The 576,716-nt window shown below is 38.5% G+C and overlaps 1 protein-coding gene, 4 long non-coding RNA genes, 3 other non-coding genes and 2 pseudogenes across 14 annotated transcripts, besides 7 other annotated features; 2 read left to right on the forward strand and 8 right to left on the reverse strand.

Moving 5' to 3' along the window:
• On the forward strand, positions 20,834–252,567 carry LOC105374690 (uncharacterized). The gene is made up of 9 exons (XR_940109.3): positions 20,834–20,921; positions 23,249–23,366; positions 26,869–27,249; positions 157,379–157,455; positions 193,068–193,181; positions 222,640–222,750; positions 230,271–230,351; positions 245,011–245,205; positions 252,235–252,567. It is a non-coding gene; the product is annotated as an uncharacterized LOC105374690 (long non-coding RNA).
• Positions 26,642–27,841: an enhancer, noted in NCBI's record as "CDK7 strongly-dependent group 2 enhancer chr2:56178767-56179966 (GRCh37/hg19 assembly coordinates)". NCBI's record gives its function as "activates an origin of replication core promoter dependent on BRD2, BRD4, P300/CBP, MED14 and CDK7 cofactors, with strong dependence on CDK7, by STARR-seq in HCT116 cells {active_cell/tissue: HCT116}" and the evidence as "EXISTENCE:reporter gene assay evidence [ECO:0000049][PMID:35650434]".
• RN7SKP208 (RN7SK pseudogene 208) lies at positions 26,789–27,024 on the reverse strand (annotated as a pseudogene).
• MIR217HG (MIR217 host gene) lies at positions 38,416–122,336 on the reverse strand. Its single transcript, NR_126406.1, has 3 exons — positions 122,232–122,336; positions 88,619–88,721; positions 38,416–38,892 (listed from the first exon to the last, which is right to left on the reverse strand). It is a non-coding gene; the product is annotated as an MIR217 host gene (long non-coding RNA).
• On the reverse strand, positions 57,977–58,086 carry MIR217 (microRNA 217). The gene has a single exon (NR_029630.1). It is a non-coding gene; the product is annotated as a microRNA 217 (primary transcript).
• Positions 60,370–60,429: an enhancer, noted in NCBI's record as "active region_15788". NCBI's record gives its function as "activates an Ori minimal core promoter by ATAC-STARR-seq in GM12878 lymphoblastoid cells {active_cell/tissue: GM12878}" and the evidence as "EXISTENCE:reporter gene assay evidence [ECO:0000049][PMID:35858748]".
• Positions 60,460–60,549: an enhancer, noted in NCBI's record as "active region_15789". NCBI's record gives its function as "activates an Ori minimal core promoter by ATAC-STARR-seq in GM12878 lymphoblastoid cells {active_cell/tissue: GM12878}" and the evidence as "EXISTENCE:reporter gene assay evidence [ECO:0000049][PMID:35858748]".
• Positions 63,960–64,069, reverse strand: MIR216A (microRNA 216a). Its single transcript, NR_029629.1, has one exon. It is a non-coding gene; the product is annotated as a microRNA 216a (primary transcript).
• MIR216B (microRNA 216b) lies at positions 75,724–75,805 on the reverse strand. The gene has a single exon (NR_030623.1). It is a non-coding gene; the product is annotated as a microRNA 216b (primary transcript).
• Positions 149,664–165,392, reverse strand: LINC01813 (long intergenic non-protein coding RNA 1813). Its single transcript, NR_135590.1, has 2 exons — positions 165,320–165,392; positions 149,664–153,065 (listed from the first exon to the last, which is right to left on the reverse strand). It is a non-coding gene; the product is annotated as a long intergenic non-protein coding RNA 1813 (long non-coding RNA).
• Positions 194,759–195,289: an enhancer, noted in NCBI's record as "H3K27ac-H3K4me1 hESC enhancer chr2:56346884-56347414 (GRCh37/hg19 assembly coordinates)". NCBI's record gives its function as "activates a minimal SCP1, AML or CMV promoter by ChIP-STARR-seq in naive H9 embryonic stem cells {active_cell/tissue: H9 hESC(naive)}" and the evidence as "EXISTENCE:reporter gene assay evidence [ECO:0000049][PMID:30033119]".
• Positions 194,924–195,218: a silencer, noted in NCBI's record as "tiled region #8616; K562 Repressive non-DNase unmatched - State 2:TssF". NCBI's record gives its function as "represses a minimal TATA promoter and a strong SV40 promoter by Sharpr-MPRA in K562 cells {active_cell/tissue: K562}" and the evidence as "EXISTENCE:reporter gene assay evidence [ECO:0000049][PMID:27701403]".
• LOC100129434 (uncharacterized) lies at positions 248,544–260,780 on the reverse strand. The gene is made up of 3 exons (NR_125368.1): positions 260,708–260,780; positions 252,573–252,745; positions 248,544–251,160 (listed from the first exon to the last, which is right to left on the reverse strand). It is a non-coding gene; the product is annotated as an uncharacterized LOC100129434 (long non-coding RNA).
• Positions 258,670–258,999: a silencer, noted in NCBI's record as "silent region_11502". NCBI's record gives its function as "represses an Ori minimal core promoter by ATAC-STARR-seq in GM12878 lymphoblastoid cells {active_cell/tissue: GM12878}" and the evidence as "EXISTENCE:reporter gene assay evidence [ECO:0000049][PMID:35858748]".
• CCDC85A (coiled-coil domain containing 85A) lies at positions 258,862–461,184 on the forward strand. 7 transcript variants are annotated; one of them, XM_024452642.2, is made up of 7 exons: positions 258,862–259,823; positions 267,487–268,450; positions 417,889–417,965; positions 447,354–447,488; positions 450,826–450,945; positions 454,760–454,858; positions 459,276–461,184. In XM_024452642.2, exons 1-7 carry the CDS (start codon positions 259,635–259,637, stop codon positions 459,363–459,365), a joined length of 1,674 nt encoding a protein of 557 aa, XP_024308410.1. In that variant the 5' UTR covers positions 258,862–259,634; the 3' UTR covers positions 459,366–461,184. The 7 variants fall into 7 exon arrangements, with proteins under 7 accessions (XP_024308410.1, NP_001073902.1, NP_001335441.1 ...); NM_001348512.1 differs by having other exon boundaries at positions 259,133–259,910; NM_001080433.2 differs by lacking the exon at positions 454,760–454,858 and having other exon boundaries at positions 259,000–259,910; positions 459,276–461,182.
• On the reverse strand, positions 310,227–310,340 carry RNA5SP93 (RNA, 5S ribosomal pseudogene 93; annotated as a pseudogene).
• Positions 362,622–363,821: an enhancer, noted in NCBI's record as "P300/CBP strongly-dependent group 1 enhancer chr2:56514747-56515946 (GRCh37/hg19 assembly coordinates)". NCBI's record gives its function as "activates an origin of replication core promoter dependent on BRD2, BRD4, P300/CBP, MED14 and CDK7 cofactors, with strong dependence on P300/CBP, by STARR-seq in HCT116 cells {active_cell/tissue: HCT116}" and the evidence as "EXISTENCE:reporter gene assay evidence [ECO:0000049][PMID:35650434]".
• Positions 461,185–576,716: the final 115,532 nt, after the last annotated feature.

Below are 576,716 nucleotides of genomic sequence, written 5' to 3' on the forward strand. Positions count from 1 at the left end.
ACTCCTAGACATTTAATGTTAGTGTACTATCAAGTAAGCCTAGACTGAGTTTAGCTTCACCACTTGGCTATGTAGCCCTAAGCAAGTTAGACACTCTCTTTGATCTTCAGTTCTACCATTAATAGAAGGAAGATGATGCCACTTACCTTACACATTGCTGCAAGGATCAAAGGAGATCGTGTCTCCACAGCGGGATACTCAAAAATAGTTATTATCTTGTCCTTTAACCATGAATTATTAGGCATACAAAATTTAAAAGAGAATAGTATTCCATTTTATGTGTCTGTGTGTATGTGTGGAATACTATTTAGCCTTAAAAAAGAAATTCTGTCATTTGTGACACCATGGATGGAAGTGGAAAACATTATGCACAGTGAAATAAGCCAAATGTAGAAACACAAATACCACATGTTCTCAAGTATCTGAAAGTAACTTAAAACAATTGAACTCATAGAAGCAGAGAGTAGAATGGTGGTTACCAGAGGCTAGGGTTGCAGGGAATGGAGAGATAACAGTCAAAGAGTGTAAGCCTCAATTAGATAGGATGAATAAGGGTTGGGTGCAGTGGCTCATGCCTGTAATCCCAGCACTTTGGGCAGCCAAGGTGGGCAGATCACCTGAGGTCAGGAGTTCAAGACCAGCCTGGCCAACATGGAGAAACCCCATCTCTACTAAAAATACAAAAATTAGACACGTGCCTGTAATCCCAGCTACTCGGGAGGCTGAGGCAGGATGATCGCTTGAACCCCGGAAGGCAGAGGTTGCAGTGAGCTGAGATCATCCCTCTGAGTGACAGAGTGAGACTCCATCTAAAAAAAAAAGAGAGGAAAAGTTTGATTTTTTTAAAGTTCAATTGCACGGTGTCGTGAATAAAGCTGATAATTGAGTACTGTATATTTCATTATCACTAAGAGAGTAAATTTCAAATGTTCTCATCACAAAAAATGTCAAATATTTGAGGTGATGGATATATTAATTAGCTTGGTTTAATTATTACACATTGTATTAAAAAATCATAACACCTTGTACCCTATTAATATATACAACTATAATTTGTCAATATATAATAAAAAGTCTCCCTTTTTATGGGTTTCTTTTTTCATCTATAGCTTCTCTTTTCTTCACTTATTGACTTAGTGAAATCTCCAATACTGCTCATTCAAAGTTGGGCATTTCACTTTCACCTTTCATAGTGGAATTTCAGGAATCTGGAGAGAAAAATCTTTTTTTCTGTTTTTATCAAATCATACCACACAAATTGCAGTTACCTCTGAAGGCTCCAACTCTAAAGTCATACTAATAGCTTGCTTCCAAGGCAGCTGTCTTCTAAGAAGCAAATGGCCAAATACAATTTCATGAATGAGAAAACTTACAAACTGAAGGGGTTAAAACTTTGACTCTGTCCTTGAGCAGGAGGCAGAGCTCAGGAGGAGAGGAAAAGCTCCTTTCCTTTCCTGCTGACTCAAGGTGGGAGGGTGGTAGCGACTGCAGGAGAGGGAGGTTATCAGGTGGAAGCTGCTCTCTTTATCTCTGGGGTATCCAGTGTGGGTTACCTAGACATTGCCAGTTTGGTAGCAAGCCACACAGTATTGGACAAGATCAGAGGGGAGGTGTACAACCCTCCCTAAACCTTACTTGAGTATACAGAGTTTTGGTAATTGTATCAAATATTTTTACTATCAAAATTCTAGTGTTTTCCCCCAAGTCATTAATGACCTCCAGATTTTTTTTAAATGGATCTTTACTTTTTGTACAGTAAGAAGATCTGTGCACATGGTTTTTCCTGTTTCTCTTAAACTCTTTCTACCTGTTCCCAGCCACTTTTCCAGAAAAATGGGGTGAAAACTCTCAAATTTATATCTCCAGCCTGGAACTGTTCCTATATATCCAGCTGCCAACTTGCTATCTTCATTTGGACATCTAATGGATGTTTCAAACTGAACACAACTGCTGTTATCATCCCCCAACCTACTCCACCCACCTTCACCATCTCAGTTAAAGCAGTTTCATCTTTCTATTTGCTCAGATTCAGGACCATGGAGTCATCCTTGATTTCTCTTTTTCTGAGATATCCTGCATTCTATCCTTCAGGAAATTCTGTTGGCTTCACCTTCATGATATATCCAGAATGGAACCACTTCTCATCACCTCTTTTGCAACCACTCTGGTCTAAGCCACCACCATTTTCCAACTGTATTATTGCAACATCCTCCTAATTGGTCTCCTTGTTTACAACCTTGTTCTCCTGCAGCCTTTTTGCAGTGGGAGTTCATATGAATGAAATCATAGAGTAAATACTCTTTCGGGTCTGACTTCCTTCACTCAGCATGTTGCTTGAGATGCATCCTTGTTATTAGGTGTATGAGAAACACATTCCTTTTTATTGCTGAGTAGTATTCCATTGTATGTATATACCCTGATTTGTTTGTTTACATCTTAATAGATACTTGGATTGTTTATGAATAAATCTGTTACGGACATTCACTTCTAAGTCTTTGCTGGGATATGTTTTCTTTTAGATAAACGCTTAGGAGTGAAATTGCTGTCATATGGTAGGGGTATGTTTAACAGTATAAGAAAGTGTCAAACTGTTTTATAAAGTGAGTGTGTTATTTTATGTTCTTACCAGCAATATGTGAGATTCAATTTGCCTGAAATCCTTGCCAACTTCTGGTATTGTCAGTAATTTACAATGTTAGCCATTCTGGTGGGTGTGTAAGTGGTATTTCACTGTGGTTTTATTTTACATTTCTCTGATGTCCAGTGATGTTGAATTTTGCTTTTCGTATGCTTATTGTCCATCAATATATTTTATTTCAAATTTGTGTTCATTTCTTTATTTTTTGGTCTTATTAGTTGTAAGAGTTTTTAAAAATAGTCTTCCTGCAAGTCCTCTTCAGATTTACATTTTTCGAACATTCTTTCTAGTCTTTGTCTTGTCTTTCCAATTTGTTAATGCTGTCTCTTGAGAGCAAACATTTTAAATTTTGATAATTTTTTTTTTTTTTTTTTGAAATGGAGTCTCCCTCTGTCACCCAGGCTGGAGTGCAGTGGCACTATCTTGGCTCAGTGCAACCTCCGCCTCCTGGGCTCAAGCAATTCTTCTGCCTCAGCCTCCTGAGTAGCTGGGAATACAGGCGCACACCACCACACCTGGCTAATTTTTGTATTTTTAGTGGAGACAGGATTTCACCATGTTGGGCAGGATGGTCTCGATCTCCTGACCTTGTGATCCACCTGCCTCGGCATCCCAAAGTGCTGGGATTACAGGCGGGAGCCACTGCACCCTGCTGGATGATTTATTTAATGGAGTCCAACTTTATGGATTCAAACTGGATGCATGGATTTAGCAGAATGCAAGTGGAAATTGCAGTAAATTCACCTTCCTAAAATTGCTCTGAGCTCAGAGGAATCTGAGATTTTAAAGATTTGGGCTGGGCACGGTGGTTCACACTTGTAATCCCAGCATTTTGGGAGGCTGAGGCAGGTGATTCACTTAAGGCCAGGAGTTCAAAACCAGCCTGGTCAACACAGCAAAACCCCTTCTCTACTAAAAATACAAAAATTAGCTGGGCATGGTGGTGCGCGCCTGTAATTCCAGCTACTCAGGAGGTTGCAGTGAGCCAAGATCACGCCACTGCACTCCAGCCTGGGTGACGGAGCAAGACTGTTTCAAAAAAAAAAAAGGAAGATTTGAAGATGTATGTGGTGACAAACTCATAATTTTAGAAGAGATTCACAGATGTTGATGATCACACACTGAGCACTATGATCTATGTCTCTGTATCCTTTGGAATGTGTGTCTTAATCAAACATGTACTATCAGTGTGGCTGAGTCTTAAGAGTGCTTAATCAAAGTGTAGAGTAACTGTGTTCAACGGGGACCCACAGTGGGCATCCCTGGCATGCTAGAGACCAAGATATGAATCACAGAATTAGCCCACAGTTTCTGGCCATGTATCCAAACCAGGCAACATTTGGGTCCACTTGATTTGTGAAAGTATATTCTCCTAGGAAACTGCTGAAGGAGAAGCCAAGGCTGGAACCAGAATTGATGGAAAAAACCCTCTCCTTCTTACAGAAAGAATTCATTTAAAAACACTAGTATTCTTACTGAATTGATAAAAATGGATCATTCACTACTGATAGCCCTATAATGGACTCTTGCAAGAATAATGTTGATTAAATTATTTATTTTCTTGGACTGCTTTCTTATTGATGCATAAAAATTCAGTATTTTTGAATAGCAGAATTTACATTATCCATGAAAATATTCCCATGATGAATACACATTTGGATTTCTGATATGCTTTATATTACTGAAACAAGTCTTTGAAAGAGATGGTTTTTAATTTTTTTTCTAGGGCTAAAATTCTTTGTTTCTATGTTGTCTTTTTGTCAATGATTTGGAGTTTGCATCAGGCCAAGAGAAGACATGAACTTAGGCAAGTCTTCAACAGATGCTAAGTCTTTTCTTTAAAAAATCCACATTACACATAAGCAATTTTAAATTTGTACATAGAAGATAATGTGTAGTTATTAAATTGATTGCTAAAATATGCCCCAAACATTCACTCATGTGACTGGTGGCCTGCGCATTAGAAGAGGACTCATTGAAATATATGGAGGTTGGATTGCAGCTTTGGCCTCAAAGAATATTGGCAAATTTGCATTTACGCAACATTAATTTGCCTCAAGTATGTCACTGGTGAGTTCTTTGTTTTAGTGAGTGCCAGATGTATTCTTCTTCAGAATATACTTGGTGAAACTCTCTTTCTGAATGCCAAACGGACATGAGAAAACTTTCAGTCATCTGGAGCTTGTAAATTGTTCTAAAATTTTTGGAATTTTATTGAAGGCTTGATTTCATCATAAAGCAGAGAATACCTTGGAAGAATAAAAAGCAAATCAATCAGAAATGATTGGAACCAGTAATTAGAATTTCCTTGGAGAGAGAAAAATGTATGATGTAAATCTACTGCCTTGCAAAAAAGATTGCTTTCTAACAAGTTATCAGATCTTACAGAGCAACTTCAGATGCGAACACAGATGTGAAGCTGTTTTTTTTTTAATTGTTGTTTTCAGCTACAAGTTCCCAACTCTCTCCTTTCAAACTTAGATATCCGGAAACTTCATTTGGCTAATCAAGGCTGATGGGGTTTCAGGATGATTGTATTATGGAGCATGAAATTAGAAATAATACCCATGAAAATTAGTAATTTTATTTCAATATGTAATTTAAAGAACTGGATCATCACTCCACTTTTGTCAATTTGGAACATTTTCATAATATTTTGTTGATTTTTAGAATTTTCTTTTTTCTACTTTCCAACTTTATTTTACCTTACTTGAATTATTTTTTCCTTCACTTAGTGGATGAAAAGTACAGAAATGCTCTTCATCTGTCTTTTTGTGAACAGTTAATCTTATATCTTGATGCTGATTACAGATAACAAAACAGATTTTAAAATATCTTTGAAAATATTTAAATTAATTTTTAGAGAACAATGGTTTAAACAAAATCATAGATATTTTGTATTTGCCGACATTTAGAATTAAAAAATATATAGCATTAATAAGACTGATTTGTTACTTTTTTTCTCTAGTATGTCATATCCTATACCAGTGGAACTGCTGAGACCAAAGCCTAAAAATGCAATGGATGTTATTATTTTCTCTCTGCTCTTCAAGGAACTTTAAAGCATAAATTATTTTGATAAACTAGCATTAACTTCTAACTTCTCTCACTGTAGAATGTGGAAAGGCTTAAAAAATAACCCACAAACTTTTCTGCTTGAAATTTATAATATGCTGCTAGCAGATAATTTATAAAAAATGGCATATTTGACTTTTATTGTTGACTAAATAGGGCAAATGTAGAAACTCTATTCAAGGTAAGAGGTTAAAAGTTTATATATCCACAGAGAGATATTGCAAGGAAATTGCTTGGATTTAAGTGTGTGTGTGTGTGTGTGTGTGTGTGTGTGTGTGTGTGTGTGTTTTGTAAAGAACTCTGTTCAAGAAGATGCTTCAATTATAGTTAATTTTTAAAAGGGCCAAGAGTTATAAAACACTTGAATTTGTTCAATTCATTTGGAAAAATGCTGGGATCAGAAAGAACTTTTCAATCTGATTTTAAAATTGGTGAATTTCGTTTTATGATTAAAAAGAAAAAGAACAAAAAGGAGATCTTGGCAGCCATTTTCTCCAACTCCCTCATGAAATTTAAAGCTTAGACGACTTATCCAAGTTAACACTAGTAAGTGGCAGAACCAAGAGTAGGACCACAAGTCTTAACTCCTCATTTTTGGAGCATTCCACTTCCCCACTTCCCTGCCCTATCTCTTTATTTACAGCCTCCTTTGTTGATTTGACATAATTAATCTTCATTATCATCATCCATCCATCCATCCAACTCACATTTGACTGAGGAATGTTTCCAGCCCTTAGGGAGCTGTTGGGTGGAGTAGACATGAATGAAATGGATGTTATCTCTCTCTTCTGCTAGGCTGTGATCTTTCGGAAGGCAGGGACTATGTTTGTCTACCTCCTTAGCAGCCCATATTACAGTATAGGCTCGACAAAGCTTCGTGCAGAATGCACTTTGCCTTGGGAAATTTCTCCACCTGACCCTGTACTATGAATCCTGTTGTCTGTTTTGATTTCTGTCCCATTGCTTCCTACTAGGAGTCTTCTTCTCATCTTATACCCCCTCTGTAAGACAATTCACTTGGCCAGCCTGGCTTTAATTCTGGCATCTCTCCTAGAGATGACCTTTTACATTATTGTCGCTCAGTTCTCTGCTCTGCAGACCTTGGGCTAGTGACCCTTATGTCTGCCCCTGCTGCAAACTTCCAGGACATTGGCCCCAGCCCTTACTAATGCCCAAGCCTCACCTGTCTGGGAGCTGAAATTGATAGTCTTATCTTTGTATTGCTGAGCAAAAGCATATGACCTGGCACTTGGTGGATACTCCCCAAATGTTTGTGAAAATAAATCATAAAGATACTTCATGGTGTCATATTTGTCGTCATCCTCCTCATTTTTTTTAATTGAACGTTTAGCTAGGAGAGACCATATTACATACCATGTGTGATATAAAATGGCTTATGGTTCAATTAGTCACACTCAGATTCATAAATAAAACTTAATATGAGTCTTAAAATTCCAGACAGTTGGTTTAAATAAAAATTGTAGGAATAACTGTTTTTATTTCCTCCTCTGTGTATTGTGAAGACTTAGTTGAATATAAATTTATGCTATATTAAGGAGTTATTTTCTCTCTAAGGAATTATGTAAATCAGTGAAGAAGATGAGGTTATACTAAACATACATGGTAAATTTCTATCACTTAGTCTTCTTTCAAACACTTCCAGAAATCCTGGGCTAGAGCTAATTAATAACTAATAACTACCAAATAAAAAAAAATGTTTGAATAAGCTATATTTTAGACAAAATAGTACTTCTTTTTCTTCTGAAGTATATTAAGCAAGTATAACAATAGGCTTAAAAATGACCACCTTGATTAAAAGTTTATTTTCCATGACTTGCCAACATTTAAAAATGAACTTATGTTTCTAAACATTCTGTAGCTTTCTTCTTCCTTTTGACTCATTAGCAATATTTGTTTTTTCCTGATTATAGAAGTAGCAAATGCTCAATGTAGACATTTTATAAAACATACAAAAGTATAAAGCTGTAAATTAAAATCATCCATAATAAAAATGGCTTAATACTATTAACCATTGTTAACATTGTTGTATATTTTCCAGACTTTCTATGTGTTTCCATTGGCTTTCTCCTTCTCTCTCTCTCTCCATACTTATTCTATGTATATATGTGACTTTTTCACATGGGCACCAAAGTGGCATTGCATTAGACGTCACTATTTACATAGTCAATAGCAGAAACACCTTCTTGAACCTAGAGGCTCATAAGCACCTTTCCTTAAGAACCATTGTGTGATGCTTTGGCCAGGGGAACAAATCCGGGTGATGATACTGCACTCAGTTCATGGTGCTACCTTCTTTTCCTCCTCCCCAACAGCTGTGTCTGTTATTGAATTAAGTGTGGGTTTTCCCGAGGTGGTTTCCAAGTCTCTCAATGAAAATCACTTTACAGCAGGCCCACACCACTGGTTCAATCAATTCAAACTCATATGTATGAATTATAATGGAAAACATGGTATAACTATCTTTATCAAATTATACTTGAGTTTGCAAAGTGACCTATTAGTTGGTGATAAAAAATAGGATTTTGAACTTTTATCACAGAGTGAAGAGCTTTTGAATATTTGTGAATTTTAGACTTCTGTTTAGATTATCTTTGAGAAGTTTTGCTGTTCTGGCCATATGCTGGCTCTTACTTGCTGTGCCTAATCACTATATCTTCCTTCTTTTCCTAGCATCGTCTATGTGTCTTTCCTTCCTAACATCTTTTATCCCCTCATTAATTTTTCTACTAGCTGTTGAGGAATGCCAGATTTCTGGGGTTTTTGTTTGTTTGTTTGTTTGTTTTGAGATGGTGTCTCGCTCTGTCTCCCAGGCTGGAGTGCAGTGGCTCGATCCTGGCTCACTGAAACATCCACCTCCTGGGTTCAAGCAATTCTCCTGCCTCAGCCTCCCAAGTAGCTGGGATTACAGGCCCATGCCACCATGCCCAGCTAATTTTTATACATTTTTAGTAGAGACGGGGTTTCACCATGTTGGACAGGCTGGTCTCAACCTCCTGACCTTGTGATCCACCTGCCTCAGGCTCCCAAAGTGCTGGGATTACAGGCATGAGCCACCGCCCTCGGCCTAAATGCCAGATTTCTTAAACCAACATCATTGTATCTACATGGGATAAGTAACAACTGGGTCACAGAAAATAAGGCTACCTTTGTTCCTTTTTTCTTCTTTCTCTACAAATAACCTTGAAACTAGAGTTGAACAACTTAATAATTAGTTTAAGTGAAATAAAACATTTCATAGTTGTGTAAAGGGAGCTGGTTTTCTGTCTCCTATATTTCAGCCTGAAGATCATTTTTCAGACCCCTCTTATTCCAATGTTCTCATATTTATCAAAGGCCTAGCAACATTAAACGGGCACTAGATCTTTAATTCTTTGTCCTCCTATGCCATTAGTATTCTTTTTATGATTTGACTTCAGAGCTGAAGGCTCTAATACCACTCCTCCATTGTATCGAATTTCTGAAACATAGGCAGACAGACAGACACATACCCACTCACATTTAATAGCAGAGCTGTGTCAGGAATCACGTTTTCTTGCTTCTTATCTCATATAATATTCATCCCTCCCTTCATTCTTGAGGGCTTTTTGAGTATCTCCATTGCTCCAGGCCCTCAGCTGAGTGTGAGGGATACAAAGAAGACCCAGTCTCTGGAAGGGGAGATGGACAATGCTTAATTCTGTTTGAGGAGTCAAAGGCTAGTAGAGCAAGTGATGCTTGATGTGGAGTTTCTCTCACTTAGTCTTCTTTCAAACACGTTCATAAATAGATTTCACAGGAAGATAGGGTTTTACCACACAAACCCTCTAGGGTTGGATGTTTTAGAAAGAGGAAACAGCATGTGCAAAAGCACAACGACATTGTAACATTCTTATGGGAACCATGAACACTTGGGTTTTGTTTCAATATAGGTGCAAGGTAGAGGGGGATGGTGGAAGATGAAGTTGAAGATCCAGGAAAGGGTGAACTAGTGGGTCCTGAGGAATGGCTTGGACTTTGTGGTTGATGGGCACCATTAAAGAGTTTAGAAAGGGTATTGATAACTCAGACTTAAATGTTATAAATATTACATTGCTGGTAGGGGGAGTGGTGGGTGAATTCTTGAGAAGAGGTGTGAAGTTAGAGGCAGTTGGAAACCTATCTGAAATTTTCAGGTGATGGATGGAGAGAAGATGTCAGAGCTGGGGTATGTTAAGGAAGCAGTCTGTTCAGGACATGAAGATAGTGAGAGGAAGAAAGTTCAGATGACTCTTGGGTTTCTTTCTCAGGAGAACAGGTGGACGGTGGTGTTATTAGCCACTAGACTAGAGGAAGAACCAGACAAGAAAAAGAGTTGGGAATGAAAGAGAAAGAGAGAAAAGCTGTTGAAGTCTCATGAGCACTGAGGACTGTTTGTTCTCCCAATTGGAAATGGGTCTAAAATACTGGCTTTAAGACACATAGGCTGCGTGCAGTGGTTCACAACTGTAATCCCAGCACTTTGGGAGGCTGAGGTGGGAGGATTACTTGAACTCAGGAGTTTGAGATCAGCCTGGGTAACATAGTGAGATTCTGTCTCTATAAAAAATAAAAATAAAAATAGCCCAGCATGATGGTGTGTATCTGTAGTCCCAGCTACTAGGGAGGCTGAAGCAGGAGGATTGCTTGAGCCCTGGATGTCAAGGCTGCAGTGAGCCATGATTGCACCACTGTACTCCAGCTTGGATGAGAGAGTGACACCCTGTCTCAAAAAAAAAAAAAAGACACATAATATACATTTGAAAGATAGTTATCCAGCCCTGAGGAACTGTTTATAATAACAGAGTAAAATGATAAAGGCACACTATTGGACTAAGAGTCAAGAGATTGTTTGATTTTTGCAGTAATAAGCTGCTGTCAGATATTCATTACATCTAAATCTAAACTCCGTGAATGCAAGGGCTGTTTCTGTCCTGTCTACTTCTGTGTCATTGCCATGAAATAGGTTCTCAACAAAAATTTATTGGATGAATTATTGAATGACTAGTTAGGTTTGTCTACTTAGCTAAGAAGCTGTGGTTTCATTGAAGAATCTCACAGAATGCACAACACAAGGATATTGTCAATAAAACTGCTTCCTTTATCCCATTCCCTTGTTAATTAACTTCAACAAATGCTTATCATCTTCCTTTTGTGACTCCAGTTTGGTACCATTTTCTTTGAAATATTGAAAAACCTGAAGAGACTGCTTGCTTAATGCTTAATGGATCTTGGAAGTGTGGTAGTGTTAATTTGTATATGTTTTAGTCTTTCCAATTAGATTTTTTTTTTTTTTAGTTGGAGTTTCACTCTTGTTGCCCAGGCTGGAGTGCAGTGGCGCAATCTTGGCTCACTGCAACCTCCGCCTCCCCAGTTCAAGTGATTCTCCTGCCTCAGCCTCCCAAGTAGCTAGGACTACAGGCACCTGCCACCATGCCTGGCTAACTTTTGAATTTTTAGTAGAGATGGGGTTTCACCATGTTGGTCATGCTGGTCTTGAACTCCTGACCTCAGGTGATTCGTCCACCTCAGCCTCCCAAAGTACTGGGATTACAGGTGTGGGCCACCATGCCCGGCCTAGTCTTTCCAATTAGATTTCTTAAAGTACACATTTCCAAATGTGTCTTATTCTTTTGAATCCCTATTTCCTTTGGACAATGGTGAGATTTTAAAACACATAGAATGTTTAAGACACGCCCATATGCAAAAGTCTTTTGCAAACTAAAATGAACGTGTATTTCTGATATTATTTGTAAGCAGTAATGCATTAAGTCTGACTAGCCTCCAATTTGTGGAAATAAGGTTTATATGAGAAAGCTCTGAGTCATAGATTTGAAACTGATTAATAGACTGTTCCTAGATTATAAAATCATTATAAAGCCAATGACTGTATGACCTTCAAGTAGCTTGTTAAGTCAGTAAATTCTGTGAAAAAGAAAACCTAATAGTCAAACTATTTATGGGCAGTCATGTAGATTAAACTATTGGTTTTACTGCTATGCAGAGATACCACTTTTAATTCGATAATCAGAATTAATTAGGTGATTATGTGCTGGCTAACTGCTAATGTATTTTATTTGAAATTGTTAAATATATTTTGGTTGTCGTAATTGAATTTTATGAGTAGAAATTAAAACTTAGTCAAATGTCTATGTAAAATCATCTGGATGATTTGTGTGTGTGTACTTGTGTTATTTACTTATACTTACAATTGTCTGTTTTTTAAAAATTTATTGAGCCTTTAGTTTTCCTACAGATATTTGGAAAACACAGGGTTTACCACCTTGTTATTAATGATATTACAGTCTGGAGGGGTTATCAAACATCTGAACAGGCAATTATAACTCAGTTTGATGGGGCTAACACAGAGAGTGCAAGGAAGAGGCAATCAACTCAACTTTGGGAGTCCAGGGAATGCTTGCTTCCCATAAGGAGGAACATCTAAGAGGAGTCCTAGGGGACAAGTTATCCAGGTGTATTAGTCAGAGTTCTCTAGAGGGATGGGACTAATAGGACAGATGTATACATGATAGGGAGTTCATTAAGAAGCATTGACTCACATGATCACAAGGTGAAGTCCCACAATAGGCCTTCTGCAAGCTGAAGAGCAAGGAAGCCAGTCCAAGTCTCAAAACCTCAAAAGTATGGAAGCTGACAGTGCAGCCTTCAGTCTGTGGCTGAAGGCCCAAGAGCCCCTGGCAAGCCACTGGTGTAGGTCCAAGAGTCCAAAACCTGAAGAACATGGCATCCAATGTTTGAGGGCAGGAAGCATCTAGCACGGGAGAAAGATGGAGGCCAGAAGACTTAGCCAGTCTAGTCCTTCCATGTTCCTTTGCCTGCTTTTATCCTAGCCATGATGGCAGCTGATTAGATGGTGCTGGCAGCTGATTGAGGGTGGGTCTGCCTCTCCTAGTCCACTGACTCAAATGTCAATCTCCTTTGGCAATACCCTCACCAACATACCCAGGAACAATATTTTGCATCCTTCAAGCCAATCAAGTTGACTCTCAATATTAACCATCAATCAGGCCAAGGGAGGAAATGGCTTCATGAAGATGCAGAGACCCTTCAGGAGATCCATAAGCAGTTCGTCGTGAATGGAGTAGAAATTAAGGAAGGGAAAATGGGAATTAAGGCCAGAGAAATAAACTGGGGTTGGTCATGAAGGCCCTTATTTGTTAAACTAGTCAACCTGGGCTGCATGGTTCTGTATAGGTGCTGTATTGGGTTTTGTTTAAATATAGGTGCAAGGTAAGGGGAATAGTGGAGGATGGAGTTGAAGATCCAGGAAAGGGTGATTTTGTGGGTTTCAAGGAGATTTTTTTTTTCAGTTGTATAGACTAGATTTAGAAACAGTGGTCACTGTTGACCTTGAAGAGAACAGTTTGTGTGTATGGAGGACTGGGAGTGGAAACCAGACTGTGTAGCAGGTTGAAGAGTGAATAAAAAATGATGGAGTAAAGACAGTGGTTGTTGTCAAGTCCAGAAGTTGTTTGATTTATGAAATATTTAAGGTTGGTATGTCATGAAATGTTCAGAATTAGGTATGGAACTATAGGTTGACTATAATAACAAATGATAGGTCTACCATCATACACAATAGTTTGTATTAGTTTCTTGTCATTTGTTAATTTTAATCGTTTTTCTAACTGCATGAGAATGGAGGATGCTGACCTGAAATAAATAAGCTCAGAGTCAGAGTTTATGGACCACTTCTGAAGAAGATGTAAATCTCTCTCTTAATGTATGCCACTTTTATTTTCCAAGACTATTATTTAAAAAATTAGGTGATAAAAATGTTTCTTCCAAAATCAAGTATCTTTTTATGATCAAGGCTAATGTCTTTTATTTAAGAATTATAATGCATATGAGATTAAATAAGTTTCCATGAAGTTCTGTCTCATAGTGACTAATTGAGGGAACTTAAAAGTAGATTATAGTCACAGCGATAAACAAAATAAGTCATAGAAATGTAACTGTTGAAAGTAGACTACTCATTTCATGCAAGAATTTTTGACATTATAAAAGATACTGGCTGTAGAATTTCTTTGGCTCTTTTATACATGTAAAATTATTTGATTAACAACAATTCCACTTTCATAATATTATGCAAAGCAGCCTACCTGTGCTGCAGGTTCTATGTTGTCTACCTTTCAATACAAATTATCTTTTTTCAGGTTATAAGCATTAAAAAATGCAACTAATAGATGATGCTTCTAATGTGAAAACTGCTGTTGGGGTGGATTTATCATGAAGTTAATGAAACTTCAAGGCCCCTTACTTGTATGTACCTAATTTTGTATTTCTAATTTCTAAGGCCTTGCACCTAATTTTGTATTTATAATCTCTTATTCTTTTTCTTAAAGAGGGCCTCCAGGCCGGGCGCGGTGGCTCACACCTGTAATCCCAGCACTTTGGGCGGCCGAGGTGGGTGGATCACGAGGTCAGGAGATCGAGAGCATCCTGGCTAACACAGTGAAACCCCGTCTCTACTAAAGATACAAAATATTAGCCAGGAGTGGTGGTGGGTGCCTGTAGTCCCAGCTACTCGGGAGGCTGAGGCAGAAGAATGGCGTGAACCTGGGAGGCAGAGCTTGCAGTGAGCCGAGATCGCGCCACTGCACTCCAGCCTGGGAGACAGAGCGAGACTCCGTCTCAAAAAAAACAAAAACAAAAACAAAACCAAAAAAAAAACAAAGAAAGAGGGCCTCCAAATTGCATATGCTTCAAACCCATAAAAACCTAGGTTTGCCCTGATTTCTTCATAACAGACAATGCCTAGAGAATCTCAGGTAATTATTTAATGCTTCTACTTTGAACTTTATTAAGAAAACAGACGTAGACTGCTGAAGGGAGAAACATATTTAAGTTTTCAACAGGTGCTAACCAGTAGAGAATATTCTTGAAAACCAAGAAAGGAAGAAATTCCTATAACTAATTTATTTTATTGTTGCATAGCTTTGTTATCTGGGAAGATCCCACAATTTTTGAGGCTCACTGTTTGCTAGGCATCAGTTAATCACAGCAATGCTATGAGGTGGGACCTTCTACTATCTGCACTATGCAGGCAAGGAAGCTGAGGCCTGTAGACTGAGACTCTGAGCCTGCCTGTTAAGAATGTGTTCAACTTTGCTGTGTACGATATTATTCAAATGGTCAATATACACTGTTAAAATGGTCAGCGTTGTCTGTTTGATACCTGAAGAAACTTAACTTCACGGAGACTGGACCTAAAGTCAAGTGCCTCTGGTCAGAGGGAACTATTAGAGGCCATGGCTGGCTCAGGGCACGTCCATGACCACACAGGAAAAGGGACTCCAGGCATACTTCTCTTTAAGAGTGAGCCATCTGTGGCATTATTGGCATATATGAATGACAATTTATTACCTTGGCACATTTTAGATTACTTTTTTGTACCAGAAGGTTTTTGTTGTTTTCCACCTAAGAGGGCATCAGACAACCCAAAAATCCACTGGTTGTCCATAATCAGAATCTTGTTAGTAGATTTGAATGATTACCAAGAAATGAACTTTTTAAGAAAGGAAGGGTCCAGACAAAATAAAATGAAAGAAATGGGGCCAAATTAACTATGGTAATGGGAAAAAGAAACATAAAACATTCAATAAAAATCCCCTTGAGTAGTTTTTTTATATGACCCAGCTACCTGTTGTCACACAAACAGCCTAAGACTGATTTTGTCACTGAAATACTCAGTGTGAGGAGGGCTTGTGGTAGACATAACCAGCATAGGAATCTCATTTATTCTAAAGCCATCCATGAGTAGCTGAAGAACCGCTCATCCCATTTTTTGCCTAGCCATCAAAGTGTTTATATTGCCTAAATGGAGTCGTGTTATTCTATAGAACCAAGGGTATGTTTAGTTGAATCCTCGTGTGGTGATTGTATTTTCAGGCTGGTCCCTGGTCTTCAGAATGCTTTCTAGAAGCCTGGAAAGGGTTTGTTGTTTGTTACAGGCCTTTTCCAGACTGCTAAACTACCTCCTCCCAGTTTCTCCCAGCAATAGTTTTATTTTTAAAGAGCACTCGATACTCCAAGTACAGTTCATTTTTACATTTCAAATTTGAGCTCTGATTTTTAGAAAAAAATAAAAAGTCAACATCCGGGGTCAGGCAAAATCTACTTAGTTTTAGTAAGATCTTTCTTTTAAGTAGGTTTAGTTGATTTTGTCTTTTTTCCTTTTCTTTTCTGATTATACAATTTTTTTGAGAAGTTTGGTAGGATATTGGTTTGAAACCAGTAAATTTTTGAGGGCACTCTATAATGTTATTCTATAATACTTTTTTAGGTCTTTGTATTTGGTAAATAACCAGAAAAAAAGTCTTCTGTTAGAAATTTACCAAATCATTTTATAGCTGAAAGAATGGCTTCTGAATGTTATATTTACCCTAAATAGCTGACAGATTTATCCCTCCAATAACCTCCCACTCCTGTCCCCTAATCCCCTACCTTCTAATTTTGCCTTAGCTAGTCATGGATAAATAACAGTTCGTGATGGCCCTTGGGAACTGTGGGATGCTCTCAGCTGGAATTTAAATTTCTACAAGCAATAATCTCAATTTGTCAGATTTTGGGATCCTAGCCATGTGTACTTCGCATTATTCAATCACCATTCAAAGTCATATCTGTAGGAAAGAACAGGTCTCAACCACATAAATTCAGTCTCTGAATAAAAAACCATACTCATACTCATCACTCATACTTACTCATATACATGGTTGGTCTGATTTCTATTTCATTAATTACTAGGTTGAATGCCTTTTCATATATTTACTTGTATAGCTGTAATTTTTAAGGATGATCTTTTTCAGTGTTTCGCCTATTTTCCTATTGAATCTATTTGTAGAATTTTCAAAAGTAACAACTCTTTATTAGACATTATATAAAAATTTTTCAGTTTTTCATTTGTCTTGATGTTTGTAATATTTTTATATACAGCTTAAACTTTTAACATTTACCTTAAAATTAAATATATCAATTATACAAAAGACTGTATAAATAACATACATATACTCTTTGAATAATAATAAAACAAGTAACCCTATACTCACTTCCCAGGTTAGGAGTCGTACATTTTCAAAACTTTGAAGCCTGTATGAACTCCTATTATATCACATTTCCTGTTCTCTCCAGAGATAATGGATGTTTTGAATTTTGTTCTTATTGTCTTTGTAGTTTTAGAAACCACATACAGATAATTCCTAAACAATGTATTATTTAATTTTATTCATTTTTGAACTATATGTAACTAGACTCATATCTTACAAATTCTTTTGCGACTTCTTTTTTTTTTTGGGAAATTCATTACCCTTTCAGTATCATCCATGTTGATGCATGCTTTTAATGCATGCACGTTATTATACTCTATGGTCATATCACTATTCATTCTGTTGTTTCCGTTTTTTTCCTATTACAAAAATGCAACAATAAACTTTCTTACACATATGTGCAAAAGATGTATTCCTGGATTAGAATTGCTGGCTCATAAGATATGCATATTTTCTTCTTTAAAAATAGCCAAATTGTTTTCCAAAGGGCTTGTATCATTTTATACTTACACCAACAGTTTTTAAGAGTTCTTGTTGTTTCACGTTATTGTTAATGTTTGATATTTTCAGACTTTAAAATCAGTGGTGGCTGTAAAATGGTGGTTTTACTTTGCATTCCTCTGATTACTGATTAGGCGAGCATCTTTTTCATCTATTTATTGGTCCTCTGAGAAATGCCTTTTCACGTCTTTGGACCGACCACTTTGTTATTGGGTTGTTTGTTTTTCCCTTTTCTTTTCTGATTCCAAGGTATTCTTCATAAATTCTGGATACTAATCCTAAGTCAGTTTTATGTGTGAAAAAGGCCGGGAGAGAGTCGCTCTCGGAGGCACTTCCTCCTTCTCTGCTGTGCTCCCAGGAGTTGGTTATTTCAGATGATTTACTGTAATATATCAGCAGTTAATATGAAAGCTCTATAGCTGGAGGTCTTAAATTACAGCATCTGTGATTATCAATTAAAGCGAGATTTGTATAAATTTGGTAAACCAGAAATGCCTCATTGGCATATAAACCCAGTCAATGACCATGGTCTAATATCATCTGGCCAGGCCTGGTGGCTCACACCTGTAATCCCAGCATTTTGGGAGACCAAAGTAGGAGGATCACTTGAGCCTAGGAGATTTAGACCAGTCTGGGCAACATAAAAATATCTCTACAAAAATTTGAAAATTAGCTGGGTGTGGTCCCTGCTACTCGGAAGGCTGAAGTTAGAGAATCACTTGAGCCTGGGAAGTTGAAGCTGCAATGAGCTGTGATCACTCCCACTGCACTTCAGACTGGGCAACAGAGCAAGACTCTCTCTCTCTCTCTCTCTGTCTCACACACACACACACACACACACACACACACACACACACACACACACACACCCCGCCCCCCCGCCACAGAAAATGCCATCTCTCAGTTTGTGACTTATTTTTTCCATTTCCTTTGATATCTTTTGATGTTGTTCTTTAATTTATCAAGCTTTACTTCATGAGTTGTGCTTTTGATTTCTTGTTTAAAGCCTTTTTCCACCCTGAGGATATAAAGATATTCTTCTGTTTATTCCTGAAAGATGTAAAATTTTGTCTTTCACATTTATTTATTTCATACTATTTAATTGCTGTTACACATCTGCAATTTTTGTACATGGTTTCACATGCTGTGGTAGCTGTATTATTGATCCCAATTTGTCACCCCTCCCTGTAACCATATCCTCTGGCATGCAGTTTCAAGTTTCTCCTGTAAAGTTAGATGATACTTCTCCAGCTCTTGGCTTTAGTCACATGGCTTTTTTTGGCCAAGAGAATGAGAAGAAAGACATGAGTTCTGAGCCTAGGCCTTAAGAGGCCTAGTGTGTTTCTGCTTCTTCCATTGCTCAGAGAAGAACATGTCTGAGCTAGTCCACTAGGCCCAAGAGGTGAGCTACACCAGCCACACAGCCTAAGCTGAGCCCAGTTGACTTCAACTGAATACCAGGTCACTTGTAGAGTTTTCTGTGATAATAAACCGTTGCTGCTTTAAACCACTGAGTTTGAGGTGGTTTGTTTTGTAACAATAGTTAACTGATACAGGTATTGATCCAATTTCATTTTTTCCTGTATAAAAACGAATTGTCTCTCTTATCATTATATAGCAATGACTTGAGTCTTTTGGTTTTCTTTTGGTTAGTATTTGTCTGATATGTTCTTTTTTAAAAAAATGTTTTATTTCCATAGGTTTTTGGGGGAACAGTTGGTATTTGGTTACAGGAGTAAGTTCTTTAGTGGTGATTTGTGAGATTTTGGTGCACCCATCACCGGAGCAGTATACACTGAACTTAATTTGTAGTCTTTTTTTTTTTTTTTTTTTTTTTTGAGATGGAGTCTTGCTCTGTCACCCAGGCTGGAGTGCAGTGGCACTATCTTGGCTCACTGCAAGTTCTGCCTCCTGGGTTCACGCCATTCTCCTGCCTCAGCCTCCCAAGTAGCTGAAACTACAGGCGCCCACCACCATGCCCGGCCAACTTTTTCTATTTTTTTAGTAGAGACAGGGTTTCACCGTGTTAGCCAGGATGGTCTCGATCTCCTGACCTTGTGATCTGCCTGCCTTGGCCTCCCAAAGTGCTGGGATTACAGGTGTGAGCCACTGCACCTGGCCAGTTTGTAGTCTTTTATTCCTCATGTCTGGTATGTTCTTTGAAGGAGAGTGTTCAGTCATTTTCATTTACAGTGATTATTGTTGCTTTTGAATTTATCGCTACCATCTTAATTTTCATTTTCTCTTTGCCTTATTTTTTTTCCTTCTTTCAGATTGGTTTGTTATTATGCTGTTTCTTCCATTCTACTTTTTCCTCTTCTAGTTTTTAGTTGTACCTACTGTTTCTATTAATTTTGTGGTTATCTTAAAAATTTTATTATGCATATTTAGCTTAAAAATCTTCAAAGGACATCGCTATCTTCAGGACCTTAGAACACTTTAACTTTGATAACCATTTCCTTTACTATTATTTTATATTTGTTCTATCTTTCTAAAATCCCACAATTTAGACATTGTTATCATTGCAGTGAATTTTTATTGACTTCATCCACATGTTTAGTATATTTTCTCTTGGTATTTCCTTCTGAATTTCATATCTTTCTTTGTTCTATAGTGTTTCCATTAGAAGTTCCTTTAGAAAGGATACGTGGGTGGTAAACTCCATTTTTGCTTGTCTGAAAATGTCTTCATGATGCTTATCTTGAAAGATACTTCTGTTGGGTATAAGATTCCAAATTGAGAGTTATTGTTATTTGGCATGTTGAAGGTGTTATTCCATAATCTTCTGGCTTTCATGGTTGCTCATGGATGTCAGCAATAATTTTATTAATAATCGTTCATTTGTAGATAATCTCTTTTTTCTCTCTGGCTTCTTTTAAGATCTCTTGAACTCAGGTGTGCTGTAATTTCTCATGATGTCTCTAGGTGCGGATTTATTTTCATTTTTCCTTCTTGGCATTGTTATAATTCTGAATCTGAAGATTTATGCCTTTCCACAATTCTAGCAACTTTCTTGCATCTCCTCATTTGCTTCGTTATCTTTGACTGTCCTATTAAATATGTCTCTCTCTTCTGACTCTCTTCTCCAATCTCTGACCTCTCTTTTATATGTAAATCTTTGATTCTTGTTGCTGCATATGGGTACTCAGATTTATCTGTTAACCCATGGGTTCTCTCTTCAGCTCTAACTTGAAGATTAGCTTGACAATTAGGTTTCTAATATTACGATAGTTTCCAGTTTAACGTTTTGTCTTTTTCACCACTGTCTATTTTTATACTCCCTTGTTTCTTCATCATTTTCAGTATTTTTTTCTGTAAACACATTAAACTCATGTATTTTTAAATATAATATCTGATAATTCTAATACCAGCAATTTTTGTGAGTCTGATTGAATTGCATAATTATTCTGCTGACTGTTGTTCATAGTGGCTTGTTTCCTTATTTGTTTTGTGATTTTTATTTGTGAGCTCATAATCATTGGAACTCTATCTGTGGGAAATCTGAGGCCTGGGTTAAAGTTATCTTCTATAGAGAGAATTTAAATTTGCTTCTGCAAGCCAACAGGGGAATGAAACCAAGAGCTACTTTAGTCTGTAATCTTTTTGTTTTCCTCTGCATAGATAATGTGAGTCCTGTTACCAAACCAAAGTGAAAGTTTGCCTGAGACTATGAGTTCTTAGGAATTCTCTTCTTTTTTTCCTTTATGCAGAAACCAGAATCCAGAACCCTTGCTTCGTGAGTCAGTGGGATAGTTTTGTTTCGTTTGTTTGTTTAGTTTACCTTTTTCATTGAGAATATCTCCTTTCATTATTTCAGCTTTGTGGAAATGTCTTGATCTTAATTTCTGTTTTAGGTTGGTCCTGTCTCCTATTCCTCATTAAAATCAATATCTCCAAACTGTAAGAAATCACAAATTTCTGCAAATGCCTCCAGGCAACTGTGCTGTTGAGTGCTTGGTTACCTTTTTGGATTCTAGCTTTTAAATCATTTTTGCTTCTGAAAATTCCTTTATTTTCTTGCCATCTAAGCTATGCTTCTAAAAAGGTTTTTAAAAATGTTTTGTTCAGAATTTTTAGGTATCCTGTACAGAAAAATTCCTTGGGATGCACCATATTGTTGGAATTATAAACCTAGAAGTTTAAAACTTTGAGGTAGTCAGGTGTATCAATATTTTCTTTCATGAATTTTGTTTTCGGTGTTAAGCTTGGGAGGTCCTGCTCCAGTTCAAGAATATCCAAATGTTCAAATACATTTTCTTATTGTAGTTGCATGGTTTTATGTTTTAAATGTTTAAATATTTATTTCATTTGGAGTTAATCTCGATGAAACATGAAAAGTAGGAATCTAATTTTATTTTTTTTCTCAGATAGTTAACTTGTTGTCCCAACATCTAGGTAATTTGTTAAAAAAAAGAAATATAAAATAATAATGGCTAAAGGTATAACTAGTAATGAAAAGGATTGTGTTTTAGTCGAAGTTACAAACATACTTGTTAGATGCATAATATGGAAAACCAATTGTGAAAATGAATAATTCTGTGTTTTTTAAAAGTATGTTGATTTCCTTTGTACTCTGTGAAAGAGGGTGGACTTTTAATTCCTTGGTTTATTCACCAGTTTCTCTAACAGAAATTTTTTTTCTAAAAAATGTCCAGGATACTATAAAATGGAGCATTAAAATAGGAGACTCTGGAGAGCAAAAGATTTTTTGCTGACTCCATGTTTTTTGTTTTTCTAAAATCAGAATCTTGTATATATTGAATTTACCCATTGTGACATAATTATTGATGATCTAGTAGAGAACTAGAAACAGATATGTATTAATTTGGATGGGGAAAATTGGACTTTCTTATTTTCCCAGGAATGACGGCTATGAAGATGGAGACAGAGGTGCATGGATAACCCCTATGGAATATTATTATGCCCTTCCTCATAGATTAAATTTGCGCTTTTTTGTCAAGTTTCCCTTTACCCATGGAATTATTTCCATGCAAACTAGAAAGTCACTGTGGTGAGAAGTAAAATTTAACTTCCAATTGAAACTTGTAGCTTACATTGCCACAGATCCATGTAAGAATAACATGGGTTTTGCATTATGGGCATAATCTCTATCATTCAGCAATTATTTGTTGATCCTTTGAAACTCCATGCTGGGCCTTGCATTGAATAGGAAGAGACTTCAATCCTCATTTATTTATAAGGTGGGAGAACGGGTTAGTTTTATTAATAGAACATATGAATGATTAATCACATAAAAAAGGTCAAAAAATAGAAATACATTTGAAATTAAAAGTGTATGGAAGAGACTTGACCCTCTTTGGCACTTCTGGATTTTATAGTATTTTCCACTTACAGTCAGAGAACTTTGACTGTTATTGCTTAGCCTGGTAATTATAGGTGAACAAGGCAGTTAGAGGTTGGATGGAAACAGGATTGCTTTTACAGACATATTAGAAGTTGCTTTATGGACTACGTTTCTGAAAGCTTGTTTGCTTGTTATTCTTTCCTCATTAAAGAGAATTCTAAGAATTCTGAGAATTCTAGAATTCTAAGCAACAGTTGCAACATCTTTCATATGCCCAGTGTCCAACACAGTGTTGGGAACATAGTAGGCATTCAATAAACACCTGCAAATTAACGGAAAAGGGAGCGTAGGAAAACACCACCCTGTTTATTTTAACTTTCTGGTTGATTGCATTCTAGATAAATGACAGTTTATTATAGAGAGAAAAACAGGATCTGATGGAATCTAGGAAAGATGTGGAAAGGGGAGTTTGTCCAGCAGGTCAGGAAATTTGAACCCGTTGTCAAGGGTTCTAAATGTTTTTCCTGTTCAATGTTACACATCATTCATTTTTGTTTGTTTTTATGTGAGCTTAAACTTTGGGTAATTTCTTGATTAGTGCCTTTTAACTTTTTAATTTAACATCAGGTTTGTTTTTTTTTACAACAGCTGCCCAAAATATCCCTGAAAAATGAGGGCTGTGTTCACCTTTAATACTTAAAAATCACTTGGAGGCAGTTCAATTGAGCATGAGTATGTGTTTGCAAGAAAGTAAAACACAACCAGAGTGAGTAACCTCTGTTCTCTGAGGCTTATTGCATATCATTTATGCTTGAAAAAACAGTGAATTTATTTGTTTTAATGCCCCAAACTTTGACTTAAGAGTTAAAAAAAGCTAGCTGACCAATATAGTAAAAATGGCAGCAAACTTACTTTTAACTGGGATGGTATTTAATCTTACATCTCTTTATCACAGAACATGTTGAAAACAGAAATAATTTTCTAATGTTGGAAGCACATTTAGAATGTTTTCTCTGGTAATATAAAATGTAGGCTGGCCAAATTCAGTGAATAACCAAAGTTCCCAAACCCACCCTGGAGATAAAGAAGAGTTATTTTTTTAGCTTAAATTATCCAAATAGCTTATCTTTATAATCCCATGACATTCAGTAATTGCTCAATCTTCATCTGGTCCCTGCTGCACTGTGAACTGAGCTATATTAATGAAATGAAAGGATTTAAGGAAATAGTATGCTAGGAATCAGCAATGAAAGGCTCATTTTACTTTAAAAATGTTGTTTTTAAATTAGAGATGATACATGATAATTTATTTAAACCTGAAGAAATCCTGATTCATCTTCTCAAATATCTATATTTTGTTGATTATTCCATGGAGATTTTACTCTCTTGTTTTATATTTTCTCTAAAGGAGTGGGTGGGTCTTAGCTTGATTTGATGTTTCTTCCCAGGCCACCAATAAAGGCAGGCTTGTTTCCCAAGTGATTTTTATTATCTTTCTAGAAAAATGCTGATGACAATAACTTTTTAAATTACCCTTTGTACTGAACTTCTTCATGCCTTCCTAATCAAATATGTTAACAGCCAATTATTTAAAATTTAAGAAGTAACTTTGAGTTAAACAAGGGCCTCTTCCTTAAAAATGGACCCTAGAAAGCATAACAGAGAATATAAGACATGTTTAGTTATTTTTTTAGATTCAGAGTTTGATTAGAGAGAAAGTGACATTGATAAAATGGCCTTTCAGTAATTAAGAACTTTTGTTTGGTCCTTGGCATTGTGCCATACACACTGTGGGGTATAAAAGCTTATGATGTGGTTACAGTCACCAACTTACAGTCTAGATAACATGAACTTACAGTCTAGATAACATAATCATATTTACACCTGAACTTCCAGCAATTAAACATACAACTAAATGCCAAAATGAGTAGTATAAATAGCAAATACTATAAGAGTTCTTAATGCAGGTTACCTATCAGTATAGGCCAGTTGACTTACACAGTGGAGTCACATCTTACTTAGGGGTTTGGTACTAAAGTCAATATACAATATGAAAATTATGCAAAGTCAATATCCTTGAAAGCCTATTAAACTGCTCATAAATTTTAGTATATCCCATCACAAATATGTGCTACATTAGATACTAACACACTCTCTCTCAGCAAGTGCTGTACAGTTAGTGTTTCCTTTGCTGTAGACACAGATCACTAAAGAAGTGGGCTTGGCTTTATCAGCATCTGGAGCTGCTTAGACTACAAGGGGCACGTGGGGAGTGAATGCTCCTTCAGTGGAATAGACGGCAGAACTGCCTACACTTTACAGTTCTTTTACTCACATCCTTTCCAATAATCATGTAGAGGCAAGTTTACATAAAGTGTGTACATGATGTGTTCCATTTTAGATAAATTACCTGCACTCTTGCCTTCTCTTTCTCTAGCTGTAGATGGTAAATGTTGATTTGTTTTTATTTGGCTGTATTTAAGATTCATGTAGCATACTTAAATCAGCATATTATTTTTCCATGCTTATTTTAAAAATAAGACCAAGGCTGTCCTAATTAGGACCTTTGTATTCTCCTCTATAATTTTCCTATGTTTTTCTTCCCCTCCTTTTAGTTTCATGGGAGAAAATATACTCTACCTATTCTATAGCCAAAACTACCACCTGTCCTGGAACTCACTCTTTCTCATTTTCTTTAGGACTCCACCCCCTCATCCCCAAACTGAATAACCAATTAGCAGATATTTACAGAGCATCTACTATGGTGCAAATTATTGGACTAAGTTTGGAAAAGAAACTTTGAAGTGCATCAAAAGGGAAGACTGGGACATTCAATTGCACAAAGTACCATGTTATAAGCACCAAGCTGGTGATACAGAGAGTCAGTACTGTGGTCATTTCAGAGAAGGGAGACACTCATAGCCTGGAGTGAGTGGCTGAGAAAGTCCAGGGAAGGGGCTCGGGACTGAGCCAGGCCTGGAACCTTGGGTAGGATTAAGACAAAGAGAGCAGGGTGCATTCATAATTCCATTCATTCAGACTGAGATACATGAGTGCTGCCTGGTACTGGTCCTCTGTGAGCTCCTGGTCTAGCGATGGAGACAGACAGTGAAAAAGATAAATTTCAACAATGTGGCAAATGTGATTATACAGGGATTTGAACAAAGTCTTGTAGGGGCACAGAGTGTGGAGGAACCCTGTTGGATTCTGATAAGAGGTAAGAAAGGACAGGTCATTTGGGCGGCACTTTAAAGGTAGGTAGGAGCTTCCCAGGGCACAGAAGGGAGAAAAGCCTCTTTGGATAAAAGAAAACACTGCTCCCAGGAATAAATCTGGAACGAATGAGAAGCCCACCATGGCAGAGATGAAGTGCTGGATGTGAAGGGTGCGGCACAGGGGGAAGCAGACTGTGAAACATCTTCCATGACTACGGGAGGATTTGCATTTCACCTTCTAGGAAAAAGAGAGTGAAAAGAGAATTGGAAGCCACAACATGCCATTATAAGATTTGTTTTCTGACAAGAAAATGCATTTAAGCCTAGTGGCAGGGAGACCAGATAAGAGGTTGAGGGCTACACAAGGGCAAGATTGTGTTGAATTCCTCTTGGTATGCCCAGCACCTAGCACATAGGTGTGCTATATTTTACTGAATTGAGCCTTTGTGTTGCCTATATAGTCTAAGGAAGGGCTGAGAGCAAACTAAGGCCTTAGCAATGGAAGTAGAAAGAAGAGGTCAAATTTGAGTGAGGTTTGTGAGATAGATTCCACAGGGACTATTTTTTTGATCAGATGTGGTGGGAGGGGATTAGGAAGAAGAGAAAGTTGAAGATAATGCTAATGCTTCTTAACTTGGGAGGCCAGATAGATTTGTTATGAAATAAAATAGAAAACACAGGAGCCATGATGGGATTTGGACTCTCTTTTGGAAGTGGCTGTTTTGTTTAAAGGGCCTGTGGATTTGTCCAGCGGGCAGTGGGAAGCATAGCTCTAAAGAGTGGCATTGAGCTTAAGGCCAGGGATACAGATTTCACAGTAACAAGCAGAGAATAGATGGACTGGGAGCAGATGAGACCACAGTGGAATGGCCACTCTCTGGGACTGGATGAGGACTGTACTGAGTTGAAGAGTCCCCTCCCTTCACCGCCCCGGGATTTCATGTCTACCCAGAACCTAAGATTCTTACCTTATTTGGGATTGTTTGGAGGTTCTAGCAGGGGAGTGCAGCTACTTGTATATCCTTGACCAAAGACTGGTCCTCCTCTATCCAGATGGTCACCTTCTTCCCCCGAGTGCGCAGCTTCTGGAGGGATGCACATGGAGCAGTGAGGGAGGAAGAGGACACCTGCCTAGCCAGCCAGATCAGCCGAATCAACCCTGGTGATCAATGGAGTGACAGATGTTGCAGCCATATCGCCCTCATATCCTGTCACCTTATTTGGAATTGGGTCTCTGCAGTTGTAATTAGTTAAGTTAAAATCAGGTCATATTGGATTAGGGTGGGCCCTAATCCAATGCCTAGTGTCCTTGTGAGAAGAGAAAACAGAGACACAGACACACAGTGGAGAAAGCCATGTGAAGACAGAAGCAGAGATTTGAGTAACGCATGTATAAACTAAGGAACACAAAGGATTTCCAGGACCTCCAAAAAGGTAAGAGAAGACAAGGAAGGACCCTCCTTATGGCCTTCCGAGACAGCATGGTTCTGCCAACCCTTGATTTTAGACTTTTAGCCTCCAGAATTGTGAGAGAATATGTCAATATGTCTGTTGTTTTAAGCCACCCGGGCTGTGGTATTTTGTTATGGCAGCCCTAGAAGATTAATACAAGGACCATGGATGAGCCCTGGAACCTGACAGTGAAGGGTAGCAGGAAATGAGAACGTGAGAAAGGGGCAGAGAAGGAACATTCCCAGAGGTAGAGAAGGCCATGTGAGTGCATGAGGGGAGTAGCACAAGAATGGCTTGATTAGGAGAGACGACTTGTGGTGAGGCATGGTTTAGAGATAAAGTCTCAAAGATGTTTAGAGCCAGCTGAGGTGCACTTCCGTGTCAGGAACAGCCATATATGGTACATGGGCAGCCTCTGATGGTCGGGGGCATGCAGGGGACAGGATGGTTCTGGGCTGTTTCCACATCTCCAATCTTCTGTCTCTTCCCTCCTCTTGCTTCCAAACTCATGCCTGTCTCCCCTATTCTGCAAAGGACAAAGCAAATGACCCTGGGTCTAATCTGCACCCACTGCCTCCAATTCCTCACCACTCACCCTCCAGGACTTGATTTCTAGCTTTAGTTTCCCAAGTAGTCTTTAACTTGTTAACTCCTGTGCCTTTTTGTTTCTCCTTGTTTTCCTTGACCTCAGTGCATCTCTGCAGTACTAATATTTCCGATCTTCTCTGCCTTGTCCGAAGTTTCTCTTCATATGACTTCTCTGCTGCTATATTATTTCAATTCTTAAATTACATTTCAGTCCCCCTAGGGTTCATTCTTCCTGCTGCTGCGTAATGTGGACTAGATGATTTTCTTGGGTTAGCAATGACTTCTATGATTCCCTCCCTCTCTCCCTCAGACAATTTATATAACTATTCATTGAATGAATTAATTATGAATTAATTCAGTAAACAGTAATGCCACAAAAATTTCTTCACATTTGCCCTCTCTCAGACCTAATATAATTTTGGTTAGGAATATTAAGCATCAGTTCTAATCCATGTCTGTTTAGAATTCCTCTTGTTTTATTCAAAATGTTTCCTTAAGGAGCTTATTGAAGAAAATTTAGAAAATACAGAAAAAGAAAGAAGAGAAAAAAGCATCCAATATTTCCTTTCATCTTTTTTTTTTACATGAAGGGTTTTCTTTCATTTTTATAAGCAAGCATTTTTATATATGTATGTGTATCTATAATATTGGCTTATTTTCTGTTTTTTAATATTATAAGCATTTTTATGTTATTACCAATGTTCATAGGTATTTCTCATGGCTACATAGTAATCTATTGAGAGATTATATAATTTTTTCCTTAATCATTTTCCTGCTGTTCAACATATATGCTGTTTCTGTTTTTCTATTAAAAATAATGCTGCAGTAAATATCTTTGTGCACAAAATTTTTCCTATTGTAATTGTATTTAAAATAATATCTCCCTCAAAGTGGAATTTTTGGATCTGGGGTATAACCATTTTACATCTTAATATATATTGTCAATTTGCTTATATGGGGTTCTATACCAAATTGCACATCAGCAGTTTGTAAGTACTTGTTTTACCACCGCCCTTAAATGCTTACTTTAATTTTCTGTTCTTTAAATACTTGCCTTTCTTCCTGCAAGAACATTGATGATGTAGGTGTTCTTAGTGACGAGACCTACAATTTGTATATTTTTATAATATATATCTCTCTATATATTACAAAATACATAAAATTATTATATATAGAGAGAGAGAGAGAGAGAAAGAGAGTTTCTGTTAGAAACTAAGTTGACAAGAATCTGGCTTTTACTAACAAAAGCATGTTTACTTGAAAGCAGAATCTTAAAGAAAAAAGAAAAGATCTGAAAAGAAAATTTATTATGGTTTAGAGGCAGTTTCTGAATCTGTGGGATAGCATTTCTCTGTGATTCCTCTGCAGAATAAGAAAACATTCTTAATTGCTTAATTTTAAGCAGAAAAACAATTCCAACAGAGAGAGAATAGTTTTCTTTATGGAGATACGATATTCACGTATCCTTATGGAAAATATCTTCCCAAGGGCATGTACAGATGAACATTTTCTGATATGCTTGTTATCTGCTGGCCACATGAAGTGACTCTTTAGCAAAGCTTACATGAGAGATTTGTGTATTGCCCTAATGTAGGCATGTGTAGCCTGTGGTGTGTAGGATTGGCTCAGAACATTAATTAAATTCTTCCTGCTATTTTATACAGAATGTACTGTCAGTTTATAGTGTCTGTAGAGTTCTTTCAAAGAGTCTAAGATCTACCATTTTATAGCAAACAGTCCATGTCAAGTCTGATTTCTGAATCACTTTCTCATAATTCACTGCGTTTCTGGTTAGTGATACTTGAAGAAAAGTTAGAGAAAAGATAGGTGCTTGATAATACATAACTGGTATGTTCTGTATTCCCAGGTTTTTGAAAAATCAAACCAGTGGTGATATGCTAAAAGCTAAATTTTGTAAAATGTTAAACATTCATGAAAGAAAAGCTAGGTTTCCTGCCAGCCTTGCGGTCAGCAGCAGTACTCTGGCCTGATTACTTAAGCCGATGTTTTTCCTAAATCAGTCATGAATCAGTAATTATCAAGTTTTGCAATACTAGGCAATTCTCTTGAGAACAGCAAATGATTTGTAATGTTAAGTTGATAGCTTTTTTAAAAAAAAAAACGAAATAATTTGGCTGCTCTTGATGGGTTTCCCTGGGCACTGGGCAGACCCCTATTGATTTAATGGGCTTTGTCTGTGGAAGCTTGGTAGATTTATCTTTCTTACACGATCAAATAGCACATATTTGTTTTCTTTCTCCACAAAAATAAGAATGCTGCTGGTGTGTAGTATATTGGTTTCGCTTCTATTCATTTGGCTTAACTACTTAAACCACAGTTTAGTCACAAAATGGAAAAAAATGAGAAGTCATAGAAACAAAATCAAAAATCAAGATTTTTTGCTTTATTTAGTTTCTTCCAGCATGTTTTGGAATGACCTGCTGGTAACTGTTTTCTTCTCCTATAACATGTTCTCTTTTGTGTATGGGGATTATAGATCCTAGAGTTGGATCTATAAGGGACTTATAGGGACTTTGTGAAAAAATTTTAATTCAGTCCCCTGATTTTTGAAGCCCATGGGAGTTTAAAACCTGTATCAGTTACAGAGCCCAGAATTGGTTTAATAGGGATCCAAACATGGGCTGTTTTTCTTACACAGTGGCATCGTTTCAGAGACAGGATACCCGGAGCTCAGCGAATGACATTGTTTGCAATTTGCTTTGAGGTACTGCGTGATGCTGGGATTTTTTTTTTTTTCAGTATACTTTAAGTTTTAGGGTACTTGTGCACAATGTGCAGGTTCGTTACATATGTATACATGTGCCATGTTGGTGTGCTGCACCCATTAACTCGTCATTTAACATTAGGTATGTCTCCTAATGCTATCCCTCCCCCCTCCCCCCATTCCACAACAGGCCCTGGTGTGTGATGTTCCCCTTCCTGTGTCCGTGTGTTCTCATGGTTCAGTTCCCACCTATGAGTGAGACCATTTTTTGTCCTTGCGATAGTTTGCTGAGAATGATGGTTTCCAGCTTCATCCATGTCCCTACAAAGGACGTGAACTCATCATTTTTTATGGCTGCATAGTATTCCATGGTGTATATGTGTCACATTTTCTTAATCCAGTCTATCATTTTTGGACATTTGGGTTGGTTCCAAGTCTTTGCTATTGTGAATAGTGCTGCAATAAACATACGTGTGCATGTGTCTTTATAGCAGCATGTTTTATAATCCTTTGGGTATATACCCAGTAATGGGATGGCTGGGTCAAATGGTATTTCTAGTTCTAGATCCCTGAGGAATCGCCACACTGACTTCCACAATGGTTGAACTAGTTTACAGTCCCACCAACAGTGTAAAAGTGTTCCTATTTCTCCACATCCTCTCCAGCACCTGTGGTTTCCTGATTTTTTAATGATCACCATTCTAACTGGTGTGAGATGGTATCTCATTGTGGTTTTGATTTGCATTTCTCTGATGGCCAGTGATGATGAGCATTTTTTCATGTGTCTTTTGGTTGCATAAATGTCTTCTTTTGAGAAATGTCTGTTCATATCCTTCACCCACTTTTTGATGGGATTGTTTGTTTTTTTCTAGGCAATACCTTTCAGGACATAGGCATGGGTAAGGACTTCATGTCTAAAACACCAAAAGCAATGGCAACAAAAGCCAAAATTGACAAATAGGATCTAATTAAACTAAAGAGCTTCTGCACAGCAAAAGAAACTACCATCAGAGTGAACAGGCAACCTACAGAATGGGAGAAAATTTTTGCCATCTACTCATCTGACAAAGGGCTAATATCCAGAATCAACAATGAACTCAAACAAATTTACAAGATGCCAGGATTTTAAACAACCAGTTTCTTGGTTGTCCGGGTCCCCTCAGGCTGTTACTCCTCTTCTGCATTCACCATCTCAGTCCTGTATACTTTACTCAGGAGACCTGTATAACTGTCTTGTCTATCTCCTGCTTGTTTACTTTTGGAGGCACTCTTCTTGGGCACATCTTTGACAACAGCTTTGCTTGGAGTTTCCCAAGAATCTGGATGTGCTAACATTCATGAGGGACCCTCAGGGGTCAGCATTGGAAGAGCCTTTCAAAATACTCTAGAATCCTACACATCTTGTCTTCAAGGGGCTTTTTTTTTTAGTTCTTTAGTTAGGACTTCATAATGGAGTGCCCTTGTCTAATAACTATGACCTTTTTTGAGCACTAATGAGTTTTGGCATTCTGAAGCTCTCCCCAGATACTGACTAGCACCCTGGGAGTTTGGTCAGGTTCTTGGTAGAAGTTCGACCTTCCCATTCTCTGTTTCCTCACCACCATTCAGAATAGGCTCTGGTACCCTGAATAAGCCTAACCCATGGCTAATCTTCAACATTGAAAACCTTGCAGTGTGGGTTCCCAGGTTTTATTGTGTTATCAAGGGGGAGCTGCAGAAATTCACACAATCACAGGACTGGAAGGGAGCCTACTGGTCATTGAATGCTTGCATCACCCCTACCAAATCACTGCCAAGTAATTATCTAGCTTGACGGGAAACTTATTACCTCCCAAGGCGGTTCATTTTAATTCAGACAGCTTCAACTGGTGGGAAATGCTTTTTCATACCTATTCAGTTTGATGTGTTTCTTGTATTGAGTAAACCAGAATTCCTATTAATTAAACTCCCCATAGTCTTTCCAGAGTTGACTTAACCTGTTACTTTTGGGAGGAAAACTTATTTACATTTATGGAACTTGGTGGATCCTGCCTTGTGAAATTCAGAATGCAGTCTTACATAATCAACAGACTTTTAGTGGGCATTTAATGTAAAACACTTTTTCAACTAAATTGAATTATTCTCTCCAGAAAGCAGTGATGGCTAGGACAGTAGTGCTTATAGAATGTGTCATTATTTTGGCAGCTACTGCCTTGGACTCTCAGTTATTTTATATGCACGGGTCTTGCCTGCATAGCCTGTTGCCTGTTTTGTTTGTTTGTTTGTTTGTTTTAAAAAGAGTCTCACTCTGACACCCAAGCTGGAGTGCAATGGCATGATCTCAGCTCTCTGCAACCTCTGCCTCCTGGGTTCAAGTGGTTCTCCCACCTCAGCCTCCTGAGTAGCTGGGCCTACAGGTGTGTGCCACCACATCTGGCTAATTTTTGGATTTTTAGTAGAGATGGGGTTTCACTATGTTGGCCGAGCTGCTCTCAAACTCCTGACCTCGTGATCCACCCGCCTCGGCCTCCCAAAGTGCTGGGATTACAAGTGTGAGCCACTGCACCTGGCCTAGCATAGCCTGTTGTTAAGCTCCTTGGAGTGTGGACCTGTCTTGTATGTGCAGTCCCCAAAAGGCCTTACTCATGACCTTGCATTCACAAGATCAGTTAGTGAAAGAAAGTGAAAGTGCAAGAATTGTTCCTCCTGACACTGAACTGCTTTTCTTGTTTGCCCAAGGTGATGAGTGGTGGTAGTGGCAGTGGGTACATATGTGTTGGCATAAGCCCAGGGCCAACTCTCTTTTATTGAGGGTTTTAGAGCTAATCTCCCAACAGAAACAAGTATTCCCAGGCTGGCCTACAAAAACCTATCCCATTTCTGTTTCTGACATAAGCCTGCAGCACTGGCGGAGCTACAGTTGGGGTTAAATTGACACTTGGGTGTTGGTCTGGCAACCTGACAACCACATACCAGGAACACCCTTCTCCACTCATCTGCCTGGTGCATGCTTCCTCATTCTTTAGGCCTCAGTGGAATGTCTCTTTGTGGAACCTTCCTGATCCGCCCAGGCAGAGGGCTCACCTCTTCTTTCTTGTTCTCACCGTACTGCGGATAGTCCTCTATTTTTCCAAATGCTGCCTTGCATATGTATCATTTCTATCACTGTCTCCTTTGTTCTTCTGTGAACTTCTGGAGGAACAAGGTTGTGTCTCACTTTCTCTTCTCCTGTGCCAAGAACTGTGCAAAGTAAGAAGATACTCAGTGAATGTGTTTGAAGGAATGACTACTGAAGTGTATGAGTTGTTGGTGTAGAGACATGCATTCCCAAGTGCTAGAGAATCTATTTGCAAGCATATTTTTGAAAGATAACATTTTTTGAAGTTGAATATTACTTGCACTGCTTTGTGTGCTGTCAGGGTTCTGCCATGGTAGCCAAGACTAAACAGCATCTTTCCAGTTAACCCAGTGAGGGTCCTGTGGTATGGCTAAGCCACGAGCTGGAACAGGAACCAAGTGAGGCAGGCCCTGAGGATATAGACCTGTTTTAGACCCTGAGAGAGAACAGTTGGCAAATAGAAGGTGGTATCCACTGGGTATGACAAGCAAGCATGGATCAGAAAAGCAGCTGGCTTTACAGAGTCTAATGGAATAAGTGAGAAGTCCTAAAGGTGGATGAATGTGGCAGTAGGAATCGAGGAAGATATCTTGTACTTCTGATGCTCTCAGGTGTAGGCTACTGATGGTCAGCCAGCATCAGGGAAGGCTGCCAGGAGTGAAGAGGTAGGGGATTAAAGGACGTACTGACAAGGACCTGGCAGAGCTCTAAACCAAGAGGGACACTGGTGTAAAGTCTTTTTGTCATTAATTTAGCAAATATTTATACCTACTGTGAAAATGCTTTCAAGAGGAGGCGAATTCTTGATCTGATTATCAGAAGGAGAAGAAAGAAGATGCCCAGTTACCAGCATTGAGGCATATGATCAGGGCTGGACTAACTAAGTACGGTGACATGATGTGAATTCCTCGTTACGGCGATAGAGCTCCCTTAGTGTCTTTTGTTTCCACTTAGGATTCATCCTAGAGGCAGGATGGGGCAGAGCTTCTGGGGTCAAATAAACCCAACAGCGGCAAGAAGAAGGCCTAGGGGTTAGAGTACCAAGAAGGGCCTGACAAACCATCACTTGACTGATAGAACTGGATCCAGCCTAGAATTGTTCATTAAACCATTAAATTGTTGACTGGCCACACCAAATGGTGGCATTACATAGCACAGTACAGGCAACATTGATTTTAATAACATCTTCTACTTGAAAAATAGTCCATACTTACCAAAATACTTTCACATTTCACTGGATTCCAAAGTTCTTTGATATAAACAGGGTGTTATATCCATTATTTTTTAGAGGACATCAAAGCACTAACAATTTAGATGGATGGTTTAACTCCTAGTTAGCTAGTGGCAGAGGCAGAACTAGAACCATGGGCTCCTTATTGATAGGTCACTACTCTTTCCTTTATCCCACTGCTTTGCTTGTGTGATGCTGTGACAACTTTTGGAGGCCACTTTTGCTGAGAATTCAGTCCAGGTCTGATTGACTTCTGGGAAACAGGACCTGCTGAGTCTAAGCATTCAAGAGTATACACTCAGCCATAATCATGAGCCCACGTATTGTTTCAGATACTTGCTTTAGGAAATATGCTTCAGTTCTGATAGTGGGCTATTATCTCTTTTTAGGAGGTCTCCTTAAATGTACTGAAGTAAATTAGCAATGCTAGAGATTTTAAAATATCAGTTTCTAGTAAAAATGCTTCAATTTTTGTGAATTTACCATGTTGCTGCATTATTGAGCTCCTCTGATGTGTCAGGCACTATTGTAAGATTTGAAGACATGGCAATAAACAAAATAGAAAAAATTCTGTCTTCGTCATAGGGCTTTTATTCTAGTTGGGGAGGGGTTATTTGTGAAGGAGACTAACAAAAACCAAGTAAAATATAAAGTATGTCAAATGTTGATAAGAGAAAAAATACAACAGGGAATGAGGACAGGATATGTGGGGATTGGGGGGACAGGGGTTGCAATTTTAAATAAGATGGTTAAGGGAAAGGCTTCACGGTAAATGTGAAGGAAATACATCGCTATGTACATCTTCAAAATCTACAAACATCAATAGTAAATTTCCAAACTACTTATATATAATTACTAGTGAAAAAACAAAAAAAATTAATGGGTATATACACACAGCCACACCTACACACAGATGCATGCACATATATACATATAAAATCTAGCACTTACTTTTCAAATTAACTCCCCACTCTTTATGCACCTAACAGATGAACTAAGTTTGAATTTATGTTTTTGTGCAACTATAAGAATATGGAATGTAGCTATTACTAATCTCTGCTTTTTTATTTGCAGACCTCCCACCGTTTAGCTCAGTGATAAAATTCCACAATAAATTTTGACTTGAAAGATTTTAGGATATCATGAAAATGGGAATGACGAATGAAGGCTGAGATGAGGCAAATATTTGGCAAATCCCGTGAAGCACTTAGAGCAAGCTTTATTAAGTGTGGTGGAATCAGATAATCATTACTGTTTTTATTTTTATCTGGGGTCAAACTTAATTAAAATAAAACATTTTCTGTGGGTTTTCTAATTAGCCTAACAATTTATTGGTCTCCAAAGATCTTTGTAGATGGTAACTTTGGCACAGAGTTCTAAAGCAGAGGACTCTGTAGATCTGGAAAGAAGTTGGAAAATAATTTCTTTAAAAACAAAACAAAAACCGTCCCAGGAAACACCATGAGAGAATGTTTTGTGACATATTGGGAATTCAGTTGAAAGGTATTATTAGGGAGTCTATGGCAAGCTGAGTCCCCAAATGCCCAGTTGATCGTAGTTCAGAACCCCAAAGACCTAGCAGGAAATGTTGTAGCTGCCCTCTTGTGGTCAAATGGAAAGTTTTGCCTCTTTGTCTTAATACTCATAAGAAACAATGATACATTTTTTCCCTGGAGTTATTCATTTAATAATCTAAGAGTAATGAAACATTTAACATTTTCAGATGGGCTCAAAAAAAAACACCTTCCCCCCAAAGCAAGATTCAGCAGATCAGTCAATACATATGTTTTAGTGGAACAAAACTCCTGGCTATTGGTAAATTATAATAAAATTGTGGTCCCTTCCACCACACCCCAAGTAAAGTCATCTGAGGCTTTTAAAGGAAATACCTAAGTCTACAAATACTTTCTGGTGGAGTTGGTGGGGGCTAACTGCAGAGGAATATGGAGGAAATAATATCGGGAAGTGCTTTGGTGCTTGTCAGCTGGGTGATCAAGGCTCAGTCACTTCACCCAAGAGCTTAGACTTTAGTTTTCTCACATGTAAAATGGGACTGTTCAAAGGCAACTTCTAATACCACTTTTAGCTCTGAAACGCTATAAATATGTGACCAGATGGACAAAACAAACGGCTTTTTGGTCTCTGGGATTTCTTTCCTTTCTGTCCGTGTGGCTTTATGATTAGTGAACCAAAAAGTTGTGAGGGGAATTGCGTGATGAAGCCTTTGAAAATTGCAGGGCTACAGGGAGATTAGTAGAACTGCCCCCAATGGTCTTGTGAGAATTTTTCAGTTTATTCATACAAGTATTGAATTTATTAAGTATCAACTATGTACTATGCATTATTCTTGGTGCTAGTACTACAAAATAAGTATAGAGGAGAATCCTTGTCTTTAAAGTGTTTGTAGTTTGAAAAAATTAAAATTCAATCATTTCTACGTAGCCTTACACAGTTTGCTTATATGTTCATATGGTTCTGGAAATATTAAGGGGAACTTACCTTAACTTTGTCTCCAAAGAGCTTTCAGGTGGGATCATCTTGAAGCTTAGCAAAACTCCCAGTGAACTTTGGCAAGAGCTGGGTCTGGACTCAAAACTCTGAGTTCAGGAGAAGTGTGCCCTTTGGTGAAGCTTCCAATGAAAGAGGTGTCTGACTATGCCCTGGTCATTCTGAAAACTGCTCTTCCATGGGCCATTTTTTAACATAAAAGGAAATCCTACTAAGTCCTATATCTTTTTGGAAAATGCCTTTTCTGTGTTCTGCTTTTACATTCATAACATACTATGAAATAGCTAATTTAACAAGATTGTGTTTTAAATGATTTATGAATTTATTCAAAATTTTTACTTTATCAGGCTAAGATTGTTTTCTTGGATTTGTTTATTCCTCAAGTCCTTGTGCATGTTCTGATGTCTAAAGTAGAGAAATAATCTTAAATTTGGCAACACTAATTGTTTTGGATGTGAGAAAACTTAAGCTATACATTATTAAAATGAAAGTTGATTTATGTTATTAGTTATACATATATACACATGTGTGCTATGATTAGGTTACAGGAGCTTGACAAAATTGATTATTCTAGATTACAAGAAGTTCTGGGAGGACCTCTTGATGACACAGATTTTTTTTCCCTGTTGCCTTGGTATTTTCGGAATATCTTACACATCATCTACTATATGTGGCTTTGTTGTAAGTTAGAGTTTGGTTAGATAGAACATTTGAACTCGATTCAACTTGGCAATGTGAAGAGCCTGGAGTCCAGTGATTCGTCTTAGGGAGGTGTTTGGGGAATAACAAAATATTTCAGAATCATTAAGGGTATTCCAACAGGGAATTTGGGAGTGGTTGAGATGCTTTGTGTGCTTCTAAGAAGGCAGGATGGGAGAGATTAGAAGAGGAAAATGGTTTTAAAATTTCACTCACAGATTTGTAAATATAGTCAGCATTGCTGCAGGTCCATAACACAATAAAATGATTACAAATTGGTAAAAAGATGATGGCTCTTTCTGGTCTCAGTTTAATGAAACTGAGATGTTAAAACAAAAAACAATTTACATGTTACAAAGGTAAGGTTATTAATGTGTGATATTAGAGCTCTTCCCTGGCCAAAACTCTGAAGACTTTTAGATGAAGCCTTTTAAATAAGTTTGTGATACCATTTTGATACAAATGGCGACACCACAGATCACTTCTTTATACAGATTTTCATGTAGAGATGCTCTGAGGAAGGTGCTGTGAAGTTTTGGAAAGAATAAAGACCTGGGTTCAGAATATGCTGGGTCAGTAATTTGCTGGCTGTGTGGTTGTAGGTAAGTTCTTTAGCCCCAGAATCCACACTTAATAAATTGAAGTGATTCTTCTTCTCTCATAGGCTTGTTCAGAAAAGGCTCCATGTTTTCTTCTTGCCACATCTTTCAGGTTTCTAGGAGAGTTTTGCTACATACCTGTTTTCCAAGATCATGTCAATCATTAAGGCCTAAAGAGCTAAAAAAAAAAAAGAGAGAGAAAAAAATATTGTTTGGGTTAAGTAGTACATGAAAATTTAAACTCCCTCTTTTAGCTATGCCAAAGAGGAACACATTTAACATTGAAGGCAAAAGAGTCTTTGCTCCATGGACTGTAAGGAAACTTGCATTTTCAGGTTTTTATTTAGGTGTGGAGATATGGAAAAGAGCAGGAGTTTACAATTTCTGCACATAGGGCTCAAAGGCTTATCCAGGCATTTTCTGCGTGGTTGTGTTTGAACCTGGTTGTTGATTGCTTTTCACGCAGACCTCTTTCCTACGTTCATTTTTTTCCTTCATTTAATTCAAACATTTTAACCATTGGGTGCACGTTATTGAACACGATTCTTGTGTCTTTACGGTTTAGCATCATTACCTAATTCTGGACGACAAGCTCAAATGTATGTGCAGGTCAAAAGTGAAGCCGGCCCTGTAATACGACTGTGAGTACTGGAGACTGGTGAACTGGGGACCTCAGTCCAGACAGCAGCCACCAGTCAAAGGCTTGTTGCCACATCAGTATGTGAGCTGCCTAGTGCCAGATCTTCCAACTTTTTTGAGAGCAGTCAGAAATATAGACTTGATTTTTAAAACACTGTGCAAATCAAACAGAGCTCATTGTCTGAGGACTGCTTGTTTTGTGTACTTGAGTTCCAGATACAGTTAGCACCTCTCTCACTATCTGTTTCCTAATAATGTGATAGTTAAGAGCTAGATAAACTGGGATCAAATCATAGCCGCATCACATACATTCTAACTGTGTGACTTCAGAAAGTTACCTGCTATCTCATTTATGAAGTAGAGATGATAATAGCTCTTATCTTATTGGGTTTTAGGGAAGACTTATATGAGCTGAAATACAGATGTGCTTAGAATAGTGCCTGGGATGTAGTAGGTGCTACTGAAGTGTTTAATATTGTTAGAGTCTCTTTTATATCATCTCACTAAGAGGCCACACTCCTCTTCTTGTGAGGTCTGGGAAGAGAGAAGGAAGAAGAAGGGAAACTACCCTTTATTGAGTATCTCCTGTTTGCCAGGAATTATGCCATGTGCTTTGTATAACATTTCCTCATTTAATCCTCATGTAGAGTCTTGAGTTAGATGTCATTTGCATTTTATAGTAGAGAGAACTGAGGCTCAATGAGATTCAGTGACTTGTCCAAGGCAGAAAAGGGATTTAGACTTAAGTAGATCTGATTCCAAACAGATCATTTTACTAGAAAGCTTACCACTCTTGATCCAGGGAGAGCTGTGAATTTGATGTTTGCTAGGAAATTGCCTTCTAAATGAATCCACTTGGTGTTATGAGAAAAACTTAGGACTGTAATGTTTCCTCCCCACCACCCACCCCCCAAACTGGGAAGGTATCAGGAGACCAAAATGTTTTGGACAAGTCCAGCTTGGTGAGTAGATGGGTTTATTAAGACTTACTTACAGAGCACTCCTGGGCAGCAGCAGGACAGCTCTAGAGATTCATCCCACTTCCCATCTCTCATTTAAGCTAATTATTTGGCTCTTTGCCTACTGTGCCTGTGTGATGGGACTGTTTTCCTTGGTATGTTTGTGTTCTCAGAGACACCTGCTCCTCGGCTGGGCACGACAGCCTTAGCTCACCACCTGGCCTTTAAGGTTCAGGCAGTGGACATATACCCTTAAGTAACCTGGTAGGGGACCCATCACACTACACTTGGAGCCAGATTAACTAGGGAGAGCTTTGCTCCTCATTAACCTACTGTCCCTGCTGGGCAAGCATCAGCTCCCTGAGGGGAGGGATAGGGTCCTTTTCTATCTGAAGCTCCCAACATATTCAGTGAACTCAAATGCTACAAAGATATGAAAGAGGGACTCAAAGTAGGCTCTCACAGTTTTGGAGAGTCTGGACATAGCATGCAATGATAGGTCTGGCCAGGCCAAGTATTAGCCTTTAATTCCTGCACTAAAAGCCCCTCAAATATTACAACACTTGTGCCTCCCTTTATAACAGTGTTCTTTATGGTATCAATTAATACAATCAGAGTAGATGGGAGGTGTGAAGGTGTGTGTGAAGGGAAGGAGGAAGGGAGCCAGAAAAGAAAGAAAGTGGGAAGCGTGTCTGTAGAGATAAGGAGAGCAGGGCTGTGAAAGGCAAAAGTCATTGGACAAACTTCCTGTCAGCTCCACAAAGTAATTTCAGCTTAGATGAACTTCCCAAATCAGGACAGAATCAAGAAGCACACGCAACAGTTTCCTTGGAAAGCCCTTTTCACCTCATTGGGCTCTGCTGAAAACAGCTTTTGTTTTTGGTAGGTGGAATAAAAGAGTATGAGAAGCTTACTCAGAATATCTATCTGCTGTTATAAATCACACAAAGTTTTTCCCAGTTAGGGCTTAAGTCACATCCATCTACAACTCTGAAGCAGAAAAACATGTGAGTCTTTCTGCTGGCCGGTGAAATGTTTTCAAAGGATTTTAATTCTTCTCCCATCTGAGAAGTTTGAACACACAACTTTCTAGTTTTTGCTTCATTGACTCAAATGTGTTGGGAGTCAGTGGAATTACCAGTCATGAACTAAATGATTAATAGGTCTGTTTTTAAGAATCAAGTGGAAAACAAATAGAGAAACGAGAACTACAGTTCCCACTCTGTCACTTTATCACTTTGCTCTCTGTCTCCCAGGAGACTGAGGGACAGTCAAGGCCACTGAGTCACCACCTTGCTGTTCCCTTTCAGTCTCTCCAGATGGAGTGCCAAGGCTGCAAAGGCTGCGCCGCCCCATCCCGGGGGTCAGGCAGGCTCACAGATGGACCTTTGGAAGTAATCCAGATGCAGAGCAACACTGAGCCCATCCATCCAGAGCCAAGTGTCAGTGTCTGAATCAATGTTCAGCAAGAGCTCTTTAATAAGCTTAATATCTAGAGTCCTGTACTTCCTGGCTGAAGGAGCTCTGGCAAGTTACTTACCCTCCCTGATTCTCATTTTCCTCATCTGTGAAATGGGAATAATCCCAAAAGCTACCTCACATGTGTGTGATGATTAAATGAGTTTTACCACGTGTAAAAAGGCTTTGTGCACATGTTCATTAATACTGTAAATATTAGTATAATGTTTTAGAGGTTTATTGATCACAAGAGCAGGTGACTATATTTGCACTGGAAATAACCCTTTTCAAAGTGCTTTTATTTTGCGAATGATTTTAAAAGGCACTTGGTGTGAGATCAGATACCTTCATTTACCACTCCAAAAATTAGAAATAGAAATCTCCATTTTATTATAAGCAGATTTTTATTCCTTTGTGTAAATTATCAAGATTGTATAAAGGGATATAATATGGTCTTGTTCCTTGGAGGGAGAAAATGGTGTAATTATACAGCGAAAACATGTAGATAAAGCAATGATCAATTAGATGGATTAAACATGATTAAAAACAGTCAAAGAGGGATAAAATTATTTTTTTTCTTTTTAAAAGAGGTAACTTTGTTCCATACTTACTGTTTCCGTATACTGGATTGTTTCTCATTTACACTAAATGGAACACAAAATTGTCCGGCCCAAATAAAAGTTTCACAAAGCTTGGTTTCTAGTTTGAACCAAAGGTGTTTCTTGGTTAGTATTAAGCAGCGTTATGAATTCTCAGGGATTATCCTTGGACATTTCCCTGTATCACATTTTTATAGGTAGGAGAACTGATCGGAATTACAGCAGCAAAGCAGAATTCAGAACTGGGCTCTGCAATCACAGATCTTCCCTTTGTAAAGCTGGGATGGAAGAAGTATAGTATAGCAGAAAGCCACAGGCTTTAGAACCAAACAGACCTGTATATGAATTCTGGATATACCACTTATTATCGAGTTTTGAAAGTACTAGTTATTTTAATAAATTTATAGAACAAACGAGTGGTTCTCAAAATTTATCATGGATCAGATTTACCTAGAAGGTATGTTAACACACAGATTGTGGACACCACCATAGAGTTCCTGATTAGGTAGGTCTGCTGTTTGGTCCCAAAATGTGCATTTCTAATTAGCTCCCAGGTAATGATGGGGGCCTCACTTTGATAAGCACTAGGATAAATTTTATGCAGTATGTTACGCTTAGATGGTAGGTTGTGAATAGCTGGTTAAGTATTTGGGGCTAGAGTTTCCATATCTACAACTCGGAAGAATAATGGGAAAAACTTGATTTCCCATAGAGAATAGAGATGTTGTATAGATACACCTGACACTTAGTGGGCAGTCAATAAATAGTAGATATTTTTCTCTTAGAGTCTGATACTCTTGGGTTCAAGTTCAAACTCTGCTGATTGCCAACAGAGTGAGCTGTTGTGAACTCCTTGTTCTCTTGAAACATCATTTATTTGTAAAGTGGATGCTATTAACTTAACTGTTCCTCCCTGACTCTCCCTGACAATTCATGAGTGGAAGCCCTAAAGCCTACTGTATTGGTATTTTGAAATGAGGCCTTTAGGAGATAATTGGGGTTAAATGAAGTCATGAGGATGGGGACCTCATGATGGGATTAGTGCCCTTATCAGAAGAAACACCTGAGAGCTCTGTCACTCTCCCTTTCGCCCTATCTCTCTCCGTACCACCCCCACCCCTCCACCATGTGAGGACACAGCGAGGAGGTGGTCGTTTGCAAGCCGGGAAGAGAACCCTTACCAGGAACCAAATCAGCTGGCACCTTGATCTCATACTTTCTGGCTTCCAAAACCATGAGAAATAAATTTCTGTTGTTTAAGCCACTCAGTCTATGGTATTTTTTTATGGCAATTCTAGCTGACTAATACAGTGGAGATAATTCTACCCTGTAAATTATGGATATAATGAGATGCTGTGCATACAGCACTCAGAACAGAACTGGCTACTTGTAGTGATGGTAGCTAATGAGTGTTAGTGTTGTTATTTAATAAGAACAATCGCCACTCTGTCGTTTCTTCCAATTTCTTTGCAGGATTTCTCCTCATGTAAACTTTGCTAAGTACTTTCCAAATATGATGGTCAACTATTGTGGGGCATGTGGATGAGATAAGAAGCGAGGGCTAATTTAAATCATTGCCTTTCAACTTTGTTGCTACAAATTAATTTCTGTCTCAGCATCTCATCTCAGGACCTCCCCATATTTATATAAGAACAAAATGGTATCAAACATTTTTATGTGTTCAGCCTATTCAATAGAGTAAGCCATCTTGTGTGGCTCATTTTTGTGACATTCCATTTTTCAGAGCACATTGGTCAGTTGTCTCCTGGGTGGTATCTTGCACATGTGTTTCCCATTAAAGTAGCAACTAAAGAGTGGCAACTGTGAATCTTTTCTGGCTGGTGTTCATGTTCCTTTTTCTTCTGTAATTAGCTTGGGGTGGACGTTTTTGGAGGAAGGGAGGGGGAGGCTTATTTATGAATTGAAAATTGGACTTGATACATGTGACACTGGGTTATATTGCTATGATGAAATTTTCTCCTAGTTCTCTCTGACTAAAATCTCTTCATGTATAAGTAGCTTCCTCAAGGCCTTATGCTTCTACGATGTTAAGCACCTAATTTTGTTTTAAAAATCACATTAAAATATGAAAGACTTAATTGAAGCTTTAAAAGTAAAAAGAAAGAAATGAAGTCAAATGCCTCTGATTATTTTAAGAACAATATTTTATCATGGTGAATAACTATCGGAATCCCCTCAACACAAGTAAACAAGCTGTCGGGGGTCATTTAATAGTTTTTATATTTTTACTTATCAAAAAGACATTATGTATAGCCACTCTGTAAAAAGTCTGGCAATTTCTTATAGACATACGTGTAGCATGTGACCCAGCAATCCCACTTCTAGGTATTTACCCAAGAGAATGAAAAGTTATGTTCACAACATAACTCATACATAAATGTTTACAGCAGCTCTATTTGTAATTGTTAAAAACTGAAAATAACTACGTGTCCTCCAAAGGGTGAATGGATAAACAAACTGTGGTATATCCATATAACAGAGTATCACCTAGCAATAAAAAGGAACAGATTATTGAGACATGGAGCAACTTAGATGAATCTCAAAGGCATTTTGCTGAGTGAAAAGTTACATGACAAAAGTTATGTGACATTCTTGACAAGACAAAACTATAGTGACAGAGGACAGACCAGTGGTTTGCTAGTGCTTAAAGTAGGAGAGGGACTGTAAAGTAGTAATAATGTTAGGCAATTTTGGGGGTGCTAGAATTATTACCCTGACTGCAGTGTTGGTTCCATGAATCTATACATGTAGTAAGATTCACAAAACTATACACCAAAATAAGTCAATTTTACTGTGTTAATTTAAAAAATAATTTATGACTTCAGGGTGAATAGAGAAAGACATTATGTCTCTTTCAGTAATTTGATGACATCCCAGTATGGTAGGCAGTGAGGTTTTAAATGTGTGTTGAGTTGAATCTATTATGGAATTTCTGTGCAGGTTGGAAATGTCAGGAAGACATTTATTTTTGCTTGCTGTGCATAATGAAGGAATGAAGGAAGGATGGGTTCAATTTTACCTATGGTTTCACATATAACAACCAGAAATCATAGGATAATATAATGAGTTAACAATACTCATAAATTTCTTTTTGAAATCTCTAAACCTCATCACTTATTAACTTTCTGATCTCCACTGCATTTCAGAAATGAATTGCATCTGAATTCTGAGTCTGAGATGCCCGAGATGGGAAGTGGTTGGGTCAAAAGTGGGAGTTCACCTTCCTTTATACAGCACATCAGCTCTTCATATCCTACCATCTGAAACTAATTTGTTGTACGTAATTTATTCCATAAAGTTGCTGGAATAAACAATGCATGCAAAGCTCCTTAGATATGTATTCAGCAGGGACTTACTTGGCTGTCTGTGATTTTCAGCTCTCTCAGTGCTTTCAGATGTACCATCCAGCACTTAGGATGTCATGTGGGTTCTCAGAGGGCCTATTATTTATAAACTAGGGTACTTGTGTGGGAGGTTTGCTATCTGTAATTGACATGACATGGGCCATGGTCCCCATTCCCAAGTTGTTCCTCCATCCAGTTCAGTGAGGCAGTAATGGGGAACAGACATGCCCATCCTGTGCCTCTGGTCCAGATGAACACAACAGTATTGGGATTCTTCGGTCAAACGTGTGAGAAATTACATTGTGGTTTGTCATTTGCCTCCCAGGAAATGAAATGCACCTCAGATGGTGCATTTTCCACTGTGGAAATTAGTTGCTGGGTGTAGCCCAGCTTTACTTCTGCGATGTGGATGCAAACACATTTTATAAAGTTCCTCAAATGCTTCCACCTCTCATCCTTAATGCTGTGAGCTTTGCTGAGTGATGGCATGATATAGAGAATAAGACACAGTTGTCCTCACAGCCCTCACAAATTTCTTTACAGTCCTTCCAACGCAGCACCCCGAAACTACACATTCCAAATTTCATTTTGCCTCTTTCAAAGAGGGGCTACACTAGAGTCAGTATGGGCCGCTTCTAGTGTTCTTTCTCTCAAAAATCCAAATTTTCATTTTGTGCCTATAATTAAGTCAAAGCAGCATGCTTAAATATTTCCCTTCTGAATCCTATTCCATCATTGTCACTTTAAGATAGAAAATACAGATAATTACAGAATATTTTAGAATAGTTGTCAGTTCTACACCTATCCTCTTGAGTTTCTCCTTGTAGCAAAAGAATTGTCCCCTCTGCAGGAATCATACTTGAAGGGCTCATACTTGAACTTTGGTACATGGTTTTCTCTTGCCTTATATTCTTGGAGGCCAGAAGTCCTTATGTTATTGAGAAATATTTTGTGAGCTTCTTCTATGTACCAGGAACTGTTCTAAGTACTGAAGAAATAAGACAAAGTCACAGGCTTTGTGGAGTGGGGGAAGAAAGGGGATAGACAAGGAAATAAAAAGATAATTTCAGAGCCTGTGAAATACTGGGAAGGAAATAAAATATGCAGCAAGATAATGATTGTAGGGATGGAGACAGTGCATTGTTTTAGATGACAGGTGGTCATGGAAGGCTACTTTGAAGAGATCATATTTGAGCTGAGTCTAGAAACAAACCAATGCAAAGATTGAGGAAAGAACATTATAGAGGAGGAGGCTGTTTATCCATCAGGCAATACAGGCAGTTTTCATGTTTGAGGGGTGGAGGTAGAAATTGCCTCTTTCACTATTATACCTAAGAATCATCATAACAATAAATACCTAATAATAATAATAAACAATTAATTAGCCATTCCCTCTCCTTAAAACCTTGGGATGGGTGGGTTTGGAGATCCTGTTGTCTAAGAGAGGATGACTTCTGCCAGGGAACATACGTCACAATTCTGTTAAATTGGGGGCTGCTGTAGTCCCTGCTTCTGTAGCTGGTCATATGTCCTATGTTGATAATCATTATGTTAATTCTGTGTTCCACCTATTCCATGTTCCCTTGCCCTCTGCCAGAACTTTGGCTGGTCAGAATTTTTTACTTGGTGGGGTTAATCGAACCTTATGCCTATGGGATACAAATTCTTAGTGATCTTATCTTTATTCGGTTACCATAATTTCCCACTGATCAGTATTTTTGGGCATAGGACTACTGAAGTGTGTACCACGAAATCCCTGGCTCCCAGACACAGTCTTCCTTGCCCCTACTATGTGCTGCAGCAACCTGATTTACCCTTGGTAACTGAGGTCAATGGCCTTGCCCAGTACACCTTGCCTGCTAGTGGTATTAGGAGCCCCAAGGAGTCTCAGCTTCCAATTGAACAGAACAATGTTTGGATATTAACTGTTTTCTTTCCTTCCCTTTTTCTGCTACTTCATATGAAAGGCACCGGTGGTGACTAACTTCATTTGCTGTGAAGAGATTTCTTTGATGAGAAGCAGTGCTATGTGGGATACCATGAGGGTGGATAAGGCATTCTGTAAGATGGTAGTTTTGATGGAAGCAATGCAGGCAGAGGAGGAAAATCCAGATCCAGAGTAAGTGATAACTGCAGTAAGGACCAAACACTGCTCATTCCATGAAGAAAGAGGTCCAGTGTAACCAACCTGCTACCAGGTAGCTGGCTGATTACTCGGGGAAAGGTGTCATATCGGGGAATCGGTGTTGGTCTCTGCTGGCAGATTGGGCACTTAGTAGTGACCACGGTTGGCTTGCCCTTGGGAAGTAGAAACCCTTGTTGCTGGGCCCGTGCATACCCCCATACTGCCATCATGGTCACTTTGTTCATGAGCCCACGGGGTGATGACAGGGGTGTTTGGGGAAAGAGGCTGACTGGTATCTGTAGAACAGGTCATCTTATCCACTTGATTATCAAAATCCTCTTCTGCTGAGGTCACCCTTTGATGAGCATTCATATGAGACACAAATATTTTTACACATTTTTGCCCATTGAGAGAGATCTATTCATATACCTCTCCCCAAATTTGTTACCAATTTTCTAATCATGTTCCTCTTAAGCTCTTGAGCATCCAGATAAACCATTAGCTACAGCCATTCACATTGTACATAGTTGTACATCTGGCCATGTTTCTTGCTAAGCAAAGTGCACAACCAGGTATTCTTCTTACTGGGCAGATTTCCCTTCACCACTGTCCTTCAGGGATATCTTACAAAAAGGCACTCAGTAAATAGTGAGAATAACACACCCAAATAAGAAATACATTGCCTCCAAAATCCAAAGAGGCCCAACAGGCATTATGCCTCTTTCTTGGTTGTAGGTGAGGTCAGATGCACCTTGGAAGGGACATCACAACATGCCCCACAACACTGGACCCCTAGAAATTTCACTGAGGTAGAAGGCCCCTGAATTTTTGTCAGATTTATTTTCTACCCTCTTATATGCAAATGTCTTATCAATAAGTGGTAGAGTAGTTGCTACTTCTTGCTCGCTAGGTCCAATCAGCATAATGGTATAATGTAATGAACTACTGTGATATTTACCTTTGAGGTAGAACAGTGAAGGTGTATTGCTATCCTTGCCAGTTGAAAGCAAACTGCTTCTGGGGGTCTTCACTAATAGGCATTGAGAAAAATCTGTTTGACAGATCAATAGCTGCATGAGAAATACCAGGGAATGTGTTACCTTGCTCAAGCAATAAAACCATATCTAGTACAACAGCTGCAGTTAGAGTCATCACTTGCTCAAGTTTATGATTATCCACTGTCATTCTCCAGGATCCATCTGTCTTCTGTACAGGACAAATAGGAAAAATGAATGGGGATGTGGTAGGAGTCATCACCTCCGCATCTTTCAAGTCCTTAATGGTGGTGCTAATCTCTGAAATCTCTCTAGGGATGTGGTATTGCTTTTGGCTTACTACTTTCCTAGGTATGGGTAGTTCTAGTGGCTTCTGTTTGGCCTTTTCCACCATAATAGCCCTTACTCCAGAGTTCAGGGAACTAATGTGGGGATTCTGCCAGTTGCTGAGTATGTCTATTCCAAATACGCATTCCAAAATGGAGAAAAACACCACAGGATGGCTTTGGGCACCCACTGGACACACTGTGAGATAGGCCTGAATTAAACTGATTTCTCCTAAGCCCCTAGCCTGACTAGTGGGCTACAGTGACTTTTGGATCTCCTGGAATTAATGTCAGTTCAGAGCCTATGTCTGGTAATTCCCGAAAGATCTGATTATTTCCTTTTCCCAAATTCACAGTTCCCTTGGTAAAAGGCCATGGATCCCTTTGGGGTAGGCTGAGAGAAATATTATTAATTTTTGGCAGTGTATCAAGGTCTTTCTTCAAGAGTACCTGGCTTCCCCTTCATTCAAGGGGTTCTGGGTCTGTAAACCAGTTAAGTCTGGGAATCAATTGAGTGGCTGTGACTCTTTTTATGGTTCAAGTTTGACTTTTATTCAGTTGACGTAGAACTTTTCTGCTTATACAGATCAAGTAAGAACTTAGTAGGCATCCTAACTATTTCACTTCTATAAACACCATGATCAAATAGCCAATGCCATAGGTCTGTGTGAGCCATGTTATTTTAACTGCTGCTTCGACTCTGCTGTTCATTCTGGTAATCATGCCTACCATGCCTTTGGGGGTTGAATGCTGCCACTTGGCCCCTCCCATCCCAGAATCGAATTATTCCCATTGCATTTAGGTTTCCCAGTTCAGTAACTGCAGTTCCCATTGTGAAATCTGGCCTATGGAAAAGAGCAATCACAGAGCTCTTCAAGGATGCTGGGGCTCCGTTCACAAACTTATTTCTTTTAATTGTGATGAAAGATATGTTTACTGGACCATTCTAGGATGGGTTAGTAGGTCTTAAATGAAAAATCCACTCCAACATTCCAATTTTCCTAAGCCTTTCAACCCCTTCCTCTACATTAAACTGAGGGATATGGGGCATTTCAAATTTGCTAATGGTGGGCTATCTTTTGATCCATGTTTCAGCCAACCAGTCAACCAACCAACCAGTCAAACAATTATAGCCCTTTCTAAGTCCCCAAGCTGAAACATTAAACACAGAATCTCTGGTTAGTGAGCCCATATCAACAAATTTGACCTGATCTTATTTCATGTTCCTTCCACCATTATTCCATACCCTTAATATTCCTTTCCACACATGTTCCATGGATTTCTGTCTGTGTAAGTTAGAAAACCTAAGTACTGTAGTTCTTTTGAAGTACAGCACACCTTGTCATGGGCCACACTTTGTACCTCATCTTTAGATGCCTGCTGGGACTTGAGTTTAATTATAGGTCTAGAAGCAAAGAGGAGTCGGGGTGGGGGGGTGGGGGGGTGGGGGGGGTGGGAAGAGGAGGGTGGGGGGTGAGTGGTGAGAAGACTCAGCATTGTCTTGCATGGCAACTGCCTCAGGGGAGGTCATTATACTTTTCTCAGGCACTGCAGGGTTAATCTCCTCAGATAAGAGTGGAGAGGACAAAAACTCACCAAAACTTAGAGGCTTAATGTCCCCAGCTTTATCACTGTCTTCTTACTTATGGCTATTGTAACATTCAGGATCCCCTTCCTTCTCAATCAGTCCAATCCAAGAACTGCATATATTGGTCTGGAGCACAAGGAATAGTCAGGCTAGAGATATAAATTTGTGATTCATTAACATATGGATAGTATTTAAAGATATGAAACTAAATACCCAATCCCTACTTTCCCTCAGAAGAGACTGTAGATGGAGAAAAGGCCTGAAGACCTAACTAGAAGGGTTTCTAAACTTTCATATTCAGATATATACTATTTCTCTGGAAAGGAGAATTAAAATGATGATTTTCAATACAAACCGCTTGTTTCTCACTAATCCACTTACTATCCAAATAATTTCTAGAGCCCACTATGTGCCAGGAAATGGTCTAGGTACTAGGGATAACATAGTGAACACTACATAGTTCCAGCTCTTAGGTACCTCTATTCTGGTAGAAATGACAGACAATAAAAAACTCCAAACAAACAAATATGTAACCAAATGTCAAGTAGTGATAGATACTATGAAGAAAAAGCCAGATAAGGGGATAGAAAGTGATGGATTGGAGGGGATATTTTAAATAGGGCAGTTGGAGAAGGTGTTTCTTAAAAAGTGTGGAGACAAAGTAAGAGCTAGCTACGTAAATGTCTAGAGAATGAAACAGAGTTGGGTATGGCAGGCAAGGAAGAATGGAAGGAACCGATAGAATGAAAAGCTAAGGGTCTGATCTGTAAGGGTGGGTAGGGAGAGAAAAAAGAGAGTGACGGAGAGAGGAAACTGGAGAGGTGGGAGGAAAGGAGGAAGAAAAGAGGTATAGATAAGCCAAACGGGCTGGGGCTTTTAAGGGTTAGAAAATAGACATTGAGCAGCTATGGGGGCATTAAGAACCAGAAGAGATTCCTAGAAGTAGTGCTGAAGGTTATAAATTGTTTTTTGCTTCTGCTCTTTTTCAGATATAAATAGAAGTGGAAACAATTTTTTGAATGACTTATGGCCATTGGCCTGTATTTCTTTTTAATGCAACACTCCACTGAAAGTGGGCCATATGGTTTATATTTGAGTTATATTTAAGAAACATTAAATTTATGTTTCACATTACCTGCAGGAAAGTGAATACAGATATCTTGCATAGTAGCCTTTTCTCCCTTCAGGGAACATATTCAGCTAAGTCCATAAAATAGATATACATAACATCTGTACAGTATATAGTGTGATAGTTGTCAGAATCAAAATGGAGTTGCTGTGCCAAAAAAAAAAACCCTCTGCCAAACTGAGCTGGGGAAGGACATGAAGAGAGGATTCTCATTCATAAATGCCAGAAAACAAAAACTATCGCAAAAGACTGCAAAAACTGCAACCTTGCACAAGCTTCTGCTAGGACCTCTGCTCAGCAGCTGCCTGTCCAACCTTGGACTGGTGTCACTCTTGTTATTAATCCTTGTAGCCAAAGATATTATCTCAAAACAATTAGGTAATCCTCATTTTTTCTTTAAAAATCTTTGTTTTCCTTTACCTTCTGAATATGCAATAGTTTACTATGGCACATGTATTCCCATTGGAATGCAATTACTTATTCCCAAATTCATATCATATTTTTAAGAAAGCTTCTCTCTGATTGCCATTTAAGTTGATATAAATGGCATCCAGAAGTGGGACCTGAGAAAGGATCACTATCAGAAGGAACAGGTGATTTCTGGGGCTGGTATGCCGTTCTCATTTGAGACCTTTGAGCTTTCTGCTTCCGTGGCTCACTTCTGCCCTGGTAAGTCTTTTCTCAGGCTGAGCTTCCCTCTTTTTGGTAGAAACTCTTGATTTTATTCAGGATTTGGTTTGGTTACAAGACCACCTTACATAAAAGATCTTACATGCCTCCTACAATAATAAGATATATATATATGTATTTCTGACAAGTCATTTTTGGTATAAAAGGCAAGTGTCCTTTTGTTTTGAGTAATCTTGTTTCTGTGGAGTTTACATTCTGTCTTTGAGGCACATCTTACCCAGTGAATTTACTTTTGGTTTTTCTGTATGCCTAATTGAATATTTTGTTTCATCTGCACACCTGGGTTAACATTTTTGTGAATACTTTTATCTTAATTTCATTTTAGCTTGGTTATGTGCATCTGTAAATTATTTCACTCCTTTCCCTTGCTTGCTTCTAAAAATCTTCGAAGAGCAAAAATAAACATCTTAAATGGTGTGTGCTGGATGGCTAATTAAAAGCCCCTAGTGAGTTGCCACCATCTAAAACATCAGTCCAATCCTATAACAGGATTTATAGGATGTTCTTTACTCATCAGAGATTGATAAGAAACAGAATGGGATCCTCAAACATTAAGGTATACGAGGTGTTCTGGGACCCCAGCCAGCTATATTATGGCCCATACTTAACGCACGTTTCTAAATGGCCTATACTTGTGCACATTTCTAAACTGATGAGCAAATTACATCAGGGAAGATTCAGAGCCCAAATGGTCATTGTTCAAACTGTCTAAAAACCTCTAGAACTATATGGTTAACACATAGAGCTTTCCAAGTTATCTTTCTCTATTTTTTTTCTGCCTATTTTGAATATGCTGACTTTTCTACAAGTGCTGAAATAAAACTTAGTGATTGTGGCATTCTAGACAACATTAAAAAAAAAAACCTTAGAGGGCTTTCAAATTAATGACTTTAAAAATTACAACAGCTTCATGGTAACCAACAGTCTAAACCTAAGAGCAATCCCTTTTAATGTACATTTAGGTGTGTCTGACTAACAATTGCTTAGGGCAGTGGAGCAGTTAATTGAAGGATTGATAGTCCGTAACTACATAAATGTATATAAAACGTAGGCTCTCAGATCAAACAGGTCAAAATCTCGAGCTCAGAGCAATAAAATAAGGTGTCTCCGTCTGGCATAAATATTTCATTGCCTGACATGCAGGGGCCAAAAAGAAAAAGCCAAAAAAAAAAAAAAACCTTGCTAAAATGCTTCTCCACCCACATTAACTAGTCAAGCAAACAAGAAGAGCAAATGAAAAGAGCGATTTGTTACTAAAAATTCAAGGCCACTTGGAGATCCGTTTTTCTCGTACAATTCAGCCAGTTCCAGCTAAAATGCAAACATTGAAAATTTAACCCTAAACTTATTTGAAACTAAAAAAGGGATAAAATTTTTTTTTTTTTAATAAATCAAACTACTACAGAAACTGCTTTACCCAAAATTTTGGTCCATAAACTTCATTAGATTACTTATCAGGAGAAATAATAGTTTTAGTTACATAAATGGGTTACATTTTGTCAGGAATGTAATATAGATCCAATTGTCTTTTATAAACCAGTGACTTTGTATGTTTCACTGTCTTGTGACTAAAATTCTAAAATGAAAGCTATAAGATCTTTGTGTATATATGTGTTTAGGTATGTTTATGCATATGTGTATATATCATGTTATATGTTGTGTCTATGTTTTAAAATCTAGTATGGTCAGACAGAAATCCCTTAGGAAATTCTATTCAGATTGGCTTAGATAAATGGAGCACTCATATAAAATATATGGTAATTAACCCAAATGCCTTTTAGTTCTTGTGACTTAAGCAAATCTTTAAATAAGCTAGTTTTAAAATCATTGGTAAAATAAAAATAAAAATGTCTTCAAAATTGTCTGTATACATTTTTCCCAGGGTCTACTGGTCAGACAGTTTCATATTTGTCTCTGCTAGATGTTTTAAGGTGTCAAGGTTTGACACAAAGGTTATAAGACTAAACCCAGCCTAAAACAGAATGATCTTTGTTTGTGTAATTGCTTGATAAGACTAATTTAATATTGTTGGCTTACTAAAAACAGCTGTATTTATCAGTAAAATATCCATATATTTAACTTTAAGATTCTTATTTAGGTGAGCACCTGATATTCACAGGCTAAACAATGGTTAACAGGAAAATAACTTGAAATGATGACTAGAGCTTTTCCTAATATCTCAGTTTTCATAAGTAATTTTCATAAAATTGTTAAAAATAAATAAATTAGGTAATTTGAAAGAGGTAAATGTTTATAAATAAATTTTCATATAATTTGAGATTTTAAAGTTATTTTATGTGGAATTAATAGACATAAATTACATGTCTGGATGAAAATTTCCAAATAAATTAAACCAATAAAAATCTGTTTTCTCTTTATAGCTGGCAACGTTAGTTATATTACCAAGGCTTTGACTGGAATATCATATTTGAAAATGCACATAGAATGCCTGGCTTCAAGGGTTTTCAGCATTAAAGTGAATAGATTAAAAATTTCACTTCCTGACAGGTCCAGGAACCTTAAGACTATAGATGAAATCTAAAGTCTGCTTTGGCTTGGCTTCCTAGCCTCAAGAGGTTTTTAAATCTGAGATTCCTAAGTGACCAATTTAGAAAGAAAACGTTATGTTTCCAAAGGAGAGTTATAATACACCTGTTATTAGATTGTAGCTCTGTGTATTATTTCAAGTCCTTGTTATCAACCTATAAACTAGACTAGATCATGAATTCTTCCAGATCCCTCCAATTCAACTTTTTTTCCCTTGAAATTATTAAAAACTGAACCTCTGTTCCTGAAGCTTCATAAGCTGAAACTAGATGAATTTCAAGAAACAAGTCTCATGCCTGATGTAAGGGTCCCAGAAAAAGTTCACCAAACTCTCCAATTCCTTAAACGGACATATTTAAACTGAAAACCAGGACAAGAGGTTGAAGTTTTTACACCATAGAGAACTTTTCCGAAGATGTCAGAACAAGATTCCATATTATGATGAGTCTCTTACCCCTCTTAATGTCTACCTTTTTCTTTCGGCAGGATAATGGTCATTTGATTTACTCGATTGGTTGCCTGTAAGCATAGGTTTCATGGCTTTAAACTACATGCAAACTGGGATTGTCATATTACTATTAATCTTACTTTGAATTTCCCTTTCTCGAATTTTGTATCTGTTACTCATTACATTTTTTCAGAAATACAACTTCTAACAGAATAATGCTGTCCCAGCACTTTGAAGTGACAGCCAAAGGCTACAAAACAGACAAAATTGAACTTAATAATGGACTCCTGGTAGACTTAGCCTGAGAGGCTCTCCCTTCAAACCTTCTTTGTTGCTCAAATGTGGCTTTAAAAGGGCTTTAACGCTGATTCCCAGCTGCCATTCACACCCTCCTATACGAGATCAGACCAGCAACCTGCACCAGATCCAGCCAGGCCAGGCACTGAGGGATGTCAAAATCTAAATATAGGATAATTGATCAGTGATGTTTTTGGAGAAAGATATTGATCAAAAAGGGGGAAATGTAAAAGTTGTCAGAATAAAAATAGAGTAACTCATGTTAAAAAAACAACCCTGACAAATAGAGCTGGGAAAAAAATAATGAAGAGAAGATTCTCATTCATAAATGCCTAATAACAAAAACTATCATGAAAGACTTTGCAAAAACCAGAACCTTGCACAAAAAAATAATTCTTTAAAGACATTTGCCGAATAAGTGCCTACCCAACCTTGGACTAGTGCCACCATTGTTATTGATCCTTGTAGCCAAGGATAATTATCTTAAAACAATTATCTAATCCTCCTCAATTTTCCTTTACAAACCTTTGTCTTCCTTTACCTCCCTGAATATGCACATAGTTTACAATGGCACATGTATTTCCATTGCAATGCTCTATTTCTGAATAAATATCATTTTCTTTCAGAGAGCCCTCCTGTTATGTAGGTAAACAATACTATATGGTAAGTATCCACACAATTTATATAATTACTTGTATCCAATAATGTTCAATCCATGTCAAAGCATATTTATTTCAAGACTGTTGCTCCTCTGAAAACTCTTGATTTTATGAAGAATAATATAAATTAAGTTTTTAGTTGTTTACTTCCTTTATTAGTGTGTAAAGTTCCTTAGGAAGTGACTTTGGTTTGTTTTCTTTTTGAGACAGAGTCTCACTCTGTTGCCCAGGTTGGAGTGTAGTGGCATGATCTCAGCTCACTGCAAACTCTACTTCCTGGGTTCAAGCAATTCTTGTGCCTCAGCCTTCCAAGTAGCTGAGATTACAGGCGTGCACCACCATGCCTGGCTAATTTTTATATTTTTAATAGAGACGGGGTTTCACCATGTTGGCCAGGGTGGTCTCAAAATCCCAACCTCAGGTGATCTGCCCGCCTCGGCCTCCCAAACGTGCTGGGATTACAGATGTGAGCCACTGTGCCTGTTTTGTTTTGCTCACTGCCTTATCGCAAGTGCTTAGAATAGTACCTAGCACATAATAGGTGTTCAATAAATTTTCAATAAATGAATTAGTGAGTGAAGTATAATGAACCTACTAGTCAAGCCACCTTGACCTTCCAACCAGAAAACTCTGGAAATATATGTGAATTTAGACTCATTGAAAGTAGAATTTAACATGTTATTATTACTATTTTTTAGAAACAGGGTCTCACTCTGTTGCCGAGGCTGGAGTGCAGTGGCATGATCATAGCTCACTGACACCTCTAACTCCTGGGCTTAAGCAATCCTCCCACCTCAGCCTCCCAAGTAGCTGGGACTATAGGCATGCACCACCATTCCTGGTTATTATTATGTTTTTAGAGATGAGTCTTGCTATGTTTCCCAGGCTGGTCTGGTCTCAAACTTCTGGGCTCAAGCAATCCTCCTGCCTTGGCCTTCTAAAGTCCTAGGATTACAGGAGTAAGCCACCATGCCCAGCTACTATGGTATTTTTTAATAGTAATTACTTTGTAGCACTTTTTCTTATAGTAACATTTATTTTAGTGCTACAAGTGGGAAATAATCCTTATTCCAATAGCAATACCTATTTAATCTCCATAAACACTTAGGTTAAAAAAATAGCAAAGATAAACCGACAAAAAAAGTATTCATTTTCCTCCCAAAACAGAAAAATGATCAGTAACTTTAGGTTGTTTTACTTAGTAATGTATTTAGCTAGGAAGGTACGAATGTATCATAGGCATAAACACGCAACTAGATTTGTACTTCTGGTTTCAGTGATAAATCCACAAGAACGGTGGTAAATGATAGGTGTTTTAGCATCTTGGGCTCACCTCTCTTGAAGAAACATTTCTCTTCAGGGTTAAATTAAGACTGTGTATTTTATTGGATGACCATGAACACATCACAGCAAATCTAACTTGAGGTATTTACTGGTGCTTGTTTAGATGCTGAAGGCAATGCATTAGGAACTGATGGTGACTGATTCTTATCCAATCAGTTCCTGATGCAGTATCTGCGACATCAAAAACTATGTAATAATTATACTAAATATCATTTATTTCCAAATGCAACAACTTTATTCTCTTTTGTTCCTTCATATGAAATTTGCAATTTAAAAAACTCTTTTTAATGTCACTTAATAAAGCAATCTAAAGTCATACTAACAAATAATTTTCCCAATTTACCAAGAGAGATATATTACAATATAACGTGTATGACTAACTTAGCACAGACATTTATTTCATGGCAAACTATTGTGCTAGTGTGAATAAGCATTTATAAAGGGTTTTTTAAAAATAGCTTTTTAAAATTCTATATCTAACCTACTAATCAAGCCACCTTAGCTTTTTTTTTTTTTTGAGATGGAGTCTTGCTGTGTTGCCCAGGCTGGAGTGCAATGGCACGATCTCCGCTCACTGCAACCTCTGCCTCCCGGGTTCAAGTAATTCTCCTGCCTCAGCCTTCCACATAGCTGGGATTACAGGTGCCTGCCACCATGCCCAGCTAATTTTTGTATTTTTAGTAGAGATGGGGTTTCACCATGTTGGCCAGGCTGGTCTTGAACTCCTGACCTCAAGTGATCCACCCACCTTGGCCTCCCAAAGTGTGGGAATTACAGGAGTGAGCCACTGTGCCGAGCCTAAAAATAGCTTTTCTTAAGCCACTCAGTCTTGTTTTTAAATGATAATTTAAAAAATATTAAAGCCCTCAAGTGGATTTGAATGAGAAAATTCTGATGAATTGTTTAATTTTAGATTCATTGATTAGGATAAACTGTATTTCATTTTCAAGATAAGTTTATTATGTTTTCCTCCCTGCCAGCTTTATTGAGGTATAATTGGTATACAGAATCTTCATGTATATAATCTGGTAAGTTTGGACATATATATATATATATATATATACACACTGATATTAGCATTATCACAATCAAGGTAATAAACATATTCATCACTTCCAAAAGTTTTCTTGTTTATTATATTACTTTAACCACACTAGAATTCTAGCTCACTGAAATGATAAAGTTAGATTTAGAATTAGTACATATGGGAGGCATGTAACAACTTGAAGAATGTGGTGGCCAAACCTATAATTCTGAGAGTGTTACAGGTTTTCTACCTTATTAATAATTTTGCTAGTCATCTTTTGGAGAATCTCTCATTAGAAAATTCTAGTTGATCCTCTAGAATGCCTCCAAATATAGAATGAATGAAGGACTCTAATATTACTTAGCAAATTCATCATTCTGTCCAGTGGGACTCCAGTTTACATGGGCTATTTTGGACATAAGGGGTAGGAAATAATTGGGTAGGGGATTCAGAAGTAGAATAGAGGTGGAGCTGAGAGGTGAAGATCATAGAAATGGAGACTGAAGAATCCACTTTTGGCTTTCTGTCTCATTTATCTGGATTCCAAATAGGCTTGAGAGTTAAGGTTAATCATATTTTCATTTTACAGATAGTGAAAATTTGGAGTACATTAAAGTATCTTAGGGACATAATTTCTAGCTTATTGTTTCTCTCTCTAGAGGTCTTATATGTGATCAAATACAGTATCTCAATTGTTTACCAGACATTTCCCTAAAATCTGTATATCTTTTCTAAAGGGTATTCAAATGAAGCCAAAGACTTGTAAGCAGAGTGGTCTTAGAAAACCTAAAGACTCCTTACTGGAGAAGGAACCCCAGGAGGAGCACCTGAGAAGCCAGTTCATCATGATGTTCCCCTCTAGTTAGTATTGTCTCTCTGTAGTTATAGTTTCTGAGTTTTGCAGCAAGATTTGACAGATTAGGGACTTGGGTTAACAACTCTTGTGGTGATTGGGAAACCAGTTTGTATTGTGTCATTTGTGTGCTGGGATGAATTGTGATAAGATAGTGAAAGTAGGTGAAGAATAGGCTTTCTTAAGATTTGATTGTTGCAAATATGCTCTATGTGATCTTCCTCAGGTAGTGTCATTAATTAAAAATAACAGGGCAGGAGTCTTGTCATAATTTTAGGCTTCTTTTGGCTATTATCTGGAGTGTCCAGCATAAGACTGCAAGTTTTAAAGTCCCAAGGACTGGGATACAGTTGGCTGGGATGACTGGATATTAAAATGTCATCTTTCCTTACAAACTACTGCAGGGAATCAGATGGGGAAGGAGAGATTCATCAAGGTGGGTGAAAAGGTCCTCTAGGCCAGTGGCTCTCAAAGTTGAGCAATAATCCACAGGCTTGTTAAAATATAGATTGCTGAGACCCACACCTAGAGTCTCTGATTTAGTAAATCTGGGATGGGGCCCAAGAATTGGCATTTTTAACAACTTCTCTAGTGATATGGTCCAGGGGCCATAATTTTAGAACCAGTGCCCTACCCTAGGCAGAGACTATTTGAGTTATTGGAAACAGGTGATCTCAAACAGGACCTTGGTAAGTGAATGTGATGATCTAGAAGGAAAAAGGCCAGAATTGAGCACCTATAGAAGTTCAAGTCCTAGTAATTATTGTAGTTCAAGAATGTTGCTTGTTGAATGTCACTATATTATTATAGGTCTTTAAGGAGTACATTTGTAACTTCCTGTTTTCATTTCCTTTCACCGCAGAGAAATCACAGAACAGAAACTCTGCTTTTCTCTGGCCAACTAATCACTACTTGAGTTTGGAAATATAACTAACATGCCTGTAGACAATGCAAAATGATAGTAAGCAATACAACTGAGATTGGCCACTATAAAACAGAATCCTAAAATTCAGGTCACAGTTTTGAGCAATCTTTAGAGCATTGTATATGCTGAAGAGTATTTCCCAGTAATTGAGGTGTGTATAATATAACTAAAAAGCAGAGGATCACCCTTTCCAGGGTATTTCAAGAGTTTTTCCAGAGAGATCCTCCTGGTATGTCCATGCCAGGTGACGAGCCCAAATTGGGTACCTTGCAGGGTTACGGATCCTGAGGGGACTTATCTGATACAGAATTAAGTCTGTAACCAGAAAAGCTCTTTCTGTCCTGCTCTACCTTAATGATAGACAGCTCTGGCTTGGATAAGACGGTTATAGAGACTCATCTATAGGAGTTTCATGGTGAATCTTGCAGTGATCATTAAAAACAGAAGCCATTTTTGTTTATTTTGTTTTGCTATTGTTTTGGTTGGGCTGAGGGCAGGCTGCCAAAGGAGGGAAAAGTGGGACTTTCTGGGCATTCAATAAGTGTTCATCATTTAGTGGTACAGCATGGGGGAGGGCCACAGAAAACTCTAATCTGGATTTCCACAGAAGACAAACATTTGGAGCCTGGGGCCATCTTTACCAGGCAGAAATATAATTCAGGTTTTCAACAAAAGCTCAGGATCACAGATTCAGCAGACATCTAAGGTCTAGTCCTGCGGACTGGCAGTAGGTTCTGCTTGTTTGCTCTGATTAAGAGGCCGGCTGCTTGCACCTTGACTTTCATAGTCTTCATGGTACAGGTGGAAAAGGGATAATAAGTGCCACGCTCTAGGTGCTGGTGAATGAGATGATGAGCTAGGAATGCTGAGGACTTAGTTCCCAGGAGCCCTAACAAGGTCTTCGGTCATCAGCAAGACAGAGCCTCTTTACTAAAAGGGTGGGAATCCTGTTGTACTCTATTTTTACTGAAGACTGGCATAAACCCAGTCTAACAAATGATATTTTGAATGTCTCATTGACAGAGATGCCAAATCCTTCACTTATTTTGATGCTAATTACTACCAGGATGTAATTCTAAAATTATTAAGCTTTAAAAGAAAAGTCAGAATCTATGTGTTGAAAGGATAAGTGATTTTCTTTTTTTCTTGAAACAGTGACTCAAGCTGTTGCCTAAAGGAGTTGGGGCTCCTGATTTCTGAGCTAATTTCCTTTTTGTTCTTTCATACTAGCTTTCCTCTTGGTTGGAATCTGCCTATCCTGTGGTCTTACATTCCTAAAGTTAAATGACAAGGAAGTTATTTGCAGTCCACAATAACTATTTTTCTTTAAAGTTTATACATGGTTAGATTCTAAGAAAAGTCTATTAAACTGTGTTACTGGTAAATAAGTCATGCCACTTCTTTAATTAAAACTCTCCAATTGCTTGTGGAGTCCCTCACACTAAAACCCCAAATTCTTACCATAGTCTACCTAGCTATACCCTCTAATCCTCTCCTTCCAGTTTTTCTCACTGCACTCCAACCACAGCTTCCCTGTTGAGCTCAAATACAGTGATTCTCACCTTTGGCTGCACATTACAATCCCCTGGGTGCCTCTTAAACAGAGATGCCCAGATCCCATCCCAGGCATTCTGATTTATCAGTGGCACAGCCCTTGATATTGACATTTTCAAAAGCTCCCTGTGCCTCTATGTGCAGAGAGCACTGGGAACATCTGGAGACTGCAAGAGTGCACTGAGTGTACACACAAGCAAGGCAACAAGCATGGTTCCTGATGCATCATATGTACTCAGCTCTTCAAAAAATATTTCCTGCTCTGTTTAATTACATTTATCTTCTTCCCTTTTTGAAAAATGGTCACCAAAAATTGGAATTGGGAATTTTTTCATGTTTGAAAAAATGATTATTTCAACTAGCAGGAGGATACAGACAACATTTAGAAAGTTTCAGCAGCAGCTTAAAAGAGCCCTTAATGAGTCCTGAAAATTAATACGAAGCCCTCTCCTTACCAGAGGTAAGTTATTTCCTGGCTTATGGTTCAGTATTTGTGCTATTAGTATGTGAATAACTAGTTCTCAAACTTACCTCCTACTGCTCAACATCAATTTCTGGCAAGGAAATCTAATAGGTCATACTAATGTGCCTTGATACAGAAATGTAATTTTTTTTTTTTTTTTTTTTGAGACAGAGTCTCGCTCTGTCGCCCAGGTTGGAGTGCAGTGGCGCAATCTTGGCTCACTGCAACCTCCGCCTCCTGAGTTCACTCCATTCTCCTGCCTTAGCCTCCTGAGTAGCTGGGACTACAGGTGCCCGCCACCATGCCCAGCTAATTTTTTGTATTTTTAGTAGAGACAGGGTTTCACCGTGTTAGCCACGATGGTCTCGATCCCCTGACCTCATGATCCGCCTGCCTCAGCCTCCCAAAGTGCTGGGATTACAGGCGTAAGCCACTGCGCCCGGCCCAGAAATGTAATTTAATCAAACTGAGATATACAGACTTCTCTTTCTGAGGATACCTGAGGGGATATGTGCCAGTCAAGACCTTGGAAATAGCATTTTAATAATTTTTGTTGTTAAAGTTATCCCACATTTAATTATAAATTTGGTTCATCTGATTTGTTTTGTGTTACTGGGTGAATGAGGAAGATAACTGGCCTTGATTTTTCACCCTGAAGAATTACATTTGTTCTTATTCTTTTTATGGAAAAGGATTATCTGTTTCCAGGGATCACCGAGAATTAGAGTTGGGTACAGCTCAAAAGTTTCATGGCAACCTCAGCCTAAGCCATAGTTGATTCTAAATTTCAATATTATTTAGGGCAGATGAATGTGAAACACTTACAGAAGGAATGAGGAAGGGCGATTAAATGTGATAATCTGGGGAGTTGAAGTTTGAGGAGGGCCTGGCAGGAGATCGTCCTCTTTTAGACTGTTTGGAATTTGATGGAGTAGCACCCACAAAGAGAGTGGGAGGAGCTTTCAGAGGGAAAATATTTTGGGTTCAGCTTCTAACACCCAAACTCCCTTGGCTGCAATTTTTTAAAAAACCAAGTAGCACTGAAGGAGCGCAGTAAGTAGCAAGCGAATCCAATAAAGGCAAATTAATTCCCAAGGCTGGTTTCCTTTCCAGCACAACAGCACTTTAGAAAAAGACTTTACTAAGATTAAAAGAGGTTGAGCATGAAACAGTAACCATCGAAACTTTTCCCCCCGTCTTGGTCATGAAATAGAAATTTGGTGTTTAATTTTGGTTGCCATGCAAGTCTTTTGATTCGTGAGGGCTAGGAAATTGCTCTGTTTAGCATAATCCCAGAGACCACTGTGAGGGATTGTATGAACATCTCACAGTTGCCAGCTGAGATTAAGCCAACTCACAGCCATCCGTGTTAGACCTGCAAGAGAAAGTGTATGAGCAGAGGCACGTGGCTGCCTCAGGTGGAAGCACATCTTCATACATCGAGTGCACCAGCAGAAGCCCTGATGTACCCCTCTGCATTTTTCTTGAGGCGACATTATCAAGCTACTCCTCTTGCTGAATTCACAGATTTCTGGCATATGCTATATTGCATGTAATGTCATAAAAGTATAATCTTTGCATTTAGAAAGGATTTACTCTAATCCATATATAGTAAGAAACAGCCAAGTAGGAGTACAGGTGAATGTAAAACCAATCACTAAAAATGATTTTTTAAACAAGCTTTATAGAGAACTTGGAAACATCAAAGCCAAACACTCTAAAATTTGTCCTCAGACAAGAAAACCAGCAATTACGTTGAAAAAGTAATGACCGTATACTCACCAAATGGCCAGATGTGTCAATAGCGGTGGCTATTACCTTTCATAGATGGTGGTATGTCCTCCCCTCTTGCCCACATCACTGTCATGGCTAAGTGAGACTGAGCCATGATCTAAGCCCCTCAGTCCACTGGGTGGGGCTAATCAATGGTAAGAATAATGATTAAGAACGGAAGGAAGAGGAAACGCCCTCAGAGTTTCCCCACCATCTGCCGTGGATGGCATCTCAACTTGAGTGAGTGTAAGAAGCACATAGGAAACTTGTTACAAATGTAGATCCCCAGGACCTACCTCTATATTTTGATTCAGTAGGTCTGGTTTTGGTGGCTGCGATTTGCACTTCGGTGGAGATTTTCCACTGCCTTTCTCCAGCTTCACTTCATACTAGACCATTTCTTCCTCTACATTGTAGACTCCAGCTCTAACAAGTTCTGAGAATCCAATGAGCTGTGTTTGCCCATACTTGGAATTATTTCTTCTTTCTCTCTCCCTCCTCTCTCTCTCTTTCACACACACACACACACACACACACACACACACCCCCTTGTGTGACAGTCACACATTGAAAACTATCACACACTGCCTTCTCTCCCCAGTCTCCCTTTTTTGGCACCTGTAATACACAATGGTGTTTTCTCACTCACATGCTTTCTCCTTCATTGACTGCAAACTTCCAAGTGTTGGCACTGTGCTTATTCATCTCTATATCCTCAACTATACTATTCTCAGTTTAGCATCTGATGTTTAATAAGTGCTCAAAAAAATTTTGTCAAACTAAATCAAATGTTTGTTGAAGCAAAGAATTATGGATTTCAGCTCATAACTTGTCCTTTAATAATTGAGACTTGACACAATTAAGAGAGTGGTAATTTACAGAGTTAGAAAAGTGGCTTTTCGTTTTAAAAGTCAGGTAAATATAAAGTTACAAAACAATTGAGAAAGAACAATTGAATATAATCTTGTGCCTCATATGGACTCCTAAGTACAAAGCTACTTTTGTAAAATAAGAATGTCTCATCATTAGGATTTAACTTTTTAAATATTGTTCTAAGTTTATTTTCTGGAGTCAAATTGCTCAGGATTAAAAATAAGCAGATTTTATCTTAATCAAAAAACAAGGGCTTCTCAGAGCAACATGAATGACGTTCAGTTTTTTCTTTTCTCTTAATCTTATATTTGATTTTCCTTTCTCTCTAGAAAGTTTAATAGTGAAAAGTTACCATAGAGAAGTGACAGGAGTATGTAGTTCTTCTTCCCTCTGCTAGAAAACATTAAGAAAAGATCATAAATGGGAACATCATATGCTGATGTGGAAGATGAGACAGCTTTTTATTAATCTTAAGTTGTCATGTCCACAACTGCACAGGGAGGTGGGCTCTCAATGGAAGCAAAGACATATACGTTTCTGCCTTGCCTACCTTAGTGGGTTGCTGTGATGGGCATTTAAAAAAGAAAAAGGAAGAAACTGATACAAAGTTGTTTTGGCAACAAAGCTATATTAATGTGGATAGATAGTCCACAGGCCAGATAAACTGAAATACAGTAGCAAAGTATCAAGGAGTAAGCTGTTTCTAACACTATCTATACATTCTGTTCAAGTATTCTGAGGATATTATCTAAGATGTCTCTATATGCATATTTTGGGTGCACCGCAATGTATGCATTTGTGATCTTAGTTCTGTTAGAGACTCTCTATAGATTTGTATTTGAGAGTAATAAATTTCAGTTTGGTCATTGGGTCTGTTCAGATGGTGGCAATTTTCCTATTTCCCTGAAGACTAGTGTTATTTATTCAAAGCTGTAATTATTTGGATATCTTCTGAAAACCTGGAGGACTACCCCTTCCTGCAGCTATCTTGGCTGTGGAATGGTGTGTGGGGTGTCGGGAAGCACATGAGCTTTGGAGTGAAGTGGACCTTGGTGTGACTCCTGGTTCTAATACTTAACTACCTGTGGGCTTTAAGGCAAATTGTTTTATTTCTTGGAGCCTCAGTTTCTGTGTTGGTAATACTTGTGCATGAGATTAAGAACTAAATGTGGTGTTTGTGAAAATGTCTAACTAGTACAGAATCTGATACACAGATTCTCCATAAATGCTAATTTTATTTTGTTTTAATTTTACTCCTATGTCCTTTGGTTAACTCAATTACTTTTTCTGTTAGTTTTACAAATCTTCCACCTCTAGAGTTTACAAATGTTATCCAAATCCCACTCATTTTTTATGCTTGTGTCTTTTTTGTTATTTTCCTCCTTCCTAGAATTTTTTCATATCCATTTCTGTATCTTGCTTGAATTACTGGTTTATTACCAATGTACTAGGGTAGTTAGTATATAGGTCAAGAGATGTCTCAATCTCTAAGTTGAAGGGCTTCTGAGTTTACATGATGTTATTGATTCCTCTGAACCTTATGGTATCTAGAGTTGATACAAGCTGTATTTGCAATTCAGTTTTCTCTTCTTTCTCTCCATCATCTGAGACATGTCCTCCCTCAAACTTCAGCCTTGAATTCTGAAACATCTCAGGTCTTTGGATACTCAAACTCAAGCTAGTGCTGAAGTAGTATTAATTTTGTTATATTTGAGTATCTTTTGCATCCTACTTTTTGGAAATTAACTCAAAACAAAGGTAGAAAATCTATATAAATCAACTGAAAAAGTGCTGGTAGATGAGAGGACCCATGAGAATCCACTCAATGTTACTCTCTTCTGTATCCTAATTTCCTAGCAGTTATGATAACTACCTGAAGTTTCCCTAAATGAACTTCTGCTCTTTGATTTCTGGTTGAGAGTCACTATCCAAGCAATAACTCTTTTCAAGTCTGCTTCCTTTCACCTTGTCTTTTTGTTATTTCTGGGACTGGGACTCTGTATCCTCCAAGGTTTGAAAAATAGCCAAACATTATTTATTATTTTTGCAGCCTTGTAGGCATTTGGAAAATGTTTGGCTTCAAATTGATTTCAATAAAATAGTTGGCTGGAGTTACAAATGAGCATTTTGGCTGGAATTGTGTTAAATACCAGTTTGAATTTTGGTAAAGCTGCCCTGAATACATCTATCTTTGTCAATGGATTTGTTTGTTTATTAAGTGCATACTTTCTGGATTTTTGTGGGAAAAGAAGGTCAGACAGAGGAACATGAGGATTAGAAGTGATTACGAACAGGGAAAGGGATTCATGGAGAGTGGTGTCTAGAGATAAGGCATTACGAGAAGGGAATTTGAGTCATAGTGTGCATAAGTGGGTGTCGAGTCCAAAGCCAAAGCCGGAACTGCCATTGAGCTGAGCTTCCCACTGGCATGTTTTCCACATTCTGAATGGTGGAGACATTCTTGAATAGGTAGTCACAATTAACAACAGAACATAAGTATTACTGATACAAAGGATGGTTCCCATAAAAAGGCTTTATCCTTCTCTAGTTCAAGCTTCTGCAAAGCCTTAAAAAGAAGCCAGCTCCACTTCAAGAGATATGGTGCATTCTACATCCCTGTGACCCAAGCGGATAAGTAATGTCCTCAGAGAAAGCCATTATTAGTAGGTTGGATAATGATAATAGTATGAGTAATTGGAGAGAAATAAAGTAGTTTCTGTTAGAATAGTCATTGGGGGCTGCCTATATGTAATTGGGTTGCAATCCTTAAGACTAAACTTATGCCAACTTCTCTTTCATAAAAAAAGAAAATTTTGGAGGTGCTCTTTCTGCAGACCAGAGACATAATAATAATTAACTTCAGTGACATGAGCCACTGATCTGCTCCATGGAATTGAAGTTGTAATGGCTGAATCAGCTTGGACCTACCTTCTCTGGTAGAGTACATCCACAGTAAAAGAAGGAGAAAAGTTTTTCCTGGAAATATTTAGGAGACAGTGTTTAGAATCCAGATCTCTGAAGATTCTTGCAACAGAGAAGAAATGTCAGTCTAAGTTCGTCAGAGTTTTCTTTTTTCTTTTTTTCTGGAGATGGAGTCTCGCTCTGTCACCCAGTCTGGAGTGCAGTGGCACGATCTCGGCTCACTGCAACCTCTGCCTCCCGGGTTCAAGCAATTCTCCTGCCTCAGCCTCCTGAGTAGCTGGGACTACAGGCACCCGCCACCATGCCTGGCTTATTTTTTTGTATTTTTAGTAGAGACAGGGTTTCACCGTGTTGCCCAGACTGGTTTCGAACTCCTGAGCTCAGGCAATCCACCTGCCTCAGCCTCCCAAAGTGCTAGGATTACAGGCGTGAGCCACCACGCCTGGCTGTTTGTCAGAGTTTTCTAAGAGGATACTTGGTTTGGGAAGATGGAAGTGATGCTAAAGGCAACAAACATGAAAGCATGGAAGATGATTAGATACTTGCAGCCTGTAAGCCTGTAAGTCTCCACGACAGAATGTTGGGCAAGAGTGCAAAAGGGTAGACTTACCCATTGTCAGCTTCTTGGAGGCAGGGGCCAAGTTTGAGATTTCTTCTGCAATTCTCGCAGTGCCTGACTGGAACTCAATGGCTTCTTTGAGGAGTTGAGTGCCATGCCACAATCTGGCAGGATTCACATCCTATAAGAAGGTGTTTATTCTAGAAGCAAATGCATCCCCATTGTCAATTTAACTGTCTAGTGACCCAGGAAAAAGGCATAACCCCTACAAAATCTCAGTTTTCTCACTAAAAAATAGGATCCCAGTATCTATCTCACAGGCTTGCTGGGAGTTTAAATAAAAATATTTACATAAAATGCCTAACAATGTCTGACATGGAACCATACAGTACTAATAACAGTGTCAAAAGCTGCTATTTAATTAGGGATGACCATGTTCTTAGCCTTCTACTAAGCATTTTATGTAGATTATCTCATTTAATCTTGACAATAACCCTTTCAGGAAGGCTGTTACAGAAATCAAACTGAAAATGGGAGAATAACCAATAGCAATACCTTTCCATGGAGTTACAAAGCAACATGGAACTCATTTTTCAGAAATATGAGTTCCAGCAATATAGTGAGAAAAGGAGACTGAAAGAGACAGATACCAGGAGGCAGCATCATTCTCTGATTTTAAGAGCTCCTTTTGAAGAGGACCCTAAGAAAGCCACCTAGGAAGCACCTGTAAAAGGACACCTGGATCTTTATAGGGCAACAGCAAGGGTGGCTAGACATAGTACTGTGAGGAAAAAGATGAATGAAACATTTTCTCAACTGCTTTGGAGATAGTAAGGGAAATTCAGGACCAATTAGAGAAGACAGGGGCTCAGTTTAGGGAAGAAAGCCCATAGGGGAAAAAGGCCAAGGGGATAATACCTGATGCCTAAGGCCTGAGGTCCTAAAAACAATCTTTTAGGATGGAGATTGAAGAATGCACGTCCCTCAGGCAGGGACAATACATACTCAACTATTCTGATTGGCTTGCATATGTTTGGGGAGCGAATGCCAGGAGTCTTCATAAATACTTACTTTTAAGTTACTATATTGAGGTAAATACACTTAGAGAAAAATGCTCAAATCATAAGTGTGCAATTTGATGAATTATCACAAGGTAAACACACCCACGTAACTACCACCCAGGTCAAGAAAGGGAACATTACCATCTTTATAAATATTTACTACTTAGAGTTTTCACATGCTTAGTTTCTTACATAAATTTGTGTCTTTCTAACATAGACATTTAAAGTAAAATGTGGCCAGTTAGGATGTTTTATGCATAAAGTGAGAAAAGTGGCTTGTTTGAAAAATGAGTTGGAGAAAACACTTGAAATCCATCCAATTCTATAAAAGCAATCTATTGAAATCTGCATAAATTATAACTAAAACCTGAAATAAGGGACAATTTTATACACCTTCCAAATCCAACAGGGTACTGAAAAATTGAGGTTCAAGGAGGAATCCCTGTTTTATCATTTTTTGTTTTAAAAGCACTATGCTGCTTAAAGCCTTCAAGAAATTACAGCTTTTGGCACTGTCCCAAGCACATTGTGTGCTTAGTAAATATTTCTTTATAATGACAATGGTGATGTTACCTTTTTTATATAGTACATGGTGATCTTTGGCCCCCTAAAGCAAAAATCTGTGCAAAGATATATGACTTTTAGTTCTCTGCAGTTGTTGCTTGGAGCCTCAGGAGAGACAATATTCTTTGTGTATTAGTGGTGTGTTTTATACACGGATTGAAATTATTTGCCCTTTACCTCTATCCTTCTCCACAACCAAACACAGGCTCTGGGTTTTGCAGATATCAATAAGGAAAGAAAATAAGCAGCAAAGCTGGGTGTAAGTCGCTCACATCTGTAATCCTTGCACTTTGGGAGGCTAAGATGGGAGGATAACTTGAGGCCTAGAGTTGTAGACAAGCTTGGGCAACATAGCAAGACCTCATCTCTACAAAAAATTTAACAAGTTAGCTGGGTGTGGTGGCACACGCTTGTAGTCCCAGCTACTTAGGAGGCAGGAGGATTGCTTGAGCTCAGGATTTTGAGGCTGCAGTGAGCTACGATCAATCACTGCACTCTAGCTTGGTCAACAGCAAGACCCTGTCTCAAAAGAGGAAAGAAGATGAACAGAAGTATCACAGAGGAAAACAAATTGTGAGTTAAAACCACGCCCTTTGCTTCAAGGAGTCAATATTACAACTTAGTATAGCAATTAACCACACCTTATATTAGATCAGATTCCATTATGTGCATACTTGTACTTTAGTGGATAGTCATTTGTGAACTGAAGAAGGTTCTCCATGGCAGCCACCATGGTGGGTGATGATAAGAAGAAAATAAAAAGACATTTGCTAAATAGGACAGTTATCTGACTTTTATAGACTATAATATCCTTAATGGATTCTTTAGTTGAAACTTTACAGGATACAGAGTTGACATGATATGTACATTTGATGATGAATAATGAATATGGTAACATTTACCTGTTTGTGAATGCAAACTCAAGCTCGGTCTTAGGAACTCCCCAAATGATCCCTGTTATGCTAATAATATATTAATTACTTGTTCTGCCTTGATTTTTAGGTTGGCAGTAACAATTAGGAAGAGATGAAGCATCTATTTCATAGGACTATGTGCATTTTATGTTGTTTTTGTGTTCTCAGCAACAGCATTTAGCATTTACCCACTGAGGTTAAAGTATAAATAGATGTCAAATTTATATAAATCTTTCTTCCTTGGCGTCTACTTTAGCCAATGGGTTATAATTTAGTAGCTTTGATTTTGAGTCAACCATTTGGCTTACATGAAAAATTGAGTAACTCTTTCAGGAACTTTTATTAGAATGTAGACTGTTCAAGTTAATTATTTAGGGATAAGTGTCATGTGGTAGAAAGTAAACTGGACTGTAGTTTCAGGTTTACCACTAACCAGCTATATGTCCTGGAGCCACTTAATTTTTGGGCCTCAAAATCAGCTAGTGGTTAAAATTGTGGGCTTTGGAGTCAAGCAGACCTGGTTCAAGGCCCTTATTAAGCCTCTAGGAGTTTCAGCTTTTTTTCATCTGCAAATTGAGACCAGTAATAGTCTCACTTCATATAACATTGTTATGGGGACTAAATGGGACTGTGTATGTCAAATGCCCAGTATACAGTCAGTGCTCAATATATAAGAGTGCTGGAATAAGTGGCCACTATTTTCCTTTCCAAATCCAAAGATTTGATTTCTGTGAATGGTGGAGCTTCTGAAATGTCTGTCAAGATTGTATCCAGAAAGGAATTTCAGGTCCTTGAGAGATGGCACATTGTAGCCAAGCTTTACTTCTGCATAGGCCATTGGGCATTGGTGTATTTTTGTTACACATTTATTGAAAACCCTGACATCCTTTGAAAGAAAAGAGAGGGAACCCTGTTACCCCATCAGAGGAAGAAAGACCATGTGGAGTCATCTAGCACAGTCCTTCAAGAGAAGCTGTTTGCTTGCCTTAATTAAGGGTTGTGTCTTTAGTATCACTAAGGCTAGGGCAAAGAGGCATGGCTGCGCCCAGGAAGGAAAATGATCAAAGATACATGGCCAGTGTCCTTAGGAGGGGCCGATTAGGAGGCAAAATAGTCCTCCCACCAGCATCCTCTCTCTTGCAGTTTCCACAGCAATGGGAGAAGACTGTGGTGGTGAGAAACAGCAGCAGGAGTCTAGGCTATCCTCAAAGCTTGCCCATTCACTCTAAGCATAATGACTACGTCCTACATCTTTCCAGTTCTTTATTATTAACAAATATTTTACCAGCCATGAGAAGTAAGCAGGAAAGTGAATAATTTGCCTGTTGTAAAGATCAGGAAAATCAGAGAGGCTTAATTTAAGTAGGGGAATCAGATACTGAAAACCTACATTTCCTCAGTAGACACTGGGGACCCCAAAAGGAGTGGGGAGGCAAGAGTTGAAAAACTACCTATTGGGTACTATGTTCACTATTTGGGTGATAGGGTCAACAGAAGCCCCAAACCTCAGCATTACACAATATATCCATGTAACAAACCTGGACATGTACCGCTGAATCTAAAATAATTTTTTAAAAAAGTAATAACAATCAAAAAGTAAACATGCATTTATCATATGACCCAACAATCACATCTCTTGACATTTATCCCAGAAAAATGAAAATTTATGCTCACACAATAATCTTAGACTATATTGTTTGTAGTAGTTTTGTTTGTAATACCAAGACACAGACACAAACTAAGTGTCCTTCAATGGGTGAATCATTAAACAAACTATGCTGCATCCATATCATGAAATACTACTCAACAGTAAAAAGGAACAAACTATTGATACATGCAACAGCTTGGATGGATGTCAAAAGAATTAAGCTGAGTAAAAAAATTCAATCTCAAAAGGTTACCTACTATATGATTAAATTTATAAACATTCTAAAAATGACAAAATTATAGAGATAGTAAACAGATTAGTGGTTGCCAGGAGTTAGGGATGGGGCATCAAGAGGGTAAAGAGATAGGTGTAACTAGAGAGGGGTAACACCGGGATATTTGTGGTGATGAAATAATTGTGTATCTTGACTATGGCAGTTGTTACACAAATCTACATGTGGCAAGTTGCACAGAACTATACACATGTACACACATGAGTGCTTGTACACTGGTGAAATCTGAATAAGATCTATGGGTTGTATAAATGTCAATTTCCTGGTTTAGATATTTTACTATAGTTATGTAAGATGTTCCGTTGGGGGAAATTGAGTGAAGGTACATAGAACCCCTGTATTATTATTTTTTAACTGCTTGTAAGTCTATACATTTTTCAAAATAAAAATTTGAAAAAACAAAAACAAACAACATAAAACCTAAGTTTCCTGACTTGTAGTTCCATGCTTGTTCCTCTGTGCTATTTTGTCTGAGATGTAGAATTATGCACATTTAGGTAATTTATTTCCTTCCAATTTATGTCTTTTTGAACTTCAATTTCTTTGTTAGGAGAAAAAAAGGACTATAAAATAGGAGTGCCAATAATACCTTCTTCACTGGGTTTGTGAGAAAACTAAGTTAAATAATATGTGTAGAGTGCTTCATGCAATAGTGACTATTGGTCGTTGTTATCAAATACTTAAAACACTCCTACTGCCTGGGAGGATGCTAAATTCCTAGCAATGTTTTTATTGTTTCCTTTAATGAAACCTCATGTTTTGAAATATTTTGTGTAACAAATTGCATATATGGTTAATAATTTTTTTCTTTTGTTACTATCAAAGGCATTTTAGACTGTTAGTTGGAGCTTCTGATTAGCAATTGCATCAATATTGAGTTGAATTAAATCCAATGAAAGCAAAGAAACCTGATATTTGGAGAGCCTTCTTATCCTCATCTAAGGAAATGTATTTCTTTCAGGTCACCTGAAGTGGTGAAGTGTCTAAAACATCTTGTTGATCTCCAGCACTGAGTTTACAGACTCTAGACATAGTTGGGCTCCACTTTTCAATGAACAAGCCAAACCTTATTATTATAATCTGAGTGAGTTGACATTTTGTGTGTGATCTAATTCAATTTTTGAATGTTACAATTTTTTCCATCACATCATGGGAAATTGGTGTGGTCCAGAAATAATCCAAATGAATTCACTAAGAATGAAACTGAAGATGAATTTTTAACATGCTACCAGAAGTTATTGATTAACAGGCATACCAATGTTTCAGATACTAACAGATACATAACATTATTATAAATATATAAAAATCAAATTATGGCTTTTATTCATTGTCATTGAAGACCAATTTCAATAATAATTTTTAATACTTTTTATTTTTTGTTTTACCTTTTAGTCATGACATTTTTATTATATTAGAGGAGAAGGGAAAATAATTTTTTTAGTATATAGAAATTGGATTGCTTACAGACAAATTAAACTTAGGAGGGAAAATTATAAAGGATGTTGAAAACTATAAATTTAAACAAACATCTCTTATTTTGACAGGATATGTTTCAGAGAGAACAAATCTTGAGTCTTTCAAATATTACTGGGCCAGACTAAAATAATTTCATTGTGAGAGCATTTTCCTTCTCTGTGTGCAGTCTAAGTGCATATTTTGTGCTCTTAGGAATAACTTTCCAAAGCTGTGCGAAGAATGTAGCAATAAAATCTAATAAGAATTATGGCTCATGACTTGAATGATGTCAGTACCCTTTTAATCCTCCCAAACATGAAAACGTTTTCTCCTCTTAAATAAGATTTCTTAACTCCTTATTTCTAAGGAAATAAGTACATCTGAGCAATTCTATTGGCAAAGTAAGAGTTAAATGAAAATGTTTCTTTCCATTATTATTAATGCTTATACTTATTAAGACCACTACTTTAGAAATGTATTCTAGACAATATTTTTATGAATACATATTATTTTGTCTGATTATTTTAGTGTTCCAGTTATAATCTTTTGCTCTCTCTAAGCCAGTGGTTCTCAAACTTGAGCATGAATCGGAATTACCTGGAAAGCTTGTTGAAACACAGATTGCAGGGCCCATTCTGAGTTTCTGATTCAGGAGGCCTCTAGTGGGGTGCAAGAATTTGCATTTCTAACAGGTTCCTAGGTGACGCTGCTGATGCTAGTCTGGGAATCAAACTTTGACAACAACTGCTTTAAGCCATGTTACAAACAACCTTCTTATTTTAAAATTTAATTTAGTGGGATTCAACCATCACGAGGCATGTAGTCACCTTGGTTTAGAAGAAGTTAAAGTTCAGTAAGTGGGCTATAGCTTGGCTTTTTGGCCATGCTAGATTTATTCCAGGCCAAAGAACTGCTTATAACAAAAGCATAGTTGATGAAATGGTTCGATGCTTGAAGATGTCAGACTGTAGAATCTCTACGGGTAAGTGTGTGATTTCCTCAGTGACATCACATTTGCCTGCAGAGATTTTCCAGTCTGCCACTTTGAAGTTGTACTTAAGATAGAAAAAAGTTGTCGTCATTCTACAGTGATCTTTCTGGTCTTGCTAAATTTTAAAACTATATTTATTCAAGATTAAAATTGATGGGAAGTAGGAGTTATAGCTGGGATTCAGATAGGTGCATAAATGAGAATGGATACTCTCTAATTTTGCCACACATCTCCATAGAGAATGAAGGAAAAGATGAAAAGTGAAGTTTCCCAAGCCACAACCAGTGGATGAGACTAGTATACCTTGGTCATGGAAGAAAGACGAGGCTTCTTATGCCATCATTCATTTTTTTTTCTCAAATTATGCTGTTTGTTTCATATGTGCTTATTTTACCAGTGTGTTAGTCACACCAAAAGCCTTATGGTCAATCCAGGTAAATATCCTTGCATTTCAAGCAATTTTATCTAACGTTAGACTTTGCAGTTGAGTTTCTTAGTCTTTTGTAATTTAGTTATGCCTAAGTAATAACAAGATTAGATGAGTAGAATGAGGAGATGTGCTTTTTACTTTTATTCTCTCCATCTTTCTTCTGCCTAATAATGGTCTTATGATAATACCATCACCTGCTGCTAATCTTTAAAGTGCTGGAATAATGCATGATATGCAATATTTACTTTAGAGCTCAAAAATCTAACTTGTGAATATTGTGATATTATTAACACTACAATGTCGGGTTTTGGGTCAATGTCAACTATAAATTTATTCCAACATTTTCCTAGAACAGGGACTTCATATATTTTGTTCTCTTCTATATCCCAGCACATGGAATAATTCCTGGCCTATAGGAGGTGCTCAGTAAACATTTATTAATGATTGGCTATTACTTAGGATGTTTTTTGCAAATACTTGTTTACCATTAGAAAGGAAATATATATATATATATTCACATATTTTATTGATATTACAGTGACATTTAATTTCAGACAAGATAAAATGAGAGAATATTTAAATATGTAAATCTTGGTAATAAAGAATCCTCCTACAATAAAATGCATTATAATACAATTTTTTGTAATACTTGGTTTAGGAGTAGATTAATAACTTCCTTAAAGTATAACAATGTTATATTATGTTTTTCAGGCATGTAGTTGAATTTCAGATGATGAGTTTTTTAGTCCGGGTTACGTCCAAATTTATGTAATAATGAATCACAAAATTAGGGTTGATTATGTTTACACTACACAACACAGTGTCTTGATTATCTGTTAATCTGCTATACACACATCCTTGGACCTCAAGATGACTTTAAAAGCGTCCTCTCAATTGCATTCTGACTTTCCTAAATAAACCATAAATAGAAACTTAACAGTAAATCTCTCATAAGTGTGCAGAGGATATAACAGGTGGCTCTGATCTGATGTAAGTGTAGCTAAAATAATGTGTTGAAATAATTGCAGCTTAGAAAGATAGAAAACATCTGGGCTTCAAGGGAGAACACTTCCATCCTTTTTGCTGCTTTTAAAAATAGAGAACTACATCATTCTGGGTTGCATAGAAAGAAGGGGCTGTGTTAGAAACTCTATGATCCTCAGTCTGTTCATCTAAAGCTCCAAAGGATGAGACTACTATACCTTGGTTGTGGAAGAAACACTAGACTTCTTAGGCCATCATTCATTTTCTTTTCTCAAATTATTATTTTTGTTTATTTGTGCTTGCAGGGCCTGATTAACAGTGTCACTTGTTCTCTTGAAGGAAAACTGAAGTTGTGAATGATGGAATTATAGTTGCCATTTCTCCAATTGTTGATATCTTGTTTGTTCCTTTGCTCCATGGGAAGGCATGGATGGAACAGAGCTTTGAGACAGAATCCTCATTTTAGTTGCCTCTATGAGTAGGCTGTTTAGAGGCTGCCAGCCTATAATATGGGGCTCTTGTTAGTTTAAGTACTTAGGTAGAAAAAGACCCTTCTATAAATGCAAATTTTTAATATCTAAGCATTATCTGCCACCAACATTAGTACAGATGAATTTATAAGATTATTTCTAGCAGACAGTAAAGACCTGAAAAAAAAATTGAACAGTACAGTTACATCTTAAAAGATCAGAGGTCAAGATCTACCCAGTGATTCTCAACGCTGGCTGTATATCAGAAACATTTTGGATTTATGGAGAAGACAGATTTCCAAGCCCCAACCAAGACCTACCTCCTGAACCTGAACTTACAAGATGTGGACTGGAGAAGTCTCTTTTTTAAGAAAAAAATTAGTAAACTTTATTTTTTAGGGCAGTTTTAGATTCACGCAAAATTGAGTGGAAAGTATAGAGAGTTCCTATATACCCTATCCCCATCCATGTACAATCTCCCCTGCTAACGACATCCCCCACCATAGTGATAACGTTTGTTATGATAGATGAACCTACATTGACACATCATTACCACCCTCAAATCCAGTTTACATTAGAGTTCATTCCTGGTGTTCTCTGTGTTTTGACAAATGTATAATGATATGTATCTACCACTGCAGTATCATGCAGAATAGCTTCAGTGCCCTAAAAATCCTCTGCCTATTCATCTCTTCCTCCCCTCTAACTCATGCCACCCACTGAGGTTTTTACTGTTTCCATAGTTTTTGCCTTCTCCTGAATATCATATTGTTGGAATCATACAGCATTTAGCCTTTCCAGATTGACTTCTTAACTTGGTAATATACATTTACATTTCCTCCATGTCTTTTCATGGCTTGCTGGCTCATTTCTTTTTAGTGCTGAATAATATTCCTTTGTCTGGATGTATCACAGTTTATTTATCCATTCACCTACTGAAAGACATTTTGGTTTCTTCCAAGTGTTGGCAATTATGAATTAAGCTGCTGTAAACATCCATGTGCAGGTTTTTGTGAGGACGTAAGTTTTCAGCTCCTTTGGGTAAATACCTAGGAGCGTGATTGCTGGATTGTAAGGTAAAAGTATGTTTAGTTTTTAAAGAAACTGATGAACGGTCTTCCAAAGTGGCTGTACCATTTTACATTCCCTTCAGCAATGACTGAGAGTTCCTGTTGTTCCACATCCTCATCAGCATTTGGTGCTGTCAGTGTTCTGGATTTTAGCCACTCTCTTAGGTGTTTAGTGGTACCTCATTTTAATTTTCAGTTCCCTAATGACATACAATATCAAAAATCTTTCATATGCTACTTATTATATCTTCTTTGGTGATATGTCTATTCAGGTATATTGCCCATTTTTAGATTGGGTTCATTTTATTATTGTTCAGTTTTAAGTGTTCTTTGTGTATTTTAGATAACAATTCTTTATCAGATTTTTTTTTGCAAATATTTTCTCCCAGTCTGTGGCTTATCTACTCACTATCTCTTAACATAATCTTTTGCAGAGCAGAAGTTTTACATTTTAATGAAGCCCACCTTATCAATTATTTCTTTCATAGGTCGTGCCTTTGGGGTTATATCTAAAAAGTCAATGTCATGCCGAAGGTCATCTAAGTTTTCTCTTGTGTTATCTTCCAGGAGTTTTATAGTTTTGCATTTTGTATTTAGGCCTATGAACCACTATGAGTAACTTTTGTGAAGGATATAAGATTTGTGTCGAGATTATTATTATTATTTTTTGCATGTGGATGTCCAGTTGCTCCAGCACTATTTCTTGAAAAGACTCTTTGCTCCATTGTATTGCCTTTGCTCCTTTGTCAAAGATCAGCTAACCATGCTTGTGTGGGTCTATATCTAGGCCTTCTATTATGTTCCATTAATCTATTCACCTATTCTTTCATCAGTACTACACTGGCTTGACTGCCGTAGTGATACAGTAAGTCTTGAAGTCAGGTTGTGTCAGTCCTCCAATTTTATTCTCCTTGAATAATGAGTTGGTATTCTGGATCTTTTACCTCTACACATAAACATTAGAATTGGTTTGTCAATATACACAAAATCACTTTCTGGGATTTTGATTGGGACTTCTTTGAATCTATAGTTCAAATTAAGAAGAACTGACATCTTGACAATATAGTTTTCTTACTCAGGAACATGGGCTATCTCTCTATTTATTTAGTTCTTCCTCCATATCTTTCATCAGGGTTTTGTAGTTTTTCATATAGATCTTGTACATCTTTTGTTAGATTTATAGTTAAGTATTTCATTTTTGGGGTGTTAATATAAATGGCAATGTGTTGTTAATTTCAAATTTCATTGTTCATTGCTGGTATATAGGAAAGTGATTGACTTTTATATATTAACCTTATATCTTGCAACCGTGCTATAATTGCTTATTTCCCGGAGTTTTTTTGTTGATTATTTTGGGCTTTCTATATATATGGTCATGTCATTTGCAAACAAAGACAGTTTTATTTCTTCTTTCCCAATCTGTATATTTTCTATTTTCTTTTCTTGTTCTATTGCATTAGCTGTAACTGCCAGTATGGTGTGAAAAATCAGTGGAGAGAAGAGACATTCTTGTCTTATTCTTGATCTTAGTGGGAAAGCTTTGAGTTTCTCACCATTAAGTATGATGTTTGCTGTAGTTTTTTTGGTAGATATTCTTTATAAGTTGAGGAAGTTCCTTTCTATTCCTAGTTTGCTGAGATTCTTTTTTTTTTTTTTACCATAAATAGGCATTGCTTTTGTCAAATACTTTTTCTGCATCCATTGATATGATAATGTGATTTTTCTTCTTTAGTTTTCTGATACGCTAGATTACATTAATTAATTTTCAAATGTTGAACCATCCTCGCATACCTGGGATAAATCACATTTAGTCATGGTGTATAATTCTTTTTATACATTGTTGAATTTGACTTGCTAATATTTTGTAGAGGATTTCTGCATCCTTTTTCATGAGAGGCATTGGTCTGAAGTCTTTTTTTGTAAAGCCTTTGTCTGACTTTGGTATTAGGGTAATGCTGGCCTCATGGAATGAGTGAGGAAGTATTCCCTCTGTTTTTATTTTCTAAAAGAGACTGTAGAAAACTAATATAATTTGTTCTTTAAATGTTTGGTAGAATTCATGGGCAAGCTTATCTGGGGCTTGTGCTTTCTGTGTTGGAAGGTTATTAATTATTGATCTAATTTAACTAATAGATATAGGCCATTCACATTGTCCATTTCTGTTTGTGTGACTTTTGGCAAGCTGTGTCTAGGAATTGGTCCATTTAATCCAGATTATCAAATCTGTGGGCATAGAGTTGTCCGTAATATTCCTTTATTATCCTTTTAATGCCCGTGGTATATGTATGATGTCCTCTACTTCATTTCTGATATTAGTGCTTATCATTGAGATATTAGTCTTATCTTTTTTTCTTATTTAACCTGGCTAGAGATTTATCACTTTTATTATCTTTTCAGAGAACCAGCATTTGGTTTTGTTGGATGTTTCTATTGATTTCCTGTTTTCAATTTCATTAATTTCTGCTTTAATTTTTATTTTTTTCTGCTTTCCTTGGATTTAATTTTTTTTCCTAGTTCCCTAAAGTGGAAGCTTAGGTTATTTATTTCAGATCTTTCTTCTTTCATAATATATGCATTCAATGCTATAAGCTTCCCTCTAAATGTTGCTTTCATTGCATTCCACAAATTTTGATAAACTGTATATTTTCAATTTCTCTTGAGATTTATTCTTCGACCCATATGTTATTTAAAAGTTTGTTAGTCTCTAAGTTTTTTGAGCTTTTCCAGTTGTCATTCTGTTATTGATATTTACTTTAATTCCATTACGTTCTAACAGCATACATTGTATGATTTCTATCCTTTTAAATATTTTAAGATGTGTTTTATGGCCCAGAAAGTATTCTATCCTGGCAAATGCTCCATGTGAGGTTGAGATGGATGTGTAATAAGTTGTTGGATGAAATAATCTATGGATGTCAATTATATCCCAATGATTGATGGTGTTGTTGAGTTCAACTATGTCTTTACTGATTTTCTGCCTAGTGGATCTGTCCATTTCTGATAGTGGTAAAGTCTCCAATTATAATAGTGGATTTATCTGTTCCTCCTTGCCTTTCTATCAGTTTTTGCTTCACATAGTTTGGTGCTCTGTTGGGTGCATACACGTTAAAAATTGTTATGTTGTTTTAGAGGACTGACCCCTCCATCATTATGGAATAGCTCTCTTTATCCCTCCTAACTTTCCTTGTTCTGAAGTTGGCTCTCTCTGAAATTAATATAGCTACTCCTGCTTTTTTAAAAACAGATTTTCTGCTTTCTTTCGATTAATATTACATGGTATTTTTTTCTTCATACCCTTACTTTTAAACTTTTTTTTTTTTGAGATGGAGTTTTGCTCTTGTTGCCCAGGCTGGAGTGCAATGGCGTGATCTCGGCTCACTGCAACCTCCACTTCCCTCGTTCAAGCAATTCTCCTGCCTTAGCCTCCCGAGTAGCTGGGATTACAGGTGCCCACCACCATGCCCAGCTAATTTTTTTGTATTTTTAGTAGAGATGGGGTTTCACCACGTTGGCCAGGCTGGTCTCAAACTCCTGACCTCAGGCGATCCACCCACCTCAGCCTCCCAAAGTGCTGGGATTACAGGTGTGAGCCACCGCGCCTGGCTTACTTTTAATCTTTATGTGTCTTTATATTTAAAGTGGGCTTCTTGTATACAACATGTAGTTGGGTCTTGTTTTTTAATCCAGTCTGACAATCTCTGTCAGTTAATAGGCATATATAGACCATTGAAGGTTAAAGTGATTATTATTATAGCTGGATTAATATGTAACATATTTGTTATTGTTTTCTATTTGTTCTTCTTGCTCTTCATTCCTATTTTGTCTTCTACACCTGTTCTGCTTTTGTAGTTTTAATTGACCATTTTATATGATTTCATTTTCTCTTCTTTCTTAGGACATAAGTCACATTAAAAAAAATTTAGTAGTTTTCCCCCAAAGTTTGCAATAGACATTTATAATGAATTCAAGTCCAATTAACAATATACTGCTTTATGAGCAGTGCAAGTACATTATAATAACAAAATATTCCTAACTCTTCTGTTCTCCCTTTTGTATCATTGCCATTATTCATTCACTTACATATAAGCATACATTAGCATACATATGTATGTTTATGTGTGTGCACATATATCTAAAACATATAAGTATACATAATTGAATATATCATTGCTGTTATTTTGAACAGTTTTGTGTTAAATCATTTAAGAATAAGAAAAATAAAAGTTTTATTTCACTTTCACTGATTGATTCTCCATTGCTCATTTCGTTACGTAGATCTGAGTTTCTAACCTATATAATTTTCTTTTGCTCTGAAGAACTTCTTTGAAGAATTTCTTGCAAGGCAGGACTACTGGCCAACAAATACTTTCAATTTTTGCCTGAGAAAGTCTTTATTTCTTCTTTACTTTTGAAGGATAATTTCACAGTGTATAGAGTTCTAGGCTGGTAGTTTCTATCTCAATAGTTTAAATATTTTACACCACTCTCTTCTTGCTTGCATGTTCTGAGGACCAGTCAGGTGTAATTCTTATTTTTGCTTCTCTATTGGTAACGTGTGTTAGACCACATGTCTGGGTCCTCCTGAGTTTTAATTCTTAAACTTGTCCACACTGATCTTCTAGCAATTGCAGTTCTGGTTTTCTAACCCTGGCACTGACTCCTGAGAAAGAGACTGCTCATAGACTTCTGCTCTAGTAAGTTGTGATTCTATTTGTCTGTCTGTCTCTCCAATTTGGGGGACAGTGATTTGTCCTGTGACCTCACTTCTCTGACAGATCTAAGAAGAGTTGCTGATTTTTCAGTTTGTTTGGCTTTTTTACTTGTTGTTAGAGTGGTGACTTCTTAACAGCCTAACATGCTGGACCTGAAACTAAAACTCTTGATGACTTTACTTTTTAAGATGAGTCTGATGATTGGATAGGTTGAGAGCTGGTTTTTAAACTTTAAAAAGTAACGCCATCTTTTTTCAAAAAATATATGAATTTATAAATTTATAAAAATAATAAAATTGATAAAGTGGGGCTATTCTGGTTGAATTGTGTGTGTTAGCGAGGGAGGGAACCAGGGTTTTGTCCTCTCAGCCCCTTTCCTCATGACAGGCCAGCCTCTTCAGAACTCCCCGTTTGCAAATCACACTGGTCTTTCCAGCATGGGAACTGCCAAATGATCTCTGACAGGTCTTGGAGGGTATGGTGTGAAAGCTCTTGGTACCTGGAGTGCCAGTTAGGTGAAGGAGGAACAGCACTCAAAGGAGCACAGACTTTAGATATCAGTCTTAAAATTGCCACTGGAAAGTGAAGGGGACAGGAGGGTGATGCATTTGGAATCAAAGTTAGAAATCTGTTTGCTGGCAAAAAGACCATTTTGCAACTTGCCTTTTTTAAATGACCTTACCCGTGTAGGGTGTTATTTAGTTAACCCAGCCTAAGAGGATGTTTTAAAGGTGGAGAATTGCCCTGGTGATGAACAAATATGAGAAATAAACTTCCAGTGGGGCTGGGTTGCCTGCTGACTGTGATTTCCTGATGATCTATAACAATGGTTATTCACTAACAGCTGGCGCATGTCTCCCCCGGACAAAGCCACTGGGAAGCACAGGCGCTCTGATTGGTGAACCAGAACCGTTTCCCTGGTAACAGTTAACTAGCACGTGTTTTATTGTTTCCAACTGCTTTTCCTGGGGTATTTGCAGGTGGTGGGAGATGCTTTCTTAAAGAGGGGTCATAACCTCGTGAACTTTCAGATGTTGCAACAAATTGGGGAACAAAACATTTTTCCTTTTTCAAATATATTAAGTAAATCTTATTACATAGCATTTTCAAGACAGATGCAGCCCAACAGTTTTTCCTTTTTGCCATTATTTCCAGATGTTATCAATTTTAAAGTCAGCATTCCATTTTAAGAACAGGATCTATAGGAAGGTGATATTAGTAATACGTATAGCAGCAGAGTATTATTTTGCCCTTTTTGGAGGTGTGTTCTGGTTTTACATTTTGCTATAAAATGTGAGATCAAACCGTAAAATGTGAGTGTATTTTTAATTGGCCTTTTAATCGTTTGTATATTTTGCCTTTTCATTAATTAACTCAATGTTTTTGCCTTTACTGGTCGTTTTCTTTGTCATTTTTAATGCACCAGAAAAATTATAGTATTTTTATAAAATACAAGACTAAATAAGACTTGATTATATTAGAATTTTCTTCTATATTTATTTGACATGTTTTTGAAAGGATTGGTTAATTTCCAGATGGATAGCTCCCTCTTCTGTCTGGTTTGCAGAATTCACATCTTTTGAAAGCAGTGATGGAAGATGAAGTATGTATCACATAATTCTTTATCTTGGCTGGAGGCTGAATGTAGTTACTATATGAAGAATAACAAATTCATGTATTGGAATATGGAAAGCGCTTCCATTGTAATAATTTGGTTTAAAATAAAATTGTCTATCTTGCCATAAATGCTGGCTAAAAGAAAATGAAAACATTCCCTTAAGTTAATATTGAACTTTATCTGCAGACATCCCTGAAAAAATGCAGACCTGATCAAATCACTTGACTGTACTCTACTTGAAACACTTGGACTTTGGTCAAATAAGCATTTGCCACTTGATTTGTACAGCATTACAACAAAAGTGCAACTCAAGTCTTCTCTTGAGCCTGATTTGCAAGGTTCTTTCTGGTAAGCGTTCTTCATGGGTTTGCAAACATGCACCTACTTATAAATTAGATCAGTGGCATTCAAATACTCTTCTCCAGGAACTCAGAATTTAAAAAAAAAAAATTTTAAACATTTATTTAAAAAATATTTTTCCTTTGTTTCCTTGGATCCAATTCAATCACTACACCCAGAATTAGGGTTATGCTCTGAAAGCGAACACAAAAAAATCATAACCTAAACTCATAACCATAGAACCAAAAGAGCTAGTAAAATTATTTATAATAAGGCTACTTATGTACAGTCCGTGCTTCTAGAGATACAATGAAGTGATGCATTTTTACTGTGAAGAGGAAAACATTAATTCAGGCTCACCCTTCTTGTTTCTCTTAGTGGCAGGGTGAAAGGGGAGGGGGTCACATAACCCTAATTATTTGAATATATATTAAAGAGCACTGTTTGCAACTCTCTACTTCGCTTTTGTTGAGGTAGGCATAGCTCAGGGACCTCTGAAGGAGAAACATTTTACCTCACACACTCCTGTTGGTACCATGTCATTGTATTCTTTCTTTTTAGATTCATTAGAGGAGTAAAAACGATATTTTTTATATCAAGGAATAATTTGAATACAATGAAATGAGAATCAGAAAATTAGTCATTATCAAAATTTGTAGACTTAAGCATATATTTGAAAATTTTAAATTATTTTCTTGTCTTGAAGTAGGTAAAATAACCAAGTCATAAAGTATTAGATAACAATTCACGTGGAATGAGGGATGCTGAACATAACAGGCCATAGAACACTCAATTCAGTCTCTCCTTTCACAGACGAAACATTAAGCCCAGAAGGGCAGTTGTCTTGTTCAAGGTCCTGCAGCTAGCAGGTGACAGAGCTGTTTTCTCTGGCTCTTATTCAAAAGTGCCCTTTTGCTCAGGTCATGCTCTGTGCAGTGGTCAAGGAGATCTTCCCTAAGGGTACTTGGCTGTGGCTCCATGAATACGGATTCTGTAATTTCTTTCCTCCTCCAAATGAATAAACTCTGGCCCCATTTCCCAGATTTGCATTCCAGTGACTTACTTGGTGAGTGACTTTGGACTAGTTAACCAACCTCTCTGTGCTTGTTTTCACTTCTACAAAATGAGGGTAATAATAGTGCATATCTCAGAAAGTTAAGATCAGTGCTGTGTGTGGCACAGTGCCCGGAACATAGAAAGCTCTCAATAAGTGTTATCTATTATTTTTATTATTGTAATTTTCTGCCTACTTTTCTGAAGTATTTTCTCCGGTATGTCTTAATTTACTCTGCAGCATGTAGTAATCACATTCTGAAACGACTGAAGGTTGTACACCCATGTGCATAGCAGCCTTATTGACAGCAGCCAAAAGGTAGACGCAATCCAAGTGTCAAATGACAGATGAATGGATAAGCAGAATGTGGTGCATATACATACAATGGAATATTACTCAGCCTTAAAAAGGAAGGAAATTCTGACACATGCTACATTAATGCACTTTGAAAACATTATGCTAAGTGAAATAAGCCAGCACAAAAAGACAGATACTGTAATGATTCCATTTATATGTAAGGTACCTAGACTACTCAAATTCATAAAGACAGAAAGTAGAATGGTGTTTCCCAAGGGCCTGGAAGAGACGGGAATGGGGGAGTGTTGTTTATGAGTACAGAGTTTTCATTTTGTAAGATCAAAACAGTTCTGGAGATTAGCTGCACAATAATGTGAATGTACTTAACACTACTGAACTGTACATTTAAAAATGATTAAGATGATAAATTTTATGTTATGTGTATTTTACTACAGTTAAAAACAACGACAAAATGATTGAAGGGCTTAGTGCACTTAGAACATATTAGTTATATTAGTTAGTCGTGGATATTTTGACTTCTGGGTCCCAGAGCTCTGGGCCAGTGCTGTGGATTAGAACCAGAAAGGATTTGGTTGGAGACTAAGTATGGTATGTGATCATAGTGCTCAAACATTGTATCTGTTTTAGTTCTGTTTCCTTCCTTCAGGATTGCTGATTTCCTGCCAGAGATGGACTTAATTTCCAGAGCCTTATAGTTTATGAACTTGGATGAAAATACAGAAGCACATTTTCCCTATAGACACATGAAGAAACCCCTCAGAGACTCTTCAAAAAATGCAAACACATAAAAAGCAAATTTGATTCAGCAAGTTTACCATTAACAAAACCTCCTTTGGGGGCAGGGATGGTGTAGTGATAGTATAGGCTGTTAGAAAGAAGCTTAGAAACTGCCCTATTGAACAAAGCAAGCTAAAGGCAGAGAGATAAAATGGGAGAAGAAAACTGCTTTTTAGTTTAGAATTTTTTTTGAAATTTCTGTTTAATTATCATTATTATCTACAGAGATGATTAAAAGCATCAAACATTTCCAGGATAAAACCCAAGCACAAATGGAAAAGGATTTATGCTAAATTGGCATTTGATAATTTCTTACAATAATCTGACGTAAAAGTTGTCTCCCTTTTATTTCAATTCAAGAATTCCTTTCATCTTTTACTCAATAGTCATTATCCTTTTTATTTCAATTCAATAACATTTACTGAATATCTAATATGTAGTATAGGCCCTGTGTCTCAGAAAAAACACTGGGTTAGGGTTTTTAAAATAAGTTTTAAAAGAAAGTAAATATTTTAAAGCCTAAATTTTTTTTAAGTTTAATGTTCAAAATACTGAACTGTACTAAAAATCACAATAAATCGCCATTCTTCCAAATAACGTTCCCTTTATGATTATGGGATTTATATAAACTAAATATTTGCAGAAGAAATTTCTTCAACTATATTGTAGGGAGAATGTCATCTTTTCAGATATGCTGGTTGGGAATAATCACTACACTAGTGGAAATGTTTGCACAAGCCAGCATTGAAAAGAGACGAGATTTCCCTTTATCAGCTTCTCAAAAATGACAACTAAAATTCTTAGTTTTGGGACAGGACAAAGGTCTAAGTCTGTCATTTTTTAAATGCCACATTTTTGAAATAACAATCAGGTGTTTCACTTTAAGTGTATTAAATTTAAGTGTATTAATATTTAATATAAATATTGAAATATAATTAGTTTATTCAGAAGCAAAACCCCAATCCTAATTTCAGCATATCTTAATAGAAAGCCTGGGTTTATGAATCCACAAGCTTTTTATTAAAATCCCAAGAGGTCAATAACAATCTTGTAATCACAAAATATGCATACAGGAGAACATCAGACTTACCAAGAAATATAGCTGTAACAGTGCATGACAAAAGGCACATTTTGGAGACATGATTCAATTTCCTGTTTTTCAGCATCAGGTACTTTATCTGACCATCTGAAGGCTTTAGAAATAGGTAAAAAAAAATGGGAGAGTTTTTAATATTAAGAGCTATGAAAGGTGAAAAACAGGCCCTGACAAACACATCTAAACAGATCCATGTATTTCATAACAGAAACAGTTCCATTTTCATTCTCAATATTTCTAGTTGAATAATTATCCACTATCCCAAGGATTCTTAATAAAAAAAATTTTACCCTTTTGAGAGGAAGACAGCAATGAGTTCATTTTGAAAGGTTCACATTTAGCTTTTAGCCAAAAGTGAACCTTTGGTGTCTTTTGAATCCTTTTTAAGTCTTGAAGCCTTAGAGAGAAACCAAAGAGAAAGAGATCAGATCGCGGCCTACCTCTTTCAGCCCTTGAGAATTCCCTTTCCAAGTAGTTTCTTAAATAGTGAGGCTGCATCAGAACCCCTAGTTCTTCTCCTTAGAAGTTATTAAATCAGCAGAAAGGCCGACAATAATGGCAAATGAAATCTAAGTTTTGTATAGGAAACAGACAGGCAGTCTACACTTTGTTATTCACTTGATAGACAGAGCCATTTTGACAGCCCTAACCTTGGAAACCACAGGTCCTGCTGAGCTCAGCAGGAGTCAAACGCTGAGTACCATCTGTCAAAGCTTTATTTTCCCCCCTCCTCATCCACGCCTTTACTATAAGATGCTAACAAGAGCCCTGAATGAAAGTAGCTAACTACAGTTAAACTCGTGTGCATTGTAACACTAATGTTGGGGTAAGAAACTCACTCCCAGAATCTACCAAATTTGAGTGAACAGAATTGCGTATTCTATGTCTTTTCTTAATGGTTATCAACGTTGAAAAAGTGTGGGTTGAGAAACTCCGTAACCACACTCCAAACAACTAATCCTCCAAAATAAGGAAATTGCACATCATCTTGTATGTTTTTGCCAATTCTGTAGCTAAAATAAATGGTTTGGAAAGTTCTCAACTCTAAGGCCTTTTTTTTTCTTAATGTAGTTTAATTAAACATGTGCAAGAACAACAAATTAATTTCTTTCTAAAAAATAGAGATTTTGATGAGTTGAACTTGTGCTTTATAAAATAAATCTCATTCAGAACAAACACTCTTTCCCTTTCTCCCTGGCATAAGCAATTCTAAAACATTAACAGGCCTGATAATAATAAAATCAATTAAATCAAGTGTGGTATAGCTCATGCGGCACTTGTGTAGAAGACAGTATATCAATTGAAACATGAAGGAGCTCACAAAGGCATTCCTTTCCACTACCAAAATGCTACATATTTTTTAAAGTACAAATTCATTTTGTTTGCATTTAAAAGTTATATATATTTAATGAAAAAATTTAGATACAATTTAAAAATCATTAATTTGGAATACCATTTTTAGCACACAGTTCCTTAAAAAATGTAGAGAACATTTCCATAAACACAAATTAAAAAAAGTAGCTTAGAATTAAAATGCTGAAAAAAGCTGAGATCTTTTTAGCAGAATTATTCCTAATTTTAATGTTTAGTTATTCTACTTGAAATAGTAATGTTTCTTTTTCCCAATTCTCCAAAATGCTGAAAATAGTTATAAAATATTGCTTCATGAGAATAATACTATATGTATGTACTAGATATACTGTATTATAGCAAGTAATGGTTTATCGTTTAGTAGTTAATTACATTGTCAAGAAGACACTGTGAAGAAGTATTATTAAATTAATTATTCATACGAGTGTGTACTTTTTTTTTACATTTTGCTGAATGTTCCATGTGTGCAGATTTTGCAGGGATTTGAGAGACCTTGTGTATAAACACCTGAAATGCTTTATGTGAAATAGTTTTTATAAATCGCACGTCCAGAAGGTGATTTTGCTATTTAAAGTGACCAGGTGCTGATTTATTTGCAATGTGAAAACTAGCTAACTCGTAAGTTACAGTTTCTAATATCACAAGGTTGAATTTTGTCCATCAGTTTTGCAAGACAACTTCAGCTGTATATATGCATGAATGCATCTGAAAGAGGTCTCAATAGGTACTATTTGAGTTGGGGCTTTGCTCCTTCTCCTAGTTTTCCTCATCTGCCCTTCAGCCCAGAAGCGGCTGAGGAAGGAAGCTGCCTTTGCTGGCAGACAGGGTCCCTGATTGGTAAACACTTCTTCCACCAGTGTGCTTATGCCCGAAATCCTTTCTTAAGGGGGCAGGACACAACTTTCACTGCATTGAGAGAAGATTCAAAGAAAGGCAAATGCCCCAGGGAGAGGGAACACGTGGATCTAAATTAATCTTGCTGACAGTTATTCTGAAAGCAAAGAGAAGCAAAGGAGAGCAGGAGGGGAGGCACCTCCAGATGGAGAAGGGGCGAAGACAGGGAGGCAAAGTTGGTCTTCCTTAAGGTTTTACCTAAGGAGGGCTGCTTGAAGTGTCCATGCATAGCCTTGCTTTGCATAATGCCTGTGTAGACTTTCTTGATTGTCATTGTTATGCTTTTGATTTTCACAATCTCAGAATCTCAGAGTTGGGGTAATGTTAAGGGTCAGTTAGTCCAACCCTTCCTTACAGAGATGAAGAAACAGACCCAGATAAGCCTACTCTGTGGTTTATCTAAATCCTGATTTTTTTTTAAGCCCCGTCTTTTTGTCTGTAAAATACAGGTGATGATATTACAGACAGCAGAGGATTTAATGAGCAATGTTGAAGCCTTTAGTACAAGTCCTGAGCATAGAGCAAGTGGTCAATAATTGTTCATTTTTGTTAACATCATCCATGGAGTTCAGAGCCAGATTTAGTGACAATTTATAGTAACTGTATTAGGTCTCATGGTTACTAATTTGTTTTCATTTCCTGTTCATAAATTTTTTCTTGTAAGGAGCTAATAGAAACAATTAACAACTACTGAAAATTTATAAAACAATTACCTATATTCTACTTATCTTGATAAAATATGATGCATTTTGCAAATATTTTTCTTTTTTTCTAGATACGTACCTTTGTTTACATAGTTGGAATCATAATGTACTACAATTTTATACCCTGCTTTTCCTTTTGACATCATACCAGAATTTTTCATGTGGCTACCAATTCTTGGTAAATATCATTTTAAATGATTAAATGTTCCATAATTTAATTAGCCATATCCTGATGACAGAGTTTGTTGGTTGCTTTCAGTTTTTCTGTTATAAATAATATTCTGGTGGCCATTTTAGTACATATAACATTTTCTTCTTTGGGCGTGTTTTTTTAGGTTACATTTTCAGAAATTAGATTACAAATTAGATTAGAACTTATATATTTTTGTAGTATTTGCTACTTACTGCTAAATCATGGCCCCACTTTTCTATTTTTATTTAATTAACCTTATTTTATAAATGTCCTTTAAAAAATTATTATTATTTTGTAGTTACAGGATCTGGCTATATAGACCAGGGTGGTCTCAAACTCTTCGCTTCAGGCAATTCTCCCGCCTCAGCCTCCCAAAGTGTTGGGATTATAGGCATGAGTTACAGTGTCTGGCCTAATGTCTTTGGGCTTCTAATCTGTTTTTTTATAGATGCGATTGTTTTCAAAGTCATAGGGATGAGTAATGGCAGACCCAAGACTTGAAGCCCTCTTTTTACTACACCATAATAATAATGCGAACGGGAAAAACTTCCCAACGTTAAGATGTGGAGGAATCATCCATTCCTCTGCATTCCTTTGCTGAGGTAGCAGAAACTGCAGAAGTCTAGGGTTGGGAGTTCTGAGTTCGAGTCCTGCTACCACTAATAATGAACTATAACATAGATTCATTGATTCTTGCCCATATTTCCTGGAGAGTCTGAGGTTTAAAGAAGGCACCAAAGTGCTCTTGAAACAGTGTAAATCTGCACTGGAGAAGGGCATTGTCTCACTCTCTGAATCCTGAGCACTGAGTTGCTCTAAGAAGCTGTAGCACAGAGCTTCTTAGACATGATCTTGTTACATTCTGGATCTCTTTAAATTCTGTTTCAATAGGTTTGGGGTGGGCCTGAGATGTTGCATTTTTAAAAAGCTCCCAAGTAATCCTGATGATGATGCTGGTACAGGGACCATGCTTTTAGAAGTAGCCACCCTGAGTATCAGTGGTTGTTGAGTTGCATGGATGACTGTCCCCATGGTACAGAGCACCCTTAATCACAGAGCAATTTTAATCAGTGGATAAAGGATGGGGATTAATAGTAGTCAGCCAGATGCTCCCAAAGTGGTGTCTATTATGCAGGAGTATACAAATATTGTGACCTGTTTGTGGAGGAAGTATTATGTGATCTGTTTCCTCTTTGATGCTAGAGATCCTCTGAACCTAGGAATGTCCCTTTTCCTGAGATGTGGGAGGAAGTGGAAAGCAGCCACCTGGAATAATAGAGTAATATGGAAAAGTACTGGCCTTTTATTATCATTTCCCTTATCTGAACACAAACCCAGGAGTGACTTTTTCCATTCTTATTTTATATTATCAGAGATTCCAACCAAGGTCCCTTAAAAGCTGACCAAGAAAATTTGGCAGAAGCACCTTAGAAGCCATAATGCTTTGTGGCAAATCTTTCCAAACATCTGCTGCATGAAAAGGAGCAAAAATCCTGCAATGGCGAAGGGCAAGAGGGCAACTTGGAAGTGGGCTATCTTGGCACAGCTCTGTGGAGGCCCTTTCTCTGAGCACAGGCGTACCCAGGAGGCCCCAGCACCTGTTCTTACATATTCCTGCTGGCTTCTGTTGTTTGCAATTGCCGTCAAAAGCGTCCCAGGAGACGGTCGGGACAAGCCTTGTCAGGGAACAAGAAAAGCTGGGAGTGTGGCGGTTGGTCTCACAAATGTGAGGATGTACACCATCCCAGTAGGGACTCTCATTTCCCCTTTCACATCACCACACACCTGATGGCAAAAGGAAATCTTTTGAGTTTAGGAACTGTGGCAGAGAACAGTCTTTTGAAACTCCGGTGACATCAATAGCCTAGTTTCATTATTCTAAAACTGAAATGCCACGAGTGGGATTTGGAACACAATCATTAGGTCCTCTGGAGTTATTGTCTAGAGAGGTGGATGGTACATTTTAAGAAAGAAAGAATCCTAGGTTAGTAGTAGAAGAAAAGTAGTTTATGTGTTAGGACTTAGCTTTGAAAGCCTAGCTTTCAAGGAAATAGTCAAAGAGAGAATGTGATAAATGTCCTTTAATTTTTGCTCTGAAGATATCCTTGATAGAGCTGCTGCATATAGTTACTTCAGCTTGATAGGACAAGTGGTTCTGTCCTTAATTGTCACCATAAGCTTGGATTTTAGGATGCTTGAACAGTTTTTAATATAACAAAGACATGGCTTTTAACATTTTTTTGTATTGTCTTATTATAAGCAGAAGAGAAGAAGGATTCTTTTGTCTCTTGTTTATTGGTCATCAAAGCCTCAGTTTAAAATTTAAAAGTCAGAAAATAGCTTCTGAAATACAGAGAACTACTTTTCAGGGAATGTTTAGCCTGCAGATCTTATGTGACTAAAACTTAATACAATAAAAGGTGCATTTGTAATATGCCAAAAAGATAGCGTTTGCAATTAAAAATCTCTGTCTTTCTTTAGCATGAACACTCCTTCTTCCTAACAGCTTTAGCACAAAATGAAATTACAGTCTGGGTTTCGGAATAAACTTATTTATCAAAGACATAATCACTATTCTGGTCCTGAGTTATCTTCACTCAAAAAATATTAATATTATTGACCAAATTGAGTTTTGATTGTGATAAAAAATGTCTGAGCCACTTTTTGAAGCTCTTAAAAATTTAAATTGCAGAAAAACAATAATCCAAGCTGTCTGTCTTTGAAATGGTCTTCCTCTTTTGACCAAGTATAATAATTAGGTTTTGTCTAAAATGATATTTATTATTTTAGTCCATTTAAGGTTCTTTGTATAGTATAACGTAGAATAATCTCTTCCGTAGATTTTTTTTTTTTTTTTAGAAAATGATAAAATGATGTTTTTAACATTAACTTCAGGTCATTTGGCTACCAAATAAATCATTATTTTCCTTTGTGGTTTTTAATTCTGTTGGATTCCTTATTACAATTATGGTCTTTTAATGTAAATTGCGAGTATATGATTTTACAATGGCTACTAATTGTTAAACTAAAGGAACAAGAGTTTAAAAAGTGTTTTTCAAAACATTATGCTTCACAAGTAAAGAAATCTGATTTTCAAAATGGCTAGTTTAAGCTGTTGTAGAATGTTGGAAAAGATCTATAATGCAAAATTCAGAAAAAGGATATCTGGTCACCTTCTCTCAACCAAGACAGCTGAAAATGCTTAGGATTAAAGCTGTCAACCTAAGGGCAGATGTATTTTCATTCACTTACACATAGAGGAATGCCTTCTGCCAGAGGAAATTCTACTAAGCGTTTTGTAAGCCCTCTTAATGAAGGACATTGCCTGCTTTGGCTATTTAGTGGGTAGACATCTTTGCAAGCTTGGTTCTTACTCTGATATTCTTACTCAGTAGTGAATGGGGGAACTCTCCAAGCTTAGGATGGTTAGAGGCATTGTCAGAGGAAAGGTAAAATTGCTGTTCTCATAAAGGGGACATAAATTGCAAGCTTTTCTTTCAACCCTTCAGTGTCCTACTCACCCTTTTCAAACTCAGTAGTGGGATACTGACTCCAAAGAGGAACACTATCACTTCAGGGAAGGAACTGGGGCTGTGGGATTGTGAACTATCCCCTTTTATCCAGTTTGTCCATATGTAGGAGCATCAGAGAGACTGCTAGATAGAAGCCCACCTCTAGGGGAGAGGTGCCTTTGGTGCTGAATGTTAGCAAAGAAACATCTCTACATGGATATCCAGACAACTTTCAAATGAGCTTTTAAATTCCATTTTGGAGGGGCTCTGAAAAGAAAGAAATCTTTCTCTGGAGAAAAAAATTGCCCAAAGATAAACTCCAGTGCAAACTGAACAAACCAAATTTAGTTTTTTTTAGGTAAAAGTAAAAATAACTGACCGGGCATGGTGGCTCACGCCTGTAATCCCAGCACTTTGGGAGGCCAAGGAGGGCGGATCACGAGGTCAGGAGATGGAAACCATCCTGGCTAACACGGTGAAACCCCGTGTCTACTAAAAATACAAGAAATTAGCCGGGCGTGGTGGCAGGCGTCTGTAGTCCCAGCTACTCGGAAGGCTGAGGCAGGAGAATGGCATGAACCCAGGAGGCGGAGCTTGCAGTGAGCCGAGATCGTGCCACTGCACTCCAGCCTGGGTGACAGAGCGAGACTCTGTCTCAAAAACAAAAAAAAAACACAAAAAAACAAAAGTAAAAATAACTGTAACATTGCATTTCATAAACTTGTAGTTTTTAACATTCTGAAAGCATACATATTCATTTGTAAGCTCATGTAGTAATTGACTTTACAGAAATCTTGAAACGTGTTCTGTCAGAGTAAAATGCTGTTTCATTGTATTTATTTAGCTTATAGAATGGACTTCTCTTACACTATATCCTTTCTGCATATTGTTTATTTGTATATGCTTTATGGGGTTAAGCACTTCTGGTACATTTTTCACGTCAGACAACCTACGGAAGCTAGTAGAAGTATGGCACGATTAAGTTTATAGGTCATGAGATAAATTTACACGGAGAGGCAAGTTTCCAGCTTCAAGCAAATGACTTATCTGTAATTTGATGCAAGTAAAATGACTGACCTTTCAAATGTTTGTTGGGCTTCAAGTGTCCAGAGCAATCGATATGTACATTATTGTTTATATTTTATGCTCCTGATCCCATTAATGTATGCCTATGGAATGCTGGGACACCATTAGTTTCTGATACTTCTGAAGTATTGGGTGGCATTTATCAAACAGAAAGGCAGCACATATTGACTCGTGACAGTTTTTGCATTTCTTGAGCTCAATGTTTCATGAGCTGCTTATTCAGTTTTGGTGAGCAAGGCTTTTATTGCTCCAAAGCCGCCTCAATTAAATAATAATGAACCAATTTGTTTAAAATGAATCTTTAACTTGCAGACTGATTAATTTCTCCATTGTGAGCATGAGAAGTTGTGTTCTTAGGCAGGAGAGATCAGAGAAGTGCGGTGGAGTGGAATAATTGCTGGGTGTGTGTAAATTGTAAGAATGACTGGCGCTGTCTGTAACTGTGTGACTACAGACAGGTCTCTAAGTATTCCTGAACCTCTGGTTCCTGGTTCCCCAGCTGTAAAAGGGGGTCAGGTGGACCAGATAGTCATCAAGATCCCTTTCAGCTTGGACAGTCAATGGATAATGGAATATCGATAGACAGACACACGAGCAACATGCAGCCCTACCAGTAAGTGCAAGACTGAGAAGTGGGGAAATCCTTTGGCCACTTTACCCCCCACTTCAGAGAAAGATTTAAGGGAAATTTGTATTCTTTCCTATTTGCCTAGAGTATATTGGACTTATTCTGGGTCTCTGGGAGAAAGATATTTGGGAAGTAGGCATGCGCACGCGCGCGCACACACACACACACACACACACACACACACACTACACATAGGCCACTCTCTTTCTCTACTTTACTCCTTCCCATTCCACACACCTAATCCTCATCCCACACAAAGGTGCTTAAATTAAAAAGTGCCACTTGTTATAGGGGTGGAACAGGAACTCAGTTCTTCACTGAAGAGACAGGAAACAGTTACTCACTTCTGTATTAATTAACTCTCCCTTTCTAGGGTTTTATTATTGGAGAGTCTAATGACTTAAAATTAATCATCCACGGTCCAATTAAAAATCATGAATTGATGAATTGCTTTCTAAATTCTCTGTTTTATTGACAAATTGCTGCATCATTGAAGCTATAAGACATGTCATCCATTATTAACTTTGATGGCATTAAAACAGATAAATTAAATCTTTTAAGCAGAAATGAGTTCTCACAAAGACTGCTCTTCCCAAGTGCACACGGTCTCAATTTTCTCTGAATTTCAGCCCACTTATTTGAGTCTATTCTTGTTTCACTTAGATTGTATTGATTGTTTAGTAAACATTAACTGATGATAGAGGCTTCTTAATATGAGCAGATAATAGATAATCAATGTGTAATGCAACTTAAGTGATAAAATACTTTTGCCAGGAATATACAATCTGCCATAAGGGCTGGAAATGCCTGCATTAAAAAAAATTAAAACATACAATGAAAATTTTAGAAAGGAAACCTGTCTCTTCAATGTATGAAAAGTTAAATTTACTCTCAAGACAATGACAATAGATAGCAAATATATAAAAAATGCTATTTCCAAGGCACATTAAAGATATAAACATATGTATTTAGAAATAAGTGTTCTTTAAACACTTATGGTTTGCATTAGGATAAGGGTAAAAGGCAATAATAAAAATATTATTAAAATACATTCAAAATTTGAACTCAATAATTGACTTATTACAGAGGCAAAACATTCTTACCTTGGCTTTTGCAAAATTCCTTATTCTTACTATTATTTACTTCTTCAACTGAAAACAACCTTTTGTTTCATAATCAGAATCTTATTTTTCTAACATCGTAAGTATGAATTTACTGTTTACAGCTTCAGTATCTGCTGTGTAACACATGGTATGCTGGGGGTAAAAAGGACTTACACAAGTTTTTAATAGTTCAAATTAGACCCGCCTTTTATCCCACAATCCCTTTTGTGTGTCTCATTATTGATCAGAGTTGTGCTGTTCTTTGAACCCTGGGAATTACCAGGATAGGGTTTTATTTGACTGTTTGTCTCTTTAGCAAAATTGTTGCCAACTTTGACCTTTCAAAAATGTTTGTGACAAGGTGTTTGCTGTTAATTGCACACAGGAAGGAGTGAAAAGCCTCCCAGTTGAATCTCATATTTACCAGAAGAGGAGATTTCTTTTTTGGTAAAATCTGAGTCTTAAGAGGAGACAGGTTTTGGTTGTTGTTTGTACTTTAACATAGCAATGTAGCTTGAGAAGGTTACTATTTTCTAATTAGCAGACCCATTAACAGGATAAAGAAAGAAAGGATATGGCTTTATATAAAGTATGTTGTAGCTCCACTGGCCTAGATCCATTTTTCACCTCTAGTGGAAATTCAGTTCAATAGAGATACAAAATTGCAGGATTGGAAAGGGCCTTAAAGATCATATAATCATATCAACAGATGCAGAAGAAGCTCTTAATTAATGCCAGACTCTGTTCTATACACGTATAGAAAGCACTTATTAATTCATTTAACCCTTAGAGCAACCTTATGAGGCATGTACATTTTATTATTATTTCAATTTCCCTTTCTTTCACAGACAAGGGAATTGAGGCACAAGGAGGTGATGCAATCACCTACAGCTAATTACTGTCAGAGTAAGGAAATGAACCCAGGTGGTCTGTCCCCAGTAGACAGTCTCCTTTTTCCTTCATAGTCTGCTTCCTGGTTACTGTGCCTATTTGATTTTCTTTGTAGCATTTTTTTGCTAGTTGAAATGATCCAACTCATTTTCTTCCCCTCACTTATTATCTGCCTATCTCCCCTCTGCCACATTAGACTCTAAGGTCCAGGAGAGCAGGGACTTTTGCTCACTGCCATTTCCACTCAGGTCTGGAGTAATGGTGCATGCAGTGGTTTCTTAATAAAAATTCAGTGAATGAATGAATGAATTTGAGAAAACGCAGTAGGGACAGTGAGAATGGAAGAGGCTGTTGGGTTGGAGGATGGCTCCCTAGTGAATGTGGTGGGAGAATCTTCTTACCAGCCTGACTGATGAGAGTGGGAATAAGGGAATGGGGGCATCAAGAGTGGGCTCAGTTTTCAAGAAGGTTGACAGTAAGGAAAGCAGGGGCAGGAGAAATAGCAATTAAGGTTTTATGCTTTCGTCAGAAAACCTAACAGGAACCTTCCTCTTTTGCAATGGAAGAATGCCCCCTTGCTCCTCTTTAACGATTATTATTATGTGAAGACCCATCTCTGGCTCATTTTCTCATCGATTTGATCTGCTTAAACACCGAAGTAATGGTTTGACCACAGAATTATCATCTGCCGTTATGCATTTCACCCGGGGTGCACTCCTGGGTAGTAATTTCCCAGGATCATCCTTGGGGGAGCAGGCCTTCCCTTGTCAATATCTGTGGAGTCAGAAAGCCTATAAAGTACCAGCAAATTGGCTTTGGATCCCAGGAAACACGTCCTCTGTCCTTTTCTACACAGTCTTTGAAGTTGCCTATAGCATTATAATTTCTTTTCCTGGACATTACACCAGGATAGAGAACATAGAAAGAAAGAGTGAGTGTGTCGACATGGGTGGCGCTGAACCACCCCATTGTGGTCTGTGTCCTGCGAGGCCAACCAGAAACATTTCCATGACATAGTTCTGGTTCTTGATGTGTGCAGTAAGCAGCCCCTCACATCCCAATAGCATTTCCTACCATCCAAAGGAAGGTAATACAGAAATTTCACATTTAAAAGTTAAACCCCTTTAAGGTGGTTTTGGTTAGCTCTCCCTACGGTTTCTCTAATTAGGTGCTTGTATGAAATCGCAGTGGAAGGAACATCTTGTTTTTACAGAGACTCTCTATTTTGAAGCCAGATACTGCTACTATTTCAAGGAAGAAAATACCGCCCTCTTTTAAAATATAGCAAAACATGTTGTCTCTTTCTCAGCATCAATTACAAATCAAGATTCTCTTCTGAATTCTTTTTGTAATCTGTGTTCTCTTGTTCATAATTTAGAAATGTTAATAATTCAAGTAGGACTCTACTTGAATTGATAATACTGACTAGTATTATCAACCAGACAATAAATATTAAGATTTAAAGTGCACGTTTTGTACCATGACATTACTTGGCCCAGTGTTTCTCAAAGGAGGTGCTTTAAGTATTTGGGGGACAGGCAAATCTTCCCTGTGAGGAGCTTTCCCAGACATTGCAGGATGTTGAGCTTCCTTGGTTCTGGGTCACAACTTCCAGTAGTACCTGCCAGTTATTGAATGACTCAAAGCATCCTCATGTGTTTGCAATAGACCTGTAAGGGAAGGTAGTATTTCCCTTGGCCGTGACCTGGCTCAGGGATCATAAACACAAATGCTTATGATGCCAGAGGCCAGCCAGATAACATAAATTTGTTAACCTGCCTCAGTGTAAGGGAATTCAGAATAGTATGCCCTATGCTTGCTGGAAAAATGTGCATGACTTGTTTGGAGGCATTGAAGATCAAAGTTGTAATAAACACTATGCTGGTCAGCAAAATTCTCCTTTCTGCCAAATTTGGCTCCCCAGCCATCAGGCTTCCACCCCAGACTAGCTCCTGTCTATCAGTCCAGCCCATCTATCCACTCTCCACTTTGTACACAAAGATTTAGCTACACTGACTCAGCACATAGGAGGCTTGACTTAAATACTAGTTGAATAAATGAATAAATGAAAATTATTCTAGGCCTTTAACCAACTTATGAGAAGTTTATAAGAGGAGCATTGATGATTAAAATTTCCCCCTAGGCCACACCTGCTGTGGGTTTTTAGGTGGCATCCTGGATTTCTTCTAAGTCCTCTCCTGGCATATGAATCGAGGCTTATCTTTTGTTTCCTGCATCTGTTCCATTTGTCCAATAGTGCACTGGTTTTGATGCATAATAGGTGTAATTTAAACCTCAGATTGTAAAAACTTACCTCACAAACTCTCCTCACTGTGCTTTGCCCAGTAGTGTGCTGCTTTCTCAGAAATGTCATGGAGCAGTGGCCTGAGATTCCTTTATACTAGCAATGTGCTCTACTTCTTCTAGTTCTTGGCAGGGGACAAGGAATTGCTCCCACCCCAGGCTGATCTGGCCTTATTGGTACTAGAAAGTGATTTTAGTGGAACTAAGAACTCCTCCCATTTCAAAGTAAAGACTTCTCCGAATATCCCCTAAATTCTTTCTCCCTTTCTTCCTTCTCTCTCTCAAGTATTTTAACCTATTCCCCTGGGTTGGAACTCTCCATGAAAAATACATTTTGCTGATTTTTCACCCTCTTCTTGTGATCTTATTTGGCCATATAACCCCCAAGCAGAGCAGGAAACATGGCATTCAAAGGTAACAGAGTAAACTTCTCCTCCGTACTCAGGGGCTTAAGCAACTCGGTTTCCAGAAGTTTATGTAGAAAATCTTTTTACTAATGGGTCAAAGATTCCCAGATGCTCACAACATACCATTTTTTCCCTTGATATTATTATTTCATGAGACTGTTTTAAACATAAAGAAATGTTGTTAATTCACACATCATTTTTTCTCCTTTCCCTTGCACAGTCTGCGTGTATTGGTTTGGTTGGTTTTGAAGCAGAACACACACTTGACCAGCCATTTGGTTTCCCACAGCCAATATGCACATGTCCAGGGTGTTCCCCTGTGATTTTCAAGGCCTGGTTTTCTTCTGATAAGGTCAGAAGCACACACAGCTTATCCACATCTGCTGTGTTCCTTGAGGTCAATCAGAATATTTTTCCTTCTGGGACTAATGGGAATCTCCCAGAGAGAAACAATTATTGCACGTGAAAAATCTATTGATTTACATTGCATGGTTCACCTATTATTTAGGGTTCAGGGACACTTTTTGAAACTGGGAGAGCAATTCAGGGGATTCAGAATGAGAAGATACTAGTGAATACATTCATGCCATACATTTCTGAGTATTTGCTGCTACTGCTATTAGAAGTGCAGAATGCTGAATTCAGTTGCCACAAGTTGTCAAGAATGTAAGTCATCCAGCATTACTGACTTCATTGGTTGAATTATAAATCCACGATAATAGTGTTGGGCACAATCACAGATTAAAAAACGGTGAACGGAATTGTGAGTGTTCCCATTTGTGTGATTTCCCACTTCTCTTTTTCTTTGCTTTAAATGTGAGGCCCATTTTCTATGGCTCCTGATGCTGATTTGGATGGAAACAAGGAGCAGATGACTCCATGTTGCAGAAGGCAAGAGCACTGGGTTTCCAGTTATAGGGATTTACTTCTCATGTGGTCCATGTTGAAATTTTCAAAAGAAATGTGGGACCATGACAATATACTATGTGTTGTCATCTGGATCCAGGAATCAAACAAATAGTTAAAAGCCTTCAATAAACTATCTACCCTTTGGCTCTTTGTTTCAATGTATTTTTGTCACAGAATATTTTTTCCACAGTTGCAAGCCAATTAACTGGACTCCTAGTCGCTTACCCTCCTTTAGGAATTAGACGACCTGCGTCTAAATCCCAGTCTCAACCCTTATCAGCTGTCTGTCTCTTTGTTCTGGGTTTATACCCATGGAATATGAAAGATACTAAGCATCTCATGATTATCTTGTGAAAAATAAATTAAACTCACAAAATATCTAGTATAATTGACACTCCACATTAAACAAACAGTCAAATTTGTATTTTTACATTCTGGAGAGTCTAATACGTAATGAAGTAACTTAAACACTGAATAAGATGCTGAATTATAATTTTCTTAGGAAAGTATTTGGATGCAATTTTTTTTTTTTTTTTTTAAGACGGAGTTTCGCTCTGTCGCCCAGGCTGGAGTGCAGTGGCACGATCTTGGCTCACTGCAAGCTCCACCTCCCGTGTTCATGCCATTCTCCTGCCTCAGCCTCCCGAGTACCTGGGACCACAGACGCCCGCCGCCATGCCCAGCTAATTTTTTTTTGTATTTTTTGGTAGAGATGGGGTTTCACTGTGTTAGCCAGAATGGTCTTGATCTCCTGACCTCGTGATCTGCCCGCCTCGGCCTCCCAAAGTGATGGGATTACAGGTGTGAGCCACCGTGCCCGGCCAGCTTTTTTAAAAATAGAGAGATTTTCTGCAGGCTTAAGAGATGGAAACTTGTAAGTTGTTATTCCTTTTGGGTATAGGACTAAGGCAATTCTCTAAAGATTTTGTACTGGGGTCTTTATTTCAGTGCCCTTATACTTTTACATCCACTGAGGCAGTCAATAGAAAATGCATTAATTGGTAGCCTTAGTCTTATCATCCGTGAAACTGGGTTAGTAATTGTGACGATATCATAGGATTTGGTGATGACTGGATGAGATAAAATATATAAGGAGCTTTGCATGGTGCCTGCCACAAACTAAGCATTCAATAAATAGTCAATTAATAATATTATCATTATTTATAAAGATCCTATCACAGAAGTTGCTACATTTCCATAGGGAGATTGTAAAGGATGGAACATATTATATCCAAGCTCATTCTAGCTATACTATATACACTTCTGTAATTTTGATAAATCTAAGATAGTAGAACAGTATTGAAGACTCCATTTTTGACTTGGATAATTCTGAATGGCATTTCTCATATAGGAAAATTCACATTTTAAAATCTCAAAATGGTAAAAAGCCCCAAGACAAACACTAAGTAGCATCCAGCTATTTCTCCTTTCAAATGGGTATAATTTTATGACAACATCTTTTTCAGCTGCAGAGACCTTCAAATCTGTTTTAGAGTTATTCTGTTTTTTCCCTAGAAAAATAATAAACACAAACGGTTATAAATGAATCAGTATGATTTTTTTCCTCCCGATTAGAGAGCATGATGGCCTCAGTTGCTTGCAAGGCAAAAGTGCTGATGCAGGAAGGCCTAATTGATTGGAACAATATACGGTCTGGCTTAATGCTTTAGGTCAAATCCTTGGAAAATTATACATTCTTTACGCAAAATTAATTGTGTTGCAAGCATCTTTCCCATCAAATGCCATTTTTTTTTCTTTTGCCCATTTGGCACCAACTTTGACTTGTAGGGATGAGTCATGGGTAGCATTGTCACATAGATTCAGATGCTGTTTGTGGGCAGGAATTAAGTTATGAGTATTATTCTCCTTGTTATTTTTACATTTTGTCAATGTCTCCTTTTGCCATTAGAACAGCTCACCATTTCTCTTTCTTCTGTTTTGGGAGTCTGCAGGTTGTGGTTTGGTCCTATTGTGGGATAGGTTTTTTCCTCTCTGGCTGACAGACATTCTCATCATGTGCTTGGGCTCCCTGGTGGATGGGTATTAGGCTTATGCTCAGCCTGGTCTTACAGTGCCATGGCCCTCAGAGAGGCTAGAGATACCTTCACTCGAAGTGGCATACTTCCCGTTATATGCTCTCCCCTGTAGTTTCTTGTCCTTGCACCTTACTGCCCTCGGTTGGGCTGTTTAGATGTGGCTGAGTGAGGAGCAGGCCCTTTGCGCCTCCCTTTTTCCTCTGAAGCGCTCAGAGTCTAGGCCAGTTCATTGTTGATGCGCTGGCAGGTGGGGGCTTTCTGGCCTAGAATTGACAAGTAGGTGGATGTGAGGATTGAGGGAGATGGGGGACTTTGAACATGACTCACAGGTTTATAGATTGGGCCAGTGGTTGGCTAGGGCTGGTGATAACTAAGATAAAGAATGGGAAGTAGTTTTGGTTGGATAAATGGTAAGTCTAGTTTTGGAGGTGAGTTGGCTCTGCCTTCAGAGCATCCTTCAGGTGGAGATGCACGTGTGGGCTTTTGTGAATGAGCATCTGCAGCTCAGCATCTGTCAGGCTTAGGAGAATGGAGGCTCAAAGGGAGGCTCTGCTCCTTAAAGCCACTTTTAAAATTGCAGTGCTGAATACATCTGGCTCCCCAAAACTGCTGATGTTGTTGAATATACCAGATGTCTCAGAATTTTGAAGAGCAGGAATCAGGGTAATGCATTCCTAAACTCAGCAGCACGTCTGCGTATTACAACCATATGTAGAAGAAAGGTGCCTGCAGGATGGAAGTCTCCGAAATGCAAAGCAGGGTAGGTGAGCCTGAGTCATTTCACGTATGGGGCTGGCATGAGGCACTCAGAGTGGTTTGTGCAATTCCCTTCAACCCCTTTCACTCAACTCAAGCTTAAATACAACACAATATATTAATATTAATTAAACTATAGAGTTAGTTATCCTAATTGCCATCAACATACATTTATCAGAATTCTCCTATTTTGGGGTTTACTCAGGTTTGTCACTATTCTCGGTTACCACCGAAGTCTAGTTGTGAAGGTTTAAGAGTGATTTTCTCTGAAAATCTCATTCCCTTACATCAAACATTGTGTGGCAAAGTGAATATTTTGCTGTTGGTTAGTGTGATAGCAAAAAATTTTGAAAGGAACTTTTAAAAACCAATTTTCCATATGTGTCTTTATTTTTAGCCTTCATCTTTAGGGCATGGACCTTGGGATTTTATTTTCTCTGTAAAACTTTCTACCATCCCTCTGGCTAAAAGAGGGAAAAGCTAAAACCCACATATTTAGAGGTGTGTACAGACTGGGTTAGGGGCTCTTGATCATGAGCCTGAGAATTGGGAACACTGCGGTGAACTCTCTGGGACATTCAAGAATAAGAGAAAAATGCTGAAGGAATCTAGCAATGCTGGCATTGCATAGAAAACATTTTTTGAAAACAAATGTGCTAGGAGGGGCTTTGAGAAATCCTCTTGGGGCTTCCTTTCTTTGGCAGCTGAAGCAGTATTGTCCTCATTGTACAGCCGAGGAACTGAATCCTGGAGAGCTTCAGAGAGAGCTTTGGTGACTTGGCTAACATGCAGCACGGAAAATGAAGTGGAGGCTAATGGAACACGAATGTTGGTCCACCGTTCTCACCACCACCTTACTCTGCCACCAATAGAAGGCCATTGTCAGCAAAAGGAGAACATGAGCTTCCTTAGCTCTCTCTAGAGTTTGAAACTCCTGGAGGTTGAGCACCCATGACATTTCAGAAGGACTTCATTTTTCGGACTTGTGGCCCCATATCAAGCCCAGCAGAGACACAGCAGTGGACACTGGTTAAGAACTCAGCACTGAGTCAGATAGTCCAGCGTTAAATGCCTCCTCTGCTACCTACCGGTTTTATGACCTTGGGCAAGATACTTAATGTCTCTAACACTCAGTTTATTTATCTGAAAAGTGGGGACAGTATGACTATTTGATTTTGTTGTCAAGATTAAATGTGTGATCATCCCTGTAAACCACACAGCCCATGACGTCTAGAAGCATCGACCACTGTGGTTGTTGTCAGCTCACCACCCAAGGGTGGTGAAAGTGAGTGCTTACTCACACTCATTTGACTTGTGTCTCACAATATTGAACACGCTCACGCACATCTCAGGCCTTTTTGCTCTGTGTTTTCCTTTACACATCCCAAGCCGTTGCTAACACTTTACACAATGTGAAGAAAGCAAAGCCCCTTTCCTTTGTCTCTTCACCTTCTATTTCTTTCACCTTCTCTGCCCCTCTTTGGAGACACTGAGTGAGGAGATCCTCGCATTCGCACTTGTGTCTCTGGCACTGCCCACTCTGCCTATTCAGGCTCCCACTCCCTGGACCCTTTACTTTCTTTTCAGCCAATCAAAATTTACCCTTTGCTGCCTTGTACCCAGAGCGTATAGATTCCTGGTCTGCAGGTTGCATCCAACCTCAGAAGTATTTTCTTTGACTGGCACAATGTTTAATTTTTTTAAAAAAATTATTAGTTACTTAGTTTTAAACATCAGGAAATTTCATACACACACACACTGAGAAATGGTGTGTGTCTTTGCGCCCTACCTTTCCTAATGGCAGCCACTAGCTGAATAGCAGCTGTCCTCTCCAGACGGGCATGTGCTGCTCCAGTTCACCATAATCCTCACCCATCACGCCTTGTACCAGGCTGCCATATTATTTGCATTCCTGTCTGGACCCTATAATCATTTACTTTTGTGACCTAACAAATTTAAATCCCAAAAGGTAGTAATTGGTGGAGTGGCTTAATGTAGCCTGTGACTTTCTCACATTCCCCATATATTAAGCATTAGCGTACATTAACTGCCTTTTTCATGCTGGGTTAAGGCGACGAACAGACATTTCAAGCCAACTCACAGTAGTACTGTTTGCCAGTGTAGACATGGGAGTATTACTATCTTTTCGTATGTCAGTATTTGGGTAATGTTTGAATCTGTATCTGACTTTTGCTTTTTCTACTTCAAATGTTATAAAAATGAATGGAGGTGAGAAAGGTGCTAATACCAGTGTTATAAAGTTTGATGTCACTCAATGCAATATTTGCTAGTCTCGTTCAGTCATTCACTGGGATTTAAGCTGGAAACTTAAAGAGTATGTGTCAAATGCAGGAAACAAATCATCAAAGGCCAGGTCCATAAGAGGAAGTGTATTTTCTAACATTTTAGCTTTCTCAGAATGGAACTGCTCTTAGAATGTATCAGCCTATCGTTCCATTTTTCCATCTTCAAATCTGATAAAGTTTTCAGGAATATTATATGCATATAAAATGTTCTGCCTGTATTTTTGTTGGCTTGTTTATTTTTCAGAGTACTCTTAGAGACACGAAGCCTTACCCAAAGAGAAGAGATTTCACTGGTAGATTTCATTAGGTCTGATGCAGGCCATTGGGGTAGATTATTGGGGAATATATCCTAAGCACCTAGCAGGTGTCAGGTTCTCTTGAGCTGTCACAGCGGTCCTGTGAAGTAGGTTTTGTCCCTGTTCAGTGAGGCAGCGTGGTGTCTCAGTCTGCCTAGGTCTGTTTTTTTGGCGTCTCTGCTGACTTGCTCTGGGGCCTTGGGCAGGTAACTTAACTTTTTTTTTTTTTGAGCCAGGGTCTCACTCTGTCGCCCAGGCTGGAGTGCAGTGACATGATCTTGGCTCACTACAACCTCCGCCTCCCAGGTTCAGGTGAATCTCATGCCTCAGCCTCCTAAGTAGCTGAGATTAAAAACGTGCACCACCATGTCTTGCTGATTTTTGTATTTTTAGTAGAGACAGGGTTTCCCCATGTTGGCCAGGCTGATCTCAAACTCCTGGCCTCATGTGATCTGCCCGCCTCGGCCTCCCAAAGTGCTGGGATTATGGGCGTGAGCCATCGCACCCCGCCGTAACTAAACTTTTATAAGCATTAGTTTTGTCATCTGTAAGATGGTTTATGGTAATACATAAAATAATAAGTGTTAGCAATTCCTGGCACAAAATAAGTACTCAGTATATGTTGGCTGTTGTTATTTAGAGTAAGGTCCTGAAATCCTTCCATTTCAGATAGCTGACTACTCTTCTTCCAGGCTTAGCCTACCAAAGGCAGAGGTGGTTACTCTCTGTTGTGGGTGGGGGGTGGGGGGACCTCCTCACTTCATAGATTAACTGTAGAAATTACTTGGAACTGGAGATCAGCTTTTTGCCACTCTGGTTCTGTCCTTGGTCCCTCCCTTTCTCACCTGACCTTTTGCACAGCTTGGCTTCCTGTCTACTGCTTCTTCCTTGCTTAAATGAAGTTAATATCCCCCTCTGATACCCTTCTCCACAGTAGCCTACATGTTATTTCCCCATAAAGCTCAAATGATTTCATTGAACTTTATGATGCCTGTGAAAGATGTGGATGATTATCCTCAGTCTGGCCAGCAGTTTTAATTAGAGGGACTGTGAAGTGTGCTGTTAATTAAACGAGTTATTTTTAGACATACGTGTTCATTAGTCCTCTGGAACACCTCTTCCTTCAGATTTTTAAAAATACAGGTTAATTTATGGTGTGGATAGGAGTCATTAACTCTTTAACTTCATCTTGTCTAGCAAAATCCCTCCTTTGGTTTCTCTGTTGCTAGAGAACCAGAGTGAAGGCAAGGTGGACGTGGCAGCTGGAGAGCAAAGCTGCCTTTCTTCCCGTTGTGCATGCTCTACAGTGACACCTCCCAAAGACAGTTTGAAGCTGCAGAGATTTGCTCCAAAATACTCTAATATTAACTACTTTTGAGCTTCAAGATGGAATTCAGCCCTAAGAGCTATTGAGTCCTTTTAAACACACAGAGCTATGCTGTCATCATGAAATGATTCACCCTTCAGTTTGCATTCTGGCAAACTTACCCCCGGGGCTGTCTCTAATGTCTTATAGATTGGATCAAATTGAACTTCAAACATTTTTATAAAATTTGAGGCAAGAATATACCAATTAAACATATGTATGTTATTGTATGTATATGAGCCATATGTATTCAAAAAATACATGAATCTTCAAAAGATACATGCTGTATGATTCCATTTTACATACTTCTTGATTCCATTTATAGAACATTCTCAAAATGACAAAATTATAGAAATGGAGACAAGATCAGTGGTTGTCAGGTGTTAGGGACATGGCGTGACTATAAAGGGGTAAACGGGTAATTATTTGTAGTGATGGGTCAGTTCTGTATCTTGATTGTGATAGCTACATGATAGGTACATGAATCTTTACATGTGACCAAATTTCACAGAACTAAACACAAACACACACAAAGAAAGACAGAAAGGAAAAGCAATCACAGCAAGATATTTATGTATTATGACATGTATTAGGTCAACTATGCATAAATACAGCAAACAAAATAGAAAGTAAATAATTGCATGTGGCTTTCCCTATGATCAAGACATAAAAATCTCAAGTTAACAAAGGGTTATTTTTGCATTAGAATGTAACGGGGCTTTAACACATGAATTTATAAATGCTCATTCTTATTGTGAACATTAGCCTCTGTGTGGTCAGTCATCAATAACGCAGAATTTATGGGAAGTATCTATCTCTTTTTCCTCTTTCCCTTTATCACCATCATCTTACTTCGATGTGACTATTGACTGTGATTGATTTTTAGGAGTGTGGCTGTAACTGAGAAGACCACCTTCTCTCTGTTGTTGACTCTCGATTTTCTTGGAAACATTAACTCCTTACACATGCCCAGTCTTGATAGATTGTGAGGGGTTTAAGCTTATCTTGTGGGATTTCAACCTTCTTTGTTTAATGGTCCCCAATCAGTGATCCTTCACACCAAATTCCTCATGCTTCATGGGGAAGGGGTACTATTTCCCATGGTGGAAAGTGATCTAACAGATAAATGATATGACAACATGTTAAATCATCTTGGGGTAATTCTTTTTTTTTGTTTGTTTTTGAGATGGAGTTTCGCTCTTGTTGCCCAGGCTGGAGTGCAATGACGTGATCTTGGCTTACCGCACCCTCTGTCTCCCCGGTTCAAGCGATCCTCCTGCCTCACCCTCCTGACTATCTGGGATTACAGGCATGCGCCACAATGCCCAGATAATTTTATACTTTTAGTAAAGACATTTCTTCATGTTGGGCAGCCTGGTCTAAAATTACTAGAAAAATAAAAGTAATCTATTATAGTAATTTATTTAAGTGATTCTTATATTTAAAATACCAGCAGTTAAATATGCCTAGGAAAATCTAAATAATGACCCATTGGTATTGGAAGGAAATTGGGGAAATGTTTAACCTAAAGGGATGACTTCCTAAAATTCAGTAGAATTTCAGTCACTGCGATACCTGGGAAGGGAAGGTAATTTTTTTGGGAGGTGCATGCAGTCGGCTTTTTTCATGCTGTTTGAGTTATAATAATCAAATAATTGTCTAAATCGAGCATGAAGGTTTTCTTACTTCTATATGTTCAATAATGTATTGAAATTTAAAAATTTATGTAAAGCAGAATTTAAGGAGTCTGTTTGCAAATCTTAGTATACCTAATAGATTTTAAGTTCTCTGACAGCAGGGGCTATGCGTTTTACAGCTTTATTTCTCAGTACTGTATAGTAGAAATTTTATATACTTACTTATATTTAATATCATTATTATATTTGATAGTAGATATTTAATAAATATTAGTAGATTGGATATGTTGATGCGTTTTTAAAATTTAGTTTGTTTTGAGGCAGAGTCTCACTCTGTTGCCCAGGCCAGAGTACATGGCATGATCATGGCTCACTGCAATCCCTGCCTCCTGGATTCAAGCGATTCTCGTGCCTCAGCCTCCCGAGTAGTTGGGATTACCGGCACGTGCCACCTTGGCATGGCTAATTTTTGTGTTTTTAGTAGAGACAGGGTTTTGCCATGTTGGCCAGGCTGGTCTCAAACTCCTGGCCTCAAGCAATCCACCCGCCTTGGCCTCCCAAAGTGCTGGGATTATGGGCGTGAGCCACAGCGCCTGGCCAGATATATTTTAAAAATTTATATATAAACATACTATCATATGGGTGAGAGCAATCACTAATTGCCATATTCATGTTCTCTGATTTCTGGTTCTCCTTAACTAATATCACATTCAGGCACCATATAGCACTAATTACATTTTTTGCCTTACTATTCTTTAAGAGGTCATTTGAGATATTAGTGTTTAATTTATATTCATGTATGAAAATTCTATTTTACATCCATTTCTTTCTTTTCTTTCCTTTTCTTTTTTTTGACAGAGTCTCGCTCTTGTCGCCCAGGCTGGAGTGCAGTGGCGCGATCTCGGCTCACTGCAAGCTCTGCCTCCCGGGTTCACGCCATTCTCCTGCCTCAGCCTCCCGAGTAGCTGGGACTACAGGCGCCTGCCACCATGCCCGGCTAATTTTTTTTGTATTTTTATTAGAGATGGGGTTTCACCGTGTTAGCCAGGATGGTCTCGATCTCCTGACCTCGTGATCCACCCACCTCAGCCTCCCAAATTGCTGGGATTACAGGTGTAAGCCACCGCGCCCGGCCTACGTCCATTTCTTGAATATGCTTCCTTACTTAAGAAAACTGTGCTTTGGAGAAATGCCAGCCTCTTCTATAATGAACATCCATAGTTATTGTTTGAAGAGAAAATTTAATATTACTTTTTAATAAAAATAGCAGATGGCCAATATAAAATCCATGTCATTATCAATAATGCTTTTACTACGTTTCTGAGTTTATATTTCCAAATTTCATTCCTAGGAGTAGAAAAACAAGTATATATTATTTTGCTCTAAAAATAATATTAAACTCTCAATTCTATCTAAGAAAACTCTGAAAACTGTAGAAGAAAAGGATTTTTTTGTTTTTTCTTTTTATTTATTTATTTTTTAAATCCATGTTACCAAAGTCAGAAAACTTTTTCTGTAAAGAGCCAGACAGTAATTATTTTTCATTTTGGCAATTCAAAAAGCCAGTTTTTGTTGCAACTACTCAGCACTACCCTTGTAGGGAAAACAGCCGGAGACAAATGGGCATGATTGGATCTAGCCTGCAGTTCTTAGATTCTTTCTCCAGTTACAGACACTATTAAGCTAGTGTTATGGAGGCACTATTGAAGTTTCAAAATGTTGGCAGTAATGAATGTGTGGGAGGAGATTGATGATAAATCTGTGGAATCTGCAGTGACTGAAACACAGCATTGGCACTAGCTTTAAGCAGAAAAACCAGGTCCTCTGGTGCCCAAGTGAAAGGAGAATACTTTGTTCTTCACTCTGTTTTAATGGTATCAGTTGGTAGATGTCCATTGGCCCTGTCACAAGGTGATATGTGTATAGCAGATGGTACCAGCACAAAAGCAAGTAGAAGTTTGTTTTTGATTGGTTACTCATTGCTTCCTCTTTGATACCAAACTGATAGCATGGGCGCTCAGTTTCTATACTAAATAAAGGAAAAAAAATTAGCAATCCATTATTCTTCCATTTAGACCAATCCAAATTGATTGTCCTCCTCATTTCCAATTTATGTTGCCACATGACTCTCTTAAACCATAACTTCAGGAGCAAAAGTATTTATATATTTTTGCTGAGTTCAAGGATTTAATGTGCTGAGCAACATATCATTCAAGGAGCTGACCTACCATTTTCTGATTGATAATGGAAATGTTAATGTATTGTTAGTCCTCTTATTTTTAGCCTAAAGTGAGCTAATAACTAGAATCATTATGTTGTGCCTATAAAGTGTTCAGGCAAAAGGGAAGGTGTAGAAGTTGAGGTCTATTTGTCAAGTTAATTATAATATTGGAAAAGCGAATTATATTGAAGGAAAAATCCAATATCATACCCTTTTGCTGGTAAAAGGGGCAATGGAATATCTAATTTCTGAACTCTTGTAATGCTATTCTTTGGATACGTTTATTGCTGAAAATTTTACCCATTAAATCCATGTCTTATAATAATTATTAGCTCAACATTTACTACTGTGAAACCTAATATTTCACTGCATGAAACACACCATTTCTCTGAGACTATTGTCAGTCTCTCTGCCCTGATCCTCTCATGTTGCCATGACATTCCATAGAGTAGCCACCTGCTCAACCTGGGCCTTCTAGCTCTGTGCTCTACAAGGTACAGGCTCCTACCAAATCTGAAGGGGAGTGAGAGAAAAGATGAAAAGAAACCCTGGGTGGTGGTCAGGAAGTGTCCTGTCAACCCTCTGGGTGGGCCTGCAACATGCATTCTTCATGAAGGGATATCGCCCCCCCCGCCCACCTCTGAGTAGGGAAGGGGTACAAATATCAGTGTTTGAGGAGCAAAAAAATCTGAGTCATGACAATGGCTTGTGGCCTTTCAAAGGGTCACAGTACATAAACAGATATATAAACAATGTATCTGTGGCATTACAACGTCAAGGGGGAGCAATTAGAAAAAAGGCTAAAAAGACTCCAAGGCAGGGGGGATGTAATTTTTAAAAAGTTGATGTATACTGCTGTGTGATGGAGAAGGAGGGCCGCTTTGCTTTTTTTCTTAACCATTCCAAAGCCCCCGATTTGGCCAAGTGAACAATGGACACCCTTGTGCTGGCAGATCACGTCTAAGTCCCAAAGGTGCCCGTGTTTGCCTTGTTGCAGGCAATGAGGGAGGCTTGGGCAACCCAGCTGTCTTCTCCACCAAGCCTAATCTCTAAAGCACTGGTTCATAGATGGCATCTTCTAGCTCCAGTTCTCCAGGTCCATATGCCTATTTGAAAAACACTCAGACACCAGTTGCATTGTTTCAAGCTACTTCACAGAGGGGTGTTCATGAAGAGTTATTGGTAAGGAGAAACTCCAAAAGACTTGAACATCCTGGGAGCATTTTCATGCTAACCAGTTTTGCTGTCTTTAGGGGAAAGGATTGGCATTTTTCTTTTCCACCAGAATAATTTAACCTTAAACTCTTTGTAAATGTCGAAATTCCAAATAACACTCCTCTAATATGTTAAAGTGGAAGGGGAAAAAGAAGAATGAAACACATCAGTTGGCCTTTCCTTGGTCTCTTGATCCCACACTCTCCCATGGTGAGGACCAGCAGAAGTGAAAATGGAGCTCTCTGGAAGAGTGAGGATTTTCCTAAGGCCGTCTCCTGTGCTTCCTCATCCCCAGCTCGCCACTTCTGGAGTAAAACAGCAGCTGTGCAGTGAGGACCCTGAGCAGATGAAGATCCAATTAACAGAGTCTCGGGCTGACGTGTTCACACTTGGAAACCTCTTTGGAGACAGGCTACATGGCAGTTACAGAAAGGATGTTCTCGCCTCTGGGATGAGCTCTGTCAGTCAGAAATTTATTTAAGACATTTACCCCCCCCACCTCCTGCAACAATTGGTGAAATTTGGGAAAGATGCTAGAGTCTAATGATCTCGTTTCTTTGCTATATATTCTCACAAAGTGAATCCTACAGAATAAAAGATTAATTGAAGATTAATTGAAGGTCAAGGAACTATTTATCAGTGCCAGGCACTGCTCTCAGCACGCCGAGGAGTAAAAAGCAGTCTGGGTATGAAGAAGCTGATGGGAAATAAGAAAGTATAAACCCAACAGCAGGAAAAAGCAGAACTTGAGCATGCCATGAGAAAGGCACAAGAAAGGTACTGTGAGTGATCAAAGAAAAACGTAGATAATGTCTGATTGGAAGGAGTAGGACACACTTCCTGGAAGAGGTGACGTGTGAGATAAATCTGTAAACAAGCATATGATTTGAAGGTAGGATGGTGGGAAGCCTGTTCTAGAGGGAGGGAAGTATGTGAGCAGAGGCTTGGGTGGGAAAGCACCAGGTGCATCCAGGGAACAAGCAGCTGGTTCTGGGAACCGGAAGTTACAGGTGATGTTTGAGAGAGCAGTTTTTTTTTTTTTTTTTTTTTCCAGTTCAGGGCAGAAGGCACCTGTAAGAGTGAAGGAAGGAGGAGGAAAAGAACTGGCAGAGGCTGCAAGGTCAGATGGCTCTTCAGAAGGCCTGAAATGGAGTTGAAAGACAGGGCAGCTCATTCTGCAGCAACCCCCATATATTTTCTTCTGAATTTTGAAGGGTTGTGTGAGCTGACTTCCTTAATATCAGGCCAGACATCTTGGTGTCCGTGTGAGAGGTTAGACTAGGGGGAAACAGAGGAGAACCTTAGAAGGGAAGGCTCCTTTCTCTGTCACACCTCAAAATTTAGTGAGTCTCTGCTGAGTCCAATAGGAAGTCCTAGGAAAAATGTGTGACTCAGGTTGGATGGACCCCAGACCACCAGCCTGCAGCTCTGATCTTACTGGAGAAGTAAGACTCATCTCTAGTTTTACTGAGTGACATAGTCAAGTCCTGACCAATCTGGGCCTCATTTTTCTGGTCTTGTGCATGGTGCTATTACCTTCCCTACATACACAAGATCCAATTACAATCTAAGGTGCTCATGTCTGTGAAAGCACTTGCAACATTTTTTTTTTTTGGTACTGGTGTAAGATGGTAGTGTGAGTCATAAGTTACAGGTTTTTTAATAAGCTCTTTGCTCCACTGGTCTAAAATATAGAATCTGAGACTCTAGGGGTTATTTTAAACTCATAGATCCATAGAATGTAAACACTGAAAGGGACTTTTTAGTACCATCTAAACTCCCCTTGGTGAAAGGCAGCACACCATCGTGGTTAAGAGTGTAGATGCTGAAATAGATTCAGTAGATGCAAATTTCATCTCCACTACTTAATAGTTACATGATTTTGAACAAGACTATTTTAACCTCTGTGTGCCTCAGTCTCCTCATTTATAAAGTGGGGGTGAAAAATGCTCTCTAGCTCATAGAATTGTTGTGAGCTTGAGTTTGTATGTGTAATGCCTTGAGAACAGCACCTGTGTGTAATAAGTACCATACGCACCGTGATAGCTAGTTCGACTGACTTGTTTTTCACATGAGGAAACAGAAATCTAGTGAGGTGAACTGACTTGCTCAAGGCACTTATTTGCCCAGTGGCAGGGCCAGGACATTAGAATGTGTTTCCTGACTCCCAGGTCAGTATCTTTCTATTTCCTCTCAGTGTTCTCTGTTGATTCAGTCAGCATAATTTGCTTTTGGTAAAAATGTTTAAATGAAGAAAATTATGCCAAAATCTTTCAGGTGTTTTCAATGGGGAAAAAAATCATGGAACTTCAGGGAGAAGGAAGGGTCTCTCAGAAGGACCTCTGTAAAATCTGTCCTTTGACTTGCACGTGGGCCACTGAGGAGAGAACGTCTGGTCTTTCACTGACAACATCTCTCAAATAGCCTTCATAGCATCCTAACTTCGAACAAATGTAGAGTTTCCAGATCACAGCTGGATAAAAAGCAATATTTCAAATAATAATACTCTTTGTAGTAGTCATTGGCTAAATTTATGTATTTTTATTTTTATATCTCATAACAATCGTGGAGGTTGGATGAATTATCTTTATTTAAAAATGAAGGCAAGGTAAGGTGGTTCACACCTATAATCCTAACACTTTGGGAGGCCGAGGCAGGAGGATCGCTTGAGGCCAGGAGTTTGAGACCAGCTTGGGCAAAGTAGTGAGGCCCTGTCTTGACAAAAAATTTTTAAAAATTAGCCAGGCATGGTGGCGTGTGCCTGTAGTCCCAGCTACTGACTCAACATCTCTAGTGGTGAGGTCAATAAATCTGTATTTCTTCTGCATGCAAAAATTTGAGCAGCACTGTGCTACAAGCCTTCTTCCCAAGTCCCATTCTGTGTTAGCCCTGGAAGAGCCCAAGCTTTAGGACAGAGATGCCAGGAACTGAGCACTTATCACTTATTTGGCACTGGGGCCTGATGCTGTGGGCCATGCCACTTCCCTACCATTTTCTGTAACCACTCAACAACTGCTAAAGAAGGTTCTCAGGCTCTTTAGGAAAGAGCCTTACATTCTGTATGCGAAGACAATGATCAGAAGGGATGACAACTCACATCTATTTCTGGAGTATGAGGAAGAATCAATTGTAATTGTGAAAATACCTCCATGTTAAACCTTCCAGTAACACTTTTACTACAAAATAGGAAAGAGAGAAGCTTACTGTGGACACAGAACTCAATGTCTCTGGATATCAAGGGAAAATAAAGGAGCTTTAAAAAACAGAAGCAGCCAAGGGCAAGTGGTCGAATCTCTTGCCTAAAGAGGAAGAATGTTTGTGTCCCCTTTGAAATGAGTGAAAATATACAACCTGTTGTGTTGCCAGATGCTTTGACCTAATACGTCCCAGGTACTATGCTTTTAATTTGTTGATGACTCAAAGAGCACTCATAGAGTGATCTGGCAGAATACAGGAAGATGATTTTTGCCATTGCTTTTAATGGCAAAAACAGCAATTACTTTTGCACAAATGTAATGTTAATAATTACTTCTAGATATCTCTGTCATTAAAATGCCTGAAATGCCATTGTTAGAGATGCATTACTTATGGCTAAATGCTTCATCCAGGCATCTTTCCTAGCAGATCTGGGGAAATATGGCCTATTGACATTAAAATCCCATTGTGAGATGGGACTCTGGAGAACTGGAGCATGTGGGGATATTGGGGTGGAGATTGGAAAGGGGGGAAGCTTTGCAGAAAGGAAAATAATAACTTTCTTAAGGTTTACCTTGTGTGAATCCATCACTCTTTCTAATACTTTGTGAAGCTCCAGCTAACCAGACCAGAGCCAACTTTTAGAGTTGACAGCCCTGCCTTCATCAAATGCCCCTGGTCAGAGAACCCTGAGCAGAGACACAGTTGGTCCCTTTGACTTTGGTCTGTGATTGAGGAAACGGCAATTTCTTTTACCAGTGGGCCATTGCTGCCAACCAGCTGTGGGCATTGCTAGATCTTCCTCTCTTCACCTGGTAATATGCAGCCAGGTCACATGCCAGACCCTGACGTATGCCTCCTTCAGTTTCTGATCTCCTTTTCCAAATATCTCCATCACCTACCATCCACATCTGTAATTGTACTCTATGAGTCTTGAAGACTTCAGAAATCACTTATAATATGAAATATAGCTGCATGTGATCATATTTTATTTTCTGTTATCTTCCTTAAACATGACTTAATAATTCAGCAGATACTAATAGATGGTCATTGAGAACAAAAAGGAGACAATTTGGGAATATTATGATACAATGATGCCAAAATATTTTGCTCACAGAGGACTTTGCAGAGCTGTAGAAAGGACAATAAAAAATAAAGTGAAAAAAAAATTACCAAAATGAATACTAAGTTATTCTTGTATGTAAAATATGTAAAAGAGTAGTGTTGTAAGAGGCCCCAGAATTTGTAAATGGGAATAACTTAAGGTATTGGGTTTTTTCTTTAAAGTTGCTATTTAATAGGATTCAGATACTTAGATGCATTTTCTATAGCTTCAGTGTATATATGTATATATGTTATATGTAACAGGTATATGACATATGTATATTTATTACATGTATTTATTTAATTTAGATATAGCAGAGGATAAAAATGGAGGAATTTCTGAAGGAACTGGATTGTAAACCAACCTTTCGAAGAAGCAGGTATTGAAAGAGAAAATTGCCATTTAGAGGGGATGGCATAAGCTCATGGAGGGGGAAATCACACACGAGGGGGCTACAGGCTGCTTGAACAAGGCACAGTGGCCAAAGGGGCGAGGCTGGGGGTGTGAAGTTCAAGCCAGGTGGAGGGAGCAGCTGATGAAGCAATCTGTAGGGGCAGCCTTGGTGTGGATATGGAGGGTTCCCAGTAAGCTCCTGGGCAGAAGGATGACTCCATATGAAGACTGTGAAATTGGCACTGGACAGACAGCTGGGTCAGGGCTGTTGAGGGAGACAGGGGACTGGAGGGAAATAAAGTGTCTGGTTGATCTCCAGCCATACACAGGTGAGTCTGACAAAGTGGGCAGAAATAATGTCTCCACCTCTTTCAGGGTGGGTGTGGAGGGTCTGCTCTCATTTCCCTCATCTAGGCAATTTCTTGGATAAAGATGAAGAGACTCGGAGGGATGGTTCCCTCTAGGTAAGGCTTTAGAGTGGGTCAGGTGGTCCTTTTCAGATGGCCCTTGCCCCTCCCTGCAGAAGGGGCTCAGGCTCCCTTCTGTGCATCTTTTTTTGAGATGAACTATTAGGAAACCCATCGTGTTCAGGGAGCTGTGTCTTTTGCCTTGTGGTAGAACAACGACACATGCATTCTGGCTGATGTCTGGCTCCATTTTTGGAACCCATAACAATTATTCCTTTAAAATTCCAGATTGAAATGGAGAACTGAAATCTGAAAGTGGCTCTTCAAATGAGTGGGGCAATGTGTTTTAAGCCTTTAATCTCGAAAGATTCCACTCACCTCCTCCAATTATTTTAGAGGCTGACTTTCTCTGAGAATAGAGAAGCAAAGAGAGGAAACTCATTTTAATCTAATGTACTCTTAGTCAGTTTAGGGGGCTAAGGCCACAATTGGTGTTTGAAGGGAAAAAAAAATAGACCCCCAAGTGTAGCCAGGAAGGCTTCCATTTTCTTCTCAGCCTTAACGCACCCTCAGGAAATGATTGAAGCCTGGGAAATTATGAATATCAGACTAATTGAACAGGAAAACCAGTGAACAGCTGCAATTTTCTATCATGGATTTTTTTTTTTTAAATTTAAGAGATAGGAAACCTTTTTATGCATTGGGTTTTCCAAATTGATTTCAAGAGTATATTACCCTAATATGTAGCAATTTTACACAATAAAAATTGGCTTTCTACTTGGAATTTTAGGCATGAGAGTTGCATCATGATTGTTATACTTATTCGTTCTCTGATGAAAGAAAAGAAGATTGAACATTAAAAGCTGAAGGTCATCCATACAGTTGTCCCAATAGCAATCTGTGTACCTTTAACCCTGAGGAGGAAAAGTAATTACCCTATGGCTTCTGGTGACCTCAACTAACCTTTGCTGAAGGGCCAGAGAAAATAAAAGCTGACCATCAGCCTGCCCTGGTTGCCCTGGGCTTAACCTGCTGTGTGAATGAAGAACAACCCAACAATAGGATGAGAGGATGTTGCCATGGAAATAGCCCTGGACGAAGGAGCAAAAATCAGAAATTTATCACAATTAATTGTTCTATTAAGAACCTCCCATCTTTTGGATTATTCCCTGGGGGTAGGGAGGGAAGATGTGTTCTCATTTAGATCTTATGAGAGAAAATTATGCTTGCATAAATGAGGCAGCCCATAAAGTAAAACCATTCTAAGTAGTGACGAGAATTGGACAGCTTTGTGAGAGACGGAAGGATCTATATCTCCTCATAATCTATAAAGATGCAAATGCAAACAGCCAGGACGAGGGCCAAAGAACCTCATTCTATCAGGGGAACCAGGTGAAGTGTGGGTCTGGACATACGTCTTTTTCATATTTTCAGTAGACTGTTGCCTGTGCTTTCATGCCTTGGCAAGGTCTGCAAAGTACAGGTAATGATATTTTAACAGTACAGAAATGTGTTGTCATATTTTATTCTGCTTATTTAGCCTTTCTGTTAAATAGAATCCAAGTTCTATGTATTTTTAACGTGAGCTTGTTTAGATCAGAAAATAGAAGCTTGCTATCCGATTATGTTCAGATTAAACTAGACTAATCCATGATGCTCTGGGTGCCATAGACTAATTGCAGAAAAAAGAAATGGAGTGAGAAATAGTTCCTTTATGGAGAACCTACAAGTTATCTCTTAGGTAGAAGCAGACGTATTTAAAAGTAATAATATTTTTATTTTTAACATGAGAATGTTTTCATTTTTATTCATCATACGAAGATGAAATTAGACTTTAAAAATGTGGATTTTTTTGATCAGTTCTTTCATTTATTTGTATTAAGTGGATTAATTAATTATTGAGCAACGGACTGTATGTCAACTTAACTTCTTTTTTGCATAACAGATAGCAATATGAAACACTATTTTCTGTATTTCCTAAATAGTGAGTTACTCATGTTAATCAGTTTTTAAAATAATTTGTGGTGCTAAAACAAAGCAGGTGGTTAAGCTCAGACATTGATTTTCTCTTTAAGGGGTACTTCATCAGTGAAATTTTAACCACCGATGAAGGAGAATATAAACCATAGTAGGCGTTCACTGAAGACTCTTCCTTACAATGAGAAGATATGTTTTTCTGTCACAGCATAAGATGCCAACATGAGTTTTATCCATGAATATATGAACCTATGAATTTTAACTCCAGATGTTGATAGGAAATTAATCTCATACTGGGAAGCATTATCAGCTTTCATTAGAACTTGGGAAGTTTACATTTAGTAGAAATAAACTTTTTAAATGAAGGGACATGTGTTGGAAATTCTGTTAACTAACAATGAAATCCAGCTCTTGGGCTTCTTGTTTACCCATCTGCTCTCTGCAGTTAGTTTATTACTCGTTTGGTGCGATTCTGGTATGGTTAGGGCCAGGATTCTGTTTGCTAACCCCCCAGGTACCTGTGGTTGGAAGGCCCATCTCAAATAATATAATAGACTTGGCCAGACTCATTCAACTCTCTTTGTGGCCTTTGGCAGGCTTTTAAGCTTTTTCTCTGCTATAGATAATAGTTTTTCTTAAGTGGCAGCAACATAGCTCTAAAAATACATCTACAGTAAGGTCCTAGTTGTACTTACCTTATAGTTCAGCAGCACCTTGCTGGTGGTGATCATGCTTCTTAATTTCCATTTGCTTTAGTTTGCTGGTAAGCACATACCTGCTTGTAGGGTGCTAAGAGTGTTCTTTCTGGCTGAGATGTTTGCAGCGTTGGCCTTCGTCTTTATAGTTCTCACTTTATTTGGAACCTCTCCAGGTTTTCTCTGTTTATTAACCCTCACCTGGATGGCTTGGCTGAGGCAGCGGAACCAAAAGTAAAGATGGTAATGGGTTTCTGTTGTTTTACCTGTTTGGGCCAATAGAAGAATGAAAGGGAGAATGATGATCAAGATCAAAATGTAAAAAACAGTGCTAATCTTTCCTTACATAGAGAGAGGCAGCAGATATCTACCTGGTCTCCCCCATTTAAAACGATTATGCATAATTTCTGCTGGTTTGGATAATCAGTTCTGTATTATAATTATGGAAAGATATTTAATTATGTACAGTTTACTTATGGACTACATTTTTATTGTTCTCAATTTTGTTCAGAGGAAAAAAATTATATATATTTAGTGAAGTTTACATAGAAATCTTGCCAAAATAATTTTGTAAGGAATAAGGTAGATCAAATCTCTCAATGACTAGACATTTAAGTGCAGACATGAGAGTATTTACTGATTTATAACTAATAAAGCTTCAACTTAACTGCTCTTTAATGACACCTATAAAAATGGTATTAAAGTGTGACGAGCAATTTAAAAGACAAGGACTACTGAGAAGAGTTTTTTATATTTTTGTAGCTATCTGCACTTTATTTTTAATCTTTTATTCTATGCGTGCAGACTTAACTATGAAATAAATCCACAAACTCTTCAATGTAAATGAGGAGCTAAATACAGAATGTAAGAATCACAAAAATAATTATGTCATAAATGAAAGTAAAAATTAGATGATAATATGTGTGTGGAAAAATGCCAAAAATTGCCAGCCACTACACTTTGAATGTACATATTAAAAAACCAACATGGCATTTTGTGAAGAGAGTTCAAGATAATTTTTATAGGGTTAACATTACATATTTTAAACAGCATGGTATTTTGTCAGTAGAGTTTAAGATAATTTATATAAGGTAAACATACAAAATTTTAAAATTGCATGGCATTTTGTCAAGAGAGTTTATGATAATATTGGGTTGAGTAGACACTTTCAACTGAAAGGGGAAAAACTATTTTAACAGTTTTTGGGTGTTAACACTACCAGCTCCAAATTAAGCAAACATTAACGACGTGACATTATTCTGACATACTCAGTCTTTAAAATATCTTTCCATGGATTATGTGTGGTGTAATGAATCATATATAGAATATAGGATATTTTAGCGGAATATCAAACTGTGGTGTTAGTACTGTGTCTGGGTTAAAGAATGTGAAAACATCATAAAAAATTATATGGCATCAGTGTTCCTCATCAAAGGACATAATTCAGTCTTGTTCAACAGACTGATGGAAATGATATGCTGTCAACCTTTCTACGTTTTCAAGCACAATGTATAAAGAAGGTAACTCATGAAAACAAATTTAGATCCATTTAAATACACCACAGAAAACAAAGATATTCCAAAGAAATAGTCAAATTTGCTTCTCATCAAGTCCTGCAAGGTTCATCCTGGGTTGAAGCAGGGAGTAGGAATTTTATAAACGATTATGTTATTTAATAAACATATATATATATATATCTCCATATATATTATGTCATCCTGAAGCAAACGATTAACCCAGTTTAAAGTCACAACTACTAGAATTCAATATACAATAGTACCAGGTATCCAGCTGTGAAGTAGCTGGGCTTAGGGCTTTCTACTTCCACCTCCCCACCACAAGCACATAACTACAGTTCATATCTAAGCTTTGAGTAAGAATATCAGCTACCCTAAAAGTTACCTTCAGGATGGAATACCTTTAAATGCTGCAGCGCCCTGGATTTCCAGTTAACCAAACTATATTTCCAGCAGAAACTCCTGGGGTATAGAGTAGTTCTCGTCTGTAAGCCCTTCCCGCTGGTCTTCTTAGGAAGCGTTGCTGGAGCGCTTTATTTATTTATTTTTAATCCTGTTGATAATTTGACTCTCTGTCAACTAATGCTTGCCGACTCATCACTAGCCTTTCTTAGGGTGGAGATGACTGGAAGGTTGAAGGACTGCAGGCCATACATCATTCTCCCCTTCTCAGTGCACCTTAATGTGAACATGGCATCATGACTCTGAGGAAAGGAGGGGAAAGCTGAGCCATCAGATATTCCATAAATTGCAGGCTTTCCCTGTGTCCTGTAGTGCCGGAAAGGGGGATTATTGCTGCAGAAAAAAAAAAAAATCTGGCCACACCGTAGAAATGATCACTGCAGTCGAGCTCCCTGCTATCTCCCCCTGTTTTTTTTCTCTCTCGTTCTCTCTCTGTGTCTCTTCCTCTCTCTTTTTCTTGCTCTCTGTACGAGGCCCCAGCTGATTCAGGCTGCATCCAACCATACATAAATCATTCCCCTTATTCTATTGGTTACATGGTACATGGCAAGTATTGATTTTTTCCGTTGCCTCATTGCTGGAGAACACTTGGTTTTTGTGAGACAGAAAAAGAAAAAACCAAACCAAACCAAAGCAAACAAAAAAACCCTCACCAGAGTTTTGTCTAGATAAGAAATAATCAGGTAGATGTGTACCATGCTGATGATAAGTGCATTCTAAAAAGAGCATACTTTTGGGAGGCCTTTTACTGTCTATTTGCATGTTCCCAATATCTCCTGTCTCAAAATTAAAAAAAATAAGAATTGCTTCTAGTGGTGGAGAGCTCTGGGCTAAGGAAGTAGGAAGGATACACACAGAGAGAGATCCTCTCTAATTGTTCAGGGTAAGGAGGCAACTAATTGATCACTGCTAACTCCAGGAAAAAAAGAAAGTTTAGTGAAAACACAACTCACTCACAAAACAGGAATAAAGAGGCAAACATGATGCCTCATGGCCAAATGACAACATACACGACAGGAAGAAAGAGATGTTTGCCTAGGTTTATTTTGTGTGGTGATAAAATGTTCAATTGCGCCTTGTTTGTGTGAAGTATAAATGTAAAACACTGTCAAAATACTGTGTCTTGTAATACTCAGGGGCGGGAAATAGCAAAAAAGCAAATGTGTCTTAGTTTAGGATTCTGACATTTAATTCTTCAGAACCTAAGTTAAAACACACAGGAGTCTTAATATTTGTCACCAAGAGCCATTTGTTTTAAAGTGATAGTGGCTCTTGGACTCTATCCAAAGAGGTTTTATTCCTGAAATATCAAAATGACTTCTTTATGAGGTAATGCTGTCCAAAGGAGCATCCCAATATATGAGGAAATTGTTATAACGAGGAGATCATTATAGGAAGGTGATAGTGCTAATATAAGATATGACAAGATGGTAAAAACCCACTTTCATTTTATGAGCCTATGTTACAACTGATTATTAATCTAAGAAAGGGCGAAGTTTAAGAACAAAACAATTCAGTGAGTTACACAGGTGGCAGGGTATTTGTGTTTTTTTCTTTTTTTTGAGAGGGAGTCTCACTCTGTTGACAGTCTGGAGTGCAGTGGCGCCATCTCGGCTCACTGCAACCTCCGCCTCCTGGGTTCACGCCATTCTCTTGCCTCAGCCTCTCGAGTAGCTGGGACCACAGGCATCCGCCACCACGCCTGGTTAATTTTGTTTTTGTATTTTTAGTAGAGACAGGGTTTCACTGTGTTAGCCAGGATGGTCTCAATCTCCTGACCTCGTGATCCGCCTGCCTCGGCCTCCCAAAGTGCTGGAATTACAGGCGTGAGCCACCGCACCCTGCCAATTTTTGTATTTTTGGTAGAGGCAGGATTTTACAGTGTTGGCCAGGATGGTCTCGATCTCTTGACCTCATGATCTGCCCGCTTCAGCCTCCGGTGGCAGGGTATTTTGTTTTGTGTTCTACTTAGAGCTGTCAACTAATAAATTTACCATGCAAGTGAGAAGTGTAATGGCTTCTTTAACCTACTTTATGAAGTTAAAACATTTCTTTTAAACAAGCCTTTACTCCTTACATAAACAGGGTCCATTAAAGTTAAACTGTCAGAAGCCTCACAAGTCAGACTATGATTTCTCCTTTTTTTTCTTCACAAAAGTTGTGCTGGAGGATTCTTTTTGTCTTTTTGGTCTGTGAGTTTACTTTGTGGCCCTTGGTCCTTAATCCATGTTTATGGTAAGTTCTGCCCAACAGAGGATTCTGTGGAGTTGAGCTGCGAGGGGCTCAACCTGCTAACGCAGGTTAGAGCTGTGGCCAGCCCTTTGAGTGTTTAGCCTCTCAATGCACGGAATACTACTCATCTCTCTTCTCTTTATCAATCTCTTTTATTGAAGCACCCAGAGCTTCTCTTTTTACATTTAAGTGCTGGTTTATCTAAATGTCCATTTCAAGGGAAACCATGAATTAAGATTTGGGAGAAGGCCTTAGGAAAACCTGCATGGAATTTTGTAGATATTAATGTTTCGTTGTTTTGTTTGTTATAGTTTGGGGCTCCAGACCACTGCTTATTTTCTCAATCATCTCATATCCATGTACTGGGGAGAGTAAGACTGCCTGTCAACTTACCTAGATGGCGAAAGAGTTCCTAAAGGACTTTGAGCACTTTGAATTTAAAAGGAAACGGACAAGAAAATGACAAAAACCATAGGCAACGCTTTGAACCTGACCTTTTTATTTTTTTCTTTTCTCTGCCTCATCCTTTCCTAAGTCAACAACTTGAACATCTTTCTTGACCATTAGTTGTTGCCAGTGGTTCGCTGGGCCGAGGGGAAGCTGCAGAGCTAAACACCCATGCCTCCTCCAAACGCAGTGGGCTCACTGGGCAAACATACAGGCATAAAAACTTCTGCGCAAGTAGAGGTGCATGTCACACACAGTATAGGTTTCTGCTGTGTAACTCTAGTACTCTCTATAGGTCTGTTTCTCTAGAAAAATCATATAAGAACCTTAAGTAATGAATACCAAAAGTGCTCTTCGTTTCAATGTTTTATTTTCATTCACTCTAACAAGATTTTAACTGACAAGCAGAGCCTTGCCCACAGTGGACACTAAACAGGCATTTGTTTGTTTAGTTTGGTACAGTGTGGGCTCCAAAGGAGAGGTAACTATAACCAAGGCTAGCAATTATTATGCACTTGGGGGGTCACATGTATTATTTCATAGCAACCCTGTTTTTAACCAACCTTATTTTTATGCCCATTTTAAAAAATGAGGGCATTGAGGCAGAGAGAGGCCAGGTAATTTGCTGAAGGCCACCTTGCAAATCAAAGGTGGAGTTGTGTTTCAGACCCTGTTGCTGTTAACCATCACCCAGTGAGGTGGGGCAGTGGCTGCCTGGCAGAGGCCCTTTTTGCCAGCTGGGAGTCTTGAGCAAGAGCTTCAGCAAGAGCATAGCTTCTGTGCTGGACTTGAAGCACATTGTATCCCATGATTTTCATATTCTGTGGGTATACGTTGGTTCACTATGAAAAAAAGAAATCTTTAAAATTTCCTAATGGCGATTGCCATTGAAAGGAATTTCTTTGTGAACGCTTTTGAACATGAGTATCATTTTTGGGAGGAAAATGTCTACCTGCTAACTATTTGGTGTGGTATAGCTAATGTGAGGCTCACGCATGGAAGAAGTGATGGTGGCAGGGCCCCAGCACATGAGAGTCCCAGATAGAACCCACACCCTGCTCTGAGGAACCGTGATTTTCCACAGAAAGTGGTAAGAATGCTCAGTTGAATTAATAGGTTTTTCCGAGAACCCAAACACCACTCTTTCTTTTATCTCTTCTACTGAAACACTGCCGGGGAAACAACATAGTGAGTGGGGCTTACCTTAGATGATCTCCTGTAACATCAGGTCATAATGGCTTCAAAATTTTAAGGTAGGAAGAAATGTAGTTGAGAAGCTGGTTGTTGATGTTGTCTGCAGCAAACTCCTTAGAGGAGGAAGATGGCTCAAACCTATTCTGAGGGGACTAAACTGAGGTTTTCCTGCCAGAGTCCCCTCTTACCCAGTGCTCTTGGTCTCTGTAACCGAACATTTATGCTTAAGTATTGAGGGCAAGTATGTATTTCAAAATGTAAACTAAATAATAATAATAATAAAGTTGGTAACTGACGTGGGCACACATCACCAGGCATCCATTTACCTTTCTTCTCATCACATTCCTGCCATTGTTTTTGCTCTTCTTTGTGCCCATCTGATGGATATATTGGCCAATTCCCAAACTAAGATCTGGAAGGGACATTATGACAGTGGCTACCTTAGAGCATATCCCAAGAAATACTGCTGCCCAGCCATTTGCTTACTCCTGGACTGCATTAGCAGTTGATAAGTCCCAGTAAACAGGGCTGTCCCAACTTATCGGCACTCATTTCATGGCCTGGGTAGAAAAACAAAAGAGGTGTGAATGGGCTGTGGGAGAAGACAATGTAACCAATACCCTGTGTTCTAAAACTGGACCAAAAAGAACCAGGGAAAGACATTTTACCTGAATTCATTGCTTAGCAACAAAGACATTACCTCCAGAGAATGCTGTCCTATAGCTTACCGAGTAACTGGCTGTGACAATTACCAAACAGCTGGCCTACTAATCTACATACCCTTTAACCCCAGCCAGCTGAAAAGGGACCATGGACAGTTCACAAACAATAGACACACGTCTAATGTTTTATTTAAGAGCTGACAGAAGTCACAGCTGTATGGGTCCTGCAGCCACTTGGCTTGAACTGTTGTAACTTGGATGTCCTGCCCTCCAGGGTCTGTGGCACGTGAAGAAACAGTTTCTACCAGAAGGCAACCTGGTGGAGCTTTAGGGAGGAAATACTTCTTGTAACTAACCCCAAAGTGCAAAATTTTGTTGAGGAGGAAGAACTGGATGCAAAGAGTCATTTAAAGGCAAAATAAAATCTGCTTTTTCCCAATTTCTAATTGATAAATACTGAGTTGGCCTGGCAATGGAATATCATATACAACAGATTAGAGACTTATGATATTGTTAGATATAAACAGTGCTTAGCACAATTTTGACTCTAGGAGGATTAGATTCAGATATTTTTACTCTAAAAGACCACATTATAAGCTGGGATTTCTTACTAAGTAATTTATTTTCTGGGACTCTGAGAAAAAACCATCAAACCAAGATACATTTGTCTGCATATATTATTTACATGCATATCTTGAGGATTTTTAATTCCTAACATCTGAAAGTACTTTCCTCTGTATCTGTGAACCCTCAAAATGTCTACTTGCAGGCTGACATGAAGGTCAATCTATTGCATGATGGACTGTCCAGAATAATTTAGAGGAGGCCTCCCTACAATCCCCTGCCCCACCTGCCTCCATAAGACCCACTGCCTCCATAAGAAATAGAGTCTCTCAGACTCTATTTCTAGTAAATGGAACTATAAAGTGCTGAAATTGGTCTTTAAAAATGAACATGCCAGAACCTCCAGCCTCCACCACTAAGTCATGAGTCGTCATTCTTGGAAGTTTTACTTCCATTTCAGTTGTGCTGGTATTAAGTGAGACATCTTAGGAACTCTTTGGAACTTGTTTACCATCACATAAGGAAGCCCATTATCTTACTTTATAGTCATGTTTCATTTTGGAGAAACAAGAAAAAAGGCCAATAAAAAAGGAAAAAATCTGACCCCGCTTACCGGAATGGCACAGTAGTAGTGCAGTTTGATGATCGGAGTTTTGTTTAAAATAATGTGTTTTAATGGATTAATGGCCTTTCAGCTTTAGAAGATAATCCGAAATGATGTGTTGAATGCTAAAATGTAGTCAGACAGCCCTTGTAGATCCTAGCATTTCTAGGATTTCACGTAATATTTTTAGCTCTGCACATTGTAGAGGTGCTAGCTTTTCTATACATCTATAAATATACTGGTTATTTTTGGTGATGAAGTTTTTTAAAATCATCTTTGGGAAGCAATTCAAATATCACACATTTTCTACAAGTACATGACTCTCTGGGTATTCCCTAGCTATTTCATCAATTAAGTTAGTAGGTCCAATATGAATAATAGCTGCCATGCATTAAGTGCCTACAGTGTACCAGTCACTTTACAGGCATACCTCAGAAATATTGTGGGTTTGGATCCAGATCACTATAAACAAGTGAGCCACACAAATTTTTTGTTTCCAATTGCATATAAAAGTAATGTTTATACTATACTTTAGTCTGTTAAGTGCATAATAGCATTATATTTTAAAAAATAATGACCATACCTTCAGTTAAAAATATTGCTGAAAAATGCTAATGATCATCTGAGCCTTCAATGAGTCATAATCTTTTTGCTGGTGGAGGGCCTGGCCTTGATGTTGATGGCTGCTGACTGATCAGTGTGATAGCTGCTGAAGATAAGACCACAAATAAGTTTGACACATAAATTGACTCTTCCTTTCATGAAAGATTCCTCTGTAGCATGGAATGCTATTAGATAGCATTTTACCCACAGTAGAATTCTTTCAAAGTTGGAGTCAATCATCTCTGACCCTGCTGCTGCTTTATTAACTAATTTTATGTAATAAAATAAGTTACATAATAGTCTAAATCCTTTGTCATTTCAACAATTTTTATAGCATCTTCACCAGGAGAAGATTCTATCAGAAGAAACCACTTTCTTTGTTCATCCATAAGGAGCAACTCCTCATCTGTGAAAATTTTATCACGAGCTTGCAGCAATTCAGTCACATCTTCAGGCTCCACTTCTAATTCTAATATTATTATTTCCACCACATCTGCAGTTTTTCCTGTAGTAAAATCTGGAACCTCTCCAACTCATCCATAAGGGTTGGGTCAACTTCTTCCAACTCCTGATAATGTTGATATGACTCCCTTTCATGAATCATGAATGTTCTTAATAGCATCTAAAATGGTGAATCCGTTCCATAGTTTTCAATGTACCTTGCCCAGATCTATCAGAGGAATTTCTATCTGTGGCAGCTAAAGCCTTACAAAATGAATTTCTTAAATAATAAAACTTGAGAGTTAAAATGACTTCTAGATCCCTGGGCTACAGAATAGATGTTGTGTGAGCAGGCATGAAAACAACATTCATTTCTTTGTATACCTCCATTACAGCTCTTGGATGACCAGTGCATTGTCAATGAGGAGTAATGTTTTGAAAGGAATCTTTTTTTTTTTTTCCTAGCGGTAGGTCTCAACAGTGGGCTTAAAATAGTCAGTGAACCATGCAGTAAACACATGTGTTGTCATCCAGGCTTTTTTTATTCCATTTATAGAGCACAGGCAGAGTAGATTTAACATAATTCCTAAGGGCTGTAGGGTTTTCTGAATGGCATATGATAATTGGCCTAAACTTAAAGTCACCAGCTGCATTACCCTCTAAAAAGAGAGTCCGTTCTTTGAAGGTTTGAAGCCAGGCATTGATTTCTCATCTCTAGCTATGAACATCCTACCTGTCACCTTCTTCCTAGAGAAGGCTGTTTTACCTATGTTGATAATCTGTTGTTTAGTGTAGCCATCATCATCAATCATCTTAGTTAGATTTTTCTGGAAAATTTGCTGCAGTTCCTATATCAGCACTTGCTGCTTCGCCTTGTACTTTATTTTATGGAGATGCTTCTTTCCTTAACTCTCATGAACTAACCTCTGCCACCTTCATACTTTTCTTCTGCACCTTCCTTACCTCTCTCGACCTTTACAGAATTGAAGAGAGTTAGTACCTTGCTCTGGATTAAGCTTTGGCTTGAAAGAGTGTTGTACCTGGTTTGATCTTCTATCCAGACCACTCAAGCTTTCTCCCTATCAGCAATAAGGCTGCTCTGCTCTCCTATTATTCGTGTGTTCACTGAAGAAGCACTTTTCATTTCCTTCAAGAACTTTTTTTTTCCATTCAGAACGAACTGTTTGTGCAAGATGCCTAGCTTTGGTCTATCTTGGCTTTCAGCAGGCTTTACTCACTAAACTTAATAATTTCTAGCTTTTGATTTAAAGTGAGGAACATGTGACTTTTCCTTTCACTTGAACAATTAGAGATCATTGAAGATTATTAATTGGCGTAATGTCAATATGGTTGTGTCTCACGGAATAGGGAGCCCAAAGAAAGAAAGAGAGACAGGGGCATGGCCAATTGGTGGAGCTATCAGAACACACACAGCATGTATTTATTAAGTTCTCCATCTTAATATGATGCACTTGATATGAGCACTGTTTGTGGCACCCCCAAAATTGTAATAGTAAAATCAAAGATTGCAGATCACACATCACCAAAGCAGACATCATCATAATAATAATACATTTGAAATATCGCAAGCATTACCGACATGTGACACGGAGACATGAAATGAGCAAATGCTATTGGAAAAATGGTGCCAATAGGCTTTCTCAATGCAAGGTTGCCCCAAACCTCTTTGTAAAAAACCTCTTTTTAAAAAACACAGTATCTGCAAAGTGCAATAAAGCAAAGAGCAATAAAATGAGTTTTGCCTGTATATATTTCACTTAAAATTCTTAAACCAGTTCTGCAAGATGTTGTCACCTGCATTAAAAAATTTGTTTTGATTTTTAGATCCCATAAATGAGAATATGTGACACATAATAATTGTACATATTTATAGAGTACATGTGATATTTTGATACCTATATACAATGTATAATGATCAAGTCAAGTTAATTGGTATATCCATCACCTCAAACATTTATTATTTCCCTGTGTTGGGAATATTCAAAATTCTTTCATCCAGATAATTTGAAATATACAGTAAATTATTGTTAACTACAGTCACCCTGCTGTGTTACAGAACATTAGAACTTATTCCTCCTACCTAATTGTAATTTTGTAGCTGTTAACCAATCTTTTCTTATCCCTCTCTCCTCTTTCCATTCTCAGTCTCTCGTAACCACTGTTCTACTTTCTGCCTCCATAAAATCCACTTTTTTAGCTCCCACATATGAGTGAGAATATGTGATATTTGTCTTTCTGGCTTATTTCACTAACACAGTGTCTGCCAGGGTCGTCTGTGTTTTTACAAATGACAGGATTTCATTCTTTTCCATGGCTGAATAATATTCCATTGTGTATATATACCACACTTTCTGTGTCCATTTATCCATTGATGGACACAGGTTTATTTCATATTTTGCCTGCTGTAAATAGTGCTGCAATAAGCAGGGGAGTGTAGGTAGCTCTGACATATTGATTTGCTTTCCTCTGGATATACCCCCAGTAATGGAATGACTGGATCATATTATATTTCTATTTTTAGTTTTTTGGCTAACAGCCATACTGTTTTCCATAATGGCTGTACTAATTCACATTCACATAAACAATCCATAGTAGTTCCCCTTTCTCCACATTCTTGCCAACATTTGAATTTTTTGTCTTTTTTATAATAGCCATTTTACTGGTAAGATGATATCTCATTGTGTTTTTGATTTGCGTTTCCCTCAACAAAAAATGTTGAGCATTTTTGTCATAGACCTGTTGGCCTCTTTTAAGAAAATGTGTATTTAGAGTGTTTGCTCATTTTTTAATTGGATTTTTTTGTCTTTGCTACTGATGTCTGAGTCTTTATATACACTAGATATTAATCCCTTGTTGGATCGACAGTTTGTAAATATTTTCTCCGAATCTTTAGGTTGTCTCTTCACTCTGTTGATTGTTTCCTTTGCTGTACAGAAGCTTTTTAGTTTGACATAATCCCATTTGCCTATTTTTGTTTTTGTTGCATGTGCTTTGAGATGAATCTAAGAAGTCTTTACCCGGACTAATGTTCTGAAGTATTTCCCCTATGCTTTTGTCTAGTAGTTTGATAGTTTTGGGACATATGTTTAAATCTTTAATGCCTTTTGAGTTGATTTTTGTACATGGTGGGAGGTAAGGGTCTAATTTCATTCTTTTGCATGTAGATATCCAGTTTTCTCAAAACAGTTTATTGAGGAGATTGTTCTTTCCCCAATTTTTGTTCTTGATGCCTTCATTGAAAATCAGTTGGCTGTAAATACATAGATTTATTTCTGGGTTCTCTATTCTGTTCCATTGGTCTGTGTATCTATTTTAGTGCCAGTACCATGCTGTTTGGTTACTATAGCTTTGTATTATATTTTAAAGTCAGGTAGTGGGATGTCTCCAGCTTTGTTCTTTTTGCCCAAGATTGCTTTGGCTATTTGGAGTCTTTTGTGATACTATACAAATTTTGGGATTGTTTTTTCTATTTCTGAGAGGAATGTCATTTGTATTTTTCTACAGATTGCATTGAATCTATAGATCACCTTGGGTATTATGGACTTTTTAACAGTATCAATTCTCCCAATCCATAAACATGGAATATCTTTTTATTTTTTGTGTGTGTCCTCTTCGATTATTTTTAAATCAATGTTTTACAGTTTTCATTGTAGAGATATTTTGCCTCTTTGGTTAAATTTATTCCTAGATGTTTTATCTTGTTTTTGTAGCTATTGTAAATTAGATTTCTTTCTTTTTTTTAAAAAATTATACTTTAAGTTCTGAGATACATGTGCAAAACAAGCAGATTTGTTACATAGGTATACATGTGCCATGGTGGTTTGTCGTACCCATCAACTCGTCATCTACACTAGGTATTTCTCCTAATGTTATCCATCACCTTACTCCCCACCCCCGTCAGGCGCCAGTGTATGATGTTCCCCTCCCTGTGCCCATATGTTCTCATTGTTCAACTCCCACTATGAGTGAGAACATGCGGTGTTTGGTTTTCTGTTCCTGTGTTAGTTTGCTGAGAATGATGGTTTCCAGCTTCATCCATGTCTCTGCAAGGAACATGAACTCATTCTTTTTTATGGCTGCATAGTATTCCATGGTGTATATGTGCCGCATTTTCTTTATCCAGTCTAACATTGATGGGCATTTGGGTTGGTTCCAAGTCTTTGCTATTGTGAATAGAGCTGCAATAAACATACGTTTGCATGTGTCTATATAGTAGAATGATTTATAATCCTTTGGGTATATATGCAGTAGTGGGATTGCTGGGTCAAATGGTATTTCTAGTTCTACATCCTTGAGGAATAGCCACACTGTCTTCCACAATGGTTGAAATAATTTACACTCCCACCAACAGTTAAAAGTGTTCCTATTTCTCCACATCCTCTCCAGCATCTTTTGTTTCCTGGCTTTTTAATGATCGCCATTCTAACTGGTATGAGATGGTATCTCATTGTGGTTTTGATTTGCATTTCTCTAATGACCAGTGATGATGAGCTTTTTTTCATATGTTTGAGTGTCCGTTCATATCCTTCACCCACTTTTTGATGGGGTTGTTTGTTTTTTCTTGTAAATTTGTTTAAGTTCTTTGTAGATTCTGGATATCAGCCCTTTGTCAGATGGATAAATTGCAAAAATTTTCTCCCGTTCTGTAGGTTGCTTGTTCACTCTGATGATAGTTTCTTTTGCTGTGCAGAAGCTCTTTAGTTTAATTATAACTCATTTGTCAATTTTGGCTTTTGTTGCAATTGCTTTTGGTGTTTTAGTCATGAAATCTTTGCCCATGCCTATGTCCTGAATGGTATTACCTAGGTTTTCTTCTAGAGTTTTTATGGTTTTAGGTCTTACATTTAAATCTTTAATGCGTCTTGACTTAATTTTGTATAAGGTGTAAGGAAGGGGTCCAGTTTCAGTTTTCTGCATATGGCTGGCCGGTTTTCCCAAAGGAGTCCTTTCCCCATTGCTTGTTTTTGTCAGATTTGTCAAAGATCAGATGGTTGTAGATGTGTGGTGTTATTTCTGAGGCCTTGGTTCTGTTCCACTGGTCTAAGTATCTGTTCTCGTACAAGTACCACGCTGTTTTGGTTACCATAGCCTTGTAGTATAATTTGAAGTAAGGTTGTATGATGCCTCCAGCTTTGTTCTTTTTGCTTAGAATTGACATGGCTCTATGGGCTCTTTTTTGGTTCCATATGAAATTTAAAGTAGTTTTTTCTAATTCTGTGAAGAAAATCAATGGTAGCTTGACAAGAGTAACATTGAATCTATAAATTACTTTGGGAAGTGTGGCCATTTTCATGATATTGATTCTTCCTATCCATGAGCATGGAATGTTTTTCCATTTGTTTGTGTCCTCTCTTATTTCTCTGAGCAGTTGTTTGCGGTTCTCCTTGAAGAGGTTCTTCACGTCCCTTTTAAGTTGTATTCCTAGGTATTTTTTTCTCTTTGTAGCAACTGTGAATGGGAGTTTGCTCATGATTTGACTCACTCTTTGTCTGTTACTGGTGTATAGGAATGCTTGTGATTTTCGCACATTGATTTTGTATCCTGAGAATTTGCTGAAGTTGCATATCAGCTTAAGGATGTTTTGGGCTGAGATGGGGTTTTCTAAATATACAATCATGTCATCTGCAAACAGAGACAGTTTGACTTCCTGTCTTCATATTTGAATGCCGTTTATTGCTTTCTCTTGCCTGACTGCCCTGGCCAGAACTTCCAGTACTATGTTGAATAGTAGTGATGAGAGAGGGCATCCTTGTCTTGTGCCAGTTTTCAAAGGGAATTCTTCCAGTTTTTGCCCATTCAGTATGATATTGGCTGTGGGTTTTTCATAAATAGCTCTTATTAATTTGAGGTATGTTCCATTGATACCTAGTTTATTGAGAGTTTTTAGCATGAAGAGGTTTTGAATTTTATTGAAGGCCTTTTCTGCATCTATTGAGATCATAAAGTGGTTTTTGTCATTGATTCTGTTTATGTAATGGATTACCTTTATTGATTTGTGTATGTTGAACCAGCCTTGCATGCCAGGGATGAAGGTAACTTGATCGTGGTGGATAAGCTTTTTGATGTGCTGCTGTATTCAGTTTGCCAGTATTTTATTGAGTATTTTTGCATCAATGTTCATTGGGGATATTGGCCTGAAATTTTCTTTTTTTTTTTTATGCCTCTGGCAGTTTTGGTGTCAGGGTGATGCTGGCCTCATAAAATGAGTTTGGGAGGATTCCCTCTTTCTCTATTGTTTGGAATAATTTCAGAAGTAATGGTACCGGCTCCTCTTTGTACCTCTGGTAGAATTTGGCTGTGAATCCGTCTGGACCTGGACTTTTTTTGGTTGGTAGTCTATTAATTACGGCCTCAATTTCAGAGCCTGTTATTGGTCTATTCTGGGATTCCACTTCTTCCTGATTTAGTCTTGGGAGGGTGTATGTGTCCAGGAATTTATTCATTTCTTCTAGATTTTCTAGTTTATTTGCATAGAGGTGTTTATAGTGTTCTCTGATGGTAGTTTGTATTTCTGTGGGATCAGTGGTGATATCCCCTATATCATTTTTTCTTGCATCTATTTGATTATTTTCTCTTTTCTTCTTTATTAGTCTGGCTAACGATCTATCTATTTTGTTGATTTTTTCAAGAAAGTAGCTCCTAGATTCATTGATTTTTTTTTGAAGGGTTTTTCATGTCTCTATCTCCTTCAGTTCTGCTCTGATCTTAGTTATTTCATGTCTTCTGCTAGCTTTTGAATTTGTTTGCTGTTGCTTCTCTAGTTCTTTTAATTGTGATGTTAGGGTGTCAATTTTAGATCTTTCCTGCTTTCTATTGTGGGCATTCAGTGCTATAAATTTCCCTCCACATACTGCTTTAAATGTGTCCCAAAGATTCTGGTACATTGTGTCTTTGTTCTCATTGGTTTCAAAGAGCATCTTTATTTCTGCCTTCATTTAGTTATTTACCCAGTAGTCATTCAGGAGGAGATTGTTTATTTGTATTTGTTTTATGTATTTGTCCAGTTTTCAGTGAGTTTCTTAATCCTGAGTTCTAATTTGATTGCACTGTGGTCTGAGAGACTGTTATGATTTCCATTCTTTTGCATTTGCTGAGGAGTGTTTTACTTCCAATTATGTGGTCAATTTTAGAATAAGTGTGATGAACTGCTGAGAAGAATGTATATTCTGTTGATTTGGGGTGGAGAATTTTGTAGAGCTCTATTAGGTCTTCTTGGTCCAGAGCTGACTTCAAGTCCTGAATAACTTTGTTAATTTTCTGTCTTGTTGATCTGTCTAATATTGACAGTGGGATGTTAAAGGATAGTTAGCTCTTCTTGTTGCATTGATCCTTTTACCATTATGTAATGCCCTTCTTTGTCTTTTTTGATCTCTGTTGGTTTAAAGTCTGTTTTATCAGGCAACCCCCCTTTTTTTTTGCTTTCCATTTGCTTGGTAAATCTTCCTCCATCCCTTTATTTTGAGCTTATGTGTGTCTTTGCATGTGAGATGGGTCTCCTGAATACAGCACACCAGTGGGTCTTGACTCCTTATCCAATAAGCCAGTCTGTGCCTTTTAATTGGGGTGTTTAGCCCATTTACATTTAAGGTTAATATTGTTATGTGTGAATTTGATACTGTCATTATGAAGCTAGCTGGTTATTTTGCCCATTAGTTGATGCAGTTTTTTCATAGTGTTGGTGGTCTTTACATTTGGGTTTGTTTTTGCAGTGGCTGGTAGCAGTTTTTCCTTTCCATGTTTAGTACATCCTCAGGAGCTCTTGTAAGGCAGGCCTGGTGGTGACAAAATCCCTCAGCATTTGCTTGTCTGTAAAGGATTTTATTTCTCCTTCACTTACGAAGCTTAGATTGGCCAGATATTAAATTCTGGGTTGAAAATTCTTTTCTTTAAGAATGTTAAATATTGGTCCCCACTCTCTTCTGGCTTGTAGGGTTTCTGCCTAGAGATCTGCTGTTAGTCTGATGGGCTTCTATTTGTGGGTAACCCGACCTTTATCTCTGGCTGCCCTTAACATTTTTTCCTTCATTTCAACCTTGGTGAATCTGACGGTTATGTGTCTTGGGGTTGCTCTTCTTGAGGAGTATCTTTATGGTGTTCTCTGTATTTCCTGAATTTGAATGTTGGCCTGTCTTGCTAGGTTGGGGAAGTTCTCCTGGATAATATCCTGAAGAGTGTTTTCCAACTTGGTTCCATTCTCCCCATCACTTTCAGGTATACCAATCAAATGTAGATTTGGTCTTTTCACATAGTCCCATATTTCTTGGAGGCTTAGTTCATTCCTTTTCATTCTTTTTTCTCTAATCTTGTCTTCATGGTTTATTTTATTAAGTTGATCTTCAATCTCTGATATCCTTTCTTCTAGTTGATTGATTCAGCTATTGATACTCGTGTATGCTTCACAAAGTTCCCATGCTGTGTTTTTCAGCTCCATCAGATCATTTATGTTCTTCTCTAAACTGGTTATTCTATTAGCAATTCCTCTAACCTTTTATCAAGGTTCTTAGCTTCCCTGCATTGGGTTAGAACATGCCCTTTCAGCTTGGAGGAGTTTGTTATTACCTATCTTCTGAAGCCTACGTCTGTCAATTTGTCAAACTCATTCTCCATACAATTTTGTTCCCTTGCTGACGAGGAGTTGTGATCCTTTGGAGGAGAAGAGGCATTCTTGTTTTGGGAATTTTCAGCTTTTTTGCACTGGTTTTTCCTCATCTTTGTGGATTTATCTACCTTTGGTCTTTGCTGTTGGTGACCTTCGGATGGAGTTTTTGCATGGTTGTCCTTCTGGTTGATGTTGATACTACTGCTTTCTGTTTGTTAGTTTTCCTTCTAACAGTCAGGACCCTCTTCTGCAGGTCTGCTGGAGTTTGCTGGGGTCCACTCCAGACCCTGTTTGCCTGGGTATCACCAGCAGAGGCTGCAGAACAGCAAAGATTGCTGCCTGCTCCTACCTCTGAAAGCTTCATCCCAAAGGGCACCTACCAGATGCCAGCTGTAGCTCTCATGTGTGAGGTGTCCATTGACCCCTGCTGGAGGTGTCTCCCCATCAGGAAGCATGGGGGTCAGAGACCCACTTGAGGAGGCAGTCTGTTCCTTAGCAGTGCTCGAGCGCTGTGCTGGGAGATCTGCTGCTCTCTTCAGGGCCAGCAGGCAGAGTGTTTAAGTCTGCTGAAGCTGCACCCACAGCCACCCCTTCCCCCAGGTGCTGTGTCTAAGGGAGTTGAGAGTTTTATTTATAAGCCCCTGACTGGGGCTGCTGCCTTTCTTTCAGAGATGCCGTGCCCAGAGAGGAGGAATCTACAGAGGCAGTGTGGCTAGAGAAGCTTTGCAGCACTGCGGTGGTCTCCACCCAGTCCGAACTTCCTGGAGGCTTTTACAGTGTGAGGGGAAAACCGCCTACTCAAGCCTCAGTAACTGCAGATGCCCCTTCCCCCACCAAACTTGAGTGTCCCAGGTCAACTTCACACTGCTGTGCTGGCAGCAAGCATTTCAAGCCAGTAGATCTTAGCTTGCTGGGCTCCATAGGCATGGGATCTGCTGAACTAGACCACTTGGCTCCCTGGCTTCAGCCCCCTTTCCAGTGGAGTGAACGGTTCTGTCTTGCTAGTGCTCCAGGTGCCACTGGGGTACGAAAAAAAAATTCTTGCAGCTAGCTCAGTGTCTGCCCAAACAGCTGCCCAGTTTTGTGCTTGAAACCCAGGGCCCTGGTGGTGTAGGCATCCGAGAAAGTGTCCTGGTCTGCAGGTTTTGAAGACTGTGGGAAAAGCATAGTATCTGGGCTCGATAACACCATCCGACATGGCATGGTCTCTCAGGGCTTCCCTTGGGTAGGGGAGGGAGTTCCACTATTCCTTGCATTTTCTGGGTGAGGCAACACCCCACTCTGCTTCTGTTTTCCCTCCATGAGCTGCACCCACTGTCTAACCATTCCCAGTGAGATGAACCAGGGACCTCTGTTGGAAACGCAGAAGTCACCTGCCTTCTGTGTTTGTCTTGCTGGGAGTTGCAGACTGGAGCTCTTCCTATTCGGCCATCTTGCCCGGGAATAGATTTCTCTCTTAATTTCTTTTTCAGATTGTCCACTATTGGCACATAGAAATGTGGACTGACTTTTGTATATTGATTTTGTTATCCTGCAATTTATTTTTTACTTTTAGTAGTTTTTTTTGTAGAGTCTTTAGGTTTTCTAAATATAAAATCATGTCATCTGCGAACAGAAACAGTTTTGACTATCACCTTCTCAATTTGAATGTCCTTTATTTCTTTCCCTTGCCTAATAGCTCTGTCTAGGACTTCCAGTACTATGTTGAATAAACATGGTGAAAGTAGATATCTTTGTCTTGTTTGGATCTTAGAAGAAAGGCTTTCACCTGTTCGCTCTTCATTATGATGTTAGCTGTGGATTCGTCATATATCGCCTCTATTGTTTTAAGGTTTGTTTCTTCTATCCCTAACTTGTTCCGGGATTTTATTGTGAAGGGATGTTGAATTTTATCAAATGCTTTTTCTACATCTATTGAGATGATCATATGGTTTTTGTCTTTCTTTCTGTTGATGTAATGTATCATATTTATTGATTCTGTATATGTTGATCCATGTTTGCATCCTTGGGATGAATCCACTCGATCTTTGTGTTTAATCTTTTTGATGTCCTGTTGAATTTGGTTTGCTGGTATTTTGTTAAGGATTTTTGCATCTATGTTCATCAGGGATATTGGCCTGTAGTTTTCATTTTTATTTGTGTTCTTGTTTAGTTTTGTTATCAGGGTAATACTGGCTTCATAGAATGTGTTTGGAAGAATTCCCCCTCCTTCAGTTTTTTGGAATAGATTGAGAAAAAATGGTATTAGTTCTTCTGTAAAAAGTTTGTAGAGTTAGACAGTGAAGACATCTGGTCCTGGAGTTTTCTTTCTTGGGGGAATTTTTATTACTGATTCAATCTCATTGCTGGTTATTGGCCTGTTCAGGCTTTCTATTTCTTCGTGGTTCAACCTTGGTAGATCATGTGTGTTCATGAATTTATTCATCTCTTCTAAGTTTTCCAATTTGTTGGCATATAATTGTTCATAGTAGTCTTTAATCATCCTTTTTATTTCTGTGGTATCAGTTGTAATGTCTCCTTTTTCATCTCTAATTTTATTTATTTCAGTAAAACAAATTTTTGTTTGTTAATCTTTTATATTTTCTTAGTCTTAATTTCATTTATTTCTGTTCTGATCTTCATTATTTTTTCTTCTGATTTTGAGTTTTGTTTGGTCTTGATTTTATAGTTCCTTCAGGTGCATCATTAAGTTGTTTATTTGAAATTTTTCTACTTTTTACATGTAGGCATTTATTGCTATAAACTTTTCTCTTACTACTACTTTTGCTGTATTACATAGGTTTTGGTATGTTGTGTCTCCGTTTTTTAATTTGTTTTAATAAATTTTATATTTTCTTCTTAATTTCTTCATTGACTCAACTCATTTGTTCTCCAAGAGCATGTTGTTTAGTTTCCGTATATTTGTACACTTTCCAAAGTTTATCTTGTTATTGATTTCTAGTTTTATTCCATTGTGTTCAGAAAAGATACTTGATATAATTTTAATTTTTAAAAATGTATTGAGACTTTCTCTGTGGCCTATTATGTGGTCTATCCTGAAGAATGTTCCATGTGCTGATGAGAAGAATGTGTATTCTGCATCTGTCAGATTAAATGTTCCATAAATGTCACTTAGTCCATTTATTCTAGAGTGTAGTTTAACTTTGATGTTTCTTTGTGGATTTTCTGCTAGATGATCTGTCTGTTTTTGAAAGTTGAATGTTGAAGTTCCCTACTATTGTTGTATTGCAGTCTATCTCTTCCTTTTGGTCTATTTATATTTGCTTTATAGAGTTGGGTGCTCCAGTGTTAGGTGCATATATATTTATAATTATTGTATACTTTTGCTGAATTGACCTCTTTATCATTATATGATGACCTTCTTTGTCTCATTTAACAGTCTTAGCCTGAAGGTCTATTTTCTCTAATATAAGTATAGGTACTCCTGCTCTCTTTGGTTTTCATTTGCATGGAATATCTTTTTCCATTCCTTTACTTTCAGTCTGTGTGTCCTTACAAAGTGAGACAAGTATCCTTGTAGGTAGCATATAGTTGAGTCTTCTTAAAAATTCATTTAGTCACTCTATCTCTTTTAAATGAGGAATTTAATACATTTATATTCAAGGTATTATTGATAGATAAAGACTTGCTCCTGCAATTTTGTTAATTGTTTTCAAATTGTTTGGTAGATCATTTGTTCCCTACCTCCTCTTTTGCTTGCTTTCTTTGTGATTTGATGACTTTCCATAGTGGTATGCTTTAGTTTTTTCTTTTTCTCTTTTGTGTATCTATCATAGGCTTTTGCTTTGCAGTTATCCTGAGGCTTACATAATACATCTTATATGTATAAATAGTTTATTTAGACTGATAGCAGCTTAATTTTTATTATATACACAAACTCTCCATTTTTACTCCCCCTTCTTCCACATTTTATGTTTTTGATGTCACACTTCACATCTTTTTGTAATATGTATCCCTTAGCAAATTATTGAAGCTTGCATTGTTTTTAGTAGTTTTGCCTTTTGACACTTATAATAGAGACATAATTGATTTGCCTATCACCATTACAGTATTAGGGTGTTTTGGATTTGACAGTGTATTTACTTTTACTAGTGAGTTGTATAATTTCATATGTTTTTATGATACTAATTAGCAGCCCTTCCTTCAGATTGAAGAACTTCCTTTAGCATTTTTTTTGTAATGCAGATCTAGTAGTGTTAAGCTCTCTCAGCTTTTGTTTGAGAAAGTCCTTATCACCTCTTGTTTTCCAAAAGACAGGATTGCTGGGTATATATTTTTTGTTGACAGTTCTTTTCTTTTAGGATTTTGAATATATCACCCCACTTCCTTCTGGCTTGCAAAATTTCTGCTGAGAAGTCTGCTGATAGTCTTATAGAGACTCCCCTGCATGTAACAATTTGTATAGAGACTCCCCTGTATGTGACAATTTGCTTTTACCTTTGCTGCTTTCAACACTCCCTCTTTGTCTTTAAGTTTTGACAGTTTATCCATGATGTGTCCTGGTGTGGGTCTCTTTGAGTTTATCTGATTTGGTGTGCTATGGGCTTTCTGCCTCTGGCTTTCTGATTCCCTCCCCAAACTTGGGAAAGTTTCTGCAATTATTATTTTGATTATGTTTTCGTTCCCTTTCTCTATTTATTTTCCTTCTGGCATGCCAATAATGCATACGTTGTTCTGCTTGATGGTGTCTTAGAAGTCTCTTAAGCTATATTTGCTCTTGTTCATTCTTTTTTTTTTCTTTCTGCTCTTTAGATTGGATGATTTCCAGTGATCTGTCTTCAAGTTTACTCATCCTTTCTTCTGCTTGATCTAGTCTCCTCTCGAACCCCTCTATTTACATTTTCAGTTCAGTTATAGCACTCTTTAGATCTATGATTTCCATTTGGTAATTATTTATACTTTCTGTCTCTTCTTGAAGTTTTCGGCTTGCTCTTTTATTGCTGTCTTGACCTTGTGAGTATCTTTATAACCATTATTTTGAATCCCTATTAGGCAAATCATAAAACTTCACTTCATTCAAGTTGGTTTCTGGAGATTTACTTTGTTCTTTTGTTTGAAATATATTCCTCTGTTTCTTCACTTCCTTGATTCTCTGTTTTTGTTTCTGAGCATTAGATAACTACCTCTCTCTTCATGTTATTAGACTGACTTTGTATATGAGTTTTCACCAATCTGTCTGGCCAGAGATTTTAAGGTGCCTCTCAAATCTTTGTGTTTGTCGAGACTGTTATCTCTGTTTTTGCTGGCTCACTGGAGCTTATGATGTACCACATCTTGATAGTAACCTGAGACTGGTATGATAGGACCCAAGTTATTAAGATGTAGCTGGAAAGTTTAGGGTGTTAGATGTGTACCCCAGTTCTTTGTATCTTCATGGTGTGACTGGGTGCAGGTACAGTAAGTTGAAGAGAGGATCTGCAGCAAATGTCTATTCTCACAGTCAGGATTTACCTTCTAATCCTAGAGGGATAGTTGCTAATATTGGGATAATTATACATCCACTTGTTTGTTTTCTGTGGTCTTGGGTCACTTAGGATTGCAAAGTCTGTAGCTAGGTCATTAAGGAGACAGTCCCTTGAGTGGGAGTTATGCAGGTTGTGGGCTGCCCACATGGCCAATTCTTTCCAGAAGGAAGGAATAGGCCTGGATTTGTCTCTGGAGTGAGCTAGAGGAAGGTCTTGTGAAGTACCGTGCTCTGGCTCTGGCTACCTAAAGGCCATTGCTTGTTTGCTCCATTAGCTCTCAATGCAAGTTGATTAGAAACCAAGTCCTCAAGGAGCTACTGAAAGTGTGTGCTATAAGCCCTTATTGAAGAGAAAGTGAGAGCTGTACATTCCTGCCCCTTTTGTGAACTGCTCCAAGAGGGTATAGCCCCTAGAAGTGTTTGAATGCCTGTTTAAAACCACCTCTTTGTTTCATGATCAAGGGAGACTCACATATGCATAGTCCCTTCTGTTGTCAGAGCTACTAGGTTTAGGATGGAGCCCTTTGGGAGATAGCTTTAAAAATTAGCTTTCAATATGTATCCTAAACCCCTTCTGGGGAGAAACAGGGAGTTTTATTATGTCTTAAGCCCCTTCTCTGCAAGGAGATGAAATCCCTGGAGATGCTTGCATACCCATTTAAAAACACAACTCTTTTCCTGTTGTTTAGAGCTACGTGTATATGCCAGTCTCTTCTGCTCCCAGAGCTAGGAGACTAAGGATGCAATCCCTTAGGTAGATGTTATAAGAGTTAGGGATGCTAGGCCAGGCACAGTGGCTCACGCCTATAATCCCCGCACTTTGGGAGGGTGAGGCTGGCAGATTGCATGAGTCCAGGAGTTTGAGACTCGCCTGGGCAACAAGGCGAAACCCCGTCTCTACAAAATATAGAAAAATTAGCCAGGTGTGATGGCAGGCACCTATTGTCCCAGCTACTTGGGGGGTTGAGGCAGGAGGATCTCTTGAGTCTGGGAGGCAGAAGTTGCAGTGAGCTGAGATTGCACCACTGCACTCTAGCCTGGGTGATGACCTGTCTCAAAAAAAAAAAAAAAAAAAAAAGTTAGGATACTTGGTGTGAATGCAGACTTATCCTAGGCTGGTGGTGGTTTAATAATTGACTGTCCCTTTAACTGCCCAATGTAAGCTAGTTAGAAACAGGGCCAACAGGTGGCTGCTGGAGGGATGTTTGAAGTCCCCGGAATTGGTGTGCACTTGCCTCTTTTTTTTTTTTTTTTTTAAGTCTAGAGGGATGTGTGTGTATAATCCACTCATCTCCCATAGTTGGCAAATTAAGAGTCAAACCATGGGAAAACTTACTGTTAGAGCCCTATTTTGGGGGTCCAGATCCTCCTCTCCACAGGGAGAGACTGGGTGTGGGGGATTCCTTTCCAAATTTTATGGTGCAGTGCCTGGGATGGGGTCCATGCCTGAGTGTGCCTCAGCTTCAGTGTAGATGTTTTCTCAGCTGTCAGTGGGTAGGAGCCTCTCTGTTGGTCTTGGACCTTCTCTTTCTTTCTTTCTTTTTTTTTTTTTTTTCGAGATGGAGTCTCAGTCTGTCACCCAGACTGGAGTACAGTTGCGCCATCCTGGCTCACTGAAACCTCTGCCTCCCAGGGTCAAACAATCCTCCTGCCTCAGCCTCCCAAGTAGCTGGGATTACAGGCGTGTGCCACAATGCCCGGCTAATATTTGTATTTTTAGTAGAGACGGGGTTTTACCATGCTGGCCAGGCTGGTTTCAAACTCCTAACCTTGTGATCCGCCTGCCTCAGCCTCCCAAAGTACTAGGATTATAGGTGTGAGCCACTGCGCCCAGCCAGACCTTTTGTTAAAGGGAATTGGTCTGTGGTAGATGTTTATTTGGTGCATCCATGGGCAGAGGGAGAGTCAGGAGCTTCCTTTTCTATCATATTTCTGTTGCCACTCTGTCACCTGCATTTTAAAGATGAGAAAATAGCTCAGAAAAGCTTAATTTACCCAACTAGTGAGTTGAGGTTGGGATTCGAAACTGATCTGCTGGGCTCTGAAGTCCATGATTTTTTCAGTATGCCACAAACTTATTTTTTTTTTTTTGGTAAAATGCTTTTTTAGTATAAGGACAATTTGAAATATCTGAAATACAGAAATAATTCCTTAAACTTTCAACATTTATTCAGCAAAACATTCATTGAGAACCTACTCTTGCTCATGTCCTGTGCTAGCTGCTTTATGAAGCAACATTCATATGACTGACTATCTCCCTAAAATCAGCTTCAACTATGTCTGGAAGGACAGAGGCATAAACAGCCAAGGAAGACTGGGCTGAGAGACACAGAGGAGAAGGAGTTGGGTTGGGGTAATGGCAGTTGAGGAAGGCTGACTTTCATTCGTGCCATGAGGGATGAGGAGCAGCCACTGAACAGAGAAAGCCTGGAAGGACATCTGGTCAACATGGCCACAAGAACGGTGGAGTGAGTGTTGGTGGGGTCTTCAGGGAAGTGTCTGTCATTAACTGAGTCTAGAGTCCAGCCATAAGTGTAGAGGGGAGTAATGGGATTGAAAGTTGCAACATGTCACAAAAAATGACCTGAGAACTCAACCTAAATTGTATATTTGGCACTTAGTTTTCACACTTTTGACTTTTCTTCCTCTGGCCTCTTACTTTATTTCTTTTCTGATTATCAGAGTTCTGCATGTTTGTGGTAAAAACTTTGGAAAGTACAAATGAATGCAATGCATCAGATTAACAAAAGTTACTCTTGTCTAGTATGGCTAGGATATCCATACCTCTCTCCCTCCACATATCAGAGAGAATTTTGACCATAAGACTTTACAGTAGGCTTTTCTTTCTTAACTTCTTATGATGAAGCTCCATGTGGACTTCATTATATTCCATGAAATGTGTAGTGTCTTTGCTCTCTGCTCCTCCTACATCCGTTCACTGAAGATGCTTTGCACCCAGACCTGCTGAGAAGCAGGTAGGCCTTACCAGTTCTATGTCCATAGGACAACCCCTTCCCCAGTGGTCACACCTAACTGAACCATATGTAAACACCTGACCCAAGTTGGGCCTATTATATTGTCTTCCCAGAAGTTTGGGACTAAGGCCCTGAAGAACTGTGTCAATAAGATGGTGCTGGGTTCTGGAGCCAGGTTTGGCACTAAAGCCAGTCAAAGCCACATGCAAACTAAAGTTGTAGAAGAGGATCAGGCATGGTTTTCTTTCCCTCCTCAGGAGAAAGAAAGAAGGAAGTGTGCTCAGGGCCAGAGAAAAGAGACCATGTGGACCAGTGAGGAATGGAGATGGAGACAGTAGCTGCCTAACCATTTTCCTGTTCTCATGAGATACAGCTATACTTCCTATACTTTGTCTCAGTCAGATTCTCCATAAGTTTTTCACAGGGAAATAATTTGAATAGATGCCTGCTCTTGGTAATCAAAACATTTCTTACTAGAGCAGTTTACTTAAATGGTTTTTTTTCCTTTAGTTTTTTCTTCCAATTTTTGCTTTGGTGTTTTTAAAATACACATATGTTTAAATTTTTTTGGTAGTTATAGCTCAAGTGTTTTTAAAATATACATATGTTTAAAATTTTTTGGTAGTTATAGCTCAGATCTTTTCTTTGTCATTACTTCCATTGCATTTAAACTTAAATATTTATCTAGTCAGAGAGCTTTAAAATTTTATATCTTTTTTGTAGGCTTCAAAAAAGATATAACATTTTACATTTAAATGTATAATACACACGCTCTAATCCATAGAATCCATGGATTCTAATCCACCTAAAAATTATTTTGACATATGTGTGAGATGAGGATCTAATTGAACTTTTTAAATAAAATGTAAATAGCTAATTAGCTGGCCCAGAATCATGCTTCATTTTCCCACTGATTCATGATCTCTCCTTGATTATATGTTAACTTTATATACACATGTTTCATATGGGTTCGTTACTGAGCTGTCTATTCTGTTTACTCAATTATTTAAAAAGAAAATGTTAAAGAAAATATTTCTAGTCTATGTATAATTATGACTCCTAGAGATATTGACTGGATTTAGAGAAGGATGGTGCTAAGTTAGAGAACTCTGGTTACCAAGTCATTTGATTCCTTTGATTTTTCCCTCCAGAACTCCAAATGACACGTTATTGTTTGTATTGGAATATATCCATCTTCTTCCTGGGGCAGCTTGAGTAGTCCTGACAAGTTTGCTAATTTTGGTAATTTCTTGAGTCTAAGGAGAGTTTTTATATTATAGAATTTCAACTTGTAAGACTGCTTTAATTTAAAAAATACAAAACTACTGAGAGTTTTAAAATGTGCTAGATTTGAGCACCTGACAAGGATAATAAGCACATACTGTCATTCTCTCTTTTTGCTTCCATAGTAAAGATTGTTAATTGATTAGGGTCTTCCTTACAACTATACGTGGACAACATCAGACTCCTTCTTAACATAGTGGTCCAAACAACCAGCTCTATTAGTGAAGCTCTAATATCAGCTTAATACCAGTTGGTATTGCCTGATAAGATGTAACCTATTTGCAGATTAATTCTAGCAAGCGATATAAATCCCAAGGTTAGAGGTAAAATAGTATAGCTTATATTATAGAAGTGGCTAGTATAGATTTAAGGCATTGTTTTAATTTTTTTTACTGCACCCCTTAATAATTAATACATTTTACATTTTCACATTTAGCTATATAAAGAAGAGTACAACTGGATAAAAGTTTGATGTGTTTTAGGGAATATATACTTTATGTTAATTCTGTAATGTTGGAATCAAAATAGGTTACCTTTAAAATAATTCTAATTTTTCAGAAATAAAACACTCTTATATTTACTCTTCTTAGTGATTGGTGTAATTAGATGGAATGATTTTTGTCCCAATCTCTTTGTGGTTTATATGAGGAAAAAAATCCATATTTTTATTTTCCTGAACTTAAGTACCCCATCAAGGCTTAGAATAAACCTCAGTAGAAATTTGCCAATATGTAGAAAAAAGTTTGTGGCATCATCAATTTTCAGGCCAGGCAATATTCATTAAGTTTGTAGTAGATTTTTAGGTTCGAGGATGATCATCTCCCTTATGCCTAATCATTATTTACTTAAGAAAACAACTGTGGGCTGGACTCTAATATTTGCAAGCTGTGTGACCTTACCCAAGGTACTTGAACTTCCTAGTTTGAAACCCTATGACAGCTTTGTATTACTTCAAAATTTATGCTCTTTTTTTTCTTACTATGGCAAACTTCAGCATCTTTTTCCTTTAAGCAGTTTTGATCATTTCAGCTGCAGTTTTCATTTTATTCATCTGTCAGTATTATGTGCTAAAGCAAGTAAGGTGACATGGTATGAAAACATGTTAAAGCAAGCAAAGTGAAGTGATCCTGGGGATATGTTGAACCAAGTAAGGTCAAGTGAAGCTAGGGGTGTGCTTGGAGGCTGGACGAAGACAGAGAGTGAAGGAAAAAATGGCAGCTTCATATCTCTGGAAGTGGAATGCATAGCATTATATTTTATCCTGTGGTTCTTCAGCATTTGGCTTTGCTATATAATTAGGCAGAGGGGATATTTATGGGATTTAATAACTGTTGTTTCCATCCTTGTCATTAGGATCCAGAAGTTTCTTAGATTATGAGTGCTCCAGAAGTGAAATTAATACCCTCTGCTAGAGCTGAAAGTTGAAAGTTCCTATTGTCAAGATTTCAGTTCTGTCAGCTTTTTCTTTTTTGATCATTAAAAGTGAGGCATTCTCGGACTTGAACAGCACACCTCATGAAGGAGATCTATGAGGGATTTATGATGCTTGGTTGTAAGAGAAGATGACATCCACAGAAAACTGGTAATCTTGGAAGGACAGGCAAGTAGGTAGTTGGAAATAGTTCAGAAACGTTTGCTTCTACAGTTCTGAAGGCAATATATGTCAGACTTGGAGAGCTCTAGAGAGGGGCCACTCACCTTAGAGTTGAAGACCATGGAAATTTAACCTGCTGTCAAGCTTTGATCATTACATACAGTCACTGCCTCATCGGTTGAGGATTAGAAAATCAAAAAGGTTCAAAACTTGGGATGTTATAATGTCAGCATGCTAATCAGAATTTCAGAAGTACATGCTCATGGAAATAAAATTTCAATAAAAAATAAGGGTGCCAGATGAAAAGTGTGTCTAGTTCCACTATCCATAGCCTGGTTCTCAAGAGGCTGCCACCCATGATGTTTTCTGTCTTTAGCTCTTCCAGGGATTATCACTATAACTCGAAGTATCTGTTTCATACAACATTAATATCTATTTCTTATCTTACCAACTTAAGCTTGTCTTTTAACTCTTTGCTGTAAAAGATTACTATTTCAGCTCATAGCAACTACTCTGCTTCGTTTTTCCCTGTATCTGCTCCCATTTTTTCTTTTTGTTCTTCTATTGTTTATACTTTAAATAATATTTTTGACTTTTATTTCTTGTTCTGTCAACTTCAGACATATCATGGTGTATGATATGGAGTCGGTCACTCCTACACGCTCTCCCATCTCTCCTTCCCACCTCTAACTCCTACTGTTCATCATTTCTACCACTACTTTTATATTGCCAAGGTTTAAAACATTTACATTCTGAATGGAAATTTTAATTAAGTATTCATCGCTTTGTCTATACATTGATTCAGAGAAGCAAAAATAGATAAACATCATTTATAATATTATGATATTGTTCAATATTATTCACTGCAGAACCAGAGTGCAGCTGTAGAGGAGATATAATTTATATTCTTAAATCAGATCTACTTAAAGTAGAATATTTCAAGTTCTAAGTCAAGATTTTCTTTTCTTAGACTCCATAAATTTCCTATAATAATGCTTCATATTTTCGTCATGAATTTTTGTACAGCATTTTCCTTTTCCTGGAATTTCTAGTTTCCCTTAATTTTTCTTATTGAAGTCGGAAACATAAACGTTCTTCATTATGCACCACCCAAAAGCCAGCCAACAGATTCTTTAGCCAGATGCATTATTAGTGTCTGCTCTCTTTCAGGTTCCCAATGCCAGGGGTCTCTTCATAGAGTAACAGATTCCACCTTCACTGCAGCTTCTCTTGCGGCTTCTCTTGTACTCTGAATAGTTATTTTTCTCTGTTCTATTTTATCTGTTAGTGTAATCCCATATGCCATGCATTTTTAAGAGAATTTCCTAATTATTTCACCTATTCATATCCTATCCTTTTGCATATCTTTACTATCATTTCAATGGGTTTAAGAGAGGGAAGTACAAATATTTGCTAGGTTCAATATGTTTAATCAGAGCCCTCAGAATTATTGGTTTACTATAGTCAGAAATTGGTATCCAAGAGGAAAACGTGCATCTAAAATTTACAGACTATGCCCCAGATCTTAACTTAGAGAGGAAGCATTTATGCTTATTGCATGAAAGTCCTGTTTTAAATTTGGAGTATCTTTTTCACGTATTTTATCTTGTAACCTACTTCGAATTAAGACGCCACCTGAAATTCATAGCACTGCAAAAATTGCTGATGTTGCATCATCTGTCCTCATACAGGTTTCATTATCTTAAGCACTTGGAATGAGACCTCACTTCATCATCGAAGGAGATTCAATGTCTATAACTCCATAGATGTCAAAGGACAAAGTACAGCTTCTGATAGGGTCTTAAATGCAAAAGGTGAATTTGCTGGATTCAGCAACCACCAGGTGGGGCCAAGGAGTTTCGCCTTTGTCAAATAGGAGCTTTTACTGGAAAAGCAGTATGTGTTGCTGCTGAGCAATTTCTAGAAGGAGTTTCAAACTTGTTGAGGTAGTTGTTTCCTCTAACATCATGTATCAAAATTGTCTTCTAAAAGAGACAATGTGGGAAGCATTTTCTAAAGTTAGGCTCCAGAAGGAGATGTAGTTGACTAAAATGATGCCTTGGGTGGTCAGGAGGCAAAGTTTGCATGTGGAGCCACTGGATTAGGAATATTCTTCATATTGTTCTTGAAAGAACTTTTCCATTTATGAATTCTGAAAATGGTTTGTGGTTCTGGAAAGAAATAGAAAGAATTGTTTATGAACTGTGGGCCCTGATAATTTTAGAGGATAATGGCACCAGAGGTGAAAGGAGGCTTTCTGATATCTGCCTGTCTTGCGGCTGGCCAGGTACAGAAGAACAAGTCTCTCTACAGATAGTGATGTTGTCCATGCCCTTGAAGATCTCAGAATCTTAACATTTATTAAATACTTAATTTGGGCTTACCCCAAACTGGGTGAAGAGATCACAAAACCAAAGAGATATAGTCCATGCCCTGAGGAGTGTTTGGTGCATGGGTGAGTGAGATAATAAGAGGACTGAGTATGGATAGTATCAAGAGACTCTTTATAATAGGTAAAATCCCAGAGGAAAGTGAGATGTGAATATAGAAAAATTCCAGATCAAAGGAACATCTCACAAGCACCTGAATTCTGACCAGATGTGAAACATGGCTGTTAAAATCTCCAATTTGTGGAGAAATGATCCCCCACATCATACCCAGTAGAAGCTTGTTTGAATCAGTGTACTATTCACCATTGTTAAATGGTGCCAAGGGTGTCACTTCTTTTTAGGAGTGAACTTTTACTTTAAGTTCAATATAAAGTGCTCAATGAATTTTTACAAAGTGAGTACACTCTGTACTTGACATTCAAATCTGGAAACTAATCATTTCCAACTCCCCCTTCTAGCCCTACTCATCACTCCTCCAAGTGAAAAAAATCCCGATTTTTTTTTTTTTTTTTTGAGAAGGTATATCGCTCTGTCTCCCAGGCTGGAGTTCAGTGGCCTCGGCTCACTGCAAGCTCTGCCTCCTGGGTTCATGACATTCTCCTGCCTCAGCCTCCCAAGTAGCTGGGACTGCAGGCACCCGCCACCACGCCTGGCTAATTTTTTGTATTTTTATTAGAGACAGGGTTTCACCGTGTTAGCTAGGATGTCTTGATCTCCTGACCTCGTGATCCGCCCGCCGCAGTGTCCCAAAGTGCTGGGATTACAGGTTGTGAGCCGCCGTGCCCAGCCAAAATAATTTTTTTAAACCTTTTTCTTTGTTAAGGATAGAGCTGTGGTCTATTTGTCCCTTCACTTTAAAAGAAAGAACATTTTGATCTGGAATTGAAACATTGATTTCTTAAGCCGTAGTTGATTCCTGGTATACAATTCCCATTTGTGTTTAAAATCTGGACTGGCAACAAGGTTAGTAATGATTTTGTTTATAGTGGCACTGTAAGAGGAACAGAGAGGGATGTTCTTAAAGAAAAGGGCATGCCAGTTGTTATCAGGATACCTCTATGCAAATAAACTAGAAAATCTAGAAGACAAGGATAAATTCCTGGATGATACAGCCTACCAAGACTAAATCAGGAAGAAGTTGAATCCCTGATTAAACCAATAACAAGCTCTGAAATTGAGGCAGTAATTAATAGCCTACCAACCAAAAAAAGCGTAGGATTAGATGGATTCACAGCTGAATTCTACCAGAAGTACAAAGAGGAGCTGGTACCATTCCTTCTGAAAATATTCCAAACAACCAAAAAGGAGGGACTCCTCCCTAACTCATTTTATGAAGCCAACATCACCCTGATACCAAAACTGGGAAGAGACAAAAAAAGACAACTTCAGGCCAATATCCCTGATTAATTGATGCGAAAATTCTCAGTAAAATACTGGAAAACTGAATCCAGCAGCACATCAAAAAACTTATCTACCGCGATCAAGTCAGCTTCATCCCTGGGATACAAGGCTGGTTCAACATACACAAATCAATAAATGTAATTCATCCCATAAACAGAACCAAAGACAAAAACCCCATGATGATCTCAATAGATGCAGAAAAGGCCTTTGACAAAATTCAACATCCCTTCATGTTAAAAGCACTCAATAAACTAGGTATTGTTGGAACATATCTCAAAATAATAAGAGCTATTTATGACAAACCCACAGTCAATATCATATTGAAAGGGCAAAAGCTGGAAGCATTCCCTTTGAAAGTTGGTACAAGACAAGGATGCCCTCTCTCACCACTCTTATTCAACACAGTATTGGAAGTTCTGGCCAGGGCAATCAGGCAAGAGAAAGCAATAAAGGGTATTCAAATAGGAAGAGAGGAAGTCAAGTTATCTCTGTTTGCAGGTGACATGACTGTATATATAGAAAACCCAATCATCTCAGCCCCAAAACCTCTTGAACTGATAAACAACTTCAGCAAAGTCTCAGGATACAAAATCAATGTACAAAAATCACAAGCATTCATTTACACCAACAACTGGCAAGCAGGGAGTCAAATCATGATGGAACTCCCATTCACAATCACTACAAAGTAAATAAAATACCTAGGAATACAGCTAACAAGGGATGTGAAGGACCTATTCAAGGAGAACTACACACCACTGCTCAATGAAATAAGAGAGGACACAAACAAATGGAAAAACAATCCACCCTCATGGATAGGAAGAATCAATATCATGAAAATGGCCATACTGCCCAAAGTAATTTATAGATTCAATGCTATTCCCATCAAATTACCATTGACGTTCTTCACAGAATTAGAAAAAACTATTTTAAATTTCATACGGAACCAAAAAAGAGCACGTATAGCCAAGACAATACTAAGCAAAAAGAACAAAGTTGGAGGCATCACACTACCTGACTTCAAACTATACTACGAGTTTACAGTAACCAAAACAGCATGGTACTTGTACCAAAACAGACATATAGACCAATGGAGCAGAACAGAGATGTCAGAAATAACACCACACATTTACAACCATCTGATCTTCGACAAACCTGACAAAAGCAAGCAATGGGGAAAGGATCTCCTATTCAGTAAATGGTGCTGGGAAGACTGGCTAGCCATATGCAGAAAACTGAAACTGGGCCCCTTCCTCACACCTTATTCAAAAATTAACTCAAGATGGATTAAAGACTTAAATGTAAAACCCCAACCATAAGAACCCTATAAGAAAACGTAGGTGATATTATTCAGAACATAGGCATGGGCAAAGACTTCATGACAAAAATGCCAAAAGCAATTGCAACAAAAGCCACGATTGACAAATGAGATCTAATTAAACTAAAGGGCTTCTGCACAGCAAAAGAAACTATCATCAGAGTGAACAGGCAATCTACAAAATGGGAGAAAATTTTTGTAATCTACTCATCTGTCAAAGGTCTAATATCCAGAATTTACAAGGAACCTAAACATATTTACAAGAAAAAAGAAAACAGCCCCATCAAAAATTGGGCCAAAGATATAAACAGGCACTTCTCAAAAGAAGACATTTAATTGGCCGACAAACATATGAAGAAAAGCTCAACATTACTGATCATCAGAGAAATGCAAATCAAAACCACAATGAGATACCATCTCACACCAGTCAGAATGGTGATTTTTAAAGTCAGGAAACAATAGATGCTGGCAAGGCTGTGGAGAAACAAGAATGCTTTTACACTGTTGGTGGGAATGTAAATTAGCTCAGCTATTGTGGAAAATAGTATGGTGATTCCTAGAACCGAAAATACCACTTGACCCAGCAATCCCATTACTGGGTATATACCCAAAGGAATATAAATCATTCTATTATAAAGACACCTGCACGTGTATGTTTATTGCAGCACTATTTACAATAGCAAAGACATGGAGCCAACCCAAATGCCTGTCAATGACAGAATGGAGGAAGAAAATGTGGTACATATACACCATGGAATACTATGCAGCCATAAAAAGGAATGAGATCATTTCCTTTGCAGGGATATTGATGAAGGTGGAAGCCATCATCCTCAGCAAACTAATACAGGAACAGAAAACCAAACAATGCATGATCTCACTCATAAGTGGGAGTTGAACGTTGAGAACACATGGACACAGATTGGGGGACAACACACACCGGGGCCTGTTGGGGGTGGGGGGTGAGGGGAGGGAACTTAGAGGATGGGTCAATAGGTGCAGTAAACCACCATGGCACATGTATGCCTATGTAACAAACCTGCACGTTCTGTACATGTATCCCTTTTTTTTTTAAAGAATAAGTAAAGAAAATAAATAAATAAAGTTTTACAAAGCGAAATATTAAATATATCTGTTTCTTATTTTCATATAATTACCCAGGAAACACTTACTCACTACCTACCGTTTTTCAGGGCTCGATATTGTGGGGAATATAAAAGTGAATCAGACATATACCATCCCTCTTTAAGTAGAAGAGTCAGAAATATCTGGCTCTGTAAGTAATTGTAAAATATAAAAGAGAAAGTAATAAGTTTCATAAGAGAGATGCAAGCAGATGAGAGTTTTCCATGTAATCCGAATCTTTTTTTCTTTTTTACAGGAAGTATGGTGTTGATGAGCTTGAGTGAGAAAAAAAATGGATTTGGGTTAGAAGACTTGGGATCTTGCACTTACCAGGTACGTGGCTTGAGGAGGCTACTTTACCTTTTCTACCCAGCTCTACCCTGTCTAACATGAGGACAGTAGTAGGTTTCCTACTTATGGAACATAGTTTTTGGGAAGCATATAACAGATAATAGACATAGTTTTATATAAGTAACTTATTCAAAATAGGTATTATTTCTTCCAGGGAATAGTCAAACATTTTGTTCTCTAGAACAAGGAATTAATTTATCTTCTTCTAACTTTAATAAGGTGCACCATGAGCCAGTCCTAGGAATAGCAACATGGATTCAATTTAAATTGCTAATAGGCGATACTCATGAGGTAGCAAAGAGCCTCTTTCTGACACATCCATCAAATCTCATTCTCTTACCAGCCTGGTGAGAGCCAGTTATTTTGACGTTGATGCTGACTGCTTTTGAAAGCACATGCTGTGCAGCACTTTGCCCAGGGTTTAGCTTTCCCACAGACCTGACATTTGTATGTTGTTTTGCTTTCCTTGATCTTCTCCCCTTCTTCCCTAGCGTCTACTGTTAGCTGAATGTAGCTAATACTGCAGATTGTAAATGGGCTAAAGTGGAAGAAAGAGTGTCTGACACAATGGTTCTGAGCCCTGCAAGCACGTTAGGATCATCTCAGGAGCTTTAGAGATACACTGATGGCCCGGCTCTGAGGCCTCATTCCCAGAGGAACTGCATCAAGAGACATAGGGTGGGACCCATGAATTTACTTTTAATACTTTTAACTAATCCTGATTAATTCTGAAGCAGATGATCTGGGCACCACACTTGGAGAAACTAGCTAGTATCAATATGATAGTAGCCATCTGGTGACTTCTTTGTTACATGGATGACAGGGGCCATCAGAGAGAGGTGTTTCTCAATCCTTGGAAACTTATTTATTCACAGTTTCTCAAACACCTCATGTTTGAGGCACTGCACTGGGGGCTGCAAGGGATATGATAGGTGAATCAAACATGAACGTGATACTGACTAAGAATAGGGCTGAATGTAAAACTATAATTCATACCGTATATAAAGGTTTACTTCTGAAGTTGGTGTATGTGGTAAAAATCATAACTAGTCAAAATTACCTTTGGAAAATGGCAGAGGAGGGTAGTATTTTGGAGAGCAATATGCTGCCTTCCAAACACCCAGCACTGGCTGTTTTCCTCTAACTTTGGGACTGAATCCTGACTCTGTTTGAGTCTCAAATGTGGCTGGCTTACATTTAGGGGTAATGCCTGAAGAAGGTATGTCTTTAAATACTGGAATCATATTTGGTTCCCAGGACATGGCAGATTCATGGCTCCCAACTCAAGTTCACTGAGGCATGCGATCTGTGAGTGGGACAGAGTTGAGGGTGGTTTGGGGGTAGGTCAGGGGGAGTCACCTGCACTATTTAAATAGGGTTCCCTTCTTGCTCATGCTGTCACTCTCTTCGTTGTTTATCTAAGTTTTCTCAAGGTAAATGGATTTCTAATAATACAAGACTCTCTTCTAATAATACAAGATGATAAGATTTGAAGACAGACACAGGCAGCCCCAATTGTTTAAAATAATTCTAAAAATTATCAAGGAGAGAACATTTACCAGATTTTAATAATTTATATTTTTTGAAGAATAACGTAAAATCTACGATTAAGATTGTTCTGGGAGACTGAAGAAGCAAAAAGATATGGCAAAAGATTTATAAAATATAAATAAAAAGTAAGACATTAATCTACAGATGAAAGATTAATGCATTTCTCTTTGAGGGCTCTGAAATGAAAACCAAAAATAGAACAGTCATGTTTCACCACAGCGTTATGAACACACTGCAGAGTCACATCCTTGAGACCATCCAGTCACATGCAGGCAGGGAATTTGCTGGGCAGAGCACGTTCAAGTCCCCATGACAACCAAGACATGGAAGCCACAGGCGGGGCCTCTAAACATGAAAAGTGTCATTGTTGTTTTGTATTCCTTGTACTTTCTGGAGCCCTTAAACACAGATACAAACAACATCCATCCAAACAGACCAGTCCTCCTAGGAACATTTGGCAAAGCTCAGTAGGTCTTTCTTGGATACTGACTTCATAGATGGTAACACTGATTCACCATGGCCTATGTGCTTGTGTGCTTCCACCTGAGACTAGGAGCTTTCAAAAAAACAAATAAACAAACAGAAACAAAGAAAAACAAAACAAAAACAGAGTCTTGACTTCAAGAGAAGGGAAGAGACTTATTTTCCTACTTTCCTTGTTGGCTTACTTTGGGGCTTCAATCACTTTATGTTAACTTTTGGTGACTCATACACTGGCCGCTCCTAACATTTCAGCAGCTGGGATGAGAGGACAAACAGAGGCCCACAAACCATATGTCTATACACATAAAGGTTCTAAATCAAGCTACCGATTTCAATAAAACATGTTCTGACTTTCCTCTTTGACAGATATACATTCCTAATGAAGAAATAAAAATAATGTGGGTGAAGCTATGGTTTTTATATAATAGAAAGTTGGAAAAACACTAAAGATGACTAAGTTTAATTATTATTTTTCATGCCTTGGTATTCTGTAGATAAGCCATTATTGTTTGCGTGAGTAATAAAAAACATGCATAGTTAGGCCGGGCACGGTGGCTCACGCCTGTAATCTCAGCACTTTGGGAGGTCGAGGTGGGTGGATCACCAGGTCAGGAGATCGAGACCATCCTGGCTAGCACGCTGAAACCCCGTCTCTACTAAAAATACAAAAAATTAGCTGGGCGTTGTGGCAGGCGTCTGTAGTCCCAGCTACGCGGGAGGCTGAGGCAGGAGAATAGCTTGAACCCGGGAGGTGGAGCTTGCAGTGAGCCGAGATCGCGCACTGCACTCCAGCCTGGGCGACAGAGCGAGAGTCCCTCCCAAAAAAAACAACAAAAACAAAAAACATGCATAGTTAATAAATTATTATGCATTATTCCATAAGATCTATTTTTTCTCTTTAGCAAAATCATTAATTTTGTTGTTATACTTAATATTTTTTATAATTTAATTGTTTATAGAAATGAGCTAAAGGATTAAAAATAAAATGTATCTGTATGCAAACTACACAATTTGATTATATTTTGTTAAAAAATAGAGTACATATAAATATGAAAAAATTATATACTATATGTCTTAAAAGTTATATTTCTCCTAAAATATCAAAGCATTATTAAAAATAATAGGCAAAATACAAATACAATAGGCATAATAAAATAATTGTTATGCTCATAAAATTTCTAGGTAAAACTGAAATTCGCCATTTATTTTGAAATTCTATTTTTATAAATATAAAAGTATTCACAGTTCTGACACTGAAAGTTCATCTGGTTGCCAATGTAAAAAACTTTTGTATTCTCCACGTATTTTATGTCTAGAGCTAAATAAAGATAAATTTAAGAGTAATATGAATTGTTTAACATTATGAAATATTCAACTTCCGAAACTGTTGTGAATATAGTACCAATTTGTGAGCACGTCTGGAATCACAGATTGGTACCTGCAGAGAAGCAATAACTCTTAGTTCTGTGAGAATCTATCACATTCATTCTATCCAGGAGGAAAAAGTTTGGTAAGGAAATTAATTTGTCTTTTCTCTTGCCTAAGTGCTTTTGCTACTCAACTTCTCCTCTGCTCTGTGGCAGTGTTTATCTTGACCTTTGCGGAGCTTCATAGCATTTGGACATGGTTTCTTTTTGTTTTGAGGACACAGGGCAAGATATCTGGAGATGCCTAAGCAGTGTTAGTCATGCACTGACAGTTTAGGGTTCTGGTCAGTTTAGGGTTCTGTGTGGCACCATGCTAGCACTGAGTGTCAGGTCCTGAGTGCTAGAGCGCTAGGGATACGTGTGTGTGTGTGTGTGTGTGCACGCGCGCGTGTGCGCATGTGTCCGTGTGTGTAGGCGGAGAGTATACTGGATCCTTTCAGGGACACAGATTCAGACCAGGATAAATTCAAAAATTCTATTCTGAAGCTCAGTCACTACCGAAGATCTGACCCAAGGGTAGTCTATCTCGAATGCAGGTTACAAATCTGAAACTGTCCTAAAAGGCCTCCTTATATCTCATTAGCTGAATTTCCATCACGTTTTCCCTTTCTTGCTCCTTGTACTAAGACAGCTTTTGTCCAGGGTTAATGCCCCGGAAAGAAAAAAGAACTAGAGCAACTGGTGGATCTTTCTGAATCCAGTTCAACGACCACTGCTCCCCCAAGTCCTTTCATAAGCCCCTGAAGAAATGGGACTTCAACAAGCTGAATCTGGATCACGGACTAGTAACCAGGCATGGGCAAAGGAGTAAGGAGCCTTGGATTTCATCATTTTTTCTGCCATTTATTAGCTGTATGACCTTGACTTACCTACTTGGGACTTCAGATTTCTTATCTGTGAAATTAGGGGATTTGTATAAGATTGTCAAGGTCACACACCTATTCTAAAATTATGTGGTTTTATTTTATAGAAAAACTGGGCAAAATATTTTCTAGGTTTTGCATATAATGATGAACTATGACAAGGATTTTGGGACTGTCTGGGGAGTACACAGCAGGTTGAACAGAGACTTCCAATGCTTATATAGTATACTGGCTCTGGCTAAGTGATATTTTGTTTATTGACTCATTAAGAACAAAGAAATTCTACTTGAAAATCATTTATTCACCACCTTCCACGTGCTAGGCTATTATTATGTGAGATGCTAAGGCTTCAGTGATGAGGAAGCCAGAGTAACTGCTCTCAGGAAGCTCAGGTAAGCATGCAAACTATTAATTTTAGTTGAATGTGGTAAGTAGTATTACTGACAGTTTTTCAAAGTGTGGGGGGAAGGTGCAAAGAACAAAGGGGTTCCTGGTGAAGAAAAGGGGGAAGAGAGTGTCAGGGAAGGTTCCCAGCTGAGAAGATTTTTGAGGGAAGTACTAGGAATATTTTAATCTTGAAGCTCCCTAGCAGTACAAGAACTATTTGGGCAGTAGCTTTATTTATTTATTTATTTTTTATTTTTTTATTTTTATTATACTTTATGTTTTAGGGTACATGTGCACAATGTGCAGGTTTGTTACATATGTATACAGGTGCCATGTTGGTGTGCTGGACCCATTAACTTGTCATTTAACATTAGGTATATCTCCTAATGCTATCCCTCCCCACTCCCCCCACCCCACAACAGGCCCTGGTGTGTGATGTTCCCCTTCCTGTGTCCATGTGTTCTCATTGTTCAATTCTCGCCTGTGAGTGAGAACATGCAGTGTTTGGTATTTTTGTCCTTGCAGCTTTTGATGACTCTACTCTTCAGCAAACCAATATGGCAACAGTGATTGGCCTTATGTGGAGGCTGAGCCAGCAAGCATTAGATTTTGCTGAGGGCCAGCTGCTTTTGATTCATGTATTTCTCTATGACAGTGGATGGTTCAGGTTTCAAATGGTGCATATTTTCCTGTAATGGGCCCAGGGGAGGACATACTGTTGAGCAGAGCTTTAGAGGTAGATTTATGGGCACAATGTTCAAGCCTTTAGATCACTTGTCTCTTTAGAAGTGGTGGGAATGGTTAGGGGTAGAGGAAGGAAGAGGCTCTTGGTATGCAAATGACTTCATAGTCAAAGTAAGGGCTCCCATTTCTACTTAGGAATCATTTCATCCAGGGAACATAGTACTGAGTATGCATATAGTGAGTTCTCCAGAAATATTTTACACATCAATAAATAGTTTCAGAATACTTAATATTTAATAGGTACTGTTGTAGGCATTTAATAAATATTTGTGGAATAAGTTAATTTATCATATTATCATATTGTTGGAATATTAATTCTAATGAGATTGATAATTCAGGATACTCATAAATGTAAGCCAAATGGGTAAGGGACTCTTTCCAAAATACGTCTTTTAATGGTTGGCCCCTCAGGCACCTGAAATGTTTGAATTTCCCAGTTCAGAGGCTTGAAGCTCATGAGGGCCAGACCATAAGAAGTTCCCCAAATCAAATGATTAGACCACCTGGGTCTCAGGCTGAAGTTCCTGTGCCTGAAATGGCATGACCATGCTGTTTCTTTTGGCTGACCCTGGCACCGACCTGAACAACTGGAATATTAAAAGGAAATTTTTGTTTCTGGAAGATTTGTGACTAGAAGAGTCACTGTGGTCTACACTGGGAGAGAGCTTAGCTAAGTCCAGTGATCAACATTCCATCCATCCGTGTCACTTGAGTGAACAAGTGCATCATTGGAATGTAAATGTACATTGGGCTATTTGGGGCTGTCGACCAGTCATCTCGATAATGTTAGCTGGAATCAGATCAATGCTTAGCTGAGGTAATTGAGACAGTGAAGTTTCAAATTGGGCAGGGAGGAGAAAACAGGGAAAAGAAGAGATAAATGCATAGGTTTTTGACATTAGTTACATTTTCTAAACAAACCAAAAACAATATGCTTATTCACACTGATAGATTTCATTTCCTTTTGATCTTTGGGAGTGATATTGAAATTTGGTTCAAATTTAGCTGCTAATCCTCAAGTACCATTGGTATTCAAATATATCATGATTTCTTTTCCAATCTCTCTTTATAAAGTCCAAAAATTATATGTTATCCCCAATTTCAACATGTTAAAACCTGCAAAGCCTGAGGCATAAAAAACAGCACTTGCAATTCCACTAACTTTGGTTTTTCCAGAAAGTGAAATTGTGATGCTTATTCAAAATAGCATAAATAAACTGGGCATGGTAGCATGTGCCTGTGGTCCCAGCTACTTGGGAGGCTGAAGTGTGAGGATTGCTTGAGCCTGGGAGGCCAAGGCTGCAGTGAGCTGTGATTGCCCTACTGCACTCCAGCCTGGGTGACCGAGTGAGATGTTGACTCAAAGAAAAATAGCAGAAATGAATGCAACCCGCATAGAACACAGAAGGGCATTTAAAAAACATACTAGCTAACTGATACAAACAAAACCTCAATAATAAATCCCTAGGGAAAATACAGAAAATAGTATTTCTTTTAGTTGTTATTTATTGCAATATCAAACTTTTATTGAGATGGGAACAGAGAGATGGAAACACAGAGAGACAGACTTATTTTTCTACCTCCTTGGATGTCTACTAGGCCTATAAAAGATACTTTTCACTCCCTAACAGGGGCCAATATTGGGAGGGAAACATCTGTCCTTCTCTCCTGGCTCCAAAGCTGACTGGTGGGATTGGGAAGAGGAGAGGAGCACTGAGACCTTCCTCTGTCTTATTTTCAGAACCACCTGAGCAAGCTATGTGTATGGTCTTCTTCTCTGCAGCGTGCAGTGAACTGTCCTGGATGGGGAATGGGATGAGGTGAGGCGGGAGCCTGTGGTTGTACAATTTTACCCCTAATTGGCCAATAACCTTAATTTGTAGGAAGGGGGCATTAGTTTCAAAATGTGGTCATAGATCTAGCCCAATTTTCCAGCCAGTCTTATGAACTGATACTGTGCTTTTCACTATTTGCCTCATGTCTTCTCTTAATGAATTCCAAATTCAGAGCAGATTTAAGGTGGTGAGCAGTTGTCACCCTAAATCTCTTTCAAGACACAGTGCTGCTGAGATTTCTCAAAGAAAGTGATTTTTTATTATTTCCTTTTATGATAGGGCTCTTTTTTTCCCCTGCTCTTTAGCTGGGTCCCTGAGTAAAGAGCAGAAGGGGTGTGAGAAGCTCATTATCTACTTTCCTCCTGTTCCACCACATCCTCACACATGATCCATTATTGCCACTTACATACAATCTGCCTTTCCGCCTCTATCCCCTCGCTTCCTTGATTTTGCATCACCGGGTACCCTGTGTTTATTTTTCACAGTCTTTACCCTTTTCTTAAATTCATTTCTTCCCTCTTAATCTTTACATATTTTCTGGCTTGCAAGATCTTACCTTAGCTAAGAGTGATATTTCTACCCCACCAAATGGGATCTATCAAACACTGCTTTGCAAGGTCTCCTGTATTGAATTGTCTTTTTGCATTGCAGTTGTTATTATTGTTGCATAACATCCTATTATTACATAACGAGGCCCAAAAATTCTATGGGGGAAATGTCTTAGATTTATACTTGTTTGTATGTCACAAAGAGCTTTGCAAATATTAGGTGCTTCATAAATATCAGCTCCTCATTTTACCTACTGGGCAGTCTTCGCAGTGTCATTTTAGTGTAGACATTTAAATGTGCTAGAGAAAGGTGGGAGCTCTGAAAAGTGATGACTCTATTTCAGCCAATAGTTTTAAAATGTGTAAACTCTTATTAGTTTCTGTCTCCATAAGTTGCTAATGGGGGTGACCAGAAAGGAGTAGTCTATTTTATTTTGGCTTAATAGAAACAAAAATGAACATTACCAAGTCTCTGCAGCACCACAGCCATCAAGCTAAGTGTGTTTTAGATATTTTCTCATTTAGTTATCAGAACTATAATATTGGTACTATCATTACCTTTGTTTCACCAGGGAAGCAGAGGCTCCAATATATTAACAGGTTTTAGGTATCAGAGCTGTGATTTGACCTTGAGGCTTCCTAACTCCAAACTTTTAGCCACAATGACACCTTGCCATAAAGCTTTTCCATAGCTATTCTCTATGGGGCTATTCAGGCATTCAGCAGGTGTTTGTGCTCTTCAGTTGTGATGAAAACCAGAGAAAGTATGTAGGGTGCTAGTATAAAGGTTGAGAATCCACTGGACCAGGGCTTAAATCTGATTCCCCTCATACAAATTCTGTCTGATTAGGAGTAGGTTCCTTAACCCTTCTTATCCTCAGTTCCATTATCTAAAATATTAGGATCATAATTCTGTTAAATGAGATATTGCTGACAAAACACTAAGCACAGCACCTGTACATGCTCAAGGAGTGTGAGCTGCCATTATTACAATTACATGCCGGCTTAACACTTCCACAGATGACATCAATGAAGGTAAATGAGGAAATTAGCCAATGGAGTCCTGTGTAAAAGGAATACTTGGAAAGACTGACAGAACTGCAGTCTCCATAGGAGGCGAGATATCTATAGCATATCAATATTTTCAAAACACATTATTCTTTTCTTTAGATATAAACGCAATAGCATGACACCTAACAGTTAGTCCCACAAAGCTGCAAGGACAATAAAGATGTATACATATGAACATGAAAGGATTGGGAATGAAGGACTCATGAGCAGGTTATGTGAGACACTCTCCCAACCCATGCACTATTTCGGGTCATCTGTAAGGGCTCTAGTAGAGCCCTCTGTGCTGCCTGCGGAGAACCCTGAGGCATTTGGACAGCATGCTGCCTATGGTGAAGGAGGTACAGGTCCCAAGTCAGGAGATAGAGGTTTCACTGCATTGGACTGGGAAATTGGAAATACTTGTTTAAAATCTTTTACTGTGTTTCTTCAGGTTCTCTGCTTTTTTGTTTTTTGATTTTTTTTTTTTTTTTTTTTTTTGCCAAATACATTTAGGGCTGTGATGGCTTTATATTTGAAAGGCTGGGGTATAAGAAAGAGTACTACCTTAGGGTGAGCAGACTGGCTTGGCATACTCACTCTCACTCCTTATTAGCATAAGGACCCTGAAGAAACCCCTTACGGGGCCGAGCCACTGCCATCTGCAAAGTGGAGACCATATCCATATGTATACTTCTTCCCATTAACTTCAAGGATTGCTACGAGGGCCAAGAAGGTAAAGATGTAAAGTACTAAGCTATGCAAATATTTTCCTGAAGAGCTGTCTGTCCTACCACTGCTCTGCGCCCTTGTCCCTCCCCAAATCCCTTTTTTTTTTTTTGCTTTCTAATGAACTCATAGAATGTACTGTCTTGCTCCACGTACTGTTTCCTCCAAACCTCCCCACCTAAATCTGTGAAAAGGAATAGGGGCTGGGCGTGGTGCCTCATGCCTGTAATTCCACCACTTTGGGAGGCCGAGGTGGGTGGATCACCTTAGGTTAGGAGTTCAAGACCAGCCTGACCAATATGGTGAAACCCCGTCTTTACTAAAAATACAAAAATTAGCCAGATGTGGTGGTATGTGCCTGTAGTCCCAGCTACTAGGGAGGCTGAGACAAGAGAATTACCTGAACCTGGGAGGCAGAGGTTGCAGTGAGCCGAGATGGTACCACTGCACTCCACCCTGGGCGACAGAGCGAGACTCTGTCTCAAAAAAAAAAAAGGGGGGAGGTTCCAAGATGGCCAATAAGGAACAGCTCCAGTCTACAGCTCCCAGCATGAGCAATGCAGAAGACAGGTGATTTCTGCATTTCCAACTGAGGTACTGGGTTCATCTCACTGGGGCTTGTCAGACAGTGGGTGCAGCCCACGAAGCAGGGAAGGGCATCGCCTCACCCAGGAAGAACAAGCAGTTGGGAAATTCCCTTTCCTAGCCAAGGGCAGCCATGACAGACGGTACCTGGAAAATTGGGAAACTCCAAACCTAATACTGCGCTTTTCCAATGTTCTTAGCAAATGGCACACCAGCAGATTATATCCTGTGCCTGGCTCAGAGGGTCCCACGCCCAAGGAGCCTCGCTCACTGCTAGCACAACAGTCTGAGATTGAACTGCAAGGTGGCAGCAAGGCTGGGGGAGGGGCGTCTGCCATTGCTGAGGCTTGAGTAGGTAAACAAAGCAGCCAGGAAGCTCGAACTGGCTGGAGCCCACCGCAGCTCAAGGAGGCCTGCCTGCCTCTGTAGACTCCACCTCTGGCAGCAGGGCATAGCTGAACAAAAGGCAGCAGAAACTTCTGCAGACTTAAACGTCCCTGTCTGACAGCTTTGAAGAGAGTAGTGGTTATCCCAGCACAGACTTTGAGATCTGAGAATAGACCGACTGCCTCCTCAAGTGGGTCCCTGACCCCTGAGTAGCCTAACTGGGAGACATCTCCCAGTAGGAGCTGAATGACACTTCATACAGCCGGGTGCCCCTCTGAGACGAACCTTCCAGAGGAAGGATCAGGCTATAACATGTGCTGTTCTGCAATATTTGCTGATCTGCAGCCTCTGCTGGTGATACCCAGAAAAACAGGGTCTGGAGTGGACCTCCAGTAAACTGCAGCAGACCTGCATCTGAGGGTCCTGACTGTGAGAAGGAAAACTAACAAACAGAAAGGACATCCACACCAAAACCCCATCTATATGTCACCATCATGAAAGACCAAACGTAGATAAAACCAAAAAGATGGGGAGAAACCAGAGCAGAAAAGCTGAAAATTCTAAAAATCAGGGAACCTCTTCTCCTCCAAAGGAATGCAGCTCCTCGCCAGCAATGGAACAAAGCTGAACAGATAATGACTTTGACGAGTTGAGAGAAGAAGGCTTCAAACGATTTGTAATAACAAACTTCTTCGAGCTAAAGGAGGATGTTCGAACCCATCACAAAGAAGCTAAAAACCTTGAAAAAAGATTAGATGAATGGCTAACTAGAATAAACAGTGTAGAAAAGACCTTAAATGAACTGATGGAGCTGAAAACCATGGCACGAGAACTACGTGATCCATGCACAAGCTTCAGTAGCTGATTTGATCAAGTGGAAGAAAGGGTGTCAGTGATTGAAGATCAAATGAATGAAAAGAAGCAAGAAGAGAAGTTTAGAAAGAAAAGAGTAAAAAGAAATGAACAAAGCCTCCAAGAAATATGGGACAATGTGAAAAGATCGAATCTATGTCTGATTGGTGTACCTGAAAGTGACGGGGAGAATGGAACCAAGTTGGAAAACACTCTTCAGGATATTATCCAGGAGAACTTCCCCAACCTAGCAAGGCAGGCCAACATTCAAATTCAGGAAATACAGAGAATGCCACAAAGACACTGCTTGAGAAGAGCAACTCCAAGACACATAATTGTCTGATTAACCAAAGTTGAAATGAAGGAAAAAATGTTAAGGGCAGCCAGAGAGAAAGGTCGGGTTACCCACAAAGGGAAGCCCATCAGACTAACAGCGGATCTCTCGGCAGAAATTCTATAGGCCAGAAGAGAGTGGGGGGCAATAGTCAACATTCTTAAAGAAAAGAATTTTCAAACCAGAATTTCATATCCAGCCAAACTAAGCTTCATAAGTGAAGGAGAAATAAAGTACTTTACAGACAAACAAATGCTGAGAGATTTTTGTCACCACCAGGCATGCCTTACAAGAGTTCCTGAAGGAAGCACTAAACATGGAAAGGAAAAACCAGTATCAGCCACTGCAAAAACATGCCAACTTGTAAAGACCAACGATGCTAGAAAGAAACTGCATCAACTAATGAGCAAAATAACCAGCTAACATCATAATGACAGGATCAAATTCACACATAACAATATTAACCTAAAATGTAAATGGGCTAAATGCTTCAGTTAAAAGACACAGACTGGGAAATTGGAGGGAGTCAAGACCCATCAGTGTGCTGTATTCGGGAGACCCATGTCACGTGCAGAGACACACATAGGCTCAAAATAAAGGGATGGAGGAAGATCTAATAAGCAAATGGAAAACAAAAAAAAGCAGGGGTTGCAATCCTAGTCTCTGATAAAACAGACTTTGAACCAACAAAGATCAAAAGAGACAAAGAAGGCCGTTACATAATGGTAACTGAATCAATTCACCAAGAAGAGCTAACTGTCCAAAATATATACGCACCCAATACAGGAGCACCCAGATTCATAAAGCAAGCCCTTAGAGACTTACAAAGAGACTTAGACTCCCACATAGTAATAATGGGAGACTTTAACACCCCACTGTCAACATTAGACAGATCAATAAGACAGAAAGTTAACAAGGATATCCAGGAATTGAAGTCAGCTCTGCATCAAGGGGACCTAATAGACATCTACAGAACTCTCCACCCCAAATCAACAGAATATACATTCTTCTCAGCACCACATCGCACTTATTCCAAAATTGACCACATAGCTGGAAGTAAAGCACTCCTCAGCAAATGTAAAATAACAGAAATTATAACAAACTGTCTCTCAGACCACAGTGCAATCAAACTAGGACTCAGGATTAAGAAACTCACTCAAAACCGCTCAACTACATGGAAACGGAACAACCTGCTCCTGAATGACTGCTGGGTACATAACGAAATGAAGACAGAAATAAAGATGTTCTTTGAAACCAACGAGAACAAAGATACAACATAGCAGAATGTCTGGCACACATTTAAAGCAGTGTGTAGAGGGAAATTTATAGCACTAAATGCCCACAAGAGAAAGCAGGAAAGATCTAAAATTGACACCCTAACATCACAATTAAAAGAACTATAGAAGCAAGAGCAAACACATTCAAAAGCTAGCAGAAGGCAAGAAATAACTAAGATCAGAGCAGAACAGAAGGAGATAGAGACACAAAAAACCTTCAAAAAAATCAATGAATCTAGGAGCTAGTTTTTTGAAAAGATCAGCAAAACTGATAGACCACTAGCAAGACTAATAAAGAAGAAAAGAGAGAAGAATCAAATAGATGCAATAAAAAATGATAAAGGGGATATCACCACCAATCCCACAGAAATACAAACTACCATCAGAGAATACTATAAACACCCCTATGCAAATAAACTAGAAAATCTAGAAGAAATAGATAAATTCCTTGACATAGACACCCTCCCAAGACTAAACCAGGAAGAAGCTGAATCCCTGAAGAGACCAATAACAGGCTCTGAAATTGAGCCAATAATTAATAGCCTACTAACCAAAAAAAGTCCAGGACCAGACGGATTCACAGCTGAATTCTACCACAGGTACAAAGACAAGCTGGTACCATTCCTTCTGAAACTATTCCAATCAATAGAAAAAGAGGGAATCCTCCCTAACTCATTTTATGAGACCAGCATCATCCTGATACCAAAGCCTGGCAGAGACACAACAAAAAAAGAGAATTTTAGACCAATATCCCTGATGAACATCGATGCAAAAGTCCTCAATAAAATTCTGGCAAACCGAATTCAGCAGCACGTCAAAAAGCTTATCCACCATGATCAAGTTGGCTTCATCCCTGGGATGCAAGGCTGGTTCAACATACGCAAATCAATAAACGTAATCCAGCATATAAACAGAACCAATGACAAAAAATCATATGATTATCTCAATAGATGCAGGAAAGGCCTTTGACAAAATTCAACAGCTCTTCATGCTAAAAACTCCCAATAAACTAGGCATTGATGGCAAATATCTCAAAATAATAAGAGCTATTAATGACAAACCCACAGCCAGTATCATACTGAATGGGCAAAAACTGGGAGCATTCCCTTTGAAAACTGGCACAAGAAAGGGATGCCCTCTCTCACCACTCCTATTCAACGTAGTGCTGGAAGTTCTGGTCACGGCAATCAGGCAGGAGAAAGAAATAAGGGGTAGTTAATTAGGAAAAGAGGAAGTCATTAATTGTCCCTGTTTGCAGATGACATGATTGTATATTTAGAAAACCCCACCGTCTCAGCCCAAAATCTCCTTAAGCTAATAAGCAACTTCAGCAAAGTCTCAGGATACAAAATCAATGTACAAAAATCACAAGCATTCTCATACACCAATAACAGACAGAGAACCAAATCATGAGTGAACTCCCATTCACAGTTGCTTCAAAGAGAATAAAACACCTAGGAATCCAACTTACAAGGGATGTGAAGGACCTCTTCAAGGAGAACTACAAACCACTGCTCAGTGAAATAAAAGAGGATACAAACAAATGGAAAAACATTCCATGCTCATGGACAGGAAGAATCAATATCGTGAAAATGGCCATACTGCCCAAGGTAATTTATAGATTCAGTGCCATCCCCATCAAGCTACCAATAACTTTCTTCACAGAATTGGAAAAAACTACTTTAAAGTTCATGTGGAACCAGAAAAGAGTCCACATTGCCAAGAAAATCCTAAGCCAAAAGAACAAAGCTGGAGGCATCACGCTACCTGACTTCAAACTGTACTACAAGGGTACAGTAACCAAAACAGCATGGTACTGGTACCAAAACAGATATAGACGAATGGAACAGAACATAGCCCTCAGAAATAATACCACACATCTACAGCCATCTGATCTTTGATAAACTTGACAAAACAAAACAAAAACAAGAAATGGGGAAAGGATTCCCTATTTAATAAATGGTGCTGGGAAAACTGGCTAGCCTTATGTAGAAAGCTGAAACTGGATCCCTTCCTTATATCTTATACAAAAATTAATTCAAGATGGATTAAAGACTTAAATGTTAGACCTAAAGCCATAAAAACCCTAGAAGAAAACCTAGCCATTACCATTCAGGACATAGGCATGGGCAAGGACTTCATGTCTAAAACACCAAAAGCAATGGCAACAAAAGCCAAAATTGACAAATGGGATCTAATTAAACTAAAGAGCTTCTGCACAGCAAAAGAAACTACCATCAGAGTGAACAGGCAACCTACAGAATGGGAGAAAATTTTTACAATCTACCCATCTGACAAAGGGCTAATATCCAGAATCTCCAAAGAACTCAAACAAACTTACAAGAAAAAAACAAACAACCCCATCAACAAGTGGGCAAAGGATATGAACAGACACTTCTCAAAAGAAGACGTTTATGCAGCCAACAGACACATGAAAAAATGCTCACCATCACTGGCCATCAGAGTAATGCAGATCAAAACCACAGTGAGATACCATCTCACACCAGTTAGAATGGCGATCATTAAAAAGTCAGGAAACAACAGGTGCTGGAGAGGATGTGGAGAAATACGAACACTTTTGCACTGTTGGTGGGACTGTAAACTAGTTCAATCATTGTGGAAGACAGTGTGGCGATTCCTCAGGGATCTAGAACTAGAAATACCATTTGACCCAGCCATCCCATTACTGGGTATATACCCAAAGGATTATAAATCATGCTGCTATAAAGACACATGCACACGTATGTTTATTGCAGCACTATTCACGATAGCAAAGATTTGGAACCAACCCAAACGTCTGTCAATGATAGATTGGATTAAGAAAATGTGGCACATATACACCATGGAATACTATGCAGCCATAAAAAATGATGAGTTCATGTCCTTTGTAGGGACATGGATGAAGCTGGAAACCATCATTCTCAGCAAACTATCGCAAGGACCGAAAACCAGACCCCGCATGTTCTCACTCATAGGTGGGAATTGAACAATGCAAACACTTGGACACAGGGTGGGGAACATCACACGCCGGGGCCTGTTGTGAGGTGGGGGAAAGGGGTAGGGATAGCATTAGGAGATATACCTAATGTGAATGTCATGTTAATGGGTGCAGCACACCACCATGGCACATGTATACATATGTAACAAAACTGCACGTTGTGCCCATGTACCCTAGAAGTTAAAGTATTAAAAAAAAAAGAATAGGAACGTTTGAGAATTGAAAAAAAAAATAACCAGCATATTTTTGCTGTTGGCCTTTATCTACCGAGGTTGAGCATCTTGGTCCAGCCATGGGTCAGCCACCGTTCTTTATCCACAGTTCTCTTGGAACCTCCTGTTGTGGCTGATTGGAAATGTAGCCCCACTCGGAACACCTCTGTGATTGTTTAGGTCGTGGTTCTCCTCATGCTCCGCAATCTAAATCCAAGGGTCTTCTCAGAGTAGTTTACTGAAGTCCTATCATCAGGCAGGTAACAATGTGTTATAGATGAGGCAGCAAGGTCTGGAAAAGAGAAGTGACTAACCTGAGGCTTCTAGGTGAGGGAGTAGGAAGTAGACCTTTTCATTACTCTGTGCTGTGCTTCCACTGAAAAATGGAAGAGAGCCAGGGTCAGAAGAGGGGAGAGTTGGAGGAATAGACAAAAACATAAAAAATGGAAGTGGCTACTACTTCCTTTTCTAGCAGTAAAGACATTTATACAAACATACCTACTATTATAATATATGCATGGTATAGTAGATATACAGCTATGCAAGCCTTCCCACTCCCTAGCTGCTCACTACAAAAATTCATCAACAACTACCTAGAATCAGGAAAGTCTGAGAAAAACTCCGTATCAGATACACCTGGTCCAGTTTTAACTCTTGCTTATTTTTAAGAAATTTAAAAAATTATGGAAAAGAATAAAGATGAAACTATAATAATCTCAATTTCCATTACTCAAAATGAACCATTATCAATATACTGGTATATTTGCTTCCAGTCTTTTTAAAAATAAAAATAGCTTATTATTATGTTTATAAAATTATAATTTTATACATTTCAAAATAAAGTGTATTAAATTTGATTTTACTTGAACTTGTAGAAGCAAGGCTAAAGGTATTATTAAATTTCAAATTCATATTGCTTTGTATCAAAAAATATTTTTTGTAAAAGTACTTTTTAACGTTAAGAGAACATGATAAACATTGGTGTTGGAATCAAGACTTTTAAAGGGCTGTATTTTAATTTTCAACATTTTAAATTTACTTCCTGCTATGAAAGAAAAAAGGCCATGGCCTTTTTTTCCACATCTTCACATTTTCTCTATCATCACCTCCAACTTTTGTAAGTTTTATTATTTTTTTACATTGTTTGGGTTTATAATATTGAATTTTGTTCTGTAATTACTGTTTTCATATGCTAAATAGGCAATATTTAAGTGGATTGAACCACTGGTTTTTTAAAAGACACATACCTTCTCTGTTTTAATTTTGATTAAAATGAATTGGCAAGTTTTTGTCATCTGTTTTGTTCAGACAAGCTCATGGTATTATGTTCCTTTAGTGCTCTCCTGGTTCATAATGCCTAATGCTTTTATACTTGATTGTCATCTTGGCTATGACATTATTGGGTCATGCTATTTTCACCTCAGAACAATTGTTCCATTGTCTTATAGCATTGGCTAATTCTGTGGAGAAGTCTAGGGCAGCATGATTTTAATCCCTTTTGGGTTATTTGTTTTTTCTGTCCAAATGCCTGAAATAATTTTATCCCTGAAATTCAAGAGCTTGGCTAGGATCTGTCTTGGTACAGAGAGTCCTGTATTAAATTTTCTCATTGCACATGTTCTTTTCCACTATATATAATTAAAAAATATTTCTTTTAATTCAGCTAAATTTTCTTGTATTATATTTTTGAATATATTAACTATTATTAATATATTAGAATATATTATCTATTAGGCTATTTCAAGTATATAAGTGTCTTGTATCTTTCATATCAATTCTCATTGATTTATCTTCTTAAATCTGCCTGTACCCTAAGTAGCTGAAACTTTTATTCTATTTGTAATTTCATTATCAGTGGTGCTTATTCGGTTCCTTGCTCTTCTAATTTATTTGCTATTTCTTTCATGATACTGCTTTGATTTTTTCAATATGTTTCCATAAATCTTCAGTTTTCTTTTTCATAACACTCTTTTTTCATCATTTTATTTTTGGCCCAATATTGAATTTGTATTCTTTTTAAGATGTTTTGTGTCAAGAAGTCAAGAAGGACTTGTGAGAAAAGTTTTTTCAAGTTTTAAAAAAAGTTAAAAGAATCTTTCAGACAGTATGCTTCCTTCTTCAATGATTATGAAAAAACAATCTTCCCAGTTGAATTGAAACAAAAAGCCCAGAATTATGTTGAGACACCTGCATGTTTTGATTGTGATTTCCTAGCTGACATTTCTGACAGAAGCCAAGACAGCAAAAGGGATTTGTAGATAATCAAGCTGGACACTGGCATCTACCCAGAAAGCTGACATCATTTCATCAAGTGTTTCTTTACTATGACTTGTAAGTTTTCTATTCCTACTCTGTTTCAATTCCTGAGCTTGTGGGCTTTCTGTGAAGTCACTGTTTCTAATTTTTGCAGGTTTAAGCCCATGCACTTGCACAGAGAAAGATTAAGAAACCTCCCTTTAGCCCATATCTTCTATGTTAACTAGAATACAAATACATGAGAAAATTTTAAATTAAAATTTAAATCATCACATGCTGGGAATTTTCTCTATAGATTAAAAAATTTACCGCATCCAACAATACTTCTTTTGACGTCAGAAGCTAAAAAAATAAAAAATAAAAAATTGAACTGGTTGAGAAGATTCAGTGCAAAGGAACAACGCAGAGTCAAATCTTTCTAAGACCAACAGCAACATATTCATAAGGAAGATGCAAAGACTTAAGACTTATATGGTATTTAAACTGTATTCAAGTAATAGCAAGATAATTGGTAAGAAAATTAACCAGCTTCATTTATGAGATCTCAATTTATCATAATACTCAATGTTTTTATAGTTTCTCCTCAATGCTCTCACAGTTAGATGGAGGTAATCCATTTCTATTACATGTGCTAAATTTAGTGGTCCTCTTAAATGATGCTCAGTAATGGGCTGTTTCAGCAAATATAATCAAGTTGTTTCACTTAACTTTAGCATGCAAATTCAAGCTCCCTAGAGTAGTTCAAAACAGAAAAACTTGCTGGCATGGCATATGCTGATGGTTTTGTTTGATTCTCCTTAGACTGAGAGTTGGAGTTAGCAAATAATGTGTTTGTAATTGTATATGGAAAACTTTATAACACCATGCAAATGTTTAACAGTATAGTGATTTTTGTTCAAAGTACATGTTCGCCAAAATCTCCTACTTTCTAGAAATATTTAACAAAGTATAAAATATAAATTTTATTAAACCTTGCTTAAGAGTCAATTCTAGACACACAGGAAGGGGGAAAATCCAACTTTTGTTTAGTTTCTAAAATGGGAGAAATGTAAAATTTAGAAAAACCTAGATATTATGAGCAATGTTTCTCTTTTCTGGTAGCTTATGATTTTCGGAGCCCTTCACTCACTAGAATCATTGTGAATATCTGGGTCCTCTAGGGATGTATTCTTAGGGTAAAAGATGCCCTAATTTCTTTTGTTGTCTTTTCTTATGTTTATCACACTTTGTATTGTCTTTTGAGGTAGGGGGCCAGCAGGAGTTGTTTTCTGGTCACAGCCCTGCTGACCAAAACAAGATCTGGTCCAGACAGGATAAAATGAAGAAACTGGCAGGAACCAGCAGATGGTGACAAAAGTGATCCCTAGCTTCCCTCATTGCTCATTAGCACAAGACACTCCCACCAGTGCCGTGACAGTTTACAAATGCCATGGCAAAGATCCAGAAGCTATCACCCCTTTCCATGGCAAGGACCTGAAAGTTACTGCCCCTTTCCTAGAAAGTTCTAAATAATCTGCCCCTCAATTTGCATTGGCCCACCCCTAAATTTGCTTGTAATTGAAAGTGGAGTTACCTGAGTATCAATACAGTTGCCAAGAGCCCCTTCATTGCTGACTCTGTGTGCGCTGCTTATGAGTTAGCACTGTTCCACTAGCAGCAATACTGTTCACTAATAGATTGCCGCTTAACACCATCAGCTCATCCTTAAATTCCTTCCTGGGTAAAGCCAAAAACGCTCCCAGGCTAAGCCCCAATTTGGGGGCTCACCTGTCCTGTAACACTGTCACTTGATGTCCTAGCTGCAGGCACATGTAATACCTAAAATATGTTTGTCTCAAAAAGCCAGCAGTGACAGAAAATGAATTTATTCACACAAAAGGAAATGGTGCCGGAGTTAAGATAGAAATGGTCATTTACCTCCACTTTAAAAAACAGAACAAATATTTGCTTGAGTATCTACTGAGATGGCCATTTTGCCAAATGGTATATGCAATACTTGCAATGAGCTTTGGGAGAAAAACAACTCCTTCCAGAATAATACAGGGCAATGAGCAGGGTTCCTTAGAATTGAGTCAGAGGGTGAGGTTCCACAGGAAATAGCAGTGGCTACTACTTCTCTCAGTTGTCCTTAAATAAGCAGTTGCTTTCTGGGACTGCCTGGTCAGACCTGGAAATCTATGAGTCTAGTCTTAGTGGCTACACAACAACAGTAACGGCACTAGATTATGTCTACAGAAGAGGAACTGGAATGCTTGACAGAAGGGAGGAAATCAAACTGATCCCTATGGATTAAAGGTCAATTTTTTTTTTTTGCTATGACTTCCAAATTTATCTCTGGTCATGTTTGTGAATTCCAGGCTCACAAATCCATCCATCTGTTTGACACCTCACAACTCACAGAATCACGAAACTAACGTGTTTGAAAATAGGACACTTGGTTCTCTGCTACCGCCTGCTTTGTGTCTTTCCTATCTTAATAATGATACCTCTGTATGTTGATCCAATTACTCCAAAGAGAAGCCCAGGAATCATTGGTGATAATTCTTTCCCTTATCCTACTCCATATATCCAATCTATCAGCAAGTCCTGTCAGTAATGTGTCTGGAATCTCTCTACTTCATTCCACTGGTCTAGGCCACCACCATCTCTCATTTAGATTAAAGCAACAGTGTCTGAATTTACAATCTGCCCTCCCAAACCCAACCCATTATCCGCCTGATGGGAAAGGTCACCTCTCAAAAGACATATCAGATTATGTTTCTGCCATGACTAAAATCTTTCAACAGCTTCTCAGCAAAAATAGAGTTTAAAATAAGATTCAAACTTCATATGATGGGCTACAAAGCTCTGCCTGATCTGGCCCCAGCCTCCTTTTCAACCCCACTCTCTGCCTCCTTGCTTCTCCTCCCTAACCCAGCTCATTAGGCCCTAGTCACCCCACTTGTCTCTCAGTGCCTCAGCATCTCATTCTGAGCTCTTTCTCACCTGAGAAGCTCTTGCTTGATGTAGATGACCTTCTCTCTAGCAGTCATCACCTCAGCCTCTTGTTTGTTTTCTCCATTACATCTATTTACACCTCACATTATACTGGAATTACTTTATTCATTTGCTTGCGTACCTGCTTCTTGTCTACCTTTGCCCACTAGTATGTAATGACTATGAGTCCAGAGACTGTCTTTGTAATTCTGCCTTTATCAGCAGCACATAGAGGGAACCCAGTAAATGTTTGTCAAATGAAGGAAGGAAGGAAGAGAAGAAAGGAAGGAAGGAAGGACTAGTGTGAAGGAGGCAAGACTGTGGCATACAGACACACTTCATGTTCTGCTGAGAGAAAAGCTGGAGCTAAGACATATGCTGAATTGATAATTAAGAACCAAAAGGAAAAGAGAAATGCAGCTTGGTCACCAAATCCCGAATCTCTTGGCTGGGGAGGTCACCTTGGCATTGCAGGGAAGCGATTTCAGAACAATAAACTTCTCACACTCATTAATTAGGAGGCAGTTTAGGAGGCTGTATAAATGAGTAGGAATGAATATCAAAAGGGCTTGGACAACTTTACGAATATTGGTGTCATATAAGGCTACCAAATGAGGAACGGGTGACGGCCTGAGGAAGAGCTACCATCCATTTTCTTTTTTGAGGGTCATAGCTCTTGTTGGTCTCTGTGTTGCATTCATTGTGCACAAAAGCAACCAGCACATTTTATCTTTAAACTGAGAGCTGTATGAAGTGCTTTATCCTCCCAACTCTTGTTTGGTGGACACTCCTGCTTTCCTAGTGAGAAGACAGAGTCTTGAGAAGCCGAGTGACCAGCTGCATGTCACATTTGGTGAAGCAAGAGCTGGGAAATGAAATGAAAGTGGTGCTGTCACCAGAGCCCCACTCCTGCCTTCTGTTCCCACCCTAATTAATATTCAGCATCCCAAGCCCTAGAGAAAATGACAAGATAGAGAAAATCGCATTTAGCATCTATTTCTCCATCCTTTACCCTGTTGGGTGGTCTCTACCCAGGCCCTCTAATCAGTTCTCAGAGCTCACCCCTGGTTGGAGTCCCTTTAGAAAGAATGAAAGCTGATAAGTCATTAACACTTTAGCATGAATTAGCTAATGACCCCACAGGGAAACCACTGACCTTTGTGAGGTGAAATATTTTGGCCGGAGGCCTTCCCCTCCCCCTCAAATCTCAGGCTGCTCCTCCTGGGTCCAAGCTGGCTAATGAGCATGTGTGGGCAGAAGAGTTCAATAAAGATTGACTGATTTATTGATCTATGGGAGCAAAGCTGAGCTTAATCTTCCCTTGCAGCTGCTCCTTTCCTTGCACATCTCTGGAGACTTGTGTTTGGCCCTGCCCAACATCACCATGCATAGCCTACCCTACTCCTTTGAACCAAGTCTTACTGGGAGTTTGATACGAAGTTAACCAGTGGCAGAGAAACATCTAGAGACCCTAAAGAGGGTCTCAAATCTGTAGCTCCAGGAGTTTCCATATCACATACAGGGAAAGCTAGCCAATGGTTTCCCACTGTCAGAGGGGCACAGAAGGAACAACACTAATCCCCCAGAGAAAGAACAAGTCAAAGCATCTCCAGGCCCCTGCCTCTATGTACAAAGCCATGAAGAGGCTGGGAGTGGCTCACAGACTGTGGCATGTGGGAGGAAAGGTGGTACTGGAGCTCTGGGTCCTCTTTGATCCCAAGCTGGTGTATTAGTCATTCTTGCTTTGCTATAAAGAAATATCTGAGACTGGGTAATTTGTAAAGAAAAGAGGTTTAATTGGCTCATGGTTCTGCAGGCAATACAGGAAGCATGGATGCATCTGTTTGGCTTCCAGGGAGGCCTCAGGAAACTTTCAATCATGGCAGAAGGTGAAAGGGAAGTGCATACGTCTTACACGGCCAGAGCAGGAAGAAGAGAGAGAGCAGGGGAGGTGCTACACACTTTTAAAATAACCAGATCTCATGAGAACTCACTCACTCTCACAACACAGTACCAAGGGGAAAATCTGCCCCATGATCCAATCACCTCCCACCAGGCTCCACCTCCAACACTGGGGATTACAATTTGACATGAGATTTGGGCAGGGACGCAGATCCAAACCATATCAGCTGGGAGAGGAGAAATGCCAGGGTGACTGCCCCAGCTAGTAGGTGGAGGAGGCGCAGCATCCAGCGTGGAGCAGAGCCCCCGAGTTGTCTTCTGAGCTGGGCCGCTGTGTGCAGAGCCTTATCTGGGCTGACACGCTCCTTGCCAACCAGTGCTGAAGGTGTGGTGTGGTTGTGGTGAAAGTGACGGTGGTGGTAGAGCCACCTTTAAGTGGGAATATTTGTCTTCAAGGTCCACACTGCACACCCCATGCTTAATTCTGGGGCTGCTCTTTGCAAAGGACACAAGAAACTACTCAATAACTGTCATATGAGCAAAGATGGAAGTAACTGGGGCTATTTATCCTAGACACAAAGGGACTTAGAGGTTACTTGAGAGCCTACTTCAAATACTGCTGGGATTGTCACACAGATGATGGCTCTGACTTGTTCTGTATCTCCCCAGAGGTTAGTATTAGAACCAATGGGTAGAAGATGGAGAGAAGATGAATCTCATCTAAAGAAGAGTTCTGTTATGACCAAAGGCATCTGAAGTGGAACAGGCATTCCCAGGAGCATGATGAGCTGCCCATCCCTAGGGACGTTCAAGAAGAGGCTGAGGGACTAGCTTGAATATTAAAATGCTCAAGCATTTGAGGAGAGATTAGGTTAGACTACTGAGGGCCCCTGCAACTCTGAGGTATAGGGTTCCAAGAAATCAAGAATATAGCAGCATCTGTCTATTTGGCTAAGAGCAGGATAGGTGAACATGCATCCATCTGTTTGGCTAAGAGCAGGATAGGTGAACATCCTTAGAACTCTCTACCTAAGCATAGGTAGCTGGGCACCAAATTGTTGGTTTTCCTGCGGAAAGAGAACATCACAGAAACTCTCAAAAGCAGCCTTTTAGCAATGGGGCTAAATCTGACTTCAGTGTTTCATTTTCAAATATGCCTAAACTCCAAAGCATGGAAAGATAGCATCTTAGTGAAGGGAACTTTCCTTTACTTCATACCTACCATGTTTTATGCCTTCACTGTCCCATATTTTAGCCACTATCTGCATGAGGCTGTTGAACACTTGGCATGTGCCTAGTCTGCATTGAGATGTGCCGTAAGTATAAAATACATATGATTTCAAAGATTTAGTATGACAAAAGGAATTTAAAATATCTCATTTATATTTTTATATTGGTGACATGTTAAAATAATATTTTGATATGTTGGGTTATAAAACATATAAATAAAATTAATGTCATCTGTTTCTTTTCCTTTTTAAAAAAGTGTAGCTAATAGAAATTTAAAATCACATATGTGGCTCACATTCTATATCTATTGAACAGTGCTATTCTAGATCCAGGATAAGTAGTTCTCTTCATTATCTTATTTAATCTTCACAACTATGACATGAAGTAGAAGACATTAGAATTTAGGGAGATTGAATAAATTGCCCAAGACCATGCAGCCAGTAAGTTGCCGCCTTGGGATTTGAACCCAGGCCCCATCGACTCTGTGACCACACTCTTCCACCACATGATGCCCCTATATTGATGTCCTCTTTAGGGAATTGCTGCTATGTTATAAAATGCTAAAGGAAGGAGGATGAGAAATGGTTGTGGAAATGCTGACAGCAGCTTAATTACATAATTAAAAATGCAGCAGGCTTCAGAAGTATGTGCATAGGCTCAGGAATGGACAGTGAACCTGGCTCCAAATTAATCCATGCCTGCAGGTAAAGGAGTCTGCAATCCTGGAACGTTGGAAATGCATGTCACTAGGGGAATTTTAAAGTATCAGAGATAGAGGGGGCATTCCAGGGATAGAGCTTCTGAGCTCTGTGGCCTGGGTTTAAGCAGAGGCAGGAACCCTGCACCACCACATGAAAAGCCTTAATGTGAACATTCTGCTGTGCTGGGTGTTGGGATCACTGATGGAACAGGGAGAAGATGGGAGTTTAGGGAGTGTCCTAGGGGAATTTAGTAGCCTCCTTGATTCTGACTCAACAAAACTTACTATCATAAATAACCATCCTGGCTGGGTACAGTGACTCATACCTGTAATCCTAGCATTTTGGGAGGCTGAGGCAGGAGAATTGTTTCAGGCCAGGAGTTCAAGACCAGCCTGGGCTACATAGAAAGACCCTAATCTCTACAAAAAGTAAAATAAATAAATAAATACATAAATAAATAAATAACCATCCTATATATGGAACTTCTGTATCTGACTCAAGGGGCACTTTCATATTTTTTTTCTTGTTAGTGTAGTGAGGCAGGCTTGGACCTTTTTGGAAGGGGTTTTCACATTTCCCCATACACACAAATCCCCCTATCTCCTGGCCCTGCCTGCAGTGCCTCCTTAGAAGAGAGAGTGCTGCTTCCTCTGGCCTTGTTGGATCATGGGGTCTCCAAGCCAGGCTATTGGTAGGCTAACGGCTACATGTTGGGGGGCCCTCGAGGCTGTGCCACATGAAGGTTTCTTCTGGGGATCATCTGTCCATGTACTCACAGTTAGAAAAACAGAAGGCAGCCCTAGGCTGTTGAAGGGAGGAAAATCAATGACGGGCCTTCTGCAGTTCTGAGTTAAATAAATAAGTAAAATCACTCCCAAATAATATTCAGTTGAGAAGATTCATAAGAAGCAAAGTAAATGGCCTGTACAAATGCCCGACTGAGGAGAGAAAGAAAGCATGGTAATGATTTTGCCAGCCCAAAGGGAAGTGGAAGCAGAATTAGAAGGAAGTGATTGACTTACAATTACACTGACTAGGGATCCTGGGGTTTGTGACCGCTGAAAATTACTCAGGTAGCCCTAGAGCAGCAACAAAGCCCCCAAAGCCCAATGCTCCAAAGTGATTGGCTACATATAGTCAATTCTAGGTCACTGAGGAGGATGTGGGGCATGTGGAAGGGGCAGTGGGATGCTGGCCAGCTCAGGAGGTTCTGGGCAAAGCTGCAGGTAGGTGGAGCTGTTTCAAGGACAACACCACCCAGGACCATGAAAGCGGGGTGTGGAGAGACAGGAGATCAGTTACAAAGAGAAGAATTTTCATGCACAAGCCATAGAGAAAATTTGAGTGCCCAATCCTCCCAGCTTCTGAGGGCTCCAGAATGGTGTAGCAGAGGCCAGCAGATAGGACAGACAAATAAATGACCCTCAGCTTAGACCTATAGTTCCTTCAGCTCTGCATTCTAAATGTGGGAGAGTCTTCCAGAATGAACTTAAGGAAATGCAGTCGTTTTCCCTGCATGGCAACCTCAGAAGGCTGGGGCTGTACCTGCGGACAAACTCTAACAGACCTGCCAACTGGGGATTTTTCCAACTTCGTGGGACCTGCTTTTATTTCTAGCTAGTTTGTACTAGTAGTACTATTAGCAGTAAGGGTGGTGATCAATCAGAGGTCAGAGTAGGGCAGAGAAGGTCAAGAGAGGCCCTCTTTTTGTCGAAGGTAGAACAAGGCTGGTGTACCTCTGAAGATAATCCTCAACTCCCATTAGCCCCAACAATTCCATCACAATTTTTATCAGGTCCTAAACAAGGAAGTAAATTAATAAATCTGTTTTCTGTTTATTTTCCCAGTCCACATAGTAAGTAATTAATGTACATGAAATAAATGCCTGAAAGCTATAAAGTGAGGCTTTGCAGTTATGTTTTTCCAAGGGTCATTTATTGTATTTCCTCTGAAGTCAGCACACAATGGTAAAAGGGAGACTTACTGAACTAACTGCTTTGCAGGTGCTCCTGCTCCATTCAGATTCTTCCCTCCATGGCATGACCAGTGAACATCCATTAAGCTATGTCAATCGGGCCAGAAAAATACACATCTTCCTTTTCTAATAAGGGGGGCACATTATTTTAGACTTCTAAGGTGAGCCTTCTAGACTTCCAGACAGGGGCTGAGCAAAGCTTGTCATTTGACAACAGCTCCGGTAGAAACAGTGAAATGATAGCAAGAATTTGAAAGCCCAGTATGAGATGCACAAATGGCACCTGGAGTTAAAAAGGGCTTAAAAATTAAAACTAGTTCAGCATCTTCCCTTGCCTCAACTGTTTCTCAGAGCAGTATAGAAAGCAAAACCCCCACAGATGCAGCTCTGCCACACAGTGTTAGCAAGTAAAGTGCAGAGCAGGTCACAGTATTTCTAATTCAGATTAATGACCCCATTCAGCACTGTCTCCTTAGCAGCAAATTAGAAAGTATAGGAAGGAGCAAATAGTGATTCATAATATGTGACTCTGAGTATTGGCAGTTGTGCTAGTTAAAAGCTAAGATATTGTTTTGATACAAAATAATTGAGTCTGACTTATTTATGGGATAAAGTGTTCCCCATAATAAGAGATTCTTTTTTTGTAAAGTTACATACCCATATATTTGAAAGACAGGAGAACTGACCTTTGCCCATTTTGTGTTTGCTGAAGCTCTGTTAGAAACAGTAATTTGGGGTAATAGGTTGGTAGGGTCTCATATGTTTCTGGTACTTTGCTGTTGATTCTATATCTTTTTTTTTTTTTTGGCCCCTCAACATCTCTCCCTACCAGGGCTTAGTCCTGGTCTTCCATTCTCCACTCTGCACACTTATTTTTCAGGGAACTTATTTAATTTAGGGGCTTCATTTGCCTCCTGTTTGCCTCCAGTCATGACCTTTTCCCCATGTCTTGCCATCTCACACTCTTCAACACACATACACACACACACACTTCAGTTAGATTCATATAGACTTATATATGAAACTCAACTCATTGTTGTCTCATGTATATTTCATTGTTTCTCTAAAAACCTGTTCATGGCCATGCATATCCATTCTTCTTTCCTTTGCCTTCCATATCTTTTTTTGTTGTTGCTGTTGTTTTAGATGGAGTCTCGCTCTGTTCCCAGGTTGGAGTGCAGTGGTGTGATCTCTGCTCACTGCAACCTCCACCTCCCAGGTTCAAATGATTCTCCTGCCTTATCCTCCAAGTAGCTGGGACTACAGGCACACACCACCATGCCTGGCTAATTTTTTGTATTTTTAGTAGAGATGGGGGTTTTGCCAGGTTGGCCAGTCTGGTCTTGAATTCCTGAACTCAGGTGATCCGCCCGCCTCTGCCTCCCAAAGTGCTGGGATCATAGGCGTGAGCCACCACGCCCGGCCTGCCTTCCATATCTCGTCTGTCACCAAGAGCTGCCCCTTCCTTTCTGGATTCAGCCTTTCTCATTCATTTCCTCACTCAATATATAAGCTTGGCTCAGTCTCTTTTGTTTAAGAGAGAGAAACAATTTCTTTGAGTAAGAGCCATGACAAGCCCAGTCTTTGGGCTTGTCCAATAAACTTTAACCTATGAGGATGCAGTCTTTGTTGTATGCTATAGGGATGTGTCCACTCACAGATCATACACCCAAATAGTGTTGATAAGAATTGAGAAGAGTTGGATGAGCTATAGAAATAAGAGCGTCTGAGATGTTATTCCCAGCCCCAAATCTAAATTGGAATCTCCTGGGGAGTTTTTTGAAAATGCAGATTACAGCCAGGCGTGGTGGCTCACGCCTATAATCCCACCACTTTGGGAGGCTGAGGTGGGTGGATCACCTGAAGTCAGGAGTTTGAGACCAGCCTGGCCAACATGATAAACCCCATCTCTACTAAAAATACAAAAAACTAGCCTGGTGTGGTCGTGGGTGCCTGTAATCCCAGCTACTCAGGAGGCTGAGGGAGGAGAATCACTTGAACCCTCAAGGTGGAGGTTGCAGTGAGCCAGGATCATGCCATTGCACTCCAGCCTGGGTAACAAGAGTGAAACTCTGTCTCAAAAGAAAAAAAAAAAGCAGATTACTCTTAAGTCTCAATCTCACCTCCCAGGAGGTGTCTTGCACACTCTCCTGCTACCAGTCTCCTTGCTTTTCCTGGAACGCAATGAGCATTTTTCCTTCCCAGGGCCTTTGCACTTGCTAATTCCTCTTTATAACTCTCTTCACCCAGATATCTGCATTGGCTTGCTCCATTACCCTGTTTAGGCCTCTGCTCCTCAGAGAGGTAATCACACTATCTAAAACAGCATCCTTCCATTTGCTCACTTTTATTCTGTCTTTCCTTAGATCTACATATTTATAATTTTTTGGCCTATCGCCCCTCCTAAATAGTGAGTTCTGTGGGGGCAAATGTTTTGTCTAGTTGGGTTACTGCTTTATTCTCAGAGTTAGTAAGAAGCTTCCCACATAGTAGGCACTCAAGCAATGTCTGTTGAATCAGTGAATGACAGATGGATCAGAGAGGCTGAGTTAATCAGGGAAGTCTAGTTCTAAAACAGTGGTTCTTAAAGCCTGGTCCTTGGATGAGCAGCTTTAGCATTGCTAGAGACATTGTTGGAAATGCACATTCTTGGGCTTCACCCCAGACCAGCTAAATCAGAAACTGGGAGGCAGCTATGTGTGCTTCAGCAAGCCTCCAGGTAACTCTGGTGCTTGCTAAAGCTTGAGAACCAATGCTCTAGATTGTTATTTTGGTGCCATGTTACCTCTTCCACCTATTCCTATTTGTCAAGACCATACAAAATATCTTATGGTGTTCATATTTGACACTCACAATGATCTTAGACTATTCTTTGATTGTTTCGGGTTTACTGGGTCAGGGAGCTGGCTTGTCCTGTGGTCCTCAGGCATCCAGGGATAACTCAGGATACATTTGTTGGTTACTTGATTTTGCTATATTCCTTATATATTCCTTTTTTTTTTTTTTTGGTTCTAAGTACCATAAGGAGAAAGGTTATACTCTTCCACTGAGAGTTAGTGCAAGTATATATTTTATTAGGATAGAGATGGGACATTGATTAAAAATACTTGTAGGTTGGTTAATTTTGACTGGTTGTTTTATTATGTGTTAGGAATGTAGTAAAGTAGTTAAGAGCATGGGCGTAGGAGTCAGATTTGGGCTGGACCAGCTTTTAATTGGGCAATAATGCCTGCCTCAGAGGGTTGATAGCACTGGTGTCCAATAGGCACTCAAAGTAGATGTTAATAACAGTAATATATTGGCATTTTTAGAACATAAAAAATTTGTTATGTTGGTGCACGCTTGAGTATATTTATTAAAGCAGAAAGATGACAGTGGTAAGTATATTTTAGGACAGTAGTTCTCACAAAGTAGTGTTCAGACTAGCAGGCTCAGCATCACCTGTAAATTGTCAGAAATGCAAATTCCCAGACCCCACTCAGATCTACTAAAACAGAATGTAACAGCAGATTTAGCAATCTATGGTTTAACAAACCCTCCAGGTGATTCAGATGCATACTCAAGTTGGGGAAGCCCTGCTTTAAAATAATGTACACACACTCTCCACACCACACACCCCTTGTATATGGTATGCTTATTTTGAGAAACAATCTATTAACAAATGAGAGGACCGTGGTAGCCAACAACTAGATAATTCCTGCTGAGGGATAAGTCAATAGGGTCCAGGTCATTCGAATTTGGGAAACAGACTCAATTCCTGGTTTCTGTATAAACTCATTCAGTGGACTAGCTTTCTGACAGGTCTTTGAAAAATGAGACCCCTGGTAACAGCCCTCTCTCTCAAATATTTCCCTGGCCTGCAGCAATTAAACAGCTGAGCAGGAAACTGGACCTGAAGTTCTGTTAACCCTTTGTCAGCTAAAGCACATGAGCAATCTGTCTTGCTGGAGAGATTTTATTTTCAACCTCTTTCCCTCTCACCACACTACAAAGGAAAACTGCCTCCTGAAACATCTCCTGGTGGAGCTGCGAGCTTCCGTGTCTGTGTGATTGAAAACAGCAAGGTCAGAGATCAACAGAAATGAATGGTCATTACAAACTAAATGCAGCTGCTGAATCTCCTTGTACTTCTCCTTGGTGTCATGAAGACAAATAGCATTAAAAAAAGTTTTCCCAGTGAAGCAGCTCTCATTTTCTCCTCTCTCATCCCCTTCCAAACATTTCTTAATGAACTACAAGTCCATCATCTATGAGCCTGATGGTTTTAAAGCTGAGCATTACCCAGCTAGAAACGATCAGAACTGAGTGGGTTAAGCCACTTTCTGAGTGCTTTCGTCCTTGTGTTGGTAAGTTGGGGCTTTTGTCTGTCCAAGTCCTTATTGTTACTATGTATGAAAACATCAAATCCATGGTAAAGTCAAGCCAGTTCTTCAGTGCCAGGCAAGACTTGAGTTGCTGAACAACGCTCCCTGTTTATTGATAATTGTGGTGTCTTTTCCTTTGTCTTTTCCATGCATTCATTTTTTTCCTTATTGTCCACATGTGCATTGTAGATTTTCGGCGCAAATGTTGAATTCTAGACCAGTATCTCCCATCATCTACTCAGAGGTTTATCAGGGAACTCAAGCTAATTTGAATGTGAGTTTACACAAAAAGCAATTGGGTTTATAATCTTATTTAATCCACATCTGTTAGAACCCAGTAATTCTTAGCTAGGCACAGTGGCTCACGACTGTAATCCCAGCACTTTGGAAGGCCCAGGTGGGCCGATCACTTAAGGTCAGGAGTTCGAGAGCAGCCAGACCAAAATGGTGAAACCCTGTCTCTACTAAAAATACAAAAATTAGCCGGGTGTGGTGGCATGTGCCTGTAATCCCAGCTACTCGGAGGCTGAGACAGGAGAATCGCTTGAACCCAGGTAGAAGTTGCAGTGAGCCGAGGTTGTGCCACTGTACTCGAGCCTGGGCAACAGAGTAAAACTGTGTCTTGAAAAAACAAAGAACCCAGTAACTCTTTATTGAGGAAGAACAGTTTCTGTTTCTAAAGTTGAGAAGTTTTGAATTTAGAAAATAGAATAGGCACCAACCAAAAGTGTCCAAGCAAATACCTCTTTAATAAGAATCTCCTGCATTGAAACCCAAACCAATTTTGATGAGGTCTTTGTGGTATTTAGCAAAATGCTTTGCTCACAGTAGATACTGAACACGTTTTTTTTAATTCAGTGTTACTTACAAATGTGAGTTTTAGCCACCAAAAGCATAAAAACCGGAATGACAATATAAGACATCTCATTTATAGTAAAATGAGAATTAATCAAATTTGAATTTGTACTCTGTTGGTACAGATGATGGAAGAAAGTGATGCAGGGCAGGTGAGCCCCAAAATGGGTTTAGCCCATGAGGGTTCTTGGCTTTGCCCAGGAAACAAATTCAAGGGCAAGCCAGAGATAGAAGAAAATAGCTTTATTGAAGCAGCAGTGTTACAGCTCTAGAAGTGTGATAGCTCCATGACTACTCCTGTAGAGCAGGCCTACCTAGTTGGCAGAGGGTAGCAGCTCAGGGCCGTTCTACAGTCATATTTATACCTACTTTTAATTACATGCAGATTTAGGGGCAGTTTATGCACAAATTTCTAGGGAAGGGGTTGTAACTTCTGGGTCTCAGGTCATTGCCATGGAAAGGGGCAGGAATTCCCAGTTGGCATGGCAATGGTAACCTGACATGGCACACTGGTGGGCCTATCTTACAGAAAGCTGCTTCTGCCCCATCTGTGTTTTAGCTAGTCCTCAATTTGGTCTGATGTCTGAGCCCCACCTCTGGAGTGGAATTTCCACCTCCTAGCTCAAAAGCATTGCATTCCTGGTTTTAAGTGAATAATCCTATGTAGAGCAGTCAATATGAGTCCACTGCTCCCACATAGGAAGTGTTTGATGGATATGACTTACCTTTTCCTCTACCCCTCAGGTGAATGATGGTGTGGAGGAAAAGTTTCAGAATTATCTGAAAAAGATTTCGAATCCATTTGTGCACTGAGTTTTATATATAGACAGATTAAACACTGTCTCTTACAGGGAGTTTCTACTATGGGTTTCCCAAATAAAAGTATACACACTATTGTGGTAAGTAAAATACACATTTATCTATAACCATTACAACATTCATTGCAGTTTTTTGCCATCCTATGTTTTCTCAACCACTGTCTGAGAAATTTATTTTTTATCTTTTATTTTAGGTTCAGGGTTACATGTGCAGGTTTGTTACATAGGTAAACTCATGTCGCAGGGGTTTGTTGTACAGATTATTTCATCACCCAGTTACCAAGCCTAGTACTCAATACTTATTTTTTTATCCTCTCCCCACTTTTATCTTCCACCCTCAAGTAGGCCGCCATGTCTGTTGTTCTCTTTGTGTCCATGAGTTCTCATCACTTAGCTCCCACTTATAAGTGAGAACATGTGATATTTAATTTTCTGTTCCTTTGTTAGTTTGCTAAGGATAACGGTCTCCAGCTCCATTCACATTCCCACAAAAAACATGATTTTGTTCTTTTTTTACGGCTGCATAGTATTCCGTGATGTATATGTACCACATTTTCTTTATCCAATCTGTCACTGATGGGCATTTAGATTGATTCCATGTCTTTGCTATTGTGAATACTGCTGCAATGAACATCATGAGCTTGTGTCTTTATGGCAGAATGATTTATATTCCTTTGGGTATATACCCAATAATGGGATTGTTGGGCCAAATTTTTTGAGTAGAAGAGGTTTCCTCCTACTGAAAAGCAGGAGGAATGGCTATTCTGTAACTTTGCCTAAGGCAGGGCTTCCCAGGTATAGTCTGAAACCCTGGTGTTTTCTTTTTAAAATGCAGATTACCCCACTCCATCTCTGACTCTTTGGATTAGAATCTCTCAGGTGGGGACCTAGTAATCTGCTTTTTAAAACACATTTCCTCATGTCAATTTTCTTGTGCATTGAAGTTTGAGAACTATTGGCTTAAGGGAATTAGAAAATACCTTCACACAATCAGGAGTCCTCTCCAGATGGATGAAGCTTTGTTTTTCAGGTTTTACTTGAAGATGGAATATCTCTTACCTTTTTAAATCTATACTGTCCAGAAGCTTGCTAGAATATCTATCAATCATGCCAGATATCTAGTGACAGTTTTAAAGCATTGTAGTCCTGCTGGAACTCTAAAACCAAAGAGAAATGGTTTTGGATCACCTACAGATGTGGCTTAGTCATATAACTATTTGTCTTCACTTGTGTACACTGAAATACCACGCAAAATTAGATTACAGTGGGGGAGGGAAGCCGGACCGCAGATCTGAAATCATTAGCAACTCCTGGGAGCATTCACCTGATTTGTGTATATTTACATATAATCTTCAGTAAAATTAGGAAACCCTTACCACCATCTGTGTTGCTATAGCAAAGTGCAGGGGCAGCAAATATCTGTTTTCTGTTTTGACACTCTTGTCTCTAGCAGCTAAACATTTCTAATCAATTCCAACAATCCTTCCCTTTGAGCCAGAATATTTATGTGTCAGAAGCTTGTGCTCTAGACAGCTGTTACTGGATGGGATGATTGGAAGATGAAATATATTTGCTATGTTTGGGGTGGTAAAGAGGATGGGTTTTGCCGTCAAATGGCTTAGAAGGTTCAAATCCCAGTCTTGCTCCTTATGAGTTATGGGATATAGAGCGAGAGTACCTTTTTGAGCTCATTACCACATCCTTCCAAGCTGTACTAAGAAAAACAACTAGAATTTTTTTTGGAGCCTTTTATTGCCAGGAATCCTAAACAATTTACATGCATTGTTTCTGTGTTTCTCAACAATCTTACGAGGGGCCATACGAGTTCCATAAGCAAGCATGGAGGAATTTACCGCAAAGTGCATCCTTGTTGCAGCCCCTTCTCTGGGATTATGGCTTTTATAGGCCACATTTATCGAGGGATTCATGAATGCAAGAGATCATTTTAATCACTTTATGAGGAGTAACCCATTTAATCCTCACAAGAATTCTAAGAGGTAGGCGTTCTTATCTCCAGTTTATATATGAGGTGCCTGAAGCTCAAAAAAAGGTTAAGTAACTCATAAGGGGTGGAGTTAGACCAGCGCTGCTCAAAATGAAGTCCTGGGCCAGCAGCAGCAGCACCAGGAATTTAGTAGGAAAAATGCAAATTTTCAAGCTCCTCTCCTGACCTCCTGAGTCAGAACTGTGGGTGGGGCCCAGAAATCCTGTGTTTTAACAGGCCCTCCAGGTGATTTTGAGGTACATTAAACTTTCAGAACCTGAAGCTTTCTGACAAAGGAGATTGGCAGGACAAAGAGAAGTATAAGGAGTGAGATTGTGACCTGAGGATGTTCGAAAACGGCTCATCCCTCCCTGGGAAGGAAGTACAAGTGAGTGCCTTTTTCTGCTTCCTTTCTGTATTTCCTTCTAGTATCTATCCTGGAATTCTGTATGTACTTTTTCCTGTTAATGAGGAAAATTGGTTGATTTTTTTCTTTTTCTTTTACTTTGTGTTACACGTTCCAGTAGAATAAACAAGAAGCAACAACCTAATCTCCTTTCAAATCCACACTGTCCTTAATTTATACGGCAATGTGAGTTCCTGCATTTCACTTCATGCAGGTTCTTTGCCTTCTCCTAGTCCTTCAATTCAGTTCAGCAAATTCTGACCATCTAGGAGGGTTTTGCACTCTATCTGTTATATGAATTTGGAAGTGCCTTGTTAGAGGACTGTGGCATGTAATAAAAATTACAATAAAAAGATGAATGTGGACAAAGCCCAGGTCTAAGGACTGCTTAGTCACTGCTTCACTGAATCCTCGTAACGATCTTATGTGGTAACTTATTATTGGCCCCATGCAAATGAGGATGCTTATCAAGCCCCACTAATGCTTACCAACCCTCCATTTTGAAAGTGACCTCATCTGCTGAGTGAGCTGCAGGGCCGGGATCCAACACCAGGTATGTCTGATGCCACTGCCAGCTGTCTTAGTAACGTGCTTTATGTGACAGAGGAAGGAGTGACAGAAATCTGAGGCCACTGACATCACTAAGGAGGTGAAGACAGAATCTGCTGCTTAGGGTTTTTGGAGAGAAATCGGAGGCTAGGATTTAGAGACTCTCCTTGGTTATTTCATCTTGATTTTCCTTCAGCTCAGGCACAAGATCAAGAACCCAGAAAGGCTCTTAAACTGTTCTTTGTTAACTGGATTCCATCGGACTGCTGTTGTTTAGCTTTCAGAAGGACAGAGAAAAGATTTCCTCTTAAGATGCTACACTGTTTAAGTGTTAAGCAGGAGACTTTTTAGTATTCAGAGACAGGGGAGGAATTAGCAGCCCTGTGCTGACTTGAAAATCAGATTGCAAGTCCCAGTGTCCCTGTGGGGTGTTCTTAGGGCTGCCCACCTCAAAACTCTATGGTGAGGCTTGGGGATGACAGAGGAATCATCCCAAAAAACCGCTTGTATTTTCCAAGGTGAAATTTGCTTTTGTGGGGGGAGGCGTAAAGAAGGAAAACAATTATTTATTTCTAATTCTAGAAAGTGCGGGTTACCTACATCTGCCGCCTTCCTGACATCTAACAGATTTGTTCTGCCTCTGCAAACATAAGCTAGTAACACATAAATACCCAGCCAGAGCAAGTTACAAAAAAAGCAAGACAACACCCAGCCCAGCATTGACCTGTGTCTTTGGAATGCGCACAGACTTTCTCTAGTTTTGGCCATTGGGGCTCTCCATAGTTTGCGTTTCATTCTCCAGCTCCAGCTCCCTTTGCTGTAGCACCTTAGCTTCCTATGTTCACTGCAGACTTCCCCATTTTTTTGTTTGAGACGGAGTCTTGCTCTGTCGCCCAGGCTGGAGTGATCTTGGCTTACTGCAAGCTCCGCCTCCTGGGTTCACGCCATTCTCATGCCTCAGCTTCCCGAGTAGCTGGGACTACAGGCGCCCGCCACCATGCCCGGCTAATTTTTTGTATTTTTAGTAGAGACGGGGTTTCACCGTGTTAGCCAGGATGGTCTCGGTCTCCTGACCTCGTGATCCACCCGCCTCGGTCTCCCAAAGTGCTGGGATTACAGGCGTGAGCCACCGCGCCCAGCCCAGACTTCCCTTTTCTAACAATCAGTTTTGGACCCTTGTCTCCAGGTCTTAGTTTTCCTGGGCATGCTTGTGAGATTTGCTTTGCGCCCACGCACCATCTGTAGTAGGGGATGTCCCTGCACTCTACCACTCTGACAGAGGAGTAACCCTTTCCAGAGGAGGAGGGAGTCAGTTGCCTAGTGTGATGGAAATTTCCCAGCTCCTAAAATCTGGGCAGTGGATCTCAAATTTCAGAGTACCTAAGAATCACCTGGGGCCTTTGTTAAACTTTAGATTGTCAGCTCCTGCTGACCCCTAATTCTGATTCAGTAGGTCTAAGAGCCCAGGATTGAATTCTAATAAGCAGCTGGGGAGTCCACATGTTTCACTTTGAGAATTAGTGATTTGGTTGTGGTATTAGAATGTTAGTGTCGCATCCAGCCTTTGGACGGCAGGAGTCGTGGGCAGGGGTGTGTGGGTGGTTACGTTGATGTCCAAACGGGGAGTGTCAGGCAGGGGTGCGGTAACAGTCTCAGGGGAACACATTACTCTTCCTTTCTTCCATCCCTTTCCCTCCTCCTTCCCTTCCAAAAGAAATTTTTTAAAGGACCTCTTACAAGGAACTTTGCTATGCTGGTTGGAGGTGAGGGGTCTGGAAAGCTTCAAGCTGATCCTCTTCTCCCCTTTATCCCTTGAGGAAGTTTCTAAGGCAGATTCATGGACACCGTTGGGTTCCTTCAGGAGTAGCTTGAAAATTAACTTGATCTAACTCCCATTTTACAGATGAAGAAACTGAGGTTTGGAGAAGGGACTGAAGAGAAGCTGGCCAGAGGCGTACCTGGACGATCACCCTGGCCTCCTCATTTTCAGGCCTTCGAGATTTTCCCAACTAGATTCTGTCAACAGCATGTCCAACATGAGGTCCACAGATGTTCTGGGGGAGAAAGGGGTGAGCTGTATAACCAAGGAAGTTTGGGTGTCACTAGATGAAGCCCGGGTAAGCAGGTTTCTTTACTGCAGGACTTCATAGACCTAGGAGATTGTAATGTGAACTGTGACTCTTCAATAAAAGTCATGGAGGCAGAGTTTTCCAAACTCGTTTAATAACAGACTCTTTTCCCCACTTTTTTTTTTTTTTTTTTTGAGATGGAGTCTGGCTCTGTCGCCCAGGCTGGAGTGCAGTGGCACGATCTCAGCTGACTGCAAGTTCTGCCTCCAGGGTTCAAGCGATTCTCCTGCCTCAGCCTCCCGAGTAGCTGGGACTACAGGCGCCCGCCACCACGCCCGGCTAATTTTTTGTATTTTTAGTAGAGATGGGGTTTCACCGTATTAGCCAGGATGGTCGTGATCTCCTGACCTCGTGATCCACCTGCCTCGGCCTCCCAAAGTGCTGGGATTACAGCCGCGAGCCACCGTGCCCAGCTAACTTTTCCCCACTTTTTAACATACTAGCATCCCAACAGACACTACTGTTGTAAGGAAAACTGTTTGGGGATTGTACACTCTGCTTCCCCGAAACAAGCCAGAGAGAGTTCATAGTCACCGAAGACGAGAATTCATAGGTTTTAAATTTACGTAGGCTTCTCCGGACTGGCCAACTCTGACACCCAGACACCCAGATGGCCACACCTAGGATCTAGATGGACTGACAAGTTCCCATGAGAAGGAAGCTGCAGGCCGGAAACAACTGGGCCCACTGAGCAGGCTGGCAGAGTGGGTGTCAGCCCCACTCCACCTTGGATGCAGAGGTTCTATTCTCAGGGTTGCTTAGCTTAAGGGACACCACTGAGTGTGTCAGGGAGGCACAGTTAGCTTGGTGTTCAGTTGAAGACACTGAGGATTGCTGTTGTCAAGGATGGAACAAGGGAGGAGGCAGTTACTGTGGATCACTTACCCGCCACCTGCTATTGGAGAAGACACATTACAGGGAACTTGACAGAGCCAGGAGGTGCTGGGGCATTTGTCAGGGTATAGTCTTGAGTTCAGAAGGCAGGGAGGATCTGAGCTGCCGGTCAACTTTGCCTTGTTTTCTGCTCATTTTTTAAGCTGTGGCTGTGATTTGTGCACCTTCACAGCCCATCCTTAGAAGGCTACTTAAAAGTGAGCATTGTAGGTTCTGCCTCTAGGTAAACCAGAGACTTGGTAGCAAGATGGGGATGGAAAAAAGTCAGAGTCTTGGAAAATAGGAAGATTAGGTCAAACCAACAGTGGTTGGGTCCCTTTCTTACAGACCTGGTTCTGAGGCAGAACACCCAGCAAGTGTACCCAGGGTGGGCATGAGCTGAACTACCATGAAATGAAAGAGGGTGCCTCTTCTGGTTAGGGACAATGACTGCAGGGCAGTGTGTCCTTGAAGGCACTGGCTAGCGGGAGGATGAACAGCCTCACAGTCCAGATTAACCTTTTATGGTGGACAAAGGGCCAGCCCAAGAGGCTCCCATGTCCTGCTGAATAACCATACATGGAAGAAAATTTGGTTTTGGGTTTGATTTTATTTTAATCATTAATTTGTTGTCTGATTAAAAAATAAGTCCATGTCCATTTATTTGTGAAAAGTACTAGAGTGTATTGTTATGAGCAAGGTATTTGGAGATTGAGTTTGAACCCAGAACTCATAAGCTGTGTGACTTTGCACAAGTCATTTACTATTTCCTCTTCTGTAAAATGGAGAAAAATAATCATAGCTACCCCCAAGTGATTGTTCTGAGGATTTAATGAGAGAACTTACTTAATGTCCTTAGTGCCTGAATGCAGTAAGCACTTAGATTTTAGCTATTATTATCATAACTGTTATAGTCTCACCAACCTAGATGATCTATTAATGCTTTCATATATTCTCTTTTTTAATTATGCATTTATGTTTTAAAATAGGCAGTATCATATTAGGCATATGCAATTTTGTGTCCTACTTCTTTTCAATTAATACTATATCCTGTGTGTGGAGCTTCTAATGGAACACAGGTAAGAGCATTGGCTTAGGAATAAGCAGACCTCAGTTAGAATTTAACTTTACAACTTACATACCCAGGTGTGTGGCTTTGGGAAAGGCTACTTAACCCTTCGGAGACTCAGTTTCTCAACTGAGTTGGTGTGATAATTGCTACTTACAAGGCTGTGAGGAGAATTAATAAGAAGGAAGGTTAAAGATCTAGGTCGAGACCTGGCAAGTTGTAAGTACTGAACACTTGTTGGTTCCCTTATCAAAGGAAAAGTATAGTAATGTTTCTGAGCTTCCAGAGTTAGAGTCTGTTGTATGTCTCTGCTGACTGAAAAATCTTAACATTTCCATCGATAGATCAATGCCATGCTGGAATGTCCATTTTATGTGTGACAGACAAGTATGTTAAATGTTCTCTTGTGCCTTGCCCCAGCTCTTGGCCAAGTTGCCGCTGAATAAACTTACAGATCACTGGACCTTGGGTCATGAACTTTCTTTTAGCTTTTCTTTTTTTCCTTGGCTCACTGCAACCTCTGCCTCCTGGGTTCAAGCGATTCTCATGCCTCACCCTACCGAGTAGCTGGGATTACCAGCGCATGCCACCATGCCCAGCTAGTTTTTGCATTTTTTAGTAGAGATGGGGTTTCACCATGTTGGCCAGGCTGGTCTCGAACTCCTGACCTTAGGTGATCCACCCACCTCAGCCTCCCAAAGTGTTGGGATTACAGGCGTCAGCCACCGTGCCCAATCTTCTCTAAGCTTTTTCCTCACACATTTTCTGTGATTCCTGAGAGTAAGATGAAAGTACGTCAGTCAGAGACATGGTATGAACACAGCTCCCCAGGGATTGGTGCTGGAACAATGCCCTACCCACCACCCAGTGGTGCTTCTACCTAAGGATTTATCAGGACTCTTCCTGCAAGGAGTTGGTAGTTATCTCCTGAACCACAAAGCAGAGATGTCTAAATATTATTGTTAGTTCACAGTTGCCTTAGTCAGTTAAGGCTGTTAAGTAACCAGAGACTGGTGGCTTATAAGCAACAAAAATTTATTTCTCACAGTTCTGGAGGCTGGGAATCCAGGATCAGGGTGCCAACATGATCAGGTTGTAGTGAGGACCCTCTTCCAGGTTGCAGACAGCCATCTTCTCACTGTGTCCTCACAAGGCACAGGGGTTTCAGGGAGTTCTCTGGAGTCTCTAAACTCATTCATGAGAGCCTCATCCTCATGACATAAGTACTTTCCAAAGGCCCTGTTGTGGGTGAGCAGTGACTATCTTAAGCTGGTATCATGAGGGCGGTAAGAAGAATTTACCAAGCCGTTGTAGACAAAGGCAAATTTATTAGAGAAAGTATGAAAATACATTGCAAGGAAGCAACGGGCAAGTTAGCAAGAGAGGAGCTAACTGCAAAGAGACAAAGGCTTGCTGGGGATTTTATAGAATGGTGCTTGTGCTATGTGCTAAAGAGGGCTTTGTGAAGTCCTGATAATGTCAAGATTGCGGTGAGCTAACTTGCATTTGTCTATCAGTGAAGGCTCTGGTGATAGCTGGGCGCAGGAAGATTGTGTTATTTGCGCAGGAGGGCTATGTGTTCTGGACCATGAAGAAAGGCAGACTCACAGCTTACCTGCTTTTTCTTTTCACTTTCTCCTGCTCCCACCAGCCTGACTTCCTTTCCCTAATTAGGACTCCACCCCTCTGCTGAACTACCATATAACTAATTAATTCTTTAATATAGCTACATAATATCCATAGTATGGATATGCCAAAATTTATCCAACCATTTCCTACCAATAGGTGTTCAGATTAGTTCCATTATTTATTTTTTTGGTTTGCTTTGTTTTACTATTACAAATAATATAGCAACAAACATTTTTGTACATATATCCTTAGCTACTGGTGACTTTATTCCCAGATATAAGATGGCTAGATCAAAGGATATGTACATTTAAAATTTTGACATTACTGAATTTCTTTATTAAAAAGTCTTAATTCACATTGTTCAAGTAATGATTAATAGTGCTTTTTTCTCCATATGCCTGTCAGCACTGAGTATTGTCACTCTGTAAGTGTTTACATTTTACATAGTTCTTTTTTTTTTTTTTTTTTTTTTTTTTTTTTTGAGATAGCGTCTCGCTCTGTCGCCCAGGCTGGAGTGCAGTGGTGCAATCTGAGCTCACTGCAAGCTCCGCCTCCCAGGTTCACACCATTCTCCTGCCTCAGCCTCCCGAGTAGCTGGGACTACAGGCGCCCACCACCATGCCCGGCTAAATTTTTGTATTTTTAGTAGAGACGAGGTTTCACTGTGTTAGCCAGGATGGTCTTGATCTCCTGACCTCGTGATCTGCCCACCTCGGCCTCCCAAAGTGCTGGGATTATAGGCATGAAGCACCACGCCCAGCCCTTTAAATAATTCTTTATAATGGATATGTTTATGATGGGCACAATCAGTTTTCCACTGTTACTTTCATTGGCATTTCCTTCACTGCTAGTAAGGCTGAGCATACCTTCACTGCAATGGCAATTTTGAGTTCTTTTTTTGTGAATTGTCAATTCACAGCCTTTGCTCATTCTTGTATTGGGTTGTCTTTTTAAAGGTAGTTTTGTTAGGACCACTTCTGTATTGTAGATACTTTTTTTTTCTGTAGAGGTTCATTTGATTCAAAAACTTATGTAAACATTAAAAAGGATAGTTGAGAACAAACACAGTATATAGTGAACTATTTGGACTTTATACTGCTTATTAAATCTCTAATATAAGTACATGATAAATGTTATGGACTAAATGTCTTTGTCCCCCGAAAATTCATATGTGGAAACTTAACTTTCAGAAGCCCCAGGGGTTCCAGGGATGTTACCCGAGGGGCCAGCAAATGAGACAGGGCTGAGTTCCCATGTCTGTGTCTGCCCCTCTACTCTTCATAACCTCCAGCTCTCAGCTGTCAATAGAACCACTCACTTTTATCCATTTTATGTATTGGAATTTTACATACAATTTATTTGAGGAAAGTCCTGGTGCTTAAAATCAAATTTGAACACCATTGTTTTAAGGAATGTTGCCTTAGCAGGGATAATTCTGATATGAATATTCCACACATTATATTTTGAGGGAGTTCAATAGCCACGTGTAAGAAACATGATAAGAATAATTCCTGATTCCTACTTTCTTGTTACTAATGCTGGAAATTTCTCAGACCTACTAATCTGGGCAGAGGCATTTTAATCTGTGTAGTGGACTGTTATTATAACCATAGTTATGTTTGTCCAGCATGTCCCTTAATCTTCCTTCTCCTAGTCATACAACCCCTGTTTCAGCAGGGAGCCCATCCCATGTGTTTTAGGGTAGATATATGACCCAAGGCTAACTAATTAGAATACACAGTCCACCTGGGTATAGCAAATGTTTCAGAGAGGATACATGATTAAGTTAGGCCAACCGGAGCCTGCCCTGAGATTTTTATTGGAATTATTGGGAAAATGGATCTGCTTGTTTCACTAGAACCACAAGCTGTAAGGATTAGGTAAACCTAGAGCTGCTGGTGGTTCTCTTTGCCATCACATAGGAAGAGTGTACCTTAAAATGAAGCCGAGACCAGAAAGGCAGAGCTGAGAAATTGAGGGATTTCTGAAGACACCGTTAAGCCCCTGGATCCAGCTATTCCTGGAGTTGGTTTGCCTCTTCAACTTCTCATTTATGCAAATTCCTTTTGCATTTGAGTTGAGTTTCTATCTCTTATAGCTCAGAGCCACAGCCTGCTCTCTGCATGATTCTTGCTGGTGGATGTCCTGAGCCAGGTTGTTGGGGAAAGAGAAAAGAATGAGCCCCTTCATGGGGAAGCAAACAATATTGAGAGGGGCTGCAGAATTGTGTAGAAAGTTGGAAGATATTGAACCCCCAATGAGGGACAGGCAGGGTAGAACATGAAAGAGAGGGGAGGTGAGATCAAAATTGCTGTGTTGCCCATGGTTCCCCTGAGATGTGAATACCTGTACTTTGAATTCCTCACTCCTGGGGATCTAAACCCTTGGGGGCATTTTGCCTCCATTTCCATGCATATCACTGAAGGCCTTTCTAATAGCGTGTTATCAGAAGACCTTGCACGAGTCAGTGTTCTGGACTGTGAGCAACAACTCAGGCAGGGAGTGGAGAAGGGCAGGACCATGAGATGGACTGGAGGAGCAGGAGGGTAAGCTGACAAGAGGGTGCTCTGTCAATGTTACCTGAGGCAGGACTGATTGTAGGAGAGCAATGGAGCTTAGAGGAAACTGCAGATGCAAGCACTGTGATGATATTCTTGGATCCATCAGAGACAATTTCCAGGGGAAGCAAAAGATCCAAGGAAGCAATGTCACAAAAAGGCAGATGTCTCTGCATTGTGATCCATGCCAGGGTCTCAGACCTTGCTGGTTGATTACATCATCCCTGTGATAAAGCAGTCAAGCAAATGTGTAGTCACCAGAATTCAGCATTTAAATGTTATTGCTATTTTTAAGGCTTACAGGTTGACATAGATTCAGTTCTGACTTGTGCACCCTGCGTTTATTAAAACAATTAAGTCTGTCTTACCTCCCCAACTCTGTCCTTCTATCCTTCTGTGTTTGTTTTATTTTTTCAAGAGGGCAATATTACGCACCCAGTTCACACACATCAGCCAGAAATTTTCATTCACCTACTGCCATTTTGCAGTCTCAAGTGAAAGCAATGGTAATCAAGTTATGGGCTGGAAATGTGATTCCTCTGTGGGTAACCAGGATGTTCCTGAGTAGCTGCTTCAGAGAGGGGCCAGGATGGGGCATACATCATCTGAACAGTGGGCCAGGTCTGGCAGCTGGTTCTTCACTGAAGCTATCACTTATTGCCATGGTTCCCAGTGGCAGCGTCAATAAGATCTCAGGGAAGGATAAACGGGAATGTAATAAATGGTGCAGCTGAAATAAATGCAAATGGAAAATCTGCAGGATCATCTGCCCAGGAGCAGCAGGTGAAAGCAAAGATAGAAACTCGATGCTTTCAATTAATAGACTGGCTAGCTGTAGGCGGGTAATTCCATTGTTAGAAACTGCCTGTTGTCACAATCCTGATACAGTAATGACTTCTTTTATTCCCTATAAAGCTGAAGATGTCAGAAACTAAAAATTTCCATAGCATAAATCATGCCTTTTTCAGCTTGTGACAGCCACTGTCTCAAACTCAATTAGTCATTGTGCACAAGGAAAGCCGAGATCATCACAGATTCACACATGCTTAATGGATAAAGCATGACTGGGGAGAGATTTCCTCTGTTTAATTTCTGCTGTTCGTGTTCATTGGTAGATCACATGGCTATTAAAATAAATAGGGCAGTGGAAGTTTCTTTTGGGCAGGGTTAAGCAGATGTTCTTTATTTAAAAAGATTGAATGCATTTTATCCTAGAGAGAAAATTTGGGAGGCAGAGGAAATGAAAGAGGCATCAGAGGGTATAAAGAGTGTTTATTTAGAAAGCTTGTCTCATTGCTTGAATGCAGACCCTTCCCATTGGGATACCTATCTCTGAACCTCAGAATGTGAGCACCAGAACAAAGCCAGACCTCTGGAGGACCAAAGGGCTGACTCAGATGCTTCTGGGGAAAATGCTGAGCAAGAGACGAGGATTGTTTTTACTGATACTAGAAAACTGGAATTGCCTGGACTTCTTTCGCAATTTCTTACACAGTGATGTCTCCGCTACCTGTGTCTCTTGGAGTACCAATCATCATCATTTAAAAAAATACCAAATGATGGGTTTTTTTTTGTGTGTGTGTGTGTGTGGTTTCTTAATGCTGTAGCACTGGTTGGGTCTAGACTAGAGTTGTGAATACAACTGAAGTCTGGGAAGCAGTTTTAAAAAGTACTTCTTCTTCTTCTTTTTTTTTTTAAATAGCTCAAACTATTTATCTAAATCTTTCTAATTGCTTTGCTTGTCTGTGTTAGCATTGTCTGCTTTTTGTCTTTTTTTTTTTTTTTTTTTTGAGATGGAATCTCATTCAGTTACCTGGGCCGGAGGGCAGTGGTGCAATTTCAGCTCCCTGCAACCTCCATCTCTCGGGTTCAAGCAATTTTCGTGCGTCAGCCTCCCAAGTAGCTGGGATCACAGGTGTGCACCACCACGCCCAGCTAATTTTTGAATTTTTAGTAGAGACAGAGTTTCACCATGTTGTTTAGGCTGGTCTCAAATTTCTGACCTCAGATGATCTGCCCACCTTGGCCTCCCAAAGTGCTGGGATTACAGGCGTGAGCTACCATGCCTGGCTTTTTTTTTTTTTTCTTTTAAGACAGAGTTTCGTTCTTGTTGCCCAGGCTGGAGTGCAGTGGCGTGATCTCGGCTCACTGCAACCTCTGCCTCTTGGGTTCAAGCGATTATCCTGGCTCAGCCTCCTGAGTAGCTGGGATTACAGGTGCCTGCCACCACGCCCGGCTACCTTTTTGTATTTTCAGTAGATACGGGGTTTCATCATTTTGGCCAGGCTGGTTTCGAACTGCTGACCTCAGGTGATCCACCCACCTCAGCCTCCCAAAATGCAGGGATTGCAGGTGTGAGCCACCATGCCCGGCCTTGTTTTTAAATTTTAAATTTTAAAATTAAATTTAAAACATTTTAAATTAAATATTTAAAATTTAAAATTTGAAACCATGGGGCCTATTTTTAAACACAGTCAAGGGCAATGTTGTATAGAAAGAGGTTCTTAGGATCACAGCAGTCTTCCTCATGGGTTTATGAAAATGTTTTGAGGAGTCCAAATATCTAGGAGGTGGTTAAGGGCAGGGATTACTCCTATTTTAATCTGCAAAAACTGAGGCTCATGGGGCTGAACAGTTAGTACCAAGTTCTAGATCTCCTAAATCTCAGGCCTGACTCCTTATAGGAGAGGCCAATGTTGCCCAGATAAATAACTGGGGAGTGGATTAGGTGTGGGGTCAAGGCTAAGGCTGAATACCTTCCTATCATTAGCACTGAAAGTCCTATGGCCTGGGAAACCCCTCAATCATAGGCAAACTGGGACAGTGGGTCACCCTACTGCAAGATCGCAGTTGGCCTATCTCAGATGTCACGTACATCTCTAGATCCTTTCTCTTCTGTAATCTTAAGTGTGTTTGGAAGCTGGCTCTTAACCATGTGTTACCAATTAAACTCCTAAAAGTTCAGATTTGAGATTTCTGTGTGATTCTGGGTTATATTTTTCTGACAGGTCTAACAATCCTCTTGGGTGCTTTATCTCCTGAAAAAAATAACAAACATGTCTGGGCCGCTGAAGTCACCCTGATTCCTCTCTATGGGCCCAACAGGCTCATTTGATTCACAAACTTGTGTAGATGAATCTGAGAGATGAATATCTGTTGTTCTCTCTGGCTTGGAGCATATGAGATGCCATATGACAATCTTTTCTTCTAAAGAATGGGGATAATAATTATCAACCTCATAGAGTTGTTTTAAGTATTAAGGTAATATAAGAAAGGTGCTTAGAATAGGGACAAGCACATAGTAAATATTCAATAAGTATTAGGAAAAAGAAAAACTTAAATAGTACTATAGAAATATAGGCTATTGACTGAATTGTCATTGTCATTGTATTCGGCAAATTCTCATGATAGAGGATTTTCAGTCTGTGGAGAAAACATATTAGAGGTTAAGATTAAAGTCTTTCAGAGTAAGTGAGGACTTCCCCAGGGAAACCCAACCTGGGAGTCAGATGGCATAGGTCCCCCACAATTAAAACATGCATTCTTATATATTCTTACGTGCTTGGGAAGCCACTAAGCTGTGCCTGTAAACTAGCCAAACTTCAGAGCTCTAGCTTTGTGTGGTGGCCTGTGGGTGAGGATTCTACCACCAGAGGGAGTTGAAGACCCAATTCAAACTGGATTAAGCAACTAGGAAATTAAATTGCTCATGTACCTGGAAGTCTAGAAGATCATGCAACTGATCTTCAGGGTTAATAGTGGCTTTAGAGTATAATGCCAAACTCATTGAAGTTCTCTACCATTCAAGATGTCAGCTGTGAGAAATGAGGGGATCAGAACCAAGTGTTAATCCTTTCTCCCAGCAGAGATCAGAGAGCTAGGAAAGGTGGGGATAGGGGCTGCGGAGGCCCGTCTCTTATCTGGAGAAGCCAGGGTACCCAAACTCAGAAGCGTATGGAATCTAGCGTCAGTGGGGAAGGAAGGTCACCATAGTAAGCAGGGCTTGAGGTAGATTTCAAGAGTGGGGGTATAAAGGTCATGGAACTCAACATGTGAGGAGATGAGAGCAGTCATGGACAGGTTAATTAGATTTGAGATGGGGACTACTGTTTGGGCTGGGTGCTGCATGTTTGTTCATTCCCTCAGTGCACTGTAGATGGAGGGTGTGCCGGTAATATTTAAAGAACAAGGGTGGATTCACCTGAGAAACAGTTCAGGGCAGGGCTTTCCTTCCAGTAGGGGAATAAGAATGCATTCACGTAGAGATTGGAGGGTGATTCTTTCTTGCTCCAAGGATCTCAGGTGGGTACTTCTTTCCCAGGAATGCTGCACCTGGGCTAAGGGCAGCAAGCCCAATCCTGGACCCTGTATAAGTAGGACTGGAGTTCCTAACTCACTGCCAGGCTTGAAGCAGGGGCTAGTTCTTCATGAGAGACTGGCAAGATATTTGCTCACCTTCTTACTTTTCTCAGAAGGTAAATTAAAATTTGTTAGGGCTCATAATTCCCAATGCTAGGGTCCTTTCCCATCTCAGTTACTGGTTTCTTTGCTTACCAGTGTACCAGAATTAATTTACCTGTAACACGGGGCATGTTCTACTCATCGTGGCAAAGGAAGCCAGCAGAGACAGAACACGTGGGCTGAAACTATGGTTATAAGTCACTGAGTTGTATTCTGTCCAAAATACTTAAAAGTAGATGGCCAAACTTCATTAAGTATAGAATGTTTGAAAATAGCCTTTCCAAGAAGGGAAAAATTTTCTTGAATGTAAGGATTATCAAGGAATTGGATGCTACAGAGGAGGAATTGTCAGAAAGGAGGCATCGAGACAGGTTTTGTCATATAAGCCAGAAATTGATCCTGGGAGTTTTTTCCAGAAAATGGTTTTCTAAATGTTTTTAAAAATAGCAATGTAAATGAATCAACTTGATCATCCATAATCTCAAACATTTGTCATTTTGAGGGGTAGCACTCAGGCTAACACATGGTAGTCTGACATGTTTGTATAAAAACATTCTAATTACTTTCTTATACCTTATTTTAGAACCTAATTTAAATTTAAATTTTCTAAACTTTATATTAGGCATGCATCAAAAATATGCATCAATTTTTCTAAAATTTAAACTAGAAAAATGTTTAAATTTAATTTAGATTTTTCTAAATTTTAATTTAAATTTTAAATTAGAGGTTTAAATTTTAAAAAAATAGATGCATATGTTAGGTGCCCAGTGTAAATTTTTGCTTATTTATCTGTTTTTGATGAACAAATACTCCCACATTCTCTTCAGTCTGCATTGATTTTCTGGGCTGGTTGCACTGAATTTGTAGTCAGAAAGTAATTGAAAGTTGTAATGGGGTGCCATCTACTGGGGAAATAGAACATAGATTAAAAAACAGAATTGATAGGCGTTCCCACTGCAAAAAAGAATGTGATGAAGATGATGTAAAAGAAAACATGAAAAAAGATGGGAAGTTTACATTTTGCATAAGACTAGAAAAATTTTATTTGAACTCAAATATGCTTCTTTGATATACTACTTTGTTTTAACACTAGCACAGACACTAGATATCAAAAGAAACCCTCTGTTTATACTTAAAATCCGAAAACTTTCAAATGGCTGAGATCTTTGAGACCAACCAGTTCAACACCCTCATGTTACAGATGAGAAACGGGCTCAGAGAGGAGAAGGGATTCATCAACTCTCTCCAGTTAGGTAATGCGGACATTTATATCCTCTCCTCACCAAGATGGTCCTCACTTAGATGAAGTAGCCATTTGGCAAAACATAATGATATAAAGGTCACCAAGAAGTTATCCAGGGCCAAACAGAACACCTCTCTGGCTGACTTGACAGATTGTTAGAAAGCCTCATAATTAGCGTTGCTCCTTTGCATGGGAAGTGATGTTTATTCATTTGTACTGTAAGTTCCCACAGACGCCTTCAGGACAATAGGATTTTCTCTGATTATTTGCTGTTTACCTGCTTATTTAGAAAGTAACCAGCAGAACTGCTGCTTTAGATCTAATTCTTTTTTTTTTTTTTGAGATGGAGTCTCCCACTGTTGCCCAGGCTGGAGTGCAGTGGCGCGATCTCGGCTCACTGCAACCTCCGCCTCCCAGATTCAAGCGATTCTCCAGCCTCAGCCTCCCAAGTAGCTGGGACTATAGGTGCATGTCACCACACCTAGCTAATTTTTTGTATTTTTTAGTAGAGACGGGGTTTCACCTTGTTAGCCAGGGTGATCTCGATCTCCTGACCTCGTGATCCGCCTGCCTCGGCCTCCAAAAGTGCTGGGATTACAGGCGTGAGCCACCAGGCCTGGCTTAGATCTAATTCTAACCAAGAGAGGGTGATGAGTGGGAAGAACATTATGAGAATTGATCATGGCTTCCCAAGGCAGTAATATCAGGGAAGAAAGATGGGACTGGTGAGGCATAGACCTGGGTTCTAGCATTCAGAGCAAAGTGGGCACTTAGAGGGAAGAGTGTGCGTGAAGGATGGGGAGCTCTCAAAACCACAGTGCTCTGACTCCACAACTGCAAATACACCCAATAAGGAGTGATACGGTTTGGATCTGTGTCCCTGCCAAACCTCAGGTTGAAATGTAATCCCAGTGTTGGAGGTGGGACCTGGTGGGAGGAGTTTGAATCATGGGGGTGTATCCCTCATGAATTGCTTAGTGCCATCCCCTTGGTGATGAGTGAGTTCGTATGAGATCCAGTTGTTTAAAAGTGTGAGCCTGGGTGACAGAGGGATACTGTCTCAATAAATAAATAATAAAATAAATAAAAAGTGTGTGGCACCTTCCACTCTCTCTCTCTTGCCCCTGCTCTCACCATGTGATATGTCGGCTCCTCCTTTGCCTTCTACCATAAGTGTAAGGTCCCTGAGGCCTCCTCAGAAGCCAAGCATCTGCCATGCTTCCTGTACAGTCTGCAGAATTGTGAGCCAATGAAACCTCTTTTCTTTATAAATTACCCAGTCTCCTGTGTTCCTTTATAGCAAAGCAAGAACGGCCTAACACAAGCAGTAATTAAATGGGTGCTTAGGGAAGCCAGGGCGGCTACACATGTTTTTCTCTGTTGAACTCTGATTTCCAGCGAATACTTAGAAAAGAAACAGGAAGGAGTGCTTGGCCAGTGATAAGAGGAAGGCTTATGAGAACAGTATTATATAGCCTCTCATTTCCATGAGCTTGTAAGAAATGCTCGGGGCAACAAAACTCAGAAAATTATTTTTAGAGTAATCCCCACAAGAGGGGGTAGGGAACGGGCCTGCTTCTTTGGAGAGATTCTTGCATGCTGACCAATAATATAAATGCGCTCCTTTACTTCTGTTCATCTTCATTTTTTGCAACAAAGAATGATTTTCGAATTGAAAGCATAGAACAAATGTTAATAAAAGGGAATGGAAGTTCAGACTGAAAAAAAGCCATGTCAGCTAGTAACAGCTACACATTAGAATGCTTCCTACATTCAATATTTTACATATATTATCTCATTTAATCTATACAGTAACTATGGTTTTAGGCACTATCTTATTTAGGTATTAGGAACCTCAGAGAGAGAGAGATGAAAGTATTTGTTTACGTTCCCTGTAATAAGGGGAAAGGAAGGCGGCACACAATTTATCCTCAGGCCATCTGATCTGGAGCTTGAGAGCAGAGCTGCTCAATTACTGGGCCTCCAGAGTTCCTTTGGGAGGTCAGTCCTCCTGGTGCAGATACAGAACACCCCAGCCTATGAGAGAACTTGCACTGTGAGCCATGGCAAGGGGCTGCAAATCCAGGAATGGGAAAATGTGTTTCTCTTTTGAAACTTTTCCTAAAAGAGAGAGCGAGAGCGAGACAGAATAAGGCATATTCTGCACATTGCAAGTTAGTGAGCTTGGTGTAGATGCTGGGTGAAATCCTAAGATAATAGGGTAATAGCCCTAAGTCTTAAAAGGTTATTGTATAATAAACACCTGGGAAAGGAAGCAACCAATCCAAGCACCCAGTGAGGGTTCGTAACTGTGCCATCATTTACTCATTCAGAAAATCCTGACGGCCTACTATGTGCCTGCTGCTGTGGTGGGCACCCTGGCATAATAAACAGGGCCTCCCCTCAACATAATCTCAACTAGTGGAGGGAAGACACGATCACTAATGATTGCAATGCTATGGAAACATCAGATAGGTATGGGTTCGTTAGTAGAGATAATGTGCCTCAGGGAGGCACACAAACTAGACTAAAGAGAAAGGAAGCAGAGAAGGTATCCCAAGGGCTGGGCTCCTTTTCCTTTCATTAAAAACATTTTTTTAAAGTCACTTTGTAAAAATTTTAGGCTGAACTATATGAACCATATGAAATTGCCATTTTTTAGGCCACAAATAAGCAAATATTGGCAATTTTATATGATCCAATCTAATCCAAAGTTTTCAAAGTCCAACAACACAACAGCACTACAAATAGGTTTTAATATGAAATGGGCAGGAGGTCCCTGCTTCGCATCTTCCCACCTCAGACTCCTTTTCCCCAAAGGCTGCCATTCTCAAGTCTTATAGATAGCTGTTTTTAGCTATTTCCTTCGCTACATATTGCCAAATAATATATGTTACTGTCATTTCTGGATTTTCCATTTTAACTATCTATTGAATTTCTGCTCTGAGGATGAGGATTTAACACTTATGCCACCCCTATCGTACATGCCTGCATTCTCTGCCCTATCTTACATTACTATATTATAATTTCTAGTGAGATCACGCTTCATATTTGCATCATTAATGTCAGGAGGGAACTCATGATATTTTCTTCCATGAGGTGGGATTTCTGCTAAACATTTCTGTGATCTCTCTGCGCCTTTACTCATTAATTCATTTGCTTCTCTTTAGGGAAGGAAGAGTGGCTTAATCTGGTTAGTGAATTTGGATCACCCCTTTTTCCTTCTGCTCTCTGGAAGCTATTTAATAGCAAGGGGAGAGTGTTCCTTGCTGCTCCATCTAGGCAGGGAAAGTCCAGCCTTGTCTTGGCTTGGGCAGGGAGTTTGGGGAGCAGTGGGAATCTGCCTAATTCTGAGATTCAAGGCTCATTTGGTTCTCATACCTAAACTACATTAGCCAAATAGGCCTTTTTCTTTTTAATAGACAACAGAAATTTATTTCTCACAGGTCTAGAGGTTGGGAAGTCCAAGATCAAGGCACTGGCAGATTTGGAGTTCTGGTGAGGGTCCACTTCCTAACAGACAGCCATCTTCTCACTCTAATCTCACATAGTGGAAGCTAGTGAAGCCTTTATCACTAGAGGGAAATAAGGGTGAGGTTTTGTCCTTCATCTAAATTTTCTGATTTATTTGCCAATTTGTTTAAAACTTGGGTGAGAAATAAGAAAATGATTTACCAGTTTCCTTGGAAGGACCCGACAATTATAATTACATACTTTTAAATTTACTCTCCTTTTCCTATAGTGTTCTTTGTTTTTTCCTAGAGCTATGAACTGTTTCTGTTTATTTGAATAGCCCATCTGTAAACTCCTGAAGGCTGAAAACACCCCTCTATAAGTTCAAGTAATCTCTTGCACTCCCCAACGCCAATGCCCCCGCCCGCCACCTTTGAGATGAACCTTTTGGAATCCTCCTACCTTGCTTGCAATCATTTCTGACCCTTCTCTGGCCCTGAAGCCTGGCTGTTACCCAGAGGCTCCCCTCACCGTCATCCTGGGAATTTGGTTCACTTCTGTGTTTTATCCCTGGCTTCTTGGATTACATGACTTCCTGTTTCTTGTCTATATTCTACCCTCACACTTGACTAATGATTTTGCTAAGTATAGAATTCTGTGTTCAACAGAATTTCCCTCAGAACCTTGAAGGAACTGTTTTCCAGAAGCCCAGTGAGTGTTATGAAATTTCACAATGATGGGCATTTTGCAGGACATCTGGTAGGTCCTTTCTATTTTAGAAACACATTCTTCTTTCTAAGTTCTGAGAAATTTTTTGCATAATTTCTTTTATAATAGTTTCCCTGCATGTTCTCTGATCTCATTTTCCACACCACCCCCTCCTTCCCTGGAACCCTTGCTGTCCTGATGTTTGACCATCAATCCTCCAATTTTCTTGATTTTTTGCTGTCTTATTTCCCACCTTTTTGTCATTTTGTTTTACTTTCTATGAGATTTCTTTTTCTTTTATTATTATAAGTTTTAGGGTACATGTGCACAACGTGCAGGTTTGTTACATATGTATACATGTGCCATGTTGGTGTGCTGCACCCATTAATTCGTCATTTAACATTAGGTATATCTCCTAATGCTATCCCTCCCCCACCCCCCTACAACAGGCCCTGGTGTGTGATGTTCCCCTTCCTGTGTCCATGTGTTCTCATTGTTCAATTCCCACCTATGAGTGAGAACATGTGGTGTTTGGTTTTTTGTCCTTGCGATAGTTTGCTGAGAATGATGGTTTCCAGCTTCATCCATGTCCCTACAAAGGACATGAACTCATCATTTTTTATGGCTGCATAGTATTCCATGGTGTATATGTGCCACATTTTCTTAATCCAGTCTATCATTGTTGGACATTTGGCTTGGTTCCAAGTCTTTGCTATTGTGAATAGTGCTGCAATAAACATACGTGTGCGTGTATCTTTATAGCAGCATGATTTATAATCTTTCGGGTATATGCCCAGTAATGGGATGGCTGGGTCAAATGGTATTTCTAGTTCTAGATCCCTGAGGAATGGCCACACTGACTTCCACAATGGTTGAACTAGTTTACAGTCCCACCAACAATGTAAAAGTGTTCTTATTTCTCCACATCCTCTCCAGCACCTGTTGTTTCCTGACTTTTTAATGATCACCATTCTAACTGGTGTGAGATGGTATTTCATTGCGATTTTGATTTGCATTTCTCTGATGGCCAGTGATGATAAGCATTTTTTCATGTGTCTTTTGGCTGCATAAATGTCTTCTTTTGAGAAGTGTCTGTTCATATCCTTCACCCACTTTTTGATGGGGTTGTTTGTTTTTTTCTTGTAAATTTGTTTGAGTTCTTTGTAGATTCTGGATATTAGCCCTTTGTCAGATGAGTAGATTGCAGAAATTTTCTCCCATTCTGTAGGTTGCGTGTTCACTCTGATGGTAGTTTCTTTTGCTGTGCAGAAGCTCTTTAGCTTAATTAGATCCCATTTGTCAATTTTGGCTTTTGTTGCCATTGCTTTTGGTGTTTTAGACATGAAGTCCTTGCCCATGCCTATGTCCTGAAATGGTATTGCCTAGGTTTTTTTCTAGGGTTTCTATGGTTTTAGGTTGGACATTTAATCCATCTTGAATTAATTTCTGTATAAGGTGTAAGGAAGGGAACCAGTTTCAGCTTTCTACATATGGCTAGCCAGTTTTCCCAGCACCATTTATTAAATAGGGAATCCTTTCCCCATTTCTTCTTTTTGTCAGGTTTGTCAAAGATCAGATAGTTGTAGATATGTGGCATTATTTCTGAGGGCTCTATTCTGTTCCATTGGTCTATATCTCTGTTTTGGTACCAGTACCATGCTGCTTTGGTTACTGTAGCTTTGTAGTATAGTTTGAAGTCAGGTAGCTTGATGCCTCCAGCTTTGTTCTTTTGGCTTAGGATTGACTTGGCAATGCAGGCTCTTTTTTGGTTCCATATGAACTTTAAGGTAGTTTTTTCCAATTCTGTGAAGAAAGTCATTGGCAGCTTGATGGGGATGGCATTGAATCTATAAATTACCTTGGGCAGTATGGCCATTTTCACAATATTGATTCTTCCTACCCATGAGCATGGAATGTTCTTTCATTTGTTGGTAGCCTCTTTTATTTCCTGGAGCAGTGGTTTGTAGTTCTCCTTGAAGAGGTCCTTTGCATCCCTTGTAAGTTGGATTCCTAGGTATTTTATTCTCTTTGAAGCAATTGTGAATGGGTGTTCACTCATGATTTGGATCTCTGTTTGTCTGTTATGGGTGTATAAGAATGCTCGTGATTTTTGCACATTGATTTTGTATCCTGAGGCTTTGCTGAAGTTGCTTATCAGCTTAAGGAGATTTTGGGCTGAGACGATGGGGTTTTCTAGATATACAGTCATGTCATCTGTAAACAGGGCAATTTGACTTCCTCTTTTCCTAATTGAATACCCTTTATTTCCTTCTCCTGCCTGATTGCCCTGGCCAGAAGTTCCAACACTATGTTGAATAGGAGTGGTGAGAGAGGGCATCCCTGTCTTGTGCCGGTTTTCAAAGGGAATGCTTCCAGTTTTTGCTCATTCAGTATGATATTGGCTGTGGGTTTGTCATAAATAGCTCTTATTATTTTGAGATACGTCCCATCAATACCTAATTTATTGAGAGTTTTTAGCATGAAGGGTTGTTGAATTTTGTCAAAGGCCTTTTCTGCATCTATTGAGATAATAATGTGGTTTTTGTCATTGGTTCTGTTTATATGCTGGATTACGTTTATTGATTTGCGTATGTTGAACCAGCCTTGCATCCCATGGATGAAGCCCACTTGATCATGGTGGATAAGGTTTTTGATGTGCTGCTGGATTCGGTTTGCCAGTACTTTATTGAGGATTTTTGCTTCGATGTTCATCAGGGATATTGGTCTAAAATTCTCTTTTTTGGTTGTGTCTCTGCCAGGCTTTGGTATCAGGATGATGCTGGCCTCATAAAATGAGTTAGGGAGGATTCCCTCTTTTTCTATTGATTGGAATAGTTTCAGAAGGAATGGTACCAGCTCCTCCTTGTACCTCTGGTAGAATTCAGCTGTGAATCAGTCTGGTCCTGGACTTTTTTTGGTTGGTAAGCTGTTAATTATTGCCTCAATTTCAGAGCCTGTTATTGGTCTCTTCAGGGATTCAGCTTCCTCCTGGTTTAGTCTTGGGAGGGTGTATATGTCGAGGAATTTATCCAGTTCTTCTAGATTTTCTAGTTTATTTGTGTAGAGGTGTTTATAGTATTCTCTGATGGTAGTTTGTATTTCTGTGGGATCGGTGGTGATATCCCCTTTATCATTTTTTATTGCATCTATTTGATTCTTCTCTCTTTTCTTCTTTATTAGTCTTGCTAGCGGTCTATCAATTTTGTTGATCTTTTCAAAAAACCAGCTCCTGGATTCATGGATTTTTTGAAGGGTTTTGTGTGTCTCTATCTCCTTCAGTTCTGCTCTGATCTTAGTTATTTCTTGCCTTCTGCTAGCTTTTGAATGTGTTTGCTCTTGCTTCTATAGTTCTTTTAATTGTGATGTTAAGGTGTCAATTTTAGATCTTTCCTGCTTTCTCTTGTGGGCATTTAGCGCTATAAATTTCCCTCTACACACTGCTATAAATGTGTCCCAGAGATTCTGGTATGTTGTGTCTTTGTTCTCGTTTGTTTCAAAGAACATCTTTATTTCTGCCTTCATTTCGTTATGTACCCAGTAGTCATTCAGGAGCAGGTTGTTCAGTTTCCATGTCGTTGAGCGGTTTTGGGTGAGTTTCTTAATCCTGAGTTCTAGTTTGATTGCACTGTGGTCTGAGAGACAGTTTGTTATAATTTCTGATCTTCTACATTTGCTGAGGAGTGCTTTACTTCCAACTATGTGGTCAATTTTGGAATAGGTTTGGGGTCATGGTGAGCAGAATGTATATTCTGTTGATTTGGGGTGGAGAGTTCTGTAGGTGTCTATTAGGTCCCCTTGGTGCAGAGCTGACTTCAATTCCTGGATATCCTTGTTAACTTTCTGTCTTATTGATCTGTCTAATGTTGACAGTGGGGTGTTAAAGTCTCCCATTATTATTGTGTGGGAGTCTAAGTCTCTTTGTAGGTGTCTAAGGACTTGCTTTATGAATCTGGGTGCTCCTGTATTGGGTGCATATATATTTAGGATAGTTAGCTTTTCTTGTTGAATTGATCCCTTTACCATTATGTAACGGCCTTCTTTGTCTCTTTTGATCTTTGTTGGTTTCAAGTCTGTTTTATCAGAGACTAGGATTGCAACCCCTGCCTTTTTTTGTTTTCCGTTTGCTTGTTAGATCTTGCTCCATGCCTTTATTTTGAGCCTATGTGTCTCTGCACGTGAGATGGGTTTCCTGAGTACATCACACTGATGGGTCTTGACTCTTTATCCAATTTGCCAGTCTGTGTCTTTGAACTGGAGCATTTAGCCCATTTACATTTAAGGTTAATATTGTTATGTGTAATTTTATCCTGTCATTATGATGTTAGCTGCTTATTTTGCTCATTAGTTGATGCAGTTTCTTCCTAGCCTCGATGGTCTTTACAATTTGGCATGTTTTTGCAGTGGCCAGTACTGGTTTTTCCTTTCCGTGTTTAGTGCTTCCTTTAGGAGCTCTTTTAGGGCAGGCCTGGTGGTGACAAAATCTCTCAGCATTTGCTTGTCTGTAAAGTATTTTATTTCTCCTTCACTTATGAAGCTTAGTTTGGCTGGATATGAAATTCTGGCTTGAAAATTCTTTTCTTTAAGAATGTTGAATATTGGCCCCTACTCTCTTCTGGCTTGTAGAGTTTCCACTGAGAGATGAGCTGTTAGTCTGATGGGCTTGCCTTTGTGAGTAACCCAACCTTTCTCTCTGGCTGCCCTTAACATTTTTTCCTTCATTTCAACTTTGGTGAATCGGACAATTATGTGTCTTGGAGTTGCTCTTCTCGAGGAGTATCTTTGTGGCTTTCTCTGTATTTCCTGAATTTGAATGTTGGCCTGCCTTGCTAGATTGGGGAAGTTCTCCTGGATAATATCCTGCAGAGTGTTTTCCAACTTGGTTCCATTCTCCCCGTCACTTTCAGATACACCAATCAGACATAGATATGGTCTTTTCACATAGTCCCATATTTCTTGGTGGCTTTGTTCATTTCTTTTTACTCTTTTTTCTCTAAACTTCTCTTCTCACTTCATTTCATTCCTTTGGTCTTCCATCACTGATACCCTTTCTTCTGGTTGATTGAATTGGCTACTGAGGCTTATGCATTCGTCACGTAGTTCTCGTGCCGTGGTTTTCAGCTCCATCAGGTCCTTTAAGGACTCCTCTGCATTGGTTATTCTAGTTAGCCATTCGTCTAATCTTTTTTCAAGGTTTTTAAGTTCTTTGCCATGGGTTCGAATTTACTCCTTTAGCTCAGAGAGAAGTTTGATTGTCTGAAGTCTTCTTCTCTCAACTCATCAAAGTCATTCTCTGTCCAGCTTTGTTCTGTTGCTGGTGAGGAGCTGCATTCCTTTGGAGGAGGAGAGGCACTCTGATTTTTAGAATTTCCAGTTTTTCTGCTCTGTTTTTCCCCCATATTTGTGGTTTTATGTACCTTTGTTCTTTGATGATGGTGACGTACAGGTGGGGTTTTGGTGTGGATGTCCTTTCTGTTTGTTAGTTTTCCTTCTAACAGTCAGGACCCTCAGCTGCAGGTCTGTTGTAATTTGCTGGAGGTCCACTGCAGACCCTGTTTGCCTGGGTATCAGCAGCGGTGGCTGCAGAACAGCGAATATTGGTGAACAGCAAATGTTGCTGCCTGATCGTTCCTCTGGAAGTTTTGTCTCAGAGGAGTACCCAGCCGTGTGAGGTATCAGTCTGCCCCTACTGGGGGGTGCCTCTCACTTAGGCTACTCTGGGTTCAGGGACCCACTTGAGGAGGCAGTCTGTCCGTTCTCAGATCTCAAGCTGGGTGCTGGGAGAACCACTACTCTCTTCAAAGCTGTCAGACAGGGACTTTTAAGTCTGCAGAGGTTTCTGCTGCCTTTTGTTCAGCTATGCCCTGCCCCCAGAGGTGGAGTCTACAGAGGCAGGCAGGCCTCCTTGAGCTGTGGTGGGCTCCACCCAGTTCGAGCTTCCTGGCTGCTTTGTTTACCTACCCAAGGCTCAGCAGTGGCGGACGCCCCTCCCCCAGCCTTGCTGCCGCCTTGCAGTTTTATCTCAGGCTGCTGTGCTAGCAGTGAGCGGGGCTCCGTGGGCGTAGGACCCTCTGAGCCATGCGCGAGATATAATCTCCTGGTGTGCCATTTGCTAAGACCATCGGAAAAGCGCAGTATTAGGGTGGGAGTGACCCGATTTTCCAGGTGCCGTCTGTCACCCCTTTCCTTGGCAGGAAAGGGAATTCCCTGACTGCTTGCACTTCCCAGGTGAGGCGATGCCTTGCCCTTCTTCGGCTCACACTCAGTGCACTGCACCCACTGTCCTGCACCCACTGTCTGACAATCCCCAGTGAGATGAACCTGGTACCTCAGTTGGAAATGCAGAAATCACTCATCGTCTCCATTGCTCACCCTGGGAGCTGTAGACTGGAGCTGTTCCTATTCGGCCATCTTGGCTTGGGCCCACCATCTATGAGATTTCTAATACTTTACCTTTCAATACATAGCATTTGATTCGATTTCCTTGTTTTCAGTTGAACATCTCACCTCTCCCTCATCTGTGCCTTTGGTGCCTGAATCCAGAGCCCAAGTCCTGAGCCCAGTCTGAGGCCTGGCTTCTGCAGAAAAGCACAAAAACAAAAAACAAAAAACAAACAAACAAAAAAACTACCTGTCTCTGGCTGAGGCAGTGGGGTGAGGGTGGAATGCATAATCCAGCTCCATGGGTTTAGAAGGGGTATTTAACTCCATCTCATGTAAACTTTGAACCAACACTTCTATTTTTAGCCTCATCCCATACCCTGGCCTTCAGAAGTAACTAATGCTTCTAATTTTGGAAACTTTCTGGAGCTTTTTGCAGTGCCATTAGGCCTCCCTCTTGTCATCCCCCACAGGCTTTAGCTTTCCCAGGTCAGTTAGGTCACTATGTTACTTACATATCTTCTTTCCAGCTTCCAAAATGGTGTTGACGTCTTCCCTTTGCCGTATTTGTAGTCTGTTCCTCTCTATTATTTGTACATGTTGGATTATGCCTTTTAAAAAATTTTTATCACCATTTTATTGAGATTTTCAAGAGATATAAATGAGTGGTTTAATTAATATTCCATATTTAAAGAGAATGATCTCTCTCCCTCTCTCTGTCATTTTTAGTAAGAACTTTATTAAGATGTAATTCATATATCATACAATTCACCCATTTACAATGTACAATTGTTTTTAGTTTATTCACATAGGTGTGCAATCATCATCACAATTTTAGAACATTTTTGTCAACTCCAAAAGAAACCTGATTCATTTGCCATCATTGCCCATTTCCCCCAACTTTCTCCAGCCCTAGGCAACCACCAATCTACTTTCTGTCTCTGTGGACTTGCCTAGTCTGGGCATCTTATATAAATGGAATCATACAGTATGTATAATACGTGGTCCTTTATGGCTGGCTTTTCTCACTTAGCATAAACTTTTTAAGGTTCATCAGTGTTGTATCATGTATCACTATTCCATTTCTTTCCTTTTTTTTTTTTTTTTTTTAAGAGACAAGGCTTAGCTGTCACCTGGGCTGGAATGCAGTGGCACAATCATAGCTCACTGTAACTTTGAACTCCTGGGCTCAAGCAGTCCTCCCACATCATCCTCCCGAATATCTGGGATAGGATTCCTGCTGTTTTTGTTTTTTTTTTTTTGGATAGAGATGGGGTTTTGCAATATTGCCCAGGCTGGTCTCAAACTTCTGGCCTCAAGCAAGCCTCCTGCCTTGGCCTTCAAAAGTGCTGGGATTACATGTGTGAGCCACTGCACCGACTCCCGCATTTCTTTGATTAATAAATAATATTCCTCTATCTGGACATATTAGTATTTATTCATCCATTGATAGGTATTTGGGTTGCTTTTGCTTTTAGGTTACTATGAACAATGTTGCTATAAACATTTATGTACATGTTTGAGTGTGGACATATGCTTTCATTTCTTATGAGTATATACCTAGGACTGGAACTGCTGGGTAATTTTATATTTAATCTTTTCAGGAACTGCCAGACTGTTTTCCAAAGTGATATTTGATATTCTCAACAGCAGTGTATGAGGATTCCAGATACTCCACATCTTCACCAATGCTTGTTATTGTCTGTCTTTTTGATATAGCCATCCTAGTGGGTATGAAGAAATATCTTATTTGTGGTTTTCATTTGCATTTTCCTGGTTGATAATGATATTGAGCATTTTTTTACAAGCCTGTTGTGCATTTGTATGTCTTCTTTGGGAAAATAGCTATTCAAATTCTGTGCTCATTTTTGAATTGGCTTACTTATCTTTTTATTACAATTTGTAAATATTTTCTCCCATTCTGTGTGTTGTCTTTTCACTTTCTTAATGGTATCCTCTGCAACACAAAAGATTTCCAGTTTATTTTTTTATTGCTTCTGCTTTTGGTCTTGTAGAATAATTTGGAAAGTGTTCTCTTCTATTCTTTGGAAGAGTTAGTATTAATGCTTCAAATGTTTCATAGAATTCACCAGTGAAGACATCTGGTCTTGAACTTTTCTTTGTGGGTAGTTTTAAAATAACTAAGTCCATCTATTTATTTATTTATTATAATAGTCTATTCAGATTTTTTATTTCTTTTTGAGTCAATTTTAGTAGTTTGTGTTTTTCTGGGAATTTTTCCATTTCATCTTCCTCCATCTTCGTGTTTGATTTTTACTTGAACAAGAGTCGAAAAATCACATGTGAAGAAAATATGGTGGTGTGTCTGGGTTTCAGACTGCTATATGAGATTGTGCAAGTTGGAGTTTATTTGAACTGTGTTCCTCTGAGTTAAGAGGTACACAACCTATGCAGATAAGCATGGTGGTCTTAAATAGAAGTATTAAGTGTATTGATTTTGGAGCCAGACCGTCTGGGTTTGACTCCTACCTCCCCACTATCTAGAGGTGTGTCCTTGGTCAAGTTACTTAATCTCCTTAAACTTCATTTTCCATCTGTATAAGCCATAGTACCTTCTTCAGGGTTTTTCTTTTTCTTTCCGTTTTTGAGGATTAAATAGCATAATACACATATAGTACCTAATTCAATAAATGTTACCTCTTATTAGGTATCCTTGTGGCCTTACTATAAACTTCATGAGGTTAGAAATGGGCTTTTTTCCCCTTTTAAATTGTTGAATCCTTAGTACCTAACAAGTGTCCTGGTACTTAATAGGAGCCCAGAATTGTTTGTTTAATGTTTTCATGTGAAAAAACTAGATATGACGACAAACAGCTTGTTCAGGATACTGGGTCATAATGAATGTTAAATGGAACAGTTAGAGGTGTACTGAAGCTACTTTGGCCCTTGTTGGGTTTAACAGAGTCATAAATGGATTGAATAAGTCCATGGAGCCTACAACTATAAAATTCACTCTTGACATAAAGCTAAGGAGGGAGAACAAAATGTGGGTTTGTGTGTATACTAAAGTGTCTTCATATTCCTTCCTATACTTGGGTCCTAATATAACAACTGCATAAGTAAGTAACAGAAAGATGTGGATTAGCAGCAATATAAAAAAATCCTAGGAGTTCTAACCAACAATAAACTCATTCTGAGTAAGCAGTTTAGAAGCAATTAAAATCTGAAGCTACATTCATTATGTATAAAACAAAAGAGGGGGCAGGCACACACAACAGACGTGTTGTGGCTTCACTGCTTTTTAGCTTTTTTTTGGAATATGTTGCTTTCACTTTTTATAAACTGGATCTAGACCCTCAAGCAACAGGCAATAGACAGTGAAACCTTCTCTTTTGTGTGAATAATGTTTTATTATTATGAACTAAACATGCTCTCAGTAGATAGGTTGGTTTATCCTAGGTACAGTGCCTCATGATGACTGACATAAAGATATACTCTCTTACCACTGAAAGGGAGTGAGTGGCCTTCCTTATAAGCATGAGTATCAGTCAGGCTCCTCAGATTTCACACCTGGTTATCAATCCTGTTCCTTGCTCAATTTAACTGAAACATAGAATATGAGTACCTTTCAGTACTCATTTGTACCCAGTTACTTTCAAAACTGGAGTTGAGAAAAACAATATTAGCAAAAAACAACCAGAAGACTATGTAATCCAAACTTTTCTAACCCATGGTCCATGGACCACATGTGGCCTAGGATGGCTTTAAATGTAGCCCAACACAAATTCATAAACTTTCTTAAAACATTATGAGTTTTTTTGTGATTTTTTGGAAGCTCATCAGCTATTGTTAGTGTTAGTGTATTTTATGTGTGGCCCAAGACAATTCTTCCAGTGTGGCCCAGGGAAGCCAAAAGATTGGACACCCATGATAATCTATCCATCCACACTCTAAAATGCGTCCCTAAATTCATCCCATTGTAGAATCAGACTTGGAATGCATCATAGCCTGGCCCACATAGAAATGCTTTTATTGGAATAGTTGGACATGAGGGCATGGAATTATATTGAAGACTGTTCTAGAAAGCATCCTTATAAAATATGTCCTTGGTTTTACACTATTCAAACTATTTTCATTAAAACAGTTTCCTAGAATAATTGTTTGAATTAAGCTTCGAAGGGAAAGATCTTCCTAAGCAAAAATGGTAGAGGATGTGGGATTGGGGTGGGACAAGAAAGTTCAGAAGTAAAAAAGTACAGTGTATATTTGCAAAATGATGATTATCTCAGTTTACCTGGAATGAGGCATACAATTAGGACTGGATAATAGGATAGAGCCTGATTGTTGGGCCAAAGAAGAAATATTATTTGGGAATGAATGGAAGATCACTCATTCATAAAAATATGTTTTGAATGCTTACATTTGACAGGTGCTGAATGTGGAGAGGCAAATAAAATGGACACACAAGCCTTGACCTCTTGGAGTGATTATGATCAAGATTATGATCATTGTGACACACATTAATCCAGGAAGCAAACAAGTAAGTGTTTAATTTCTTCCTATGCATAAAAAGAACAGCGTGCTAGAAAAAGAATAGAGTGACAGCAGTCTTCTTGAGAAAGGGTAGACTTATCTCCAAGGAGGTGACATTGAAATGGAGATCTGAAGGATGAGAGTTGGTGACCAGATGAAGGTGGGTAGGGAAGAGCATTGCATGAAAAAAAGGACAGTAGTTGTAAGGCCCTGGAGGAAAAGGGTCTGATGCCTGAAGGAAATGAGAAAGACCAGTGAGGCTGGAGTATAGTGAGTTAGGAGGGACGCAATGCGAGAAGTTGAAGCCATCCAACCACCTACAGCCAGAGTACTGGGAATTTATTCTAAGTGCAGTGAGGAGCTTTTTACACTTTTTAAACAGGGTGTGCCTGTGTATGACTGATAAGCTTCACTGATAATTCAGAATAGAGTTTTGAGTAGGGAATATTTTAAAAAGTAGGGAGAACTGGAAAGAAGTTAAGGCTGGGTAGACTTATTGCAACAGTTTCAGACAGGTATTGGCAAACATTTTCCATAAAGGGCTGGATAGCCCATATTTTAGGCTTTGAGTGCCAAACAGTCTGGCTCAACCACTCAACTTTGCTGTTGTAGTGTGAAAGCAGCCATAAACAATACAGAAATGAATGAGTATGGTTGTGTTCCAGCAAAATTTTATTTCCCCAAAACAGGTGGTGGGTCATATTTGGCTCTCAGGTTGTAGTTTGCTAGTCCCCATTCTGGGTATTAAAGACATGCCAGTGCACGTGCATGTGAAAAAAGGTGAGGCCAAGAAGGACCTAGGGGGAAGAATTGCCAAGCTTTGGGACTACATGCAGGGCCTGAGAAAGAAGACATTAGGACAAGATTTGAAGTCTGGGTAACAGGGAGAACAGTGTATTTTTGAGAACTTTATAGAAGTTAGGAAGATAAGCTGGTTTGGGGGACAAATAATGCATTTGCTTTTAGTGTCTACATAGTTTATATCAAATTTTCAATTGGATTTGGCCAGTGTGGAAACATCCATAAGGCTGGCAGCTGGCAATGACATTCAAAGCTCATATAGGCTGTGAGAAATCTGGTCATGGGATCCCTCATCTCTATTTGAAGGCCAGGAGTGATTGATTTGATCTGCCCCAAAAGAGGACTCCAAGATGCCTGCTCCTTTCTCGTTTAATGAGCACCCTTCTAAGCTGCAGATTCAGCTGAGAAAGGCTCTTTTCTCCAAAAGACTTTGAAAGTTTCATTTTCTGTGCAGAGATGCATTTGTGTTTGAGAAAATGTGGTAAACCCTTGTGGATGCCACAGAAAGGTCAGTAACGCCTCCAGCTCTCTGCTGTGAACAACCATCACAAGATACCACACGTGATTTGAATGCCTGACTCCAGTGATGAAGACTGTCTCCTGGAGTGGATTTCTCATTTTTGGGTCACCTTTAGTTTCAGCACATGTATGTTTTAAAATATATTGCCATCCATCACACTGGATACATTTTGCATTTTTTATTATTCATATTCTAAAAAACTTACTAGTTTAATGAAAGATGAAAAGAATGCCTGAAAAATATCCTGAAACAAATACAGGAGAAGATGAGAATTGGAGCTTAGCTTTGCTTTGGATGGCAGCATGGTTCTTGCAGAATAGTTCTGTGCTTTGGATTTTATGGGTAGGTTTGGTAAATTAGGTGCAATTGTCCTTTAGTCTTCACTGCAGCCTTGGGGTTATGTGTCTGGAGTTGAGTAGGAGAAGGATGTGGTTTGGCTAACATCAGGCTTCCTGTGCCTCTTGGAATGGTAGTCTGGCACAGTGAGATCTAGTGTGGGAATCCTTTTGGAAATCTCTTGCCCCTCTTTTCCTCAAAAGTCCGTTCATGGTGCTCACTGTACCCTGTATTCCAATTCAGGCGGCCGACCACAGTGATTTCCCCTACTGGTCATATCTGAGCCAAGTTCTGTCTTTTCCTTCTTGCCCCTTCTATTGGGGGAAACTGCTATTCTCCCTCAATCCTATTCATAGGGTCTAAATGAGGACTATCGTCCTTTTACACTTTCCTAGTTTCCCGGACACAGTGATGGGGTCCAGAGATGGCCCATGAGCTCTTCCCTGTGAGTTTTTAAGCTAAGTTTGTGGTCATGGTACCATGTCCACATAGAATGAGGAACACCCCAGGAAGAACAGAATGAAGGTGGGGCAGAGAGCACCCAGAGGATGCACAAGTTCGCATTTCCCCTAAAATCTTCAGTGCTGCCCTCCCTGTCCTGCTCAAGGGTTGGGTGACAAACTCTTTCTTTGATTTTATGGAGCTACCCCAGAATCTCACCAACCAATCTTCCTTTTGCTTAAGTCAGTTTAGAGTTGGGGTTCTTTTATTTGTCATTTTATAAGGTGTGGAGTAAGAATGGCAACAGAGCGTCATAACAGAGCATTCTCCTGAAATCACACCACAGAAACAGTGGCTTGTTCTGCTTGCTCTGTATGAGCAGAGGAGCAGAAGCACCACCTTCATGCAGTTCCTCAGAGTTAGTATCAAGACTTGCAGAATTTTAGACAGGGGCTGCCCCTGAGGGCATAGATAATCAGAACGCTCAAGGAGTTGGGTGTCATGATGAGAAATCACTTTTCGTACCCTACCAATAGACAGCCAAGGGGGGACAAATGGGAAAAATTATCTGATCTCCCCATAAAGTGTCTTAGGTCTGGCTTTGTTCTGGGAAGGAGACTCCATTTAACTATCTTGGTTCTCCTTCAAATGGCCCCAGCCCGTTGGCCCATCTTTACTGTTCTCTACAGAGACAGGACTAATAAACCTTCCTTGGACATGACTTCTGTTTTTTTTTTGCCTCTGTCTTCAACCTCAGTGTCCCTCCTCCCCACACTTTAACAACTTTTGAAATACTACATCTACCTCAAGGCTTATTGAAGATGCTACTTCCTCACTGAGGCCTACCTTTATTGGCTCCAGCTAAAATTAAACTTTGTACCTGTCATTAAAATAGAGTTTTTATAATTCCCTTAGAATTTATGCACTACTTCTCCCAATGCTCACAGGTATATTCATTTTATTTTCATGCTAGCTTGTAAAACATCAGGTCAGGAGATTGGCCTATATAATTTCTAAACTCCCTTGTACTAATTCTGTAATTCTAACCCTAATATGAACTGTTTACAAATTTATAGCATAAATAAAGGCATATATTTTTATTTTTAAAATGACTGTCTTAGGACCTCTTACCCTTTTTTGACAGGAGTTTAGTATGTCCTTCTTTCTTGAGATCCTCTCTCTTCCTGAACTGCCCCACAACTCCAGGGAGGCACTGTCCAAAAGGACTTTGTGCCGTGATCATAGGCCCATGTGGCTGGTGAGCACTTAAAGTGTGGTTAGTGGCTAGGAACTGGGCTTTTAATTTTTTTTAATTTAGATTTAAATAGTCACGTGTGTATGTTTGGCTATGGCTACTGTATTGGATAGCACAGCCCTAGGAGCTTCCACAGTCCAAAAAAGAATTTGCTCCAACCTTTGCACCTTCTTGAAGCATCAGTGGGGTAAGTGACAACAATAGCTGATGCTTCCCATCACCAAAGGATATTGCTCATGGAAGTGCAGTGCTGGTCCCTTGCTGTGAAGGGAAGGTGATAGAATCCTGCTCTTCCTACTGCAACTCTTGGGGAGTATGATTTTACTCTCTTAGGTTAATCTTGGCCTTGCTGCTTACGCCTGGGCTCTGAGGCTGGAAGTCTTATTATTCATCTTTTTCCACACACAGTTACCACCCCAGACTTCTGCAGCAACTAAGAGTGGGGGTCAGAACTGATTCTACTCTCCACCATCTCATGGACCCAAAATCACTGCCTCCATTCTGTCTAGGTATCCATCAATAGGAGTCAGATGGGTTTTCCATCTGAACCCCCCAAAACACAAAAGATCTGCCTTTGTTTGAATTCCTCCAGAAATAGACCTCTAGGCAAGAATTAAACTGTAAGTAGTTTATTTGGGAGGTGATCCCAGGAAACATCAGCATGGGAGTTGAGAAGTAAAACAGAAAAGTGAAGGAAGCCAATAAAGGATAATGAGTCAAATGGGTTACTACTGTGCAGCTGAAGCTCAGCCCTCCTGGGGAACTCTAGGAGGGAGTATAGAACATGCTTTAGTATTACCCTATCTTAGAGGCAAATAAGATATGATCTATTCACCAAATCCCCATCTCTCATCATCTGAGGGCTTCTCCTGAAAGCGTTAAGACTCTAGCACTTTCAGCTTGCACTGGGGCAGTCAAGTATGCCCTCACTGGCAGAGGAAAGCCAGTAGGCAGAGTTACAGGTATTTGCAGCAAGAAGTCACTGGAGTAGAGAGGTGTGCCAGGGAGTGACAGTGCCTGCACAAGGGCCTGGACACTCATATATCCTTTTATAAAATCGGCTGCCTTAATTGGTTCTGGGGTTCTCACACCTCCCCATTCTAGGGACAGCATCCTTGGAAGTTTCTTATGAGTAGAATCTCCTACAGTTATTAAATCTGGGATGGGCATCCTTTTTGGTTAGCGTATTCAACTTGGTTTGTCTGTTTAGTCATATATTGGCCATCCAGTGTACCAAAGACATTAAATACAACTTCTATGTGATCTGAAAATCACAAAAAAATCAAATGGAAATCACCTCCTCCACAGGTCCTAACAGTAGCACCTTCTCTGTATAAAAAAGGTGGCTTGGGATATAAAGACATCTTAAAATTTTAGATTTTAAATACATACATTTTCATAAACTCTTGCTTCCCCCAGTATCAACAGAAATAAGCTGTATTATGTTGTTACAGATGAATAGAATATATGTGCACAGAGTGAGAAAACACATTTTTAAAGTAAAGGAAGTGAACAATGGACTCTGTTCTTAAATACAGTCAGGTGGATTTTAGCGATGTGGAAGTCTCTCTGTAGGTGAACTTGGTGTTCTTTCATGGTAAAAGCATTTGGCTTAGTTTGTATTTTAGAAAGATCTTTGGTGACAGTATCTCCTCTTCTTCTTGAGGCTTGAAATAGAAGGGATTTTTAACCTTACATTTAATCACAGACTTAATTTGGTCTATACGCAAAGATTTACAATCATTCCAGGTATGCAGAGTATCAATAATAGAGGAGCTACCCAGAAATGTGTTGTTTCTCATTGAATATTCAGTGCGTGATATGAAGATTTATCTTGTAAATATCACTGGGTATAGCCTTGTAAATTCAAAGATACCTTATCTATAGTTAAGCTTTGAATATGGAACAAATGACGGAAGAATGAGTTTTTAAATGAAAAGATCAAAAAGGATAATTAATATTTCATAATCTTAATTAACTTTTCCACTGCACACTGATTTTGTATGTTATTTGGGGTGTAAGATGTGATTCGTGCTTTCATAACCAAATCAGATAATCTGGTCACAGAGTTGAATGTTAAAGGTAATGTGAACATCTTGTTTGGCTTGAGAAAAGAGTCATCAAGTTCCTCAATTAGCTCTGTGCTTATTCTAGGGAAGTTGCTACACAAGTGAATAAGATTGTAAGCATTTAGAGTAAGAGGCAAGTTATTAAGCATGCTGGGTTGGTTTCTACTGGTGAGAGATGGGTGAGTTGCTGGATTTTTGAGAAAGGAGGAACCCCACACTAGGGAACATGGGTTAAATCAAGTTGTCCAGTATATTTACAAACATGATAGGATTTAACAGATCTCTTAGAGCAGTAGAGTTGGCTGGTGCTTTCATGTTGGTAGACACCTGGCTCTTGAAACCAGCCAGAGTTATGTCTGCATACCTACCTACTGGCCCCGGAGAGGTGAATGGTGCATATCAACCAGGGATAGATGAAATTGGCCAGGACCTTTGATCATGATTTACTTTCCCTTTGGCCTCATCTTTCCATCTTGAAGCCCTTGGCTCCAAGACTTTGACTAGGACCCTACTTCTGACTCTGGTTCTACTTCTGACCCTGGTTCTACTTCTGACCAGCCCCTTCAGAACTAGCACACTTACTCCTGATATCTAGGATGTCAACTCTTTCCCTTCTTTCACCTCCCTTGCTCCAGTGATTCTTCCTGCTCAGGATGAGAATTCCCAACTTTATTCTGTTGACTTGGTTAATCTCCAGCTGGCTCAATCTCTGACTTCCTTGAGGTTGAGGTAGCATTTGGGGGAGAAAAGGGAAGGAGAGATTCAGATAATTAACCCCTGGGAGGTGACTAGAACTTCAAGTTCTGTGCTTGCTCCAGAGCATGCTGGTCCCATAAAGGCAAAATGAGAGCCAATATAGGACCTTGGAGAGGTGGTCAAGAGCAAGAGACCCAGTCCTAATTTATAGGCAGAGATTGAATTTTGTATAAATTAGGATATGCTAGATTTTGCTATATTAACACACAGCCCCCAAATCAGTGTTATAACAAAATGAAAGTTTACTTCTTATACATACAAAGTATCCAATGTGGTATGGGGTGACAACCTGCTCCAGTGTCCCTCAGGGACCCATACTAACCAAGGCTACCATTTTAGTATTTGTATCATGTAGGTCATGTGCACTTAACACTCCACAACAGGAGAAATAAGATTGGAGAATCCAGCATGGGTTTTTCATTGCCTTGGTGCAAAGGTGATACACTTCTGGCCACATTTTACTGCCTAGAACTAGTCAGATGATCCTGTAACTTTAAGGGGTTTAAATGTAGGAGAGGAAGTACAATATTTGGGGGTAATTACTGCCCCTACAACAAAATCTGTGGGTAAGGATTCCACCTGAAAGAGAGGAACAGGGATGCTGACATACAGGCCAAGAGTTTGGGGAAGCAAGTCCAGGGGAACCCATCCCAAAGAGAGGTGGAGGAAGGAATCAGGAGAGCCCGGGTCTCGCGCAAAGGAGCTCCAGGGAGCCCACAGCTAGCTGAGTTCTCATTCCCAACCACTAGAATGGCCTGGAGCAGGGACTGACATGCTGAATCTGAAAGCCACCTTCAAGGATCATTGTTTCACATTATTATGAAGGGAGTTTAATGATAACAAATGCTTAAATATATAGAGAATGCATTTAAAAACCATATGATTCATGCGTAATGTTTTGAATTAGTCAGTCACCATCCCAGGAGGAAATGTGCCATGTTCTGTTTTCATCACCTTATTGGGAGAGTTACCTACACTTCTGAATCATATACTTTGTGTATAAAATGGAGCTAATCTTTGATAAATTGTGGCTGTTTATTACATTAAGTAGTTATATTCATGACATCATGTAATCTTCTCTATAAACCTAGAAGATTATTATTATTACTAGCAACCCCACTTTGCAAATGAGACTGCTGACTTCCAGAGAGGACAAGGTTGCATAGCTAGTAAGAGGCTGAGCTGGGATTTAAGACATAGGTCTCAGATGAATCCAATATCTCATATTTGATTGCTAGAACTAAATAGAATATATAACATATCTGGTATTTCCTAGGAGCTCAATAATGTTGATTCTTCTTCCTCTTCTTTTCTCTTTTTCTTTCTTTCTCTCATCTCTGGAACTCCAGCCAAATAACTCATCACCTGTTGGGGATTCCTTCAGGGATTTGAGAAGTGCTAGTAAACCACTCACACAATGATTTCTCCAGGTGAGCATGGGAGTGAGAGTTGGTGATGGAGAGACTGGACACGTGCTCTTACCAGTCTTGCTTCTGGCTCTGTGCCCACGTGGAGGCTGGCAGAGGCAGGGGAAAGAGGGGACCAAAAGGAGTCACATGCCTACTTACCTCCCCCAAAATAAGAAGAGGGCTAGCTTTCACCCACCTTTTTCCCCTTTTGCAATATTTCTGTCCTTAGTGCTGTTGCAGGTGTTTGTTAATATTTGGATAAAGTGAGTAACTTGGTCATACAAATGTTACTTTTTCTTCAGCAGGGAAAGCTCTACCAATTTCCAGCTCTTCTAAAAAACGAAGTCATTTTAATCCCCATTCTTAAAAATATGTGGGTTTTCACACAAAATAAACTCCTTCATCGGCCTGATTCTGTGTTTCTCCTATTCTGGAAACAAGGTGTCGTAGGGCAGTGGGGTTGAAGGTAAAGGGTATGGGAGGGAGGGTGTGATTGTTCATCTTGAAAACAAGACTTTGTGTGTATGTGTATGTGTGTACATGTGTTTTAATTTAGAGGAAAATAAGTGATCTCTCTTGATGACACCCAGCATGGTTTGAGAATGTTTATTTTATGTTATTCTATAAATAAACTGAATGACTGCCAAGGAAAAAATAATCTGAGACATGATTCCTAGTGTCTACTCTAGTGAACTACTCTGAAAACTCCGGTCTGCCACTTGGTGTGAGCTCCAGGTTCTTAAAGGATAGTTTGTCTTCATGCATGGGAAGCTTATGACTTTGGCTTCTTCATCTAGTTTCCACTTACAAAAAAACTTTTGACAGAATCTCAGAATGATTTAGAATCTGTCTGTAATCAAATGCTGATAAATATTTCCATTAATGAGATGTGCTGCTGATTTGCTTATTGCTTACCCTGTGATAGGTTATAGGCTATTTTATTGGTAATTTTAATGATAATGATGATTTACTACCACTAGTCCATCAAGGTCAAATTATTTCTTAGCTAAAAGTTTAAGTTCTACTCTCCTGACTTAACTGAGCAAGGCAGATGTAGCCCTAAGAGGTGCATATCTTGGGGTAGGAAACCCACCAATTTATTTCTTTTTAGACTTTTTGCCTCAAAGGTGGTTTTGAAGCCTCATGTTTTTTCTGTTGTAAAGTGTCGCCATTGGGGACAAAAACATTATAAATCAGAATGGTAAGACTTTGACTGCAAGATACTGAGTCACCAAAGGGAAGACAGTATGTCGCATCCCTGGCTTCTCAAGGATTTAGAAAATCATTCTCCTCTATGTGCTTTGCATATAATGGGGCAGGTCAGCATAGAGAGGATGCAACTCTTTGGCGAATATGCAATGATTGTCCCCATAGCTAATTTGATAGATCAACAGAAGATCATAGTGGACCTTGTTATAAGAAAATAGAGGAAGTAGCCAGGCAAGTTGGCTGACGCCTGTAACCCCAGCACTTTGGGAGGCCAAGGTGGGTGGATCACTTGAGGCCAGGAGTTTGAGACCAGCCTGGCCAACAAGGCGAAACCCCATCTCTACTAAAAATACAAAAATTAGCTGGGTGTGGTGGTGCACTCCTGTAATCCCAGCTACACAGGAGGCTGAGGCAGGAAAATTGGTTGAATCCAGGAGGTGGAGGCTGCAGTGAGCTGAGATAGCACCACTGCACTCCAGCCTGGGTGACAGAGCAAGACTCTGTCTCAAAAGTGAAAAAAAAAAAAAAAAAAAAAAAAAAAAAAGAAAAAGGAAAGAAAGAAATAGAGGAAGAATAGTTGAACTCTGCAGGAGTTGGTTCACCTACTGAATTTCCTTTTAGCTTTAAGGAAAAATCTTCCTTTCCTTCCTCCAAACACTTATGCCTTTATTGTCAAAACCATTCACTTGGCAGTGGCACTTGTCACACTCTGCTTGTATTGTGAGTAAAAGTTTTGTGTGTGAAAGTCTAATATCTCAACTAGATAAGAGAGTTCCTCAAGGCGAGAGGCCGGGCTTTCCACTTCTTTGTGTCCTTGAATCATCTAGCTTTGAAGTTAATACATAATGGTGCATAATCCACCATTTATTATTATAAATTATGAATTATTGTTATGAATTATTATTCAAACCATTGCTACAGCTCATTATTCATACTTGATGAAAATTCAGTCAAAGTTAAAAGTATGTTGCATTGTTTCTTATGTATTTGTATAGAATCAAAACAACTTTATGTTGACTCATGACCCAAAGTTCTTGTGTAGGGAACTTTCTTTGAACAAGATTTATACTCGAAATTCAGTTTGTTAAATTCAGTGAGTATTTACTGAGTTTCTATCATGTGAAGTGTTATAGAGTATAAAAAAAGAAAGATAGTATATAAGCACTCAATAAGCTTTTAGTCTAATACAGGAATTGGGAATGGATTTCAACTTAAATATCTCTATGAATTGTTAGTAGCTGCTTAGAATGCTGATAAGAATTATTAGATTCAGTATGAAAGAGCAGTATGATCAATTAGTAAAGTCTACCATTTGCTTAGGAGTGGAGAATGATAGCATGAGTGCCACAGATTTGAAGAATAAATTCAAAGTCTAGATAGTAGAAGATTATTTTTAGTAGAATCCAGTCAATTAATAACTTAATCAGATTTGTTTGGTACAAAGTAAGTACCAAATATATAAATTACATGAAATTATATATATACATATTACTATGCCCAGTCCACCATAACAAAATACCATTGACTGGATGGCTTAAACAACAGAAATTTATTTTCTCATAATTCTGGAGGCTAGAAGTCCAAGATCAAGGTTCCAGCTGATTTGGTTTTTGGTGAGGGCTCTTTTTCTGGCTTGTTGGCAGCTGCCTTCTTGCTGTGTGTTTACATGACCTCTTTTATTTGTGCATGTGGAAGTAGTCAGTTCTGTGGTATCTTTTCTTATAATGTCACTAATCCTATTGGATCCCACCCCTATGACCTCATTTAACCTTAATTTCTTAGAGGTCCTATCTCCAAATACAACCACGTTGGGGGTTAGGGCTTCAACATATGGATTTGGGAGGACATAAACATTCATTTCATAGAAATGTGTGATACAAAGGATAGCTTCATGTAGTCTCCTATTTGAATAAGGGGATATCATAGAAGTTATAGATCCAGATAGGGTTATCATTTTTTAAAAAGCAAGACATCAGAATTGATCATTAATTTTTAAAATAACAGCTGCATTTAAAGACATCTGGTCTTACACGTTGTTCATTGTAGATCAAGTAATCTACATAATGTGTTTTTAAAAATTAGATCTTATGGGCTTTAAAAGTGATCTGAAATTCCTTGTGGAACAGAGTTTCATCAAAGCCACTCCAAAAGGCCTATGTAAAAATAACCATTCTTGCTGCACTCCATGCAAATAATCAGGCCAAGTATAAGACTAAAGTTTATTCATAATTAGCTTTTAGAAAAATGAGGACTGGAGAAAAAAATTTTGCTCCAAAGCTTATCATACATTTATCATTAAATCCTAGTCTCATTAATCATTTTTAAGCTTTTTGCCTACATTTTAGACTAACCCTGCTTATTCCTGTGAATCAAGTGGTAATCTTCTGCAGCTTGGGGAAAAAAAAAAAGGGATGGGTAACGTAAAAATGTGAATCAATATGCTAGTTCTGGGCAATTATCTTGCAAATTCTGCCTGGTAATGAAAGTGAGTAAGGTGCCCATAACCCGGAGGTTTCTTTGTTTGGGAAAATAAAACCAAGGAACTTCATAGACCCTCAGAGGGGAATTCTGTATCTTGGCAAGTAAAATTTCAGATGGAAATTACCTACCACACCACACTTGTGGGAACTGCTGTCCTCACTCTTCTATTTGCAATAGGGTTATCCATGGTATCACCTTCTAACTTAAATATTGGACAGAGAGTTTCCATTGCTGTCATGTTTTGCTTAATTAGTATCTTTATGGTAGGGATAATATTTACTGACAAAAAGGAAGCATGAAAGTTTTACTGTCACTGAGTCTGCTAGGACTTTTTATTGGGTTTAGTGATGAAGTTTTAAATGAAACATGCTGCTTTTGGATTAACACCTCTAATAAAGTAGAGGAAAATCTACAGGTACTTAAAAATCAAATAAAAATTATTAACAGGCTCAGAGAAAATGCTGGCTTCAGCCCCGGGTGGCTACAATCCCTCTTTAATGAATTCTGGTCTTTATGGAATTGGTTAACCCCTTTATTAAGCCCTCTCTTACTTATATGTCTTGTATTGATATTTGGACCCTTTATACTCAATACTGTAACTCGAATTGTTTCTTCTTGCCTAGAAGCAATCAAATGCCAAATGGTGCTGTAAACTGAACCACACATGGACATGCCATTCTTCCAAGGACCCTTAGATCAACCCCAGGAGGAGCCCTAGCTGCTGTTCCCCATTCAACGCCCCTTTTTTGCAGGAAGTAGCCAGAAAGAGTCGTCGTCCCAAACCCCCTGACAGCAGTTACTGTGGCATCTTCACAGTGGGGGCTGTTGTAAGAGTTATTAAGAAATTATTTTAGGCAGATAGAGAGGACAAGGGGTCCTTGGGAAGTTTTCATTTTTTAAAGCATCTCCAGAAATGTTTTCTTGTGAAGTTCCGGCTCTTAGAGCCAGGCTGGCAACCTTTGATATGCAAATGCCAACCATTAGAAACTGGGTCTACCCAAACATGGAGATTCCCTCAGCCTTCTTGCCCTTTTCCCACATGTTCCCGGCAGCATGGCCCCCACCTATCCCCACGTGTGTAGAACATCATGGTGCATTGTATTTGCATATTAAAAGGCTAGGGTGGGAGGGCCAGCTTTTTTGCAAGCTACATGAATGACATGCCTAGTCAAACCAATCCCCTGAGCCCTGTGCAAATCAGACATCGCCTCCTCCAGCCTCTGCATATATACCTGGCTGGTGTCCACCGTACTTGGGGACCTCCTCTTTTGGCTTTGGAGCACCCCCTCCCCATCTCTGTATGGGGGAGCCTCTTCCTTCTGTCTTCTCTCTTTAATTTTTAAAACAAAATTTAAAATTTTTCTTTCTTGCCTATTAAACTCTCTGCTCCTTAAAACAAAACAAAACAAAACAAAATTAGATCAGGCTAGGTGCTGTGGCTCATGCTTATAATCCCAGCACTTTGGGAGGCTGAGACAGGTGGATTGCTTGAGCTCAGGAGTTTCAGACCAGCCTAAGGCAATATGGTGAAACCCCATCTCTACAAAAGATACAAAAATTAGCTGGGCATGGTGGTGTGTGCCTGTGGTCCCAGCTACTTGGGAGGTTGAGTCGGGAGGATGGCTTGACTCTGGGGGCAGAGGTTACAGTAACTCTAGATCACACCACTGCACTCCCGCCTGGGCAACAGAGCCAGACTCTGTTTCAAAAAAAAAATTACATCAAGCCAGTGGTTCAAAATAATGAGTGTCAGATGCATACTCAACCAAAAAAGTATACTTTCCTAAATCTTAGTGACACCTTAAAATAATAATGATACATTAAAAAATACTATCCTCCAAGTGATATTAACTGCAAACTTTTGGCCTTGGAATTCTTGTCTTACATGTACTGATTAAAGAATATACCATCTTTACTTACCAACATGCCTCATTATTATATTGATGTGTGTTTAATAGACTGAAAATTTCACATTTGTTCTCATGGCTACATCTATTACAGTGATTTAAAAATATGATTTCTTAAGATAACATTTGCTCTTGGTGAAATTTAAATCTGGAGCCAGGCTAGATTTTGTTTTTTTGTGTTAGATTTTTTAATTTTTCCCTAAGAAAATCTATTTATTAAAGTGATAAGATACTAGAGCTATTACCCCTAGAAAAATACAAAATATATCAGTGCTTGCATTTCAAACTTATCCAGCTCTTGTTTATCTCGCCAGACCTCCAGGGTTTTATATTTCAGAGTGAAAAAATTAAATAATATTTATTTTTTATTATTAAAGTAAAAGCCAACCTGGGCTTTAACATAACTCTTAGCTTTAAATGGCTCATAATATCTTGTCATTTCTCTTTTATTCTGACATGACTGAACTATAGAACACCCATGTTGATGATAAAATAGAATCCCTTGATTTTAATAACAAACAATCTTTATAAGATGTTCAGTGAACTCTTGGTTAAGGTCTAGAAAATTATAGAGAATATTTGTTAATCCTATTTCTACCTCAAAATGACTTTCTCTTTACTTTTTTACCATGGGGATGATGCAGTGGCTAAAAGTGACACAGTAAAGTGTGACTGGGTAATGACTGAAATGTATACATGAAAAAGATTTGAGAATTCTGTAAACAGGGAAGCATATCATTTCAAGAATTTAGCATGGAGGCTGGTGTGGCGGCTCATGCCTGTAATCCCAATAATTTAGGAGGTCGATGTGGGAGAATCACTTGAGGCCAGGAGTTCACGACCAGCCTGGGCAACATAGCAAGACCCCATTTCTTTTTTGTTTTGAGTTTTTTTTTTTATTATACTTTAAGTTTTAGGGTACATGTGCACAACATGCAGGTTTGTTACATATGTATACATGTGCCATGTTGGTGTGCTGCACCTATTAGCTCGTCATTTAACATCAGGTATATCCCCTAATGCTATCCCTCCCCACTCCCCAACCCCACAACAGGCCCCGGCATGTGATGTTCCCCTTCCTGTGTCCATGTGTTCTCATTGTTCAATTCCCACCTATGAGTGAGAACATCCGGTGTTTGGTTTTTTGTCCTTGCGATCGTTTGCTGAGAATGATGGTTTCCAGCTTCATCCATGTCCCTATAAAGGACATGAACTCATCATTTTTTATGGATACATAGTATTCCATGGTGTATATGTGCCACATTTTCTTAATCCAGTCTATCATTGTTGGACATTTGGGTTGGTTCCAAGTCTTTGCTATTGTGAATAGCTCCGCAATAAACATACGTGTGCATGTGTCTTTATAGCAGCATGATTTATAATCCTTTGGGTATATACCCAGTAATGGGATGGCTTGGTCAAATGGTATTTCTAGTTCTAGATCCCTGAGGAATGGCCACACTGACTTCCACAATGGTTGAACTAGTTTACAGTCCCACCAACAATGTAAAAGTGTTCCTATTTCTCCACATCCTCTCCAGCACTTGTTGTTTCCCAACTTTTTAAGGATTGCCATTCTAACTGGTGTGAGATGGTATCTCATTGTGGTTTTGATTTGAATTTCTCTGATGGCCAGTGATGATGAGCATTTTTTCATGTGTCTGTTGGCTGCATAAATGTCTTCTTTTGAGATGTGTCTGTTCATATCCTTCACCCACTTCTTGATGGGGTTGTTTTTTTCTTGTAAATTTGTTTGAGTTCATTGTAGATTCTGGATATTAGCCCTTTGTCAGATGAGTAGATTGCAAAAATTTTCTCCCATTCTGTAGGTTGCCTGTTCACTCTGATGGTAGTTTCTTTTGCTGTGCAGAAGCTCTTTAGCTTAATTAAATCCCATTTGTCAATTTTGGCTTTTCTTGCCATTGCTTTTGGTGTTTTAGACATGAAGTCCTTGCCCATGCCTATGTCCTGAATGGTATTGCCTAGGTTTTCTTCTAGGATTTTTATGGTTTTAGGTCTAACATGTAAGTCTTTAATCCATCTTGAATTAATTTTTGTATAAGGTGTAAGGAAGGGATCCAGTTTCAGCTTTCTACATATGGCTAGCCAGTTTTCCCAGCACCATTTATTATATAGGGAATCCTTTCCCCATTGCTTGTTTTTGTCAGGTTTGTCAAAGATCAGATAGTTGTAGATATGTGACATTATTTCTGAGGGCTCTGTTCTGTTCCATTGGTCTATATCTCTGTTTTGGTACCAGTACCATGCTGTTTTTGTTACTGTAGCCTTGTAGTCTAGTTTGAAGTCAGGTAGCGTGATGCCCCATCTTTGTTCTTTTGGCTTAGGATTGACTTGGGAATGCGGGCTTTTTTTTGGTTCCATATGAACTTTAAAGTAGTTTTTTCCAATTCTGTGAAGAAAGTCATTGGTAGCTTGATGGGGATGGCATTGAATCTATAAATTACCTTGGGAAGTATGGCCATTTTCATGACATTGATTCTTCCTACCGATGAGCATGGAATGTTCTTCCATTTGTTTGTATCCTCTTTTACTTCATTGAGCAGTGGTTTGTAGTTCTCCTTGAAGAGGTCCTTCACATCCCTTGTAAGTTGGATTCCTAGGTATTTTATTCTCTTTGAAGCAATTGTGAATGGAAATTCACTCATGATTTGGCTCTCTGTCTGTTATTGGTGTATAAGAATGCTCGTGACTTTTGCACATTGATTTTGTATCCTGAGACTTTGCTGAAGTTGCTTATCAGCTTAAGGAGATTTTGGGCTGGGATGATGGGATTTTCAAGATACACAATCATGTCATCTGCAAACAGGGCAATTTGACTTCCTCTTTTCCTAATTGAATACCCTTTATTTCCTTCTCCTGCCTGATTGCCCTGGCCAGAACTTTCAACACTGTGTTGAATAGGAGTGGTGAGAGAGGGCATCCCTGTCTTGTGCCAGTTTTCAAAGGGAATGCTTCCAGTTTTTGCCCATTCAGTATGATATTGGCTGCGGGTTTGTCATAGATAGCTCTTATTATTTTGAGATGCATCCCATCAATACCTAATTTATTGAGAGTTTTTAGCATGAAGGGTTGTTGAATTTTGTCAAAGGCCTTTTCTGCATCTATGGAGATAATCATGTGTTTTTTGTCGTTGGTTCTGTTTATATGCTGGATTACATTTATTGATTTGCGTATGTTGAACCAGCCTTGCATCCCATGGATGAAGCCCACTTGATCATGGTGGATAAGCTTTTTGATGTGCTGCTGGATTCGGTTTGTCAGTATTTTATTGAGGATTTTTGCATCGATGTTCATCAGGGATATTGGTCTAAAATTCTCTTTTTTGGTTGTGTCTCTGCCAGGCTTTGGTATCAGGATGATGCTGGCCTCATAAAATGAGTTAGGGAGGGTTCCCTGTTTTTCTATTGATTGGAATAGTTTCAGAAGGAATGGTACCAGCTCCTCCTTGTACCTCTGGTAGAATTCGGCTGTGAATCCACCTGGGCAAGACCCCATGTCTAGTAAAAAGAAAGATAAGTTAGCCAGGTATGGTGGCATGTACCTTAGTACTTGCTAATCAGGAGGCTCAGCTGGGAGCTCAGCTTGAGCCCAGGAGGCTGAGGTTCAGTGAGCTAGGATTGTGCCACTGCACTCCAGCCTAGGTGACAGAGTGAGACCCTGTCTCCAAAAAATAAAGAAATTAAAAAAATTAGCATGAAAATAATTTTTTTCATGCCTTGGAGACATAATATAATAGATAGAATTATAATCTGTAATATTTACTAATGTTTTTGTTATAATATTTTTCTAATTAAGTACATATCAACAATAGATCACTTATATTTATAGCATATATTAACTTAGAGATAACTATTATTAACATTTTAGTTATATCTTTCCTGTCATCAAAATTAGGATTATATGGCATATTTTAAAATGCTATATTTGTGTAGTAATATATCATAAACATTTAATTTTACTATTATGTATTAATGAAATAAATTCTATCCTGTAGATATACCATACTTTAACAAATCCTTATTAGATTTATGTTACTTGCAATTATGTTGCAAATGTTATGAACATTTATGTTACTTGCAATTTTCTGTTATGTCAAATAATATTGCCTCAAACCATTTGATATATGTGATTGTAAATAAATTATTTTTCTTATGATAAATTCCTAAGACTGGAAGTCCTGGGTTAAAGGCTATAATATTTTTGTGAATCTTAATAAACATTGCTTTTCAGAAAGTTGTGCTATTTTATATTCCTATCCATTTGAATGTGCTTCTTTCTTCATACCTTTGCTAACACAAGAGTGTTACAATTTTTTATGCTTGTCAATTTGATAGAAAAAATATTATATTTTATTGTTGACTATTTATAGACTTAGCTTTGGGCTTAGATATCAGAACATAGTATATAGAAGGAATTCTTCCCAAACTGTCTTATTGTTCTAAAGGCTAGTTTTATTTTATTTTATCTTTGAGATGGAATCTTGTTCTGTCACCCAGGATGGAGTGCAGTGGTGTGATCTTGGTTCACTGCAACCTCCGCCTCCCGGGTTCAAGCGATTCTCCTGTCTCAGCCTCCCAAGTAGGTGGGATTACAGATGCCTGCCACCATGCCTGGCTATTTTTTTTTTTTTTTTGTATTTTAGTAGAGATGGGGTCTCACCATGTTGGCCAGGCTGGTCTCGAACTCCTGACCGCAGATGATCCTCCTGCCTCGGCCTCCCAAAGTGTTGGGATTACAGGCGTGAGTTACCACACCTGATCTAAAGGCTAATTTTAAATTGATGTCTTTTCATTAATCCATTCCAAATGTTTTTGGAGTGCTTCCTCAAAAAACAAAAAGAATTTAGAATGTAAAATTGTGTATTTGCTAAGTTAGTAATATTCCTCAGTAGATACCACATTAGCACTATATTCTGTGTGAGGATTCTCTTGTACGTTATTATTTCCCCTTCTTTCTTTCTGATTCTCACTCCTTTTCCCTTCTCTTCCCATAAGCAGCTATTCTAGTGTGTTTAACATATACATTTGAATATGCATGCTTCCTTCAACAATAGTGTTTTGTGTTTTTATCTTACATACGTTGTATCACAAGGGCAGAAAACCAAACACCGCATGTTCTTACTCATAGGTGGGAATTGAACAATGAGATCACTTGGACACAGGGCAGGGAACATGACACACCGGGACCTGTCAGTGGGTAGGGAGCTAGGGGAGGGATAGCATTAGGAGAAATGCCTAATGTAAATGATGAGTTGACGGGTGCAGCAAACCAGCATGGCAACATGTATACCTATGCATCAAACCTGCATGTTTTGCACATATACCCTAGAACTTTAATAAAATAAATACATAAATAAATGTAATCACAAATTGTTTTGGGCCACATTCAAAGCCATCCTCAGCTGCATGTGGCCCATGGGCCATGGGTTGGACAAGCATGTTTTAGAGCAGTAAGATGGGATGATAGAGATTCCAGTTACCCAAGAAGTGAAGTATTTCAGAAGAAACAGCTGTTCATGGTACAGAATTCATTCATGTTTGCTTCTCCTTTCCTTCCTGAACATTTGGAATACTACACTTGCTAGCTCTTTTGCAATTACATGAAACTGACTAGTTGAAGCCAATGAAATAGGCATGGAGCTGATATGTGTCATTTTCATGTCCAGGCATTTAAGAGCTAGTATGCCACCTCCAAGCTCTGTTTCCCTTTTTTCTGGCTGGGAAGTCACATGTTCCAGATTGTGCAGCTATAGGATGGCAGAACCTTAGATAGACTTCCACCCTGGGACTATTGGGAGGAACCACCCCTCTCCCTCTCTCTGCCAATCTGTATTGGGGCAAGGTTGGGAAGTACTGGCGAGGGTATTACATTTCAAGAAACATGACCAGGGAAGCCTTTAGGGAAATGTTTAAGTTGAGACCTTAAAAGCTGAAGGAAGTGACGAGGTAAGATACCTGGGGCAGGAGTATTCTAAGCAGAGGAAGCAGTAAGTACTGTCCCAGCAGTGAGACCTGAGGAAGGACTAAGCTTGTTATGTCAAAAGGGACAAAGTCAATGTGTTTGAGGCAGAGTGAACAAGGGAGAAGGTAACAGAGATAAGGACAGGCAGGTACTGGAGGTATGGGAGAAGAGATAGTGCAAAGCCTTTTAGGTCATTATGTGAACTTTAGCTTTCATTTTGAGTGAGATGGAGGACACTATCGAGTTTTGCATATTGGAATGATATAATCTGATTTATATTTTACCTATGCTGAGAATAGGCTGGTGGGTGGCAAAGATGCAGGGTGTGTAGCTAGGAGGCTACAGTAATCATCCAGGAAAAAGACTGTGGTGGCTTGCATCAGGGTGATACCAGTAGAAGGGGTATGAAGCAATCAAAACCTGGATGTACTTTGAAGGTAGAGACAATAGAATTACAGATGACATGATGAGGGGTATAAGAGAAAGAGTCAAGGGTGACTTCATGGTGTTTGGTCTGTGCAACTGGGAAAATGTAGTTGCTATTTGCTGAGATGGACAAGACAGTAGGGAGAACAAGTTTGGGAGACTATTTAGGAGCCCAGGTTTGGGTGGGTTAGGTTTGAGATGCACACTGGACATGCAAGTATGTTGATGAAGGGGGATTATGCTTAGGTTACTTTGGCAAGGAAACTGGACTGGTGAGAATAACAGGGGTAACGGCATGCCTTATTTGGATACTGAGGTCCAGGTTCTCTAAGTGGAGACTGAAATACTAAGGTGTTTGGGAGCTTTGTCCACAATTTCTGTTGGACAAGCTGGCCTGAAATTGGGTTTCCCAATCACTATGGTTAAGCTGAGTTTCTACAAGGCTAGCTGTTGATTTGGCAGGAAAAACATCTGCCTATGACAGCTATCCTATCCATCTGGCAGTCAAAAGGCCAGAATTCCAAACTCTTTGTGTGAAAAATCACCTAACACCACCAATCTCAAAGCTTCTGCCTCCTTGGGTCTGTGATTCATTTCCAGGTTTTCAGATCTCAGGGATGAGCACTGAAAGTATGTATTTTAAGGCAAAGCAATTTATGCTTATTTTTCTAGCATAAAAATTGCATTTCCACATTAGAGTCATGTTTGGTTTCTAAACATGTTACCATGGCAAGAGCTCTATTCCCCCAGATTTCCCTGGCTGCATTGTTTGTATTTCTTAGCCAACAACATCTGAGCCTTTTTTTTTTACCCACTTGGAACTGCCATTTATTCCAACCCTTCATTTCGTGAAACATTTGTACATTGTACATGTGAAACTTATATGGGAAATTTTATATGCCTCCCTTCCACCTCTCCTTTTTTTGGAGTGATAATAAAAGTAGGTCTTGTTTGCTCTCTGATGCCAGACCTATACCACTCATCTCCAGGCACTGCGCATTCCACTCCTAATTGCTGAACTTGAGAGCACCCTGTCTGTGGCTGGTAAACAGTGATTCATTCTGTGTGCTACACTTCTGCACAAGTGTCATTTCTGGGAAGCAGTGCTCACTAAATGCTTTCTCAGTTGTTATTTCTGTTTATCTCCCTGTTCATTTACATCATTCCTTGCACTGTGGACTCATTTTATTTTGTCTTTTCCCTGATGTTTTTTCCTTTTTGATTTTCTTCGTTCTCTTATTCTTCACTCAGAGGAAACTGAATGTGTTGCACAGACCCACTGGTCCAGGGAAATATGTGCTGCTTCCACTGAAAGGAAGGGTTCAGTATTATACCCCTTACCTATGTAAGTCCCTTAAATCAGATGCTTGTCTGGGGAGCCACAGGTAAAAAATTAAAAGGTAGCTGCATTCTAACAATTTGTAAAGTGAAATAACATTTGTTGGGAGTAGCTCTAGGTAGTATATGGAGCCCAAAACCATGATCAGTCCAGAATCTCCGATGGGATTTAGGGAGGATATAATGAATTGAATGAGCCACAAAGGCTGGGAGAGAGGAGAGGAGGCCATTTTTTAGAGCAGTTTCCAATGTAGATAGTAGGCAGGGCCACTGTGTGTGCTTGTGTAGATTGAGCTCTACACTAGGGTATCTAGCCAAGGGACAGGTTGGGGCTGGAGTACAGCTGTGGCTCTCCAAGCATCCTACTTATGATGGTTAATTTTTTATGTTAACTTGACTGGGCTACAGTAAATGCCCAGATACTTGGTTAAATAAAAAAGGGTGTTTCTGAATAAGATTAACATTTCAAGGTTGAGTAAAGCAGGTTGTCCTCCTTAAAGTGGGTATGCCTCATCCTATCCATTGAAGACCTGACTAGAACAAAAAAAGGCAGTGGAAGGGAGAATTTGTGGTCTGAGTGTCCCCAAATTGGGATACTGGTCTTCTGCTTTTGTATTTGGGCTGGAACTTACACCGTTGACTCTTCTGGTTCTCAGGTCTTAAGATTCAGACTAGAATTATACCTTTGACTTTCTCGATCTTCAGCTTGCTGACTGCAAATTTTGGGTCTTCTCAGCCTCTGTAACTGCATGAGTCAATTCTTCATAATAAATCTCTCTCTGTCTCTCTCTCTGTCTGTCTGTCTCTCCCTGTCTCTCTGTGTGTGTATCCCATTGCTTGTGTTTCTCAGGAGAACTCAGACTAATACAGTACTTGAGACACCACCTGAGGAAGAGGTGCTTTTTGCCAATTCACACAAAGGTTCCCTATGGACTACCTAAGCCTGAAGCAGTAATTGGTGTGCAGAGATGGGGAAGGGGGCCAGTGACTACACCTTAAAATATTATGTCCCTCTTTACTCCCATGTAGTCTAGGGTTCGGCTGTGGTTTAAAGTTCTAGGTCTTAGCATGAGTCATGTAAGATGGGTGATTCTTGGAATTTCAGAGCGACAGAAGCAATCAAAGGCTTTAGTCCCTCTGTTAGATTAGTGGTGAATCCTTGGAATACCTTTGCTGGTTGGAGAAAGACATAGCAAAATAGGGATGAGTGACATCTGTAAAGAAATACTCACATGTTGCATTTCGGTGTGGCAATTTGTACTTTTCAAAACATGTTCCTTTTACTGTTTTGACACAAAGAGTTATGACTGACACTTGTTATCCTTCTCATTTTAAAGGTGTGAAAACAGAGCTGCAGAGGTGACACTTGGATGCCCCCTGGCCAGGTGGTGACTAGAGGTCAGATCTCTTCTCTAGTTGAGTGGTAGTCCAGGTTCCTGGGCTCTTTCCGCCCTGACCTACAGGCCTGACAGAGCCGTCAAAACATGAGAGCCCTCTTTCTAATCATCTCACTTCTTGGAAAAAATAGAATGGTAAGCTCTGGAGCATACTTCCTTACAGAAGAATCACTGGAGGTCCTGGCTGGTATAGATTTTATTTTTTTTCCTGAGAAAATGGGCATGTAATTACATATTTTGAGCGGGTGTTTTACTCTACCTGTCCAAGACCTTTTCTCTTCTAATTGCTATAATGGCAAGAATCCACACATTAAAAATGTACACACACACATCTCTGGATAAACACAGGCACACTAATAACTATGAACACATATGGACCATTTTGTTCATCAATTTTCTTAAAAACCACTCAAACTGCACAAACTCAGGGCATTGTGATATCACACAGATTCCTGTAATAGAGGCTAAATGTGAGGTAACGTTTTCAGTACATGACATATGGCCCCTCACTAAGAATTATCATTGGTATTCATCCACAACGGGTGGTGAAGGAGCAGCACTGATGTTATGAGGCGCTTGAGAATTCTTTTTGCCCTAGGGAGAAGATGAAAGTCAATGAACCAGAGAAGCAATGTTTTGTTTTTGTTGTGCTTTCAGCTGCTATCCAAATTGGTTTCACAATTTCTTGCACTTTTACGTAACCTTCCCTGTGGGGCACTTAACGCAGATTAAAGTAACATAGCCACACTTCCAACTCTGGAAATACCACCACTGAGGAATGGTACATTATACTTAGGAGCATTAATAACAGGATCCTAAACCATTTTCTAAAGTTTTGTGATCTTCATATTCACACACCATCTTAGGAGGGTTGGCTGAAGTTCTAGGCAAAGAATGTTTAAGAAAAAATGGCAGAAGCAAATTTCAGTCAACTCTTCAGGTTTATCTTTACTTGACCTGTCACTGCTTACCAACTTTCCAGTTCTAATTCACAGGGCTGCAGTCTGTGAGAACAAGAAGTTTAAGGAAAACTCACTCACTCCGGTGAGCTTATACTCTCCTTGAGGAGCTGAGATGCTCAGGAATGAGAGAGTGGTTTGTTTCCCCAGTCAAATTACCCTTGCATGTGACTGAGGTTTGGATAAGTTCCTAGCAGAATTTTCCCCAAGCTAAGAAATTTCTTAAATTTTAAGGGATTTTTCTCTAGTTCCCCATGTCTCTATGGCACTGGCTTAGGTCAGTGCTTGCTAAACTCTGATGTGCTTACAAATCATCTGGAGATCTTGTCAAAAGGCAGATTCCATTCAGTAGCTCCAGCGTGGGGACAGAGACTCTGAATTTATAACATGTCTTTAGTGAAGCTGATGCTGCTCGTCCACGGAACACAGGCTGCATAGTTAGGACCCAGAGTAAAGATCGCTTCTCAGGTACTCCATTTCTTTCCTGCTCTTTTATTTGATGCTACCTCCATGTGGCTAGAGTCCCTGCTCCCTACTGCTGCCATTTCTAGCTTCATTCTCCAACTATTGATAAAATGGGTTTTAAAGTTGGTTTCCTCTCACTCAAGCCTGTGTCTAGTTCATTTAGCCAACCATAGGTGGTCTAGCTTCTGAGAGAATGAGTTCTTTTGTAAACTTCTAGAGGATGTGTGTTGCTTTTAGGTTCTAAGGAACTTAGAATGAGTCTTCTAGAAAGCTAAAGTCCTTGGATACCCTGACTATTCCCCTCAAAGATTGTGGTGGCCTTTGTCTCTCCTTCTTCCTCAGGAGTGTTTACTCACAGTGTATAGGAGGTAACAGTAGCCCTAAAATCTCATTCATGGATTCTGATGGGTAGACAAATGGCATAAATGCAAACAGGATTCAAAGGATACTCCCAGGGACCCCAAAGACCCAGAAATGAATGTGTGAATTATTGTTGCTGCCATGACTCCCACTGCAAAGAGAACAAATAAAGATTGTGTGAGGGAGGCAGGTACAGGGGTCCCACATGTTCTACTGACTGCATCAGAAGCAGCCTTCAGTTACACTTTTCCAGGGTCTCACTCCTGACCAATGGAATCAGAGTTCCCGAGGGGAATTCATACTGGGATAAAGCACAGCATGGCCAGGGGCTCACTATGTGCTGATCAGCAAATACTCAAAACCTGCAATCCATCTATTCAATAAAAGAGTTACTGAGGACCTAGTACAGGTCAGGCATAACACAAACAAAGCTCTTCCCCTCATGCCTTCCACAGCTGAAAGTAGAATATGAACAAACAAAATAGAAAATAACTGCAAATGATAAGCGGTATGAAGGAAATAGACAAGGTGATGAACTCAAGATAAAGTAGGTACTTTAGATAAGTCAGTCAGTGATAGTATATCTGGGGCAATGCCCTTAAGGCTGAGACGTGAAGATGTAGGAATTATCCAGCAGCACAGTGGTGCTTAGGCACAGAGCATTGTATGTGAACATCCCCGAGTGGGAAAGAGCATGTTTTGGGAACTTCCGTAGATGTGACCAGAGAAACCGGAATCGAGTTATGACTCCCTTCTATGAAAATTATCCTACAATTAGGACTCCTTTCCCAGGTGACAAAAACACAGTGACTCCTTTTCTTTTTTATTATTATTATTATTATTATACTTTAAGTTTTAGGGTACATGTGCACAATGTGCAGGTTAGTTACATATGTATACATGTGCCATGCTGGTGTGCTGCACCCATTAACTCGTCATCTAGCATTAGGTGTATCTCCCAGTGCTATCCCTCCCCCCTCCCCCCACCCCACAACACTCCCCAGAGTGTGATGTCCCCTTCCTGTGTCCATGTGTTCTCATTGCTCAATTCCCACCTATGAGTGAGAATATGCGGTGTTTGGTTTTTTGTTCTTGCGATAGTTTACTGAGAATGATGATTTCCAATTTCATCCATGTCCCTACAAAGGACATGAACTCATCATTTTTTATGGCTGCATAGTATTCCATGGTGTATATGTGCCACATTTTCTTAATCCAGTCTATCATTGTTGGACATTTGGGTTGGTTCCAAGTCTTTGCTATTGTGAATAATGCCACAATAAACATGCGTGTGCATGTGTCTTTATAGCAGCATGATTTATAGTCCTTTGGGTATATACCCAGTAATGGGATGGCTGGGTCAAATGGTATTTCTAGTTCTAGATCCCTGAGGAATCGCCACACTGACTTCCACAATGGTTGAACTAGTTTACAGTCCCACCAACAGTGTAAAAGTGTTCCTATTTCTCCACATCCTCTCCAGCACCTGTTGTTTCCTGACTTTTTAATGATTGCCATTCTAACTGGTGTGAGATGATATCTCATTGTGGTTTTGATTTGCATTTCTCTGATGGCCAGTGATGGTGAGCATTTTTTCATGTGTTTTTTGGCTGCATAAATGTCTTCTTTTGAAAAGTGTCTGTTCATGTCCTTCACCCACTTTTTGGTGGGGTTGTTTGTTTTTTTCTTGTAAATTTGTTTGAGTTCATTGTAGATTCTGGATATTAGCCCTTTGTCAGATGAGTAGGTTGCGAAAATTTTCTCCCATTTTGTAGGTTGCCTGTTCACTCTGATGGTAGTTTCTTTTGCTGTGCAGAGGCTCTTTAGCTTAATTAGATCCCGTTTGTCAATTTTGGCTTTTGTTGCCACTGCTTTTGGTGTTTTAGACATGAAGTCCTTGCCTATGCCTATGTCCTGAATGGTAATGCCTAGGTTTTCTTCTAGGGTTTTTATGGTTTTAGGTCTAACGTTTAAGTCTTTAATCCATCTTGAATTGATTTTTGTATAAGGTGTAAGGAAGGGATCCAGTTTCAGCTTTCTACATATGGCTAGCCAGTTTTCCCAGCACCATTTATTAAATAGGGAATCCTTTCCCCATTGCTTGTTTTTGTCAGGTTTGTCAAAGATCAGATAATTGTAGATATGCGGTGTTATTTCTGAGGGCTCTGTTCTGTTCCATTGATCTATATCTCTGTTTTGGTACCAGTACCATGCTGTTTTGGTTACTGTAGCCTTGTAGTATAGTTTGAAGTCAGGTAGTGTGATGCCTCCAGCTTTGTTCTTTTGGCTTAGGATGGACTTGGTGATATTCCAATCAATAGAAAAAGAGGGAATACTCCCTAACTCATTTTATGAGGCCAGCATCATCCTGATACCAAAGCCGGGCAGAGATACAACCAAAAAAGAGAATTTTCGACCAATATCCCTGATGAACATTGATGCAAAAATCCTCAATAAAATACTGGCAAACCGAATCCAGCAGCACATCAAAAAGCTTATCCACCATGATCAAGTGGGCTTCATCCCTGGGATGCAAGGCTGGTTCAATATACACAAATCAATAAATGTAATCCAGCATATAAACAGAACCAAAGACAAAAACCACATGATTATCTCAATAGATGCAGAAAAGGCCTTTGACAAAATTCAACAACGCTTCATGCTAAAAACTCTCAATAAATTAGGTATTGATGGGACGTATGTCAAAATAATAAGAGCTATCTATGACAAACCCACAGCCAATATCATACTGAATGGGCAAAAACTGGAAGCATTCCCTGTGAAAACTGGCACAAGACAGGGATGTCCTCTTTCACCACTCCTATTCAACATAGTGTTGGAAGTTCTGGCCAGGGCAATTAGGCAGGACAAGGAAATAAAGGGTATTCAATTAGGAAAAGAGGAAGTCAAATTGTCCCTGTTTGCAGATGACATGATTGTATATCTAGAAAACCCCATTGTCTCAGCCCAAAATCTCCTTAAGCTGATAAGCAACTTCAGCAAAGTCTCAGGATACAAAATCAATGTACAAAAATCACAAGCATTCTTATACACTAACAACAGACAAACAGAGAGCCAAATCATGAGTGAACTCCCATTCACAATTGCTTCAAAGAGAATAAAATACCTAGGAATCCAACTTACAAGGGATGTGAAGAACCTCTTCAAGGATAACTACAAACCACTGCTCAAGGAAATAAAAGAGGATACAAACAAATGGAAGAACATTCCATGCTCATGGGTAGGAAGAATCAATATCATGAAAATGGCCATACTGTCCAAGGTAATTTATAGATTCAATGCCATCCCCATCAAGCTACCAATGACTTTCTTCACAGAACTGGGAAAAAACTACCTTAAAGTTCATATGGAACCAAAAAAGTGACTCCTTTTCTGTCACTTTCAGAACCTGTTCTCATTCGTGGCTTGCTCTACTCCGAATGCCTAAAACTTGGATCTCACTGCATATGCCACTGTGGACCCCCTTTGCCACTCCTTGATGGCTGCCGTGGAGGTCAGGGTTCTGAGAGCCACCTACAGTCCTCAGAGCACTCCTTCCTTTTGTGATGAAGGTGATCATCAGGATGCCACTCAACGTTAGCTGCATCTGTCTGGCCTGAGCCTCAGATTCCTCTTCCGCAAAATGGAATAATAATATCTGTTCCATAGATGGTTCCAAAAGATGATGTGCCTCATCCATGATAGTTCTTGTCCAGTCACAATATGATCATGGCCCCTTGGAAGGTTTCATTCTGAAAGGCAATGAGTGTACCTCAACTTTTGGTTTATCATTTATAAGTTTTGATTATATGGGGGGCATTTGAAGCAAATACCTTAGGGGTGACACTGATTCTGTCAGGGCCTGAACCGTTTGAGAAATAGGCAAGAGCAGACTCCCTAATCAAACTTGCACATCCTCAAGGCAGCTGATTTCTGTGTTAGGAGAAAAGCAATCTTCTTGAGCAAATGTGTGAAGAGGAATTTTCACTTCTGAGGCTCTTCATTAAGTCTATTTCAGGAATCTTAGCAAAGGGACTGAAAAATTCCAGATCCTATGGGGGTGGGATTGCACTGGGACAAGCAGAAGCTGGCCAGGCCTGCCAGGAGTTTGCCTTGCAAGTCAGACCTGTTAGGCAGCCCCTGCTTTTTGGCATTTTCTTCCCTTCGCTATTCTTGGAGTTATGGCTTCTCAGAAACACAAGTGACCAGGCAAGCAGGCGTTACAATGGCTGTGTGGGTTGTTTGTGATCTGCAGCTCTTCCATATGGAGATCTCTTCAGGAAGCAGCCTTCCCTTTGTCCTTTCCCTGTATGCACACAAGAATATGGGCACCACAGAGACTGAGCTTCAGATCCATTTGAACAAACTTTACTGCACTCCTATGGCAAACACTTTAGTTCCCAGGTGCAGCAGAGTATTCACTCATGAATAAGACAGATCCCTGCCCTCTAAAAAGAAAATCAATAGGTATCCACCAGGTATAAAGTAAGAAAGACGGTGATAACTATACTAATACAGATAAAAACATAGTGCTTTGTTATAAATGGTGCTATATTATTATTGTGGTCACAAACTTTGTGGCTTAAAACAACAGAAATTTATTCTCTCATACGCAGCCTAAAGTCTGAAATGAGTCTTATAAGGCAACAATCAAGGAGTCAGAAGGGCTAGGTTTTCTCTGGAGTCTCCAGGGAGAGTCCATTCCTTGACTCTTCCAGTATCTAGTGGCAGCTAGATACTGCCTGACTTGCAGCCACATCTCTCCAATCTTTGCCTCTGTGGTTCTTGCCTTCTCCTTTTCTTTGTGAAATCTCCTGCTTATAAAGAAATATGCAATTGCATTTTGGTCCCACCTGGATAAGAAAACATGCAATTGAATTTTGAGCCTATCTGGATAAGCTAAGGGAATCTTACCATTTTAAGATACCTAAAGCAATCACACCTACTAAGTCCTTTTTTGCTATACATGAGAACAATCACAGGTTCTAAGGATGAGGTGGTGGTGGATACCTTTTGGATGGAGGGCATTATTCAGTCCACTACAGGTGCCACCCTCATTTTGCTGCTCACCCCCCACATAGTCTGTAGCTATGCTGTCCAATATGGCAGCCACTAGTCACATGTAGCTACTGAGCACTTGAAATGTGGCTGGTCTGAATTGAAAAGTGTTGTAAGTATAAACTACACAATCCATTTTGAAGTGTTAATAAAAAAGTATAAATTTCTCAATAATGTTTATGTTGATTACATGTTGAAATAACATTTTAGATATATTAGGTTAAAGAAAATATATTATTAAAATTATCACTTTTTTAACTTTTTAAATGCAACTACTAGACAATCTAAAATTACATGTGTGGCTTGTATTATATTTCTACAGGGTGGTGTTCTATACTATCAACAACAGTAATTCTCAAATTGCTGCATATCAGAATCATGTGGACAGTTTTGAAATACCTAGTGTCCAGACTGCACCCCAGACAAACTAAATCTAGTGAGGGGCCATCTGAAACTCCCCAGGTAATTCCAGTATGCAGCCAAGATTGACAATCCATGCAGTAGAGACCTGGAGGAAAGTTAATAATACAGATAGCATTACTGGTCCAGGGATTATTACACAGAGATATGCCAATTTTCTTTACAAACAACAGGAGATACAGGCTCCTAAAGTACCCTCTGCTTTATGCTTTTCTCTCTGGAATGCATGCTTCAACTTACCCATAGAGTGTAGCTGTGAGTCTAGGGTTCGGGAGGGGGCAGAACAGCTGTTTCCATGAGCCAAAAGACACCTGGCATCTTAACAATCTGAGAGGCAGGCTGGCTGGACCTCTCTTCTTTGCGTACTCCTGGTGGTTAGATAAACCCTTCCCTGGCCATTTCTGCCATAGTACCTGGGGGAACAAAATAGGATAAAAGGCAGCAAGCTCCTAAATGTTCAGTTTGTAGGGCTAGATAAGGCAAAGCACTTTGGGAGTAGCTCACAGTGGAAGTATCTCTGGGGCCATCCATCAATAACATTACCACCAGAGGTTTCTGTTATTTTAGGGGAATTCCCAGCTACTTACTAGTTCCACACAATGACGGTGTTCTCTGCATCTCAACTCAGAATTAGGTAACAAAGCTAAAATTGAATGTACTTCTGTAGAGTTTTGAGGTATTGCCTGGGAAATTGGTTCTTGATGGAGCAAGACAGGGCGTTTTAGTGGCTGCCTGTGTTATTTGTTGCAACACAGAAAAATGAGATAAACCTCAGCCTTGTTTGTATATATGATATTTATGTCTGGCATCAACATAAAATAAGCTCATTGCCTGAAGTGCATTTTTTGCAGAGATTTGAGGCTAACTTGTTAAAGCATCATATTATCCAACACTTAAACAATTTTGAAATATTAAAAAAATTTCCGAACTACGTATCACTCTTCTGACTTCCAAATATACTAAACAGTAATGATATTTTCAAAAGGAAGAGATCTTGTGTATGTGTTTGGGTGGTGACCCAACCCAAACAAGAAAGATATTTTAAAAAATCAGAATGAAGGCCCTTGGAAAACTTGTTCTCTCCTCCCTTCCCCCTTCTTTCTTTCCTCCTTCCCTCCTGTATTTATTGAATACTAACTCTGTGTTAGGAAATAGACCTTGTCTTCGGGAGCTTAGGAGCTAAAAGAGGAAAAAGACATTGTCTTAGTCCATTTATTCTGCTATAAGAAAATACCTTAGACTAGGTACTTTATAAATATTAGAAATGTATGTCTCATATTTCTGGGGGCTGGGAAGTCCAAGATCAAGAGTCCAGTAGATTCAGTGTCTGGTGAAGGCTCACTCTCTGCTTCACAGACGGCCCCTCTTACTGTGTCCTCACATGGTGGAAAGGCAAAAGGGGCAAAAAGGGACAAATGCTGTTTCCCCATCCGGTAGAAGAGAAGGGTGGGCAAAAAGGGACAAACTTGCTCTCTCAAGTCCTTTTATAAGGGCACTAATCCCATCCATGAGGGCAGAGCCCTCACAGCCTAATCACCTTCCCAAGGCCCCCTCTTAATGCCATTACCTTAAGGTTTAAGTTTCAACATATGAATATCGGAGGGACACATGTTCAAGCCAAAGCAGATACCAAAGTAAATGAGAGACAGAAAACATTATAGGGTCTATAATTGAAGATGAGACCCTTCTCCCCCTCCCTCCCTCCCTTCCTCTCTTTTCTGCCTTACTAAAAATGCCAGCAGTAACTTGCAAAGATACATACACATAAGGTTAAAAAGAAGAAACTGTGAGGGAGAAATTTGAAAGTGAGAAAATGATGGAAGTCAGGTTAGTCAACAGATTACATTCCTTAAGTTTTCTCTAAATTATTGAAGGTGGGCCACAAATTTAGATCTAACTTCCTAGAAGCCAGCACAAAGAGGAATACATAACCAATTGCAAAATTCAGTGTCCATAGGATGAAAATTATGTAGTTCCCCCAAAGAACCACAGGGATTAGGTGCAGTTTTTATAAGGTATTATGGGATGTCGTGAGCAATGTCCTCAGTAACATCCCTAATGGCACCAAGGAGTTTTGTAGAGCATGACAAAAATTTGTATGGTTTGGAGAAAGCAGAAAAGAGATAATATTAAATCCTGGCCGGAGCTAAACCCTTTTGTTGGGATTGGACTGGATTAGTTTGAGCCTCTGCTTATATTTTCCTGTAATTCAGCATTCTATTTTAGGTACTGCACTAGGGGTATGCACTGGAGGTTATGGGAGTGGAGAGGGACACTCACCTTTGCCTCTGCCAGGGAAATGTGGGCTGATGCCAGCACTCTGGATAAGATGATGCCTTTTGAAGGATCTGGTTGGAAGTTATTCAGAAGGATAAGGCAAGGAAGGCATTTCATGCATGAGAAAAGAGCATCAGTGTGGTACGGAGGTATATTGAATGCTGACAGGGAGCTACAAGGCAGTTTAGAACTGAAAAAGTATGAAATATGAGGCAGGCAAAGTATGGTAGGAGTTGGAGCTGAAAAAGTAAGCAAGCATCAGACTGTGTCCATCTTACATGCTCTGCTAAGAAATGTAGCTTCACTCCACAGAAAGGTGCTGAGATGCCCCCAAAGGGATTTAGGCAGGGGAGTTGTATCTGCTAACTATTGCATTAGTAATGCTGCACAATAAATCTCCCCAAAAGTCGGTAGCTTAAACAACAGTCTTGTTTTCTCACACACAGATCTGTGAGTCTGTGAGCATAGCTCTGCTTCATGCTGCAGATCTTCAGGTTGGCTGGGGTGGCTGAGTGTGTGGCTCAGACTGAAGGAACAGCAGCTACCCAAGGTTAGCTCTTCTCCTGGTGAAGCGTGGAAAGAACAGACGGGTGAGTGGGCAGACAGACGCCTTTTGAGACCTCTTCAGAGAAGGGGTACACTGTCAGGTGCACACACATGCGTTAGTACAGCAAGTCATATGCTTGCAATATGATTTTCAATACCAGTAGGGAGGGGAGAAAAACTGCCCCCTGTAGGGGAGGTGCTACAACATCACATGGTGGAAGGTGATGTTAATTTTTTTTTTTTTTTTTTTTTGAGACAGAGTCTCGCTATGCCGTCAGGCTGGAGTGCAGTGGTGCTATCTTGGCTCACTGCAAGCTCCGCCTCCTGGGTTCACGCCATTCTCCCACCTCAGCCTCCCGAGTAGCTGGGACTACAGGTACCCGACACCACGCCCGGCTAATATTTTGTATTTTTAGTAGAGACGGGGTTTCACCGTGTTATCCAGGGTGGTCTAGATCTCCTGATCTCGTGATCCACCCGCCTTGGCCTCCCAAAGAGCTGGGATTACAGGCGTGAGCCACCACACCTGGCCGATGTTAATTAATTTTGTAGGGAGGTTGTGAAAAATTATCAGCAATAATTCAATCTGTCTCAGGGGTAAAGTAGCTAGACTTGACTTTTTGAGATGATTCACTTGGGAAGTTGTGTGGAAAGCAGATTCGAGAGAGGTGATGCAGTAGTCAGAGGGACCAGTGAGAAGGGCCAGGTGAGACTTAGTGAGAACCTAGGCTGAGTAACAGTGAGCTGGGGGGAAATAGAGTTGACTGAAGAAAATTATATGATATAAAACCATCAGGACTAAAGACGTAGGGTCATTTATGGCTGGTTTTCAGAAATCTCCATTTAATATACCCAACTTAAAACACTGTCCTAGCTTCCCTTGCAGCTGGGAGGTGATTATATGGTAAGCTCTGCCTATTAGAACATAAACAAAATTCACTGGGTCAATTACCAGGATTTTTTTTTTTTTTTTTGAGACAGGGTCTCACTCTTTCGACCAGAGTGGAGTGCAGTGGCACGATCCTGGCTCACCACAACCTCCGCGTCCCAGGCTCAAGCGATTCTCCTGCCTCAGCCTCCCGATAGCTGGGATTATAGGCACGCACCACCATGCCCAGCTAATTTTTGTATTTTTAGTAAAGATGGGGTTTCACCATATTGGCCAGGCTGGTCTTGAATTCCTGACCTCAAATGATCCACCTGCATCGGACGCCCAAAGTGCTGGGATTACAGTTATGAGCCACCGCCCCCGGCCACCAGGAAAAGTTTTTAAAGGGGCATGTGCCCCTTTGCAGTTGTTATTACCTTCTTCCTGCCTTACACGTAGCTGGATGGCTAGAGTTCCACCAACCATGTTATGGACACGAGGCAATCATCCCAAAGGGGACTGAGCTGAGAGAAGGAGCCTAAGATTTTGACGACCTCATGAAGATACCATACCAGCCCTCAGCTGCCTCTCTTTAGAATACCAGGTAGGTGAGAAAAAATAAATGACTTTTTTAAAGTGACTGTTTTTTGAGTTTCTGTTTTTAGCAGTCAAATGAAGCTCCTGACACCATACATGACCTTAGCAACATGAAGCAACATTATTCATTCATGCAGATAATTATTATTCTGAATCAATGACCAAAATTAGAAACATGAAAACCTTAAGGTGATCTAGCTCAACTGTAATCCACTGCTAGTGTATATAATTTGTGGAGACTTTTTTTTTTTTTTTGGCTTTCCTTCTTCCTTGTCTTCCCAACACAAGTCTAATTTTTCCTCTCAGCCATCTCTCTGATTTCTCATATCTATTTGGTGTTAACTGATCAGAGGGAGTTAGCAGAGAAGGGGGCTGGCTGTTTCATTTTAGAATACGACTCTTGAAGAACCCGTGATGGAGGAATAAACAGAAGTCCTGGTTCCTATTTCTAGACAAGAGGCTGCCCAATGTAATATGTAATATCAGTAATAGTAAGGTTGCATTTCTGTAGGGTGGCTCGATCAAGCGCTTCTTGTATACCATATCATTAGCTGCCCGAGGGCCAGTAAGGTCGGATGGTTTGTTCAAGGACAAGAACTAACAAGTAACAGAGATAGGACTTATCTTTTTCTGACCTTCACTTTCCCTTTCTGTGACAAAACTGGTCTTAGGAACTGTGTTGAGCAGAGCCTTCTGTGGGCGTGAGAGCGGCTTGGAGGTGTCAAAGAAAAATTGCATCCGATATAGTTAAACAGACAAGGGGGAATTATTCAAGGCTATTGCAATAGGGAAGAGAGAGAGGGAGGGAGAGGGGAACTAGTAGAAGACTAGTGGAGGAGATTAGGATGGGAAGTTGGTCAGTGTAATGAGGCCATTTGTGTTTCCTAATTGGAACTTATTAAAGTTAGGCTCCTCCTCTCCACAAACACTAGGAGATAGGGACCCTTTTTTCCTTGATGATTACATTTCAAAGGGATGCCTCACAGATCCCTGAGAAAGATCCCCAGGCTGTAAAACCCAGCAAGAGGCGGAGAGATTTACATGTCAAAGGGTCAGAGGAAACATTCACCAATGGAAGTTGGCTAAAGTAAATGCTCTGAGAAAAGGAAGGTCTGGGGCCTACAGTTAGGAAGAAACCTGTCTAAAGTTTAGTTAAGCTGAGGGGAATGTTAAGGCCATTTGGTCACCGTAAGCAGTACCACATTTCCTTGCCTCTCCCGGGAGCCAGGTCTCAGTGTCCCCAATAGGGGACACGCACTGACCGGCGGGTGAAGGGACTGATTTTGATTATCATCCTACCAGATAGAGATTATTCCCTCTGCACCCGGGTTAACTGAAACCCGGTGGGGGTAGATCCTTGCCATTTTCCGGCCCTGTACCCCACTGGAAATAACATGCGGTGGTCAAGGGCATCCACCTCTTTAGGCAAAAGCATGTTTTCAGCCCAGAGACGATTCCACCCAACTTTACAAGAGGATAGCCCAAAGATAGAAGCCAGGGACTCAGACTTCCTCCTTCCAGAAATAACCATCATAAAAAAGCCGACCCAGTAAACGCCTGGCAGCCTGCGGCATAGAAGAAAATGGAAATCTCCTTGGCTGGCATTTCAGCTTGCCTGAGGGGGCTTGCTTTGCTCCGAGGGGAGGTGACTGTGCTGACCTTAAAATCCAGGTTTCAGGAAGCAGGAGATGAAGGTATTTTATTTTCGCCTAAAGGCTTTGATATTTTTCAAATAAAAATTTAAAAGATCCAGTACCTTCTCCCGAAGCTTCTTCATAGAGTAGTGGATTTTTAGAAAACACAAAGGCCTAGGGGTGGGGCGAGAGTGGGGGGTGGGGATGGGTAGCCCCATAAGAGCAGTGCCCTGACGCCTCTTTTCGCCCTTTTCAGACCATTTGGATTTTCTTAAGCTGCCCCTTTCCCCAACCCCCGTTTTTGCCATTTGCCTCTCCTCCCATTCTCCAAAGTGCAAATAACTGGTTATCCCTCAGGTCCTGCTACCCCATCTTTCCTGATCCCCGATCCCTCCAAATACGAAGCACCTCGCATTTGGGTCAGCAGCTGTTTCCCCTGCCTGGTGACAAGGCCGGTGTGCAGAGGGCAGAGGAGGGAGCTTCTTCCGCCACACGGTGGCGCGCGCGAGCCTCCCAAAGACCGGGCGGCCACAGCTCCTCACCTTCTCCCCATTCCAGCCCCACCCGCCCGGGCGCAGAAAGAGCCGCGCCCCCAGCCCTCCCGGGCAGGACAGCCGGGAGCGCACCTCGAGGGCCCGGGCAGCGGTCGAGTGGCAGCTGCGTCCAGCCCATGCGGGAGCTGCTGCGGGTTACGGGTGGCCCCAGCTCCAGGCTCCTCCTCCAGCCGGTCCCCCACCCTCCACCCCTTCTCGACTCCGCTCTGCAAATCGAAGGCTTTCCGGAGCAGCCTAGGAGCGGCCGCGGGCGCAGCGAAGGCGGCAGGAGGAGCGCAGCAGCCTTCGGGCAGCCGCGGCGGCGTCGCTAGAGCAGCCGGGGAGGCGCCGCGGTGCCCGGCGCGCCCTCCAAGCTAGGAGAGGGGAGAAGCCGGGGGCTGCAGCTGGGCAAGGGGGAGGAAAGTGCGTGTGCGTGCACGCCTGTGTGCAGGGCAGAGAGTGCGGGGGGCGACAGTCTCGGCTTAGGGCGGAGGAGAGGGCAGGGGAACGGCGGTGCAGCTCCCCCGCTGTCCCCGAGGATTTCCCGCGGCAGCCCCGGGCTCCCCAGTGCCCCTCACCATGGACTTGCGCGGAGTTGGGACGGGCCTCGGCAGCAGCAAGCGGCTGGCTGCCGGGCCCTGGGGGAGCGCGGGCGCGCGCGCGGGGATGGCGAGGTAGGATGGCCACCCAGCGCGACCCCCGCCGCCCCAACCCAGCGGCCCCTGGGCGGTGCCGCTGACTCGCCGGAGCGCACAGGGGTGTGGGCGGAGGCGGCCTCGCCGCGCCCGCGCCTTCGGGAGTCGCCTCGCCTCTTCCACCCACTTGCACCTGCCACCCCGCGGATACCATGTCGAAGGCGGCCGGAGGCGCGGCGGCGGCTGCGGCGGCGGCGGAAAGTTGTTCCCCAGCCCCGGCCGGCTCGTCCGCGGCCCCGCCCGCGCCGGTGGAGGACCTGTCCAAAGTGTCGGACGAGGAGCTGCTGCAGTGGAGCAAGGAGGAGCTGATCCGCAGCCTGCGGCGCGCCGAGGCGGAGAAGGTGAGCGCGATGCTGGACCACAGCAACCTCATCCGCGAGGTGAACCGCCGCCTGCAGCTGCACCTCGGCGAGATCCGCGGCCTCAAGGTGAGCGCGGGCCAGGTGGGGAGGCGCGGCGCGGCTGGGAGCGGGGTGCCCCGAGGAGGAGGCGGGGCCAGGCAAACTTTCCCTCCCTCCCTCAACAGGTGACCCTCCCCTTCTCCCGGTCGGCACCCCCTACCCCCAGTCCCCAGCCCCTGTGTAACTTTTCCAAACTTCGGAGGCGTCTGCTCCCCTCCTCTCCCCAACACGGGGCGCTCCACTGTCTGGCTGTTCGGGGAGGCGCTGAGGACGCTGGAAAGCAGGGAGGGAGGTGAAGGGCACGCGAACCTTTCATTTCTTAGGGAGGCTGGAAAATCTGTGCCTGGGGAGCCGGGTTTCAGTCAGTTAGGCGGAAAGGCCAGTGAGGGGGTGAATCCAGGGGATCTTCGCCTTGGAGGGTCGGGAATGCGGCTGCTCTGGGCCAGCAGCTCTTGGGCGGGCAGAGGGCGAGGAAAGGGCGCCACTGCCAGGGAGAGCGGCTGGCGGGGCGCCCGGGAGAAGCAGCGGGCGCCACCCTCAGAGCAGTCTTGTGTCACCGGGTACATAGGAGTTCAAGCTCTGCCTTCACGTCTTCTCCCAATTCCTGTGCTTTCCCTCTCCCGGAGTTTGGAAGGCATCCCCTGGAGTTGCCTTACTCCCCTTCCCACTTAACCCCAGGTTGACTGGGGGAAAGAGGAGGAGCAAAGAGACTCAGTATGGAAGGAGCAGCATTTTGACAGAGTACCCCAAGTGTTGGTCAGTGATGGTTTCTTTCTGAGCCAGCCCCCCTGCCACCCTCTTCTAGGAAAAGAAGGGAAACGTACCCCAAGCCCACTAACTTTCTTTTCTCCTTGGAGAGCGCCGGGTCTGCGAGGAGTGTGCCTGCCCAGCTGCAGTACACTAGTGGCCGGGAACCGCCCTGCTGGCGAGCACCACAAACTTCCTCTCCTTCCAGCTAGCGCTGGTGCCTCCTGGTATTCCTTCCTCTCATTGTTCTGCTTTGTTTGTAGGAAGCCAGACACAAACGAAATCACTGCAGGGACTTCAGGGAGCAAATTCCCGAAGGCACAAGCTGTTCTTTTCCCCTTTCCACTCCTATCCCCACATATCAGACAGTAGATGCTGTTCCGGAATTGCCTCAGTGCTCCAGCTCTGGGATTCTGGGGCAAGAAAGAGTGGGAAGAGTGGAATGCTCAAGGCTCACCTATGTGCTGGGCCCAGTTCAGGTGGAGATGGCCGTCTCCCGAGGCCGAAAGTCATTGTCATATAGTCCCTAGAGTGGGTGCAGGTAGGAAGATTCCTCCAGTCAGAAAAATGCCAAGGCTTACTCTCTCCTGTGGTTGAATTCATTACTAACAGAGTGTTTATTAAGTGCCAGTCTCTTTGGGGAATAGAGGCAGGCTAGTGTAGTAGGAAGATGATCTCAGAGGTGGGTTTGAATTCTAGAAACCTCATTTGCCAGGAGGGTGAGCTTGGGTAATTACTTTCTCAGATCCTCCTTTTATTCACCAATACAATGCAATGATAATAACTTTCTGAGGGTGTTATGGCAATAAGTTATGATTATGTAGGGGAAGGTTTAATACTTGACTATAAAATGGTAGTTACTGTCATCAGGAAAGGACTTACAAATCTATGGCTGTGTGTCCCCAAGATTTTGGTTTCTTAGGCAGAGCTGGACAAGGGGGCATTAGTTTGTCATCCTCTAATTTGAGTTTCTTCCATGGTCTGAACAATAGTGTGATTTAGAAGAGTTGGAAGAGTTATTATTAAATGTTTTAATAGTATGGAGCATCAAAATAATAGCTCAGAAACACTTGAAAGTTCCTTTAGGTTATGTGGATTGACTGTGTGTGATGTCTGTGTGTGGGTAGGGGAGGGGAATGGTAGAGTGGGTTGGTAGAGTGCCTGGGCTTCATTCCAGTAGCTTCATGTAGAGAAGTAGCTATTAGGTCAGCTAAAGGCCCGTACACCCAAGTAAGAAAGTCTCCTTGTGATCTAGATTCATGACCTGGCATTAAAAGACTTGCCAGTCTACTTCCTTATCAAGTTCAGAAATGATGGGGGCAGGTTGCTTTCTGATGCAGCTTCTACTCTTCTCATGTCATCCCTGGGCTGCTGCAAGGAGCGGACTCCCAGGCTTCTGGCCCACCCTGGGTGTGCTGTGGTTTTACTCTTTGGAGAGGCCAGCCTTCTCCCTTCTCTTTTTTATTTTGGCTCAGAGCTTCCTTGGACACCATAGTAATCCATAAATGTGGTTGATTGAATAAATGATGGGTACATATATTTATTTTGGCTTAACTGGAAGAAAAGAAGTATTTTTTTTTGTTAAGGGCGTGGGGGAGCGTCTGAGGGCTTGGCATTCTCAGTTGAGAACTATAAATGTAGGGGAATTAAGACCATAATACATTTTCTTTTTTATGCCTCTTTCTATGAGCTGACTTTGAAATTGCATCTAAATATTTGTAAGGCTACCAGGTGTTATTGTAGCTGTGGACACAGGAGATGGCAGCATCAGTTCTTTACTTTTCAGGGGCCTGTGGCCGGGTCCTAGCACTGATTGACTTGTTTGTGTTTAGATATTTGGGAGGCAGGGCAGTGCAGGGGCCCTGAGAAGTGGAAAGATAAAGAATTTGGATTCTGATAATTTGGGCAGCTTTGGCCAATTGTTAAACTCTCTGTCTCTCGGTTTTCTCATCTGCTCATGGGGATTTTAATTCCACATGAGGTTTTATGAGGATGAAATATACCATAGATGAAGAAACCCCAGTGAAGTTAGATAGTTTTCTCAAGGTCACACAGACATAAAGTGTTCAAAATCGGCCTGCTTTCCTTTTCTTTTGGCTAGTTGACATTCTTTGCTTAGAATGTGTGGTCCTGGAAGGGGTGGATGAGGGAGATTCTAGTTAGGGTTATGTTGTAAGGAACTGGATTCCTGAGAACCATGTCTTTGGACTGCTGAGCATATACCAACACTTCAGGCTGCTCTGACCCAGTATCCCAGTTGGGGGCTGATTCGGGATGAATCTCTGTAGATTTGTTTTCTTCATTGCATTAATTTCCCTCCTTGGTTCCTAACCCAACCACCGACCCGCCCACCACCCTGCTCTGCAGTGAAGCAAAATAACAAATTAAAACAATTATTTAACTGTAGATACAGTACTTGATAGTCTTCAGGCATAAGATTGAAATTTTGGTTGGTGTGCTACGAAGTGGACTTAACCTTTTAAAAGTCCACTTAGACACTTGGATAATTTCTGGTGGCCGGTGGCAATGTTAAAAGGACACCTAGTGTTTTGCAAAAGAAAGCCCAAGTCTTAGTGAGGCAGATTTGAAGAAGCTGGATCACAAGGTTATTATCAAGCTGGCTGCTTAGCTGTTCATCAGAAGGCAAAGGAAATAGCTCAGAACTGAATAGTAAATAATATTCTCAAGAAAACTAATAATAGAAAGAGGGAACTGTGATATAGAAATGGGAGTGGGCCAATACTCACTCCTATCTACTCCATCTGGAGTGCTGAGAAGTGTATGTTTCACTCCTTTTGGAAAAGGCATTAGCTCCGTGAAGCCGAGGGTAGCACCAGTCCTGTTTACTTTCCAGCTCTAGAGAAATCAGAAGTAGCTGTAGCATAGTCAAAGGGAAGTATTTTCCTATGAAAATTTGTTTAGATGAAAGAGAACATGACTTGAGCTTTCTATCAAATGCCAGGATTAAACTAAATGTTGAATAATTTTTGGAGCTTAGAAAGATTAATTTTCTTTGTTATTGTTTTCTCCAAATATCCACAGCTTCTGATTTCCTGTAAAGCATCAGTATCAAGGGATAGTTTATTTTCTTACTACTGTAGGCTCTGACATAGCTAGTGCTTGCTGAAAACAATAAGAAATTCTTCTCAGTAGCTATAGCTGTAGCCTGTTTTGGCCAGAGGCCTGGAGCTTTATATGGTTGATCAGTCCATAAACACATATTGAGTGTCCACTGTATGCAAGGCACCATGCCAGATATGTTGCATATTCAAAGAAAGACTTTTGGAATAGACCCTGCTCTCCAGAAGCTAAGATGTCCACATTAGAAAGGAGAAAAAATTGATGTCTAGTGATTGTTCTAGCTAGAGTGTGATACAGGCCTTAAACAGTGAGTGGGAAAGTTACTTCATTCATTCATTCATGGGTACTTTTCTGTGCCGGGGGAAACTTCTCAGAGGAATCTCTCCTCTTAGGTTCATATGGGGTAGAAGATGATATTTTCTAGTTGGAATGCACAGACGTAATCATAGCTCATAATTAGCTGGCAACTAAAGGTGGAAAGGCAAGGGACAGCCTTTCAGGCCTGGCTGAGGGTCTTATTCATTTTCCCTGGCAAAGGAAAGGTGATGGGGATTGATAAACAGGAGAGGCAAAACATGCACGGGGTATTTTTGGTGTTTTTTTTTTTTTTTGAGACAAGGTCTCACTCTGTTGCCCAGGCTGTAGTGTATCGTGATCTTGGCTCACTGCAGCCTCCTCCTCCCTGGTTCAAGCAATTCTCCTGCCTCAGGTTCCTGGGTACCTGGGATTACAGGCACGTGTCACCATGCTTGGCTAATTTTTGTATTTTTAGTAGAGACAGGTTTCACCACGTTGGCCAGACTGGTCTTGAACTCCTGACCTCAAGTGATCTGCCCACCTCGGCCTCCCAAAGTGTTGGGATTACAGATATGAGCCATTGAACCCAGGTGTTGTTGTTTTTTGTTTATTTTAAATTTCAACTTTTATTTTAGATTCGGAGAGTACACTGTGTGATGCTGAGGTTTTGGGTATGATTAATCCCATCTTCCAGGTACTGAGCATAGTATCCGATAGTTTTTTAACCCTTACCTCCCTTCCTACCCCACTAAGAGCCCCCAGTTTCTGTTGTTGCCATCTTTATGTCATGAATAGCAGGGAGTATTTTTGAAGGTCTGATTGAGGAGTGCTTGTGTTCTAGTGGGTGAGGGGAAGGAGTGGATGGTGCAAACAAAGGCAGGGAGGCTGCCTGGGAGGCTGTTGGCAAAGGTCAGGCCTGAAAACAGAAAGTGGCAACGAGAAGCAAAAAGGAGAGGTGGGAATTAGAAGCAAAGGAACAGAGTTGTTGGTGATGCCAAGAATTAGAACTGGAGTTAGAAACTAAGCTGCATAAGCTTCTTCCTAATACCCACAAATTCACTCCCATGACTTTAGGAAGTGGAGGATGTGGTTGACAGGTGTTTTATAATTTGTTTTTTAGTCTATGTTAAGGGCAGTGTTGAAATCAGCCTGAGTGTAAGTGAATTCAGCCCCCTTTCTGAGTACCTCTAGTTCTGGATCGGTTCGCAAGACCAAAGATTTTTCAGGCTTTTTGAAGCAGTGAAATCTTAGGTAGCAGCCCTGTAGCTGCCCCTGTTTCATCCTTACCAAACTACAGTGCCTCAAGGAACTGCTGGCTCCTTGACTGTATGCATAAATGGAGAATAGGTGGGAACTCTACTAGTCATCTTAAAAATTCCTTGGCTTCAGGTATTTGCGCAGGGAGTGCTGTGTTCTCCATACACAGAAGTACATAGATGAGGTCTCTGTTCTTGTGACTCTAGAGAAGATGTAGTCTAGAATGAATGGTCATACTCACACATTTCTTCTTACAAATTGCAGTAAGTCTGAGGGATGATGGTAGACCATAGATTGGGGGTGGACCTTCTATAGAATGGTGTCTATGGGGAAGTGACTTATAAAATGAGACCTGATGGTTGTCTAGAAGGCTGGGGAGAGCATTCCAGGTGAGAGGGAAAGGCCTTGCCCTTTGAGGACCTGAAACACAGCCTCAGTGTGTGATGAGGAGGGGTGTTCCCACCTTCTCCACTGCTACCACACGTCCAAGCCACCATCATCTCCCTCTACCTGGACCAGCCCAGGAGCCTACTTGTTAATCTTGCAGCTTCCACTTTATCCTGACCCTCCCTTCTTTCCTCCCCTACCCCAGTCAGTCTGTTTTCCACACAACTATGGAGATTCTTTGCAAAAGGAATCATGTAATGTCACTCCTCTATCCTCAGCTCCCTAACAACCCAAAGCCTTTCCCGTCGCTGACCATGCCATGCATATTCTAGGCCCTGATGCCTCTCAGACCCCCTTTCCCATGTCCGTTGACTTGCTCTCTGTTCTTTAGACATGCTCACCTCGCTGTACTTGAGCTCTTGCTCTCATGCTGGTCTTAGGGCTTTTTACTTGCCCTCTCCCTGCCTGGGATCATCTTCACTCAAATGTTGGCTCCTTCATTCCACCCAGGTGCCTGCTCAAATGTTTCCCTTCTCTGTAGCGGTATCTTCTCTTGAAAAAGAGTATTCTTTAACCTGCTTCAATTTTCCTTCCAGAACTTCTCACTGCATGACGTTATGCTCTATACGTGTTTTTTGCCAGTCTTTCCCACCACAATAAAAGCTGTACCATGTCAGGGTCTTTGCTGTGTCCACTGATATATCCCTACCACCTGGACTGGTACCTGGTACAGTAATAGATGTTTACTGAGTATTTGTGAACAAGCAAGTGAATCATCACTCATGCAGGAGAAGTAGGCAGAATCAATGTACCTGGAGCCTTGTGTGACTTAAAGGATTTTGCATTGTATCCTAAGGGCCATGAGATTAAAGGATTTCAAACATGGGAATGACAAGATGAGCTAAATTTTGGAAGTAGAGCTCCAAAGCCTTGTTTGGTTTTGAAATGGAAGGTTGAAGGAGAAGGAGATGCCAGGGATGACCCCAGGTTCATATAAAGAACAGTGGAACAGAAAGAGGGGGCATTTGCTGAGAGGTGCAGTTTGGGGAGAGAGGTCTCTTAATTTAAGGCTCAGGTTGCTTGAGATAAGTGAGAGATGCCTGGGAGATGTTCAGGTGGGTGTGGCAAGTAGGGGTTGGATGTGCAGGGCTGAAATGCCACTAGAGGGCAATTGTGCCTTTCCCTACCAGGGGAATTGGGGCTGCATATTCCATGTCAGGGCTGAAGATCTAAGCAGTGCTTGCTGTTTACTCTGTTGAAAGGTCTGTTGTCTCAGGGCTTTTAAGCATTTCACAGGTCACAAGCAGTTATTTTTCTTTCTTGAGGGTGAGGCAGGGGAGCCTTGTTTTTATCTAGTGACTGATTTCTTGATAATGAACTGGTTGCTCCCTAACTACTGACCAGATGAACTTGGACAAGTGAAGCTTTGTGAGGTCCGATTTCCTCTTCTGTATAAGAGCCATAATAATTATTATCCCCTAAATGTTTGGGTAAAAATTGGATGACATAATGCAAGTAAAGTATTGTGCAGGGATAGAACTGATACTTAAGTTAGTTTAATTTTTATGGCCATACTAATTATTATCCCCTAAATGTTTGGGTAAAAATTAGATGACATAATGCAAGTAAAGTATTGTGCAGGGATAGAACTGATACTTAAGTTAGTTTAATTTTTATGGACAGCTACAAATCTTCAGCTTCCTCCTACTCCCTCACCTCCTCCCCTAACCTCACAGGTAATTCACCAGTTACAGGCTCTCCCTTTCCAGGAAGTCTGAGCCTGCTGACACCTCAGATGTGTACTTCCCTTGAATGGTTGTGTCTCTCTTTTCAGGATATCAACCAGAAACTCCAGGAAGACAACCAGGAACTGAGGGACCTCTGCTGTTTCCTGGATGATGACCGGCAGAAAGGCAAGAGGGTGTCTCGGGAGTGGCAGAGACTGGGTCGCTACACTGCCGGGGTGATGCACAAGGAAGTGGCCTTATACCTGCAGAAGCTGAAAGACCTGGAGGTGAAGCAGGAGGAAGTGGTGAAGGAGAACATGGAGCTCAAGGAGCTCTGTGTGCTACTAGATGAGGAGAAGGGTGCAGGCTGCGCAGGCAGCCGCTGCTCCATCGACAGCCAGGCCAGCCTGTGCCAACTCACAGCCTCCACCGCACCCTACGTGCGGGATGTGGGTGACGGCAGCAGCACCTCCAGCACTGGCAGCACTGACAGCCCGGACCACCACAAGCACCACGCGAGCAGTGGCAGCCCGGAGCACCTGCAGAAGCCCCGGAGCGAGGGCAGCCCGGAGCACTCCAAGCACAGGAGCGCCAGCCCCGAGCATCCACAGAAACCCAGAGCCTGTGGAACCCCAGATCGCCCCAAAGCACTCAAAGGACCTAGCCCGGAGCACCACAAACCCTTGTGCAAGGGCAGCCCCGAACAGCAAAGGCACCCGCATCCAGGGAGCAGCCCCGAAACGCTGCCCAAGCACGTGCTGAGTGGGAGCCCGGAACACTTCCAGAAGCACCGGTCAGGGAGCAGCCCTGAACACGCCAGGCACAGTGGAGGGAGCCCGGAGCATCTTCAGAAACACGCTCTTGGGGGGAGCCTAGAGCATCTCCCCAGAGCCAGGGGCACCAGCCCGGAGCACCTCAAACAACATTATGGAGGGAGCCCTGATCACAAACACGGAGGAGGCAGTGGAGGAAGTGGAGGCAGCGGCGGAGGCAGCAGGGAGGGCACCCTCAGACGGCAGGCACAGGAGGACGGGTCACCCCATCACCGGAATGTCTACAGTGGCATGAACGGTGGGTCAGTATGTGCTGGGGTGCTGCTTGGGCTGGGGAACTCAGTAGAGAGTTACGAATGATGATGGACTTTCCAGCCATGTAAGAAAGTGCAGGCGCTAGCTAGGGAGTGGGTTTGGGGAAGGAGCAAATGTTGGACCCAAAATCATGATATGGGGTTCTTCTCCTCCATCTGTTTTTATTCTAAACAGTTATCAGTCAGTGTGAAGAAGTTTGGGGATGAGGGTTTATGGGAGGGAGAGGAACAGTAATTCCTTAGGACCTTGAGTTGTCAAAGGGAAATCTTTGGGTATTGGTGATAAAAAATAGAACCATTCTAAGAGTCTTTCATCTTAAACCTGAGCATTTTCTTAGTGGTGTGTGCTGTTTCCTACCAGAGCTTGTTTGTGGAATGGTTGCCAAAAGGATTTTGAATCCAGTTAATAGGTTATATACAAGAAGATATGAATATTTCTATGAAAAACCAATAACATTAAAAAAGAAGTATGATGTTCCTAAACAGGCTTGATGCTGGTCTGCCCAAATGGCTATAAATATGCCTGACTTTACCTTAAGGATTTTTTTTCCATTGTGTTGGAGGCCTGAATCTGTGACATTTCTTTGCATCTAAAACGCATCAGCTGATTCCCTTTCTACTCACTCAAAATCCACCAACACTGTCATCAAACTCCCTTATACATATTCCAAATAATATGCTGTCTTACACTGCAAGAGACATCTTTCCTGGTTGTTTGAAAGTACCTTTTTAAAATGTACAGATGTGTTTGGACACTCTTTTGGTTTCTAAAGCATAACGTCCACTACATTTGCTGAGGCAGTGCTAAACCTGAGCTTTTAAACCTTTTCGAAGAGGTTTAATTTTCTGCATCTTGGATCTGAAACCACTTTGCACTTGAGAGAGAAAAAATCATTTCTTAAAGAATAAAAAACAAAAAAACTCCACAATCCTTTTATGTTACCTATGGTTGAGTTGGATCTAAAACGATTGATTTTATATACTGTGGGGTTTTGTTTTCATTGAAAATATCTGAGGGTTTTTGCTTTATTTGGAAGGTGCTCTGGAGTCTGCAGCCAGCTCCAAGCAGTAGTGGAGGAGGCTGCCAGTTTTAGCAGTGACAAGAAGGGGTAAATTTCAATATTGTATTTGGGGATTTACCTGTTGGATTCCATTTTATCCTAATCCTTTTCTCATAGTGCTGAAAATTGCCTCCAGAAACTTGACTTCAAATGCATGCAATGTTCTTTTAAGCACAAGTGGAAATAAAAAGGTTGGGAAAGATGAGAGGCTACTGCTTTCTCTGTCGTTGGGAGGTGGAGGCCCAGAGAAGCCAGTTTACCTGTTGTCTTGAGGCGTCCTGGCTGGTGCCTTTCCAAGGTTGAACCTTCACTCACTCTTCCCAAGAGCCGTGGAGATGCTGCCCCCACCCCCACCCCATTGCTGTGGGCAGTCTTGGCTGCCCAATTCTGTACAAGAGATGCAAGTCATTTAAAAAGAAAGTTTGGTTGTGTTACTATCATGAGATTGGTCATTGGACATGAAGCTTGTCTTTGAAGAGGGGATAGTGGAGTAATGGGAAGGTAAAGTTAATGATTTTTCCATTTCTTGATTACTTTTTAATGAGCTTGAGAAGTAAATATGTGCACCATTAAAAGGAAACTTTGTCTCTGAAACTAAAAGAAAATATTAGGGACAAGTGGATCACTTAAAAAACACTTTCTCTTTACAAAAGGGCTTCTTTATATAAAGAACTCTAGTTTAATCACTGTATGATTTGACTTCTAAGAAAAGTTTTTAGATGCAGCTTTTAAACAATGCCTTGCATTGTAGGTAAGGTGCATCTCCTAGTAAAGATGACATTACCTCATAGCTTATTGCCTGGATACAGAGAAACTTAGTGGGGCAGGTAAATGTTTCTTAAAATTTAACACTATAATTTAGTTAAAACTGATGTAATAGAATGATAGTGAAGTTCAAATCTTATGTCTACTTCAAGTTTTCTCATTCTTAAGTGACCAATCTTATGCTGAGAGTTGATATCCTCAGAGTATATTTGCAGTGCATTTGCATTGTATTTTAATTTCAGTAATTAATTGGAAAATGAAGTGGCACAATGAGATGTTTATGGATCATCAGCCTATAAACATGGGCATTGGTAACTTGTATTTATCCTGCTGTTACAAATTAACTTTTGATATGGATGGTAAGACATGCTTTTTCATATTTTTAAATCCTCACACAATTTGTTTGAATCATTTGTGTGTAAATAGATAGGAAGCAGTATCAAGGTTAATTCAGAATTGCAGATTTGCTGACTCATTTCCAGAGTCATTCTGCTTGGGGTTGGTGTGAAATATGAGTGTTTTGGATGAGCACTTGCATGTTTTTATGTGAACAAAAAGCATGTGAAAACAAATGGGAAGTGTGTGTGCATTATGGCAGACTGAAACAGAAATGAAATATACATTGGCAGGATATTGTCCTACCTGTAAAGATATGCATTCCCTCCCAAAACACACACATATGCACACTGAGAGGACATCAGTGAAAAAGATGACTGTTTTCGTTGACTGTGCCTTGAGCATTTATAAATCTTCTTGTGCTTATAATTACAAACTCAGTGGATGAAATATTGAACTCATTCAAGAGTTTCTTTTGGGAATGCAAAGATAAATTTTAGCTATTTTTTCTCTCTTAAAAACATCTTAAGTCTCTATAATAATTTCTTAATTAGTAGGTGTTTAGAAAACAACAAAAGCAAAAGCAAAAGAAATATTTAAACAAATCTCCAAACTAAACAAAATTCTCAAAAATGCATTTAACTCTTTAGAAGTTACTGTTCAATGATTTCTTTCTAGTTTGTGTAGAGTTCCGTTTTCAAATAGGAAGTAGATTCAACACTTACCACATCTAGGCATTCAGGCATTTGTCCATTCATTCAAATTGCTTGCTTATTTCATATTTGTAAATTAAGTAATTGAATAACCATTGTCATTTATAAATGTTCATAAAGTGACAGCCTCAACTATTGAGAATGGGGGTTTCACTTACTTGATTCCATTGACATCCAAGGTTGAATGGAATTTTCTTAGGCAAAAATGTTTCCTTCCACAACAAAATGAAAGAGTTGTGCTTCCAGATACTAGCTGGCAGGCCTTTGCTTTTAAACAGGTAACTATTTAGCTCAGGTCATGGATGTCTTGGATGATTTAGGCTCTTCTAGCAATAGCTGTATTTGTTATTGGCCTTCAAGACAAAGAAGATTCTGATGATCACAGATCCTTACAAGTAGCTCACCCACTGGACATAATGAATGCAGAAGAAAAAATAGTAAAAATAGTTTGATATTAATTCTAGAAGCACATATTGCTGGTGACTGGCAAATGAGAAGGAATAAATAGACGAAGAAATGGTACTCTTCATTATCTTCTTTCTTCTTCGTCTTCAAAAAAAAAAAAAAAAAAGGAATTGTTTAATTATCCTGGTGGGTCTGATTCCCTTTGCCTTGTTAGAGCAAGTTTCAGTGAGCAGTAACATTGTGCTCTCCTTAAACATCACTCCAGCCAATGAGAGCAAGCATGAGGAAATCATTCACCTGCATTAAACAAGGTCCATTTAGAACTACTTTGGTCTTGCTGAATGGAGTGTCAGGGTTGTAAGTCTTCCTCCTGAAAGCTTCCTATTGATTCTTTTCTTGTTTTGTGAGGGTATCTCTCGAGATGGAAAGAGCAGGCTGTTTCTCCCAATGAACTCTTCTAGTTCACGGTTTCTTTACAGCTACACTGTTATTATTTTGGACCAGATAATTCTTTGTTGTGAGATGCTGCCTTATGCATTTAAGGAGGTTCAGTAGCATCCCTGGGCTTTACCTCTGAGCATCCCCCTAGTTGTGGTAATAAAAAATGTCTCTAGACACTGCCAGACGTTCCAGGGTTGCGGGGGGTTGTAGGGAAAATTGCCCCTGGTTCAAAACCATTGCTTTAGAGCAGTGGTTTTCAATCTAGCTGCAGATTAAAATCACTATGATAGCTTTGAAAAAATACTGGTGGCTGAGCCTTACACTGCACTCTGAGATGCAAATTGAATTGATCTGGCACTGGACTTGGGCACTTTGCAAAAAGAGCTCTCAGGTGATTCTAATGAGTGGACCAGTTGGAAACCATTGCCCTCAGTGAGTCATTTTGCTTAAGATGGGTTGGTGTGAGTGAAGGTTTCAAACACTCAGGCTTCCTGGGAAGAAGAAAACTTCTCCTTTTCCTTTGCTTAACTCCAGGACTGGGAAGGACTGATCCCAGCTGTTACCGTAAAACTTCACTCCATTCTAGACTAAAGTTGTCTAATAACATACTATCTGGGGATATGGGTTGAAAATTTGTGTTTTTGATGGGTGGAATTGTTAGGCTAATTTGAAGGCAACTCTGACATATGAGTAGGCTCATGACTGCTTTACTTTTTAAAGCCTTTACATCCAGATAGAAAAAGAAGCACATGAGTTTCTAACCTATTTACGGCGGATGTCGGTGACGCCTGCACTGCCGGCAATGCTAATGGGTATTTCCCACAAGAGAATATTGCATTTCAAATCTCCCACTTTGTGGTTTCACCCAGAGTTTTAAGACTGCTCCTTATTCTCTGTTGAGGTTATTAATGAGTAAACGAAAAATGTTGATAACACAAAGTGGCCTTGTCTATGAGGGGTCAGATAACCTGTATGTGGAAGACCCCAGCAGTGTTTCTCTGAAGCGGGATTGTCTGTGAATTAAGTAGTGTGCACTATAGCATGAATAATTACTCTCATAAATCTTTCATTTTGTTTAAAAAAGTCAGCACATCACTTGTGAATGAATTTGGACAATAGAAATTGAATGTCTCCTGGGAGAAAAATTTTAACAGTTACAGTTATGGAACACCAGAACTGATTTTAATTCAGGCCCTCTGTGTGTATTTCTGTTGTGTGAACTGACAGATGGTTAAAGAAATAATAATGGTTTTTGTTCTTCAAACTTCAATACTGTAATTTGGTAACCTTATGCACACTTTGATAAGACATCAACTTAAGTTTTTGATAAAATTGATTTATTGTACCATACTTGTATATGCAAAGCATATTACATTTATCATAAGGATACATTTTGACTTAATGACATAGAAAGCTTAATATTGAAAATATAGTTTGTTTAAGAAAATTGCAATATATATCAGAGGAAAACTATTGGAAAACCTAGATGGCTTAGAAAGGTATTTTCTAGTACAGTGTAAGGTTTTCAACTCCACTGACAATGATAGCACAATGCTATAAATGTAATTTAAATCTGGAGGGTCATTTTCATCTTTTTCCTATGGAGATTGCCTATCAACTTTGTATATATATGTGTATACATATGTTTATATACATTTCAGTGACTTTAATATTGCGTCTGCACAATGCCAAACATTCAACTGTTTTCTAGTTGGTCAAGCTAATGTTCAAATGTGTCTGGCATCCTGTCACATAAGCTAGTTGCTGCCATAAAGTAAACCAAGAATCTCTTTCAACTGATTATAATCCTGTCCTTTAGACTCAGTTGAAACCAGTGAAATGTTTATATCTTCTGGCTTGTTGCAACTTTTCAGAAGATATGATAGAAAAAAAATGTGACCATTGAATTAGTGATGCATGTATCATTTCATTTTACCTGAAATTGGTTAGAACAAAGGTTGGGGAAGTGAAAAGCTATGGTGAGTTATTCCATTTCATCAGGTCACAGCTTTTCACAAGGGTCAAATGAATCAGACACGTGAATACAAATGCATAAGTACATGAATAAATGAATGCAATACAAATACAGAATGTGTAGGGCTATACAGTTAAGTTGTAGTAATGATAGATTATTCTGGAGGCAGGGATGTAGGGATGTTAGTCGATCTCCACTTTACACTCAGAAATAAGAGTGTAAAGTCAAAGTTTGCCAAAGCTTTAAGAAAATAAATAATTATAATGTTTTACTTGTGTAGCAACTTTGGGCCAGTGTATCTGTGATTGGAGTAAGTTTTCCAGGCTGAAATTTATCACCTTAGGCTCTACGACTTACTTTTGATGGTTAGAGATAGAACTGTGGATTCCTTCATTAAATGGCCCTGTATGAGTATTCTTTTTTTTTTAATCTCCTAAAAATAGATTTCCAATCACTTCTAGTACTGCCATGATGTCAGCTGCACTCCTTGCTGACCTCAGCAGGCCTGACTTTAACTCATTTTCTCATTGTTTCTAAATTCTTTTCTGCTGTTCCCAATGGCTGGTCATAGCTTGGGAATGCAGATAACTGCCCTGCTTAGAAATGTGTTTAAAATAAATAACCATGAGGTGTCCTTCTAAGAGTAAACTGCATGAGCTTCAGTGCATAGTCCATATGCCATAAGTATTTTAGCTTTTCAAGGTTCAGTTTTGCTTTTTATTTTTATTTTTATTTGAGATGGAGTCTCGCTCTGTTGCCAGGCTGCAGTGCGGTGGCGCAGTCTTGGCTCACTGCAACCTCCGACTCCCTGGTTCAAACGATTCTCCTGCCTCAGCTTCCTGAGTAGCTGGGATTACAGGCGCACACCACCACGCCTAGCTAATTTTTGTACTTTTAGTAGAGATGGAGTTTCACCATGTTAGCCAGGATGGTCTCCATCTCCGGACCTGCTGATCTACCTGCCTCTGCCTCCCAAAGTGCTGGAATTACAGGCGTGAGCCAACACACCCAGCCCGTTTTTGCTTGTTGGCTGAGTCTTGACTACAGATAAGTGAGGCACTATGTTTCTATAATATTATCAACTCAAATATTTGCTTCTTGGATACTTTGGTATAACCAAGTTGCCCTTGATAGTACTTTAATACATAATATTTATGGTGAGCATTGAGCATATTTGGAAAATATATTTATTTTGAATTTGATTTTGGGACCTATTAAGAATCGTTCCATGTTCTGAAATGGGCTGATTTGCAAGAGAGCTGGGAAATTTGAGATTCGATATCAAGAGTAGACTACGGGACACTTGAGGATACAGACATAAAGTCTCAGCTCTAATTTATAAGTCTCTAATCTGCAAAAGAGTGAGGTTCAAGTTACTGCTGCTCCTGACATAAATTGCTTTCTCTTTAGAGTGCCGTTCAAGTGTTTCCAATAGAAAGAACCTCTGCTCTTTCTTAGATAGAGGATCCTTTAGCAGCAGAGAGGCAGGAGAGGTGTTTTTGAAAAGGGAAAATGGCAGAGGAGTAGCAGGTTACATTGTCATTCTTATAAAGGCAATACTGGTTTGTTGTTCCAAAGATAAAAGACAATAACTGGGTTATTCACAGATGGCTGTTCATTTACCATTTTTACATAGTAAAATTTATGTGTATTATGGAATTTTTGTCTCAAATCATTATGGAAGAATACAAGAAGTCTTGGGACTTCATCCTGGCTCCTGATCAAAATTAGGCACATATTCAATTACCGGATAAATGAAACTTCAGGAATTATATCCAATAGTTTTTTTTTTTATTTAAAAATTTATCAGAATCTTAGTTATTTAGGCCTTCTGTAGGCTTTTCCATGAGACAGGAGATATCTAAGGGAAAAAGAGTGGATTTGGTAATTGCTCAAAAACTATTTCAATTATTTCATCTCTCTCCACACACACACACACACACACACACACACACACACACACACACACACACGTACATACACACAGCATTTAGTGTTCTTGTATGTATATTTAAAAATGTTAAATGCATTACGTTTAAAGATATTGAATGGTTTTTTTTATACCTCCTTCACCTTCATTTTCAGCCGTATGAAGGAAAGTAAGTCCTTTAAAAATTTTAAAACCTGGCAAACAAAATATTTTTAGCACCAGTTTTGCCTGCTGGTATGGTTGAGGGATAGAACGTTTAGATTAACTTTGGAAGACTAGGCATTTGAAAGTGGTCTCTGATACTCCCTGGTGAGTTGGCTTTTCTAGTGAGATCTAGTTACATATAGTCGTTGTTGCATTAAACTCAGAATTTTGCCTTCTGGTCTTGATTATAAAGAAAAGTGAAAAGTCTTCTCATCTTTCTCCTAATTATTGAGGGACTTTTTGGCTTTTAGGGAAACCCCTGATCTAGGCTGTATGTAGCTATAACTTCCTAAGTGTCCATAATTGCTAGTTCTTAAAAAATGTTAAAAAGCATGAATTGCTTTTGGGGGCATGGTTTGTGTTTTCTTACCAGTAAGAAAGAAACCCAATTGGTAGTGAATATGTACATGCATATTTATATATGCATATATTGATGCATATAGTTTTTAATTCAGTTAAATGAGAATAGATGTATATATTAATGCTAAAGAATAGGAAGAAATGAGGGCAATATAGCTGTATTTAGTTTAGAACATCATAGAATCATAGAACTTAAAGCCATAAAGTATACTTTATGTTAGAGCTGTGACGTACTCAACCCGCCCATGTTCTGAATGAAATGATTGACTTCCAAAGAAGGTTAGTGAATTGTCCAAGGCCAGATGTCAGCTAGTAGAGGACTAGAAAGAATCAAGCTGACTCCCAGGGCACAGGGTCAGTGTCTAAAGAAGACATTTATTCTTCTAGACATAGAGGCCACTTGAGGTAGAGGTAATGTTAATGATAAAGACCCTAAATGGAATAAGGAACCAGTTTTTCTCAATTCTTATTGGAAATCCCAGAAAATTAGACACATGCAGTGATGAGAGTGTGAGATAAGATAAGTATCACTAGCCTCTGGCTTAGAAAAGTATCAGAGAAGACCTGGTGATCTATTTATTAGGTGAGCTCAGAGCTATTGCCTGGAAACCTGTGATTCAGCCAGATGGGACACACAGTTCACAGCTGGATGGACAACTACCAAAATGCATTTTTAATAGAAGGAGTATTCCTATTCCTAACCTGGGAGTTCAACAACCTTAGTATCCTTTTTCCTCCCACACAGACTCTCCTTACCCCAAGGCCATATTCCTTCCAGATAAACATTCTTGAGAAGATGGTCTGACCTTAGTCTGGTCCTTACATAGCCACTTGCATTCACAGCCAAAGTGCTGTGTCCAGGGAAGTGTTGGTTTCTGGAATGCAAGAAACAGAAGGGAAAGAGACCAGGAGCAAAAGGATGGGCCAGATGGCAACACCAAATGCTCTCAAGGAGTTGCGTTTTTTAATAACTCAGCTAACTGCAAACAAAACTAATTAAGCCAGTTATTCTGATTTATGCTACTATAGGCAGAAGTAAAGTACACTTACATTCCTCTTTTGATGACATTTAAAAGGTCAGAATACCTGAGTTGCAGATTTTTGTTCATAGCAGCCTGGGCTGTTGAACCACTCTTGAGAATTCAAATTAACCAAGCTCATTAATTCAGCATCTCTTCTGTTTCCCTAGACAGCAAATGCCAATTCACCCATCCACCCAAACAGAATAATAAGACCCTGAAAGGCAAGTCATTAGTCATATCTGCGGATGATGGATTAGATGTGATTTAACAGGAAAGTGAGGTAAGAGTCAACTTATAGTAAGGAAGAGAGAGTGAAAATAACAGACGAAGGCAATTGTGAGACATCAGTTTTTGAGGGGGATGCTGTGAAGAATTTAAAGGAATCTGTTTGGTTGTGTGTGTTGTTAATGGTCTTATGTTGATTGGCAGGGCAGTCCTCTTCACTGTTACAAAAGCTGACCAGAATTGCTCTGGTTATGGAGTCATGGGAGAAAGTGGCTGAATTTAGCTGCTTATTTTACATATGAGGACACTTATGAAGAGAGTACATTTATAATTATGATCAATTTGAGGTCTAGGAATAAACGTTATCCAGGTGGTTTGCCATGAATAGCTCCCCCAGTATAGTGACTTTCATGAGAAACAGTTTGGAATCAAGCTTTTCAAAATCTGTGGAAGAACAGGCTTGAAAATTGTGTTTTTTTTTTTTCTGTATCTCTTTAGCACTTAAATGGACATCAAGTTCAAGTCTTCAGTCCCTTATTCTAAAACTATATGCCATGTGGTTTTCATCTTTAATTTCTTTGGCTTTTTTCCTGTTGCAGTCTCAAAATTGCCCACTTTGGGGCTTATTGGCCTAGCACATAAATCTATCTTCAGTGGAACCATTTTTGCCAGAGTCTGCACAGCCAGGTATACAAAAGACATTGATTTGAAAAAGGGAGCTAAGCTGGTTTGATTATTTCTATTCGCAAGGCATATGTAGTTATTTTTACATTTCGAGTATCCCTGTGGACTTTCACCCATATGTTAAGGTAATATGTGGTTACCTTAAACTGACATGTGGCATCTAAGCTTTATTTACAGCTTTACGGCAATGAAAAACAATTTTATAAACCCCCTTTAGATAAATTCTATTTTAATTATGAATAAAAATGACATTTATTTAAAATGTGTTTAAAACACTTTAAAATAATTGACTTAAATTCCCATGGAGTTTAAAAAGAGTGATGTGATACACCAACTTCCTAAAGGGCTGGATAACGGCATGCCTACCCAGCTGGAGTAGATTCGGGACTGGCTTTGCCACTTTCTTGCTGTGTAGCCTTTAGTACACCATCAACCTCTGTGGGCAAAATAATTTATCCATCAAGCAAGGGGCTTAGAATAGAAATTTTTCTGAGTCAGTAGTACCAGAATTTAGATTTCACAGGTAAATAAAACCTGAGAGTAAACCTGGAATTGCCAACTTTTTACTTCATTAGGTGTAGATGGTAAAATAATCATCTGTTAACATCATAATTTCATAGAAGAAGATCCTTTAAACACAGTGAAAAATTACATACATTTACTAAAGGGCAATCTTTTTCTCCAAAGACATACCGATAACATTGTATTCTTAAATGTCTATTCACTGTTTTGGAATAATAACGACATATAATGAAGTGTTCAGATTCAACAATGCAACAAAGTTCATTTATAGTGCTGAACATGTTTTAAGACCTTATTTTTTAAATCTCATCCATCATAGAAAGTCTGATTTCACACAGGTTTGTATGTTGATAAACATAAAAGCCACAGTGTTAACTCAGTTTTATTTAGGCAGGTTTTGGGTGAGGAAGCCGGAAACCACAGTCCATGCTGCCTCCAGCTTCTTGCCCTTCCTCTTCCAAGGAAAGGAAGAAAGGAGATTAATCTACCTGTATGTCTAATTGGCTTGGACTGGCAGCTTTTCTCCCTACCTGCCACTCACCTGACTTCCTCCAGGAGTTGTGCATCTGGGCCTGGACTTCTGACATGGAGCAATGAGGATATGTTTGTTCGGACAGGAATTCTGTGTGTAGGTGGAAAGTTCACCATGCATGGCATGACCTATAAAGAACCATTGTTCTACCTTCTCTCTGCACTCCTGTGCCTGGTCAGAAGCCTGTCAGGATTGCAGCAATTCATCTAGCAATATCAGAATAAACCACATCCTCTTTGAAGCACCACAGTGATGAGTCTGAACACCTCTCGGCAAACGGGGAGCTAAACAGGCTATAGTAGAGGTGACTTGGGATTTGTAATTTGTATACTTCCAAAATCTGTGGATAGTAGCTTTCTTTTGCTTGGTCAGGTCTCAGATGGCAGACAACAAATGGACTGGCCATGTGTATAGCATGTGCATTCTATGTCTAGTCTCTTACATAGTTCTCCACGTTGCTTAGTAAGATGGTGCTCTGGAAAAGAGAGAAGGATTTCCCTTTCCACTCCATTGTAGATCTGATTTTCTCAGGCCTCTTTACTGTCTTTGTACTAGATGGGAGAGTGTGGCTTATCAACTAAAGTTTGGAAGAGAGTAATCTAATGATGAAACAGTGGCACCAGGCTCTTCGTATGTTTTAGTTATGTCCCATTTAAATGGGTTTTGATGATTTTTTCCTGGAAAAGACCAGACATTTTCTCCTTTCTTTGGCACTTTACTTCTATTACTTTACAGCTGACATTTGAACTAGTTTGGAGTAAGGCTCTTCAGAGAAATGGAGAAGGTAGCATTAACTGAAGGGAAGGGCAAAATCTATGGCAATTTCATTATAAATCATTGCCTTGACTAATTAGGAAGCCATGCATGCTAAATAATGTCAGGGATAATAGAGATTTATTACAACAAATTAAAGGCTAGTCAGAGTGTGTCCTGAGATAAACAACATGGTAAAAGAAACATAAATGGCAGTAAGGGGAAGCATGAACTGATAAGACTCATGGATGTGAGTAGTAGTAGGAAACCAAATTATGTTCGTATTTCATTTGCTTTGTATAAATCTCTGCACTGTTCCATGTGTGGATGAGAGATTGAGAATAAACACATACTCATTTATTCAACAAATATTTATTGTGTATTCCATGTGGGTACAGCATGGTAGTAGGTATTATGTGAGGTGTTCATGGTCTGACATGTCCATGGAAGGAGGTAAGTAACAATAAAGATGTATGGTTAAGCAAGAAAATGGAAAGAATTAGCAATTGGTGCTGTGAGCCTGGGAGATGGGTCATTGGCTGCCGTTGTCAGGGATGGCTTCTCAAAGGTTGGTTGTGAGGTTGATTGTTAAGGAATGGTTGAATTTAGATAGGCTGGCAGGAGGGGTGAGGAAGTCTGAGAGAGAAAGTGTAGAGGTGGAAATGAGAAAATTATGTTAAAGGAACAGTGAGGAGATGAGTAGGTCTATGCTTAGGTATTTGTTAGGTGGTGGCAGATAATTTTGGAAAGTGAGTCAAGGCCAGATTACCTAGGGAATGAAATACAATCCAAGAATGTTTTCTAATAGCAACATTAGTTTCTCACACACATAGGAATATAAAATGTTCATCATTCTTTAAACCTTGTGATTAAGTGGACAAGGAAGGCTATTAGCATTAAAAAAATCTTGTTGGGATTTTAAATTGAACTCCAAGTTGAATAGTTTGTTTTTATTTTAAAATTTCTTTTCAATGTGTTAGTTCATTTTGTGTTGCTATTCCAGAATACCACAGACTGGATAATTAATAATGAACAGACGTTTATTTGGCTCATGATTCTGGAGGCTGGTAAGTCCATGAGCATGACATCTATCCAGGGCCTTTGTGCTGCATCATCCCATGGTGGGAGGCAAGAGGGCAAGAGGGCACAAGACAGCAAGCAAGCAAGAGGGGGCCAAACTTGCTTTTATAACAGGCCCACTATCTTGATAACTAACCCACTCCCATGATAACAATATTAATCCATTCATGAAGGCAGAACCCTCATGACCTAATCATCTCTTATTAGGCCTCATCTCCCAACACTGCTGCATTGAGGATTACGTTTCTAATATGTAAACTTTGGGGAACACATTCAAACCACAGCATTAAGGGTTCCTGAACAAAGAGGTTTTACAATGATCAGTGCTTGAGGGCTTTATATACCCAGGTTTGTACCGTGATTTAATCCCTTTTCACTTATTTTATTTTTCTTGTAAAGGTTATGCTGAATTACTGGAGAGTTTTTGCAATGAAGGAGTCATCAGTTAAGAAAATCTATCTTCTGACTAATATCTTCTGAGTCAATGATGAAGGTGTACTGTTTTTTTGGGGAAAATAGGACCTAGTTGCCTGGGAGGCAGAAATATTCTAAATATTCTGCTAAGTGAAAATCAATAAACTAATTCTGTTTAAACAATAAAGGTAGACAAATAATCTTGCAACCTTGTGGACCCTTTGGCTTGTCTAGTGCAGTAAAATTAATTTAGCTTTTACATTTCACTTACTTTGATGTTTTTCCACTTTAGTATTTTGACCTCATTTTAGCTTGTTATGTTCTATCTAAATCTCAGATTGTTTTCAAACTGTGCTCCTTTGAGCCCTGGAAGGTCTGTGGAGCCTCCCTGGGGCTGTTAGGAGTGCATAGGGAAGAGTAGGCAGGCTCTGCCACCCCATTTATCCCTAGCACAGCTCCAGCTTCAACTGGAGCATACTCTACATTTGACTGGTTTGTTTGTTCCCATTTCTGCTTAAGCTCTTAATTGAACAAAGCTGACTTTACAAAGCTGACTTGAAAACCTCTAGTGTTACCCAGTGACACCAAAAGAAGCAAACATTTTGGACACATCAGGCATATTTCTAGTCCAGTAAATGGATGGTCCCACATAACATTATTTTTTGATTCTCCTTTTCACCTGATTTCAGCTGCAATTATAGGTGTGTTGTGAAAAACATACAGTCAAGTTAATTTACAGGCATAGGGCTTTTGTTTTTCAGAGACAGATACGTAAATTGGTGTATCTTTGAAAACTTTCACCTTCAGTTTCTCCTCCTTCATGTCCACCATCTGTTCTTTATTTCATCATGCCTTATGGGACTGTAAAGGAAACAAAATATAAATTCTTTAAAGGAAACCAAGCTTTTGCTGTTTTCTACTTATAGCTGCTGAGGTGCTGATAATATTGAATGATCACTATAAGAAACAATAAACTTTTACTAAGAAACATAATATTTATATTTGAATCCACCAACTCAGCCTTTTCCTCCATTATTCACTCTGGAACTCTTTGGACATAATTCATGTTTTATTGGCTTAATTAGATAAAGGTGACTTTAATTGTGACATCAGTAGATTGCCATTCAAAAACGGTGAGTTCAAGTTTAGGTTTCTTAGTCACATGTCTGCTTTCAATTCTGAGTTCTTATAAAAATATGTTATATTGTTTCTTAAGGATTGATTTTTACAGTATTCAAGATACCAAATTTCATTAGCCCAGAAGAAACTAAACTAAATTTCTAATTTTATCCATACAATGAGGTCACATGTCTGCTTTCAATTCTGAGTTCTTATAAGAATATGTTATATTGTTTCTTAAGGACTGGTTTTTACAGTATTCAGGATACCAAATTTCATTAGCCCAGAAGAAACTAAACTAAATTTCTAATTTTATCCATACAATGAAGTTTTATCCATACAATGAAGCACAATCTCCCACTATTACCCCATTGCACACACATCCAGATATACACATCAACCGACATTGACTTTGGTAACTCACTGAAGATATAGTTCCACTGCAGCAGAGTATTTTGAAGTAGTGGTATAGGTTACAACACATATTTTATTCCCTGTAGTCTCATCTCCTGGAATCCTGTGTTGATGTAAATCAAGAAGTGCCTGGTTTGGTGAGCAGGATCTTGGGATAATTTATTGGGCACATGGTGAACCACTTGCCTGCCATAGGGTCAAGAAATGTCTTAAACCCAGGTTGATTCAGAGAGAGAAGCTTTCACAGTGATTTTATAGGCTTCAGGCTAATGTTTTTCAAGCTTTCCCTTCCTTTTCCTCCTCTAGGCTCACCCAACACATATGATAAAGGGCAGGCACAGCAAAAGGAACATTATTAGAAGAGCTGGCAGCCTGGGATTTGTCTCAGGATGTTTCATCTCATCTTCTTGTAAATTCTTAACATATCATGGTCTTTAGCATTCATTTATAAATACCATATAAAACAAAATTTCCTTGGTACCCCACAGCAGACCTCAAAAACTCTTCATTTATAATCCAGCTAAGGGGAAGCAGACAATCTTCATCTTTCTCAAGGATATCTTCATGTATACTGGCCCAGGGTCTGGTCTAACTCAAGCAGCCCAAAAGGAAAGGAAGAAATCTTTTGGTCATGGTGTCAAATCTGGCCATTGTGAGCCACCCTGCTCTGAAGGCCTGGTGGTAGATTTGAATTTGCTGCCTGAGTACGTATCCAAGTCTTTTTTAATATTCAGTCTCGATATGATAATTTGTATCATAGCTCACTAGTACAGATGGCTATGGTACAGTGATTTCACAGAAAGTAAATAGAATGCTAATTTGTTGAACGCGACCTATTTGAAAGTAAACACTCTTCCCGAGTCTCATGTGACTTCTTTTCTGTGCTCCTTATAAAGAAAATTAAAACAAACAGACAAACAAATAGAACCCTAGTCACTTACAAGAAGATTAATTTAGGCCTGGATGATATTTGGGGAAAATTGCAGACATGCAAATAGAAGTCTGTTCCTTTTTTTTTTTTTTTCTCCTTTTTCTTTTAGCACTAAATGTTGACTTGTATGCAAAACTTCTGCTGAATTATTGACAGAGAATGGCCTTTTTTGTTGATTGTTTAATACTTTGGGGCAAAGGTTTTAATCTATAGTGGACTATAATGAGCTAGTTGTATGGATAGGTCTGCATTGGTAGTAGGAACTTCTGAGAATTTGTAATTTCTGTTTTACAGAGTTAAAAATTTCCATTAGTTTAAGACTGAAGGGGACCTAAGTTAGGTTGCGATTTTGACTTTGTGGAGGTGCCAAAATACAGTGTAAGGGAAGGTAAGATCAATCATTTGTTGAGATGGTTATTTCTTCATTCATTTATTTATATATTTATATTTTGTTGAGTTATTGTTATGTATGAGGTTCACTTTTTATTCAACAGTGGAATTCCTGCTTTATAGGTCATAGATTCCAGGCATGCCACTTGAGCTTATATGTATGACTTCCAAACTTACTGGCCCTTGATGTCTGTTGCCATCGTCATGACTTTAAGGTGTTAGCAAATGGACCTTAAAACCCATTAGAGATACAGAACTAGAGCACATCCTGGAATGTTTTTGGAGATATCTCAGTCCTCACTAGAGATGATTCTTGCCTGACATTATCTAAAGAAAAACAACAACAAAAGCCTGTGTGGTGCAGAGTAGTAATGGCTAGGTGGTCTGAACCACTGACTGTATGCTCGTTGGAAGTAGCTGTCTGTGAAGGCACATATCTGCCTCCATGTAATCTATGTACTACATGAGGAGTTGCAGCTGTGGTCCAAGGGCCAAATACCGTCACAGTCATGTTTTATTTGTCCCAAATGGTGTTTTGACAATTGGAAAATTCATATACAAATCTAAGTGTCTGTTTTCTCTTGGTAAACTGGAAGGTCACCTAACACTGACTGCACATTGCCACATGACTGCAGTCAGTGGAAACAGTACAGTGGCTGCCTCTTTAGTGGAGGTGTTCTGGTTTTCTATTGCCATGTGACAAACCACCTCAACACTTAGTGTTGTGAAACATCAGCCTTTCATTATGTTCATAGATTAGGTGGCTCAGGAATTTGGACAAGGCATAGTAGGGATGGTTTGTTTCTACTCCACAATGTCTGGGGCTTCTGCTGAGGAGACTTACATTCTGAAGGCTGGGACCATCTGGAGGTAACTTTACTCACGTATCATATGCCTGGGCTGGGATGGCTTGGAGTTCCTTGAGCATCCCCCGAATTTCGGTGCAGATTCCAGAATTTCCATGTGTTCTTTTCATGTGTCTTCTGCAACATGGTGCCTCAGGATAGTCAGGGCTCCTACAGTGTGGCTCGGTGATCCAAGGGCAAGTGTCCTAGCAGAACAAGGCAAAAGCCACCTGGCATTTTGTGACCTAGTCTTAGAAGTCATACTGTGCTACTGTCTTGTACTGTATTGGTTGAAGTAGTCATAAGCCGATCAAGATGCAAGCAGAGTGGTCACAGAAACCTCTTCTTGATGAGCTAAGTGACAAGGAGTTGCAACTATGTTTTAAAACCACTGACATAGGGGACAAGCATGTTTTCATTTGCTGTAGTCTTCACCACTCCCTATTACATTGCATCCAGGCTGCTTTACCAACTTATGTTATCTGACCATTGTCAAGAGCATTTGAGTTAGAGATCACTGTTCTTCCTTGGTTCTTCCAAATTTAGATAAACTCTAAATTCTAGTTAGGGTTTGTTTTTGTCAGTGTTCATAGGAGGGTAAATCTGAATGTTCCCTTTGGGGAAAAGAGTGGGAGGCAGCATGGACTTACAGTGCAAACTTCCTGTAGGAAACTGAATATGATTTTTGGCTGAAGAAGGTAGATCCACTGAAGTATGAGTCATGCTCATTTTGGTCCTTTCTTGTATTTGCACTTGCAGAAATATATTCTCCTATTCATATATTTATTTCTTTATTTCTTATTCTTGGTTATGTGCATTTCCTCCTGCATTTTTTTATTCTGGGGAGTATGGGCAAAGCCATTTGCTTGCTATTATTTTTAAAACATCCTGTGGGTGTTATCACTATCATTGTAACTAATGGAATCTTATTTAGTAGTGCTATACTACTAGGAATGTTAGAAATAAAGCAATCAGAGTTTTTTTTTAATTAAGGAAAAATAACTAAAACTAAAGATATTCCTTTTCCTTTTTACCAAACTCTGTTCTTTGGGAGAAGGCATCACAATTTCCCTGGTTGGAATACTGCATGCTATCCCAGACTCTTCCTTATCCATCATCCTAGAATGTCAACAAATTTGGGCAACTTATTTTCCAAAATACTCCTTCTATGTGTCCCCTATCCCCTGTTACTCAGACGCACACAATTAGCCTAGACCCACATAATTTTTCACTTGGGACTTCCAGTATTAGGGCATCTACCTTGATGTTCTCCTCATCTCTAATATCTCCCATATTCCAAACGGTTCTCTGTTTTAGAGCAACCTTCCTAAAACCTCCCAGTTCATGCTAATTCTCTGGTAACAAGCCAGCAGTGCCATCTCTGTGCCTCTGCATAAAACTCATTGTCTTTTTGTACATTACACAGGAGGGCCTGTAATATCTGGACTCAGCTCAGCTCATAGACCTTATATCCAAATTACTCCCATATCCTCTAACACACTCACACCCCAAGTTGGTCTGGTCATAACTGGCTGCTTGCTTCTGAGTACTTGCCAGCTATGCTTGGCCAAATTCTGCACTGGAAGCCTCTGCTGGTATTCCGTCATTTTCATTGTGTGGTAAAGTCCTCATCTTTGAGTTTTTGTGGCATTCCATAGTATTTATCCCAGTATAATAGTTTGTTTACTGTGTATCTTCCCAATTCTAATTCAGATTTTTTGAGAGTAGAAGCCATCTTTTGTCTACATATCCCAATGCTTGGCTTGGCATAAGTAGGGCTCTTGGTAAATGTTTATGGAATGGCCAACTGATTGAAGCCCATGAACCCATTCCAAAATTACTGTTGTCGAATGGCAGTGTTCAGAGTATTCATAATGGGAGAGAGGACCCTTTGGCTTTGTAGTTGACAGGGAGAATGCATCACTTCCTGTGCTTTCCACACTGAAAGAGAAAACATAAATACATATTTGGGAGGAAAACTATGAAAGAGCTTTATCTAAAATTTATGTATCTTGATTATATATTTGTGTGTATTTCAAAAGTAGAAAGTCTTAAATACAATCCTCATTGGTATATGTCAAGAAAAACCTTCCTTTGTGTGTACCCGCACTGGTGACACATTTCTTAGTGCCCTCAGTGTGCAGGCAGAATTTTCACAAAAATCCTATCAGAAATCACCTGGTATAGTGAGAGAGACATGAGCTTTGGAGCCACGCACACCCTGTACAGATCTTGCTTCCAGTTTCTTCCTAAGCTTCATGTCACTGGGGACAACATATGTCACTTCTCAAAGCCTCACCTTATTTATAAAGTGTAGGTAGCAGTTAATAGTGGCTGTTGATAAGTGTTAGGTCCCTTACTCCCTCCAAAGAGGAAATAATAGTCTGCCTAATTTATATTTGTTTGACAATTAGATAGCCATCTCATTTATCTCTTGGCTCCCTATTTTTGCACTGAAATCTCAGCAACTTAGAAGTGAATAAAGCTCATATGCAAGGTAATTATTATTAACTATGTGTAGAGGAGATATAATATCCCAGAATCAAAGAAACGAGAAGTGAAGAGCTCTCAACTGACTCTAGTCTTGGTTAGGGCTCCATACTTTTGTGTCAGCTCTGACAGCTTTCAAATGGATCACCTTGGTCACTATTATTTATAAAAGAAGAAATATGCACTTAAACAAGCTTTCAGTGTGTCCAGAATTTTACAATTTCAAGCTCACTTAGTCCTTGGACCCCTTTTGCCTGCTATTAGAGTGTTAGGTCAATACCTCAAATTAATCTGTATTATCTCACACCTTATAAATACAGGTTCAGAATGGTTTGGGTGGCAAGGTGGTACTGCAGCTATTGTGATCCACAATCTTGTTTTACGAAGAGTTCAGATTTGTGTGTAACTTGGAGCAGGTTCTTTACCAAGTCAAAGATAAAATTACCTATGTTTCAAACAAAAACAGTTGTTCTAAGAGGTTGTTCTGCATCTTTCTAGGAGGTTAGGGGAAAAGGGGAGATAAATGACTTTTGCTTGAATCCCCGGGCTCTAGGATCTAGGCCAAACAGAGATTGAACTGCCTCTTAAAATTTTTATTATTATGCACTCTAGGAACCCCTCGAACAGAGACTAATGAACTTTTAATGACTGGATATTAAAGAATATTTATTTCAAGTATAAAAATTTGCTGTTTAAGTGATTTTCTTTTCTCCCTTGCCTCAACTCAGGCATAGAAGGAGCAAAGTCTAATAACTGAAAATAGAACAACCAAAAATACCCGCCTCTCATAAATATGACATGATTATAGGTGGCACAGTTTTGATAGGATAACCCTGTATAGTGAATTGTAATTTGGGGAAGGAAGGTATACAGTCAACAGCACGATATGACAGGTGAGTAGAGGGCCAAGATATGGCAGCAGACGTGTTCAGTGAGGCTGGAGAGACATTGGGGACCAGGTTTGGCTGATAGTAGGTGGTGATCTTGAACATTTTACTGAGACAAGACTACACGGATAAGTACAGCCTTCTAAGGAAAAAGATGACATTAGTATATATAATATGTTAAGAGTATGAGATCTGGGGCCAGACAAGGTTTGAATCCTAGCTTATCCACTTGCTACTGTATGACATTGGACAAGTTATATAACCTCTTTGGGCCTCATTTCTCTCATTTGTAAGAAGAGGATGGTAATAATTCCTACCTCATAGGGATATTAAGTGAGTATGAAGAGAGTCAATAGTCAATGTGTGTAAAGCATTTAGATTGATACCTGTGCACAGTAAGTGCTGCATAAAAAATGTCTACTTTGAGTTATCAGGATTTTCCATTGATTACCCCACCACTTGGACACTGTAGATGAAGATCAGTGGTCACGTATTTGAAAGACTTTGCCAGGATGCTAATAATCTAGTGAGTGATTTTGCAGTGTACGTTTAGGTATCTCATTAATTTCTTGAGTTAATTTTTGTAAAAGATATAAGGTCAGTATCTACAATAATTGTGTGTTTTTTTTGGAGGGGGGAGCGGTACAGATGGGCATCCAATTATCCCAGTACCATTTGTTGAAAGGACTTTATTGAATTGACTTTACTTCTTTGTTAAAGATCAATGGACTGTATTTGTGTGGGTCTGTTTCTGAGCTCTGTGTCCTATTTCACTGACATATGTGTTTGTTCTTTCACTAATTCCACACTGTCTTGATTACTGTAGTTTGAAGTAATTACAGAAATTGGGTTGTGTGATTTCTCCAAATTTGTTCTTCTGTATTGTGTTGGCTATTCTGGATCTTTCATCTTCCTACTTAAACTTTAGAATCAGTTTGTTGATATCTATAAAACAGTTTGCTGGGATTTTGGTTGGAATTCCATTGAACCTACAGATCAAGTTGGGAAGAATTGATACTTTAACAGTATTGAGTCTTCCAATCCATGAACACAGAATGTCTCATCTCTGTTTATTTAGGTCATCTTTGATTTCTTTCATCAGAGTTTTGTAGTTTAGCACATATAGACCAATTTTATTGGGTTTATACCTAAGTATTTTATGGCTTCTTTGGTGCTATCATAAATGATACTTTTTCTTACATTTCAAATTCCAGTTGTTTGTTGCTGGTATATAGGAAGGCAATAGACTTGTGTGTTAACCTTGTATCCTCTGACCTATACTTGCTTACTAGTTTCAGTTCCAAAAGGTTTTCTTGTTGTTGGCGGCTTGTTTTTTGTCATTTCTTTGAGATTTTCTACATAGGTAGTCACAGCATCTGCCAGTAAAGATAGTGTTATTTCTTGCTTTCCAGTTTCATACTATTTATTTGCTTTTTTAGTCTTCTTGTACTAGTAAGACTTTAAATACGGGATTGAAAAGGAATGGTGGGAGAGGACATTTTTGTCTTGTTCTGAATGTTAGGGGGAAGGCATCCAGTTTTTCACTGTTAAATGTGATGTTAACTGTAGATTTTTAAAAAATCAAGTTGAGGAAGTTCCCTTCTATTCCTAGTTTGCTGATAGTTTTTTTTTTTTTTTTTAAATCAAACTGGATGTGGATTTTGTTAAATGCTTTTTCTATGTCAGTTGATATCATGGTTTTTCTTCTTTAGACTATATTCTCTTTGAACTTCATCACTTTTTAAAATAACCCAATCTTGTGTTTGAAGGTACATTAATCTTGAGCAGATAGTTGTGCTTTGTATATTTTTGTATTGCTTTATAGCTTGGGTCGGTAAATTATGGCCAGTAGGCCACATTTAGCCTGTTGCCTGTTTTTACATGACTTGTAAGCTGAGAATGGTTTTTACATTTTTAAGTGGTTGGAAAAGATCTAAAGAAAAATAATATTTTATGACAAGAAAATTATGACATTTAAACTTCATTGTCCATAAATAAAGTGTAATTGGAACACAGCCATGTGCATTGATTTATTTATTCACTGTTGCTACATTTGCACTACAGTGGCAGAGTTGAATATTTGCAACAGAGATCACAGACTTTCAAAGCCTAAAATACTTATTTACTGTCTGGCTCTTTATGGCAAAAATTTGCTGACCTCTGCTATATAGTATCCCATTGGATGAATATTCCACAAAATGTGTAGTTTTGGCAATTGCGAACAAAGCTATCATAAGATTTTCCTATGTGCATACTTGTGCATCTAAGCATGTATACCTTGAAGTGGCATTGCAGGGTCATAGCAATGTGTCCATCTTCAGCTTTACTAGATAATGCCACATGTTCCGGAGTGGATATTCCAGATTACATTCTCACTAGCTGTGGCTGAAGCTCCTTATTGTTCTATGTCCTTACCAACAACGACTATATATATTAAGTAGACTATCGTACTACTTAAAATTTTTTGCCAGTATGATGGGTGTAATCTAGTATTTCATTTAAGTTTTAATTTGTTCCTTCCTGACTGCCAATGAAGCCTTTTATATATTTGAATGTTTATCGACATTAATTCTTTTTCTTCTAAAATACCGATTATCTATGTTTGTTGTCTTTTTTTCCTTAACCTCCCATATTGATGACTGTATCCTGTCTACCTTGTTTTTGATTTTGAGTTCAGTTGTATTCATTTCATTTATTTCTCCTTCTAATATGTTTTTCATTTCAGTAATATTTTCATTTTTCTATTTTATTTTTTATTTGAACTTTGCCACATTATTTTTATCTTTTTTTTTTTTTGAGACTTATTTCTCCTTTTATGAGCTCTTCTAGCTAAAATTTATCTGTGGTCATGGAGAACTATTTGCCTGAAATTTTTTCCTGTTTCATTGTGTTTTTCTTTTTGCTATGTTCTTCATCTTTTGCTCATGGGGCCAAGGGAATGTGAACTTGGGCAATCTGAAGTTTCAGTTTTGACTTTAGTTCAAGGCAACCAAATCGTTGCATTTTCTTTGCCCTGTGGGTTTGTGTTGCCTTAGCATTTAGCCTTTAACAGTTGATGTCATGCACAGCAAAGTTGCCAATGTCAAAGGCTGACTTTGTAATCTCATGGTCTTGCTGCTTTTCCTCTGTCAGACTCACCTCTCAAAGGTTAGGTTAGAGGTAATACAAATGAGGATGTAAAAAAAGGTTTAAGTTTTATCTATCTCTCCCATGATATTCTGTGACTTTTTCTGTGTCTTTTTATTGCTACCAAATGATCACAGTCCCTGTGATTATCACCTAGTCCTCTTGTCCCCAGATATACACCTCTTCGTCTCCCTAATCATTGAGTGGGCCTCCCCCTGGAGGCCTAATCTGTGTTGAGCTTTTAGGAACAGCTATTTCCTCTGATGTTGGAGGAGGAGCACCTTGCATTGTTTAGGTGTGCTTCACAGTTTGCATTTTGTGGTTGTCACTGTGTAAGTTTCTTCTATCTTTAATTTTTTGGTTTATTTTTTATTGGTTTTGAAGGAGGGGAGGAATTCCTTTGTATAGCCATTTTTAACTGGAAGTCATGACATACTTTTTTTGGTGCTTTAAAATGAATGTTGTGTTAGGAAGACAAAATAAGTAGACAATTGTTTTATTTCACTTTTTTATCCATATATGTTGATGTCATGTAAAAAGAGCCAGCATTGGTAAGGTGCTTTTTTTTCTAAAGGCATAAATATCTGGAATGGAAGGGAAATTCTTTTTCTATATGCAATAAAAGCAAAGTGCCCAAAATGTTGATTTTCCTTCTAAAAGCTTGATGTAGTGTGTCTTAATTATGTAGGAATTAAAGCATATGATGTAGTTATTATATTAATTGTACATGAAAATCATGGCAAACATTCAAATATACATCTCTGAATGTGATTTGCCAGCTTTTTTGTTAGTCATAATTATCTCTTTCTTAATTAGGTTTGCCTGATTATTGGTTTCTTAAAATATGTGCATATTTTAATGATCATAGGGAAGTCAGTTTATGGAAAAGCATCATTGAATTGGTTTTACAGACTCTGAGTTGCTCCTGCTGAGGTTTGGCGACATATGGTACCTTGTCTGATACAACATCTTGTGTGAAAAATCATGCTCAGAAACCAAAACAAAAACAACAGGAAATAAGAATAAACTACAGCAACATAAAATTTTCCTCAGTGAAAATGCTCTTAAGTAATTTCAGCAAATCTATCATACCTTGTGACTGCAGATAAACAGTGCTAAATATCCTCTTTTTATTTATGAGAAAGAAGAGTTTAAAAGAAACTGGACACTGTAATCTCCAATATTTTAAAGCAGAACTATATATGTAAAAGAAAGAATAAGTTTTGTAGTTCTCTAATTTTTTTAAATAAAAAATAACCTTTTAATTTTGCCAATAGTAATAGGTATACATTGTAGCAAATTAGAAAAAACGCTTAAAATTCAAGAAGATGAAAACACCATCTTCCAGCCACACAAACATAACCATTGTTAGTAGCCTATTGTACATTTTTCATATTCATTTCTATATACATATGTTTTATAAACCAAAGTAAAATGATACTCAACATGCTGTTTTGTAGTCTACTTTTAAGGTAATAATCACCAACTTTATAATATCACCACCATGTCAATAAATTTACATCTTACTTATTACCTGGTCCATATTTAAAATTTAACATTTGTCCCCCAAATATCCTTTAGAGCTTGTTTGACCAGTCAGGATTCTATCCCAGACTACCCTATCATCATCTAGTGATGATGTCCCCGAAATTTCTTTCATCTGGTACAATTCCTACATTTTTCCCTATGGCACCAACTTGTTGAAGAGGCTGGGCAAGGAGAGATTGGGCAAAATTTACAGATTTTTGACATTAAATTTTTCTAAGGTAGTATTTAACCTCTTGGGCAATGAAAGACTCACATCTTAAAAGGTTTAGACATAAAATATATTACTGAAATGAGAAAATCATTTTATTCATCTATAAAGATATGCTAATTATTCATTACTTACGTGTTTAGTCTATGAGATGTCTTACAAACTGTGAAGCTCTGAATTCTCCAAGCTCTTCCTCTATTTTTTTTGAATGAACTGAAATGATCATGGGTATTAGAGATTGGTTGTTGAATTTTGTATATACTATTTTTTGTCTTCACACTGACATGCATCCATGCATGCACACACACACTTCCTTTTCCTGGGCGCCTTAAGCCCACTACCAAAAGTAGTAGTATAGAGTGCCTGCAGTGTGCTATGTGTTGCATTAGATGCCATACGAGATGCGAAGATGAATAATACAGTATTTTCCTTCAGGAACCCCTGCAGTATAATCATGGAGAAACAGTCTACCAGAAATATGAAGAAATAAATGCCAACTTAGAGGACGTTCTTCGAACAATAAACAAGACAGCATTAAAAATAGTCCATGATCTTGCATTTTAAAGTCAGTTGTATTGAGTTACCGTTGACATATAATGAAAATTGCAACCATTTTAAGTGTCTAGGCTCATTTTGAACCCCTATTCTGCTGCAATGACAAACTGCTTGTAAAGTTTCCTACAAATCCCATCTTTCCTTTGCGTTCCAACTATTCAATATATTATGTGCTTGCCTATTTCCTCTGTCTAGAATGCCCTCCTTCCCACTTGCTTTGCAAGTTTCACCCCTGGATGCTTACCCTCCCCCATGCTTTTAGAGATCTATGTGTATAATACCTTTTACCAAAGAAAGTGAGTGTACAATGTTCTTCCACTTCACTTGAATAATATCTTAACTTCACTTTGTCCCCTATTACCAAACATTTTCATTTTTCTTTTTCTATTTCATCCATTTTATAATATGGTTTTCCATTGACCATTATATATCAGGCTTGCTGCCAGACCCTGGAGCAGATAAAACTTAGACCTTGTCCTTGCTTTCATGACACTAAAATATAGTAGAAACGACAGAGCCAGAAACAATGACAATACAATGTGGTAAATGTAATAGAGATAAGTGCAGTGATCTATGGGAACAAAGAGTAGGAGGTGACCAACCATATGGGGAAGAGGGAGAGCTTCACTAAGGTGACAACTGAGTTAAATCTAGAGACAAATGTGATTTGCCAGGTAGAGAAGACAAGGTCATTGGTGTAGAGGGAACAGTATGCATGCATGGTGGTCAGAAGTCAAGCTCTATTTCGGGAATTCTGAGATGTTAGTGTTCTTGGAACATCCTTTCGTGCATATATTTGTCAGTACAGGCACAAATACTCCCTTCCATAATCCCTTTTGATTTTACTTTCTACTTAATCTTAAACTCCTTCACTCCAGTGCACTATTATATTCTTTCTTTAAAAGGCTGTTAAATCAGGTATACTACACATGCTGAATAGATATTTTAGGATTTTTTTTAAATGAAGTCATGCTTGTGTTATATAAGGATAAAATACTAAACTATTAACATCAGAGAACAAGATGTGATTATTTATAGAAATTCAGTAAGCTGTCATTAAGGTTTTGAAAACAGTTTACCTTTATAATAATGATTCTGAAGAAAGACAATTGTACTTTCAACGAATGAGGGCAGAAAACCACAGACAGGGAGTGGTTCTTTGTTCTCCAGAAACTTTATCACTCAGTATTCCGTAAATTGCAGACAGTTTAGCAGGTCAGACATTTCTGAGAAAGGAAGCTTTGTACTTCATTATTTCTTCTCAGTAGTGAAATGACGTTCCGGAAGATCAGACATCAGAAATGTCAGTGTGCTTAATGACAGGACAAAGCCACAAATGCATTGTCTAAAAGCTAAGTAAGGTCGGCTTAACCTACAAAATACTGATAAAAGTTAATCTCCATTGATATCCCCTTTGATACATTCTCTTTTGTCTCCTCATTACCAAGAATAGCACGCAATAAAATGTTCCATAAATCTAGAGGAAAAAGTATGCAGGTGGTCAAGGATGTAGGGTCTCTTGATTGGCTCTTAAATGGTCTCTCCATTTGCATGAAATTCCCAGAGCCTCCAGCCCTGCTCCCCGTCAGTACCACATTTGGCCCACTGGATTGGACAACATGCTTTTTTTGAAACAAATTCCAATTTTGTAAAAAAGTCTGTGTTGAAGGTCCTAATTTTCTTGGTGTTTTCTGATTTCATTTCCTAGTATACCAATGGCAAACACTAGCTTATGAATAAGAGATTAGCCACGTAGAACTGTCTTAAGTGGGTTTGGGTTCATAGATGGCTACTCAAGAATAGAATCAGCCTGTGTACAAGGTTCTCTTGGAATTTAAAATCATCAACTGCCAATGCATTTTGGTCTCATCATGAAGTTTTATACCATATATACACTTACTATGTAGTAGATGTGCACTTAACCAGGTTCCATTTAACCGACTTAACAGATTAACTGAGATTAACTGATACTTTCTATTTTTTTTTTTCTGTAAAACATACTGACTGATGCCCATAGAACTCATAATACTTGCAGCTAGAAGGAGATACTCTCTGTTATGTTTGCACACTTGTCTCCTGAGTTGAATTTTGCTTACTAAGAGTTAACTGTATGTATTCCCAAACCTATTTATATCAGTTGCAGTTGTTATTGTAATTTTGTAATATAATGAAATAATACATAGCTGATGAACTATAATTGTAACACAAGAGTTATTTTTCTGTGAAAAGTAAATCAAATGCTAAGGAAAGATTCAGTAAAGGTAATTCATTTCATGATAATTGCTATCAAATTAGAGATATGAAAGAAAATAGTAAAATATTTGAAAACAGAATCATAAAAATCTAGAATGAATTTGTTAGGTTATAAATTTCTCACCCCACATTTAAATTTTTAAGTGTTTTTAATTTCTTACTACATGTGTTATCTTGTTTTCTGCTGCTATAATAGAATACCACAACAAAAATTTATTTCTTACACTTCTGGAGGCTGGGAAGTCCAAGAGCGTGGCACTGGTATCTGGCAAGGGTCATTCCATGGTATAAGGATAGAAGGGTGGAAAGTGGAAGCAAGTGCACAAGACAGAGGAAATTGGGCCAAACTGCCTCCTTTTATAATTAACCCACTCTCGTGATAATATTCTTAATCCATTCATGAGGACAGTGCCCTCAAAAATCTAACCATCTCTTAAAAGCCCCATCTCTTTACACTGTTGCTTCGGGGGTTAAGTTCCCAACACATGAACTATGGGGGACATATTCTAACCATATCACTATGCTTTAAAGAATAAAGCAAAACTAGAAAATCTAGGTGATGCATTTTGCATTGGTTTATGTGAGTATTACAGTGTAGACACTGAGAAAAAGTGTTTGCTTTTATATATCATTTAAAAAATGATTCCCAATTTAAAAATTTTTAATTGACATTGTACATATTTAAGGTATATAGCATAATGTTTTGATATACATTAAAAATGACTTCCAACTTTTAAAATTAATGGAGTAACCCATTATGCCATATCTTAGACCAAAGACGTGGAATGCATCTGAAATACAAAAGCTTCCTATTTTTATGTGCAGTCATGCAAAGAGGAATATTCCCTGTTAGACCCACTGGGCTGGAATTTTTCACTTTTATAGAAGAATGAATTTCTGGACCTAGTCAGAGAAGGAGATGTACAGGCCCTCCAGCTATTAGGGAACCCATCATGGGTAATCGAGCCATGGAGAGTTAATGTCTTTGTAAATCTGTTTTCTTGGCACAGAATATTCATGGGCATATCAGACACGTTTTCCCACCCGTTGATAACAAATATGTTCTAAGTCTCCAATATGAGATGTGACTGGGAAGTAAAGAGACAGATGTAACCAATATTCCAGAATTTATATATCCAAATGAACTTTCTTTTTCAAAATAATGACAGTAGGAGGTTCAGTAATTATTCCAAAGATGCTATCTCTACTCAAAATCATTTTTGGAACTCATTTGAAATTGCTTTCAAAAACAATTTGCATGCTTCATGGGAAAGCCAGCTGAATTGCTTCAGATACATTCCTGATTTTAAACCAATGATAGTTTTACCTATCTTGATTTATCATGTTGATTCCAAATAACTACCTACCTACGCGTAAGTGCCAAGGTTTTCTATTGGTAGGATATGAAAAAGCATGTATTTAAGACCTTAAAGACAGTAGTCCACAAAGGGAATTTCAGACAAGCCTTGAGCAATGGCAGCATCACTGAAATAAATATAAACTATTTAATGAGGTGAATGCTTTGAAGAGAAGAGTTTTCATTTGGATGCATAAATTTTTATTTGTTAAAAAGCTGAATCAGTCATATTTTTCTAGAGAGAGGGGTTAGCAAACATTTTCTGTAAAGGGCCGGATAGTTAATATTTTAGACTTTCTGTGCTGTGTATGTCTCTGTCACAACTCTTCAACTCTGCACACAAGAGCAGATATAGATAGTACATAAATGAATGTGCATTACTTGTTCCAATAAAACTTCATTTACAAACACAGCCACCAGGTTGAATTTGGCCTCTATGGAGCATTGTTTGTCAACTATTGCTCTACAAAATGGAGTCCTGAAAAACAAATGATCCTCAATAATTCTATCTCACTTTCATCCACTAAAAATATAGATTCGAATCATTGCTTTCATGTTTGATACAATAATCACCATTTTACAGGTCAGTTACTTGTGTCAAAGAAGACAAACATTTCCTGACCAAACTAACATATAACTGCAACCTGATATGCTTAGCCTGTAGCCTAAAGCGTAATAAGTCTAAAGGAGAATTTACTTCTGTATTTAATCAGCGAAAAATGCTCACTATCTCTATATTATTCTGACCATCAATGTTTTTGCCCCAAAGCCTGGCCATACAAATACCTGGAATGGCTACATTGGAGATTTGAAAAGATATGAGGGATCAGTTCTTTCCATTTCCCTAAATAACGCTCTGTGATCCACTTCAACTCTCTGATGGCACCTTTAGGCTGCTAACTGGCTTTCCCTACTTCTCTCTTTCCTTCTCCTCTTCCTTCACTTAATATCTTTGTTAAGATACAGTTCACATATCATAAAATCTACTAAAGTGTACAGTCCAATGGCTTTTAGTGTATATTCAGAGTTGTACAACTATCACCACAAGTGACTTTAGAACATTTTTATCTCCCCAAAATATCATTTGCATTTAACCCCATACCCATTAGTAGTTATTTCCAATCTTCCCTCACAATCTCAAAGAAACAACTAGTCTACTTTCTGTCTCTATCAATTTTTCTGTTATGGACATTTCATATAAGTGGGATAAGATGCTAGATGGTCTTTTGTGACTATCTTCACTCATTTAATATGTTGTTTTCAAGGTTTATTCATCTTTAGCATGCATCAGTACCTCATTTCTTTTCACTGGGGACTAATATATTGTATGCATATACCGCATTTGAAAAAATCCATTCATTGATGATGAACATTCAGGTTGCTTTCACTTTTGGCTGTTATGAATATTGCTATTACACATATGAACACTTATATACAAATGTTTTCATATTTCTTAGATAAATACCTAGGAGTGGAATGTCAACATGTGGCAGCCACATGATCTATGTGTAACATTTTGAGAACCTGCCAGTTGTTTTCCAAAGTGGCTGTACCATTTTACATTCCCATCAGCAGTGTATGAGGGTTCCACTTCCTCCACATCCTTGCCAATAGTTGCTATTGTTTGCCTTTTTATTATAACCTTCATAGTGGATATGAAGTGGTATCTAATTGTGGTTTTGATTCATATTTCCTTGATTAATGATGTTGAGCATCCTTTCATGTGTTATTGATTGTATATTCTTTGGAGAAATGTCTATTCAAGTCTTTTCCCATTTTTAATTGGTTTGTCTTTTTATTATTGAGTTATAAATGTTCTTTATGTATGTTTTAGATCTAAGTCCCTTATCAGATATATGATGTACAAATAGTTGTTTCTCATTCTGTGGGTTGTGTTTTCATTTTCTTACAAGCAGAAAAGCTTTTAATTTTGATGAAGTCTGTTTTTTCTTTTATTGCCATGCTTTTAAAGTCATAGCTAAGAAACCATTGCTTCACCTAAGTTTATGAAGATATATACCTATTATTTCTTCTAAGATATTTATAGTTTTAGTTATTATAGTTGGGTCTACAATCCATTTTTGTTCATTTTTTTTTTTCATGAAGTGCAAATTCATTTGTTTGTGTGTGGATATCCAGTTGTCCCAGCACCATTTGTTGAAAATACTATTTACTCCTGATTGAATGTTGAGGTGGGCAGATCACGAGGTCAGGAGTTCGAGATCAGCCTGGCCAATATGGTGAAACCCCATCTCTACTAAAATTATATAAACAACTAGCTTGGCGTGGTGGTGCATGCCTGTAATCCCAGCTACTTGGGAGGCTGAGGCAGGAGAATCACTTGAACACAGGAGGTGGAGCTTGCAGTGAGCCGAGACTGCGCCACTGCATTCCATCCTGTGCAATAGAAGGAGAGTGCGTCTCAAAAAAAAAATTATTAACCATAAATGTCGGGGTTTATTTCTGACTCTTTATTCCATTTCATTGACCTATATGCCTCTCCTTATGCCAGTACCAGAGTGTCTTTATTACTGTACCTGTGTAGTAAGTTTTGAAATCAGGAAATATGAGTCTTTTAACTGTTTACCCCACACCAAGGTTACTTTGGTTATTCTGGTTCTTTTGAATTTCCATATGTCTTTTAGTGTAGGCTTGTCATTATCTGCAAAAATGGCAATTGGGATTTTGAAAGGGATTGCATTGAATCTGTAGATGAATTTGAAGACTATTGCCATCCTAACAATATTAAATCTTCTGGCTTGTTAACATGGGATGTCCATCTTGCTACTTGCTTCCCCCTCTGCATTATTTTCTCTCCTTGATCCTGCTCTTGTCTCAAGGCTTCATAGCGTAAATCTCCTGCTTTTTGTGTGTAAAAATCCTTCTGTTATATAAAGATGCTTATTATATTTCCAGCTAACTCTTCTCTTCTGGTTAAACAACGAGAAGAATTGATATATTTTCCAGATATTTCATTTTCCTGCTCAACACATTGGAATATATGGAGAGGACCTCAGTGCCTCTCTTAAAATGTGTTGCATAGAACTGAACACAGTTTTCCAAGTGTGGTATCATTGCAAGCTGCAATGGGATTATCACCTCTTGCATTCAGGGCATGTGTAATGAACTGTGGTTAAGACTCCAAGCTTTGTAGTCAAATGGACTTGAGTTAAAATTCCTAGCCAGCCATTTACTTGCTCTGAGAGAAATTTACTTGACATGCCTTAATTTCCTCATCCATAAAATAAATATAATAAACCTTGGAGCATCACTCAATAATAGATGTTATGAGGGCAAGGACTGTATCTGTTTTGCTTTGCTTACCATTGGTTACCCAGTTCTTAGTACAGTGCCTGGATCATAGTAGATACTCACTGAATATATTTTGAATGGATGAGAGGGTGGATACCTGTCCCAGATAACTAAGACTGAAAGCACTTACCACAATGTCCAGCACTTAGTAAGCATTTAGTCACTTTCTAAAAGGCTTTTTTAGCAACTATGTCATATTTTTTTTTTCCTTTTAAACCTCCTTTCAACTAAAACTGCATGATTCTTTGCAAATGAACTTTTAAATTGTATTTTCCCAATTCCTGCGTTTTAGCTTCATTACATTTGGTGTTGTGAACCTTGGTATTATGAATTTCATCTCTTCCTTGTGTTTTGTTACATCTTCATCTTTAGGTCTCCCAAATGTAGTAATGGCAACCATTCCCCAGCCCTCCTACTCTTCCCATCCGCTTCATAGGATTAAGGAATTTAATGGCCATGCTAGTCACACCTTTAAAATATCTCTTACATTTCTGCCACAGTTTGGAAATCTGAGTTCCTAGCACAAGCAGAAGGCTCTTGGGATGGACTAGATCTGCAGCTTTGGAATTTTGTAACTGAGTATTGGTGGCTTTTTCTTTATTCTAGAAATACTGAGAGGGGATGCATCCTGAGTAATTTCAATAGGCAAATTTTAGCACCTTTTATTCTGAGAAAGGGGTAAAAGCTAATGAAAACCATTCAATAACTAAAAATTTTAGCTAATGTGGAAAGAGTGACATTGTTTTATTTTTATGTCTTTAGTAACTTGAGTAGCTGCATAGAATCCTCTTTTATTATTAGTCAGGCTTCTGAAATCCGAGAACCAATGGCTTGTTGTTTCTAGTGTAAAAACCCACTGATTTGATATGAGTTCTATTTCTTTACATTCTTTTTTCTTCCATTTATTTGTTTTTAAAAGTCTCATTCTGTAATCAAGATATCCTGTTTCTATACCCTTTCTATACAACTGAGAATGTTAATCAAGGTCTCAGATCATATTGTAGCTGAAGTGTGTTGCTTGGCAACAGACGGAAGGATACATGTTTTCAGATTTTAAAAATAATTCAAGGTTTTATGCTTTTTTATTAAATGATTTTATTAGTTGTGGAAAAATAGCCTGGAGGGGAAGAGAAATGGACCATGGCAGCAATATCTTTCTTATGTTTGTCTTTTAACAAGTGTTCCAAGCGGGAATTGGTTTTTGTCCTTTCGGGCTACGTAGATGGCATGTCTGGATCTCAGGTTTATTCTCTGAAGACTTGTCCAGTCTACCTGTGTGTGTGGAGCAATATTCTTTTACTTTTCACTGTTCTCTTCTGAAATATTATAGCCCACAAACCCTGTTTCTCCAGGAAGCCTTCCTGGAATTATTCATAGCCATTGTTTGACACATGGAACCACCCCCATTTTTTTTTTTGGTGTATTTTAATAGCTGTCTGTTTATGGTGATTATCTGTTGGTCCAGTCTCTCTTTCCTGCCAGAGTTCACAGCCTCTGAGGCCAGTTTCACAAGGCCCTATGGGTTTGTTAATGGTCTGATTGCCCTTGTCCAGTGATGCTCACCTAGATTTCAAGAGTTATGAAAGATTCTGTAATTTGGAAACCAGTGCTCTCTGCATAGTACTTATCACTCTGTTGTGAGCCTATACTGTGACTTATAAGACAGATCAGTCCTGTTTCACAATCGCAGAAATGACTGAGTTGTTGAAAGATTGAAATACTTTTTCCAAGGCCATAGCACAGAGTAGAGCTGAAGACTAACATTCCCTCATTGGGCATCAGAGAATAACTCTTAACTGAGAACTTCCTTTGTGAAGTCAGCCAGTCCAGCATTATTTTCTGGCCATGTCACCTACAAGCTCTGTGATATGGGCAAGTCTCTTAACTTCACTGTGCCCTAATTTCCTTATCTGTAAATTGACGAGTTGATGGGTGCAGCACACCAACATGGCACATGTATACATATGTAACAAACCTGCACGTTGTGCACGTGTCCCCTAAAACTTAAAGTATAATAATAATAATAATAATAAAATTGAGGATAATAATAGTACCCATCTTACAAGGTTGTTATCAGGATTAAATGAGACAATACTAGTTGGCACATAGCAAGTGTACAATAAATATTTACTTTTATTATTGCTAGTATTAGTATTTTCATGCAATAAAAGTCTACACGTTGTCTTTCTTCCTCCTCTTTCTCCCCTTTATTTTTTATTTTTTTATTTATTTTTTTTGAGACAGAGTTTCGCTCTGTCCCCCAGGCTGGAGTGCAGTGGCACGATCTTGGCTCACTGCAAGCTCTGCCTCCCAGGTTCACATCATTCTCCTGCCTCAGCCTCCCGAGTAGCTGGGACTACAGGGGCCCACCCCCATGCCTGGCTAATTTTTTTGTGTTTTTAGTAGAGACACGGTTTCACTGTGTTAGCCAGGATGCTCTCAATCTCCTGACCTAGTGATCCGCCCGCCTCGGCCTCCCAAAGTGCTGGGATTACAGGCATGAGTCACCACACCAGGCCCTTTCTCCCGTTTATTTCCTCTATACCTGACCATATTAAATTTCAAAGTCAAGTTGAGATATGTTTTTAACTACCTTCTAAACTTCCATTTATTGGACAATAATACATTTAAATAACAAGCCTTCTCATTAAGGTTTTCCAAATACACAGTTGAAATACAGGAACTGGATACCTGTGATTGCAAAGTCTTCTGAAGATCCTTTGAACTTCTGCTGGCTTTTGAGTCTCTTCTTTATGAAAAACCAAGCCACCAATAGGATTTTTCTACCACAGTCTATGATTGCTGTGACATGGGTACTTTTACCAGCAAAGTTTAGGACCTAGTCCCTTTGGCAATTTTGTTTTCCTTGGATGGGTATATCCAAAGCTTCATTTGTCATTTTATTTCCAGTGTTTTTCCCCTTTACCATATTAGCTTATGAGGAGCTTAATTATACGTGATTAAGACGTAGACTTATGTCTGTAAATTTGTACTATTGTGCATTTTATTTTTTCCTTTGATTGGCTGAGTTTTTTGGACATGTGTGATGTTTTCTTTAGTTTTTATAAAGGACTTTAAAGAAGTATTTTTAAGGCGAGACTAGTAACATTGTTGCTTGTAATTATGGAAAAAGCTGTGGGTCAGTGATTGCCCACCATTTTAGACCTTAGTTCTTCAAGCTTTTCTAAGACTTTGGTACTGGTAGCAAGCCTGGCCTATAGGAAGAAGAGAGAAAAAGATAACTGAAAACGAAAGGAGAGAAAGAAAAACAGAAAAAGGAGAGGCATGCTTGGTGGTATCGTGGACCTCTGGTTTCTGCTGTAGGTGGCCATAATTTTTTTTTGTTTGGTCTATTTGTCTTTAAAGATAATAGAACCATATTGAAGCATAGTCAAAACAGCCGGATCTATATGTCTAGATGTTTTTTTCTGAATGAATCATGAAAAATGATCAATTTTTCAAAACAATATAGAGTACAAATTAGTCAGAAAGAGCCTACCCCGTGTTTTGTCTGAGGCAAAGATGAATCAGCTCCAACAAATCGGTTTTCACCAGGGAATTAATATGACTTTCACCTTGAGCTAATTTTGCTTTAGCATAAGCAGGATATAGATGAATTTTGCCTGTAACATTTCACTGGGAAAATTTGTTTCTTTATGCAGTTGCCAGAGAATCTTAGTGAGGTTGATGCAAATATTAATGATGTCAGTAAAATTATGCTTGAGTAAGTATTGCTGGGCCAATTTTGGGCAGGGGGCAACTCATTGTCAGATTCAGCAGTGAAAGGTATTTGGCAACATCAAGCCCAGCATATTCAGTAGTCTTTGTATCTCATGTTTTACTTGCGTTTTCTGTGTTTTGAACATTTTCTTGAGGCTGGATGAAACTTGCACAATTACTTACACTAATTGAACTAAACCCTTCTTTGCTTATGATATTGGTAACTGATGACTGATAATTTAGGAACATACACTTACTCTAGGGACAGATACCTTGGGCAGATGATGTAATTCCTGAACACAGGCAGTAAAAGTACAAGCAGTTATATTTTTGTGTTCCCTACTCTCTTAATTAGTCATTGAAAACATCGTAAAAGAGATAATGACTCATTCCCTTTTATAGGCAATCCCAGGAGTTCATATTTATTTTCCTGCTATTAGAAATATTGCTGCTAAACTACAGAGGCCAGGTTATTTTCCAGTGGTTTGAAGCTCTATGTTGGAAATGTGCTTTTAAAAATGTAAATTGAATGCTCTTCCTCACGTCTGCCCATGGCTGATCCTCCTTGTCACTGAGGTCTCAGCTCACATGTTACCTCCTCTGAGAGTCCTCTTGTGATCATCCATTTAAAAAAATTCTCTGTGTTCTGACCCTTGTTTGATTATTCTTTTTCAAAATAACAAAATGTCTCATTTGAAAATTTATTTCGTTTTTTAACTTTGACTTGTTTATCATCTGAGCCCCTGTGAGTGCAGGTACGGTGTCTGTCTTTCGTCTCTTGACCTTGGCTCTGGCACCGGCCCTCTGGAAGGGTCTAGTAGGTGAATGCTGGAGGAAATTAGAAGAATGAATTATTTCAGGTTCAGAGTCTACTTTTGTCTTATTCTTTTGCTACTGAGGGTCTGCTTGGGTGCTTAAATGAGCTGCAAAGTATGATCCACATATGCTGTGCTTGTATGTTTCTTACATCTTAGTATTGCTTAGTCTGGAATATTTCCCTTATACTAAAAGGCATAAGATTTAGGAGCAAGCTGGAAGCATAAAAAATTAGTTCCTCGAATACTACTTTGTCTTTATGAAATTCTGACTCTGTAGGATCTGATGATATGATATTCGGCTGCTCATTCAACTAGCATGACATTCTCTCATGGAAGAATTTGGAAGAATAAAATCATATTAATTGCTTTCATGGTAAAACAGCTTATGCTAATCATAGTGTCCCTAGCCTGAGACGGAAAGAAAAGCAAGTTGGTAGCAGGATAAGGTGCTGCGGCCTTTTATAGAAAGTCTCTCAGGAGCCTGGCTCTTGCACAGCCTCTTCAGTCTAACAGTGTCCCTTATAGAAATCAGTGAAACAGCTGGAGTTAAGCAGACTCAACTCACCGTAATTAAGTCTATGGGTTCTGAATCCAGGTAATTGCGTTTGGTGGAAAAGAGACACATTCTTAAAGGAAGGAACTTCTTAGGCAATACAGGAGGCCTTATAAAATATTGGAATTGTCTATAGACTCATGACTCTTGGCTTCAATCTAAGAATGAGTCAGTTGGGTAAAAGAACTTAGCCTTGGCAGTATTTTTTTTTTTAACTGTAGACCAAGGTTTTTTAATGGGGTGCCTAAAACCTTAGAGAGTTCATGGCTTTAGACGGGTCTCTCTATAATGTTATCAACCCTAATATTTGATGCTGCATGTGTTAGTGTACATTATTATTGTAGGAAAAAGATCCTGAACTTTATCAGGGATGTTTGTAGTTACTGTTTTCACTTCTCACTACCTGTTCTTGTCTCATCCTACTCCAGTAGCTCTTCAGTTCCCCCTACTTTACTGAGACAGCTCCATGATGATCCAGAGGGTACAACTCTCCTATTCAACCACCCACAGCATTGGACAGGGATGGCCATTCTGTCCCTGTAACACTTCATCTCTTGGTGATCATGATGTCATGCTTCATTTGCCTACTTCTCTGGTTGTTTGGTGTTACTCCTCTGCTTGACTTCTCAATGTTGGAAGGTCCCAGGGCTACCTTATTTGCATCTTTCTTTTCTTCCTGCATTTTACATAATTTCTTCTGGTCCCATGGCTTTAAATTCTAACTTAATACAGATGACTTCCAAATCTGTACCTATAGCCATGACTTTTGCATAAGACTTTGAGTGAACACCTGATACCTATTCAGCATCACTACTAGGATACCTAATTGGCATCTGAAATGTAACATGCCCAAAACCAGACTCTGGATTTCTTCCCCTTAGCTATTTCCCCCCTGAGACTGCTGATATTAGAAAATGGTACCGCTCAATTGTTCAAACCAAATATCTCCTAGTTGCCTTTGATTCCTTGCATTTTGATATGGTTTGGCTCTGTGTCCCCACACAAATCTCACCTTGAATTGTAATAATTCCCAAGTATCAAGGGCAGGACCAGGTGGAGGTAATTAAATCACAGGGGCAGTTTCCTCTGTGCTGTTCTTGTGATAGTGAGCCTCACCAGATCTGATGGTTTTATAAGCCTCTGGCATTTCCCCTGCTGGCCCTCATTCTCTCTCCTTCCACCCTGTGAAGAGGTGCCTTCCACTATGATTGTAAGTTTCCTGAGGCCTCTAGCCACACAGAACTGTGAGTCAATTAAACCTCTTTTTATAAATTACCCAGTCTCTGGTATTTTTTCATATCAGCATGAGAATGATCTAATACACATCCCCTCACCACTCCACATCCAGGTCATTCCCATATTTCTCCATCTTTATTATAACTACCCTGGTCCAAGACATCACCATTGTTCTTGCCTGCACAATTTCATTTAGTTTCTAGTCTCCCAGCTGCCCCTCTTTTGTCTTTATATAACGGGTCACATTGGATCACTCACTACCCTGATTAAAACTTAATGGGGTGACATAATAATACCACAATTTGCTTACCTTCCTCTAGAGGGTTCTGCCTTGCCTGCAGTGCTCCAGCCCACATTGTCCCCATTTCTTTTTCCCAAACCCACTGAGCCTTCTCCCTGTAAGGCCTGTCTGCGTTAGGTAGTGCCTCTGCCTGGGAACCTCTTTGTTCACCTCTGCAGGACTGTCTCTTATTGTCATTCAGATCTAAGCTTAACTCTCACTTCTTCAGAAAGCACCAGCCTCTCCAGCTCCTGGTAGACCTGGGCTACTGATTGGTTGGTGCACATTGATAGTACTTTCCCGGATAGGCAAGGAAATTGAGACTGACAGGGTTAAGTCAAATTACATAACAGGGGACTGAGGGGCCAGGACTGGAACACTGTCTTTCTTACTCCAGAGCTTGTTCCATAATGATGAGACTACATACCTTCCTTGTCTCATCCTTTGAAGAATAGCAGAGGGAATACATGCTAAACATTTGTGTTGAAGAATCATGGCATGCTCAAATTAGACAGTAAATATTAGGCTGGCTTTGCAGGGCCCAAAGGTCTCCATTGTAACTACCCAACTCCATTATTATAGTGAAAATAAACTGTAGCCAATATGTAAATGAATGGGTATGACTGTCTTCCAATAAAATTTATGTATACTGAAATTGGAATTTTACATATTTTACATCATAAAATACTAAAAAAAAATTAACCATTCTTAGCCTGTGGGCTGTACAAAAACAAGCAACAGGTTGGATTTAGCCCAAGGGCTGTTGTTTGGTGACTCCCGCTTTAAAAGATTTTGTAGTAGTACTCTCATGTTATATTAGTAAATCTGAGAATGGCCTCTGTAACCAATCCCTGAATTGCAGCTTCTGAAAGCTCCTTGAGGAAAGGGCCTTGTATTTCTCTTCCCTTTCTTTCACTGATACTTACTTGAATTGATTCCATTTTGTTGAGTCCTGTTTTGCAGTCTGGGTGGATAAAAGATGTTCCCTAATTTCTGTCAGAAAGGGGAAAAGTTGGCTGATGCATAATCAAATTGGAAATGCAAGGGCTGGGTTGTTTCTCAAGCATAATTTTCAAACTTTTTGAAGGATAAAATTTTTCTAAAAGCTCGGTTATGAGGACACCTGAAAAGTACCCTCTACCCTAAAAGGCTAGCTAGAACATCTTTTATTTCTTGGTATTATTCCTCAGTATTTAAAATAGAGGATATCTGTCCATGTAGTTAACATCCAGTGCTGCATCACTGCTTTCATTAGGGAGTGAAACCATGAGCCCATAGACTTTCACTTTCTTCTCCTCATGATCTCTGGCTGCTTCTCTTTTGACAGGCATCTTGATCATGCCATGTATCATGGGTGCAGTGCTAACTTTGTTTTTGTCTTTTCACTGGGCTTTTGGAGAGCAGGGTCTCTTTGGAGGGCAGGATCTGCTCAGCAGCTCTTAGCATGGTGCCTTGTCCTGAGCAGAAACTCAGTGAATAGCCCTTGAATTGAACTGGCTCCTCTCGAGCTTGCCTAGCTTTTCATTTCTCAGCAGCTGCTCTTGTCACTTCAAAATGTCTTGGCTGCAATTATCTTTATGATTAAAAAAAATTAAACCACCACATATTTTCATTGTCTCTTGTATTTCATTCTTATTCCCATATCGATTCATCTTGCAACTCCTCAGTCTTTTTCTCAAATGTACCTATTTCACCTCAGTCACTAATTATTTATCCTACCTTTTTTTTTCTTCTCTGGATTTCATTTCCCTTTCAAATGTGCATGTTCTCCAGAGCCCCCTTAGATCTTCGCTAAAGATATTCAGAATCGATTTAGTTGTCCTTACTCCTTGATTATGTATTCATCTTCCTTTACCTGAGTGTTTACACATTCTTTTCTTGTCCTGCCTGTTTGCTGATTTTAGGGAAGACACTATGTTTTAATTATTTGTTGAATAATAATTACCACATTATGAAAGGTTGAATAGCTTTTATCATCTTTTCTGATGGAGATAGCTTCTTAGTAGATGTTCCATGTAGCTATAAGCCTGCGTATAAATGAGTTCATCTCAGGTTGTGAAAAACAGTTTACTAAAATCAGAATCTAATCAAAACAGATGTAAGCTTTTAGGGTCATTAATTTCCATTAAATTTCCATGGAGACCTATGTAAAAGCTAAAAATACCATCAGTGAATTACATGAAATGCCTTCTTCAGTGATGTGCAATGTGGTAAGAGAAAACTATGAAGCTAAATACTTATCCCTAATCTGCAAGCTTGTCTAAATGAAAAAGTGGATAATCTCATTAGTTGGAATTGTTAACAAAGGCATAGGTGGTTTTCTCCCATCCAAGTACTAAGCAGGCCTGACCCTGCTTAGCTTCCAAGATCAGAGGAGATCTGGTGCATTCAGGGTGGTGTGACCGCAGACAGCATAGGTAGTTTTATATACACTTCCTGTAGAACCAACCAGAGCCGTGATTAAATAGCAACCGTTAGATGTACTTTGAAAAATAATTGAATACTGTAGGAGGCTTACCTTGATACTGGTTTTTGAGCATGAATGAAAAAGGTAAATTAGGGAAAAGACTAAAAAAAAAAATCAATGAGAGAAGCAGAATGTATAAGACACTGAAAATAGAGACTAAATTTTCTTTTCAAACTTGGTGTCCATCCGTAAGACATTCCTGCAGCAGATGTGTATTGTGCACCTAATGCTGAGCACAGGCATCAGTGTCATAATATTCAGTCTCCTGAAAATGGGCCACCTAGCAGAGGAAAAAGACATGCACAAAATTCAATGTAAGTCCCATACAAATGGTACAAATGAGATCTTAAATAATTAAGAGAGGATGTTTAAAGTTTGAAAGGAATGTGTAAAATGTGGGTGGAGAGTTAATAAAAAATAAAAATAAATTCTCATAAAAGATCAAGAAGTGTGAGGTCTTTTCTGGCTAAGGAAAGCTGGACAAGACAGATTCTCTTCTCTTTCAGGCTAAGAGAATTCCTGGTAGAGGATATGTGTTTGAGATCAGCTTCAAAAAGGGGGTACATTCCTGCTGGAGGGAAAGCCACCAACTAGCAAGGGATCAAAGGAAAAGAAATACAAAGTATGAATAAAAAAGAGTGAGATGTTCAGTTTGGTTGGGGTTCAACGAGTGATGCTAGAAAAAAGGCTGAAAATACAGATGTGACCAAATATAGTGTTTGAATAATATTAAGAGTAATAATACAATAACAGAATTGTAACAGCTTACTTCCAGTGTCATTGTAAGCATTGGGAAAAATGAAGGAAAGGCCCCTATGCAGTACCTGGTACCTAGTGAGCACTCTAGTGTCATACTATAACTGGTATGAGGAAGGCAGTAGGAAGCTGCTCCCTGTGTTTGAGCAGAGAAGCAACACAATCATGGCCATTGAAAAAGGTTAGGGAATGTGCCTGACAGATCAGAATGTTGAGAGAGTTGAGGCAGCCGGGAGAATGGGACAGATGACAAGGCATGATCTGTGTCTGACTTCTATAATCCTTTTCTGACTTGGCCTTCTTCATAAGGTGGAATTTAGGTACAGCTAATAATGAAAGAGGAGATGAGAGGATTTGCTGCACAGGGAAGAGGAAGAGCAACTAATGAAGGGTAGAGGAGGCGTGAGACCTCACACTTCTTGACCTTTTATGAGAATCCATTTTTATTTTTTATTAACTCTCCACCCACATATTTCACATTTCCTTTCAAAATTTAAAAGTGTCCTGCAGAGTATCAAGGGGTGATAACTCAGGACAGACAAGATTAAATAAGCATTAGACTTACCTAGTGGAGGCATGACGAGAATCCAGATCTCCTGCATGGTCCTTTTTTCTTTGTGAATGGCTTCTTCATCATTTTGGCCTCACATTTGCACAAATTTCTCAGGTCTCTTATGTCCCCATTATCCTTATTCCTGTTCTTATGCCTGAATACCCAAATGATGCTGAGTTACCAAAAAGGTATTAGATTGTCTTTCAGGGAAGTAACAAGGTAGGGCCCCTTCCCTGTAAGAATGATGATTCTGTTGTATTATTTTCTGTCTCGTCCAGCTTTTCTATGAATTTCTTTTTTACGAGGCTCATCAAAATGTATTTCAGTTGGTTAACTAATCTGTGAAAAATGCTGATTTGATGCGAAAGGGCATTTCTTAATGATGCTTATTTAGGCATTTTTCTTATGTTGGGATTCTCTCTGAGGATAGACTCAGAATCTGATGGCTTCACCAAGACGGCTAACTGCAAAGCTTGCTCAGTGTGAAGAGTCACTCACTCAGATATAGCTCATTCACTTCCACCAAAGTCAGATATCCTCTTTAGATTACTGGCGTGTCTTAGAGAGCAGAGGTAATCTACTAGTAATTCACCAAGATTATCCTTATTACAATTATAATTACATAACAGGCAGGCCCAGCTCATTTGGTTGGGAAAGTTGTGTACAGGAGGCAGAAAGCAGGTGTCAGTATCTGTCTTGATGTTGCTTTCACATAACATCATAGAGATTCAGAAGATTTATACATGAATACAGAAGAAAAAAAATTTGTTAACAATCTTGCTAAGTAATAACAATAATCGCCAGTGTATGGCAAGCCCTTTGTTAAGCAGCTTACGTGAATGTCTTATTTAAACCCCATAACAACCCGTTAAAAGAAGTACTTTATCGTCCCTATTTTAAAGTCAAGGAAACTGAACTTGAGAGGTTAAGAAATTTAGTCTAAATCCACTGAGCAGTATGCAGTAGAGCTAGGATTCAAACTCAGATCTCACCATCTTTTTGCTGGAGCTCTTAACTGTGATGCTGTACTAACCCTAACCATTAATTTTTTTTTTTTTTTTAAGAGAGAGAGAACAAAGTTTGCTATGATTGAATGCTGAATATAGTGTCATTTCTTTTGTCAATGAAGAGAAAGATATTTATGGGATGCCTATTCGGAATGGTCTAATAGGGATTGGTGGCTTGGTGTAGTGCCATGTGCTGTGTTATGCATGAAATGTTTCTCTTATTGTATCCTCATGGTAACTTTGAAAGGTAGACAGTATCTTCACATTACAGAGTTGAAAGCTCAGGGTTGAAGCTTTCCCAGTGACTTTCCCAAATTCATACACAGTTAGTTCATGAAAACTCTAGACTTGAATCCCTGGTCCGCCTGACTGTATTATTCATCTCTGCTTTTTCCACTATGCATACTGCCAGACGGTAGCAGGATAGTATAAAAGTGTGCAGTGGCTCACACCTGTAATCCCAGCACTTTGGGAGGCCGAGGTGGGCGGATCACCTGAGGTCAGGAGCTTGAGACCAGCCTGGCCAACATGGCAAAACCCCGTCTCTACTAAAAATACAAAAAATTAGCTAGGCATGGTGGTGGGCGCCTGTAATCCCAGCTATTCAGGAGCCTGAGGCAGGAGAATCACTTGAACCCGGCAGGCAGAGGTTGCAGTGATCCAAGATTGCAGCACTGCCCTCCAGCCTAGGTGACAGAGTAACATTCTGTCTAAAAAAAAAAAAAAAAAGTGGCACTCAGCGTTCATTTTTTTAAATTAAAAAACAACATATTTATGTTTAATATTCTATTAAAAAGGTTTATTATCTATGACTTATTCCTGTCACAGCCTGTGTAGCCCATATTTTCATTTGTTGGACATTGTACAGATCAAACATTTAGAATATAAAAACCATCTTGAAAGTTATTTGGAAGCTTTGTCTTTATGAGGATGCTAGGTTAATTGGAGTGACTAAATTGTAAAATTTAAATTTGTTCCCATGGTCACTGAGATTCTTTCTTGCCAAGGAATTGATCATTTTTCTACTATAAGACCACTATATAAGAGTAAAAAACTCATACTGCTTTTGAAACATGGGCCCAGTCTACATAAAACCAGTCTTATGTATGTATGTGTTTATTTATTTTTACAGAGCATTGAGCCATTTGATAGGTGTCATGTATAACCTTAGTTATATGGGTCTGCGATGGACTTTGCTGAAGATTATTTAACTCCTTTATATCTCTTTAAAATTGTATGTTATCCTTATGAGATGGAGCATCATACTGATATGCTCACTACTTATCCAAGAATATAAAGGATTGTTATAATTAAGAATTTCTTTGGCAGCTGAAAATAAATGCAAAGAAGCTTGAAAAGAGAAGACAGGTTTCCTCTCCCAAGTGCACTGAAATTTAAAATGTTGAAGAGAGAGGAGTATACTTTTTGAGGTTCCCTAAGCAGACATTTCAGTGTCATTTTAATCAGCCAGATGTGAGGGTCGTTATATGACTGCAGAGTTTGCACAGTCAGCTTGTTTGGGTCAGAAAAAGAAATAATTAAATGTCCTATGCTCAAGGTACATGTCATACTATTGTTTGTTTAAAAGTGGTGGGCAGGAAAGAGACACCTCTGGATGATGAAGCCCCAAGGAGAGATGGCATAAAGTGGTATGCTTATGAAACCTGGCGGACTAAAGCCTTGTGTTTGCTAACAAATTACTCTGTAGGGTTAATCTGGCCTGTTCCTATTCCCTCTTTAAAATAACATTGTAGCAAACTACATGTTGCTGGGAGGTAGCCAAGTGCATTTCAGTTTGAATCACTTAGGTTAAGATCTGGAGCCTTGTAAAACAGCTCTGTCCTACACAGAGGCACACTATTTACTTGGGAAATGAATTGGCAGTATTCATTTTATGATGATGATTCATTGAACAGTGTTTCTGAGGGTGAGTTTTGCTTTGCTAAGGGGGTTCATCAACGGTTATTGAGCTTGATTTTTCAGACCAAAGTAAAGTTTATTTCTGGGAATTAGAGTTTGAAAAAGGCATGTTCTGCCCTCATTCAGTGAGGATATTTTCCAGATCCTTCCAGTGGCAGTTACTGGAGAGATGATGTGATAATTTTGTTGGAGAGTTCCCTTGAAAGGCTTCTGAAATCATAGTTTTAGGGCTCATTATAACTCGAGATCTTTTTTCAACTTGTCATTTTATATATTTATATCTGTTTTATGGTAAGTTTATAATGGAATTGCTTGAGTTTTACCAAGATTTACATACTTTAAAGATCTGTGTACCTCCCAAGTTTGAATTTTTTTTCAAACTTGGGGTATAATTGGGATGTAATGCATATATCCTAAAATTCACCCTTTTACAATTAAGTGGTTTTAAGTATATTCACAGAGTTGTACAATGATCATCACTATTTAATTTCAGTACATTTTCATCATCCCAAAAAGAGACATCATACCTATTAGTAGTTGCTCCCCGTTTCCCCTTCCTTCAGTTCCCAGCAACCCACTTGCCTACTTTGAAGTCTTCGTTTGCATAGGGTATAACTTTGTAACTTCACTTCAGCCTCTGATTCAGCCTCCTGTGATCAATCAGATTGGCCGCTGGCTGAGTCTTCATTTACATAGGGTATAACCGAGTAACTAATGGGAAACCTCTAGAGGGTATTTAAACCCCAGAAAATTCTGTAACCAGCACTCTCGAGCCACCTGCTTGAGCCTGCTCTCACTCTGTGGAGTGTACTTTTGTTTCAGTAAATAAGTGCTTTCATTATTTCATTTTTCGCTTCATTCTTCATTCATTCATCATTCTTTGTGTGTTTTGTCCAATTCTTTGTTCAAAATGCCAAGAGCCTGGATGACTTGTAGTCAATACCCTCCACCAGTAACACTTTCTGTCTCTATGGATTTGCCTATTCTGGACATATCATACAAATGGACTCGTGCAATATTATGTGGGCCTTTTGTGCCTGCAACTCCTTCTTAGCATACTTAGCATGATGTTTTTAAGGTTCACTGATGTCGCTGTCAGTATTTTATTTTTAGGGCTAAATAATAGGCCAATGCATGGATAATATACCATTCATCAATTGATGAAAATTTTAGTTCTTTCCATTTTTTTTCTTTTGCTATTATGAGTAAGGCCACTATAAACATTGTGTATAAGTGTTTGTGTGAACTGTTGTTTTAAATTCTCCTGGGAGTGGAATTGCTGCATCATGCAGTGACTCTATATTTAACTTTTTGAAGAACTGACAAGCTTTTCCAAATTGGATGCACCATTTTACATTCCTACCAATAATATATGAGGGTTTCAATTTCTCCATATTATTGCCAGCATTTGCTATTGTCTGTCTGGATCATAGGTGGTACCTCATTGTGGTTTTGATTTGAATTTCTCTAATAACTAAGAAACATTTTATTATGTCTTATTGACCATTTGCATATGTTGTTTGGAGAAATGTCTATTCAAACCCTTTGGCCATTTTTAATTTTTATTTTGTGGGAGATATATATATACATATGGCATATGAGATATTTTGATACAGACATACAATTTGTAATAATCACATGATCACATCAGGGTAGATGGAGTACCCATCACTTCAAGCATTTATCGTTTGTGTTACAAACAATCCAGTTATACTCTTTTAGGTTTTTTTAAAATGTACAATTAAATTATTATTGACTGTAGTTGCCGCGTTGTGCTATCAAATACCAGATCTTAGTCATTCTTTCTATTTTCTTGTGCCCATTAACCATCCCCAATTCCCCCTCCCCACCACATCCCCCATTATCTTTCTGGGCCTCTGATACCCATTGTTCTATTCTGTGTCTCCATGATTTCAATTGTTTTGATTTTTAGCTCCCACAAATAAGTGAGAATGTGCAGTTTGTCTTTCTGTGCCTGGCTTATTTTACTTAGCATAGTGACCTCCAATTCCATCTGTGTTCTTGCAAATGACAAGATCTCATTCTTTATGATGGCTGAATAGTACTCCATGGTATATACCACATTTTCTTCTTCCATTTATCTGTTGGTGGACACTTAGGTTGTTTCAAAATCTTGGCTAGTGTGAATAGTACTGCATTAAACATGGGAGTGCAGATATCTCTTTGATATACTGATTTCCTTTTTTTGGGTATATGCCTAACAGTGGAATTGCTGGATCATAAGGTAGCTCTATTTTTAGTTATTTTGAGGAACCTCCAAATTGTTCTTCATAGTGTTTGAACTAATTTACATTCCCACCAATAGTATACAAGTGTTCCTTTTTCTCCACATACTTGCCAGCCTTTGTTATTGCCTGTCTTTTGGATAAAAGCCATTTTAAATAGAGTGAGATGGTCTCTCATTGCAGTTTTGATTTGCATTTCTCTGATGATTAGTGATGTTGAGCACCTTTTCATATGCCTATTTTCCAATTGTATGTTTTCTTTTGTGAAATGTCTATTCAGATCTTTTGTCAGTTTTTATCTGGATTATTACATTTTTTCCCTATAGAGTTGTTTGAGCTCCTTATATAGTCTTGTTTTTAATCCCTTGTTCAGATAGTGTATTAGGCCATTCTTGCATTGCTATAAATACCTGAGACTGGGTAATTTATAAAAAAGAGAGGTTTAATTGGCTCATGGTTCTGCAGGCTTTACAGGAAGCATTGTGCTTGCATCTGCTTGGTTTCCTCAGAGGCCTCAGGAAGCTTACAATCATGGCAGAAGGCAAAGGGGGAGTAGGCACATCACATGGTGAGAATGGAGCAAGAAAGAGAGAAAGTTGATGGGGGAGATGCTCCACACTTTTACACAACCAGATCTCATGTGAAATCAGAATGAGATTTCACTTTTCACTAAGGGAATGGCCTAAGCAATTCATGAGGGATCTGCCCCATGAGCCAAACACCTCCCACCAAGTCCCCACCTCCAACACTGGTAATTACAATTCAACATAAAATTTGAGTGGGGACAAATATCCAAACTATATCGGGTAGGTAGTTTGCAAATATTTTCTCCCATTCTACAGATTGTCTTTTCATTTTGTTGATTGTTTCACTCACTGTGCAGAAACTTTTTAACTTGAGGTGATCTGATTTGTCCATTTTTGCTTTGGGTACCTCTGCTTGTGGGGTATTTGTCAAGAAATTTTTGCCAGTCCAGTGGCCTGGAGAATTCCTTCAATGTCTTCTGTTAGTAATTTATAGTTTGAGGTATTAGACTTAAGTCTTTATTTTGATTTGATTTTTGAAAATGGTGAAAGATTGAAGTCTAGTTTTATTCTTCTGCAAGTGGATATCCAGGTTTCCCAGCACAATTTATTGAAAAGACTGTCCTTTCTGTGTTGTTTTTTTTTCTCTTGATGTTTTTAGGATCTTTTCTTCATATGTGATCTTTGGGTATTTAGTTATTAAATGCCTTGAAGTAATCTTCTTTGGGTTAAATCTGCTTGGTATTCTATAACCTTCTTGTACTTGAATATTGATATCTTTGTCTATGTTTGAGAAGTTCTCTGTTATTAACCCTTTGAATAAACTTTCTACCCCTGTTTCTTTCTGTACCTCCTCTTTAAAGCCAATAACTCTTAGGTTTGCCCTTTTGAAGCTATTTTCCAGATGTTGTAGGAGTGCTTCATTTTTTTTCTTTTTTTCTTTTTTCTCTTCCGTGTGTTTTCAAATAGCCTGTCTTCCAGCTTGCTAGTTCTTTCCACTCCTTGATCAATTCTGCTATTAAGACACTCTGATGCGTTCTTCAGTATGTCAGTTGCATTTTTCAATTCCAGAATTTCTGCTTGATTCTTTTTATTTATTTCAATTTCTTTGTTAAATTTATCTGATAGAATTTTGAATTACCTTTCTGTGTTATCTTGAATTTTTTTGAGTTTTCTGAAAACAGCTATTTTGAATTCTGTGTCTGAAAGGTCACATATCTTTATCTCTCCAGGCTTGGCCCCTGGTTCCTTATTTAGTTTGTTCAGTGAGGTCATGTTTTCCTGCAGGATCTTGATGTTTGTAGATGTTCGACATCTGGGCATTGAAGAGAAGATATTTACTGTAGTCTTCACAGTCTGGACTTGTTTGTACCTATCCTTCTTAGGAAGGCTTTCCAGGTATTTGAAGGGACCTTGGTATTTTGATTTTGGTCACTGCAGCTGTGTCTGCATTAGGGGACACCCCAAGCCCAGTGATACCATAGTTCTTGCAGACTCATAGAGGTATTGCCTTGGTGGTCTTGGATAAGTTCTAGAATAATTCTCTGGATTACCAGGCAAGATCTTTGTTCTCCTGCCTTACTTTGTCTCCAACAAATAGAGTCTCTCTCTCTTTCTTTCTTTACTAAAGCCAGCACAGTACTGGGTCTTGCCTAAGGCCCACTATAACCACTACCTGTCTACTGCCTATGTTCACTCAAGACACTAGGGCTCTACAATCAGCAGGTGGTAAATCCAGCTACTCTTGTGTCTTTCCCTTTAGGGCAGAAAATTCCCTTGGGCTCTAGGCAGGTTCAGAGATGTCTGGGAGTCAGGGCCTGGAGTTGGAAACCATAGAAATCTACCTGGTGCTCTATTCTGCAGCTAAACTGGCCCTGAAACCACAAGACAAAGTTTCTGCCACTCTTCCCTCCCCTTGCGCCAGCAGAGGAATCACTGCCTATGCCTACCACCACTGCAGGCCCGTGGGAAGTACTGCCAGGGTACCACTGACAATTCACTTAAGGTACAAGTGCCTTTCAGTCAACTTGTGCTGAATGCTTCTAGGCCTGGGACTCTCCTTTCAGGGACTTAGGCTCCCTTCTGACCCAGCGTAGGTACAGAAGTGCCATCCAAAAGCCAAAGCCTGGAACCAGGGACCCTAAGAGACTGCAGGATCCTCTCCCCTACTGTGGATAAGCTGGTACCTAGGCTGTAAGACACAGTCTCCTCTGTTTTTCCCTTTCCTTTCTCAAGCAGAAGGAGGCTCTCTGCAGTCTGAATATGCTGTGAATATGCTGGGTCACATTGGAAGCCAGCACATCTGAGTCTCACCCAAGGCCCACAGTGTGTATTACTTGGTTACTGCTGCTAATTATTCAGGGCTCAAGGGCTTCTTTAGTCAGCAAGTGATGAATCCTGCCAGGATTGAGTCTTTCCTTTGAAGCAGTGGGTTCCCTTCTGGCCAAGGGTGTTTCTAGAAATGTTATCTGAAAGCTAGGGCCTGGAATGGGGGCCTCACAACTCTGCCGGATTCCCTGTTCTACTGTGGCTGAGCTGGTATCCAACTTTCAGAACAAAGTCCTGTTTACTCTTCCTTCTCCTCTCCTCAAGCAGAAGGAAGCGGTCTCTTTTGGAGCTGCAAGCTGTGCTGCCTGTGCTTGTAGAGGGGTGACAGAAGCACTCCCTTAGCCACCCTGACTGGTGTCTCACTAGGTCATGTGCCCCACAAGTCCACTGGCTGTGAGCCCAGCACAGCACTAGGACATGCCCAGGAGTTGCAGTCCTTGTGGTTTAGACAGCCTTTCAAGTTTATTTAGAATCCCACAGTACTTTAGCCTGCAGTGGTGAGGCTTGCTGAAACTCAAGTTCCACCAGCTGGGATGGGTGATTCCCTTCTTTCCAGGGCTGGTCTAAATGCTCCCTCTATGAGCACCAGCTGAATTCTGCCCAGTGTTGGCAGCACTGAATTCCAAAATCCTGCAGTTGCCTGCTCTACCTCCCACAAGCCCACAGATTCCCTCCTCATGCCACATGGCCTCTGCCAGGGGATGGAGGAGGGGGTGGCCTCAGCAATTCAAGACTATCTTTCCTATCTTCTTCAGTGCCTCTTTCAGTGATATTAAGTTAAAACCAGCTACTGTGATTGCTTCCCTGATTTTTGGTTCTTATGAAGTTGCTTTTTTGCATAGATAGTTGTCACATTTGGTGTTCTGCAAGGGGGACCACTGGTGGAGGCTTCTATTTGGCCATTTACTCTGCCTTTCTCTTCCTGCCCATTTTTAAATTGGGTTGTGCTGTGGTTTGAATATGCCCTTCCCAAAATTCAAGTGTTGCCAATGTGATGGTATTAGGAGGTGGGGTCTCTAAGAGGTGAGACCTCTTAATAGCCATGAGGCTATTAAGGCCCTTATAAAAGAGGCTTCATATAGCATTTGGGCAGCTTGCCCTTCTGCCATGTGTGGATGTATCAAGAAGGCCTTCACCAGACCAAATGCCATCTCCTTGATCTTGAACTTCCCAGTTTCCAGAACTGGGAGAAATAAATTTTTATTCTGTATAAATTACCGAGTCTCAGGTATTCTGTTATAGCAGCTGAAAACGTACTAAGACAAGTTATTTGGCTCGCTGCAACCTCCACCTCCTGGGTTCAAGTGATTCTCCTGCCTCAGCCTCCCAAGTAGCTGGGATTACAGGCATGTGCCACCATCCCTGGCTAATTTTTTGTATTTAGTGGAGACAGGGTTTCACCATGTTGGTCAGGCAGGTCTTGAACTCCTGACCTCAGGTGATCCACCTGCCTCAGCCTCCCAAAGTGCTGGGATTATAGGAGTGAGCCACCACGCCCGGCCCAAGTTATTTGTCTCTAATGTTTGAGTTATAGAAGTTCTTAATATAATCTAGATACAAGTTGCTTATCAAATATGACTTGCAAGTACATTTTATCATTCTGTGGATTGTCTTATTACATTCCTGATAATGTCCTTTGAAGCATAAAAACATTTTTTGGTGAAATCCAGTTTTTATTTGCTTATGCTTTTGGTGTCATATCTAAAAAAAAAACCCCACATAATCAAAAGTCATGAAGATTTATGCCTATGTTTTCTTCTAAAAGTTTTATAGTTTTACCTGTTACTTTTAAGATCTTTGGTCCATTTTGAGTTAACTTTTGTATATGGTATGAGGTAGAGTTCCAACTTGATTCTTTTTTTGTGGATATCCAGTTGTTCTGGCACCATTTGTTGAAAAGACTGTCCTTTCTCCATTGAATTGCCTTGACACTGTTTTTGAAAATCATATGACCATAAATGAGAGGTTTTATTTCTGACTCAATTATATTTAGTTGACCTGTATGTTTATAATTAGCTTAGGTTTGAACATCTTATTTTCCAATGCACAGATTTCTTTTATTGATCTTTTCTTTAAAATAAAATAAAGAGCTAAAATTTCACTTGTTGGATAGGTTTCTACCCTGTTTCAGAGGTTGATGGTTTCAGGACTTTTTACTTCTGGCTTCATGGTTTGAAAATATATTTATTTTGAGAAAGGACAGTTCATTCCAATCATCCTTACAATCCAAGTATGTGTGAAGTTCTTGAAGGAGTTGTGATTATTATAATTTTCAACATTTTTCTATGAAAATTCATAAGATTTTCACTCAATGATATTTTTATTATGAAGATTCAGATGTTTTGCACTCTAAATCATGTCCCCTCAAAATGTGGTTATGCTATAGTGCAGGTTCTGCCCAGGAACCAAGACTGTCCTGGATATGTGTAAAGAAAGTGATTGCCCTACGTTAGTAGTGTAATTTGAAGGTAACCAGAACACAGTGGTCACTAGGGCTCTCTTGATATTGGGTTGCAATGAAAATATGTTGCTTGAGAAGAGTAATAGTAACCCTCTCATATCCAGTGATAGTGAATGAAGAGAAATTTAAAGTTTATTTTAATACTTATCTAGATTGCAGACATGGGTCTTTTTTTTTATTCCTGGGGGAAAGAAGAAACACACTTGAAAGATATATTTTCCTTCTGCAATTTTTCCCCTGTATACATCATGCAACTGGCACTTTTCATAGGAGGTTGTTCTGCAATCTTAAAGTAACTGGAGTGTTTTCCTCTAGCTCATTGAGACCATTTAGGCTTTTAATGCAATAGGAGCTCACAGAGCAAAATGGGGTCCTTGAAGCCACCTTGTTTAAAGTTGAAGTGTTTCATTTGAGTGTTTCCAAACTATGTCTTATTTTGAAGGCAACTGATAAAAGTGGCTCCTTTGTGCTTTGATAAAAATGTGAAATGGAAAAGACTAGGCCATGAAAAAACATAAACCTGTAAAAAGATATCATAAGGGATATGAGGGACACAGAAGATAGATGATATATTTTTCCTTCTAATACAATTTTATAAAATACTGCCTTGTTTAATTCTCTCCTTTAGATCACAGGACAAAGAAAAGAATACATTGATTCAAATAAACAAGTGGAAAATTTGAGGATATTGGAATTGGGGCCAATCTTTTGCTGGTACTATAAGCTATTTAGAGAGGCCCAAGCCATTCAGAGAGAAAAGATAGAGTGCTATCAAAATGCTCCAGTGTACAATGGGGAGCAGGGAGACTTGTCAGGGGCCCCATGCTTTACCTGCTCTGCTCAGAGTCACAGAACTTTATCTTTCTCTCTCACTGGATCATTTCAGAAAGTGACAGGGGATATAAGTGATATTACCCGGATGGCTATTTCTAGATGTCTCAATTTCTGGAAGTTAGGATATGTCATTGTGATAAATGCTTCTGCTCTCTGAATATTCCATAGAAACATTGGCGCTAGAGAAAGAATATTCTGCCAGCCATCAGGAAGGATGATAGATTTAGGATGGAAGATGTATTCTGGGGTTGGCTGGCTCTGGAACGGTCTCCCTTGGTTGGGTCTCCAGCCTTGCTTACTTCTGTTATGGGGAAGCCCTGGCATCGTAACCAGGGGCCAAGTGGAGCGGTGTACTCAGATGCTCCTTGTACCAGTATGGCCTGCCCTCACAGAGACAGGGAAGCAGACAGGCCCTTGGTGTCTACCCACCTCCCTTCCTGTGCTGTCTTCTCTGCCTTGTGGCTGGCCTATCTCCGGAGGCCTCAGTTTCCACTCAAAGTCCCTGGCATCCTAGGGCTCCCACTGTGGCAATTGACTCAGTCCTGCCTGGGGTGCTTCTGTTTTAACAAGTGGCTTCCGACAAGGCAGAGGCTCAACACAAACGTAGCAATTTCAGGCAATAGTGGAAGTCAGAGTGAGGAGTTAGGGCATGGTAATTGTAAATAACAGTGGAGACAATAGTAAGTTCATTTTTATCAAGCACTTTACGTGGCAGGGCTGAGCTGAGTGCCACCTACATGATTTCAGTGTCAGGACACTGGTCTGAACTGGGTTTCATTAGAATCCTCATGGTGAGGAAGCCTGAAGAGGGAAGGTCACTGGCCAAGGTCATATGGATATTGATTAGAAAAAATGAGAATTCATGTCAGATAGTATGATGCCAAAATCCATACCCTTAGCTACCATAGTTGTCCTAAAGAGCATATCAGGGAAGTGCCTGTATTGGCAAGAACAGATGGGGTTCTAGAAAAGGTTAGGGCGGGACTGTGACCTTCAGTCAAGGAATGAATGCAGCCCAAGATGACAATGGAGGGAGGAAGTCCAGGAATAAATAGCAGGACCTTCTCTCTTCTTCTGTCTAATATCCTGCAGATGCTTGCCAGTGACTGAGCCCAGTGGGAAGCTAGCGGTCTGGACAATCCATTGCTGTAACTCATATAGATCAGAGCTGCTGGAACAAGGGGAGGAAGTGGCTGTCACTATAGGAGCAGGGCCGCCAGACATGAGCTCTGCCTTAGGCAGAGGGATGTACCAATGCCAGACCACAGACTGCATTTGGGAAAGAGGAGGAAACTCCCTTTACTTTCTGTCTTTCTTTGCTCCCATCCCTTGCCAGGGACACTTATTGGCCATGCCCAGTGAGATGCTAGAAGGCAGGGAAGCTGGTTTGATGCAGCCTCCTGGAGTACAGAGCAGGAGGGTAGAGTGAATCTGAAGAAGCACATGAAAACAATCCCATACAGGGCCTATATGTGAATCTGTCCCTGAAGAACAGCCTCAGAAGACACACTGTGGAAGCTTTGAGGTCACTGGGTCATTGGTCAGCAGCTTTATTTAGATCAGCTGCCTTTGCGTATGCAGCATCTTTCATTGACACAGAAACTTGACCTTGTTACATATCAGTTTTCTCTGAGCCTTCACGAAGTAGCTTTTATCAATTTTCTTTGCCTTCTAAGTAAAAGCCAGCAAATTTGCAGAGGGGCTGGTCTCCCCACATCTGGTTATCTGTATATTTTGCAAATTCTTGACCTTGAGTGGTCCTGGCATGTAGTTATTCCTCTGTGTCTACACCTGGGCCCTGGGGCATTTGTGTCCTTCAGATGCCCCTTCCTCTGATAAACTTTCTGAAGGTTCAGCATTTTCTGTGTCCCATTAAAATTTAATTTGCTGTAACATTGCCAGGCCCTGCCATAGCTATATTTAAATGGCTTCATTGCCTCATTCTTTGCATTGCCTCTGCTTTTGAGGATCTTGAAATGGTAAATGTCTTCAGTTGTGCCAGCAGCCATGAAGGGCAGGCAGGGGCTTTGTAGATGATATCTGTGTACTTATAGGTTTTGCTCCTCTAAAACGTGTAAGCAAGGACTGTGAGGTTATTGTGAGAGTGAAGGGCATGGGAGGAGCATTTGGGTACAGCAGGAAGCATTTGAAAACAAATGTTAATTCATTTAAGAGTTTGGTGCCTGTTTAATTTTTGGTAAGCCCACTTAAAATATAGTAAGATTTTAAGTTGGAGTGCTTTTCCAAGCATGAGCAATAAAAATGTGCCCTGGACCCTATGCTGTAATTGGCACAGAGACTGTAGTGGAGTTTTACCCTTTGTACCCAAGCCTGTGTCTCTGCAACCTTTGGAAAATATTCTTAGTTTGAAGTTAGAAAACAAAGTAAACTGTCTGCTTGAACATTGTTGAAAAAGTTATTGTACTAGCCTATCAAGGATAAGATGATACAAACCAGGTCAGGGGAAAGAAGTTAGGAAATGCCTAGTGACATCTGTATGGTAGTCGGCTTACCTAGGGTAGAAGCTCAGTGAGAGAGAGAGTCGGGAGAATAGGAGGAGACAAGGGCAGGACATTTTGGGTTTCCTGAGAAGCAGTGGTTGGCAATTTCTCTCCTGAGTTTCCAGAAATGACATATTATAGGAAGGGTTGCAATGTGATTCAAATTGCTAATGTGTGCTTCTTGAAAAAATATCAAACCACTCCCCCAAATTGAGGTATTTGGTTAATAAACAATCAAGTCTCTGTTCATTGAGTTATCATTTGTCATTGCTAGAGTTGATCTATTGAACTAGAGCAAATTGGGGAATATTAGAAGTACATTTGAAAGACTTTGGATACAGTTGTCTCTTACTGTAAATGTCATCTTTTTTTTCTTTCTGTCATATTCCCAGTACCCCTCTCTGACCTCTCTTCTTTGCTATTTTGTCTTTCATTCGAGTCCCTTTCTATTTACTCTTTTTCCTTCCATTTTAGTTTAGTTCTGTCTTTTGTGTGTCTGTGTTTTCCATTCATTTTATACGTTTCTGGTCTGACACTTTATTACCTAGTGTTGTCTGTGCTGTATGTTTCATCAGTTCTTTCCTCCCCCAGAGGTATCTCCTGGGATCTATAAATAGTACTGCAACAATGTGTTGGTGAACTTTGGGTGAACAAAGGGTATGGGTCGCTTTAGACCTTTCTTAAGGCAGCCCTGTGTTGAGGGCTCTGTTTTCTCCTGTAGGCAGCAAATCCTTTGTGAGCCCAAGTTTGCCCAGTGCCTGGTATATATTAGGTGCTTAGTGAATATTTGTTGAACACATGGATGTATTATCTGAAAATGTTGGGCCCATATGAGTGGAAAATAAGGGTTGCTGTTTGGGAAAAAGTTGACGAGTTTCATGTGAGTTTTCCTCTGGGAATAGTGGCCTTGCCAGTTTGGTTGCTGTTTAGTCTTGACACTTTCTTCTACAAATGCTTATTTTCTGTGGGTTCTGCTGTTTCTTTTTCCTTCTCTATTAATAAATATTGTTTGTATCATGTTGCAACCTCCTCTTTGGCTTAACCTCCCTTGGTCTGTGTTGGTGGTGGCAGGGTCTGTTTGCTCCTTCCTTCATTGCTGTCTCAGTGGCAGCTCCTTTCTTCTTCTTTACCTGCTCTGCCTCTTCTTGCTGTTCCTGTTCTTATTATTGGGACTCCTTGTCTACTCTCCCTTCTTTGGTCCTTTTACTGATTTTTTTTTTGCCTTCTTGAGCATCATGGGGCTTGGTCTTTTTAGGATAAGGACCAGGAAGCTCTGCTGCACTACTCCAGGATGGGCACTGGAAGTGAAAAGAACCCTGAACAAGTGGAATGCCCGTAGCAGGAGAGAAGGTGGCTGATTTCTTTTTTTTCCTTTGTGTTTATTTTATTTTATTATTATTATACTTTAAGTTTTAGGGTACATGTGCACAACGTGCAGGTTTGTCGGATAGTCTGTGCTATTCAGTTTGACCTAGTCTTTTATGTCTCTGTGGGCTTCATCCCCTCATAGTTTCCCTGGCTGTATCATCAACTATTTTTTTTTTTTTTTGAAATGGACTCACACTGTCCCCGGGGTTGGAGTGCAATGGCTCAATCTTGGCTCACTGCATCCTCTGCCTCCCAGGTTCAAGCGATTCTCCTGCCTCAGCCTCCCGAGTAGCTGGAATTACAGGTGCCTGCCACCATGCCCAGCTAATTTTTTGTATTTTTAGTAGAGACAGGGTTTCCCTGTGTTGGCCAGGCTGGTATCGAATACCTGACCTTGTGATCCACCTGCCTCGGCCTCTCAAAGTGCTGGGATTATAGGCGTGAGCCACTGCGCCTGACCTCATCAACTATTTTTTAAGTACTTAACTAGGCCAGGTATTGTAGGGTCAATGACAGGGAAACTCAGCCTGCTTCTGTGGAGCTTAGGCTCTCATGGGGGTGTGTCAGATGTTAATCAAATAACGTAAAATTGCAGCTGTGAAAATGCATAGTACGTAAAAGGAGAATTGCACTATGATCAGGCTGCTCTGGGTATTTTTTTTTTAGGTTTATTATACTTTAAGTTCTGGGATACGTGTGCAGAATGTGCAGGTTTGTTACATAGGTATACACGTGCCATGGTGGTTTGCTGCACCCATCAACCCGTCATCTACATTAGGTATTTCTCCTAATGTTATCCCTCCTCGGGCCCCCCCGCCCAACCGACAGGCCCCAGTGTGTGATGTTCCCCTCCCTGTGTCCATGTGTTCTCGTTGCTCAACTCCCACCTATGAGTGAGAACATGTGGTGTTTGGTTTTCTGTTCTTGTGTTAGTTTGCTGAGAATGATGGTTTCCAGCTTCATCCATGTCCCTGCAAAGGACATGAATTCATCCCTCGGTATTTTTAAAAGCCTTTTATACTACTCGGGAGGCTGAGGCAGGAGAATCACTTGAACTGGGGAGGCGGAGGTTGCAGTAAGCCAAGATCGCGCCACTGCACTCCAGTCTGGGTGACAAAGCAAGACTCCATCTCAAAATAAATAAATAAATAAATAAATAACAAAAAAAGTAAAATATACAGACAGAAGAAGACTGTTCTTATTATAGGTGTATAGCTCAGCAAACTTGCACAAACTCAACACTCCTGTGTAGCTTTCACTCACATTAAGAAACAGAATTTTACCAGCACCCAGAAGCCCCCTCTTGTTTTCTTCAAGTCCCTACGCCCATCAAGGATAAACTGTGATTGAAACTTCTAACACCATAAGCTGCTTTAGAGATTTTTGTCTAGAGCAAGAGACTAGAAAAGATTCTTGAGGAAAGTATTGCCTGAGCTGAGAGCTGAAGAATGAGTAGGACAGGAGCTAGGGTGAAGATCAAGGGAAGAGTTTCCAGGCAAGAGATCTCATGGGAGGGAGCAGGAAGCATGTAAAGAACAAGAAGACCAGAGCGGGTTGGAAAGAGAAGGGCTCCTAGTACAGTATGTGGTAGGGTCTCCTGAGCCATAGTACAGGTTTCATCTCATCCTAAAAGCAGCTGAGTTAGGGAGGGGAGAATTAAATTTGAATTTGAAAGAGATCACTCAGAGAGGAGAATGGATTGAATAGGGGTCAGGGTGAATAAGAGAAGACTAGTTAAAAAAGTTATTGCAATATTCTAAGCTGGAGAGGAGGTGGCCTAGTCAAGGCTGATGGTAGCAATGCATAGAAGAGAGTGGATTCAAGAGATGTTTCGGAGCAAAGATTGATAGGACTTATTGATGGATTAGCCATAGAGACCAACAGGAAGAAGTGTCAGGGATGATTTCTAAGTTTCTGCTTGAAAACATGCAAGAATGGGGATGCCAGTTGCTGAGATTGTGTGCTAGCTTAAATAAAATGTTTCCTCACAATGTAGATTTGGGACAAAGGACAGGTGTGATTGGTTTTGTGCCCATCTGAGTGGACATTGGCTTTGATGGCTATGAGTCATGACTGGCACATATGGGTATTAAATGAAAGTGCCATATTTACTTGTGTATCTCCTTGCTTATTTCCCTCAACTCTAGTCTTAAGGAAGATACATGTGCATGCACACACATATACACATATACATATATGTGCACATACACATATATATGTGTTTCAATGCATGGTTTACATACATTTTCCCTCTTAGCAGGCAGGGTTAGCTGGAGTAATTGTTCAGGTATTTGAAGAAATGAGAAAGGCTGTTAAATTTGATGAATGTGAAAAAATTAATACCTACCTCCTGTTCATAGTTCATAAAGTTGTCTTAACATTCTCGGAGGGTTCCCAGCAGTTTCTCTGGTGATGCTGTGTCGGTGTTATTGATGCTGTCTCTTTGTTCTTGGGGTGGTGGTGGTAGCAGTGGTATCAAGGATAAAAATGTGGACCCCATCCTGAAACAATTAAATAGAGATACGACATTTATTCCTATATCAGTCATGTATGATAATGCCATATTGATTAATTAATTCATGTGAAAAACCAAGTGTTTCACCAAGCACTGTGTTAGACATGGCAGAAACAAAAAATGAGCAACACTGTCTCAGTTCACAAGTGTTTATTCATTTCTTACTTTCCGCTGTTCTAGACTGGGTTTTAATGGTGAACTAAAATACGCATGGTGTCCCTGATCTCATGGAGCCCATGGCTAGAAGAGGAGATGGACATTAATCAAATAACCAACAAATAAATAACACTGATGTGTACTATAAGGGAAAAATATAGGTGTCATGACAGCATATAAGTAGGGGACTGGATCTAGCCAGGGACATCAGCAGAGGCTTCCCTGAAGAAGTGATGATTAAGTTGAAAGAAGAATAGTATCACTTGGGCAAGAGAGGATGGAGAGAAGAGCATTTTGTCTGATGGGGTAGTTTGATGAGGCAGGAGTGAAAGCAGGCTAGGTTATATGTGAAGAACACATGAACCCCTTGATTCCAGGGACTTAGCATCACAAAGGTTTGCTTCTTCCTCTCACTACATGAATGATGTAGCTTGGTGAGGAGGTTCTGTTCTTTATAGGTATTCTGGGACACCGCTGATGAAGGCTTCCCTCTCTGAGCATTGCTGTTGGTGTGGCAGAGGAGAAAACATGGACTTATCACACCTTGCTCTTCTCTGTTCCCACCTGGAAGTGACCCATATTACTTCTGCCCATGGTCCATTGGCCAGACTGACCACATGGCCCCACTTCACGGCAAGGAACTGGGTGGTATAGTTTTCTGTAAGAGGTTATAATAGCATTTACTGAAGTGATGCTTATGGCTATGTGGAAGAAATAAAGCATATCAGTGACTATGCAAATAATGTCCCAGAGTGATTTGTTGGCTGCTAAAATGTGGGTGGTGAAGAAGGAGAGGGAGTCAAAAAGGGGGAGGTAGCCTTTAGCTCCTAGGTAAGTGGTAGAATTAAGGAACCATTCACAAGGTTGAGGAAGGGATAGACAGGGTGATAAGTAAAAGATGGTAAGAACTGTACCTTGGGGAACACAAAGATATAGCTGGCACCAGGAGAAAAAAGAGTCATCAGAGGAGACAGAAGAGGAGCAAAGGATAGTGATTGGGAGTTTTCACAGCCAGGATAAGGGGCCTTTCAGAAGGAAGGAGGGCCCAGCTGTGTCAAATGCCCTACACGTTAAAGAAGATGGAGAATAAGACCAGGTCATTGGGCTGGGAATGGAGGAGGTCATTGATGATCTTCTAGGAAGGAGAAAGAAATGATGGAATCATGTGAGACTCTTAAAGTCATGGGTTGGGGTTTTTGTTGTTGTTGTTGTTGTTTTGTTTTATGAGGGATAGAGGAGAATAAATCCTGAACATGGTGATAGGTACAGAATGAAAGAGAGAATGAACACAGGAAAAATAAGATTTAGAAGAGACAAGAGTGGAAGAAATACAGGGTTAACATTGGTAACAAGGAGTCACATTTCCTTCTTAGAGGTAAGAGCAATAGATGGGAGGAGAGTTTGGAAAAACAAATATTTGAGATAATGAATGGCTTGATAGGAGAGATGAACAGATGTACATATCCTATGTAGAATTCAAGATCCTTAGAAGTTAACTGCTCATAATCCTGAAATATACAATAAATTGCATGGCAGGACTGCAAATTCAAGTTAGCTCAAAAAAGGCTCAGAATTCAGATATGCTTTGATTACAGGTCAAAATGCAGAGGACCCTATGAAAGGGCTATTGTTGGAAAATTAAAAACAATAGTAAATGTTGCATTTTCTGGAATTGTGCATTGGCTATTATATTATTTCTATGGGAATATAGAATGAACCTCCTGGTTGGAATTGACTACACATCTTTTTAAGCAGAGTCAAGGCACCTTTTAGGATGGTGTATGAGAATTAATTAATGGGAATATCTTTCAGATGTCAGAAATCTGCTTATTATTACTATTTATTAAGTGGGCACAATGTGTCCTTGGTGGCCTATTGATCAGTGTTATCATTTTAAAACCTGTCAGTCTAGCTGTGAATTACCTAAAGAAAATTCAATTATAAAGTAGTTCACTAAAATAGCTCATGCATAAGGAGGGAATGAATTGTACCGATTGGAATTAATTCGCAACTCAGATATTTTCTAGGGGATAGGTCTTCTTTGTTCGCTGTAAAAATTCAAAGTAGGGCAGGCCCTTTTTATCCTCATTTAGGAGCCCTGCAGTTGACTTAGGTATTGTTTCATTGGATTTGACTCCCTTGCCCAGGCAGATAAATATAACCTTCCTGGCCTAATGTCTGAGTGGCATGAATGACTGCCACTTACATTTGGTAAATTCCCTGTGACTTCAGAAGTTGTGAAAAGTCTGAACAGCCCTGCAGACTCGTCTGAAAAGATTAAAAAGTAAATCAGGTTCCAGTTGTAAAGTGTTGCTGAATGAGGGCCATTTATTTTTCATTTTGTGCTTGAAGGTTTTAAAAATAACTGGTAGTAATTTCAAACAGATTCAAATTGTCAAACATGTTTGAGAGGGAAAGGGAAAGAGCTTGTTTATAGGGGGAACATTCAACTGAAGTCCATATAGTACTGCCCTTCTGATACCATGAATGTCAATAAACTCACTCTCCATGGCTCAGTGTATGATAGACCTCAGTTTGCTTTTATTCAGTTTGTAAAACATTTAGTGAATACCTTCTGTGTGCGAGATGCTATGGTGTGAACATTCTGAAAGCAAAAACTTAAGTACGTTTCAGTCCCTGACATAAGGTATCTTCGAGTACCACTGTGTTGGGGAGATGGTGGCAAGGCATTAGTTAATTATAATGCAGTCCAGAATGTGATGGCTGTCACAATGGGGCCCAACGTACTGTAGGAGTTCAAAGAATGAAGGCAATATTTTCAATTAAAGGATTAGGAAAACTTTCATGAACAAGATAGTATTTGAAGTGAGACCTAAATTAAGAGGTGAAGCCATGTTATGGTGGGATAGTGAAAGAGGAAAATAAACAGCTAGGGGCAAGCATACGACGAGGGGCCAAAAACAATGGAGGAAAACATGAGAGGTGGGAGAAGTTAGGGTTGTGGAGTCAAGCAGTCAAGCAAGTCTAGTGGGGAGGAAGTTACATGAAAAACATCTGGGAGGAAGGTAGGTTTGGGCATATTGTGGAGGTCTTAGGTGATTGTGTAAGGAATTTTGACACTCTTTTGAGTGGAGGAGTGGGATAATAAAACATTTAAAAGAAACTCAATCAGGTGTTTTTTCAGGTATCTACAAGGCGAATTAGAGAACAGATACTGAAGGCAGGGAGATGAGTTAGGAAGCTATTGTGATGTTATACATGAGAAATGATGAGGATCTGAACAAGGAGAGGCCCTCTCTGAACCTGACATGGAGGAGAAGATATAAAAGATGTTGTAGATGCCAAATCTTTGAATATTAGCAACTGATGGAGGGGGAGAGAAAGGTAATGAAGATGGTGGTAAGATGTTGACATCATTTTCACCAACAGAAATAAAAAATCATCAGTAAGGGCTGTTCTTTAATCAGCTATTATAATGGGTTTGGATTTATACTTTCTTAAATCATAGCCATGTTAGGATTTATCAGAGATGTTCTCCTTTGAGGTGTTGACTTGGTAACTGTACATGATATTGAAGGAGTGAATTGGCTTCCGAGTAGGGAGTGTGAGAATGCAGGGGATGGAGAACAGGGTCCCACAGCAAACCTGCAGGTAAGAGGTGGGGGAGGCCATGGAAGCATGGCTGTGGGAGAAGATGAAGAAGAATGAAGCTGGTGCTGTGGTACAGAAGCCAATGGAACAAAGAGTTTGGAAAAGGAGGGTACTGGAAAGAACATAGAATGAGAAAATGTCTGTTGATTTATTAATTTAAATCTCACTTAAAACCAGGGTGTAAGAAGTTATGGGGTGAGAGGGTGGTATAAAAGGAAAGACAGTGTGTTTTTCCATGTCAGCAGATAGGCCACACTCTCCCTGCCATACCTCACCACCCCTCGTCAGACTTCATTATCCGATATGGCCTGAGCTTGGCCTGAGTCCTTCTCCACAGAGAGTTATGGAGAGAGTCTACCAGACTTGGCCTGGGATGAGACTGTTTGGCATCCCAGTTTAGACTCTCTCATGCAGAATTTTGGTAGAATGGGATAGATAGCAAAATCTAGGACAGGAGAGACCGGAATATATCTGTGGCAGGGATAAAGTTTGCAGACAAAATTTAAATTGAACTGTAAGAGAAAGTAGTTACCTCATAAAGTTAGATCTTTGCAAAGGCAAGAGGGAAAGAGATCAGGTCTGGGTTTGGCTTGATGAGGAGAGGGGCCATTTCTTCTTGAGAAATGAGGAAGAAACTGAAGTACGGAGATTTTGAAGCAGAATGAAAGGAAATATGGAGGACTTCCAGTTGGATTTCTTCAATCTTCTCTGTAAAATATGGAATGAAGTCCTCTGCTGAGAGTGAGTAGGTGGGTAAGATGTGGAGCTAAGGCTTTTGAGAAAGTTTAGGATAATTGCTGAAGGTCGGGTGACTTAGGGCCAACACTAAATGAATAAAATAATGGTTGGACCACCTTGAAGGCACAGGTGAGGTTGGATGTCATATGGTTATAATGACCTAGGTTATGACTTTTTCCTGCAGCGATTGCTAACTGAGGAGCCGTGCTGTGCTGACCAGTTGGGGTTATCATGTACTAAGGATGGAAAGAGCAAGGAACTTGACAGAAACAGGAAGCCTAGAATGGTGGGGAGTACATTTTTGACACTGTTTTTGGGTAAGGCTTGTTTTTTTATGGATGGGATCATATGCATTGATTGCCTCACCATCCATATTCCTAGAGGCTGGCCTATTGGAAGTAAGTCCTTCAGATGGCAAAGAGCAGAGGAGACATGAGAGAAAGCTGTGACCAAGGAGCCAATGGGCCCTGGCTTCCCCGGCACCATATCCCAGCCTATTGCTCCAGTGCCTCCCTCGCTGGGCTCAGGCCTCTCCAATCCCTGGCCATACTGAGTAGGACAAGGAATGTGCCCACTGGGAGCTTCCAGTCCATGGTGGGTGAAGGTAGAATTAGTTATGCTTCTGTACTCCTGGGTCTGGTCCTTGGATGCCCATAAAGTTGTAGCTTTCACCTGATCCTCCTGGCATTTTCAGAAGGCACATGCTTTAACTTCAGCTAGTGTTTCTCTTTGAGTCTGGGACCATTCAAAACTCTGCCTGCCTGGCTGGAGCTGTGTCACCTTCCTAGATCTTCCCAGAGCCTATTCTCCAAGGACTAGAAATTTCACCATTAGCCAAAGTTCTGCCCTTAATGGACTTAAAACCAGGAAGCTTCTTTGTCTTTCTTGCCAAATTGGGCCTCTTCAGTACTGATGATGACACATGTCAGACTTGATTTCTCCTTGCCTTTCTGGACACAGAATGCTAAACTTCTCATTACTCATCTTAAGGGCCAGGTTGATAGCTGGATCATCTTCACCAAACTCAAGTGGGGCCTTTTCCTTATGAATCTATGTTGCGGGGACTTCATTGGCTATCCTGCTAAAGTGTTGTCATATTTGAATAGGGGGATTTAATCAAGGTACTCATGGTAGTGAGTTTAGCACCCAAACTAGCATTTAAGACAATAAAAGAGAAGTAGGATCTGAAGGGAACCAGATGGTCAAAGAGCAGGGAAGACTGATGGGAACCAGAAAAATACCAATGTGAAAATCAGTGTGCATCTTGGAGGCTGCACAGATAGTGTGGGACCACAATAATATGGGAAAATGGACCAAAAAATAGACAAACTCATGCTGTCCCTGAAACACCATTGGTCTCCTGCTGGAGTAGTGATTTTGTTGAGCTTGGTTTTCCCAGGGATCTCAGCTAGAACTGGAGTGAGGGTGGGAGTAAAAAGAATCTGACAGGGAACCACAAGAATCTTTCCTTTGATCAGTGTTCTTTTCAAGAAGATGTTTGCCACTGTCCATAATATAAGTCATGCTTGAAATAAAACTTTAGTGGAGCAAATTTATTCAAGTCTGGGCTTACACAAACATGATAAATTTGTCCAATCTTTTTTTAGCTGCTCTAATGTCATGGTAGCTTTTTTGCCTGCAGGAGTAGCAATGTGATCTGGCTCCATAGTTCAGCCTGTTGAGCAGGGCAGGGCTGTATTAGTAGTCACATTACATTCATGACCTTCACTAGGCATTGCTGCCAGGAAGCATCATTTGAAGGTGACGTTGCCTGGAGTTGGCATAAACCTCACTGGCTGTGGAATGTATATGTGTATGGTACATACATGTTCAGACAACCTTGTTCAGGTTATTACTTTAGTAAAGGAAAAGGTCATTTAGACATATAAAAGAGTGTCCTCTTTTAGAATAATGATTCTATTTGTTGGCTAACTGTCTTATTTAGCCAGAATTGTCTCTCTATTGCTTGAGGGAGTTTAACCTTTGATTATTAGAACTCCTATTTCTTATAGAACTTGCCTTCACAAAAAATAATAATTTTCAAAATACACATTGGCATTACAAAAGCATCTTGTGCAAATTTAGTGGGTTCTTTTAAAGACATGAAAACTGTCTGATTTAGTAATGAAGTTGACATAGTACTGAACAGGCATCAGGACCCCTGGGTTTGCATCCTAGGTCACTTTTCCCCAGGTGATCTTGGGAAATTTACAAAGCCTCTTGGAGAAGCAACTTTCTCATCTCTTAAGTGGGGATAATGAAACCTCCTTCATCAGGGAGAATGTGAAAGAAACTGCGGTAGCACTTTAAAAACCATAATGCCATTCTTATAGAGAGACTATACCTTATAGAGAGAAACAGCACTATAAAATAGGTAGTTTATAAGCCCAGGTGTTCTCTCTCTTTTCCCTTTATTGGTGCTGTGTGCACATCACCAATGCATTTGAATGTATTTTACATCCAAAGTGACTCTGGCACAGCCCTGCTGCCATTTTAAACACTCAAACGTTTATCAGTTAACCAAATTCATATGCTAAGATTGTTCTCATTTAAGCCAGTCTGAAATTCAGCATACATTGCACCCTGGTAGTATCACTTTGGTTGTATTCCCACAATGTGTGCTTCATCTTACTTACTTCCATTTACCTGACATTTACTGAGTGAACATCCAATATATGCAAAATATGGTGTTGGATGGTAACATACGCATGTCATGGTCCCTGTCCTCAGGGACTTACCATCTGATGAAATGAAAATAAGCTAGCAGTACATTTGCTGTTTGGAAAGAAGAAACAATGCTAGTGACTTGAAGATGCATCACCTGGATGCTGAGGAGGGTGAGGCACCATGGGCACAGCGAGAACTGACCTGTAGGCTGGTTGGAGGGTGCAAATTGTGTTGTAGGTGAAGTGGATGTTGGAGCACTCTTCACACACCCTTTCATGATATCCTTCACTCATGCACTTTAGCTCTCAACTGCCCAGAGGCCCAGCCTAAGCCAGGTTCTGGCCCCTCTTCCTCAACCACCTTCTTAGGATCCAGTGTCCAGGTGGGCCGCAGTGAAAGAGCTAATGAAAGGCATGATTCATTCATTCATTCATTCATCCAATAAGTAGTGAACATCTGCCATAGGATGTGTTATAGGGCTTTGGAGTATTTTCAGTTAAGAAAATACTCTAATTTCAGCCCAATTTCAGGTGGTGAGATTTTTAGGATTGTTGAGGAAATTTGAGAGGTCAGTGGGAAGATTCAGTCTCCTGTGGCTGTGCAATTACCCCTCCTAAAGGTTAAGCTGATTTTTTCTACTTAAGCCTTAATTGAGGTGTAGATAATGGAGGGGTAATTATTCTGAATTTATTATTGGTTTCAAATTTTCTCATTGTTATTTTAGTATGAATAGGAGTGCATCAGATGTTCTGGGAATTTACTGCAAACAGAATAATAAGGTTCATGCATAAAGACTCAGTTTTTCTGTAACTAATTGCCAGAAATGTTTCTTTTTCTCGGTCTAATACAAATGGACTTCTGCCCAGATTTCCTTGGCTTCTAAGGGTTTTCTCATGAGAAGCCCTGGATTGTGAGAGTAGATGCTTCTGGATAAGTTGGTGTGACTCAAGTGTCCCCAGGTAATCAAGAGGTGTCTTCACCTCACTGGGAGATGCTCATGACCAGTGGTAGCCATCAGTAAACCATTCACACATTGCTAGGTTTCATTAAATTCTCTGTGGTATGTCATAGCAAGTGGCAATTGTATTTGTTAGATACTACAGCAGGATCAGATCTCATGCTCGAAGTCAGTTTAAGGCAGAGTATTGCTATCTCTTGCATCTCAAGATTCTGCTTTCTGATAGAGCCATCACAGGGAAGTTCTTTGGAATAGAGAATGTTCATATGATGCCAGCACAGCAGTTCACATATAGAAAATACAAGTATTCAGCCACATATATGTAACCAGGGCATTTGGTTTGCCCACTTCTCTTCCCACTGGATTACTCCATTAGTTTGGCAAAATATAACTACAGCTTCAATTCCATTGCTTCAAAAATAAGAGGTGCCACAGAGAACATTTTTTTTTTCAAGACCACTTAAAGCATTGATTAACAAAGAGACTAGTGGGGACTAAATGAATACTTAGGTAAGAAAAGCACTAGAAATACTGCAAACAGCACAAAGCAAGTGAAAATACTTAAGTAGAGTGTGTAAAACGTGACCTTTCTTGGGCACTGTGACATCCTATAGAAATACAGTATAATCCTAAAGACAGAGTTCCTGAAAAGAGCCCAGCACCCTTAGGATTGCTGTAGCCCTGATGCATAAGGGGAGAAGATGCCATGGAATTCTTTGTCTTGCACTGCCCAAACACATTCAAAGAGATCTTCTAGATAGTGTTCATAAGTAATAAAACTTGATTAAGAAATCCATTCTTCTTTAAAACTTGAATGAATGCTTGGAGACAGGTAGAATAATTTACTTTTTGCCTTGTGCTCCCTTTGGGAAGACATTCTGTGTAATTGAAATGAAACAGAGCCTCAAACTTCCAGAGTGAGTTTCCATTCCATGCCCCTTCTCTGCCTGTCTGCTCAGAGCCCTGGCCAGGATATTTCCAAGAATGGCCTCCTCAGTTTGCACTCTAGCTGTATATTGGGCTGGTCTTGTGGATGTGCAAGCTGGGTGTGAGGGGGTGTGTATGAGTGTGTGTTCTTGAGAGTCTGTGTCTGTATATATAAGAATATATGCTAGACTGAAAGATGAGTGGGATGACGTAGACACTTGAGCAGCCTTCTTCCTATAGTAGAGAGCATGGCTCTTAGGAACTGCAAGTTGATTCATTCTCCTTTTACACTGGGGCAAATAGGATAATTTATGCAGGATTCCTTCCCAGACTTCTTTGCTTATTTCCTTTTATCTCCTCCAGCTTACACACTATAACACTGGGTTACCTGGGGTTTTAGTCCTTGGCCTTCTTCCTTGTTCTATCTTCCTTCATTCCCTAGGTCAGGGGTGTCCAGTCTTTTGGCTTCCCTGGGCCACACTGGAAGAAGAAGAATTGTCTTGGGCCACACTTAAAATACGCTAACACTAATGATAGCTGATGAGCTAAAAAACAAAATCACAAAAAAATTTCACAATGTCTTAAGGAAGTTTACGAATTTGTGTTGAGTCACATGCAAAGCTGTTCAGGGCTGCATGTGGCCCTCAGGCTGTGGGTTGAACAGACTTGCCTTAGGTGATTTCATCCAGTCTCATGCCATGCATCTAATCTTTATATTATCTCTATGCTATCCACTCTTAAATTTTATCTCCAGCTTGAACTTTCCTTCAGAACTCCAGATTCTTATATCTAACTGCCTATTTGATATTTCTCCTTGAATATCCAGCAGGTTTTCACACCTAACATGTCTAAAATCAAGCTTCTAATATTCCCATCTTCCCCAAAACTGCTCCCCTGGCTGCCTGCCCTGTCTTAACTAAATGGCAACACCATCTTTTCTACTTCTAAGACCAGGATCCTAGGAGTCACCTTTGACTCTCACATCTTGTCTATTTCATACCCAAACCACCTGCAAATCCTTTCAGCTCTATTTTCAAAACATATCCAGAATCCATTCATTTGTTCTACCTATACTGCCAACACCCTGGTCTAAGCCACCATCATTTGTCTCCTGCATTATTACAGTAGCCTTTGAACTGGTCTCCATGCTTCACCCTAGCTTTCTAGTGTCTAGTCTGCATACAACCACCAGAGTCATCCTGTCATTATGTCACTCTTCTATTTACAGCCCTTCCAATTGACTTCACCTTCTTACAGTCTAAATGCAGAATTTCTTGTAGGACTTAAAAGACAGGCCCTCTGTGATCAGGCCTCTGCCTTCTTTCTGCCTCACCTCCCAGCATGCTCCACCTCACTCATTCCTCTCCAGGCCATCTTTGCATTTCTCTTCTTTAGTCACACGAAGTAGGCCCTTGCATGTGCTTTTCCTTCTGCCTTTTGCCTGCAGGTACTTGCATGATTCAGGACTTTATGTAATTCAGGTCTCTGGCAAAATGTCACACTTTTAAGGAGACCTACTTGGACTTGCCTGTGTAAAATAACACAGTAACAACAGCCCCCACCCCTCCAGGTTACCTCTGCCCCTTACCTTCCTTTATTTTTCTCCATAGCACTTGCCACTATGTGACTTCATGACCTGTGATGCTAGACTTTGCTCATGGATGCTCCTGGCATTCCCAAGCCTGAGACAAGGAATAGGAAGAGGGAAAAATGAAAAGGCATTGAAAGGGGAAGGACAAGCCAGAGAAAAGAAGAAAAGCTATCCTTCAGATGCCCCTTTGCCAGATGTGTCAAAGTTGCCTATAGTTGAACAAACTAACTAGAGTAATCTCTTCTATGGAGAGTTCTGCCTGTGTTCTTAACACAGCTACCTGTTAAGATTAACTGTGCTTATGTTTAAAATATATAAGGAACTAAATCTACTTCATAACAAGAAAACAAATAACCCTATTTTAAAAAGGGCAAAGGACCTGAGTAGATACTTCATAACAAGAAAACAAATAACCCTATTTTAAAAAGGGCAAAGGACCTGAGTAGATATTTCTCAAAAGAAGATATACAGATGGCCAACAGGTATATGAAAAAATGCTATTTATCTCTTATCATCAGAGAAATGCAAATTAAAACCACAGTGAGATATCACCTCATACCTGTTATATTGGCTATTATCGAAAAGATGAAAAATAAAAGTGTTGGTGAGGATGTGGAGAAAAGAAAGCCTTGCACACGGTTGGTGGTATTGTAAATTAGTACAGACATTATGGAAAACAGTGTGGAGGTGCCTCAAAAAACTAAAAATGGAATCACCCTTTGATCCAGCAGTCTCACTACTGGGTATATATCCAAAGAAAAGTAAACCAGATTTTGAAGATATATCTGCACTCCCATATTTATTATAGCACTATTCATAGTAGCTAAAATATGGAATCAATCTAAGTGTCCAACAGTAGATGAGTTAATTTTAAAAATGTAGAATATATACACAATGGCATACTATTCAGTCTTTAAAAGGTAGGAAATTCTGTCATTTGCCACATCGTGAATGAACCTAGAGGACATTATGCTAAGTGAAATAAGCCAGACACGGAAAGACAAATATTGCATGATGTCACTTACATGTGAAAAAGTAGATATCATAGACATAGAGAGTAGAATGGTGGTTACCAAAGGCTAGGGGAGTGAGAGTTGCAGGATATGGGTGGGGAAAGGGGAAATGTCAGTCAAAGAGTACAAAGTTTCACTTAGGATAAATAGGTTATAGTGCTCTATTATATAGCATGGTGACTATGATTAATAATAATGTATTGTGTATTTCAAACTAGCTGAAAGAATGTGGTGTGCTGGTATGCCCCTATAGTCCCAACTACTCAGAAGGCTGAGATGGGAGGATTGCTTTAGCCCAGGGGTTTGAATCCAGCCTGGGCAACATAGCAAGACCCTGTTTCTAATAAAAGCAAACCAAATAGCTAAAACAGTGGATTCTCAGGACAAAGAAACGATAAGTATCAGAGGTGATTGATATATTATTAGCCTGATTTGATTATTCCACAATGTATAGATGTATCAAAACATCACATTATGCCCAATAAATATATATAATTGTCAATTAACAATAACGCGCCCCCCCCCCCCATAATCTTCTTCCTCCAAAAAAGATCCATTGTGATTTATGTGAAATGAATTGAAGAAAGCCTTGGGTTTTGCAGATTTCTGGTTTATGGTTTTAATTTTCACTGAGAGTCTTACATGGGATGTCAGCTTCCGGATTACTGTTGTTATTTGAGTTTCTCTGTCCCTTTGCCTCCCTGTGGCGTCTATTGTTGCCTACTTATAGATCTGACCCTTAGTTATGTCCTCTTTATTGGAAAGGAATAGTATCAAGTTGTTCAAATGAAAATCTTTAAAATACGTTAGCAGTAAATTAAGGCTGAAACTATTAACATTCAAGTGAGTGGTGTGGTTTGTTTTGGAGAAAAAGTGAGTAGCTGCCAGACCCATTCCCTACTGAGAGCAAGATATTTGTGGTTTTTCTATTTGTGAGTGTCCATGTGCTTAGGCAAATGAAGACAGCTTTAGCTTTTTTTTTTCTAATATACAATGTAGGGATAGTGTTGTATGTAATTATGGACAATGAAATATGTTCTTGGGCTTGGTTTGTGATATTTCCAACTGAGAAGTAGATGCTGTTCTAAAATGGAACAATTTTCACTGGCCCTAAAAATAGCAATTAACTCCTCCTCTTCCACCCCCCAGACCCCACGCTCTTGCCAGTTCTCCAGTTCTCACCATCCCTAGCGAAGGCTGCAGAATATATTTCAAGCCAGCTCCCTGGGCAGATCTCTTTAACAACCAGTACTGCTATTTCTGATCCTTTTTTTTCCCAACACGACTAGGATCTATGAAAAGATTGATTAAATATGTTGGGAATGATAGTGGTTTCAAGTGCTCATTACCTTTTTACATATGGCGCACACTTAAATCATTTCAACTATGTTTTTATCCATGTTTTTAAAAACTCCTATTTAAAAAGATATTTGGTATATTCAACATAGTACACAGGCCCTTGAGTTCATTCTGACTGGGACCAGATGGGATGACTGTGGGGCGCCAACATAGCTCGAGCATGCTGGCATCCACAGTGAGCCCTGGAGGCTTTTGAGAAGGTTTACTGAGTACACATGGCCCTCATGCAGCATGAAACTGGCTATATTTTAAAAAGTTAACCTCAGAGGAGTGCCAAATAGACCCATATTTCATTGGGAACACTGGAGAGTGGAATTCAGTGTAATTCAAGGCTATTTTGAACTTCTGAATAGAATTACACTTACAATAAAAACTAGCTAAAATCTAACTATCAGGATTTAGATACATCTGAAATTTCTCCTTGAACCCAGTTCAGAGAAACAGGTGAAATGGGTAGTGGTGTTAGACCTCATTATGTTTGGTGTGAAGTTTGGTAGGCTCAGAAAAGCTGTATCAACAATTTTTCCTAAAAAGCTATTTCAAGGACAAATCTCATAGACTTTCTATGTTCATATTCTTTTGGGTGATGGTTAAGTGATGCCCCTAAAGCTTTATACATAAATGAAAGAAAATCTTAGATCAGATTATCCTTTTTAATACTTCTCAGGTTAATGTATTCTATATTTTTGGAAGATTTACATGAGGTGTTCAGTTAACATTAAGTAAGATCAAGTTTCTAAGTTTTTAAGGCTTTCACATATATATCAGGAATAAGAATCAATTATCTTATGGAACATTGAAGACAAGAATCTATAAGGATCTGCAGAGACAGATTCAGGTTTCATGGGGCTTGAAACAAAGTTTTGAAGGACCTTTCAAAGAAAAAAAATGACAGGCCGGGCACAGTGGCTCACACCTGTAATCCCAGCACTTTGGGAGGCCAGCACTTTGGGCTGACGTCAGGAGATCGAGACCATTGTGGCTAACACGGCTGAAACCCTGTCTCTACTAAAAATACAAAAAATTAGCCAAGAGTGGTGGCGGACGCCTGTAGTCCCAGCTACTTGGGAGGCTGAGGCAGGAGAATCGCTTGAACCTGGGAGGCGGAGGTTGCAGTGAGCCGAGATTGCACCACTGCATTCCAGCCTGAGCAACAGAGCAAGATTCCGTCTCAAAAAAAAAAAAAAAGAAAAGAAAAGAAAAGAAGAAAAAAATGACAAAGTTACAAGTAAATCAGAAAAGAAATCACAAGAAATTACAGATTTTCAAAAACCTGACATCATTATCACAAAATATTTAGGAAGATTGTATAATGTTTTAAATAACCTCTATTGTCCTTTATTAAAAAAACATTTTTGGCTCCATACTCTGATCATTTCATACAATAACAATTTTTCTAATATATTCTATAGAGAGAATAGAAAGATAATACAGTCTTCCCTTTGACAATTTGAGCTTTTTTTGTTATTGTTAGTTTAGAAAATTTTAGCTTTTATTCATAATGCTGCGTACATTTTTAGGATTGCTGTCAAATTTGGAAAATTATCAAGTTTCTTTCACTGTAAGTATCTTTCTGTAAGACTTGGAACACTTTTCCATAGACTAGTTTTTGGCTCTGAATACTTATTTCAGGACTTGTTTTCTCCTTTCTTACCTCATCCCTTCTTGGTGCTGAATAACGTAGGCCACATTTATTTTACATTCTCTGGCTCTGCATCTTTGGGCCACAACACAAGGGTAATTGGGACAGTAAATGGTAGGAGCATCCTCCACTAGGACCCATAGCAATAACTTACCTTACCTGGGACACATAAACATATCCCAGTCATTCCCAATTAAATGTACTCCCAGCTCTACTGCTCTTTAGCTGGCTCCCAAAATGCCCATGCACACTACCATACTCCTTGGCAAGGGTGTGTGTGTGTGTGTGTGTGTGTGTGTTTGAAGGAGGAAAAGTTGGAGTGGAAGGAAGCAATCTTAATGGTTGTGGTAATAGATTTCATTTTCTCAGGATTTAGAAAAACATAAGTCTATGTGAAAACATTGCTAGGGCTCCTCCTATGTTCTTGGAAGAGGCCCTTACAAGTGTGGGTCCCAAGGCTTAAGCTTCATTATCTTTACAGTAAATTTGTCTTTGCTAACACGTATTGAGGATTCATCAAATTCTCCAGAGAAAGGGTATGGCACTTTCCCTCACCAACAACTCCATCTCTCAGGCTCACATTCAGTTGTCGTAAGTCAAGCATATGCTTTAAAATCCTCTGTTTTTAATTGGTGCTGTCTTAATTCTCCCATTAGCACCATCATCCCCCTCACTACAAAAGCCTTTCATTTTTTTTAAGTGAGCATTTGCAAATATTAGGCTGACTCTGGACATAAAGTAGAGTTAACATCCATTTCCTCTCTTGCGTTATTTCAGATGATCCATTTCGAAAAATAGCGCTATTATATTTTCTATCCACATTAGCTTTGCTGGTGAGTTTTATTTTATACTCAACACAGAGCATACATAGCTGTCGGTTGTTCTGCTATTACCAGTCCTGTCTGCTAAATGCTTTCTCACAGTAGTGGCATTGCCAAGCTGAGTGAGTGTCAGATTCATTTTGTGTAGAAATAGCCTGTCAAATACACCCTACCTGTTTTCGTTTCATTGCATAAATTATTAAGATTTTGGTGGGTGAACATATATATGTGTTTATGTCAGTCTGGATTGTTGATTTGCTCCTTTCCTTTAGACTAATGAGTGGTAGACTCCAGAGAGTTTTGATGATTTATCTTAGCAAATGGAAATTGGCAAAATTTCAGGAATTATGGAAAAATTAGCATTAATTTAAAAAATGTTATTTATGTAATTTCATACTTTGATAGCAAAGAAGGATACCTAAAAAGAAAAAAATATGCTAGATATCTTTGAAAGCTGATTTTTTAAATGAAGAATCCTGGATAGTCAGTCATGTAGAATGTTGCCACTAGCCAGATTTTCAAAGAAAATGTGATCATAATATGCCAAAGAAAAGCTTTGAGTTAAATAGTATCTTCACATTTTCATTTAAACACCCTGGATGAAAAGTAATAGATACTTTGTAGGTATCTGCTATATTATGTAAATTACTGCGTACCCCTGAGCGTAGCTGCTTTTTCTATTTAAGTCAAGAACTGGTGGACCTAGAGGAGTCATTTTTGTAGTTATTTTTACAATTTCAAATTAATTTTAATGAACTCTCGTTTTAGTTTTTTAACTTTATTTTTAAGGTCCATTGGATATTGCAATGGCTCTCAAAGTTTGGCTTTGCGTGTGCAGTTGAAGGCTGACTGATTTAGAAGTGTCCAGAAATCAGCAATAAAGACAAAGGTGTTTAATGTAGGAACTCAAGGCAGACAGGGTCCATGTGATGCTTCGTAGGCAGTTTATGCAGTCCACCATGGGAAAGCCACTAAATTTATTACCAGTTCAAGTCAGCTTCGATGGGAGGGGCTAATACATAATCAAGTGCCTTTTCTGTTTCATGCATTGTGTTAGTTACTAGTTGCTGTATTATTTCATCAAATCCTAACAACTTTTGAATTAGGATTTATATTATCTCCATTTTCTAGATCAGGGAAATAGACTCAAAGAAATGCAGTGGCTTGCCCAGTGTCCCACAGCTTGTAAGTGGCAGAACTGCAACTGAACCCAGATCAGTCTGGCCACAGCATGTAATGTGTTACTAGTACACTATGTCACTTCTCCTGTAGGATTTACTAAACAGAAGTTATGAGGCAGGCGTCAAATGTGGGTCAGTTATGTAGGGCTATAGAGTTTGGTCTTCAGTAGGGATCAGAATAATTTGAGTAATGAATTGCCAGCGAACAGAGCACAGGGGCAGGGTTGGTATATAGCATGCGTGTTTAGGTGAGTGTGGAATTGGATCCAGGAAGCTAAGCTATAGTGAAGAGGGGCAAACAACTATCACTGGCTAGATTGGCTGGACTCAGAGTCCAGGAAGCAGGAGAACTAACTGGAGGTGGGGGACATTGTGTGTGAGCCAGAGCTGCTCCCTGTCTTGTGTTATGCAAGCTGCTTGCTTTGGGTTCACAGGCCCTACACAGCAGGTGTCAGTGGTATACGGGTGAGTTTTAGGACAGAGATGCTGGGGTTGCCTCATAAACTGACAGGCTAATACATTAGGTCATTTTGGCTTTTTTTCTTTCCTGTCAAGCTTCTCCTGATCCATCATTATATCCCAAAGGTTTGGCCCAATTAGGAGGTCTCCGTTGCTGAACAACTGTCCATGCCTGATGGGAGGTAAGGCACAGACAAGGGCAATCATTTCCTCTGTTTTTGAGCAGGAGAGAAGCACCAGGTCAGGAAGCTAAGTCAAGTACTGGCTGCTTAGAGTAAGCTCAGAGGCAGAAATATATCAGAACTTGGCTAGTCGTATCAGTAGCTTTCTGTCCCTGTCTTTGGCAAATTATGACATTGATGAGGTAAAGGATAGAGGCTAGAGTCCTGTACCATTTGGATGTGTGAGCTTCCTTCCAGTCTTTTAATTTCTGCCTAAAGATGGAACACCCTGATTGGGAGCTAAAGGAGGTGGGTAGTGAGGAGTGTTCATTTCCAAATATGTTTGCTCAGCTCTGATTGTGAGACTAAGAAGATGGTAAAGGACATAGTATAATGTCACAAATTTACTTCTTGTTTTTAACTCCTTTCCCTCTCCACCTAAATACTAGCAGACAAGAGTAAAGTTATGTGTTAATAATAAGTATTAATCCCTAAGGTTAAAGAATATGGGATAGGTGGTGTCAGTGAGTAGTAGATGTTAATAAAGTTTAACAAGGTAAAAAGCAGAAAGAGGAGTGGTAACCAACTTAAAAAAAAAACAGCAGAAAGTATTACCTACCATCCCACAGAGGGGGATATAAGCCAGAAGCAAGTAGATTAATATTTTAGAACTCCTAACGGTCTTATAAGTAGTGTGTTTTACAGAAACAGCAGGCAAGTCTGAACACTCCCCAAATGCATTTATTCAGAAGGGTCATAGGAGCAGTGAGTTTTGGGATCCTTGGACCTCCTCCACCTAACATGGTCATGTGATATTCTCCCCATCACCTCCCATTCTTTTCTTATAGAATAACTGAAGTTTGTTCTTTGGAGAAATTAACTGGGAAGCTCCACACCCAGGGACATCATATATAGCAGAGAGTAAAAGTAAATTACAGAGCTGAAAACCAGAAGATTCAGTAAATCTACACAGAAGGTTCAGCACAGGCAGGAGAGCAGAATATTAGCACCTTGAGAAAGAAAGATTCTTGGATAAAAAGTTTTCCAAATCCTTACATATGAGAGTCTCAATAAAAGGCCTTTTTCTGACTGACTGCTTTTCAGTGAAGTCTCCAAGGCAACTTGCTCAGCCTATTCCAACCTTTCAAGGATAATTTCAGTGCCTCAACTTGTAAATGTGAATAGGCAGGCCAATATTACAAGGTATTTGAAGAAAGCTTTCAACATGAAAGACAGACTAACATGACAAATTGGAAAAAGAAAAAGAGAGAGGAAGTGAAGCCAAGAATAAGTTAAGATAACCATACTGAATGACTTACATTTAGGATGATGTTACATTTGTGGAATAAGAACAGGATGTTACAATAAAAGAGTTATTAAGTAACAGTTAAGAGGTCTTCTAAATAAAACAGTATATAGCCAAAAAAAATTCAAAGGAAAGTTTGGAAGACAGTACTCTTAGTAAACTAAAAGCAAAGATGTAGAAAATATGGTATAAAAGATAAGAAAACTAGGAGATCAGTCTGTGAGTTTCGGATCTAATATGAATTCTAGAAAGAGGCCACAAGGATGGGGGACAGGAAATTAACATAGAAATAATATTTTAAAATTCTCAAAACTGAAAGACGTGTTTCTAAAGGGTGCAGTGAGCACCTCAGTATATGGGAGGGGAAAGCCTAGCTCAAGGAAAACCATTGCAGTATTCCAATGATGGGAAAAAAGAAAGACATAAACAGAAAAAATTGGAGTTAGACTTTATAATAATAACACTGGATTATAGAAAACAAAGGGACAATGCCTTTAAAACTGAGGAAGAATTGCTTTCAACTTAATATTTCATACCCATGAAAATGATCAATCAAGTATGAGATTAATTATATTTTCAGAAATAAAAATATTTTAAAATGTGTCTTTCATATAACCTTCTTGGAAGGTTACTGGAGGATGTAACCCAGCAAAATGAATGAGTGAACCAAGAAAAAAGGAGAACATGGGTTTCAGAATATATATATATATATATATATCACACTAGAGAAAGGAAAAGGGAAGTCCCAGGACAACAGCTGTATAGCAGAACTGGGGTTGGAAGTAGGAGGACATGGGGTAACTGTGAGGAGGGAGTCTAGAAAAAAATGGAGTTTATAGAATATCTGATGTTTGTTCATTATGAAGAAAAATCGTTTGTTAGGCATAAGGCATATCTGATGGCAAAGATTAATAAAAAATGAATTACAAACTATGCTAGTGAGAAAACTGGGCAATTGTTATCTCTATGGAAAGCCCTAAAATGATATATAAAAACTAAACATGATCAAAGTAGACAATACTAAATGTTTTAATTTAACTGTATCTGGAGGATGGGAGAGGTACTAAATCAGTTGATAAGTATAAAATAGCTATGCTGTACTAGTGAACTCTGTAAAACTACCCAACCCTTGTAGATCATTCATGAAATATCTATGTATTGTTTTCTTTACCCCTGCCCCTACCATTGGTCCCAGTCACTGTCTATCCCATGTTTCTTTTATACTGTTCTGCTTAACCTGTGTATTAGGGTTCTACAGAGAAGTAGAACCAAAAGTATGTGTGTGTATATATGTGTGTATGTAAGTGTGTGTATTATATATATAGTGAGAGAGTTTTGATTTTAAGAAATGATTGTGGGGGCTGACAAGTTTGAAATTTTTAGGGCTGGCTGGCAGGCCATACATTTAAGCAACAGTTAATGTTTTAAGTTCAAAATCCACAGGGCAGGACAACAGGCTGGAGGCTCAGGTAGGGTTTCTGTGTTGCAGTCTTGAGGGAGAATTGCTTCCTTTTCAGGAAACCTCAGTCTTTGCTCTTAGGGCTTTCAACCGATTGGATAAAGCCCACCCACATTGTGGAGGGCAATCTGCTTCACTTAAAATCTATGGATTGTCAGTGTTAATTACATTCACAATACCTTCACAGCAGCATCTAGAGTAGTGTTTCACCAAATGACCGGGCACCGTAGTCTAGCCAAGTTGACACATGAAGTTAGCCATCATAATCTATTAAGCGTAAGCTATGTCTTAGTCTGCTCTGGTTGCCATAACAAAATACCCTAAGACTGTGGGGGTTAAATAACAAGAATTTATTCATCACAATTCCAGAGCCTGGAAGTCCAAGATCAAGACTGCTAGCAAGGTCAGTGTCTAGTGAGGGTTTTCTCTGTGGATTACAGATGGTACCTTCTTGCTATGTCCTCACATGGCCTTCTGGCCTTCTTGGTGTGTGTGGGTTAAGAGAGAGAAACCAAGCTCTCTGGTGTCTGTTCTTATAAGGACACTAATTTCATCATGAGGGCATCATCCTCACGACCTCATCCAAATCTGATTACCTCCCAAAGGCTTCATCTCTAAATACCACCATATCGGGAGCTTGGGTTTCAACCGATGACTTTTTGTTGTTGTTAGTGGGGGTCGGGGGGGAATTATTCAGTTCACAGAAACCTGCTTTGAACCCACCATGAATCTGTTATATTAATATAAGCCCTCAGTCTTTATATTAGGCCTGCTGGCCTTGAATGAATGTATCCCCAGCTACATGGCAGCATGAATACAGCAACCTGTATTCATTTTTTAACATTTTTTAACATCTTTTAACTTTTATTTGTAGTCCTTTGTAGAGTGCCTCTCTTGGTAAATGGAGTACAGTAGCTCAGTATAGCTAGAAGTTAAAGTTAGAATTGTTTCACTATGAAATAGATCATCACTGCTATAGGTGCCATTTAAAGAGAATCAGTTACACCAGCTATTTAACATCATATAGACCTTACACCAGCTATTTAACATCATATAGACCACTCATTTTATTTAATAAATTTTCACTTTTTCGCTGTTTGTCCACATTCTGTATTTACATCACGTGGCAAAGAGTGAAAAATGGAAATTAGGACAGAGCTTTCTACTATTGACCAATACTGAGCCTGAATACAGGGACCCATGTAATGTTCTAGTTTTAATCCGGCTTTAGAGTGCTGACTGTCTGATGTAATATTTTGTAAACATATACATCCCTGTATACTCTTGGTATTATTTATCTTCATCATGACCTTTATAACTAGATTGATCTGTGATAAGTTAGAGCTTGTTCTGTTATTTTTACCCATAAGCAAAAGCCAAATCCTTTCTCACTTCTGAGAATCAGGAGGCAAAAGTTCATCACGAATCTTCTGAGTAAATCTGACCTTTTGTTTTGGTATTTTTGTAGGTCCCTTTTTGCTAATTAGGAGAAAAGACTGAGTCAGAGCATGAAGATCCTATGGGCTAGCCTCATGATGTTTCCTCACCCTCTATAAGTATCCTGTTTAAATTTGGCTCAAGAAAGAAGGATTTCACAGTTAATCAATTTACTCAGATTGGTAGCTTTGAGGGAATTTTACATCACATGAAATAGATTTGGGGCGTCTCCCCTCCTTATATTCCTATTAGGTAAATTTAGAAACTCATTAATTTTTTTCTTACTGGAACTTCTGAGTATAGATATAAAATTATTCCCAGGAATATGGCAATTTCAGGATTGGCTAACAAGGTTATGGACCTAGAAACATATTTTTGAGTGCTTTTTATTTTGCTTACTGGCTTTTTATTTTGCTTACTGGCTTTACTTTCTGAAGATGACTGGCTAGAGGGGCCCAGGGTGGTTTTTATGCTTTGGTGAGTGATTCGGTTTGACTGTATCCCCACCCAAATCTCATCTTGAATTGTAACTCCTGAAATTCCCACGTGTCGTAGGAGGAACTGGTGGGAGGTGATTGAATTATGGGGGCAAGTCTTTCCTGTGCTAATCTCATGGTAGTGAATGAGTCTCACGAGATCTGATGGTTTCATGAGGGGAAACCCATTTAGCTTGGCTCTCATTCTCTCTCTTGCCGCTGCCACGTGAGATGTGCCTTTCACCTTCCACCATGATTGTGAGGCCTCCCCAGCCACTTGGAACTGTAAGTCCAATAAACCTCTTTGTTTTGTAAATTGCCCAGTCTCTGATATGTCTTTGTCAGCAGCGTGAAAATGGACTAATACAGTGAGTGTATTTTTTTTAACTTTTATTTTAAGTTTGGGGTACAAGTGCAGGTTTGTTATGTACGTAAACTTGTGTCATGGGGTTTATTGTATTTTAACTTGAAGGTTGATGTACATCTGGATTGCAAATGCAAACCAGTGAGTGATGGCTTAGCCAGGCATCGTCTGTTCCAGCAGTGAACTTCGTTTTCAGCATCTAGCCAGTGCTAACTAAGGACACTAGGGTCTTAGAATTACTACACAGCCTGAGGAGCAGAGAAGATAGTCTCCCAATCCTCCAAGAACAGGCCAGCTCTAAACTGCTTTGAGCTGCTGGGACTCTCTGAGGCCGCAGAGTCCTCTCTTTCTGATTATTCTTTTTTTGCTTTGATGACTTTTTTCATTCTTTCACAATAGCTCAGCAGCTTAAATGAGGAAGCTGGATCCTGGGTACCAAGTTGCCAACTTCCTTGATGGGAAGTTTCTACCTATGCCTTTTATGTCTGTTTTCTAATAATTAGGAAGTGGGAAAGGAGGTAAAATTTAAGAATCATCTTTCATGACCTATCATCTTGCAGACATGATTAAGCCATTCAGAACAGATTGTTGGTTGTTTTTCTCCTGAAAACTCTTTGGGAACAGAAAACCCAAAACGTCCTTCATTTTCTTCTCTTCTTCTTTAAGTTAAGCCCCTTTCCACAGAGATCCTGCATGGACACATTAAACATAGAATTTTAGAGCTGAAAAAAAACCTTTAGAGATTCTTTTTTCTTTCCATTTGACACTGGAGACATGGAAGCATTAAAAAACCACATGACTTGTTTAAAGTTATAGGTCAGTACCCTAACTTTGACTTGCTATGTGATAATTGCTTCAGACATTACATTTCATAATTTTCTGAAACCCTCGATAGACTTCATATCTTCATTGGTAAATTCACTTATTCCTTCCTCTAACATTTCCTAAGCACCCTCTGTATAAGGCACTCTGCCCAGCATAGGGAATGCTAACATGAGTAAGACGAGACTGTAGCCCTTAGGCGCAGAGTCTCCTAAGGAGCTGCCCCTTAATGTTTTCTTCTTGGAAAATGCCATAATGTAGTGAAAGTAGCACTTACCTCCCCTAGGTTCTACAAGATGGTGACCCTTGTGCTGAGTTTGGGAAGATAAGCTGGAGTAACTCAAAGACATTAGGAAGGGACGTATTGGACCAACAGAGCAGCATGCATGGAAAGCAACAGAGGCCACAGGTTCCAGACAGCTTGGCATGGGTGGGATTAGGTGAGCATGTGTGAACATGGGGGAGATGAGGCTGGGGAGGCCATACCTTCAAAGACCTTGCCATTGGATATGCTGGCCTAGAGCTCAGGACATTAGTACTGGCTAGAGATGCAAGTAGGTGGCTGTCGGTATAGAAGTGTCATTAGAACCTGTGTGTCTTTAGTGTCTTTCCCCCATGCCAGAGTGTCTGGATCCTCTATATTGGTTTGAGTAGTGTCTTCACTCTCCTCCCCTTTTTAATGAATAAAATCAAGAAAATGATTTCCTCATAAATGAACTGGACTTTTTTTTTTCTTTTAAGTCTGAATGGGTCTGGGTACATAACATAAAATGGTTTTATTTATTCTTCATTATATCCTTCAACTGTGCTGTGTTGAATTGCTTTTTGATGTGTTTTAATGATATCTCATGCATGTCCCAGAGCTTTCTGGTCACTTTTAGACGCATAGCAAAGTCCAATTCTGTCTTTTCCAGCTGAATACTTCAATCTGATATCTGGTTCAAGGATCATCTTATCATTTTGTCCTTCTCAACTCAGTCTGAGGGATTAGGCATGGGAGTAGCCTGGTCTATTTTTATTTTTTATTATTATTATTTTTTTGGAGATGGAGTCTCTCTCTGTTGCCCAGGCTGGAATGCAGTGGCACAATCTCGGCTCACTGCAACCTCTGCCTCCTGGGTTCAAGCGATTCTCCTGCCTTAGCCTCCCAAGTAGCTGGGATTACAGGTGGCCACCACCACGCCCGGCTAATTTCTGTGTTTTTAGTAGATCCAGGTTTCACCATGTTGGCCAGGCTGGTCACAAACTCCTGACTTCAAGTGAACAGCCCACCTCGGCCTTCCAAAGTGCTGGGATTACAGGCATGAGCCTCCGCGCCAGACACTGGTCTGCTTTCTTATTTTTCTCATTTCTTCCAGGTTACTTTCTCCTTTAGTGTGTGTGTTAGGGATCAACAGGAGGCACGAGGGGGAAGGAACAAACCATCTCCTTCTTAACTGATGAAACTACTGCCAAGGATCAACATTCTTGAGGTGGCCCAAGGCCAGCTGTGATTTGCCAGGGGGCCTTTGGAGGCTCTGTGCTCCACAGTCCCCTCTCTTCTGGTCTGTGTCTGTATCCTTGTTAGCATGAAGCTTAATGGACTGTGAACTAGAAAGTTGACCTTCCAGCAGACTCAGTTTAGGTGTGTGGCTAGTATTATCTTCTCAAGGTCTTTGGGAATTTGCATTGCATTTCCAAAGCCCTGGACAGGCTTTTTAAAAAAAATTTTATGGAGTTATAATTCACATATGCAGTTCACCCACTTAAAAATATATAATCCAATGGTTTTCAGTTTGTTCACAGAGTTGTACAACCACCACACAATTTTAAAACATATTCATAACCCCCCAAAGAACCTCCATAACCATTAATAGTCATTCCTTATTTCTCCCCCTCCCACCACCTATTTCTCCCCTTCACCCCTGGCTCCAGGCAATCGCTTCTCTACTTTCTGTCTCTATAAACTTGCCTATTCTGCAATGTAAAAAATATTTCTACTATTTTAACTGTAATTATATATCCTTTGATCAACATCTCCTTCCTCTGCTCTAACCACCCAAGCTTTTGGTAACCATCATTTGTATTGTGTTCTTCTATGAGATCAACTTTTTTAGACTCCACATATGAGTGAGATTATGTGGTATTTATTTTTCTGTGCCTGGGTTATTTCACTTACTATATTGTCCTCTAGATTCATTCCTGTTGCTGCAAATACAGGAATAAAATGAAATAAAAAGAATGAAATCTTTTTAATGACTGAGCAATATTCCATTGGGTATATATACCTGTTTTCTTTATTCATTCACTGATAGAAATGTAGGTTAATTTCATATCTTGGATATTGTGAAAAGTGCTGGAATAAACATGTGAATGCAGACTTCTCTTTGATACACTGATTTTAACAAAGTTGGTGCTGTTAATACAGGTTATTTCCCATGGAGCAAAATTGCCTAATCCTTAAATCTAAAACCTGAAAGAATAAGAAATTCAAAAGGAATATGGCATTTTAAAATTCCTCGTGAACTACATACTATCCTCACCCCCCCACCTCTAAACACAAGGCATGAATTCACTTAACGTATTGTGTCTCTCTCTCTTAGAACCTTTTCACTCCCTCTAGCACTTTTGAGTTTCATAGAATTTGATGGTTCATGCACTTGTGCTGGCCTAGCATCTAGAGTTGGCTCTCTGTGGGCCAGCTGGGCAAAGGCCCTTCCTTCTTTACTTCAAGGTTTTGCAGCTCAGCTAGAGTCATTACCCTTTTTGAACCTTGGCTTTTTAATCCATTATAAGAGCAATTTAGATCTTATTTAAAGACGTCTCAAGTTCAGTTTACTTGTGTTTGAAAATGCATCATAGCTTTAGGTGAGCCATTTCTTAGTCAATGAGAGTGAGATGCTTAAAGACCCAAGTATTAAGTTATAAGTAATTATAGTACTATAATTGCTTGACCGTCCATAGTACATGCCGAACCAAACTTCACGTTAATTCCTCCTCACCATGCTTACAAGCAAGAACTGAAATACCTTAATTAACTATAACACATCAAATCCAACACTCCAAAGACAATCCCCTCCCCCAAGCATACCAACTAATACGACAAATCCTTAAGAGTTAGGATCCAGCTACTGAGAGAATCACTTGTTATTTAGTGTTAGAGAGAGTGTTAAAAAACAATGAGGTGGAGGTGGGAGGCAATGATGTTAGCACATACATCTAACAGAAAAGTTATTTCTGGCCCATTCTCTCTCTCTCCCTCACAAACTTTTGGTGAGGAAGTAGTACTACATGTTAATAAAGTTATATTATTGACTAGTTTCACTCATAAAGTAAACTTCAGATTATCCTTTGACATTAGAAATTAATATTTATAGGATGTTGGAGCCACCAGAAATCCTAGATTCTTACTTTTTTTAGGTGAAATTTTAAACAAAGTGAAATACATATATTGTGAGTATATAATTTGATGAGTTTTGGCCAAGAGTATGTCCACGTAACCAATACTTAAATAAAGATTTAGAACATTTCCATCACCCCCAAAAGTTACCTTTTACCCTCTTACAGTGAATCTCTAAACCATTTAGGTGGCCACTATTCTTATTTATATCACATACATTAGTTTTACCTGTTCTTGAGCTTAAAGTAAACAGAACCATACAGTATTTACTTGTGTATCTGGATTCTTTCACTGAACATAATGGTTTTGAGATTAAGCCATGTTGTTGCATGTATTATCTGTTCATTTTTTAAAAAATATTTTTTCTATTCAAATGTGTACCAATTTGTTTATATACGGTTTTGTTGATGGGACTTGGGTTCTTTCTAGTTTTTGGCTGTTCTGAATAAAGTCATGGACATACAAGTCTTTTTGTGGATATTGTATTTTCATTTCTTCTGGATGAGTACCTAGGAATAGAATTGCAAGTCATAGGGTAGGTGTGTATTGAACTTTATAAAAAACTGCCAAATAGCTTCTGAAAGTGGTTATATCATCTTACACTCCCATCATAAGTGTTTGAAAATTCCAGTTGTTCCACATCCCTCATACACATTTGGTATGGTAAGGCTTTTTTATTTTAGCCATTCTAGTGGGTATATAACAGTGTCCTAAAGATTTTGTTTGCATTTCTCTGATGAATAATGAAGTTGCATATCAGCCATTTGTGGTCTTTTTTAGTGAAGTGTCTGTTCATGGATTTTGCCTTTTTTGATTAGCTGTTTATCTTTTTCATGAATTTTTAGAGTTCTTTATATATTCTGTAATCAAGTATTTTTTCAAAGCTATATACATATTTGTCAGATATATGTAAATAATAGTGAATAAGAATGTTTTCTCTCAATCTGTAGCTTGACCTGTCATTTTCTTAGTGGTGTTTAGATGAAGAAGAATCCTTAATTTTGATGAAGTTCAGTATATCCATTTAAAAATTTTGTGGTCTGTACTTGTATCCTAAGAAATCTTTGCATACTCTAAGATTGCAAATGTTATTCCCTATGTTTTTAACTACAACTTTAATTATTTTAGATTTCATCTTTAGGTCTGTGATCCATTTTGTTATTATTATTAGTTCCTAACATGTGAGGAAAATTTTGAGAGTTTTTTTTTTATGGATATCGAGGTACAATTTGTTGAAAAGACTGTTCTTTCCTCCATTGAATTACCTTGGCACCCTTGTCAAAGATCAATTGGCCATATATGTGTGGATCTTTTTTTAGATTCTGTTGTTATGTTTGTCTGTCCTTACATTAATACAACACTGTCTTGATAACTGTAGCTTTGTAGTAAGTCCTGAAATCAAATAGTGTGAGTCCTCTACATTTTTGTTGTTGTTGATTAAGATTATTTCAACAATTTGAGGTCAAGTATATATTAAAGTAATTGTATCAATTTCTACAAAGAAAGACTGATGTTTTGATTTGGATTGTGTTGTGTCTATATATTTTAATAATATGAAATCTTCTCATTGACTTTTCATTTATTTATTTATTTATTTTGAGATGGAGTCTAGCTGTTGTTGCCGAGGTTGGAGTGCAATGGCGCGATCTCGGCTCACCGCAACCTCCGCCTCCCAGGCTCAAGCTATTCTCCTGCCTCAGCCTCCCAGGTAGCTGGGATTACAGGCATGCGGCACCATGCTTAGCTAATTTTTGTATTTTTAGTAGAGACGGGGTTTCACCATGTTGGCCAGGCTGGTCTCGAACTCCTGACCTCATGTGATCCTCTCGCCTCGGCCTCCCAGAGTGCTGGGATTACAGGCGTGAGCCACCATTCCCGGCCATACTTTTCATTTATTTGGACTGCTTTAATTTCTCTTAGCAGTGTTTTGTACTTTATAGAATAGTAGCACTGCACATCTTTTGTTAAATTCATTCCTAATGACTTAATTTTTATAGTATTGTTAATGGTACTAAAATGTTTTCTTTTTTTCTTCTAGTATATAGAAATACACAGTTGATTTTTATATATTGACCTTGTATCCTACGACAATATTAAATTCTTTTATTCTAGTAGATATTTAGTAAAATATTTAGGATTTTTATGTAAACAATCATGTATCTGCAAATAAAGACAGTTTTACTTCTTACTTTCCAATATGTGTAGTTTATTTATTTTTATTGTGTTGATGTACATACTCAGAACTCAAATGCTATACTCGGTAGAAGTACTCTACTCATCTACTGATCTTAGAGGAAAAGCATTCAGTATTTCACAGTGTTACTTGTCACTTTTTGTAGATATTCTTCATAATGTTCTTCCTTCTATTCCAGTCTCTTGGGAGTTTTTCTTAAAATCATGAATAGGTGTTAATTTTGTCAAATTTTTTGGTGACTGTGGTGACAATATGGCTTTTCTTCTTTATTACACTAAAATGTGTTACACTGATTCACTTTGACTGTTCAAACTTATTTTTTGAATAAATTCCACTTGGTTATGAAAGTTTCTTTTCTAACATTTGCTGGTTTTGGATTTACTATTACTTTCACCAGATTTGCTTTTTGATTCTTTTGGTCTATTTTTATGATGAATTCTGATATGTAACTTTTAAACATAAAATGGTTCTTTGGTTGGTTTTTGGCATTAGAGTTATGCTGATTCTTCTTGAATCAATGTTGGTAACTTGTATTTTTCAAGGAAATCTATTTCATTTACATTAGTAAAATTACTGGTATGAGTTGTGATATCTGTAGGATCTGTAATGACATATCTTTCTGACATTTCCAATTTGTATTATTTTCTTATTTTGATCTGTATTGATAGTAGTTTGTCAATTTCACTGATCTTTCCAATGAACAAACTTTAGCTTTGTTAGTTTTGTCTATTGTTTGTGCGTTTTCTACTTAAGTTAATTTGTATTACCTATATCATTTTCTTCTATTTACTCTGGGTCTAATTTTCTTGTCTTTTTCCATAGCTTCTTAAAAAGGAAACTTAAATCACTGATTTTAAACCTTTTATCTTTTCTAAGTATTTAAAACTCTACATTTCCCTCTAAGCATTGCTTTATTTACATCTCATAAATTTTGATATACTGTATTTTTGTCATTCATTACTTTCTATTTCCCTGTGATTTTTTTCTTTGATAAATAGGTTATTTACAAATGTGTTGTTTAATTTTTAAATACTTGGGCATTGCTAGATATCCTTATTGATTTCTAGTTTATTTCTATTGTTTTCCCATATTATGATCTATAATATTTCAACATTTTTGAAATTTATTATGTCTTTTATTGCTCTTTCTTGATTGATATTCTGTTTGCACTTGACAGAATCTGAATTCTACATTTCTGAATATAGTGATTTCTAAATGTTCTTCAAGTCATATTGATTGATAACGTTCAAATCTTCTTATTTTTTTTGAGACGGAGTTTCACTCTTGTTGCCCAGGTTGGAGTGCAGTGGCGTGATCTAGGCTCACTGCAACCTCAGCCTTCCAGATTCAAGTGATTTTCCTGCCTCAGCCTCCTGAGTAGCTGGGATTACAGGTGTGCACCACCAGGCCCAGCTAATTTTTCTATTTTTAGTAGAGATGGAGTTTCACCATGTTGGCCAGGCTGGTCTTGAACTCCTGACCTTAAGTGATCCACCTGCCTTGGCCTCCCAAACTGCCAGGATTACAGGCGTGAGCCACCATGCCCAGCCCAAATCTTCTAAATCCTTACTAATGTTTGGTTTGCTCTTGTGTGTTTGTCTCTCTGCCTTTAGTTCTATCAGCTTCTTTTATTTTGAAGTTCTTTTCTTATGCACATAAGTATTTATAACTGATAAGTATTTACAACTTATCTTCCAAAAAAGTTGACCTTTTAATCATTATGAATTGTCTTTCATTATCTACAATAATAATCCTTGTCTTAAAGACTATTTTTTGTTATTAACATAACCACACCAGCTTTCTTATGCAGATTATTTGCATGGTATATATTCTTCATCCTTTTACTTTGACCCCATATATATGGCTTTACATTTTATATTAGTCTCTTTAAGACAGCAAAATGTTGGATTTTGTGTTTTCATCCAGTCTGGCAGTGTCTGCTTTTTGAATAGAGTTTTGACTTACCTTTCTTTTCTTTCTTTTTTTTTTTTCTCTTTTACATGGAGTCTCACTCTGTCGCCCAGGCTGGAGTGCAGTGGCACAATCTCAGCTCACTGCAGTCTCCACGTCCCAGGTTCAAGCAATTCACCTGCCTCGGCCTCCCAAGTAGCTGGGATTACAGGCGCATGCCACCATGCCCAGCTAATTTTTTTGTGTTTTTCATAGAGATGGGGTTTCACCATGTTGGCCAGACTGATCTTGAACTCCTGACGTTAAGTGATCCACCTACCTTGGCCTCCCAGAGTGCTGGGATTATAGGCGTGAGCCAACACACCTGGCCGAGTACATTTTATTTAATGTTCTTATCGATTAATTATATTAATAATATAATTAATTATATTATTAATTATATTATATTAATATTACATTAATAATATTATTATAGTATATTATATTAATAATGTAATTATATTATTTATATATAATATAACATAATATATAATATAATATAATTAATAATATAATTAATAATATTCTTATCTACACTTCATGTTTAAGAATTTTTTATTATATAATTACATTTTACTCCCCTGGCTTTTGTGTTATGTCATATATTTTACTTCTATATGCATTATAAACCCTATACTATATGCATTATGAACCCTATACTATATGCCTTTAAATAGTTTTCTTTTAATGAAGTTAAGAGAAAAAGGGTTGCTTTTTATATTTGCCCACATATGCACTATTTCCAGTGTTGTTCTTTGCTTCCTATGTGTGTTCGGCTGGTATCATTTGCCTTTAGCCTGAAGAAATTTCTTTTTGTAGTACAGGTCTGTTGGATATAAATCTTCTTAGGCTGTGTTATCTCTGCAAATGGTTTTTTTCAACCTCAGATTTGAAGGATATATTTATTGGGTATAGAATTTTGGGTTGACAGTCCCCCCCACCCCGACCCCCAACAATATAAAGATGTTTTATTGTTGTTTGGGTCCATTATTTCTGATGAGAAGCCAGTTGTAATTTGAATAATTATTTCTCTGTCATTAATGTACGCATCTTTCTCAGGCTGCTTGTATGATTTTTTTCTGTATCTTTGATTTTTAGCAGTTTGACATTATGTGCCTAGTTGTAATTTGTTTTGTATTTCTGTATTTATGGTTCACTGAGCTTTTTTGGATCTATAGGTAGATGTTTTTCATCATATTGGAAAATATTCAGCTAGTATTTCTTCAAATATTTTTCTGTTCCATTGTCTCTTTTCTTTTTCTGTCAGCTAACAATTGCACGTTAGACCACTTAGTATTATTGAAGCTGTCTTCACTGAGGCTGTTTTTAAAAAATTTTTTTAAAATGCTTTCATCTATGTTCTTCAAATTGGATAATTTCTATTGATTTGTCTTCCAACTCATTGATCCTCTATGCTGTAGTCTTCAATCTGCTACTAAGACTACTTGCTAAATTTTTCATATTACTTTTTACTACTAGAATTGGCTTTCTTTTATATATTTCATATCTCTGCTAAGATTTCTCCATATGTTCATTTATATGTCCATATTTTCCTTTAAGCCCTTGAACATATTTATAATAACTATGTTAAAATCCCATCTACTCATTTTTACATCTGGGTCATCTCTTGGTCTCTGTATTGGCTGCTTATTTTTCTTTATTATGAGTCATGTATTTCTACTTTTGTATGACTTGTTCATTTTTTATTGTAAATTGGACATCAAGGATAATTCCTGGTAGGGAATCTGGGGTATGTTGTGTTCTTTGAAAGGAAATTGAATTTTCTTCTGGAAAGCAGTTAAATTACTGGTGGGTTTTCTTGATCCTGTTGGACTTGGTTTTATTCCCCTTTAGGTTGGCTCTATTTTAGGTTTTATCCTTATACCTACAGACACGACCTTTACTTTAGGGAGTGGTGTTTTCTCCAAGGGGTGCCCTTTCTGTGGTTTTAACTGAATGCTGAGGTGTTTGACATCTTTCCACTCTGACTGAACCAGGGCTCCAATGTCTCTCAGCATAGTTATGACATCTGGTGTTTTTGTTCATCTCCCAGGCTTGCAGTAGTTACTTTCTGCTAGGGCTGACAGAGTTTCACTCTTCACTTTTGTAACCCAGACTTTTGTCAAGGACTCATGGGAGACCTTCAAGCTAACTTCTAAGTGCCCTGTTTCCTCCTGTGGAATTGTCTTATTTCCAGTACTCTGCCCTACACATTCTGGTTGCTTCAGTGGCTGCGAGCTTCAATTTGCATCTCCTCAGTTCAGGGACATAGTTCTCTACTTGGGCTTCACTTTCCTTTGCCACAGTCTGGAAAGTGTCCTCAGGCAGAAAACCAGGGCAAACATGATTTCATCTTGACAGTTTCTCTTCTCTCAACAATTACTATCTTCCATTGCCTATTGTCCAATGTCTGAAAACAGGCCAGTATTCCACCAACTTTCTAGTTGTTTATGGCAGGAGGACAGACAGACCCAGTTCCAATAACTCTGTCATGATCTGAAGTTGAAGTCACATTCTTTGTGGAATGCATATTAGAGTTGTATGGTTGATTCTGTGTCATTTCACATTCTTTTTCTGTCAGATCTACACCAAACTCACCCTTTCAGAGACAGTGTTTACAGGCCTCTTCTTTCTTGGCTCTAAGCCAATTCTTTCTCCTTTATTTTCTCACTTTACCATTTTCAAATTCTTCCTCTTTTCACAGTTTGCCTGATTTTAAGAAATGGGACATTGTAGCACCCAGCATACAACATTCTGTGCATATAAATGTGGACTACTTTTGGGAGTGTGAAATTTTTCTCCTATTTAGAGCAGGACTGTAGGCCTTTTAAGTTTCTTTCCTGTTGTCTTTGAGTTTTTCGTCTTCCACAGAGAGCTGCCATAGGGTGTTTTAAATCATAGCAGAGGCCCTCTGGGGAAGCTTTGGGGTCTCTTTCCATCCAGTCCTTCTCAGAGGCTCCTTTACAGAGCCTGGCGTCAGCTTCACCCCTGAACCCATATCTTGGGATGATTGACAGTTTACTCCCCACAGCTGAGTAGGAGCACTAATGCCATGGTAATTATTCATTACAGAGGGATGGAGTAGACAGAGGTCTTCAGATTTGTGTGATGAATAGTTTTCTACCTGGTCACAGTCCCAGCATTTTTATTTGTGGCAAATTCATCATGACTCACAAAGCTTTATCTTCACTTCCCACCACTCCTTACTTAAAATTTCCTTTGGTTCTTTTTTTTTTTTTCCTTTTAGCATCAAGATAAAAAGGAACAGACACTTGTGTATTTCCCAAAGCAGAAAACCGGGAATGAATTACAATGGAAATCACTGTCAGTTTTTAAGATCTTCTTATAAATACAAACTAGTTTAATGTTTTTGATTGATACTTCATAAATAATGAAGTTATTATGAAGTAAGTTAAAATTAGTTATGTCTGCATGCATATTTTAGCCTCAAAGAGTGTGTCTAATTAGGTACTTTTGATGTGTGAGACATAATTATGTTTACCTTTAATTTGGCATGAAAATGACATTTCCAGAACCGAGTTTAGTGGTGTATTTTCCAACACACCGATAGAGAAATGCATTTCATCTCCTGGGGCCCTGTTGCTTCTTCCCACCATGCCCCCCCCACCCCAAAAATCATCATTAAAGTTAAATCAATATTTTTTAAAAAACAAATCTGTTTGTGCCTAAATTATACATCCTAAGACCAGAGCACCAAAATTAACACCATTTTCCTAGTCAGTGAACCTTGAAAATGTGTAATTTGGTGTCTACATTAATGGTTCACATGACTTGTGTTGCGGGGAGAAATCACATCTGCTCTCTGCAGTGAAGTGATAATTATTTCTAAAGGTCTGTGTACAGAGAGCCTTATGACCCTTTAGTTGCTGATAGTTTCACTAACATGGCAGTAAGAGTTTCAATAATGTAAGCAGAGGTGGCCTAAGTAGCACTAGAATGAGATAAGGACCTGGAGTGCTGACCCGGGTTCCAGGGTACAGGCAGAACTGCCCAAGCTGTAGTTAGCATGCCAAATGAAAGTATTCAGGTTCATAAGTCAGTAGGCAACACAGGACCCATGATTTCTTATTATCAGCTGACTTCAGATTCAGATTACCACTCTTTTTTTCTCTCTGTTCTTTGCATATGGATTTTTTTAATGTATTTATTTATTCTACCTATGCTTATTGGTTATTGTTTACTATTCAGTATGACAGACATGGGGATATAGGCCTGGCAAATAAGTTGTCAAGAAAATAGATCATCCAACATAGTGTAAGTATTCTGATAGGACTGTATGAACACTAGGGGATGCAGTTACCCCAGGTTGGGTTGAAGAGGAGCTCATGAAAGGCATCTGAGCCAAGTCTTGAAAGTTGAGTAGGATTTCATTGGGCAAAGGGGGTGATATGGGTGGTAGAAGGACATTATAACCAGAGGGAGCAGCATGAGAGAGGGTGGCACACTTGGGAGTCTATGTAGTTTAGTATGCTTGGAGCACAGGGTACAACAGTGGTAGAGGTGGCATGGGAGATTGTGAGAGGTGAGGCGGAGATGTAGGCATGGACCAGATCTTGAAAAGATCTCAGTGGTCATCCCTACCATCTTCTTTCCACTATTCATCTGCTTTCCATCTACTTTTTACAGAGTATGTAAACCTCATCTCTGTTGTCCGAATTGTCATGAGTTTTCAATTAATGAAGCTTAATTTAATGGTTTTATTATTTTTGGAGGGGGTATAGTTAAAGTCCACCAGGACATTCTGGTCTTATAAGAACACGCTGGCAGTAAAGTATGATATCTTTGTCAGATGGTTTCTATTTTAATACTTAATATTTTATATTTCAACTGCAGATCAAACTGAAGAACTTGTCTCTGGTACTAGGCTATGGGTCAAACCTTATCCCAGAGGGGTCGAGGTGGTGATTGTCCTGGTTCAAGCCAGACCCTCATTTCCTGCTATTGTCTGGTTCTGAGTTATTCTACAGTCTGCTGCTCTGCTCTGCCCTATTCTGGCCACATCCTTCTATAATTCTCTTCTTTTATTCTTGCATCAGTGCTGACATTTCAATTGTAGTGAGTCCTCAAGCTCTATGTCTGTAATCACTCAAAGATCAGTCTTAGATTTAAGCCATTATCTTTCTGTCATCCTAGCTAGTTAATTATTAACTATATAATCCATGTAAATGATAGAGGTGTAACATTTTTGCTAATACTAACATGGAATCTCTATTTTTTTCAGTCTGCTTTTTTTTTCTGGTTTTGGTTGGAGGGGCCCTATGAATATCTGTCATTTATAGCTGTGGGGGTGGGAAAGAGAACAGGCTTTTTTTGCCATTTCCTGTGTTTACAGGTGATCAAATATGCCTGATTCTGTGCCCCTCTACTATGGCAAATGAATTATATTTGTGTCCATGGTGAAATTTTGCTGTTTCACTGTTTCAAACTTAGCTGTTTGTTGAATCCATAGTTAATAACATCACTAGTGGTGATCATTTAACTATCTAGAAGACAGGCAGAAGAAGCAAATAGTGTAGATAATTCTGAAATTATGTAATCAAAACCCCTGGTCTATAGATAATTGATTTTTAATTATCATTGTTAATGTTTCAAATTTTATCACCAGCTTCTTTACTGTGAACCAAAAGGACATCTCTCAAGAAAACTACATTTGGCACTTTCCTCTATACAGTTATCTAGAAAATTGTTTCCAAATTCTATTTTGAGGTATACTAGTTTGTAGGGATGTTAATTGGCATTAGTAGAAAAATTGGCTCTTTTGCCACGAGCTTGGAAAATCTTGGGTTAAAACAAAGTCAGGTTTCCTTACTGTAATTCTTTTGGTGTCTTTAATATGCTAAAACACACTGTGGGTTTCCAAGCCAAAACCAGAAAAAGAAAAAAAATGTGTAGTGTTTTGCAGATTCATTTGACCATGTAACTCTTTTGGGGGATTATTTGAAGAACTTATGTTGCGGGTTATATGGCAGTTGCTATTGGCACAACTGATGATGAATTGTGAAACTTCGGTTTTTGTAAAATGTAAATGTATTCCTTTCTCATATAGAGGCAAATTTTGAGGAGTACACGTAGAATAATGAGAGAACTAAGAAAAACTTGATGTCTTAATCTTTGAGTAGAGGCTCAGTGACAAAAAGATGCATAGATGGATCTAACCATATTGTGGGTTCTCATTTATTCATCTATTAGTCAATCAGCAAGTACTGATGGAGACCTCCATTAGGAGACAGGCACTGTGCTGGGCACTGGGGTGAACAAGACAGCATTAGAGAGTGAGATAAAGGCATAATGGACTGAACATATCATTAGTTAGTGAAAAGAGCTGGTGGTAAGTGCTGTAAAGTAAGTGACAGTGGCTGCAGAGAAAATAGCAGTGTGGGGGCTACTATGGCTAAGGCGATTGGAAAAGGCCTCCCTGAGTAGATGATATTTAAGCTGTAGATTTAAAGGGTAGAAAGATACTGTTCCCTTGAAAATTTGGGAGAAGATCAGAGAGATCAGTAAGTACAAAGACCCTAAAGTGGGAAAGAATGTTTGGTGGGCTATCAGAGCCTGATGTGTTGGGAACTTTGTAGACAAAGGGACACATAGCATGAAAGGTTGGAAATGTAGATAGAACACGTAAGGCCCTGTAGGCTGAATTACATGTTTGGTTTTTACTCAAAGAAAAATGGGAAGGCTTTTTTTTTTTTTTTTTTTAGACTTTTAGGGAGAGGGAGGATGTAACCTGATTTACCTGTGAGAACGTTCACGCTGACTCCTGAAGGGAGAATTGTAGCCAGGATGAGTGGAAGTAGAGAGCCCAGTGGGAGGCTGGTGCAGGCCCAGGTGAGAGATGGCAAAGGCTAGCTTGCACTACAGTGGTATTTAAAGAGACAGATGGAGGGGATTAGGCATATTTGAGACATGTGTCTCAGTAAAACAAATGCCTGAGTTAAAAACATTTATTATTGCATCACAGGCACATTCTGAGATGCAGTATAATTTTCTTTTCGTTTTTTCTTTTTGAGACGGAGTCTTGCTCTGTCGCCCAGGCTGGAGTGCAGTGGCGCCATCTCAGCTCACTGTAAGCTCCACCTCCTGGGTTCATGCCATTCTCCAGCCTCAGCCTCCCGAGTAGCTGGGACTACAGGCAACCACTACCACACCTGGCTAATTTTTTTGTATTTTTAGTAGAGACGGGGTTTCACCGTGTTAGCCAGGATGGTCTCAATCTCCTGACCTCGTGATCCACCCGCCTCGGCCTCCCAAAGTGCTGCTATTACAGGAGTGAGCCACCACATCCGGCCTGAGTTGCAGTATAATTTTCAACTTGATAAAGGATACACATTTTCTCCTATTTCCTTTTGGTCCAGACCTTTTAGTTTTGGTCTTCACAGGGACCTATAGACCCCTCTGCCTTCCACAACCCTCTCTCAGTCTCCTGAAAAGAGGAGAATGATGTGATTATTTAGTTAGATTTAAGTAGGATGGGGAAAATAAATTAGTTTTGCCTGCTTTTAGTGTTGTAGGCCTCTCGTACCTGCCTCTCACCTAGGCAATAAATAAATACATAAGGAAATAAATAACTCTATATGATTCATTCTGGCTTACACTGGGACATGAGACCCCTGGATATATCATTTGTACATACTTCTTCTCAGAGGCCATGAAGACACTGTGGCTGTCATAGGGAAGGATTTTTGTTTCTGGCTGAGTATCATTCTATTCCATTATGGCCCATCATTGACATTTATGATATTGCTTATAAAAAGAAGCTGAACATGAGATAGTGTGCAAACCTATATTGGCATCACTTTCCTTAGATTTTAAAATAGAGCAGATAATCTTCTAAACCCAATTGATAGTCAAGTTGGCAGAAATCAAGGGGGTTTAGAGCACCATTCCAGCTTTTCCATGTCATGGCACACATAGAAATGAGAGCAGGTTTACAGTGCAGGGCAATGAGTGGACCAGGCTACCCCCAGCTGGAGAAGACCAGAGTCAGAGCTCATGCCCCCTGGGTACTGGCTGGCAGCTTTGATAGAAGGGGAGTTAACATCTGTGGCATGTATTAGGTCCCGTTAGCTGTCTACCAGATGTACTTGTTACAACATTCTAGGCTGGAGGATTCCATGTGGAGAAAAGCCAAAGTTATACCAGAGATAGGCCTGTAAAATCAGTTTTCCACTGGCTAGCCATATGCAGAAAATTGAAACTGGACGCCTTCCTTACACCATATACAAAAATTAACTCAAGATGGATTAAAGACTTAAATGTAAAGTCCGAAACTATAAAAACCCTAGAGGAAAATCTAGGCAGTACCATTCAGGACATAGGCAGAGGCAAAGATTTCATAGCAAAAACATCAAAAGCAATTGTAACAAAAGCAAAAATTGACAAATGGGATCTAATTAAACTAAAGAGCTTCTGCACAGCGAAAGAAACTATCATCAGAGTGAACAGGCAACCTACAGAATGGGAGAAAACGTCTGACAAAGGTCTAATATTCAGATCTACAAGGAACTTAAATTTACAAGAAAAAAACAACTCCATCAAAAAGTGGGCACAGGACATGAACAGACACTTCTCAAAAGAAGACATATATGCAACCAACAAACACATGAAAAAAAGCTCAACATCACTGATCATTAGAGAAATTCAAATCAAAACCACAATGAGATACCATCTCACACCAGTTGGAATGGCAATTATTAAAAAGTCAAAAAACAACAGATGCTGGTGAGGCTGTGGAGAAATAGGAATGCTTTTATACTGTTGGTGGGAATGTAAATTAGTTCAACCATTGTGGAAGAGAGTGTGGCAATTCCTCAAAGATTTGGAACCAGAAATACCATTTGACCCAGCAATCCCATTACTGGGTATACACCCAAAGGAATATAAATCATTCTGCTATAAAGATACATATACACTTATGTTTATTGCAGCACTATTTACAATAGCAAAGACATGGAATCAACCCAAATGCCCATCAATGATAGAGTGGGTAAAGAAAATGGAATATTGTGCAACCATAAAATGGAATGAGATCATGTCCATTGCAGGGACATGGATGGACCTGGAAGCCATTATCCTCAGCAAAGTAACGCAGGAACAGAAAATCAAACACCGAATGTTCTCACTTATAAGTGGGAGCTGAACAATGAGAACACATGGACACAAGGAGGAGAACAATACACACTGGGGCCTTTTGGGGGGTGGCAGGGGAAGGAGAGCATCAAGATAAGTAGCTATTACACGCTGGGCTTAATACCTAGGTGGTGGGTTGATAGATGTGGCAAACCACCATGGCACACATTTACCTATGTAACAAACCTGCGCGTCCTGCACATGTATACCATAACTTAAATAAAATTTTTAAAAAATCAGATTTCCAAGTCATGGCATTTTTATTCATTCTGTAGGAATGGTTAAGGCCAGTGTTATGCACTCACTGACCTTGATCTAGGAATGGCTTCTTGGAATTAGTTTATTTCCTTGTCCATCTCAAGCGTATAACTCTATTCAGAGTTGACAATTTGATTCACATCTTTTATCAGTCATTTCCTCTATGATTATGTAGGGACTGACTGACAATGACAGATAAAACACTTTGCCTAAACAGCATCAGAACTTAGAGATTTATGTATGAAAAAGTGATAATGTTTCTGGGTTGCTGGATTGCAGAGGAGAACTGCCAGAAAATATCACATTTAAAACTCTTAAGTCACTATAAGTCTTGGTGCTTTGAAGAGGGCTTTGGGTGCAAAGTAGTACATGGTAACTACTAAGGCCGGTACCTCTAATAGCTAGCTCCCTGAAATACCCAGGATGGGTTGGTGGTATTAGTAAGTAGTAATAATTATGACAGTGATTTTGGCAATTCTGAGGACTAAATACATGATAGCATGAACTAAAGTCATTGAATTGTCTGCATTATCTGGTATAAGAATCAAAACATTGTGTTTATGGCATCCAGATTGCTGAAGAAGTTTGTCAGATTTTAGTTGCTATGTATTTCTGTGCTTAGATTTTCACTGAATGGACCAGTTGTTTTGGATTTTTTTTTAATTTTAATGAATCAGACACCTCCCTAAATGCCCCATCCCCACTTCCCAATAAATCTTGTCTCAGAGCTTCAAAGAAAGAGGTCAATTCAACCAGTGTATTTATTGGACCTTCAAGTATTTACTTTTTGCTCACAGTTTTTAAGATCAATGTTTTTGAATTTTATAGCAGGGTTTTTATTCTTTTTTGTAGTGGGACTTAAATCAAGGTTTCCATTGACTAAGCCATGATCTTCCATGGTGAGTTGACTTCTTCACAAATGGGCAGATTTTGCCTATGGCATAAATATAATTGATTAATAATATGCTGATAGCTTTACACTGTTGTGATGTAGCAAATCAGCTTCCGCATGGCTAGTGGAAAGAAGGTTGATCTCTTTGTGAAAGGATGCCACTGGAGTTCACCACCAGGGCCCTCAGAGAGCTGAGAATAGGTGTGGGGTGTGCGTGGCAAGTGCTTGGCTCCTACAAAAAGAAATGGCCCCTCTGTCTAGGAGTGTGAGTTTCTGCCACTCACTATCATTCCAGATCATTTCTCTGCAAATTAAGAAGGTGGTATCTGTTTAGTGACTTCTTCTCTTGAGTGTTAGCATCATTATCTAGTGTCAGGAAACCCCTTAGAGGATAGACTGAAAAGGAAGTGCCTGGAGGAATCTCCCTCCCTCCCCTATCATAACAGCTTCTGGCTTCAGGCAAAGGCCAGGTGAGAAGGTGAGTTGCAGAGCCACCAGTATCACTGCCCAGGTGCTGCGTGCCTGAGGACTTCTGTGTCAGGATTCTGCAAATCTAGCTGACAGGTTTTTCTACGACTTTCTAATTAAGTCTGTAAGTGTTGACATCTTTCTTACATATGCGATAAAGAGAAAGGAGGCAGGCAGCCCTGAAAATGAAAAAAGAAGTCAGTTTTAAAAATGTGGAATCTACAGGCAGCAATTTTCCTTTCCTCTATGTGAAAATGACATCAGGAACTTTAGCACACTGGCAGGATCTCATGGGTATAGCTTTCATTGCCTCTTTTTATTCTCTTCCTCAATATTTCCCACTTATAGAAGCTTCTAAATATGTGTTTGATGGCCTGGGTACCCTTTTTTGCTATTTTAACAGCACCTGTGGTAAAGGTGTATCCCAAAGCGTCACTAATGGTTCAGAAGGGTTTCTTTTTGCCCTACTGTGCCAGGATGTTATGAAATAACTTAAAAACTATTTATAACATACCTACTGAAAAGTTTCTGGAATGTGGTAGTTTTCTTCTTTCCCTTTTCCATAAACAGCAAGTGAAATGAGAAGAGGACCTTTTGAAGCCTATGTAAGCCTGCAGAAGGAGCAGGCAGCTGAACCGTCACCAGGCGCCCTATTATTTTTTACTTACATGGAGGTGATCCCTAACCAGTGTGTTTTTCCTTTCTAGAGTAGGGAAAGGAATTTTGGCGGCTTTTGATGTTTGATGCACCTTAAGCAGGCATTATTCAGAAAGGCTTTTGTCAGGATTCTGGCCTGTTTTACAAAAGAGACATAGGACAGAACACCTGGGTTGTACATCTGGGGCATGAGGGAAGGAACAGTTTACTTTGAAAGGGAATTTTCCATTTTCCTTGGGAAGAAGTGAACTGCCTATAATAATGGAAAGAAGAAAGAGTTAGCAATTTAAACAATTTACATAGCAAATTAATAGCATAATAATTATCTATTTGCTTATTTAAAATAGGCCAGAAATGCCTACTTTTTTCATGGAAGATTATTTCATTCCATGTACTAAAATAGAATAACACCATATAGAAAAGCAGTAAAAATGAAATAAGACTTTTGAAAACATATTAATATATGAAATATTTATTATACAGGCTCAGTAGTGTTTGCATTTAATCATTTTTATTGTATATCGGGGTTAGTCATTTCATTCTGAGTTCTGAAAAATGAACATGAGATGTTTTGCAAGCACTGCTTTTTTCTGGAGTGTGCTCTCAGTGGGATTTACTGAGGAAATACTTATTCGTTGAGAGGTGGGGGCATGTGTCTGTAAGTGCATTACAAATGCTTCCCATAGTGGCACTAAAATGATTAGAGGAAATGAGAGGGAAGCCAAGAGCAAGGTTGCTTCTGTGAAATGGATTCTTACTGGTATGCTAAGAGGACTGTGGATGAGTTGGGGAAACTTACTCAAAATATCAGGGAGGCAGTACCTCTTTTCTAGCTCTGTGCTTTGAAGACCACATCTTTCTCTTAGGATCTTTGGATACTAGTCTTTGTACGAGCCTTTTTTTTTTTTTTTAATTGTGTGACCTTTGTGTGAAATAACTATATATTTTTTCTGTTTCCAGAGCATGTTTATATGATTTTCCAAGGATTAGGGCTAAGAGTTGGAACATTTGTGATTTAGCTATTCAGTAGGCAAGAGTTAACTGACTGAATGATGCTGTATTTCAAGTGGAATCACAGTGCAGGGCCATGGAAAGCGGCCCCTCATTGGTAGATTTTCTGTGTTAAATTGTGAGTTCTGTTGCAGGGGAAAGCCTTTTCCTCAGTAAGGTCAGTAAAGTTTAATAACAAAGGGCAGTGGACAAAGTATTTGGTCACTAAATCCAGGTGAGTGTCAGAGCTTGCCGTGTGAGGTGATGTCGGGGACTTGGATATTGGTGTGGAACTGGGTATAGGACTTCATTCTTTTTCAGGCCATTTGGCCAAAGTGGGTGGCATTTGGCAGATGGTTAGCTGGAGCTTGGCACCAACCACTTGGCAGTGTGTAGGGGTGTAACCAGGGTTGTGAAATGGTAGTATCTTCCAACCAGTTCCATGTTTGAGACACCATGATCTGCCATCAACAACATATTCGTCTCTGGAAATGGTTACAGCTATGATTCCTGGCAGTGCCATCCCACACAGACTGCAGAAGAGATTTATAAGGTCATGCCCCAGGCATCAGAACCATCTTGCATAGCCAGTGAACCTCCTGGGGTTGATGTTATGTGGAAAAATGATTCCATTTTAGTGTATGCACTGGCTGAATGGCAGTTTGTGCCAAGGAGGTTTTTTCAGGTCATTTGAAGCTGATAGAATAGCACTGGTTGAGAAATGGCAGCAGGAGAGGGAATGCGCGGGACTGAAATGATGCCCAATACTCTGAGTTTGATAGAAGGTAATTACAGAAGTGAGGGTTCTGGTGTGTGAATAAATGCTAGACAGACCCCTGCATTGCCTAGGAAGCAACATGGAATTTCATATTGGAAAGGAATTTAAATGAAGGAGAGCCCTCATTTCAATCAAATTATAGGCTGCGTTTGGAAAAAAAGTGATCTTGATCTGCCATTGGTTAAAGAAACATTTTAACACTTTCAATGAGTATTTAGGTCCTAAATTCTGTTTCAGGGCTCAGCTAAATTTGAGTCAAGAAATTCTTAAGAAAAAACTTTCTGTTGTATATGGTATCATGCATTTCCTGAGGATTTGATGAATTTAGGGAATCTTTTAAGCTTACTATCCCTTTTCTAGTTTCGATTTTTAAAAACTTTTTCTAGGATAACTGGAATCCAGGAGATCACTTAAAATGGTTTGTGATGACATCACTAATCTAGAGATCGGAGAATAGGTGGGAATTAGGAGAGGCAGTGATAGGAGGTTTGAAATTTGGGCTGTTAACTAAATAGAATGTATTTAACCATGCATACCACTTCTGTTTACTTTTGTGGCCTTTGAAATGCTGTGATTTTATTAGCTAGCCAAATTTCAAGAGTCTGGAGGGGAGAGGCCTGGGAGGAGGCTGAGACACATAGTGGGCAAGAACAGCTGGAGAGAGGCTAAGGACAGGATCAAAGGTACAAGTTTCTTCTTCAACCCTGTCATTCTCATTACCATTTGGGACACACAGGGTAGCAAATCTAGTCACCTTGTAGCAAATGCAGGGTTTAGGCATACAACAGTGTGGAAGGCCTGAATAAAGCTTTCCCCACCTGTAGTTCTCATGCATTATTTATTTCTGATACCTCCGCTGTTTCTCCTCTTACAGCTGCACTCAGTCTGGAAGAGTAAAGGCTACACAGGAAATCCTCAGCTCCTGGCCTAGTGCACTTAGAGAATATTGCCTGCCAATTTGGTAACTACGATAACTGCAGCAATATTCTTGGGTAGCTTGTTTTCAGGACATCTTTAATGAGAGAAGAGGATTTGAGGAGGCTATTAGCCTTGGCTGTACTAAGTTTAGAGTGCTGTCAGTGATCTACTGCATGGATGCCCCCTGCTGATTTCTTCCTTGATTAGTCTTTTCTAATGTTCTTGCCTGGATGCATCTGTGCTGCAATAAGAGAATTAAAATTCATAATCTCTGCTTGGGATCCTGAGGCTGCACTCTGTTCTGGAGCCCAGACGTCTTTTGTTTCCTAGCTTTGCCACTGAAAACAGATTTCCTGGCACGTTGGCTGATAGTTGGATGAGCAGCATTGAACATGAGAAAGAAAATGCTGGGAATGGAGGATGGTCAGTTACAGTCTGTCTGACTCAGAAAAGGGCATTCCAGCTGCTGGAATTACATTAGAAAGGGCTGTCATCAGTGAATACCCATACTGAATCAAGAAAATCAAGAAACCGGGTAAAGTAAGGGATAGGTCATTTTAAGCAAAAAGACGATTAAATAAAATCCTAAAGTAATATTACCCATGATTCCCTGCCACTGTCCTCAGGAAATCAGCTGGTGCTTACCTTCCCCTCCATTCATTTCTTTTTACAACTGTATGAAAAAGTCTGACATGGGGCTGAAGAGTGAGTTTTTACCAAGTAAAACTATAAGAAGTGAGCAGCTGTGCAGGTAACATGAGCTTTGCCATGTGTAGTAGGCCCTGTTCTAGAAAAAGGAGAAAGAATTGTGGGAGGTGAACAAGAGGCATCTGGGTGACAAAACGGTGTATGCTAGCAGTGGCCTGAGAGGCAGCCAGCATTCAGAAACAGAGAGTACACATAGATCTAGGCAAACTAGGCCCTTCCAAAGCAACTGAGATTCCCAAACCTAGAGGAGCTGGCCTGTTAGGTTATCAATGCACCTTAGACACTGGGGGAGTAAGATAGGGACACAGCCCTCCTATGGGGAAGGAATGGATAGAGTTGGACTTTAGTATCTAGACCATAAGATGATCCTTAAGGGTAAATACCATGTATCATGCAAAGTAGGTCTAAATTAATATTTGTTGAATAAGTAAATGAACATGGAAAATTATTTCTTGCTGCTAAGAATAGATTTCAGATATAGGCTGTTAGCAAAGGCAATTTAATGCTGATTTGTTGGTAAGTTGACTTAGATATGTTGGTGAGTTGACAATCCTCTCTCCACTTCTTTCCCAATAGGGGCAGTTTTAGTCATGTAGGGGTGATGCTGAACCTGGTCTGTGTAGAAGAAGCTTACTCTAGAATCTGATCCAGTGACACTAGTTAGATGCAAGAAAAACATAGGAGCAGAAAACATGAATGCCCTTGTATGCTTAGGCATGCTGCTGCCTGACTTTCAAGAAGGGAATACCTTGGAGTTTGTGAACTCAGTGAATTTATACCCTTCCTTTATTTTTCTCCAGAGGATTTAAGGAAGCTATCCAAAGTGTATACAACATAACCCCACATGATAAAAACAGGTAGCAGTCTTGGGCATGACAGCCAGTATGAAAGACTGGCCCACTTTTATAATCTCCCATGTGGGAACAGTGCTTTTACTGAACATGATTGCCTTTGTGATGTTTGCCTTGCAAGGTCGATGAATCTTGCTTTACAAACCTGGTTTGAGTCACATTTAATCATATTTATTTTTCCTACAAACACAAACTCCGAAGTTTAGTCTTAAGTATCATCTAAGTAATCTGGATTTTGAAACCCTGGTTCTATTATATAAGCAGTGATGAATGGAAAGAGTGATATTACACTTCCTTTTTGCAATCTTTCCAAGCTGCAAATAAAATAAATTTGCACCTGAAATATTTATTTAGAAAAAAGTCAAATTCTAGGTTTTGGATGCTTTTTTTCTTGAAATAATAAGAATTTTTCCCTAAAATCTTTTCTTAATCACAATATTTCTGTTGTATGAAGTATTTATGGAGCAAATCAAATCACTCAGTGGTCACTAAATATGTTGTGTTTGTCTGTGTGTAAATGTGTGGTGTGTGTCTTCTATGTGCCCTTTAACATGTGAGTGTTCAGAGTCCTGTCATAAGATGGATTTGTGGTAAGGCAATGTTTCTTAAAGTATGACCTTCTTACCACCTGTGACAGAATCACCTGGGTGCTGGTTAAAATGTGACTATTTTGGCCACTTGTTCTCAATCGTAATTTTTTGAGGCTAAAATCTGGGAATCTATATTTTATATAAGTGCCCCTCCAGTGATTCTGATACAGAGGTATATAAGAATGAATAATTATTTTTTTGATAACATGATTAATACCAAGTGAATAGGAAGTAAGAAGGGAAAGGTCATACTGTTTAAGATATTGGAGAAAAACTTTACAGAGAATGCAGAATCTGAAATTTTCTAGGTGCTAAGGCAGGAAGCAGACATTTTATGCATAAGGAATGGCTCAACAAAAGGTGGAGTTTAAAAGATCAGAAAACCAAACACTGCATGTTCTCACTCATAAGTGGGAGGTGAACAATGAGAACACATGGACACAGGGAGGGAAACATCACATGCCAAAGCCTGTTGGGGGTGGGAGCAAGGGGAGGGAGAGCATTAGGACAAATACCTAATACGTGCAGGGCTTAAAACCTGGATGGCAAACCACCATGGCACATGCATACCTATGTAACAAACCTGCACATTCTGCACATGTATTTCAGAACTTAAAGTGTAATTAAAAAAATCATAAATAGGCCGGGCGTAGTGGCTCACGCCTGTAATCCCAGCTCTTTGGGAGGCCGAGGCAGGTGTATCACTTGAGGTCAGGAGTTGGAGACCAGCCTGGCCAACAAGGTGAAATCCCATCTCTACTAAAAATACAAAAATTACCCGGGCCTGGTGGTGGGCGCCTGTAATCCCAGCTAATCGGGAGGCTGAGGCAGGAGAATTACTTGAACCTGGGAGGCAGAGGTTGCAGTGAGCTGAGATCATGCCATTGCACTGCAGCCTAGATGACAGAGTGAGACTCCATCTTCAAAAAATAAGAATAATAAATAAATAAAAAAAATAAGATCATAAATAGATCTGCCTCATTAAAGTGAAAGATTTGTTTCGCCTAGGGTAGTAGAAGGAGATATTTGTATGGGTAAGATGAATCAAGCTGTAATGAGGGGCTTCTGAGAGATAAATTTACTGGAATTGAGCTCAAGGGGAAAGCCACTGAAGGTAACATGTAATATTAGGCCCACATGAATTATTTTTCTGTCACCTGACAAAGACAGAAATGGGCATGATCTCTAGAATTTTGGAACAGAAAAATGAACCCACGTGATTATAGGAGGAAAACCATTTGGGAAAAATGTATTTGGTTTTATACTATTTGTTTAGCACAAGAGATATGGATAGAAATTAGTCTGTCCAGACACCATCTTTACAATACAAAGTCACCTTTCTTTATCTTAGTCTCATGTTGTGATTTCAACATAAAGCTCATTTTTACAAATATCTAAGTCAGAGTCACTGTGTGTATGTGTTCCATTTATTTGTATATGTTACATAAGGTCTTTTTCACCTTTCTTTTATTTCCGTCTCTGTAGCCAGTCTAGTGTAAGAATTGAGAATGGGTCCTTAGTAAATCACAATTTCTTCTTTTTCATCTCATTTGATGTACATACTAACCCTGTGAGACAAATCAACAGGCTTCATTAGGGCATTTTAGCTGTGAAAACCAAGTGGGGGGAAGTTAAGTCCTGTGGTGTGCTCAGTGTCATGCCTGGCTCCATGAAGCAGGTCGAGCCAGGTTTCTGGATCCCCAAGCCAGTGCTTCTTCTCTTTATACACTGTGGCTTCTTTGAATGGACTTGCTGATTTCTCCGACCTCATCCTCATCCCAGAGAGAATCTTGTACAAACCCATCTCGCTGCATTGCAATTCTTCGTTGACTTTTTTGTCTATGTGCTGTACTTGATTCGGAGTGCGCTTTTTGAGGCCTGGGGTTATGTCTCTTTCCTCTGTATCTCCCCAGTCATGGCACGTAGTAAATAGTTATGTTGTAATATTAAATGAAAGAGTGTGTATAATTTTGTGGTTAAAACTAAAAATAGTCAAAAAGACATAATACTGGACGATGAGAACCCAGGGGGCATCAGTTGTTATTTTTCTCTCTCTTGTATTCTCAATTCCTGGCACAGTACAGCACAGAGTAAGTGCTTAATCAGTATTTATTGCATGAAGAAATAGAGGAAGATGAGCAAGGACTGTCACAGGTAGAAAAGAACTTGATTTGAACCCTGAACCTGGTAGAATAAGTAGGCATTTCCTAAAGGGCACCAAGCAGGAAAGGGATTCTAAGGATAGTAATTGCTGTGAGTGGAAGACTTGGGAGAATGAATGAGGAATTGGTCCTTATGAGAACTAAATAATTATTATTTTTTCTCTCTGAATGGTTGCTGTGTGTATAGTGCAGATGAGAAACTACCAGATACTTTTTTTTAAATTGAGAGTAGAAAATTACCATATCCTTAAAGGTTTTGAAATGTCCTTGGTGAATGCAAGGATCAATTTTTTGACAAGTGTAAGGGGTGCTTTAGACTGTTATGTTCTGGCATCGTTAATGGACAAGCAATATGTTGGTTGATGTGAGTGTCTCCTAATGGAGATTGGTTAGGAGCTAACGGTCTGCATGAGCATTTTGGGAAACTGACACTAAAAGCTGATGAAGTTCGTCATCTCAGGTAAAGCCAGAAGGATCTGTGAAAGAGATAAGGATTGGAACAAAATGATGGAAGAGTGGATGTTGGATCTCTATGTCCTAGTGATTTTCATCAAATGAAAGTAGTTACATAAGTTATTTCAGTTAGGTGGCAACTGTGATTGTTCCTTGCATTTCTATGAATGAGGCTGTTGTAAGTGCATTCTTATTAGGAAATATGGCATGTTAACTAAAATCCAAAGCCATTTCATGACTAATGCCACTTACCATAAAGCTGACCTTTGACTGTGTAGTTTTAATTGGATATAGCACCTGTTATTTGGGCTTTCTTGACTTAATGGAGAATTCATAGAACTGGCATTTCAAACAAATAATGTTTCTGAAACGCTCTCATACTGAAAAATGGCACTGAAAATGTATTCTGAGTAGAATTTTAAATCTGAGGAATATGATATGCATAAAAATTTGACTTTTGTGCAGTGGCATCAAAAATTTTCTCTAGGACTGGTGTATTTATGTGAGAGTTCACCGGGCCAAGTAGACTTAATTATGAGACTAAGTGACTTTATTTGCATCTGTGCTGGTGGCAGAATAGGAAATTCTAATTGTGAGAAGAACTGTGGGACGGGACCACCCACAGTAACATTGTGATGAAAGTAAAACTGAGAAATATTGAAATAGTAAATGTACAAAAAATAGGGTTCACCTACTGCTCACTCTCTAAACTTTTATCCATGGGGGAATCTGGGAGATAGATTCTCAAATATTTTAAAGAAAATATCTGACCTCAGTATACTCCTTTTAATATGCTTACAATAAAACTGTATGGGATAAGGCTGGGCGCAGCGGCTCACACCTGCAATCCCAGCACTTTGGGGGGCCAGGGCGGGCGGATCACCTGAGGTCAGGAGTTTGAGACCAGCCTGGCCAACATGGCAAAACCCCATCTCTACTAAATATAACTAAAAAAAACAAAAAACAAAAAACAAACAAACAAACAAACAAAAAAACAAAAAAAAAAAAACCTGGGCGTGGTGGTGTGCACTTTTAGTCCCAGCTATTCAGGAGGCTGAGAGAAGAGAATCGCTTGAACCCAGGAGGCAGAGGTTGCAGTGAGCCTAGATTGTACCACTGCACTCCAGCCTGGGCGACAGAGCAAGACTCTGCCTCAAAAAAAAAAAAATATAGGATATTATCCTCAGGATAGTTAGGAAAATAAAAAAAAGTATAATGGTGGTCATGATTATATTTAGGACATTATACTACTGGTACATGATCATTTTAAGGAATGGAGATGAATACATATGTTTACTAGTAATGGCTAGTGTTTACTGAACAGTTAGTTTAGCAAATACAGAATAAACTTATTTGATCTTCCAACAAGCATGTGAGGTAAGTATTATTTATTATCCCCATTTTACTGATGAGTACAATGAAGCACAGAGAGGTTAAGTAACCTGCCCCAGGTCAAACAGCTAGTAAGACATAAAGTGGAGATTTGAACTTGGGCAGTCTTTGGTTCCTGTGCTGTTAAACGCTGTAATCCCTCTGTGTTTATAGAATTGGAAGTTGGAAGAGTACTCTGTAGTATGCAACGTCTACTGCCAGAGTTATTCAGAAGGCAAGGGCACAGCCCATAGATAATAATGTTTTCAAGAGATTCTATAATTTGTATATTTGCCTCACAGGCAGCAGGATTAGGTTTCAACAATGACACAAGTTTCATTACAGGCAGAATCCAGCAAATTGTATCTCAGCATTCACTGATTAAAGTCATGGTCTTGGGTTTAATTGATTGGCTGGTTTATATGCTTAAAATTCAATATTGATATTTACAAGTGGACACATTGGCTTTGATTAATTGCCGAATTTATTTCAGTACAGCTTACTTCTGATTGTGTAATCAGCATTGCTGATTTAATAATCAAGTTCTCCTGCTTCCCAGATAATGACATTAGGTACCCAAAGTGACAATGTGAAGATTGACACATTTCTTTTTAATTGAACTATAAATTCACTCCAAGAAGTGATTCTCTTGTCTCTTGCTCTCTTCCTTCTTTCATTGCCTTGACAAACATCATATTAAGTCTTGCTAAGTGCCAGAACTATGCTAAGTGTAATGGCTACAGTGATGAATATAACAGGAAGGCTGTGCCTGTCTCTCCTTTTACTGTAAGTTTTGCGAAACTTCCAGTGTATGAGATCCTTTTTTTTGAGATGGAGTCTCACTCTTGTCGCCCAGGCTGGAGTGCAATGGTGCAATCTCAGCTCAGTACAACCTCCGCCTCCCGGGTTCAAGCGATTCTCCTGCCTCAACCTCCCAAGTAGCTGCGATTACAAGTGCCTGCCACCACACCCAGCTAATTTTTGTATTTTTAAGAGACTGGGTTTCACCATGTTGGCCAGGCTGGTCTTGAACTCCTGACCTCAGGTGGTCCACCTGCGTTGGCCTCCCAAAGTGCTGAGATTACAGGTGTAAGCCGCTGTGCCTGGCCCAGATCTTTTTAAACAACAGTTATTTTTGAGTTGGCTTGAAAATGCTTGATAGAAATATTCAAATTTTAACTCACATTATATAACTACTTATACAACCTTACATCCAAATGTCAGAAAAAAATGGGTTTCTCAATTAATGACATTTGGATGTATGGTTGTATAAGCAGTTATGTCATATGAGTATAAATTATAAATGCTTTATTACTGTATACAGTAGCCTCATGCAATTAACGACCCATACTATTTGCAACTGGAGATCTTCTAGGTATACTAAAATTTCAAGTAATTTTTCTATCACTTGGCTGGGCAATAGCTGTTTGTTGAACCCCTACTATGTGCCAGACCTAAGCTAGATGTTGAGTTACAGCAGTGAGAAAGATGCAGTGCCTTATCCTGTCAGACGAGACAATCTAGTAGGATACTGCCAGACTTGATGAGGTTATTGTCTGATATGAGTTAATTTTTTTTTTCTAGCTGTTACCATGTTAGGAAGACATTTTTTCTAGTTCAGGAAATTTTAGCCCATTTTGGAATGATTGATTGAAAATTTAGTATAGTGGTTTTGCTTCATCCAAAATTTATGTGACCCTCTACTAATTTTAGATAGAGAGAGGATTAAGCATTTTATAAAAATTCAGGAACTACAGCCCAAATCAGAAAAATCTAGGGGATTATCTTTATAATTTAGTTCCTATGCTTTGAATAGAAACAAGCCTTTATATAGAAATTGTTTCTTATAAATAAACTGCTTTCAAACTCATTTGTCATTTTATTGCACGATACAGTCTTATCAGTTAGGGGGATTATCTACTTTTAAGTATGCAAAGCAAGAAAAAAATGATAGATAAAGTTTGTCATGATGAAATATATTAATTCTAGAGTGCAGAAATTATCATATATGCTTTTTTTAAAAAAAAACTGTGTTCAAGTCCCAGTACAATCAGGTCGTTGTAATCAGGCTCCTTGCAGTCTCCCTACATTGGCAGGAGTAACACTAGTGCCTAACCCAGTGATAGGAGGTAGTGTAGAAATTTAATGAACTAATAAGTTTGTGTTGAGTAAATGGTTCTTTTTTGCATATTGAGTGACACTGACACATGAAAACGGGGTTTGCTCTTCTTTATTGATGTCATAATTAGCATATCATTAATTGAATGTTTATTTTGTGGCAGTTATTTAATTTGGTTATTTCTTATCCTTATAGTAATTCCACAAAGTATTCTTATCTTTATTTTACAGGTGAGGAAACTGAGGCTCAGGGAGATTAAAGACTGCCCAAAGTAATGTACCTGAAAATTGAAAACACCAGGATTAAAACGCATGTCTCCATGGCTTTAAAATTCGTGTCTTTTTCTCATGCTATGTCATTTTACTTAGCAAGGCAAGATGGTGGGTATGGACAAGTGGATGTAACTCATAGATAGGACTGAGTGCTTCGAGCAGTGTCTTTTGCCATTTAAAGTGAGCTAGGCTATGCATGAGAATGCAGAAAAGAAAAGCCTTTCTGAACACAGCTATGATGACATATTTTCAACAGTAAACACTTAAGTGTCTTTAGGAAGTGTGTTTTACATGTGTCACTCTAATTCTGAAGTTTACCCCAATAGCTTCCTATTTCTACTCTCATAGCATGAGTCGACCTTTAAGGAGAATATCTGGAGACTTGGTGGTTTGACAGTACCAAATCATTTCAGGCAACTCTTGACACTTCCTCAAACTAGTTGTGAGAAGCCAGTATAGTTCACCATTTTCAGACATTTTGTCAAACAAGACATTTCATATTTATCAAAATATTTCTGTTCTGAAACCCAATCTTTGAGCTGTCTGTCCCTCTATAGAGACAACTCCTCCCTTCCTCCCACTCAAACTATCTGGGACTAAAATGGAAGACAGTGTTGGGGGAACGTTCATCAACAAATTTATCCAAGAGGTCTGGACCCATTCAGTGTACATTTGAGGGAGTGGGTTTTATTTCGGAAGCTGCTGAACTTAGAAGATCAACTTAATGTTGGAGGTGGCAAGATGAGCTTTCTTTTGGATTCAGAAAAGCTGAAGTTCAAAATCTGGCTCTGTTGCCTTCTAGGTAGGCAGACATGGAAAACAACAACAACAACAACAACACAATTTCTATGAACTTTGGTTTTCCTCAACTGAAAAATAGGACCTAATAATACCTACCTTGAATATTTGTTGGAAGGTTCTGTTTCTACTTGATACTGACATTCCCTGAAATTTAAGAGGAAACTTCATCCCAAATGGCATTTGTTTATGAGGAGGAAGAAAGAGAACTCATATGTATTGAAAGTCCACCTGGCCCGACTTGTTTGGCAAATCTGCTGCATACACTTTCTCATTGACCGCTGCGCTGTAGTAGAGACAGTGTGACTGGCTTTGGAGTCACATAGACTTAGGATTGAATCCTGGCCGTGTAAATTCCAGGCTGTTGGATGAAGAGAAGAGAAGGTGGTGACAGTTGCACCTTTTGTCAAGAGTGAGCTGGGAAAAGTGAGGGGCAGCTCTTCTAGAAGCCAGAACTCTGTTTTGGAGGAAGGGAGATCTGTGGGTTCCTCAGCTTTCAAAATTCTCCAACTGGGACTTGGGATTGTGCTCTCTATAGAAATAATAGGAAAGTACCATTATTAATACGATAGTTCTGCTGTACTGAGAGTTAAATATGATATGGGAACATGGGCATTATTTCTATGTAAAAGAATTAAACTTTTTATAAGAAGGATAGCCATCTATAGAGTAAAATTTCAGAGTTGTATTTCTTGTTCAAGGAGAAAATAATCAATTTATGATATGAGACCTTTCTGTGATGGTTCAAATTAGATTTCTTGACATCAGACCTAGCTCTTAAATCTAATAAGCAGCTACACAGATCGTAGCAGTTTTGCAGATGTGTTTTATGGACTTCAGCTTGCAGCACATTAAACGACACTGCCAGCTTAATTATAATAAAAGCTTCACAGACCCTAGTTGGCATTACAGACTAGGTTTCTAAAATATTTTATGGTATAGTGATAGTTTATTTAATGTCACAATGTAAGATATTGCTCAGAAAATAATGGTGATCCTAAGTGAGATGTGACAAGATTGTGTATAGTGTTTGGTGAACAGTAAAAGTGATTTTACAAATAAAGTTTGGGGCAGTTGGATGAACTAGGACAGATAAGTAAACTGGGGAAGAGGAATCTCCTTGGTAATGGTTCATCTTTGGACAGTCACATTTAGAAAACAGTTTTAGGAAGGTTTTTGAACAAATTAAAGAAGCTACTGTGTATCCCAATGTAAAAGGTTGTCATTGACTTTGACTATTGTGCTGAGGACCTAAAAGGATGCGTGCTGAACATTTGAATGCTTCTGAGAATGCTCTGGGGTTTTGGCAGCGGGGTTTGAGGCTGGCTGCATCACAGCATGGTTGGCTGAATGTCAGCTTCATGTACAGACTTTTTATGGCTGCATCTTAAGTGATTATAATATAATGTGCACTTTGCCCGAGAGAGAAAAATATTATTTTTCCTTGTCCTTCAGTTCTTTGCCCTTTATATATTTGCACAAGGCCCTGGAGGAGTCACACTATTCACACCATCACCTTTTACCTGTTTGTTTCATATGAGATGTGAGGAACTAAAGACCTAAATAAATTACTTTCTCCAGGTCTCGTCCAACTTGTGACAGGAGTAGAGCCATTTTCTGTCTCCATTTTTAACCACTGTTTAACCTACACTTAGAGTTTACAGTGAGACAGGGACATACCTCGGGTAAAATGTCATGACCGTGTTGACTGATGCAACTGATTGCTGAGTGGATGCTGGCTTATTTTGACAAGGGAGAAGTCTAGGTAGGAGAGCTGTACCCTAATACAGGACACAGTTTTTGACTGACAGGACCAGCTTAGGATACTGAGGAGGTTAGCTCATATTCTTGCAGGAATTTAGTTTTCTGGTACTCAGTCCTGTCAATTGCAGCTACCAGAAGCAACGAGAAATCCCAGTGTTTATCTTGGATGTGAAAGACATCTCAAAATAATTCTTTTTAGACAAAATGGCTTTCCTTTATTCCAACTTATAACGTGGCCTAAGCAAGTTTGGACCACAGTGATGATTATATATTAGGAACCAAGTCAGTCCAGACCAGACCAGTCAAGCAAATGACAACAAAAAATTTGATCTACTTCAGCATTTGAGAATGCCCATTTAAAGATGTGCCCCACAGATGACAAAAGAAAAATGGGATTTCTGTTATCAGAGCTGTTCCCCTGACATCTAACTATAAGGTCTACAGAACTGTGTATTGCTAAGAAAAAAAAGCACCCAGAATTTTTCCAGGATGCTAGATGGAAGCAAGGTTATATGGACAACTGCACGTGCTTTTCAGAAAGTGAGGATTAGTTCCATCTATTTTCCACTTCAGTTTGGTAGATGTGAATTGACAGAAACCATGAAGACTGGCTAAAGTCCTGTTTTTCCCAGAGCTTGAGCCATTTGTCTCTCTTGAATTCAGATCGTCAAGGAACTCTTAGTCCTTGCAATGCTGGTGACTTTTGGGGAGAAAATATATAACGGGACTTTTGATATTCACATTTCCCCTAAGTTCAACGACAGTGTCCTTAGACCTTTCCATGGATATATTATTTCTACATGCTGGTGTTTTGACTTATGACATAAGCTAGAAATAATGATTTTGATTCCTATTTTGTTCCAGTTTTAAAAATTCTTTAGAATTCTTGGTTCCCTGGTGATAAGGCTGACAGAGAGGGAAATACACACACTTTCATGTCTCAAATTCTATAGTCAATTATTTGGAGCAGCCTTCCTCTTCCACTGCTTCCTATTTCACTCCTGCCCTCATTAACATTGCATAATTCATGACATTCCTCAGGTCTCAATGCCTCAACCTGTTTATTTGACAGTTTCCATCAATGCTCAAACATAGGATTTTGGCTTTTGCTGTTTTTTAGCTATTCTGGTGAGAGTTGTTTTGAGACTGCTTTTAAAAGCTTAAGCTAATGATCTGTTCATCGTTGTTTTTTTTTTTAATTTTATTATTATTATACTTTAAGTTTTAGGGTACATGTGCACAATGTGCAGGTTTGTTACATATGTATACATGTGCCATGTTGGTGTGCTGCACCCATTAACTCATCATTTAGCATTAGGTATATCTCCTAATGCTATATGACTTTGCAGTGGAGAGAAAGTAACTAACATTTGGTGAGAATCTAACCGCATGTTCAGGCACTGTGCTAAGAGCTTTCCTATGAGTTTAATTTATCTTTATAATAATTCTCCCAAATGTAGCAATATAATTTCCCTTTTGCAGATGTAAAACCTGCTCTAAAGGCTGTGTAACTTGCTCAAGGTCTCACCATCGGTGCAGGGATTCAGGGTTTCATAGCGCTCTATTTCTGCTCCTCAAAGGGTTGTCCATGGAAAAGCAGCAGCAGGAGTTACATCCCAGCACAAACCTCCTGAACCAGCATCACATTTTAACAAGATCCACAGGTGATTTGAGTGCATATTAAAGTTTGAGAAGCCCAGCTGTCCTTGGAAGCTCAGATAAACTGGAGGCTACAGTAGATAAGGACGGTCGGGGCACTTGCTTCTGAGTGGCACTGTTTGGCTGTGATATTGGGCATCTGCTTTTCTATCTTTGAATGAAGCGAAGGATAAGAAAAAATGATTAAGAGAAGCACTGAGTGAATGGTAACTTGCAGACTAATTTTTGAGGTGTAGGAACGTGACTGTCACTATGATTAATTATAGCAAACATCTATCAAGCACCCTGAGGGCAGCTCTCAGTTTATGGAATGATTTAGAGTGCCTGTTTGCACTCTAAATTTATGAGGAGAAAATGTGACCTAAATTAGAATTTCGTGGACTGTGTTGGAACGCCTGGAGACAGTGCTAAAAATGCAAGAAATCATTAATAATTAAATGTTTAATGTTTATTATAGTGACTCCAGAAGTTTAGGTTTGAATGTATAATGTAATAAAGTTGTATTTTGTGATGTAGTTACAATTTATGATGCATTAGGGCCCTTTGTATAATCAGTATGTACCATGTATGCTGCCCATAATACAGGTTTTGAAGAATAACTTTACTATTTTACATGATTATAAAGATTTATGATGATTTTATTTTTGCTTTTATGACATTATAGACCATATCTGTGATACCTATAATACCAAATCCTTGGTCAGAAACAAACACCCAATTACAGTACAGTCCCAGTAGGAAGACATGATTGGTTTTTGAACATCTACTTTATAAAATGATTTTTAAGGATTTTAACTTGGCAAAAAGGAAATACTTTCTGTGCAGCACTTTCATTTTAACATTCGTTTATTTGGTAGTTATTCAGCACCTATTATGTACTAAGTAAATTGATCTCTAATTTTGCAAATCTGACTATTTATAAGTCTTAAAACTGATTTGATATATTTGTAGTTTTATATATCAAGGATAGACTTGTTAGTCTGTAATCCTGACATACAAAAGCAGGATAACTAAGTTTGTAGAGAGCACTTTATGCTTTTAAAAATGCTTCTATATGCATTGTCTTATTTAATTCTCACATTGGTTAGGTCTTAACATGCTCATTTTATGGAAGGATAGATGATGCATTAGATGAACTTGTTGCCATTTGCATCCTGAAAGTCTTTTATTATGTTTATAGATGAGGAATTATATTGTCCTGAACATTCATGGCTGTTACTCTTTGTACAATCCAGTTGGCGACTAGTCATGTTCTTTTTTGTTGTAACTCTGTCTTCTATTTTTATCTTAACAGTCTTTATGTAAGACTTTAAGTAATATTTATATTTTTATACATTTCAGTTTTATTTTCCCAACTAGCCTGCAAATCTCATGTGTGCTATATCTCTTCATAATTATAAAGCAGTATTAACTATTTTTTATAGTCCTTATAGTACCTGGCACATTGTAGGCCTTCAGTAAAGGTAATTGAATCTGAAGTGGGAATAAGGAGAACTGATACCTTGATTTGCATCCTACCTTCATTTGTTTCATTCTCTGGGCAGTATTTTTGATTTTAGGCCAGTCAAGCTTGGGGCTTCCCTCTCTTTTTCCAGGCTCTTGCTTTAAGCCATGTCATTGCACAGCAGACCATGGTGCAACAAAGAGGATTTGGAGCCCTGTATACTCAGTTTTGCCAAACGTTTACTGCTCTAATAAATCATCTATTGGCTAAGCTAACTTTGGGGAATTGCCTATGGACTTTACTTCTATTTGCCAGCCCCATCTGGTTGCCATGGATACTTGCTGTGGCAGAAGGTTGTCCTACAGGCACTGGAACATGATGTTGCCTGTGGCAACAAATAGCTCAGTGGGCAGCAGAAGGAACAGGGGTGGGACAGGAGTACCAGGTACTCACAGGGAGGGCAGGGACTTTGGTTGGACTCAGCAGAAGCTATAAGAGGCATTCTAGTCAGATAGTCAGGGCTGGGCCTGGCCTGTTCAGGGAGCATGTGATACCAGGAGATAGTGTTGTTGTAAGCAGGTAATAAGCATTGAGGAGGTCCATTAAGGGCAACAGGTGAAGTTTTGGCTGGTGATCAGCCATGTTGTCAGGGGGATTCTGGAAGCAGGTAATCTGCAGAGATCAGGTGAGCTAGGAGTTGAGATTGGATCTAGTATGAAGCAGAAAAGACCAGGGACGGGAATCAAGGGCAGTCTTGAATGAGCTCGGGCACTTAGCCATAGTGGGAGGGTGGAAGCAGAGCCTCAGGATTGTCAGGAGAGAAGGCAGGGCTAAGGCATAGCTGCCGAGCAGAATTGAACCTGTGGTCAGAGCTGGGGTCAGATGTGTGATGGTATAGAAGAGATAGTACTGACCTAGAGTAGAAAATTTTGACTTCTGATCCCTGCTCTTCCACATACTAAGCCTGCAATCTTTAGGAAGTTTTTTTTTCTTTTTGCTTCTCTAGGCCTCAGTTTCCTCATCTGTGGAATGAGAAGGGTGGGTTGATGTGTATTTTGCAACGTATGACTTGTGTAGAGTTTTCCTTTCCAAAAAGCATTTTGTGTTAAAATAGTTTTGGAAGTGCTGCATAGTGTATGTTCCCCCATCATTGCCAAGATTTATAATGCTCATTATTATCTTAAAATAGCCAGTGATGCACTATGATTTTATTTAGTCTAGCAATTCTGAAACTGATTGACCATGGAATATTTCTTCCCCCAGTTTGTTGATTTGGTGAGGGATTCTGGAATTGGAAGGGATATAGCTTGGAAAAGACTGGACTCACTGATTTCTCAGATGCCTGCCATTTGAGCATACCCATGCATTTATGAGGCTGTCCAGTTGGGTGGCCACAGAAGGTTCCTTCCCTTCCCACAACTTTAACTTGGTATTTCCTTCTCCTTTTCCTCTTGAGAGTTATAGTATAGACGCTACTGCTGTTTGGAGTTTCCTGTCTCCCAGCACTGGAGCACTTGGTCCCTGGTTCCCAGATCATCACTTAGAGGAAAGGGTGTGGATAGAGACTGTAATTGTTCCTCCTTCCCTTCCCAGAGCCTGGTGTTGGTCTTAAAGTCAGCCTCCCCACATCTGCTTCTATTGCCTTACTAGAAGAACTTCTCTTTCTCCCATCCCCCTTTGCTTCATCTGTCACAGGCTTCTGGAAAACTAACCTCCACACAGAGCATTATTTTCGCCACTGGGAATGTGTTTTCCTCTTTCAAAACAACTCATTTACAAATAAACTTTTGGAATTCTGCCCATCCCATTCCACCTCCCATGAGATTGACTGAGGTAATTCCTTACATACAATCTGTTTAAACATTTTGTTATCAAGAGTAGGAAAAAATACTAATTGTTTTGCCAGCCTGCATTTTGGATAAATAACTAAAGAACAGCTCACTTTTTCTCCCCCTCCCAGCGGCCTTTTGGGAATGGGAAGATTTTATAAAATAAACTTGGTGCAAATAAAAGTGACTTTTTTAGTGGTTGAATCAAGTTATGGTAATAATTTTGAGACTGAAAATATTTACTCATATAGCAAATACTTATGCAGTTTTTACCATGAGAGTAATATTGTGCCAGACACTGTGGGATATCAACCAAATGCCCTCAAGTAATGCATGTAACTGAGTAGGTAAGACCACCATATGGAATCAATTAGAATGGGATTCAGTGTTAATCTGTATGCTATTCCATTGAGTTAAGGGAAAGTATGGTATGAATTCAGAGATGGGACTGACCCTTACAGGCTGATTTAGTCAGTGGGGGCTCTGCCAAAATAGAAGGCTATAAGGGCCAGCTCTTGAAAGATAGGTGGGATTTGTAAATTTTGCAAAGGGGTAGTGTTTAGATGGATGAATGCACACAAGCAACTCAAACCTTCTCAAATAAAATATATTTGAGACTCTGCTGTGTGCTAGGCAGTGTATTTCATATTATGGATAACAGTGAGAATTCCCTCTTTGAGGCAGGCAGTAGGTGTATAGGACCTGTGAGAATGAATGTATGTAACTAGAATAACTGAGGGAGCAACTAATCCCAACTTCCCTCCTTAGTTTGAAGTCAGAATTTTCCCAGCTTGGTGAAATTCTGTAGGCCAGCTACACTAGGGGGTCAGCTTGGTGTTGGGACACCTGGATTCAGACGGAATGTTGGCAAGGAACATAGTGTCAAGGTTATCCCTGAGACATATTTGTCAAAATAACTTAAGAGATTTGGGTTAGTTAACAGCTGAGATTATACATTTCAAATACAGTGTTGGCAGTTTTCATGTGGAATCATCCTAAGAACTGCTCCAGCGTCAAATTTGGTTTGGACAGCTTTTAACCATTAATCTCTGGCAGGACACAGTTGGCTTATATAATTCTCCTATAAGCTATTCTTGCATATTAGTGGAAAACTGATTTATATCTTTTTTGGATTTTTTTTCTCGTATATATTTAGACAAAACCTCAGAATGTTCTGTTTTATACTGGGTCTGAGGACCCACACAAAGGAACTTTGTTTCTGTTGAGTGCATAGGAAGATCAGCCCAGTGACTTACCTGAATTTTATTTTTAACTTTGTTATTTACAAAATTGACAGGTTATTTTTGAAGCTCAGTGGTCAATTCTTTTGAAGCCATTGAAGTGGTTTACTGGTGTAGATATGATCTTAGTACTCGAAAAAACTCACTTCACTTAGCTAGATCCCATCTGCCCTATCAGTTGAATAGAGACAATAACTATTGTAAGGATAAAGCAAAAAGTGTTGAGAAATTTTTTAGTAAGGGGATGTTCTGTGAAGTATACTCTTAAGGATTTTTATTTTTGTACAGACACATAGTTGACTGCCCATAAATGTTTGCTGAATAAATGTGTGACTGAAGATTCCCACTTCTGTTTCAGGCAGTTATTCACAAAATGGCAAAATGTCACTTTTTTATGGTAAGCAGGCATCATTGACATTTATTAAATTGAAAGTATTAACAATAGTTGCCACAGAGATTTTTAAAAAATGTCTTTTTCTTTTTGTATGTCTTATCGTACATGGCTAGAAAAACATCCCTAAACCAGAGTTACGATTTTTCTTCTATTTTCTGTTAAAGTGGACTTTCTATTCAGACGGCAAATTTTAGCTTCAAATATTGGGAAATTAACTAAGGTTATCTCATGTTATAAGAGATGTACCTGTAAATGGAAGATGGCAAAGTGGAAGATTTTTCTTATCATTAAATGCCTGTATTTCTCATAGCCAAGTCAATTCAGCTAAGACTTGAAGGCACCAATTATTTCAGATTTTTCTTTCAAGCAGCAAACTTTAATGAAAATATGTAGTTACTCTGATTTCCTTCCTATCAATTTAAGCAATTTATCTGTAAATATATTTTCCACAAAATAAATTCCAAGTTAATTGGAGATTTACTTTCCATATTAAGGAACACGCTCACCCTTGTATGGAGTGATCCAAAAGTCTACACTGGCATTGCCAGTATAGCATTTCTCTGAGATCTTCTCTCCAAATGAAACATTATGCCATTTTTCATAAATATTAATGTATGAACTAAGGCTGTCTCTCCTGTCTTGCAAAGCTAAGTGGAAAATTAAACACTTAACCAGGCAACTCAGTTCATCTGTCCCCAGACTCTTCTTTTTCCTCATTAAGAGGAAATTTCACGTGAAATATTGGAATTGTATTCATAATTGGAAATTAGTTTTTCAGGAAGGACTGAAAAAGGGTGCTTATTTCAAAGCTCCCCTGCAGATTATTTTGATTGATGCCCTTGAACAATTCTTTGGAGTTTAAACTTTTAGAAGTCTCCATTTTGGTTTGGAAAAAGGAATGAAAATGATTTTTTAAACTCTAAGTTGTTCACAGATCTGCTTGCCTGTAGCTATGTAATCTCCAGTTCCCATTTTCTCTATCCACACCACCTCCATTCTCAAGTAGGAGCCTTTATGTATGAAGTTGGGGGATTACCTATGATCGCTTCACTCTCTCCTTGACTAACCAGATTACCACAGAGTATCCAAAATCCAATCCATCTTCTTTATTCTTGTAGTAAAGGCTGATGTCTGCTATGCATTTCATCTACTCAAACACCTTCTTTTAGCATTTTTGTGTAGTCAGTCCAAGATGTTAAAGCCAATATAATTTGTCTTATCTGTGCCTATCAATACATCACTTCCTACAGAGACTTAATAGAATTTTAGAGCGAGAAGGAATCACATGACCTTGATCACTCAGCTGGTTTGAGACATATATAAGACTTAATGCTTAATATTCTTCTTTCTTATTGTGTTCTCTATTTAAAAAATACTTTGCTGTCCTTCCATCGATGGCCTGTGACACTCTGCGTGACTTTTCTCTGCTTGTTTCATAGGCTAGACCCTAATGAGGAAGGCTGTTTTTCAGTTCCTTCATCGTGCTAAGCTCATCCACACTGCAGGGACTGTGCATGAGCTGTTGCTTCAGTGTAGAATGCTCATCCTCTAACCACGACTGGCTTTCATTCATTCATTGGTTAACAACTTAAATTGTCATTTCTCAGAGAGGCCTAGTCTGATCATCCAGTCATTCCTTCAGTGCACTTAACACATTTAAAGATATTTTTGTTTATTTTCTTGTTTCTTATCTATTATTACCTGTTTATTTATTCTTCATTATATTTCAGCATCTGGAACATTCAAATATTTATTGCATAAATATACTGTTTATTGATGAAATTTTTTGGCCCAATTTAAATGTTTATTAACAGCTAGAGTGTAATTAGTCAGTTTACTAACACTAATTGAACAAATTTTGTGTGCACAGTAATTTATTCAATGGTACTCCAAAACATAAGGCATTCACTTCCCTTTGAATCTTTGTATTCATTTGTATTTATCTGGTTTTCACTCCTATTTCAGATTCCCAATGCTTATGTTTAGTGCTCCATGCAGTAGTCAGTGCACTCAATGAAAACTGCTCTTTCTTGCTGGTGTTAAGTATAGATGGCTGAGTGACACAGCAGCCCATGAAAGCCAAGGACAGGAAGCTAGTCTGAAGACTCTGTGGGCTGCTATAGGTAGAAGATTGTGCACCAATGATGATTGTAGTCCTAGATCTGCCGTCATGATGCTGGAGCAGGAGCAGAGTAAAGCAAGCAACCATCTCTGCTGGAGAGAGCCAGAAATGGGGAGGTGAGGCGTGGGTGGTGATATCAAAACTGTAGTTAGCACTAGAATGGAAGCAGGTAATAATAAATAGCTAGAAGGAGCTAAATACCAGGCAGTGTCTTTGGTGATTTACACATAGCAACTCAATCTGTACAACAACCTTGTGGTGTAGGTACTGTTATTAACCCATTTTTCAAATGGGAAAACTGAGACACAGGAGTTTAATAATGTGCCCAAGTCCACAGAGTACATACTGGAGCCAGGATTCAAACCCAGGCAGTCTAGCTCTCACATCAATGCTTGTAACTGCTAGTCCACAACACGTTCCAGATGATGTTTTCAGGGAGCTGGTTCTTAAAGAAGCATAAAGGGAATATTGGCAAAAGCAGGGTAACTCTTAAGCACCAGAACAAATTTCAAAAAGAACTCACTAACTCCTGGTAAATGCTGTTTTGCAGTAAATAAATGTTTCGCACTCTTTTTCGATGCTGATAAAAGTAAAATATAACATATGGAAAAGACAATAGAATAAATAAACAATGAATATAGCTGACACCACAATGATGCTGAATGTATGAGGAATTGATACCAAGTAAATCTGCATTTTATGCATGTACCAGCGATCATCTCAAGAGAGACCTCTGATTTTTCACAGTTTCAGCAGTTGAAGTCAAGTAAAAGACCCAAGCTTCACAGACCAGGACCCTGTGTAATGTCTTGGAAATTGACTGGGGAATTCATTGGGCACCACACACAAAGTGACTAGGCAGTCAGCTTAGAACTCAAGTGCAGAGACCACATCACACTTATTCCAAAATTGACCACATAGTTGGAAGTAAAGCACTCCTCTGCAAATGTAAAAGAACAGAAATTATAGCAAACTGTCTCTCAGACCACAGGGCAATCAAACTAGAACTCAGGATTAAGAAACTCGCTCAAAACCGCTCAACTACATGGAAACTGGGCAACCTGCTCCTGAATGACTACTGGGTACATAACAAAATGAAGGCAGAAATAAAGATGTTATTTGAAACCAATGAGAACAAAGACACAACATACCAGAATCTCTGGGACACATTTAAAGCAGTGTGTAGAGGGAAATTTATAGCACTAAATGCCCACAAGAGAAAGGAGGAGAGATCTAAAATTGACACCCTAACATCGCAATTAAAAGAACTAGAGAAGCAAGAGCAAACACATTCAAAAGCTAGCAGAAGGCAAGACATAACTAAGATCAGAGCAGAACTGAAGGAGATAGAGACACAAAAAACCCTTCAAAAAAATCAATGAATCCAGGAGCTGGTTTTTTGAAAAGATCATCAAAATTGATAGACCACTAGCAAGACTAATAAAGAAGAAAAGAGAGAAGAATCAAATAGATGCAATAAAAAATGATAAAGGGGATATCACCACCGATCCCACAGAAATACAAACTACCATCAGAGAATACTATAAACACCTCTACACAAATAAACTAGGAAATCTAGAAGAAATGGATCAATTCCTGGAAACATACACCCTCCCAAGACTAAACCAGGAAGAAGTTGAATCCCTGAAGAGACCAATAACAGGCTCTGAAATTGAGGCAATAATTAATAGCCTACCAACCAAAAAAAGTCCAGGACCAGATGGATTCACAGCTGAATTCTACCAGAGGTACGAGGAGGAGCTGGTTCCATTCCTTCTGAAACTATTCCAATCAATAGAAAAAGAGGGAATCCTCCCTAATTCATTTTATGAGGCCAACATCATCCTGATATCAAAGGCTGGCAGAGACACAATAAAAAAAGAGAATTTTAGACCAATATCCCTGATGAACATCAATGCAAAAATCCTCAATAAAATACTGGCAAACCGAATCCAGCAGCACATCAAAAAGCTTATCCACCACGATCAAGTGGGCTGCATCCCTGGGATGCAAGGCTGGTTCAACATATGCAAATCAATAAACGTAATCCATCATATAAACAGAACCAAAGACAAAAACCACATGATTATCTCAACAGATGCAGAAAAGGCCTCTGACAAAATTCAACAACCCTTCATGCTAAAACCTCTCAATAAATTAGGTATTGATGGGATGTATCTCAAAATAAGAAGAGCTATTTATGACAAACCCACAGCCAATATCATACTGAATGGGCAAAAACTGGAAGCATTCCCTTTGAAAACTGGCACAAGACAGGGATGCCCTCTCTCACCACTCCTATTCAACATAGTGTTGGAAGTTCTGGTCAGGGCAATCAGGCAGGAGAAGGTAATAAAGGGTATTCAGTTAGGAAAAGAGAAAGTCAAATTGTCCCTGTTTGCAGATGACGTGATTGTATATATTTAGAAAACCCCATCATTCAGCTCAAAATCTCCTTAAGCTGATAAGCAACTTTAGCAAAGTCTCAGGATACAAAATCAGTGTGCAAAAATCACACGCATTCCTATGCACTAATAACAGACAAACAGAGAGCCAAATCATGAGGGAACTCCCATTCACAATTGCTTCAAAGAGAATACAATACCTAGGAATCCAACTTACAAGGGATATGAAGGACGTTTTCAAGGAGAACTACAAACCACTGTGCAGTGAAATGAAAGAGGACACAAACAAATTGAAGAACGTTCCATGCTCGTGGATACGAAGAACCAATATTGTGAAAATGGCCATATGGCCCAAGGTAATTTCTAGATTCAATTCCATCCCCATCATGCTACCAATGACTTTCTTCACAGAATAGGATAAAACTACTTTAAAGTTCATATGGAACCAAAAAAGAGCCCGCATTGCCAAGATAATCCTAAGCCAAAAGAACAAAGCTGGAGGCATCAAGCTACCTGACTTCAAACTATACTACAAGGCTACAGTAACCAAAACAGCGTGGTACTGGTACCAAAACAGAGATATAGACCAATGGAACAGAATAGAGCCCTCAGAAATAATACCACACATCTACAACCATCTGGTCTTTGACAAACCTGACAAAAACAAGAAATGGGGAAAGGATTCCCTATTTAATAAATGTTGCTGGGAAAACTGGCTAGCCATACGTAGAAAGCTGAAACTGGATCCCTTCCTTACACCTTATACAAAAATCAATTCAAGATGGATTAAAGACTTAAATGTTAGACCTAAAGCCATAAAAACTCTAGAAGAAAACCTAGGCAAAACCATTCAGGCCATAGGCATGGGCAAGGGCTTCATGTCTAAAACACCAAAAGCAATGGCAGCAAAAGCCCAAATTGACAAATGGGTTCTAATTAAACTAAAGAGCTTCTTCACAGCAAAAGAAACCACCATCAGAGTGAACAGGCAACCTACAGAATGGGAGAAAATTTTTGCAATCTACTCATCTGACAAAGGGCTAGTATCCAGAATCTACAAAAAACTCAAACAGATTTACAAGAAAAAATCAAACAACCCCATTAAAAAGTGGGTGATGGATATGAACAGACAATTCTCAAAAGAAGATGTTTATGCAGCCAACAGACACATGAAAAAATGCTCATCATCACGGGCCATCAGAGAAATGCAAACCAAAACCACAATGAGATACCATCTCACACCAGTTAGAATGGCGATCATTAAAAAGTCAGGAGACAACAGGTGCTGGAGAGGATGTGGAGAAATAGGAACACTTTTACAGTGTTGGTGGGACTGTAAACTAGTTCAACCATTGTGCAAGACAGTGTGGTGATTCCTCAAGGATCTAGAACTAGAAATACCATATGACCCAGCCATCCCATTACTGGGCATATACCCAAAGGATTATAAATCATGCTGCTATAAAGACATATGCACATGTGTGTTTATTATGGCACTATTCACAATAGCATAGACTTGGAACCAACCCAAATGTCCATCAATGATAGACTGGATTAAGGAAATGTGGCACATATACACCATGGAATACTATGCAGCCATAAAAAAGGATGAGTTCATGTCCTTTATACGGATATGGATGAAACTGGAAACCATCATTATGAGCAAACTGTTGCAAGGACAGAAAACCAAATACCGCATGTTCTCACTCATAGGTGGGAATCGAACAATGAGAACACATGGACACAGGGTGGGGAACATCACACACCAGGGCCTGTTGTGGGGTGGGTGAAGCGGGGAGGGATAGCATTAGGAGATATACCTAATGTAAATGATGAGTTAATGGGTGCAGCACACCAACATGGCGCATGTATACATATGTAACAAACCTGCACTTTGTGCACATGTGCTCTAGAACTTAAAGTAAAATAAAAAATAAAAAAAGAACTCAGTTGCAGAGATATTGAATAGCAAGACAGAATTTAGCTTCTGAAGGTATAGGAAATGGGGGTGAATCTCACCACTGCGAGAGTGAATGGGTTAGGGCTCCAGGGAGGTTTTATTTTCAAGATAACTTTGGTGCTACTCTATCATCTGCTTGCTATTTAGGTTCGAGTGAACAGAAGATAATGACAGAAAGTTTCTGACCCTGTGGGTTTGAGAAAGTTCCAAATGCCCCCCTTGTTGATGCTCCTTCCTGGGGAAGAACCTTCTCTAAGCTTATGTGGATTATTTGGCTGAGCTTCTGAAACCTCCCTGTAAATTTATCAAATACACAATCATGTTGGTTATCACAAAGCAAGTAGTTTTCTAAACCTCTATACAAAAGGCTGATTGACTGTTACTAGAACAGGATTGAGGAGCTGTAGCTTCAGACTTATTATGTGTACCCCTTCCAAGCAATTCATTTTTCACCATATGTATTAGGAACTAAATTCTTAGCTTGATAGCAATGATAGGATATGAAAAGTTGGTGTCTCTTGATGATAAATTGACTTCTCAGTCACCCCCACATAGAGAACAAATAGAATACATTTCAAGTGAATTGTTATTTAGGGTACGAAGTTTCATCTCTTTATAGATCAGTTCATTAAAATGGTCGTTTATGGAAAGATATATACGTTTATAAATTGTAGGAGGTGTCCATCATTTTTCATGGATTTGAATTTACAGGGGCCATGGGCCTATTGCTTTGTTCCATCTTAATGTTCTTGGGTACTTCTTAAGGACAAACTGCAAATTAAAAACAATTCATCTTGTCCTATTCCTGTGTATAACATGTTGATTTAAGAAGCCTTTCTCAGTAAATCTGCTAAGCCAGTAGCCTCAAAAAGAAGCCCCAGTTGGGTCATTGGTGCTAATGACAGAAAGCTGAGCTGCCAACAGAGGGGAGAAGGGTGTATTTATGGACATTTCTGTTAGCAGACCCTCCATTTCTTGCATTGTTTAAAATCTTGCATGACTTTGTCTTCTGTCAAGGGGGAAATAGATTCATAATTCTTTTTATACAGTGGTGATGCTCCCTATAGCTATGTACTCCCTGAGGAGACAGGATAGAATAATGTTAATTATTAATTAAAGAAATACAAGCAGAGACACTCCTCTGGCCAGTCTCCCTCCACCTAGCATGCCCTGAGATATCTTATTAGAATGGAATTTTCCCAAGTGTATTAAAACATCATTTAATTATTATTATTTTTAATTAGAATGTCTCACTCAAACCATGTGGGACCAGGTAGACTTTTTAAAAATAATTTTAATGTGTTCTAAAGGGGAATGTTTTTGTTGTTATTTGCACTTCTACATTATTCACAATTGTGTTTATTCCATAAAGTCAACTGCTTGTATTTTCTTTTAGCTCTCCTAGTCTTGAATTTTACAGAGATATTTTTAACTCTTTAAATACTCCAAGGTAGTATTTTTATGTCCAAGAGGCATGTACCTTAGTTTAGGGACTCTTTGGGGTTAAAATATTGGTGTCAGACTTGGGCTTACAAACATGAATAAATCACAGTTCCTTCCCCATGGGACATGGATTTAATAGTCTATTCATTTCTTCACTTTTTATTGTTATTTTTCTTTTTCATTTATAATTTAAAGTTTCCTCTAAACAGTTGAAATGACCATGCACTGAAAAGAGATAACTAACATGAAAACTTAAAGATTTTCAATTTTATCTTCTTTGAAAGTTAAAGAAGCACTCTTGAATTTTGTGAGGGTGAATAAAAATTATTGATTTAATAATGCGATTTTATAATACAGCACATAATATTTCTGTGATAATATAAAATTAATCTGAAAATTAGTGTAAGCAGAATAAAATTTAAGATTCATTTATGGCCAGCATGAATTTAAAATTTCCTTTTGGTCATTATATGTATAATTATAGGCTATATGGAGATGTAGTTAGCCTAAGAAACCATCATTTGAAGATAATAGTTACTTTAGGTGTAGAGAAGTTTATTGTATTTACCCTGGTTTCTCAGGAAGCATAAATATTGATATATATTCTCAGAGCCCATAAGATTTTGTGAACAATGATGGATTACTTTAAAATTAGTGCATTGAGATATTTGATTTGTGGGGAATAAGCAATTTCTGTTCTAATGTCTGTGATGACTTCTGTAGGTGACATACATCAAATTATCTTTTGTTATCCACCAAAAATAATGTTAACAGTATTGATAGTCATGACTTTAAATTGAACAGAGTGAACATTTCCTTGGATTCCTCAGTTTTCCAGAAGAGAGAGAATCCAGGAGAGATTCAGGAAAGCAGCTCATTTGAAAACTAAAATTGGACATTTACAAGCCAGAAGAAACTGCACTTTGCCTGTGTGTGTGTCATTGTCTTCTGTCTACCTCTGAGAGTTGGGTTGTAAGAAGCTTGTGAAATTTTTTGCACACTGCATTGTGAGTGGCATCTGTATTTCTTAAGCCCACTAATGACTTAGCAGATTCAAGCACTTTGCTTTGGATGGCTTGGTTGTTGACTGAAACTGGCCATTTTCACTTTGGCTGACTCTTGTTTATTTAAAGGCACCACTGAACTGATTAAGGAGATAATGCAGTTATTGTGTCTTAGGCAAAATACGGTTTTCATTCCTTCAACAAATGCATCAACTAAGGGATAGTGTTGCATTCAAGTATAATGATAAGGAAGAGGGTTTAAATCAAGCAGACTTGGTGCCGATCAAATTCTTTGAAACTTGCTTAATTTGGCCTTTACTTTGTCTCTCTGCAGCATCTATGTTCTCCAGCAGTGAGGACTATTTATAATGCTGCAGAAATGGGCTTTGCTGGGCACACCTCAGGTTAAGTCCAGAAATTGCAGCCTACGTGACTTTGAGGAATTACTTAACATCTCTAAGCTGTCAATCTTTTATCTGTAAGATAGGGATAAGAATATTTGCCTCTTAGTTTTGCAGTGAAGATTAAATACATGTAAAAAATGCATGTGCTTTTAGGCAAAGTGCTTGATACATAATAAATCAAATAAATGTCATTAGCATTATTTTGTGTCATCTGATTTGCTTGCTTGACCAAATTGACTAGTCTGTTGTTGCCTAGTAAGTATTTAGTGAAGAAAAAATGATAGAATCCTTGTGAAACTAGAAGGGCCCAAATGAACTTCAAGGTCAGCAGGAATTTTCCTGACCAGAACTTTCCCTCCGTACTACACTATTGTGAAGTGTTTCTAAAATTAAAAGGCATAAAGAACTGGGTGAACACATTTAGGTTGCCCTGTGTTGGCTGGATTTAAGAGGACTCTTGAGATTTATTTCTTATTTCAATTTTACTACCAAAAGTTAAAAAAAACCCTGACACATTGTTTAGTTAGAATAGTTTTATCAAATAAAATGCTTACAGTATGTCATTCTTTCATAACTTTTTGACTGTTTTTCTGCAAGCATTCAATAATTTGTTCTTACTGGCATCAAGTAATATTCCTTTACACTAGGATTAAGGTGAAGTATTTTTTTTTTTCTTAATCAGGTAATTTTTTCAGTGCAAAGAGTTTTTAAGCATACAGAGTTTAGGACAGAAATCTTTAAGGAAGTACTTTTAAAGAAGAGTGTTTTGAAGTGTAAACAAGCCTCAGCTAAGGATATTTAACTACCATAATCAGAACTGGTATGCATCTATCACATGGATGTGCTTTATTCTTTTTCTCAGAACATTGTAACATTGTCTTAAATATTTTCTGCTTTCCCAAGGCCTTATATTATACATGGTAGATATTCCACAAATGTTTGTGTAATGAAGAAATGAAAGAATTGCAACGTAATATACATATGCCTTTAGAAAGACTATCTTAGCTGCCTTTAGCAGTTAAACCACTAATAAGGTTTATTGTAAAATGCATGGCAATTGTAACCCAGGAATTGTGGGTGTTAAAGAGTCTGAAAGATCATCTACCTCAGTATTCATGTTTGATTACTGAAAATTAAAACCCAATGATGCTAATATGCCTGGACAGTCACAGAGTTTGAATTAAAAGGGAACACTTCCAACCTAGAGCTGTTTGAACTGGTAAAATCCCTTCCTGTGGTGAGTATGCATTTGGCCTTTGGTCCCTTAAAATGCCCCAATAAAATAACTTCTTCTTTCCTTGTGTATATGTTCAGTTATTTAGAATCACTCCTAAAGATTTGTCATATTCGCCTTTTATGCTAAATCAGTATGGTTGTTACATTTAAAACATTTTTAAGCTGTGACAAATGATATCCCAGCCTACGGTGTCTTAGTAGTATAGTTATTCTAATTTTAGTGGACATAATATTCAGCATGGTATAGTTCACCCACTTAGTATGCCCCAGTTCCTTAACATAGAGATCTGTAGGAATACATGGAATAAAATGTCTGTATGCTTGAAAAGAGTTTTGTCTCTCCTTGATATAAATCAGGAAAGGCAAGGACCAAGTACTGAGAAATATTCAGTAATTACTGGGGATGAGTAGAGTAAGGCAAAAAAAAAAAAAAAAAAAAAGATTTTAAGCATTGCCCGGCTCTCACTTTGACTGCTTAGAAATATTTACTGAATGCCTGCTCTGTGCTAGTCCTTGCTTTAAGAACTTTTCATTATTAATTCACTTGATTTTCACAACAATCTAATAAGGAAGATACTGTAATTATCTGCTTTATCCGATGAGGAAACTGAGGTTAAAACACTGGCTAAAAGTTACAAACTGGCAGAATTAGAGCTGTCATCTGAATCCAGGAAGTCTAACAGAACCCACACTCTGTCACTGTGCATAATTCACTCTTTCCAAAATCTCCCTTGAAGAGCAAGGGGTCCCAGATGAAGAAGAATGAGAAAAGCATGCTAAAAGGAAGCAGCAGGAGATAAGCAAGACAACGAGAGGGTTGGATTTAGGAATAGAACAGAGGTAAGAGTGAAGGATAGAGAGAACTCGCTGAAATGCACCCAAGAGGAAGACATAGGAGATTTGTGTCTTTGTCTATTGAGGGAGGCTGGATACTTGCTCAGCTTTCTAAGGTTCAAGGCTGGGGACAAGGGGATAAAGTGAACTGGGGAAGGGTTTCTGCTTTGTAGCTCTGCCTCTTCCACCTGACTTCTGTCGTCAGACCCTTCTCCATCCTCATACTTTCTTTCAACAGCTCTTCGCTGTGGACTTCACATTTAAACCAAGACTGCCGGTCTCTTCTCTGAGCTCCAGACCCACCTATGTAACTGCTTATTCTGCATCTTCCCTTCCTCGTCTGGTGGAAATGTTAAGCCTAACATGAACAAAATAGAACTTTTGGTTTCAAACCCCAGTTGTGCTCCTTCTCCAAGCCATTGCATGATATTCGTTCATGCCAAAAATATAGCGATGATCTTTGATTTCTTTTTTTCCCTTAATACGTCACATCTACACTATATGTATGTTTTGTTGGCTGTACCTCCTGGAGACGTATTGAATCTGGCTGCTTTCTGCGCCACTGCCCTGGCTCATGCACAACCCACAGTCATCTCTCAGTCCAGTCCCATAGCAGCTCCCTCAGTGGTCACCCTCTCTCATTCTTGTTTCTTTTCTCTCTGGGTGCCATAAGGCAGCCAGAATGATCATTTTAAAATACAAATCAGATTATGTTGCCACAGTACACCACATCCGCCCTTCCTCAGTGGGCTCCTCCTGCAAGCAGTACACAATCCAAGCTTCTTATGTTAGTTTACTGATGCCCTGGGACTTGTCTCCTTTCCAGGAGACAACTGCATCCTCCCTGTCTTCTCCCTTCCCCCCTCATTTCCTTCACTTCACTTTGAGCATTTCAGCCACTACTCTTCTCTGAATCTCTCAGGCTCATTGCCATCTTAGGGACTTCTCAAGTTCTATTCTTGCCGCTTGGAAAGCTCATTCCCAAATGTTTGTATTTACGTCTCAACTTGGATACTTCAGATCCTCTCTGATGATGTAGATCTAAGCTAAAGTGGTGTGGTGGGACATACAGGGCAGTGGTGTGCTTATTTATGTACCTGTTTTCCCTACTAGAATGTTCCTGGAGAGGAGGAGTCTTGTTTGCTTATTTTTCAATGGAGTACCCCTAGCACATAGTTAGTACTTAATAAATATATGTTAACAGAGTAATTATGAAGTATTTGTTGACAAATATATGAAAAATTCCAACGTACAAAAAAGTTCAAAGTATGTGCTAATTTAGATTATCTAAACTAACTGGATTTATTTGAAATAATCACTTTCTGTACAGATAGATAATGCTAAGTAAAATGTGAGAATGTCGCTTTTCTTATATAAAGGAACATTTCTCGATTGTTACATTGTGTATGAGTTTGTTTTGCCATCTGTTGTTTCATAGCCAGTACAGAGTATATGCTGGCTAAATTCAATGAATTTATTTATGAATTCCCAATTGATTAAGTTCAAATTAATGATGCTTTGCTGTATAATTTGATAAAAATTATTTTTGTTTTTCTGAAGAGTATAACTAAAAAGCCAACCATACATGGGCTTTTAAAAGCATTTAAATATGCATAAAAAGGCACGCTAATTGTCCTAAGAGAAAATAACATATTTATAGGTTTACTTTCTTGAAAATTTGTTTTTTACAGATTTCCTGTTTTTTTTTTTTTTTTTTTTTTTTTTTTTTTTTTTTACCAATTTCCTTTTTTGTGCATTCATTGACAATACCGACTAGATGCACTTAAAGAGGGCCACATACATTAAAGAAAGTTGTTACATTTATTAAAATGGCATCCACTTTTATCCTCTGGCATTAGGAAAAGGCAGTTATTTTCTCTGGGAAATGACAATAACAGCAGCAACATAACAGTGGAAAGTAAGACACATTTTAACCCTGAATAGCTGTTATAATGGTGTTCATGCTAAATAGCTCTTCAGAGATTGAAATATTTTCCGTATAGTCCCCAGTTCTGTCGCCCAATTTATTGCCACCTTCCTGGTACCTCCTTTGTGGGGCTGATGCTTTCAAAGGGAAGAGTAAAAGTGAAGGCAATTTTAGGGCATAAAGAAGTTCCTCTGAGCCAGACTTCTGTTTAGATTGCTTGTATTGTGTGTTTTATAGGTAGAAATTTAACTGCATCTTGAATAATTGCTTCAAACTGTCCTGGGAGCACAGAACTTTCAGTAGCATCTGGGAACAGAATGATGAGGGCCTTCCTCCCTCCCTCCCTCTTTCCTTTCTTCCATTATTCAGCATGTAGTAGCACATAGCACTGTGCTAGTCATAGGGCAGCTTGGAAACAAACTGTAAGGCAAAGTTTCACCATATGGAGCCCCACATATAGAGAGATGTGGAAGCTGAAACCACCAGGTACCAATTCCCAAGGAACAAGTAAATAGGTGAATAACGGCACATATGTGACAAAATGCCATTTCCCCCATTTGAAAAACTCTTTCCTTTGGGAACACTTATGTACTGTTCGTGGGAATGTAAATAAGTACAACTTTTATGGAAAGTTGTATAGAAATTTCCCAGAGAACTAAAAATAGAACTACCATTTGATCTAGTACTCCCACTACTTGGTATCTCCCCAAAGGAAAAGTGATCATCATATCAAAAAGGTACCTGCACTTGTATATTTATAGTAGCACATTTCACAATAGCATAGATATGGAATCAACCTAAGTGTCTATCAGTGGATGATTGAATAAAGGAAATGTGGTATATGTATAGACACAATAGAATACTGTTCAGCCTTAAAAAAAGAATGAAATCATGTCTTTTGCAGCAACATGGATGGAACTGGAGGCCATTATCTTGATGAAATAACTCAGAAACAGAAAGGGAAATACTACATGTTCCCACTTAGAAGTGGGAGCTAAGTAATGTGTACACATGGACAGAGTGTGGAATAATAATAAACATTGGAGACTGGGGAGGATAGGAGGGTGGGAGAGGGGATGAGTGATAAGAAGTTACTTAATGGGAATACCTAATGCATGCAAGGCTTAAATCCTGTATGATGGGTTGATAGGTGCAGCAAACCACCATGGCACCTGTATACCTATATAAGCTCCACGTTCTGCACATGTATCCCAGAATTAAAATAAAATTAAATTAAAAACAAATTACTTAATGGGTACAATGTACATTATTTGGGTGTTGTTTACACTAAAAGCTCAGACTTTAGCACTCTGCAATATATCCATGTAACAAAACTGCACTTGTACCTTTTAAATTCATACAAAAAAACCCAAAAAACTATTTGCTTTGGGAAGATTGGGGGGTTGAACACGTTTATGGTGATTATCTTCTGGTACAATAGACCCTAATAATTTTTTTCTGGTTTCTAAATTGATTTATATGCAAACCATCAGTTTTAGATGTTCATTTATTTATTCTTTTATAGAAAATACTAAATGAAACAAAAATCACTGCTGTTTCAGAAAACACAGCACTTGCATGGCAGTAAAAGAACAGCACTCGTGATTTTTTCATCAAACCCTTCCTGGAAAATGATTCAGTATTTTCAGCCTTCGTTATAATTATACAGGGCAACACATAGCTTTGCTTTTCCCTTCCTTTGAAAATTTTAGATTTTTCTCTTCACAAAAAAATGCCCTTTTGATATGGACTGCTGCCCCCTGCCCCCTCCCCGCCCCCCAGGCTGCTCTCTGGCGGTGCAGAGCCTCTCATTCAGTGTCGGACACCTGCCCCGCCGTGCATTGCACACAGCTGTGCCTGCTCCTGCTCCGTCAGTACCCCTCCACTGGGGTGGGATGGGAGGTGGGGTGGGGTGAAATGTTCAGGTGAAGTTTAACTTCCTTCCAGTGGGCATATGTAACCAAAAGAGAACCTTATTAAGCAGATTTCTAGCTGAGGGGCATTTAGATTGTATTCTAAGACTTTAGTGGTAGAAATAGTCCATATTGTGTAGACCCCCCCACACCTAATTCTGTGTCTCCCTCTCTTCTTGCCACCCCTTCATAGTCCTTTTGGGCTGATACAACAGAATACCTTAGGTTGGGTAATTTATAAACAACAGAAATTTATTGCTCACAGTTTTGAAGGTTGGAAAGTCCAAGACGCAGGCACCCATAGATTTGGTGTCTGGTGGAAGCCCATAGGCAGTGCCTGCCATGAAGGGGAAAGGGATCTTTCAAGACTCTTTTATAAAGGTGTTAATCCTATTCTCTCATGAGTTAGCCATCTCTTAAGGGCTCCGTCTCTTAATACCCTCACCTTGGAGGTTAGGTTTCAACATACTTATTTTGGAGGGACACAACACTCAGGCCATAGCACTCCCCAACAGGTGCTCTTTCTCCCTTTTTCTGTCTCTCACTGTCTGTCTCTGTCTCTCTATCTCTCTCTCCCCCTCTCTCACTGCCCCCCCTTTTCCCCCCTCTCTCCCTCTTCTCTCCCTGCTCTACCTTTTTGAGCCTGGTGAACACTTAAGACTTTTTATTGAAATTACCCACCACTGGTTGAATCTGACATCATTTGAGAACCTGTCCAAAGTTTCCATCCAAAGTTTAATGTTCCATAGAGTGACTTTCAAACGTCATTACAGAATTGGAATTAGGCCCTATTTAAATACAAATCCTGTTTTGGCTGAAATAATGGAAAAGTATAGGTCTGTATAATGAAATAATTTCCTTAAGGGGAACTTCTACATTACTGGTTGATTCCTTCAATAGAATTTTATTGTGCCAAACACTATTCTAGGCACTCAACTATGTCAGTTAACATGATAGACAATGTGGAGTTTACATTTTGGTAGGGAGAAACAGGCCTTATATAATACACATAATATATGAACAAGCTAATGTATATGGTAGAAGGTGTTGAAGTCTTTTGATGAAAATAAAGTTGGTACAGTAATACAGCAGGATAAAGCAGATCAGGAGTGTGGGTTGGAGGTGTGGCAGGTGGCAGGATCAAATGAGAGGACTGGGCACGTCTCAATGAGAAGTTGTGATTTGGACAGAGACTTGTAAGAGGTGAGGAAGTTAGCCAAACATTTGACTGGGGACAGAGCATTCCAGGAAGAGGGTACAACTAAGGCAAAGTTCATGAGGCAAGAAGACATCTATGGTGTTCAGGAACAGAAAGGAGGCCCTTTGGCTGGTGCAGAGTGAATGAGGGCATGAAGTCAGAGAGAAAACAGTCAGATCACACAGGGCCCTGATGGACTTTTTAAGAACTTTGGCCTTAATTTGGAGCAAAATGGTGAGGCTACTGCAGGGGTTGGAATAAAGAATGATGTGATCAGAGTTAGCGTTTTAGAAAGAAAACCCTGGCTGCCATGGGTTTGGAATAGACTGTGGGTGAAAATAGCACTGGGGGAGGAGGAGGCAAGAATAGAAGCAGGTACTTTGTAAGCAACTATTGTGAGGTTGGATTCTCAAGATATTTTGGAGGTAGGGTCAAAAAAAATTTCCCAATGGAAGGGAAGTGGGGTGTGAGAGAGAGGAACCACGCATAATTCTAAAATTTTTGTTAAAAGGAAAGCATAATACTTGAAGAGTCTAAAACTAGGTCTAAATATAAACAGCCAAAAAGAGCACAAGGCTTTAAAAATTTAAGCAGTGGAGGAAGGTGACAAGACAAACAGATTCCTGTCTCAAGCTGCTGTCACTTCCCTCTCCATGACTAGATTCCAGAATATGGGTCTTCCCAGCCAGTGCTTCTGAGCACCACCTTTCTTTCTGCCTAAAACCCTCTTCTCCAAGATCTTTGCATAGTTGGCTTTTTCACATGCAGATCTTAGTTCTCTGAGAGCTCTTCCCTGACACTGCTTCCTGAAGTAGCTGTCTTCCCCAAATCTCTCTATCCTAGTATTCTGGTTTGTTTTGTTGCCTTTGTTGTACAAATCACCTTCATAAAATATTGTATTTGGTTTTTACTGCCTGTCTTCACCGCTGGAATGTGGGCTCCATAAACACCCAGATCTTATCATTCCTGGCTGCTACTGTATCCCCGGGACCTAGAACAATACCTGGCACATAGCAGATAATAACTATTGGGTGAGGAAGTGTTGTAATATTAAAGTAAATTACCAAATATTCATTAAACTCCTGCAGGGAACACAACTAGTCAGTGTTTGAGGGTTAGTGAAATATTTTCATATAGCATTTTTGGGCAAAAATTGAAAACAACACTATGAGAAATAGGTAGAGAAATCACAAGACATTCAATATGTGATTCACTGACAGATGAGTTGAGGAAAAGGAAAATTGAAAGAGACTTGCAGAATGGGAAAATTTGATATTGTAGAATTATTGGCCTTCAGAATTAAAGGGATCAGCCTAACAATATACACAGGTAGAGAGCTTTGCAATATCTCATTGAGCTTTCTCTGAATACCTCCAACAACAAGAGCACATTATGGTACAAAGCAGTATATTCCAATCTTTGGCATTTCTGATTATTGGAAAGCTATTTTTCATTCCATGAAAGGAAGAATAGGGAGTATTTGACTAGGCAGAGAAGAATGAGGAAAGTACTGCTGGCTAGGGGAATGTGTGGGCAGAGACACAGAGCTAAGAGAGCTCTGGGCCAAAGACAAACTGAAAGGATTTCTGCATGGGAGGAGGGGAAGAGGAACTAACTGTCATCTCTTTTGGGTAGGCAGAGAGAAAAAGGTCTGAGAAGAGTAGAATTTGCTTCATAAATAGTGGACTAGGGCAAAATCTGATATCAATTTTAGATTATTTAGGGCAATTAAAGCCCCATTAAAAATTCTATTTCTGTTAATAAGGCAGTATGAATTAAATATCCAGGCAAATCTGAAAGTGCTGGTTCCAACAAATTTTTTTTAAAATAAGAAAAGCGTCAAATTTTAGTGAGAAATATAATCACTTATACTTGTGGAGTTAATATGGATTCTAAGTAGGAGGCTGACCTTTGCTTGCCTGAAGAAGAAAAACACTTTGTTCAGAACAGTAATAATTTTTAAAATACACAGTTCTGACGTAATTTCCTTAGGGATGTGAAAAAGCCTGTGGATAGTGGGATTCATATGGAATGAGTGCAAGCCATGCCTTTAGCGCTTGGGGTTTATTGAAAAGTTTGTCTGTGAATTGGAAAGCATGTGGCTATTGGCCTCTTTTGCTGAGAGAGACTATCTTAGTCCACTTTTTGCTACTATAACAGAATACCACAGACTGGGTGATTTATAGTGAACAGAAATTTATTAGCTCACAGTTCTAGAGACTGAGGAATCCAAGATCAAGGGGTTAGTATTCAGTAAGGGCCTTCTTGGTACATCATGTCATGGCTGAAGGTAAGACAGCAAGAGGGGGCCAAACTCATCTTTTTTTTTTTTTTTGAGAAGTAGTCTTGCCCTGTCACTCAGGCTGGAGTGCAGTGGCACAATCTGGGCCCACTGCAACCACTGCCTCCCAGGATCAATCAATTCTCCTGCCTCAGCCTCCTGAGTAGCTGGGATTACAGGTGCCTGCCACCACGCCAGGCTAATTTTTGTATCTTTAGTAGAGACGGGATTTCACCATGTTGGCCAGGCTAGCCTCAAACTCCTGACCTCGTGGTCCGCCTGCCTCAGCCTGCTAAAGTGCTGGGATTACAGGCGTGAGCCACTGCGCCTGACCCAAACTCATCTTTTTATAAGAGCACCAATCCCACCCATGAGGGTGGAGCCCTCATGGCCTAGTCACCTCTTAAAGGTCCCACCTCTTAATACTGTTACAATGACAATTAAATTTCAGCATGATTTTTGAAAGGGATAAACAGTCAAGCCAACACAGAGACTAATTCTTAGAGAGCCACATAAAAGCTAACATCTATAAACTCATGGCCACTATAGTCTTCCAGATAATTTTCCTCATATACACTCTTTATTTATTTATTTATTTATTTTTTCAGATGGAGTTTCACTCTTGTCCCCCCAGGCTGGAGTGCAATGACACTGTCTCAGCTCACTGCAACCTCCACCTCCCAGGTTCAAGCAATTCTCCTGCCTCAGCCTCTCGAGTAGCGGGAGTACAGGCATGCACCACCACACCTGGCTAATTTTTGTATTTTTAGTAGATACGGGGTTTCACCATATTGTCAAGGCTGATCTCGAACTCCTGACCTCAGGTGATCTGCCTGCCTTGGCCTCCCAAAGTGCTAGGACTGTAGGTGCAAGCCAGTGTGCCCAGCCTCCTCTTATACACTCTTAAAAATGCTGTAGTTTGTGTCAGAATGGACCATTACCAGATTTTATTTTCTGCCCTGAGATTTTGGAGAGATGACATCACTTCATCTAATCAAAACCACTCAGAGGTGTGACAAACCTTAGACAGTTGCAAATACCAATAATAAACCTTTTATATACAATCATCAGTGTAATTTGTGGGTGATTTCAAGGATAGGTGTTCTGTAGGGTAACACTGCCTTAGAAACAAAAGGGAAGTAAAGAGGGTTTCATATTTTTATCAGAGTGTTTTCAAACTAACAGAGAAAACGAACAGAGCTCCTTTATACAATTGAATGCATTGCAGGTTAGCTGAAGTGAAATCAAGTCAAGAATATTGTCTGAGGAAATATCAAGTTACTGTAAAGGTAAATCCATCAAGAATATCTAAAGTCAGGGAGGAAAAAAAAAGAATTTAGTATTTATCTATGTATGTTACTTCATGATTAGTAGATCCAATATGAGAATTAATGTGGTGCTCGAGTAATGAAACACAATTGTTTGAATATATTTGACTAGTCCCCATTGTTAGCAACCAAGTTCATCGCACTCTGAGCTTTAGTTCTCTTATTTGCAAAACAAGTCAGAGGATTGTGGCAGAAGTTGAATTAGAAAAGCTCTAAGGTACGTAGTACCAGTAAAATTTGAATTTAGAAGATGCGGAATTTAATGGAATTTTTATGCATGTTTCTTAATTTGTTTTTCTTGCAACAGATGCTGTGAACTTTTACACATAGGTTCAAAGAATAGTTCCTGCTTTGAAAATGGGCCTGAGATTCACCCAAAGAACATCTTGAGGATGTCATTGGATTTTCACATCAATATCGTTTGCTTCACCTTACTTTTCTAATGTCTAGATGCCCATAGGTTTCCCAGGGTGGAAAGAGAAATAAAATAACTTTTGGGAGCTTTAAAGCAAATTGCCACTGGATTATCGTGATTTGATATTTGCTTTTCCAGATAGGTGACTGTGGGAAATAATCTGGCCTCTCCTCCTGTACCTGCATGTCCCTTTCTTTTCCGTCATGTGATTCCTTTCTTTCTGTGTTTACAATAGGATCATTTTTGGCTTCTGGCCCAGGTCCATCTGTGGCTCCACTCATATCTCTCTGGCCTATCAAAATTCTATTGATGCATTTTAAGCTTCAGTTTCTCCTTCGTAAGAACTACTGCCAATGTTGATTTTTTTCTTTGCTCCCCTTTCACAGGATTTAGTACTAAATTTCAAATTACCTTATTGTTTTTTCCCTTTTATTTTCTCCCAACTGCTTATAAGTTTCTTGAATATAGGCTCCTTTTTTTTTTCTTTTTTTTTTGAGACAGAGTATGGCTCTGTCACCCAAGCTGGAGTGCAGTGGCACGATCTCCGCTCACTGCAACCTCCGCCTCCCGGGTTCAAGCGATTCTCCTGCCTCAGCCTCCCGAGTAGCTGGGATTACAGGCAGCTGCCACCATGCCCGGCTAATTTTTGTATTTTTAGTGGAGACAGGGTTTCACCATGTTGGCCAGGATGATCTCGACCTCTTGACCTCGTGATCCGCCTGCCTCAGCCTCCCAAAGTGCTGGGATTACAGGCTTGAGCCACCTAGCCAGCTCCTTTTTTAATGCATTATATATTTATGTACTTTGTAGCTGAGAATTTGGCTGTTTTTTGATGCTCTTTTGGAGCCTCATTCTCAGAGTTCTAAAAGCCAAAAATGGCATTCTGAAATCTCAGTTTTATGAAGCTGTCAGCCAGTGGTATAAAATGTAATGGTCAATTTAAATTATGGTACATTCAAATGCAGCTTTCTATTAATGACTTTATGATAAAATGAATGCCAGTTTTAGACACTTCCCTTAGGTACAGCTATCCATCATGTTCCCTGAGTGTACCGGGAGATCACCTTATATTATAGTTGACACCCTTGAAAAAGGACAAAAAAGGGAAATAGCAGCATGGGGAAGGGGGTTGCAGCGGATGTGGTCAATGTGTTCCAGTACCCAAAAGGCTTCTTTCTTCTCTTCCTCTCACCATGAGAAGTTTCTATCAATTTTTCCTAATGATTAGCTATGACTGAGATGTGGATTTGGATGTGACTTTTTTTAAGAAAGTGTTGAGTTTCTTATACTTTATTTTATTCTATTTTATTTAAAATATAGCTTACATTTTAAAAAATTTAATTATTGGTTATGCACTACTAGTCAGGCTCAGCTGACCTATGGTAAGTAACAAACCTCAAAATCCCAAGGGTTTAACGAAACAAATATTTCTTCTTTTTTTCTCATGTCACAGTTGGGAGATTGGATTTTTTTTTTAATGGCTTTTCCTATAGGGGCTTGGGGACCCAGTGCTGATCTCACAGTATATTCCAGAAAAATATTTTTCTACTCCACTCCCATTAAAGGATGGTGTAATCAGTTTCTTTCTGAATGAAACAAAACAGCCTGAGTACTCTTATTTATACATGTAGATCAGATATTCTTCCTGTGTTTTACCCCCAGGAAGAGTGTATTTTTGTTTGAGTATCCATTAATTGTTAAGTAATAATTGCAACAGGGGCTAAGAACCTGGAACAATTAACAGGACCTTCTGGAATGCCTGTAATCTAATAGGGAATGTGTGTTCTGAGAAAGTTATTAAGGTTTGCAATAACTGGCTTTATCTTCATCCTAACCCTAGAACAGTGCCTGACACAAATCAGTGACACAATAAATATTTGTTGAATGAATGAACTTAAAATGTTTTTGCCTTTGCCTTCACTGTAAAGCCATTTTTTTTCATTATTTCACCTGTTTAAAACTATGCTCTGTCTCTTCCTGTCCCAGCCCATATTTGCAGTGAATGCTTTAGAAAAAAGATGTGGACATGATCTATTGTAATTCAACATTAAAAACGAGAGAGGATATTTTCCAAACTCAGGAATTTACCCCTTTTTTCCTGAACTGACATAATACTTTCATAATATAAATAGAGACTTGGTGAAAACATCAGATATATAAACTGCAAAGATTTTGAAAAGAGAAATAGATGAAGGGATTGAAGACAGTCACTGAATTAAAACAAATTCCGTTCAATAGCATTTTTCAAATTTCACCTGACTCAATCTGTGTAGTCTTTTCAGCTGCTTTAAGTATCACAGCCTTATAGATAGTGCAGCATAGGGGCAATAAAGATAAGGTGTAAATTGTGAACAAAAAAGAAAATAACTTTATTTTTGTGTGGTTTAAATAGAATATTGCTGATGAACTTTTCACTTGGATGGCCTTATCAAGTGGTTTTTTTTTTCCAGAGGAAAGAGCAGGGCTTGCAAAACAGTGTAAATCAGGCAATCTACATTCACATCTTGATGATCTGCAAATCACTGAATTCATTTGCAAGAGTAAAGCAGACTCATGAAATCAATAACTTTGCTATTCATTTATGCTGCATACTTTTCCCCTCTTTGGAAGAGTCCATAAAGCAGAGTTTTAAGATTTTATTAAGCTAAAAAAATGAGAGGATATCTTTAGCAAATATCTTCAGTTTTCTTTACCTGTGTTTCTATTTTCTTATTTGAGAAATGCTCAAAGCTAATTGTCTCCAATGGTGTGAGGTCTGTGGGTCATCATGTTAATGTCAGTGATGGGGGCTTTCTGCACACTATTTTGGAAAACAGGCCTGCTCTAAGCTAGTCAGAGATGAGCTTAATTGTTGTATTTGTGAATTAAGGACTGATGCTTATGTATTTTAGAAAATAAAGTGTTAGCTCATTGCTTTAGAGGTCATAAAAATAGAATTGGGTTCATATAAACTATTTCCACATAAAATAATTGTGTTTCCATGATGAAATTCAGATCAGGGCATCAATATCCATCCTAACTGTGGATCCTTAGGGGCTCCAAACACTTAGGTGCACTACCGTATTGCCTCTTGCCCTTTTTGTGTGTCTGAGGCTGAAGAACATGAACACTGAGGAGGTTGTTCTGCTTCAATATTAACTATGGAAGTGTTACCAGTAGCGAAACCATATGAGTCTGCAGCAGCCCCAGTTCTTGCCCCTAATTCGACTGAGGGGCATAAAGCAGAAGAAGAAGCCGAGGCAAGTTTTAGAGCAGTAGTGAAAGTTTATTAAAAAGCTTTAGAATGGCTGTGCGTGGTAGCTCATGCCTGTAATCCCAGCACTTTGGGAGGCCGAGGCGGGAGGATCTTTTGAGGTCGGGAGTTCGAGACCAGCCTGACCAACATGGAGAAACCCTGTCTCTACTAAAAATACAAAAAATAGCCAGGCGTGGTGGCACATGCCTGTAATCCCAACTGCTAGGGAGGCTGAGGCAGGAGAATCGCTTGAACCTGGGAGGCGGAGGTTGTGGTGAGCCGAGATCGCGCCACTGCACTCCAGCCTGGGCAACAACAGTGAAACTCCATCTCAAAAAAAAAAAAAAAAAAAAAAGCTTTAGAGCAGGAATGAAAGGAAGTAAAGTACATTTGGAAGAGAGTCAGGGTCAGGTGGGTGACTTGAGAGATCAAGTGCACTGTTTGACCTTTTGACTTGGGTTTTATACATTGGCGTACTTCTGGGGTTTCATGTCCCTTCTACACTGATTCTTCCCTTGAGATGAACTGTCCACATGTGCAGTGGCCTGCTAGCTCTTGGGAGGGGAGCATGTGCAGTGTGTTTACTGAAGATGTATGCACGCTCACTTGAGGCATTCTTCCCTTAGCCGTCTCGCATTTCCAGAGGAAGATCATATACCAATTAAACTGCTATTTTTCCTCTTAGTACACACGCTTGAGACCACTCGCCCAACTCCAGAGATCTTACTGGGGAAGTGGTAATCAACAGTACCAGGTTTTTTCTATCTATTGGGTTGACTGCAACTAATTATTATTTTAGAGAGACAGTTAACAACCACCTGACTATCCCGTGATGGTTGCCTGACATTCTTGGTGGGTGGGCTTGCGGGGAGCCCTCTCCTGCCTTGCTCATGTTTGACTAGCTACCTAATGTAACAGAAGTGTGCTCTGGAGAAAGTCTATTGCTGTGTACCTTTCACTGCACCTGAAATATTTTGTTGTTGTGTGATGAATGAATTGCTACTATGTGATGATCTTGAATATTTTCACTTTAATGAAGAAGAGTTACTATCAGATTGTTCCCAGAAATAAAATTTTACTTTTCTTCACCTGTGACCCCTTTTCCTGACATAAAGCCATAAACTTTAGAGTTCAGTATGGAACAGAAGCTAAGCATGATAATGATTCTGAGCTTTCAGCTCATGCCTGAGCTTGTGAAGAAATGAAAAAAATAGTCAATTTCAGGTCTGCTCCTGGTTTACCTAAAGATGTGTGAAAAACTTGGGTCTCTGTCACAGTCAGCCAAAATCAGTCAAAATTCATTCTAACTCTAAATAGCTCTTTCATGTTTTTTCTGTCAATGTCTGTAAGTTTGTGAAAAGAACAAATATTTTTCTTAAGTCTTGAAATTTTTATTGGGAGAAATAAAGAGAACTGGATGTTTGAAAAATTTTGTTTTATTTTCTGTTTTTTTTTTTAATGTAGCTTTGTAGTTTATTTTGGTTATAGTTAACATTACAAAATAGTCTTGTATATGTAGAACAACTCATTGACAACTCAAAATGTACAAAATCAGAAGAAAAGAGTATAATTGTCTTCAAGATGCCTATTATTCTGAGGCTGGTTGGTGTGCAAAAAGCCTGCAGTCTCACCACCTATAATTTTCTCTAATACTTTTTTTTTTTTAAATTGACCTCAATACACTTTATTGCAGAACAGGAAATACTAAACATTTAAGAAAGATTTGTGGAAAACGATTTGACTTCAGAAAAATATTTGTTCCATCTTAAGAGGATCAAACTTCAGAAATATTTTTAAAAGTCTTCCTCTGAAATGTCTCAATTCTTAGTGATTAAAAATAGCTAAAAGGGCTTAGAGTAGTGGAGAGACTGGATTTCGGTATTAGATTCAGGTTTGAGTTCTGGTTTTGCCCTGTTCTAAGTGTGCGTGATTTTACTAATTAATAATGATGTTGGACTGCTTCTCTTAGGTTTATTTGTCTAGTGTGTTTCCACTTCTGACAAATATTTTCCATACCTTTACTTGTGTTTTCTTATTGGTTTGTAAGAGTTCTGTATAGAATCTTAATACTAATCGTCAATTGTGTGTACTACCACCTGTAAATATGCCAGTCTGTGTCTTATCTAATATTTCTTAACGTTGTAAAATTGTTCAAAACTGTTTTTAGTTTCAGTGGCTTCTGTTCTTATTTTTCTGGGAGATATTTTTTTTTCTCATTTTAAATAACAGACTAAATAGTCACTGTCTGATTTGAATAAATCAAGCCAGAAATATCCTGACAGTACACCAAACAAGACCTGTGTGTATAATGTGAGTTCTTTCTTTTTAATTTTAGAATCAACCTTGTCCTATGTTAGGCAGCTGGAGGCAAGAGTAAGACAGCTGGAGGAAGAAAATCGCATGCTGCCCCAGGTGGGTGACTTCCAGAAGCTCATAGCTAGTCAGTGCCATTTAAGTTGTAGTATTTTATTTGGAATTTAAAAGCTCAATGACGTTTTGTCTTTTAAATGATAGAAATCATTTTGTAAATAGCCATTCATCAATGTAGAGTGTGATTATGTTCCATGATGGCCATCATCTTATCCAGATTTCTAAGTGTTATACTAAAGGGTGCAGATATCTGAAATGAGAATGTGAAATAATTTTGAAAGGAAGAACAAAGGAGAAGGATAAAATAATGAGAAGTAGAAAATAAAGACATGTCGATAGTACTACTCATATACACCATGCATGTGGTTGGTGGATATAGGGAAGGTAATCTTATTTAAATAGAAAACTTGCTAATTTCTGAACTAGGCAAAGCTATAGGTAGTTGGAAGGTTTCGCATTATAATTAAATTAGTACATTCTAAAATTCTTTGTGGTATAATTGAACTCTTTCAGTGCAACAAAGTGATGACAGCAATTGACAGTTTTTGCTTTGGGACTTCATTTCTTTCCCCTTAATTAAAGTAAAGTGGCACTTTTTCCAGGATGTTTAATGTCTTCCCATACGTTTCACTTATAAAATTCTTTCCATGGGCTGTTAACTTGATGAGAATGATGCTGGTCTTTTGAGGAGGTGGTTTTCAGAAAATGTTTTGTTGAGGAGTTGAACAAATATGATTCTAGGTTGGTTTCCTTTTCAAGCATGTGGACAATAATATATTTTAATGTTTTATAACAAGAAGTTTTCCAAGAAATTAGTCACTAGGGTTCTTTCTACATTCTGGTAATTATTTCTGTTTCATAAATGACTAAGGCAAAATTATACCTCAAACAACTAGTAAGCAGTAGTTTAAATAAAAGGTCAAAGACTAACCAATCTTCAGGTTGGTATTTCAGGAGAAGAAATTTGAACATTAATGCAAAGACCCTTTAGAAAGACATTTTAGGTCTTTTTAATCTTGTTTTGTTTTTGAACTACTTTTGCTCATTAGTGATGATTTGGGCTATCAGGTACTGCACATAAGAATCCTTTTTTCTTTCTTCCATTGGCTAACAGTCTGCCCAGAAATCATGAGATTAAGTGAAATAAACCTACAGTAGTTGTCCCCCTTTTCAAGGGGAATACATTCCAAGACCCCAAGTGGATGCCTGAAACCACGGATAGTACCAAACCCTACAATACTATGTTTTCTTCTATACATAAATATATATGATAAAGTTTAATTCATGAATTAGACACAGTAAGAGATTAACAACACTAATAACAAAGTTATTATTAGTAAAGTACTATTAAATACAATAAGGGTTACTTGAACGCAAGCACTGAGATGCTGTGACCATTGGTCTGATCATCGAGATGGCCATTAAGTGACTAACAGGCAGGAAGTGTAGACAGCATGGATTCATCCCAGGTGGGATGGAGCAGGACAGCATGAGATTTCCTCACACTACTCAAAACGGCCCACAATTTAAAACTTGTTTATTTCTGGAATTTTCCATTTAATATTTTTGGGCCCTGATTGACTACAAGTAACAGAAACTGAGGCTAAGGGTGGAATTCTGTACTTCTATCTCTTCTCAAACTGTACATGTGTTAAAATTCATGATGACAGAAGAGATTGTGTCATGAAATAAAATACTACTGGTGGGTTTGTTTTCTCTTTGCTCTTCATTGTTTTCCTTTTAAAATTTTTTTGTGTTCCTTTTTGCCTTTTATGTTAAATTCACAGTATGACTGTCCTAAGGCCCTTGACTGAAAACATCTAACTTCTTACTTGTTACAAAGAAACCTACAAAATCTAGTTAGTTTATTATACATGGTTGTGCCATCTCTCAGGCGACTGGGAATGTAAAAGAAATAGAAAAAAAATCCAAGTGATTTTTGTTCTTAGTTTCCTTCTGAGAAGGAATTGAGGCTGACATCAAACAGCAAACTAATAGCATGTATGCCATCTTATCAAAAAAAAAAAGAGGCACAACAAATGTGAAAATGATGACAAGGCTGATTCTTAAAAACCTGTGAAAGTGAGTGTTAGAAGTCTTGAAGGAAAATCAGAAGAGTCCTTAACTATACTTGATGTGTCTATGTGTATTGGAATACATAGTACTTGCATAGTTAAGACTAAGCAAGATTAAACAACTACTCAATTTAAAGTGTTCAGTTATATCCTTTGAAATACATTACTATTTTGCTACCAAGGAAGGTTTTTTGGTTCATTTTGTTTTGTTTCATTTTTTTCTCTCTAAGAAATGGCTAGGAAAGATCATGTTTTATTGATGCTAAGATGTTATTGATGTGGGATGCACCATCATGATATGTAGCATTACAAAAGAAAAATGGTATCGGTTATACCATGCCAGATTCTTGCAGATTTCAGCGATGTTACAAATGGGAAAACAATGTTTTAGTTTTAGTTATTTATTTGTCAAAGTAATTTAGTTATTTACTTGTCAAAGTAATTTAATACAAAGAGAACCCATTGTTTGAAATATGCTGTTGGACATATGCAAAGAATGCAGTAGATCTGTCAATTCAAAAACAGGATTTCTGTTAAATTTCTATATCAGAGAGTGGTGCCTTCATTTACTACTAAGATATAATAGAGGTACCAGTTGCAGCTACTCCTATAAATACAAACTAACATGAATACAGACAGTAGGTAAGACCCTAGGATGGAACACAATAAATGGATGTCAGAACAGTGAGCATCATGTAGAGAATTCTCATGGGAGACTGAGACTTCAGCTGGATTACACAAAGGCATTTACCTGTACAACTTACTCTTAGATGTTACTGATACTATTACAAATAATGTGTCATGAGATTTCCCTGCAGAAACTGTTTCTAACTATGATGTTAGCTGATTTGCAAGGTCAATTCAATGAGAAAAGCTGACATCCTAGCCTAAGTTAATCTCAATATTAGAACACTTGATTTTCAGTTATAAGAATTTGTTTGCTATGCCTTGATCAGAAGGTATTCCTTTTCACTCCCAAATTTATTAAAGCGTGTCCATTTGTCTTTGAATAAACAGAAGTAAGAATGTAGCTGGCAGCTGGAATCCCAAGTATGTAAAACACCTTTGCAGCTGTAGCCAGAATTTTTGCTTTTAGTTTAGAGTTCAGACTAATTATGTAAAGCACTGTCCTGGAGGAAGAAATCTTCCTCAATGCTCCTTTTTATTCTTTATATAAAATTGTATATAATGAACAGAAAGTCACAACTTTGCCCTAGCAATATAAATATTTAAAAATAAACACAATGAATATAATAAATGCTTGTGGATTTCTCCCTGGTTAGATGCAAAGACCTTAATTTTTTCATTTGTAAATGAAGGGGTTCTTCTCAGCTCTTACATTTTGTGGGCTCAGGGGTAAATAAAGGCTTGGGCCCATGTTTTATACATATACAAAATGTTCAAGTCCCAGAATGAAGGACTCTTTCACAGATAAAGGCAGTGAAGATTAAGTTAGTTTTATCCAGTGGTGAAGAGGAGCCCACAGGAAGTGCTGATGGAGCCTCTGTACAGCCACCGTGGCAAGTCATCCCCAGTGAATGTAGAGCTCCTTGATCTGCCATGGTGTGTACTGTGTCCTGCAAGAATCACTGAGCAGTATTTTAAACCCAGTTTGTGAACACAACATTTCAAAGGTATCCTAAGGTAAGAGCCAGTCTTATTATTTTTAGAAAATGCTGCATTATGTGCTAGTTATTATTATTGAGAAGAAAATGCCTCTTCAAAGTTAGTACAAATGGTAGTTAAAGGTCACCTGGACTTTAGGATATTCTTCCGAGCACATGAACAAATGGGAACATTTTTTACAGATCACAGTTAAATCTTTTTCAAAGAATTGCATATAATCTCTTACAGTACACATAATACACATAATGCTAAGCTGCTCACATTGGCTGTCAGTTCCACTGCATGGATATGTGATGTGATGTGAACCTCAAACAAAAATCGTGCTTAAATAAATTTATTTAAATAAATATAGCTGCTGTCTATGAGATTTCATTAACTTTTGAATCCAGTGAGATGGAGTCACTCTGAATAATGTAAGTAGACATTTGTAAATAATGACATAGTAGGGTGTAAAGTAGTTTTAAGGAGTTTTGTATCAAAATAAAAAGGAACACACCTATCTTCTATACATACTTACAAATAAATACAGGTTTTCTCTATACAAAGAATCATCAATTTCCAGAGCTGGATAGAACCTTATGTGTCACATAGGACAACCCCCCTTTTCAGTCAAGGTGTATTGGGTTCACAGAGGTTAGGAGCGTCCTCCTGTCAGGCAGCCAGTGAAGGCCGGGCTTCATAAAATGTAGGCCTATTCAGTGTTCTTTCTAGCATGTGCACAGTGGCTCCCTTAATCCGTTCATACCATTAATATGATTCAGTGTAATTAAGCTACTAAACCTATTTTTATCTTATTGACAAATTCATTTTTTCCAACATTTATCTTAAAAACTAACATTGGATCTGCTTAGCCATCTGAGATTTGTTAGATGTTTATTGCATTCCTGCTTTAAAATAAATGTTCAGTTTTTCTTAACGCCATGGTATACAACATAAATAAAACAAAAAGTGCATTTTACAGGGTCTTCTCCCTGACACATTTCCATAGTACTTGAAAACCATAAAGGTTTATTATATACACACAAATTCCCACCCCTGCATGGAAAATTTATGCTTAACAGAATGTGGTAAGAGAGGGCCTTTTGGTTCAGAGTGAACTGGAGGAGGGTGGATAGGGGGAACTGATAGTTACAGTCATGGTTTTAAAACTGAAATTTTAAAATTGAAATTTGATTTTTAGCCCAAATTCAAAAACCTTGCTTAGCTCTTTCTACTCCATTCATTATCCTTTTCTTGATGGTCACAAAGATTTTTTAATCCAGACATAGTCGATATGTTTATATGCTGCATGTGCAGTGAGGCCTATTCAACTAGAAAATATCTTTAAATGGATGATATAGAATACCTACCTGATGAGTTTATTATAAAGTAAATAGTACTACCCTTTAAGACATCAGTTACTATTCACATGTAATGCTGAGGTAAAAGTTATTATTAAACTATTCTCACCTATTTTGTGCTGACTTGGGATTTTGCATCACAAAGAGACTCGACTAGAGACATGAACAAGCAGTTTGCTGTAGCTCCTAAGTCAATTAAATACATTTGTTAAAAGTCCTATTAGGAAATTTGTTCTTTTTGATCAAATGCTCTGGCGCCCACATCTGCTTGGAAAGCAGTATATATTCGTTGTGCTCAGAGACCCTCCCCAGAACAAACCATCCACCTCTTGAAGCCAACATTTGCAAGCCAGTTTCTGAATCCATAGAGGCACCCGGAACTGCCTGCTGTCATATACCTGCACATGGGCTGTGGGTCCACATACCTGTTTGAAAGGCATGGTAACTCAGATCACCCCTGAGTGAGCCCCTTCCAGCAAGTGTTTCTATTTCTCTAGTGCTAGCACACACAGAAGAGTCTAATTTTAGAAATGGAAATGAAAAGTCTCCCTCTCAAGTAATTTGCTTACAATGTGGCCTTGCAATGCAGTCTTTCAGTGCCTTGGCAAGAGGCAAGGTGGTTGCCAGAGCAGTCTCTGAACAAAGGAAAAGAACCTGTCACTGTTGCCACAAGTGCTGAGAAGGGTACGTAGGAGCTAAAGAAATCAAGCTCTCACTTCCATGGCAACACAGTGCAGGTCCAGCATCACATCTCTGAAGTCCTCCCTCACCTCACCACGGTGCTTATGCAGAATTACTAGCATGGGGGCAGAGAAGGGAGGCTTCTCTCAGACTCATTATTCCCCTTATGTGCGTTTCCTTGTTTGCTGTGGCGATAGATATGTATCGTTTTGCCTCTTTATCCTTTTCACATTTTCTGACTGTGCTTTGCCTTTTGTTTGTTTTAGTCTCATAGGGCCATAGATTTATGGCTCTTTTAGAGTTGGAATTGCTCTGAAAAATGAAAATCTGTAACTGTTGTACAAAAACTGTCACAGAGTAAGGCTTTCCAGGATCCTTAAAGCAAGTGATGGTATTCCTCAACTGTTATTTGCATAGAAATTACCATTCTGGCACTCCTGAAGAGAAACTTGTGCAGAATTATACTTTTTTTTCTCATGAAGAGCGACCCTAATTATGTTGCACAACCTGTGTAGAATCTGGATGTTACTGATTGGAAAAATTAGTTAAATCCATTAAGGATTGTTTGCTGCTGGAGTCATACTTGGGAAAAAATGGACTCTACCAAATGAATAGTGCTTATATGGAACAACGTTTTCTCTAAATTGACATAATTTATATAATTAAAGGAAAAAGGGTTTTATGTGTAGTTCAATAGAGCTTTCAGGGGACAGATGGGAGCAGCACGAGTGGTGTGGGTGTGTTGGAATAAAAGAGATAATTAGATATGAAAAGTAAATTTATGGAGAAAAAATCATGCTAGAAAACCTAAATAAATGGAAACTGGATTAAGGGAAAAGCTAAAATTTGTCAGAGAAAATGTCAGAGAGTATAATTCACAGGAAAAATGTGTAAGGCAACATGGAGGCCCTCAAAATGAGGGGATTCATAACATTCTTCAGAGATTTCCTCATATTTGAGGGTTCTTATTTGAGAACTTCTGATACATGATGATAAATCTTCGTTCTAATGAGAGAATATAGGTGAAAGGGAAATGAAAGTAAAATATGGCCACGCTGCTGATTAAACATATTAGTAGAATTATTTAATAGGTACTAAACTATTTGGGACTGTGTTATCAATAATTCATATTTAATAGTGTTGCCTTTTTATATCTACACTGGTATATTAATAATTCTATCTTTGAATGAAGGTACATTCAAAACTTTTTTTATTTGTAATAGCCATAAAAATGTAGCATTATTGTTACCTGTCCTTGGCAGAATTTTTTGCAAAAAATTATGGGACCCTATCAGTCTTAGGTTTGGCTATATAGTAATATCAACTAGAAATGTAGATACTTATGAGAAGCAATACTAAGGAATATTTGGAAAAAAAATGGAAAGGGAATTATAAGAGAAGCTAATGTTGCCTTGAACTTATAGAAATGCTTTTCTGTTCTTCTTTTGCTTAAAAAAAAAAAAGCCAAAAACAAGAAGTTAAAAGTTAAAGATGAAACAGTCTTCTGTTTTCTTTTCCTTTTTTTTTTCTTCTCTTATTTTTTTTTTTTGAGACAGAGTCTCGCTCTGTCACCCAGGCTGGAGTGCAGTGGCACTACCTTGGCTCACTGCAACCTCCACCTCCTGGGTTTTAAGCAATTCTCCTGCCTCAGCCTCCCGGGTGCAGTGGCTCACGCCTATAATCCCAGCACTTTGGGAGGCCGAGGTGGGCGGATCACTTGAGGTTAGGAGTTCAAGACCAGCCTGGCCAACATGGTGAAACCCCATCTCTACTAAAAATACAAAAATTAGCAGGGTATGGTGGCAAATGCCTGTAATCCAGTCTTCTGTTTTCTAATAAAGTAAGGTAACAGGCTCATAGAAAGTGGGAAACATTGTATAGTGTTAGATTTTGGAATATAGTTAATTAAATGTAAATACCATTGAAATGTGGATATCAAAAAAGCAGTAAATTATGAAATCTTGGCCTCTGGGAAGCTTGTAAAGATGCTGTGATTTCCAGTAGAGCAGTCTTACTTTGATCTCCATTTCCTGCTGGAGGTTACTACATCTCTGACTAATGGAAAATAAGCATTTAAACTAAGCTGTCCTCCTCCTCTGTGGTTCAGAGACCTTTCCTTTTTTTTTTTTTTTCTATTGCATGGACATAGCATAATTTATTTAGTCAGCCATCCTATTGATAGATATTTTTTTTCAGTTTCTTTTTTATTTATTTATTTATTTTATTATTATTATACTTTAAGTTTTAGGGTACATGTGCACAATGTGCAGGTTAGTTACATATGTATACATGTGCCATGCTGGTGTGCTGCACCCATTAACTCGTCATTTAGCATTAGGTATATCTCCTAAAGCTATCCCTCCCCCCTCCCCCCACCCCACAACAGTCCCCAGAGTGTGATGTTCCCCTTCCTGTGTCCATGTGTTCTCATTGTTCAATTCCCACCTATGAGTGAGAATATGCGGTGTTTGGTTTTTTGTTCTTGCGATAGTTTACTGAGAATGATGATTTCCAATTTCATCCATGTCCCTACAAAGGACATGAACTCATCATTTTTTATGGCTGCATAGTATTCCACAGTGTATATATGCCACATTTTCTTAATCCAGTCTATTATTGTTGGACATTTGGGTTAGTTCAAGTCTTTGCTATTGTGAATAGTGCCGCAATAAACATACGTGTGCATGTGTCTTTATAGCAGCATGATTTATAGTCCTTTGGGTATATACCCAGTAATGGGATGGCTGGGTCAAATGGTATTTCCAGTTCTAGATCCCTGAGGAATCGCCACACTGACTTCCACAATGGTTGAACTAGTTTACAGTCCCACCAACAGTGTAAAAGTGTTCCTATTTCTCCACATCCTCTCCAGCACTTGTTGTCTCCTGACTTTTTAATGATCGCCATTCTAACTGGTGTGAGATGGTATCTCATTGTGGTTTTGATTTGCATTTCTCTGATGGCCAGTGATGGTGAGCATTTTTTCATGTGTTTTTTGGCTGCATAAATGTCTTCTTTTGAGAAGTGTCTGTTCATGTCCTTTGCCCACTTTTTGATGGGGTTGTTTGTTTTTTTCTTGTCAATTTGTTTGAGTTCATTGTAGATTCTGGATATTAGCCCTTTGTCAGATGAGTAGGTTGCGAAAATTTTCTCCCATTTTGTAGGTTGCCTGTTCACTCCAATGGTAGTTTCTTTTTCTGTGCAGAAGCTCTTTAGTTTAATTCGATCCCATTTGTCAATTTTGGCTTTTGTTGCCATTGCTTTTGGTGTTTTAGACATGAAGTCCTTGCCTATGCCTATGTCCTGAATGGTAATGCCTAGGTTTTCTTCTAGGGTTTTTATGGTTTTAGGTCTAAGGTTTAAGTCTTTAATCCATCTTGAATTAATTTTTGTATAAGGTGTAAGGAAGGGATCCAGTTCCTACAAGGAGATTTAGGCACTTTTCATTTAAAAGTTTTCTACTTTTCATTTTTTGTTTTCTTTCCTGTAGCCTGAGGAAAGTGAACATGCTTATAAATATAACGCATTAGTAATTTAAGTTGGTGCCTTCTGTATCCTTTACATATAAAGTAGACAAATATAAATGTAATATATGCAATATCTATATTGCCTAAATATAAACATAATATAGATCCGAAATGTCATATACATAAAGATCTATATTCTTTGACAATATAAGACAGTTTAAGTGAATACATTTTTAAGTGATTTGAGTCTTTCTTTTTCTTTTTTCGAGACAGGCACTCGCTCTACAGGCTGGAGTGTAGTGGTGTGATCGCGGCTCACTGCAATCTCCGCCTCCCTGGTTCGAGTGATTCTCCTGCCTCAGCCTCCTGAGTAGCTGGGATTACAGGCACGCGCCACCACGCCCAGCTAATTTTTGCATTTTTAATAGAGACGGGGTCCCACCATGTTGGCCAGGGTGGTCTCAAACTCCTGGCCTCAAGTGATCCTCCTCCCTTGGCCTCCCAAAGTGCTGGGATTACAGGTGTGAGCCACTGCCCCTGGCAAGACTTTCTTAAATTACATTTGAAAAGCTGTCATTGTATGAAAAATAAGCAAAACATAACTGAGCCATGTTTAGGAAGCTGAGACATAGCAGTGACTTTGGACTCTGATAGTAATTCGGAGAGGCACTGTGAATTGCTAGAAATAACACCAAATAGGGGTTTCAAGAACTAGTTCTTTGCCTGGCTCTGTCTTTAATCAGTTTTTAGACCAGGAGGACACCCTTAACCTCTCTAAGCCTTATATAGCTTGTCTATAAAAGAAAATTGTCACAGGTGATATGGAAAGAGCTACTCAGCTCTGCAAATTTATGACTCTTTATCCAGAGAGTTTGTGTTTATGTATAATTAATATACAAAACAGGTGTGTTCTTTTTATTTTGATACTCAGATTCCTTAAAACCACAACTTTACACTATATTGGGTCTTTAATTTACAAATGCCTACTTACATCGTGGGGGGTTACTCTACCTCACTGGATTCTAAAGCTAATAAAGTTTCATTAGATAGCTATTAAATCTATTTAAATAACATACAGTCATGGACATGTATGTTTAAGACTCAGACCATATCAGATATACAGATAGTGTGCTCACACGCTAGTCTAATCAGTGTTGGTTTTATGTGTATTTGGAGAGATAACATGCAGTCCCCTTAATGTTTCTTTCTATTCTTTATATAAAATCATGTATAATGAACATAAAAGTTCTAGTTTTCCCTAACAATATACATATTTAAAAATAAAATGAGTGTGATAAAGGCTTGTGGATTTCTCTCTGGTTAGATCCAAAGAGCTAACTCCTTCATTTCTAAGTGTGGTTCCTTTCAGCTCTGAACATTCTGAGACCAGGTGTAAATAAAAGCTTGGGCTCATGCCTTATACATTTGCAAAGCTAACAAGTGTCAGGATGAAGGGCTATTTATTCAAGAACAGATAGAGAGAAGCAGTGAAGATTGAATTGGTTGTATCTAGTTGGTGGAGAGGAACCCACAGGAAGTGCTGATGGAATGCTGGTACAGCCACCATGGCAGGTCATCGCCCAGTGAATGCAGAGCTCTTTGCACTGCCATGTTCTCTATGATACCCGATGAAGATCACTAAGCTGTCCTTTAAATCCAGTGCAACATTTTGAAGAGAGCCAAAAACTAGGAACAGTCTTATTATTTGGGGGAGTTGCAATGTTATTTATTAGGCATTATTTAAGAAGAAAATGCCTTGTGAAGGGTGGTATATACAGCCCAGCCACAACTGTGAGCATAGCGTTACTGAGTAGACTGTGTTTCCTCAGGCCACACCAGCCCAGGTAAAGATCACCTGAAGTTAGGATATTCTCACCTGAGTTCATGAACTAATGTGAAAATTTTAAAAATATCACACTTGAACATATTTTAAAGGGACCACATGTTATCTCATATTGCATGTAATAAAAGAAGCCATGACATTTCTCATACTGCCTACAATAAAAGGAGGCATGACATTTCACAGAGGGAATTTAAATAATTATGACGAAAGAGAATGCTAACATAGAAAATGCTAAAAAGTTAACTTTTATCTAAGTGTAATTTATACCCAACAATAGGTATTCTTTATTTTAAAATGTAGCATACTTTTCAGAAATTCAGTTCTGAGACTGGCCAAAATAAATTGTTATGACAAAGAGACGACAAAGACATGAGGTATCACACATTAGTTTTTTCAGTGAAGCTACATAGAGGAGAATAATGAAAGAGAAGCTGCATATAAATCAAAGTCATCTGTGCTTGTGATACACATAAAGAATAATACAAAGAGGAAGAAAACGTTTTTTCAAAGGATACCTGATTTACCGGATTCATTCTGCAGACTAAAGCATCTGAAATAGCCACTAAGAAGTGGATGAGGCCTTTCTTTAGATTTTCTGGTTGACATCATGAAAGAATTGTAGGAGGCACACAGTGAGATGGTAATGAGTGTAGCTTTTACTGTTTAGAAGAAGCTCTTGTACATGATCTTTTAGGTTGAGTGCCTCTGAGCCTGTCTAACCTGGTAGCATGTTAACACATGACACTAATTAAAGCATGTTGGAGAAGCAGGATGAAGAAAGAGCATATTAAATAAATTATAGGTGTTAGCTTAATTGTTTCACTACTTAGGGGCCTTCAATGGCTTGGTAAGTCTTACTAGAAGACGATTTAGGGTTTATTTTAGAATTAAAAATTATACAAAGTATTCTAACATCAATAATCAATGGAGTCTTTTGAAAAACAGCCCAGCCACAATTGTAAACATAGCGTTACTGAGTAGATTGTGTTTCCTCAGGCCACACCAGCCCAAATTGGGATCACAGAAATGATAACAGTGTTCTCCATGGGCCCAGCCCGCTATGAGTCTGCTTTTGGGAGCTGTTCCCCCATCAGGTATACAAGCCTTCACCTACTGTCTTAAGTCTAGTCCTGTGGGTTTCCACACTTCACCCTTCCTGAGCCTGAGTTTGGCTGTTGACTGGCTGCCAGAGTCTGGCCATTCCCCACGGCTCCTAGGATTGGAGCTCCCGAGTTTTCCAATATTCTCTGGGCTGAGAAAATTCCCCCACCCTTACTTGGGTTCTACCCTATTCCAGGCTCCAAACGCATAGGAAAAGTAGCTCCTTCCCCAGGGTCTACTGTTAAGGCCAGGAAATGGAGGTGGGAAGGAATACTCACTGTTGGTCAAGAGACAGTCTGTTCAGAATTTTTTTTTCCCTTTGAAAGCACTGTATTCTTCTTAATTCACGTGTGTCTATAGTCTATTTCTTACCTTTGGGAGAACTCTTTGTCCTCAAACTTCATAGTATCTCACAAAAATTTACTCACCTCAGATATTTGTGATTTCAGAAATGCTTAATTGAGACCAAAATAATGAAGCCCTCTTTCAGAATTTTTTTTCTCTTTACGATTTTTGTAACTCATATAGGTTAGTGATATAGAAGCAACCTTTGAATTATTGTTCGTAAAAAAGAGAAAAATAAAATAAGACAGCTCACCTCTTCACTTAAACCCTTGGATTACATTTTTTGTTAGTTTTATTAATTTGACTATTGTTCTTAGCAATTATATTAGGAAAAAGATTGGATTGAGAAATGTACGGATTACAGAGGAAGTGTCAATCTGACTTAAATGTAGTATAGCAAGTAAAGGAATTGGGTATTGTCTTTTCATGACCTAAAATGCCTCTCACTTGCTACAGAACAACTTGCAAGGCAGGAGTTCTAATATTTGACAGATAACAAATAACCAATAAACCCAGGACCAGATGGGAGCCATTCTGGACTTACATAAAAGCTGGCTCTAAGAAGGGAGGCTTTTTAATAGCCAAGCTCTATCAATTGTTTGTGACAACCAAGGCAGGTGTGTCTTAATGTCAAAGGGGGATAATTTTTTTAATTTAAGCATTTTCATATGTGATGAAATTTAATATCTATAACTACAGAAATCTCATAAGAGGAAAAGATAAAATGCACACTCAGAAATAAATCTAACCAGTAAATTTGATCACAACTAAATTGTGTGGGAATGATTGGTCGTTATGCTTTTGGGTGCCTAGCAAGTATTGAGTGCCAAAAGTTAACAGAAGCTACAGTTAAAATTTGGATGAAATATTTCTCACAAAGAGTTTTAAGCAAAGGGGCCTTTATCAACTTTGTATTTTGCAATTTTTGTTTGGAACAAGCCCCGTTCACTTTCTACTCCTGTTTCTACCACACTCCCATTTTAATACATGATTCTTTAACCAGTGAAACTCACATGCTTTTGTTAGTAAGTTCTCTAAATGGTCAGATAGTTGGTGATGGCAGCTTAGGTTCTTTGCCAATTGAAAAAGACTTTGGCTGTGATAGGCTGAGCCAGGTGGATCACCTAAGGTCAGGGATTCAAGACCAGCCTAGCCAACATGGTGAAACCCCATCTCTACTAAAAATACAAAAATTAGCCAGGCATGGTGGCAGACACCTGTAATCTCAGCTACTGAGGCAGGAGAATCACTTGAAACTGGGATGCAGAGGTTGCAGTGAGCTGAGATCATGCCACTGCACTTCAGCCTGGCCGACAGAACTTTTTTTTTCCATCTCAAGGAAAAAAAAAAAAAAAAGAAAAGGACTTCGGAGAGGTCATTTTAAGATTGAGCCCTAGGCCGGGCACGATGGCTCATGCCTGTAATCCCAGCGCTTTGGGAGGCCGAGGCTTGTGGATCACGAGGTCAGGAGATCAAGACCATCCTGGCTAACATGGTGAAACCCCATCTCTACTAAAAAAACCAAAAAAACAAAAAAGTAGGCCAGGCGTGGTGGTGGGCACCTGTAGTCCCAGCTATTCGGGAGGTTGAGGCAGGATAATGACGTGAACCTGGGAGGCGGAGCTTGCAGTGAGCTGAGATCACACCACTGCCCTCAAACCTGGGCAGCAGAGTGAGACTCCATCTCAAAAAAAAAAAAAAAAGATTGAGCCCTAAATAGCCACTTGTGAAGAAGGTGTCTCATGCAGTCTTCTGAGCATTGATTCATTGATTTTATTGTAGAGGATTCTCTTGGTTAGGGAAACCAGTCATACTGAGCTGTTGTCACTTGAAGAAGAGATCAAGATAGGCATGAGAGAAGGTGGGGACAGCTGCCCCTCAAATGTTCACTTAAGTACCCACTATGCTCAGGATCTTAATATTAATAAAATTCATCAGAATCAGTCATGAGAGTGTGATAAGACATCTTTCAATTCTAGATAGAAGTATTTTGGGGTGATTTCTTGTGGCTACAGTTGATGCCATAATTTATTGTTAATAATTGGTCTTTAAACCATTTGAAAATATTCAGTGTTTTTATCACTTTGATTTTAAGTACTTTTATTGCCTTATTAAACTATGCTTTTTATTTTAGATGTATCTTTTGTGTTAATGTTTTTTGAAGGCATGAGTCCTACTGGGTTTTCAGTGTGTGTTCAGTATCTTAAGTCTTTAGGGCCCAAGAAGGGACATTGTAGGTCATGGAAGGGATAGTGTCCATTTCCTTTTTTTTTTTTTTTTGCTATGTTCTTTTCTCTTAAATGATGAGGTTGCAGCCTGAAATGGACCTTTCTTTCTGTGAGAAACAGAGCTTATGCCAGAGCAGGGTGGATATTTACAAGCATCTGTAACCCTTACAGTTGGATCTGACTCAGGTTACAGACAGGGCACAATACAATATGGAGACCCAGTGTGTCATCAGTTCCAACCTGGTGCTTTGTTTCTGTCTCAAGCACTAACCACATCCTGAGTATCAGCTGGAGTCCTGGATACTGGCCCAGCATTGAATCCATCTTGATGATGATTCCCATTCTGACCCTGGCCCCCCATGGTTATTCTATTTTGCAGGTGAGAGAATGTCACCTATTAATGGACAGGGCAAGGTTTGTGTCCAGATTTTCTGTTACCTCTGGTTTAGTATTTCTATTTTGCTCAGACTTGTCACGTGACACTTTTGCATCTCTTGAAGCAAGATAATCTGTGAAAATGACACTATCACCACTACCTCCACCACCATCAGCCAAAACAAACCTCTGCGTAGTATTGGGGTCTGAATACGACAGATCCCAGGAAACCTGGGCTTTAGTTTCTAGTCCATCTGTTTTGATATTTACTATGAGAGTTCATTTCTTTAATAATGTTTTATCCAGTTGGGAAGGTCTTGTCCTTTTAGAACTCTTAAGAAATTTCAAGCCTCCAATAAACAGTTACTCAGCAAAGGACATTTGTCTATTTATCACTTATTTTCTGGTTCATTTACTGCTTCCGTTTAAGCACCTAGCCTCCTTCTCCAGAAATGTCCCAGACTATTCCAATCTGCAGTGACTTCTTTATTATCTATACCAGGGTTGGCAAACTTTTTTAGCAAAGAGCCAGGTAGTAAATATTTTCAAATTTATGGGCCATATGTTCTGCTTCAGCTACTCACATCCTGCCATTGTAGTGTGAGAAGAGCAGAAAACAGCCACAGAGAACATGTAAATGAACAAGTGTGGCTGTATTAGAATAAAACTTACTTACAAAATAGACAGTGGCCTGGATTTAACTCTGGCAGTAGTTTGCTGATCCCTGCTTTACACTAAAATAATTTATTCATCCATGACTCTGGGTTATCTCTTATATTTTTGTCTTTTTTTCTTTCTTTTTTTTTTGACATGGAGTTTCACTCTTGTTACCCAGGTTGGAGTACAGTGGCACGATCTTGGCTCACTGCAACCTCCACCTCCCAGGTTCAAGCGCTTCTTCTGCCTCAGCCTCCCATGTAGCTGGGATTACAGGCTTCTGCCACCATGCCCGGCTAATTTTTTTGTATTTTTTTTTTTTTTTTTTTTTTAGTAGAGATGGGGTTTCACTGTGTTGGCCAGGCTGGTCTTGAACTCCTGACCTCAGGCGATCCACCCACCTTAGCCTCCCAAAGTGCTGGGATTACAGGCATGAGTATGTTTTCATTTGTACATAAAGACTTTATACAAATGCTCTTCCTAATATTTGCTACTTATTTTTGCATTAGTTCAAATTCTTTGTCCTGTCATCCCAAAACCTGCTCTGAGTTATCAGTACTGGGATTTGAAGTGTGCTGTGATTTAACCAGTGGTAGTTGAGCAAGAGGCAAGGTATTTTTTTCTAATTAATCTCTTAGCTTTAGGCTGAGAACTTTTTGGAGACCAGGATGCTTGCATTTGACTTGAAAAGGGAAGATCCTCCCATATAGAAGGGACAATTGTTGTGATATCGTCGAATAGGAAATTTGTACTTTTTTGAAACATATGTCTATGGTGACTGTAGGTACCCTTTAGTGAGTGATTGATTATATTACTTTTGTTTCCTGGCGATCTCTTCCATGTCTTAGAGAGATTGGTAAGAAACTAAAATGGCACAGGCTTATCTTTAAAATAGATACCACATAGGCAGCAGCTTGGAAAGAACATGAATTTCTGTATACACCTTCACAGACAAGTGAAATGCTAAATCTATGTTTATCGATGGATGAAGAAAACCATTTCTGGCTAAGGAGGAGTCAGAAATCAATCTCCCTTTTCTCAAGTGAGGGCATTTCCTGAAAAAAGGAGAAACTTGCAGAAAAAAGTACGAAGTAGGTGAATTCTGCATTTTTCAGGTTCTTCATATTAATATTCTTCCTTCACATGATCTTTGTCATATATGTGGGTTTTAGTCATTATGTATGTGTTCTTGTAAAGGAAAGGTGAAGGTGTTTTAGTTGGTTGTTTCTGCAGCATCTGTTCATTGGGAATCTGCAAGGTGCTTTCGGAAGGACAGAGGAGAACAAAGGCTAGTTCACATCTTCAGCATGTTTTCTGTGGGTCAGGACAAGACTTAGAGGAAAGTGAGAAGAATCCTCACTTACTTGTCTTTGTCACCAGGACTGATTGACATCAGAAGAGCCAAATGGTGGAAGAGAGCTTAAAAAGATTAGCCAGTGTGATGTTCACGTTGTATGCTATAAATACATGTATTTACTATTGGTCAATTAAAAATAAAATAAACTTTTTTTAAAAAAGATTAACCAAATGCATTCACAATGCTTGGTCAGTGACTAATGTCAACCTAGCAATTTTCAAGCCTCTCTGTAGCACTTAATGTTTTCAGAATGCTTTGCAATCAGGCTTATTAGTCTCTCTTCACAGCTACCACGTGAAGCTAATTGATAGGCCTCTCCATTTTAGCGTTGAGGACAAGTGACTTGCTGAGGGTCAGGCAGTGAGTGATTAATGGAGCTCATTAGTCTTTGGGTTATTTCTCTCTTGAGTTAGCAAAAATGCTTTTCATTTTTTTTTTAAAAAGACATCTCTAACCAGCCTCGGGGAACTTACTACTGGTTAACCAGATTGTTTTTCAGGATAATGCTATTGCAAAAATTCTAGTTTTTAAGTTTCTTTTAAAATTTTGCCTTTCCTAAAGCTTTAGTGTCACTTTTCAGAAAGTTTTGGCTGTACGTGTTAAGGGCTACCTTTACCTGTGTAATTCCCTCAAAATTTTGGCCATTTTCTTCCTATCACACAGAGACTTTAGAAAAAATAAACTGTGTTAAGCAAGAAGCTTTAGTTTGTGACAGTAGTTGTGGTCAAAGTTTGTATGGAGAGATGAGATGAAACCATGTTTTATTCCAGTTACCTCTGCTATCTTTTATCCCCAGAATCTCATATAGGCTAAACAGAAGCAGTGACCTCACTATTTGGAATGAGAAAGGTTAACATTTATTGTTGGTTTGGTACAGGAATATTTATTCAGTGATAGATAATTAGTGGGCTTCCACTGCTTTTCTTAGCACAAGCAAAACATCCCTTAAAAATAGGGAGTAGAGGCCAGGCGTGGTGGCTCACGCCTGTAATCCCAGCACTTTGGGAAGCCAAGGCGGGCAGATCACAAGGTCAGGAGATCGAGACCATCCTGGCTAACATGTTGAAACCCCATCTCTACTAAAAATGCAAAAACCTTAGCCGGGCGTGGTGGCGGGTGCCTGTAGTCCCAGCTACTCGGGAGGCTGAGGCAGGAGAATGGCGCGAACCCAGGAGGCGGAGCTTGCAGTGAGCGGAGATCGCGCCACTGCACTCCAGTCTGGTTGACAGAGCAAGACTCCGTCTCAAAAAGAAAAAAAAAAATAGGGAATAGAATTTCTGTAGGTCATGGAAGGCTGATGGCTAGCATTGGCCATTCATTTAATCTTTTACCCCTTGAATCTTTTTTGAGCATCTCTTATGTACAGATACTGTTTGAGAATACAGTCTTAAATAAGAGAGTTAAGGCCTCTGTCTCATGCAGCTTACATTTTAGTAGCTAGATTATTATTTTTAAAACCATAAATATGTAATACATTACCCAAAAGAGGTAATCACTATGAAGAAAATAAAAGCAGGGCATAGAATAAGAGAATGACTAGAGTACGATAATATTTAGAAAAGACCTCTCATCTGAGGAGACTTGAATAAAGGAAGTATGGAAAAGAGTATTCCTGGAAGTGGGAACAGCAAGGATATTTCAGAAAGAGGAACAATGCCAATGTGGCTGGAACAGAGTGGGTAAAATGGAGAATAAAATGAGATGAAGTTGGAGAAACAGGAAGACCCTATGTGCTCTGTTGACCAAGCTCAAGCATGTGGATTTGGATATGAGTCGATGGAATGCTATTGGAGGATTTGGGCAGGGATGTGATATCATTAATTCACATTTTTGAAGGATCAGTCTCCATGTTGGGTAAACACGAGACTGAAGAAGGTAGAGACAGGGAGAGGGGACATTGGTACACTCATTAGGGAGCTAGCTTGGTAGTCTAAGAGAGCTGAGAGTGGCTTGAACTAAGTGGTAGGGTGGAGATGGTGAGGAGGGGTTAGACTCACAGTGTGTTTTCAAGTAGAGCTAAGGGTGCTTAATGATAGATGGAATGTGGACTGTAAAGGAAAGGGACTGCATACGGCTTCATAGGTTGGGCACTGACAGCCCCAGAAGGAACTACTCACAGAGACTATGCAGTGAATGGCAGCCCAGGGATGGTACAGAGTGTCAACCCTGGGAAGAATTGAGGATGACTTCTTGGATTTTGATCTCAGCAATCATATGATTGGTGGTGCTGTTTACTGAGATAGGCAAGACTGTGAGGAACAGGTTAGGAGGTGCAGGGGAATCAAGTTCTATTTTGGACATAGTCAATTTGAGGTGTTGGACATCAACAAGGAGATGTCACATAGTGTTGGATGTGTACATGTCAAACTCAGGTGAGATATCAGAGCTGGAGACAAAAAATTGGGAAGAATGAAATATATATATATATTTTAACTATGGGACTGAATGGGAACTTCTCATCAATGAATGCTGAGGGAAAAAAAAGAAGAGCTTTGTGGACTGTATCCTGGATACCCCAAGATTTAAAGATGGAGAAGGAGAGAGGAGCCAAGTGTAGACTGCAAAGAGAGACCCAATTAGCTTTTTTTTTTCTTTTTTTCTTTTTAAGATGAAGTCTCGCTCTGTTGCCCAGTGAAGTCTCGCTCTGTCACCCAGGCTGGAGTGCAGTGGTGTGATCTCAGCTCATTGCAACCTCTGCAACCTGGGTTCAAGTGATTCTCCTTCCTCAGCCTCCTGAGTAGCTGGGATTACAGGCATGTGCCACCACACCCGGCTAATTTTTTGTATTTTTTTTTAGTGGAGACTGGGTTTTGCCATGTTGGCCAGGCTGGTCTCAAACTCCTGACCTCAGGTGATCTGTCCCCTTGACCTCCCAAAGTGCTGGGATTACAGGTGTGAGCCATTGCTCCCGGCCCCATTTAGCTTTTTTAGTCTCCCAGAGGTATGGATGATTTTGGGACTTACTTCAATGGACTGACTTTGCAAAGATGTTTTATATTTTGTTTTAACTCTCTGTGCCCTAGACTTATCCTTTTGAATATGATTCAGTTAAATGAGTGTATATATAGTTTGAATAAAAAAATCTTGTTTTCCATCGTATTTTTTTTATAAGAAGGTAGGGCACAGATAAACATATTTTTAAAATCTCTTTGTTTTCTTCCTTTCCAGTAAGAGCTGTTTGTGACAATAAGAGCTCATGCTTCCATGATGCTTCCTTTTGTGCTTTGATGATGGTCTCGCTGATGGTGGATTTCATTTTTCCCTGCCAGAGATATTACTACTACCAATTATGCAAAGGCTACACTGCCTGGATTCTGGATTCATTTTGGCTACTCTCGTTTCTGTAAACATTTAAGCATAAGATCATTGCTAACGCTCCATGATAGATCTTTCAGCAGGTGGCATGGGTAGACCTACAGCCTAACTGGTAGCTGTGTTTGTTTGTATTATTGTATGTATCCTAGATAGGTAGCTGTAAGGATACATACAAGAAGCTGACTCTTCTTGCTTCTCTATTGACCTCTCTCTTGTCTTGACTTTCCCATTTTGCATGGGAGCTTCATATACTAGAAGATTCATCAAAGAACCTAAGACCCTTCTTTTTGCCAAAGCTAGGGCAGCAAACACCACCTCACAGTGGAATATTTCTTAGTCAATTCAGCAAATATTTATTTTAAGTCACTGTTTAGTTCCTGGGGCTCTAGTTCTGTGCATGTGTTCCCCTGGGCCCTGATAGCATGCTGAGGTGTTTAACACAATTATTAATCGGCTCTGGTCTGCAAGTCAGATGCAATGTTAATTAGCATTACTTCTTTGCCATTGCATCCATACTGGCAATTCAGCTCCATGCCCTTACGCTCCGTGTCCTACTTGTGCTTTCCTTTTCTCCCTTTTAAAAAATAAGCCCAAAACCTGAAAGTATTCAGATATGTTCTCAGCAACAATGCCATAACCTTTTACTATTTAATACCAGCCTGATTGAAAAGCAATTTAGAAGTATCAGTCTTTTTCTGTAGGAATTTCAGTGTTTCTCACTGGGAGTTCTATAGTTAATAAAAGTCAAGTATTAAGCATATAGACTCATTGCCTAGAAGTAGTTGCCTATGTTTCCTAGGTATTGTTTAACAGCCTCTTTTTCTTTTTTTCAACCAGGCCTTCAATGTTATTCTTTATCTGCCGTCACTCTGGCTACAGAGACACTGGGTGTTTTCTGTCTTAGCCCTTTCAAAAGATATTAATTCTTTTCTTCCTGGGGTTTGCCCTTTGTAATTTTTGTAAAAAGGCATCCTGCTAACCTTCTGTAATTATTACTTTTATTTCGTTTTATTTTTTCTGGGAACTATATTTCTGTATCTGTAAGTTTCACCTGGAGGAACAGGTATTTCAAAATTACTTTCTTTTCCTTCCAATAACATTTTATTGTTTGCAGAGATATTTTCATCAGTGATACAGTGAGCACTGCATGAAGTTAATATCATTTTAAATTTAAATGTTTTGCAAACTCTCTTATTTCACATGTCAGGAGAAAACCTTTTGGAGGGTATTCGTGACAAAGAATGCTTGAGGGCTTTGCATTATTAATCACTTCTTTGATCTTGATTTTAAAAATCTGATGAAAGAGTTAGATCTATTACTTCCCCCGGTATTTTCTATGCTGGTTAATAGCATGACCATTTAGCGAGTACCTAACCAGAAAGTTGATAGTCATCCTGGATAACTCCTTCAACCTCACTGCCTACATTCAAATAGACATTAAAGTTCATAGGGTCTTGCCCTCTAATCCATCAATATTGTCCTTTTAATTTCTTCTGCTATTTTCCAGTGTAGGCAATAAGTAATACTTTTTTTCCCTTCAAATTCTTTGTTGATCTCCTAATTGGAACTTCATCCCAGGTAGTCTGGCCTCACCCAAATCATTCTCCACACTATTACCAGATCAATCTGTCCACCACCAATCAGTTTCTGTTACATCTGTGGCTCCACATAGAATAAATTTCAAATCCTTCTTACGGCATGGGAGATTTCCCATGCAACTCCTGCATGTCATGTTGGACTCAGCTTTTGCTACTCTGGGCCTCATATCCTGTGCTCACATCCTTCTACTACAGGAAGATAGAACTAATTTTATTTTCCTGAACATGTCAGCAGCCTAAGATTTTTGGTTCTCTGAATTGAAGCTGCTTACTACGTCCACTGTGACTCCACAGACATCAATCTCAGCCATTATTTGGCATAATAAATGAGGGGTGTGTGAATTAATATTACTTTCATTTGTTTATTAGGATAGATACACATTTTATGTAATGGTTGCAGCCACAGTTATGTGCCTGGAGTGGAGAAGGTCAAATGAGCACAGAGCTGATGTTAATCTGGTGTGTAGCAGTTCATCTGTATCAGTTATTCATATTAACATGCTTCTAATCCAGTTCCTTCGAAGGCTGCTGAGCTATTCCAACCAATCTGACCCTCCCTAGGATCATCTGGATCTCTCTGTAACCCAGGAGCCAAAGAATGAGTGCATAGACTAGAAGGAGACTTCTGGGACCCAAAGAAGGAAAAATCACTCTGGGGTATAAATTACTGAAAACATTACCAGGCCCACAGTTAGTATCTTTAAAAAAACTTTTTTTACATTTATAGATAAAATTACATCTTTACTGTGTACAACATGATGTTTTAAAGTATTAGACATCGTGGAATGACTTAATACAGCTAATTAACATATACATCAGTTCGCATAGTTATCATTTTTGGGTGAGAACACTTTACATCCACTTTCTTAGTATTTTTCAAGAATGCAATAAATTATTGACTATAGTCACCATGCTGTACAGTAGATCACTTGAAATTATTCCTCCTGTCTAACTGAAATTTTGTATCCTTTGACAGACATTTCCTTCTCCTTCCCAATCCCCTCAACTCCTGGTAACCACCTTTCTCCTCTCTAAGTAGAAATAAACTTTTTTTTTAAGATTTCATATATGAGTACGATCATGCAGTATTTATCTTTCTGTGCCTGACTTATTTCATTTAGTGTAATGTCCTCCAGGTTCATCCACGTTGTGACAAGTGACAGGATTTCCTTCGTTTTTAAGGCTGAATAGTATTCTGTTGTATATATAGATAGCACATTTTCTTTATTCATCCATTCATGGACACTTAGGTTGTTTCCATATCTTGGCTATTATGACTAATGCTGCAGTTAACATGGGAGTGCAGATATCTCTTTGACATACTGATTTTGTTTAATTTTAATGTATACCCAGTAGTGGGATTGCTGAATCATATGTAGTCCTACTTGTAATTTTTTGAAGGAACTTCATACTGTTTTCCATAATAGCTATACTTATTTGCATTCCCACCAGCAGTGTGCAAGGGTTCCCATCTCTCCATATTCTTGCCAACACATCTTTTGTCTTTTTGATAATAGTCATTTTAAAAGGCATGAGGTGATCTCATTGTGGTTTTAATTTGTATTTTTCTCTTGATTAGAACTGTTCAGCATTTTTGCATAAATCCTTTGCTATTTGTATGTCTTCTTTTTAAGAAATGTCTATTCAGGTCCTTTGCTCATTTTTCAATTGGGTTGTTTCCTTGCTATTGAGATGTTTGAGTTATTTCTATATTTTGGATATTCACCCAGCATTTTAGGAACTCACATTAGCCAGTTTTATTAATCTTTTAATGGACAGCACTTAGGGTAGTGCTAACGTGGTAGGAGCTTAGTGATTGAGAGCTGTTATGTCAAAAACAGGCCCTCAAGAAGTCCTCTGCCTGCCGAGGAGTCTGTACATAGGCTACAATCCTTCACCACATGTGACGCAGAGAGTAGTCGCCTCCTGGTCCAGATTTCTCCTTCTTATTTCTTTCATCTTTTATGATTTAATCTCTCTTTTATCTTTTTATCTATTTAATCTTTTGCCATTATCTTATAATGCTTTCATTAGCACTGAGATGTGTTTCATGTGTCAGGGCCCCCACTTCTATTTGCTGGCAATTTTATTCTTTCCTAATGTGACTGCTTCAAGTTAAGTGCAGAATCTTTGCCCAGCAAATTGTTAAGTAAGCTTTATGATCTTCCATAATTTCCACAGAGCCCCTTCTGCCAATTGTATTCTCTATGTGGGACTGGTGTCACGATTTTCTAGGTACTGTAGCATACTATATGTCTCTATCTCAAGAACTCTTTCCTTTGGACCACTGCCCTGTGCCTGCCCACAGCGTATTCTCTTTCTGCTAGTGTTGTTACAGTAGGATGATATGGGTATTTTCAATTCTGTTTCTTTTATTGGAGTAATTTCTTATTTGGGGGTGGAAATGTGGCTGCCTTTATACTTAGACCATTTGAGGGCTGAAGCTTAAGGAGTTTCCTTCTAAATCCTTTCAAGCTCCAAATCCTGTGGGCAACATGTCCTCATATGCAAAATCTGCTATAGAGCTGTCACCAGAAATTTTGCTTTGTAGTTTCCCAACATAGTTCTCTTTCTCTAAATCAGGGTTTCTCAACTTCAGCTATAGCGACATTTTGGGCTAGATAATCCTTTCTTTGTGAGGGGTCTGTCCAGTGCATTTTAAGATATTTGGCAACATCCTTGGCCTCTACCCACTAAATGCCAGTAGAAACTGCATAGTTTTGACAAGTAAAAATGTCTGCAGGCATTTTTGCCAAATGTTTTCTCTTGGGGGCCAAATCACCCCCGCCCCCAATGAGAACTGACACTCTCAATAATAAACATTCGGACATAAATTGACAAGTTATAAAATATGTTGACAAGCAAAGCAAAAACATTCATGATAAGGACAGCAAATGCTTATAGAGCACTTATGTGGGCCAGACACTGTTTTAAAAGCTCTTTCCATGTAAGTTTCCAAGCCCATAGAGTGACCGTACCATTTTACCATTATTATTTACACTGTATAGATGAGGAAACTAAGGCACAGAAAGGCCATATAGCTTGTCCAAAGTCATGCAGCTCATAAGTGTCAGATCAAGAATTTAAACTCCGGCACTGCGACCCTGGAGTCTGTGATTTGAACTCACTGTGTTTCTCTTTCAACAAAAATTCGTTGGAATAGGTATCTATATGGCATTGCATGCAATATCACGTCTGATAGTTACTAAATTAATGTTTGTTAAGTGAATAAATGAATGACTATACATCCAGGAAATTACTTATTATTTTACATCAGCATTGAATAGATTCTTTAGTTAATTTAAATGAAAAATGCACTTTTCTTTGGATATAACCGACTAAATATTAACATTAGAGTAAGGCAAGAGGGTCTTAGCATTTCTAAGCCTATGCACAAGAATCTCTTGGAGAGGGTTTGCCAAGGTGACCTTTAAAATCTCTTCTAATCAGAGCTTTTATTTATTTGCTAGGACAGTTTTACAATATGTCAGAATGAAGATTGGCCAAACTGAACAAAATATTATTTCCCTGATGAGATTAAGCAAAGTATCTGCCTTGCCCTGTAATAAGGGAAAACTGAATTTATCCTCCCCCTTAAACTAGGCATACACTCTGATGAGGTATTAAATATTATATGATAGTTTAACCAAGTTCAGGAATTATAAAAAATTAAGCATCTTTAAGTAACAGGAAACCACTTTAGCTGATCAATCTTCAGGCTTCCGTAGTTGGCCTTCTATAGTGAATGAGAGGGCTGGGGTCTCAAATTTGTTATAAGTGCATTACATCTGATTTATATCAAAGTGAGAAACTATTTTATGTAACACTACAGTATTACTCTATTGAATGTGAGTTTTAGTCAATTGGAAATATTTATATAGTACATATATATTTTTATATATACACATACATATGTACATATATGTATATGTATATATTCAATAAGAAACTCAGTATATTTGTTTTCCATTTTTCTGGCGTGCAAACAAAACTTTTTTTAGGAAGAATTTTCATTAAATTAAAAAATTTCCTTGACTTCATTACTAATTAAAACATTATAAAGGATTTTTCTAGGAGCTTTATTTTTTAGGTAATTTTCCCTACTGCAGAGATCACACATCAAATTCTGAGTGATCATCGTTTTGTGATTCATGTATTTTAGATAACATATAATATTGGACATTTCTTAGTGTTTTTCATTATTTCTATGAGGAACAGTAACACTTAATTCACGCAAATTTGAGAAAAGAAACACGACAGTGTAAAAAAGTTAAATGGTCTATTTTTTTGCAAAATTGGTTTTTATTCCCTTCATTTACATATATAGCTCATTGTGAGCAATAAGGGAAAGATAAACTATAATGTCTTAGAGAATGTTGTACGTCTTTAAATAAATAGATGAGAACTATTTATTATTAGAATGGTCGTAGTTTGAAGAGAAAATGTTGCAGATGTAGTTGTTCAAAACTTCATGTTGATTTCATGTTTAAGTACAGAGAATTTTATACCCTGTTGAAGTTTGAAGAACTAACCAGAATCTGACCCCGAAAGTCCTGAGGACTAAAGGCTATGACTCATGCTAAACCCATGCAAATGTCCATATGTGAATTCATTTGCCCATCTTTATGCCTTTCAAAGTCAGCAAGGTAAAAGTCTTCAAGTCAGGCTGACTTATTCTTCTTAGCTTAAAACATAGGTCACTTCATACTTTATTACTGAGGTTTCCAACAAATAGTTCTTGGGGACTTTTTCTGTTCATCATTCAAGAGGAACCTTTATGTGTGTCTGAAGTTCGCTGAGATGCCTGGTGAGTGAGAAGTACAGTTCGGATTTCCCATTTCCCCCTTTTTCTTCTTTTCAGTACTTGATTTTCACTCTTCTTTCCTCCTCACAAATTTTTGAAATACTTCGTTTTCTGAAAAACCCTACACTATTACCTCTATAGAAGTTTCCAGAGTTTTCAAGGAATAAAAACTATTGACTAGTACAGTTATAGCGAAACTTAAAGAGACTCAGTGATTCATACTTCTTCATATTCTTTTATGATTTCTGTGAGTACTTACCACAGAGTAAGTAATCTATAATTTACTTCTCACACAATGGGAGTGTTAGGGTCATTCAGGGATTCTTTTTCACAAACTTGGAATTTTAGAAAACTACAGAAAACAAAACTAAGTGAAACAGAATTCCTCAGAAAATAGGAAGTGACGATCTTAAGACTGTTTGGAATTGTTCTCCCAATTAGTGACCAGAATCTGAGTTCCACCATTTTGAGCCCCCAAGTTGCCAGAAACAAGTTTAACGACTGAATTACTGAAGGCTTCTTACGTTTTATGAAACTGTCTTCAGCAAACACTGTAATTGGTGATTGTAGGCCCTGCGAAACACTAAGCCTTCATTAGTGTATAAATACCATTTTGATGTAGTTTATTTGAAAGTTAATGATGATGGCTGGCCCAGAACACACTTTTCTATATACCTAGATTAAAAAAATATATATGCTGACATGGGGAGAAAATTAATTAATCCTGGTTCTAAAAGAGTGCCTTTTCCTTTAAAATGGTTATATCATCAGTTTATTCTTCCACAAAGATCTGGCCCCTGTTTATTGTTCCCCCTTATGAGATTAATAATACTATAAAATACATATTTAATATATTTTAAAGGAACATTTTATAATACTTAAAGTATAGCTATTGTTTTATGTAGTATCTACTTTCTGAAAGTTGGAAATTATTGTGAGTTCTCTACATAGTAGCTAAATGGCGCTCATGCCAGCTGGCTTCTAAGTTGGCATAGATCCTACCTTAGATTTCATGGGTATGATGATAAGCTTTGTTACAATGGAGAGGAATTGGGATTTAGCCTTGCTACACATTAAGAAAGAATGAAAGTAGAATGCCTATATGTTTTACTCAGTTGTTAAATCCAAAAAGGATAAGATCTGAGAGGTGCATGTTATGGAAATAATCAAATTCAGATACTAGATCTCCTTATTTGTAAAAATAATTATAAAATTTGCATTACTCATTAATGATCATCTCAGAAATAGAATTATGCAGATTGGGGTGGGAGGTGAGTATTAAGCTGTGAATCATGTTATAAATTTTTGGAGATAATTCTTTTGATGATGGAAACAAATTAGACACTACACATGGACTAATTATCAAAAGAGCAATGTTCAAATTAATGTTGCTATGATGAAATTATCATTATGACCCAAGTGCAAATATATAATTGCCTCTGTTATACGTGAGAAGTAGAGTATGTGTGACTTATTTTTATAGGTCACTGGTGCCAATTTAATAGGTTCAGAAAAGAGTTTTGTGAGTACCAACTACTGGTCATTATTTCTTCTCTTTCTTACTTCACTTAAGACCATGGTGCATTTTCTTTTTTCAACCTCCAAAAGTTAGAGAAGAGTGAAAATTGGACCAGTACTATTCAGATATAGGCCGCTAACTTCAAAAAAAATGAATTGATGAGAATTAAAATTTTATGTTCTTATTTTCAGTCTTCTAAAGTCAACCTCAACATTTAGACACTAGAATTTTGGGACCATTTTGCGTATTTTCCATAATTAAAATTATTAAATTATTAAAATTATTTTCTTATTCCTTGGGACATTATATTCTTAGTTATAGGTCTCTGTGAAAGTTGGCAGGAGAGGAAATCATGTTCTAATAAGTTCATTTTGTTTCTGATCATTTTAATAGGATTATACAGTTTGGTGATGGAAAAAGCTAAAATTAAGGACTTTTTTCTTTTCAATTATGTGATGCCTCTAGTTCTAATAAATACATAAAAATTTAGTTAACTTATGAATACAAAGTTTGATGATTATGTAGATTTTTCTATGTAAAATATTTATTTTAATGCAGTGATGACCTTTTAGCTCATTACATTCTCTTCAACATGCAGAAATTTTGTTAAAAATTTGATGCAGTTTTAATTTTCTCAGTATTATTGAATATGTATACCCAAATTTCACTTCTTAACAAAAGGGCATAGTGCTCCCAATTGTATTTCAAATAACTTTTGTTAAGTTCTGAAGTTATGTAGTTTATTTCTGTATAATATCCAGGTAAAGCATATTATTATTTTATGCTGGTAAAACCCATAAAATAAAGTTGTTTAAATACCTTCAAGTTTTTTCTGTAATTTTGACTTTATCGTCTACTTTTTGATAGAATTTATAATGTAGTTATATGTTTACCAGAAACTTAAATCAGGATTAGGTCTAATATGTAGGACTTCAGATTGTTTTTATTTTTATTTTTTCCCTAGCTACAGGTGCATGTTACAGCTTGCCATTGTGGTCATTGTGGTTCATCTCATTAAGCTTCATGTTCTATCTGCTTTCTTGAGACTTGGGAAACAGTATTTTTCTGAGTGATTGTACCATATTGTTCCAAATATAAGGCCAGCCAGAATAGAAGGCAACCTCCAACTAGAAACAGCTCAAATATGGAGAAAGGCTGGGGGTCCAGAGCCCGGCGGGTCTTGCAGTGGTGGCAAGGGTGCCGAGGAATAGGACGATGCCTGCCTACTCTCCCGGTGAGTGAAGATGAGTCAGCTGGATGCATTTGCTTGTGCATAACCAGATGACTTCTGTTGCTAGAGAAAAAGTTATACTGGGGGGTAGAAAACAAGTTCATACACATGAAAGAAAGTTGTATGTCTAAGTCTGGGGAGGGAGGATGGGAGTAGAATTTTTCACCTCCTAAACAGTTTTCTTGTTTTTTTCCCCCACATCTGGGGGTGAAAGTTGAGCAACCGCATGCAGGAGAGAAGAACAAAAGTACCCTGGACATTTCATGATAAAAGGAGTTTAGGTCAGTGGTCTTGAAAATCATGTCTCTAGACAAGCTCAGAAAAGTACTCCTTTGCCCTTTAAAATTGTCTACTGACTGAGAGGTGATGCATGCACTGTGTGATCATGTGTAGCTTGAAAACAAGCCACTTAATCTGGAAATCACATTTCCAGTTTTAGTAAGATTTTTCTCTTTTTAAATTCCCTGTTTGGCTCAGTAGCATATTTTTTTAAATAGTTCAGTGAAAATGTATTAGTCGACTGAGAGTATATGTAAATTGAACCCTCATAATTCTCCAAATATTGGTCTGATTCTGCTAAGCGCATAGAAAACTAACCTTTTATTTTATAGTACTAAATGAGATATAGTAGAATGAGGTGCTTCATTCTGTTATTGCAGTCTAGAAAAATTATTTAACATCTGTTGGAAGTAAACTTCACCAGGCACTTGGTTACCTTTGTGGCTTCACAAAAACAAAATAAAATATAAGCCTTGATCTTTCTGGTTGATTTGTAGTCCATGGCTCCCAAAGCTAGTTTGAAGTATAACATTCATCCCTAAATGATGAATTTCCCCCCACTGTATACTCCAGGCAAAATACTATTGTAGCCCCCATCCCATTTTTTAAAGAAAACTACTTTCATAAAAAAAAAAAAAGTGTGTTTTTTAATAGATATGGCCAGAACAGGACTTTGTTTACATTTAAACAATGGAAAATGGCTCAGATGATTTGGTTTAAGGATGTTGTTTACATTGATTTTTAGAAGTTCTCTGAAACCAAAATGCCCTGAACGATAGAGGCCCATGCCCAAGCAAAAGGATGGTATTATTGATACGCTTATCTTTTTACCAGGTCTGGAAAGAGAACATTTGAAGCAGAAAGGCTGGGCAGAAAAGGATTTGAAAGTAAAAACAGGAAGGAAGTAGCTCAGAGTGGGAAGGTTTATTGCCTTCTAAATTAGAGGAAATATGACTTCTAAGTCAGAGGAAATATGGCACTGCAATGGTGGGTCCTAAACAAGAGTTTGAAGCGAATTCTGTATAACCTGAGAAATCTTTTGAAAAGCATTCATAAGAGTGGTACCAGGAGGAAAAGAGAAGAGTAGAGGACCAGGGTTACTCAGGAAAGAGGAGCTTCCTTTTATAACTCCTTAATTTTGGAACCATTTGATTCCAAAGGATCCAAAGTATAGAGGAAGAAGATGTCCAAAATATGAGGGTGGGTGAAGGGTGTGTCCCTTAACCATCTTTTAACTTCAGATAATTTCCCTTCCATTAGATGTATTAGGCATTATTGTTTCTGATTTGATCTGGTTTATAAATACAGGAAAACAAATGTTTTAATTTCCTTTCCCACAGGGGATTGGGTCTGTTCTAATTGACAATCCTGTTTCATCACCTGCTGTACATTTTAGTTTTAGTAGCAATGGAGGACAGAAACTGAGGAAGCCACGTACATGCCATATTCTACTGCTTCCTCTCCTTGTTGGCCAGTGAGGCTGGGTGCAGGACCTGACTGGATTATAGAACTCTTTGAGCAGGGAAAAGAATGTGGCCTCAGTAGGCTAGTGAGGTGGCAGGGGGAGCCTTTGAGGACATAGGAGAAATGACAGCAAGAAAGAAAGGGAGAAAATCTTCCAAATTGCAAAAATAATAATCTGCAATAATAACATTAAGTTAATAATAATAAACTTTCCTTATAAAGCATGGTTTACATGTAATCCATACCTATAATTGCTGGGTGCAGTTTTCTCTTCTTATCTCTAAAATGTACAGCATAAAAATTCTCTTGGCTGAGCAGGATTGCTCATGCCTGTAATCCTAGCACTTTGGGAGGCTGAGGCAGGAGGATCACTTGAGGCCAGGAGTTCAAGACCAACCTGGGCAACATAGCAAGACTCTGTCTCTGTGAAAAAGATAAAATGTCACTAGGCATAATGGCACATGCCTGTAGTCCCAGATACTCAGGAGGCTGAGGTGGGAGGATTGCTTAAGCCCCGGAGTTGAAGGCTGCAGTGAACAATGATCGTGCCACTGCACTCCAGCCTGGGCGATGGAGAGAGTCTGCAAGTTAATATTCCAAACTACCGTTGTTTCTCTCTTTATGAATTCTCATGATACACCTTCAGTGACTCCTCTTCGGGGTGTTAGATTGATAGAATCAACTTGAATGGAGCAATTACTAATCAATTAGACATGAAAAATTCTGTAAATAGGTTGATAGGCAGAAATTAAAATTTCAGGTTCTCTAATAGTGTAATGATCTACATAAAAATAGATTTGGAAAATTCCCATGTGACTGCTTTTTCTAGGAGAGTAGATAACTGATACTCTCTTTTTCTTTACTGATCCATTAGTCTTCCCCCAAGCACCCTTTAGAAAAAGTACAGATCCTTAGGGGAAATTTCCAGTGCTTGTACAGAAGAATGTGGCCTGCACATGTCAAATTAATCATGTACAGGTTCTAGTTTCTCACCAATTAAGTTGAAGAACCACTAAACTAAAAATATGTAGTTTATATCTATTCTGTTTTTCATCTTTAAAAAGAGCAGAAAAGATCAATTTTCAGTTTTTAAAGAAAACGTTGAATTTGGATAAATCTTTTTTGAAAATGCTTTATTATAGGTCTTTCCCTCAAAGAAGGGTTTTATAAGAGACACAGTTTCTCCAACACAAGAATGTGATGTGTCTGCATATTCTGAGACATATGGAATATGGCATTTGGCTTGCTGAGTGAGCATGTTTAACTCAGCTATGGAGTAACTCATGAATTTCCTACTCTTAAGTATCTTTGAGTTTCAAAAATCATTCTTGAAATGTGTTTAAGGGCCATTCCTTGGGGGTGGGGCATTTCAGAGATGGCATCTGACAATGTATTGAAGTGGCTCTTCTTTATGTTTTCTTGCTGGTCAAGCAGCAAGTGTGTTCCAATGAACAGATTGATAGCATTGTAGACTAGGTTAGGAAAAAGTAACAAAATGGCTAATTCTCATTTGGTAGTGAAATTGAATATTGAATGACATCTTTGTAGTTATAAACGACTTTTGTTTTAATAACAAAGTTGTTGATTTTCTACTAAGGGTTCTTTTAGGTTGTCATCAGGGGCTGATGGGAGTAACAGTTCACCCAACTCTGCAGCTAGCTTCAGTGGACATGCCACACCTTCCCAGCAGCCTGAACCTGTGGTACATTCTCTTAAGGTAACCAATCGTGTGCAACCATTTATCCAGAGCTTCAGTTGTGTCGTCGCTTGTTCGCTGTAGTCTAGTAGTCCTCACAGTCTTGCTTGAACCATAGATATTTTATTTTTTGACTCCTTATGGTGTAACTTTTTAAATCTTAATTTTTGAAGTATGATTTTTATTGTTCTAAACTGACAATGAGTTTGAGTACTTATGGTTGAATCTCTAGTTTTATCGTTTTGTTTTGAGAATGTGATTCATATCTATCGGCATCGAAGTTACAGTCTGTGCATGTATATCCATATTTGTAAAAAATTGTGATAGGTATTTTATGTGCAATGTTTGTAGCGTGGATGTCTTCAAATATAGGAAGTTAATAGTTGGTCATAATATGGAAGGATACCACAGTATTCTTTCTTGATGCAATTGAAGTACATTATGCAACTTAAATAAAATATTGAAATAAATAAAAACCTACTCTTTCCTCTTCTAAGTAGAAATTGGGTTCTCAAACTCCAGTTAATGCCCCGTTATAGAATAATAGAAAACAGATATATGGTGTTATACATAAAGCTACTTTACTTTTGTGTCTTCCTTCACATTTTGCAGTGATTTCACAAAAAATTGCCTAAAATTTGTCATCTATTTTCTTTACCAATAATGAGCTTTCCAATAAGTAAAACTAATGAAAAATCAGGACTATAGGTACAATTAATAATAAATAAACAATATAAATATTTACTTATCTCAAAGAAGAAACTAACACAGGTGATAAAAATCATCTTACAAATTGAGATGGTTTCTTGAAATTTTATCAGTTTCAATGTATGAAGCACTGTCTAACAAATCTATCTATAATTTCTAACATGTAGCTTTGATCAAACCTTTCTGACCCATAAAACAGGTAGAGTGCTTCCGATCTGCTTTTACCATGTGAGTTTCACAACTCTTCTTAAAATTGTTTCAATTTCAAAATGATTTATCATCAGCCTGGAGATGCACTCCTCTTTTGGAGTGGGCCACACTTTCTGTGGCATGCACAAAACAAATACATAGATGAGAACTTCAAAATGTTTATTTCACTTTGAGATGATGAAGTTTTAGCAGAAGATTTTGCTCCCTCAGGATATTTTGCTTTAGCTTATACAAAATGAATTTGCTTTTCCTAAACATATACTGATTATTGATGAGGGAAGGCAGGGCAACCATGCTAGTGGCCACTGACAGTGCACTTGGCATTTTCTGTCTTTGTTGGAATAATTCACAAAGTGAGCAACTGAGAGGAATTCCTGGGAAGGCACAGCCAGTGTGAGGGGGCACTGCTTTGCCTCTAGTGGGTGTTGGTTTATGGACTGTTGAATATCTTGTTCTCTGTGGCAGCACTTGGATGAACTTTAGCATGAATCAGGCACTAGCTATCTGAAAAGCATTTTAAAAGTAGAAAATGGACCAGAGATTGGCTTCAATCTTGTAGTATTATAGCATCTGCACACACTCCAACAGCAGCAACTTGTCCTCCTATTCAAACTGTTTGAAAGCCATTTCAGCCTGTTGCCTTATTAAATGGCAATTGCTATTTGAATCAGATCAGCATAGTGAGTCACACTGAAATATTTTCCAGATTTCTCAAAGCAGCTGTTAGTGTGGCCTAAAAGGAAGGGGAGGGCAAGGAAGAGCTCCTCAATTTTCTCTGAATTTAGTTCTAATTTTCATACAAAATTTTATCTCTGGGAGGCCAAGGTAGGCGGATCATGAGGTCAGGAGTTTGAGACCAGCCTGGCCAACATAGTGAAACCCTGTCTCTACTAAAAATACAAAAATTCAGCAGGGTGTGGTGGCAGGCACCTGTAATCCCAGCTACTTGGGAGGCTGAGGCAGGAGAATTGCTTGAATCCGGGAGGCAGAGGTTGCAGTGAGCCGAGATCGTGCCATTGCACTCCAGCCTGGGTGACAGTGTGAAACTCCGTCTCAAAAAAAAAAAAAAAAGATATATATGTTTCAAGAGAGGGAGATTTTATGTTATATTCAGTACACATAAGTGTCCTTGGTTGGCAGATGAGTGATACTGAGCAAGTGAAACATCTTTATTAGAAAACTGGGGACCCTTGAATATCAAATGTTTTTACTTCCATGAGTTAACTGTGTTAGGACACAGAAATATGTACAAACATCAGTTTTGGGAAATACATCTTAAAAAGATTTCATTATAAGAAAAAGAAATTATGGCCACTTGACATGTTTTGTTTTTGAGAGCCAGCTGTCTAGAGCTGATTTATATCATGAGATATGTCTATTGTGAAAAGAATAATTAGTACAGTGGCTCAGTTTCTCACTTTCTGATAGATTTTATAGAAAACGCTAGGCTTTATAAAATCTGTGGTCATGGTTTGTGGGAAATGTAAAGCACTGTAAGAAATTAGTACATTTGTGATGACACTATATTCTTCTTGTTTTAAAATTTATGATAACTATTAATTGGAGCTTTACTTCATTTAGTAAAAATTAACTGATTTGAAGTACACTTCTCTGAGGTGCATTACAAATCAAATTTGTAGGTAAATGAGCTTGCTCAAGGAAGGAGCTCTTTATGTTTTCTATGAATATTCACCAAGCACAGTCAGTGATTTTCTCTAAATATGTAAAGAAGGTAAATTAACTGTAATCTGAGGTGAGTATCAGGGCTCAGAAGTGGCATTTTTATAATAATAATGGCTAGACGTTTCAAATTAATGAGTGTAGTTTGTGATCAGATTATTTATTACAGGATCGAACTCTAGTTAGATTCAGATAGTGTCCATGAACTTGACCTGAAGGTCCCACTTCATGCTTAAGTCATTTAGTTTGGCTCAATTGGTGTAAATTCACAGGTAGCAGATGTGAACATCAGCATTGTCCGTGATGACAGTAGAATCAAGTAGCTTAGCAGTGTTGCAGTTGGTGTGGATTCTATAGGAACTTCTAGGGAGAGCATTAGTTTTTTGTATTACTTCAACACTTTGATTTATAAACTGATATAGATAAAAACAACAAACAGCACAGAAAGCCAAAGTTATTTTCTCCTTTTGTAGTATAAAAAGGTACCCACAATAAAACTTTAGACATTTTTAAAGGAATATTATTTTCAACGTGTTTAGGGCTAATTTAGAGAAGTGGAAACATAGGCCTCTAAAATTGTTTAAAAGGCATTTTATTCCAAGACATTTTGCTTTCATGAAAAATATTTAAAGTGTTGTTCAAATATTTTCACTATAAGGAGCCAGTGCTTCTCTTTGATACTATCAAAGAGCCACCTCCACATGCCTTTTCTTAGGCACTGGGAACATGTCCAGGCAAGAACTGCGAGGTCAGTAGTTCTTACGTGCATATTCCTGGGTTTTGACCAGTTTCACCTGTCACTATCATCTTTTTTAGTCATCTTTTATGCAGGCCATGTCTACATATCATTTGGACCATTTGGCACATAGTTAATTATATTGGTCATCATTACAGTGGAGCAAGAGTTATTGACTATATCCAAATTGTTGATACAGTGAGATTATCTTAATGACCAAAGTAAATGCATATACTTATTTTAGACACTAATGAATTCCATTGATTATTAGTGATGCAATGGATTGCTTTTAATGGCCATTTGAAAATCAAATAGAATCATTCCAAATAGATTTCAGAACAATCAGCTATTTAAAAAATATGTTTCCATATGCTAATCCACTCTGATATGCAGACATGGAGAAAACTAAAGGTTTTACAAAGTGGAGCTCCTTGATGGTTTTATCATAACTAACAAGCTTTTTTCCATGTGAAATTTGCTTTTCTTTTTCAACAAATCCAGGTCTTGGATGTTCAGGAAACTATAGATCGTCAACAGGGTAAAGAGTATGAACATGACCTTAGTGAGACAGAAAAAGCTATAGTCAGAGAAATGTGCAATGTAAGTTTAATGTGCTTTATTGTGTATTCTGTGTTGAAAGCCACATCGTAGCTTAGCTATTGTTTTATGAATATTTTTAAAATGCTGACCAAATGCCTTTATGTTTTTATATGAAAATAAAACCAATTTCCCTTGTTTTTATTTTCAGTATATTTTATTGTAGTTTTATTAATACAATCATGTTACAGAATATTCAATTTAGAGATGATCAGCCAATTCTGTATTCCAGAAGACTCTACAAACATTTGCTAATACTGAATTTACTGTCTAAAATATGTTTCTAATTTCGATAAAATAAATGGGTTTCTATTTTATACTTCTAAGAAGTTTGTTAAAGATCAGTGTTTAAAAACCTATGATAAAGAAAATACAGCCACCTTTAGATTTACTTGTAACTATTCTTGGAAAAAATCGCCACCTTACTAGGTAATTTTGCTTAGTTCTTCATATGTCATATATGTGTGCTTCATGTCATGCGAAGTATTATCTTTAGCTTTCAGTTGTTGACCCAAACTCAGAATATAGTAAGGTAAGAAAGACAGATAAGAACCTAAAAGATAGTTAGGCCAGGCACAGTAGCACACACCTATAGTCCCAGCACTTTGGGAGGCTGAAGAGGGAAAATTGCTTTAGCCCAGGAGTTTGAGGCTGCAGTGAGCTATGATCATACCACTCCACTCCAGCCTGGGCAACAGAATGAGACCCTGTCTCAAAAAAAAAAACAACAACAACAGGATAGACAAATAGAAATCTATTCATGAAGTCAGAGACCACAGTAAAAAAATAAATAAATAAATAAATAAAGATATGTTATTTTCACGTGCATATTCAACGCAATCATTAATATGGCTTGGATTTTTACTATTAATCCCTGACTAAATTTTAATATTTTGAGTAATATACATGGGATGTATCATTTAGTCAATAATATAAATTGTGAGGCTTTAAATAGCTAAATGGAATATTATAGAGGAAGCCATTGTTAAATGCAAGAAATCATGGTTAAGCACTGGTCATGTTAAACACTGATTTTAATTGGCTTTACATTATGCTTTATCCTCATATTCTTTTCTCTATCCTATCAGGATGTGAAAATTGCTTAGAAATACCCTTTAGCTTTAGATCTATTAGGACCAGATATTCTCAGACACTTACGCATCAACCTCCTCGAGGTGTTTCTGGAATCCAGTAAATGTTACATAAGTCCCCTGGGCATTTTTTATGTGCTGGAATGAGACTTGTAGTCTCTTGCTTGCCTGTGTTGTGGCTGATTTTTCTCTTCCCACCCTTCCTAAGTTATTTGTTTTTCTTTCCTGCATATCTGTTGTCTGTTTTCAAAAGGACATCTAGTTCTAGATGTCATCTTTCCTAAATGCACCACCATTCACTTTCTGTAGCTTTTCAACCTGTGCTTAAGATTTTCAATTTGAATATTTCCCTCAGATAAATTTTAAAAAGTGAGCCACATACCTAGGAATGCCTGTTGCTTCTCATCTATTGACTATGGAATGAGAGAGAAAGTTCAGACAATAGGAACTGTTGGACTAGAAGGAGCCATAGAGGTCATTCTCCAGTGTTTGTCCAAAGAATAGTATGTGGACCTCCTTCATAATTCGGATCTCTGAGTTTACCATCAGACCTCAGGCAATTCAGATATGAACCCCTGGGTAAGAACCCGAACACTCTAATTCTATATTTGAAGAAATTAAGACCCAGAAATTAAGTTACTTGCTCGAACTATTTTCTAATGAATAGTGAAGTCAGGAGTACACCAAGATTTCCTTTGAGGACCTTTCCTGAGGAACAAAAAGTGAAAAGCACCCTATCTTACAGAGGGGGCCATCTCCATGGTTCTTAATGCCAGAATTTCTGTAAAAAATTCCAGGATTGTTTCTTTCCCTTTTCCTTTGCTTTCCTTCCTTTCAATTTCTGGACATTAGAAAATTCATATCTTAGTCTCAATAGAGACCCATTACTGGATTGGATTTTGATTAGTTTTATGTTGATCTTTTTGTTTGCCTGCACTTTCAAAAATAAATTGAAAGGCACCATACAGTATTATTTTTATTTTTTAGTGTATAAGATACTTTCAGAAAGCCAAAAGCTTGCCCCCCTTGTTTACCTTTAAAAGTTCTCTAGGAGTATGTTTTCTGTCTCCTTTTGTCTTTGATCCCCAGAATTTGAGGAAAAAATGCAAACAAACCCAAATCTGATTCTTAAGCAATTTTATATATTTGGAAACAATTTAAAAATGTTATTGTCACCATTATTAATTATATGATCAAAAACACATAGTCAATGCCACAGAATAGGGAAAAATGCAGATTGTAAAGCAATTTCATAGATAAGTTGTGAAACTAGCAAAGATTATGAAGGCTTGGCTTCTAGTAGAGAAATTATATGCCTTTATAATAATGTCACAGAAAAATAAAGTTTTCCCATAATATGAGATGGGTTATAAGACTCAGATAGAACTTGGGACCACAGAAGTTTTGCTGTCATTTCTAGTATTGCTCCTAGAGATTAGATGTTGTTGACATCTACACAGCGAAAAGGTTATTATTCATATTACCATCATGTGGGTTAGTATGTAGTTAGCTATTCTCTTCCCAAACAGTGCTACAGAAATAAATGTACTGCCCCCTAAGAAATAGTAAATCTGCCTTTTTGTAGTAGTTGTTTTATTTTAGGTTTGTCTGTTTGGCTCTTGTAAATTCCCTGAGGACAGTTGAAATACCTGATTGGTCATCTCAGTCACAGTCTCAAACACACACCTGTTATGCCTTTTTAGTTAATAAGTCACTACTCCTGTGTCAACCTTTGTATTGTTGGTTTATTGCAAAGTTCTGCCTTCTTTAAGAGTTTCCTTTCACCACATAGTTACATCTGGGTTAAGCTCATTGTGTTCCACATTTCAATATTTGAAGAGGAGTTGCACTTTTGAGTTGTAACCAGCTAGTGCTGGTGTCTGTTATCCGTGTAAGGTCCTTAAGTCTACCCTCTGCTTCTAAACCACACATTCAAAGCATTCTGGATAGATGTAATTGTATTTAAGGGCTAGAAAAGGAAAGTCCATAGCATCCTTTGGCTCCTTGATTCAGTGTTTGTGTCTTGTCAATTTATTAAGAAATGAGACTTTCCTAAGTCTCTTGTGTATAGCTTGAGCCATCCATTGCTATATATTAATAATTCCTTTCCAGATATTTAAGAACCCTAACTTCAACTCCTTTTGAGTACAATGGGATATTTATGCCATGTATTGGTATATGCTGAGGCATTGAGATTAACAGTTTCTTTGGCTTAGAAATGAAGGTAAACAGAGCCCTATATTGTGTATTACTATGAAGGATATTGGGTTTCCCTGTAGTATCCACTTCTATTTAAAAGCAAAACCAAACCAAACAAAAGAAACAGTTTATGAATAATTAATGAACAAACTAGTTTTGTGTTCACGTCAGAGTGTTGTAAAGTTTTGCACAATCAATCAATCTGATCATAATCCTTAGCGTGAAATAGTCTGGGAGGGTATGGCTGTTATTGTGCATGTGCACATACATGCATGTGCATGTGTGTGTATTCCAATCAATGTTAGTGTATTGATGTATTATTGGTGAATTCGGTAGTTTTACGTTTATGCTTACATTATTCTTGATTGCACCTTTTGTCCCTCTATGTGGCCCAGCTTCTAACATATTGTAATTGTATCTCTTTCAGTGATTCTTGAATTTATTCTTATCATCTGCCTACATTTGGATGCTTTGTGTTTTGGAAATCCAAGACATCATATTGCTTGGTAGCTAAGATTTGTGACAACTGATGACCCCACTCTGTAGAAAAAGCCAGAGAAATTTACTAGTGGCCCTAAGACTACCACCTCAGGACTTAAATAGCTCAATAACAAAAGCTCCTTCATTTTCCTCAGCACATTAAACACTGATATCCTTTGTTATGGATGTATAATATAGGAACCAGGATGATCTTGCCAAGGTGTTCTTAATTCTGGCTACACATTAGAATTACTTTTAGAGCTTTTTTTAAAAATGCAGTTGTCCATGCCTCACTTCTCCCAGTGAAATCAGAATCTTCAAGGATGGGGATTACTGTTTAAGAGTTCCTCAAGTGCTTAGTGTGCAGTCAGAGTTGGGGACCACTTACGTAACTACAGTAAGTTAATACATCATTTTAAAATTTTGACCCTGGTTACTAACAAGGTTTAGTAGTCCCTACTACTAAGTAGTTCTTGTGTTTTAGGAAGCTTGTCATCACATTTTATTTTGTATTTGAACTCATTCATGTGGATATTTTGTCTCTTGTCTTTACTTCATCTTCGCTCCTCTCTTAATTTACCCTTAAGAAATGCAAATCTCCTTGTGAAAGAGGAAAAGTAAGATACTCACTCCTTCTTTTTTTTTTTAAGGTTGTGTGGAGGAAACTTGGAGATGCTGCAGGTTCGTGTCCTGGAATTAGGCAACATTTGTCAGGAAACCAGTACAAAGGACCAATGTGAGATGCACTCTTTTTCAAACAGGAGATCACCACTGCCAGAAAGTGATAGAAGACAAGAAGAAAAAGGAAAGAGTGGGTTTCCACAAACCTGGACTCATGGAATAACATGGAGTGATTGTACATTGCACATATCTCCCCTCTAAAACCTGTAGTACAACTTCTCCCCTCAAGCTGATATTCTGTGTCTCTCACCTCAATGTCCACAACAGTCAATCTCAAACAAGGTAGCTTTGAACATCTCAAACAGAGTAGCTTTGAAAATCAACATTTTGGTACCAGTGTTTTCATTAGAAATAAGTGTTTTTAACTCCCCAGATATAATATTGTAATTGGGAAACCTGAATAGTTTTAAGAGTCCAGTGGAGCCTCAGTGTTTTGAATAGAGATGACTCATTACACATAATGGTAGGAGTTTTCTACCATATCATATTGAAGATATGAAGAGGTATTTTCCAGCTTCCCAAGTTTGAGAGTTGGGCATTTACCTCTTACACTTCAGTCAACAAACAAACTAGTAATTCCTAATGCATAATTAATTTGGATGCAAGATAAGATTAAGTTTCTGGAGTTTTGTTTTGACTTCTGAGGTGCTAAAAAATACCATGTAAATTCTCCCTACCAGCTAGAAGGGTAGCAAGACGTTGTAGAGTGCTTATCAGAGAGTACCATTTACTTCAATTGATCAATATAAATATATCTTTTTTTTTCATCTTAATGAGTTTCTCATAAAGACACATCTTGGGGCATACCAACCTTCATATTCATTCAGTGTATCCATTGGTGTTAATATTAACAATTTCAACTAAAAACAACAAACATAATTTTTCTAAGTGTTTCGAGCTGTGAGATGTCAATTTCTACAATTTAGTTTCTAGACATGCTGTATATTTAATAAACTTTATGTAAACTTTAAAATATTGCACTGCATTTATGAAAAAAGCTTTCTTTGCCTACTGCAGCTATCTAACATTTTATGAAACTGACGCATGTCCTTCATTATTGAGGCTAAAAGCTCTTGTTCAGATTGCTTGAGGTTTGAAAAAGAGGTGTGCTAGCTTTGCTTAGTTTATTTCTTATTTTTGGTATACATATACATATATATAACATTAGAATGTGTGTACTGGAAATGCTATGATAGGTATTTTGTGTTAATCCAAATGCAATGATAGTTTCTTGTATGAATGTGCAAGAGGCCTGTGACCGAATGCTACGTTTTTATGGTAGTTTAAGATTATAAAAGTAGAAATGCAACAATTCCCAGTTTTTGGATAGGTTCTAAATTTCTGAGATTTGATTCATGGCAGATATTCTCTGTTGTTGTTGTTTTAGATGGGCTCATTACATAACGAGTTAATTGTCACTAGTAGGAGACTGTGAAGGAATTTTGTTATACTTTCAAAAATGTTACTGTGATGAAAAATCATCTATTTTCAGAAAATATTTATGAATTAATTTACTATAGAATTATCTCTCTAATTATCATAATTGGGTTACAATTTAAGCTCCCCTTTTAAATGTTATATTTTAAAATGTTATTACTCTATAAAAGAAAATTGCTTGCTATATTTACACCTTCTTTCCTAGGAAAGCTTTCATCCTTAAATTGTTGTATTCCTACCCTCTGAAGACATTTAAAATAAGCTTTTGTGCCTGCAGCAGAGCCTGCAGAAGCTAATACAAGGGACACTGGTCTTTTGACAAAATAAACTTGTGTAAATTTTGATACTGTATTAAAACTATTTTTTTAAAGTTCTGCATAAAATTGAGTATTAAGTATATGTGTTCATCTTAGCAATGGTAATAAATTATTTAATCTCACAGTGTCTTTGTCTTCTTCAAAATGTCTTTCCTAAATTGAGTCCATTTGTAATAGTCATGACGTGTCCTAATGCTCCTATGTGATGGTAGTAATAATAGTAATACAGATGATTCATTATCTTAAACATAAACCAAAGGCATGTTTTAAAATGTGCTCATAATGAGGGATTAAATATTTAGATATTCCTCAACTTGCACCATTCTGTATTATAATGGAATTAAAGCTTTCAAATGATATTTAAAATATTTAAAAATGTTTCTGTTATAAAATCCTCTTAGTCTTTTAATTTATATAGATTAAAATTAAACTTAATTATTATCTACTTATTTTTAAAACAGTCATCAGAAGGAAATATTTTGGAGAGGAAATACCAAATAAATGAAAAACTTGGCCTCTTTAAGGGACTTATACGTTATTCAGAAAGGCGTAATATATACATGTGACTAAGAGATCAATAGGAAAAGACACACACAAATGTGCTCAGAGAACACATACTTCTTGGATGTCACTAATAAGATTGTGGAATAAGGCCTTCTACACTTAGTATTAGCCTCAACTTTAAATGACAGAGAAGATGGACAAATAAGTGCCTGAATCTTGCTATTGCCTAATACCTTTATCAATCAAAATGAGTGGCACCATTCACTTGTGTGACCAGGTTATTAGTTTATGATCTTATCTTCCCTGGGACAAAGGTTAATGTATCTATCTTGGCAGAATATTTTTACCAGCCTTGAAGCTGATAGACTGACAACCAGAATCTGAGCTTTTAAATGAATGCCTTTCAAGCTTCAAACACATGCTTAAGGCACTATAGGAAATTCAGATCATCTTATGTAATTTCCAGTAAAGTAGCGACAGTCTAATTGGGATGATTGTTCCTTAGGTCAATGAATATTTAATGAATGCCTATCACTGCCATGTGAGTAAACACAGCATTGGTTCCTGACTTATAGTGTGGACTGCTCTCAAGAATTACATTTAAGAGTAGTATCTGGGATGCTAGCTGGATCTTTTTGATCCTTGAGATCGTGATAGGGTTACCTCAAACATCCAGTTTCTTGATCTGAGTAAGCAGTATCCAAATGATTTCCACTAATTTCCAGAGTTCACATTCTTTAGTAAGCTTCTTGTTGCCTCATTCCACCTCTACATCAGGGGCAAACTGATTTCTCCAGTAGAAACCTTGGTTGCAATCTATTCCTGGAAAGGATCTGCCTACCTCAAGCTGGCTTATCAAGGTAGATGCCCAAAAAAGCTCAAGGCACCACTATGAGGAATTCATATACTAATATACATTTTTAATTCTTTTCCTTCTAAAGAATAAAAATTATCCACCCTGTTACACAATTACAAACAGTATATTAAGTTGAACCATAGGAAATTGCCAATATATGACCACTTTTGGATTATTAAAACAGTAATTTCATACGGTCCAACCTCTCAAGATGAAGATATTTTTTGGTTGGAATTATAGAGTGAATACAGTAGAAGTTATAGAAGAGTCATCACATTGGGCTGGAGCTATCTTAAAGTATGCTGTATTAAGTGCAGCATTGAATAAATAGCATTTGACTTTAGAGAGGCAGAATTTGGGCCTGCAAGTTCAGTATTTGACTTTATAATTAGCTTTCTGAGTTTGACCAATTTAACTTCACTGAGACTGTTTCCTTACGTGCTGTATGGAGATAAAATCTATATTGCTGAGTTGTTGTAAGGCTTTTATTGCTGCCTTAATTTTAAAGTTCAGTGGTCTTGACAGCGAATGAGGAATAATAGCAAGTCTTTAAAGACAAAGGATCCCAGACCCCGTGGTCTGTTGCAATTTATACTATTAGACTAGAAGAGAAAAATCACATTAAGTGCTGAAGGGTCTGTCACTACTAGATAAAGTAATTCTAGCTGCACAGTTAAATACTATGAAGTCCTGCCCTTTTTACATCATCCAGCCTACCACAGGCTCTTTCATGGCCAATCACAGATGGTGATTGTGTGGGTGGAGGGGAAAAAAAGGACATTGGTCTTATATTCACGTATGAACAGTAGGTTTTACAAACAAAATCCCTACAACTATTTAATTCGGTATTTGTTTTTCATCTCACTGAGAAAACAAGAAAAAACTTTGATTTCAAAATGGCAGGATGAGTACCTGCTGCAGCTTCCTCTTCTTGCCTCAAACCTTAAAAATGATGTAAACAGTATTTCGATAAATAAATCCATAACCCCACTAGATCATAAGAAATAATGTGCTCCATGGGCCAGCAGTTATGATGAATTTTGGAAAGAAGGGAGACAAACAGTATCTGAATGAAGAACGAATCAATTCAAAGCACATGACGAAGGATATTGTTGAAAAAGGAAGATGGCTACAAGGGTGCTCCGAACAAAGAGGAATTTGACGCATGCATTGTATGGTATCCTGGGGTAACTGACAATAGCTAGGCATCAAAACTCCTGCATATAACTGCTCTCTCCTTGACTCAGGAAGAGAACAATAAAAATAGATTCATTTTGCTAGAATTCAGCGGAAGATTTTTTTAAAGTCTGAAAATGAAGGGAAATAGAGTCTGCATTTGTAAGTTTCCACAGTGCTTTCTCTCACTCTCTACTCTCTCTCACTCTCTACTCTCTTCATCCTTCTCTGCTTTTATTTCCTAGTTGATTTTTAATTGACCTATTTTATTTATTTATTTCTTTATTTCAATAGCTATTGGGGAACAGGTGGTGTTCGATTACATGACTAAGTTCTATAGGTGTGATTTCTGAGATTTGGGTGCACCCATCACCCGAGCGTACACCGAGTGTACACTGTACCCAATGTGTAATATTTTATCCCTCATCCCCTTCTCCCACTTTCTCCCCAAACCCCCAAAGTCCATTATATCATTCTTATGCCTTTGCATTCCTCAAAGTTTAGCTCCCACTTGTAAGTGAGAACATAGAGTGTTTGGTTTTCCATTCCTGAGTTACTTCACTTAGAATTACGGTCTCCAACTCCATCCAGGTTGCTGCAAATGCCATTATTTCATTCTTTTATGGCTAAGTAGTATTCCATGGTGTGTGCGTGTATACATGGGTCATTGGGTATACATGGTGTATACATGGGTCATTGGGTCATTGCCTTGGAAAGAGGCGGTGACTCTCGGGTGTTGCCATGGCAATGATAAATTGACATGGCAGACTGGTGGGCATGTCTGATTGGAAAGCTGCTTCTGCCTTCCCCCCTTTGTGTATACACACACACCGTGGAGTACTACTTAGCCATAAAAAGGAATGAAATAATGGCTTTTGCAGCAACCTGGATGGAGTTGGAGACCATAATTCTAAGTGAAGTAACTCAGGAAATATATATATATATATATATATATATATATATATATATATATATATGATTCAAGGGCAAGCCAGAGGTAGAAGAAAACAGCTTTATGGAAGAGGCAGTGTTACAGCTCCCTGACTGCTCCTACAGAGCAGGGCTACCCCATAGGCAAAAAGTGGCAGCTCAGGACAGTTTTGGAGTCATATTTATACCCACTTTTAATTGCATGCAGATTAAGAGGTGGTTTCTGCAGAAATTTCTAGGGAAGTACTCCTTCCCTATGACAAAAGCACCCAGTCCCTCTACTTATGTAACTTTTGGGTCATCGGGTCATTGCCATGGAAAGAGGTGGTAACTCTCAGGTGTTGCCATGGCAATGATAAATTGACATGGTAGACTGGTGGGCATGTCTGATTGGAAAGCTGCTTCTGCCCTCCCCTCTGTTTTAGCTAGTGCTCAGTCTGGTTGCTTGTCTGAGCCCTGCATCTGGAGTTGAGTCCCGTCTCCTACCTCAGTGTCATGTAGTAGTAGGAGCTGTGATCACAGGTCCCGTTATATATTCATTAACCTTTAAAAAGTTCTGCTAAGCCAAAACCACTTTTTGCCATGTAAGGTTGTCAACCTTTATAGCTTATTAAAGTTTTGGGTCAGAGCTGAAATTTTTCTCCTTACAAAATTATCGGCTTTGCTAACAAATCCCCATCCAAAGGAGAATTATAAATTGTTCATCAACTGTTACAAGAGAAGATCCATTTATCCACCTGCTCATTTGGTGTACAAAACATTTGGAGATTACTTTAATGCACAGTCAGTATAGAAATGTGTGTTTCAATCACTGGTCAGAAAGTATGATCTAATTTTTCTATCGTCCACCTCTTTACAAAAGCCCGACTGAGAAAAGTTTCATTTAGGGAAAATAAGGTACCCACTACTTTTGATAATTTAAAACTGTAATTAAAACATATTAGATACCAGAGTTTAACATATAAACTTGGCTTATGGAATCACCTTCACTCAATTGCACTAAATATTTAATCAATACCATTTTATGAAATGACCATGTGTTTGCTACAAAAATGTTGCCAAGCCTAATGTTCACTGATGAAAAAGGTCTCTTAGCTACAATCCCAAACAAAAAATTCAGTATATAATTTATAATTGGAAAATGGTTGTTTCATATGAGGTGGTTTCATAGTGAGGTTTTTTTCCCTCTTCTTTCATTTGGTATGTTTAGACTTACCAGCCTTTTGTCTAGCTGTCAGGAAGTCGAGGGCCAAGTTAGAAGTTCAGTCACAGAAACAGGATTGACTCCCATGGTTGGTATCTGAATTCCTATCTTTTTCTTAGTCTCTATTTCCTTCTCTAATTTACTAATCTCTATTAGCCATGACATCATTTGTTTTTGTAAGCTTCCTAAATATTTTTGAAAAAGCTGTGGTATCAATACATTCAGTAGTTAAAAATGACGGTCATGCCACAGAAGGAGAAGTAAGGAAATACTAAGCCATCTGCAATAAAAACAAAACAAAACAAAAATAAAAACAACTCTGCTTCTTTTCCCCCTTTTTTTGCATTTGCTGTTGTGAATAAACTTTTCATCTAAAGTTTGGAAAAAATACGTCATATATATGTATGTGCGTGTGTGTGTGTACGTGTATATATATATGTGTGTGTATATATACACATACATATTTTTTAAGAATTTGCATTTATAGTTAAACAGATTTAGTAATTGAGTTAAAAATATCCAAATAATATATTTCTATAGTGGATAAAGTGAAACATAGTCCTCGTTCTTTTCTAAGATGGCATAACAACCTCTAAAATTTTAGCATGAGGCTTTTATACAGATACCTCTACACACAATGCACATTCACTTTTTCCTCACCAGGACCCTCTCCAACTTATAGCAGGGGGCCCAATTTATTTTATCTTAAGCAAAGTTTCTTTTGCTCCCAAAGGGAAGATGGTACAAGTGGGGCCAAGGTATCATGATTAATGCACATGTCTTTTTCCGTGTTACAACCTAAAATTGGCATTTATATTGGGTGACGTGTATTCAGCTCACAGAGGAAGAAGAAGACTTGAGGAAAGATTTTAAAACAAAGAATTCAAATTGGTTCAGTTTGGTAGTTAGAATTCCAGGCATGCTAACATAGAAAACTACTCTGATTTTTTTCATTTGTTCATCTCTTCTGTATCTTTGCCTTAACATTATTCTGAAACTCTACTTGTAGCAATTTGGTGTCATTAAGTGACTGAGAGCACTCACCAGTCAGTTCCTTCTTCAATGAAGAGCTCCCAGTGTGTGGATTAATGTACACATTTTCTTTCCTATATTTACCTCTCTAATGACTTGAACAATTTGTTAAGGCCCTGCTTAGCAGATGTGAACAGCAACTGTGGTGATTTTGGGTTCACATCATGTGTTGTGCCCTGCTGATGTTGTTCAAATAATCAGATATTCTGAACATCATAGAATTCACTGTAACTTTAAGGATGGAACCCACGGAGAAGTATGCCCAGGATAACTTTGGTAATGGGTGCAATTAGTACCGACTTTGCTTCTGTTGTGAGTCTGTCTTGTCTTTCAAAAAGAGTAATCAAACTAGAAAATATAGAACAAACCAATAACAGTTACAGAAAGGTGCCCAGAGGGGTTGAAAAATCATAAGTGAATTCCTAAGGACTTCTATTTTTAGTACTGGTGTTTGCTTATCTATCCTAGGTCAATGCACTAAATCCACTTAAAAGCAATAAAGCATTTTTATGTATAAAAGCCTTTTTATGTAAAAAGAAACAATGTTTCTTTTTAAAACATCACAAACATATCGCCAATTCACTAATTAATTGTGATACTCTTGGTTTGTTTTCATTCATATATCATACAACATGTCTTTGAATCTATGTGCCACAAAGTAGTTTAGACACTAGGGATGACAAAAGTGCCCAGTCCCTCTACTTATGTACTTTACACACTAGCAGGGAACTTAGGCTTTGAACTAATCATTGCCCATGAGTTGAGTAATATGAAGTAGAAATATAAGGTGTTGTGGAGGTTTATAACAAAATATTTTAGGTTGGGTGTCCCAGTACCAGACTCTCCTCTTGTGCATGGAAAGTGCTCTCCAGAGACACCAGAAAGGAAATGGGGGAAGTAGGAAAGGAAAGGAAATAATCTAACAAGAGTAAAATTTTTGGAAGGTAGCTTCAGCCTGATGCTGTAAGGAAACAATGGAGTGTAAATTGCACCTCAGAGTTTGTCCTGAGCAAGTAAAATGGGCTTCATTCTGCCATGCTATCTCTCAAGTGTAAAGGACCAAATGAAGAGAAAGAGTGTAGGCATGGGGTTGTGAGAATGTAAGGTCCAGACACTTCTAGCTCTCTGCACAAGTGGCTCTGGTAACCTGAGGGCAGTAGGCAAAGAAGAGTAGCAGGTGTAGCCCATCAGTGGCAAAAATGTATAGAAACTGGGATTAGGGAAAACAGAAACGATAAAATGATCTCAGGGGATCTGTGCACAACAGGAGCATTTTCCATTAGTGTCCCTCCTCTTGCATTGCTCTGATAGTTTGCATCTCACATTAAGTTTACTCTACCCTGCCACAGCTTAATTCATCAAAGTTTCTTGGAAAATTTTACAAGCATTACTGGGAAGAGCTACAACTCTTGTTGCTGCTGTTGATCCCAAGGCCATAAATGATTTTTATAATCCTTTTCCTCTCACCTGTATTAAATTTTTTAGCTTTCTCTTTTTTAGCTAGCACTTGTGTTGATTCAGGTGGCTTGGTTGGTGGGGGCAACCTAGACTTTCATTCATGACAATCATCTTGTGGTCATCATGCCCTTATCAGGCTCTGGTTGCTATAATTGCCCAGTCACAGTTCAAACTAGGTGTAGGAGTACCAAGATCCTAGTTGGTGGAGTTTTTTAAATCGCTAACAGGTATTGAATTTTGCCAAACGTTTGCATCTACTTTGTTGATCATCTGATTTTTCTCTTTTATTTGGTTATTGTGGTGAATTGTATGTATTAATTTTTATATGTTGAGTCAACCTTGCTGTCTCAGATTGAGCTCTCCAGCAGCCAATGCTGACATGGATTTTGGGATGAAAATTTTTTTTTAGCGACCAACACCCACGTAAGTAAGAGAAAAGAAGCTATATCTTTCTGAGGAATTGCTCATTTATTATTATGAAATGTCTCTAGATTTATAACATTTTTTTCCCTGAATTCCACTAAATTTGATATAAATTTTAGCCACACCAGCTTTCTAAATCTTGTTGGTTTGCATAGTGTCTTTTTTAATCTTTGTACTCTCAACTTATTTTTGTGCTTCTATTTAAAGTGCATCACCTATAAACAGCATATATTTGGGCCTGCTTTTTAAAAATCTAGTAAAACAATCTCTACTTTTCCTGAAAAAGATTTTCTTTAGAATTACCAATTTCTTTAGTTTTTTAAGTTAGTGAACTAATTTTTAGGGTAATTTTAGGCTTAGAGAAAATTTGAGTAGAAAATATAGAGTTTCAATACCTCTATTTCCACATGGGTACAACCTCTCACTAATGACATCCCACATCGCAGTGGCACAATAGTTACAATCAATGAATGATTGGTACATTACCACTCGAAGTCCACAGTTTACATTAGGGTTCATTCTAAGTATTGTACATTCTATGGGCTTTGACAAATGTATAATGACATGTATTCACCATTATAGAATCATACAGAGTAGTTTCACTGCCCTAAAAGTCCTCTGTGCTCTGCCTGTTCATCCTTCCCTCCTAAACAACACCTGGCAACCATTGATCTTTTTACTATCTTCATAATTTTGCCTTTTTCAGAGTGTCAGATAGTTGGAATCATGTGACATATAGCTTTGTCAAATTGGCTTCTTTCACTTAGTAATATGCATTTAAGGTCTCTCCATTTTTTTATGGCTTGATAGCTCATTTATTTTTAGTACTGAATAAAATTCAATTGTTTGGATGTATCACAATTTATCCATTCACCAACAGCAAGACACATTGATTGCTTCCAAGTTTGGCAGTTATGAATAAAAGCTGCTATAAAAATCTACATGCAGGTTTTTGTGTAGACACAAATCTTCAATTCATTTGAATAAACACAAAGGAGTGGGATTGCTGGATTGTATGGGAAGAGTATGTTTGTTTAGTTTTGTAAGAAACTGCCAAACTGTCTTTCAAAGTAGCTGTACCATTATGCATTCCCACTAATAATGAATGAGAGTTCCTGTTGCTCCACATCCTCTATAACATTTAGTGTCATCAGTGTTTGGATTTTGACCATTCTCTTAGGTGTGTAGTGGAATCTCATTGTTGTTTTAATTTTCAATCCCCTAGCAATTTACAACATTGGACATATTTTCATATACTTACTTGCCATCTGTATATCTTTTTTGATGAGGTATCTTTTGCCCATTTTTAAATTGTATTGTTGCTTTTCTTATTGTTAAGTTTGAGGGGTTTTTTTTTGTATATTTTGGATAACAGTCCCTCTTCAGATGTAGCTTTTGAAAATATTTTCTATCAGTCTGTTGCTTGTTTTCTTATTCTCGTGACATTGTTTTTATGTTTTTAATTTTAATTAAACTTATCAACTTTTTAATAAATCATGACTTTGATATTGTATCTAGAAAGTCACTGACAATCCCCATGGCCATTTAGGTTTTCTCTACTGTAATCTTCTAGGAGTTGTAGAGTTTTGAACTTTACATTTAGGTTTATAATTTATTTTGAGTTAATTTTTGTAAAGGGTGTTAAGTTACATGTCTAGATTCTTTTTTTTTTGCATGTGAATGTCCAGTTGCCCCATTACCATTTGTCAAAAAGACTCTTTAGTCCATTGAATTGTCTTTGATCCTTTGTCTAAGATTATTTGACTGTATTTGCATGGGTCTGTTTCTTGGCTCTCTATTCTATTCCATTGATCTGTTTGTTCTTATGCCAGTACCACATTGTCTTGATTACTATAGCTTTTTACTAAGTCTTCAAGTTGAGTAATGCTGGTCCTCTCACTTTGTTCTTCTTCAATATTGTGTTGACTAGTCCAGGCCTTTTGCCTCTCCACATGAACTTTATAATCAGTTTGTCAATATTTCACAAAATAACTTGCTGGATTTTGATTGGGATCAAGTTAGGAAGAACTGATTTGGTAACAATATTGATTGTTCCTATCTATGAACATAGGATTGTTTTTTATTGATTTAGTTCTTTGTGTTTGTAGTTTTTCTTATATAGACTTATACATATCTTGTTGGATTTATATCTAAGTAGTTTATTGCTTGGGATGCTAATGTCAGTAGTATTGTGTTTTAAATTTTAAATCCCACTTGTTCATTGATAACATATAGGAAAGCAATCAATTCCTGCATGTTGACTGTGTATCCTTCAAGCTGTAATTGCTTATTTGCTGTGGAAGTTTTTGTTTGTTTCTTTTGGATTTTCTACAAAGATAATTATGTCATCTGTGAACAAAGACAGTGTTACTTATTTCTTATCAACTTGTATATATTTTATTTCCTGTTCTTAACTTGTTGTATTATCTAGAACTCTGAGTATGACATTAAAAGGAATGGTGAGAGGAGACAACTTTGCTTTGTATCCAATCTTAGTGGGAAAGTTTCTAGTTCCTCACCTTTAAGTACTATGTAGCTGCAGGTTTTTTGCAGATGTTCTTCATCAAGTTGAGGAAATTCTCCTCTATTTTCAGCTTGAGGAGAATTTTTATCATTAATGAGTGTTGAATTTTGTCAAATACTTTTTCTACATCTAGTGATATAATCATGTGGTTTTTCTTCTATAGCCTGTTGATATGATGGATTACATTATTTAACTTTCAAATATTGAACCAGACTTTCACACCTGAAATAAATACTATTTGGTCATGGTGCATAGTTGTTTTTTTTTTTATAGATAATTGGGTTTGGTTTGCTAATATTTTGTCGATGATTTTTGCACCTATGTTTAAGAGAAATATTTGTCTGTACGTTGCTTTTCTTGTATTGCCTTTGTCTGGTTTTGGTATTAGGATAATGCCAGCCTAATAGAATGACTTGGGAAGTATTCCCTCTGCTTGTATCTTCCAGAAGAGTAATATGGTTAGGCTTTGTGCCCCCACCTAAATCTCATCTTGAATTGTAATACCTATAATCCCAATAAGCCCCACATGTCAAGGGAGAGACCAGGTGGAGGTAATTGAATCATGAGGATGGTTTCCCCCGTGCTGTTCTCATAATAGTGAATGAGTTCTTATGAGATCTGATGGTTTTATAAGAGGCTCTTCCCCCTTCACTCGGCATTTCTCCTTCCTGCCACTTTGTGAAGAAGGTGCCTTGCCTCTCCTTCCTCTTCCATGATAATTGTAAGTTTCCTAAATCCTCCCCAGCATGCTAAACTGTGACTCAATTAAAGCTCTTTTCTTTATAAATTACCCAGTCTTGGGAAGTTCTTTATAGCAGTGTGAGAATGGACTAATACAAAGAGATTTTAGAGAATTAGCATAATTTATTACTTAAATGTTTGATAGAATTAACCAGTGACTCAATCTGGATTTTGTGCTTTCTGTTTTGAAAGATTATTAATTATTGATTCAATTTTAAAAATAGATATAGGCATATTCAGATGATCTTTTTCTTCCTGTGTGAGTTTTTTCAGATTGTGTCTTTCAAGGAATTGGTTCATTTTATCTAGATCATGCTAGATGATGAGTTAGTGGGTGCAGCACACCAGCATGGCACATGTATACATATGTAACTAACCTGCACAATGTGCACATGTACCCTAAAACTTAAAGTATAATAAAAAAAAATAAAAAAAATAAAAAAAAATTTGTGGGCATGGAGTTGTTCATAATACTCCTTTTTATTATCCTTTTAATATCCATGGGATCTGTAGTGATGTCCCTTATTTTATTTCTGATACTAGTAATTTGTGTCTTCTCTCTTTTTTTCTTGGTTAGCCTGACTAGAGGATTATCAATTTTATTGATCTTTTCAAAGGACCAGCTCTTGCTTTGATTGATTTTTCTCTATTGATTTCCTGTTTTTAATTTCAGTGATTTCTGCTCAAATGCTTATTATTTCTTTTATTCTGCTTAGTTTGGATTTAACTGGCTCTTCTTTTTCTAATTTTCTAAGTAGAAAATTTAGATAATTTATTTTAGATCTTTCTTCCTTTTTTTAGTATATACATTCAAGGCTATAAGTTCTCCTCTCAGAACTTCTTTTGATGTTTCTCACAAATCTTGATAAATTCTATTTTCTTTCTCAGTTTGTCAAAATATTTTAAAATTTTTTTTTGGATTTCTTCTTTGACTCATGTTATTTAGAAGTTTGTTGTTTAAGCTGAAAGTATTTGGTGGGGGGGTGGCTTCCAGCTATATTTCTGTTACTGATTTCTTGTTTAATTTCTCTGTGGTCTGGGAGCAGGTCATTGCATGAGTTTTATTCTTTTACATTTGTGAAGACATGTTTTATGACCCAGAATGTGGTCTATCTTGGTGAATGTTCCATGTGAGCTTGAGAAGAATGTGTAATCTGCTATTTTTAGTTGAAGTAGTCTATAGATGCCAACTATATCTGGTCTATTGATGGTGTTGTTGAATTCAAATGTGTCTTTACTGATTTTCTGCCTGAGTTTCTTTTGATTAGTGTTAGCATGATATATTTTTTTCCATCCATTTACTTTGATCTGTATTGTCTTTGTAACTAAAGTGTATTTCTTGTAGTCTTGTTTTTTGATTATTCTGACAATCTCTGTATTTTATGCCATATTTGTTACTGTTTTCTATTTGTTATTCTTGTTCTTTGTCCCTAATGTCTTCTATACTTTTTCTGCCTTTTGTGGTTTTAATTTAGACTTTTGTATTACTCCATTTTCTCTTCTTTTTCATAATATAAACTATACCTCTTATTACCTTATTAGTGGGTGATTTAGAGTATGCAATGTACTTTTACAATGAATCCAAGTCTACTCATATTTTAATTTATTTTAAATTTTAAATTTTTGTGGATTCACAGTAGGTGTATACATTTATGGAGTATGTAAGAAGTTTTGATTCAGGCATGCAATGCATAATAATTACATCATAGAAGATAGGGTATCCAACCCCTCAAGCATTTATCCTTTGTGTTACAAACAACCCAATTATACTCTTTTAGCTGTTTTAAAATGTACAGTTAAATTATTATTGACTATACTCACCCTGTTATGCTATTGAATACTAGGGTTCAGTTATTCATACTTTCTTTTTTTTTACCTATTAACCATCTCCACCCACCTTCACCCCCCTACTACCCTTCCCAGCCTCTGGTAATCATCCTTCCAAATCCACTTTTAAATAATAGTGTACCGCTTAGTGGGTAGTGGAAGTGCCTTATGATAACAAAATATTTCTAATTTTTCCTTTCTGTCCCTTGCGTCATTTGTTTCACTTATACACAATCATACATAAGCCTCTATGAATGCACACATAACCTACATAATTGAACACATTGTTGCTATTATTATTTTGAACAAAATATTATTGTTAGATACATTAAGCATAGGAAAAATAGAAGTTTTTATGTGACCTTCATTTATTTATTCTCTGATAATCTTCCTTTCTTTATGTAGATCTGAGTTTCTGATGTACCTCATTTTCCTTGTCTCTGAAGAACTTTTAACATTTCTTGCAAGGCAGTTCTACTGACAACAAATTATCTTAAGTTTTGATTGTCTAAGTCTTAACTTCTTTGCCTTTGATGGATAATTTCACAGGGTACAGACTTTTAAGTTGATTATTTTTTTTCTCTCAGCACTTTAAATATTTCACTCCACTCTCTTCTTGCTTGCATGGTTTCTTAGGAGAAGTTAGATGTAGTTCTTATCTTTGCTCTTCTATAGGTGAGGTGGCTTTTCCTGTTTTCCTTCAATATTTTTTTCTTTATCTTAAGTTTGAATATGATATGTCTAGATGTAGTTTTTTTTTAGGGTATACATATTCTTTCTTTTGACATTCATCTTGACTGATGTTCTCTGAGTTACCTGGCTATGTGGTTTGGCATATGAAAATAAATAATTATGGGAAATCCCTCAGTCGGGATTGCCTCAAACACTGCTGTATTCTTTTCTCTTTTTCTTCTCCTTCTGTTATTTATATTGTGGGTATATTATACCTTTTATAGTTATTCCCAGTTCTTGGATATTCTGTTCTGTGCTTTTTTTCACTTTGCTTTTTCAGTTATGGAGGTTTCTATTGCCATATTCTCAAGCTTAGAGCCTCTTTCCTCAGTTCTATCTAGTCTAGTAATGAGCCCATGGAAGGCGGTCTTCATTTTGTTACAGAGATTTTTTAATGTAGAGCATTTCTTTTTAATTATCTTTTAGAATTCCCATCTCTCTGCTTACATTATCCATATGTTCTTGCATATTGTCTACTTTTTTCTATTAAAGCCCTTGGCATATTAATCATAGTTGAAAAAAATTCCTGGTCTGATAATTTCAATATTCCTGCTATATCTAACTCTGGTTCTGATGCATGTTAAGTCTCTTCAAGCTGTTTTTTTTTTTTTTTTTTTTTTGCCTGTCAGTATGCTTTGCAATTTTTTGTTGAAAGATAGACATAATGTCCTGGGTAAAAGATCTTTAGTAAGATAGTGTTAGGGTACTGGGAGAAGGAGAGAGGGGAAACATTCTACAGTCCTATGATTAGGTCTCGGTATTTTGGTGAGCCTGAGCCCCTGGGCTGTGGCAGTGTTTCTCAGTACCCCAGGTTCCCTGGACTTCAGTGGGACAAAATGAATGCATGGGGCTGGAATTGGCTATTTCTTTTCCCTCACATGGAAGGCTAGAACTGGCTGGAGTTTGTATTTTCCTTCCTCCAGGTAGGCTAGCCTCTCACAAAACTTCTGCATTTTACGCTCTGGTAAAACAGTTTCTCCTAAGGGTAGCCCTCATGTAGAACAGAATGCTCAGGCATATTTCAAAATAGTTTCTCTCGCCTTCCCCATCCCAGAGGGAGGAAGAAATTTTTGTCCAACATTCACTGGGAGGACCTTGTAGAGCTTCTGGAGGTAAAACTCATAAAAATGTACCACTTGCCTCATGACTGGGTCCCCTAGAGTTTTTAATTATCTGATTTGTCCACACTGAGCCTCCCAATTTGTCAATTACAGTTTAGGTTTTCCTACCTCAGTACTGATTCTCATGGAAGTTTGTGGGTTCTCCCCATAGGTTGTGATGTTCTGTGTTTTCTTATCTGTATCTCCAATTCTGGGGGAAGCAGTTTGCCCTGTGACCTCAATTCTCTGATGGAAATAAGAAGAGTTGTTGATTTTTCAGTTTGCCTGGCTTTTTTACTTGTTAAAACAGAGTAGCAACTCCTAAGCTGCTTACATGCTGAACCAGAAACCAGAAATCCAACCTATACTTTTAAATTAGAGTTCTTGATTCATTTAAGTCTATTTTTTGGCTATGTGTTTTCCAAATGTTGACATTTCTATCCTTCTGGTTGCTTTGGCCAAAACCCTTGGAGCCATCTTTGACTCTCTTTTCTCTCTCTCCTATATGCAATCCATCAGCAAATCTTGTGGCAGTACTTTTATAATATGTCCAGAATCCCATCACTTTCTATTATCTGTTCATCTATTTTTTTAAGGCTATGTTACCAAGTTTTCTCATCTGGATAACAGCAACAGCTTCCTATCTGGTCTCCCTTCTTCTATCCTTGCCCTCACTTCCTACAGTCCAGTCCCAACAGAGCAGCTACAGTGATCTAATTATAACCTAAGTTAGATCGTGTCAGTCCTTATTTCAAAACCTTCCAATGGTTTTTCCATCCTACTTAGAGTAAAATCCAAATTCCAGATAGAGGCTTATTAGTCTTCCTATCTTCTGACATTTTCTCCTATTACTCTTCCCCTGGCTTACTCCATTCCAGGCACACTGACCTTCTAGTTATTCCTTGAGCTCACCTGATGTACTTCCACCTTATGTCATATGACTAGCTGGCTGTCCTTCTCTTTGGGAATAGTCTTTTCCCAGATATCTACATAGATAACCTCCTCAACTCCTTTTAAGTCTTTGCTCAAATATCATCTCAGTGAGGCCTGCCCTTACCACCCTATATAAGATTGCAACCCCACTCCTACTGTGTCCTCTCTTGCTCTGCTCTACTTTTTTTCTTTTTCCATAGCACTAATCACCTTCTTATATTTTAACATATCATTTATTTGTTATATATTAGGTTGTATGTCTCTTACTTATTCAAATATGAGCTCATGAGTGTGGTGACCTCTTCTGATTATTTTTTTCATTCCAGGTATGGTCTACATATAGACAACTTTATGCATAGTCCAGAGTAAATGACAAATACAGAATTTTAAGCATTAAAATGACATTAATAGCATGCCAGTCAATTCTCTGAAGAGCAGCATGAAGCTCTGTATAGATATAGACATAGACAGAAATTTCACTTTTTATACATGGGAATACAGACAAATTATAGGAAATATATACAATATAATTGTAAAATGTGAATAGGTACAAAACATCAAAGTAAGAAATAACTCTATCCCTCACTCTCATCAGTCTCTAATATGGACTCTTTACTACATTCAGATTATTTTTTTCAATTGTTTATTAGTACATACTAAGTAACATACCATGCTCCCTCTTACCCACAAACCTTCCTTGTGTGTTTTGAATATTGTCATCATTCCTATGTAAAACTCACCCATGTTCGGACCCAGATTAAGTGTCATCTTTTTCTGAAGCTGTATTTGACCTCTTAATTTTGTTCAGTGAAGTGTCCTGGGTGCCCTAAACAGTGCCTGGAATGTAGTAGATGCCGAACAGATATTTCTGGATGATTAAATTGGTTATTATGGTCTTCTTTAATCTCAACTACAAAATAACAATTCAGGTTATTTAGTGTAGCAGATGGAGTATAATATGTCTTAAAAAGGCCAATGGGTTTGGAAATAAACAAAACATTTCCAGCATCCAAAACAAAAAAAAACCCAAAAAAACAAAAAAACAAAAAAACCAAAACCTAGAATATCAATAAGCAACAGCAACGATAGGCAACAAAATCCCACCCTAGTGCTGCCATAGTGTGTTTTATTATCATAACTGATGATTTTTCATAGTAAACTCTTCTACAAAAGATTATTTCCATGGCAACATATTCAATTTCTACCTTATGATATGAGCTCATAAAAACAGCATCAAAAACACCACCAAACCACAGAAAAACAGAAACAAGAAAACACTGTAACATACAAATAATTAATATACACTGACTACAAGTTAAAAAGTAGCACATATGAAGCTCTACGTTTAAAATTAAGCCATTCATAGCAAAGTAGGTAGAAATCTCTAGTGCTTTAAGAAAAGACTATAGTCTAATTTTTTTTTTTGCAATCAGTATTTGAAATTAAATACTTGTAGCACACTGACACTTTATATGCAAGTATTAACTTAATATGTCAGTTCTGATTTCTTACCGAAAGATTTCAATCCCGAGTGAAAGATCAACGGCATTCAGCAGGGATTCTCTTTTAATTACCATTTCTTTCCCAGTCTGAAGGGACTCTTCTGACTGAAAAAGCAACTAACATTTTATTTTGACAGTTATTTGAATTACAGTAAATAATAGGAGATAGGAGGCTCTTACATGACACATTTATGATTTTGGTAAACAATCTGTTGAAAAATCATTTTGTATAGCTTTAGCAGAATTCAGTGGGCCCACTAGAAAAGGGAGAGAATAAAGGGTCCTAACAGAATACATAAAAGTAATTTCATTTTTAAAGTTGAGCCTTTGTTCTTAGATCACACTGGAGACTCCGCTCTTTATGTTCCAGTCTTCTCACTTTATTTTTCACTGCCAAGGAAAGCTTTCTTCACTTTCCAATCCCTCCCTCAAGTTTTTTAAAAATAATAAACAATAATAATAATTCTCTCTCTCTCTTCCCCGTCCCCCCCTCACCACTCCACTCCTGCATGTATGTGTGTGTGTGCGTGTGTCCATGTTTTTGAGCCACTATTTTTGTGAAGTCTCTGGTCTCTCTCCTTATTTAGGACCAACTCCAGAATTTTTCTCGGAAGTTCCTCCCAGGTCATATTAATTACTCCCTGATGATATCTATACATTTCTGAGAGCCCTCACTACCATTTCTCAAGCCTATCGCCCAATGTGCCAAAGCTGTAAAGGGTTTTAGAACTAAATTTGATAGGATTTGGTGCTCTCTTTTGTATGTTTGTGGTTTTCTCTGTTACACAAAAGCAGCCTGTGTTGCATTCCAATTCCACATAAGTGTGTAATCTTTCCAGTGCTCCCCACCTTCAGCTTCCACTACCATAGGATTAGAGTGGATAGTGGGGACAACAGGCAAAGGTGAGTACACAACCCTGCACTTTGATTAAGATTTTGTTAATATTGCAAGGTTGCTTTGGCTGGTTCTTTCTTCCCTTAGAAATGAGGTTCTTGACCTGAGTCCAAGAGCTCTGACTGGGTCAAAATGGGCTGCAGTAGATATATGAGCCTTGTGAATTTGTAAAAATATTTTGTGGTATGTGAATTTAAGGGTTTAAAAAAATCCCCCAATAATCACAGCAAATTAACTTTAATAAGTCACCTCATGGAAACATATGTTACTATGCCCATTCTACCAGTTTTGCAAATGCGCTGGGAAATATCTAAATTCTGCAAATTTTGGTTCAAATTGGGACAATTCTCCACTTCTATTCCCATCTCTAACACTACATTAGTACAAAGTACTTGGTTACAGCAGGAGGTGATGTCTGGTAATTGCTAGGTATACTATCTTGGAGCTAGGCAGAGCTGAACTGGAGTGCCAACTCTATCACTTTCTAACTAAATAGGCTTCAGCAAATCTAAGCCTAAGTTATCAAATGGATGTAAGTATATTTGTCTCATAGGGTGATTGTGAAGAATGAAAAATGCATGAAAAAGCACTTGCTTGTAATGTGTGGTGATATGGTTTAGCTGTGTCCCCACCTGAATCTTATCTTGAAATGTAACTCCCACAATTTCCATGTATCATGGGAGGAACCCACTTGCAGGTAATTGAATCATGGAGGCAGGTCTTTCCCGTTCTGTTTTCGCGATAGCGAATAAGTCTCATGAGATCTGATGGCTTTAAACATAGAAGTTTCCTTACACAAGCTCTCTCTCTTTGCCTGCTGCCATCCATGTAAGATGTGACTTGCTTCTCCCTGCCTTTTGCCATGATTGCAAGGCTTCCCCAGCCATATGGAAGTGTGAGTCCATTAAACCTCTTTCTTTTGTAAATTGCCCAGTCTCAGATATATCTTTATCAGCAGTGTGAAAATGGACTAGTACACATGGTACACATCATACTACAGGATAAAAAGAAGTACACTTAAAAGTACATTGATAGACGGATTAACTAACTAAATCACCTTTTACATCTCTTCCCAACCTTTCACATTTCCTGAAAAGTACTCAAAAGGCAGAGAGAAAATAATAGGTAAAAATTGGATTGAGATTCACAATGTCCACTGTATTTGCAAAGCTTTCCAGTCTTCCTCCATAAAGTGAAAAAGAAGCACTCTGAGAGCTGAGCACTAGATATTTAGAAATATGTGTTCATGCTTTATCTATCTTTAACAAACTCATATTCCTCTGGCTTGGGGCCCTCTTGTATTTTACCAGTTTGTATATATAAAATACTATTAATAATAAATTATAAACACATTTAGGATAAACTTAGAGTTTTATTCCTTTAAATGATTAAAATATATTTATATATGTTGTGAAGTGTGAAAAAACATTGTCTTATATTATGGTTCAAACAATACTTACTGAGTTCTGATACTGTGAGAGGCACATGTGAGTATTAAATATTATTAGTATTACTATGCGTTAAAATATTTCTAATGCTCCTAATGCTCTTAGAAATATTTCTAATGCTCCTAATGCTATTAGAAATGTTTCTAATGCTCCTAATGCTATTAGAAATATTTTAACACCTAGTAATACTAATAATATTTAATACTCACATGAGCCTCTCACAGTATCAGAACTCAATATTGTTTGAACCATAATATAAGATAATGTTTTTTCACACTTCACAACAAATATAAATATATTTTAATCATTTATGACGAGTTAATGGGTGCAGCACACCAACATGGCACATGTATACATATGTAACAAACCTGCATGTTGTGCACATGTACCCTAAAACTTAAAGTATAATAATAATAAAATTAAACAAAAAAAAACTAAAAAAAAAAAAAGAATGAAATTTAATGTAGGGACTCAAAATGGGATGATTGTCAGCAAAAATAATAAAATATGTAATAGAAAATAATTAGTCTAAAAGTTATATGACAACTAAATAAAACAAATATTTGGAGTCTAAAAAAATAAAATAAAATATTTCTAGAAAAAAAGTGAATAAGACCATTTGGTAGTTAATAATCATTGCCTTAGCAAGTTGTGCTCTTTAAATGCCCCCACTACGGGGAGTCCAGTATCTCTGTATTTAAGAGAACTGGAAGAAGATGAAGTATTCCAGCTAGATGGTCCTGGATTTAATACTCAATTTGATGGGCAGCTCTTTGGGCCAAGCACAAATGTCCTGTATTGGTGCCAGTGGCAGGTGTCTCAGCCTGGCCACATAATTCTACTGTACCCTCTGTTTTGAGAAACTTTGATTGTAGATAGTCACCTCAGAGTAAAATGACAAATCTTGTGATTAAGGAAGAAAATTATTTTTCAATTTGAACTAAATGGGAGACTTTCTTCCACTTGGCTGATTCTACCAGAATGCTATGTATAACTGCATCCTCTATTATTGGCTACCTTGTTATCCTCAATTGCTTTCTTAGCCTATACTTATGTTTTTTCCAGATCTTCAAGCTATTTCTACGGATATATCCACATAAGGGCTCAATCCTAGGTGCAGTTCTTGGCAGAGGGAGGGAATACGTTAGTCTTACCTCACTGGGGCTCAGCGTTAACCATTTGATTCACGCAGCTTTGAAGCGAATCAGATTCAGGGTTTCATAACACAGCGGTGTGCATTTATACCCATTCCACAGGCCCAAACTTTTGTTTATATTTCCCACCTGCTACCATATCTCTCTCAAGAACTGGAAGCTATAACTTATGGTCAGATTCTAGTTTAACACTTTGTCCAAAATAGGTTTTCATTTGTAATCTCTTTTGATGCCATGTTGTAGAAATCTTGATCATGTTGACTTAGAGTTGAACTAGGGATATAAACTAGATAGAACTTTAGATTTTGTTTATTCAGGATGCTGGATAGTAAGAATTTTCCAGTCTTTTTCTATTTTAGTAAATTTACCTTTAATATATGGGTTGATTCTATTTGAAGAGACTCACTAAAGATTTGGATTAGGTAATGTATTATGGTCCATGTATAATGGTACATGTTTCACTTCCATACCTAGATGGAGGCATTTTATACAGATGGTATGTGTAGGTAGCTCCTCTGTCTTTCCCTGTTCTCCAGCTTCTTTCTACCTGTGACACAAATACATGACATCAAATTGGCAGGATGGTTTGCATTCCTGATTAGGTAGGCCTAGTACTATGAGGCTATAAAATCACAGATGGCACATGATGCCTTGAAAAATCAGTTGTAGAATAAAAACAAATAGATGTCTTTTATGTGGAGAAGTTGCCTTCTTTTCAAAAAGCAAGCCCTGGTGTTCTTCATGAATTTTTGCTTTTTTGGTTAAACAGTACCAAAAGAAGGAGCAAGACCTTTTTATGTTGTTTAGAGAGCTCCATTAGTACTTCCATTGCTAGCAGAAATTGAAAGGCTGAATGCCTAACAGACACAATAAAAAGCATAAACATGGAAAATGACTGCAGGAGTTTCAGAGGGTCACTCTCCGGGAAGCCATAGATTGAAGGAAGCACAGCAGAACAGGGCAGAAGCTGAGCTTCAGTGTCTGCCATTTTCCTCTTCAGATGGTCCTTTTCATGACAGATAAGGTATCAATGAACTGGGGGGGCTCTAGGGAGTCAGAGGGTAGACGTTTCCATGCTCTGCTGGTTCTTACATCCAGCATGAAAAGGTGAGAAGAATCAGGACTCTGTCTAGGCCTTACAGCCTGGCTTGCGATATATCTAGGGATTTCCTAGTAGAATGTCACGGTCCTCAGCATGAGTTCAGGATCAGAACTGAGAAAGCAACGACAACAAAAAACCGCACACACACATATTACATATTGTGTGTGTGTGTGTGTGTGTTTAGTTGTGAAGTTACTAATTTAATTCAGATTGGGAACCCACCAGAGAAGGAAAGGCCGTTATCTAAGATCAGTGGTTCTTAAACATTCATGTGCAGAAGAATCAGTTGAGTAGTTCGTTAAAATGGGCCTCTTATCCAGAAATTTGGATCTGGCTCATGGCACACAAACATGTACTTTGAATAAGCACCCTGGGTAATTCTGATCTGAGAGTCTAGAACCACAGTTTGGAAAAGTCTGACAAAGTGGAACCTGAATCCTTATGGCTTCAGTGGCTTCATTTATCATGGTTTAGGCAGCCATTCTGGAAAAGAGACTCTTTTTTGTTTGTGTGTTTGTTTGTTTGTTTTGGATGCAGATTATGGAGAACATAGAACTGAGACTATCCTGAGAAGGCCATGTACCTACAAACTGTTTCCTGACTCTCAGCATGAGCACACGAGTGTGGCTCAGTTGGTAATGTCATGGGCACAGGTTGGAGGAATGCTATTCTACCATGTTGTTTATTTCCTGCTGCTGTTGAATCTTCCTGAGGGGGTAGATATGGAAAAGTGGCTCAGACTAGAATTCCAGAGACTTAGTGTCAGTTTCTTCAAATATGTGTGAAGTTGAATCACAGTTTCCTCCTACGTAAAGTTAGAGGGTTGGTGTGGATAATCCTAAGATTTGTTTAAAATCTTGTATTGTGTGCGAGGGTGTGTGTCTTCTTTTTATGAATTTTCTGGTACCTAAAAGAAAGAGTAAGGATACTCATATACCTGTGTTATTGCCATGTCACAGTTGTCATTGTCATTATTTTCTTCTCCAAAGAAGAAATTGTATAGTGCATGTGAAGTCAAGAAAGTGACCTCACAGCTGCTAGGGCAACAATACACTTACTTGTTTTAGATTTAGCAAGTCCCCAGGATCTATTTGGATACTTGCCATTTTCTTTCTCTGTTCTCATTAGGCATATATATTTTTTTCTGCTGTGAAATTGATTACTATAATCCTATCTATTCAGAAGGTAGCATATAGGAAACAGTATAAAGTAATTGTTAAACATGACTCTTTGGGCATAAAGACAAGATACAAATTTCTGCTTCTAAAACTTACTGGCCATTTAATCTTCGGAAAATTGCTTAATTTCTCCAAGTTCAATTACCTCATCTATGAAATGGGTATAATAACAGTAATTATTTTGTAGAGTTGTTAAAAGGTTGCATAAGATAATGCTTTTTAAGAATTTAATTTAATGTAAATTTAAATTTAATGCAATGTTTGACGTAGGGCAAGAACTAAATAAATAGTAGTTTTTCTGTATATGCTAGAGGTCTTTAATTCTGGCTGTACAATGGAAACACTGGGAAAATTTTAGGTAAATCCCGGTGCCTGTGCTCTACCTGAGGCTAATTAAATCAGCATTTCCGAGGATGAAGCAGGACGTATGTATATTTTGAAAGCCCTCCAGGTGATTTTGTGTGGCAGAGGTTGAGAGCATCTGGTATTTGCCAAGTGTAATATATGTATCAGAAAGGAGATGATTCTTTTGGCTTCTCATGTACGCATTGAAGGCATAGTCAATGCGGCTGATATAGACCTCCACACAGACATAGGAGTGATGCCTTTGGTAATCATGACAGTATTAGTCCTTAATTAGTTGGTATCTGGTGCCCCAGTGGCCAAGGCCATCATGGGATAACAAGAAAAGAAAACATACGTTGGGTCTATTTTAACCTGGAGAGCCCAACGTATCATTCCGAATTTTGTGATATCTGGTTTTGAGATAATTTTCTACAATCCTTCTGATCCAATTTCTGTTGAAAAACAAAGCACAACAAAAAGTAATCCATTGAAGCTGTGAAACATACACAAGGAAGGTGACGTTTTCCTGAGGATAAGGGAAGCTAGATTTGGGCCTTTTGGGGGTTTGTGATGTGTTTTTCCTTGGTTATTAGTCCCCTGATCCACTCTGAGCACAGAACAGGCTCAGAGATGTTGATTAGATTCTGGGGGACTTTCCCTTGAGTGAGGGCCCTGAGAGGCCACGGCCTAGCCTTGGGGGAAGCTCTGTTTCCAGGCTCTGGCCTCCACTGGTGTAATCTTAACTGATTCTTAAATTGGTGTTGTCTGAATTGGTAAGGCAAATGCCAGGCTTCCCTAGAAGCTTTCCAAGTATATGTTCCAAGTATTTTGCTAGGGCTTACCTCAGAGAGGATGTATTCCTAAACTTTTGACATGAATTCAGATACAGTAAGACCTTGCTTAATGATGGAGATATGTTTTGAGAATGCATTGTTAGATCATTTTATTGTTGTGCAAACACCATAGAATGTGCTTATACAAACCTAGATGGTATAACCCACTACATACCTAGGCTGTATAGTATAGAATATAGCTCCTAGGCTGCAAATCTGTATAGCATATTCCTGTACTAAATACTGTAGGCAATTATAACACAGTGGTAAGTATTTGTGTTTCTAAACACAGAAAAGTTATAGTTAAAATATAAAAAAAATGGTACATCTGTATAAAGCACCTACCATTAATGTAGCCTGTCAGACTGGAAATTGTTCTGGATGAGTCAGGGAGTGAGTGGTGTGTGAATGTGGAGGCCTAGAACATTACACTATGGTAGACTTTATAAACACCGTACACTTAGGCTACACTACATTTATAAAAACAGTTTTCTTTTTTTGGTGACAAATTGATGTTAGCTTACTGTTACTTTTTAACTTTATAAACATTGTTTTAAACCTTTTTGACTCTTTTGTAATAATACAGCTTAAAACACAAACACATTGTAGAGCTGTACAAAAATATTTTCTTTCTTTATATCCTTATTCAATAAGCTCTTTTCTATGTAAAGCTTTTTAACTTTTTAAATTTTTTTGTTAAAAAACTAAGATACAAACATGCAGATGAGCTTAGGCCTGCACAGGGTCAGGATCATCAATGTCGCTATTTTCCACCTCCACATCTTGTCCCAGTGGAAGGGCTTCAGGAGCAGTAACACCCAGGGAGCTGTTTGTCTCCTATGATAACAGCCTATAATAATACCTTCTTCTGGAAAACTTCCTGAAGGACCTACCTGAGGCTGTTTTACAGTTAACTTTATTCTTATTATTTTAGTAAGAAGGAGTATACTCTAAAATAACAATAAAAAGTATGGCATAGTTAATACACAAACCAGTCATATAGTCATTTGTTATCACTACCAAGTGTTATATGCTATACATATATGTGCTATACTGTTATGTGACTGGCAGTGCAGTAGGTCTGTTTACACCAGCATTACCACAGTGAATAATGCATTGTGCTACAATGTTAGGGCAGCTACAATGTCACTAGACAACAGGAATTTTTCAGCTCCATAGTAATCGTATGACACCACTGTCATATGTGTGGTCAGTCATTGACTGAAATATCCTTATGTGGCACACGACTGTAGATAAAATCTCATCTTTTGCTAGCGTGAGCTGAGTCAGCACACACTCACTGAGGCAAGGTAGCGGCCTACGTATTTCACCCTGATAGACTCTATCCTTATCCTTTTAGTTTTTTACCCAAGGAGGCTCCAGCTATTTCTGTCACAGGCCCCAAATTTGTGCATTCCATCCCTAATAGGGAGGCAGAGGGGTTGAAGGATACAGTTAAAGTTGGAGCAGAAGGAAATAGGTAGCTGTAAATCCAAAGAGAGCAGAGGTGAGTGCTGGATGGTGGATAAGTAGTGAGAAGATAATAAATGCCTAGAGGGAGCAGGGTGGGGAAAGTAGTGCAAAGCCCTAAAATAACCTCACTGTCTAGAAGACCTCTGTGGCTTTTACCGTCCCAGCAGCACTTCCCCTCTTCTGGCATCCAGAATCAGAGACAATAGTGGGCCTGTCTTCACTCTTGACTCCTGATGCTGTGATGGGTCCATAGGTACAGTTGTAATGCAAGTAGGACCTATCAGAGTCCTTTCTTGGGGCCGATAAACAATGAAATTTCACAATAGCAAAGATATGTAAACAACCTAAGTATCCATTGATACATGAATAAAGGAAATGTGGTATATATGGTATATATGCACAATGGAATACTATTCAGCCATATAAAAGAAGGAAATCATGTCTTTTGCAGCAACATGGATGGAATCTGAGGCCATTATCTTAAGTGAAACAACTCACATAGAAAGACAAATACTGTACGTTCTCATTTAGAAGTGGGAGTGAAATAATGTGTACATCGGACATAGAGTATGGAATAGTAGACACTGGAGACTCAGAAGGGTGAGGGGCAGAGAGGCAGGATGAATGACAAGAAATTACTTAATGGGTACAATGCATGTTATTTGGGTGAGGCACCGACTTTACCATTACACAATATAAACATATAACAAAAGTACACTTGTACCCCACATATTAAAAAAAATTAAATTTAAAATAAGATGCTGGTGATGACTGACTATCACTACAAGGAAAGAGTGTACCTGCTAATGAAACAAACAGGAAGGTAAGAGGACAGAGAGCGAAGGAGAGACCTGATGATTCTGCTATGCTTAAACCAGCCCACCCCTTAGTCCTTGGTTTTCCCGGTGATGTGAGCTTTTCTGTCCCTTTTTCTCCCAAGCTAGAGGAGTAGGATTTCTGTCAAGGAAAGTTCCAATACAACTCATTTCATAATTTTGGTAAGAATTTGCCTCCCACAGACAGCAACAGTAGATTTTTTTCCCTCGAGTTATTTTGAATAGGTTGCCTCTCCTAACAGGAAAGTTCTTGAGTGGTACACTTCATCGGGAATGACTCCCTTTGTAGACATTTTTCTTTGGTCTTTTCTTTACATATATCCTTCCCCTGTTAGGTTAAAAGCTCCTACTTGCATTTCAGATTTTGGCCCAGAACATCTAAAATCAGGGCCTGATAGAGGCTTGTTCCTGCCCAATTTTATTCTTTCCAGCTGAGGCAGCTGCCTCAGTTAAGTGCTGCCTGGTAAATAGAGCATGTATAAAAGGTGAAGGAAGGAGGAATCAGGACTGAAGCAACCAGAACATCTGATGATCAGAAGCCCTCCCTGACCTGTCCTACTTCCTCTTCACAGCAACTCAGTGTTGACATTTTTGGATCCAGAAATCAGGGGCATTTCTCTGAGAGTAGAAAGGGGTTTTTAGAAAGAGACATCCTATAGATTATGGTGGCTAAATAGAGCTAATTGGATGCTGTTGGAGAAGAGTACTAAAAACAAGCTTTCAAGGAATTTAACATACCCCTTCACGTGCAGCCTGGTGCTGGAGTGGGTATACACTGCTGTTGGGGATTGATTTAGAGAGGCATGGTTTAGGAGAGACAGCCTCCCAAGCAAGCAGTCCAGGCCAAGAAGAATCTTAGAGTAAAAATGTCAGGCTAAGTGATTCTTAACCAGGAGTGATTTACTCCCCAGGAGACATATGCAATGTCTGGAGATATTTTGGTTGTCATAACTGCAGAGGATGTTGCTACTGCTTAGCAAGTAGAGGCAGAAATGAAACTAAGCATCCTAAGTTCACAGGACAGCTCCCACAATTATCTGGTCCAAAATGTCAGTGGTGTTGCAGTTGAGAAACTGGGCTGAAGCCATTAGTGATACCTGGGTGATATGGGGAGATCAAGGACAGACACTCTTTCCAGAGGGTCAGAGGCAGAATCCACACCAGGACCAAGCAAGAGATTGCAGCTGGGGGAATAAAGTGTTAAAAGAAGTATAGGTCAGGAACAAAAAAGTCCTATGATAGCAGCAAGGCATCTGAGTTGGTTGTTCTCATTTGGGAAGGGTGAGCTCATTTAATGGTCTAGAGTATACTTTCTTCCTTTGTTTCATTCATAGTTAATATACTAAAGTAATTCACAATGAGGGCAGCAGTCACTTTTTATTTTTTTCTGTGTCCTTGGTACTTGGCACAGAGTAAATTCAATAAATGGCTATTAATAAAATGGGAATGAATGCAGTGATGTATTTCTCCTCTGGGAAACATACATACATTTTTAGATATAAAAATAAGGATACTTACCTACACATATGCATATATATGCATATATATTGTGTTACAATGTAAAGCACACATACTTTGGAGTCATAAAATCTAAGCTAACCAGCTATGCGACTCACTTACACTAGATAATACTAACACTGACCTTAGAAGATATTTTTTTCATTTTTTTAAAAAAGAAAATACTAAACTGACCTTACAAGGATATTTTCATTTTGCGAAATTGAGATATAATCATGTATCTTAAATTGACCTTTTAAAAATGTGCAATTCAGTGGTTTTTAATATATTCACAAAGTTGTACAACCATTTCCGCTATCTAATTCGTGTACATGTTCATCACTCATCAGGATACCCATTAGCATTGACTAATGAGCCCTATTCTCCCATTCCCCATCTCCTAGGAACCACTAATCTACTTCTGTCTCTGTGGATTTCCCTATTTTGGACATTTCATGTTAAAGGCATCATGCAATATGTGGCTTTGATATCTGGCTTCTTTCACTTAGCATGTTTTCAAGATTCATTGATATTATAGGCTATATCAGACATTTATTCATTTTTAAGGCTGAATGATAGGCCATTGTATGGATATGCCGTATTTATCTGTTAATCATAAGCCATTTGGCTTATTTTCACTTCTTGGCTATTATGAATAGGCTGCAATGAGCAGTTGTGTGCAAAATTTTTATATTATCTTTGGTATCTAACTAGGAATGAAACTATTGGGTCATATAGTAACTCTATATTTAATCTTTTGAGCAGCTGCCAGCTGTTTTCTATAATAAAGCATCTATACCATTTTACATTTTCACCAGCATTGCATGAGGGTTCTAATTTCTCCACATTCTCACCACTTGTTATTGTCCTTCTAATTTAGCCATTCTAGTGGGGGTGAAGTTGTTTCTCACTGTGGTTTTAATTTGAATTTCCATAATTAATAATGATGTCAAGCATCTTTTCATGTGCTTCTTGGCCATTTGCTTATCTTTTTTGGAGAAATTTCTATTCAAGTCCTTTGCTTATTTATTTATTTATGAGACAGAGTCTTGATCTGTTGCCCAGGCTGGAGTGCAATGTCCCAGTCTCGGCTCACTGCAACCTCTGCCTCTCAGGTCCTCCTGCCTCAGCCTCTTGAGTAGCTGGGATTACAGGTTCCTGCCACCACACCCTGCTAATTTTTGTATTTTTAGTAGAGACAGGGTCTTGTCATGTTGGCCAGGCTGGTCTCGATCTCCTGACCTCAGGTATCTGCCCACCTCGGCCTCCCAAATGGCTGGAATTACAGGCATGTGCCACTACGCCCCGCCCTTTGCTCATTTTAAAATTGGTTTGTTTATGGTTTTGTTGTTGAATTGTAGAGTTCTATATATATGCTATATACTAGTCCTTTATTAGACATATGCTTTGCAAATAGTTTTTTCCACTCTGGGGGTTGTCTTTTCACTTTCTTTATAGTCTCCTTTAAAACAAATATTTTGAATTTTGATGTCTAATTTGTTGACTGTTTTGTTTTGTTTGCTTGTGCTTCTGGTGTCATATTTAAGAACCCTTGCCTAATCCAATGTCATGAAGACTTGAGCCTACATTTTTTTTTCAAAAGTTTATTATAGTTTTAGCATATACATTTAGGTCTATGATCCATTTGAAACTAACTTTTGTGTGGGGTGTAAGGTATGGGTTCAATTTGTGTGTGTGTGTGTGTGTGTGTGTGTGTGTTGATATCCATTTAACTCAAGCCTCTATATTGAAAAGAATATTCTTTCCCCTAATAAATTATCTTTGTACCCTTGTCAAAAGCCTATTGACCATAAATGTATAGGTTTATTTCTGTAGTGTATTTCATTGTTCTTTATGCCTATCTTATGCGAGTACTACACTGTGTACTTGATTATAGTAATTTTGTTGTAAGTTTTGAAATTGAGAATTTTTTCCTACTTTGTTTTTCATTTTCAATGTTGTTTGGCTATCCTGGGTCCCTTGCAATTCCATATGAATATTAGGATCAACTTGTCAGTTTCTGCCAAAAAAAAAGCAACTAGGATTTTAATAAGAATTGTGTTGACTCTGTAGATAAATTTGGGGAGCATTGTCAACATAATACTATTATATTAAGTCTTCCAATCTGCAAAGATGGGATGGCTTTCCATTAAATTTTCATTAAAGTTCTTCTTTAATTTCCTTAAGTGATATTTTATGGCTGTCAGTACACAAGTCTTGTACTTCTTTTGTTAAATTTATTCCAAAATATTTTATTTGTTGATGCTATTGTAAATGGAATTGTTTTCTCAATTTAATTTTCATTTATTCATTGCTGTGTATAGAAATACGGTTGGTTTTTGTACATTCATCGTGCGTCCTACAACACTTATTAGTTATAATAGTTTTTTAGTAAATTCTTTGATATTTTCAATATATAAGATCATGCCATTTGTTAGTATACATAGTTTTATTTCTTCCTTTCCAAATTGGATGCCTTTTTTGTCTTTTTCTTGTCTAATTGGCTTGGATAAAACCTCCAGCAAAATGTTGACTGGAAGAGGCAAGAGTTGAGGTCCTTGTCTTTTTTCTGATTTTAGGGGAAAGATTGCAGTTTTTCACTATTAAATAAGATGTTAGCTGTAAGTTTTTCTAAATTAAAAAAAAATAAGTTTGAAGAAATACCTTGTTTCTACTTTGGTGAGTGTTTTTATCATGAAAGGAAGTTGAATTTTTTCAGATGCTTTTACTGCATCTATTGGTATAATTATATTTTTGTTATTTATTCCATTAATGTGGTCTAATTACATTGGTTGGTTTTCCTGTATTGAACCAAGCTTTCATTCCTGGGCTAAATTCCACTTAATTGTGGTGTAGAATTCTTCTTACATGTTGATAGACTTAGTTTGTTAGTGTTATGTTGAGAATTTTTACCTGTATATCTACAAGTGATATTGATTTGTAGTTTTCCTGTGGTATCTTTGTCTGTTTGTGGTATCAGGGTAATACTGGCCTCATTAAATCATTTGGAAAGTATTCTGTCCTCTTTTAGGTTTTGGATGAGTTTGTGTGTGAATAATTTGATGACTGGTACTAATTTTTTTTTTTTTAACTCACCAGGAATGCCATCTGGTCCCGTGAGTTTTTCTGGAAAGTGCTTTTTTTTTTTTTTAAATGCAACCCCTTTACTTGTTATAGGTCTCTTAGGACTTTCTATTTCTTTTTGAGTCAGTTTTGCTAATTAGGGACTTTTTAAGAAATTCATCTAGGTTATATAACTTGTTGACAATTATTCATAACATTCCTTTCAAATTGAATATGCCATCTTGCTACTTTCTGGCCTCCATGGTTTCTGATCAGAAATTAGTTGTTTTTAATTAGCTTCTTTCTTGCTGGTTACAAGGCTCTTTCTTTGTCTTTGATTGTTTAATTATGGTGTATTTATGTGTGGTTCTCTGAGTTTATCTCATAGGGAATTTATTGAATTTCTTGAATAGTAGTTTAACATTTTTCATCAAGTTTGGAAAGTTTTAGTTTTTGTGTTTGTTTTTTGGTCATTACTTCAAGTATTCTTTCTGCTTTCTCTCTGTCCTCTTTTTCTGAGACTCTGCTCATGAGCATGTTTGCAAGTGCGATGGTCTCTGAAAATCTCTTCTTTCTTCTTTACTCTCTATTGCTTTCTGTTTCTCAGACAAGATAATTTTAATTCATTCTCTTTAAGTTCAGTAATTATTTTCATGGTTCAGTGGGGGCTCTTGTCACACACATAACTGGATACACCATCTTTAGCACAAACATTTACCACTGGAGAGCTTTCTCCACAGTAGGAAGTCACCCATGAGAATGACAATACATTTGTTTGTGCAATTGTTGCAGCACAATCTATGAGTAGAAAAATTGAGTTTCAGGTTTCTAACTTATTCTAATTACTTTTGCAAATGAAAACCAGAAAAACAGACCCAATGTGTTTATTTTTTCAACAGAATTGATTGCATGATAAAGCTTTTAGGTGTTGGGAATGGTTTTGTTCAAGGAAGTCAATGATTTTGCCACAATGAGATTAGTGATGATAGAAGTAATTCTAATTTGTATTCTGCAGTCATTATACTACTGCAGATAACTAAGTCTCTCCAGGAAGAGAAAACTTTATAGACTGGAGCCAAGGCATTTAGTTCCAGATGGAATAAAAGAAGAAATAAAGCATTTACATTGAACTTTTTATTGTAATTTAGCCCAATTTGATGAGGGAAAACTCTTTATTCCAGAAGAATAACAGCTGGTGAAAGTATAAGGCATAATTAAAGTAGAAATTTACCATTTTGAAACCCTTAGTAAAGTAATTGATTACAGGGATAACAGGTCAATAATGAATGTTATACATTTAAGAGAGAGGCCATTAGGGAGCAAGTCATTCTAAAGTAGCAAAGAAACTCACAGATTACTTGATAATTGCAAAAAAGAAAAATATACCTATGCAGTGGAGACATGTGGTTGTCACCAACTTAACCAAGCAATCACACTTAACATCACACTAATAGTCAGACAACCTAACATTATGACTTCCCTGATACGATACATTTTGAAGTACATGACATCTTGCCAAGAAAATATCAAACCTGAGTGTAATCAGTGCTTTAGCTCTAACTTAGATTTGATAGAAAATAGGAAATGCAAGAGATAGAGAATAAAAATAAATGACCCATCAACAAACAACTAGACAAATCTAGACTATGGGACACTCACATACAACTTGTCTAACTTCTTCAAAAATTCATTAGAAAGGAAAGGTAGGATGACAGTTTTAGATGAGAAGAAACTTAAGCTCAGACCAACCAAATACAAAGCATGACTGATAGGATTCATACTAAAAATATTTCAATAACTGTTTTGATAATTAGAACAATTTATATAGAGAGAGGATAGTGAGTTTAATTATTGCTATGTAACAAGTCACTTTAAACCTCAATGGCTTAATGCAATGGTTTATTATTTCTCCTGATTATGTGGGTTGGCTAGGTGGTTTTTCTCCTGGTCTTATCTGGGTTCACCCTTGCTGCTGTTTAGCTGGCAGATAGGATGGGGCTTGAGTTCAGCTGGGGCATTGGCCAGTGCATCTAAGATCTACTCTGGATGGCCAGCTTAAGCTTCCTTATAGCTTGGTAGTCTTACAAAAGCACCCAAACAGGTAGCAACACATTCTAAGGTCATGAAAACAGAAATTACAGGGAATTTCAAAAGCTTAGTCTTTGAAACCACACAGTGTCACTTCAGCTGGATTTTATTGGCCAACACTTATCACAGTACAAACTTAGATTCAAGGGAAGGAGAAATAGACTCCACATTTTGGTAAGAGAAATGCCAAAGTTTCATTGTAAAGGGTGTTCTGGATGAAAGATATTGGTGCAACCACTTGGTGAAACACTCTACAACAATGTGGATTGGTGGTTGTGGACATTGTGTTGACATACAGACACAAAGTTTTTAATGCATTTTCACTTTTCCAGAATCTGAATTATGGTCAAGATTTAAAACAGAATACCAAGGCTTATTTCTTGGATACAAAGTTTTCACCTGCTTTGTAGGAAAGAGAACAATTCCAGGCAGTGGGAGAAGAATAAAGAAATGTGTATTCAAGACACAATAAATAGAGAGATTTGGCTGGAAGAGGGGGTTCATGTAGTACAGTAGGAGGAGATGTTAAATAGGTCATTGGCAGATTTTGGAGGCGATAAATCAGAGAAATGTGAAAGCTATTGAACTTGAGTATGATATGATCTACGTAGAATGAAGGCTATATCAGAGAGAAGGCAAACTGCAGACAAAATGATAGGAAGCTCGCCGTTCAATTGCTTGTCTACTGAAAGTTGAGCTTGAATAATGGAAAAACACAAGGGATTAAGATTTTTCAGCCCTGGCTAATGTGACAGTGGGAGGAGACAAATGTGTCTAAAGATCTGAATCCAAGAGTTAAGAGACAATAGAGATATAATTGATAAAATAAAGCAATGAAGAAGAGCCAATTTTATGCAAGGAAGATAACTTTCTTTCCCTCAACTTTTATTTTAGAGATGGGGGTACATGTGTAGGTTTGTTACATGGGTATATTACACTCAGGTAGTGAGCAGAGTACCCAATGGGTAGTTTTTTGAACCATTCTCCTCTTCCTCCCTCCCCACTCTAGTAGTTTGTACTGTATATTGTTCTCATGTGTATGGTCTTGAGTTCTCAATGTTTAGCTCCTACTTGTAACTGAGAACATGTGGTATTTTTTTTCTGTTCCTGTATTAATTTGCTTAGGATAGCGGCCTCCAGCTGCATCCACATTGCTCCAAAGGACATGATTTCATTCTTTTTTTACGGCTATGTAGTATCCCATGGTGTATATGTATCACATTTTTCCTATTCAATGCACCATTAATGGGCACATAGGTCAATTCCATGTCTTTGCTATTGTGAATAGTGCAGTGATGAACATACAAGTGCATGCGTCTTTTTGGTAGAATGATTTTTCTTTCTTTTGGATATATATCCAATAATGGGATTGCTGGGTTGAATGATAATCTATCTGTTTTAAGTTCTTTGAGAAATCTCCAAACTGCTTTCCACAGTTACTGAACTAATTCACATTCCCATAAGTAGTGTAGAAGCATTCCCCTTTTTCCACAGCCTCGCTAGCATCTGTTGTTTTTTTACTTTTTAATGATAGCCATTCTGACTGGTGTGAGATGGTATCTCACTGTGATTTTGATTTGCATTTCCCCAATGATTACTGATGTGGAGCATTTTAAAAATATGTTTGTTGGCCACTTGTATGTCTTTTTTTGAGAAGTGTCTGTTCGTGTACTTTGCCCACGTTTTTTTTTTTGTTTGTTTTTTGTTTTTTGTTTTTGTTTTTTTTTGAGATGGTGTCTCACTCTGCCACCCAGGCTGGAGTGCAGTGGTGCGATATTGGCTCACTGCAACCTCTGACTCCTGGGTTCAAGTGATTCTCCTGCCTCAGCCTTCTGAGTAGCTGGAATTACAGGTGCCTGCCACCACACCTGGCTAATTTTTTGTATTTTTTAGTAGAGACAGGGTTTCACCATGTTGGCAGACTGGTCTTGAACTCCTGACTTGAAGTGATCCACCCATCTCAGCCTACCATAGTGCTGGGAGTACAGGTGGGAGGCAACATGCCCAGCTCCTTTGCCCATTTTTAAATGGAATTATTTGTTGTTTGCTTGTTGGCTTGTTTAAGTTACTTATAGATTCTGGATATTAGACCTGTACCAGTTGGATAGTTAACTTTGGTTTTTGATTTTGAATTTGGACCTTTTAAGAAAAAAGGGAGGAAGTTCCAAGATGGCTGAATAGAAACAGCTCCAGTCTACAGCTCCCAGCATGAGGGATGCAGAAGACGGGTGATTTCTGCATTTCCAACTGAGGTACCGGGTTCATCTCACTGGGGCTTGTCAGACAGTGGGTGCAGCCCATGGAGCACGAGCTGAAGCAGGGTGGGGCATCACCTCACCCGAGAAGTGGAAGGAGTTGGGGAATTCCCTTTCCTAGCCAAGGGAAGATGTGACAGACGGTACGTGGAAAATCGGGACACTCCCACCCTAATACTGTGCATTTCCAACAGTCTTAGCAAAGGGCACACCAGGAGATTATATCCCATGCCTGGATCGGAGGGTCCCATGCCCATGGAGCATTGCTCACTGCTAGCACAGCAGTCTGAGATCAAACTGCAAGGTGGCAGCAAGGCTGGGGGAGAGGCGTCCACCATTGCTGAGGCTTGAGTAGGTAAACAAAGCGGCTGGGAAGTTGGAACTGGGTGGAGCCCACTGCAGCTTAAGGAGGCCTGCCTGCCTCTGTAGACTCCTCCTGTGGGGGCAGGGCATAGCTAAAAAAAGGCAGCAGAAACTTGCGCAGACTTAAACATCCCTGTCTGACAGTTGTGAAGAGAGTAGTGGTTATCTTAGCATGGAGCTTGCGATCTGAGAACAGACAGACTGCCTCCTCAAGTGGGTCCCTGACCCCCGAGTAGCCTAACTGGGAGACACCTCTCAGTAGGGGCGACTGACACCTCATGCAGCTGGATGCCCCTCTGAGATGAAGCTTCCAGAGAGAGGATCAGGCAGCAACATTTGCCGTTCTGCAACATTTGCTGTTCTGTAGCCTCTGCTGGTGATACGCAGGCAAACAGGGTCTGGAGTGGATCTCCAGCAAACTCCAACAGACCCGCAGCTGAGGGTCCTGACAGTTAGAAGGAAAAGTAAAAAACAGAAAGGACATCCACACCAAAACCCCATTTGTACATCACCATCATCAAAGACCAAAGGTAGATAAAACCACAAAGATGGGGAAAAACCAGAGCAGAAAAGCTGAAAATTCTAAAAATCAGAGCACCTCTTCTCCTCCAAAGGAATGCAGCTCCTCGCCAGCAACGGAACGAAGCTGGATGGAGAATGACTTTGACAATTTCACAGAAGAAGGCTTCAGACAATCGGTAATAACAAACTTCTCCAAGCTAAAAGAGGATGTTCGAACCCATCGTAAAGAAGCAAAAAACCTTGAAAAAAGATTAGACGAATGGCTAACTAGAATAAACACCATAGAAAAGACCTTAGATGACCTGATGGAGCTGAAAACCATGGCACAAGAACTACATGATGCATGCACAAGCTTCAATAGCCGATTTGGTCAAGTGGAAGAAAGGGTATCAGTGATTGAAGATCAAATGAATGAAATGAATTGAGAAGAGAAGTTTAGAGAAAAAAGAGTAAAAAGAAACAAACAAAACCTCCAACAAATATGGGACTATGTAAAAAGACCCAATCTACATCTGATTGGTGTACCTGAAAGTGACGGGGAGAATGGAACCAAGTTGGAAAACACTTTTCAGGATATTATCCAGCAGAACTTCCCCAACCAAGCAAGGCAGGCCAACATTCACATTCAGAAAATACAGAGAATGCCACAAAGATACACCTTGAGAAGAGCAACTCCGAGACACATAATTGTCAAATTCACCAAAGTTGAAATGAAGGAAAAAATGTTAAGGGCAGCCAGAGAAAGGTCAGGTTACCCACAAAGGGAAGCCCATCAGACTAACAGCGGATGTCTCGGCAGAAACTCTACAAGCCAGAAGAGAGTGGGGGCCAATATTCAACATTCTTAAAGAAAAGAATTTTCAACCCAGAATTTCACATCCAGCCAAACTAAGCTTCATAAGTGAAGGGGAAATAAAATCCTTTACAGACAAACAAATGCTGAGAGATTTTGTCACCACCAGGCATGCCTTACAAGAGCTCCTGAAGGAAGCACTGAACATGGAAAGGAACAACCAGTATCAGCCACTGCAAAAACATGGCAAATTGTAAAGACCTTCAATGCTAGGAAGAAACTGCATCAATTAATGAGCAAAAAATAACTAGCTAACATCATAATGACAGGATCAAATTCACACATAACAATATTAAACTTAAATGTAAATGGACTAAATGCTCCAATTAAAAGACACAGACTGGCAAATTGGATAAAGAGTCAAGACCCATCAGTGTGCTGTATTCAGGAGACCCATCTCACGTGCAGAGATACACATAGACTCAAAATAAAGGGATGCAGAAAGATCTGCCAAGCAAATGGAAAACAAAAAAAAAGCAGGGGTTGTAATCCTAGTCCCTGATTAAACAGACTTTAAACCAACAAAGAGAAAAAGAGACAAAGAAGGCCATTAAATAATGGTAAAGGGATCAATTCAACAAGAAGAGCTAACTAGCCTAAATATATATGCACCCAATACAGGAGCACCCAGATTCAGAAAGCAAGTCCTTAGAGACCTGCAAAGAGACTTAGACTCCCACACAATAATAATGGGAGACTTTAACACCCCACTGTCAACATTAGACAGAACGAGACAGAAAGTTAACAAGGATATCCAGGAATTGAACTCAGCTGTGCACGAAGCAGACCTAATAGACATCTACAGAACTCTGCACCCCAAATCTACAGAATATACATTCTTCTCAGCACCACAACACACCTATTCCAAAATTGACCACATAGTTGGAAGCACTCCTCAGCAAATGTAAAATAACTGAAATTATAACAAACTGTCTCTCAGACCACAGTGCAAGCAAACTAGAACTCAGGATTAAGAAACTCACTCAAAACCGCTCAACTACATGGAAACTGAACAACCTGCTCCTGAATGACTACTGGGTACATACCAAAATGAAGGCAGAAATAAAGATGTTCTTTGAAATCAATGAGAACAAAGACACAACATACCAGAATCACTGGGATACATTTAAAGCAGTGTGTAGAGGGAAATTTATAGCATTAAATGCCCACAAGAGAAAGCAGGAAAGATCTAAAATTGACACCCTAACATCACAATTAAAAGAACTAGAGAAGCAAGAGCAAACACGTTCAAAAGCTAGCAGAAGAGAAGAAATAACTAAGATCAGAGCAGAACTGAAGGAGATAGAGACACAAAAAATCCTTCAAAAAAATCAATGAATCCAGGAGCTGGTTTTTTGAAAAGATCAACAAAATTGATAGACCACTAGCAAGACTAATAAAGAAGAAAAGAGAGATGAATCAAATAGATGCAATAAAAAATGATAAAGGGGATATCACCACCAATCCCAGAGAAATACAAACTACCATCAGAGAATACTATAAACACCTCTATGCAAATAAACTAGAAAACCTAGAAGAAATGGATACATTCCTGGACACATACACCTTCCCAAGACTAAACCAGGAAGAAGTTGAATCTCTGAATAGACCAATAACAGGCTCTGAAATTGAGGCAATAATTAATAGCCTACCAACCAAAAAAAGTCCAGGACCAGATGGATTCACAACAAAATTCTACCAGAGGTACGAAGAGGAGCTGGTACCATTCCTTCTGAAACTATTCCAATCAATAGAAAAAGAGGGAATCCTCCCTAATTCATTTTATGAGGCCAGCATCATCCTGATACCAAAGCCTGGCAGAGACACAACAAAAAAAGAGAATTTTAGACCAATATCCCTGATGAACATCGATGCAAAAATCCTCAATAAAGTACTGGCAAACCGAATCCAGCAGCAAATCAAAAAGCTTAACCACCATGATCAAGAGGGCTTCATCCCTGGGATGCAAGGCTGGTTCAACGTATGCAAATCAATAAATGTAATCCATCATATAAACAGAACCAAAGACAAAAACCACATGATTATCTCAATAGATGTAGAAAAGGCCTTCGACAAAATTCAACAGCCTTTCATGCTAAAAACTCTCAATAAATTAGGGATTGATGGGACGTATCTCAAAATAAGAAGAGCTATTTATGACAAACCCACAGCCAATATCATACTGAATGGGCAAAAACTGGAAGCATTCCCTTTGAAAACCGGCACAAGACAGGGATGCCCTCTCTCACCACTCCTATTCAACAGTGTTGGAAGTTCTGGCCAGGGCAATCAGGCAGGAGAAAGAAATAAAGGATAGTCAATTAGGAAAAGAGGAAGTCAAATTGTCCCTGTTTGCAGATTACATGATTGTATATTTAGAAAAACCCCATCGTCTCAGCCCAAAATCTCCTTAAGCTGATAAGCAACTTCAGCAAAGTCTCAGGATACAAAATCAATGTGCAAAAATCACAAGCATTCCTATACACCAATAACAGAAAACAGAGAGCCGAATCATGAGTGAACTCCCATTCACAATTGCTTCAAAGAGAATAAAATACCTAGGAATCTAACTTACAAGGGATGTGAAGGACCTCTACAAGGAGAACTACAAACCACTGCTCAACGAAATAAAAGAGGACAGAAACAAATGGAAGAACATTCCATGCTCATGGATAGGAAGAATCAATATCGTGAAAATGGCCATACTGCCCAAGGTAATTTATAGATTCAATGCCATCCCCATCAAGCTACCAATGACTTTCTTCACAGAATTGGAAAAAACTACTTTAAAGTTCACATGGAACCAAAAAAAGCCTGTATTGCCAAGACAATCCTAAGCCAAAAGAACAAAGCTGGAGGCATCACGCTACCTGACTTCAAACTATACTACAAGGCTACATTAACCAAAACATAATGGTACTGGTACCAAAACAGAGACATAGATCAAAGGACCAGAATGGAGCCCTCAGAAATAATACCACACATCTACAACCATCTGAACTTTGACAAACCTGACAAAAGCAAGAAATGGGGAAAAGATTCCCTATTTAATAAATGGTGCTGGTAAACTGGATAGGCATATGTAGACAGCTGAAACTGGATCCCTTCCTTACACCTTATACAAAAATCAAGATGGATTAAAGACTTAAATGTTAGACCTAAAACCATAAAAACCCTAGAAGAAAACCTAGGCAATACCATTCAGGACATAGGCATGGGCAAGTAGGACTTTATGACTAAAGCACCAAAAGCAATGACAATAAAAGCCAAAATTGACAAATGGGATCTAATTAAACTACAGAGCTTCTGCACAGCAAAAGAAACTATCATCAGAGTGAACAGGCAACCTACAGAATGGGAGAAAATTTTTACAATCTACATTTGACAATCTACCCATCTGACAAAGGGCTAATATCCAGAATCTACAAAGAACTTAAACAAATTTATAAGAAAAAATCAAGCAACCCCATCAACAAGTGGGCAAAGGATATGAACAGACACTTCTCTAAAGAAGACATTTATGCAGCCAACAGACAGATGAAAAAATGCTCATCATCACTGGCCATCAGAGAAATGCAAATTAAAACCACAGTGAGATACCATCTCACAGCAGTTAGAATGGCCAAAATTAAAAAGTCAGGAAACAACAGGTGCTGGAGAGGATGTGGAGAAATAGGAACACTTTTACACTGTTGGTGGGACTGTAAACTAGTTCAACAATTGTGGAAGTCAGTGTGGCCATTCCTCAGGGATCTAGAACTAGAAATACCTTTGACTCAGCCATCCCATTACTGGGTGTATACCCAAAGGATTATAAATCATGCTGCTATAAAGACACATACACATGTATGTTTATTGCGACAGTATTCACAATAGCAAAGACTTGGAACCAAGCCAAATGTCCAATAATGATAGACTGGATTAAGGAAATGTGGCACATGTACACCATGGAATATTATGCCACCATAAAAAATGGTGAGTTCATGTCCTTTGTAGGGACATGGATGAAGCTGGAAACCATCATTCTCAGCAAACTACTGCAAGGATAAAAAACCAAACACCGCATGTTCTCACTCATAGGTGGGAATTGAACAATGAGAACACATGGACACAGGAAGGGGAACATCACACACCAGGGCCTGTTGTGGGGTGGGGGGAGGGGAAAGGGATAGCATTAGGAGATATACCTAATGTTCAATGATGAGTTTAATGGGTGCAGCACACCAACATGGCACATGTATACATATGTAACAAACCTGCACGTTGTGCACATGTAACCTAGAACTTAAAGTATAATAATAAAAAGAAAAGAAAAGAAAAGAAAAAAATAGGATCTGGGGACATACATCTAAGAACTGAATTCTTGGGAGTGGTGACTTCTCCTAAGGAGCGTAGGGAGAAAAAAGGGGAGAACATTTGATTAAGTTTTGAGGAAAGACTGTTAACTGGGGTCAGGAGGAGTGATAACATTATTAATAACAAAATATTTGCTAAAATATACTTTCCACCTTCTATGGGCTAGGCACTATGGTAGGAGTTTCACAAATATTTTCTTTTTTAATTATCAGGCAACCTTGTATTATTACTTACATTTAAGGGTAAGGAAATTGAGGCCTAGCAAAGTCAACCAGTTGGTCCAGATGTGGATAATTTTAAGCACAAGGTAGACAACTATGAAGCACAGTAATAATGCAGTCACGTCCAACCACTTACTGACATCTCTCCCCATGGAGATTGCCAGCCTTTAGAAAAGCACTGTATTACCTGCAGAACTAAACCAAATTTTAAAAGCCCTTGTAGATCATTTAAATGTCAAACTCCAGCTTTGCAGAAGCAACAAACCTGATTCTTAGCCACCTATATCTCCCTCCCAAAATGTTGGTTCAATTATTGCAATTTGGTATTATAAACCCATTTATCACCTCATCATCAAGGGATCATCATTTGAGTCCTTTCTTGGCTAAATTCTAGGGACTAGATATTTCACCAAGGACTATTAACATTCATCTGCATCTATAAGATAAGACCTTATCATTGTATAGTGTTATTATAACACCTGTCTTTTGAGTTAAAATAAACCAACTGTTGTTTAGGTGGCAGGTTTCTTGGATTGTTGCAGGTATTCTGGAGAAATTTATTAGAAAATAATAGCTACCACATACAGTGTTATATGGGGAGAGGCTTCAGCAGGATACAAGTTAGGAGAGGGTGCATGAGGCCAGGGACACTATCCAGGACAGCCTTCTCCTGTTGGGCAGAGGTCACCAGCCATCCTCTTGATGTCTGCTCTTCGAGTCTAGGTATGGTCCTGGTCCAAAAAGCTGTGGTCTCAGGATCTAAAGCATGGAAATCTATGTATGAAAATGAACTAACTAATTTGTCCTAAGAGACGTCCGGAGGTGGGAGGCACTCAGGGTATATGCTAATCCAATAATGATAGTGGTTTTTTTTAAGTTTGATTTGCCATATGAAGTGAATGGTACTCAGAGATATGAAGAATTCTGCTCAGAAACAAATCTTGTTACACAAAATTGGGTATTAGAACAAGACTTCCTAACTTCCCAGTTCTCTGTCTATGCCATCTTGTCACATAATTTCTACTGCTTTTCTTTTCTTTTTTTTTTTTTGTGGGGGATGGAGTTTCGCTTTTGTTTCCCAAGCCGTAGTACAGTGGCCCGACCTGGGCTCACCACAACCTCTGCCTCCCAGGTTCAAGAGATTCTCCTGCCTCATCCTTCTGAGTAGTTGGGATTACAGGCATGTGCCACCATGCCTGGCTAATTTTGTAATTTTTTTTTAATAGAGACAGGGTTTCTCCATGTTGGTCAGGCTGGTCTCGAACTCCCGACCTCAGGTGATCTGCTCTCCTCGGCCTCCCAAAGTGCTGGGATTACAGACATGAGCTACTGCACCCAGCCCTGTTTTCCAAAAGATTTGATGAAACAAAAATCTACTTTATACAAGGAATTTGAATGAGCCCTGGAGGTCTGTTATAATAGAAGATCTCAGAAAGAGAGGATGTTTGAATTGTTGCTATTTGGGGTTAGATTTAAGGAAAGATAATTTCGTCAATGCCATGAACAAAACAGTTACACTGTGACCAAATGAAAATATATTTCATCTCCTAATGGTTCCATCATTGGTCTCTCACTGGGGTCCAGGGGTGTCTTCAGGCCACCATTTTATTCTGAACGCCTTGACAGTCAGTCTGGCCTATTAGCTTACTCTTACCTCTGCTATGGAGGATGCAGAGGTGAAGCTATCTTCCTCTGCCATTTGCTGCATAACTACAAGATAACCTCTTCACTAAAGGAAGCTGGTATTGGCTTGCCTCAAGGATAAGGACTCATAATTTAACACTCGCATTTCAGATTTCATGACTTTTGTTGTTGTAGGCTGCTTGAAGATTCAAACTCAAGACTTTTGATTATCTCTGAGAGGACACATTGTGTAGAAGAAAGAATATGACCTGGAGTCATTAGTGCTTCTTACTATCTGGTTGTCCTTCGGGATGTTATTTGGATCTCTGAATATTTATAATAGGGATAATAATACATGCAATAATAGAGGATTAAATAAGATTATGTATGTAAAGATCCTAGCAGTATTTGGTATGTATGTGTAACACAATCTTTTTGTCCTCCAACGTTGTAAAACATCAACTTGTGGAAATTATTTAATTATCTCACCCACTTTCACATGTAAAGTAAAAAAGAGGTTTAAATATTTTAAACCTGATCAGAATGAAAATATTTCCATTAGATTTTTTTCCTTGATAATGATAGGATGACTGGTTATACTGGCAATTTTCTGGTTGACATCAGGGCTGATCTGAGGCCAGAGAACAGGAATAGGAAGAAGAGACTACGCAAGTTACATCTGTGATATCAATCAGGGATCACATTGAGAAATAAGAGATCTTTTGGGGCTGAGGTCCAAATACAACATTTAATCATTCCTTCAGCAATTATTTATTGAGCATTTTCTATAGCCTAACCTCTAGACTTGATACTGGAGCTATAGTCACAAGTAAGTAAGGTTAATTGCTAAATTGCCTTTAATTTTCACTCTTCTTTGTATCTATACCTTTTGCAGTGGGACCTGGTGGCTATAAAATGGTGAATATTTGTTTACATCTTGAATCTGATCTCATCTTGGGACTTGCTTAGGTCAACAGAGTACAGCAAAGGTGACAATGTGCTAGGTAATCTTAAGCCTAGGCCTTAAAAGGCCTTGCCACCATCCCCTTGCTGGAGGATGAGTGACCATGTGGAGAGAAACAAGGATATCCCAGCCTATAGGCACTGAACTTCCAGACCAGAGCTGCTCAGCTGACCTGCAGCTGACTACAGATGTCTAACGGAGACCAGCTGACAGCAGAAGAACTGCCCACTGACTTGTAGGATTATGAGCTGTTGCTTAAAGCTATTAAGTTTTGGTGTGGTTTACTATGTAGCGAGAGCAAACTGATCCTTAATTCCTGACCCCAAGAAACTTAGAATCTTGTGGCTGCAGAAGCCAAACACAGGTTTTCAGAAAAAGAAAACTCTTCTCTAGTCTCTTAGAAGACAATATAGAGCCAAAGCACTTTCCTGATGAAATATTCAATGGCCAAGCTGTTTGGTGTGATCAAATCAAGGAAACATGCATAGGCTGAGTAAAAATGTATTCTTCTTTTACAAGGACAGAAGGCAGAAGAAATGCTCTAAAAGAAGGAAACTTTAGAGCATGTCACATTATTAAGTGTCCCTTAGTGTGTTCTTGGTAATATTCTTGCAACCAGGTGGTGCTTGTGGGTATAATTTCAGAACTGTGGCCCAGGTCTCTTGATCCCAACATGAAGTGAGTGCTGCTCTCTCTGGTGTTAGTTGAACCGCAAGATCTGGAGATTTTCTTCATAAGCTTGCATTATGAATTTTAAGTGCTGTAGCAAGTTTTTTTTTTTGAAAGAAGACAGGACATTTCAAATTAATTTAAATTCAATTAATTTTTGAAGTAGCATATTTTGATCCTTATGATAGTTCAATATACACATTAAGTCTACTCCAAAGATGGCCTGATTTCCTAATAATATCCCAGATATTGTAGCTCCTCTCTAATTCATGGAATTGGGTCAATTTGATTTCTGGGGAGCAGCATCCAAAGCCTACTGTAATACTACAGCCCCATTGTGATAGAAAAGTTCAGATAATAAGAAAGTGGATGATTGAGGTTGAGATTTTCATTTAATGGGGATTTTCATTTTTAATAGTGTTTTTGTTTAAGCATTTGGCCAATATAACAATTTCAAGGCTCAAATTCTCTTTCATTTGAATGTTAAATTGCTCTGTACTTTGTTTAAATATTACTGTTACTACTACTACCTCCACCACACACACCCTCCCACACACCCCCCCCACACACCTGCTGTTTACCACATTGATATTCTTATGCTGTTTACATACTATCTCATTTATCCTTATAATAAACTCTTGAGGTTGATATAGTATTATTATTACCATTTTGCAGAGGAAATTGAGGTATAGAATTATTTAGAAACTTAGAATTACGCAGCTAATAAGAGTATGCATCTATGTGTGAAGTCAGGATTCCTGGGTCTAAGTTCAGTTTTCTTCCCACTATACTGTTACTCCCCTGTTTGAAATCCATTAAATGTTTTCCTTTGTATAAAGAGCAAAATCAACCTCCTCATGAAGGCTTCACAAATTCTGTATCATCTGGCTTCTGACTTCATCTTGTATCACTTTCTCCCTGGCTCACCAAATTTCAGTCAGCTCCCTGTCATTTAAAAGAACAGTCTACATAAGTATTTTCTTTAGCTTCTGCTTTATATGAACATGGGTCCTTCTTACCCATAAGGAGGACATCATCTCCTTTGAGAAGAGATACCTGAATGCACCAGCTAATGCAGATCCCTCCTTTGGAATTCCAGCACTATTTGTTACTTTCATAGAATTAGGTGTGACTATAACTTGCTTACTGGTTCAATTACTTATATACGGCATTTTTCAATCCTCAAAATTTCGATGCGGTAGATGTTAATATGATTCTCAATTTGTAGATGAGGAGAAAAGGTGGAGGAGCTTAAGAACTTCGTCAATAATACATAGTAAGTAACAGAAATCAAATCTGAATGCTGATCTTTTTCATTATAGAGCTGAGAATCTTTGCCGTTGTGTTGCTGTCACAGCTTGCCAACTTTGGAGCATTTCTTTTTGAAAAATTTTTGTGAGTGCATAGTAGGCATATATATTTATGGGGTATATGAAATGTTTTGATATAGGCATACAATGCATAATAATCACATCAGGGTAAATGGGGTATAGATCACCGCAAGCATTTATCATTTCTTTGTGTTACAAACCATTTAGTTATATTTTTATTTTAAAATGTACAATAAATTAATGTTGTCTCTATTTACCCTGTTGCACTATCAAATACTAAATCTTATGCATTCTATCTAACTGTACTTTCATGCCCATTAGTCATCCCCACTCCCCTCCCCCACCCTCTACACTTACCAGCTTCTGGTTACCATCATTCTATCTGTATCTCTGTGAATTCAATTGTTTTAATTTTTAGCTTCCACAAGTAAGTGAGAACATGTGAAGTTTGTCTTTCTGTGCCAGGCTATTTCACTTAACATAATGGCTTCTGGTTCTACCCATATTGTTGCAAATGACGGGATCTCATTCTTTTTTTATGGCTGAATAGTTCTCCATTGTGTATATATACCACATTTTCTTTATCCATTTGTTTGTTCACGGACACTTAGATTGCTTCCAAATTTTGACTACTGTGCATAGTGCTGTAATAAACATGGGGATGCAGAGATCTCTTTGACATACTGATTTCCTTTCTTTTGGGTGTATGCTTAGCTGTGGGATTGCTTGATCATAAGGTAGCTCTATTTTTATAGTTTTCTGAGGAACCTCCAAACTGCTCTCCCTGGTAATTGTACTAATTGACATTCCCACCAACACTGTACATGTGTTCCCTTTTCTCCACATCCCTGCCAGCATTAGTTATTGGCTATTTTTGGATATAATCCATTTTAACTGGGGTGAGATAATATCTTACTGTAGTTTTGATTTGCATTTTTCTGATGATCAATAATGTTGAGCACCTTTTCATATGCCTGTTTGCCATTTGTGTGTCTTCTTTTTAGAAATGTCTATTTAGATCTTTTGTCAATTTTAAAATCAGATCATTAGATTTTTTTCTGTAGAGTTGTTTGAGATCTTTGTATATTCTGGTTATTAATTCCTTGTCAAATGGATAGTTTGCAAATATTTTCTCCTATTCGATGGGTTGTCTCTTTACTTTCTTGATTGTTTCCTTTGCTGTTCAGGAGCTGTTTAACTTGTTGTGATCTGATTTGTCCATTTTTGCTTTGGTTTCCTGTGCTTGTGGGATATTACCCAAGAAATCTTTGCCCAGACCAATGTGCTGGAGAGTTTACCCAATGTTTCCTTGTAGTAGTTTCATAGTTTCAGGTATTAGATTTCAGTCTTTAATCCATTTTGGTTTGATTTTTGTTTATGGCAAGAGATAGGGGTGTAGTTTTATCATACATAAGAATGTCCAGTTTTCCCAGCACAATTTATTGAAGAGACTGTCCTTTCACCAGTGCATGTTTTTGGCAACTTTGTCTAAAATGTGTTCACTGTAGGTGTTTGGATTTACTTCTGGGTTCTCTATTCTACTCCACTGGTATATGTTTCTGTTTCTATGCCAGTAACATGCTGTTTTGGTTAATATAGCTCTGTAGTATAATCTGCAGTCAGGTATCGTGATTCCTCTGGTTTTGTTCTTTTTGCTCAGGATACTTTTGGTTATTCTGGTCTTTGGTGGTTCTACATAAATTTTAGGATTTTTTTTTCTGTTTCTGTGAAGAATGCCATTGATATTTTCATAGAGATTGCATTGAATTTGTAGATTCCTTTGGGCAGTGTGGACACTTTAACAATATGATTCACAATTCTTCCAATCTGTGAACATGAAATATTTTTCAATTTGTTGGTATCCTTTTTAATTTCCTTTATCAGTGTTTTATAGTTTTCATTGTCAAGATCTTTCACTTCTTTGGTGAAGTTAATTCCTAGATATTTAACTTTACGTGTGGCTATTGTAAATGGGATTACTTTTTAATTTCTTTTTCACATTGTTTATTGTTGTCATACAGAAATGCTACTGATTTTTTATGCTGATTTTGTATCTTGCAACTTTACAGAATTGTTTATCAGTCTACATAGTTTTTTGGTGGTTTTTCCAAATATAAGATCATATCATCTGCAAACAGGAAAAATTTGACTTCTTCCTTTCCAATTTTGATGTCCTTTATTTGTTTCTCTTGTCTGATTGCTGTAGCTAGGACTTCCAGTACTATGTTGAATAACAGTGGTGTACATGGGTATTCTTGTTCCAGATCTTAGAGGAAAGGCTTTTAGTTTTTCCCCACTTAGTATGATACTAGCTGTGGGTCTGTAATATACGGCTCTTGTTGTGCTGAGGTACGTTGCTTCTCTACCCAGTTTTTTTAGTGTTTTTTTTTTATCATAAAGGTATGTTGAGTTTTATCAAATGCTTTTTCAGCATCAATTGAAATGATTTTATGGTTTTTGTTTTTCATTCTGTTGATATGATGTATCACATTGATTGATTTGTGTGTTTTTTATTTTATTTATTTATTTTTTAGTTTTTAGATGGAGTTTCACTCTTGTTGCTCAGGCTGGAGTGCAATGGTACAGTCTCAGCTCACTGCAACCTCCACCTCCCGGGTTCAAGTGATTCTCCTGCCTCAGCCTCCTGAGTATCTGGGATTACAGGTGCCTGCCACCACACTCGGCTAATTTTTGTATTTTTAGTAGAGGCAGGGATTCACCACGTCAGCCAGGCTGGTTTTGAACTCCTGGCCTCAGGTGATCCACCTGCCTCAGCCTCCCAAAGTGCTGGGATTACAGGTGTGAGCCACTGCACCGGGCAGATTTGTGTATGTTAAATCATCCTTCCATCCCTAGGATAAATTCTGCTTCATCTTATTGACTGACCTTTTTAATGTATTGTTGAATTCAGTTTGCTAATTTTTTTAAAAGAATTTTTGCATCAATGTTTATAGAGACACTGACTTGTAGTTTTTTTTTTTTAATGTGTCTTTATCTGGTTTTGGTATCGGGGTAATACTGACTTTGTAGAATGAATATGGAAGAATTCCCTCATTGTCTATTTTTTGGGATAGTTCAAGCAGGATTGGTATTAGTTCTTTAAGTGTTTGGTAGCATTCAGCAGTGAATTGCACTGGGTCCCAGGCTTTTCTTTGCTGGAAAACCTTCTATTACAGCTTTGATCTCATTACTTGTTATTGATCTGTTCAGGTTTTGGATTTCGTCATGGTTCAATCTTTTTTTTTTTTTTTTTTTTTTTTTTTTTGAGATGGGGTCTCGCTGTGTCACCCCAGGCTGGAGTGTAGTGGCACGATCTTGGCTCACTGCAAGCTCTGCCTTCTGGTTTCACGCCATTCTCCTGCCTCAGGCTCCTGAGTAGCTGGGACTACAGGTGCCCACCACCACGCCTGGCTAATTTTTTGTATTTTTGGCAGAGACGGGGTTTCACTGTGTTAGTCAGGATGGTCTAGATCTCCTGATCTTGTGATCCGCCCGTCTCGGCCTCCCAAAGTGCTGGGATTACAGGCATGAGCCACCATACCCAGCCTGAGCCACCGCACCCAGCCATCATGGTTCAATCTTGGTAGGTTATATGTGTGTAGGAATTTATCCATTTTTTTCTAGGTTTTCCAATTTTTTGGCATATAGTTGCTCATAGTAGCCTCTAATTATCCTTTGAATTTCTGTGATATCAGGTATAATGTCTTTTTTTACATCTCTGATTTTGTTTATTTGGGTCTTCTCACTTTTTTTCTCTTAGGTTGTCTGGCTAAAAGCTTGTTGGATTTTGTTTATATTTTCTTTTTATTGATATTTTCCATTGTTTTTTGTTTCAATTTTATTAGTTTTTGCTCTGATCTTTATTATTTCTTTCTTCTACTAATTTTGGGTATGATTTGCTCTTGCTTTTCTACTTCTTTGAGATGAATCATTAGGTTGTTTATTTGGGGCCTTTCTACTTTTTCTTTTTTTTCTTTATTATACTTTAAGTTTTAGGGTACATGTGCACATTGTGCAGGTTAGTTACATATGTATACATGTGCCATGCTGGTGCACTGCACCCACTAACTCGTCATCTAGCATTAGATATATCTCCCAATGCTATCCCTCCCCCCTCCCCCCACCCCACAACAGTCCCCAGAGTGTGATATTCCCCTTCCTGTGTCCATGTGATCTCATTGTTCAATTCCCACCTATGAGTGAGAATATGCAGTGTTTGGTTTTTTGTTCTTGCGATAGTTTACTGAGAATGATGATTTCCAGTTTCATCCATGTCCCTACAAAGGACATGAACTCATCATTTTTTATGGCTGCATAGTATTCCATGGTGTATATGTGCCACATTTTCTTAATCCAGTCTATTATTGTTGGACATTTAGGTTGGTTCCAAGTCTTTGCTATTGTGAATAGTGCTGCAATAAACATACGTGTGCATGTGTCTTTATAGCAGCATGATTTATAGTCCTTTGGGTATATACCCAGTAATGGGATGGCTGGGTCAAATGTTATTTCCAGTTCTAGATCCCTGAGGAATCGCCACACTGACTTCCACAATGGTTGAACTAGTTTACAGTCCCACCAACAGTGTAAAAGTGTTCCTATTTCTCCACATCCTCTCCAGCACCTGTTGTTTCCTGACTTTTTAATGATTGCCATTCTAACTGGTGTGAGATGGTATCTCATTGTGGTTTTGATTTGCATTTCTCTGATGGCCAGTGATGGTGAGCATTTTTTCCTGTGTTTTTTGGCTGCATAAATGTCTTCTTTTGAGAAGTGTCTGTTCATGTCCTTCACCCACTTTTTGATGGGGTTGTTTGCTTTTTCTTGTAAATTTGTTTGAGTTCATTGTAGATTCTGGATATTAGCTCTACTTTTTCAATGTAGGTGTTTATAGGTGTAAACTATCGTCTTAGTACTGCTTTCATTGTATCCCAAAGGCTGTGGTATGTTGTGTTTCCATTTTCATTGTTTCAAGAAATTTTAAGATTTCCTTCTTAGTTTCTTCATTGACCCACTGGTCATTCAGGATCATATTCTTTAATTTCCATGTGTTTGTATAGTTTCCAAAATTCCTCTTGTTATTGATCACTAATGTTATTCCATGTGGTCAGAGAAGGTACTTGAGATTAATGCAATTTTTAATGTTTAAAGACTTGTTTTGTGGTCTAACATATGTCTATCCTTGATAATGATCCATCTACTTAGGAGAATGTGCATTCTGCAGCCATTGGATGAAATGTTGTATAAAAGTCTATTAGTTCCATTTAGTCTACAATGCAGATGAAGTCTCATGTTTCTTTGTTGAATTTCTGTCTAGAAGATCTGTCCAGTCCTTAAAGTGGGGAGTTGAAGTCTCCAGCTATTATTGTCTTGGGGTCCATCTCTGTCTTTAGCTCTAATAATGTTTGCTTTATATAACTGTGTGCTCCAGTGTTGGGTGCAAATGTATTTACAATTGTTATATTCTTTTGATTAATTGATCCCTTTATCATTATATAATAACCTTATTTGTCTCTTTTTATACTTTTTCCTTGAACTCTATTTTGTGTGATGTAAGTATAGCTACTCCAGCTCTTTTCAGTTTCCATTTGGATGGAATATCTTTTTTCCATCCCTTTATTTTCAGTCCATGTGTGTCTTTGTAGGTGAAATGTGTTCTCGTAGACAACAGATGATTGGGTCTTTTTTTTTTTTTTAATCATTTCCATCACTCTATGTCTTTCAATTGGAGAGTTTAGTCCATTTACATATTCAATGTTATTATTAATAAGTAAGAACTTACTTCTACCACGTTATTTTTTTCTGGTTCTTTTGTGGTCTCCTCCTCCTTCTTTTCTTCCTTCCTGTCTTCCATTTAGTGAAGATGATTTTCTCCGGTGGTGTGTTTTAATTTATTGAATTTTAGTTTTGTATGTGTATCTGTTGTGTGTTTTTTTGATTTTAGGTTACCATGACAGTTGCAAGTAATTTTATATTTTATTATTTTAAGCTAATAACAAGTTAACACTTATTGCGTAGACAAACAAACAAGCAGGCAAAGATAAAGCAAACAAAACCTCTACACTTTAACTTCATGCCTTCACTTTTTAACATTTTATTGTTTCAATTTTATCTTATTATACCATATCATACTATATCTTGAAATGTTGTTGTACTTATTTTTGACAGGTCCATCTGTTAGTCTTTCTACTCAAGATATGAGTAGTTTACTTACCAAAATTATAATATTATAATATTCTGTGTTTTTCTGTCTACTTACTATTACCCATGAGTTTTGTACCTTCAGATGGATTTCTTATTGCTCATTAGTGTCCTTTTCCAGAACAGGCCTGGTGTTGAAGAAATTCTCAGCTTTCATTTGTTTGGGAAATATTTCTCCTTCATATTTGAAGGATATTTTTGCTGGATATACTATTCTAGGATAAAATTATTTTTTCCTATCAGCATTCTAATTTACACTAATAAGTCTGCTGCCAGATTATTGGACCTCCTTTGTATGTTATTTGTTTCTTTTCTATTGCTGCTTTTAGGATCCTTTCTTTATTCTTGCTGTTTGGGAATTTGATTGTTAAATGTCTTGAAGTAGTCTTATTTGGGTTCAATCGGTTTGGCATTTATAACCGTGTTGTACTTATATATTGCAATCTTTCTCTAGGTTTGGGAAGTTCTCTGTTATTATCCCTTCAAATAAACTTTTTACTCTGATGTCTCTCTCTACACCCTCTTTAAGCCCAATAACTCTTGGATTTGCTGTTTTCTAACTATTTGCTAGATCTTGTAGGTGTGCTTTATTTTTAAAAAATTCTTTTTTCTTTTGTATCCTCTGACTGTATATTTTCAAATAACCTGTTTTCAAGCTCACGAAATCCTTCTTCTGCTTGCTTAATTCTGCATTAAGATACTCTGGTGCATTCTTCAAGTATTAGTTCAGTCTTGCATTGCCGTAAAGAACTACCAGAGACTGGTTTGTTTCTAAAGAAAAGAGGTTTAATAGACTCAAAGTTCCACAGGCTGTACACAATGCGTGGCTGGAGAGGCCTCAGGAAACTTACAATCCTGGCTGAAGGTGAAGGAGAATTGGGCACAGCTTGTATGGCTAGAGAAGGAGGAAGAGGGTGAAGGGGGAGGTGCTAAACACTTTTAAACAATGAGATCTCATGAGAACTCACTCACTGTCACAAGAATAGCAAAAGGGAAATCCACCCCCATGATCCTATCACCTCCCACCAAGCCCCTCCTCTAACATTGGACATTACAATTCAACATGAGATTTGGGTGGGGACACAAATCCAAAGCATATCATTTCACTATGCTAATTGCATTTTTTAACTCCAGAATTTCTACTTGATTCTTTTAAATTATCTCTCTGTGTTAAATTTATCTGATAGAATTCGGAATTCCTTCTCTGTGTTATCCTGGATTTCACTGAACTTCATCAAAACAGCTATTTTGAATTATCTTTCTGAAAGTTCACATATCTCTGTCTCTCTAGGATTGGTAATTGGTGTCTTCTTTAGTTTGTTTGGTGAGTTCATGTTTTCCTGAATGATCTTGATACTTGTGGATGTTCATCTGTGTCTTGGCATTGAAAAGTTAAGTATTTATTGTAGTCTTCACCGTCAGGGCTTGTTTGTACTCATCTGTCTTGGGAAGGCTTTCCTGGTATTTGAAGGGACTTTGGTGTTACAATCTAAGTTTTTGGTCTCTGCAGCTATGTATGCGTTAGGGGGCACTCCAAACCTCGTAATGCTGTGGCTATTACAGATGCATTGAGGTACTGCCTTGGTGGTCCTGGATAAGATATAGAAGAATTATCTAGTTTAGCTGGCAGACCTGAAGTCAGCATAGCACTGGGTCTTGCCTAAGGCCTGTGATGGCCACTGTCTGGCTAGTACCTATCTTCAGTCAAGGCCCAAGGGTTCTATGATCAGCAGGTGGTGAATCCAGCCAGGCTTCTGTCTTTTCCTTCAGGATAACATGTTCCCTCTGGCCCAGGTAGGTCCATAGATATTATCTGGGAGCCAGGACCTAGAGTCAGGATCCTTAGGAATCTACCTGGTGCTCTATTCTACTGTGGCTGAGCTGGCACCCTTGCTGCAAGGCAAAGTCCTTCTCACTCTTTCTTCTCCTCTCCTCAAGCAGCAGTCTCTCCCCATGGTCACCAATGTCCCAGGCCTGTGGCCAGTACTGCCTTGCTACCAGCAGTGTTCACTCAAGGCACAAAGGCTCTTCAGTTAACTGAAATACTTTTAGGCATAGATCTCTCCCTACAGGGCAGTGGGCTCTCTTTTGGCTCAGGGAAAGTCCAGAAATGCTATCTCAGGGCCATGGCCTGGAATCAGGGACCCCAGGAGCCTACTTGTTGCTCTACTTCACTGTGACCTAGCTCGTACTCAAGCTGCAAGACAAAATCCCCTTTACTTTTCCCTCTCTTTTTCTCAAGCAGAAGAATTCTCTCCTCATAACCAACACAGCTAGGAATGTGCTGGGTCACATCTGAAGCCAGCACAGCTCTGAATCTCACCCAAGGCCTGTGGCAAGTAGTGCTTGTCTACCCCTGTTGATTATTCACGGCCCAAAGATTCTTTAGTAAGCAGCTGATGAATCCTGTCAGGACTATATCCTTTCCTTCAAGGCAGTGGGTGACCTTCTGGCCCAGAATATGTCTAGAAATGTCATACAGGAGCTGGAGCCTGGAATAGGGATTCTGCCTGGTGCCCTATTCTCCTGTGGTTGAACTGGTATCCAAGTGGCCAGACAAAGCCTTCTTTACTTCCTTCTTTGAACTTCCTCAAAACAGCTATTTTTAATTATCTCTCTGAAAGGTCACATATCTCTGTCTCTCTAGGATTGGTCATTGGTGTCTTATTTAGTTTGTTTGGTGAGGTCATATTTTCCTGAATGGTCTTGACGCTTGTGGATGTTCATCTGTGTCTTGGTCCCCACTTCTTTCCTCAAGTAGAAGGAAGGTGTCTCTCTTGGAGCTGCAAGCTCCGCTTCCTGGGGTTGGGGGAGTGGGTGACATAAGCATTCCCTTGGCTGCCCAGGCTGGAATCTCACTAGGTCTCATGCACCTCATTTCCACTGGCCCCGAGCTCAGCACAGTACCAGGACTTGCACAGGAATTGCAGTTCTTGTAGTCTAGACTACTACAGGAAACTACCTTTCACATTTATTTAGGACTGTAGCCCATGGTGCAGGCCTTGCTGGAACTCAGATTCTGATGGCTGGGATTGATTATTTACCTCTGGCTAGGGCTGGTCTAAATGCTTTCTCGGTAGGGGTTGGCTGAGTTCTGTCACATGTTGCTTTGTGCTGTGACAGGGCAGCACTGAATTCCAAAACAAAGTCCCACAATCACTGTGCTCTACCTCCCACAAACACATAGATTCTCCATGACACACAGCCACTGCCAGGGGATGGGAGAGGGGTGGTGCTGGCGATTCAAGGCTGTCTTTCCTACTCTGTTCTTTGCCTCCTTCTTTAATATGATGTTAAAACCCGGTACTATGATTGCTCACCTGATTTTTGGTTCTCATATAGGTGCCTTTTTGTGTGGATAATTTGGTGTTCCTGCCTGGGGGACGATCACTGGAGGCTTGCATTCAGTCATCTTGCTCTGCCTCTGTCTGGAAAATTTCTTTTTATTGGTAATATCGTTCTTTACTTTGATTTTTTTCTTTAGTTCCCCAGATCCTTGAATGTTTTCCTTCTATTATATATTATTTTTATTTTTATTTATTTATTTATTTTGAGACAGGGTCTCATTCTGTCGCCCAGGCTGGAATGCAGTGGTTCAGCCTTAACCTCCTGGGTGCAGGTGATCCTCTCACCTCAGCCTCCTGAGTAGCTGGGACTACAGGTACATGCCACCACACCTGGCTACTTTTTAAATTATTATTAGTAGGGATAGGGTCTTGCCATATTGCCCAGGCTGGTCTCAAACTCCTGGGCACAAGTGATCCTCCTGCTTTGGACTCCCAAAGTGATGGGATTACAGGGGTGAGCCATCATGCCTGTCTCCTATATTCTTAAAGATAATTGCTCCAAGAAAAATATATACCTGTAGATGTAGGTGGGTGGTGGTGATAAAAAAATTTGAGTTTTCGCAAGTAGCCGACTCAGAAGCTTAATCTTTTAATTTGAGCTTTCTTTTAAAGACCTCTGTCAGGAACAAATGTTGCTAGGAAGGATTGACCAAAACCATGGCATCGTATATATTATTCATTTGAAAGGCTTATAGATTCTAAATATGGAAGCAGGGCACTTTATTTATATCATTTCTTTATCTTTTATTTTTAATTGACATGTAATAATTGTACATATTTACAGGGTAAAGAGCAATGTTTAAATGCATACATACAATGCGTAGTGATCGAATTGAAGTAATTAGCATGTCCATTACCTCAAATATTGATCATTTATTTGTGCTAATTACATTCAAAATGCTCCTTTAGCTATGTGAAAATATATAGTAAATGTTGTTGACTATAATCACCCTACCATGCTATAAAACACTAGAACTTGTTCCTCCTATATAGCTGTAATTCTGTATTTATTAGCCAACCTCTCACTACTCCCTGACCTTCACGTACTATAGTAACCACAATTCTACTCTTTATTTCTATGGGTTCAACATTTTTAGTTCCTATTCATGAGTAAGAACATGTGGTGTTTATCTTTCTGTGCCTGACTCATTTTACTTAACATAATATCCTCCATGCTCATGAATATCATTGTGAATGACAGGATTTCATGCTTGTTTATGGCTGAATAGTATTCCACTGGGTGTACACCATATTTTCTTTATGCATTCAGTATCTATAATAGCCAAGGTATGGAATCAGTCTAAATTTCTATCAACAGATGAATGGATACTTATGTTATTTCTAATCCTTCCTCTGACTTTCGTGAGGTGGGTATTTCCATTTCCATTTCTCAGTTGAGATATCGGACTCAGAGAGGTTAAGCAGTGTGTTTAAAGTTGCACAGCTAGTAAGCATAAAAGCTAAGTTGTTTTCCCAGTTTTTGTCAGAATCCAAAGTTCATGTTCTTTCCAATATTGTTCTGTATTTTCCCTTGATTTCTGTGTGCCAAAGTTTTCTAAAAATTTAGAACCTAATAGTTATCTGTGAGAATGTAGTTTTATTATATATGTGTAAATATATATGTATACACACACACACACACACACACACACCCACATATATATATGTATATGTGGAGGGAGAGAGAGATTTTTTTTCACTTCATTTTCAGAAATATTTTGAAAGACAATTTATCCACATGTTTGTATTTTGTGTTTCTTTGTGTCAAATTACAAAGAAACAGAAGATACAAATGTGGATATTATCTTTCAAATTTGTGAAATTACAAATATTATAATCAATCAGATTGACAAACTTTTCTGTAAAGAGCCAGATAATAAATATTTCAGGCTTTTTGGGCTATATGGTTTCTGTCACTTCTCAACTTTGCTGTTTTCATACTTACTATATAAATAAATAGTTTACATATGGTTTCTGTCACTTCTCAACTCTCTGCTTCCATAGTTACTACATAAATAAATAAGACTTTCTGTGTTCCAATAAAACTTTATTGACATTAGAATTTGAATTTTATGTGAATTTTAATGCATTAGGCAATATTCTTTTTATTCATTTTTCAACTATTTAAAAAAGTAAAAATTATCTTAGCTCGTGAGCTGTACAAAAACAGGAACAGGGAGTGGGCCCAATTTGGTCTGTGTGTTATAGTTTCCTACCCCCAAGCTAGATCAATATTCTGTAGGTTCCAAGATTTTGGTTTTCTTAATTTTTATTAAAATTCCAAATGCTCTTAGAAGGATATGAAATCCTTAACTCACCAATTAAGTGGATTCTGAATTAAAGGCATAAGATTGTTCTTTAACGTAAACATTGCATCTGCTCTTCAGTTATAAAAGTGGACAAAGCATTAGGGAAAATATTTTAATAATTAAAATGCTATTATAGTACCTTTAGCAATGTCACTACTGCTTAGAAGAGTCAAATCAATGAATGTGTAACATTTAGATAATACCTTTCCCACAGAGTCCTTTTACTTTTTTCTTAACACCTTGAATATAAAATAAATGTCATTGAAGGTAAATTGAATAAAAAGTGATGTAGCTGCTAAAATGAAAAAGGTCCACAATGGAATCAGGTGGCATTGATGAGGTAAATTAGGTCTCATATGGACTTTGCTTTTCATTGGTAGCAAGAATTTGATACTTGAACTGTGTTTCTTTCCTTCAGATATCTTTTATCTACACAATGGTGAGCCTTTATCTGTAAAGAGATAGGTATTTTAATTTTTGGTGACTAAAGTCCTTGTTGTCACAAACTGAGGCTTAGTCAGTCTGGCTGTATGCAATGTACTGGAGCTCTAGCCTGGCTCAGGCTACTCAGCAGGTGCTGATTTGCTTGGCAGGTGTCCAGCAAGGGGCCAGGCTAGCAAAAGTGTTGTGCCTGGGAGAATGGAAGGAACTGTGAACTACTGCCTCCTTCCAGTCCAGGAAGTCCTGAAGTCTAGTCTGAGCCCTAGCAAAAGAACATTTTATTCCACATTTGTCCAGAACATGGCGTGATTCAAATCGCCTTGAGGCTTGAAGTAAAGACAGCACGTTTTGACACGTGGTGGGTCTTCCAACTTGGGGAGCACCAAGAGCCTGTGGGCAGAGCAGTGATTCCACAGAGGGCCTGGGCAGCAGTGACAGCTGCAGGGACAAATCTCCACCTTCTAGTAGCTGTGAGGACAGCAAATATCCAGGGAGACAGGAAGAGGAGAAAGATGGGAGTGGACTTCAGAATGAGCCCATGTTGGGATGCCTGAGTTTCTGAGAAGATATCATGTGAGACTACCACTGCTGAGTATGTACGGGTGACAAGCCAGATCCACTGGGTGTAAATGCCTGATGTCACTTCATTTAATCCCATAAGCTAGAATTGGGGATGGCAGTGTCAAAAGGCAGGCAAGGATGCACAAGTCAGGAGCCTAGCTTTTGAGCTGGGTAGTAGAAAATGTTCAAAACAGAATAAAACAAAACGAGACATTTAATGTTTAGCTATAAGATTCCCATTTAAGAGGACTGGCAATGTTGGACATGAACTTTTTAGAACTTAGTTTCTGCATTTCTGAAATGTAGACAATAATAGTATTTAACCTATAGGGAGGGTAAGTTGTAATTTAACTTTTAGGAGAGTTAAATTATATTATACCAATGAAGAGCTGAGCACAGTTCCTGGACATACAGGTTTTCAATAGAAGCTAATTATTATTGTTATTATTACTATTACTATTAATATTATTAACATTTTTAGTGAGATTTTTTTGCCTATGTTATTCAAACTGACTCTCAGAAGGTAGCTAGATCTGTCAAAACTGCGGTTCGATTACATTGTTTTCAGGCAATGTTAGCTGAAAGTCAGAAAAACATGGGGCCCAGGTGGGTGTCAAAACTCCTTATCGTAAAGGCAATTATATAGAATGAGACATTCTCAACCTCGTGTTCCAGCTGTGCACCAGATACGTTGTTTTCAGATCATGATCAAGTTTATAAGTATGAATGACTTGAATTCATGATATCTCTACCTTCTGAGTGCCTCAAATTACTATCTTTAATTATTCTAGTAAGTTACAAGCGGAGAAGAGGATTTAGGAGCAGCACAATTTTCTGAAGAGAGAAGTTGGACAGGGAAAACTAGTGAAGTAGGTAGGATTTCCATAAAATGGCATGGAAAAAAACTCCTATGTGGCTAGTCAGCCCAGTAGTTAGTAGGTCACTGCCACTTCCTTTTGGACACTGTAAATGTACCCATTGCCTTTGGCCAAATGCCCAGGAACAAACCTTCACAAGTCAGAATTTACATCTTCTTCTCTGTGCAGTGGGTTTTCTTCATTTCTGATTATATTGAGACTCCCAGGTTTACACCATTCTGGGCATTTATTTTTAAAAATTAATTTTTATTTTGATACTAATGTTCATTGTAGAAAACGTGCAAATTGCACAAAGCCCCCAAATATTCCATAATCTCAACTCCTAATATAGAAATAAAATTATCATTGTTACCTTTCTAATTTATTTTCCATATGAAACACTAATATTACACATGAATGTATTTTTCTTTGCAAAACTGTATCACGTGTGAATACATTTTTCTGCATGCTGCTTATTTTGCTTCTGTGAACCCGACCATTTCAATACCATTTAATATTCTTCTAGAGCATGATTTTTCATGACTATATTATATGAGCACACAATTTATATAACCAGTTCCCTATTGTCAGACATTTAGTTTCTTCCAAACTTTTCACTCTAATGACTAATGCTTAAGTGGAGACTCTTGCAGATAAACATTTGTGCACATTGTTGATTATTTTCCTATATTTCTAAAAATGAATGTTTAGGAATAAAGGGTATATATACATTTCAGGTTGTATTCCAAAAGTGTTTTATTAGAAGGTTGAGTCAACACACATTTTCTGTAGCATCACATAAGAGCATTTGCTTCCTCATACTTTTGTTAACACTGGTAGCTGTATATACATTTTATTTCATCACCAATTTTTCAGTCAGTGAATGGTATTTTATTGGTTATGTATTTTTACTTTGGTTACCCATGGGATAGTTTTTTGCATACAATTATCAGTCATTTGTATTTCTTTCTTTGGGTTTTGCTAGTCTGATTCCTTTGATTATTTTCCCATTGTTATATTAATAATTGGTCTAGATGAGCTTTATATGTGAGACTTATGAGCCACTGTTTGTCATCTATCTTATAAAAAATACATATATTTTATTTTTTGAAAATCATCGTTACATTTTACTTTTTCTTATGGTAGTTTCTAGCTGTATAGAAGCTTCAAAATATATATAGCAAAATATATCAGTCTTCATTTCTGAATTCCTCTGCTTTTAATCTTAAAAAGGCTTTTATCAACTTGATGTTTATAAACATCACATATGTTTAACTGTTATTTTATTAGATACATTATTCACTATTTATCTCTTACATCCATATATTTATTTTCTGAAGCTGAATTACCTCCTATTTTTATATAGGTAGATAGTGTTCGAGTCTTCTCCATCTTCAGTATCTTTCTTGTGCAGCTTATGTGCTGTCAGTGCTACAGGGATGTGCTGGTACTATACTATTTACCATATTCCAGAATTGTCACTATTTCCACTTATTTATCAAATTGACTGGCTTCTTTAAATTCCCGTAAAGTTGCAGTCTTGAAAATGTAATCCCACATCCTTTCTTCTGCATTTTTTCCTGCCTCAGAGCGTGTCTTGTGGAGTGGTTTTAATGATGTCTCTGGATCTGTCTTGTGGAGTTACAGAGTTGGTGGAGATTCTGGTCTTCTTGAGGGGCATCTGCTCTCTTGGGTATTCCAATCTGTCACCTTGACAGGCATGGGTATAGGTCTCAAAGTGTCCAATAGTCTCTCTCTTTTTTAAGAGTTTTTTTTTTTTTAAACTTAACAGGCAGTCAATGCTGCCTCGATATTAGCCTAAGCGTCTTTTATTCTTACATAATTATGGTCCAGAGTCACACTGTAAATTCCAAAGTCTTATTTACATGAGGACCCAAATCCATTTAGGGAGCACAGGAGAAGAATTTTGGCCTCTATACACTATTATGTTAGTTATGTTATAGACTCTATATACTATACACTAACATAATAGTGTATAGAGGCCAAAATTCTTCTCAATGTTTGGGTCCAGATACTTGTCTTAGGCACGATTTTTAAAATGCACTTCCTCCCTCAAGATTTTATGCCTTAATTCCTATGTCTGTGAATATGATATCACACCCATTCAAATACAATGTTACCAGAAGAAAAGGATTTGGGATATGTAATTAATGTTGCTAATTGTTTGATGGTAAAATAGGGAGATTATCCTGGATTATTGTTTGGGCATAATCTAATCACATAAACCCTTATAAAGCAGAATATTTTATTTGGCTAGCGTAGAAGAGGAAGTCAGAGATTTGAAGCACAAAGGAGATTCGATGTACCATTTCTGGCTTTGTAGGTGGAGGGGGCCATGTGCTTAGAAATGCAAGTGGCCCTGAGGAATGGAAAACATTCCTCAGGGTGTGACAGCAAGAAAGGAACTGGAGACCTCAACTTTACAACTCCAAGGAACAGAATTCGGCCAATAATCTAAATGAGTCTGGAAGTGGGTTATTCCCCCAAAGACTCTAGATAAAAGCCTAGCTTGTCTAACACCTTGATTTTAGGCCTGTGAGATGCTAAACTGAGAACCAAACCACACTGTACTTACACTTCTGACCTGTAGAAATTATGAGATAATAAATGGTGTTGTTTCAAACCACCAAGTTTGTGGCAATTTGTTATGGTAGTAATATAAGCTCCCATATAATACCTGCATTGGGACTCATATTCACAAGGGCATAGATGACATAACACAGTGGGTGGGGAGGGTGAACTGTGACTCAGAGTTTGTGCCAAAGAACTCTTTATAGTTGTGGAAATGGAGGCTCAGAGAGGTTAATTGACATGGAGTAAGTCACAGAGCTGACTAGTGTTGTAGCAGAGGCTGAAGGCCATTGCCCATCAGATAATGATTCACTGAGTGTTCTCACATGCTCTAGACTGAAGGCATATTCAGTTAGAGGCAACTCGAACAAATGAGCTGTGGGTCAGAGGAAATGTGGAAGGGAGTGTTATTTAGAGTCTGGTGTCAGTTTCCACGCGATTACTTCAGCTATGTCACTTGGGTCGCCATAAAACCATCCACTGATTTACTCTGGGCTCCTGGGCCTGCCTCATAAAGGCATCTTTGTAATTCTCACCAGAGACTATCCTCTGGAATGACAAATAACATCGATCATTAAAAATGACATCTGTAATTTTGCAGCCTGAGAAGATGATCTTTTAAAGCTGTCAGTGAAACAAAAGAGATTTTAGGAGATGCTGATGCAATCTCTTTAAAATTTTTGGAAATTCTAAAGCATAAAGATGAACTGTCTATTTTGAAATTGCAGGATGAATCGTGTGCTAAGGCATGCCCCACGCATGCCCACTGTGTCAGTGCAGGTGAAGTATGAGGCAACCAGAGTTCCTGCAGCTCAATCATTAACTTGCGGAACGACCTAAGAGCCAAAGGAGTTAATGGGCTTCATCCAGAGCTGGAGGAATGGAGCGAAGGCAGAGAGACAGGGAGAAAACACATTGTCTGTTGTAGGAAGAAACGGTGGGAAGCAAAGCCACAAAGGGAGGTGAGGGAGACACAGAAGTTCAGGAGACGCCAGCTCCACTTTGGGGCTGGTGATCATTTAAGCAATGAAACAAATTCTGCGTCACAAACTCTCAATTTTACTAAAGATAAAGTCCCCTTAATAAATAATATCGTCTCCCTCCCCCCTTCATTAAATTTTCCCCAACAGCAAAATTGCTGAATCGTCAGCATGTCAATCTCTACAGCTCTGTGAAAAATAGAGGAAGAAAAGAACAGAAATCAGATGTCCATTTTCCTAAAAAAGGAGAGGGAAGAAGAGAGGAATAAGCCTGGATCTTGTGTCCTTTTCTCACCAGAGGCAGGAAGCCAATTAGCTTAAATAAACAGAAGCTCAGAATACCAAGACTAATGAACAGACTTGCTTTCTCCAAGTGGAAAGCAGGAATTCTGCAAACAGCTGAAACTGCAGAAGGGATGGAGCTGAGGGCATGAAGGTCACCTGTCTGGGGTGGGGCAATGTTGCATCTGAGGGATATATCTCCACTTAAAGTCTCCATGTCTGAGTCAACATAAAGCTGAGCTGGAGTGCCAATGTAGTCTATGGCCTCAATATACCTATTTGCAGCAATTTTGCTTCTCCATGCCAATTCCAAATATGCTTTTTATTACATTGGTTATATTTTAGAGAAAACTAACTGCAACAGTTATTGTACAAGAGTCTGAGAAACTGATGACCTACATTGTTAGCTGTACTTAGTTCCTTGAGAGCTTTCTCTGTTTTATAACCTGATTTGATGTTTTCTTTCTGTTTTTTTTTTTTTTTTTTTTTTTTTTGTCTGCAGTGAATTGTCAGCTTGCTGCTGACCCCCAACAGTCACTGGGATTCCCAGGCTGGGGAGGTGTGTAGTCAACATGTCAGACTCTGCGGTGGAAGTCAGCACAAGGGGGTGGAATTATTTTCCTGTGCCATTGCTTGCTGACTTGGCATTTAGTGTAAATACCTCTTTCTTCCAAGATACCTCTTCCATAATTACCAAGGATGATTCTATTTTCAGGGCAATAGCTGAGAGGATGTAATTGGAAACCACAGAGGCAGATTATTTTCTTTCTTTAAGAGGCTTTTTGCTATTATCATATAATATTTTGCTCCCACTCACTCATACCAGGTGCTTCTCATGCTGAATTAGAAAATACACTGGTTCTGAGAATTTTTCTGCTCAGGTTATACTGGTTAAAATCTGTAAAAGTGATAAAACATGGTTAAACATAGTAGTATTAATGTTCCCTTCAGCTTGACTAAACTTTAGACAGATTTCTTCCTTACCATAGGCTCCTGACCTCCCTTTTCTTAGATCATTTACTTTAGAGAACTTGAATTTTTAAATCCTTTCTCTGCCCCTTTGAGATGTAAATCTTCAACCCAGAAATGTCTTTCTCAAGGAGTTGGAGCCACCTGTGTGAAGTGAAATGTCATCATCAAGAAAGATAGCACTTGTATCTCTCAATGTCTGGGATGGTAGAAGCCTAACTTCATTAAGCTCTAGTTAGCAAACAGTGATGACTTAATGACCTTGAATAAACTCCTTCCTAACTTCCTCCAGTAGTTTTCCAGTAGCTCACCCCAGTGCTTAAAAACTGAGCCCTTTGTTTTAATGGTGCTAATTTCCATCTCTCTCCCCTATTGCAACAGTCTTAAATAAAGTCTTCCTTGCCCATTTAACTTGGAGTTTAGCTGAGTTCTATACTTAGTCTCTCTCCCTTACTGATATAGCTCTAATAAAATATGTCTTGCTATTTTTAGCAAGTGTCAAGTGCAAACTCTCTTTAACACTGTACACCTGCAATGTCACATTTTCTTGCTGCACAATATAGAAAGGCTAGATATTATTTCTTAATTTATAAAGCGAGCCCTTTTCTAAGCCATCCAACTGCCATGAGTTAAGGACATTTATTTTCCAATAAAAATTATTTGCTCATAAAATACCTGTTGAGTTCCTTCTGTATATTACCCACTGGGAATGCAATGATAAGAAAAAATAAACAGAATTTCTATTATAATATGGTTCATTGCACATGAAGAAAACAAACATTAATTGAGAAATCACACAACCCACAATTAAATATAAAATCGTGAATGTGAAAAGTGCTGTGAAGGCAGAGTATATGGTTCTATAAGAGCATGTGACAACATGAAGATGACCTCGATGGGGAGGTCAGTGTTTCCTTGAGGGATTTAACTGAGTATGAAAGAAGAATGAGAGGGTTGGGTTATTCACAAAGAAGCAAAAGCATGTATATAGGACCCCTTTAAGAATTTTAAAAAGAAAATTTGAGGAGAGTCAGTGAGGCTGGAGTGAAGACTCTATATCCCTGTTGATATTATGGTTGATATTATGTAGTTTGGTCAGTAGTCAAATGCCCACCCTCCCCAGCTTCTTCCTTCTCACTGACATGCATGGTTTCTTGTGGTCTCTCTCTAGGCCCAGCCCTCCTCTATTTAATCATTTGTTGACCCAATGCTTTGGAGTCATCTCTTGTTCTCCATTCATCCCTGATCACTTAATATTTTTCATCCCTGATGATTTGATATTTTAGATGATGTGCTGGTTATACTCCATTTGACCTCTTGTCCCCTATACCCAAGTTCTGTTCTGTATCCTCATTCACCCTCTTCTGGGCCCCAGGAGGCCAACCTTCCAAGTCTGCATCATCAAGGCTCCCTTGGTTTTGGTTGGTTGAATTCAGCCAAAGGGAAGCCCCTATTGGAAGTGGACAGGCAAGAGAAGAGGGAGGTTGAGGTTGGGTGCTTGCTTTGGGCTGAATTTCTAGCAGTGGCTGTATCCCTTCATTATTACAGCTCCTATCAGGGAGATTCCAGTTCCAATAAGCCTCCATAGCACAATTTATGCATCTTGTTCTTACTTTGGCCGTCTCTGGTTGTCTCAACACCCTGTTTTTTAATGGTGCCTGTATGTCTATGAACATTTTTTTTTTTCGGTTTCTTGTGCCGTCTGAATTGGATTTGTTTCCTTCTGGGATCCTGACTGATACAGATGGTCTCACTAAAGTGATCTCCATCTAGGATAGTGACACAGTTCTCTCTTGCTCTGTCTTCAAAGTTGACAATTAACTCTTGGTCATTCACATTCGCAACCCTGGCTTTTGGGTACCTCAATCTAGCTTTTGTTCCCAAGCCTCAGCTAGCCCAAGAAAGAGTATTGGGTAGTGCAATGATGGTCTCTAGCATGGTGAGTCAGCTCCAAAGGCTTTGCTCTAGAAAAGATTGCTCCTAGTATCTTCATGCTCCTCTCAAAATGCCAGGATCCATTTGTTCCTGAGCCCAGGAATCGCCAGCTGTCCTGAGGATCAATTTTAGGGTTTTCATTATTTGGGAATATCTTGCTCCCCACAAATCCTAAAATTCTTAGTGGCTTGACAGTTAAATAATTCTGTTACATTTCATAATTTAAGATTGTCTTTCAGGATAGTGCCTCAGTTTGGGGTTATTTATAAACTTTCCATTCCCCTCTTGCCTGCAGGGGGATCAAACAGCTTACCAGTCTCAAGTTTTATTCCCAAGAACTCTTGTCTTCAGATAGTTGCCTAGAAAGCCTGTGCTAGATGAATTCAGGTGGAAGTGTTAAAAACTATGGTTCTCAACACACTTACATGTAACAGATGAGAATCTCTGATATGCAACAGAGGGAAAAAAATGCCCTAATTCCAAAAAACAATTTCTAATGTGCAAAATTGTCAGCGTTGTGGCAGGCTAGTAGAAGTAATAACAGAATGGAATGGAAGGGGTAAGAGTCTACACAAGAGGGCCTTGGTGAAGCAGATGAAATGTCTACCCTACTGGTTTGGAAATATGCTTTTTTGTTTTGTTTTGTTTTGAGACAGAGTCTCTCTCTGTCACCCAGACTGGAATGCAATGGCATGATACCAACACACTGCAACCTCCGCTTCCCGGGTTCCAGCGATTCTCCCGCCACAGCCTCCCAAGTAGCTGGGATTACAGGCACCTGCCATCATGCCTGGCTAATTTTTGTATTTTTGTAGAGATAAGGTTTCCCCATGTTGGCCAGACTGGTCTTGAACTCCTGGCCTCAGGTGATCCGCCTGCCTCGGCCTCCCAAAAGTGCTGAGATTATAAGTGTGAGCAACCACGCCCAGCCAGAAAGATGCTTTTTATTAGTAAATCAGAGAGAGACTAGGGAGTTTTAAACTTGTCCTAGATTATTTTTTCCCTAGAATTTCCCACCTCATAATCCTAGCTAAAAAAATAAAAGTGGGCTGGGCACAGTGGCTAACACCTGTAATCCCAGCTACCGGGGAGGCTGAGGCAGGAGAATCACTGGAACCGAGGAGGTGGAGGTTGAAGTGAGCCGAGATCTCACCACTGCACTCCAGCCTGGGTGACAGAGCAAGACTCGTCTCAATAAATAAATACATAAATAAATAAAAAAAAGTGGTAGAAAACTTTCATAGAAGACGAAGCTCTAATTTCTGTGAGTTGTGACGCTGCTGATATAATTCAAAATTTCATGTTTGATAATACAAAAATATGTGTAACAAATCAATGATATATACTTTTAATCCATGAACCCACCACCCATCTCAAGGATTAGAGCATTGCCAGCACTTTACAACTTTCCATTTGTTCCTCTCTCATCCCATCTCTGTTTCCTCATTAAAAGTAAGCACTGTCTTTTATGAACTGCAGCTTTGCCCTTAGGTACAGCCATCTTCTAGCACCTACTTCCTCCATAAACGGTCCCTTCTATAACATGTCTCTCCCTGTGATTCTGCTCTTCCTAATGAAAATAGAGGTGACAGAGATATAGGATCATAAAAATAGAGGTGATAGGGATATAGAATAGTGAAAATAGAGGTGACCCTCTTTATGAAATTGAAATGAGATTTCCTTTAAGAGTACTTTTTATCTGCTAATCCAATTAATCAATTTTTGATGTAACATTTGAAAAAGAAATTCCCTCTTTGGATTGTTTGGAAGGTTTTTGTCATCCGGTGTCATTTCACTTCCTTGGGAACAGCCTTGCTACTTCTGTGGTATATTGTACATAACTCAACTGATCCTACACAATTAGCCACTGATGTCTGCCCATCATGAGAGCAAAGGTAAAAGAAAAGGCAACATTAAAACATATGCTGAATTATATGCCATGTATAATAACTATTATCTAAGATATTTAAAAGACATTAAAAGGAAATCAAGTTTATAAGTCAAAGTGATTGTAGGAGGAGAGTACACTTATCTTCTACAATAGAATTTGTCTGGATTTGAGGATAAGAGGAAGGATGAGGAAGTTGTCTAACTGAACTATTAATCCAAGTGACTTTTTGAAATGTGAGATAGCTTCTATTCTTTCTGCCTTCTGCAGTTTCAAAGCAAAATAAGTTTAATAATTTCAGAGAAAAAACCAAACGTAGACAAGAAAAAAAAACATACCACTAAGCTTAACCCACAGGAGAATTAATGATGGAACAATATAATCCTATAATAATTTATTGTCAATTTGCTCTTTACTCATCAATGTTCTTTAAAAAAATGAGAATAGAAAAAGTTTAGAAGAAAAAAGTTTATCTACAGAGAAATTCTTTATAGAACTATATGTATTTCTGGTTTCTAAGGCTTGTGGCCAGATGTGATAATTTTTTTAAACCTCTATTTTTTCATAGCTTCACAGCTAATTGGTCAGTAAATCTATATATTTATCATCAGAGAGACACAGTAAATGATTAACTCAGAAAAGGTATGTATTCTAGTGCCATATTGTGGATTGATTCTGTGAAAAGGAACAGTGTATTCTCCTCTCCTGTCACACACACAATACTCTTATCCACGTACACACTCACTGCTCCATTTTTCTGCCTTGAAAATGAGGACAATGCTAGCTTGACTCCTGAGGATTGTATCAGGGTTAAATAAATAATTGAGTGATTGGAGACAAAGGGCTATGAAAGTATGAAAGTGTGATATTAAACTGTAAAGCCATGCAGGCTGTGAAGGCAATAGAGAATTTAAGTGCTGAATGAAATACTGTTATAAAAACTGAAACCCATTAGTTCATAAGAATGCTCTTGAGAGTCCAGGAGAACCCAAGGGTCTTTGGGTTGTGATGTGAGATTCCTTTTTCCAGTGTAATCATATTTCAAGAAGCAGCACTAATATTTATAAAGAGAAATTGCTCTGTTTTTGAAGAGATAAAATTTCAGGGGATGAAGATGAAGTTCTTTTTATGGGTGCAGAGTGCAGACTTGCCAAAAAAAAAAAAAAAAAAAAAGAAGAAAAACAGCAGCTACAACTAGTTGGCATATGGTAGAAACAAGAGAAATGTACTCAAGGGTATCCTTTAGCTTAGGAGGTGTCAGAGATAAGAGGCCAGAATTGGGAGACCCTCAGGAGTTTCCCAGTAGTGGGCAGTTTGCACTCACATACGTGTTGTGGAAAGGCCACACCCTGGATTGTAACTCCCTGAAGATGATGCTGTCCTTGCCATAGAAATGCACCAAATATTGGCATGGCATGCCTACACAGGCTCTGGAAAGAGGTGTGTCCAATTCACATTGCCTGATGTTCCATAATTTTGAGACACCCTAGACTGTAGCCTAGTTCACAGGTGTGGCATGGGGATGCAAAGAGTTGTTACAATCACCCAGCTCCCACCATGTTGTGCTCTGACACTTCTGTTTGCTGCTCTCCAAAGGGAGAATGTACAACATGACCGATTTTATCCTTGTCAAACCTGTGCCCTCCCTGGCACGAAAGGCAAAGAATAAAAATTTCAGTTACTTTAAGGAGGGGAAATGTCTTGAGGTTTTCTGAACTCAATTAAGTTCACTTACCAAACTGCTTTGATTTTGTCAGTTTTGAAAATGGTGATAAAGTTTTGCTGCATACTTCATGCTTGATCTTAATCAATACAATTTTGTACATTCTTTTGCTCTGATGCATCAGAATATAAGACAGGAAATCATTGAAAATTTTTCCATAGCTACTTTGTGCTAAAAAAAATCAATGATTTTGCCTCTGTGGGGAGGAAGAATGGAACTTGCAGGGAAGGCATAATGATTCTAGAATTACTTCCCACCATAAGTAAGCTACCAAGGATGGTGTGTTTTTTATAATTTTTTTTTTTGAGGAACAAAATTCTCTTCACTTTGGCAAAGTGATTTTATAAAAAATAATATGAATAACAACAGAATATTTCTTTGTCAGCCAGCCCTGCCACTATTGTTGAAAGTGCTAGGCAGAGTGTCCTAACTTCACATTTGGGGATTAGATCAAACCTGTGTTTATAGTTTGAAACTCTTAATAGAGCCATCTTTTCTTGGGAAACTCTTTGAACTAGACAGACCAAGCTTCAGAATGGTGCCATGTCCTCTGCACCTTTCTGATGGGATTCTCACATAGCCTGCTGAGAGAGGCACCCAACAAGCGCTTATTTGCAAAATCATTCTATAAAGTAATTCCTGAATCATGAGGGCACACCACATTTGCAGTAGGATAATTACTAGTTTTCCCTAATCTTTTCTAAGATGACATTAGAACTCTGCTTTCTTTTTTTTTTTTCCATTAAAAAAAAAGGACAAAACTATAAAGCATGTCTCAAAAGCCCAAGTGGCAGTTTGGCACTTGCCCAAGTTTGGCAGTTGAGCCCAAGTGGTTCTCAAATCAGAGTGCCTGACACTCCTTCCTGATTGCATGACCTATTAGTTGTGACTTTGGGCAAGTCACCTTTGGCCCACCCTTCCCTTATTCCAGCTATGTTTTCACAGGACTATAACCCAGAACAGAACGCACTGGGATATCACTTCTGAGCCTGGTAAATCCTCACAGTGACTCTCAAACCATGTCTTCAGTAGCCACATTTCCCAAAGCCACTGAGTAGGACCTTTTAGTTGGTCTGCTTAGAGAGAACACCAATAAGTTTTCTCCAGAGGGCTTGGTCCTTTTCCTTCAAGCATAACATCTACAACAAACCCCGATCTCTTCATTGGTCTAGAGCAAACATTAACTTCTTTGCTGTGAAGGGAGTTGAATTACAGAAAACATGTATTTTGAGTTTCCTACAATCAGTTTATGATCATTCCCTCACATATCCTCGATATAAGCAATTTCTTTTATTTTTTACACGTTGGAAACTCACATGGCATTGTTTTTCTTTGAATTTAAACTTTTACAATCTTTTCCTCACAAGAGCCACATAACAATGATATTAATAACAATGAAAATAGCTAAGTTTATTGGACAAATAATGTTTAAGGGCCTCTGCAAAATGCTTTTACCATAAAGAATTTTAATTAGTCCTCTCAACAATCCTATTAGGAAGATATGATCATTTCAGTTATACAAGCAAAGAAACTGAAAATCCAAGAAATAGAAGTTCTTCATGACAATTTTTACCACTAGCAATTCTGTCTAATGAAGTTTTTCAACTTCAAGATATAGGACTCTGAAACACTTCTATAGGCTCATCTCACCTGACGGCCAAGATTCAGTGATATTCAGATGGCCTCTCAACTAGTTTCTGTGGGTAACATTGTTCCCATTAAAGTGGGGAACTAGATGTCTTCTGCTTACACATTTTCTCCTAGGCTGTCAGAACGATTAATGCTCCATTTATAGCAAAGATAGAGTAAAAACTTGGATTCAGCTTTAAATTTGGAAACTCCAAACAGGGCTGCTAGAACTTTTCCTAAAAATGGAAGAAACTTGGCAACTACAAAATTAAATTTGTCCAGTCCTAGAAATAGCACATTAGTTATGAATGTGGTTATCTATTAAGGCCCATAGATTAAATGAAAGCCTTCCATCCTCACCTCTCTCCACACACACACACACACACACACACACACACACACACACACACACCCCACGCACACAATTCATCTTTCTAGCCATCAGCTAGTAGTTAAATTGTGTATGTGTGCATGTTACAACTGCTATGATTGCCAGCGTCGGTTTAGGCTGAGGCAACTCTGTCATACTCCCTGCCTTTGCAGTAGCTGATGCCTCCTACCCTTTTTGTATACTAGTGAGGAAGGAAAAGCTTTGAGATTGTCATGGGGGAAGCTCAATTTCACTTGTACCTTTGGTCCTGTATTTATTCAGCCTCATCTGTGAAATGTTAAAAGTACCTGGAGGGGCTGGGTACAGTGGCTCACGCCTGTAATCCCAGCACTTTGGGAGCCCGAGCTGGGTGGATCACCTGAGGTCAGCAGTTCGAGACCAGCCTGACCAACATGGTGAAATCCCATCTCTGTTAAAAATACAAAAATTAGCCATATGTGGTGGCACACATCTGTAGTGCCAGCTACTTCAGAGGCTAAGGCGCAAGAATTGCTTTAACCCAGGAGGCAGAGGTTGCAGTGAGCCAAGATTGTGCCACTGCATTCCAGTCTGGGCAACAGAATGAGACTCTGTCTCAAAAAAAAAAGTACCAAGAGAAACTTTCCTAGTATTGGGGGAAGATGAGTGAGCAATGGTACTTTCTCTTCTTTTCCCTCTGCCAATGACTTCTGAGGCTTGTATTCCTTTCTGTTTTCAAAACAATGACTGTGGCATGGAGTGGGGGAATATCAACCAAACCATACCAATCATTACATTCTTTCCCTCTAAAATAGTTTTATCACCTCAGAGTAATCTGTTCTGTATGAGTTTGGCTCTCAACTAGCCATGTGTCCCTGGATAAATCGCTGAACCTCTTTAAATGCCCCAGGCTCCCTTTTACAATACAAAGTGCATCAGACTTGACCTCAGAGGAGCCAAGTTCTTGTCCCAGCCCTACCCCTTACTATCTCCCTGGCATTGGACAAATCACTTTACTTCTTTGATGCCTTCTTTTCTTATGAGGAATAAGAATCACTAGTTTCCAGAGTTTTATTGTTTTTATGAAGATTAAATGAAGAGGACACACACACAGGTATATATAAACATACAATGTAAAGCTATATAATAAACATCTACATGTTTGTATGTAATGTTTATGTAACATATATGTTTACATAATAAACACGTGTGTTCATTGTATACATATTTCTATGTGTTTGTGTTTATATATGATGCTTTTTGTGCACTGTAGATTTCCATGTAGGTATAAGAGATTGCTGTCACATTTGTTGCTTGCAGACTTAGTGATGTCTATCTGAGAAGGCACAATGAGCTCTGCTGTCTGCTCCCACCCACTTTTTTGTTACAGCATTGTACTAAATAAATCTGGCAAAGATGGATGGAGCACCAAATTCCCTGGCTGCCCATTAAGTCAACGTCCACCAAATTTTATTCCTTTCTCAGCCATTTCTCTTCTCATGGGACTTTTGTAAGACAGAGGCATTAATATGACATAGATGGTTGTAAAAATGGCCCTCCTAGACCTCATAAAGGAGCCCATGCTGGGATCCCTATCCACACTTGGTGCCCAAGCTTAGGTCAGGATTTCTGTGTTTAACTTGTACCCAGAAATGGATTTTTACAAACAGAAATGAGAAGTCTTCAAAGTAACTTTCTTGAAAGTAACAACATACTGTTAGAATAAATAGAAAGAAAATAGAGGTAAAATTAAATAGAAGCTTAAGTAAAAAGACTCTTTTTTTTGTTTTTGTTTGTTTGTTTGTTTTTTGTTTTTTTTTTACTTCCATTAGGACTTTTTAGTTAAGCAACACAGACTTTAAACAGCATTTGATTTTGAAGAAACCTCATGGAACTTCTCATCTCCATCCTTTTCTCTCCCTGCCTTTTGTTTTCTTCCCACCTCTCTCTCTCTCCCTCTCCCAGCTACTGATGGACTTGCTTTTTTAGGAAGGCCTATTGAGTATTGTGGGGAAGCTTGACAACTTTGCCAGGGCAGACTGATTCCACATTTTATTTCTGGCCAGTGTCTCCAACTTGGCGATTTACACACACACACACACACACACACACACACACACACACACAATACTCCATGGATCACAAATTAAGAAATGTTGGTTTGCATCATCTTCCTAGGAGGGTCAAACCATCTTACCATCAGGCCAGGGCCAAACAACCAGAATCATTGTTTGTTACAGAGAAATGTGAGGCAGAATTCTGGCATAGGGTCAGATTGAAGGTAGAAAAGGGCTGTCAGATACAGCACCTCATCAGGGTATAACCTGACCAATTACAGGTTTGAAAGGAAGACACCAGGACAGGAATCAGTGCCTTCAGTGGTGCCATCTCAGACCAAAAAGACACATCTGGTACAAGGGCAGAGCTAACTCTAACACAAGCTTCTGGGGTATGAGGTGCCTGAACTTCTCCATTGGCTGGCTTGTTTTATGGGAATGTGAAGGATTACCTGCTGGCCACACTTGCTTCTGAGTGATATACAAGAGCAACATGACACACACTAATAGTAAACACAACCTGTTCAGATTTCATGTGGCAATCTCTGTCACCCTTTGCACCCCAGCACAAACTTTGTAAAATTATATTGATCTGTGTCTGGAACTGTATTGCCTCCGTTTTAACCTGTAAGAGCAATATGATTATTTGATAATATGACTTGAATGTTTCAGAGAGATATCAGTAAGGCTACTGGCAGCCAAGCAACCTAACCCCACAAAAACAGTCAACCTGCAAATACACAAACACACTCCATAATGGTTCATGTTCAAAGAGCTGGGCCAGGGCACAATTCACATGTATGAATAATATTTGGCCACCAACTGAATGGCCCCAGGTGGGTAGCATCACTCTTGCCATTGCCACTATACTCTCCAGTAGCTGAGATCGCTGAGTTACTGCTGTGACCCAGTAGCCCAGGGGATTCCCACATGAAATACCTCCTGACAGAATCTCTCAACTTACGAGGATCTCCATTGATAAGGAAGAACACAGAGGAGCAATTCAAGGTATGAGCTCAACTCAGCCTGACGAGTTTTGTTTCTGTCTTTGGTGTTTGGTAGAAAATACTATTCATTTAAAGAGATCTATCAATGGCCTACAAGTAAAGCATATATTGCCCAATTGCCACTATCTTTATGGGCCTGCTATATTAATGAAGAGTATTTGTACTATATAAAGAGAATGTGAACTTTACTGTTCCACATCTGTGGGCTTGTGCTTATGATGAAGATACATTGATGATTTGTGATCTGCAGGGCTTAAGATCAAGTGGTTGATATGACATGTGGTTGATATGTTTGGCTGTGTATGAAAACACTCATGTATACAGATGGACACAGAGTTGTGCTAGGATTATAAGAGAGCCTGTCTACGGGTTTAGGCTGCTAACAATGAGTGTGCGCCCTTAACATATCTTAGAAAATCTATGTATATATATATATATTTTTCCTTTGGATCCAATTTTATATGTTGGAAACAGACTTATGAAGCTCAATGGGTGTACCTAAAATTAAAGGCAATAGAAAGTAGCAGAGCTAGGATTTGGAACTAGGTCTATGTGACTCTGAAGTTCACGTTCTTTCTCCCACTTCACACTGGATTGCATTAGACTGGATGCTATTTTTTTTAATCTGTTTGCAGTCAAACTGTGATAATTTGAGGTCAACAGGCAGTAACTATATGTCCTTTTCTTACCCTTTAGAAGCTCTGGTGAATGGGATGAACTGTCGGAAGAACACCAAGAGTAGGCCCGGGAAGCTGGGCCTGGCAGTGAGCCACTGGCCTGTTTCTCTTTTGGTGGGAATCTACTAATTTTTGTTCAGGACACTCTAATTTTTCTGGACTATGTCTTTACGTAAAACACTAATTACTCTAAAGTGCTTGCTTCTAGCCATGTGTGATATAAGGATAAGAGATACCATTAACTACGGCCCATAATCCAGGGGAGACAAAGAACTTCAGAGGCAAGGGCTCATCCTGGAGCTTTGACCTCAACACATGGCACTGGGCAGGTGGCAGGGCTCCCAGCCTCCGCCTCTTTACACCTTGTCTTAGTCTGTTCAGGCTGCTCTAACAGAATTCCATAAATTGGGTAGCTTTTAAACCAGCAGCCCCCAACCTTTTTGGCACTAGGGACTGGTTTCCTGGAAGACCATTTTCCCATGCAAGGAGGGTGGGGATCAGTGGGGGATGGTTTTGGGATGAAACTGTTCTACTTCAGATCATCAGGAATTAAATTATCATAAGGAGTGTGCAACCGAGATCCCTTGCATGCACAGTTTGCAATAGGGCTTATACTCTTGTGAGAATCTAATGCCACTGCTGATCTAACAAGAGGAGGAGCTCAGGTGGTAATGCTCATTATGGAGGCTAGGAAATCCAAGATCAAGGTGCTGGCAGATTTGGTATCTCATGAAGGCTGCTCTCTATTTCATAGATGGGATATTTTAGTGTATCCTCATGCAGTGGAAGTTTGAGATAGATCTCTGAGGCATGTTTTATAAGGGCACTAATTGTACTTATGAGGGCTCCACCTTTATGACCTAATCACTTCCCAAAGGCCCCCTCCTCCTAATATCATTATCTTGGGGCTTAGGATTTCAACATACGAATTTTGGGAGAACACAAACCATAGCATTCTACTCCCAAAAGGCCTGAGAACCAGAAACTCTGATATCCAAGGGTTGAAGAAGATATCTGTCCTAGTTCAGGAAGAAAAATTGCCCTTCTTACATCTTTCTGGCTTTTTCAGGCCCTCAATGGATTGGATGACGCCCACCCACTTTGGTGACGGAATATCTTCTACATTCGTTCCACTAATTCAAATGCTACTTGTTTTGGAAACACTCTCGCAAACATACTGAGAAATAATGTTTTATCAGCTCTCTGGGCATCCTTTAGGCCGGTCAAGTTGACACAGAATATTAATAATCACTCACCTCTAACAGAGATGAAACGAGTATAAACTATTTCAAAGACTCAGCTCTTCAGACCTATAGTCATACACTTTTATTATCTGTTGATTTTCTTGGGGAAAGGATTCATGCAAGTACAAGAGAAGAGGAGGCATAGATTAGAGTTTAAAAATCATACACCCAGAACATCATTTGAAGAAAGGCTCTGTTTAATTCCAAAGTTGATGCTGAGACATTTGCCTTTAAGTTGATTGGAGATAATGAACTGAAAACAAAAACCAGTTTGGATTTTGGACTAAAGGAAAAAGAAACAAAAATTATATTGTAAAATTGTTACCTTTAAAATTTCAAATTTGTCCAGTGATTTGTCTATGACTTTTCTCTTAAGAGAGAGATGTGCTTTGGGCATTGACTCTTACGGTTTATGATAAAATGTTCACTGGATATTCTCATTCACGGAGCAGGAAACTGACTATGTCTTTCTGTGTTACCATTTTGAGAGAAACTTCTCAAGAGGGAGACAAGATGGCTGACTAGAAGCATCCAGGAAGCAACACCGCCAAGAGACACCAAAATATCAAGGAAACCAACATATTTCAAACAGATCTTTAGAGAGAAAACACCACGAGTTGAGAAGAGGTGATGCAGATGCCAAAGCTGAAGAAGGAGGAAGCCTGGAACCCTGCATGGGGTTGCTGAGTGCCGGAACTAGTTCCTGGCCCTGAACTGCTTCTAGGAAAGGGGTGTGTGAAGTGATGGCAGGGCAGGCCACTCTCGCTGTGGACCTCTGGGATTCTAGCTATAAGAGATCCAACGACCCTCTCAGGCATTTGAATTGGCAGGGAGATCTGTCTAGAGATTAGGAAAAGACAGAGCTCCACCCTGTGTGAAACCCAGGTGGTTTTGCGTGTGGGGCAGCTGCAATGGAAGATGGCCATAGGCATCATTCCCCAAGGTTCCCCATCTTCCTCTGAGTAGCTCTAATCCCAGCTGACCACTGGGCCAAAAGAGAGCAGGGCCATCTTTCCCATGGGATTGGACTCCATCTGTTCTGCAGACTCCCTTGCCTGCCGTCTCCTCCCATGGTCCCTGCCTGGCTGCTACTACAGGAGCATATGCATAGTACAACCTCTGCTGCCCAGCCTGAGTGCTACCCTGGTGGCCTGGGGGCATTTTGGATCCCCTAGCGTAGCCAGTGCCTGACCCCAAGAGGCCATAGGCTAGAGCCACAGGCCAGGTTCCTGTGCCCCACAGTTGCAGTGCACAGCCTGGGAGTGCCCAACTGAGATCCGTGGCCCATACTTGAGTAGGGGAGAAGCCCCCACCCTTAAAACACTGAGAAGGGTGAGACCATCAGGTTCATGGGTTGGCATGGGAATGACTTGTGCTTCCCTCTGCAAGGCTAGTCCAGGAAGGGTATGTACTGTCTGTCCACCATGACCTCTGCCCAAGCAAAACCCATGGCCGAGAACACTTAACAAAGGAAATGCAGGCACAGCGTCAGTGATCAGAGGGGGCTACCCTGAGGCCTGAAAGTGTACTTGGTGAGGGGTTTATCTCTGTCCCCTCCCTACACCATAGAGCACTGCCGGAAACACTTTGAAATACAAAAGAGCTGCCCAACTAAGTAACAGCCTATCTGCCAGCCAGTACTTTTAAGTATCATCTACTGGGTTGCAGCCCAAATTACACAACACCAAATATATTCTGTCAGTATGCATTGCTGATGAAATCCAGTGCAAGAATCTAGTTACAAATGAAAATCCTGTACAGAGGTATGGCCCTCTGAAAGTATCCAGAAGGAAGTCAATTGACTATACTCAACTTACAGCACAGTTAAATCCATAGGAAATAAAGAATATAAACCCAAAAGCCTCATCCGACTGATAGCAATTCCCAAAATACAAGCAAACACCAATCCATTCAACAGTGACTAATCCAACTTGTACTAAAGCAAATAATAATAATCCATAATATTAAAGGGCAAACCTGATCCCTTATATTGATCTCTCTAATTCATTTCATTGCTTCAACTAATCTCCTTGGGCTCCTACTCCATTCATTTACACCAACTACCCAACTATCAATAAATCTCCCCCTCAGATGTAAAAGAATCAGTGCAAGAACTCTGGCAATTCAAAAACTCAGAGCGTTCCCTTACCTCCAAACAAGTGCAACGGCTCTCCAACAGTGGTTCTTAACCATATTGAAATGACTGAAATGACAGACATAGAATTCAGAATTTGGATAGCAAGGAAGCTCATCAAGATTCAGGAGAAAGTTGAAACCCAATCCAGGAATCCAAAGAATCCAATAAAAGCATCCAAGAGTTAAAAGACAAAATAACCACTTTAGAGAAGAACCAAACTGAACTTCTGGAATTGAACAATTCACCATACAATTTTCATAATACAATCAGAAACATTAACAACAAAATAGACCAAGCTGAGAAAAGAATCCCAGAGCTTGAAGACTAGTTCTTCAACCCAGTCAGACAAAAATAGAGAAAGATTAAAAAATGAACAAAACATCCATGAAATAAGGGATTATGTAGAGACCAAACCTATGACTCACTGGCATTCTTGAGAGAGAAAGAAAGAGAGTAAGCAACCTAGAAAATATATTTGAGGATATAGTCCATGGAAATTTCCCTAATCTTGCTAGAGGGGTTGGCATGCAAGTTCAAGAAATACAGATAACCCTTACATGATACTAAACAAGATGACCATTCAAAAGCCACATAGTCATCAGATTCACCAAGATCAATGTGAAAGAAAAAATATCTTAATGGTAGCTGGAGGGAAGGGTCAAGTAACTTAAAAAGGGATCCCTATCACCCTAGCAGCAGACGTCTCAGCAGAAACCTTACAAGGCAGAAGAGATTGGGGACCTATTTTCAGTGTATTTAAAGAAAAAATATTCCAACCAAGAATTTCACATACCATCAAACTAAGCTTCATAAGCATAGGAGAAATAAAATTCTTTTCAGACAAGCAAATGCTAAGGAAATGTATTGCCATTAGACCAGCCTTACAAGGGGGTCTTAAGGGGGTGCTAAACATGGAAATGAGAGAAGGATATCTGCTACTACAAAAACAGAGTTAAGCCCACAAACACTATAAAACAACTAACCAAGTCTACAAAAAAACCAGCTAACATGATGACAGGATCAAAATCTCACATATCAATACTATCATTCAATGTAAACGGTCTAAATACCCCACTGAAAAACACAGACTGGCAAGATGGATATAAAGACAAGACACAGCTGCTGTCTTCAAGAGACTTAGAGCACATGTAACAACACCCACAGGCTCAAAGTAAAGGGATGGAGAAAGACCTATCATGCAAATGGAAAAGAAAAAAGACCAGAAGTTGTTATTCTTATATAAGATAAAAGAGACTTTAAACCAACAAGCAAGAAAGGCAAAGAAAGGAATTATATAATGAGAAAAAGTTCAATTTAACAAGAAGACACAACTAACCTAAATACATACACTCCCATGAATGGAGCTCTTGGAGTCATAAAACAAGTTTTTCTTGACCTATGAAAAGACTTAGATGGTGGCACAATAATAGTGGGAGGCTTCAACACCCTACTGACGGTGTAAGACAGATTATGAAGGCAGAAAACTAATGAAGAAATTCTGTACTTCAACTAAACATTTGACCAATTGGACCTAATAGATATCTAAGAATACTTCACCTAACCACCATGGAATATATATTCTTCTCACCTGCACACAGAACATATTCTAAGATCAACTATATGCTAAGTCATAAAGCAAGTCTCAATTTTAAAAAATCAAAAAATATTAAGCACTCTCTTGGACCACAGTGGAATAAACACAGAAATCAATACCAAGAACATCTGTCAAAATTATACAAGTACATGGAAATGAAACAACTTACTCCTAAATGACTCTTGGGTAGACAATGAAATTATGACACAAATTAAAAAAATCTTTGAAATTAATGAAAATGAAACACAATATACCAAAATCTTTGAGATGCAGCTAAAGCAGGGTGAGAAGGGAAGTTTATAGTGATAAACACATACATCAACATGTTACAAAGGTCTCAAATTCACAGTCTAACATCATACCTAGTAGAACTAGAAACCAAAGAACAAATCAACCCCCAAACTAGCAGAAGAAAAGAAACGACTAAAGTCAGAGAAGAACAGAGCAAAATTAAGTTGCAAAATTCTGTACAAAAGATAATGAAACCAACAGCTGTTTCTTTTAAAGAGTAAACAAAATTGATAGACTACTAGCTAGATTAACGAAGAAAAAAAGAGAGAATATCCAAATAGGCACAATCAGAGATGACATTACTACTGATCTCCCAGAAATAAAAAGAAACTGAAAGACTATTATGACTATTTCTATGCACACAAATTAGAAAATCTAGAGGAAATGGATAAATTCCTGGAAACACACATCCTCTCAAGATTGAACTAGGAAGAAAGTGAAAACATGAAAAGACCAATAATGAATTTTGAAATTGAATCAGTAATAAAGGAAAACTACCAATCATAAAAAGCTCTAGACCAGATGGTTTCACAGCCAAATTCTACCAGATGTAAAAAGAAGAACTGTTACCAATCCTACTGAAAATATTCCCAGAAATTGAGGATAAGAGTCTCTTCCCTAACTCATTCTATAAATCCAGTATCATCTTGTTACCAAAATCTGGCAAAGACACAATAAAAAGAGAAAATTCATGCCAATATCCCAGATGAAAATAGATGCAAAAATCCTGAACAAAATACTAGTAAACCAAATCCAGCAGTATATCAAAAAGTTAATTCATCATGATCAAATAGGCTTCATTCCATGGATACAAGATGAGTTCCAAACATGCAAATCAATAAATGTGATTCATCACATAAACAGAATTAAAAACTAAAACCATATGATCATCTCAAAAATGCAGGGAAGGTTTTCAACAAAATCCAACATCCCTTTTGATAAAAACTCTCAATAAAGTAGGCATTGAAGGAATATACCTCACAATAATTAGAGCCATCTATCACAAACCCATAGCCAACATCATGTTGAATGGGCAAAAGCGGGAACAATTCCCTTTGAGAACTGGAAGAAGACAATGATCCCTACTCTCACCACTACTATTAAACGTCATAATGGAAATCCTAGTGAGAACAATCAGGCAAGAGGAAGAATGAAAAAAAATCCAAATGTGAAAAGAAGAAGTCAAACTATCTCTCTTTACCAATGATATGATTATATACCTAGAAAACTCTAAAGACTCTGCCAAAAGGCTCCTAGAACTGATAAACAACTTCAGTAAAGTTTCAGGATACAAAATCAATGTACAAAAATGAGTAGCATTTCTATACACAAACAAAATCCAAGTGAGAGCCAAATCAAGAATACAATCCCATTTACAATAGCCACAGACACACACAAAAAAGTACCTAGGAATACGTCTAGCCAAGGAGGTGAAAGACATGTATAACAACTATAAAACACTGCTGGAAGACATCAGAGACAGCAAAAAGAAATGGAAAAACATCCCATGCTTATGGATTGGAAGAATCAATGTTAAAATGTTCATACTGCCCAAAGCAATTTACAGATTCAATGCTATTCCTATCAAACTACCAATGTCATTTTTCACATAATTAGACAAAAAATTCTAAATTTAAAAAATTCTAAATTTAACATGGAACCAAAAGAGAGCCCCATAGCCAAAACAATCCTAAGCAGAAAGAACAAAGCTGGAGGCATCACATAACCCAACTTCAAACTGTACTACAAGGCTACAATAACACAAACAGCAGGGTACTCATACAAAAACAGGAACATAACCAATGAAACAGAATAGAAATCCCAGAAATAAAGCGGTATGCCTACAACCACTTAATTTTTGACAGACTCAACTAAAATAAGTAATGGGGAAAAGACAGTGCTGGGATAACTGGCTATCCATATGGAGAAGAATGAAACTGGACCCCTACCCATGACTGTATACCAAAATTAACTCAAGATGGTTGAAAGACTTAAATGTAAGTCTTCAAAACATAAAAATCCTGGGAGAAGACCTAAAAAATACCCATCTCAATTTTGGCCTCGGTAAATAATTTATGGGTAAGTCCTCAAAAGCGATTGCAACAAAACAAAAATTGATTAAGTGGGACCCAATTAAACCAAAGTGCTTCTGCACAGCAAGAGAAACTGTCAACAGAGTAAACAACCTACAATATAGAAGGAAGTATTCACAAACTATGCATCCAACAAAGGTCTAATATCCAGAATCTGTAAGAAACTTAAACAAATCAACAAACAAAAAACATCATTAAAACTGGGCAAATAACATGAAAAGACATGTCTCAAAAGAAGACATATACACGCCAACAAAGATGACTAATTTGATACATAATGCACTAAGAAAGTAATTAAGGGGGTGGAGGGGACAGGAGAGATAGTGTGGGTTTCAAATGCCATGCAAAGGAGCAGTGGAGAGAAGTGTGCAGAGACCACTTCAACATCTGAAGGATGTGCTACTCACAGACATGGGGACACACTAGTGTCCTCTGGGCGCTGTGGAGAAAATTGTTACCAGTTTATGTCATATATTGATTTAGCATATATGATTTTAAAATAACCTGAACTTAAAACTATATCAGTATGATAAATCATAATGAATGGGGAGTAATTTCCTTAGTGATGGCCTGAATGGAGCAACTGGAATCAGCTGGGAAAGATAGAGAACTATCAGTGCTCCTACCATTGAAAAAGCAAATAGAATCAATGTGATGAGGTTGCTCCATAAGGCAGAGAATGATTATAATAAAAGACTAGAAGGAGAAAAAAGAGAAAGGGGAGGAAATGACGAGGAGAAGAAAGAGGAAGCAGAGAGACATAGATGATTTTTGAAAGAGTTAAATAAAGTGTGGTAGAATTTTGTAAAATACCACAGTGAACAATAATGTGGCAATTAAATACTGTGATTTTGTTCATCAACTTAGAATGTATACGCATAGTGAAGGATAGAAAAGGAGTCATAGGTTTGTTAAGACTTAAGCTGTTACACACTTTTAATTCAAGGCAGTGCATATTTATTGAATAGTTACTCTGTGGGGAACCCTTTAGGTACTATGCGGGTGACAAAAAGTAGATTGCAATCTAGGATTTAGAAAGACTATTTGTTGCTTTTTAAAAATTTTATGTTATGTGATTTGTTAATTTGAGTTTAAAATAATTACTTGTTTTCTTTTTGTGTATAAAACATATTCATATAAATCACTTGATGTATATTTTTCAGTGTTGATCTTACTTGGTTTCTCAGTAGGAATACAAATTGATCACTCCCTCTTTATTAAAATACTCTCTCCTCTTGCCTTCCATTGTGCAAAAAATACTTGGTTTTCCTTTTTGTTCTATATCTCCTTTGACAGTTTATTCTTTTCTTTCTCTCCAGTAAATGTTGTTTTTCCATGTTCATTCTGAGGTCTTCTTCCCACTTTCTGTAAATGATCTCATTCAATCTTGTGGACTCAATGACCAACTGAAAAAAAAAGGATTAAATGCATTTTGATCTCCAATTTAGACCTTTTTCTACTGAGCTACTTGTAACTGAAGTTACAAGTAAGAAGTTAACTAACTTCCGTACTTGCATGTCTCAGCAAGGGCACTTCTGATTAAAAATATCCCAAAGTAAAGTCACGAGAGCCCATCTTCTCATCCCTTATCTCCTCAAAACAAACAAACAAACAGACAAAAAAGCAAAACAAAAGCAAAGTCACATACACAAACAATAATTCTCCCTTCAAAAAACTCTACAAAATTTAGTCCTCTTCTAATCTAATCTCTCCTGCTTCAGTGAATGGTACCACCATCCTTTAGGTTATGGAATCCAGAAATATGGAAATTACACATAACATTACCTTATTCCTTATCCACCTCTTACCCAGGTCCAACTTTTAATCAACTACTTTGACATTTATCTCCTAAACATCACTTGATATCCTCTTCACTTCCAGGACCATCATACTAATTTAACTCACTATCTTATCCCACCTATTCTAAGACTTTAGCCTCTTAACTATTCTACCATTTCACACTGGCCCCTTTTCCATCTCCAATCTTTCTCCATTCTCTAGCCTGAGAACTCTTTTCAAAATGTAAATCTAATCCCATCTTATCTCTACTTAATACCTGTCACTGGCTTCCCAGTGCTTTTAGAATGAAGATCAAAATCTTCAACATGGCTGGCAAGGTCTTGCATGGCCTGGCCCTTGCTTTGCTCTCCATCTTGATCTCCTTCCAGTCTGCCCTGCATCCACTGCTGGATTTCTCCAGGAAACACAAATGAACTCATGACAAATTAATTCATTCTCACATCAAGGCCTTTGCAATCATTGTTTCCTCAGCATGAAATGCTCTCCCCTCAGAGCTTTGATGATTAACTCCTTTCGCTATCCAGGCCTCAGGTGAAATATTACCTGTTCAGAGAGGCCATGACCTGCCACCCATGACCTGCCACTCATGACCTGCCACCATATTACTCTATTGCTCTGATTCTTTTTTGTTTCCAATATTTTTATTTCATCAAAATTTATGAATAATATAATCAAGATTATAGCTGATGAGTCATTAAATTATTTTGATATTATGTGATTTCTTTTATACAATTTTTATTGATGTTCTTACCACAAATAAATGATAAATGCATGAGGTGGTACATGTGATACATACCTTGCTTTGATCATTATTGCTGTGACTTTTGTAGCCCTAAACCAGCATTATTAGCAGTACTAGGGAACTTGCTAAAAATGAAAATACTCAGGCCCCACCCTAGACCTATTGAATCAAGAACTCTGAATTAAAACAATCTCTGCTTTAATCAGTGCTTCAGGTGATGATGACACATGCTCAATTTGAGAATTGCTGCTTTGTTGTGTCTTCTTCAATGTACTCATCAGGACTTTATTTTATATATTTTGGGGAGGAGAATGCATACTCTTTTTCTATCCCCAAAGGAAGGTGAACTCACTGAGCACAGGGACACTCTTCGTCTACTTTACTGCTGTTTCCTGGGCCTAGAGCACTGCCTAGCACATCATAGGCAGTGAATAAATATTTGACTGCCTGCTAGGTGGAATACTTTTTATTCTAATGGAGCCATATATTTCTTGTTTTTACTAAAAATATTATAATTTTGAAATTCTCCATATGATTATCTAATTAATGCTTTTCCTCCTCTAAACTGTAATTTTCATTAATGCAGGGATTGTATCAGTCTTGTTTACCAGAAATATGGAAGGGCTTGATACTTAGTAGGTATTAAAATATTAGTTGAACAAAACATCTATAAGTGAGTATTCATTTAATTAATAAATATTTATTGAATGTCCATTGTACACTAGACACTTTTCTTTCTGGATGCAAGCATATATAATGTTGAACAAGACAGGCAGAACATTCTTTTCTTCATAGAGATTAAATTTTATTGTGCAAATATGTATGCATGTATGCAAATATTCATATAAAATGCAAGTTTCACATGTTTATAGAAGCACCACTTTCTTTCTTTCTTTTTTTTTGAGACAGAGTCTCGCTCTGTTGCCCAGGCTGGAGTGCAATGGCAGCATCTCGGCTCACTGCAACCTCTGCCTCCCGGGTTCAAGCGATTCTCCTCCCTCAGCCTTCCAAGTAGCTCGGATTACAGGTGCCTTCCACCACGCCCAGCTAACTTTTATATTTTTGGTAGAGACGGGGTTTTACAATGTTGGCCAGGCTGGTCTCGAACTCCTGACCTCAGGTGATCCACCCACCTTGGCCTCCCAAAATGCTGGAATTATAGGCATGAGCCATTGTGCCCGGCCTAGAAGCACCACTTTCAATGCAACTTCAGTCAATTTGAAATATTCTGGGTGAACTGCAACCACATTTTAGGACATCTCCCAGGAAGGCTGTAAGAATCTGGCTAATGAAAGCTGCAGAATAGAAGCTGTTTTCAGATAGGGGCCAATCATGGTCCAGATTGCATGGCTACCCTATTGGATATATCTCCCAATTGTGCAGACAGGACTTTATTTGAGATGGACAAAAGACTCCTCTGAGGAGCTGTTGATCTTTAGACTCTTGAATCTCATGCTTTAAAGCATCACCAAGTATTACAAATGATACAATACTCATGCTCACACAAATACATGCAAATATTTATTAAGAAATTGTTATGTGTCAGGCTCTGGCATAAGTACTTTACATACATTGTCTGATTTAATCATCAAATAACTCTCTGAAGGAGAGTATTGTTATTAGCACAACTTTATATCATGGCAGACTGATGTGCTGAAATGTTACATGATTGCCCAAGATCGCACAGTTTACAAATCAGAAAGTAAGGACTGACTCCAGGAGTGACTTTAGAGCTTATACTCTTCCATTTACTGTTTTTGCAGACATTGTAGGGATTTCTTTCTTAAGAATCTAAATATGTGAGTCAGAGTATTTAGACATACTTGACTTATATCACTGGGGGCTGAGCTAATCATGCTAGGTCCTCAATACAGATCTACAGGCAGCCAGGACAGCACTAAGATGTCCTGGCTTTCTTTTAGTAACTTCATGCTTTTGCATCAAAAAAGAGCCAAGAGAGTGCATAGGGAACTCCATGCTGTGAGGCTGGAGTTGGAGTCAGGATCCTTTAGCCCTTGAGTAGTGCCAGGGATTTATATTAGCCTTTGCTAGAATACCACATACTTTAAGGAGGCTTATTTTAGTCAGAAATACAATGTTGCAAGGATATCCCAGTTCTCCCAACTTTAGGTGGCTTAATATCTTCTATGCAGTTTAAAAATTGTTCTTTAAAGAGTCTCACATAATCTGGTTAAAAGCTGAGTGAAGAGAAGCTTGGATCAGGTTGTTATGCTGGAATTGATCACTCAAGTTGATCCTCAATTTGAAGACCCATTATGGAATTATAAAGCATACTGTAGGTCATGACAGAGATCTTTGGGCCTCTCAGTGACACTTTTAGCCTTTTCCTTCGATCATCGTTGGGGCATTTCACTACCTCTTTCCTTCACAGCTACCCAGACCTAGGAGGTATTTCAGGGAAATTGGAGATGCATGCATGCTTAAAAAAATGGGCTTGTCCACTTGGCTCATGTCTGAAACTCCTCCAACTTCAAGGGAGAAGATGAAGTAGGAGGAGAAGAGGTCTTAGGGATGAGGGGAACTTGGAACGAGGACATTAGAGATGCTGGGAGCACAGGATTGCAGCATATTAACAATCTGGCTCACTTGCAGTTTTGTGCCATTGACAATTTATCCCTCAGATAGTGAACTGTATATTGATTTTTAAGTGGAGCTCTGTTTTAATAGCCATAGGAGAAAAGTCTCTGAAGAAAATAAATATTACCATGCCTTTTGTAGGTGTCAGAGAAGCTTATCTCAGTGACTTGTTTAGAGTGGAAATAAAGGTGCTTTCATTTTTATCAGAGTGAATTTTTATAAACCTAGTTAGTCACTTGCCTTGTGTTGACCTCAGCACCTAGCAATGATTCAAGTGAGTTGATTTCCCTCTCAACTCCTTCTTTTGTTACCTCTCCAAATAATGGGGGTGATATGAGAATAAATAAATAGCACTATAGGGAAAAATGCTATAAGCAGCTCTCACCTGTCAAACTTAAGATACGACTATATGCCACTAAGTCCATGCCACTTATTTAATCACTTTTAATAGGTATCTGAGCACATTGTAATGGCTTATCTGTGCCAATGGTGTAACTCGAGAGAATGAGTTAAAAATAGCACATGGGCAATTATGCAACCTTCACTGGACTGTGCATATTATCCTCAAATTGCCCTGACAGCATGCTGTCCTGGAACGATTCCAGAGAAGTCATTTCTTTGCACTCTCTGCCATCAGAACATCCCAGGGAAGTGTGATTTCAGGTTCTGGTAACATGATACTGCTACCGTTATACAAGGCTCAGAGCTAGTGGGACTAGAGATAAGGTAATCAAAAACAAATACAAAATGTACTTAATTCATTAAAAAGGTGAATCTTTCTAGAACATGCAGGGCTTTACTTTTACACTACTCAACTTTAAGGGAAAAGATACTAAAAACACTTACATCCATGTTATAGATGAATAATTGTGTCAAATGATTCGAATATTATGTTTCCAATTTCATAAATTCAGAGAAGGTCTTAAGCCTGGAGTAGAATGAACTCTGATATTCACTCCAATTTTTCAGACCAAGGAGCTAGAGGCCACAAATAGCTCCAAATTCTCTCTGGCTCAGTGAGCTGCTTGCATTTAATAAATGTTCAGTATTAAAAGCATCCAAATGTGTGCTGATCCGAAACAAACCCAACATGCCTGTTTCTAATCTTTACCTTTTGCTTCCCACAGTGACTTGAGTGATTTTTGCTTTCTTGGCTTTCTGTCTCAGACAAAGCTGGCACTGACCAAAAGCTCATCAGAACTGGTCAGAGCACAAGAAACTCTCCCAATTTTCCTCATTTTCTCAATCTGTGAAATGAGACACACATTTGAGTATAGGATTTTAACCACTGAAAGTCTGAAATGTCTAACTATCCCTTTTTTCTCTACCCTTAAAAATTCATGAGTGACTTTATGCCTCATCTATCTATAATGCATACATTTGAAGTTAATCCATTGATTCCTAAACACCTTTATTAAGGTACAATTTGCATACTGAAATATTCACCCTTTTTAAGTGTACAATTGAATGATTTCTTAGAGAGTTGTGCAATCATCCCCAGAATCTTAGAATAATTTTGTTGCTCCAAAAATATCTTCCATGCCTATTTGAATCATCTTGGCATCTTTCTAGAAAATCAGTTGAATATAAATGTAAGCATTAATTTCTGGACTCCCAATTTCATTTCTTTGATCTATATGTCTGTCCTCAAGTCAGTGCCACATTATCTTGATTCCAATAGCTTTGTAGCAGATGTTGAATTCAGGATGTGTGAATTCTTAAATTTCTTCATTTTCAAGATTGTTTTGGTTATTCTGGGTTCCTTGCAATTAGACATGAATATTAGGATTAGCTTGTCAATTTTTACAAAAAAAGAAAAAAAAAGCAGCTGAGATTTTGACTGGGATTGCATTTAACTATTTGGGGGAGTATTGTCATGTTAACATTGTCTTCCGATCTATGAACATTGGATGTTTTCCCATTTATTTAGGTCTTCAAATTCTTTCTATGATATTTTGTACTTTTCAGTGTACAAACATTATTCTTTTTTTATTAAATGTATTTCTAAATATTTTATTCTTTTTGAAGTTATTGTAAATGTAATTGATTTATAATATAATTATTAGATTGTTGCTAGTATATGGAAATACAGTTGTGTTTGTACATTGATTGCGTACCCTATAAACTTGCTCAACCAATTTATTAATTATAATTGTTGGAGAAGGTAGCTAGGCAGATATGAGCAGGGCAGGAGAAGCCCACCCCCACCAACCAGGAATTTCAGGTGGCCATCAGGTGATCGTTAGGTGCTTGTTAAACTGACTCACTAAAAAAAAATTGTTTGCAGCTGGCACCAGGGGAAGCACGCTTCCAATAATAGAAAACACCTGAAGCTGGTGATGGCTGCTTCCTGATAAGATTTCAGGAATTGGGCAAGCAGGCTTGAGCATGCACACCGAGAAGCAAAATGGCAGAGTTTAACTGGTATATGACCTTCCTCTGGAAACACTTGACTGGTAAGGGAAAAATGCCTCAAATGAACATGTGCACAACTTCAGTAGACACCTGCGCATGTGGCCCCTCCCTAGTTTTGGCAAGCCACTGTGCATGTAGACAGCCTGCCTAAGGAAAAATCAAGGGAGAAGAAATGCAGTGTATAAAAACCTTAAGTCAAGGGCCAAACAGCACACTTGGCTCGATCTCGAGTTACTCGCTTGGCCCCTTTCCAAGTGTACTTTACTTCTTTTCGTTCCTGTTCTAAAACTTTTTAATAGACTTTCACTCCTGCTCTAAAACTCACCTTGGTCTCTCACCCTGCCTTATGCCCCTCAGCATAATTCTTTCTTCTGAGGAGGCAAGAATCGAGTTGCTGCAGGCCTGGATAGATTTTTAAACAGCTAACGTAATGTTTTGTGGACTTCTTTTAATTTTCTATGTAGAAGATCATGTCATCTACAAAAAAGATAATTTCACTTCTTCCTTTCCAATTTTATGTATTATTCTGACCCAATTTCCCTGAGTATGACTTACAGTATAATGTTAGATAGAAATGGCAAGAGAGTGAACAGATTTGTCTTGTTCTTGATTATAAGGAGAAAGCTTTGTCTTTCACCATTAAGCATGGTGCTAGCTGTAGGTATTTTATAGATGTTCTTTACCAGGTTAAGGAAGTTTCCTTCTGTTTTTTTAAATGGTTTTCTTTTTAAATGAAGGTGTGTTGGGTTTTAACAAGGATTTTCCTGCATTTATGGAGATTATATGGTTTTTGTGTTTTATTCTATTGGTATGTTGTGTTACATAGATTGATGTTTTGATTTTGAATCAATCTTATATTCTTGGGATAAATCCCTCTTGGTTATGGTGGATATTCCTTTCTATATGTTTCTAAATTTAATTTACTAGTAATTTGCTGAAAAGTTTTGCTTTTATTTTCATAATGGTTATTAGTTTGTGGTTTTCTTTTATTTTAATGTCTTTTGTTTTGGTAATTCTGTCCTCATATGATGAGTTGAAAATTGTTCCTTCCTTTTCTATTTTTTGGAAGAGTTTATGAAGTATCTGTTTTAATTCCTCTTTATGTATTTGCAAGGGTTCACCAGTGAAACATTATGGGCCTGAGATTTTCATTGTGGTAAAGTTTTAAATTACAAATTTAACCTCTTAATTTGTTATTGGTCTATTCAGATTTTCTTTTTTATCCTGAGTTAATTTTGGTAGTTTCTGTTATTTCAGAAATTTGTCTATTTCATCTAAGTTATCAAATTTCTTGTTGTACAGTTTATAGTACTCCTTTTTAATCCTTTTTATTTCCATGAGATCAAAAATGACATCTTTCTTTCACTTCTGACTTTAGTAATATGCATTCTCTCTCTCTCTTATTAGTCAGTTTAGGTAAAGGTTTTTCAATTTTGCTGACCTTTTCAAAGATCTAACTTTTTGTTTCATTGATTTTTCTGTATTGTTTTTCTATTCTCTGTTTTATTTATTTGTTTGTTATTTCCTTTTTTTCTATTGCTTTGGGTTTAGTTGGTTCTTCTTTTTCAAGTTACTTAAGGTGGAAGTTTAGATTATTAATTGAAGTCTTTCTTCTTTTTGTAATACAGTATTGGTGTTTATAGCCATAAATTTCTCTCTGAGAATTGCTTTTGCTGCATTTCATAAGTTTGGTATATTGTGTTTCATTTTAATTCATTTCGAAACTTAACTAATTTCCCTTGTGATTTTTTTTCTGTGATCCATTAGTTATTTAGGCATTTGTTATTTTATTTCTATGTAATTTTGAATTTCACATCTTTTCTTGTTATTGATTTATAACTTTATTCTGTTGTTGTCAAATAACATAGTTTGTGTAATTGCAATTCTTTTAAATTTATGGAGATTTGCTTTATGGCCTAGCATATGATCAGTCTTGGAGAATGTTCCATGTGTGCTTAAGAAACATAAATTTTATGGCTTTTGGGTGGATGTCTACTATGTCTAGTTGCTTTAAAGAGCTGTTGAAGTTCTATATTTCCTTGCTGATCTTCTGAATAGTTGCTCTATCCATTATTGAAAGTAAGGTCTCCTATTATGATTGTTGAAACTTATATATTTTTTTTACATTCTGTTCAGGTTTGCTTCATGTATCTGAGGCTCTGTTGTTAGGTGTATATATGTTTATGATTGTTATGTCTTCCTGATGGATTGATCCTTTTTTATTATGACATTTTTTATTAACATTTTTTTAAAACTCTAATTTGTCTGATATTAGCATAGCTATTCCTGCTCTCTTTTGGTTGCTATTCACATGGCATATCTTTCCCATCATTTTGCTTTCAATTTACTTGTATTTTTGAATCTAAAATACGTTTGCTGTGGACAATACATGGTTGAATTTTAAAAAAATTATGTCTAATAATTTGTTGTTTTGATAGGATTAATTCTTTCAAATTTAATGTTATTGTTATGGTTTTATTTATGTCTGCCATTTTTGTTTTTGCTGTCTATATGTTTGTCATTTTAGTTTCTTTATTCTTTACTATCTTCTTTTGCATTAGCTGTATATTTTCTAGTGTAACATTTCAATTCCTTTAATGATATTTTAACCATGGTAGGCAAAATAATGATCCACAAATGATGCCCATGTCTGAATGCCCAGAACCTGTGAATATATTACCTAGCATGGCAAAAGGGGCTTTGCATGTGTGATTAAGAATTTTGAGATGGGGAGACTACCCTGTCTTATCTGAGTCACTCCAATGTAATCACAAGGCTAATTATAAGGGAAAGAGGGAGGCAGGAAAGTAAAAAAAAAAAAAAAAACATACTGCGAGTGAGATGTTAGAATGATGCATTTGCTGGCTTGAAAGGGGAGTGTAGTCTCTGAAAGCTAGAAAAGGCAAGAAAACAGATCTTCCTGCTAGAGCCTCCAAGGGGAACACAATTCTGTTTACTTCTTGATTTTACCCATTGAAACCTCTTCAGATTTATGACCTCCAAAACTGTAAGATCATAAATTTGTCTTGTTTTAAGCAATTAAGTTTGTGGCAATTTCTTAAAGCATCAATGAGAAACTAATATTGACATTTTTTGAGTTATTTTCTTAGTGCTTATTCTAGGACTTTCAATATACATCTTATCAGAATTAACTTCAGGTTTATACTACTCAATTCAAGTGAGATACAAAAGATTTTCTTCTGTATATCTCATTCCCTCTCATTCTTTTCTGCATGTTATTACTATTTTGCATATTATGTTTATGTATGCTAGAAACCCAACCCTACATTATTATGCTTATTATTTTATATAATTTTATTTTTAAAAGCTGGAAGAAGAATGAAGAGTGAATTAGTCTGTTCTTGCACTGCTATAGGGTGGCTCACGCCTGTAGTCCTAGCACTTTGGGAGGTCGAGGCTGGTGGATCACGAGGTCAGGAAATTGAGACCATCCTGGCTAACATGGTGTAACTCCGTCTCTACTAAAGATACAAAAAACTAGCTGGGCATGGTGGCGGGTGCCTCCACTAATTGCTATATGATTATTATTTTTGACAATACCCTTGGGCACTGCACGCAGTTTGATCCAATGTAAGTCTGGCTGTTTGTCAGGGGAAGAGTGTTGCCAATTTTTAAGGCTTGCTCTGACTCTTCCCTGGGCAGAACAACTAAACTATGGAGCACCAGCTGGGGTGGGGTGGTGGTGGAGATAAGAAACTTATTCTTTATTGCTTTCCCACCAGCATCCCCCCTATAAAGCAGGAACTGTGTCTATGTGTATATATGAGGAGGCAAGGGGACTGGTGCTGCCACCCAACTACTGCCACTGCCCAATATGGATCTTCAGTAGCTCAGACCTAAAAAGGATGGGTTCCACCAATATTCACTGATTGCCAAATCTACCTGGAATGGGTCTTCCAGCTGAGGAATCTAGGGGAGATGGGAGCAACCCTTTGGCTGTCAAGCCCACTGGAGCAGTTCTTTTACAATGCTGATCTGTTCAGGAAACTGAGTCTGTACTCTTCACCAGCTGGCCCACTTGGATACTCCCTGTGTAATGGGAATTGGGATTGGGGTGACAGATGCCATCTGGCTGCCACTACCTACTCAATATAGGCCTTCCACAGTAGGGAGTGTGGAAAATGGGATCTGCCAAAATTCAGCAGCTACCCAAACCACACAGAATAGCTCTTCTATGCTAGGGAGCTGGAAGAGATAAGAATGTCCCGTGGTTGCCGAACCCACTGAAATAATTCTTCTCAAGGCAGTTATATGGGGTCAGGTACAGTCCCTAGCTCAAATGCTGTACCTCCCAGTGTTCTTACCAAGTTTACAAACATTTTATTGAATAAATCCCTCTCAATTTGTTATAAGCCCATTGATCAACCTCCACAGAGTCTGAGTGACTGTCTTTGTTAGCTCTGGCCTGCTTAATATATGTTTTTCAGGGGAGGTGTTCCTCAAGCGCCTCAGAATGCCATTCTGGAAGCCAGGGTATTTTATTTTTTGATGCTATTGTGAGTGAAATTGTTTTCTTAACTTGCTTCTCATGTTCCTTGCTGGGATATAGAAATATATATACTCTCTTTTTAAAGTTTTAAGGCAAGACTTCCATAGTCTCACCACTTATTAGTAGCATGATCCTGCAGAGTTCAAGCTGAAGACATAAGGCCCCTCTTGCCTATGGTACCTTTTCACCTGGCATGTCTTTGGTATGTTTCAGAGAGGGAAGAAGAGTGAATTCAACATAAAGTGCTTTCTCTAGGACTTAAAGAATTCCTCTGTTGGGCTGCATATTAGTAAAAAGATCATTAGCTTGCCGGAAAGAGATAGCTACTAAAGCTAGCATGAGGGGAAAAATGACATTTAATAAAATTTAAAGGCAAGAAAGGGACAGCCACTAAGAATTTTACTTTTTAGAGATGTGCTCTTTTATGTTTACCCTTTTTTTTCTGGGCTTTTCTTCCTCCCTCACCTTCTCCTTTCCTCCCTTTCTTTCCAGACTGCCTTGGCTCCCCAACCTTGGCTATGCATGTTCTTCTAGTTCAAGTGATCCATGAGCTGAAACTAGGCTCCAAGTAATTAGAAGGCAGAATCAGATTGGCTAATCATGCAGTCAGATGTCCATTCCTGATCCAATCATCCATGGCCACAGTGCAGGCATATGCAGGCCTGCTCTTCCCCAGAAGAGATTGTGAGGGCCAGGTGGAAATGATACTTGTTTCAACCTTCATGTACCTCAGTACCCATTTTCTAAAGCAGTAGGAGAATATCATTGTGAATCTTTAACTTTTTAGGGATGTTTCAAGCCACTGTCAGGACTTTTTATCCTTAATGTCTAAGGCAGCTGGATGAAAACTGATTGGAGCTGAAAGTCAGTAATTTGTAGCTGTCAGGTGAGCTCCTTTGTCTACAGGGAGAAAAACCATGGAGAATTTTGATTACTCAAATATAGATTAAAAATACACAGGCTGTATAGATTTCTGAGCATAAATGAGAGACTTTGAGATAAAAACCATCCAGTATAGTGTAGGGTTAACATACAAAAATAGCAATCTGGGCCTCCCAATGCCCCACCTACCCCTTGACCACCCTGGCTCCTTCCGCTAGACTGGCTCCTTGAACTACCCCAGACTTCCTCAAAATCCTGCAAACTAATGGTTAATACATGGTGTATTAGGAGGCCTCGCCAGACTCTGTGACTATCTGATTAATCAGTGCTTTGCTATACTAGTTTTTAAATATTTTGATAATTGCTGCTAAGGTGGTTAATACAGTCTTTGGAATTAGGAGCTATGTGATCCTGAGCTCATTTTTCTTATTTCTTTCCAGATAATTAATTAATAAGTATTTTTGCCCTCTTCCTGATATTTTAGTTGTCTGTATAATAAGCTTAGCAATTGGGTTTGATTTAATTCAAAACTATACCTGAAATTTAATAAAATATTATTTACTTTTTAAGCCAGGGAATCTTCCCTATCACCTCAAAAGTACTAAAGTTATGCCTTCCTCTAGCTTTTCTCGTTATGAAGGACAGTAGACTTGATAGGAGGTGTTAACAATGCTAAACATAGTGCTAAGGAAATTCATTTTACTCCTCTGTTGGGAGGTGCTGGTGGGGTAGGGAACAAATTAACAAGGAGAGAGGGGTAATTATTAAGTACGTAAAAGTTTCCCAAATCAAATTAGCACTTGAAAACACAGAGGCACATGGGCTTTTCTTCTTTAGGCATATCTCATGTTCTGTTGTAAAAATGCTGCAACATTTCCATAGTGATGAGATTTAATTTGTAATTGCAGAAGGGTCCCATTCTTACTAGAAACGTAAAATCTGTAAAAATTGTAAGTTGTCAGAATCAAAATGGAGTCACTTGGGTTAAAAACTCGGACAAAGAGAGCTGGGAAAGGCCTTGAAGAAATGGTTCTCATGCATGAATGCCTAATCAAGAAACTCTCACCAAAGACTGCAAAACCACAGCCTTGCACAAAGGCTACCACAACCTTAAACAAAAATACACTTCTTTGAGGACAACTGCCCAGTAACTGCCTGTCCAACCTCAGACTGATGCCACCCTTGTTACTGATCCTGGCAGCCAAGGATGATTAATCTTAAAACAATTATGTAATCCCTCTCAATTTTTTTTAAAAACTTTGTCTTTCCAAAATAGGCACATAATTTATTATATATGACACATATTTTCCCAGTGCAAAGCCCATTCCCAAATAAACATCATTTTCTTTTAGAGAGTTCACCTCTCTGTTTGTTATTTAAATTGATAAGCCCTATGAGTAAATGCAGTAAACTTGGAAAATTTGGTAAATTTAATTCTGGCAATTAGTGTTTTTATTGTTTTCTTCCCTATTCCTCTTTATGCATTTAAAAAATGTTTATAGGTTCTTCTCTTGGTATTTCACTCTTTCTTTGGATTTGGGAAATTCCTTCATGGGTTGTTTTAACATGAAGCCTCATCTGATTGTTCAGATTACTCCTTTCTCATTTTTCTCTAAGTAATAATTTTATCTTGGTGCATTATTAGAATTCCTTGAGAATTTTCCATCTTTCCTTAAACTTCTGGTCTTTGCTGGATATTCCTAAAGACTACATTATAGAGCAACTGCCCTACCGATTCCTAGGATGCTTTGTTGCAGTTGAAATATGCTTCCCAAATAATTGTTATAGGACTGTTCTTAGTGCTACAAATTTAATTAATTTTGTTGCCAGCATCCACTCTTCCAGGCTTGTAGTTAATGACTTACTGTTGGATTGTAATAAACCCATGACTAAGTCTCTATTTGCTTTCTTGAGTTTTGGAAACTAAGGACTCTCCTCTATGAAGCTCAAATGCTTTCTGAGGACTGTTGGGCTGTGCCAGTGACACAAAACATGATTACCAAATTAAAGTCTCTGAAAATCAGATCTGGAGATCTTTTTATCTTTTCTAGAAATGTAAGTCATCTTGAGTGAAAAGCTTCACTTTCATCTTTTTTGTAACATGGCCATCTAATAGTATTTTACATAGGTACATTTTCCCTTTAGTGTCTGAATTACAAACAATCGATTTCCATACATCCCTTTAATAAAACATCTGCGAAGAATGTAACTGCAAGGTGATCTTTTCTTACCACCCTTCATTCACTTTCTTCTTGTTGTGCTGCACAAAGGCTGCCACAACCTTCCACAAAACCTTGTCCCACTGTTTGGAGAAACTCCATTATTCCTCCCTATAGCATAACGATTCTTGAACTTGTCTCATTGTCACTTCCTTCTTCTTCCAAGGCCAGTTTTTCCCGGGGGACCCCAATGGTTAAAAGAAAAGGGAAAAGTGAGGTTTGTATGACAAGGAGATTCTTGTGCCACTGAGTGTGGCTGTTCCTAGCATCTGTTGTTCCTCTTACCAGTCTCCAAGTGCCATGTGGAAGCTGGTCACTCTTTATACTGCCCTGTCTCCCAAACACTGCCCCTGTTCTTCATTCTATCATCCAAGTTCCTACCCAGTTTCTTAACATTCTGAGAGAGCCTATTGTAGTAGTTGGGAGTTTTTCAACTGCAAACGAAATGACTCTGAAAAAGTGATAAACAAAATTGGATATTTAATTTACTGTTACAGAATAGAAAGGCTTCAGGCCAGTTTGATCCAGGTGCTCATGCTCTGCCATTTAAAATCTGCCTCTCTACAACTCTATATTCTGATTACAGTAATCTAGAATTTTGACTGTGGAACTTGGCTAAGCAGGCTGTTTTCTTCTCTTTAACACAAAATAACTCACTTTTTCTTTAGTCATTGCCCAACCAGTTTATCTACCCTCAGCTCTGAGCATGAGAATCTTCATATTTACTGCTTGAATGATGGGAATAAGAATGTGTTCTTGGCACTACTGAGTTGGACTATCAATTGCATTTTCTCACAGAGGTATTTTACTTATTTACACTTAAGTTCTGCCTTGCTTCAAAAAAAAATGATTTAAGATGGAAAAGGATTGTTGTACATGGCAGAGAGCTTCAAAGTACTCCTGAAATTGTATGTAAGGTACTTTATAGATTTATGTAGATGGGCTGAGACTGACCCAACATCCAATCGCCATTTTTAACATTTTATCTAAGGGATGTGGATACCAAGTGAAAAATTATTTACAGATGAAATTTTTTTTAGCACAGTCTGGTCAGACTTACAGAGAACTATCTTTATTTCCTTTCATGTCTGTAGCTAACTGAATTTCACTGTGCATTCTACATTAGATTTTCTCATTATGTTTGTACAAATGCTTTACTTAATAAGCACTTTATCTCTTGTATTTTGAGCCAGATCCTTAGTCTAAGTGAATCATATTGTACAGTTTTCTAGCTATCTTGCTACTTCACTACTGAAATCTTGTGCATGTATAACAGCATTGACTAATCCTAGCTAATGTCTATATGCCCTTCTCCCCAGATATAAAATACGTATGCTTCAGTATCCCCAGGCCTTATCAACCTGTGGAAAAAATGAGTTCTCATTACTAATTATACTTAAATCAGGCTGACACATTGTCCCATCTGCTCAAGCAGGAAACCAGCTTCCCAGAAAATCTCCCTATCTCTGCCATTCCTCTACCTCTGAAAGTATACTTGGGAATTCCTACAGAGTATTTTTATGTGGGTTCAAAAAGCCCATACCCCCCAGGGGATTCCATTCTCCCATGAGAGAGAGAATTAGCTCTGTTTTTGAGAGCATAAGCCCTGGACTTAATCTACCTGTGATTGAATCCTGGTGCCACCATTTAGGTACATGACCTTGGACTATTTGCTTAACTTCTCTAAACTTCAGCTTGTTAACTGGAAAGTGGTGATTGTTTTAGGGTTAAGTGAGTTAATGCATTTGGAGTACTTGGAAAGTATCTGACCTATATTAAGAGCCCCATAAAGATTACTCACTGTTATTATCCACCACGTCTTCTGTTGCTGCTTCTCTTTTTTTAAGCCCCACCCCCCGACTTGAATGCTAGCACACGGTTTTAAAAATCTGCCAATCCAGCAGGTATCCATAGGGTCCTCAATGCTCCAGATCATTGTGTATTCATCACAGAAGTGGGAAGAGGGTCCCTGCTTACATTTGGCTCAAGTGCTTTCCTTAGAGCTGGTTGAGGTTAAGGTGGCTAAGATCCCTTGCATTTTCCATCTCTTTTTCAGGCTCTAGTACATTAAAAGCTACCTTTGTGCAGGTACCCTTCACCTCATGTAAATCAGTCAGTATGACCAGAAGCCTGGACAGGGATGAGAGTAGGAATGTAGTCCAGCCACTTAACCCCACCTCAGTGACTTCCCTTTACTGTCAACCATGATCTCTGCAAGCAGAAGGAACCATTTTCTCCATTGCACTTACTACCTTAATGTATCTTAATTTTAGTTGTCTGTATATTAAGTGAATTAATAGACTGAATTCAGGTATTTAAAGTCAAAACCTCTTATTTTCCTTTTTACATGTAGATATTTCAGTGTATTTTAACCCCTCAATCCTACAATTTATTCTGCTTTTTTTGGCCTTGAAAAAGTGGTATTTATAAACAATTATGCTATGCAAAATAATTAAATTATTTTTATAGCAAAAGTGACAATTAACTTAGTAAATACATTTTTAACAATATTAAAATTTTAATTTCAGAGTAACTATTTTTGATTGAATGGAGAGTTTTGGTGGTCTGGATAGAAGATCAAGTCACCCATATTTCTTTAAGCTGAAGTCTAATCCAGAGCAAGGTCCTAACTCTCTTTAATTCTATGAAGGCTGAGAAAGGTGAGGAATCTACAGAAGAAAAGTTTGATGCTAGTAGAGGTTGGTTCATGAGGTTTAAAGAAATAAGCCATCTCCATAACATAAAAGTGCCAAGTGAGGTAGCAACTACTAATGTAGAAGCTGCAACAAGTTATCCAGAGGATCTAGCTAAGATCATTATGAAGCTAGCTGTGTAGCTTCATCAGTGTAAAATCTAAACAACAGATTTTCCATGTAGATAAAACAGCTTTCTATTGGAAGAAGATGCCATCTATAACTTTCCTATTTAGAGAGGAGAAATCAATATCTTGCTTTAAAGTTTCAGAGGATAGGCCAACTCTCTTGTTAGGGGATAATGCAGCTGGTGACGTTAAGTTGAAGCCTGTGCTCATTTACCATTTAAAAAATTCTAGAGTCCTTAAGAATTTTGCTACATCTACTCTGCCTGTGCTCTGTAAGTGGAACAAAAACCCCTAGATGACAGCACATAGGTTTACAGCATGGCTTACTGAATATTTTACAGCCACTGTTGAGATCTGCTCAGAAAAAAAGGATTCCTTTCAAAGTATTATTGATCATTGGCAATGCACCAAGTCACTCAAGAGCTCTGATAGAGATGTACAAGGAGAATAACAGTGTTTTCATGTCTGCTAAACACCACGCATTTTGTAGCCCATGGATCAAGGAGTCATTTTGACTTTTGAGTCTTATTATTTAAGAAATACATTTTGAAAGGCTGTAGCTGCTTTATATAGTGATTCATCTGATGAATCTTAGCAAGGTAAATTGAAAACATTCTAAAAAGTATTCACCATTCTATATGCCATGAAGAACATTTGTGAATCATGGGAGGAGATCAAAATATCAACATTAACAGTAGGTTGGAAGAAATTGATTCCAACACTCATGGATGACTTTGAGGGTTTCAAAATTTCAGTGGAGGAAGTAACTGAAGATGTGGTGGAAATAGTAAGATAACTAGAATTAGAAGTGGAGCCTGTAGATGTGACTGAAGTTTTGCAAACTTATGATTGAACTTTAATCAATGAGCAGTTGCTCCTCATGGATGAGCAAAGAAAGTGATTTCTTGAGATGGAATCTACTGGTGAATACGTTGTGAACATTGTTAAAATGACAACACATGATTCAGAATAGTACATAAATGTAATTGATAAATCAGCAGCAGGGTTTGGGAGAATTGACTCAAATTTTGAAAGAAGTTCTATGGGTAAAATGCTATCAAACAGCATCACATGCTACAAAGATATCTTTCATGAAAGGAAGAGTCAAGACCCTCTATCAGCAAAATAATTCACTGAAGGCTCAGATGACTGTTAGTATTTTTTAGCAATACAGTATTTTAAATTAAGTTATGTCCTTTTTTTATGCACAATGCTATTGCACACTTAATAAACTACTACATAGTAGTTTAAACATAACTTTTTTACGCACTGGGAAACCAAAAATTTGTGTGACTCACTTTTATTGTGATATTTGTTTTATTGCTGTGGTCTGAAACTAAACCTGTAATATCTTTGTGGTATGCTTATACTTGGAATTTGTCTCAATTTTGATACCTTGTCAATTCAGAGAGGTAGGAGAGTGTCATGATTAGGTGGGAGGGCTGGAGCTAGTTTGTCAAGTTTGAATTGTGTCCCTACTCTGTGGTAGTTGTGTGTCTTGGGTAAGTTACTTAACTCCTCTGTGTTTCAGATTCCTCATCTGTAAACATCCTCATCTGAGGATAATAATAGCCTAGATGTAATGGGATATGTTATTAGGATTGAAATAGTTAGTATGTTATGTGGTCACAGTGCTTGGCATGTAAGAAATAATAACTGTTGGCTAATATTATTAACTACATCAAAAATATTCGACAAAAAGAACATTATTTTGATTCATTCACTCTACAAGTATTTATTGGGTGTACGCCAGGAACTATGCTAGACTCTGAACTAAAAGGCAATTAAGACAAAATTACTGCCCTCAAGGAGCTAGTAGTCTTGTATCCTAAAATTTTCAGATGATTTCTTCAATCAAACATTTCACTTTAGGGAACATGGATTCATGACATAACATGTCAAAGAGATGTTTATTCTTAAAAAAAGAAAGATAGATCTTGAATTTAATGATGAATTCAACAAACTATATTCAGTAATCTTTTTTTTTTTTTTTGTCCAAAACACCTAGATTTCAGGCAACTGTTGCTATGTAGAAGAATAGCTTTAAACAAATCCAAGTTACTAGGAAGAGTTAATATAGACTGCAGAGAGACTCTATTCTTTTATCCTCCTGGAATTCATTAAAATAATTTTAAAATTAGTCTTGTGAAGATAAACTAAAATAATTTCCATTTTAATGCAACATTGTGTGATTAGCATATCCCTATTTATTAGCCATTTCTGTCCTTCAAAGAATGATAAGGGTTATTTAAACTTGAATAATACAGCTAAGTTTAAATATCTAGGAACAGTACTTTTCTATTTTTGGCAGAAAATACATATTATTTTCTGAAAAGTCAGCATCATCAACAAGACTTCTTAAAATGACACAAATTGGAAAATAATTTAGCTTCCCAATTATTATTGAGAATTTATGAGCAAGGCTGCTAATCATCAGTATCTTGGGGTAAAAGGAAGTGAATTGACAGCAAAAGGTACATATGTAAGTTTTGAAGATAAACTGACCTTGTGCCAGTCTCTCAACCTGTCCTTCTTAACAGATGAATGACATTTGTTGTGTCAGTGGTTTGAAGTCAATAACAATTGATACTCTCCTTGGGGACCTCTTGGGCTTACAAAGGCAATATTTTAGAATGAGGACACAGTCTGGTGATGAGTAAGTAAGTATCTCTGTTGATGTTAGGAAGATATGTTACTTTGAAGCTTTGAAATTCAAAAGAATTATTGCTGCTCTGTTCTTTTAGTAGTTATTGAACAATAATGATGCATAATTTTCAGCTACACTTCAGATGAAAAATAAGTTCTTTTTTCTTAAAAGTAAAAATATTAACATGTTTGTGTACTGTGATATTTCACTCTTGTTCTGTTTGGAGAGTAATTTCATAATGCTGACCCTGGTAAGCATCTTGGTGGGACAATATCTTTTTAAATGAACTTGTCTATTTTTATCTAGGTCACAAAGGTATGCACACATTTAGTTTTCAGCCTAGATGTATTCCCACATTTTGCCTTGCCTTTGATGTCCTTATTCTAGTACTTGCTTACCTGCTTTGTCTTAACCCCAGAAGAAACATGATGTTACTGAACGTCATGGTCGTGAATGTCTTACATGCACCCATTGTGTTTTTGAGATGGTTAATTCCAAACCAACATGAACATAGTTCTTTCTGTTATCAAAGCTGGTTTCTGAGTTTGGCTGGTATGAATCAACACCACAAAATCTGACCACCTTTTGAGGAGCTGACAAAACTTGAGGGCCTGGATTAAGAAACCTTTCTTTGAAGACCTTTCTGAGTAGCTTTTCAAAATTATTCATAGCTCTATTTATTTCAATTCAGAGTATTTACAAACACATAAATGCCTTGTTTTCATTATTTAAAATCAAATCGAGTGAATTTCTCTTTAACAGAATTTTAGCTTGAGTTCACATAAACAATGACATTAATAATAATTGAAAGCAAACTCCCATTAAATATATCTAGATATTCTTATTTCACTCACTATAAAATTTAATCATCTCATTAACTATCTAATCTCTTAAGTGAAATGACCAGGTAATGGAACTTGATCTGATTGATTTGATTGGTTCAGTGATTAACTTATGCTCATATTTATCAGACTCTGTAAGACTCTTTTTTTTTTTAAGTCTCTGTTGTGCAGTGGCGCGATCTCGCCTCACTGCACGCTCCGCCTCCCGGGTTCACGCCATTCTCCTGCCTCAGCCTCCCGAGTAGCTGGGACTACAGGCGCCCGCCACCATGCCCAGATAATTTTTTGTATTTTGTTTAGTAGAGATGGGGTTTCACCGTGTTAGCCAGAATGGTCTCTATCTCCTGACCTCGTGATCCCCCCGCCTCGGCCTCCCAAAGTGCTGGGATTACAGGCGTGAGCCACCGCGCCTGGCCAAGACTCTCTCTTAAAGTCAAAATAAAACTTGACTAGTCAGGTGAACTGCCCCTTTAAAAAAATTCTGTTTATCTCTTTTTGAGTCCCCTATAAGGAGAACATGGACTTAAACCTCTCTGTTTAAGAAATGGGAGTCACTGGAGGACAACTCTATCACTTTGGTAGGAAGGAATCCAACATATATCGAGCAATATTTCTTTACGAAATGCTATGTAAGATGAGCAAATAAAGACCAGGTTGTCTACCAATAGACTTTTTCATATCTGAGCAGCATGTTATTCTTTCACAAAAGGTTTCTGTCTGTTTCTCATATAATCTCAGTTTACTCATTATATGAACACATACATTTGTATGTATATACACACAAACATATTGAGTTTCTACTGTGTATAATTCAGGTTTCAAAGATTCTAAATCTTTAAAATTTTATCTATATAATTAATGCAATCCTCATAAAATACCAACATTTTGAGGCATCTGACAAAATTTAAGTTATATATATATATATCATCTTTTTCAACAGTGAAAAGTGCTGTGGAGAAAATTAAGCACAGGCGGTAGATCGGGAGATAGGGAGGGCTATCTATGGACAATTAGTTTTAAAGAAGGTCCACAGGGAATACCAATGAGGTATTACTTTTATTTTATAGAAGAGAAATTTTACATTTTCAAGATATGTGAGTAGCTATCTAAAATTCACTGATGGTGCAAACAGAGTTTGGTTTGTGTATTTGAGATCTTTAAATTAAAACCCCAGTAGAGCCGTCTTGAAATATAAAATCAAAGCAACAAAATGTAACAAATATCTTTGTTAACAATTCATTACACCTTTATGTTAAACAACCCATAGTTCAAAAATAAAATAAAACTTTGCTTGTGTGATGTTCATACAATAATGAAAATGAAAACAGTAAGCTATAGAATCTATGAGCTATATCCACAGTTCACACAGTATAATTCTCATAGTTTTAAACTTACAAAATAAAGATTAATAGTAAATGAATTAATTATTCAAATCAAGTGTTTTATAAAGATTAACAAATAGGAGCTAAGGAAAATAGAGGAAATTATTGATAAAATGAAAGCATAAATTTATACATAACACAACTGGGAACCTACATAAAGTTTATTTAGCAAAACACAATTGGTAACATATACAAAATTAGAAATGAAAGTGAGGAAATAACCAAACAACCCCAAGTGGAAAGGATATCAACTTAGTTATTCATGAATATTTTATAATATTCTCTCTAAATCTATTTGAAATCCTAGATGAAATAAATGTTTTGTTAATAAAAAGATTTATAAATAACTAGACTTTACTAGAAAAGATTTAGAAAGCCTAAATTGTACAAAAACCTAAGGAGAAATTTGAGAAAAGAATTTAAGTTACTTCTCACAAACAATGTACTCAGAAGATTTTACAGATGAAGTCTTTCAAACAGTTTAGAAAGAAATAAATGTAATTCTGTTAAATGATTACTATTATACAAAAGAGGAAGTTTTAAAGTGATACCAAAATCTGATAGGAATGATAGAAAAAAAAAACTGACTACAAACCACTTTAACAACTCATGAAGGCAAAGTACAGAACACATTATTGGCAAACAGCCCTGCATGAAAGATGTTTCAGTATTTGGAAAACTGTTATTATAATTCACCATATTAAGAGAGTAGAAAACAGTATTTCTTCTTAAATGTTAAACTGAAAAACACCCTTACAAATATAGAAACTTCTGTAGAATGAAATAAATATATGTGTTAATTAAAAAGAAAGCATAAATCTTAATAATGAATCACTAAGACATTCCTGTTATCTCCTGATAAGATGGGAGATAATACAAAAAAGAAATATATAGATGCCCTTTTATATCTTTATATCATTTATTATTTTCCTGGAAGCACAGCCAGTACAACTAGACAAATAATGTAAATAGACTTATAAATGTTAGAAAGTATGTGCCTTTTTTTTTTTTGCAAATGATTGCAATGTAAACCTAAAGTAATCAACTAAAATCTAGTATAATTTAGTAAAATAAAGGTGAAAAACGAATAACCAAAAAGTTTTCTACATGCCAAAACCACCAATTTAGAAAAGCAATGGGATAGAATATTTATAATACCTGGGAATATAATTAATGATCAATGTGTGGAACTTATGTGAAAGAAAATTATTTTCTAAGGACAATAAGGAAGTATTAAAAAGAAAGACATACTTTGGATAAAAAGAATCTATGCTATAAAATGTATATTTTTCTCAAATATATATATTTAATCTATTCCCTTCAAAATACCAGCAAGATTGCTTTTGAGAAAATTTGCAAAAAGATAGTACATTTTGTTGGAAAAAGATAAATAGGTAAGATTAAAATGAAAGATTGTTAATAAGAACAATGAGGGGAAACAAGCCTTGCCAGGTATGTTAATAAACCTGGAGAACTTGAAAGAGCTTGTTATTTATTCAAGAATAGACTGAAGAGCATTTTATTATGGAAATGAAAGTCAAAATGTATGAAGATTTTAATATATAGATAATGGTAGAACTCAAGTAAATGGGGAAGGAAATGGATTATTTAATAAATGATGTTCAATAAGTTGGCTTGATATTTAGAAAAATAAACTGATATCTCTCACTTCTTACCCTAAACAATTAATCTAAATTTCAGATGGCTCAAACATTGGAACATAAAAAATAAAGTGAAATCAGAAAAGCAGTTGAGTAAAACATCAGGATATGATTTAGAAAAGGACTCCAGAACATGCCACAAAGTTTAAAAGTTGTGAAGATAGACTGATAAATCTAAGGGCATAAAAAAATCTTTCAGTCAAGGCAAAAAATAAAAGTCAAGTTTGTGTGTGTAGAGGTGTTCCTAGTAGTTTCTGATGGTTGTTTTTATTGCTGTGGGGACAGGAGAACATTCGTTTTCTAATTTCCAATTGTGTTTATGTGGCTCTTCTCTCTTTTCTTCTTTATTAAACTAGCTAGTGGCCTATCTGTTTTATTACTTTTTCCAAAAACCAACTCCTGGATTTGTTGATCTTTTGAATTTTTTTTTGTGTGTCTTGATTTCCTTCAGTTTAGCTCTGATTTTTGTCATTTCTTGTCTTCTTCTAGCTTTGGGGTTGATTTGTTCTTGCCTCTCTAATTCCTTCATTTGTGAAGTTGGATTGTTAATTTGAGATCTTTCAAACTTTTTGATGTGGGCTTTTAGTGCTATGAATTTCCCTCTTAACATTGCCTTAACTGTGTCCCAGAAATTTGGCTATGTTACATTCTTGTTCTCATTATTTTCAAAGAACTTACTGATTTCTGCCTTAATTTCATTATTTACCCAAAAGTCATTCAGGAGCATGTTGTTTAATATCCATGTAATTGCATGGTTTTGAGTGATTTTTATAGTCTTGACTTGTATTTTTATTGTGCTGTGGTCTGAGAGTGTGTTGGTATAATTTTGGTTATTTTACCTTTGTTGAAGATAGTTTTATGTCCAATTATGTCACTGATTTTAGAGTATATGCCAAGTGGCAATGACAAGACTGTATAGTCTGTTGCTTTTTGTTGGAGAGTTCTATAACAGTCTATCAGATCCATTTGGTCCAATGTTGAGTTTAGGTCTTGAATATCTTTGTTAATTTTCTGCCTCAATGATGTATGCACATAAACTAGAAAACCTAGAAGAGTTGAATAAGTTTCCGGACAGATACACCCTCCCAAGGCTGAGCCAGGAAGAAATTGATTCCCCACACAACCCAATAATGAGTTTCAAAATCAAATCAGTAATAAATGGCCTACCAACCAAAAAAAAAAAAAAAAAAACCACAAAAACAAAAAACCCTGGGACCTGATGAATTCTACAGGATGTACAAAGAACAACTGGTACCATTCCTACAGAAACTATTCCAAGAAATTGAGGAGGAGGGACTCCTCCCTAACTCATTCTATGATGCCAGCATCATCTTATACCAAAACCTGGCAGAGACCTAACAAAAAAACATCAGGCCAATATCCTTGATGAACATCAATGAAAAAATCCTCAGCAAAATCCTTGCAAACTGAATCCAGCAGAACATCAAAAAACTAATCCAGCATAATCAAGTAGACTTCATTCCTGGGATGCAAGTTTGGTTCAACATATGCGAATGAATAAATGAGCACATAAACAGAAACAAAGACAAAAACCACATGATTATCTCTATAGACACAAAAAAGGTTTTCAGTAAAATTCAATACCCCTTCATGTTAAAAACTATCCATAAACTAGGTACTGAAGGAACATACCTCAACATAATAAGCACTATCAATGACAAACCCACAGCCAACATTATACTGAATGGGCAAAAGCTGGAAGCATTCCCTTTGAAAATCGGCAAAAACAAGGATGTCCTCTCTCACCAGTTCTATTCAACATAGTATTGGAAGTCCTAGCCAGAGCAATCAGGCAAGAGAAAGAAATAAAGGGCATCCAAATAAGAAGAGAGAAAGTAAAACTATCTCTACAGATGACATGATTTTATATCTAGAAAATCCCACGGTCTCAGTGCAAAAGCTTCTCCAGCTGATAAACAACTTCATCAAAATTGCAGGATACAAAATGAATGCACAAAAATCACTAGCATTCCTATTTGGTTTTCTGTTCCTGTGCTAGTTTGCTTATGATAATAGCCTCTACCTTCATCCAGGTTGCTGCAAAGGACATGATCTCATTCTTTTGATGGCTGCATAGTATTATTCCCTGGGTATATATGTACCACATTAAAATGGCTATACTGCTAATTTAGTTCAACCCTTGTGGAAAGCACTATGACGATTCCTCAAAGAGCTAAAAGTAGAATGCCATTTGACCCAGCAATCCTATTTCTGGATATGTATGCAGAGGAATATAAATCATTCTACCACAAAGAAACATGCACGTGAATGTTTACTGCAGCACTGTTCACAGTAGGAAAAACATGGAATCAACCTAAATGCCCATCAATGACAGATTGGATAAAGAAAATGTGGTATGTATACACCATGGAATACTATGCGGCCATAAAAAAAGAACGCTCAGATAGAGCTGGAGGCTATTATCGTCAGCAAACTAATGCAGGAACAGAAAGCCAAATACTGCATGTTCTCACTTATAAGTGAGAGCCAAATGATAAGAACTTATGAACACAAAGATGGAAAAAACAGACAGTGGGGTCTACTTGAGTGGGAAGGGTGGAAGGAGGGAGAAGAGCAGAAAAGATAACTATTGGGTACTGGGCTTAATATCTGGGTGACAAAATAATATGTACAACAAACCCCCACAACATGTGTTTATCTGTGTAACAAACCTTCACATGTACCCCCAAAACTATGATAAAAGTTAAAAATAAATAAATTAAATAGAAAGATAAGAAAAAGTCAAAACATGAATGATAATCTGGCAAAAAGTAATTGGAAAAGCATATGAGAAAGGACTAATTTTCTTTCTAGTAAAGAACTCATATATTAAGAAAAATGAATTAGCCGGGCATAGTGGCGGGCGCCTGTAGTCCCAGCTACTTGGGAGGCTGAGGCAGGAGAATGGCGTGAACCCGGGAGGCGGAGCTTGCAGTGAGCCGAGATCCCGCCACTGCACTCCAGCCTGGGCGACAGAGCGAGACTCCGTCTCAAAAAAAAAAAAAAAAAAAGAAAAATGAGCACAACACTATAGAAATATATAATAACAACAAAAAACCAAACAGGATACAATCCAAATGTCTGTCACCATGGTTCATACAAATAGTAGAGTATACTGCACATATTTTATTTTAAAATGAGAAATATATTTTTTGTTGTTCTTGCTTTCTCTTTTAAAAATTTTTTATTTTTATTTTTTAGCTTTTAGGTTTAGGGGTACATGTGCAGGGTTGTTATATAGGCAAATAATGTGTCATAGGAGTTTGGCATACAGATTATTTCATCACCCAGGTAACAAGCATAGTACCCAATAGGTAGTTTTTTGGTCCTCATGCTCCTCCCACCCAGCATTCTCAAGTAGGTGCTGTATCTGTTGTTCGCCTCTGTTTGTCTTTGGGTTCTCAACATTTAGCTCCCATTTATAAACGAGAACATGTGCTATTTGATTTTCTGTTCCTGTGCTAGTTTGCTTATGATAATAGCCTCTACCTTCATCCATGTTGCTGCAAAGGACATGATCTCAGTCTTTTGATGGCTGCATAGTATTCCCTGGTATATATGTACCACATTTTTTTTATCCATTATACTGTTGATGGGCATTTAGGTTGTTTCCATGTCTTTGCTATTGTGAAAAGTGCTATGATGAAAATACATATGCATGTATCTTTATGTTGAACAATTTATATTCCTTTGGGTATATATCCAATAATGGGATTTCTAGTCAAATAGTAATTCTGCTTTGAGTTCTTTGAGAAATTGCCCAACTGCTTTCCACAATGACTGAACTAATTTACATTCCCAACAGCAGTGTATAAGCATTCTCTTTTCTTCATAACCTTGCCAGCATCAGTTATTTTTTGATTTTTTTAAGAATAGCCTTTCTGATTGGTGTGAGATAGTATTTCATTGTTGTTTTTATTTGCATTTCTCTGATTAGTGTTGTTGAGCATTTTTTTCACATGCTTGTTGACTGGGTGTATGCCTTCTTTTGAAAGGTGTTTGTTCTCACTCTTTGTCTACTTTTTAAATGAGGCTATTTGTTTTTTGCTTACTGATTTGTTTAGGTTGCTTATAGAGTTTGGATATTTGACCATCGTTGGGTGCATAGTATGCAAATATTTTCCCTCATTCTATAGGTTGTTTGTTACTCTGTTGATAGTTTCTTTTTCTATGCAGAAGCTTCTTGCTTCAACAACAGCACCATGCTGTTTTGGTTATTGTAGCCCTATAGTATAGCTTGAAATTGGGTAATGTGATGCCTCCAGCTTTGTTCTTTTTGCTTAGGATTTCATTGGCTGTTTGGGCTCTTTTTTGGATCCATACGAATTTTAATATAGTTTTTCCTAATTTTGTGAAGAATGTCATTGGTAGTTTGGTAGGAATAACATTGAATCGCAAATTGCTTTGGGTAATATGGCCATTTTAACAATATTGATTCTTCCTGTTGATGAGCATGGATATTTTCCATTTGTTTGTGCTATCTATAATTTCTTTAAGTTGTGTTTTGTAATTCTCATTGTAGAGATCCCTCATCTCCCTGATTAGCTATATTCCTAGGTATTTTATCCTCTTTGTGGCTATTGTAGATGGGATTGCATTCTTGCTTTGGCTGTCAGATTGCATGTTGTTGGCATTTAGGAATGCTGCTGATTTTTGTACATTGATTTTGTATCCTGAAACTTTGCTGAAGTTATTTATTAGATCAAGGAGCTTTTGGACAGAGACTATGGGGTTTTCTAGGTATAGAATTACATCATCTGCAAACAGGGATAGTTTGACTTGCTTTCTTCCTATTGGGATGCCTTTTATTTATTTCTCTTGTCTGATTGCTCTGGCCAGGACTTCCATTACTATGTTGAATGGGAGTGTTGAGAGAGGGCATTCTTGTCTTGTTCTGTTATTCAAGGGGAATGCTTCTAGCTTTTACCCATTCAGTATGATGTTAGCTGAGGATTTGTCATAGATGGCTTTTATTATTTTGAAGTATGTTCTTTCAATGACTAGTTTATTGAGGGATTTTTAACATGAAAAGATATTGAATTTTATCAAAAGCCTTTTCTGCATCTATTGAAATAATCATGTGGTTTTCATTTTTAGTTCTGTTTATGTGATGAATTACATTTATTGATTTACATCTGTTAAACCAACTTTGCATCCCAGGAATAAAACCTACTTGGTTGTGGAAGATTAGCTTTTTGATGTGCTGCTGGATTTGGTTTGCTGTATTCTGTTGAGGATTTTTGTATCTATCTTTATCAAAGATATTGGCCTGAAGTTTTGTTTTTTTGTATGTCTCTGCCAGCTTTTGTTTTCATGATGAAAATGGCCTCATAGAATGAGTAACGAGGAATCCCTCCTCCTCAATCTTTTCGAATAGTTTCATTAGAAATGGTACCAGCTCTTTTTTGTACATCTGGTGGAATTCAGCTGTGAATCTGTCTGGTTCTTGATTTTTCTTGTTGGTAAGCTTTGTAGTACTGATTCAGTTTTAGAACTCATTACTGATCTCTTCAGGGATTCAATTTCTTCCTGGTTTCATCTTGGAAGGTTGTATGTTTTCAGGATTTATCCATATCTTCTAGGTTTTCTAGCTTGTGTGTATAGTGGTGTCCATAGTAGTCTCTAAGGATTTTATTTAAAAAAAAATTCTGTGGAGTCAGTTGTAATATCCTTTTTATAATTTCTGGTTGTGTTAATTTGGAAATATATCTATATCTATCTATCTGTGTATATATCCTCAACACAGTATCAGATATACTAGTATCAGATATATCAGATACCGTGTTGAGGATATATCTGATGCTTAGTTCTTCTTGTTGAATTGAACCCTTTACCATTATGTAATCTTCTGTCTTTTTTGTTATATGTTAGTTTAAAGTTTGTTTTGTATAAAATTAGAATAGCAACCCCTGCATTTTGATGTTTTCCATTTGCTTGATTTTTCTCCATCCGTTACTTTGAGCCTAGGTGTGTCATTACATGTGAGATGGGTCTCTTGTGTATAGCATATTATGTATAGCATATTATCAGGGTCTTGCTTCTTTATCCAACTTGCCACTGTGTACCTTTTAATTGCATCATTTAGCCTGGTTACATTCAAGGTTAGTATTTATATCTGCAGATTTGATCCTGTCATCATGTTGTTAGCTGGTTATTATGCAGAATTGTTTGTGTGGTTGCTTTATGGTGTCACTGGTATATGTACTTAAGTGTGTTTTGTTGGTGGCTGGTAATGCCTTTCATTTCCATACTTAGGAGATCGGTTTTAAGAGACATAATAAGACTAAATTATCTTGTGAACAAAAGTAGTGACTTAAAAGTATATACAGATTTACTTCTGAAAAAGTGAGCTACACATAAAAAGTTGATGGAAAGGTATGTGAAACAGTTTACAGTACTTACCTCTCTGGGGAGTGGGCATAAAATTATAGTTGAGAGGATCTTTGAATTATACTTTTTGAAATCTTTTAATGATTAAAATGTGTTAATCATATATGTATTATTTTATTAAGTGGATTTAAATAAAAATGAATTTCTGTTAAAATAATATGGTATAATCTATAGTCAAATAGTTTTAAAAATAAATTAAAAAACAGGGGAAATAGTTACCTAAATCAGGGATGGGGAACTAGGTTTTTGCAAAGATAAATAGTCTCTCTTCCATCCTTTAGATGTGTAACTTTTTTTTTTTTTCCCCTCTGAGACATGGTCTTGCCCTATCATCTAGGCTGGAGTGTGGTGACGTAATCAAGGTCCATTGCAGCCTTAACCTCCTGGGCTCAAATGATCCTCCTGCCTCTGCCCCCCAAGTGGCTTGGACTATAGGTGTATGCTATCATACTCAGCTAATTAAAAAAAGTTTTTTGTAGAGACAGGTGGGCTCTTACTATATTGTACAGACTAGTCTCAACCTCCTGGGCTCAAGTGATCCTCCCATGTTGGCCTCACTTGGAGTTATTGGTGTGAACCACTGTGCACTATCTAGATTATAACCTTAAAATAGGTTATATTTTGCTGCATGTCCAACTATATTAACTGATGTGCTACTTTGTCTTGTAAATTAACAACTCTTTTTAGTGAATAATAGTATTTCATGTGATAACATTTGTTAAGACATGGAATGGAGTGCCAAGTATTAACATGAACTTTTTTACTTGATGTTTTCAATGATTCAGAACATTCACCTTTCAAACTAGCGTAATAAAAACACTTTTCTTATTCTCCAAAGCAAGGTGTGAGGAGGAACAATTAGGTTTTGTGTATGAGTTTTCCAGCCATCAAATATCTGTTTAGCACCTACTCTATTAAGCTGTTGTAGTGAATAAACCTGCCACTAGGTTGGTTTCTGGCATTAAGGTATCTACACTATTTTTGTAATCCTGCCTCTTGCCAGTAATACATTTATTGCAAATTGTGGCTGGGAATATCTAAGAGGATATTTCTATCATCACTCTTGGCAGTAATGTTCACTTAATGAATAGCTTAATGGACCTATTATATGACAATATTTGATTATTTCAAAAGTCATCAAATTGAATTTAGAATGCAAAAGAGAATATAAAGACTCTAATGTATATAATTAAATATATTATGTTGATTTCCTATAGAATTGATTTTGTGTTAGTTTTTAAGAGCGTTATTTGAATTTAACATTTTGTCTTGAAGATAGGTGTTTTGAAATTCATTCTGTAACTTTATAGTAGACTATACAAAACATGTAAAAGTCTAAATTATTCAGTTTAGTATTCCAGTGGAATAGCAAATGATTCCAATGCTGTATTCTAAAGGTAAGTATACAGGAGCTTCTTTAATTGAAAAACAGTGAACTTTTATAATTTACCATTTTTTTTTAGCTTTGTGATATATTTTCTATAGCTGTTCTTTCAGAATAAAAGAATGGTTGTCTTAAATCTCTAGGTAGTTGTACCCAATTATTTCATGT

This window comes from Homo sapiens, chromosome 2, assembly GCF_000001405.40.
Source record: "Homo sapiens chromosome 2, GRCh38.p14 Primary Assembly".
Lineage (NCBI taxonomy): Eukaryota > Metazoa > Chordata > Mammalia > Primates > Hominidae > Homo > Homo sapiens.

Excerpts from the sequence above, each read along its gene's own strand:
- CCDC85A (NM_001348512.1), top strand. The coding sequence starts at position 259,635 with ATGTCGAAGGCGGCCGGAGGCGCGGCGGCGGCTGCGGCGGCGGCGGAA. Across the intron at positions 259,911-267,486 it reads GCGAGATCCGCGGCCTCAAG|GATATCAACCAGAAACTCCA; the intron begins GTGAGCGCGGGC and ends CTCTCTTTTCAG. Across the intron at positions 450,946-454,759 it reads CTGTGGTACATTCTCTTAAG|GTCTTGGATGTTCAGGAAAC; the intron begins GTAACCAATCGT and ends CAACAAATCCAG.